General features: G+C 43.1%; 3 protein-coding genes, 1 non-coding gene and 1 pseudogene across 4 annotated transcripts; 2 read left to right on the plus strand and 3 right to left on the minus strand.

Annotated features, from left to right (window-relative positions):
• The first annotated feature begins 34,655 nt into the window (after positions 1–34,655).
• Positions 34,656–376,864, plus strand: LOC126482232 (discoidin domain-containing receptor 2-like). The gene is made up of 19 exons (XM_050106211.1): positions 34,656–34,971; positions 154,039–154,094; positions 253,223–253,359; positions 275,928–276,033; positions 295,899–296,130; positions 301,166–301,313; positions 303,250–303,429; positions 315,179–315,312; positions 315,472–315,679; positions 319,041–319,145; positions 327,707–327,854; positions 327,963–328,108; positions 333,587–333,717; positions 338,715–338,837; positions 345,108–345,217; positions 349,824–350,018; positions 353,771–353,863; positions 357,582–357,723; positions 376,514–376,864. Exons 3-19 carry the CDS (start codon positions 253,281–253,283, stop codon positions 376,862–376,864), a joined length of 2,631 nt encoding a protein of 876 aa, XP_049962168.1. The 5' UTR covers positions 34,656–34,971; positions 154,039–154,094; positions 253,223–253,280.
• LOC126482628 (5S ribosomal RNA) lies at positions 141,808–141,925 on the plus strand (annotated as a pseudogene).
• Trnas-cga (transfer RNA serine (anticodon CGA)) lies at positions 336,005–336,079 on the minus strand. The gene has a single exon. It is a non-coding gene; the product is annotated as a tRNA-Ser (tRNA).
• Positions 376,865–486,486: 109,622 nt separating the features above from the next.
• On the minus strand, positions 486,487–489,660 carry LOC126482233 (uncharacterized). The gene has a single exon (XM_050106212.1). It carries the CDS (start codon positions 489,658–489,660, stop codon positions 486,487–486,489), a length of 3,174 nt encoding a protein of 1,057 aa, XP_049962169.1.
• A 171-nt stretch (positions 489,661–489,831) lies between these two features.
• Positions 489,832–491,980, minus strand: LOC126482234 (uncharacterized). The gene is made up of 2 exons (XM_050106213.1): positions 490,250–491,980; positions 489,832–490,146 (listed from the first exon to the last, which is right to left on the minus strand). The coding sequence occupies exons 1-2, from the start codon at positions 491,978–491,980 to the stop codon at positions 489,832–489,834; spliced, it is 2,046 nt and encodes a 681-aa protein (XP_049962170.1).
• Positions 491,981–576,716: the final 84,736 nt, after the last annotated feature.

The raw sequence follows: 576,716 nt of genomic DNA on the forward strand, positions 1-576,716 counted from the left end.
TACCAAGAAGGGTACGGGTGGATATGATAATTAACGCCCATCCTTTGAAAATATTGTTGTCTAGTCATGTGCTTCATATTTTAAAATTTTGAAAAGAAAGTGATTGTTTTTAGTAAATTCGTGTACCATATTCGGCAACTGTTTTAAACTTCCCAGTAAAATTTAGCCACAAGCTTTAAGTCTCATTAGAAATGAATGTGACGTTTCGCAACAAATGACACACTCATATTCTAAGGTTCAGGTCCCTTCTTATACAACCACACAATTTTAAAAAAGTGTGTTGTGATGACTGTATTTTTAAAAAGTTTTTGTGGTGGTTATGTAGTATCACTTTCCTTGGTGTACGCATTGCGGAAAACGCCCTTGGATTGCTAAGATTGTGCTACAAGATATTTACATGTGCTGCACCTAACTTATATATGAGTACCTGTTTGAGAAGCATGCCGGTAATAAAATTTAATAACAATCAACGAAATATGCTTTATTTTTAATTTCTTTATCGAGGTGAGCATAAAATATCCCCCTATACCCTCCCCCTTTTCTCACCTAGTGTTACACGTTACGTAATTGCAGTGGTGCTGCTAGGTTTAATATCAAGATCTAATGCTTGTTAGACACGAATAAATACACTTTTGAAGAATCAACCACAGCGTCACTCCACCTTCTGTCGTACGGACCTGACTTATCATGTGAAATTACAATTTAGGTTCTTGCGATGGAGGTTGCAGTGACATTATGATCGATTCTTCATATGTACATTTATGCACGTCTAACATCTATTTCACATACACTAGGGCTTGATAAACCATGCATATTCAAAGCTTTCGAACTGTATCAACGTTCACTGTAGTAACTTCATGTTGAACGATTGTGACTGCCATATTACGTCCACAATGACAATGAACAAATATAAACTGATCACACACTGAATATTATTGCGATGGTGTGACTGCTTTTCCAACTTCACTCTCATTCGCTTTTTTCTATTATGCCTGATATCTGCCCCTATCGAATTTAAAGTAGGCGGGTGCTGCTCATGAAACATTCTTTTCTCTTATCGAAGTCAGACTGCAATAACAGAGCTGTTGTTTAAGTCATTTCTAAGCTGTTAAAAGGCACAGTTAATTTATACGAGGAAAAGATAGGTGTACTTGGGAGAAGTGAAACCATTTGCTTCGCACCGTTTCCACTGTGAGACTTATTGATGCTTTTCATCTGTCTGCAGATTGCTAAAGCACTGAAATAATATCACAGTGCTGTGCTTTCGAAGGTTCTTACCTAGGCTGGTGAGGTGAGAAATTTTGTAGGATCTCTGGTTAAGGGAGAGATTCAGCAAAAAAGTTTATTCGCATCAACGTAAATCATCATCAACATTAAGATTCGGCGACGAGAACTCGATGCGGCTCCTACTGTACTTTTAGGCTGAAAATTTAAGATCGAAGTTGCTGCGTAATGATATGAGGTTGAATTCCGGACATATTTATGCTTGCTATTTGTATGCCTATTGTTGAAACATTATGGAAAAGTCGACGTATAACTTAGGGAACACACCTATTACTGGCGTCATTTTCTTTCGTCGATAATGATGAGTCCTGAAGACTGTTGTAAACTTCTCTCTTTCGTTTTGTTCAGTAAACAAAGGGAAACGTAAGACGTGGAAGTGTAATCCGAACAGCACAACTGAGACATCTTTATTCTTCGTGTTTTAAGGCTGTTTCCATGGTGTCTAAGTAGCCACAGTACAAACATAAATACTTGGTGCAATAAGTGGGTCAAAAAAAGTTTGTTCTACTTTTTTGTAGGAAGTTCATTACCTAAATATGGTTGCATCAGATTTCTGAGACTTCCGAACACCTCGCTGAATTTTACATTTTATAACACTTTTTCTAGGTCAACAGATTGTATGGAGTGTTTTAATTTTTTTATCTTGCCTCAGTTATCAAGAGCAACGTCACAACTGACTCGCTGCTACCTTTATCTTTTCTAAAGCCAAACCAATCGTCATCTAACAGATCGTCAGTGTTCTTTTCCACTCTTCTGCATATTCTTCTTATCAGCATCTAGGATACTTGTTCTGTTAAGCTAATTGTTCTATTGTTCCTGCACTTACCTGCCTTTGCTGTCTTCGGTATAATGTGAATAGTATATGCCGGAAGTGTGATGGTGTCTTCAGTACGTCTGAGTAGTTGTTTCGTCGATAATTTCCCCAATTATTATTGAAATTCCGAAAGAGTATTACCTATCCTTTCCGCCTTAAATGATGACAAGTCTTTTATTCTTCTGTCAAACGCTGCATCATAGGTCTTTCGCGTGATATTATATAATTCACATAGTGAGAAGGGTTTGCTGGTTCCCTAGACGAATGTCAGCATTCTCCAACAGAATCTTGACTTTTATTTTCAAGAATTTCTTTCAGAAATCGCTATTTACGTCTAGTTTTTACATCTATTAGCTTAATTGACAGACGCACGTTCTCTGATCAATGTGTACACCCCAAAACTATAACAATAAAATAGAAATAAAGTAACAGCTGCAAAAGGGAAATTCACCAATTTCTTTATACGGTTTAACTGATTTAAGGAATTTTACCACTTGATCTGGGGTAAAATTACATTAGGTGTACCACAGGGTTCGATCATGGGTCCCCTTCTGTTCTTGATATATGTGAAGGACCTCCCTTCTTATCTGAAACAAGAAGCTAAACCGACATTGTTTGCTGATGATACGAGCACCATTATTCATGCAGTAAAAGAAACTCCAATAGTAAATGGTACAAATAATGTCGTTTCAAAAGTTATTAATTGGTTTTCTGCGAATGGGCTTGCTTTGAAGTTTGAAAAAATAACACTGTACATCCAATTTTCTGCTGCAAGGAGTACAGTTCTTTCCATAAAAATAACACATCGATAGTATCCAGGTTATAGCATACTAAGGTTTTGGGTGTACATATAGATGACAATCTTAAATGAAAACTTCCTATTTTGAATCCCCTAAAGCGACTACGTTCAGCAAATTTTGCACTCAGAATAATTGCCAAATTCTATATCCTCAAAGAATATAGAATTTAGTAAACTAACATATTTTTCATTCTTTCACTCTCTGATGTCATACGGAATAATATGGGGTAACTCATCGCTTAGGAAAAAAGTATTCACTGCTCAAAAGAAAGTGTTAGAACAATGTCTGGGGCTCATAGTCGCCATTTTGTAGGAATCTGTTTAGAATGTTAGCAATTCTTACAGCAGGGTCACAGTATATTTACTCAGCAATGAAATATGTTTTTAACAACATTGACCAGTTTAAAGACATCAGTGAATTCATGATTGTAATGCCACAAGAAAGAAAGACTTACACTGTCCTCTGCTTAACTCATCTTTAGCACAGAACGGGATAAAATATGCTGCTGTAAAAGTTTTCGATAAATTACCAGATGAAATAAAATATCTCAGAGAGAGCAGTAATAGTTTCAAAAATAGACTGAAATCATATCTCCTTGACATCTCCTTCTATACTGTAGATGAATTCTTGAACAGGAATAAATAAAACTATAGGTATGATATATGCATTTTCTGTCATGTAAGGGGCTCGGGTAGGTAATGAAAATTTTAAGCAAAAAAAAAAAAAAAATACTTCATCCATATGTACATTTCTTATGCACCTGACACATTCCACTCATAACGGTTACCGTGACATTGATCAATGGAACTCGTAACTAACTAACTAACTGTCTTCACAGCCGTCTGTCCTCCTTCGACGTTACTGTTGCATTTCTTACATTTTCAATGAGATTTCGAATTTCTTACATGCTATTCTTTTCACGTCGACTCTATGAATTTTGCCTTGTGTGACCAGTGCACTCCTGTTTTATCCAGTAGTTAGCTGCGATGTGTGCTGATTGTTGCTTCCTGTCTGTGACGCCAGCGTCTGAGTATTCCCACGAACAGCCACTAACAAGTATGTCCATGATTCTGTAAATTTTCCTTGATGTTTGACTGTTTGCACAGAGGTGAGTCAGTTCGAACTTAATTTGTGAACGGAGAAGCTCAAAGATTATTTACCATTGTGACCAAACTCTTTCTCCACCTCTGTAAATGTTCACATAACAAAGAGACCTGACACGGCCCTACGTAGCTTGAAAAAGGTGTTGCTACTCTATTTTTTGAGGATTCTTAGTTCTGTGTTGCACAAGCAGAACCTTTCAAACCGTAACAATGTGATCAGATAGGAAACTACAAATAGTTGTGTCTGCGTTGGACATCTCCATCCCTATTGTATCTCCACTTTCCTGTCCTCCGTCTCACCTTAATGCAATCTCAAGCGAGAGATATACAGCACGGTCTGCAGCAGCAGACCGTGTTCTGCTTCCAGCCTGGGGAGTTAAACACATACTCTACGGCGCCTTGATGGATAGCCCTTGCCTCGTGCTTGCACCAACACCTCATTTACATACAGAGGTCTGATTAATTTCTGCAGCCGCAATGGAGAGCATGTACTCCTTATCTAGTCGTGCGGAAAAGTACGAAACGCTGAGGCTTGTGTTAACCTTTCATTTAAAAAAAAGGAACATAATAGTAAAGAATCGTTTCCTGCTCAAGATATATGCTTCAACAACTAATCCAACGCACATTTCCTTGGAAAAAAAGAAAAAAATGAGATAATACTGAATACGTGTGGAATTTCATATGCTGGCATTCAGATAGGATTTTTCTGAGATAATGTGCAAAAAATGTTTACTGTAAACAATAGTGACGAGAGGATAAATAGTTGTAAAAAACACATATGATAAACTCAGTAAAATTTTTCTGGGTTTGTGACCGCATTGTCAATATATAAAACTACCGACGTTTCGGTCCCTGTTGCAAGTGACCTACTTCATGGTGTTTTTGTTTACAGGGACCGAAACGTCAGTAGTTTTACATATTGAGAATGAGGTCACAAACCCAGATTTTATTGAATGTGACAATGGTCGCGGAAGCCTACGTTTATATGTATGATTAAGTTTATGCAGGTAACGTATAACGGAATTGTTTACTTCTCCGCTAAGGCCTGTCCCTAATTTCATGAATCAATGACTAGGCCTGTTTAATGTCAAACACTCTACTTTATTACCTTACCATTCTCTGCTTCTTGCACAATATGTTGACCATGACACTTGCTCCAGTTTCAGTCCGTGTTATACACTGGCTATTGATTTATATCTTCTGAAATCAATGTATTTTCATGAACGCCAACTGTAGATTTACGTAGGAGGTTTCACAGTTGTAGATGGAGGGAAACGCCATTTAGTACGAGGAAAGATGCACATCCGACAACATATCTGTATTAAGGGTTGTCCATGGAGTGCATAAAATAAAATGATAGCTGGCGGATCTTGAAGAATGAAAGAAAAAATGAATATAATGAAAACGATAATAGGTTTGCGTATGGCATGCATATAACTGCACGGCAGATGTGCTACTCCGAACTTACCAAACTCTCTCACAAAATTTCAGAAGTATCTTTATTGCACACTTCTTGCAAATCTGTGGCAGAGAAATCTACGGAATATACAGTGGAAGGAGCTGTGAATTTAAATGATGAGTGCACAACAGCAGTGTATTAAAGACACTGTAAATGCAATAAAACTTTAAAATCTTGGTACTGTAAACTTCGTTTTTTCAAGCCTGATGTAACCTTTCCCTCTTATACCACAATAATGGATAAAGGTTTCTATGCCCTATTTTTTTATTAAATTTTCCCGAATAACGGGTCGTTATTAAAATGTTTGTCATAATTACAATTCCGATATATTACTCATGAAAATGACCTCTTGTACGTGAAAAATATTTAAGTATATTATTGTTCATACTTCCTGAGAAAAAATGCTACGGAAACTGTCAGTTCAATATGGAGGAGATAGAAAGTACTTTTTCCCCTTAACAAGACGTAATAGGAAAGACATATCTCGATATCCCATGCTTGTAAATCGGTGGGTATAGTAACATAAAGAATTGGAGGGGCAGGAAATGAAGAGGTATTGGATAATCATCCTTTTACTTCTGTAAAGGTAAATGCACAATAGGAAGTATTCTCAGCATGTGAGCTAATTGCAAGAAAACTGCAGCACAGCTAGCCGGCCGAAGTGGCCGTGCGGTTAAAGGCGCTGCAGTCTGGAACCGCAAGACCGCTACGGTCGCAGGTTCGAATCCTGCCTCGGGCATGGATGTTTGTGATGTCCTTAGGTTAGTTAGGTTTAACTAGTTCTACGTTCTAGGGGACTAATGACCTCAGCAGTTGAGTCCCATAGTGCTCAGAGCCATTTGAACCATTTTTTGCAGCACAGCTAGTACACCTTCGTGAAACATCTGGACTTATGGAAAGTCTTTGACGACATAAGATCAAATAGCACGACCATGATCTTCGAGAAAAGCAGTTCAGGGCCAGGTTACAGTATTTACAAAAATGAAATGGGAGTAACAGAACTGATCTACAAAGAGAGAAAAGTTGTTGTTATCAGACACATAGTTTATCTCGACTAATGTCTAAAATGTACGCCGAACTAGTTACGGAATGGACCCCATCATTCACCCTCCCGTTTCCCTTGCCCTTAGTATAATTACACTCCCTCTTTCTCCTTTCTTCCACCTACTCCTCCCTCCCTGCCTCCAGAGCTATTTAAGCATTCAGTTAACCATTTAAATGTCTTTGAGTGACTCCATTCTGCCACCTATCCACATAATACACACAAGTTAGTTCATAAAGATGGTACGTAATAGGGAAATATATAATTGTAGTAGTTTGACGATTAATACAGAAATACTCTAAATTTGATAACAAATTCCACCATTCATATTATTCGTACGCAACTGAAGAGCCAAAGAAACTGGTACACCTGCCTAATATCGTGTAGGAACCCCGCACGGAGAAATGCCGCAACACGGCGTGGCGTGGACTTGACTAATATCTAAAGTTGTGCTGGAGGGAATTGACACCATGAATCCTGTAGACCTTACCATTAATCCGAAACAGTACGAGGGTGTGGAGGTCTCTTCTGAACAGCACGTCGCAAGACATCCCACATATGCTTAATAATGTTCGTGTGTGGGGGGTTTGGTGCCCAGCCGAAGTGTTTAAACTCAGAAGAGTGTCCCTGTAGCCACACTGTAGCAATTCTGGATGTGTGGGGTGTCGCATTGTTCTGCTGGAATTTCCGAATTCCGTCGCAATGCACAGTCGACATGAATGGATGCATGTGATCAGACAGGATGCTTATGTACGTGTCACCATTCAGAGTCGTATCTAGACGTACCAGAGGTCCCATATCACTCCAACTGCCCACGCCCCACGCTATTACAGAGCCTCCACTACCTTCGACAGTTCTCTGCTGACACGCAGGGGCCATGGGTTCATGAGGTTGTCTCCACACCCTTACACGTCCATCCGATATATACGATTTGAAACGAGACTCGTCCGACCAGGCAATGTGTTTCCAGTCACCAGCAGCCCGATGTCGGTGTTGACGGGCCCAGACGAGTTGTAAAGCTTTGTGTCGTCAGGGCTACACGAGTGGTCCTTCGGCTGAGAAAGCCAATATCGTTGATGTTTCGTTGAATGGTTCTCATGCTGACACTTGATGATGGCCAGCACTGAAATCTGCAGCAATTTGCGGAATGGTTGCACTTCTGTCTTCAGTCGTCGTTGGTCCTGTTCTTGCAGGATCTTTCACCGACCTCAGCGGTGGCGGAGACTTGATGTTTTACCGGATTCCTCATACTCACGGTACACTCGTGAAATGGTCGTACGGGGAAATCCCTATTTCATCGCTACCTTGGAGATACTGTGTTCCATAGGTCGTGCTCCGACTAGAACACCACGTTCAAACGCACTCAAATCCTGATAACCTGTCATTGTAGCAGCAGTAAGCGATCTAACAACTGCGCGTGACCCTTGTCTTATGTGGGTGTTTCCGACCGCAGTGCAGTGGACGGCCTCTTTACATATCTCTGTATTTGAGTATGCGCTTAAGTGTAGTTCATGAATGTCTTTTGTATAGTTGCTTTCGCAACGACTAAGCCATACAAAGGGCTGACAAAAATATGGAAATACCAAAAGCACAGCACTTTACTGTGGCTAACACGGTGTAGGAAAACCCTTGGCAGTCAAAACAGCTCCAGTCATCTCGGAGTGGATAAATACAGGTCTTGAAGAGAACGTTATGCTATTCTTCCTGTAAAACAGTGGCAAGTTCAGGTAACGATGATGGAGGTGGACAGCGATCATACATCACTCTAGATCAAAAAGTAAACCACATAGGATCAACACTGAGATTTGGTGACTGCAGTGGCCAGGGGAGACTCGAGAATGCATCCTAGTGCGCAAAAAGACCGATCCTGGACAATGCGAGGTCTGTGAACAAGGGCGACGTCGTCTTAGGATACAGTAACACTATTGAGGAACAAACATTGTACCACGGAATGGACCTAATCAGCGATAACTGCCACATATACCTTGGCCATCATGTGATCTTGCAGAGGAACCAGGAGATCCATGGAATTCCAAGATATGATTGCCCAAATCATCACTAAAGCTCCGAAATCTTTCACCACTGGGTCGTAAACTCGAGCTGAAGTTGGAAACGAGACACATCTGACCAAATGAATTTCCTCTGTTGCTCCATAGTCCACTTTTTATGGCTTTGACACCACGTTTTCGTGTTACCAGCATTTCCATCACTTGGGAATTGAAACTCGACCTGCAGTTCCCTACTTACGGATCTCTCTTCGTGTTGTTTCACTGTTGACACGGTTCGTGAATGTGACATTCAGTTCTGCAGCGATTTTTGCAGCTGCAGTCCACTTAATTTTTATCACAATCGTCTTCAATGAATGTCTGTCACCATAACTCATCACACACCTTCGTCCACTCTCCATGCATGAGGAATAAATCTTCGATATGTTGCCTCTTAGAACACCAAACAGATCGACCACTTTGGTCGCGGAAGCACCCCCATACAAGCACTAATATTTTGCGCACCTTCCAATCCTCTGAACGCCTATTTAATACAGCCATAACTATATAGACAACTGTTCTGATTTCGACTGACACTTGCAACGTACTGAGGGCACAAGACAGGTGTTACTCGCGGTCAAATAGAACAGTGAAACATGCAGGCTTGGGCAGCACCTGCATTCATGTTCATGCGTGCATTTCGAGCGGTGTTTCCACATTTTTATCCACCCCCTGTATAGTGTTCCATACATTAAAATATCTTTTCATGAAACTCTACATGAACATAGATCGATAACTGATATTTCATTCGACTAATGCTCCTTAGTAACTTTGCTGACAAACCCTTCCTGTACATGGAACCCAACAAAGAGTGTTGCAGTTCTTCATCTTCACCAGAGTTGCATAGAGGAGATAAAATGATGATCTGATGGAGATGTCTGAATCAGCTTTGCGTGAACATTTTGCGGGATAATGTGATGAAGAAGTCCTGTCCGCTGGTGATCCCACGGAGTGATGATATTGTTGGCCGGCCGAAGTGGCCATGTGGTTCTAGGCGCTACAGTCTGGAACCGCGCGACCGCTACGGTCGCAGGTTCGAGTCCTGCCTCGGGCATGGATGTGTGTGAGGTCCTTAGGTTAGTTAGGTTTAAGTAGATCTTAAGTTCTAGGGGACTGATGACCTGAGGAGTTAAGTCCCATAGTTCTCAGAGCCATTTGAACCATTTTTGATGATATTGTTGTCGATGTGCCGCAGTGTCCACCTCTTGTGGCCTGCCACTTTCTCTACGATTTGTCCCACTCTTTTGTATCAACATAGTTTGTCTTGAAGAATAAGTCTCTCAAATATTGTATTTTGTTGGCTTGTTTGCCGAAGTAAATGGGTTTCTTCGCAAGAGTGTCATCTGTTTCATTGCCTGATGTACTGCTATCTGCTTTTATCCTATAAACGGAGTTGTTATGTCCGTTAGCAAGCAGACACATAATTGTTACTATCAGACTGGATTGTTTGAGTTACCTTTCTCTGGTTTTTAAGAAATATGAGTGCAGAGCTAGAGTCGGACAGAAGAATGACGAACTTGTATGTTACTAAGAGGGCTCAGGTCGAAGGTTCTTGTTAAGCCACTGTCGAGTGGAAAAGCACGTGTCAGAACGTTTCCTGGCATCTAGCTTCCAATATGCCCCGCACCAATGCAATCGTTATTCAAGGTATATTGCGCTTCATACCGTCCCACTAGGTCCAAGACTGCACATCCACTGTCAACCTTCTTTTCTGAACCGTCCGTCTACTTTGTTCAGCTGGAGGTTTCTGTCCTACGAGTTTAATGAAAGCAGTTTCGTTTACGCTTCTTTTAGTACAATGTACCTCCAATATTACGCCTGACTCAAAGATGGTGTCACAGAACTCTTGCTCAAACAAAACCTTCCTGGGGACTGACATAGATTCATAAACATCCCTCAGGGTAGGTGGAAGGTTCATATAAAGCCAATATGGAGTGGAAAAGCAAGTGCCACAAATTTCCAGGGAAAGATCCTGGAGGGTATCACCATGGAACTTGGACCGCTTCACTAAGATTTTGCGTCTTGAGTATTTCTTCTTAAGTCGAGTGGTAACACTTTGGCCTCGACTAATGGAGCATTTACTGTGGTCGAAATCGTAGTTCTAAGATACCTTTATATTTCAAGATTTTAAACAAGACCTTTATACGGTCTTAAACGGACATTTGACGAGCTTCTCTAATACGTTATCAGAGTTTGATCCAAAGCATGGACTAGCATCGTCAACATATGGTCCTGTGAGGGCACCGTAAGTCTTGATGCTTGCCCGGCAGTTGCAGCCCAGCTAGTATACCGTTAATACGCGCAGCGCAGTGTTAAGTCTTTACGCATATATTCACTACTTGCTTCATGTCGCTAGACTATTTTTCACAGTCAGTGTGAAGACCGCTGTGACTGTCACAGGAATGTTATATTGTTCCAGCCTCAGTGTTACGTCGTCACGAAAATTATTGAGATTAAAGATAAGCACTATGGGTTTAGTTGGAGTGGGTACTAATTCATTCTGAGTCACCAATTTATCTAGCGGTCCTATGGACCTATCAAGCTTGCTGTATTCCTCCGCAAGACTGAACTAATCGTATATGAACAGAGATCTACGGAGAGAACGACGTCGTGTGTGTCTGCTGTAAATATATTAATCAGCAGCCACAACAGTGTTGATCCTTGCGGTAGTGTCTCTGAAAGCAATAATTTTCCTGCTCACTTTAATAATTAGATTTTTCATCTTTAAAACGGCTGACTGTATCTCCAACAAAGATGCCTGGCATGTTAATTTACTGAATCTTATTTGCGAGCAGCTCGAGGCACTGTACTGGTCCTCTTGGAACGAGAAACAGTTATTTTTGGTTGACCAGAAATGTTTAAGTAATAAAAAGATCTGTTACACTGTGTACAAAAGACTACGTAAAAATATTAAGTATCTCAATATGGTGTATATGAGAAGTAGTATCGATAATTCATGATAATGAATACTTGTATATGTTTTGCAGAAAAGTTACTGAAAACAATGAAAACAACAGAAATAGTTTTTCATGATCTTTTTATTCTGGTTTGAATGGATGTAGACGTATGTATCTTGTATCGTATTTCTGGCAAATACATATGCTGTTATTGATAACCATACCAGTTATTGCAGAGGCATTTGCATCCCTACAAGTATGAAAAAATTAACTGTGCATTATTCAGACATTAATAACGCGAGGTACAGCGAGAGTTGCAATTGTATTGTTGGGCGACATTTGTAATACGCCAGATTCTTTTTAAGTTACTCCAATATTACATGGCGGAAATCCAAAAGGAGGGTACTTAAAATTGGTTTTTTGAATAAACAGACTAAATTCAAGTTAATTTCATTACTTTCGAAAAGAGTAGTATCGATATCAAAAGAGATTCTTGTGGTTGCCGCTTCACGGCTGTCTTTTGTTCAAGTGTCGCTATTTTTCACAGTTAATAAAGTGGTCAGCTTTGAATTAATAATGAGTGTACCACGAAAAAGGTGCTTCTCCATGAAATGCTACGAAAGTATAAATTGTTATTCATGCTAAAAGATAGTCCATTATCACCCTGAGATATTTGAAAAGGAAACCATTAAGCTGCTTCACACCGACCTCTTCATAATTTATTTTACATGTATACAGACACTCCAAAGGGATTTATCTATCAGGCACTTGAATATAGAGACCCATAACAACATCAAAAATAAAATTACTTGCCCATGGAATGAAGTTGTAACGAATTTATTGTAGTAGCCTCATGTGATCTTACGATGTTTAGTTAACAGCGCAAGTGTACTTGCATCTACTGTTCAATGACTAGTACACAGACACCATAAAAATACACGTGAAAGACACAACATAGACGCTACAACGAATCTTCACACCCATATATACACAAAAAATCACAACACCACACATTATCACAATCACACTGAATATCTATAAAGTAGGTACTGGTACCTGTTTTCACGTATACTCAGTTGCATACCTGTTATTAATTTCAACAAAGTTTCGTTAGTGTCACTCACTTCGCTGAAGCTAAACTGCGTCAGTGACAGTGTATTATCACCCCCTCCTCACAATCATTCGTGGCTGTGTTTGAATATTCTATCCAGAATCTTTAGGGTACATGAGAGAAGGCTGATAGGTCGAACTCCTTCGGCTTCGGTCCAGTATTTCACCGCTTTTGCCGAATGTTGTTCAAGATGCTACATAAAATACTTAACCTCTCAGCCTAGGTGAAACAGCATACGATAATAGATACTCTCAGACCGATATGGAAGTGCTGTATTTACCTTTGGCGTAAACACTTCGTTTAAAACACGATAAAGATCAACACTGGGCATAGTCTCAGAGCTATTAGCATAGTCTGGAGAAAGACACACCTTTTTTTCCGAAGGCAGTTTGATCGGTGACTTTTGTCGGGCCACGAAATGCCAATCGTGATATACTAATATTTTTTTACCTTTTCATACGTAATTGATCCTCGGATTTCGTTATTTATGCCTTTATCCTGCTTTGATTTTTCGTAGCCTGCCAGTTATTACTCTTTAAGAGGATGTTGGTGTGTAGAATGTATAAGCCTGGTGTTATACCATATGACTTTCGGAAAAGCGTCATCCACATAATTCCGAAGACTGCAAGGCCAACAAGTCGGAGAATTATCGCACAATCAGCTTGACAGCTCATGCATCCAGGTTTCTGACCAAATTGATACACAGAAGAATGGAAAAGAAAATTGAGGCTGTGTTAGATGGCGATCAGCTGGCTTTAGGAAAGGTAAACGCCCCGGAGAGGCAATCCTGACGTTACCTTTGATAATGGAAGCTAGACTGAAGAAAAATCAAGACACGTTAATAGGATTTGTCGGCCTGGAAAAAGCGTTCGACAACGAAAATAACGAAAGATGTTTGAAATGCAGAGCCAAGTGGGAATAATAAGAGTGGACGACCAAGAACGAAGTACTCGGATTCAAAATGGTGTAAGATAGGGATGTAGTCTTTCGCCCCTACTGTTTAATCTACACATCGAAGAAGCAATTACGAAAGTAAAAGGAAGGTTCAGGAGTGGAAATAAAATTCAGTGTAAAACGATGTCAATGATGAGATTCGCTGATGACGTTGCTGTCCTTGGTCTAAGTGAAGAAGAATTACAGCATCTGCTGAATGGGCTGAAAAGTCTGATTAGTACGGAATATGGATTCAGAGTAAATCGAAGAAAGACGAAAGTAACGAGAAGTAGCAGAAATGAGAACAGTGAGAAACTTAATGTCGGGATTGGTGATCACGAAGTAGATGAAGTAGCAAAATAAACCATGAGAATGCGTCCGAGTGAGGACCACATAAAAAGCATTGTATGTAAGTGAAACATGGGCTGTGGGAAAACCCGAATAGAAGAGAATCCAAAGGTTTGGGATGTTGTGTTACACAAAAATGTTGGAGATCAGTTGAACTGATAGACATGTGTTAAGACATCAGGAAATAGCTGCTATGGTACTACAGGGAGCTGTAGAGGGTAAAAACTGTAGAAAAAATATAGGCTGGAATACACATAGTAAGTCATTGAGGACGTAGGTTCTTAATGCTACTCTGATATGAAGAGATTGGTACAGGAGAGAGATTCGTGACGGGCCGCGTCAAACCAGTCAGAAGGCTGATGACTCAAAAAAAAAAAAAAATAAATAAATAAAATAAAAAAAAATAAAAAAAAATAAAGAAATAAAAAAGACGCCAAATCCAAAGATGTTAATATAGTCTCTTATGAGGTCCCTCGTTACATCTAGAACTCCCACTTCGCCATTTACTTTCTCCTTTTACGCGGTTCAGTTTCCCCTCCGTATATTCCATTTTTCATATGACTGGATTCGCCTTTTCGTCGTCGTTGTTTCACAGAAAGGTATTAGACAGTCCAAATCAAGAGGCTCCTATACCACTTCCCAATTGAGATTCAATGGAGCAGAGGGAGTGACAAAACATATGTCTACGCCACTACAGCTTTCTAGCGGTCAGCTTATTCTAGTCATCCAGCATTAAGTACACTACTGGCCATTAAAGTTGCTACACCAAGAAGAAATGCAGATGATAAACGGGTATTCATTGGACAAATATATTATACTGCAATTGACATGTGATTACATTTCCAAGCAATTTGGGTGCATAGATCCTGAGAAATCAGTACCGAGAACAACCACATCTGGCCGTAATAACGGCCTTGATACGCCTGGTCAAATAGAGCTTGGATGGCGTGTACAGGTACAGCTGCCCATGCAGCTTCAACACGACATCACAGTTCATCAAGAGTAGTGACTGGCGTATTGTGACGGGCCAGTTGCTCGGCCGCCATTGACAAGACGTTTTCAGTTGGTGAGAGATCTGGGGAATTTGCAGGCCAGGGCAGCAGTCGAACATTTTCTGCATCCAGAAATGACCGTACAGGACCTGCAACATGTGGTCGTGCTTTATCCTGCTGGAATGTAGGGTTTCGCAGGGATGGAATGAAGGTTAGAGCCACGGTTCGTAACACATCTGAAATGTAACGTCCACTGTTCAAAGTGCCGTCAATGCGAACAAGAGGTGACCGAGACGTGTAACCATACCATCACGCCGGGTGATACGCCTGCATGGCGATGACGAATACACGCTTCCAATGGGCGTTCACCACGATGTCACCAAACACGGATGCGACCATCATGATGCTGTAAACACACCTGGATTCATCCGATAAAATGATGTTTTGCCATTCGCGCACCCAGGTTCTTCGTTGAGTACACCATCGCAGGCGCCCCCTGTCTGTGATGCAGCGTCAAGGGAAACCGCAGCCATGGTCTCCGAGATGATAATCCATGCTGCTTAAAACGTCGTCGAACTGTTCCTGCAGATGGTTGTTGTCTTGCAAAGGTCCCCATCTGTTGACTCAGGGATCGAGAAGTGGCTGCACGATCCGTTACAGCCATGCGGATAAGATGCCTGTCATCTGGACTGCTAGTGATACGAGGCCGTTGGGATCCAGCACGGCGTTCCGTATTACCCTCCTGAACCCATCGAGTCCATATTCTGCTAACAGTCATTGGATCTCGACCAACGCGAGCAGCAATGTCCCGATACGATAAACCGCAATCGCGATAGCTACAATCCGACCTTTATCAGAGTCCGAAACGTGATGGTACGCATTTCTCCTCCTTACACGAGGCATCACAACAACGTTTCACCAGGCAACGCCAGTCAACTGCTGTTTGTCTATGAGAAATCGGTTCGTTATGTCAGGACGTCGTAGGTGTCACCACCGGCGCCAACCTCGTGTGAAGGCTCTGAAACGCTTCTTCCTGTCGGTTAAATTTCGCGTCTGTAGCACGTCATATTCGTGGTGTAGCAATTTTAATGGCCAGTAGTGTATTATTTGAGTTTTCCTCCTTTCTTACGTAACAGCGGCTTGGGATATTAAAATATGTGAAGAGTTAGCAGTGGTACAGAAGGGTACATGGTGTTCCCTTTAGAATGCCCAAAAACTGTTTAGTAATTATTTAGAGAGCAAGCATTGCAACATAGTCGTATTACCTCGTTAAGTACACCCAGGATGTAGGCTCATAATACAGTAAACATTCTATTTTAGGATCATAAGGAGCTATTTCCATCTAAATGGAGGTTCAGTTATTCATTTAGATGTTTAAATTTGAGGTAAATAACATATATCTCATTAGATGTTTATTAGGTGCATGCGAGCAGTCGCTTCTTAAGTCTCATCTCCATTACAGGTTGCTATTTTCACTGGTAAGACCGATTGAGGTATTCATGTCGACGTCGCAAGCTGAAGATGAAGAGATACAGAAGGTATTTGAGGATACCGAAAAAGTAATATAGTGCGTAAAGGGAGATGAAACTCTGACACTCATGGGGATTGGAAATCAGTTGTAGGCGAAGGAGTAGAAGGAAAGGTTACAGTAGAATCTGGGCTGGGGGAAAAGGAAAAGGAGAGGAGAAAGACTAATTGAGTTCTGTAATAAATTTCAACTAGTAATAGCGAATACTTCGTTCAAGAATCACAAGAGGCATAGGTATACTTGGAAAAGGCCGGGTGATACGGGGGAGATTTCAGTTAGATTACATCGTGGTCAGACGGAGATACAGAAATCAGATACTGGATTCTAAGGATAAGCCAGCAGCAGACTGGAATTTGCACGCCAGTGCCGCAGCTGGACGTCCTCTGAATGGCGATAGGTGACCTTTTCAGACGAATCACATTTTGTGCTGCACCAGACAGATGATCGTTGGTTGGTACGTCGAAAGTAAACACCCTGCGATAGTCGTCGAAACCGTGGGAGGAGGGAGCATTATGGACTTGGGAATGTTTTCGTAGCATTCACTGGGTGATCTCGTCATTCTGCAATACACAATAGATCAAAGCAAGTACACATCTATCCTTGGGGATGACGCCTACAATTTCACGCAGGATGTTTCTTCTCCGCACCATGGCATCTATCAGCAGGACAACGCAACGCGCCACACAGTTGGCAGTGTACGTGCATAGTTTGAAGAGCGCCGAGATGAATTTGCCGTTCTCTTCTGGCAATCCCAACCAGCCGGATGTAAACCCAATCGAGAAATTGTGGGACCACTTCGGGCTGTCTGCAGCATGGTTCCTCAATCGAGAAATCTAGCGCATCTTGCCACAGCAACGAAATCGGTATGGCTGCCCGTCCCAATCGTTACCTCCCAGAACCTCACTGATTGTCTCGCCGCTGTGTACGATGCAGATGGTAGTTAACCAGCCTTTTGATGTGTGTTCACATTAATTTGATTTGATAGTGTTTTAGTCAAGCACCTCCTTCCCCATCTGTCAATCCATCTCTTTCTCTCCCTCCTTCATTTCACCATCTCCTGACCTTTCTCTCATTCCATCTGTTCCCGACCCTCTCTCATTCAATCTGCTCTTCCTCCTTCTATCCATCTGTTCATTTTATCCTCTGTCCTATTACGTCCGTCTCCTCCTTACCCTTTTCCTGTCCATCTCCTCCTCCACCTGCCTCGTTCATCTGTCCCTCCCACTCGTTGTCCATTTCTTCCTACCACCATTCTCTGTGCATCTCCTCTTTCCCCCTCTCTCTTTTCCATCTCCTGCTCTTCCCTTTCTCTGTCCATTTCTCCCGCCTGTCTCTCTATCTCCCACTCCCCCTCTCTGTGTCTCTCTACTCCGTCACCTTCTCTGCCTGACGATCCCCCTCCTCCTTTCCTTCACTCGCGGCTGGAAAAAGATCCTGATAGAATGGCACCAACGACGACTGAAGAGAATCGTTAAATCTGACAGAAGTGCAACCCTTAGGAACACTAATGTAGGTTTCAGTGCTGGGCCATCGACAAGTGTCAGTGTTCGAATCATTCAAAGAAACATCAATATGGGCTTTAGGAGCAGAAGGCCCAGTCGTGTACCCTTCATGACTGCACGACACGAGGCTTTACGAGCCGTCTGGGATCGTCAACACCGACACTGGACTGTTGATGACTGGAAACGTGTCGACTGATCGAACGAGTCTCGTTTCAAATCATATCAAGCGGATGGACGTGTACCAGCATAGAGACAACCTTATGAATCCATAGATCCTGTACCGAGCGAGGTGGCGCAGTGGTTAGACACTGGACTCGCATTCGGGAGGACGACGGTTCAATCCCGCGTTCGGCCATCCTGATTTAGGTTTTCCGTGATTTCCCTAAATCACTCCAGGCAAATGCCGGGATGGTTCCTCTGAAAGGGCACGGCCGACTTCCTTCCCCATCTTTCCCTAATCCGATGAGACCGATGACCTTGGTGTCTGGTCTCCTTCCCCAAAAACAACCCAACAACAACCCATAGATCCTGCATGTCATGAGATGACTGTTCAAGCTGGTCGAGGCTCTGTAATGGTGTTGGGCGTGTGCAGTTGGAGTGATATGGGACCCCTGATACTTCTAGACACCACTCTGACAGGTGACATGTACGTGAGCATCCTGTCTGATCACCTGCATCCATTCACGTCCGTTGTGCATTCCGACGGACTTGGCAATTCCATCAGGACAATGCGACACCCTACACTTCCAGAATTGCTAGAGAGTGGCTTTTGGAACACCCTTCTGAATTTAAAAACCTCCACAGGTCACCAAACTCCCCGGACAAGAACATTATTAAGCATGTCTCGAATGCCTTGCAACGTGCAACTTGCTGTTCAGAAGAGGTCGCTACCCACTCGTACTCTTACGGATTTATGGACATCTCTGCAGCATTCATGGTGTCAATTCGTTCCAGTACTGCTTCAGACATTAGTCGACTCCTCCCCACGTCGTGTTGCGGCACTTCTGCGTGCTCGCGGGGACCCTACACGGCATTATCAAGGTGTAACAGTTTCTTTTGCTCTTCAGTGTACCTTCTTCATCATCTTTAAAAACATCCTCAAAAATTTAGGCTCGCGAGCACCTTCGCGCTATTTTTGACGTGCTGATCACCTCAAGGCAATGGCCTTGCCACAGTGGATACACTGGTTCCCGTGAGATCACCAAAGTCAAGCGCTGTCAGGCGTGGCCGGAACTTGAATGGGTGACTATCCAGCCGCCAGATGCTGTTGACATTTTTCGCGGTGCACTCAGCCTCCTGATGCCAATTGAGGAGCTACTTGACCGAACAGTAGCGGCTCCGGTCAAAGAAAACCATCATAACGACCTGGAGAGTGGTGGGCCGACTACAGGCCCCTCCTATCCGCATCCTCGACTGAGGATGACACGGCGGTCGGATGGTCCCGATGGACCACTTGTGGCCTGGAGAGGGAGTGCTAAATCACCTTAAACTCCCTGAATCTCTCCTAACTGTAACCCATTGACACCCACTACACCCACTAGTCCATCACCGTGAGTCGCTATTACCCACTCATTCCGAGTTGTTCTCTTTCACTCACTTACTGACTCATTCAGCCCACCTCCTTGTCATTATCTCTTTGCGCCTCTCTGTCATTGTCTCCTGTGTCACAGCCACAGTCCCCTTAGTTCTGTCTTTCGACTGTAGTCTCCTCTCACTGTCACTATCTCCTTCTTGTTCTTTCTTACTGCTAACATCTCATTCCTTCCTTCCTACTGCAGCTGTCTCTTCTCACTGTCATTGTCTCTCTCTTCATATACTCTTTCATCAGCACTGGCTCTCACCCCCCTCACCCGTGCTGGCACTGTCTCCGTCACTCTTTTCCTAGCACACTGTGTCTCTGGCTTTCTCTGGCATTGCAGTTATCTCCTTCGCTCTAGCTATAACGTAACAATTGTCTACTATCTTCCAGTGTTTACTACTTTTCCATCTCGTCACCACTGCAACTGTCTTCTTTCTCTCAGCATCAAAAACCGCGAAAATGTGCATGGCAAAAATTTTGGGAAAATTTTTAAAGGTGCTTACGAAGGAAGATTGAAGCAGCTGATATCCCCGGCTAATCCTTCTAACACCAGATCAAGTTAAAGTCCAAAACCAAATTAACATTAAGATGCAACGCCCTTTATCAAGACCACCCCTTGTGACGATCTCGATAAATATTGAGGGATTCTCTAGTCATAAGAGTGTTTTATTAGCAGACATGTGCTATATGCATAAATGCGACGTATTGTTGGAGCAGGAAACACACCGGGGAGCCAACAGCCACAGACGTAAAATAGCAGGAATGGATTTGGCCATTGAAAGACCTCACGACAAGTATGGGAGTGCGATTTTCATCAGACCAGGGCTCAACGTAACATCAGCCGCAATGACAGAAGTAAATAACACTGAAGTACTTACCATCAACGCCCAGAAGTTCTCTGTGACGTCTGTGTACAAACCACCAGATGTGGACTTTGTTTTCCATTAACCAAACAATTTTACATATGACCATATTAATTTTGTCATGGGCGATTTCAACCGCCATGGTGAAGCATGGGGATATAATGAGACTGATGAGAATGGTGTACAGCTTGAATCCTGGGCTGACACTAATGGCCTACAACTCATTCATGACCCAAAACAGCCAGCATCGTTCAACAGCAGAAGATGGAGAAGGGGATATAATCCTGACAACATCTTTGTGAGTAGGAAGTTGGCAGCACAGTGCATGAAGCTTGTTGAAGAACCTATCCCAAGTACACAACACAGACCCGTCATTTGTGTTGTGAATGCCATGGTTAAACCAGAGGAGGTGCCTTTCCGAAGACGGTTTGATTTCAAAAAGGCAGACTGGCAGAAATTTAAAGAGCAATTAGACGAAGAGATTGAGAAAATCCCTCCTCGACCAGATGAGTATGGTAGATTTATCGACCTTGTGAAAGGGATCTGAAGGAAAAACATCCTAAGGGGTTGCCGTACCCTGACATCCAGGGTCTGACCGGCAGCGGCAAGGCCTTACTTGACAGGTACCAAAAGCTGTTCACTCAGGACCCCTTCAGCGAAGATACGATGGAGGCTGTGGAGGAACCAATGCAGGCTATTGCTGAGGATAAGCGATCACGGTGGTGCAAACTAGTCAAGAAACTTGACATGAAACAAAACAGCAGACGTGCATGGAAATTACTGAAAAACTTAAGTGGGGGCCCAACTGACTACCAGCAGAAGAACAACGGTGTAACAGCAAATCAGATTGCTAGCCAATTTCTGAAGAATGGGAAAACTAAAGGGAAAAGAGAAAGGGAAAGAGTTATACCCCAAGGACAAAAAGATTACGGACTCCTCAATGCTTCATTCACAGCAACTGAACTGGAAGACGCCATTCAGAGTATGAAACTGAATAAGGTCGCTGGAACTGATGACCTTAGAAAGGAGCAGATAAAACAGTTTGGGCCCAAAGCTCGAAACTGGTTACTACAAATGATGAACACCTGTATTGAAGAGCTGAACTATGGCGGCAGGCGAGAGCGGTAGCTTTACTAAAACCTGGCAAGGAGATAAAGGACCCCAAAGGTTACAGACCAGTGTCACTTCTATGCAATCTCTATAAGATACTTTAGCGGATGATTCTCAACCGGGTGGCAGAAACTATAGATGGAAAGCTCATAAAGGAACAAGCCGGTTTCAGACCAGGAAGATCTTGCTGTGGGCAAATACTTAATCCGACGCAACATATAGAAGATGGATTTGAAAAAAAAATTAATAGCTGGAGCAGCTTTCATAGATCTTACTGCTGTATATGACACGGTAAACCACAGAAAGGTATTGTGCAAATTATATCACCTCACAGTGGACTGTAGGTTGACGATGGTTATTGGTAGTCTTCTGCAGAATCGAAGATTTTATGTCTCCCTAAATGGTAAGAACAGTAGATGGCGACTGCAGAAGAATGGCTTACCACAAGGAAGTGTACTTTCTCCCATCCTTTATAATGTGTACACTAATGACCAACCTATACCTCAAGATGCAAGACTGTTCGTATATGCTGATGACACAGCTGTGGTGGTCCAGGGGCCCAATTTTTATGCAACATCTGGAAATCTCTCTAGAGCGCTTGAAGAACTGGCTCAATACTACGACGCCAATCACCTCAAGCCAAACCCTGACAAAACCCAAGTATGTGCTTTCCATCTGCGCAATAGATATGCTGGAGTTGAGCTCGACGTTACATGGCAAGGTAAGAAGCTAAAGCACTGTCCAACACCTAAATACCTTGGGGTTGTACTTGACAGAACGCTTTTCTTCAAGCAGCATTGCCAAAACACCAAGGCTAAAGTCTGCTCCAGGAATAACATCATCCGCAGGCTGACAAACTATGAATGGGGAGCTCAACGATCAGTACTGAGAACACCAGCACTTGCTCTGTGTGTTTCTGCAGCAGACTATGCAGCGCCAGTATGGGAAGCATCTGCACATGCTAAACAGGTTGATGTAGGTGTAAATGAGACAATGCGAATAGTTACAGGCTGTCTCAGACCCACACCAACGGTTAATTTGTACCTACTTGCTGGAATTGCCCCATACAAGATCAGAAGGCAGGTGGCAGCAGACGCTGATAGAACCAAGATCCTTGACGGTTCACAGGAAGATAATAGAGTCCGTAAATGGGAGAATGAACAAACCGCACTGCAGATAATACCAAAAGAGCAAATGGCACCTGGAAACAAACTTCCTTATGCCGTGTGGAGAACATTAAATAGGCTGAGGGCTGGTGTACCCAGATGCAAAACTGATCTGTGCAATTGGGGACTGCTGACTAACGATGACGACGTTCTTTGCGGATGCGGAGAGGTACAAGACGAGGCACATCTGCTCATGTGCCGACTACTGCCGGAGCCCTGCAGTTTTAGTGACCTGCTACAAGCCAACGACAAAGCCGTAGCGGTGGCTAACTATTGCAAATATAAAATTTGATCTGGACACGGAAAAGTAAAGCTGATATCCCAGTTTTCAGCCAAAGTTTTGTAAATAAACAGGAGCATATTCTTATTTTTTTGTGCTCCAGCAGGAGCATCTTTCCTCTGGTTTCTTTTCCCTGGTGAAGCTGGGCGTGCAACTCACGCTGAAAGCAAATTATTGGTCAGTGAAATTTAGATAGTTTACTTCTGTGAAAATGAAAAAGACAGAATTAATTTTACACCTCAGGCCGGACTTCAAATGCAAAAAATGAATAAATAAGTAAATAATTAAAAATAAGTTTAAAATATAAAAAGAAAGAAAGAAAATTCTGCGTTTTCTTCAGTACTAGAACATGGGGTTCCCTGATGATAACTGAGACACTTTACTGCGTGCTACGACGCTTTAGAAACTACGTTTTCGCCTCACCAGATTCTACCCGTATTTTACTTCTACAAATAGGGTATATTTGAACCTCTGAATCTCAGAAACTGCTAAAGATATGAAGAGAGTTTTCATGCCTGTTCGAATTGTGTATCTTAGAAATACATCGCAAAATCTATTGCCATTTTTTGCGCATAGTTCTCTATAAGTCCGTAGCTGGGTTTTGGTCCTCTGTTGACGGCGAAGCTGTAATAAAAAAAGACCTTTTTCCGATGAACCGCCCATGAATTAATGGTGACTCCTTAAGTCTCATGAAACTCACCCTAGACCACATCAAGTGCCAAAACAACCCACAGATTTTCTCCATTTGCCTAAGCAAGGGGAAGTGTGTAATATTCATAGTTTGAACCTGTGCTGTAGCACAGTTACACAAGAAGATTCTTCTGTTGCGTATACAAATGGTCCCCATCCCAAGGGCAACCCAGAACTCTGGATCCTGCCTTTTTATAGCCAACTGAACCCCAAGTATGACCACCGGAAAATCCCGTATTTATGCGTGACGTTTTGGAACATGCTATTCACGCATGGTGTCGCATGGATAAGTTAGATCCAGTTTCACTAGAAGTTTGGTTTGACGTACCTAAATTCTTCTTTTCCTACGCCACTTTGCATATTCTGTGAAAAAACAGTGTGTGCTCGCCACAGAAAATCATCCTCCATGCATCAAAGTTTCGCATCGTTGCCCTAACTGTATGGCGTTGTGCACTGCATGCAAATTATTAGCACCAGAAAATAATAATGCAGTGCTCACAGGCTATGTTCGTTATTTCGTATTCCCATACTTTCCCTCTGGTGTAAAAGCTTGTTCACAGAAAGAAGCAAATGATAGTGTACACTGAGGAATTGTCAGCGAATGTTCGTTCACTTCCTTTCGCTCCGGTGTAATCAAGGCTTTATTACACTGCACAAAGGCAGCGCGCGCCCGCCCGATTAGTATAAATTGGTCCGACGCGCACGGAAAGAAGCGCACTCGCTTTGCCGGCTGCTTCACTTGCCTCAATGCGACCTGCTAGCCGACTCTGGCTGTCTCACAGGAGAGCACCCGACCCGCCCCACCCCATACGTCTGCTACGCGGTATGCCCGGGCCAGCGAGATATACCAACACCATCTAAATCACAAGGCCTTACAACTCTCTGCCAATAGGCGAGTGACGTCATCAGCTTCAGACATACAGCCAGTGCCACCTACCCGTAGCATCGCAGCTTAGTTGCCTGTAGGAAAGCTGCGTGGAGCCATGTAAATAACTGTTTCGGAGCTGCAGTGTTATTGAGTTGAACTCCCTTGTGAAATAGTCTAATTTTCTGCTCGTTGAAGTGTATACTGCCTGTAGCAGTTCAGAAGTGATCGTCACCATGGTGAATAGGTGTTGTGACAATAATTACGACGACGAGAAGAAGGTTCACATTTTTAAATTTCCAGTCAATGGGAATCCGCGAAGTAAATGGATGTCTACGATCAAAAGAGAGAACTTCGTTTCTAGCAAACACTTAGTGGTGAGCACCTTTCGGTTTAAGCCGTTCACAACGACGAAAGTATACAGCAGTTGAAGTTTAAGTATCCGTACAAGTTTCAGCGACATGCGTGCAGTATATTATTTTTCACTTCGTAGATCTGCCATTTGCACTTCTGCGAAGACGATGTATTGTGGGAAACACAAGCACTATGCTAGAAAACTGGGGCTACGTTAACCACACCACTAAGCAAGCCACAACTCCGACAAAACGCAGTCCCAAACTGCCGTTCGTATATTTCCAAAGTGATGCCAAAAACCAAAGAATCTCCTTCTAAAAAACGGGAGAAAAGGGAAGCTCCTGCACTGAGAGCATTCTTAGAGGACAGTATTAAACCTCTATAAGAATATAATAAGTTTTTCTTCAGCTCATTTCAAGAACTGGTAAAGAAGCTACTTGCAGTGAAAAGTGGCCAAAAGCAGTGAAAGATTCATATATACTGCCTTTTTTTATGTAGACACTGAAAGAACACCATCTCATATTTTGTACATGATTATTAATATTTTTTACGTTACAGGTTGTGAAATCACTTTCAAGGAAGTTGCAAAAACTGCAAGTAACATCCATGATCTAGACTATATTATAATATTTCTTGTATAGTGTGCAAAAAGGAAGAAAAACATCATCAAGACGTGACTGTTACGTTGTTATATAACTTAGAATGTGAGGGGAAAACTAAACCTGCTGTTGAATCCATAAGAAGCCAGTTTCAGTTAAGCTTTCCGCCTCCTGAGAGACATAGGCTTCCTTCCCATGTTTTTGTATTTGCTTCTTTGTTGTTTTTTATTTCGAGCCATACTTACAGATTCATGCAGAGCACTGGAAATATTGTCCTGCCTCATCCTAATACTATTAGAAACATCTGTACAGATATAGATGTTGATCTTAACAGTTCAAACTTTCCCACTTACGTTAGGGAGAAAGTATCAAACCTGAATCATCATGATTGTTTTGTGACGCTCATGTTAGATGATATACACATCAAACCAGCCATGGACTACAAAGGAGAAAATTTAGTTGGTTTGACACGTGATACCACTACTCTTGCAACATTTGCTCATTTGTTTATGGCGCAAGGTGTAATTTCATCATTTAAAGATGTTGTCAACATCCTGCTGTAAATAAAATGACTTCTGACCAGTTGTTCAATGTATAAAAGAAAGTATTGACTGGGTTGGAAGACTCAGGTTTAAAGGTTAATTGTATTTTTTCTGACAATAACTCAATTAATAGAAAAGCTGTTAGTAATTTTGCAAATCCACCCCAGCTCAGTACTGCTTACCCACACCCTTCAGATGATTCCAGACCCTTGTATTATGTTTTAGACCCAGTACACATTTATAAATGCATCAGAAATAACTGGGTGAATTTGAAAGATGAACTTATGACATTTCGCTTCCCCGGCTTTAAAAACACGTCTGTGAGAATGCAAGCTTCGTTTTCTGCAATGAGGTCCACGTTTGAACTTGAAATGAACAAAATATTGAAATCTTGATATGGTTTAAGTACGAAAGCTCTGTGGCCCTCTTCATTATAAAATCAAAATGTAAAGCTTGTTTGTCAAATTTTCGATGAAAACATAAAGTGTTGTTTACTGGAGTTGTGGCCTAATAATACCATTAAAAATTATGAAGGAACTGCTGAATATATTAAAATAATATGCACATGGTGGAAAATTGTGAATGTTAAGTCCCCTTTGAAAGGCCTTTGACTTAGAGAGGAAATGCAGAAGCCTCTAACAAGCCACAAGGATGATGAGAGATGTAAATTTCTAGAAAATTTTCTAGTTTGGCAAGACAATTGGAGCTCTATGAATTTGTCACCTGGCAAGCTCAGGAAGGAAACACACTCTGCACTCAACCATACAGCACATTCATTATTAGAACTGATAACATATTTCTGCCAGAACATAAAATGTCATACTTTCTGCCTGTAAAATTTCAGACTGATGCCTTGAAAGCCAGGTTTCGATTGTATTGATGGCTATCTGGATCCCAGTACCACGTGTCAATGAGACAAATATTCGAGGCAGAGAAAAAGCTGAGATTATCAACTTTGTTAGAGCTTTCTTTACAAGGTGACTCAGCTAGCAAAATTGTTATTAGATCTCTACAAAGCTGTGATCAGCCTGAATGTATTGACGTTGCCTGTGACATCTCAGCGTCAGGTATTTGTAAATTAAGTGTTAGTCAATGTGATTTGGAACTTATCGGCCCAGAATTACCAGTGCTTACATTCATTGCTGGATACTGTTATTACAGCACAATAAAGAAGTTAAAGTGTGTTAACTGTACTCAGTTTTTAACAATAGGTATGCAGCTGGCATGTGCGGCTGAGCACAAACTAAAGATCTTGATAGAGGTGGCTTTCAATATCCACAGAAAATGCCATTGCTGATAGTAATGTATTCTTTTTGTTTCATGCAGAAACTGTTATTAGATGAACACTGTGATTCCTTTCTCAGGCTTCAAAACCAACAGCAAACAGTATGTAAATCAATTCACGATTTTGTCATGGCCAATGATGATTTTGCAGTAGATGTCTGTGACAAACATTCAGCATAGAAATTGTGTAAATCTGTTGTTTGCACGAGTGTCAATATTTTGCTTAACAGCTATTGTAAAATGGAAAATGACAAGGTGCATAGGTCATTAAACAAAAGGAAACTGAGAGTTCTGGCGGAAGGACATATTTTAAACAATGAAAATAAAAAAATATACATAATTTTCATTAGTAGCTATCCACTTTTGTTAAATTCACTAAGCAAGTTTTCGGTACTAACTACAGTACATGTCGGCTCTCCCTATACATATTTATTTCTTCAGCTCTGATGTTAAAAAACTTTCACCATTTCAATATAGAGAGAATATACTTCGTGTCTACTATGTTACTGTAATGAGTAGAGTATAGGATGGTGAGTGAGCTGTTAGGTGTTAAGAGGAAGCACTGATAAGTGTATGTAGTTATAACTGTTTGTCGTGTTTCTCTTCTTACATACACTCAATGTGTTTTAAAAATATTGCTGGCACTTGTTATTCCCATGCCTGTGACTCATGTCTGTGATGTAAGATATTATCATTTTAGATACTATGCAAATACTTAGCGTTGGTGCAGGACGGTGTGAGGATGCCGTTAGGTGGTAAGAGAAGGGAGGTTATAAGTGTCATTAGTCATAATTGCTTCCCTTGTTCCTCCTATCATTTTTAATGTGTTTTTAAGATATTTGGTTTCTGATATCCAACAGGTCATTTAAGAGTTTTCTAGTTTCTTTTATTCTTTGAGTGCTGCTTTCCTTAAGAATGGGTGTATACTATTGCTGACGTTTTTTATCCATTTCTTTTGACTCTTACGCGTAATGTGAGGTGATGTGGTTTCAGATAGTATACAAATATCAAATACTGTGGGTGTGGGATGGTGTGAGTGAGTTGTTAGAGGGTAAGAGGAATGACAGATAAGTGCATCTAGTCATAACTGCTTGTCTTGCACCCCCTATTTTTTGTTTTTGTCACTGTGGAATATTTGGCTTCTGAAATCCACCAGGTTATTTACGAGATGTCCACTTTCTATTTCTTTATTTGAGTTTTACTTTCTTGATGGGGAAGGTGTGTGCTTTTGCTGACACTTGTTATTCCCATACCTTTGACTCTTGTCCCTGATGTGAAGTGTTACAGTTATAGTTAGTTTCATTTTCAGTTGATCATTTTGCGTATTTTTAAATTAACTTTGCAAATTAATTTGTACATATGGCTACATGCTGAAGATTTTGAAGTATACTTTATCAGGAAAATGTGAAATGAGCTGTTCCATACTTGTGGCATGAGATGTTGTCTGCTCTTCTGTGAAATATTCTGCTTGTCATATACACCACTTTTCATTTTGATATTTGAGCTAGTAAATTCCTGGATTCCTAATGTTTTAATATGCACTTTTTCTTAGTCCTGGTGCCTTTTTGTGCTGCATTGTGTGTTTTACAAATATGTTACTTTCTGTGTGTACTCACCTTAAAATTTAGATAGTTTTTTTCTATATAGAATACCTTATTAATTAAAAATAAAAGTTTCATTCCCCAAGAATATGCCTTTAGTTTTCCACTGAAAGCAGCAAACTTTTGTTTCACATTCAAGATGCAATGACAGCAACTTTACAGTCTCTAAGATGACCCTAGTTGATGTTGCTTATAATCTGCAGAGCATTCTTTGCCACATTGCCATTTTGTAGACTTTGGTGAGAAGTATTTGCATGTCTTTGACCATGTGCTATGTTGATCCTGCTTTGAAAGATAATTGTGGTTGGACAAGGGTATTATGTGTGTATTTCCTTTGTGTTCATGAATTTGGATTGTCTTGTTTTTCTTCCTCTATTTGTGTGAAAGTTGTTTTTGTGTAGAAATCTGTTAATAGGATGTGATCTCCCATTTAAAAAGATAAATCTATTATCTTCCCTACAAATTATGCTGTGCCCATTAGCACAATAACTGAGAACCCCGCTGTTAATATTGGTGATGTTTTTAGGAGAAACTTCGCTATCCACAAATGCAAATGTGTTATAGTTTGAGTAATTATTACCATATGTCCTTACATTAACTGTTAAGAAGCTGTGGCATCAGTCATTATGTCTGTGAAACGAACATAGCAAATGAAAATAAGGTTACATTCATGAAAACTGCTACTTTGTAACTCTGTGCAAAGTTTCCACAAGTGAAATTTAGAAGGAATGATTTCATTGTTAGAGTAATGCTGAGCTGTTTTATGGAATTCATGAATACTTCCGTATGTTTTGGTTGTGCTCATCGGTTTACTGAGAGTTATCATTAATCTTTTTTCCACTTTTGTTGTTTACAATTTACTTCTAACCATATATTTGAAATGTGTTATGTATTTACATTATTATTTGTTTAATATCATTTAGCTGTGTAAGCTGTATGATCTACAGTTTTGTTTGTGTCATTGTTACGAGAATAAAACTGTGTCAGAGTAAATAAAAATTTTGGTACATTAATTGTCGCTGGAACAAAATGCTAGCCATCAAGTAAGGATTAAGCTGTTAAATTTATCTGTTGTTTCCCAATACACAACGTTCTGGGGGGTAGTAGTTTCACGTGTACTGTCAGAATGCACTGTCTACTTTATTTATGTCCTTGCCTTTAAAATTAAGGAAACGTATAACAGACAATAACTCAAAATAAGGTTGTGTTAATTAGCATTTTCTTCCGCCGTCTGCTTCAATGTCATATGTTATTTTACACCTGACATTTCTTAGAAAAACAAGAAAATGCTTTAAGTCTCTGTAATGCCATTTGTTACAGGTCGACAGGCTTTAGGGCCTGGAACTTTTCAGCATACAAAATTGTGTTGAGCGCAAAAAAATTTCATGGTTCTTCATCCGACACAGCTGAAAACAGTAAATCCTTCCAATTTTTTTCCCCAGAATAATAAATTTACTTGCAGTAATTTCACTGATAGTCAAGCTCAATAGTCTTAACGTCTTTTGCTGTCTTATATTTATCCGTTTCTAAAACTGTGTTAGCGGAACGGTTTGGCAAAAGACAGGGTTGGAGAAAAAGTGCCTCGGCTGTATTGCATGACGTCATAGTTTAGTTGTGAGGCCTTGTCGTTTAGATGGTGTTGGATATACGGGCCCTGGAACAACACTATTAGGCTTGTCCGTCGCACTTCGCGAACGCTAGGCTCCGTTCAGGGCATACGGGAAATCAATATGTAATGGAAAAGGTGCCTGCTCAAAGTCTTAACTTAGACGTGCGCCATTAAGAGGTTGCATGCATTTAAAGACGTTGTGAAGAACTATTAAACCCGTTTGAAATCGTTAATCGCTCCGTGCTGGAGGCGGCTGCTGGCACTAGTAATACCTGCAGAGTCAGGTGCTGTGACGTACGCGCAGTGGCCTGTCTTACTCGGGGGCCCCGAGCACCCTCGTCCTGCGATCAGCTGCTCCCGCTTAGGCACTCTTCTAAATAGGAGCTCAAAAGCAGGTTGCCTGAGGATGAAACAAAGCTATCAGTATCTCCCTTCAGCTCGATAATTATTTCGAAATGAACGTCCTTTTATTTCACTTCAATAAATGAAACATAATTTGAAAAGCAATTTAAGTAAATCAAACAAACACAGCAAATATGTCGAATAAACAAAGTTGTTACACAAGCACAAACTACTGATGACGAATAGTTTCATGATACTGTTTCGCTCATTTATCTCTGACAGCAGAGTTACTGGGAATAAAAAGGAGAGCATCATCGTTGTCCGGGTGTAAGAATGTCAAACACTGAGAGTGAAACTGGACGACATATATTTTCTTTCAGAAACCTTTGTGGTGATATTCTGAACAGTCACAAAATTTTGCCCTTTTCGTCTCTCTGTAAGAATCCATAATTTCTTTGGTTTTGCATTTTTTTGAACACATCTCCAACTCGTCTGTAAGAGCTGCACTATCATCGTTTTCCCGCAAATGAAACTTCTTTACTTCCGCTGACAGAGGAATTTGATGAAAGAATTATCTTTTTTTAGTGGGGACATCAATCATAACGCTCTTTATATCGTTTGAAAAATACAAAAAATTTGTACTACGAATTTCGCAGTTCAATGCCAGTATGACACTTACAGTGATGTCAAAGTGCCATTCAAAGCGGAATGAAATGTTCTGTTGTCCAAGAAATTTGAGTTCATAGAATTTCAAGGCTCAGGCAAAATAGCTCCCAGATTTGACCAGGAGACATGATAAAGGAGATGAATATGTTCTACACTCATTTATTATGACAAGAACAAGCGAATTAGTTGGCTGAAGTAAATTACGTTACAGATTATACCACGCTGAACAACGCACTGACCGCCGCGTGGTCAATTACGTCTTGCCACGGTTCGCGCGGCTCCCTCCATCGGAGGTTTGAGTCCTCCCTCGGGTATGGGTGTGTGTGTGTCGTCCTTAGCGTAACTTAGTTGGGTTAGTTAGTGTGTAAGCCTCGGGACCGAAGACATCAGAAGTTTGGCCCAATAGGAATAAATTCCAACAATGCACTGACCCTGCTCACCAAGCAGATGCGGAACCTCGCAATGCGGCAGGTGCTACCAAGAACCCACAGTGGACGACTGGTTATGCACAGCGCAGCCTGGCCCATGTGGTTTCATCACGGGCTTGCTTTGTTGTAGCCCAGGGCGTAGCAGTGTGGCAGTGGCCCATGGCCTGGGATTCTGTGCACTCCGGCAGCTCTGGAATCATTCTGCTGATGGAACTGTCGATATATTCCTTAGCGCTTACAATTATTGTGGTATTTAGAAATTAAGTAATCAACACCATAATTATTGAGAAGTTTGCAAAGATAGCTAGGAATCAATCTGAGTTTATGATCAGTTTTTTTATTGAAACTTGAGAGCTATATTTCCAGTCTCGTGAAAGCAGGTTGTGTGTGGCGCACACATTTCTGCCTCGAGTGCAAACGATATACTGCGAGTAAACTATTTATGTTGTTGTGGTCTTCAGTCCAGAGACTGGTTTGATGCAGCTCTCCATGCTACTCTATCCTGCGCAAGCTTCATCTCCCAGTACCTACTGCAACCCACATCCTTCTGAATCTGTTTAGTGTATTCATCTCTTGGTCTCCCTCTACGATTTTTACCCTCCATGTTGCCCTACAGTACTAAATTGGTGATCCCTTGATGCCTCAGAACATGTCCTACCAATCGATCCCCTCTTCTAATCAAGTTGTGCCACAAACTCCTCTTCTCCCCAATTCTATTCAATACCTCCTCATTAGCTATGTGATCTACCCATCTAATCTTCAGCATTCTTCTGTAGTACCACATTTCAGATGCTTCTATTCTCTTCGTGTCCAAACTATTTATCGTCCATGTTTCAATTCCATACATGGCGATATTCCGTACAAATACGTTCAGAAACGACTTCCTGACACTTAAATCTACACTCAATGTTAACAAATTTCTCTTCTTCAGAAACGCTTTCCTTGGCATTGCCAGTCTACATTTTATGTCCTCTCTACTTCGACCATCATCAGTTATTTCGCTCCCCAAATAGCAAAACTCCTTTACTGCTTTAAGTGTCTCATTTCCTACTGTAATTCTCGCAGCATCGCCCGATTTAATTCGGCGACATTCCATTATCCACGTTTTGCTCTTGTTGATGTTCATCTTATATCCTCCTTTCAAGGCACTGTCCATTCTGTTCAGTTGCTCTTCCAGGTCCTTTGCTGTCTCTGGCAGCATTATTATGTCATCGGCGAATCTGAAAGTTTTTATTTCTTCTCCATGGATTGTAATACCTACTCCGAATTTTTCTTTTGCTTCCTTTACTGCTTGCTCAATATACAGATTGAATAACATCGGGGTTAGACTACAACCCTGTCTCACTCCATTCCCAAATGATCCATTATATCTCATAAATAGTTCAAAACATTGAGATTTTGCAGAATAGTAGCATGGAGAGGCAAGATCATTAGGCCGTATGGTTGACATGCGGAGCTTTTCATCTGCCGCAATGTAGAAGTAATTACAGATTTTCTTCAATGGAATAATTTAATTTTTAAGTCGCGTCCATGAATGGAGAAATGTCAATTGATGTGGGTTTGCAACAACACGAATTGGGAAATTACATGTTTATTTTATACGAACATTGAGCTTTTATGGAAGGTTTTACTCTTTCTTGTTGTCAGTTTTTTTTCTTTAGTGATATATAGTTTCAGGAGAGTCGCCACTGAAAGTGGAATGTTACTGATGTGAAGCTGTAAATTCTACTGCGTGTCGGTGAAAGAAGCCTATCTTAACACTGGAACGAGAGAAGCAGATATGTTACTAATGATGCTTCTCTGAAGAAAACAGGGAAAGCAAAGGAAAATATATCACCACTTCTATGGCAATTCTGGGTGAAATTCCGTAACCCAGTATATTTAAACTACGAATGACTGGCATTGAAACTCCTCCAAGGGTTGTTTTATACATCTCAAGAACCTGGGAAATATGAAAAGAATTCGAACCAAATAGTGTGCCATATTTTTGTTCGTATCTCTGTAAAGAGAGAAGGCCTGAATCGCTTCACAGGCTCGTACTTTTAAAAATATTCTCGTGTAGCACACAGATTTAAGCTGCCATGATGTTCCAAAACGGTGCGCACTCTTCTAAAGTTACTGTAGCCAGCGAAGGTGAAACTATATACTCGCTTCCACATGTGGCGGCGGCAGGCAGCGAGCACACCGCAGTGCTTCGTAGACATTCCGTCCTCCGCCATGTCGCATTATCACGTGGTCTCCGGAGCCACTTTCGGATTCAGTCTTCACGCTTACAACATACCCTCGCCCCCTACCCTGTTGTTGTATACGTACACTGCGAATGAGCAGCAGTATTTTACATTCTGTACATAAATGTAGGCAACCAGAAATTTCTGTAGCGCACTAAAATCTCAGTCCGTACCAAACCTGCAAATAGTGCTTGTGTTCAGCTGAAAGGAAGAGAAGTACCATTGCAGCATATTCATTTCTGCTAATGTCGGTGTGTATACTCCGCACAGAACCAATGAAATAGTACAATGAGAACCACTGTCCCGTTATTTGGTTGTTCTTTTTGCCCCAATCTAAACTAGCAGAGTGGCGGATACAAATGGGAGTGTAGCGAAAGCCAGACCTTCGTCGCTCGCTGCGCTCGTCGTGCCACGCACTCAGGTGATTGGACACCACGGCCCCCCCGACGCAAAAGACGATCTCGCACCTGAGCTCTGCGCATGCGCAGTGGCGCCGCTCGCCGCTCGCCGCATGCACTTGCTGGAGCGCCGGCGGAAGGCCCGCCCGGCTGCCCCCGCGGCTCAGTCGCGCGCGCGCCTCCAGCCGCAGCAGACGTGTCGGTGCCGAGCGGGCCCCACTTGTTAGCGCCCTGCGCCGCCGGTCGGGAGCACTCGCAGCGGGCAACATGTGACTCGCGCCACTCGCCGGTATCTGAACTCGACTTTCAGTTTCTGGCAGTGCGGCTATTTATCCGCTTTTACCAAATAAATTTTCATTGCACACCTAGTATTCGCCATTTTTTTGCGTATACTGCATTGCCCTAAGGAAATCTGAACGATCCTTTACTGCAAGTGTTGAGTGAAGTACCGGTCGATGCTCTGACGGCATCGTCTCTCGATTGTTTAAGCCAGAGGTGCAGAGAAAGAGGTGAGTTCTGTAGAATTTTAAACCAGCTCTTACTTTGTAACCTGGACAGTACGTTTCTAGTTACAGGGAAGAATAGACTCCAAAATAAATCAAGAGTGTACAGCCGGTTTTTGGTGTCATTTTCGATTATTTTATGTATAAAATACGACGAGAGAATCTGGAGGTCGACAAGAATCCACAACTTCCGCGTCACAGTCCCATTAGCGAAGCGATCGAAGAGTGGAACACAGATAGGTCTAGTTGTACTGAGAAAAAGCTCTCGAATCCAGATATACTGTTAACAAATATCAGAGACAGTTGTCAGCCTTCAAATAGCCGTGCAGTATCTATCAATAGCTTGCTATTCATCAAACAAGCTATGTCAGGGTAAAAGAGCTTCAAATACTGACGGTTACATCATATAATCTAGGTCGCATCATATGTCTCTTCATACTTCTCGAACGCTGGACGTTTCGATCCCTCTGCTTGGATTGTCATCAGGATTGCAGTAGTGCCTCTTGGTGGCTGAACACTTAATAAAACATTCACACAGATTGATTCAACCATATAATTGTTCATTTTTGTTTCTATGTGATTTGAGAAGAAGAATAACAACTTCGTCAATGAAAGATTTAATTAATCAGGGTAGCCTGTTTTCTTACGGTTGTCAACGTGTTTACACGTCATTTGGATCGCTTGGTTGTGACTCTTGGACGACGATAGAGAATGTGTGCTTCAGCTGTTATTGAATGAAAGGAATGGAGAGTGGTAAACGTAATCCCGACACGTGTGATAGATTTCCCCTCTAGTACAGCGCAAGCGTAACATACCTCGCAGAAAATCGATCACAGTCAATAAAATCGTATGATTTTACACCGTAAGCTACCGTGGTGACGTTCGAAATTTCGCAAGTGAAGTAACAGAACGTCAGACAAAATACATACATTAAAGAATCCTTCATTTAGCAGGCATCGAACTGTATGACTCTGTGCTGAGAACTACTGCAATCTCAGCCAAGGATGCGACTTATGTAGGAAGTACAGGAATAACAAGATCTTCTAGGCACTTTGGAATAAAAGTTAATTCTTTACGAGTATGCCGAGAAAACTAATTTTGAACATTGTGATCAATGGGTAACCTCATCCCCACTATAGTATTAATAATATGCGGCACAATAATTTCACCTTTTTTTATTTCACTGTACTTGAACAATAAATTTTTGATATTGCTCCTATTGTGAATACTTTTTCATAATATTTGCAATGATTTTTAGTCATAGTGCACTGTTTTGAGAATGAAACCACGGTCCAAGTAGGCATATTTTGAACTTGAAAGTGAGCGACAGCTGCAGTTGGTCAGTTGCTCGGATAATTTACAGAATACAGGCTACCTGGACCCTGTTTTCATTCTCAAAACACGCTGAGGCTGTGGAACCCCATAAAATTAAAATTTTAAATACCCCACTACGCTCTGAAAATTCCGAACATAACGTTTTCGTTAGTGACTTACGTTGTAGGCTACATAAATGGTAGTGTTACAATCAAAATAGGCGACAATAAACGCACTGCATTTAATATCTCACATTTTGTTCAAGCGGAAGAACAGAAATTGGGGATTCCCCGGTGTGAATCAATATTTACCTGTCGCTCCCTCCTCTCATTAATAAACCGCAGCCCTCCAGAGCTGCTGTGACAGTTGGTGGACTATTTAAATTGCAAACCAGCGTGACTAACCGAAATTAAAATTTGGACTAATAATCTTTGTTCATCCTACATATACAGAAGTCATTACAACTCCCAAATTTAGTTGCTTCATTTGATGGTATCCGTGAGGGGTAGTTCTGTATTTACAGTCACGGAGCATGTGAGAGACTGTACGGAAGCACTCATGTCAATTACTGATCAGCATTTTGATTAATGAGATGCAAAATTTGCAGTGTTAACTGGATTTACATATTTAATGGTTCGCATTTCCTCTTCGTATTCCGTCAGAATGTACTGTTTAGAAGCCGTTTTCCGGGTTATTTAATCTGAGTCAACTGCGCTTAATGCGAATGCTCAAATTCTATCAGTTTTTGGTTGTTGAGGACCATAAGAGCTACAAGTGTCTCCCGATTCGCCGAGGAACGTGTTACTATTAAAGACTTTTGTTTGTTAAAATTATAAGCGCTTCGTAAGTAGAAAACCTTGCTGTAGTGCTTGTTAGAACAGTTAAGAACCGTGTCTAAGTTATATTTCTGTGTATAATTAAAAGCCAAATTAATTAACGTGGTATGCTGATTATGTATCATAGCCTGCCGAGCGGTTCTACGCGCTTCAGTCCGGAACCGCGCTGCTGCTACGGTCGCAGGCTCGAATCCTGCCTGGGGCATGGATGTGTGTGATGTCCTTTGGTTACTTAGGCTTCAGTAGTTTTAAGTCTAGGGGACTGATGACCTCAGATGTTAAGTCCCATTGTGGTTAAAGCCATTTGAACCATTATATATCATATATAATTTGTAATGAAAGCATATGAAATATTTAGCAAATGTATCTTCTCCAAACCGTAATTCCATTTCATGTGGATTGTAGCACATCTTCTTGACGTCTATGGAATGCAATTTTCGATACAAGACAATAGATTGGAGATGAAATATACAGTTTCCTTTGGTTTTGAGCGTCGAACAGGTATTTGCGATGAATAAACCTGTAAACAAAATATTCATTGTCTTAGAAATACGTTGGAGACAAAGGAAAGTCATGAGTTAAAAGGTTCCTCGTTCAATTCGCAACAAAGAGAGATAAAATCTAGGAATGTATATCAGCAAAATATGTACTAACGATACTTTGGCATGTACGAAAATCACAACGTACGAAGCAAGACAGTGTGGCTGTATCGTTGATAAGGTTGATTTTTACGCTCAGTGTTCGTTATTTGCCTTCTCTAGCATAATAATCATTTCGAAAAGCATAAGTACGGTAAACAATCCACTTTTCTGTAATTCTGCACATTTCCTTGGAAGATTATTTTCCTGTCACGAGTAAAGTGGTGAAGACTGGGGAGCGCTGTCGGACGTGATATGATTCAAGACAGTGAAGTTATAATGTCATTTTCAGGAAATAATTCGAAGAGTCCCCTTTGAAAATTAAATGAGCATTACAGGACAGAAGGTGATCTGGTTAATTCGCTTGCACAAAGTTTCTGAGAAAGAAATAGTAGGAAGATCTGTAATATGCCTTGTACAAGATTGAATATATCTTGATATGACCAATCCAAGTATTGCTATATCGCGTTTGTTCTTATCGCCAGCCTGTGACGAATTCATATATATGGACGGTGTTTCGTCTATTTTGCGCGCTATTTTAATGTAGGAAATAACTACCCCGATACTTGCAGTTCTACACTAGTCATGCATATGAATATTCGGGATATACACATAAAACTAAAACAAAACCATGGCAACTAGATTATACGACAAATGATCCTTAGAAACACAAACTCACATTTGATTTATTAAAATGATGCTTTTGGTGACCTCTTGGAACTTTATCTAGCCACGATTGGTTAAATACACGAAATTATGAATCCGCCAATATTTTCAGTCGTACTACAGTAGGTCGTGTGTGGTGATGAACTCATTTATTTGGCATGATGTGTGGTTGAAAGGTTTCACATTCTATCCTTGGTTCATTTAAGGATTTACTCTGTCTTATTAATTACAGGACCCGTAATGTCTCGCGAAGCACAGCAAGGCCAGATAATAGCGTGGTTTCAGTTTCACATCAGGCATCAATGTAAGTCCTCCAATACGACTTCTGCAGTGTCTTCTTGCTGATAAATTTGTTACGTTTTTAGTTTCGTTTACTCACTAGAAGTGAATTAATATGTCATGTGCGTCCACATATTTAGGGGTGTATATATACGGGGCGTTACACAGGAATGTTCACTATTCAGGGATATGACGGAAACGCTCGTTTGAAACAAAAAACCTCTTACGGAAAGACGGCCTGTTGCGAATGGTTGCCGAGGCAGCACACATTCACATTTGCTTTTGTGCTGGTGGCGCGCTTGTGCGCGTATGGCGCACAAACCTCTTTGACGTTTCATTCTCGCCCAATCTATCTCGTTGATTTCAAACTCTTTCTCTGGATATCTTTCTGCCATTAAACTAGTGCGCTGAACGCGCAGTTGTCCGTGGGTTGTTACCAGTGAAATAGTGCAAGGGACTGACAGCGTCAACAGAGAGAAATATCGATTAACTGTGTTTGTCCAGGTGCTAGCTAAGAAACCGCACATATACACGGATGAATCATATTCAGGTAATGTGTACATCTGCAGCTTCTATTATGTCGAAGAATATCGTCTGCGCATTCTCACACGTCGAATTTCTGATCGTATAGTGTTTACTAGAGTTTTCGGCGCACTGTCCATGTTAGCATCTTTTACCACGGTACTGATGTCCCTAGTTTCGTTATCTGTAATTCGACAGTTGCCTAATGGGTCTTTTGAGTGCATTGAACCTTCTGAAAGAAACAAAAAAACATAGCATGGGAAGACAATAAGGAAAACAAAGGAATTACTACCTCAATGCTGTCAGTATGAAGTAACATTTAAAGCGACTTCTTATTACGATTTCTTTCTTTTTTCTAAACTTTCTGGATTTACGTGGTTAAATTTAAATACTAACGCAATCTGAGACGTCTTAGTGGATATGTTTGTGCCTCGTTCTTTTCTGCGCTTAGGAAATGCGTTGTTATTGTAGGTTTGCGAAAGACGGTATTCAGTTAGAATCTTAAAGTGTGTTTGTACAGTGAAAAGAAAAAAGCAAGCTGCACTCTGCGTATACGATAAGAGGTTTATATACATTTTTTCAGAGATGGTATTGTCACCGTTATCGACAGGGAAAGACAAATAGTAATTCAGCGTTTCTGTCTAGAAGTTGCAATCACGTATTTCTATGTATCACTTCGGCACTAGTGAAAGATGTAAGCGAACATCATTATTTCGTCCACCATGCTTCTGGGACACAGGGCATCCATAAACTGTGTATCGAGCATTCCGATTCAAAGCACGATTCCAGGTGTGATTAAACGCTTGATAACGGCCTGGCGGCGAACCGATAGTACCTGGTACGACTATTTACATTTCCTGCTGTGCAATAAAAAGGTGTGTGCATATTAACTAGCAGAAGAGAAACACCTGCAGTGCCAATTTAGAATTACCACGCAGTTCATCAGCTTGCTGCAGCTCACAAGCTGCGAGACAATTACGAATACAAGCGGTACACAGAGAATGTAGAACTTTATTTAATTCCAGTCTGCGATCACAAAAATTGTCCTCGGACTATTTATTACTGTCTGTGATGATCCTTTTTAGATATGTGAACAAGATAGTGATATAGTGAAGTTAGAGTGACCGAAGTTGATAGAACGAGAATGATTTTTGAGCCCATACAGAGGAATAAAAGATACAAGTTCTTGCCTACTGCGAACCCTCTTACTTGTAAATGACGTCCGTACTGCTGTACGCATTCAAAGTTTAGTTCTATAATCATATTCTAATTATGGAGGGAGAAAGCGTAAAACACAAGACTTTTTCGTGGTGACTCACTGCTGGGAACTTGTTTCTGTTGAGAATGTTGTCGATAAGGCTTCGTACAAAAACCTTGTATAGATACCACAAGTGTGCTATGAAACATTCGCCAATCAAAACGTGTCCGTACTGAAGCAGGGTTACTCCTAGAATGTTGTTAAACGGAAACGTCGGATTTTGCTTCATTTTGTTGATCGAGTTGAGTAAGGGAGACGGTGAGCTGCTGGCGAGGCGCCAACAGTATCAGTTCAGTGCAGTGGGCTTCAGGCCCAATAAGAAGTGCTGCAGCGTTTTAGGGTACGCTGCATAAATATATTCTGCAGTGTCATCGCCACAAGAAGATACCACGGACGAAACTATCTTTTGGAGGAAAACGTCGAAGTGAATATCAGTCACAAAGGCAAAGTTCAGAAGAGTAAATTCCAGGGTCATCTCCTTTAGAATCAGCTGGAACCTTACTCAAGAAATAGATCGAAAGCCGGCCGTGTTAGTCTAGCGGTTCTAGGTGCTTCAGTCCGGAACCGCGCGACTGCTAAGGTCGCAGGTTCGAATCCTGCCTCGGGCATGGATGTATGTGATGTCCTTACGTTAGTTAGGTTTAAGTAGTTCTAAGTTCTACGAGACTGATGACCTCAGAGCCATTTGAACCATTTTGAATAATTCGAAGTTTTTTGTAAACTTGATATCAGTACTGTTCCCTAGGGCTTTACCTAAACCCTATTGAGAAGATGAACTAGTAGAGCGTATCTAGTATCGTGCATAATATCCTTTCGTCTTTCACTGAGTCAACAACAAACGTACCGAGCGATGGGGTGCAGAGGAAAGACACTGAACTCCAGTGGAAGACTCTGCAGGAGAGACGTTCAGTAGCTCGGTACGGGTTTTGTTGAAGTTTCGAGAACATACCTTCACCGAGGAGTCAAGCAGTAAATAGCTCCCTCCTACGTATATTTCGCGAAGAGACCATGAGGATAAAATCAGAGAGATTAGAGCCCACACAGAGGCATACCGACAATGTTTATTTCCACGAACAATACGAGACTGGAATAGAAGGGAGAACCGATAGAGGTACTCAAAGTACCCTTCGCCACACACCGTCAGTTGGCTTTTGGAATATGGATGTAGATGTAGATGTATTAGGGAGGACGGTAGTTCGAATCCCCGTCTGCCCATCCAAATTTAGCTTTTACGCTATTTTTCCTGAACCGATTAAGGACAGTGCCTGAGTGGTCCCACTGAAAGGACACCACTGATTCCCTACCCCTCTCCCTCCACCAGTCCTCCTATTCGATTCCAATTCCAGCTCTAGCTTTGCTACCTCGGGATCACGGGGTCCCGGATTCGATTCCCGGCCGCGTTGGGGACCTTCTTTGCCCGGAGACTGGGTGTTTGTGTTGTCCTCATCATTCCATCATCATTCGTGAAAGTGGCTAGACTAGACTGTGTACAGATTGGGAATTCGTACAGGGCTGAAGACCGCGCAGTTGAGTGCTCCACAAAACAAACTTCAGCGTCATCATCGTCCAATCCCAGCTTACTCTTCATCACTAATGACTACGTCGTCGACGTACTTCTCACCTTTCTTCCCTCCAAGATACACAGACAGCATTCGAAGCCATGATGGTTCATGACCGTTCAGTTTCATTCCACAAGGAATGCAAACTGCTCGCATGTGTCCAAAGCGGATACATACTGCTCTATGGCTTCCGAAATGAATAAGATTGAGGTCAAATGAACAGGGAGGCCTCACAGGCACCTTAATAATACTGAAGTACTCTTCAGGCATTTCTCACACAATTTCGTAACGGTGAGGTGGCCTGTTTTATTGTGGGAAGCTTGCTGGTTGCTGAACAATACGCTGATGAGCTGATAAATTACGGCCATTAATAGCGTGTTGCTGCTTCTTTGGAACACAAGCGCTACGGATTCAAAAATTCCTTCGTAGGCTTCCGGGGAGCATGTGACACCAGATGCCTATGCACAAGTCACGGAATTCCGGAACTGGCGCCATGTCCCAGGTAGGTTCCATCGGGTTCACATGAGGCGAATTTGGTAGCCAGGACATCAACGGGAGTTCACAATCACGCTTCTCAAACCACTGCAGCTCGATTGTGACCTAGCGACATGGACAATTATCCTGCTGGAAGATGCCATCACTGTCGGGGAACACTTCAAGCAGGAAGGGACGTGGAGTCCATAACTCTCATGGTACCATCGCTAATTGCCACAGGTGTCGTAGAATTCTAGGTAAATGTCCCCAGTAGCACAATACTGTCCCCACAGTCCCGCGTCTCCGCATTCTTGCCGTTGTACATGTTTTGCGCAGCCATTCTCCTTTCTGGCAGCGTAATTCGGACACGTCCCTTTACATGGTGTAATAAGAACTGTGATACATCAGAGGAGGCGCCATGTTGAAGATGAACCACGGTCTAATCTGGACGATCCCTCATCCACTGCAACCGTAACTGACATTGTCGGTGAACCAACATGGAGACATGTAGGGGTCTTCTGCTCCTTGTTCATCAACGTGTGCTCCGAAACGCTTGTGCCTCCACCATCATTCCACTCTGCCGCCGGAGCTGCCAGAGATCGCCGTCTGTCTTGCTTCACAGAATGGGCTCACGAGAGAAGTGGACCAACTTCGCCGCTTCAGAGATGCTCTTTCATAAATGCTGGGAGATAAAAATCTCCCGCCGGCCGAAGTGTCCGTGCGGTTAAAGGCGCTGCAGACTGGAACCGCAAGACCGCTACGGTCGCAGGTTCGAATCCTGCCTCGGGCATGGATGTTTGTGATGTCCTTAGGTTAGTTAGGTTTAACTAGTTCTAAGTTCTAGGGGACTAATGACCTCAGCAGTTGAGTCCCATAGTGCTCAGAGCCATTTGAACCAGCCATAAAAATCTCCCCATTGTCAAATTGTTTATGGCATTGTGACCCGTCTCGTCACTAGGGTGATTTTCTATTCGTACCGGTTCCGCTTGTACACTCCCATAACCGAGTCAGGTTCGCGCTATGCCATCTGGTGGTGTTCAGTCCTCGTGGCACTGGGCAGTGGTCATAATTTTTTTGCTCGTCTTGGTATGACGGACGGTATACTGGTGATTCATTCGACTGCGGGGAAACGATGTCAGCGTCCCCATGTCACACACGGAAACGTCCACCAAATGAGAATACTTCTTCACCTGTCTGAAATACGCTATGTTGGTAAGTGGGGAACATAAACATACACTACGTGATCAAAAGTACCTGGACACCCCCAAAAATATACGTATTTCATATTAGGTGCATTTTGCTGCCACCTACTGCCAGGAACTCCATATCAACGACCTCAGTAGTCATCAGACATCGTGAGAGAGTAGAATGGGGCGCTATGCAGAACGCAGAGACTTCGATCCTGGTCAGGTGTTTGGGTGTCACCTGTGCCATACGTCTATACGCGAGATTTCCACGCTCCTAAACTTCCCTACGTCCACTGTTTCCCATATGATAGTGAAGTGGAAACGTGAAGGGACACGTACAGCCCAAAAGCGTACAGGCCGACCTCGTCTGTTGACAAACAGAGGCTGCCGACATTTGAAGAGGGTCGTAATGTATAATAGGCAGACATCTATTCATCACACAGAAATTCCAAACTGCGTCAGGATCCACTTCCAGTGCTACGACAGTTAGGCGGGTGGCGAGAAAACTTGGATTTCATGGTCGAGCGACTGCTCATAAGTCACGATGTTAAATGCCGAACGACGCTTCGCTTGGAGTAACGAACGTAAACATTGGACGGTTGAACAGTGGAAAAACGTTGTGTGGAGTGAGAATCACGGTACACAATGTGGCGATCCCTTGGCAGGGTGTGGGTATGGCGAATGCCCAGTGAATGTCATCTGTCAGCAAGTGTAGTGCCAACAATAAAATTCGGAGGCGGTGGTGTTATGGTGTGGTCGTGTTTTTCATGGACGGGAGTTGCACCCCATGTTTTGCATGGCGCTATCACTGCATAGGCATACACTGATGTTTCAAGCACCTTCTTGCATCCCACTGTTGAAGAACAATTCGGGGATGGTGGCTGCATCTTTCAACACGATCGAGCATCTGTTAATAATGCACGGGCGACGGAGTGGTTACACGACAGTATCATCCCTGTATTGGACTGACCTGCACAGAGTCCTGTCCTGAATCCTTTGGAGTGTTTTGGAACGCCGACTTCCTGCCGGGCCTCACCGACCGACATCGATACCTCTCCTCAGTACAGCACTCTGTGAAGAATAGGCAGCCATTCCTCAAGAAACCTTTCAGCACCTGGTTGAACGTATACCTGCGGGAGTGGAAGCTGTCATCGAGGCTAAGGGTGGTCCAACACCATGTTGAATTCCAGCATTACCGATGGAGGATGCCACGGACTTGTGAGTCACTTTCAGCCCGGTGTCGAGCTGCTTTTGATCACATAGTGTATGTTCATTTGCGGGTGCTTGCTGCTTGCCGTCGAAATGTATTGACTCGCATTTTTTTTTTTTTTTTTTTTTTTTGAATCATCAGTTCTCGGACTGGTTTCATGTGGCCGGCTACGAATTTCTCTCCTGCGTCAACCTCTTTATGTCGAGTAGCACTTGCACCATACTCCCTTAATTATTTCCTGGATGTAATCCAATCGCTGTTTTCCTCTTCAGTTTTTACCCTCTACAGCTTCCTTCGCGTCTCTAAGCATATGTCCTATCATGCTCTCCCTTCCTCTTGCCAGTGTTTTCCGTATGATACTTTCTTCGGCGATTCTGTAGAGAATCTCCTCATATGTTGTGGTTTCTCACAGTCCATGATTCACTAGCATACAATGCCGTGCTCCACACGTTCTCAGATTTTCTTTTCCTTAAATTAAGCCTTATGTTTGTGATTAGTAGATTTCTTTTGGTTATGAATGCCCTCTTTTCCTCTTGCGGTCTTCATTTTAAGTTGGATGTCTTTGGTCATCTTTGCCGATGATTTTTATTTAAAATTTGAGCAGTGGCTGGTTCGAAGCCAGGATGCCTCACGTTCTGATTATTAAATCAAAGACACAACCCCCAAGACCACGACTTACATAGCGACTAATTCCCTACAAGCGACATTTTTTTCCATACTTCAAAATGTCAATTGCAGTGCGCCATGGAAATGTATTGTAGCCTGCTACTTGCTTACTGATTGTATCTGTCCACCATCGAAATGGCGAGGGACCCGTCTCTCCACTGTTACAATCCGCACCATTCTCTGTCGGCTAGTGGCAGCAACAACCTATTCCGCTTGACCCTGGGAGGCGGCGGCTTTCCTTGGATCGTGGTACCCACAATATATCCTTGGACACGCAATGGTCCCGCCTGTATTATCTCGAAGGTGGAGCATTCCACTGAGTTGAGCACCCACAAACAAAAGCGTTGATACATTGCGACTGGCGTATCCTACTCCTGTTTGTCTCCCCGACGGCCAGGATTAAATCATAAGACATTGTAGTAACGTTAGAAACCAAACTATTCCATTGTCCTAGATAACAGATCGTTCTTTCACCAACACAGCAGCTGCTCATCGAAGTGCGTCATGTTACAGAATTTTTTTGTAAAACCACTTTCTTTCCTTTTCTGTCATAAAAAAAACACGAATCACACATTTTCTGACAAAAAAAATGAAGCTCCCAGAACGGGACGAGGGAATGAAACTTTACGATTTGAGAGGCTATCTGATATTATTTCAGTGAATACAAACAGGAGTCAAATTTACAAAGAACCTGACTGTCTGAGACCGCTTTTCAGTATTGTCTTGCACCCACTCTGCCCGGGAATCGGTTCGGAAGGGTGTCAAAAAGCCGTTGTCAAATCGAGCTGGCCCTGAACTGATGCGTGATATTCTGGAAGCTCGCACTGGGATAGAGTTGACAACCCACCTTGTCTCACACATGTGGTATCGGAGCAGAGCTGTGGATTTTGCTGTTCATAGAAGAACCTCAAAATCAGACAGGCAGGTCCAGAGACACATGCCTTGCGTGAGCAACCATTGCCCTGTTGATTAACGGTACCACGACAGTGCCGCATGAGGGTAATTCATGAGGCCGTAGGATGCTCGTGATGTACCAGTGTGCTCTAAGAGTCCTCCTGACCAGAAGCCATCCCCGATGGATACAATCACAATTATACAAGGAGCACCGCTTTGCACCTCCGAAACATGGAAAGAATGAGACCTCTCCTCGGGTCGCCCTGACACTCGGCGACTATGGTCATCTGCGGTAGTACAAACCGCGATTCATCGCTGAAAGGAATGCGAAGCCATTGACCAGGAGTCCATGCTTCCCGGCCAAAGCGTCAGACCAAACGCAGTGTTCACGGCAGCCTTCTCATTGAGCGGTGAACCCCTAGTCTGACAGCTGCTATCCTCCGACCAGTGACGCTACGGGGATTCCATTACGTGTTCTCGTATGGCAGGCGAAGGTGTGAAGTGGGTAAGATGTGCTATGTGCACAATACGCTGGTGCTCCCTTGTGGCGCCGAGTATGCCCGCTCACGATCCGATGCAGTCCCACACCGAGCTACTGTCATATCTGATTGCCCCACAGATCTGAGTATAGCACTATTCGATCAGCCGGCCACATGGAGATCCACAATGAAGCCCCTTTCGAACTCGGTCAGTTGCTGATAATGCTGTCTTATAGGAGTACGTGGCATACCCATGCCCTCCACGGCAGTCACTGAGAATCTAGAGCTGGCCATGCCTCTTATATAGCCTACCAGGTTTAGTAATAAAACTTAACACGGACAAAACGCACTCTAATGGCCATTCTACCGTCATACAGTACTGCAAATCTGGTCATTTACCCATCAATGGTGTATACGACTTCGAAGTTACATTGACATTCGTCCATGTCGTCTGGGTGCTTAATTTTTTTTTTTGTCAGATAGCGAATATACAAACATTTTTATGGGATTAGGTAACCACACGACTTTGCATACAGATTGGAATTCAAGATTTAAACTGGATTGGGCTGAAGATATAAGACAAAAGGATTGTTAATTGTTTGCTAAACGTAGTATGTGAAACAACTCGATTGAGAAAGAATTGGGTGCTACCTTCCTGAGCGAAGAAGCCCTTCACTGTGTGTTGTGGTATTTAAACGAAGAGATCCCGACTGACTTATGTTTTAACAGACCGCGAAAATTAACAGACAATGAAAATTCCTACCAGTTTGAAACCGTGCTCTACCTGGTATTCTAACGAAGCATTTCTATTTCGGGAATGGAACAGAGGTACTGGTAGATGGAATATTTTTGTGAAGGCGCTAAACGTCCTTGGGTTGTTTAGTAGCACGGGAGTTAGCATCCCTGTCTAAGGCATAGTTTCACACAATCCGTTGAAGTTCTGGAAAGTTAATCTCATTTCTTCGTAAGCTATAACGAAGTCTTCACCCCATTTCAGGAGTAGCGAAGGGACATAGATCTGTTGTGGGTTGGCAGGAGAGCCAACACTGGGTATGAGAGGAAGCCGAAAGGCACGCGTTTTAGCTCACGCAGGCTGGCGTGAGGTCTGAAACAGGACAAGGAAATTAGACTTTAGAAAAACGGACGTAGCTGGTGGAATACTTAACTTTAATCCATTAATGATGAGCGTCGCTCTTGACGGTACATGATTGCAGTATCAATAGTAACTGGTAATGGCGCCTTGCTAGGTCGTAGCAAATGACGTAGCTGAAGGCTATGCTAACTATCGTCTCGGCAAATGAGAGCGTATTTTGTCAGTGAACCATCGCTAGCAAAGTCGGTTGCACAACTGGAGCGAGTGCTAGGAAGTCTCTCTAGACCTGCCGTGTGGCGGCGCTCGGTCTGCAATCACTGATAGTGGCGACACGCGGGTCCGACGTATACTAACGGACCGCGGCCGATTTAAAGGCTACCACCTAGCGAGTGTGGTGTCTGGCGGTGACACCACAAGATCAAAAGCTTAACCCAGCATCTAAGTACTTGAATATCTCAGCCTGTTGGAATTAATACAAAAACGTTATCAGGTAGCACCAACAATCGTGCTTCAGTGATGTGGTTGCTTCTTCCTTGTAGGAAGGCGTCGACACCAATGGGGTGTCTGAGGAACGGCATTCCTTACTCCATCGAAAACACCTCCACAGGAAAAATAACGTAGTTAGCCAAGGATTCAGGCAGCAGTAACTCCGATATTTATTCTGCTATACATGAGGGCGGACCAGGCGGAGCAACGTCCAATGGCGTGTCTGTAAACCGAGAGGTCGAAGGATCGAGTCCCGATTGCACCGCGAAAACTTTCACTTTGTGTGTACGATAACCTTCAACTCTCAACGATGTGTGAAGTCACTAGGAACCAAACCTAGACCCTGTTCCACATTAAACTATGGGTCTTCTTTCTCCGGTTGGATAACTGGATAGTTTAAGGCCACGCATGATGTCAAAGTAGCGTCCAAGACTTGCACTCAGGCACTTAGTCACGTAATTCGCACTGACAGCTGCAGAGCATTAGTGCAAAGTCTGTTTACTAAAATATAGATCGCGTCACGTGTTGTCGCGCTCACATTAAGTACTTCTACTTTCGCGGTAGTTTTGAGAGTATATACACTGAAGAGCCAAAAAGATTGTTACACCTGTGAATCTTCAGGTTTTCGCGGCGCAAAGACTGCTCCATTAAATTTCGGGAATGCAGCCGCATAAATTCTGCTTCTTCTTCTAATATTTCGGCTGTATATCTTTCAGCCATCTTCAGAGAGAGTGCCGCTGGGCTCGCACTGCCTGCTGCTGAGAAAGTGATTGCTTTTGCTGATATGACTTGCAATAACGACTGCGCGAAACGCCGCTATCTCGTTAGGGGTGCTACGGCAGACACCCTCTCGAGTACCCCGAAGACTTCTTGAGCCCTCGGCTGTGATGGGTTCCAGGCTGACAAAAGAACTGTCGTGTGTGCATTCGCCGACGAGAGAAAGGCTGAGGCAAGTCTGAGTGAACAAGGATGGACTCGTAGGGTCCATCGTTTCCGTAGTGTGGCGTTTATCACGTCTGCTTCACACGCAGAAGGTCCCCAGTTCGATGCCGGGCGGGAACAGTATTTTCCTGCCTATGTCGTATTGTCCTCCAATGAGCCACTTCGTGTGTGGATCTGCCGCATGCCCCTTCGTTTTGCAAGTACCACATTTATTGAATTTTTTAGTTACGATGGCAACATCACTACAAGTTGTCTGTGAAGGACGGTGCACGCAAGCAGTTTCCGTGGTGTAGCGGTTATCACGTCTGCCTAACACGGCTCTCTCTGAAGATAGCTGAAAGATATACAGCCGAAATATTAGAAGAAGAAGCAGAACTTATGCGGCTGCATTCCCGAAATTTAATGGAGCATTGTTACACCTGCCTAATGTCGTGTAGGGCCCCCGCGAACACACAGAAGTGCCGCAGCACGACGTGGCATGGACTCTACTAATGTGTGAAGCAGTGCTGGACGGAACTGTGACCATGAATCCTGCAGGCCTGTCCACAAACCCGTTAGAGTACGAAGGACTGAACAGCATGACGCAAGGCATCCCAGATATGCTCAATAATGTTCATGTCTGAGTAGTTTGCTGGACAGCGAAAGTCTTTAAACAAAGAAGAATGTTCCTGGAGCCACTCTTTAGCAATTCTGGACGCGTGGGTTGTCGCATTGTCCTGCTGGAATTGCCCAAGTCAGCCGGAATGCACAACGGGCATGAATGGATGAATCTGATCAGACAGGATGCTTACGTACGTGTCACCTGTCAGAGTCGTATCTAGTTGTATCAGGGGTCCCACATCACTCCAACTACACACACCCCACACCATTACAGAGCCTCCCCCAGCTTGAACAGTCACCTGCCAACATAGAGGATCGATTGATTCATGAGTTTGTCTCTATACCCTAACACGTCCATCTACTCGATACAATCTGAAACGAGACTCGTCCGACCAGGCAACATGTTTCCTGTTATCAACAGTCCATTGTCTGTGCTGACGGACCCAGGCGAGGCGTAAAGCTTTGTGTCGTGCAATCAACAAGGGTACACGATCGGTCCTTCGGCTCCGAAAGGCCATATCGATGATGTTTCGTTGAATGGTTCGCACGCTGACACTTGTTGATGGACCAGTATTGAAATCTGCAGCAATTTGCGGAAGGGTTGTATACTTCTGTCACGTTGAACGGTTCTCTTCAGTTGTCGGTGGTCCAGTTCTTATGATCTCTTTCCGGCCGCATCGATGTTGGAAATTTGATGTTTTACTAGAATCCTGATATTGACGGTATACTCGTGAAGTAGTCCTCCGCGAAAATCCCCACTTCATCGGTATCTCAGAGATGCAGTGCCCCATCGGTCGTGCACCGACTATAACACCACGTTCAAATTCACTTAAATCTTGATAACCTGCCATTGCAGCAGCAGTAGCACAGCTAACAAGTGCGCCAGACACTTGTCTTATATAGGCGTTGCCGATCGCAGCGCGGTGTTCTGCCAGTTTACTTATTTCTGTATTTGAATACTTCACATCGTCAGCATGGGGGCGATCTGTATTATTATGAATAAATTCTCAACTGCCAAGATCTCCAAAACTATTTATTCATGTAGATGACCGGCTTCCGCAACTGCACGTCTACATCTACATCCACATGGATACTCTGCAAATCACATTCAATGCCTGGCAGATGTTTCATCGAACCACCTTCACAGTTCTCTATGATTCCAATCTCGTATAGCGGCCGGAAAGACTGAACACCTATCTCTTTCGGTACAAGCGCAGATTTTTCTTATTTTATCGTTCCTCCCTATGTAGGTCTGTGTCAGCAAAAAAATTATTCATATAGATGACGGGTTTCGGCAATTCTCGGTTGCAATCTTCGGATCTATGTTTACACCATTACATAGTCTCCCCCATCACTGCAGTTAAGTGCTGCTATACAATGTATGCCCACATTGGTATGTCCATGTTGGTAATGATGTAAACACAGATCCGAAGATGGCAACCGATAATTGCCGAAACCCGTCATCTATATGAATAAATGATTTTAACGATCTTGGTATCTGAGAATTTATTCAGTGTTCAACTCGTTATATTCCCACGTGTCACTCAGCAGCATATGGAACGCTCAACTCTAAATGTGCGTCAGTATGTACCTCCTATGGGTCTGATTCCTGGTGTACCAATACGCATGGCTGTAATACCAAAATCCGGTGCTAGGGCACTGTTCTTCTGTCTAGACCTGCATAGATATTCAATCCTCTATCCGAAGCTGCTGAAACAATTCGTCTAGGGCATACTAAAGAAAATTTTTTGTTGCGTTAGATATGTAGTTATTCATATGGGTCTAATTTGTAATATCCCTAATGTGTACCAACGGCGAGTTACAATTTATTGTGTTGGTTCAAATGGCTCTGAGCACTATAGGACTTAGCATCTGAGTTCATCAGTCCTCTAGAACTTAGAACTACTTAAACCTAACTAACCTAAGGACATCACACACATTCATGCCAGAGGCGACCGTAGCGGTCGCGCAGTTTCAGACTGAATTGCCTACAACCGCTCGGCCTCATCGGCCGGCTATCGTATTGCCAGTAGGATTTTTACAGTGTACTACCTCTGTATATCCAGTGTTAAGTTTTCGTCTTGTTTAATGGTTTCAGCATGCTATGGTTGTAACATTTGTTTTATGTCGGAATCGGTCTTTTGTTAAGCCTGTGTAACTTCGTATCGGAGTACGACTTAAATTGATGTCTGTTTGGAACAGTCAAAAGAAACTGTAATGTGTACTACAACATGTCCAGTGTTGAGATGATTGTATGGGCATGTTCCGAAAGGCCATACATTAAAAAAAAAAAAAAAGGAAAAGAAAGGCCGATCCGGAATCCCAAAATCTATTAGCGATGCAAATGCCTGTAACAGGAGAACGTGTTAAGCCGGGACTGTTGAGCAATGGAAGTATTAGATTTTGTTGAACGAGTCTTGCTTCACGCTGTTTGCACCTTTTGGCCGAGTTTAAGTCCCAAGAGTGAAATATGGCGAGGATTCGGTGATGATTTGTTCAACCGTATCGTGGTATTCCATGGACCCCATGGTTAGTTTGCAATGGTGCATTTCGTCCAACGAGTATGTGATCATTTTGGCTGATAATTATTGATCCTTTGTAGTCTACTTTGCAGAGAGTGGTGCGTGATCGCTATCCACCTACATCATCGTTAATTGAACTTGCCACAGAGCTGGTATAATGGTAGAAGGTTGCCTGAAAACCACAGAGGACCAGTATTTATCTCTTCCCAAACTACAAGCTGTTTTGAATGCCAATGGTTCTCAAACACGGTATTAGGCATGGTAATGTGTTCATGGTATTTCCGTAATTATGTAAGCCCCATGTACACACAGAAAACGGCAGATTATTTTCAGCACGTCAGCCAAACCACTTCACACTACAATAAAATTTAGAGTGCAACAAAATTTAGAGTACTGTCTTCAGCCACTGAATAATTTGTTTAATTATTTCAGTTATCACTCTATGACGTAGGCGATAAGCACCCACAGTGGAATTTTCTTTTGTCCGGATTGTTTTCATTCACGGGTAACAATACCAGTATCAACAAGACACTTGCTTATTCTGGCAATAGTCCTAAGGTGTTGAGATTTCTTCGTCACTAATAACTCATCGTCGACGGGATGTTAAACTCCAGTGACACTTCCTGGCACATGAGCACTTAATAAAACGGTCTCATATCGAACTGCCTGAGCCTAGACTCTAGCTACTGAAAGATAATGTTTCTGGTGTTTTTCTCTTGGTAAAACACGAAATGTTGCTGTCATTCTTACGTAAGCCACTACAGACAGACGCAACAGTGATTATGCATCAGAATAGTGGTACCCTTTTCTCATACGCGGCAACAGCCTACCGCTATTTGCTGTCACAGAATTAGCCGTCAACTTTGAGTAGTAGCCGCTTATATACTAGAGCTCTCTGACAGTTACTATCACAGGCGTTTACCGGGTATAATATGCCGTCTGCCGGAGGTAGAGCGATGAGAGTGTTGAGCGGATATCAGTCGGTTCCTTCAGTGAGGTCACAATTAATTCTGTCCTTCCTACTCGTTCAACTGACTAGACATCCATCATAAAGTATCCAAGGACTATACTATGAATGTAGGCGTAATAGGGACGAAACAACTATCTGTACTGAGGAGCACGAATGGCAGGTTGGTATTCGTTGGAGTGCTGCATCTGTTAACAAGACCCCATACAGAGTTCTCGTGTGACCTATTCTTCAGCACTGTATCATTGTAGTCTTTATGGCGTCACCGAAATAGCTGAAAACGAATAAAGTGCCAGCCCATGAGGGGATTTTCATTCGGTTTTATGTAAAGTAGCCTGCGGTAATAGCTTTTTTCATAGTTCACATTTGCCATGAATCGTAGGCACAGAGAAAAATCTGACAGGACTGGAAAAAGCTCAGGATACTCCCTGCGTATAAGAAGGACAAAAGAACGAATGTGCAAGATTGTGGACCAATGCCCTTAGAAAGAAAATTTAGGGGCTCTTAGATGACGGTCAATTTGGGTTTTGCGCAGGTAAGAGCATCAGAGAGGCAGTTCTGACGTTGAGATTGTAAATGGAAGTAAGATACGTTCATAGGATTTGTCGACCTGTAAGAAGCGTTCGACAATGCAAAATGGTGCAAGATGTTCGAAATTAGAAAACAGGAGTAAGCTATAGGGAAAGGCGGTTGATATACAATACGCACAAGAGCCAAGAGAGAACAATGATGATGAAAAACCAAGAACGATGTACTCGGACAAAATAGTGTGTAAGACAGGGATGTAGTCTTTTGCCCTTGCTGTTCAATCTCTACACAGAAGAAGCAATGTCAAGAACAGAAATAAGATACAAGAGTAGAATCAAAATAAAGGGTAAAATGATATCCATGTTAAAATTCGCTGATGACATCGGTATCCTTAGTGAAAATGGAGAACTGCATGACCTTTTAAACAGAATAAGCAGTCTAATCAGAATTGAAAACTAATTTAGAGTAAACTGAAGAAACACTGAATTAACTAGAAGCAGCAGAAATCAGTTTACCGATAAACACAGAACCAAAACTGAGAACCACAGAGTTAAGGAATTATGCGATCATGGAATCAATGTAACACTTGACGCACGAAGCAACGTGGACACAAAAAGCATAAAAGCATATGCAAAGAGGTCATTCCTGACGAAGAGCAGTTTGCTAGTATCAGAGATCGGCCTTCATCTGAGGAAAAAGTTTCTTAGAATGTACGACTGGAGCACAGCATTGAATAGTACTGAAACATGCACTGTGGGAAAACCAGAAAAGAAGAGAATCAAAGCATTTGAGAGATGGTGCTGAAGGTCAGGAATAATGAGGTTCTCAGTAGAATTGCCGAAGGAAGCAACAAATTGGAAAAAACTGTCTAGAAGAGGGCGCAGTATGATAGGATATGTGTTAAGACATCAGGCAGTAACTTCTGTGGTGCTTGTGGAAGCTGCACAGAGTGTCGGGGAAGACGGAGACTGGAATATATCCAACAAACGGTTGAGACGTAGTGTGCATACGGTACTCTGAGAAGTCGATTCGATCAGTACTACTGCGGTAGGAATGTGGACCGTATGAGAGAAGACTCACTGTTTTCGTGAAACACGAGTGCTACATATTATTAATCAACAATAAAGAAGAGACGCACGTTCATCCTTCCAATCCATTACTTAATCGGCTGCCTCGCACAGAGGCTAACAGTAAATCCTTTTTCCTTGCTGTACTTGCGAGTGCACAGGGAAGCGAAAGACCAGTAAACGTGTAAACCCCATCCGCCCCGCACTGCTCAGTGACTGGAGGAGTATATAGACGAAGTTTTAAACGGAATTGTAGAAGGCAGACGACGAAGAATCTGAGAAGCATTCTGAAAGAATTTCAGCGTGCCGCTACAATCCAAACTACAACGTAGCAGAATCGCTCAGGAACGTACATGAGAATCGTTAAAAGAAGTAGACCGCGTTCTCACGAAGCTCTGTGAAGTCAATACGTCAGCCGTATTAAAGGCAGAGTACTGAACAGTTCTTCCGTCTCCATAGCACACTTCGCATGGGACAAGAGAGAGAGGGGCACTCAGGTATTCCTGTTACTTTCCATATCTATGTTTATGTAAAATGACGGGCATGGACAGCATTTACTTCACTCTTATCTCTTCCAGGCCTGAATAGTGGACAATGAACCGAGCGAAAATTGCTACCGTCATGAAGAATGGATCTAATGCAAAACTCGGATGCTGCTTAGAATTTTGTAGCGACAGTACATAATTGACTGGATACAGAACAGAGACTGAAGACTGGTTTGTATATCACATTTTGATTCGTGGTGTTAGGACGGTGATCCAGCTATGTAACCGGTAGAGAGAAATGGATCTCGTGCAACATTTAGTATTCGTCCACACAAATATTTTCATAGCATCAAATTTTCCTGTCGCTCCAATGGCCCGTACATCTTCATCCCCTGTGTTGGCTCCAAATGGAATACCGGTGCGGAAATCCACTTATGACCAACGACGGCTCCAGGCCGTCAAGTGAGAGCTTCTCTGGTGGTACTCATGTCTCCTCATCACATAACGTTGGCGAGAAACAGAAGGCGCATGGCGGAGAGGTGCTGTATCATCGAGTCCGTGGATACCGGCGCACACGTCAGAGAAACAGTGGTGAAACGATGTCTGGACTCAAACCACGCCGGAGTCGAGCAACAGGGCAGATGAACGGAGGACCCGACTCGACACAACGAGAGCAAGGCAATAGGAATCAATCGTACAACGAAGTGCGACGAACTTTCAAGCACAACACTGCCAACTGATCAATACGAGCCACAATCCAAATCGAGACCAAAGAGGAGAACCAATATCAAAACGAAGTCGTCTGCGAGCAGTCAGCAGTACGGTGGAGATAGCAACGAACGCTTTGAGACAAGGTACACGACCGACTGAGCTGTCGGGGTGTGGCCGCATTTATGCCAACCGCTAGAGACACTATTGGACTGTGTATTCACATGGCGATGCGGTGGCGCAGTCACTAAGCGAGTGCAGCGTTGCGGCGACACGGCCATTTATTGCCACAGAGATGCATTTGTTGCGGCGATACCAGACAAGGAGCTCGCGAAGACCTCCACTTGGACACTGAGTGGCAAAACGTAATTTTTTCGGGCGGGTCCCACTGTTACCTGTCCTACATCCACTTGTTATGATGTGCCGTAAAACGGCAGTCCTGCAGCCAAAACTGTAGAGAGGAACAATGGACAAACGCCAGGTAAGGTAGTTTCGGGGACGTCATTCGACATGCGTGTGATCTCTAACTCTACACATTTGGGGCAGTCAGTTGCTTGCGCCACTTTCTAGGAGGTCAAACATTAGCCAGTGGATGACGGGTTGCACTAGTTCCCTGTCCTGCAAATGCCGCTGACACACTGACAACTTCCAACATCGTTATAGCCGAGATATTCATCGCTAGAGAATTCAGCAAACATGTTGTTATGAAAAAAATTATGCGTCGTTTATATTCTGCTGCATATCAGAATGCAGATGACTGAGTAGTTCCGATAAAAACACGAAGCATTGTTGACGCTAGTCACCTGAAGATGGCCCGCATCTCGTGGTCGTGCGGTAGCGTTCTCGCTTCCCACGCCCGGGTTCCCGGGTTCGATTCCCGGCGGGGTCAGGGATTTTCTCTACCTCGTGATGGCTGGGTGTTGTGTGCTGTCCTTAGGTTAGTTAGGTTTAAGTAGTTCTAAGTTCTAGGGGACTTATGACCACAGCAGTTGAGTCCCATAGTGCTCAGAGCCATTTTCACCTGAAGATGAGCCAGGGAGATCGAAAGTAGTCACACTGCCAGAATATGCAACTCGGATTGGAAAATAAGCTATGTATACATTCGTTCTTTGTTTGCAAGGTTTTCGTCGTGATGCTTCAGCAGCCACTCCTGACGCTAGACTCGCAAACAGACCACGTGGATGTACTACTCCCAAGATCATAATTATCAAGGTCTGATTTGATTTCATGGTACACAACCTTTAGATCATCTGATTGCAGCACTAGGAGCTTCATACCGCACTGAATTCTCAGAAATTTCAGGAATACTGATAATCGGGGTGATTTAAACTGTCCATTAGCAGTCTTGCCTCCTCTTATTGTGGTACCTGCCTGTGATTCCCGGACTTGAGACTGAGTTTGACATGAACTAGAGCCTTACCAGATACCATAATCCAGACTGGTTAAAAGTCTTATGTAGCCTCATTTCCTGAATCAGTAGGCAATGCGATTATCGTATTGAATTGAAATTTTGTTGTGAACGTTTGGTGCACATCTACGCCTTACTGCCTTCATCAAAATATTATCGTAATTCGATACGCGCTGGCTTACAAAACGAAGTATAATGGTCAGAAAAGAATGCACTAGAAATAAAATGCCAATGAAGGCGAGAGCCGCTCAAGTACTGGCACTGTAAATCGAAAGGTGGTTTCTCAATTACTCCTGTCCTATTTGAGAAGTGAGAGAATTACACCGTGCCACGCAGAGCCTGGCTGTTTCTCTGGTGTGGCTTAACTTCCACCAGCTCACGTACTTAAGTTACTCACGGCAAGCGCACCAACTACATCTTCTAGTAACGAACGAACTACTGATGCTTTCTTAAATTGTAATAAGAAAATAAAACTGTAGTAATCTCTGCAGAGTATCTCGTTTCTTACAGCACGAAAATATTCTGTGTTGCATATACTGGTATGGATCTGGCAGACTAATGGTTTGACATAAAAAGGAAGTACTTAGAAACCACTCCCCCGTAATGGGCATAACACACTGCACGAGAAATATCATTGCCATAAATACTATAACGTATCTGGCGAACTAATCTGAGTTTCGTTTATGAGTGATGGTACTTGAAGGCAATTCCAATCTACTGACCGTTAAAAGTTGTAGCAAAAGGTGTCTTACATCGTTCTGTTTGACGTCTAATTCGTTGTCATTTGGTTAAGTTATTCTGACAATAGATAATTGTCCCGAGAAGTCCTGCGATGTTCTGACTTTAAAAAATATAAGGCTTACCACAGGTCGGTCCATGTTTAAGTAACTGTACCCAGCACATTCAGACCACTTATTGGAACATCGTTCACTAAACAGGAGCATTAACGGTGAGAAAATTTCAGCGACTGATTTGTGATTATTAACATGTCGGTGAACACGTGGATATTAAAACGTTTCGTGAAACTGATTGTTTGAAGCTACAATCAATTTGACCGATGATGCAGATTTGATTATCAAATCATATAGAAGGTATAACAATATAAGAAGCAATAATAATAATAATAATAATAATATGTTTAAGGGAAGCAGTATGAAGTTTCCTTGTGTATACAGAGTGACAGAAATTACCTATTCAACTCTCCCTCTCTCTCTTTTCCTGCACCCCTGTGCGTTTCTCTCTTTCTTCCTAACATTCCATCATCATCTCTCTCACTCTCTTACATTCTCTCTTTCCCTGTACATCCTTCTCCCTCAACATTTCCCCATTTCCCTCGTTATATCTCTTTCGCTCCTTCCAGTCTCTCTCCTTATTTCTCTCTTCTTTTACATGTCGTTCGCATTCTTGCTTTTCTCCTCTCGCTGTCGTCTCTCTCCGTCTACCTCCCTCCCCCCCCCTCTCTCTCTCTTTCTCTCTCTCGCTCTTATAAGTCAACATGCCGGAAGGTTGAAAAGAAAATCGTCCTTTTGGCGTGATATCCTAGCATGTGAATTAATCAAGCAGCAAAAGTCGCAAAAGAGGTGCACGAAAACAATAAGAAAATACTTTGCACAACATGTTTCTGAGACCTTCTATCATTTGCTTACGGGATTTCACAGCAAGTTCCAAAACAGCCATTGAGATTTCACTGTCGTTACTACTATCACGATCCTGTTATCCATACCAATATTATTCTTACTCATAATAGGATACTTGTACACTTATCAGTATTGAGAAAAAGACGAAAGCTATTTCAAATAACTTGGCCAGTTTTTGCCACCTTTTCAGTTACTTCTCTTGTCTTTTCGTCCAGTCCCCGTGAATTTAAATCCCAGACCTGTTTTTTATATCTCATACCCCAGTTCTCATATGAACATGTCCTATCTTTCTCACACTTGTAAACGCTGCATAACTTTTCCCAGGATCATTTTAGTTACTTGCCGTAAAATGAAGCAGACCGAGAGATTTGTCCATCCCGTCAAACGTAACCGACTCTCTCTTCCCAATCTCACATAAATTATCACCCCATCATTTCCTACCTTATAGGAAATTGTACTTAACTGTAAGAATCTGTTATTTCAAACAGACGGATCTTTAACTACAAAGCATTAACCGTAGCCTTTAGCATTACAATCACCGAGGTCACTCTCCTCACAGAGATCATACTCTGTCTTCGTGAAATGTAATGTAAATAACAAGCAAATAACAAAATATATTAGTCAGATAAAAATCATGCGAGCATCGATGCCGGCAGCTGTTGGGACAACGCAATAATATCGCATTGCTGCAGTGGATGAAGTGCTAATGGAGGTACTCTCCCATTGTCTTGCTCCAATCCATTATGAAGTTCCACCTAGCGTTCTGGTGACTGTGACGAGTGTCTGTATATGAGACAGCTTTACCACGTGAAACGTGTGCCTAGAGATGAAACTGCGGCGATGTACCTCACAGCGAACACGTAGTAGACCTTTCTACAGTTTGGATTTCACGTGTTCCCTATTTGTTGTACCATTTTCATTATATCACAGATTTTTATAATATTTTATCTATTTTCTTTTTTGATTGTGTTAATTCTAGTGTTGGGTCCTTCCGATTGATTTAAGTTTTTCAGTACTTTATAGACTTTTGAAAAATATGTACAAATCTGCCAACCGGTTGCATAGATCTTCTGTATACCTTGACCACGTTTCGTCACCTCTAAGGGTGACTTCATCAGAAGGTAATTACATGAAGAACGTATCTCCGATATATGCAACCGGTTGGCAGATTTTTACATATTTTTCAAATTTGTTTATAAGATTGCTGCAAACGTCAGTGATGTTCAAAGTTGTATTTTATAGACAAAATTCTGCGCTCGATGTATGTTTCTGATCAATTTATCTCACGAATCTTCGTGTACATGAAATCTCCTGGCGTAACAAAACAACTGTGTGCCGGATCAGGACCCAATCTTAGCGGCCAATGATATCACCGTGACTAAGGTACCCAGACCTCAGGGGTTCACGTCTGTCAGTACCTCTCTGTTACAATCCACCATCCACAGGTGCTCTCCTGAATACCTCGTGGAACTAGCGCCCCTTCCTTTCACAAGTGTTAGTCCCACTCAGTCTCCAGGGCAGTTTCTGCGATGTTCGAAATGCAGAAAACCGGTACTAGCAGGAGTGAACTACGAGGCCGGATAACAGTACCAGCAAAAGGTAAGGCATTGTGTTCGAGTTCCGGCAGGGAACAGAGTTGTTAATGTTCCAGCAAGTTAAATGTCCTCAGTTTCTTATAGCCGAAGTGATTCCAAAATCTACACACGCCTATAATATTATGGTTGTGTCGTCATCAATAAGTAATCATAGTCAGGCAGAAACCAGTTGCTGTTATATTGCTGATGACTCTCAAAACGACTAAGGGAGTCAGTAAGCTTAACTTTCACAGACAAAGGACGGATCAGCAGTAACGGCGCCTCACGTTCTCACACCGTCACACATAAAGGAAAGACTTAGAACGGAAATAAAGACAACGTTGGAAGGTATAGTCACCTGTAAATTTCCACCACCCGCTCCTCCCCTTACTCCAAAGACAAGGGTGTAAATTTTGATTTTATTTATTTCATCGCCATAACTTCCTAACCGTCTCCTTTCGAGACGAACCTATACAAGGTGTAAAGTGCAACTGTTTTCAATGTATCACAGCGGTGTAGCGGTAGTCGAAACGCACAATTTGCAGTCTCTCAAGCCGGTAAACAGCCTCCAATTAAACTACAAAAGCCACCTAAGGGACAGCGATATTTACAATACACTCTTTCTCTCTTACTCCACACGGTTAATAGGCTATTTCGTAAACATGATTAATTTATACTTTCTCGCTAGCTTAATGAAATAAATAAGACTTATGTGAACAGTTCAAATGGCTCTGAGCACTATGGGACTTAACTTCTGTGGTCATCAGTCCCCTAGAACTTAGAACTACTTAAACCTAACTAACCTAAGGACATCACACACATCCATGCCCGAGGCAGGATTCGAACCTGCGACCGTAGCAGTCCCGCGGTTCCGGACTGCGCGCCTAGAACCACTAGACCACCGCGGCCGGCTATGTAAACAGTATACAAATAATAATTACGTTTATAATTTGATCTAAACTTCACTTTTACCCTTACAGTGGTTGCGTAACAAGAAGCCCAGACAAATAAAACGATATGTTACATTCTTTGCTGTGAAAACTCGTAATATGTGGAGGTAAAATTTACACAGATGTCGATTTGATATTTTGTAAGTGCAACAACAGAATGTTTTTGACATTAAAGGATGATTTTTAGCTAAATTCTCGAGTGGCGCACATGTGCTCTAGTACGTAAGCCAGTTTGTGTTGCTTCCCTGCTTGATGGACCACAAATGTCCTCTATCAATATTTTCGTCTCTACTTCACTTACACCACTGTCATATATTGTAAAGAGTTCTCGTTTAGACCCTACAGCTGGCAGATTCGCCTACGGAAGTAAGTGTCACTTATTTGACAAGAATTGTTGACATCTTAGATCGCGAATTTTTTGGAAACTACATTTCTTCAGTGACAATATTAATAAATTCCTATATATCGTCTGTCTTTCTAGTGCGATGTGGGAGCGTCTCTCTATTTCATCCAAAATTATCTACTACGCAGTAACGCCGGCAGTACGTCATAAACCAGAGCGCAACACCACCTGCTGGTCCGGCCTTCCGCGTGGTATCGTTGCTCGGTTGGCAGCTGGGGAGTCGATCGCCTCTGGAGTTTCCAGCCCGCCTGGAATTGACGCGTATCGGAAATTAGCTCTCCGCAACCTCAGAGGCCGCGCCACGTCCGGTGTCTGCATCCCAATCTTCGGCGGCTTCATCACCAATGCGGATCGAAGCTCCCGAAGTTCGGTCACGCAGCGTCAAGGCACTGCTCAGCCGGATGTATAGCGGTGAAATTTGCAATCAGTGACGAACATTTTCTTCATCTATTCTATAAATTAGATTCTCCGTTATGCCTGAATATTTGCTTTTGATAGGTCGATTCTTGTCCCACCCTTTCTCAGTTTGAGTTTCAGCTTCATCTATAATGACTTCACCGATGACGGGATGATAAACCCAAAAGTTCATTATACCATAAAGCGTAACGATGGTCTCTAGATCTATTTCAGAGCAAACCCAGTGACCTTAATTTTTTCGCTATTCCACTAGAAGCAACTGCGCCAGTTGCTTCTCATTCACGCATCTATTATCCTGTTCGTTTCTCGTATGTATGTAGCATTTATTTTGTGGTGTCACAGGTAGCCATGAAGGACTTCATCTGCATATCTTTTTTTTTAGTCAGTTCGAAGACTGATTGGATGCACCTCACAACCCTATTCTGTTCTGTGCAAGCCCCATTTATCTGTGTACATCTATGCAACGTACGTCCCCAGAAACTGCTTACTGCAGTCTCACCTTGTTCTCCCCGTTTTACTTTTTACCCCCAACACTTCTCTCTATTTCCGAATCAACGATTTCTTTTTATCTCTGTATAAATGCTATAAACCGATGCCTTCTCTTAGTGAAATTGTCCCATAAATTTCTTTTTTCCATAATTTGACTCAGTGTCTCCTCATTAGTCACTAGATCTACCCATCTAATACTCCACATTTTTCTGCAGTACCACATTTCAAAAGCTTATATTTTATTTATTTCTAAACAGTTCATCGTCTACTTATCACGTCACTAAAAGGCTGCCTTCAAGACAGATACCTACAAAAAACACGTAACATTTAAATGTTCATTAGCATTAAACAAAGTATTCTTTTTGGGAAATTCTTTTCATGCAATAGTCAGTGTACATTTTCTATCCTATCCATTTCGGCCATGATCAGTTATTTAGCTGTCCAGATGTCAAAACTTTATCTACTACTTTTAATACCTCATTTCATACTGTAATTACTTCGCCATCAATTGATTTAATTGGACTACGTTCCAATACCTTGTTCCGTTTTTCTTGATGTTCATCTTATAATCTCTGTTCATTGCAGTATCCATTCCGCTCATTTGCTCTTTCAACTCTTTTGCAGTCTCTGAAAGAATTACAATTACCTGAACTTTTAATTCTTCCTCCAATTTTTTAATTGGTTTCCATTAATAATAGCCAGGTCTTCACACCGTCATTTCCTCTTATTACTCTATTAACTTGGCACTTTCTTGCTTTGAAAGTTTTTGCATTCTTTGTAATGAAATATTTCGAATTTATGTCACGCATTTTCGGCAATTTTAGTTCATTTCCAACTGTTTTGAGTATCTTATGTAAACGATGAGAAACATAAATGACATAGAAAAGCACTGATTTCTACAACTACGTCTATAATCCTCAGTCATTTAGTGGATCGCGGAGGGTACTCCGGATAACGCTATCATTCTCACTAATTCTTGATCCTTTCGTGTGACGAGTGTAAGAAAAACGACTGTTGATAGACCTCCGTTTCAGCACAAAGCTCTGTTAAGTACTTGTCGTAGTCACTAAGCGATCTTAGTGGAACGTATGCTTTGGTAACTTTAATAGTAAACCTCTCTGCGATAAATAACCTCTGGTGTTATTTGAGCATCCCTTAACGTTCTTGCGCATCCTTAAAGATCCCCTGACGCAACGCGCTGCGCTTTTTAGAATCTTCTCCGCTCTCCTAATAATGAAACGTGCTGAGAGTCTTAGACTGATGAACAATACCCAATAATCGGTCACAAAAGTGATTTCTAGGGCACTTCTGTCATGGATGAATCACATTTGGTTAAAGTTCTTCCAGTGAATGTCACCTTGGCGTCTGCTTTGCCTACAGCTAGTTTTATGTGGTCGTCGAACGTCAGGTCGCTCCGTACGGATCTCCACTCAGTGGAATGCGCCCCATGTATTTCACCCCATACCCTTCCTTGGGTGGTGCCTAGACCACGGATTAGCACCTACCTAATCCAGGTCCTAAGGCCTCTGTCGCCGCTGTGGTTTTCCGGCGTGCTGTACGTGCCATCCTTGCAAAGTTCAGGTTCAAATCGCTCTGAGAACTGTGGGACTTAACACCTGAGGTCATCAGTCCCCTAGAACTTAGAACTACTTAAACCTAACTAACCTAAGGACATCACACACATCTACGCCCGAGGCAGGATTCGAACCTGCCACCGTAGAGGTCGCGAGGTTCCAGACTGAAGCGCCTAGAACCGCTCGGCCACACCGGCCGGCAGAGTTCCAGGGTGCCACCATCTTATACACTGATGATTCTAAGGCAATAGATAAGTTGGGATACGTTTTCACGTGTACTGCTAGCTTATAAGATCATTTATTGCCAAGATCATGTAGTGTGTTCAGAGCAGAGATCCTAGCCAATCAGAGAGCCCTCCCTCCACAATGTTTTAATCTGTACCGACTCAGAGAGCACCCTGCAGGCTATCGACCGATGTTACTCTCGACACCTGTGGTCTCTGCTATCCATCACCTTGTCTCTGCCATTGGCTGTGCTGCCTGCACAGTTGTCTTTCTCTGGGTCCCAAATCATTTGATCACAATGGAGGACGAACTGGCCCACCGTTTGGGTAGAGAAGCAGATACTTACCCCCATTTCCTTTCAGGATTCCAGCTGCGGGTACGCGGATCTCCGTCAAATATCTTTTTTCCCAAAAGTGGAATGTCATCTGCTCACAATAATAAACACCGCACAACCAAGGAGTCTACCGCCGTTTAGCGCTCTTCCTTCCGCTCCTTTCGGAAGGAGTCCACTGTCTTATGCCATCTACACGTTAGTCACACCAGGATCACCCATTGTTTCCTCCTGCGTCATGAAACACCCCCAAAATGTGGTTGTGGGGCCAGAATGTCCCCTTAATTTTGCCCTTCGTGATAAGTATAGTCTTCCAGATTCATTAATTTTAATGTTAGTAAACGATTCACGGACGGTTTAACCGACCCTCAGTTTCCTCCGTGCAAGTGCTTTTATTTCCCAAATATAAGGTTTTGCTTACCTCCTGGAGCAGGGGTAGGGTGGTTGTGGTTGCGACCTCTCTTCATTTCTTCTCGGTCTGAGACCCTATGACCACTCCCCCATCGAAAGGCCGCTCTTTTTCGTGTTATCAAATATAGTCTCACCTTTAATGCCTTTTGCTGTGTGTGTTTTAACTTCATTGTCTTATAATTTGACTTCCCTGACTCGATCCATCTACTCTTAGCGGACCCTCTTCCTTCTGTGGTTAACTTCGGAATCGCGGGACTGATAGCCTCGCCGTTTGGTCCCACAAATCCTCTTACGTAACCAATCAGTCGCTCCGTATGGTTACTCCGAGGTATAGTAAGGACGTTCGTGTGTCCAGTAGTTTAATACCAGTACACTGTTGGAACTGTAATGGATCTCTTCGGCTACTTGTGTGAAATACTACACAACTGTTTACGTTAGGCACCAACTGCTAACCCGGCACCAGTCACTGATCATCGGCAGGCCTTCGTGCATTTTGCTGCAGTCTTCCAACACTGCTGCTGTTCTATAGACTTCAACATCTTTTGCGAGCCGGCTCATGGAAATCTATATACACTCATCTTCAGAAGTAAACGGAACGTCTTGAACGACTAGAGACAGGATGTTCGTATTCACAGAACGTGTACATTAGAATGTTTTGCAGGAATGGTTACCATTTGAAACCATTCGGCCTGCGGGTTCCATGTCAACATCGGTATCGTGGCACAAGTGCCTGCAGCTCTCGTTGTCGCTACAAGCCGAAGGTAATGGATAGCGCAACTTGAGCAGACGTGCAGAATGTCTCGCAGACATAAGCGCGAACAGTACCGTAAAACCAGTGAATTTTAAATGGGGCGCATTGCTGGCATGAGAGAATGTGATGCATCCATCCAGGAAACTGCTGCTGGTGTGGGAGCAGTGCAACTGGTGCGTGCAGAAGGGTTCACGGAAGGGCATAGAACACAACCAGATTGATCAGATCGCATCACCCAGACCCCTTCCCTCCATGCATCCCCCCCTTCCCCACGATAAGATCGACACCTCATCTGAATTGCATTGCAGGACAGACCGGCGTCCTCCTCCGCTCTGGCGCAACAGTGGAACCCTGTAACACATCGTACACTCTCAGGAGTGACACTCCATCGCCGTGTATCGCGGCATGGGTTACGTGCACATTGTGCACTTTTCCGTCGACCTGTAACGAATGTGCAGAAACATACTAGACGGCAATGGTGTATGGAACGACATCACCGGAGCAGCAATGACATTAGATACTGTTTTCGGACGAAACCAGGTTCGACGCGTGGGATTAGCCGAGCGGTCTCAGGCGCTGCAGTCATGGACTGTGCGGCTGGTCCCGGTGGAGGTTCGCGTCCTCCCTCGGGCATGGGCGTCTGTGTTTGTCCTTAGGATAATTTAGGTTTGTAAGCTTAGGGACTGATGACCTTAGCAGTTAAGTCCCATAAGATTTCTCACACATGTGAACATTTGAACGAAACCAGGTTCTGTTTGTCTGGAAATGATACCCGCGTTTTGGTTCACCGCAGACAGCAGGAGCGGCATCACAATGAGTGCATTCGCATGAGACATACAGCACAAGTTGAAGGTCTTATGGTATGGGGTGCTTTTGGGTACAACCACAAGTCACAGTTGGTGCGTGTCCAGGGCAGTGTGACCTACGTGAAAGCCATCCTGCGAGTCGTAGCTGCATCCTTTCTGTACACCACTCCAGACGCCGTTTTTCAGCAAGACAATGTACGACCACATGCTGCCGTACGACCGCATGTTGCTGCACGAGCACGTGCCTCCTTGGTGTCACAGGATGTCGGCCTTTTGCCCTCGCCCGCCGGTTCACACGACTTATTGCCAATCGATATTGTATAGGATATGGTGAAACGACGGATGAAGTTCTTAATCAAGTGAATGCAGCAAAGATGGCTATAATGCTGCGCGCCATTCGCGCCTCTTACGTGACGAAGCCATCACGCACGGAACAAGTTATCAGGGCCGATGACAGACTTTGTGCCCACTAGGCAACACGACACAGGCTGAACCGAGGTGACTGAAATGCTAATCATTTCTGCAGAACATACTAACGTACTTGTCATGCGAATGTGAACGTCCTGTCTCTATTTATTCGAGGTGTTCTTTTTCCTCTGAACATGAGTGCACATTGTAAACGTCCTACTTTATTCTGAACTAAAGTACGATGTGGTGCGACCTTCGGACGTGACATTTCTCAAGATCACTGTCGCTACTATTTTTCAGGAATATGTATTAGATACTGGGGCGACCAAAGTAAGAAAGTGTTTCAATATCCTAGTGTGAAAGAACCTGAAAAACGTATATCTAAGGCTCATCGGCCATTAGACCATCTTCTTCTGTGCAAATGCACAAACAGTATCCGAACTCTTACGGTAATCGGCACTAAAGCCGCGAGTAATGAGTATAATGGGCAGGGGAATTATGAATATAGTGCGAGACCTTAAGTTGTAAATGTGGGTCTCACGGGAGGTGTGCCAGAGATAAGTCCCTGTAGTCGCACTATCCTCTGTGTCCTGGATAGAGCGTCTGCCTTGTAAGCAGGAGAGCCCGCGCTCGAGTCCCTGTCAGGGCACACGTTTTCTACTGTACCAGTTCACTTATATCTGTGGTGTCACCGCCAGACACCACACTTGCTAGGTGGTAGCCCTTAAATCGGCCGCGGTCCATTAGTATAACTCGGACCAGCGTGTCGCCACTGTCAGTGATTGGAGACCGAGCGCCGCCACACGGCAGGTCTAGATAGACTTCCTAGCACTCGCCCCAGTTGTACAGACGACTTTGCTAGCGATGCTACACTGACAAATACGCTCTCATTTGCCGAGACGATAGTTAGCATAGCCTTCAGCTATGTCATTTGCTACGATCTAGCAAGGTGCCATTACCAGTTTCTATTGAGATTATAATTATGTATCATCAAGAGCGATGTTCTCCAATTATGGATTAAAGTTAAGTATTCCAAGAGCTTCGTACTTTATTTATTAGACTCAACTCCTTTAATTGTTCCAGACCTCACGCCAGTCTGCGTGAGCTTAAACGTGTGCATTTCGGCCTCCTCTAGCAACACGGTGTTGGCTCTTCTGCCAACACACCAATATCAACGCTTCTATGCAACTAAGAGTATTCATTTCATTGAACTTTCAACCTTTCTTAAACCTGGCTTAGTTTCCAGAATCGCCGACGTATAAACGGACAACTTAAAGTCCCAGACCGTTTTCCACAAGCATCCTTTTATTAGTGGTTTAATGGTCAACGAAATATTAACCCCATGAAGTGGCTGCTATGTTTCCGTGAGAGACTTTAGTCGAATCGAGGGATTCTCTAACGGATAGTTTTCCTGGTAATTTTTTCTAGTATGATCTTTGAGAGTACTCTTATAAAAGCCAGAGTCATGCCTTGAATTTTATGAGATCATTGTTATACGATAAAATCCCAAAGATGTAGCACTGAAGAGAATAAAAAAGAAGTGTCGTGTGACACAACGGCCCGGTGCAAGTCCGTCGACTTCACGCCGTAATACTGAAAATGGCAGAATTAACTACTTCAAAAATGTGTGATTGGCGTATTACTTGAAAACTACTCGTATGAGCCAGCTGCCTTTACAAAACGTTAAAATTTGGTCCAAAATGATTAAAGATGCGGGCTGGCATTTCACTTAAACTTAGCAGCGCAATCGGCGTTAGTCATCCTTGAGCAGAGAGCATTGCCAAGGTCGGACATCCATGAACGCAAGTTACGTGGAACAGATTCTCTCTTTCTAGAATCCCGTAGTCCCCGACAGCAGAACACTTTCACATTGCCTCTTTCTCTGGCGCAAAATGGATTTGAGGCTCTGCTGGTAACTTGTGTACCGTAGTGAGATCACGCACCAGTGGTTAACTACACAGATTCTGGTGGATTAGTTGAATCTGTCAGCCGTCTGTTGACGTTGGAAATACGCTGCGGTCGACATGTGTGTGTCGTCACTGCAATTACGGCCCCAATTGCTGCTGCTTCTGCGGCTTAATATACCTCGCACGTATAGGTGACTCCGCAGCCGACCGCTGCGCGGCGCCACTGGTCCCGTAACGGAGTCCCAGCTCATATACTATTCTGACGCACGGTAGGTATCGACCAGTGTGCGCTCGAGGTAGAAATGGGCAACGAGGAAAGAGGCGGCCGCTTCGTTCTGTGATGCAGATAGTTATAGCTGATACACTCTCTTTATACCGAAAATAATCCAGTAACATTAGCCCTCCCAAAAGAAAAGTTTTAATCGAATCCTTAACGACATAAGGGCGAAGGCTTCCACAGCCAGTATCAATTTGATTAAAATCATGATGTCCACTGTTGTTGTTGATGATGTCGTGGTCTTCAGTGCAAAGACTGCTTTGATGCAGCTCTCCATGTTACTTATGCTGTGCAAGCTTTTCATCTCCGAGTAACTACTGCAACCTACACTCTTCTGAATCTGCTTGTTGTACTCATCTCTTGATCTCCCTCTACGATTTTAGCACCCACCCTTACCTCCCCCACGCTTACCTCCAGTACTAAACTGGTGATTTCGTTTCCCCCCGGTTCTATTCATTACCTCCTCATTAGTTAGATGATCTACCCACCTAATCTTCAGCATTCTTCTGTAGCATCACATTTGAAAAGCTTTCATTCTTTTCTTGTCTAAATTGTCTATCGTCCATGTTTCACTCCTGTACAAGGCTACATTCCATACAAATACTTTCAGAAAAGACTTCCTGATAGTTAAATCTCGACATCAACAAATTTCTCTTCTTCACAAACGCTTTCCTTGCCATTACCTTTATAGCCTTTCCACTTCGACCATTATTAGTTATTTTGCTGTTCAAATAGAAAAACCCATGTACTACTTTAAGTGTCACATTTCTTAATCTAATTCCTTCAGCATCACCTAATTCGACTACATTCCACTATCCTCATTTCGCTTTTGTTGGTGTTCATCTTATATTCTCCTTTCAAGACACTGTCCAGTCCATTCAACTCCTCTTCCAAGTCCTTTACCGTCTCTGAAGGAATTACAATGTCATCGGCAAACCTCAAAACTTTTATTTCTTTTTCCTGTAATTTAATTCCTATCCCAAATTTTTCTTTGGTTTACTTTATTGCTTGTTCAGTATACAGACTGAATAACTTTGGGAATAGGCTACAACCGAGTCTCACTACCTTCTCAACCACAGCTTCGCTTTCAAGCCGATCAATTCTTACGACTGCCATCTAGTCTCTGGTGTAAATAGCTTTTCGCTCCGTTGTTGCCTATAGAATTTCAAAGGGAGTGTTCCCGTCGACATTGTCAAGAGCTTTCTCTAAGTCTGCAAATGCTGTAAAGGTTGGTTTGCCTTTCCTTAACCTATCTTGTATCAGAAATCGTAAGGTCAGTATTGCCTCACGTGTTCCTACGTTTCTCCTGAACCCAAACAGATCTTCCCGAGGTCGGCTTCTACCTGCTTTTCTATTCTTCTGTAAAGAATTCGTGTTAATATTCTGTAACTGCACTTAAAGTGATAACTCGATTATTTTCACACTTGTCTGCACCAGTTTTCTTTAGAACTGGAACTATTATATTGTTCTTGAAGTATGAGGTTATTTCCCTGTCTCATACATCTTGCCCACCAGATGTTTTGTCATGGCTGGCTCTCCTAAGGCTATCAACAGTTCCAGCCGAATGTTATCCGCTCCCGGGGCCTTGTTTCGACTTTGGTCTTTCGGTGCTCTGTCAAATTATTCACACAGTATCGTATCTCCCATCTCATCTTCATCTACTTCCTCTTTCATTTCCATAATATTGCCGTCAAGTACGTCTTCCTTGAATTAACCCTCTATATATTCCTTTCTACTTTTGCTTTCTCTTCTTTGCTTAGGACTGATTTCCCATCTGAGCTCTTGTCGTTCACACAGGTAGTTCTCTTTTCTCCAGTGGTATCTTTAATTTTCGTGCAGGAGGTATCTATCGTTCCCCTAGTGATATATGCTTCTAAATCCTTTCATTTGCCCTCTAGCCGTTGCTGATTAGGCTTCATACACTTTTTGCCAATCTCATTTTTAGACGTTTGTGTTCCCTTTAGGCTGCTTCACTTATTGCGTTTTTATATGTTCTCCTTTTATCAGTTAAATTAAATATCATTTGGGTTACCCAAGGATGTGTACCAGCCCTACTTGATGCTGTGCCGCCTTCACTATTTCATCTCTCAGTGCTACCCATTCTTCTTCTACTGTATTCCTTTCCCCTGTTCTTGTCAGTCGTCCCTAATGCTCCCTCTGAAACTCTCTACAACCTCTGTTTCTCTCAGTTTATCCTTGTCCCATCTACTTAACTTTCCACATTTTTGCAGTAAGTTTTAATCTACAGTTCATCACCAATAAATTGTTATCACAGTCCACACATTCCCCCGGGAATGTCTTGCAATTTAAATCCTGGTTCCTAAATCTCTCTCTAACCATTTTATAATCAATCTGAAACCTTGTGGTGCCTCCAGGTCTCTTCCACATACACAACCTTCTCTCATGATTCTTAAACCAAGTATTAGCTATGATTAAATTATCTCTGTGCAAAGTTCTACCAGGCGGCTTCCTCTTTCGTTTCTTTCATCCGGTCCATATTCACCTACTACTTTTCCTACTCTTCCTTTTCCTACTATCGATTTGCAGTCCCCCATGACTATTAAATTTTCGACTTCCTTAACCATCTGAATAATTTCTTTTATCTCATCATACATTTCGTTAATTTCCTTTTCACTTGCGGAGCTAGTTGGCATATAAACTTATACTACTATGGTGTCCATAAGGGCGCGATATTTTGACACTGAAACTACTGTTAAAACAGTCATTTTCACCAACGTTGCAGCTGCGCTCTTCAGGGCGGCTAAACTCCTTGGATTTATGGGAAGCCAATCCCCAGCAAGCAGCATTTTTAGTCTCCCTGAGGACACACCTGCAAAGGCAATCGAATCGTCGGTTTTCATAGTGATTGTAGCTTCAAATGTACGTGATCTAGTGACCGAAAGGATATGAATTAAATCCTTAACGATCTATTACTTTCGTCAATGGAAAGGATGGAGAAAAATTTTTCAACATCAAGCAAGTAGGCTTAGGGAGATATCATTCATATGCAAAAATTCGATGCAGTTGTGCTAAAGTAATCTATTACTTTCGAAACTGTGTTGCTTAATACTGTTTTCTTGTTGGTGTATAACAATTATTTTGAAGTTGTATGGCATTTCACTGGGTATACTGGATTTCGTTACCGGTTTGTATGATTCATGCGACCTGAATTTGCGAACCTCGCAGACCTATGTCCTGAAAAGTACACACTGTAATGAAATATGCAATTTTTGTTTCTGGGGAAGGCTGCCTTTAAGAAAACCATTAACAGAGCTGTCTTAAACGGGACGGTGATGTCAAATGAGTGAACGAAGTATTTTTAGTAACCTTCCTTGTATATTTAAGTCAGAAATAAGTGTTATGCGTACCTGTGTTATGTGAATAACACAGAGCAAACAATTTTTACATGGTAGGTTAAGGTACAGTGGCACCAGTGGATCTCGGTCTTACCGTCTTGGTGGAAGGGTAAAATGGTTCTCTCCTACAGTGACATCATTCCGATGACATCATTGGAGAGCACGTAGAAGGTGTGGTGGTGGGACTTGAAGTCCGTGCCACCCTCCAACGGTGTAAGTTCAAGGTAGCCGGCAATAGAGAACACAACTACATAAGCACTGGTATCGGTGGTTGTATTATGGACGTCCTATATCCGGGTGGTCGTATCAAGACTGACACTTTATTAGTGGCCGCAACAGTGCTATCGTTAGCCATGGTCTGAGTCTGTTTCCACGATAATGGCAGGAGGAACAAGGTAGCGGTGCCACTGCCGAGGAGTCGTGGTGGAAATGTGGTGTGAGCCAGTGACCATGCCGCACAGGGCATCCACTTCGTCATAGCCTTGCCTTCTCTCGAACGGACCTCTTTAGAGTGTTTCCTCGTAGTGGATAACAACCCTCATGAGAGGATGGAGCATGCAGGCTCTACTGAAGCACCTTATTCCGCAGGCGCTGGAGGGTCTGCATCTGGGATGCACTAATCGTGACACTCGCGGAGGAGCCGTAGGTGAGGGATGAGTGGACAACCATCTGGTATAGTCGGAGCTTGTTTTCTAAGTTCAGTTCCCTGCTGTAAAAGACTGGGTACAACGCTTATATCAGCTCCTGTCCTTTTTGGTATTCTGCATGTCGATGGAAGAGCGTTCTTTTATCCAACTTTACACCTAGATATTTGGTATCGGGAGACCATGGACCAGGACGCCTGCAATAGTGATGTTCTGGAGGACAACTGGGCGCCGTTTGGTGAAGTAGACTCCTGTAGTTTGGGCGGCATTGAGGGCAGATGACACCAAGATGACTGTCGCGTCCATAGACAGCAAACCAACTCTGACAACAGTAACTGAGTTATACATGGCAACATAGCAAGCCAAGATGGACGAGTAATTCAATACGTAAGGGAAGACGAGACTCTAATAGTCGTGGGGGACTGGAACCCGGTAGTAGGGGAACGAGAAGAAGAAAGGTTTCGGGAGAATAAGGACTTGGTACAAGTAGTTAAACTAATTGAATTCTGCGATAAGTTTCAGCAAGTGATAGCGAATGCTCTCTGCAGGAATCACAAGAGGAGGAGGTATATTGGAAAAGGAAAGGAAATACGGGAGGATTTCAGTTAGGTTACATCATGATCAGGCAGCGATTTCTAAATCATATTCTAGATTATAAGAGTTACCTAGGAGCAGCAGATACAGACTCAGATCACAATTTAGTGGTGATGGCGAGTAGGTTAAAGTTAAAGAGACTAGTAAGGGAGAATGAGTGAGCGAAGAAGTGAGATTCGAAAGTACAAATGAATGAAAAGATTTGCGTGAAGTTGGTTACAGACAATGCGGTAAGGATTTGCCCCGCAGACAGTTCAGTTGAAGGGGACTGGACATCTCTAAGATGGGCAATCACAGAAGATGGAAACGAAAACATAGGTACAAAGAAGGTAACTGCAAGGAAATCTTGGCTAACAAAATAAATACTTCAGCTGATTGATGATGGATGAAAGTGCAAAAATGTTCAGGGAAATCCAGTAATACAGTAAGACAACTCAGGAATGAAATAAACAAGAAGTGCAGCGAAGCTAAGATGAAATGTATCAATAAAAATCTGAAGAAATCGGAAAAGAACTAACTGTCGTAAGAGTGACTCAAGATACAAAGAAGTGAAATGAACGTTCGCTCAAATTAAAAGCAAAGGTGGTAACATTAAGAGTGCAATCCGAATTCCATTGTTAAATGCAGAATAGAGAGCGGATAGGAGGAAAGAGTACACCGAAGGCCTCTGTGAGAGGTGACGTGACGTGACAGAAGAAGACACAGGAATCGATATAGGAGATCCAGTATTAGTTCCAAATTTAAAACATCTTTGGAAGACTTAAGATCTCATAAGGCAGAAGGGATAGACGACAATCTATCAGAATTTCTAACACCATTTAGAGAAGTGGCAACAAAACGACTATTCGTGTTGGCGTGTAGAATTTAAGTGTCTGGCGATATACCATATGACTTTCGGGACATCATCCACACAAATCCGGATAATAGAAGAGCCGGAAAGTGCGAGAATTATCGCACAATCAGATTAACACTTCATGCATCCAAGTTGCTGACAAGAGTAATATACAGAAGAATGGAAAAGAAAACTGAGGATCTATTAGATGACAGTTCGGTTTTAAGAAAGGTAAAGGCACAAGAGAGGCAATTCTTACATTGCGGTTTATAATGGGAGCAAGACTAAATAAAAATCGAGACACGTTCATACGATTTGTCGACCTGGAGAAAGAGTTCGATAATTTCAAATCGTGCTAGTTGTTGGAAATTATGAGAAAAATTGGGAATAGCACAGGGAACGAAGGGCAATGTACAATATGTAGAAGAGCAAAGAGGGAACAATAAGAGAGGAAGACCAAGAACAAAGTTCTCGGATTAAAAAGAGTGTAAGACAGGGACATAGTCTCTCACCCCTCACTGTTCAATCTATACACTGAAGAAGCAATGACGGAAGTGAAAGAAAGAGTCAGCAGTGAAATTAAAATTCGAGATGAAAGGATATCAGTGATAGGATTCGCTGATGACATTGCTATTCTGCGTGAAAGTAAAGAAGAATTTCAGGATTTCTGAATTCAACGAACAGTCTAATGAGTGCAGAATATGGATTTAAAGTAAATTGAAGAATAGTGAAAGTAATGATAAGTATCAGAAATGAGAACATCAAGAAACTTAACATCATAACTGGTGATCACGAAGTAGATGAAGTAAAGGAATTCCGCTACCTAGGCAGCAAAATAACCCATGACGGACGGAGCAAGGAGGACATAAAAAGCAGACTCGCAATAGGAAAAAGAGCATTCCTGGTCGAGGGAAGTCTACTAGTATCAAACATAGGCCTTAATTTGAAGAAGAAATTTATGAGTATGTTTGCAGCACTGCATTGTACGGTAATGTAAAATGGACAGCGCAAAAACACGAAATGAAGAGCCTCGAAGCATTTGAGGTGTGGTGCTCTAGAATAATTTTGAAAGTTGTGTAGTCTGATAAGGTAAGGAATGTCGACGTTTTACGGAGAATCAGCGAAGAAAGGAATGTGTGGAAAACACTGACAAGAAGAAGGGATAGGACATCTGTTAAGTCATCGTGGAATAGCTTCCATGGAACTAGAGGGAGCTCAAGAGTGTAAAAGTTGTAGAGGGAAACAGAGACTGGAAAACAAGAAGCAAATAATTGAGATGAGATGAAGAGGTTGGTACAGGAGAGGGATTCATGGAGGGCCACATCGAACCTGTCAGAATACAGAGGACTCAAAAAAAAAAAAAAAAAAAAAAAAAAAAAAAAAAAAAAAAAAAAAAAAAAAAAAAGGTAGGGAGAGATAGAGAGAGAGAAGAAATAAAGGACAAGTACAGTATGGAACAAGACGTCAACTTTCACGTTCGGAGAGGGTGGATTTCTGCATAAAGGCAGTCTACTCTGTGCGGTGTTGGTGTGTGCCCACGAGCCTTTACTGCAGGTAGGGTGGTGATGAGGATGTTTGGTTTGTGGGGCGCTCAACTGCGTTGTTACCAGCGCCCGTACAAATTCCTAACCTTTGCTCAGTCCAATCTCACCACTTCCATGAATGACGATGAAATGATGAGGACTACACAAACACCCAGTCATCTCGAGTCAGGTGCAGATAGGAAACGGACACCATTACATAAAAGTGAATGGTTTGTACATAAACTGTGACTGACAATTTGCCGCGGAAAACAGTTATCACGTGATGAAAAAGAAAAATTTGGTACGTGCAAGAAAATCGTACTCACTAATCGTCAAATTGACAAGAAGATGAACTGTTCAAGAACAATGATTGATAATTTCGTTAGATTGGGGGCACGATTTTGACAGAGCCGAAAACATGGACAAAGTGCAAAACTATATGAGGAAGGCTCACTTTTGCACAAAGTAAAGGCCTCAAACCGTTATTCTTCACAACGTGTTAGTGATTTACACTTCCCAGTAACTGCCAGGTTAGTACGACCAATTTCGTCACACGACGAATAACCTGTAATGAAGAAACGACTGGGGAAAGCCACGCATGAACAAGCTATTTTCGAGTTTGCTGAAAACCTATAGCATAGACTTCGGAATGGGATAATGTCATCTTCAGTGATGAGCAGAAGTTTAATTTAGATGGGCAGTATGGATTTGAGTATTACTGCCATGATTGGACAAGAGAGCTGCAGTTAAGAATGTGGAGAAATTTTGATAGTTTAGCCTTCTGCGCTAAAGGTAAATCACACATTGCTTGGCTAAATCCTAGAATGGACTCTATGTGCACTAAGGTGCTAGAAAAAGAGCTGATTAGAATGTTTGAGGAGATAATGTCTAATATTTTAAGAAGATGACGCATCTGTTTGTGGTTTCGCTAGATCCAAAAAGTCGTTTGAAGATGAAGATATCGATGCCTATCCCTGGCCTCCACGTAGCGCGGATTTAGACCCCATGGAAAAACTTTGTAGAATACTTGCAACGGAAGTTTATCTCAATGGAAGACAATTTGAGGCTGTATCTTAGCTGAAAAGAGCTAAACGAGAAGAACAGATGACAATTTCACTGCAAACACAATCAATGCCGAAAAGAATTTTTCAGGTGATCAGGAAGAAGGCAATAACATAATAGGACAGTAAGTGCCTTTTTACCAATTTCCACCCATGAAATGCTAACGCCCTATTTTATTACTCGTGTTATAAGAGAATCTTTGTAGTTCTATGATGATTCTTTATATCTTATATGTATATCTACTTCTGTAGTAAATTCGATACATGTATTCTTCAGACGTTGTGCTATTGCTTTCACGGAACCCTCCCTTTATGCTAATTTCCACTGATGTATATCCGCACCGGAGCTGCCTTACTTCGCGCATGCGCTGCTACAGCGCTCTCAAATCGTCCCTTATACAACAGAACAACCAGCAGTCCCGGTTAGCATTTGTTTTCATGTTCATGTCTTTCTCACGATGTTTCCATATTTTTCTCTAACCCCTTTGTGGTCGCTAATAAAGTTCTTGGTAATCAATCCAAGACATTATGAGAAAATAGTGACTTTCGTACTTAAAATGCTTCAAGAAAAGAATCACTTTATTAGCTACTAATAAAATGTCTACAGAAGAATGCTGAAGATTAGATAGGTAGATCACATAACTTATGAGGAGGTATTGAATAGAATTGGAGAGAGGAGAAATTTGTGGCACAACTTGACTAGAAGAAGGGATCGGTTGGTAGGGCATATTCTGAGGCATAAATGGATCACCAATTTAGTATTGGAGGGCAGCGTGGAGGGTAGCAATCGTAGAGGGGGACAAAGAGATAAATACACTAAACAGATTCAGAAGGATGTAGGTTGCAGTAGATAAATGGGAGATAGGATAGAGTAGCATGGAGATCTGCATCAAACCAGTCTCTGGGCTGAAGACCACAACAACAACAACAACTAAAATGTCAGTGGTTCAGATTGGAATAAAATAGCCGTCAACTAATTTTTTTCATTATTTTCCATATAACATAATATCTGTGAGATGTAGCACACCCAGCCTTAAATCGAACCTAAAATCATTTATTATGGACAGTTCTTATTTCATACATGAATTTTTATTTAAAATTGACATCATGCTAAAAGATCTAGTCTTTATATGTAACTGCATGAGTAGGATAAACAGCTATGTTAATTATAATCAAAAACAGTCCAGTATAAAAGGTGAGTCGCGTGAGACGTAACACCCTTTATTTCGCTACGGGTTCCAGACATCGAAACGAGGTTTTCGACAAATGATAGTACACTATGGGGGCACATTCTTCAGTACTTAATGTAGAATCTTACCTCTTGTATCGATCGAGATATTGAAGAAAGTATGATTTTTAAATATAATTATACACCTTTCTAGCGGCTTTCGTAAGCGCTTGAAAAGACGAGTGCGGTGATGTAATGACCTTTAATTTGGAAGTTGAAGCTCTTTGCGAAAGAATCTGAAAAATATTCAAAAACTGAATTGAAAGTCGGCCGAAGTCAGCTATGGTGTTGTAAATACGGTCATGCTAGGCTGCGTCTTTCTACGAGGCCATTTGACTGCTTACTTTCCGACACTGCAGAATTCTCATAGACAGCGTTGTCTATCGGCGCATCATTTCTGATTCAGCATTGCTTGCATGCACACACGTACGCCAATGAGGAGATGTTAGACATGCTACATTTATACGGCGAATGTAAAAAAAAAAAAACTGGTAATGGAAAAAACTAGATGACGAAACTGTAGTTGTGTCCACAAAAACCTGGAAACGTACGCGCACTTGTAACAGTTTTCCTAAGCCGCAATAACACCGCAATAACCGACTCTGGCCGCATTGATTCCCGGTTTCAATGCATTTCTTGGAGTCTAACATGCGCTACATAACTGTTATTGTCTTTAAAAGAACTATTGAATGCTGATATCAAAACTATACGGTTCCATTAAAAAGCCGTACTTGTTCCAATATCTCCATTAATTCCTGAATTCAGGGGATTATACATACAGAACATTACGTGCCCTTCATCGTACTATTAATTGGAGAAAACATCGTTTCGATATCTGTAATTGTTCAGGGAATAAAAGGTATGTCACTTGACTCACTTTGTATGTATATCGTAAACTGACTCGTTCCACATCATTGCGATACGAAAACCCCTTACCTTCGATAATAATGGATACAGAAGAAATTAATTAAAATTTGTGCCACGGCCGGGACTCGGAACCTTCTTGCTTACCAGGCAAAAATCCTAACCATTACACCACCGCAACACTGTGGTGAACAGTTTCGCACAAACTACTCAAGTCAGTTGCCCTCCCCATTACAAACTTCATTTGATATCTTCACCTTATCTTCTGTTTCCATCATTATATTAGATAAAAATGAGAACTGTCTCAGGAAAAATTTAATTGTAACATCTATAAGATCACGTATGGTACAGGACTTCTCCATTACGTCCAATGCTGGGGTGCTATTCCAGTGTCGGAGAGCACTTGCAATAGTGACAATGTAGGGGGAAAACAGGCTGAAGATATGAATTGAAGTCTGTTTCGTGGAGGGCACTCGAGTTTGGCAATTCGTGCAGCAATGTTGACCACAGGTGTAATGGTTAGCATTTCTGTGAGCTAAGCAAAAATTCACGGGTTCGAGTCCCGGTCTTGCCACAGATTTTATTAATTCCCTCTGTTTCCACCGTAGAAAAATTTAATTATAAGATCTATAAAACCCTTGAAATGATCTGTGGAACATGCGACTAACTAACAAACGCATTAATCCAACTAAAATTTCTAGTGAACATAGCCAAATATGCCAAAACATTGTAACTAACAAATTATTTAACTGTCTTTCGAAAAATTTTTAAATGTCTGCAGAACCATGTTGAGTAAAAGGCATGTACTTTTTGGGAAGTACAAGTTACAGCCTTACGAGTTTACGAGAACAGATACGTGTCCGCATTATTCCGTATTCTAATATAATCAATTTGTGTAAAATTTCCATGTACGTTTGGACAATACCGTCGAGTATTTACGAATCAGACATGGAGAAATACATATTCAAAGTTACGTCTTGCATTTCCCTTTGCTCAACTGTGTGACTCAAACACAGGAAAAGCAGAGCTCTTCCGATCTCAGAATGAAAAACTGCCGCCTTCATAGCAGTTCGTCTTGCTTTGCCAGAATTTGTTTACAGCGCTGTCTGCGCCAGAAGTACGTGCGCCGTCAGCGAACAACTGGAGAACTTTTCGTGTTCAGGGGCTGCCGCTGCCTTCGCAGCCGCAAGCGTGTAGCGGTCTGCCTAATGCACAGGCGCTCGTAATAAGCCCCGCGCAGCGTTACGTTCAGCGGCGAACAACAGCTTCCGTTGCGTTTTACTGCTCTGCATTGTTAACCTCTGGCAGCGGCTGACTCCCACTGCTTTCCTCAGTGGGTATCGCAGCACGTGAGCCGTTCTGCTAAAGTTTTAAGTGTTTTATGGGTTGGCTTTTGTTACGGGGGCGTGCGGGCTCCGCCGATTAGCGCATTAACTGCCGACCTGGGAAACCTTTTCAGGGAGATGTAGATACAAACGATACAAAGATACGAGGCGGAAGAGCGAGCGAGTGAGGAAGAGAGAAAGAGAGAGAGAGAGAGAGAGAGAGAGAGAGAGAGAGAGAGAGCCGGAGATGGAGAGGGAGATGCAAGCGTAGGGACGGAGAAACATTAGTAGCGTTCAACGCTGCTATTAAAGACATGTGCACTCGGTTCTCATCTCCATTTACGACTGTAGATCAAAAGATACTGAACTAGCGCTACAGTGTACACATTAGTTTGAAGCTACAAATTAGCTTTGGTAATACGAGGGTAATTCCTAAAGTAAGGACTTCTACTTTTTTTTATAAGAACACTACTGGCCATTATAATTGCCACACCAAGAAGAAATGCAGATGACAAACGGGTATTCATTGGACAAATATATTATACTAGAACTGATATGTGATTACGTTTTCATGTAGTTTGGGTGCATAGATCCTGAGCAATCAGTACCCAGAACAACCACCTCTGGCCGTAATAACGGCCATCAAACGCCTGTGCATTGAGTCAGAGATTGGATGGCATGTACAGGTACAGCTGCCCATGCAGCTTCAACACGATACCGTAGTTCATCAAGAGTAGTGACTGGCGTATTGTGAAGAGCCAGTTGCTCGGCCACCATTGACTAGACGTTTTCAATTGGTGAGAGATCTGGAGAATGTGCTGGCCAGGGCAGCAGTCGAACATTTTCTGTATTCAGAAAGGCCCGTACAAAACCTGCAACATGCGGTCGTGCATTTTCCTGCTGAAATGTAGGGTTTCTCAGGGGTCGAATGAAGGGTAGAGCCACGGATCGTAACACATCTGAAATGTAAAGTCCACTGTTCAAAGTGCCGTCAATGCGAACAAGAGGTGACCGAGACGTGTAACCAATGGCACCCTATACCATCACGCCGTATGATACGCCAGTATGGCGATGACGAATACACGCTTCAATTGTGCGTTCACCGCGATGTCGCCAAACGCGGATGCGACCATCATGATGCTGTAAGCAGAACCTATCTCCATCCGAAAAAAATGACGTTTTGCCATTCGTGCACCCAGGTTCGTCGTTGAGTAAACCATCGCAGGCGCTCCTGTCTGTGATGCAGCGTCAAGGGTAACCGCAGCCATGGTCTCCACGCTGATAGTCAATGCTGCTGCAAAAGTCGTCGAACTGTACGTGTAGATGGTTGTTGTCTTGGAAACGTCCCCATCTGTTAACTAGAAACGTGGCTGCACGATCCGTTACAGCCATGCGGATGAGATGTCTGTCATATCGACTGCTAGTGATACGAGGCCGTAGGGGATCCAGTACAGCGTTCCGTATTACCCTCCTGAACCCACCGATTCCATACTCTGCTAACAGTCATTGGATCTCGACCAACGCGAGCAGAAATGTCGCGATACGATAAACCGCAATCGCGATAGGCTACAATCCGACCTTTATCAAAGTCGGAAACGTGATAGTACGGATTTCTCCTCCTTACACGAGACATCACAACAACGTTTCACCAGGCAACGCCGGTCAGCTGCTGTTTGTGTACGAGAAATTGGTTGAAAACTTTCCTCATGTCAGCACGTTGTAGGTGTCGCAACTGGCGCCAACCTCGTGTGAATGCTCTGAAAAGCTAATCATTTGCATATCACAGGATCTTCTTCCTGTCCGTTAAATTTCACGTCTGTAGCAGGTCTTCTTCGTGGTGTAGCAATTTTACTAACCAGTAGTGTACATAGACGTGTTTATTTCTACAGTGGTTTACATCAGTTTACAGCTTGAACATTTAGCTATTTTTCGTCGTAATCACCAATTGTGTCGATGCATTTTTCCAGACGCTGTGGCAATTTTTGTATGCCCATGACATACCAGCTCGCTGCCATGCTGTTCAGAAAGTTGTGAACTGGCGTGATTGTTGCTTGGTCTCAGGTGTAAAGGGGTATGCCCAGGTTTAGTCACCCATGACAATTAAGTCCAGAAAGTTGTCCAGTTCGGCTGCAAGGCGGTGAAGCATCAACTCGTTGCCCATGTGGTTCCTCAGTCATCATGCGTGGCACCCATCTTGCGCACACCTTCCGGTAGTTCTACGTTTCCGTTAAAATTCCGTAAACGGTGCTTCGGGAAACCTCAGGAACCAACGTGCAGAGATCATCAAGAGCGATCCGCACGCTTTGCTCAACCTTCAACACTGTCTCCTCAGAAATTGACGGTCTTCCGCTCTTTTGTTCGTCGTGAATTTCGGTCCGACCAGCTGCAAACTCTTTCAACCACTTACGAACATTTTTGACATCCATGCACGACTCACATTACACTTCCGTCAATTGGTGATGGATTTCAATCGGCGCAGTGCTCTTTGCGTTTAATCACCGAATAACTGCGTGGAGTTCGCGGTAACGTCCAACGGGTGCTCCATTCTCGACGTCTGCCAAGCCAAGACTGAGCGCCTTAGCGCGGCTTGCGCAAGTTTACACGCAGCGCATGAAGCACTCTTCATAACAGTGATTCCGACTGCCACACAAATAGAGTTCTGTACTTATAAAAAAATAGTAGACCTTAATTTTGGGATTATAAAAAAATAGGAGACCTTAATTTTGGGATTACCCTCGTATATTACTAGCAATTGCCTTTTATAATTTTTAGCCTTATTCTCGTCCAACAATAAGCTACAATCTACCATCACTCTGGAAGTAATATTGTTGAGAGGACGTCATACCAACTGATAGTGAATACAGGTTGTCCTCTAAACAGGAATCGGCTTTCTCATTGGGGCTGGCGGGCGGCGCGCCTCCTGAATAGGACTAACTGGTAGTTCAGTGTAGTATCACAAATTTTTGTTTGTTCGACGCCATTCACAGCAGCCGCCTGCAACCTGCAAAATATTTATTGTGTTGGAAAAATATTCAAGGGCTCTTGTACTGTACGAAAAGTGTCCTACGAAAACATTCCAAGATTTTATACAAACATCAGAATATAAACTGGGGAGACAAAAGTTATGGGATAGCGATATGCACTTATACATGTTGTAACTGCGACCGGGACGGTCGAGTGTGTTGAAATGACGGAAAGCGCGGCGGGACCCGCGGAGAGGCCCGCGAACAACAACACAACGGGAGAGGACGGACACGACCAACGAAGGACAGAACGAACAACAACAAAATCGAACAACGGAGTCACAAGGAAACCTAACAAACACGTCCACTCGTACACAGAACAAGAAAGTAAGTAAGCTGTCTAAGGCGAGGCGATGTGTCCACAGACGTATGCGTGATTACACTGGCTGGCTGAGCTTTTTTTTCTTCTTTATTGTTATTTTGCACCTCATACAAAGTGGGCTGGCAGCGGAAAATTTTACTCCGCTCTTCAGCCACAAGCAGTACAATAAAAGAGAAAACCAATGAAGACAGAAAAGTAACATACTGGTGGTTAAAAGACAGTAGTTACAATAATTAAAAACATGAAGCCGCTCACACTCGACAGAAAAACAAGAAAACTGTGCACAAGCACTGATGATTTAGACGATACATGCAAACGAAGGAGCGTGGGCGGCGAAAAACACTGAATCACAAACACGACGGCACATACACTAAACCGATCGAATTTCCACTTAACGTGTGCGAGTCTGGGGACCTGCCAAGAGGGGAAGAAGGTGGTGGGGGAGGGAGAGAGCAGAGATGCTAATGGGAGGGGAGATAGGGGGAGGAAGGAAGGTATGGGGGGGGTAGGGGAAGCACGGGGAAGGAGGGGGGAGGAAGGGAGGAGGGAGGGAAGGGAGAGAGAAGGGAGAGAGGGTGCCCTGAGGAAAAAAAAACACAGGAAGTGGGAGGGGAGGATCAAAGTTGATAGGAGGGGTAGATGGAGGGGAGGAGGGCATCATCAGGGAGGGGAGCTGACGGAAGCCGCCTTGGGAGAGGGTAAGGAGGGTGGAGAGACGGAGAGCAGGTGGGACGTGGAAATACAGGCAGCGGCGGACAGGGGTAGAGAGGATGTGAGAGACAAGTGGGTGAGGAGGATCGATTTTACGGGAGGTGTAGAGGATCTGTATCCGTTCGAGAAAAAGGAGGAGGTGGGGGAACGGAGAAAGGTCGTACAGGATCCGCATGGGGGAGGGGAGACGGATGCGATAGGCGAGGCGAAGAGCATGGCGTTCGAGGATTTGAAGGGATTTGTAAAAGGTAGGAGGAGCGCAGATCCAAGCAGGGTGGGCATAGCACAGGATAGGGCGAATGAGGGATTTATAGGTATGGAGGATGGTAGAGGGGTCCAGAATGGAGCTTGATAAGACGGAGTTGGGAGCATGCCTTGGCTTGGATTGTCTGGAGATGGGGGGTCCAGGAGAGGCGACGGTGGGGGTGAAGGCGTAGATGGTGACATGGAAGTCGAGGAGGCGGAAGGAAGGGGTGGTTTTGCCTACAATGATCGCCTGGGTTTTGGAAGGATTGACCTTGAGCAACCACTGGTTGCACCAAGTGGTGAACCGGTCAAGATGGGATTGGAGAAGGGAGCGCTGCAGGGTGGGAGCAAGGGCAAGCAACGTGATGTCATCGGCGCACTGGAGAAGGCCGATGGGGGGTGAAGGCGGCGGCATTTACGCCGTATACAAAAGGTACAAAAGAGGGGAGAGGACCGAACCTTGGGGCACACCAGCGGAGGGGAAGAAGGTGTAGGAAACCGTGTTATGAATGGTGACGTAGGAAGGACGTTGGGAAAGAAAGGACCCGATCAGACGGACGTAGTTGATAGGAAGGGCGAAGGTTTGGAGCTTGAAGAGGAGACCAGAATGCCACACACGGTCGTAGGCGCGTTCGAGGTCGAGGGAGAGGAAGATAGTGGAGCGATGGGAATTGAGCTGTTCGGAGAGGAGATGAGTGAGGTGAAGGAGAAGGTCATCGGTAGATAAGGACTGGCTGAGCGAGAGGCAGGCGCTTAAGTACGATATCGGAAGCGCCGCTATTGGCCGCTGGAACCACGTGCTCCACTGTGGCGCTCTCACACTAAAAGCGGGCCAGTAGGGGCGCGCCCCCACAGCTTACGGCGCGATAGTGCAGAGACTTCTATGGGTCTTCGAAGTCCATGACGTCTGGCGCGGATTCAAATTCCGCGGCGTGCGGTACCAGAATACAGATGGCGGTAGTATCGATTACACAACATACAAAAGGGTAATGCAGTGGCGGAGCTGTCATTTATACTGAGGTGACCCGCGTGAAAAGGCTTCCGAAATGATTATGGCCGCACGTCGGCTATTAACAAACTTTGAACGCGAAATGGTAGTTACAGCAAGACACATTCCATTTCGGAAATCGTTAGGAAAATCAGTATTCCGAAATCTGCAGTGTGAAGAGTGTGGCGTGGATACCAAATTTCAAGCATTACGTCTCACCACGGACAACGCAGTAGCCGATGGCCTTAACTTAAAGAAGGAGACCAGCGGCGTTTGCGTAGAGTTGTCAGTGTTACGACAATCTTAATGGTGTCAAATAACCTTAGAAATGAATGATCATCGTACGAGGAACCTTGGTGTTAATGGGGTATGGCGGCAGAAGATCGGCGCGAGCGCCTTTGGTAACAGCACGACATCGCCTTCAGAGTCTCTCCTGCGCTCGTGACCCCATCGGTTGGACCCTAGACGACTGTAAACCGTGGCCTGCTCAGATGAGTCCCGATTTCATTTGTTAAGAGCTGATGGTAGGGTCGTGTGTGGCACAGACCCCGCGAAGCCACGTGACACTGCAATATTGTAGTGGCTCCATATGGTGTGGGCCATGTTTACATGGAACAGACTGCGTACTTTGGTCAAATTGGACAGATTATTTACTGGAAGTGGCTACGTTCCGCTACTTTGAGACCATTTTCAGCCGTTAATGGGCTTCGTGTTCCCAAACAACTACAGGATTGAAACTTCCTGCCAGATTAAAACTGTGTGCCCGACCGAGACTCGAACTCAGGACCTTTGCCTTTCGCGAGCAAGTGCTCTACCAACTGAGCTACCGAAGCACGACTCAACCCGGTACTCACAGATTTACTTCTGCCAGTACCTCGTCTCCTACCTTCCAAACTTTACAGAAGCTCTCCTGCGAACTTTGCAGAACTAACACTCCTGAAAGAAAGGTTGTTGCGGAGACATGGCTTAGCCACAGCCTGGGGGATGTTTCCAGGATGAGAATTTCACTCTGCAGCGGAGTGTGCGCTGATATGACACTTCCTGGCAGATTAAAACTGTGTGCCCGACCGAGACTCGAACTCGGGACCTTTGCCTTTCGCGGGCAAGTGCTCTACCAACTTTTTTTTTTTTTATTTTTTTTTATTTTTTTTTTTTTTTGTGTTTTAAGGTAGAAATCACTGTTATCCCAATTAATGAGATAATTTTGACATATTACATCATTCTTCGCGCATGCATCTGGCACAGCAATATTTCTTCTTGAGATGTATCGGTAGATAACCGTACAGTCCTCTTCAGGGCATGTAAGAAACTGAACTGAAACTACGTGACACAACAATGTGCAGTAAATGTACGAATTGCGCATTTTGTCAACTGGTCACAGACTCATCTTGAAGCTGGCAGTACGATCATCAGCCTAAACATCGGAAGAAGAATACTGCTGTCCCGTATGTACGACCACAGGCGATGGAATGCAGGGCGTATCATAATTAATGGCTTACACGCATGCAATTGAAATTATGAGTTACTAGAAGCAGAAAAGTCTCATTAAACGTAAGTCCGCAAACGAACACTAACACTCTGCAAGATGAAACTTCCTGACAGATTAAAACTGTGTGCAGGACCGAAACTCGAACTCAGGACCTTTGCCTTTCGCGGGCAAGTGCTCTACCAACTGAGCTACCGAAGCACGACTCACGCCCGGTACTCACAGTTTCATATCAGCGCACACTCCGCTGCAGAGTGAAAATCTCATTCTGGATACATCCCCCAGGCTGTGGCTAAGCCATGTCTCCGCAATATCCTTTCTTTCAGGAGTGCTAGTTCTGCAAGTTTCGCAGGAGAGCTTCTGTAAAGTTTGGAAGGTAGGAGACGAGGTACTGGCAGAAGTAAATCTGTGAGTACCGGGCGTGAGTCGTGCTTCGGTAGCTCAGTTGGTAGAGCACTTGCCCGCGAAAGGCAAAGGTCCCGAGTTCGAGTCTCGGTCGGGCACACAGTTTTAATCTGCCAGGAAGTTTCATATCAACGCACACTCCGCTGCAGAGTGGAAATTATCTTTCTGCTAACTACAGGATTTTTACTGATGACAGTGAGACTTGTCACCGGGCCACAATTGTTCGCAATTGGTTTGAAGAACATTCTGGAAGATTCGAGCGACTGATTTGGCCACCCAGATCACCGGGCATGAGACCCAAGCACCATCGAACATTTATGAAACATAATCGAGACGTTACTTTGTGCACATAATAGTCCATCGGCTACACTTCCCCAATTACGAACGGCTATAGAGGCAGCATGGATCAGTATTTCTCCAAGGGAATTACAACAACTTGTTCAGTGCATGCCAGGTCCAACTGCTGCACTATGCCGGGAAAAAGGAGGTCTGAGACGATATTAGGGCGCATCTCCGGTGACTTCTGTCACCTCATTCTGAATCAGATGTTTGGGAACAGCTGTTTGTAGGCTGAGCTCAGTCGCTTGAGTCAATGCTTCTAGATTTTGAAGACACGGACAGACACATGCGCTATCTCAGTTGATACCAGAGGAGCTATGTGGCGCTGCAGCTGTGGGGCACGCTCGTAATCGGTAATAACGTGGTTCAAATTCCCTCGCGATCATCCTGACTCTACGTCGCCTAAATACATCATCATTCCAGCAATGTAATAATTACGCTGTACGGGAAGGTGTCGTTGTTGAGTGACTTAGGAGTATACAACATGACTTCTACAAAATTTCTGGTTGTTGTAGCATGATAGCATGTTCTAAATGTACAAAAATGTAAATTAATTTGGAAGGGTAGGAAAAACAATCCTGTAACGTTCGAATACAGCATTATTAGCGTGCCGCTTTGCACAATCGATAAAATATATAGCCGTCCAGTGTGGCCGAGCGCTTCTAGGCGCTTCAGTCTGGAACCGCGCGACCGCTACGGTCGCATGTTCGAATCCTACCTCGGGCATGGATGCGTGTGATGTCCTTAGGTTAGTTAGGTTTAAGTAGTTCTAAGTTCTAGGGAACTGATGACCTCAGATGTTAAGTCCCATAGTGCTCAGTGCCATTTGAACCATTTGATAAAATATATAGGCGTAATGTTACAAACAGGTACGAATTGGATTGTGCGCGTCATGTTGGTTGTAGGCAAGGCTTATGGTCAATGTCGTTTTATTAGGAACACTTCGGGAAAATGTTGCTCCTTCATAAAGGAGACGTCTTAAAGAACGCTACGGCGATCCATTATTGAGTACTTCTCTAGTGTTTGAAATTCGCATCAGGTCACATCCAAGAAAGACATCGAAGTAATTCAGAAGTATGTTTCTAGATTAATTATCAGTTGATTCGATCAATATGCAAGTATTACCGACATGCATGGGAACCCACGAAGGAGGACGATGCGCTTTCTGCAGGGCACTGTTACGAAAATGCAGAGAACTGACATTTGAGAACGACTGCAACCCATTCTACTGCCACCAACCTACACGTTGTGTAAAGACCATGTCGTATGACGGCTTTCAGACGGTTGCTTTTCCCTCGCTCTATTTGTGAGTGAAACAGGAAAGGAAATCACTGTAGTCGACATAATGGTCTTGAAAGAATTCAGCAGCTTTATATGAGTAGGTGTTTAAGATAATTCTCACTTATTTCCACGTTTCGGTTGCACACTTTTGAAATCGATTACAACTTCCTATCACTCTGAATTTATTCAGATTTAAAAAAAAGTAAAACTAAATACGGACCATCTAATATTTTAGAACAGCAGAAAAGAAAAGAACTGTATGTAAATACAGAATTTATCCTAGTAATTGCATCATCAACACGTCTTGTCTTCTCCGGAAAGGAAGTGACCAGCAGTGACACAATGTGTATGGATATAGATTGAAATTTTGGTTCTAACACTGTACTTACCTTTGAATGCCGTTATTTTTCTCTTATTTATGGAAATTTTTAAATTATTGTTCTCACATAGCTCCTGTAACATGTATACTGCTCTTTGCTGCTCGTCTTCAGTTTTAGTTATAAGAACTCTTCATCAGCAAGTTGGATCGCCTTAAGCGTAAAATTTGGTGCAATACGTATTCCTCCGTTATTTTTATGCATCCATTCTCCAACGAGATCATCTGCATACATTTTAAAGAAAATAGGAGGCGAGCTACAACCCTGCCTTACACATTGATTTCTGTGTATCTTTTTACTGTTCCTTCTGTTTGCCACATCTACACGGATTATTCTGTCTTTTGGTATTTTAATTGATTTAGATATTCACTTTAAGTCATGAAGTCCAGTAATTTTTCCCTTCTATCTCGATAGAATGCTTTTTCGTAATCAATAAATACCGTACTACATCAGTTTGAAAGTTATATCTTCGATTCTTCCCTCCTATCGGCTAAACTGTGAAGCTGGTATCTATACAGCACCATTCCTTTCTAAAACTGTTTTGTTGTTCTATAAGTAAAACGTCTGTGGTGGCTCGTACTCCATTACGTAATATTCTTGCATATATTTTAAATCCTGCATTCAAAACATTCCCCTGTAATTTTCACGCCTGCTGCTAGCGCCTTTTTTAAAAAATAGACGTAAATAGGACGTGCGACCATCATCTTGCAATAGAACATCTATTCGAATATATATTAAACAAAAATGTCTGATTTAGCATTGCGCCCCCATATCTCCATAATTTTGCATTTATTCGATCTTCCCCTGTAGCCTGTAGACGTAAATAGGGCGTGCGACCATCATCTTGCAATAGAACATCTATTCGAATATATATTAAACAAAAATGTCTGATTTAGCATTGCGCCCCCATATCTCCATAATTTTGCATTTATTCGATCTTCCCCTGTAGCCTTCCATTCCTCATTTCTTTTAATGTTTTCTCGTTCCTCTAAGATAATGGAATCTACGCTTCCATAAATAGGTTCTTCGTTTCTTTCTTCTTTTTCTAGAGTGTTATTACACCACAAACCCGGGTGATGTTGTAGCCATTGTTCTTCTTCGATTGCATTTATATTTGCTATATCTCTTTCTTTAGTATCTAGATGCTTAATCACTTTACAGACATTCATTTATCTCCCATGAATATTTATCACTACATTTCCAGGTGATACTTAAATCTTTATGATTACCAGAATGAGATTTTCACTCTGCAGCGGAGTGCGCGCTGTTATGAAACTTCCTGGCAGATTAAAACTGTGTGCCCGACCGAGACTCGAACTCTGGCCTTTGCCTTTCGCGGGCAAGTGCTCTACCATCTGAGCTACCGAAGCACGACTCACGCCCGGTACTCACAGCTACTGGCAGAAGTAAAGCTGTGAGTACCGGGCGTGAGTCGTGCTTCGGTAGCTCAGATGGTAGAGCACTTGCCCGTGAAAGGCAAAGGTCCGAGTTGGAGTCTCGGTCGGGCACACAGTTTTAATCTGCCAGGAAGTTTCTTTATGATCAGCTCTCATAATCTCTTGGAAGTTGATAGGTAGGTCTCAACATCACGCACGGCGTATTTCCTACAGCGGTGCAAATGGTTCAAATGGCTCTGAGTACTATAGGACTTAATATCTGAGGTTATCAGTCCTCTAGAACTTAGAACTACTTAAACGTAACTAACTTAAGGACATCACACACATCCATGCCCGAGGCAGGATTCGAACCTGCGACCGTAGCAGTCGCGCGGTTCCGGACTGAAGTGCCTAGAACCGCTCGGCCACCGCGTCCGGCTACAGTGGTTCAGAGAGAGGAAACTTAAGTATTTCTTTTACACTCTCTCACTCACAAAAATCCTGAGATGATTCGTACATCTCATCTTCCTGTTACATATATCTCCTGTACCACTACTATCACTACGCGGTGAACGCCCCAGACCAAGATGCAAGGTTCAAGAGTTGGTCGAACGATAACTGTCTAAGCGTTGTATTTAAGGGATCAATCACGCCTTTGTATTTTGCGATAAATATCAGTCTGACCCGTAGCCTGACTTGTCACTTAAAGTCTATTCGCTCCGGGGAGATACCCCGAGCTATTAGGTGACTATATCTGGTTACAAAGTAATGTCTTAAACCAAGAGGTAATTAACGGGACACACTATAACGTCTGTATGAGGCCCAATAACATTTTTGTCTACGCACGTCAGAAGCCTTTCTCTGTTAATTAATGCAGGAAATCGTTAAGTAGTGAAACAGGAATGTACGGAGAAGAACTTAGCACAGACTGTGGGGTTCAATGAGAAGTATCCAATCTTCAAATCTTGTCGCAATAAGTTAGCTCTTTGCGGAAGATTATTCTTCAGTTCTTGGTAGGAATTAAAAGGCCATTTCAAAAGAGATAGTGTTGCAGAAGCAAATTTTTAAGTCTTAAATTGTGACTGAAGTACTGTATAATTGTTCTCTAGGTATTCTTTTCTTATGGGTGGGAGATGTGGGGGGAGGAGACGGGGCGAAGAGCTCTAGAGCACAGTGGCGCGGTACCGGAATATTCGGTAAAATCTCTTTGCGGAAAGGGTTCGCCCTACCATGAATAGTCAGATCCGTGAATTGCGTTTTCCTTTATCCTTTCTAAAGTTTAAGTTGTCAAATTATCGTCAAGTCTCTAATGAGCGATGTCGTTATATTTCATTGAACATGTTGTGTTGAAAGCAACAGCGTGAGAGCTGTTGCAGAATTCCTGCGGGAAGTAATTTCTTTTCTGTCCCCATAAACAGTTACGTAAAAGATGGGAAACTTGGAGCACAAAGCGTCCTTTTGACCGAAGAGCACATTTCCCATTCCCTGAGAGGCGAGAGCGAATTCAGAGGAAAATAAAGGCGAAGGTTTCGGAGCGAAACAAATATGTCGAGCGAAGAGAAGAGCATCGTTTGTGCCTCTGTACTGGGGCGGAGAGAGGTTTGCTTACTGAGCCAATAGTCAGCCTGAAGAGATCTGTACGGCCTCTTGCTCGCGACGGTTTATTCATCATCCAGCAAAGCACTTTTATTCCACAGCAGACACCTATTATATTGACCAGTGGCATTAATGAAGATAGTTCTAGACATTGTATGCAGAAACCTTGCTCTCCAAACACTATTCGCAATGTTAAGGTATAAAGCAAACAAGTTATTTCTTACACGTTTTAACTTGACGTGTATACAGGTAGGACCGAATTTTCCACTTTGTCTAAGCTGCTTTACAATAATTCATAACCTTTCTTATTACAGCAACGATGACCTACGCTGTCGTACCTGAACTCTCAACGACTTCATTACACGCAATTCTCAGTCAAATTCCCCAGATTATACTGTGATGATGTAACGGCGTATGTTAAAACATAAAGGAAAGTTTTGATTCTTTAGAAAGAATTTAGCTGATTCGTCTGTTTCAATGTTTCACCTTCAAGTTCTCTCAGCGAAGCCTTTCTAGTATCATTTATGGTTTTATAACGGTGGCGCTTTAAGGTTTCCTTTTTTTCCGGGTGGAGAGGGGGGGGGGGGTGGAGGGAGCGCGTGTTAGAGAACAAGAAACAAGAATAGGTCACATGGGGGCAGGCCTAGTGAATGTGGAGGTTCGCAAGTACTTACGGTATTCGCAGTACAGTCGTAAACCCACTTTCCCTCATCCGCTATGACATGTATTATTAGTTCTGCATAGCTGTCGACGTCATCTAGCGACTCCAGAGCAGCTTGCACTCGCCGCTGCTTGTGTTCTAAACTCGGCAGTTTTGAAACAAATTTTGGTTTCAAAGGTTTCATCATCAAAATATGCAAACAAATTTTATGGCATGATCCAGCATGTCAATATCATTATTGACTTCTCTGACTGTGATTCCCGGCGCTCATCCATTTCTTTCTCTTTTCCACTTTTCCATCACTTGATAAAATGTACTTGGGGAAGGGCTCTCGTCATCTTCAACGTCTTCACGGTTATCTTCGAAAGCCCTTTAGCGCTTGTAAGACTCGCCGAAAGGATTACTTAACGTACCTAAAACCTTGATGTACTTCCGTTCATATAGAGGAATTTTATGCAAATTATGTGATCCATTTTTATAATCAGCAGTACTACCGAAACACGAGTTATCTTTTTGACAGCTGACTACTGACTAAATATCCGCCATGTGCAGACACGTTTCAGGCATTTTTCCAGCACAACAACGGAAAATCGTGCAAAATGGAGTAATACAACACCTGAATTTACAATCTTCCATTACTATTTGAACACACGTAATTGAAATTCAATCTTCTGTCAGGTTTTAATCGTCAGCCTGACTGGGAACGAAGCTGGGACGTTGCCATTCCTCTTTCCAAGTGATCATCGATGCAAGCATTCATTGTAATTGTTATTTAGAGTCCCTAATTTGAGGCCGCCTCCTATTGCTACATAAAAATGTATTCCTACGGTCGCTGTCATGTTCATTTTACAGTACCACCCTCATTCTCTGTTTCCAGATAGCCAGTGAACCACTGAAGTTTTTCTAAAACGAAGACTGAAATATGTACTTTTGACAATAAATGCCAATGAGATTAAATATCTAATAATATTAGAAATAGTGTGTGGAGAAACAGACGGTGATTGTTTGTTACAAAGTATGTAAAATGAAGTAACATCTCATTCAAATAATATCACATGTCTGCCCTGTCGCTCTCTTTCCAATCTAATCAGTGGAAAAACAACGTGATAACTCTTCGTTGCTACTTCGGATTTATTAAAGAGGAAATGCTTTGTATTTCTTTCATTGTGAAGGGATTCTGACAATAAGATTAACGTTCGTTTCTGTTGAGCTGTCTGCCTGCTTCTTACCAACGTGATCGACCAAGTGAATTTTACTGTTCTGCCTTCAATTGTTAAACGTTATGTCTCAGACGTGACTGATGAGGAAATAATGCAACATTTTAACTGTCGCTGGGAGTGTATTGCAGAGAAGTTAATTTGTACGAAAGCGATATCCTTCTACGTACGTACTGTATCATTTTACATATGTGTGCTCCTGATTCGCAGACGTTTGTATCTCTTTATGAACAAGTGCCACACCAAGTCACAAACCATAGCAGTCTTCTAGAGATGACTATAACAAGCCACAGACTCTTCCTCAAAATAAATTTTCGGAAATTCATCACTATTTCGCTTAGATTTCCTCTTCATATCATTCTGTGCCAGTGTCTTTAAGTTTGTTAATGGTACAAGATACTCAAAACACTTTTCTGCATTGTATACTACACCGTTCCCTAGAAGTTCTCCTCTTTTGTCATCCCTACGTATGGAATTAAGTTAATAATGTATTTTTACATCAGGCTACTTATTACACTTCTTCCTTACCTTCTTCATATAAAAAGACGTTTGATAGCATTACTTTTAAAAACCTAGTACTGCAATCATTTTTCGCATATTTCCGATGGTTACCTTTATACAACATATTATGCACGGTATCAGTTAAATATTTAACGTTAGCTGACATTCATGTTTTTTTGAGAAAATATTCGAACACCAACGTCAGTCATCTCTCTCTCTCTCTCTCTCTCTCTCTCTCTGTCTCTTATCTTCGACTTTCTGGTAGAATTTTCTCACTGCTTCCAACGCACCTTCCTGTAACTGACTGTTCATGTTCTCACTTGCAGTGTTATTATAATTTCTCTCACTATTTCAGTTTTTCAAATAATGAACTCAAATTATTTCGGGCAAGAAATTCTCCATTGTATTTCAACATTGTTCTGAACGTTTATATCTATACTAAGGCGGCCTCCTGTATGATTTCCTAGGTAGAAAATTTCAGGTAGCGCTATCATTTCCTTCAGTTCCTACTTCATTAGCGGCAAGAAAGGCCGCCGGTAAACTACCATATTAGCTCTAATTCCTTCGGTTTTCTCGTCGTCGTTACTTCACGAGATGTATGTACTAGTAAAAAGGGGCCTAATGTGTTTCCTGACTCTTATTTGAACATGGTCCGTAGGAATTTCAGCTGTAAACCTCTCCGTGCTGGAGAACATTTCTCTTGTAGCGTCTGACACTGGATTTTAATGAGTACGTCCGTCATGCACTGGAACAACCTGGAAAGAACGTTTCGCTCTACTTTAGACCTGAGGGTATTTCGCCTGTCTCATACATTTTGCTCACCAAACGGTAGAGTTTTGTCAGGACTGAGGCTATCAGTAGTTCTAATGGATTGTTGTCTACTCCGGGGGCCTTGTTTCGACTCAGGCCTCCAGTGCTGTGTCAAACTCTTCACGCAGTATCATATCTCCCATTTCATCTTCATCTACATCCTCTTCCATTTCCATAATATTGTCCTCAAGGTATATTGTCCTCAGGAAATGCAATTAAACCACGAATTATTGAAGTGCCTTGCAAATCATCCTTCGGCCTATTCTTGAGCAGTGATTCCGTATCAGTACGAACAGTCTCCACTGTTCTTGGGTTATTTTCCGCCCCAAGTAACAGAATTCCTTAATTTCCTGTTCTCATTGCTGCTACTTCTCATTACCTTCGTCTTTTTTCGATTTACTTTCAATCCATATTCTGTACCTATTAGACTGTTTATTCCACTCAATATATCTTTCAGTTTTTCTTCCCTTTCTCTGAGGATAGCTATATCATTAGAGAATCTTATCATCGACATAGCTGGGCTGTTTTGAGGGAAGAGACCAAACTGCGAGGTCATCGGTTCATCGGTTTAGGGAAGGACGGGGAAGGAAGTCGGCCGTGCCCTTTCAAAGGAACCATCTCGGCATTTGCCTGGAGCGATTTAGGGAAATCACGGAAAACCTAAATCAGGATGGCCGGACGCGGGATTGAACCGTCGTCCTCCCGAATGCGAGTCCAGTGTGCTAACCACTGCGCCACCTCGCTCGGTATATCATCGACATACTTTCTCCTTAAATTGTAATACCACTCTTCAACCTTTCTTTTAGAAATTCCGATAGGGTGTTACCTACCCCTTCTGCCTTATTTAGTCTTAAGTAGTTCAAAGCTGCCGTCTAGTGGTTAAGGCGCTCAGTCCGGAACCGCGCGACTGCTACGGTCGCAGGTTCGAATCCTGCCTCGGGCATGGATGTGTGTGATGTCCTTAGGTTAGTTAGGTTTAAGTAGTTCTAAGTTCTAGGGGACTGATGACCACAGATGTTAAGTCCCATAGTGCTCAGAGCCATTTGAACCATTTTTTTCAAAGCTGCCAATACTGGATCCCCTATCCCTTTCATGACAACGCCTGTTTTTGCTTCTTTCATGTCACCAGAAATGTCCTGAATCTCATAGAGGCCTTCAACGTTCACTTTTCAACTATCCGGTCTCTCCCCTGCATTCAATAGTGGAATTCCCATTGCACTCTTAATGTCACTACCCTTGCTTTTAATTTCACCTAAGGCTGTTTCCTGTACTTCTTTCCTGTATGCTGAGTCACTCCTTCCGACAGTTATTCATTTTTTGACTTCTTCACAATTTTCATTCAGCCATGTAGCTGTTATGCTGTGGGCAGCATTCATGAGAGTTTCCATGGGATTTGTGACAGTGAATGTTCAGTCCGTTACAGCTCTGCACTAACTGAACATCACCATAGGTTACCTGCATCCTTTCGTGCTTGATGTCTTTCCCGACTGCGACGTCATCCTCCAACAGCATAACCGTGCGCTTCACACGGTTAGAATCGTGCTGCAGTGGTTAAATGAGTTTGATGTCTTTGTCATTAAATTCTCCTGATTTCATCCCACATCTGAGACGCTATCGGGCACCAGCTTTGCGCCTATGAACTATCGGCCCGTAATTTACGGGAATTGCAGTTGCTGCACATTGTATTACTCCGGTCGTTTTATTATTGTTTTCATTGTTTCTCTAACATTTTCTCACCTTCTGAACTGTGTTCAGAAGAGACGCAGTACTCCATACAACAAATAAGGTCTCGGAATTCCAACTCTTCCATCTCTGTACATACATATATTCCATCATGGAATTCGTTGATGTCACTATCGACTCATTCAGAAGGAACTGCAGCATTTGTTCAGTGAACATTAGACGGAAGAATGATGTGTTCTTGTATAACACTTCCTTATGCACTGTTCAGAAAGGTTTGCAGTATTCCGTAGGTTTTATTTTCAACAGAACGGAAAATATTCAGTGATAAAATTCGAGTTATCAAATTTAAGTAGCACACTGCTGTTAAGCTCAGGAATATTTTATTCATCCGTATTGTCTCTAATAATATTTTTCGTGTTTTGGTAATTATTCAATTATTTTGCTCATGCATTTTATAGTTATCCTTCTGTGAACTAGATACTTATGCTGGCCATGACCAAATAACTTTAGCTCACACGATCACACTGAAACTTGCGAAAGTCATATTTGTAAACAGTCACTTAGGATTGAAATTCTTTATTACTTTATGGCCTAAACAGTCTACGTCACGGTTTATTAAGTGCTATAACAGTTTCGACTGAATTAATTCATCGCCAGAAAAAGAATTACAATACAGAGAAATGAAAACATTAGTAATTTTCTATAGTCTACGCTGTTTGAGGTAATAGATGACATACATTGAAGTGCCAAAGAAACCGGTAGAGGCATGCGTATTCAAATACAGAGATACGTAAACAGCCAGAACACATGGGTGCGCTCGGCAACGCCTATGTAACACAGCAAGTGTCTGGCGCAGTTGTTAGATCGGTTATCGCTGCTACAATGGCAGGTTATCGAGACTTAAGTGAGTTATAAAATGGCTCTGAGCACTATGGGACTTAACATCTGAGGTCATCAGTCCCCTAGAACTTAGAACTACTTAAACCTAAGTAACCTAAGGACATCACACACATCCATGGCCAAGGCAGGATTCGAACCTGCGACCCTAGCGGTCGCGCGGTTCCAGACTGTAGTGCCTAGAACCGCTCGGCCACCCCGGCCGGCTATGTGAGTTATAAGGTGGTGTTATATTCGACGTACGAGCGTTGGGACACAACATCTCTGAGGTAACGATTAAGATGGGATTTTTCCCGTACGACTGTTTCACTAGTATACAGCGAATATCAGGAATCGGGTAAAACATCAGATCTTCGACATCGCTGCAGCCGGAAAATGATCCTGCAAGAAAGGGACCAACGACGACTGAAGAGACCCGTTCAATTTGACAGCACTTACGTAAATTGCTGCAGATTTCAATAGCGAGCCATCAACAAGTGTCAGAGTGCGAACCATTCAACGAAACATCATATATATGGCCTTCGGAGCCGAAGGCCCACTTGAGCACCCTTGTTGACTGCATAACATAAAACTTTAATCCTCGCCTGGGCCCGTCAACACATTGGACTGTTGATAACTGGAAACATGTAGTCTGGTTGGACGAGTTACGTTTAAAATTGTGTCGATCGGATGGACGAGTACGGAAATGGAGACAACCTCATGAATCCATGGACTCTGCAGGAAACTGTTCAAGCTGGTGGAGGCTCTGTAATGGTGTGGGCGTGTGGTTTTGGAGTGATATAGGAACCGTGATACGACTCTGAAACTTGACACGTACGTGAGCATCCTGTCTGATCACCTGCATCCATTCATGTCCATTGCGCATTCCGACGGACCTGGGTAATTCCAGCAGGACAATGCGACACCAGACGCGCCCAGAATTGCTACAGAGTGGCTGCAGGGACACTCCTCTGAGTTCAAACACTTCCGCTGGCCACCAAACTCCCTAGACATGAACGTGATTGAGCATATCTGGGATGCCTTGCAACGTGCTGTTCAGAAGAGATCACCACCCTGTCGTAGTCTTACGGATATGTGGACAGTCCTGCAGGATTCATGGTGTCAGTCCCATACAGCACCACTTCAGCCATTGGTCAAGTCCATGTCACGTCATGTTGCGGCACTTCTGCGTGCTCGCGGGGGCCCTACACGAAATGATGCAGATGTACCATTTTCTTTGGCTCTTCAGTTTATGTACGTAAATGTAGACGCTCACCTAGAATACATTTATATTTACGGTGTCTGAAAAGGTTGAAAAGATATTGCAGGGTAGGTTGTGCCGCGAAATAACTGTTACGAAAAGAAAAAAAAATCGGTACGTTACGATTTCATTAGTTAACTATCATTGAAGTTGCCGATCAGGCCGTTGCGCGCGCATGTTCAAGTGGGCCTCCAGGTACAGCTAGTGTCAATTGTTCTCGTAGCGCAGATGATAGTGCACGAGACTGTTCAGTGTTTCGCTTCGGCTATATCCTTGTTACCGCCCCATGTCCTATTTCTGTATAGCTTTTTTGTTCCGTTTTGGGCAACCAACCGAATAACAAGCTTCGCTACGCCTTCTCTGGTGGACCGCTTAAATCTGCGCGCGCTACCGGCTGATTGGCTACCTTCAGTGGTAATTAACTTGAAAATGGCGCAGCGTACCTATCTTATTTCTTAAAAACTATTTAGCAGAACGACATATCCTGCAACACCCACACAAACTTTCTGATCACCCTCTATATCTCTGCCATATATTACTACAAATGATTGAAGGAAACGGAACTTATATATGATAATATTACGCAAGGTGTTATCATCCAATGAGAACTAAAATGAATGATATTCTAGACGGTCGCATTAGGTGTTTACCGGAGTTCTTTCACAGGCCCACGACTGATTTTGCTCCTTAAAGGTGCGTCCTCAGATCCATTTAAGTAATCGTGCATGATGAGAATGTGATGTTCCGAGGTGTGGCTGTAAACGAAAATGAGTGGTCCCACGACGGTTGTCACCAAAGTAGAAGGTTGTTAAACATCGACGAATGTGGATGTGGACATCCTAGTATGCGTGAAGAGTTGTGTCGCTTTTCCTAAATTAGAATTGTTACATAGTTTTTACAGTTTCATATTTAAGCGTAAGTAATAATGGTTAATGTTCGAGCACAGTAGTTAAGATTATGTAAGAGCAAGGAGACTCTAAATGGCAGTCACAAATTAATTTCAAAAGTATTGTGAAATAAGTGGCATACAGTTTGTTAAAGACGAGGTTTTTGTGGGAGAGTTTTGAGTCGCCGGCCGAAGTGGCCGTGCGGTTAAAGGCGCTGCAGTCTGGAACCGCAAGACCGCTACGGTCGCAGGTTCGAATCCTGCCTCGGGCATGGATGTTTGTGAGGTCCTTAGGTTAGTTAGGTTTAACTAGTTCTAAGTTCTAGGGGACTAATGACCTCAGCAGTTGAGTCCCATAGTGCTCAGAGCCATTTGAACCATTTTTTTAGTTTTGAGTCACCGGAGTTTAACCGTACTGTATACCTGAAGAAGTAATCAGGAGTTTTCGACATTACGGTAAAGAAGTTCGACGGGCGGCCCAGTCACATATTTTCAGTGGTCTTATTTAAATCCCGTAAGCTGGACTCACAGAGAAATTTGACTTGGAATGGACCTGTTTTATGAAAGACAATTGTTAACATAAATTATGAAGTATTAGCATGTCTGATCTCATTAGCATTTCGCCGGCCGGAGTCGCCGAGCGGTTCTAGGCGCTACAGTCTGGAACCGCGCGACCGCTACGGTCGCAGGTTCGAATCCTGCCTCGGGCATGGATGTGTGTGATGTCCTTAGGTTAGTTAGGTTTAAGTAGTTCTAAGTTCTGGGGGACTGATGACCACAGAAGTTAAGTCCCTTAGTGCTCAGAGCCATTTGTCATTAGCATTTCATACGAAAAAATTTTTTCTTCATAACGAGTTATGAACGATGGATATAGGACGATCTCGTTCTAGCTTCGTTTAGGTGTTATATCTAAATAAAAGTATTCATAATCTTCTACCACGTACAGTATAAGCGTGAGCAGTTACAGTATAAGCGTGAGGAGTAAAATCTAAAAAAAATAATTTTTTAATTTAGTTAGAGAGTCCTCACAGCACAGCAACGTATACGGTTATCTGGACAGTAATACGTGTACAAAATTTGGTAATGACCTTCATCGACCTGATCAGATTGGCTCACCGAGAATCTGACGGATCCAGGAAATATCAGAAATATCGAGTAAATATGCGCCTGATATATTCGAGATCCATCAGATTCTCGGTGGCTCCATCTGATTCAGCCGACGAAACTAATTATTGAATTTAGTACACGTATTACCGTCCAATTAACGGTATGGGTTGCTGTGCGAATTGTAGTGAGCACTCACCCCAATTATAAGAACGTCCACGCCCACATTTTCTCAGCTTACAGATTTTATTTAGGACTCAGACCATCGGTGTTTAACAACATTTTGGTTTGATGAAACTTCGTGGCAGATTAAAACTGTGTGCCGGACCGAGACTCGAACTCTGGACCTTTGCCTTTCGCGGGCAATTGCTCTACCAACTGAGCTACCCAAGCACGACTCACGCCCCGTCCTCACAGCTGTACTTCTGCCAGAATCTCGTCTCCTACCTTTACAGAAGCTCTTCTACGAATCTGATGATAGCTGTCAAGTTATGAACACCTTGCATCGTATAACGATATGGAAGTTTCAGTTTCATTAATCACCTGTAGAGTAGTTTCTGAGACTACGTAAATAGCTTAGATCAGAAGGACTAACTGATGTTTTTATTTCTCTAATAAATCTAAAGGGGGTCCAATTTTGTCGAACTTGCAGTAAAATAAGTAAAAGGTCAATCACATTTTGAAACAAATAATAAACAGATGACTGGCTTCATCTGCTACAAATATCAAATATTTGTTAAATCTCTGTTATTACCATCACATATGATTGTTAGTAACCGTTATCAAGGACATGAAATTCTGATTGAGACATCCAAAGAAAGAAGGAAGTAAGGTTAGAGTTTAACGTCCCATCGACAACGAGTTCATTAGAGATGGAGCACAAGATCGAATTGGTGAAGGATTGAGAAGTTGTCGGCCGTACCATTTTCAAAGGAACCATTCAGGCAATTTCTATAAGCAATTAAGAGAAACCTAAATCCGAATGACTGGACCATCGTCCTCCCGAATGCGAGTCCAGTGTTCCAACCACTGCACCAACTCGTTCTGTTTCGGACATACAGCACTGGTGTTGTTCAAACAGTTTACAGGCCTGCAAAGTTGATTTTTGGTGTGCTATACAGGATCCCCCAGAAATGATGCGACAAACTTCGAGGCGTTATTGAGGAAGAAATCGAGGACAGGAACCCATGTATGGAAACGTCAGCCAACGGCGCTGCAGAGCGTCAAAGTTATAGGCACCAGCCCCTACCACTAGGCCATTCCTTCGGCAGAAAACTTGACTCTGTACGCGGACCAAGCATAGGCCGAACGTTTCGGAATGTTCTTTTGTTATCCACTGATCGCGACTGATTGCCACAGTCGCCAGGGAAGATGTTGGAGTCAGCTGCCATAGTGGATGACGGTTTCGGACACACGTTCCATCTGCAGTTTGTTTTTATCCTGTATACCGATAAACATTGTTAGAGGGTTCGAGGAGAAAAATAAACTCTGGATGGAAACCCATGTTCCAAACTGTCATTCACCTAGGCAACAGAGCATTGCATTCATATAAAAAAAGGCTTTTCTACGAATCAGCTGCATTGGTGATCGTGGTGATCAGTCGCGATCAATGGATACCAAACAAGTACTGTTTACTGCCGAAGGTTTGGCCTGGCGGCAGTCACTAGCACCTGTAACTTCGACGCTGTATAGGGTCGTTGGATGACGTTTCTACAAGCTATCGGAGTTCGTTGCAACATTTCTGGGATACCTGTACCCGATATTCTCAACGATATTAAAATGCTACTCTTGAGTCTGTAGTGCTACAGTCAATGTTTATCGCTTTAAATGGAGTGAAGGGGGAACGTTGAATATACCTGTACCACGTAAACAAATCCAATAATAATAATTTTATCGTCGGTTCCTTAAAACAGCGTACATTTATGGACCTTTAACAGAACACTACATGTTAGCGATGTGACAGTAAAGTTAAACAATGAAAAACTGCAATACGCAGCTTAATTGTAGCATACGTTGGTCCAGCTTTTTGAAATAACTTAACGCTACATACTCCCAACAGCAGTTCACTGCTCAAGGTGAGAACTTAGTCAAATCTGCCACCACATAATTTCTCTTGCAGTCTCTTTGTTTTTAACAATGTTGTTATAATTCTCCATATTGAATGTTCAGTTATATCTGACTTAAGTATTTCACAAATCAGCTACATCGGTTGTTATACTGCAAAGTGCCAAACTTTTTTTTTCACACTGAATAATTTCAAAACTTTTTAAAAAATAGCAATTTTAACTGTTGAAAATTGGACCCTTTTACAATCGTCCTAATTTCGATTTCAGTTACGTTTATCACCACTACTGTCTAGACTCAACACTCGGTTACGTATACACGGTGATTTATCCTATAACTGAATCATAAAACTTCGATTTCTGTAAAAAGATAAATTTTATACAAAATTTACGGATTTATGTTACAGAAACGATGAAGTACCCTGTTGTTGTTGCTGTGGTCTTCAGTCCTGAGACTGGCTTGATGCAGCTCTCCATGCTACCCTATCCTGTGCAAGCTTCTTCATCTCCCAGTACTTACTGCAACCTACATCTTTCTGCATCTGCTTAGTGTATTCATTTCTTGGTCTCCCTCTACGATTTTTAGCCTCCACGCTGCCCTCCAATGCTAAATTTGTGATCCCTTGATGCCTCAGAACATGCCCTACCAACCGGCGCTTTCTTCTTGTCAAGTTTTGCCACAAACTGCTCTACTCTCCAATTGTATTCAATACCTCCTCATTAGTTATGTGATCTACCCGTCTAATCTTCAGCATTATTCTGTAGCACCACATTTCGAAAACTTCTATTCTCTTCTTGTCCAAACTATTTATTGTGCATGTTTCACTTCCATACCCTGTACTTGCGTATATTAGCCTAACATTATTGTGACTTTACGATTTATTTATTTATTTATTTAGCTTATGGCATATAACACATCATATAGAAAAGACATAAAAATCATAAGACACAGAAATAAAGAGTAGTCACAGTGTGTAACATATAGTTGTAGATATAAAAGTGTTTAAAAATAGTGTATATAACAAACAAAAGTTCACAAACAAACATCCAGATTTGTGACATAGTCTATTGCACTTTCAGTCGCGGTCAGAAACTCATTGGGGTCTCCTGCAAAACGTCTCAGAGGGCAATCTTCCACGATGTGACGAATCGTCTGCCGGTCCGCACCGCAGTCACATCTCGGGGTGGTGATTTTACCCCACTTGTGGAGGCTGTCTGCACATCTGCCGTTATTTGTCCGAATTCGATTCAGGGTCGTCCAAGTTTTCCTTGGCAAATTGAATCCTGGTGGTTGGACATTGATGCATGGCATATTCTGCAGGTTTTGGGGCACAGATTCTCTCCACCGCATTTTCCAGAGGTTGCCATAATCCGGGTTGAGAGGATGCGTAATTTTTGCCTTTTTTAAAGAGGGGTGTCTTGAGCGCAATCTGTTCATCTCCAGGGCAGGAACATCCTTATGGATTGGCAGTTTCTCGTTGTTCAGCACTTTTCCATACTCGCGTAAGAGAGCGTTCTCTCTGCGCAGGTCCGGTGGGGTAATGTTGCTCAGTATAGGTAGCCAGTGTAAAGGCGTTGGCTTTATTGTTCCTGATATCATCCTCATTGTGTAGTTTAGTTGAGCATCGATCAAGCCTGTATGTTTACTGTTTAGCCACACCGGTGCGGCATATTCTGCTGTTGTGTAGACAAGTCCCAGAGCCGAAGATCTCAGTACAGCCGCGGAAGAGCCCCACGTGGTCCCACATAGCTTCTGTATGATATTATTTCTAGTTTTAAGTTTTGCGGCTGTATTACGTAGGTGTTCCTTGAATGTTAGGGTTCTGTCAAAGGTGACGCCTAGATATCTGGGGTAATTATTATGGTTTAGCTGCCTGTTTTCGAAATGAACGTTGAGCTTTCTTTTTGCTTGGGCATTGTCGAGGTGAAAGCATGTCACCTCCGTTTTTGTCGCGTTTGGCCGTAATCTCCACCTTCGAAAGTAATCTCCCAGCTTTGTTGGATCCGCAGTTAATGTGTTTTCCGTTGCCTCCATTGATCTGCCTCTTGCAGCTATTGCCCAGTCGTCGGCATATCCGAATTTTTGAGAAGTGGTTTCAGGTAAGTCAGATATGTAGAGGTTAAACATCAATGGCGCCAGAACGGAGCCTTGTGGTAAACCATTGTTGAGCTTCATTTGGTCACTTTTTAAGTCGCCCATTATGACTCTGAAACTTCTATCTGTGAGCATGTTATCAATGAGGTTGGCCAGCTTATTACATGGTATGACCCGCAGCAACTTAAATATCAGGCCTTGTCGCCAAACAGTATCATAAGCGGCTGATAGGTCAATAAAGACTACTGATGTTTTGAGTTTTTTTCTGAAAGCTCGCCTCTATATGAGTTGCTAGGGAGAGGATCTGGTCGGTGCAACTGCGGTTGGTTTGAAAACCTGCCTGTTCAATTGGTACCACTTCAAGAATTTTTCCGCTTATTCTATTGTAGATGATACGTTCCAACAGCTTATAGACACAGTTCAGCACAGCGATAGGGCGGTAGTTTTGGGGCATGACATTAGGTTTGCCTGGCTTTAGTATCGCTATAATCTTTGCTCGTTTAAGCTGGTGTGGGATATTATCCAATTCTAAAATATCTGTTAAGAAGTTTGCGAGCCATGTTCTAGTATATTTTCCACAGTGAAGTAGGAATTCCGGGTGGACGCCATCGAAGCCGGGAGCCTTGCCACTTTTGATTTTTGACAAGGCTGCTGCAACTTCTTCCGCTGTGATAGGCTGGGAAAATTCGGAGGTAGGCGATTCCCTTTGTTTTAAGGATCTTAATTCACGTTTGACGGTCGTGGTGTGTGTTCTGTCCCTTGGTGCTCTTGAGGTTCTAACTATGTGTGCGGCCACATTGTTAGGGGTAATCGGGTGGGTGTCTTTTATTTTACGTTTACTTCCTCCCAGGTTACGTAGTAGGGTCCATGCTTGCCTACTGGATTTAGTGAAATCTAGATTCTCCACGGTGTCCATCCATTTTTCCCGTCGAGCTGCGTCTAAGCTGTGCAACAGTTCGTCCGCGATTTCTTGGTTGTTGGTTTCGGTAAATTCCTGGTACAGGTCTTCGCATCTCTCGTTCCAGCCAGGGATGTACTCTTTTCGGTAGCCTCTGGGTACATTCCTCTTAGCCGTGGCGATGACTGCTCCCACAAATCTGTCATAGTTGTCCCTAGTTGGGGGTATCCAACCTAGGCACTTGTCAAGATTTTCTGCAAAGGAGGCCCAGTCTGCCTTTTGGAAATTCCATCGTGGGCGAGGAAAGAATTTTATGATTGGGATGTTAATTCCGACTTTTAAGATCAGACAGGACTTCACGAGTTGCGGCTAGCGGTTTGTTGTTTTTGTTTTTAGTGACAAAACATAAATCAGGGTTATAATCTCGTTTCCATGCTGCTGATCGAAATGTTCCGCGGTCCTTGGCGTCGAAAATCAGGTGGGTGTTAGTCTCCTCACTCCAGCTCATCAGGGATTCACCGTTCTGGTCGTTTCGTGCGTACTTCCAGTTCTCATGGTGACTATTAAAGTCTCCTACGTAGATAGCAGGGTGGGGATATTCTTGGAGTACTTCTGGAGGCCATGGACAGCCGGGAGGCTTATAGATGTTAACTATAGTGGTCTCGCCAATTTTGACAGCAACTTCATGTATGTTGTTGTCTGTAGATATCTTACACAGGGAAGCATTTCCTATCTTATTTCGTATGTAGGTTGCCACGCCGTAATTGCGGTGATAGGTGGCTCCCAGTATCTCGAATCCAGGGATTTTTCCTCTAGAGGCCAGCTGATCTATGTTTTCCGCATGAGTCTCTTGTATCGCGACTACGTCGATTTTGTTCTGAGTGAGAACTCTCTGGAGAAATTCACATTTGCTCGTACTTATGCCTTCAATGTTTAGCTGGCAGACTCGGAGGCACGGTCCGAGTGCTCTAGTCAATTTTTCATCGTTCATTTGGTCGGTATCATTCATGATGTGTTTACCAGGAGATCCAGCAAGGATTATCTGGATTATCTGGTTGCCTTTAGTGCTAGTTCATTTAGCGTTACCCAGGGTGCACGTGTAGTATTCTACTACGAACGCGAACTAGCCTTACACCCCTGACTTTACGATAAATACATGAAAGAAGAGCGAATCCCTGTTATCTCTCATGAACATACTCAAAAACATAAGAAAAACACTTGTGATCAAGAAATATACATGTATCGAGCACTTCATGAAGCCACCATATTATAGTTTATAATAATAGCTAGCTGTGGGTGTTACATTTCAGACCGCATGCATATTCACAAATAGGTTCTGGAATCGCTTATTGTGTCTGAAAAATCATTAACGACAGTTGAAAAATGGTTCAAACGGCTCTGAGCACTATGGGACTTAACATCTGAGGTCATCAGTCTCCTAGAACTTAGACTACTTAAACCTAACTAACCTAAGGACATCACACATATCCATGCCCGAGGCACGATTCGAACCTGCGACCGTAGCGTTCGCGCGGTTCCAGACTGTAGCGCCTAGAACCGCTCGGCCACTCCGGCCGGCATTAAGAACAGTCGAAATTGCTGAGAGTAATAACGCTTTTCATAGAAGCTCAAGGTTTGACGAACATAATACTCGACAAATATCTGAAAACTGCGGTGACCAGCTACTGATAATGATATACAAGATTTCTTTCCTGTCGATGACCAGCTGAATCTGGAGATACAGTCGATCGCCGTAGCCTGCAGCTGCCGCTAGCAACGCTCGCCTCCCCGCCTTTACTTCCTCCACCCGCCGCCGCCCCCCTCTTACCAGCACTCCCCGGGACGACTGAATTCCAAACAGCAGATGTTGACTCAGCAATCAGCCGAACTCTCGAACGGACGCGGCAAACAGTAGTGGCTCTCGTCTCGAGCAGCTTGTTTTCATACAGCATTTCTGTGAGCACTGCGCGTCCAATCTGTGTCCCGCCAGGAGGCGCAAACACGACGGCCGGCTCTCAGGGCCCGCCTCTACGTGACGCCAGGCGACGCGCCGCGCCGCGCCGCGCAGAGTGGCGCAGGTGCGCCTCGGCTGGTAGGCAGGCGCCCGGCGCTGCTACCGCCTCGGAATGCATAACCGCGCCGCTGTCTCTTAGCTGCTGTTTGAGACGCGGCAGCGCGCCCCGCTCTCCTGGTGTTTAAGGAGTACTCACATTGGCAGCCGAGAGGATATACCGTTGCGGCGTCCGAGGCCCACGCTCGGGTCCGTGTGAGTGCTGTCATTACGGGGTGTCTGCGCGCGCACGGCCTACGTAGGCCTAATCCACATCCGTAAGGCACTGCTGGCCACTCGAGTTTGTATGGACTGTTTACCAGACTCCCAAGTCTCTTCACCGTTTGTCGATGAGTGAGGATATGTGAAGCTGACGACGGTCACACGGGCTTGTCTTTTTGACCCTTTCCATCTATTTTACTAAACGCCTACTCTCAGACACTCTCTCAGTTTGCCTATCTACTGACTGCCAGAGGCAAAAAATTGCTTTTCAGTATTTCGCTTTATTACTGACCTAATTTAAAATGTTGTCACAACCTACTCATTAAGCGCTTAACACAGGAAGTCAAGTACTACACTTGTAGTAGTAGATATCTTGAGGGAGCGTAACTCATGGCGTACAAATAGCCAAAGCATTAGTATTTGAGAATGAACGCAGTTGGCGACTACCAACGAGCTTCATTTAGCATTTCAAAACTTTTCGAAATTCCTTCTCGATGTTCTACAACCGCCTCTTGCCCCCCCCCCCCCCCCCCCCCCCCGCCAACACTCACACACACACACACACACACACACACACACGTAAGATAACATATGGAAGAAGTTTATCGATCTTCATCCAGTAAAACTTCAGCATAATGCTAGAAGTTTTAATTTATTACTTTTTTTTGTAGTAACTGTATTCTAAACAGAATTCGTAGACAGTGTCCACATATACTACAGCATGTGTCTGGAGAATTATATCCTTTCGTCTACATGCTGCTGTCTACATGCCGACAGAATCTGATACTGCCCTCCACACGCGTCTGTCCTGAGCAACCGTCTTTGTCTCTGCACTGTATTCAACCCACAACTTCTGGCCTCCCACACTTCACTCCATTAACGAACTGTCTGTTCCCGCCTCGGAATGTGTCCTACAAACATATCCCTTCCTTTAGTCAAGTTAGAGCATAAATCTACATTCCCAATTTGAATCAGTACTCCTGCATTAGGCACTCGATCTACCCAAGTAATTTTCAACATTCTTCTGCGGCAGAGCATTTCATAATTCTCTTGTTTGCAGTTATTCTAGTTCATGTTTCATTTCCATATGAAGCAACACTCCAGACGTATATTTTCAGCTAACGTTACCTAATATTCGACGTTAACATTTTCGGTAACCTTGCTGGCGCTAATATACAATTTACACATCATTATTTCTTACGTAGCTGCCCAAATAGCAAAACTCATCTACGACTTACAGCGTCTCATTCCGCAAGCAAATTCCCTTAACCTTATGTGCATTCATTCGATAACTTCTCATTGCACTGCTTACCTTTTATTATGTTCGTGCTATAGCTCTTTCAGAACTCCATACATGGCGTTCAACTGATATTTCAAGTCATTTGCTGCCTGTCATAAAATTACATCATTGGTACTCTTTAAAGTCATGAAAAAAGCAGTGTATCACACTACCCAGGCGTTTACAACAGTAACTTATAACTCAACTAATTGCACATAAAGACAAAACAGTCTCACTGTGCAAAGGAGGTCAATTTTAGCGCTGTAAGAAAATAGTAAGTCCAGGTCTTGGAGATGCAGTGCACACCGCGGTCAATACAAGATAGGTACCGTTTTCATTTATTTCTATAATGCTGGATTATTTATCGGCCAAGAAGGACAAAAATGTGAGGATAAGTTAAGTGATCTCTGTTGGTATGCATAAAAGCAGCCTTAGCAATGAAATTCATTTTTCCTTTGGTGAATTAAATCGGTTCTCTTAATTTAGTCAAATGATTAAATCCAACCGTTCTAGTCTACTTTTCCCGCTTATTTGGTGATAGGACGTGTTATAAAAACGAAAAGATATTAAAACCAATGAGTAGTTTTCATTTTATTTCGGTTTTATATCAAGTCTTGACTCACACAGTTTGGACAATTTCCTGACTTTATACTTAGCTTCTGCTCTGACTAGGAGTAGTAATCATGCCCCATGAGTTAAGAGAATACCAATTTCTCAACTTGATACACATTTTGACCATTTCTTTCGTGTCCAAGTGGTCGAAAGCTCCTAGGTCTCTGTTTGTCTTTCCATAGTTATGATGGAAGAAATGTCTTTGATAACACCCTTCTATAAATTAGTTGTTTTGTCCCCTTCTATTTTAGAATAAAGCATATATTTGTTACATGCAACTTTTTTCTGTACTGTATTAGTACTGAGTCTTTGTGATTTAGTGAAATGGTTCAAATGACTCTGAGCATTATGGAACTTAGAACTACTTAAACCTAACTTAAGGACATCACGCACATCCATGCCCGAGGCAGGATTCGAACCAGCAACTTAAGTGGTCGCGAGGTTCCACACTGAAGCACCTAGAGCTGCTCGGCCACAGAGCCCGGCTGATATAGCGATATTCGTAGTACAGAATGTGTATTTTTAACTGTAGTATTTGCCTAAAATAATTTACTAATGAATGTGATCTAATAACTAGACGTGGCACTTCAAACAACTACTGGAAGTTTGCAATCCTTGAACTATCTTCTGGACAATTCACGTAGCATACAGGATGCTTTGGCCAAACATTCCTGAGTTTTTCGTCTCACTGGGGTCCTGAGATATCATATGAAATCAAAGGTCCCATTTCAGTTTCACAAGCTGCTACATGGTCGCGAAGTGAACAGTTACTCGGATGTAGAATAAATTTCCTTTACTTCACATATATGGTTCCAAATTTTTTTTCAACCGACTACCGGTTTCGCTCCATAACGACCATCTTCAGATCTGTTTTATAAAAGCATGTCCTAATATAATGGATCCATAGTGGCATAGTTCCCAGAACCCCTGAAGATGTGGATATTGTATCACAGACACAGTCCCTTTGACTGTTCTGAGATGTCTCTGAATCCACCTTAAAAGATGTAAACAACCATGCATAGGCAGCGCCTTGTTACACGGACGGGGTCCGAAAGCCGATCAGCTCCAGTCATTCCACCAGGAAGGAAGTACACGGCTCGTGTTGTCTGTAGTTCAACCATGCCTAGACGGTCAATACCACGGTTCGATCGCCTCCGCCAGGAAGGGCTCTCAACAACGGAAGTGTCCAGTCGCCTCGGAAGGAAACACAGCGATATTGTTCGGGCATGGAGGTGATACAGAGAGACAGGAACTGTCGACGACATGCCTCCCTGGGGTCGCCCAAGGGCTACTACTGCAGTAGATGACCGCTACCTATGGATTATGGCTCGGAGGAACCCTGACTGCGACGCCATCACGTTGAACAATGCTTTTCGTGCAGCCACAGGACGTCGTGTTATGACTCAAACTGTGTGCAATAGGCTGCATGACGCGCATTTTCACTCCCGACGTCCATGGTGAGGTCCATCTTTGCAAACCACCACACCATGCAGCGCGGTACAGCCGGCCCAACAACTTGCCGAATGTACCGCTCAGGATTGGAATCACGTTCTCTTCACCGATGAGTGTCGCCTATGCCTTCAACCAGACAATCGTCGGAGACGTGTTTAGAGGCAACCCGGTGAGGCTGAGCGCCTTAGACCCACTGTCCAGCCAGTGCAGCAAGGTGGAGGTTACTTACTGTTTTGGAGTGGCATTATGTGGGGCCGACGTACGCCGCTGGTGGTCATGGAAGGCACCGTAACCGGTGTACGATACGTGAATGCTAACCTCCGACCGATAATGCGACCACATAGGCAGCATATTGATGAGAAATTCCTTCATGGGCGACAATTCGCACCCCCATCGTGCACATCTTGCGAATGATTTCCTTCAGGATAACGACACTGCTCGACTAGAGTGACCAGCATGTTCTCCAGACATGAACCCTATCGACCATGCATGGGATGGATTGGAAATGGTTGTGTATGGTCTATGTGACCCACCAACCACTCTGAGGGATCTACGCCGAATCGCCGATGAGGAGTGGAACAATCTGGACTAACAGTGCCTTGATGAACTTGTGGATAGTATGACACGACGAATACTGGCATGCGTTAATGCCAGAGGACGTGCTACTGGGTATTAGAGGTATCAGTGTGTGCAGCAATCTGGAACACCACCTGTGAAGGTCTCGCTGTAGGGTTGTACAATATGGAATGTGTGGTTTTCGTGAGCGATAAAAATGGCGGAGGTGATGTTGATCTCTGTTCCGATTTTCTGTACTGGTTCCGGAACTCTCGGAAGCGAGGTGATGCAAAACTGTTTTTGATTTGTGTACATGCTAGCAATCCTAACTGACATAGCTGGTACCTTCGGTGGCCGGCGCTTTTTGCAAGACAGAGAGATGAAAGTTTCACTGGCTCTATACAACAGCCTTAGAGATTATTGTAAAATCAGGATAGTGGAATTGAAGTCTGGTCGCCAAAAGGTTATAAAGAGGGTAACAAAGGATTGCTCCCAAGGATCCATGTGCGGACCGATTTCCTGGGACTTAGCAATAGAACCACTACTGAATTCACTGCAATGCACGATATAGCTAGCAAGGTAAATGCGTACGCTGATGTGGGGCGGATGGACTGCTTTGGTCTGGTGTTGGGTTACGGCTGGACGAAGCCTCTCTGTCGTTTCTTGGTCCCCGGTTCAATACACGATACACAAATGACACAGATACAAGCACATACACGGAATCGGATGCTATATCACACACAGAAAGTGAAGATAAGACAAACATACAAACGTAGCAAAAGTAAGCGAAGATCCTATCTTCATTGTTACCCTTAAGTTCGGAAACACATTACAACCTAACTAATCATTACATTAAACATTAGCACTGTGAAGACAACATGTGTAACAGACATAACCATACACGCTTAAGGTACAAAGGGAATAACTGTCTCGTCATATCTAAGTCAAATTTCCATTTCTTGTTTCTTCCGTTAAATACACTTTTAATTTAAAATACATCCACAACCTATTACGTATCTTATTTGTTATCATTATTTGTGTTAGCAACAAGTTTAAACAAAATTGTTCATATACATTTGTGATTTTTTTAATTTATTATTTTGTAAAATATTCAACAAAAAATGTACTAGTAGTAAAACTGAATTGTACGATATGTAAAATTACACAATGTACGACCTGCTACATAATAGCAGGCAGCAGGTCTTTACTTGACAAATAAATAAATTTTATTTTTAATTTTAATAATCAACAGTCTCAGTTGCACCGTTTACCTAGAATTTACCTACGTTTCAGTCGGGATAACCCAACCTTCTTCAGAATATCAGTATTTACCGTTTGTCCACAGTGGACATCGTCAAGCTATAACAACAAATCCATCAATTATCGTCAGACTACAAAACTGCCTCGGTCCCACTTCGCGACGACGATGCGGCGGGCACGAGTGCTGTACTGGAACTGGGCCGAGGCAGTTCCAAGCAAGTTTTATAGCCTGACCAAAATTTATAGATTTGTAGTTTTAGCTTGACGATGTCCACCATGGACAATCTGTAGTTACTGGTATTCTGAAGAAGGTTGGGTTATCCCGACTGAAACGTAGGTAAATTCTAGGTAAATGGTGCAACTGAGCCTGTTTATTATTAAAATTAAAAATAATATTTATACAGTTGCTTAAAGGGCAGCGAAATGTTGAAGATATTTAAATTAATAAATTAATAAAATAAATGTTGTTGCAACAACGTATGGGGACGCAGCTGGGCGATGTCTCCGACAACCGACAAACCGACAAGAATTGGACACCCGTCAGTTTCAACACTCAAGTGCAACGAAAGAGCGCTGCGTAATAAAATTTGTAACTCTGTGCAGGCGGCGATACGCGGACCTAAAACCATTATACTCGTATGGCACATGCAGAACCCCCCCCCCCCCCCCCCCCCCACACACACACACAAGAATAAATACTCTTTGCTCTTATCCTTCTTCTTTTACTTGTGTCTTTGTCCAGCATCGGGGCAGAGCAGGCGTTGATATCAACTGTTATTAACAGATCTGACCGACCAGTTTTGCCATCTGGAGCGAGAAGCGGCGTTTTAACAAGCACTGCTATCCCGGCGGGTGAAATGTGTAGCGGTCACCACTCGGGTCAGAATTTGTAGTGGTCGTAGAGGCTAAGCAGATGAGGTGGTGGCGGCAAAGGCGCGGGACTGCGAGCTTTGGAGTTGGTGTGGCTGGCTGTCTTATGCCCGTGAAACAGCGTGCAGTGGCGTAATGGAAGACGTGCTGATTCACACACTCAAGTGCGGCAAGGAACGCGGACACAGCCGTTGGTCGGCTCAGGCCGTGGTGTAGGTGAGGACTCGGCGGCGATGTTATGCAGGTTGCCTAGTCGGAAGAGGAGTCCGTAGCCGCAAACCTGCCGTGGCTCGCCAATAACTCGTGTGCCCGCCCCAGCGCTCTTACGGGGGTGGGGGAGGGTATGACGTCTATTAAAAACTGTGGTAACAATGGAGATAATTAACTAGAAAATTCGAGTTTTTTTCTAAAAATGAAGTTTAAAATGTAACAACTCATTCATTTTTCCATAAATTAAATAAATTCTTGAGTTTCATACACCTGTAAGTAAGCGAGAATGAGATTTTCACTCTGCAGCGGAGTGTGCGCTGATATGAAACTTCCTGGCAGATTAAAACTGTGTGCCGGACCGAGACTCAAACTCGGCACCTTTTCCTTTCGCGGGCAAGTGCTCTACCATCTGAGCTACCCAAGCACTTGCTACCCAAGCACTTGCCCGCGAAAGGCAAAGGCCCCGAGTTCGAGTCTCGATCCGGCACACAATATGTCAGGAAGTTTCATATGTAAGTAGGGTTTTTATGCTGTGCAAAATTCATCGAAGAATCTATCTTATTTATAAAGAAAAGAGTACCGATAGAAACAAATCCAGGCAATAGCAAGTGAAAAAAATTATGAAAGCTCACATGTAAAAAAAATATTTTGTTATGCTTTTGAACTTCCACTGCTATGAGTGTGAATCCTGGACCCTTTCTGGTGATGCTGAATTTACTTGCCGAAGTATAGACGGAAATTAAAATGTCCTGTGGTGTCTCTCCTGCTCCAAGTCGGCCCATTTGACGTTCTACCCTCCTGAAAGACAGACGTTCATTTGATGTGGTGCCAACAGCATATCATTGACGGCGGGTGTCGTGAAGGCGTAAGTGCAGGACCCAAACCGTCAACGGTAGCGTACACAGCCAGGGAAGCGGCACTCAGTTGTATCGCTCAACACATTGTAGGCCCTTCACCAAGAGAAGGACCAGACCCGTCGATATCTTCTCTGGTCACGGAGGTGACCCAACAGCGGACGCAGCTTACAGTGACCAAGTTTCACTACAGCCCGCTGGCTGCGCGTTCGAAGGTAACTTATTCCATCGGCAGCAGGCAACACATTACATCTACCAGTCCTGTTATCTTGCAACTGTCGATGTAGTTATACGGCCGGAATCACAGATGCAGACAGGATGACCAGACACTTAGGCATTGGAAACTGTCGTATTTAAGTTGGAAATAATACAATCGCGCCTGGCGATGCGGTCATTTGCGTCGAAACCGCGGAGGTGTAAGTGGACTTGCGCACATCGTGATGTTTCACTTACTGTCGGTCTACTTTTCCTTCACACCATGCGTCAATGCTAGGACGCCGGGAAGCGCCTGAACTCGGAGGTTAAACGTTATGGATCCATACTGCAAAGCTCGCAGAACGACGTGTTGGGTGCACCCTTTGCATACATTTATTACGGCTCGGCTCGGTGTGGAAACGTATCACAAGCGGCATCCTGCCTTCTGGAGCGCTGACACACTTTTCGTGCCCCGGATGTTGTCTGTGACACACGTTATGAGCCGTATCTGATTCTCTGCCTTCTGCACCAAGTTGTAGCCTAAAAATTTACATGCGCATCCTGGAATTGGATATGCTATGCAACAGTAACAAGGCAGCTGACACTAATCTGTATCTATAGGTAGACTTTCGTCACCATCCGGCACAGGGTACCTCGCATCTTGGTACACAGGACCCAAGTCGTCTCGGAACTTGAATGTTTGTCAGCGTAGTTAGCCACCTACAAGTCACATTCTCCAGAATTGTTGTAGAGAAAGACATATGAAATGCACGTTGCACTATCGAACAACATGATTCGGATGAGTGATGTAAATAACAAGGTGGTACATAAGTCTACGGCCTTTTAACTTAGTTTGGTAGCAACTACATTCTACATTTATACTCCGCAAGCCACACAACGGTGTGTGGCGGAGGGCACTTTACGTGCCACTGTCATTACCTCCCTTTGTACCAGTCGCGTATGGTTATCGGGAAGAACGACTGCCGGAAAGCCTCCGTGCGTGCTCGAATCTCTCTAATTTTACATTCATGATCTCCTCGGGAGGTAGGGGGAAGCAATATATTCGATACCTCATCCAGAAACGCAACCCCTCGAAACCTGGACAGCAAGCTACATCGCGATGCAGAGCACCTCTCTTGTAGAGTCTGGCACTTAAGTTTGCTAAATATCTGCGTAACGCTATCACGCTTACAAAATAACCCTGTGACGAAACGCGCCGCTCTTCTTTGGATCTTCTCTATCTCCTCTGTCAACCCGACCTAGTACGGATCACACACTGATGAGAAATACTCAAGTATAGGCCGAACGAGTGTTTTGTAAGGCACTTCCGTTGTTGATGGACTACATTTTCTGAGGACTCTCCCAATGAATCTCAACGTGGCACCCGCCTCACCAACAATTAATTTTATATGATCATTCCACTTCAAATCGTTCCGTGTGCGTACTCGCAGATATTTTACAGAAGTAAGTGCTACCAGTGTTTGTTCCGCTATCATATAATCATACAAGAAAGGATCCTTCTTTCTATGTATTCGCAATACATTACATTTGTCTATGTTAAGGGTGAGTTGCCACTCCCTGCACCAAGTTGCCTATCCGCTGCAGATCTTCCTGATTTCGCTGCAATTTTCTAATGCTGCAACTTCTCTGTATTCTACAGCATCATCCGCGAGAAGCCGCATGGGACTTCCGACACTATCTACTAGGTCATTTATATATATTGTGAAAAGCAATGGTCCCATAACACTCCCCTGTGACACGCTAGAGGTTACTTTAACGTCTGTAGACGTCTCTCCATTGAGAACAACATGCTGTGTTCTGTTTGCTAAAAACTTTTCAATCCAGTCATACAGCTGGTCTGATATTCCGTAGGCTCTTGCTTTCTTCACCAGGCGACAGTGCGGAACTGTATCGAACGCCTTCCGGAAGTCAAGGAAAATGGCATCTACCTGGGACCCTGTATCTAATATTTTCTGAGTCTCATGAACAAATAAAGCGAGTTGGGTCTCACGCGATCGCTGTTTCCGTAATCCATGAAGATTCCTACAGAGTGGATTCTGGGTTTCCAGCAATGACATGAAACGCGAGCAAAAAACATGTTCTAAAATTCTACAACAGATCGATGTCTATAGTTTTGCGCATCTGCTCGACGACCCTGGAACTACCTGTGCTCTTTTCCAATCATTTGGAAGTTCCGTTCCTCTAGAGACTTGCTGTACACGGCCGTTAGAAGGGGGGCGAGTTCTTTCGCGTACTCTGTGCAGAATTGAATTGGTATCCCGTCAGCTTGTTATCGGCCCACGACGAATCGCTCACCACGATGCGAACTTGTAGCGCCGAAGATACAAGGAAGAAATCGCGGACCAGTGACGTCAGTTGTGGACAGGCAAGTAAACATGGTGGTTAACCACCGAGCGGACTGCAGTGCTTCGTCGAAGCTGAGTTTGCGGCAGGCTCGAGATAGTGTGGTGCCACAGTACAGTTTGAAGCTTGTAGTGCGCAGCAGTGGAAGCCGAGCAATGCTGGGACGAGTTTTTAAGGCATCGCGTTCGGGCTTATATGGAATCACGGCGCTCTTCCCTAGCCGCAGTGGCTCACGTTGGCCGTTGCAGGCGCGCTAACAGCGGCATTTGGTGGCTCGCTAAACGTGGAATGCGATCAGTGCTAAGCGCCTTTAATTGGTGTGTTATTGGGAAGGCGTTGTCCCCTGATGGAAAGGTATCCTATGTGGCTGGACAGAATTTAGCTTTGCTTCGGCATGATACGGGTAAGCATCTACAAATCTGTAAAATGTTGATCATTTCCCGCGCCTTGATCATTAAGGGAGCTTTGTTAGCGCTGAGTTTTATTACCCTTACGCTAATTTAGTACAGCAACGTCCCGGGTGCTTTCAAAAACTCTTTTTTATATTCATATGTGTATGAACTTCCTTTTAAAGCATTTCTGTGATTTCCATTTCATTCAGTTATCTCAAGTGGGCCGAATTCATCTAAAATACACTCTCGCTTAATAACCTTAAATTTCTAATCAATGGCCCATTAATTTATCACAGCGATCCTTCTCTAGTTGTTTGCTATTGGAGGGTTACTCCTGGAATATGTTTTGTTTTTTCAAGTAAACTAACTTCTGTGTAATTTTACTATTACCTGACACTGTGTAATGTAAAGTTGGCTTGTGAAGGTTTCTTATATGTGAAAATTCTTTATTAATTATAATTATTGCAACTGTGTTACAATCCTGTACGAGGGACGGGCTGTGGGCTTGTGAAATCATTTTACAAGGGTTATTCGGAAAGTAAGGAAGGATCGGTCGCGAAGTGGAAAATAGAGTGAAAATCTGATGGAGCTTTGCACAGATGCGTTGGGCACTGTGTCTAGTACGCCCGTCGATCGCATCATGTCGCTCTTTTCAGTTCTGAGCTCACAGTGAGAGCGTAAAGATTGCTAGGAATTAGCGTCTCCCGCCAAGTATGAGGGCCTGGTGAAAGATTTCTCCTGAAGCTATGCAGTCCACGTAACATAACTGTTATGCGCTTCGTTCTACACGACAATTCTTGGCCGCAATCTGCAGGGGCAATGTAGATGCTCCTGCAGCGTTTTCGATGGGAAGTGTTTGATCACCCGCAATATAGCCCGTAATTGGCTATCCCTGAGGTTCATCTCTGATCAAATGAAGAGCCAAAGAGCCATTTGAACCACCAACTCAAGGAAGGATAAAATTAGAAAGTGACCTAGAGGCGGAGGGCCATGCTTCAGTTCTGCTTGGAATCCTGATCCCTCCTTGGTTGAGCAGAGAGATAAATTTGATGTTACTTGCTCACCCGCTGGTGATTAATATTCACTACTGATAACTTCTGTTTGCCTTCATAGCTGAGTGGTCAGCATGGCTGACTGCCATACTGAGAACGAGGGTTCGACTTCCGGTATTGCCAAGCATTTTTCGTAGGTGGTGTGAGGAGACGGACAGAAATGGGGTGCAGTCAGCCGTGTGAGGAGCTGGTTGATCGAGTGGTAGCGGCACCTGGTCTGCTAACCAGACTGCGGCCGGAAGTGCGACGTGGTGACCTCCGTTCCTCTACACCGCATTCACACGACGCCACTGGCTGGAGGATCACACGGTAGTCGGTCGGGCCCAATTGCACGGTCTGTGGCTATAACAGCGGTGCTTATCTGATGCGTATCGTCGATAACTTTTGACGGCCAGCTTTGGTTAAGTGGTGTAGCTATTTGTTCGCGATGTGTGTGTGTGTGTGTGTCTGTGTGTGTGTGTGTGTGTGTGTGTGTGTGTGTGTGTATTGCCTTTCCGCATGTTTCGTATTATGGTAGTCGTAGACCTGCCTGCCAAGGGAATAAATTCTCTGTCACAGAGGTCTCTCACTGAATCTGTGCCTTTAAAATGATGGGATGTGCATCCACCGATCGATAGTCGTCGAAGACATCACCGTACTGCATTCGCGTAAGCTTTTTGAACGTCTCAGTCCAAAGGACAGCATACATCACAAAAAATACAACAATATCACTGACTTCTCCTGTGACAAAATACTGCTTTTCTGTGAATATTTCACGCTCCAGACTGTTGTCGTTTTCCTACCATTTCAACCATACTGTGGTTAATCGTTATGAGCTCGTCCGTTACATTTCGTCCATATCACTGAGTGCTTATCGTCAACAGTATTTGGCCCTTCATTACTGATTCCGTAACCGCACTTAGAGTGGGAGGACATGTTGATAGCAAAGAGAAGGCCGCCCCCACCGAGAGCCCTGCACCGAGTTCCGATCGGCTGCATGTCTCCGTCTGACCTGCCACGCAGATGGTTTTTCATGCACTTTACTGTAACGAGTGAGTGCACTGCCTTTGGCTAGTAATGATCCCTCACAGTAAACGGACGTCGTCCCTCTTTGTAAAACCGCTCGTATTTTATACAAGTTTACACAATTTATTATTTAATTCATTAAATTATGCCGTATGAATAATTTCCCTTGCCAGGATAATCTTCAATAAAAAAATTAGGCGTCTTCCTAGCAGCATTTCATTATATTCTAGATGCCACTAAAGGTCATTAAGTACTTTCTCTGGTTATCAAAAACTGCAGTGCATATTTACCTATCAATATGTACGTGTACATTTTGGCAGGACATCGCTTCCTAAACAATTTTAGTTTGTAATCTTTTTATGTAGGCCTACGTAGTCTCAGAGAAGGTTTCAAAACAGTATAAATTTTGTCGGCTGGTGTGGCCGAGTGGTTCTGGGCGCTTCAGTGTGGAACCGCGCGACCGCTACGGTCGCAGGTTCGAATCCTGCCTCGGGCATGGATATGTGTGATGTCCTTAGGTTTGTTAGGTTTAAGTAGTTATAAGTTCTAGGGGACTGATGACCGCAGATATTTAGTCCGATAAGTGCTTAGAGTCATTTGAACCATTTGTGTAAATTTTCGATGGAATTATAGTTTCACTGTTACATATTGCCCTAACTCAGTGATTTATGTTAATGTCTTAACAGTCACGATCTCTCTTGCCACCCATTTTGAAGAATATGTATGGCTGGTGAAAGAATGCACATGTAAAACTATTTTCACATGACGTAGGGCGTAGATGAGTAATTGTCACGGGGAGTGCAAACAGTATACGCAAAACAACTGAAGAAAGACGATGGTACGTTAGAGGATTGATTTAGAAGGAGGCGACGGGGTCATTACTCTCTTGATGTCGACATTTTCCGACTTTCATACTTCATGCGAGGGACGGCTTTATCAGCAGGTGTTGGGAGTTTATGCGCGCGGCTGCATCTGAACTGGAACACAAATCTGTCACCAGTGACTTTGATCTAACATTATCACTTCTGCTTATTACAGAAGTCTTGCGCAACCTTTCAGGGCCCAATTTTAATCATAGGATTATTTTTCTCCAATATGACTACATCAAAGATTGGTTTCTCCGTCCTGCAAAATTTCCGAAGGTTGTATAGTTATGTTTGGCTAGCCAACTTATATTTGTAATCCTGCCAACTGAATTATATTTTTGACCCAAAATATTATGGCCACCTGCTTAATAGTTAGGTGGGACAACTTTAGAGTACGGCACAGCAGTGATCCTTGGTGGCATGGATTCAAGAAGTCGTTGCTACAACCGGAAGAAAAAAAAACTCTATGAATACGTAAGCCCATTTCATGCAAAATTACGCGCTAGTGGTTGTCGATGCAGAGATGGCGCCAGATAGCGTGCCAGGTGTGTTCCACCGGCCTCAGATCAGACGAGTTCGGTCGCCAAGGCGCCAACGTGACGTAACTACCGATACTACTTCCTTCTCACCCTTTGTGGTTCTTAAATGTACGCAGGAGCTAGGGACAGATACGGTTCATGGACAGAGAATTCACATATTAATTTAATCTACATCTAATATCAAATAGTAAAAGTATCATGTAACTTCTTGCTCTAGTTGTACTAGATTTGAATATAGAAATATATACAGATACAAAGGTTCACAATGGCTATTCCGTATACCACGAGCCCTGACCGCTATGAAAATCTGCAAATCTTGTGAAATAGCAAACACACAGAAAACAGTCTGTGCGTCAATATTTGAAATTAAGCAGACCCGCCGCTGGAGCTCCGGAGAGGGAATGCTTGCATCTCATTGGGAGCGTCTTAAGAGTTCATGGCAGCGTCCTCATGCTGCAGTGGCAGCTATAGCTAACGCGCAGGCGTGAATGGCGGCGCGCGTGTTTTTCAGTACTGCCGACCGGACGGAAATTGATTCGCTGCAGTGTACAACGATTGTAAGGGACAGTTATTGTGCTGTAAGATTCCATCGTAGTGGGGGAAGCCATCAAAGATGAGGGACCGAGCGAGGTGGCACAGTGGTTACCACACCTCTCACACGGGAGGATGACGGTTCAATCCCGCGTCCGTCCATCCTGATTTAGGTTTCCTGTGCTTTCCCTAAACCACTCCAGGCAAATGCCGGGAGGGTTCCTTTGACAGCGCACGGCCGACTTCCTTCGCCATCCTTCCCTAATCCGATGAGACCGATGACCTCGGTGTTTGGTCTCCTCCCCCAAACAATCCAATCCAAAGACGAAAGAATGCAGGTGGTCCACGTGTACCACAGTGTGAGGCCACCTTCCATTACTTTTTATGCAAGCCCTGGCGGATATCCGACTTACCCCATCGGCCTGCGTCTAGTGAGCGAATGCACCAGTGCTGAGTGTGGCAGAGTAGCAGTAACAGCAGAATAGGTCATTCAGGAGAGATCAGTGACATGACAGGACAGAAACCTAGACCAGGCAGACCTCAGGTACGACGGACAGGACTACTGGGCATTGCGGAGTGTGTTTGTCAAAAATCGTAAAAGTTGTTGGAAGGAATCATTCGTGTCATCCAGACTGCTAACAGGAGTCAAAGTATCACAGTGACTACTGACTATGCGTAGGGAATTAAAAGGAATGGGGTACAAAAAATATGGTCGAGCAGCTCTTCATAAACCACACGTTTTTGTAGTCGGTACAAAGTGGCGCTTGAGGTGGCGTTATGACCGACCCCACTGAACAGTGAGTGGAAGCAAGTGATTTGCAGTGACGATCCAGGCTATATCTTATGGAAATCCGACGGAAATCTTTGGGTTTGGCGAACGCCTGGGAGAATGTTACCTGCCATCATGTATAGTGCCAACGTTTAGCACATAAGAGGTGGTGTTTCGGTGTGTGGACGTTTACCTTGGTTAGAGTTTGGTCGCTTAGTGCGTTTATAACAAAGCTAAATGCGGAAGGATATGATCACATATTACACGACTGTGTACTGCGAACAGTAGGGGAATGGGTCAGAGACGATAACTGTATCAGCGTGGCGTATGTTAGGCAATGGCGAAGTCGGTCCAGAGTCCCGACATCAGCCCAGTTGAACACCTTTCCGTGAGTTAGAATTTCGATATCGCTTCACATCCCAGGGTCAAAAATCACAGCATTTTTCAGGAATGATGGGCTGCCATCCCTCCACAGACACTGAGAAACATCTTTAAAATTGTCGCCTGGAGAGTTCAAGCCGTCCTAGAGTCGAAATGTAGACACATTCCACTTGTAGGCGTCTGGATAATTTCGATTAGACTGCGTATTCTCGGCTAGCGCACACTCCTGATTACTAAACCATACAATAACAGAGGGAAAGTAAGCAAAGCTAACGAACCCAAGCCCTTCAGTGCCAGAGACAGACACATCACTCTAATAGAGGAGCTAGCAGTATTCAGTTACTGCACCAAACCTTGAACTAAATACTACGAAAAAAAGCCTTCCATATACTCCCAATACTAGGAATATTGAATGGTCAACTCAACTTACTATTTGGCTGCATTATGCCACAAAGTTTCGTTTTTAGAAGAGTTCGATTTCTGAAAACATAAGTATACTGGGAATAAGTGCATGTATTTTGAAACTTCAGTGTGTCGGTCGTTTTTTCCTTGCGAGTTCTCCCACAAACACTTCACAATCCTTATGACCTGACATTTTCTGCATGGTCGTACTGCACCACTGACAAGGGAACGCTACGATATTCGGATGACGGATTCACTTCAAACTTTGCGCACTCTACGTAGTCCATTCGGACAACATAATGTGCAAGTAGTAAGGCGTACTGCTAGGGCGAGAAGTTTTACACGGTTTACCCTCATATTCTGGCTTATTGTAACTCATTGTATTAGTCAAAAAGGTTTTTATACATCCTTATTTATCGAAGTGTCGTACTGATCTTTCCAAGCCTGTTCGTCGTCCTTGAAATTTGTGTCTGCAGATTGAAGTGTCCACGTGCAAAACAGTTCTCGGGAGCTTACCCGATTGCAAGTATGAGGAATTTCGGAAATCACGACAAGCGGCATTTTCATGAAAACTTTATGCGTTTGGTCGTTTAATTGCCTATAGTTATAAATATCATATTTGTTATGATAATATCAATGGGCAAACAACCAAATAACATTGGAAATTCAATAAACGTTCATGCAAACACACGTATCTTCATTACATTACGTTTCAAATGCAATATGTATGAAAGAATACGAGTAGTGTTGAAAAATTATAAATTTAAAGAAAAAGGTACATGAGCGGGACACGATAAACTATCGAGCTGTTACAAAACTTGACCACTAACCACATCACCGCCACCATCTCGTACTCAGGGTCGCAACGCACTGGAATATCGGTGACGCTCAAATCTTTCCTTGCGATATTCTCGAAAACGCTTAAGTAGTACGCCTTCCTAATTGCATCTTATGTTGTGCTAATTAACTGCTGAAAGAGTACAAAGTTTGCAGTAAATCCGTGATCCGAACGTCGTGGCCTCCACTTGTAAGTGGACTACGCCTATCAGTATAGATTAAATGTCCTGCTTCCCAGGCGAATAAGCATTAATGGCTTGCTCTTGCCACATGTACTTTGAGGTACTAACAAACCTATAAACATAAGACTTGTAATGGCTGTAATTATTACTCTGCAGACGACGTAAATGTTGATGTCATGTTGTTCAGTAAACCATCCTTCAGTCACTAATAGAAATATCTGCACTTATGCTCGTAACACCTCATACAATGACCCAAGACGGATCCACATGGCCGCGCCACTTTATATGATCACATCCAGACACCAGTGGACAGATTTCTGTTTTCTTTTCCCTAATCCCACATTGTTCCAACTTTGGCAAAATGATCCCTACTAAATGATGTTTAGTCCTGGTAGTGCCCCACGCACTAAAGAATAAACGAAATTATCTATGCACATTTCTATACTGAAGCCAAATTGAGAATCTGGTAACAAAATACGTGAATTGAGACGACCGCTTTCCAAAGCACAGGTGACAATGGAAATGGCCGGTAATTGCTCAAGTTTTCTCTTTCATTCATTTTATAAAGCTGTTGCACTAACGAGTATTTCAGCCTGCCAAGAAACTGAGAACAACTGAAATATAAATTTTACACGTACCTGTCTATAGAAATAATATATGATGCCTTCGTGTTCATAGATATACGTACTTGAAACTTCATCTTTTCCACTTGTTTTATTGAGCAACTACTTTCTTTAAAGATGTATAACTGTAAGACAATGGTCTTAAACAACAGAAAGAAACCAACAGTGTAGAATTACCATATAACGGCAAATATTTGGAGAATACCTTACAGATTAAATTCTTGCGATGCATAGCGCATCGAAATTGATATCAGTGGTAGGGAGAGAGAATGAAAGATTTGTAGGGAGGAAACTTTCTTTACAGTCTGTCGGTCCTTAGGTAAAATGTAAAATCGTGCAAATTGTTCTAAATTTTGAAAAAAATAGGGGTGAGCTATAGGGGAAAACGGGCAGTATACAATACGTACAAGAATCAAGAGGGATTAATACAAGTGGAAGACCAAGTATGAAGTGCTCGGATTAAAAAGCGTGTAAGACAGGAATTTAGTCTTTAAATTGCACAGTATATGGATTAAAAGAAAGTTGAAGAAAGACGACAGTAATAAGAAGTAGCAGAAATGAGAACAGTGAGAAAGTAAACATGAGGATTGGTGCTCACGAAATAGATGAAGTTAAGGAAATCTGCTACGTAGGTAACAAAACAAACCATGATGGACGGAGCGAGGAGGACATGAAAAGCAGACTAGCGTATCAAAGATAAACCTTAAATGAGGAAGAAGAATGTACGTTTGGAGCACAGCATTCTATAGTAGTGAAACATGGATGGTGGGAAAATAGGAAAAGAAGAGACTCGAAGTATTTAAGATGTGTTACAAAAGAATATCGAAAATTAGGTGGACTGCTAAGGTAAGGAATGAGGAGGTTACCGCAGAACAAAAATGTTCAAATGTGTGTGGATTCCTAAGGAACCAAACTGCTTAGGTCGTCGGTCCCTAGACTTAGCTGCGGTCGCAGGTTCGAATCCTGCCTCGGGCATGAATGTGTGTGATGTCCTTAGGTTAGTTAGGTTTAAGCAGTTCTAAGTTCTAGGGGACTGATGACCTCAGAAGTTAAGTCCCATAATGTTCAGAGCCATTTGAACCAGCCCTAGACTTAGACAATACTTAAACTGACTTAAGCTAACCTATGCTAAGAACAACACACACAACCATGCCCGAGGTAGGACTCGAAACTCGAGCGGGAGTGGCCGTGCAGTCCGTGGCATGAGCCTCAAACCGCGAGACCACTTCGCGCGGCACCGCAGAACAGGTGAAGAGAAGAATAAGAAGAATATAATGAAAACAATGACAAGAAAAAGGGACAGTGTGGTAGGACATCAGATAAGACGTTAGGGAATAGCTTCCATGGTAGTAGACGGAGCTGTAGAGGACAAAAGTTGTAGAGGGTACATGCAGCGAATAATTGAGGACGTAGGTTGCAAGTGCTACTCCGTAAATAAAAAAAAAATTAAAACAAGGCATCGAATGTAAAACTTAGATAGCCATTTATTGCTCACTCCACACAACATAAATTAAGTGGAACAGGGAGAAGTCCACAATGGTAAGCAGTACCTTCCCTCTTTCAGTGTACAGCAGTATTTAGGCCATATGTGTCTCTTCAGCCTTTTACTTTGCGATGTGTTAAATAATTCTGTACGAAAGTGGCTCGTAAATAAAACGTATATCGCTTATTTGGCCAGATTTTGAACGTTTCAGAGGCGAGGTGTGTATCGGGTTTCCAGCGCAGTGACTGACCAGTGTGGACGGTAACGCGATAGTCACGGCGCCGCGGGCAGCGTCCGGCGACTGTTCTCCAGACGGGACGAGGCGGCAGCCGTGTCGGGTATCGGCGACCAGATCGGTTTCTCGGGAGGGCCAGCGCCGCGTCCGCAGCATCGATGAAAGCTGCGCTGTAACCTGAGAACCGTCCGCCACTGTGATTCTCAGCCGAACCCCAGTCGCAGTACTTCGATCCCAGTCTTGATCGCGTGGGACCACTCCGTCTGCTTCTCAAAGTCCTAATTGAAATCAACTGTACTCTTGTTTTTACTGTGCTTTCATAGTCACGTAGGCATGCTTCTCTTTCCACATTTCTAGTTTCGCTCTTGCGTATTGAGGGGAAAGAAACTGCGCAACTCAGAAGCCCTACCATCTCGGTCGTATGGATTACCTAAGATCCATATGAATAAACTTCCATAAAGACCGCTTGTTTGCGCTCCTGACTCACCGATGTATGAACTGGCAAAGCACTTTGCCTCAGGCCGCATGTATAAAGGACTGAGAACATCGCACTGAGAAGTTGAAGAAATTAAAACTTGAACCAAATGACATCCACTCAGCTTTGAAGTTGTTTCTTTGTTTACCAAAGTGCCGCTCAGTGACTCTCTGGAGCATATTGGTTCCATTTTCCCACAAGACATCACCAAGCTCTATTATGCATGTCTCAAGACGAGCTATTTCACTGAAATGGCAGCTTCTATGAAGAGCTGGAAGGCGCCTCCATGGGTAGTATTCTTAATCCAGTGGTGGCCAACTTCTTCATGGAAAGTTTCGAAACACCGGCACCGGACTTGGGACCTTGTAAACCTAAGGTCTGGGTTAATTCCTAAGACACCTGAACAGCCTCCATGCCAAAATAAAGTTTAGCATGGAACTAGAAAAAGACAAAGAGCTGCCCTTTCTGGATGTGCCTGTCACAAGGGCTGGTCAAAATCTGGACACAGCGTATATCGAAAGTCGACAAACACGGAACGATACCTACACAAAGTGTCAAATCACATCCCGACGCAGAAGAGGCATGATTAATACGCTCATAACGCGGGCTAGACGAATATATGGGCCGCAGCAACTCAGACGCGAGATACAGAAACTGGAAAGTGTTCTGAGGAGCACGCGCTGTGTGAGACCGACCAGAAGTTCTGGCTGTAGAGCTGAAATATCACACCCCATTGTTCAGAGAAGCTATAAAAATACACAAGCATGAGAATAGCTTTAACAAGGAAGAAGAAAGCCTCAAGGCGAACGGATTCTGGATTCTCGTGCTGCAGCAATTGACCGTTGCAGATAGCAAGAGGAGAACCGCACCGGAAATGACCACGGAAAAGCCCTCGGACGTTGGTGCGCCAGGTACATATAGTCTGCGGCCGCGAGCTCGACTCCAGCCCACCATTCGCAGTGGAGGGTCAAGCTTTGGCAATGCCAGCCACTCGCGCTAGAATCATCAAACAAACGTCGGCCAAAGAACCTGAGACAGAGGCCAAAAGGTAGTTTGTCTTATTTTTTATGATTTTAAAGGATTAAAAACATTCGCCCTGTATAGGAAACATTCTTAGCAGCTAGTCCATTCGTGGACACTTTATAATATACCAATGTAAACCTAGTAAAGACACAATAGTAAATTTCACTTCCTTGTAATATTTCGTAGTTTGCAACTCAAAGGTAGAAACCATCTTTCTAATGTGTGAGTGTAGACTCTTATGGAGAATAGTGTTGTGATGGTCCTGGGCAGCAGCACGAAAGGATTGAATCGGTTGATTGAAATGAGTTATTAACAACAATTATTGTACGTTTATTACATCAACAGAACATAATACGTAACAGATCACTTTAGAGCATCACAGAAACGACCGTTTACTTGAGCTAATTAAACAGAAACAAGATTCATTGGATGAACTGAAAAAAGCAAAGCTCACAAACAAATTTACTCCACCCCTTAAGAGTTTAAAGACATTAACAACCACTAGATCATTCTTAACGGTGAAACTGAATATCAGTAAAAATCAACTCTGCACAATTTCATTATTTAAAAACTTACCTTTTATAATGAGCTTTGCTGATTCCGGATTCGAATCTCCGCGGAATTTGCTCGAACCTGGCTGCTGTTACCGCCCATATAGTCCCATTACACATGCCTACTGGTAAACAATCAATCCGCCTTAGCATACATAATTTATATTACACTCCTGGAAATGGAAAAAAGAACACATTGACACCGGTGTGTCAGACCCACCATACTTGCTCCGGACACTGCGAGAGGGCTGTACAAGCAATGATCACACGCACGGCACAGCGGACACACCAGGAACCGCGGTGTTGGCCGTCGAATGGCGCTAGCTGCGCAGCATTTGTGCACCGCCGCCGTCAGTGTCAGCCAGTTTGCCGTGGCATACGGAGCTCCATCGCAGTCTTTAACACATGCCGCGACAGCGTGGACGTGAACCGTATGTGCAGTTGACGGACTTTGAGCGAGGGCGTATAGTGGGCATGCGGGAGGCCGGGTGGACGTACCGCCGAATTGCTCAACACGTGGGGCGTGAGGTCTCCACAGTACATCGATGTTGTCGCCAGTGGTCGGCGGAAGGTGCACGTGCCCGTCGACCTGGGACCGGACCGCAGCGACGCACGGATGCACGCCAAGACCGTAGGATCCTACGCAGTGCCGTAGGGGACCGCACCGCCACTTCCCAGCAAATTAGGGACACTGTTGCTCCTGGGGTATCGGCGAGGACCATTCGCAACCGTCTCCATGAAGCTGGGCTACGGTCCCGCACACCGTTAGGCCGTCTTCCGCTCACGCCCCAACATATTGCAGCCCGCCTCCAGTGGTGTCGCGACAGGCGTGAATGGAGGGACGAATGGAGACGTGTCGTCTTCAGCGATGAGAGTCGCTTCTGCCTTGGTGCCAATGATGGTCGTATGCGTGTTTGGCGCCGTGCAGGTGAGCGCCACAATCAGGACTGCATACGACCGAGGCACACAGGGCCAACACCCGGCATCATGGTGTGGGGAGCGATCTCCTACACTGGCCGTACACCACTGGTGATCGTCGAGGGGACACTGAATAGTGCACGGTACATCCAAACCGTCATCGAACCCATCGTTCTACCATTCCTAGACCGGCAAGGGAACTTGCTGTTCCAACAGGACAATGCACGTCCGCATGTATCCCGTGCCACCCAACGCGCTCTAGAAGGTGTAAGTCAACTACCCTGGCCAGCAAGATCTCCGGATCTGTCCCCAATGAGCATGTTTGGGACTGGATGAAGCGTCGTCTCACGCGGTCTGCACGTCCAGCACGAACGCTGGTCCAACTGAGGCGCCAGGTGGAAATGGCATGGCAAGCCGTTCCACAGGACTACATCCAGCATCTCTACGATCGTCTCCATGGGAGAATAGCAGCCTGCATTGCTGCGAAAGGTGGATATACACTGTACTAGTGCCGACATTGTGCATGCTCTGTTGCCTGTGTTATGTGCCTGTGGTTCTGTCAGTGTGATCATGTGATGTATCTGACCCCAGGAATGTGTCAATAAAGTTTCCCCTTCCTGGGACAATGAATTCACGGTGTTCTTATTTCAATTTCCAGGAGTGTATAATGAATCACTAAAATGTTCACCAAAAACAATTCAGTATTACATTAGTACAGGGTCCGTATTTGACAGCGTCTGTAACGTTCGATTCAGCCGTTCCTTCAACCATGCATGCATGTCCGAACGAACAGACATGCTGACGATTTATATCGTATTAAATCGTGAAATGTGTTCACAAGCAGTGAACACGTTACCACCACAGCTCTATAATTAAATGGAAACAAATGAAAATTTGTGCCGGTCTGGAACTCGAAGCTTGGTGAGAGTGATCACCATAACAATTTCCGTAAGCACGCTTCACGTACAGATCCAAGACTTCATATATGTTAAACGCCAACACTGCACTAATGCATTTCATGGCAAAGCCAAGGCAATCCGACGTGGAAACTAAATAAGTCCCTCCCTCTGCGGGAATCACTCAATTGTGCGCCTACTGTGGGTGGCACAGCCTGGGACATACGGAAGTTCGGGTCTGTCCAAGATGCGCGCTCTGATATCGGAAGCGATTGAGGCGATCGCTAGTGTAAAACGGGAAATCTGTGTTCCAGTTCCGGTCCTGCACAAACTCTTATTTGCTTCCAGTAAACTGAATAGTTGCGGTGGTACCGTATTAGAAATTTGCGAATATAAAAATGGTTCAAATGGCTCTGAGCACTATGCGACTTAACTTCTGAGGTCATCAGTCGCCTAGAACTTAGAATTAAACCTAACTAAGTTAAGGACATCACACACATCCACGCGCGAGACAGGATTCGAACCTGCGACCGTAGCGATCACGCGGTTCCAGACTGAAGCACCTAGAACCTCACGGCCACACCGGCCGGCATTTGTGAATATATTTCATAATTGAGTGTACCCACAAGACCCAGAAATATGTTACAATACATATTTAATTAGATTTAAATAATAGTTGATACTGCAGGTTAGCACCATTAAGAGGCAGCCTGCTGAATTTAACCTGGTCAGTACGTCAATGTGATGATGATGATGTTTTGGTTTGTGGGGCGCTCAACTGCGTGGTTATCAGCGCCCGTACAATTATCCAATCTTTGCTCAGTCCAATTTCGCCACTTTCCTGGATGATGATGAAATGATGAGGACAACACAAACACCCAGTCATCTCGAGGCAGGTGAAAATCCCTGACCCCGCCGGGAATCGAACCCGGGACCCCGTGCTCGGGAAGCGAGAACGCTACCGCGAGACCACGAGCGGCGGACCAGTACGTCAAGAAAGCCGAGCGGTCTAAGGCGCTGTAGTCATGGACTATGCGGCTGGACCCGGCGGAGGTTCGTTTCCCCCCTCGGGCATGGGTGTGTGTGTTTGTCCTTAGGATTGTTTAGGTTAAGTAGTGTGTACGCTTAGGGACTGATGACCTAAGCAGTTAAGTCCCATAAGATTTCACATACAATTGAATACTTTTTACATCAAAAAACCAAGTTTCACCATTTTCCATGGACCTTAAACGTGCAGTCACTGCTACTGGGTAAGGGTAGAGCTACAGCCAAGATGAGCTTCCAGTACCTGATCAAAGCATTCCATCTCCAGGCACACGGTAAACACATTTACGTGCGGGACTCGCAATAAGGTTGCCTGGACACGATGTCAGAAAACAGCGTCAGCTGCTCACAGAACGCCAGTGAGCCACACGTTCCAAGCGCCTAGTTTGTACTTTGACTAATGGGACACGGGAGTGCCTCCACTACTAACATCCGTTGTCGCTCTCAGTCCGCTGCCGCCAACATTTATCTCGGCTCATTGTGTAGCCCAGTCAACCGCCCGGAGCCTCTAAATATCACGGTTTCCGCCAGAGGAGCTGACGCCATCTCTCTGCAGCGATTCAACCATCCACAGTGGTTGCCATCTTTGGCATACTACTGACGGAAAGCTTGCGGGTTTCAAGGCGGATTTCATCGTTAAGATACCGCGACTTTGTGAGGACTGCTGTCCCCAACCAGATGGTGGGGGCCCTCCACTAGCATTTGTTGCTACACACACAATATCTCGACCCTCGTCGAAACGTCGGCGTGTCTTAACGATACCACCCGACTCGAAAGCAGAAAGCTTTTTATCATCATCCTGTTGTTTCCATCACCATATGCACTGAAATAATTTTTTCCTCATGCATCATGGCATGGATGATACATATGAATACGTCAGCGACTTGGAGTACTAATTATAAAAATAATTTCATGTGGTTGAATAGGCTGGTGCAGTTCTTTTAATTGGACGCCACTTTGATGAACTGCGTTTCCCTAATCTACCTCCGTTAACAATAAGGGGAAAGGGGACCTACAGTCTGACACGGAATCCGAACCACGAGGCATTCCTCCCCCTTGTCAAATCTTTGAGAGGTGTAGTCTACCGTAATGGAAGCTGAAGATTTCTGTGCTCCTATAACAGACTTGCTCTTTCTGTTCATTAGGATTTTTAAACGACACGTGCAAATAATATTCCGTGTTGTTTGGGAAAGGCATCTCTTCCGAAGAATACTGAAAATCAGCATTAGTGCAGATACAGTGATAAAAATCGTTATCGCGCGGCTAGTTTCGGACAATAACGATCGAAATAATTTTTGACAAAAAATGTAAAAATCAGAAATAGTGCAATTTAAAGTAAAAAACAGGATGTGTTATAATTTTCGATTAAAAATTACTTACGAACGGTCGCCAGCTCACTATGTGAGTAAAAGTGATTGTATGATATTGTTTATAAAGTGTTACTAAGAACTAATCATTGAACTGCAATCGGGCGAGAATGTAACCAAAGACATTGACTCGAGCTCCATGTTTGTAAGACAGCTAATGCCATTAATTAAAATCAATCAGAAAACCGGCAGAATAATATGTACTGAGCTCAAGCACGTAAAGGTTAATTGTGTGCAAAACTGTTCGCTTAATGAATAGCTTTGAGTTACTGACTTCAGAAATGCAATTTCATAAAAACTTGTTTCCTATTCTGGTAAGTTATTTCCGGAAAGCTCGTAATGTTTCATTAGCGAAGAATAAATAATTTACAATGTGTTGAATAATCGGGATTCTGCCGGTTATTCGCGTTTTCCCTACGTGATATGTCAATTGCGTGACTCGGAATTGAAATATCGTGCATGAAAAACGCGAATAGCCGGCAGAAAACCTATTATTCAAGATGACAACGCCTCGCTGGGGAAGCCTGAAGAATTAAATTTTACACTACGCGGTTACGTTATTTGCAAATATGAACAGAGTCCGCAGTGTACATAGAGAAAAATTAAATGTAGGGAACGTACTGTTCTGAAAGTAATATTTTGTCAACATTCATTTAAATTATGCGTTTAATGTTTTACTGGTAGGCATTATTCTGTAACTGATTGTTCTACCAAGCAACAAACTTCACTGCTGTTAAGCTACAGTTTTGGCTAGTTCTCAGTATTGTAAGTTGCACTTTGAATCAATTCCTTTACATTTAAATACATGGCAACATCAACAAAGTAACATAACGTACAGATGACAGAAATTATATCATAGTGTCATTACGGTTACTGAATTAATTATTCTAAAATGTTATTAAGTACTGTATTGTGTTTCAGTACTGTACTGTGTTTCCCTTACACCACCATGCCGAAAAATTACCTTGCATCCAAGCAACCAAACACATACACGAAATTTTGTCAATTCGGTTGACCCTATCCTGTTTGAATCATAAGCAATGCACAAAAAATGAATAGTGTCCATATGCATCCGGTTGGTCTCGAATTCTTCTAATAACATCAGTCCGATCCTTTCACCTTTTCTACTCTAATTCCGCTCTCTGAAGGATAACGCCTGTCCTGGTAAATAAGGTAGATTCCGTTCAACGTCCCGTCCACATAAAGGTAATTAGAGACTGTCCTGTCCTGGAGTAGGATGAATTCTTCTTGACATTCGTTTATTAAACGATCCCGTGACGAATCGCTCGTGCTATATACTAAGCAAGCTACGTTTCGTTACATGCTAGAGGAAAAGGTGGTAGTACTATCAGTTTTACCGTTCTATTCGACAATGGTGCGGGAGATAAATATTAGTAAGCTTCTGTATGACCTCTGATTGCTCTCATTTTCTCGCCATGGTCATTTCGTGGTATTATTGTTTCACGTCTCTTCTTGAATTGTAAGTTTTCGAACCTCCACCGTCATGCAGAACGGCTCTCTTGTAACATCTACTATTGTCCTTTGCTCAGCATTTCTGTAGCACTCTCGCCCTTGCTAAACAATAATGCGGCAAAACGCACAGCTCTTCAAGCTTTTCTATCTAATACATTAGTGCAACCTGATAAGGCACCCAAACCGATTGACAACAGTCGACTATCATATAACGAGTGTTTCGGAGGGTACTCCTTATATGGATGAATTACGTTTCCTTAAAATTTTTCGGATGACTACGCCTGGCACCTACTTTTCCTATAGCTAAACTGCGCAACACGTCAGCGGTGGCATTGGATAGAAGTGTGGTAAGGTTTGGTGTCAATGTGACATCATTAACCTGCCTAACAACTGATATGAACTCCTCATGTCTGGCCTTTCTTTTCGCATGTGTCGACAGCATGTTTCTTGAAGAAGCGTAGAGTCGGAAGGTGACTTCTAAGTGTGGTGCTAACTGCTGCAACAATTGCCGCTGCCGATGCAGTACGAAGCGCCAGAGACACACGGCGAACAGGATGGTCTGCCCTCTCAACACCGCCATGTGACCGTCCGGAACCCGGTGTTCTTGCGACCGTACATTCTCGTGACCGACGCTGCCAGAAATCATGTACAGCGGCTACATTCCTACCAAGACTTGCTGCAGTATCGCACAAGAACATCCAGCTTCTCGTAGCCCTGTTACAGGATCTCTATCAAACTCACAGAGGTGTTGCTAATGGTGTCTTTGTCGTCTTAAAAGGTAACAAACGGTCACGATGGTTACAGCGTGTATTTAAAGCAAACTTGATCTGCATCCTCATAGTGGCACTACTAGCGACACACTTATGGGACTGGAGGGAAATTTGAGTTAACATCTTCCTTCAGATGTAGAAACACGTCTGCCAGCTTTCGTTTACACCGCACAACTCCTTCTTGGTGTTGCGTTTTTTTTTTCCTCAGTGTATTGTTATTCACTGCTGAGACAGTATAAAAACTGTTCTCTGTAATTCTTGCTAAAGAAAAAATTTTGATACGTATCTGAACGCAGCCTGTAGTTATTAATGCTACGACAGTCTTATGGGCTCAAAATCCCTCTTCTCTCCATTGTCTCGAGCGTTTCGTGTCTCTTAGTTATTTGTGGGCCTACGACGGTCATGTAACTAACTGTTCCAACAATTTAAATACATATTGTCTGTTAATCGGACGTGACTATTACAAAAATATGATAAGTGATTTTAGAGACAGCTACTAGTCACCAAATTTTTGAACTTACCTCCAACCACTTAAGGAGACACAAGAGGAATTGAAAACGTTAGGAATTTACGAACATGCTAGAATTTATAAATTATCCAGACGGTCACTAATGTTAACAGCCGTTTTAAAGAACATGTTGACTGTTTTAAACTTGGTAAACCTAACATATCAGCTGTAGTGAAGGAAATGGACGAAACGGGACACAGTTTTGCAGTAGACAACAGTCTTAAGGCATTGCATATTTTACAGAAGAGATGGAAAATGAACATCTTGAAGGAAATGGAAATATTCGTCTAAGGCCAACAGTCGATAAATAAGATCTCAAACGAATTACAGACATGCTTCTTCTTCACCACCTTCAATTCAATACTGTTAAAACATAAGAAACGGAACGATTAAATGTGTGTGTGTGTGTGTGTGTGTGTGTGTGTGTGTGTGTGTGTGTGTTTGTGTGTGTGTATGTGTGTGTGTGTGTGTGTGTGTGAGAGAGAGAGAGAGAGAGAGAGAGAGAGAGATAGAGATAGAGAGTTGAAATAGCTTTTTATAATTTCATTTTAAGATCAAATTCTTAGAGTCTCTCTTCTTATGGTATATTTCGCTGACTAACGTTAGAGATGCGACAGAAAGATGTGTAGAATATATTGGAATGATAGATCACACTAGGAACGACGTATTGATAGCTAAACGGAAACATACTCTGTTTTGACCACCATAATGTTTACGTTGCACAACAGAGTTGATTGTGATGTAATGCTTTGTGTCAATTGCAACAATGGTTAACAAGATTCAAGCAGCCATAGAAATAGAGGTAACTGAAACAATACAACAAGACAGCCTCTTTGTAAGAACAGAGCGTGTTACTATTTAAAACAGTTTCTTGTGAGTGGAGCAGGCTTACAAACGAAGTGAACAGTTTCCATCGTGTTATTTTATCCATGTCTTCCTCCACAGCATGAGCACAACACATGCAAAGACTGTAAAAATCAATTTTAACGTGTAAATATACTTTTATAAAGTATTTTTTGTATTTCATTGTAGCTTGAAGAGGGGGTTTGTGTCTCGAAACACGTTGCTTCATGAAATAATTTAAGTAAATCAGTAAAATTTTATGGCTCGTAGCGGTCTCTAGAAAACCTTTTCATAAATATTCTAAGTATTTTTCTGAAACGAATCTCGGGCCAATCTCACACGAATCCCTGTCCGCGGCACCAGTTTTAATTGCATTCCATCTCACATGTCATAGCTGCCATTTCTCTGAAACGCTGTAGTAGTACAGTTCCTAAGGCACGCTGTCAGTGAAAGCATCCGGTCGTCGTCCGTCATCCGCTTTTGACACTTGCTCTCGCACTGCTCCTCTTTTAAGGTTCTCATGCTCAGATGTGCATGACTTCGGATGCCGACCGTGACGGGGTTGCTCTGTGGCAGACTTAGGGTGAAGGGTAAGATTCTGTATTTTCAAATTACATATCCAGGAGTCGTAAGTAAAAAAAAAATTATAGGTATAACATTTTTTATGCTATTCAGACGGAACTTCTCCTTTTTCTATCGTTTGTTAGTAACGCTCTACCAGACACACAAAAACGTTTAATCAATAAACGTTTATTTATCTAAAACGTTTTATCAATAAACATTTGTGTATTGCTTTCCTATCATGGACAGTACGGTAAATAGTAGAAGGGTTTTGTTTTCGTATTTTGCTATGGAGGTTTCCATTGATCCAGAGAATTCAGTATGCAGGTCCTTATAAGAGGTTTACGTCAAGTATTCGTTGATGCATATACGTATCACTTTAATTTTTCTAAATTAATCGGAACGAGAGGCTTATAATTACCATTAGGCAACCAGTGACGTCATTATTTGGGCTATATCAATGGAATCCCCAACAATCGTAAAATCATTAATATACTTGAATGACCCTGTGGTTGTAGAATGTTATAGCTGGAAAATGAAGTAACCATCTGGACTGATGATAAAGCTACCAAAATTTAATTACATTGAAAATGTCAAACTGTGCCTCTATCTTTCACTACCATTTACTTTCTGCAGTACCAAGCGACATCAAAGATCAACTGAAAAAATGTCATATCCTAAAAATTGTCAGCCTCTTTGTTCAACGATGATCCTCCACTATGCAGAATCTTTGAGCAAAATGAGACCGCTAACCACCTCACACGATATATTTGCATTATCTATAACCTAATTAATTCTGTTGCAGTGGATAAATCTCGAGTCAAACAAATCTCAATTTTTATAGTATAGGAGTCTTTAATGAGAAGACGTCTTACGTTACGCCTTCGATAATTTTCAGAAAGGAAATATTCAGGAAAAGCTATTTATACTGTGCACGAACTTCTCAACTTTTCCTCGAAGAAACCGTCCCCCTCAAAGACTGTACCACACAGGGCCCGACAGCTTCTTCTGCGCGGATTATTCAAGTAATGAAAAAGGAAATTGGAATCGATGTTTTCGCTCCGGGAGGCGGGCTCTTGGGTATGGTTTCCCTGTAATGAGGACGTGACCTGCGAGCCAGTCGTTACCGACTCACGGTTCTATACAGACAACACGACGCCAAAAAGAGCTGCGCCCTGGCTGCTTGCTCATTACTCTGAGAGCCGGCGCAGCCGCGCTAACGACGTAACTGAATTCCAGATAGTTTCCCTGTCAATACCATCGTGCCGTTTCGCAGTTTCCTTTTTTTAAGTAATCCGTCTTACAAGAATGAAGCCGTTGTACACCGCTCACTGCTATGCACCAATGTCATCGACTCCAAATATCACGCTGAGCATTCTCGAAAATCTAATTTCTCCATATTTTCATCATCCGGTAGTGATAAGACTTTGCCTCTTCCTCTTGTACTAAGATAAAATGGGTCTTGTTGTACATGAACCACCAGTCAGTCCTTCTTTTGGTTAGATTCTGAGACATTATCTATCGTAGTTGTTCATTTTATATCTTACTTGACCACTTTATGCTTGACAGTCTTCTTGTTTAATTTTCTCTACATTACAAATGATCTGCTTTTCCATGCTGGTCTGTGCTCCTGACGATTACTTCCAGAACTTTTTTCGTCAGATCTCTCGATCAATATCTGACACAAGTATCACATTCGTTCGCTGACGATTGTGCAAATGGCTCTGAGCACCACGAGACTTAACATCTGAGGTCATCAGTCCCCAATAACTTAGAACTACTTAAACCTAACTAACCTAAGGACATCACACACATCCATGCCCGAGGCAGAATTGGAACCTGAGAACCGTAGCGGTCACGCGGTTCCAGACTGAAGTGCCTAGAACCGCTCGGCCGCAAGGGCCGGCCGCGAAAGATGGCTTCGTCGACACCGCAGTTGTACTTGTCGCTGCTTTGGTATTCTTAACAAACAAAGGGATAACAGACATTGGTTGCGAGCACGCATCGATGGAAATCAATGGGGAAAGTTGAAAACTTGCCCTGGACCGGGATTCGAACCGTGTCTCCTGCTTACTATGTAGTTGCTGTGACCACTGATTCATCCAGAAACAGTGGTCAGTGCAACTGCACGGACAACCCATGCCTCCCGTCAGACACAAATTCTCAACTTATCGACACATGCTAATGTAATGTCCATTGCCCATCAACCTCATTACTCGTGGCATTTTGCCGATTCCCGTAAGAGGTCGAACCTTCTGTGCCTCTGCACTGAAGAGATCATTGGCAGTCTCACCTAAATTATATGTGTAGCCTATTCTTTCGGACATGTCTGAAAGAATGGACACCATTTTGTTCCAGCAGCTATTACGAATTGAGACAGAAGCAGGCATTGATTGAAATTAATGTCAAAAGCTGATTATTTTCTATATAATAACCACTTACAGTAGTGTGTCATTCATACTCTTAATGTCAGATGAGCAATTGTTCTCCATTCTAATAATCAGTTTTACTTATTCTTAATCCTTTCTCTACTGTAAAAGATACTCTTAGACCTTAATTTGAGGAAGAAATCTCTGAGAACGTATGTTTAGAGCTCAGTATTGTAGCGGATATGCCAACGGACTTGCCGCAGTGGTAACACCGGTTCCCGTTAGATCGCCGAAGTTAAGCGCTGTCGGGCTGGGCTAGAACTTCGATGGGTGACCATCCGGTCTCCCGAGCGCTGTTGGCAAGCGGGGTGCACTCAGCCCTTCTGAGGCTAACTGAGGATCTACTTGATTGAGAAGTAGCGTCTCCGGTCTCGGAAACTGACATAAGGCTGGGAGAGCGGTGTTCTGACCACATGCCCCTTCATATCCGCATCCAGTGACGCCTGTGGGTTGCGGATGACACGGCGGCCGGTCGGTACCTTTGGGTCTTCATGGCCTGTTCGGGAGGAGTTTAGTTACGTTTTATTGCGGGGGTGTAAATACAGATTGTGAAAAAATCGGAAAAGAAGATATCGAACCGTTTGAGATGTGATGTTATAGAAAGATACTGAAAATTCACTGTATTGATGACAAATGAGGTTCTCCGCTGAATCGGTGATGAACGAAATTTGTGGCAAACAATGAGTAAAATGGATGAAAGGTTGACAGGGCATGGGAATTACATCCATGGCACAAGTGAGAGCCATAGAGAGTTAAACCTGTAGAGGAAGACAGAGTCTGGAGTAAGTCCAACAAATAATCAAGACTGTTGTGTGTGAGTACTGCTATGAGATGGAGAGATTGGCGCACGACAATGAATAGTGGCGGGCCTCATCGAGCCTGTCAGATGCGCCCCCCTCCCCCCCCCCCCCCCCAGTTCGAAAACCAAAACAGGAGAGAATAGAAACCTTTGAGATGTGGCGCTACAGAAGAATGTTGAAAATCAGGTGCTCTGGTGAGATAAAGAATGAGGAAATTCTCCGAAGAAACGGCGAGGAAAGAATACATGGGAAACACTGACAAGAAGAAGGGACTGGATGGCAGGACAACGGTTAGGGCACTAGACGGAACTGTGGAGGGTAAAACTGTAGACAGCGATCGGAATACATACGACAAATAATGGAAGACGTAGGGTGCAAGAAGTGAAGAGGTTGGCGCAGGAGAGGAGTCAGTTGCGGTCTGTATGAAACCAGTCAAGAAACTGAAGACAAAGTAAGGTTTTACGTACTCTTTCTAAATCGATTAAGGTAAACGCCTAGACGCTACCAATGAAAATACGAGGTGCATTCAAGTTCTAAGGCCTCCGATTTTTTTTCTAATCAACTATTCACCCGAAATCGATGAAACTGGCGTTGCTTCTCGACGTAATCGCCCTGCAGACGTACACATTTTTCACAACGCTGACGCCATGATTCCATGGCAGCGGCGAAGGCTTCTTTAGGAGTCTGTTTTGACCACTGGAAAATCGCTGAGGCAATAGCAGCACGGCTGGTGAATGTGCGGTCACGGAGAGTGTCTTTCATTGTTGTAAAAAGCCAAAAGTCACTAGGAGCCAGGTCGGGTGAGTAGGGAGCATGCAGAATCACTTCAAAGTTGTATCTCGAAGAAACTGTTGCGTAACGTTAGCTCGATGTGCGGGTGCGTTGTCTTGGTGAAACAGCACACGCGCAGCCCTTCCCGGTCGTTTTTGTTGCAGTGCAGGAAGGGATTTGTTCTTCAAAACATTTTCGTAGGATGCACCTGTTACCGTAGTGCCCTTTGGAACGCAATGGATAAGGATTACGCCCTCGCTGTCCCAGAACATGGACACCATCATTTTTTCAGCACTGGCGGTTACCCGAAATTTTTTTGGAGGCGGTGAATCTGTGTGCTTCCATTGAGCTGACTGGCGCTTTGTTTCTGGATTGAAAAATGGCATCCACGTCTCATCCATTGTCACAACCGACGAAAAGAAAGTCCCATTCACGCTGTCGTTGCGCGTCAACATTGCTTGGCAACATGCCACACGGGCAGCCATGTGGTCGTCCGTCAACATTCGTGGCACCCACCTGGATGACACTTTTCGCATTTTCAGGTCGTTATGTAGGATTGTGTGCACAGAACCCACAGAAATGCCAACTCTGGAGGCGATCTGTTCAACAGTCATTCGGCGATCCCCCAAAACAATTCTCTCCACTTTCTCGATTATGTCGTCAGACTGGCTTGTGCGAGCCTGAGGTTGTTTCGGTTTGTTGTCACACGATGTTCTGCCTTCATTAAACTGTCGCATCCATGAACGCACTTTCGACACATCCATAACTCCATCACCACATGTCTCCTTCAACTGTCGATGAATTTCAATTGGTTTCACACCACGCAAATTCAGAAAACAAATGATTGCACGCTGTTCAAGTAAGGAAAACGTCGCCATTTTAAGTATTTAAAACAGTTCTCATTCTCTCCGCTGGCGGTAAAATTCCATCTGCTGTACGGTGCTGCCATCTCTGGGACGTATTGACAATCATTTTAAAACAATGCACATGTTTCTATCTCTTTCCAGTCCGGAGAAAAAAAATCAGAGGCCTTATAACTTGAATGCACCTCGTAACATGGCGGGTTTTTTCGCGAGTTCTCCTTTAATCCGGTGGGACGCTCAACCACAATCTCTCTTCCTTTTTTTGGGTTCCGTATGTTAGCCGGTAACAACGGAAACATGAAAGGATCGCCATGTTGTCCGTTTGTCTGTCACGACTCTTATTTCTCAGGAAAGACTATAGACTTATCAAATCGAAATTTTTGTCACATCTAAGGTGTGAAAAATTTAAGCTTCTGAGTTAAGACAATCAAGAGATGGGGCAATTTTGGTCACATATTTTGATACTCGGGTAACTCACGTGTGAAAACTTATAATTGAACTACCTATACACGCGATAACTATTAAGTTTGTGCAGGACTCTCCGAGTGCGAGTCTGACACGCATTTGTGCTGTTGTTTCAAAACTTTCCTATAATATCACTCGCATCTGCTTTTCTAAATATCGATTACTCATTAGTTTCTGTATTTTAAGGCCACACGTCTCAGGACTGCGATCACCTTGTTCCACCTTATATTGCCCTCGACTTTGTGTTGTTTCACAAATGCAATAAAGATGTCCTGTATTACTCACTTCTTCTCTCCATTACTACTAGTAAAGTCAACAACGTTTCAATGGTACTGCGTTTTGTTTTATGGAACAATGACGTCCTTTGGTCCCTACGCTTCCGGTATTCTTTCTGTTCTTCATATCACATAACATTCGTCATTTGAAGGCTCAGTATATGCCACAAGCACATCAATATACGAGATAGCAAGTTCAAAATTTTAATATTATTGTGAACTCTAATGTAACAAATGTACATACAAGCAATTATAAACGGGAAGCACATCAATCTAGATGAAAAGGCTTCTCTGGCCATTTTGTTTTATTTTTTAAAAAAGGAAAAATTTTATATAGCATCCTAAGAATGAAAATCGAAACTCATGAGCTGTTAATTCTATCCGCAGATCAAAGGTGCATCTTTTAACGTAATAATATAGTAATTTCTCATTAGTGTTTGGTTATATACATTAATCTTCATTATGTTGATAAATATTACTCTCTTCTAATGTTTTCACACTGAAATTGTTAGGACACGTCCCTGGTCCTACGCACTGCTAATATCTCCCTTGCAGATCTAGAGATGAGCATTATTTAAATAAGCATGAATCATGAACCAAAACATTTGATTATAGGGTCATATAAACATAACTAATCGATATATTGATTTTTTACTTTTTTAATGGTAAACATTTTAATTTTTTGGATCTACTTCATAAAGCCGTGCCTACAAGTTGATCATGTTTTTCTAAATAACTACAGCAAGGAAGAAATACGGCACGACTGAAAATTTATAACTGATTAGTTACAGTCGCAGATGAGGTACAATGCTGCTTATATCGTGGTTTTGGTAGTAGTGGACTATCTTCAGATCATTTTAGCTTTGCTGTGATGTAATATGTCAACTTTGTCTCCATATACGATTGCCTCAACGCTAAAATATTTTAATGTTGAGTGTCATTTAACGCACCGAAAGTAAGGTGCTAAGGCTTAACCATGCAGAAAAGAACTCAGAATGGCACTTAATGAACGAAACCGGTAGTCAGGTGTTTTATGACGCAATTGTAGCTGTAATAAGTGATTAGGTTAAATAATTGTCTGTGCTTCTCATTAATTTCCTTACATTTTAAGAACAAACTTTTAGTCGCTCTAGATACTAAGTTTCGATTTTCTGTTTCCGCTATCTGTCTGAACTTTAGAACTATCTGGAGTAGCTGAAGAATAATGAACATTTCCCGTATAAAATGTTGAACGAGGGATCCATATTCGATGGGAAAAATCCAAGTTATCCTCATTTTAGTACATACAGAAAATACTGGCGTTTTGTTGATGAAAAGAATTGAGAAACATTGTCAAGTTTAATCAGTAAAACCTGACTGCAAAAGTGTTAACTGCTTCAGTTACAAGTACTCGCACAGGCGCGTTAGCGATAATCAAAATATTAGCTCTCATATTTCGGGTGGCAACCAGTGCAAAACATGGATGAGTTTTAATCTGCGTGACCTCCGTGTGCATGACGTCACCCGGAAGTGGCCTCAGGCATTTTTCACTCACCACGTAAAAACAAATGCTCGCTGTTCAGTTAGTGCTTACAGGTCACCGATGATACTGAAACGTAACATTTGAATCGACAGCGGCAGTAAGAAGTAGAGTGATGACTTTAAATCGAAATAGAAATTTTATATAGTTATTAAAGTAATTAATTACCTTATTAAATGGAACAAAATTCATGAATTTATAGTGAAGCGAGCCAGATCAAATCCTCACAGATGATTCAAATGGCTCTGAGCACTATGGGAATTTCAAATGGCTCTGAGCACTATGGGAATTAACATCTGAGGTCATCAGTCGCCTTTTTTTTTTTTTTTTTGGTCATCAGTCTACTGACTGGATTTGGATTGATGCGGCCCGCTACGAATTCCTTTCCTGTCCTAACCTCTTCATCTCAGAGTAGTACTTGCAACCTATGTCCTCAATTATCTGCTTAACGTATTCCAATCTCTGTCTTCCTCTACAGTTTTTGCCCTCTACAGCTCCCTCTAGTACCATGGAAGTCATTCCCTCATGTCTTAGCAGATGTCCTATCATCCTGTCCCTTCTCCTTATCACTGTTTTCCACATATTCCTTTCCTCTCCGATTCTGCGTAGAACCTCCTCATTCCTTACCTTATCAGTCCACCTAATTTTCAACATTCGCCTATAGCACCACATCTCAAATGCTTCGATTCTCTTCTGTTCCGGTTTTCCCACAGCCCATGTTTCACTACCATACAATACTGTACTCCAGACGTACATCCTCAGAAATTTCTTCCTCAAATTAAGGCCGGTATTTGATATTAGTAGACTCCTCTTGGCCAGAAATGCCTTTTTTGCCATAGCGAGTCTGCTTTTGATGTCCTCCTTGTTCCGTCCGTCATTGGTTATTTTACTGCCTAGGTATCAGAATTCCTTAACTTCATTGACTTCGTGACCATCAATCCTGATGTTAAGTTTCTCGCTGTTCTCATTTCTACTAATTCTCATTACCTTCGTCTTTCTCCGATTTACTCTCAAACCATACTGTGTACTCATTAGACTGTTCATTCCATTCAGCAGATCATTTAATTCTTCTTCACTTTCACTCAGGATAGCAAAGTCATCAGCGAATCGTATCATTGATATCCTTTCACCTTGCATTTTAATTCCACTCCTGAACCTTTCTTTTAATTCCATCATTGCTTCCTCGATGTACAGATTGAAGAGTAGGGGCGAAAGGCTACAGCCTTGTCTTACACCTTTCTTAATACGAGCACTTCGTTCTTGATCGTCCACTCTTATTATTCCCTCTTGGTTGTTGTACATTTGTATATGACACGTCTCTCCCTATAGCTTACCCCTACATTTTTCAGAATCTCGAACAGCTTGCACCATTTTATATTGTTGAACGCTTTTTCCAGGTCGACAAATCCTATGAACGTGTCTTGATTTTTCTTTAGCCTTGCTTCCATTATTAGCCGTAACGTCAGAATTGCCTCTCTCGTCCCTTTACTTTTCCTAAAGCCAAGCTGATCGTCACCTAGCGCATTCTCAATTTTCTTTTCCATTCGTCTGTATATTATTCTTGTAAGCAGCTTCGATGTATGATCTGTTATGCTGATTGTGCGATAATCCTCGCACTTGTCAGCTCTTGCCGTCTTCGGAATTGTGTGGAAGATGCTTTTCCGAATGTCAGATGGTATGTCGCCAGACTCATATATTCTACACACCAACGTGAATAGTCGTTTTGTTGCCACTTCCCTCAATGATTTTAGAAATTTTGATGGAATGTTATCTATCCCTTCTGCCTTATTTGACCGTAAGTCCTCCAAAGCTCTTTTAAATTCCGATTCTAATACTGGATCCCCTATCTCTTCTAAATCGACTCCTGTTCCTTCTTCTATCACATCAGACGAATCTTCACCTTCATAGAGGCTTTCAATGTATTCTTTCCACCTATCTGCTCTCTCCTCTTCATTTAACAGTGGAATTCCCGTTGCACTCTTAATGTTACCACCGTTGCTTTTAATGTCACCAAAGGTTGACTTTCCTGTATGCTGAGTCTGTCCTTCCGACAATCATATCTTTTTCGATGTCTTCACATTTTTCCTGCAACCATTTCGTCTTAGCTTCCCTGCACTTCCTATTTATTTCATTCCTCAGCGACTTGTATTTCTGTATTCCTGATTTTCCCGGAACATGTTTGTACCTCCTCCTTTCCTCAATCAACTGAAGTATTTCTTCTGTTACCCATGGTTTCTTCGCAGCTACCTTCTTTGTACCTATGTTTTCCTTCCCAACTTCTGTGATGGCCCTTTTCAGAGATGTCCATTCCTCTTCAACTGTACTGCCTACTGCGCTATTCCTTATTGCTGTATCTATAGCGTTAGAGAACTTCAAACGCTTCTCGTCATTCCTTAGTACTTCCGTATCCCACTTCTTTGCGTATTGATTCTTCCTGACTAATGTCTTGAACTTCAGCCTACTCTTCATCACTACTATATTGTGATCTGAGTCTATATCTGCTCCTGGGTACGCTTTACAATCCAGTATCCGATTTCGGAATCTCTGTCTGACCATGATGTAATCTAATTGAAATCTAGAACTACTTAAACCTAACCAACCTAAGGACATCACACATATCCATGCAAGAAGCTGCGACCGTAGCGGTCGCACAGTTCCAGACTGAAGCGCCTAGAACCGCTCGTCCCCGGCGGTCGGTCTTTTCCTCATACTGTTCAGGCCGTTACGAACTATGCTTATGGTGTCAATCAGAAACATCCCATGAAGCGAGCTTCTCTGGTTTTCCTTCCCTCACCCACCTGATCTGGGCCACTGCACTAGATTTGACCCACCTGAAAGCAGATTAAGGGTAGGGGCGTGGGGGAATACAAGGAGACTCTGTGAATAATGAAATTAGGGCTAGCTCATCAGCATCATAACTGCCATCCGATTGGTTTTATTGCTGGGAGTAAACATACTAATTGGAGTTGATAAACAGCTCTGCCATTCGCAAAAGACGTCGGTTTTGAAGATATGCGAAACTAAATTTCGTTCCTGCGTCCCACCCTACTAATTAGCGTAAACGAATCCAGATTTTGCGAACTGGAAACGAGCGCTATACTACAACATGGCTTACATAAAGTTTTATCCGAGCAAACTGTAGTATCACAGTGTTTGGTTATCCACAGATGAAAATTGCAATTGAAGTGAAGGTAGTTGAAAGATATTGATTGCGCTTAAAGCCAAAAGTTTTTTCAAACCTTCGATGAAACCTGGATGCATGATCGTTGTGCAACTGACTTTCCCATCAAGACAGCTTGCGTTATGCCAAGAAAGCCTGCACTCGCTTCTTAGCCGGGTGACAAGCTACTGGGATACGCAAACAGTCAATAGTTTGCTCAACGCCCTGCTCACTTCAGTGTCAGTTCAGTAATCATTGCAGCAGTAACTGAATAGTAATAGTAACTATGATGACGAAGAACTCATAATGCAGGTATTCACAGGTAATAAACAGGAAATTAGAGGTTGGGTTTCAGGTTGTGCTGAATAGGTCAGGAGTCCACTATACGCAGGTGGCGGCTACACGGGTAGCAGGGGCTGTGTGGATTGGGCCGTTATTAGTTTAGAGGGTGTCGGGAAAACACAAAAAGGCTTCAGTTACAAAGGAAGCAGGCTGAACATAGGAATAACTTAGATACAGGAACCATCGGTATAACAGTTGTGAATTGTTGTAGCTGTGTTGGGAAAATACTAGAGCTCCAAGCGCTAATAGAAGGCACTGATGCTCAAATCCTTATAAGCACTGAAAGCTGGCTAAAGCCGGAGATAAATTCAGCCGAAATTTTTGCGAAGGACCTAACGGTGTTCCGAAAGGATAGCTTAAACACGGTTGGCGGTGGCGTGTTTGTTACTGTTAGAAGTAGTTTATCTTGTAGCAAAACTGAAGTACAGACTTCCTGTGAGTTGTTACGGGTAGAGATCATTCTTGGCAACCAGAATAAAATAGTAATTGTATCCTTCTACTTAGCCGAGCAGTCTAAGGCGCTGCAGTCATGGACTGCGCGGCTGGTCCCGGCGGAGGTTCGAGGCCTCCCTCGGGCATGGGTGCGTGTATTTGTCCTTAGGATAATTTAGGTTAAGTAGTGTGTAAGCTTAGGGACTAATGACCTTAGCAGTTAAGTCCCACAAGATTTCACACACATATGAAAATTTTTGGATCCTTCTACTGACCTCCCAATTCAGATCATACAGTTGCTGAGAGACTCAAATAAAACTTGAGTTTGATTTCAAACAGGTCCCCGACTCATACGATTATAGTTGGTGGTGTCTTTAATTTACATTCGATATGTTGGCAAAAATTGCTAAATACAATCTCCGGAAATTATTTCGAGCAGTTACTTCAAGAGCCCACGCAAATAGCAAAGGGTTGTGAAAATACACTTGACCTCATAACAACAAATAATCCTGAGTTAATAACGAGCATCAAAACGGATACAGGGATTAGTGAACGCAGGGATTTCGTAGTGAGACTGAATTTTGTAACCCCAAAATACTCCAAAAATAAACGAAAAATATACCTGTTCAAAAAATAAGATCGAAATTGACGCCTATCTGAGAGACAATCTCCAGTCCTTCCAAATTAACAATATAAGTGTCGAGCAGATGTACCTTGAATTTAAAGAAATAGTATCGACAGGAATTTAGAGATTTTTTACCAAATAAGTTAACAAACGACGGAGATGATCCTCCCTGATACACAAAACGGGTCAGAACACTGTTGCAGAAACAACGAAAAAACCTTGCCAAATTTAAACAGAAGCAACATCTCCAAGATTGGCGATCTTTTACAGATGCTCGAAATTTACCGCACACTTAAATGCGAGACGCTTATAATAGTTTCCACAACGAACCTTTGTCTCGAAACCTGGCAGAAAATCGAAAGAGATTCCAGTCGTATGTGAAGTGTGCTAGCGGCAAGACAGAATCAGTGCCTTCTCTCCACCTTGGCAATGGAGATACTATCGAAGACAATGCTGCCAAAGCAGAATCACTAAGCAGTGCTTTCCGAAATGCCTTCATAAAAGACGACGAAGTAAATATTCCAGAATTCGAATCGAGAACAGCTACCCAATGAGTAACGTAGAAGTAGGTATCCTCGGAGTAGTGAAGCAAATCACTTAATAAAAGCAAATCTTCTAGTCCAGATTGTATACCAATTAGTTTCCTTTCAGAGTATGCTGATGCAATAGCTCCATACTTAACCATCATATACAACCGTTCGCTCGACGAAAGATCCGTAGTCAAAGATTGGAAAGTTGCACAGGTCACACCAATATCCAAGGAAGGTATTAGGAGTAATCCACTAAATTACAGGACCATATCTTTAACGTCGATATGCAGCAAGATTTTGAAACATATATTGTGTTCGAACATCATGAATGACCTCGAAAAAAAACCTGTCTATTGACACACAGTCAACATGGATTTAGAAAACATCGTTCTTGTGAAACACAACTTGCTCTTTAGTCACATGAAGTGCTGAGAGCTATTGATAAGGGATTTCAGATTGATTCCGTATTTCTGGATTTCCGGAAGGCTTTTGACACTGTACCATACAAGTGGCTTGTAGTGAAATATGTACTTATGGAATATCATCTCAGTTATTGGTCTGGATTCGTAATTTCCTCTCAGAGATGTCACAGTTCGTAGTGATTAAGGGAAGTCACCGAGTAAAGCAGAAGTGATTTCTGGCGTTCCCAAGATAGTGTTATAGGCCCTTTGTCGTTCCTTACCTATATAAACGATTTGGGAGACAATCTGAGCAGTCGTATTAGGTTGTCTGCAGATGACGCTGTCCTTTATCGACTAGTAAAGTCGTCAGAAGATCAAAACAAATAGCAAAACAATTTATAAAAGATATATGTATGGTTCAAAAATTGGCAGTTGACCCTAAATAACGAAAAGTGCGAGGTCATCCACATGAGTACTGAAAGTAATCGGTTAAACTTCGGTTACACGATAAATGAAACAAATCTAAAGGCTCTAGATTCAACTAAATACCTAGGAATTACAGTTACGAACAAGTTAATTTGGAAGGAACACAAAGCAAACCAAAGACTGGCTTTTTTTGGCAGGACACTGAAAAATGTAACAGATGTACTAAGGAGGCTGCCTACAATATGCTTGTCTGTTCTCTTTTAGAAATCTACTGAGCGGTCATCGATGATGACGCCCAAGTAGTGAGTCTCTTGTCGTCTTATAACTGGTGAGCCTCCGATTCTGACTGTAGGATTCCTTACCAGTTGTCCCTTCAGTAATAAGTACGTCGAGTTTGTTGGTGAGATCGTCATCTTAGTATTTGTACACCACAGTTGTAATTTGGTCATTGCTGTGTCTATTTTTGGCTCGATGTCCTCACGGCTCCGGCCGCCGACCAGCAGAAGGAGGTCATCTGCGTAGGCTATCACCTCTAGCACTTCTTCACTCTGCTGCAAACTGTCTAAAAGCGGTTCCATATGGATGTCCCAGAACAGGGGACCTAAGACGGAACCCTGCGGACATCCCTTAGTTATAGGTTTTCCTACTCTACCGCTAGGGGATGGTAGCCAGACCTCCCGCACTTCACAATAGCTCCTCAGGCAACCATATAGCGATCCTGGACACTCCTTCTCCCGCAAGCAGGAGAAGAGCGAAGGCCACCACAGGTTGTCAAAGGCGCCACGTCTTGTATTGTCACGACATAGGGGAGAGAGTCTCACTGGATGATACAGGATTTGGGGTGGACATCATTAAAACAAAGGCGTTTCTCGTTGTGGCGGAATCTTCTCACGATATTCCAATCCTCACCTTTCTCCTTTGAATGCGAAAATATTTTGTTGACGCCGACCTACGTAGGGAGAAACGATCACCATGATAAAATTAAGGTAAATCAGAGCTCGTACAGAAAGACATAGGTGACTTCTTTCCGAGAGCTGTACGAGAATGGAATAATAGAGAACTGTGAAGGTGGTTCGATGAACCCTCTGCCATGTAGATGTAGATGCAGGTGTAGTTGTAGATGTACCTGGAAACCCTGACGTATTTAGTTTTCTCTATCGTGTCCTTGAATAAAACGTTTTCTGTTTAAAACTTTTAATATGTTACGCCATAGCAAACTTTCCTAACAGCGTACTTTCCCACGCTGATAACTACATTGACGTGGGTCAGTCATTGGCCTTCGCCACCGAGAACGTGTGATAGGGCACGTACATTTGTTTTCCAATTGACGTCGATGCGCATTGTCTAGGCGCCATTGGAACATGTGTTGTGAGATGTATTTACTCTCTTGTGTCAAGTAAGTACACTAGTCTTTAGAAAGATACCGTTGCTTTTATCTGTGGTCACGGAATGTGGAAAGTGAGAAGCTAATGATGTCGCTCGAACAATTTGTTTGTGGCGGTCTTGTCGAATACTACGTAATAAATCCCATCCCACTCTCGTTGATGTTGTTAGGTACCTAAATGGTTTGCACTCAGCCGTTTTACATTTAATTTTGTACAATTTCCACATTACCCTCACCGGATACACTTAAAACATACAAGTTGTTTTGAAATTTGCTGCACTAGCGTCGAAGAGTACCGCTCAAAAGAAACTCGATCGGGCATGTCAAAGCTGTGGTATAGGTTATGACAAACTAAATGCTGTTGTTCCTCTACTTTTAACGTCACAGGTAGCAAACCACTTGATACTTTTTTCTTGTTGCAGACAGCACACCTGGACGAGAGGCGCTGTACTGGACTGTTGACACCACAGAACAAGAGGTAAGAGAGACACCAGCTGTATTCTTTTGACTTCCAGTTTTCTAAAATATTGTTTGTAGAACTGAACCGACGTGGCTGAATTTGTCAACAAACGAGGGACGTGTTGGACAGTAATGGTTCAAAGTGCAGTACAACAAAACACTATTACGGTTGTTTATTTAGTTTGGTCCGGTGAACAGAAATGTAGGTATACTACCTGCTGGAAAACGAGACGTGGCATCATTGTTAGACTACCGAACAAAGGACTTCCAACAAGAAGTACAAACCGGGCGTGGCATCACGCATCTCTCGGTGCCAAGCCATTTGCATCGATCTAAAAAGGATAAAGAAGCAGCAGATTGTCGACTACGAGAAGAACTGGATGTAAGGATACATTTTGTCGTCATTCCTTTTCAGATTAGTCAAGAGTTTCATAATGAGAGAAAGTGTGAACAACTGCAACATGATCATATGCTGGACTGAGCAGCATAGACTTACGGAGCTGGATCTTGCCGATGAAATCGTTTTCTGTTAGGAACACTGTAAACAACCGTCGTGTTTCTAGCATACTATATGGCAGCGTGGAGGGTAAAAATCGTAGAGGGAGACCAAGAGACGAATACACTAAACAGATTCAGGAGAATGTAGGTTGCAGTAGGTACTTGGAGATGAAGATGCTTGCACATAATAGAGTAGCATGGAGAGCTGCATCAAACCAATGTCTGGACTGAAGACCACAACAACAACATATGGCGTGCGTATGTGTTGGTGCCTAATACTGTCTCCACAATGGAATTCTCAAGCTTACAAATGACTGACTGCCATTCGCAACCTACACCTAGGAATCTCCACAAAACGTTATCGTGTTGTGGTTTTACTCCACTTTAGGAAATCAAACCATTTGTTCCTATCGGGATGCTACTAGAATGAATCACATCTTGGATACCATAAATGATTTATCCTCAATAAATGTAGAATGTAAAAACTGTATGAATATGAAGTACAGAGTATCAGATTGTATCCTAAATGTAACTTCGAAACTGGCGGAACATATGTTTGACTGTCTATAGACCACGCTTCCGTTTATTAGACGTACTCAGAATTGGCCTATCGGCAAAAACCGAAATGCGCGTACCACCTATTGCAGTACGGACAGCAACTGTACTGCACCGATGATATGGTCCGTGGAGCCTTGTGCACGTGACGTACGTGGCGTACCTGCAATTCCCTGCCTACAGTGTGGACGCAGTATGCCGTCCGAAAACTCCAGCTGCTGAAATATCTCAGAACAAGACAGAAAACGACTCTGGTATTGTTCCGTCAAGCAAAACCTACCAGGGTAGCCGAGAGCGCTAACACGCTGCTTCCTGGACTGGTAGGCGCACCGGCCCAGGATCGAATCTGCCGGGTGGATTAACGTCGAGGCCCGATGTGCTGGCGAGCCTGGATGTGGTTTTTAGGCGGTTTTCCACATCCAGCTAAGTGAATACCGGCCTGGTCCCCACGTTGCACCTCAGTTACACGGCTCACAGACATCTGAACACTTTCGCACTATTCCATGGATTACACCGACGCAGACAGTAGGGGTACACTAATTCCGTCCCAGGGGGTACGGGGTGGTGGCAGGAAGGGCATCCGGCCACCCCTTAAACATTGACATGCCAAATCCGGTTAACGATGTCTGACCCTGCGTAACTGCGGGACGAGGCTCAAGAGATAGAATTCTTCCGTGAAGAATCGCTTCAATGTAAATGGTACTCCACAGGGAGGTAAAGAATCATCACTCGAGGAAACGGAATAACAGCTCTCTTCCCAGAAAAACAACATTAAATATTTATTTCATTCAAACATAAATCGAAAAGAGTTTATTGAGTATTAAATGTATGATTGCGAAATCCGGCCGCCCCGCAACACCGTAAAGCTCAAACCAACGACCAACAAGATAATGGAATGGCCAGATCTATACGGCAAAAAAAAAAAAAAAAAAAAAAAAAAAAAAAAAAAAAAAAAAAAAAAAAAAAAAAAATGATAAGAGAGACGCAATGTGCGTAAAAATTTTAAACGTATGTACTCAAATATTACTACAAAATAGGTACTACAAGATATTCACAAAATTTCCATATTTTGTCATCCCTAGATGTAATAAGGGAGACGTCGGTGCAGAGATCTGCTATAGAAACTTTGTAGAAGATTACAATTATGTAGTGTACCGGGACTCGAAACCGGGACCTTTGTCTTTCGCAGGCGTGTGCCCCATCGATTGGGCATTTCATATAGAAGGCTCATACAAAACTTAAGTCTGTAGATAGCAAAAAGGCAATTCAGTTAACTTCATTAATTTCATTCTCATAACCTAAATACGATATTCGTCAAAGTCAGAGAGGTAACGACGTAACTGCAGTAAATCAGGCAAGAAAAATTAGAAAGTCTTCATTTAATCGATCTATGACAGGCAGCAATTAATTAAAAATGCCTAGTGCAGATAATAATTACTGGAAGAGTCAATACGGGTATATTTGAATAACACACAGCAAAAGTATGAAATTCAAGAAAGTAATCTTACACTGCTGACTCAAGATGAAGCTCTCGTCGGTACATTGACCACTGGGAGATAACAACAAACTGAACGTGTTGTCATGTTGGTCAACATCCAAAGTACACACTGTGGCGCCTGGGAGACTTTCGTGACTCCGGCTCCTCGAGGAAAAATATTTACGACGGCTATTTACTTTCTGATTTCAAGGGACGGACGCGGCGCCTTAGTATTGAGTGTGTACTAACAAATACGGACGGGCCTTTAGGAAAACAGTATGAAAGTACTGGTGAGTGATGAAACATGGCACCCAATTTCTCGTCTTAAACTTCCCAGCAAAACCCAGAGACGAAAATCTAGAATTACAAGTACCTCATTACATGGTAAATATTGACACTGTTAGGTTTGTTGCTCATGGATATTACTTACTTTAATTAACAAATGTTTAATTAAAAAACTATTTCCAGTACTTGGTTTATATTAGATATATGCTGATTCATTATGTTTTAGTACTGGTTCGATTTTCCTGAATATATCATTATAAAACCGTTAGTATCCGTAACAAACCGCCTGCAGTCGACTTGATGATTATGCGACAAAGGCTACAGTTACGTGATTTAAAAACAACAGGAGTACCGAAATTCGGCGAGAAAATTCCAGCAACAAGCAAATATATATCCAATTATCAATTTAACTTGTTCTGCAATTAGTACTCAGGTTGACAGTTTATACCTGTAGAAATGCAACAGTAGATGTTTGCAGATGGTATAACGCATGCTATAAATTAAAACTATTAATAAATTAGAAAGTGTGATAAAACATTCGTTAAATTTTACTTTGAAATGATGTTGCAAAAGCTTCTGGGCCGTGTTAGTAAATGGTGTGAGCATGTCTAGCGCAGGAGTACTGCAGATTTATATTCAGTGCCTTCCACACATTGCTACCATCATATAATGAGGCAATAGCTGATGCAACGAACAGTACAGCACCAGTTATTACCCATTGTCCATTGTACCTGCCCGTATCTTCATATGTGTGCCTGGCATAAACAACTATATTCAAGAAAAGTGTACGTGAGTTGATCTGCGGTTTTTTCTGGCTTGAAACAAATGAAATTAAAAAGTCCGTGACGTGACGCTGGCAGACACCTTCAGACAGAGGCCACGCCTTTTCGCACCATACATCACTCAAACGAGCAGCAAGTGTTACGGCTCCTTACGTTTCGCTTTTATATTTAAGAGAATTAAATGGATTACCTATAACAGTCCCCTCTCGTAATATCTGGAAGCCCACGATACATCGAATGACAATGTAGCATGGTTTATAAACTCATAAGTCATCAATTTGTGGCACCTGCATACGTTGACAGGTTGTCTTTAAAACTTTCTAACAGCTCTGCGAGTTCATATAGGCTAGTTTCATACTGTGGCACAAAATGAATTTGGTTTTTCGTGAACGGCTCTCTGAAACTTACCGTGAACTGACCTGGATTACAGGAGCTTTAGTTTATGTAATATGACTAACGGGAAACACGAGCTATGGACCTGTTTACAGTGAAATTAAGTGTATGGAGGCATTGGTGCTATGTTGTCTGACTTTAAGATGTCTTCCACCGTGCCGTGCGCTTCTCGAAACTTCGTTAACAGGCGACTCTATGGGAGACAAAACGTTTATTATACGCTGCTTCTGTCTGTGGCTTCAGATTATCATCAAAATGACCCATTCCTCTTTCTCCCACCGTGGAGTTTCTTTGATTCTGAGCGATATGCTCCCGTCCGAAAGTGTGTTGCGCAAAAAGAGCACAATTTGGATAAGTTTGTGAAGAGCATCTGCTGTTGGTTCAGTACTGAGAGTGCTCGTAGTCTCCAAGTACCGAAAGTGAAGGATACTCGGCGGATAACTTTTGTAGCGCTTCAGTTTTTAAGCGAGTTTCATCTCCCTGCGGCGACCGTGGTGGCTTTCATCGTCAAGTGCTCTCTGAAACGTTTAAAAAGGTCCAGAGAAGAATGTGCAATAGAGAAAACGAGAAATGTTGCAAAGTGACAGAAAAAGTTCCGCACTTCCAATACTGATCTACATTCACATGTAAATAGTACAGTTTCACATTAACACTCTTCCTTTAATCCTCTGTTGCTCCGTAATGACAAAAGTTGTAAGTGAGGTTGCGTAGTGGTTACGACATGAGGCTGACATTCGGAAGCGGGGCGAATACAAATGCAATTTCCGCGATTTCCTTGAATCATGTCAGGTGAACGCTGGAATGGTTCCTTTGAATGCCACAGTAAGTATCCTTTCCCACCCGCGTGCAACACGAGATAGTGTTTCATCTATAGCGCCTATGTTGCAGGCGAGATGGTAACCATCTTCCTTAAAGTACAATCTTTTGCGCGTAATAGATTCGATAAACGCTGATATTTCACATTCACGTGTGTCAAGATACGTAGATTATGAATGAGATCTTTTTGTAATCACTCTGTTAAACGGTAAGCTATAAATGAAACCTCAGGCAGCATTAAAAGCAACATTATTCTGTAGGTGAGTCCTCCCATATTTTTCAACAGCAAATACTCAAGAGTTATCTGCGAATAAGAGCCGGTCGCAGTGGCCGAACGGTTCTAGGCTCTTCAGTCTGGAACCGCGTGACCACTACAGTCGCATGTTCGAATCCTGCCACGGGCATAGATGTGTGTGATGTCCTTAGGTTAGTTAGGTTTAAGTAGTTCTAAGTTCTAGGGAACTGATGACCTCAGATATTGAGTCCCATAGTGCTTACAGCCATTTGAACCATTTTTGGGAGTAAGATATCAAGAGTAAGATACGTGCCATCATAGCTAGGGAAGCTACTTGCGAATATTATTGAGACACATTAATTACTGTAAATCGTATGAGACAGAATAATGAATAAATTTGACCTCAATTAAAAATCAAGTAAGTCATGTACCTCTTAGGATAATTAGAAATATATGCCATTCAGTATGTTTGATTTCTGGCACGTTCTGGTAGTTTCTCCTTGTTGATGAGCAATTACAAAACGTACACCACAAACTCTTGGTTGCCTGATTTCATAACACAGCACTTTGCTTAGAAAGAATACAAGAATGTAAGAGCGATAGTGTGCTATCGGGTTGTTTCTATAGGAAACAGGTAAAAAGAAAAATCATTGTATCCATTTGTGTGTTAGCTTTTCATTTATGTGCGAACGAAGAAAATGAACGGCCTCTCCTCTGTGTAAGTAGGCCTCTGTTAAATTGTAGATATTTTATGTTTGTTCTTGGCGTAACTGACACATTCCACTTGCTGGTTCTCACAGTACTTTACACTAGTGTCACGCACAGTTTTATTCTGAACCGGCTTCAGTATACTGCTTCCAAGTTCTGATGGCATCTTGGTGTTACGGCGTCTTCCGAACTTTCAAAGAGTCGTTTTTGCAGGGGTTCTTAATTTTCGGGACAGGAAAAAGGAACATGGAACTAGATTTGGAGCTCTGGACTACATGTACCACGGATGACTCTTCAGATCTGAAGGAGTTACACAGCAGCAGTTCTGTGTTCCCCCTCCCTACTGACTTGACGCAGCATCGAGCCATGAACACAAGTCTCCGGCAATCTCTCTCTTATTACCCGATAAGATATTGTTGTTGTTGTTGTTGTGGTCTTCAGTCCTGAGACTGGTTTGATGCAGCTCTCCATGCTACTCTATCCTGTGCAAGATTTTTCATCTCCCAGTACCTACTGCAACCCACATCCTTCTGAATCTGCTCAGTGTATTCATCTCTTGGTCTCCCTCTACGATTTTTACCCTCCACGCTGCCCTCCAATACTAAATTGGTGATCCCTTGATGCCTCAGAACATGTCCTACCAACCGATCCCTTCTTCTGGTCAAGTTGTGCGACAAACTTCTCTTCTCCCCAATCCTATTCAATACTTCCTCATTAGTTATGTGATCTACCCATCTAATCTTCAGCATTATTCTGTAGCACCACATTTCGAAAGCTTTTATTCTCTTCTTGTCCAAACTATTTATCGTCCATGTTTCACTTCCATACATGGCTACACTCCATACAAATACTGTCAGAAAGGACTTCCTGACACTTAAATCTATACTCGATGTTAACAAATTTCTCTTCTTCAGAAACGCTTTCCTTGCCATTGCCAGTCTACATTTTATATCCTCTCTACTTCGACCATCATCAGTTATTTTGCTCCCCAAATAGCAAAACTCCTTTACTATTTTAAGTGTCTCATTTACTAATCTAATTCCCTCAGCATCACCCGACTTAATTAGACTACATTCCATTATCCTTGTTTTGCTTTTGTTGATGTTCATCTTATATCCTCCTTTCAAGACACTGTCCATTCCATTCAACTGCTCTTCCAAGTCCTTTGCTGTCTCTGACAGAATTACAATGTCATCGGCGAACCTCAAAGTTTTTATTTCTTCTCCATGAATTTTAATACCTACTCCGAATTTTTCTTTTGTTTCCTTATATAAAAATAAGATACAAATATCCGAGGTTGTATCGTGGCCACTGCGAGAGACGAATAGGCCACGTCTCTCTTCATACTGTCGTCTCCATTCGTATATTTGAATTTCACATAATCTCTTCACGCTAAATTACTGATATAACTGACTGACAATATCTATACATCAACTCTTGTGATAAGGGAAAGTGCCTACCCTTCGGTGAGAGATTCCTCGATCCGAGTATTGGATTCTCGATGTTGTATCTATGCCAAATTTTGCGCTTCGTTGAGATGTTGCGACACCGTCGGAAAAAATGGGGGTGCCCCTCTTAAATATAACTCGACACCATCTTACGATATGCGTGGTAAAAAACGCTGCAATTTTTTTATCGTACCATATGTGTTATAGTCACGGCTTACTACGATGGCTGTTACAGGTTAACTTCAAATGTGTACTGGCTGCCAACATAGAGTACATTTCGTTAGTCACCATGAATGGCTGCTTCAGCAGTTAAAATAATGGTGACGGATGTGTCCAGGAATTAAAAACTCCGGGGAAGTTTAAAAAGAAGTGTACAGTAGGGGTCCACTCACCAGTATGACGCACTAGGATACAACGGCGTTATCAGACTCGTCCCAACCGTATCAGTGCATAATTACGGGCCAGACGCGTTGCTTCTCGCCTGCCACTGTGTACTAGTTCGGTTGAGAAGGGTGCCTTTGCACCCTCTTATTTGGCAAGCTGCCACACAGCTGTTGTGACTGATCCTTGATGCCGCGGACACCAGAACTGTGGCTGACGTGAAGTCGGTCACACACACTTTCTGTCGGGGCTAAATAAAATGAGTCTGCTGGCGACAGGAGTACCGCGACGTCTGGCATACAGTTCATAGAGACATGTCAATATATTGTCAAACACTTCCGTATTCCAAAGTGGCTCCAGCATACTGTTACATGTGAGATAGCACATGAGGATGCAAGATGTTCGCGATGTACCATTGTGCTCTCAATATTCCCTCAATCACTACCAAGGATTCCGATGGCTGGCTTTATCATGACACATCAAAGTGCCTCTCCACAGGTTCTCGGCGACGTTGGCTATCGGGGGAGGGGGAAGGGGGTAACACAGAAGCGTCATTCATTGTTGAACACAATGCGACGCCTCTCTTAAGCATTCCATGCTTCCCCGTCACGGCATCTCTACAAACGCGAACGTTTGGGTTGTGATGTTAACAGCAGCCTAAGCATTAGATTGTAATTCCCTAGTCCAGTCGCTGGCTAATCTGCGACTAATGGAGCAGGATGACGCAGATGTTGCGATGAGTCCATTACTTGTACATGAATAGCAAAAAATGGCTCTGAGCACTATGGGACTCAACTGCTGTGGTCATAAGTCCCCTAGAACTTAGAACTACTTAAACCTAACTAACCTAAGGACATCACACACATCCATGCCCGAGGCAGGATTCGAACCTGCGGCCGTAGCGGTCGTGCGGTTCCAGACTGTAGCGCCTTTAACCGCTCGGCCACTCTGGCCGGCCATGAATAGCAGGCACAGATGTGAAAGGTTTACGGTGTGCTTCGTGCACCGAACGACGCTCGTCCCTCGTGGCGATATGAACCTTGACGACAACGTAAATTCACTCTTCTCCATCCTGGAGCATTAATTAACAAGAACACAAACGCAAGATGAGTCGTCAGTCTCTGAACACAAAATCGAGGTGGCAAAGTCCAGGATGGTTGAGCCTCCAAGTAGCTCCCGTAGCAGCGTTCTCCAGTTGGCGAGCTAGCTTCGATGTAATGGAATAAGTTGGGAGTACAGGTACCAGATTAGCAGGGATGGAGACTGCTGGCAGTTGCAAATATCTCCAGTTGATGGCAGACACGTGTGAGCTCCGACAGATGAGATGGCAGGCGCAAAACTCATAGCGTACATTGAGTGACGGTTCGGAGGTTGAACATGAGCTCCAATGGATGAGCCACTAGGTGCACCTGGTATAAAGCGCAGAACACGCACTGAGGTAGGGCTCAGAGACTGCGGATTAACTCTGATGGACGAGACCCTGGCTGCGGCTGGCGCACAGCTCAGAGAGTGTGCTGAGTGAAAGTTCCGAGGTGGAGCGTCATCTCCAGCAGATGGACTGCTGGGTGGTGCTGGCGTAGAACTCAGAAGGTAGGTACTCTGGTAACAACCAGCATAAAGCCTGGAGAGTGTGCTGAGCGAATGCTGGGAGGTAGAACGTAAGTTGCAACGGGTGAACCACTGGAGGCAGCTGGCGTAATGCATGAATTGCGCACAGTGAGAATACTACATGCAAGTCGTTGTGTGACGTTTTAAAAAGGCAGTGAAGAGGATATGACGTGCGCACACATCATAGTGCTGTGATTGCAACATCATGTTCGTTTATGCGCGCTCTGCTGACCACAGCTGCTGGCGCTTCTAGCGGCGGCTGCAAGAGAGCCTGTGAGGAACAAACCTGCACATTTTCGTCATTGTCCACAGTTTATATACAAGTGTTTCATTTTCGAGGCAGTACTGGCTTTTCGGCGAATACTTTGCTTCTGGCGGACCATGCTATTCGGCGGAAGGCCAGGAGCACGGCAATGCACTGGGCACACGTGTATGTATTGCAGCTGTAACGGCCGGCATGTAGCTGCCGTTCTGCTTGTCACACAGAATCGCAGCTCCAATCATTTACATACGCGCTGATGACGTGTACAGTTACAAAGTTGCATTGACATGCGAGCTATCTACTGGTCGTTTCACTTTTTTTTGTCAGGCAGTGTAGCTGTCAACCTAAGCGGCAGATAGGAAAATGTGAGAGGAGAATAAGAGCAAGGTACATTAGTCTAAAACTGACCGCTATGGGATACACATAAGGAACATACGTTTTAATCAACGAGTAACTGATCGTTACAGTCATTTCTGTTTGCTCAGTAATGACAGAGACAACCACAGCAACCTGTTATTTGTAACTGTGACTGGCAGTGACGATACCTGGAGACGATATTCTCAGCGCTGGGCCACAGACATAGGCTCTGCCGTGTGAGACCTAAACTTCAGGTGATTATGTTTTACACGTACACCACAAATGTTCAAAACTAAATTGTTTTCTTAATGGCTCAAGTCGTCTGTCTGAGTTAGCTAATCCTATACAAATGGAATAACACTGGTGTCCAAAATTTCCTCATCCTGTGTCTAATTCACGATATAATCATACAAACCGTCAACAGATGTCGCTACGATCGTGTTCTGCAAGGGAGATGGCGTTCCGATCAACAGACAACCACGCCAGCAATGACGTCAAGGCATCTACCACAGGGGGTAGTGTTTGCAGGGTAGTCCCACATCCGCAATCGCTGTGTACGCAGTCACAGACGGTGCAGTATGGCACAGAGAAGAAGCCTACAAACTCTCTGTTGTGGAGGGCCATAGGAAGAATGGAAGCAGTAGATTCGCAAGTTGATGTGGTCTGAAGTGAATCGTTCTGTTGTTTCTCCGATGAGGCGACAGTTTCAAAGACCGAAACTGTATCTCGGAGACCAGGACAGGGCCGACCACTTGTAACACCAGAAAGAGTGAACCGTTATTTGGCTGTAGCAGCAAGACGGTACGGCCTTATTACTGCACTGCAGCTGGCATCTGACTTCGTAGCATCCCTTGATGTGTTGTATCGACGCAAACGTAATACAGAAGGCTTCAGCAGAGTGGCTTTCACTGTTGGAGACCTGCTTTCTGTTAATCTCTGGTGTGATTTCATAGAAGGACACTTCTAGCATGGAGCCGTCAATATGCCACCTCGATGGTCAAAAGGTGGACGAATGTTCTTTCACAGATGAGTCCCGACTTGGTCTGGAGAGTGATTCTCGACGGAGTCGCATCTGGATGGCACGTGGAACACGATTTTTGGACCCAAACATTGGGGAAAGACACCGATATCGAGGAGGATCATTAATGGACCAGGGATTATGTTGACCACTCGAACACCTCTTCATGAAATTGTACAGGTGAATCAGGAAGATTTAACCGCTGACAGGTACAGTGAGGAGATCTTGGGATCTCACGCGCAGTTGCTGCGAGTTGCCGTGGGCCCATACTTCATATTGCTGATCGACCTCATGCAGCAGGATTGGTTGATATTTTTTTTTGAAACGGAAGATATTGCATACATGGCGTGGCCTGCTCGCTCTCCCGATTTGAATCCCACAGAGCATATCTGGACTGTATTAGGGAGATGGGTTCCATCACGTCAGCATCCACCAACCACTGTCCAAGACTTTTCAGCAGCTCTGCAGGAAGAAAGGGCGTTATTGGCGCAACATGAGATTGATGACATCATTCACAGCATGTCCCGTCGTTTCCAGGCCTGTATTGGTGCCAGAGAGGCTCACATTAACCAGTTGAGCACATTAACAGGTTGTCAGAATGTATGCGTGCAAATTATAAGATGTAAAAATACGAAGAACGTTTTTGACTACCGTTATGCATGTCACAGCTTATTACGTTCTGTATTGCTTATATTGTTTATACTTTACTATCACCTGTTTGTACTGTGTTGTGGCAAAATAAACGCAACCTTGCAAAATTTCCTTCTGTTGCTTTAATTTTGGACATCAGTGTATATCTGAAATTATTACATTACATTACATTTTCGTAATTATCTGGTATTTACCTGTAACACGGAAATCTAAATCAACTGTGCCAAGACAATAACTATGTTTCCAGATAAATGACAACTATACGTTTGTACTGTCTGATCAATACCACCTTCATTTGGGTTCTCCATAGGTCCCGTGAATCGCTTAAGGGACGGCTAAGAGATTCCTTCCAAGAAGACACGTTCTATTTCCTTACCACAGTCCTGTAGTTCGAGCCTCGAATGACCAGGTCGCCAATGGAGCGTTGTACCCTTCTCTTCCATCCTCCTTCCATCTGCATTGTTTGAAGCCACAGTAGAAAATATCTGCAGACCCAACTGGGAGATTCCACTGCGATATTAAAAAGTAGGTACAACGGCCTTACTTCCTACCGAAACACAATCCGTTCAGAGAGCTCACCATCAGCTATCGCTATGTATTTCTATACATTTCCCTACTCAGTCGCTTCACACAGAACTTTATAATGTATTACACCTTTGTATAATCTTGTATAATCCTTTATCTTGCTCCTTCGCGTTTAGCCATTTTACAGTCAATTTACTTCGTGATAGTAATGCATATAATTAGTTTTGACCACAAATATGTAGTAGTGACTCTCTCTGAAATCGGAATAGCTCAAGCTGTAGTTTTCTTCCGAAACGAAACGCCACCTTGTCAAAACATGATAGCGAAGAATGTATACAGCATTATTTCGTATGGGGACTTCCCTTAAAATTCGTCTTTTTTAAATCTAAGAATATATTATTTCATAAATTTTCGCTTGTAGTTTTATGAGGGACATAAAATCGCAATATTTAAACCCATATACTTTACAGTAGACTATTTGCCTCTGATCGGTAACAGTTTTACTGACTAGTTTATGGGTATCTCGGAAAATGTCTCAGAAAAATGTTGGTGCTTTTCAAACATTCTTGCCTTTTGAAGAAAACAATATTTCCTCTCACTTATATCAGAGAGAACACTCATACGCTGTACATTACTTCAGTATTATAACAATAAGATCGTGCATGAAAGTACTGCAGTAAATAAAAATTAATGTTCACTCCACAATCTGATTGCAATCGGAACTGACTTGTCGGCTGATCGAAATGTCTTTCCGTGTGATGAAATCATGTACTGTACATCTCCTCTACGATCCTCGCTCTCTAGAAAAGAGTCGAGATTAACGCATCAAATACTCTGATGACCGTTGAAACTATCAGACGAAAAATAAGTAAAGGAAGATTCATCGTTACAGTGCACGCGACAGACGGCATTATTATGGCCAAAGATACTCACTCGCCACAGAAAACAAATGCTCATACCAATACACCGTTAGCATCAGAGAGAAAATAATTACGTTTGCGTTCTTTCAGCAGGCTCAGCTTTTAAATTTACTCTCTGGCTGTTCAATTGTCCCCCCCCCCTTTTTTTTTCGAAGAAGTTGACGACATCACAGAATCTTAGCGTACGTTCATCGGCTCATTCTATTAGACGCTGTTGTAACGAGTTTCGCCATTTATAGTTAGCCGCCATTACAAGAAGCATAAGTAGTTTCAGACAATTTAGCGAAAAGTAGTTAAAGCAGAACTTACCTGCAACTTATGAGAAGTGCGTGCTTGGAGCCTTGTTAAACATTTGTACTCGAAGATGCACTAAATAGCGAGGTAAAATGATTCAGCTTCTGTGATATCTCTGTTTGTGATCAAATCTCTATTTAATACTCGCATCATTCAGCACGGAACTAGAAGTGTAAATAAGTTGTTCTGACTCATTATCTCGTCCTTGAAATTGGGTGAAGCGGTCAATCAATTGTTTAAAATTATTTGCGTGCGACTCGAAGCTTTGTCCAAATAATATAGTATAAAATATAAATTTTCCAAACAAGAAGATGACCATTATGAGTGGCAGGTACCTCCGCCATCTTAAACGCTTGCTGCAACTGTCCAGTGGTAATCGTTCTGGAACATACGACGTTTGTACCTCAATTTCTCTCTTTGTCGGACGTAAAAATGTCTATATATAGCCGAGATGAGTAACCCAAGTTTTAGTGGAAATGCTATAGGTATCTAAATCAATAAAATAACAATGGATCTCCGAAGTCAACTGTACTCCTTTGTTTGATATGTTGACATTTTTTAACATCATCCCAGTGACTAAAGACATTTTGAAACGTGGCGACACAGAGCTATACTTACGATGCTGTGGAAAGTTCAACATGACGCTAGATGTGTTTAAGCTTACACTTCCTTTAGACGAATGCTTCGAGTCCGTGGCTTATAAGTAATAAACAAATAAATAAACTCTTGTATGATAGTTCCAAGGCAACAAAAGAGAGCAGCATGCACGGAATAACAGAATCAATACTGAGTTTTGTGAATGACATGATACTGAATAAAATAATTGAGAGTCGACATTTTAGTTGCCTCAGTGTTTCATAATGACACGCCCTAACGCACAAAATTAATTAACTGGCCATGGAAGCTTACGAAATAAAATAATGATTTCTTTTGGCTAAATGTACACTTGCTAGTCTTTCAATTTCATGTCGATAATATAGCCGAGTTCACCAACAGCAGAAACGGGAAGTACGGTTTAGTGTGGAATTCAAACAACATGTTTTTGACGATTTGTCATGTCGCTCAGATGTGAAGGCTTGGTGAAATGCGGATTAAAAATTTCCGTGATTCGACCGTGATTCGATCCTGTGACCCGTCTCTATACAGGCACGGGCTTCATCGCTAGTCCACTAGGTCCTGCAGCCTACGAGCTTAATCCTTACATTATTTTTCACGTCCTGTGAAATGTCATCTATGTTATACTTCAGTAGTGCGGTCTGGGTATAACACTCTCGTTGTTAACCAGAAGAAGCACTCTCTAACTGCAAAGCATATTTTTGTGTCTCAAAAAGGTGTAAACATGGATGAGTGCGACAGCGTTCACTGGCGGAAGCGTTCGTTCAGAAATCCTGGCTTGAGCTTCGCCTCCGCGCAGGGAGGAACGCCTTATTGTCAGCCATAGCTTGCCCAAAGGATTATGGAGATTGCCTGCTACTGATCTCCGATTCTGGAGGCGGGACGGGAAAAGCGCGCCATAAATTGTCAAGTCGGAAAGGAAAGGGGGCGTTGTCAAACGGCTGCCGTGCTTGGGAGCGAGACGGTGGGCCAGCGGCAACCGTGTGAGGGGATGTATCAGCTTCTGTTCTGATACCACTCGCCGTGCTTCCTACACTGGTTCAATGTCCAATACTTAGTTCACGACCTGCTTAAAAACGTGTATGAAGTAAGTAGTACTGCATAAGAGAAAGAGTCGTGCTACAGCGAAGCAAGAAGGCATTCGGAGAGTGTGTTATTCACTACTTAGATTTTGTAAGACCTGATTCAAAGTACTTCTCACGACTCTCCAAACGTCTAATTGCATGAACGGCATCTCTGTGTATAGATATTATTAATTCATTACCTATTCCATCTAAGGCATGTGTACCGCAAGCATTGAAATTTAGTGGCGTGAAAACGTTCCACTAATTGCGTTTAAGTTCTGGAACTGAATGCAACTATAAAGTCTAGAACACAGAGCACTTTCTCAATATCTTTTACTCTGTGGCCATGTTATCTGTTTCGCAAGTGAATTAACGTATATTTTATATAGCTTAAAGTATTACACTTCCTTTATGATTTTGATAAATGGTATAGATGGTATAGATGGTATAGATATAGATAGATATAAGCTCACTTCTGTCAAAAAGGACACTGATGGATTTGGAACGTTGTTAGTGGTGTAACCCGCCTCCATAGCAGAGATCTGAGTGGCACACTTGTACGTTGGCGCTCGACTCGGTGGTCCGCCAGTTCGACTCCCGGCGGTCGAAAGGTTTCACTGCCAGTATTTGACCGGCAAGGGGAAGAGGGGTAGTAACGTAAGGTACTGAGTCGTCAGTCTTTGCGTCTATTTGCTGGCTTTAATTCCAAACCTCTCTCCAGTGTTTCATTAAGCGAGGGCCTGTGACACGTCTGGTGATCCGTCCGTCGGATGGGGACATCAGCTGAGAGGAGAGAAGTTGACAGCGTGCCGGCAACAGATTTCTCCCTCTTCATTCCGTTCATTCATGACAACACAACCCCACAACAAGCATTCACTGCAGTTCTCCAAACTACACAGATACACGTTTAACATTACAAAACAGGTCGAAGAAAGGCCGTGACAGCCGGCCGTTGTGGCCGAGCGGTTCTAGGCGCTGCAGTCCGGAACCGCGCTGTTGTTACAGTCGCAGGTTCGAATCCTGCCTCAGGCATGGATGTGTGTGATGTCCTTAGGTTAGTTAGGCTTAAGTAGTTCTAAGTCTAGGGGGCTGATGACCTCAGATGTTGTCCCATAGTGCTCAGAGCCATTTGAACCAAAGGCCGTGACAAAGTACTTCCACCACCACGCTGCCTAGAATGGTGATGTAGGATACCTTTATCTGCCCCTGTACACTTACATACATATTTACATAACTACTCAGAAATTCAGACTTAAATTATGTATTAATTTTACTGCATTTCGTGTCATTTATGAAAATTTTTCCTCTAATCTGTGTTTTCTGCAGTCATATGCACTTGATGATTCACCTTTAGTGTTGCGAAACTTACTGTAGTAATAAACGATCATTCGACAGCTGCTGCGGTTTCCTCTACGAAGAATCACACTTAAGTGCTTTGCAGATGGTTCATCAAACCAGACTAATTCCCTGCCGTTCCACTCTCGATCAAAAAATGGCTCTAAGCACTATGAGACTTAATATCTGAGGTCATCAGTCCCCTAGAATTAGAACTACTTAAGCCTAACTAACCTAAGGACATCACACACATCCATGCCCGAGGCAGGATTCGAACCAGTGACCGTAGCAGCAGCGTTGTTCCGGACTGAAGCGTCTAGAACCGCTCGGCAACAGCGGCCGGCATTCTCGAACAGCGCGTGGGAAAAGAAACATTTAAATTTTCTCTGTGCTTATATATATTTCTCATATTTTATTACCATTATCATTTCTTACAATGTAGATGACGGTAAAACAATATATTTTTCGACATTCAGAAGAGAATAATGGTGACCAAAATTTCGAGAAAAGCTTTCGCCGCATAGAAAAAAACCTTTGTTTTGATTATTGTCACCACGACTTTCGCGTCATATCCGTGGCACTCTCGCGATAATACAAAACGAGTTGCCTGCCTTTGAACTTTTTCGATGTTCTCCGTGAGTCCTACCTGGTGAGGATCCCATACGTAGCAGCAGTACTACAGAAGAGGACAGACGTGTGTGATGTAGGCATTCTCTTCAGTAGATCGGTTGTATCTTCTAAGTGTTCTGCCAATAAATCGCAGTCTTCGGATCGCCTTCCCCTCAACATTTTTTATGTACTCGTTCCAGTTTAAGTTGCTCGTACCTGTAATCCCTAAGGATCTGATTGAATTTACCGCCTTTAGATTTATGTCTTTATCAGATTCCTTTTAGTACTCATGCAGATGAGCTCACGCTTTTCATTATTATGAGTCAAATGCCCCTTTCCGCATCACACGGGCATTTTGTTTGAATCATTTTGCATTTGGCTTGCATCTACAGGTGACCTTACTAGAAGTACGGAATTCACTTGCACGCCTCACTTCATCTGCAAGTAGCCTTAGAGGGATATTCAGACTTCCTTCTGAATCGTTAACGTAGATGAGGAACAGCATAGGGCCTGTAACACTTCTTTGGGGAACGCTCGAAATCGCTTCTGTTCACACGACGACTTTCCGTTAATTTCTACAAAATTCCGACCGTTCTAACAGGAAGTGTCGAATCCAGTCGCACAACAGAGGCGAAATATCATAGGCACACAGTTTTATTTGAAGCCGCCTGTGAGGTAAGTTGTCAGTAGTCGTCTGGAAATCTATAGATATGGAATCAATTTCAGATCCCCTGTTGCTCGCACTCAACACTTCGTGTGAATAAAAAGCTCGTTGTATTTCACAAGAACGGTATTTTCTGAATCCATGCAGACTGTATGTGTATGCAAAAAAAAAAAAAAAAAAAAAAAAAAAAAAAAAATCGAAGTAATTGCTTGAACATGGGACTAATTTGACTTTGTAGATGGTGTAGAACTGGTGCCATGTGGTTATTTGAGATTCCAACTGTGAAGTATATCATAGCAGTGAAGCTGTGTGTGTATGCCACACGGTTGTATGGAGTTAGTGCAGCAAAGTGGTTCGACGTGGAGATGTAGCAGCGGCAGAAAGGATGTATGATGTTAGGACGTGCCCATCATAAACCTTGAATAAAGTTGGCCGATTTGATTACGTATCAAAGCACACTGCCCGGACAGTCTACAAAGAATGGTGTACCGATCGCAACCATGTAGCAGCGCATAAGATCGGTGGTCGTGAAACGATCCTAACCGATAGAAAGTCGAGATCAAAGGCACACCTCACTGACAATCGGTTTCACACCCGACAGGAATTGTTGCTGACTTAAATACAGATGATCTCATCAAGCTACCGCGAGTAATGTGCGAGCGGAACTACATACAACTGACAGCTCGCGTAAGGCACAGCGATACATTATGTGCCATGTCTTCGTCGGGCCACTGAGGGAAGTAAATGAGTAGTAGCTGAGTGGAGATGTGTAGTGTGACGTCTTTCCAATTGATTCAAGGTGACAACTGTACCTTCGGCCCAGTGAGACGTTTGAAACACCTTGTATGGAGATCGTATTATAGATCGGAAGTGGTTCTGTGTTTAGGAGATGTTTTTCGGGAAAGTGTTTCCTTCCTTCCACGTCTTCAAGATTTTGCTGTCGATACTCCCGCCTTTCAAGATGACAACAAGTGTTTCACAGGGTGACATGCGTATGTTCCTGATTTTGACGAACACTCTGACAACCTGTTGCACTTCTGCTTCCCCACTAAATCACCCCACCTCAATTCCATGGAGACCGTTTGAGATTCGTTATATGTGGTTATATGTTTAGCTTCCAACCACTTTTTTTTACATCTACATCCGCACTCCGAGACAAAATGAAACGACACACCACGAAGAAATTATACGAATGTGACGCTAGTCGGTAGAGGTGATGTACACGTACACTACAGACAAACAAATGATTTAAATGTCAGAAAAATTGGATGATTTGGTTAATAGAAAGAGCTTCATAAATTGGGCTGGTCAATAGCGCGTTGTCCCATCTCTGACCCTTACGCAAGCACTTATTCGGCTTTCCGTTGGTTGATGTAGTTGTTGGATTTTCTCATGAGGGATGTCGTGCAAAATTCTCTCCAATTACAGTGTCAGATCGTCAAAATTGCGAGGTGGCAGGGAGACCCTGTTCATCCTATAACACAGGCCTGCTCTGGTACACAAGTTTCTTTGTCTGATCTGTATCGTAGGTAATTTCTTTTTCCTAATTGATAGGATAATGATCTGACAATGAGACGTGTCATCATTGACTTCAGTTATGCTACCAGCTCGTCTTTTTGTTCTGCAGTAAACAATTTCTTAAATTTCTCATCTGATTTGTCAGCCCTGTAGTTGGGATTATTTTTAGCTTTACGAAGGTATCTTCCCAACGTTGATGTGGGTACGTTAAGCTCTTTACACGTTTTTGGTACTCTCATTTCGGATAGCAAAACGGCTGAAACATCCATTTCTATTGGTTTAATGTCCAATGGCAGTCTTATCAGACTTTGAAGTGATAGTTCACAATATCTGGAAAAGCAAGGGGAAATAATAGAAATATATAGTTTGAGAATGAACGTGCAGAGCAGGACACTATCCCATTCCTGCTCCCCCCGTTCCGACCCAAGAGAAGCATTTCAGGTTAATAACTTATGTGGAGCATAATAACTGACTGATTTTAGCGTGTTATATAACTAACCTAGAGAGAATGACATACATTTTAAGAGTACATGTTACTTAGGGGCGTACAAATAAGAATTAACTGATTATCTTGCATTTAAATTTACCAAAATTTTTAAACCTGGAAACGTGAATAACAACCTTTGATTTACAAGTTACCCTCCGAACCATGTCAACATGACTGTCGCACCTTCTCTTTCATTCAGAGACACAGTTACAAGTCACTGCAACACGTTGCGGCATTCACGAGTCTACAAAACAGCACAGCTCCGTTACGGCCCGTTATCCCCTTCTGCTCCAAGTTCCACTAAATTTATCCCTAAACTAACATTATCCAGTTCCGATATTCTGATGGCAAGCTTTTTCCGAAACGTGTCATTATCGTATTTTTATAACAACTTGATTCTTGTAAATTTACAAGAATCCACTAAACTGAATCTCTCTTAAGGTCGTGCTGAAATAACCGTGTCATGTTCGGGGCCTTCTGCGCGACCTCTTGTCGTATGCTAAAGTATCTGGGATACCACAACAACTTGGTGGCTCTGCTAGATATTAATCACCAATGCTTTCCCTCTGCTAGATAAGGCGTATCTGAAGAAACTGAGGAACTCTCTTTCTCGCTGAATTGGGGCTCATTATTAAGGCTGTGTGACGTGCTGTTAGCGTGAGGTCGGCCGGGGTGGCCGAGCGGTTCTAGGCGCTACAGTCTGGAATCGCACGACCGCTACGGCAGCAAGTTCGAATTCTGCCTCGGGCATGGATGTGTGTGATGCCCTTATTTTAGTTAGGTTTAAGTAGTGCTAAGTTCCAGGGGACTGATGACCTCAGAAGTTAAGTCCCATAGTGCTCAGAGCCATTTGAACCATTTGTTAGCGTGAAGTTTGGAAGGTGGGAAGCGAGGTATTGCCAGAATTGAAGCTGAGAGGACGGGTAGTGAGTCGTGCTTGGGTAGCTCAGTTGGTAGAGCACTTGCCCGCGAAAGGCAGAGGTCCTTAGTTCGAGTCTCGGTACGGTACACAGTTTTAAACTGTCAGGAAGTTTCATATCAGCGCATACTGCGCTGCAGAGTGAAAATCTCATTCTGGAAACATACCCTAGGCTGTGGCTAAGCCGTGTGTCCGCAATATCCTTCCTTCCAGGAGTGCTACTTCTGCAAGGTTCGCAGAAGAGCTTCTGTGATGTTTAGAAGGTAGGAGACGAGGTATTGGCAGAATTAAAGCTGAGAGGACGGGTCGTGAGTCGTGCTTGGATAGCTCAGTTTGGTAGAGCACTTGCCTGCGAAAGGCAAAGGTCCCGAGTTCGAGTCTCGGTCCGGCACACAATTTTAATCTGTCAGGAAGTTTCATTTGCTGGAAGTCTCCGCTTGTACAGTAGTAACCTAAGAAGTCACTCAGGAAATCCATTCGCAGTTGCGAATACGGAAGCTCCAGCTGTAAAATCGAATGACAACACTGAAGTTTTGTGTCGGACCGACACTCGAATGCGGATTTCCCGCATGTTGCGAGTCATTGCCTTAACAATTTTAGCTATCAGTGACGCTTAACGGCCAGACTTAAGTTTACATATGTCGTCGTCTATGTGTCATAAACTGCTTTCGAACACTTACTGTAATTTCCGTACAGGTGAGAGGTTTAATCCCAAGTCGCTAGCCTGCTATCAGCGGATAAATACGATATTGCAGTCGCTATGCATGAATGCCCGAAAGAACATCGCATCGTACTTATTTCAAACATTGGCACCCGCAATATCATGTTTTTTGTAGTAGTTTTTAGTGGTGCGAAAAGTTTCGACTCATTGCATGTTAGTTCCGATGCTGATTTCCATAACACAGTTTTGAGGATGAGATTCTCTTTCAACTTCTTGCCGTGTCACATATTTCGCAAATGAATGAGCACACACATCGTACATTACTGGTCATTAAAATTGCTACACCATGAAAATGACGTCCTACAGCCGCGAAATTTAATCGACAGCAAGAAGATATGCTGTGATATGCAAGTGGTTAGCTCTTCAGAGCATTCACACAACCGAGCGAGGTGGCGCAGTGGTTAGCACACTGGACTCGCATTCGGGAGGACGACGGTTCAATCCCGTCTCCGGCCATCCTGATTTAGGTTTTCCGTGATTTCCCTAAATCGCTTCAGGCAAATGCCGGGATGGTTCCTTTGAAAGGGCACGGCCGATTTCCTTCCCCATCCTTCCCTCACCCGAGCTTGTGCTCCGTCTCTAATGACCTCGTTGTCGACGGGACGTTAAACACTAATATCCTCCTCCTCCATTCACACAAGGTTAGCACCGGTGGCGACACCTACAACGTGCTCATATGAGAAAAGTTTCCAACCGATTTCTCATACACAAACAGCAGTTGACCGGCGTCGCCTGGTGATACGTTGATTTGATGCCTCGTGTAAGGAGGAGAAATGCGTCCCATCACGTTTCCGACTTTCATAAAGGTCGGATTGTAGCCTATCGCGATTTTGGTTTATAGTATCGCGACATTGCTGCTCGCATTGGTCGAGATCCAATGACTGTTAGCAGAATATGGAATCGGTGGGTTCAGGAGGGTAATACGGAACGCCGTGCTGGATCCCAACGGCCTCGTATCACTAGCAGTCGAGATGACAGGCATCTTATCCGCATGGCTGTAACCTATCGTGCAGCCACGTCTCGATCTCTGAGCGCGAACAGTTCGACGACGTTTGCTCCAGCATGGACTATCAGCTGGGAGACCATGGCTGCGGTTACCCTTGACGCTGCATCACAGACGGGAGCGCCTGCGATGCTGTACTCAACGACGAACCTGGATGCACGATGGCAAAACGTCATTTTTTTCGGATGAATCCAGGTTCTGTTTACAGCATCATGATCGTCGCATCCGTGTTTGGCGACATCGCGGTGAACGCACATTGGAATCGTGTGTTCGTCATCGCCATACTGGCGTATCATCCGGCGTGATAGTATGGGGTGCCATTGGTTAAACGTCTTGGTCACCTCTTGTTCGCATTGACGGCACTTTGAACAGTGGACGTTACATTTCAGATGTGTTACGACCCGTGGCTCCACCCTTCATTCGATCCCTGCGAAACCCTACATTTCAGCATGATAATGCACGACCGCATGTTGCAGGTCCTGTACTGGCATTTCTGGATACAGAAAATGTTCGACTGCCGCCCTGGCCAGCACATTCTCCAGATCTCTGACCAATTGTAAACGTGCCGGCCGCCGTGGTCTCGCGGTTAAGGCGCTCAGTCCGGAACCGCGCGACTGCTACGGTCGCAGGTTCGAATCCTGCCTCGGGCATGGATGTGTGTGGTGTCCTTAGGTTAGTTAGGTTTAAGTTTTTCTAAGTTCTAGGGGACTGATGACCACAGAAGTTAAGTCCCATAGTGCTCAGAGCCATTTGAACCATTTTTTTTTGTCTCGGCAATGGTGGCCGAGCAACTGGCTCGTCACATTACGCCAGTCACTACTCTTGATGAACTGTGGTATCGTGTTGAAGCTGCATAGGCAGCTGTACCTCTACACGCCATCCAAGCTCTGTTTGACTCAATGGCCAGGCGTATCAAGGCCGTTATTACGGCCAGAGGTGGTTGTTCTGGGTACTGATTTCTCAGGATCTATGCACCCAAATTGCGTGAAAATGTAATCTCATGTCAGTTCTAGTATAATATATTTGTCCAATGAATACCCGTTTATCATATGCATTTCTTCTTCCTTTAGCAATTTTAATGGCCAGCAGTGCATATACTGAGGATGTATCGCAATTTCCTGGACGCTTTTAATAAAAGGTGCTCATTACCACAGTTTCCGCCGGAGTATACTTTTCTGCTTTCTTTTGGAGTGTAATATTTAGCTGGAAGCTTTCATGTCTGCCTAAACATGTAGTGCGACGCAAAGAGGTACAGCTGCGGGCTATCGGACGGTACTGTAATTCCTCTAATTTTATTGCTGCCTTTTTTTACAGTTAAAGCATGTTGTATGGGAAACTCGAGTTCGAGATCAATCGGAGGAAAGCTAAACAGAAAAGGAAGTGAAGCAATATATTTCTGTGAGAAACAGCGTTTGTGACGGCTAAGTGGTGAGGCCGTGGCGGGCAGTCGGTCATAAATAGCGGCCTCGCCGTGGACCGCTTCCTTTGAGCCACACACGGGGCGCAGTGCGCATGCGCGCCGCTCCGTCATCAGCGGGCCAGATGCGACCGGGGATAGCCGCGGGCCGGGAATAACGGCGGGAGTCCGGAGCAGCCGGTATAATTAGGGGCGCCATATCGCGGCGCCGGAAATGTGTGTGGGGGGAGAGTGGAGGCTCATAGTCCGACACAGACAGCGACACTCGTCTCCAAACACACCCATCTGCTCGCTCTGCGCTGCACCCCAACTCACGCACTCGTTGCAGAAACTCTCAAACTGCTCCGAAATTTTTCTAGCAAGCAAACCACCAGCATCCTGAAACCAGTCTCATTGTGATTAATGTCTTTTTTTTGTTGAGTCATCAGTCTTCTGATTGGTCTGATCCGCCCCATCAGTAGTTCCTCTCCTGTTCCAACCTTTTCACCTCAGACCAGCACCAACTACGTCCTCATTTATTTGCTTGATGTATCCCAGTCTCTTCTTCCTCTACATTTTTTATCATGTCCGCTAGAGCCATGACAGATATTCCTTCTCCTACCATACTGCCCCTTTTCCTTGTAAATGTTTCCCATGTGCTCCTTTCCCCGCCGATTCTGCAGAGAACTTTCTCATTCCCTTATCTTATCAGTCCACTCAATCTGCAACATTCTACTGTAGAACTTCACCTCTATGCTCTTCTGTTCCGGTTTTCCTACAGTCCATCTCTCAATGCCATACAATACTGTGCTCCTAAAAGTACATTTTCAGGAACTTCTTCCTCAAATTAAGACCTATTTTTTATACTAGTAGACTTCTCTTGGCCAGGAATGCCCTTTTTGCCAGTGCTCGCAGAATTCTTGGTGCAAATGGTTCAAATGGCTCTGAGCACTATGGGACTTAACATCTGAGGTCATCAGTCCCCTAGAACTTAGAACTACTTAAACCTAACTAACCTGAGGACATCACACACATCCATGCCCGAGGCAGGATTCGAACCAGCGACCGTAGCGGTCACGAAGTTCCAGACTGAAGCGCCTAGAACCGCACGGCCACGCTGACCGGCTCCCAGAATTCTCTAACTTCTTCTATTTCGTGATCATCCTTTATGATAAGTTTCTCGCTGCTGTCATTTTCCTACATCTCATTACTTCTGTCTTTCTTCGGTTTGCTTTCAATCCTTACTCCGTACTCATTTGACTGTTCATTCCATTCAGCAGCTATTGTAATTTTCCTTCACTTTTGCTGATGATAGGTACATCATCAGTGAAACTTATTATTAATATCCTTTCACCCTGAATCTTAATTCAGCACTTGAATCTTTTTTTATTTACGTCATTGCTTCTTCGATGTATAGATTGAACAATAGATGTGAAATACAATATTCATGGTTCAAATGGCTCTGAGCACTATGCGACTTAATTTCTGAGGTCATCAGTCGCCTAGAACACAGAACTAATTAAACTTAACTAACCTAAGGACATCACATACATCCATGCCCGAGGCAGGATTCGAGCCTGCGACCGTAGCGGTCGCTCGGTTCCAGACGATAGCGCCTAGAACCGCACGGCCACTCCGGCCGGCAGTATTCATTTCTTACGCTCTTTTTACTCTGAGCACTTCGTTCCTAGTCTCGCACTCTTACTTTTCCCTCTCTGTTCTTGTACATATCGTATATTACCCGCCCTTCCCCATAGGTTACCCTTCGTTTTCAGAATTTTGAATATCTTGCACTATTTTACATTGTCCAAAGCTTTTTTCCAGGTTGACAAATCCTATGGACGTCTCTTCATTTTTTTTCAGTCTTGCTTCCAGTAACTGCAAAGTCGGAACTGCCTCTCTGGTGCGTTTACCTTTGCTGAACTCAAACTAATCGTCATTTAACAGTTTCTCAGTTTTCTTTTCCATTCGTCTGAATATTATTACTGTCAGCAACTGTTAAGCTGGTTATGTGATAATTCTCACACTTGTCTGCTCTTACAATCTTCGAAATTATGTGGATGATGCTTCTCCGAAAGTCTGATGACATATCGGCACTCTTAAACATTTTACACACCAACGGAAAATCGTTTTGTTGCCACTTTCCCGAATGATTTTTGAAATTAAGGTAGAAAGTTATTTATTCCATCCCGCCTGTTTTATTTGATTTTAAGTCTTGCAAGGCTCCTCTAAATTCTGATTCTAATACTGCATCCCCTATTTTTTCTCTTTCGACTCCTGTTTCTCCTTTGTCAGGTAAGTCTTCCCCCCTCATAGAGCCCCTCAATGTACTCTTTCAAGCTAGCCGCGCTCTCCTCTGCGTTTAACAGTGGGATTGCCACTGTACACTCAATGCTACCACTCTTACTTTCAATGTCTAGACACACACATGATCCTTACAAACAGTATTACGTCAGTAGCAAGACGAGCTGTTACGCAGCTGGTAAGCTGGTAACACGTTAAGGTGACCATATACTCGGAGACGTCAGGTGCCAACTCACATTTTCATTAATGTACAGATGATTAATATTATTTATACGTTGAAGCATATTTAAATTTTCTACTGGTCTCTGTACCCATTTACTGTTCATGTTTGCTCATAAAAATAAAATACAGTGTACTACACGAATATGTAAAAAAAATGGGGGTTCCTATTTTAAAAAAAACAAACGCAGTTGATATGCGTTTGATCTATGGCAGCGCCATCTAGCGGGCAAACCATAGTGCCATCTGGTTTCCTCCTTCAAGCTAGACGAGTTTCGTTCTTTGTAGTTTTTTCGTTTGACGCTTATTTTGTGAGATATTTGGTCCGGTCACGGTCAATGGACCACCTTGTATATTCCCTTACACATCTCTTCAGTCGTCGTTTACCCGTGTCATCTATGGCCCTTGGCGCACCAGAGGTGCCAGAGCCATTTTGCCTTGAATGGTATACTTTAATCACGGCGGCACGCTAACGGTTTACACGCTAAACTCTTCCACTCCTGGCTCAAAAGCCCATTGATCGTGGTCTTTTGGATGTCAGATAGCTCCGCTCCGTTTCCAGATTAGGACTATGTAGTAAGGTGTACGATCACCACAAACAGCAATACATGGTCTGCAACGTGCTCCCATGCTGACCACAAGGCTGTAAACGAGTTCTTGCGGTACAGCGTTTTATTTCTCCTCCAGCGCGGTTCGCTTACGCTGGATGGTCTTGGTGCTTGTGGACGTCCTGAATACGATTCGCGAATCACCCCACATGAGCTCAAGAAGTAAACTCGGCTGGCCGTGCACGCCAATCCATTCGCCGAGTGTGCACTCTTCACAAGAGCTGCTCCACCTGCGGTGTGCTATGCGGTCGCGGATTGTCGTCCCTTGGAAATGAAGGCAAGGCAGAATGTACCCGTGAAGCGACGTACATGGGAAAGGAATATAGTGTCACAATAACGGTCTCAGGAGAGTTCAAGGATTTGGAGGACAATATGGCTACGCAACATTATGCTTCCCCACACTGTACCACCTGGCCTGCCAAAACGATCACGTTCGACAGTGTTACTGGGTGTATTACGTGTTGCCATCGCTCGCCATATGAGAGTACGTCCAGGATCACTACTATCACTACTCAGCGTGAATCTGCACCCACCCGAGAAGCGCACGCGAACCCACTAATCCCTGTCCCAGCCTGCATGTGGCTGGTATCATTGCAAACGGTGCCGCGAATGTCGTCGGAACACAGCCTACTGGTCGTCAGACAAAGAGGCCACGCCCATCCAGTCGCAATGTGTCCCTGGAGTGTCAGACTGTGTGCCTTGCACTCCTATTAAATGTGGTTGTACTTGCACAGGTTCTTTGAAGAGATTCCCCCTTTGCAGACTGTGTAGAATCTAGCAGTTATTTGTCGCCGCAGCTGACTTTGGTCGACCACCCCTTCTCCCCCGGGCAGCATTTCCTGTGGTTGGGAACGCTCCCCAAGCACATGATAGACAATTATATAAAGGGTGTCCCAGCTATCTTGTCCACCCAAAATATCTCTGGAACAATAACAGCTATCGGAAAACGACTTTCATCGGTATCAATGTACGGCTGCGGCCCATGAATGTACATATTTGGAAACATTCTAAAACGAAAGCATATGTGTTTTTTAACACAAACTTCTGATTTTTTTTAAATGGACCTACTATATTTTTTCTACAGCAATCGATAGCATGACAAACACATACACAATGGCGTTGATTGCGTCGCTATATTCCCAATACATCCCGAGATATTGAGACGCGAAGTTGACGCTTGAAACACCCGACATGCGCTGCTAGCGCACGTCCTGAGGCTCAGGCGTGAACCCCATGCTGCCCGTAATCGCAATGTGATTGACATGCGTAATCCCACTTCCATACTTATCAAGAGGCCCGAAACGAATAGTACGGTCTGCTGCCATCAACTCTCATAAGCACATAATGGTTACCCTCTTGCACGTTTTACGTATCTACGTACACAATATGAACCAGTACCGATCGGTGTACACCCGCCAGGTTGTCTTATTTATCCTGCACACCCAAAATAAGATTTATCTAATGCGTTATATGACCCATTGTGCCTGTCATGTTACAGAACCGCATCACCCCTAGCCTATAGGATAAATACCTGCTGGAATGTACGACTATAATGCAGGATGGCAGCAGACCGCATTATTCGTTTCGGACCTCTTGGTAAGTATGGAAGTGTGATTACGCATGTCAATCACATCGCGATTACGGGCAGCATGGGGTTCACGCCTGAGCCTCAGGACGTGCGCTAGCAGCGCATGTCGGGTGTTTCAAGCGTCAACTTCGCGTCTTAATATCTCGGGATGTATTGGGAATATAGCGATGCAATCAACGCCATTGTGTATGTGTTTGTCATGCTATGGATTGCTGAAGAAAAAATATAGTAGGTCCATTTAAAAAAACATAAGTTTGTGTTAAAAAACACGTATGTTTTCGTTTTAGAATGTTTCCAAATATGTACATCCATGGGCCCCAGCCCTACATTGATACCGGTTAAAGTCGTTTTCCAGTAGTTGTTATTGTTCCAGAGATATTTTGGGTGGACAAGATAGCTGTATATATATATATATGTATATCACCGTGTTACTAGAGGAGGCCGAAATGCACGCGTTTTAGCTCACGCAGGCTGGCTTGAGGAGGGGAGAACTATACTGACGTGAGGTCTGGAACATGACAAGGAATTAGAATTCAGAAAGCGGACGTAATTAGTTTGATACTTAACTTTAAACCATTAGTGATGAACGCCGCTCTTGACGGTACATGTTTCACAATATTGTCTGTTCAGAATTCATTCTACTTACTGAATATGGCGCCTTGCTAGGTCGTCGCAAATGACGTAGCAGAAGGCTACGCTTAACTGTCGTCTCTGCAACTGAGAGCGTATGCAGACAGTGAACCATCGCTAGAAAAGTCGGCTGTACAATTGGGGCGAGTGCTAGGAAGTCTCTCTAGACCTGCCGTGTGCCGGCGCTCGGTCTGCAATCACTGACAGTCGCGACACGCGGGTCCGACGTATACTAACGGACCGCGGCTGATTTAAAGGCTACCACCTAGCAAGTGTGTTGTCTGGCGGCCATTTGACCATCTTCTTCTGTATGGATGCACTAACAGTGCCCAGCAAAAAGCCACGAGTAATGAGTATAATGGGCAGGAGCACTATGAATACAGTGCGCGACAATAAGTTGGGAATGTCGGCCTCACGGGAGGCGTGCCAGAGATAAGTCCCTGCAGTTGCGTCCTCGGTGGCTCAGACAGATAGAGCGTCTGCTGTGTAAGCAGGAGATCCCGGATTCGAATCCCGATCAGGGCACACATTTTCAACTGTCCTCGTTGACTTATATCAACGACTGTATGCAGCTGGGGGTATTCATTTAATTGTAATTCTGTGAGCAGCACCAAGCTCCTAGGCTACGCTCGTCACTCTTCGTCCTTCTACCTGTTTCCCAATGATTTTTCCGCATGTGAAGTCGTCGTAATGTTGTCTCCGGACAATGTTTTAAAGAAGAGCACGTCCGCCGTCCACCGTAGCTGCTTGCCGATTGACACACACTGTCTTTTCCCGTTCCTCCAACTACCTCATGTTGGGGTGACGGGTTAGCCACATTTGGGCGTTACAGTTACGCTGCCTTACGATGAGAGATGTATCCATCAGCACTGGTGGCGATGTATTTTTCTGATGTAGCCAGACAATCTATAAAACTAATGTAGAATTAGGGAGCATTGGACGTAACTGAACGTCATCTGCTCGACAGAAAAGTATTATGTAACAACCTCAAACGTACTAAATATCGTATCCACGCGAATCTAACGCGCACTTTCTTCACTATAATAAGTAGTATTCAGAACTGTAGTGGGTATAAGACGGGATGGCACATCACATTCGAGTATAAACTTCAATCCGTCGTCCACCGGCAACATCACTGCAATTTAGGTATTGTTGCTTACGTCACTATGCCTTACACATCTCAGCTGAAATACATTACTTTTGGCGTATTACTCCGTAGTGTCCATAAGGTTGTCACTAAATGGAAGGCAAGCTGAGAACAATATCGCTTTGAAACGTAAGGTAATTCTTAGTGCTGAAGGCGGTCGGGACGAGAACAATGTTCGCTTATGGAAGAGATAGAAATAGGATTATTTGCAAGTATCGCTACTAGAAAGAAGTATATTGACCCTCGCAACGGAAGACGTCCAAGTAAAAGTTTGGAGATTCGTCCGTGAAAGGAGAAATAATGCACAACCTGTGACTAGTAAAACCATAAGAAACAAAGTAAAGGACGTGGCTTCTTTCTGAAATCTGCTACACACCTAGTATACATCTCTGGAATTGTCTCACTAACTGTACACCAGAGCCACAGTCACCCCCAGATAATTGCTGGAGAAATTGACTGAATATAGAATACTGCATAATGGAAATGGGCACTCAACATATTTTATTTTACCTTTCTCGTGTACTTTCTTGGTCAATATTAGTACTAACGCGTCCAAAATTCGGAACAAAGTACAAACTATCATGGAGACTTTTCAATTTGAAAGTTATCCGGATCTAAAGAATTTATTTAAGATTAATTAGATGAAATGCACATATTGAACAAATATTTTCAGGTTTTCTCAATTATTCACAAACCCATTTATTCATTATTTCCACATCCTTGGAATATGGACTACAATGTTATTGTCAACTCACTAGCCTCTTGTATCAGGGAGAGCTGTGTTGCAACGATGTCCATTCTTGCCGTGGACGACTGTATTTTCTTTATCGGTGTCTGAAGATTCGGCAGACTGATCGTTTTCGCCATTGTCCGTAACTGCCGCAGGAGCATCATCTTCAACATAAGTTTCATCACGAAAGCCACTTACATCACTTCTACGATTGAGTTCTTCTAACAATGCTTTCAGTATAGCATCCTCCGATAGTAAAATGTCATTTCTACGTGCCATTTTCACATAAATGTCCTTCACACCAAGCGGCAGATCAGTTACACAATACGTACCCCAGGGTCACAGTGACACTTCAAAAAATATTTCTGTGAAATTAATTAAACAAGAAAGCCTGAAAACTTCAAATGTCCGTCCTGTTCTAGGTCTCGCTCAGTGATGAATTTATATTGGTGGCAGCAGGCTGTGTATGTAAGGTGACGCCTCTACAGGGTGCATCAAACTGTTTTCAGATTTCAGCTTAATTGAGCTTTTCGATGATAGATAGTTTGTAAGCGAAGACGTCTGTATATAGCTACTTGCTTGATACAAAAACACCGTCCAGTCAGCGCTAATCGGAAGTTATAATTTTGACACTCAGCACACAATCACAGTCACTCATAATAATCAGGTTATAATAGTTAGCCGAGCCTGTTACCAAAAAAGATAAGAAAACGGATTGTCTATGACAGAATGTTTACTGTAATATTATCCAAATCGATCTCGTTGAACCTCTAGTTTTCGGTCTCGACTTGCACAGTATGCCACGCGAACTTTCGTTTAATTCAAAAGTCACAGTTAATACATAAAAACGGAGTCACTATGTGTCGTTCCACAGTCACGTTTTACTCATTATACCGCAAAATTTCTCGATCTATTTTGAGCTTGTATTTGTACGCGTCCGAACATAACGATGCCTGACCTCCGAACTGTACTTCGGCTTTAGAAAGAATTTCTTTTAGAGAACAAAATTCACGCGAACGTACTGTCATCTGATTGGCTGATACACATTGTAACCAAAACGATAGTAGGTTTAAATTGAGCAATCCACCGTCTATTACATTTGACCAGTCACCACTTAATAGGTTTCACGATCAATTTATTTACAACAAATTTATAAATACCACAGATATCGAAATAACTTTCGCTTTGAATAATAGAAACATCGTAAAATGTTTCTTGTCTCCCCAGTCCCATTAAATGTCTGGCTGCACTTTACGTAATTACCCTGAGAGCTTGATTCACTCTGAGTACAGGCATACTGTACATCTCACGCTAACGTTTACTCAGTTAATAGACATACAATATTCACGTATTACATTCCATTCCATGCCATTCAAACTGATAGTTACACAAATTAAATTAACAGTAATTAAAGCTGTCGCCGTTCGTACAGTTTTGTTTCAAAAATTTAATGTTTTCACTATGTGTAGTTTCATAGTCCGTAACATGACGACGTATTTTAGCCACAGCTGTAACTATTTGCGGCTCACTATTGCATAGGACCGTACCTGCAATGTTATAACTATGACTCATTATGAAGCTGGCTCCTTGCAACTGTCAGGCTTATGTAGGAGCGATACAAGCGCTACGCCTCAATGCAACGTAGTTACATATTGATGAGAAGGGCACAAAAGAATTTACCATCATGACGTCGGGACGTGAAAAACAGCACAATAACGACAAATGGGCGCAAACTTCCGCCATTCTGAATATTAAAGAGGAAAACTAGCTCTAAGACACGTAAAAATGAAAAGCTGTTCATCGATGATGTCATTGTTCGAAATCCACTCAAGGGATGGTTGTCAGAGTAGCTCCGAAAGGTGTGGGTACTCCGCCATGGTAGGCTTTCCAATCTACCATCAATGCTTTGAAGACGTAAAAAAGATCCACAGCTTAGCTAGTGACCTTTTGGAGAATAACTTCCGTGTTGAAATCCCTGGACGTTAGTATAAACAAATCATTCAAAGGCTACGTTCAGGAACAGTACGAAGAAGCAAACCGTGAACTGTTCCCACAGAAACAACTGAGCATGCTACACCCTATGCTATTGCACAATGGGTATCGGCTACGTGGAAAACCATCGAGGCACCAGTGATCATAATATAATTATTCAAGAAATGCCGTATATCAAATACTCTGGACGGCAATGAAGATTATGTGCTCTGGAATGACACCGAGGGTGATGCGGAAAATGAAATGAATCTGTTTCGGATATCGACTCCGCCGAGGATACCAATAATGATAACATTTGTGAGTAATGAGTAACTCCTTTAATTCACAGTAAGCTTGTTTTGCATGGCACGTAAGAAAACAAGTTAAGCGTTCTTTTTTAGTGATGACTGTGTCAGTTAACAGCGGGCCACTAAAAGTTGCTGGTTTGACAGTTCATGTATGCATCGATTGTTTTGTAAAACAAATATGTCTATCAGTGATGAGCCAACAAACTCTTTTATTATTTATTTATTTTTTTTTTCAAATCGGGTGCGTATTACATTCGATGACTCATTAGGTTCGCGAAAATACGGTACTCTCAGTGGGTACCTATTATTCTCAGCGGGACTCAGCAGCAACAGCAGCAGCGTTCTCCTGAAGATGGCGAGCAGTTGGATAGCTGAAACATTGAATCGGGTTGATTTTAGGGTTCGGCAGCAAACCCGAAGACACTGTCAAGGTACCAATTATGGTTTAACGATGCTGGTGTTGTGAGTTGTTTGATAAATATACTTTGCCAATAGGTTAGAGTTATTTTAATACGTTGGTGTGTAAGGGGCCGCATTTTTCCATGTGTTTAAGAAACGCAACAGATACGCATAACAAAGACTTTCGTAATCAATAATATAGTCCCCTTCACACTTAACAACAGTCTGTGAACGTCGAGGTGACTTTATGATTCCGCGACTACAGAAATGATGGGATTTTGAGCTGAAGAAATCGTCGGGCTATGTTCGGAACGCATTGTCATGCGGAAAGGCAGTCCCTTGAAGGCTGTTCAAAAGAGAGTGTAAAAGGTGAAAATCTGAGAGCGCTAAATCAGGTGAATAAGGTAGGTACGGAATGACATCCCAAGCCAACTCCTGCACACCGTTTTTGGTCAGTGTAATAGAATGCGGGTGGGCTTTATCGTGGAATAGCATCAATCCACGCAGTCCTCCTGTTCGTTGCACTTGGATTGAATCTGTAAGACGTCTCAGTTATTAACAATAAATGTCAGCGTGATGGTTAGAGCTAGAGGAAACTATTCGTAGTACAGCATACCGTCGCTCTTTCATCAGATGCATAACAGTATATTTTATGGATGCGCCCATGATTTTGTACAGAAAATTGCTGCGTCGTTTTGGTTCAGCCGTTCCATTCTTTTCCTTGCGTTAGTATTATAGACACCATTTGTCGTCACCAGTAACAACACGGGATAGGAATGGTTGCTGCTGTTCAAGAGCCAATTGAGACGAGCAACCAGATACACATATATTTTTGTGTTTTTGGCTCAGAGCATGTGGTACCCTTACACCGGAATACCGAAGCTTCACCATTGCATAAAACGACGCACGATGGTAGAATGACCACCGTTTATCACATTTGCCAGTTCTCGAGTACACTGCCAGGGATAATTGTGGATTAATGCTATTCAATGATTTTCATCAAATCCCGAATGTCTTCCTGAAAGTAATGATACACTAACATCAAAAAGATCCTCCTCCAAACGAGAAAGCTATTAGGTTGTAGAAAAATTTTCGCTACTAGTCACAATAAAAGATTATTCATTTGTCACCCGACCTGTTTCGGGCTTGCGCCCATCCTCAGGTGTTTACACATTCATGTACATGTTTATATTGGTGGATATCACTGTATAAATACGAAGATAATTGTTTGTTGTACACCGATGTAGACCGAAACCGCTCGTGTGACAAATAAATAATCTTTTATTGTGACAGGCAGCGGAAATTTTTCTTCACCCTATAAAAGTACAGTCACGACGTTCAACAGCATCCGTTAGTGATAAAATTCACAGAGAGAAAGCTATTTTCTTGCCATGCCCTGTCCAACGGCGTTATCCCCATACAGGCAAATGTTTCTGGCTGCCTCCGTTGCTGTCACCCCTTTGTTGAACTCAGACAGCAGAATGTGTTGGAAATGTTCCGATTTCTCCAATTGGCACTCTTTTTCTAGTGTGTGCAGCTCCACTGACTGTCTCCAAATGACAAAATGGCTAAACGTAAACTCAAATATCAATAGTGAACTACAAATAAACAAACCCATATCAACCGGAATATCAAGATGCAAAACAAAAACGCGGCAACCTATTATATCAAAGTGTACCTCGTTTTCTGGCCGCGCGGAGTAGCCGCGCTGGCATGGGACGCCTTGCCACGGTGCACTCCCCTCCCTCCCCCACCCCCTCCCCTTCAGAGGTTCACGTCCTCCTTCGGGCATGGGTACGATTCTTGTCCTTAGCGTAAGTTAATTTAAGTTAGATACAGTAACGTGTGAGTCCAGGGACCGATGACCTCAGCAGTCTGGTCCCATGGGTACTTACCACAGTGACACACACAGTGGTTAGGGTTACTACAAGCCACACCACAAGTTGGGAAACGGGGACAAATTTCTAGTAGTTTACTGTCGACTTGAGATTTTCACAAATGTTTTATTCGTATCTTACAGAAACTAGCAGTACGGCAATAAACAGCCTTTTAAACACGCCGCTAACGGCAATCAAGTAATTTATAGCAATACAACAATTTAACAATTTAAATTTTTTTTAAAAACACAGAAGCTAGCACTACGGCAATAAACAGCCTTTTAAAACACGCCGCTAACGGCAATCAAGTAATTTATAGCAATACAAAAGTTAAAAAATTTTTTTTTAAACACAGAAGCTAGCACTACGGCAATAAACTACCTTTTAAAACACGCCGCTGACGCCAATCAAAGAAATTTATAGCAATACAACAATTGTAAAAAATTTAAAGTACATTAGTAAAGAGGCTACTAAAGTAAATACAGAACTTTGTTAATAAAGCACGGTGAAGTAGTGAAGCTACCAACACCGCCATTAAAAAAAATTTGAACAAGTCTCAGCAAACACACGGTTAATGGCAATAAAAGGAATTTACAAACTTGGAGAATTTAAAAATTTTTTAAACAAAAGTGTCCTGGAATATCATTAGAACATAACAGATATGACGGACCCGTGTAAGGCGGCCACAAATCACCCCCTCAGGGATGCTCAGGCTAGGCAGAATACTGAGAAAATTAAATACGCCCGTAAACACAATTGCCACTCTCAGGCTGGTCAATGCACCGACTTTTAGCCAGCGAAAACTTGTTATAAGATGGCTTAACTTGCTGACAGAATTAGAGCTAACCTCGTGCAAGGAAACATTACACCACACAGTCCTGAATGAACGACCACATGATCAACCAACAAGAAGCATGAATTTACTCATAACAAACGACAGAATGGCGAAACAATTAAATTGCCCAAAACTACACCTCCCATCGGACAGTAACGAGAGGAGGAGGAAAGATCACTGTCTTCAATTACACCGCTGCCAGGGACAGGAAACCCGGTCGCCGGAGGACACAAGAGAGAAGAGACGCTGGTTACACAAAATTATTACTTAATGATTAAACCTTCCACGAACTTAACTTACAATTATGCTCGAACAGGCAGTACACGACCTCCGATGGCCAGGATCCACACATCCGACCACGCACGCGTCGCCAGTGTACCCAACACGCCACGGTCAATCGACAACACGCTCTGTCACCGGAGTTCACGTCTTCTCTGCAACGTTGACGGGTAGAGACCGCTCCTTCTTGTTAGTTATCTCCTTTTAAACTCCAGTGTTGAAACGGAGGATTTAAAGAAGCTTGTTAACGTCCCACCAAAGCGAAATGAACAGCAACTACTCGTGGGGCGATTCTGTATACAACCAACACGCTCTTCCGTCAAGTCGACCCGCTCGTTACACATAACCGACATACAATACGTGGCGACTCGGTGCAACCGACCACGCCTGCTTCGCGCTGGCGAGCCACACTGCCCTCGCGTGTCCACCAGACTCTCTCAGCGCACGCCCCTACTTCCGCGCTACCACAAGAAGTTACCACCGGTCAAAGATCTCACTTCCTCAATAGCAGTTTCCCGGAAGCAAAAACGCAGATATCGATAGCAGAGGGAAACGACAACCAAGCAGCCATTTACTGACAGACAACATATCAAACAAACATGTCAGGGGAAGAAAAGGAGAACCAATGCAACCTAAACATAAGGTGTAGCTCGAGACGATACACGGCTCACACAGAATTACAATTTTTTTTTTTTCCTTTTCTCCTCGATAGGCTCTTGCCAGGGTAATTCAAGAAAACAAAGCGCCGTTCTGTGCTTGCACGGTCTTAAACCAGTAGAAATCAAAGTTACTGCCAGTGCGCGGCTTGTGACTGTTTATTGTCGAACCAGCACAGTGGAGAGTGCAACAGTGTTCAGATGACTCGCAGCGCAGCGTTTGGGCCGGTTAATCGGCGCCTTGCGTCTGCTGCTCGTAGCCTTCACTCGTTCCAGTGGACGCGGCCAGCCGCCTCCAGAGCTGCAGACGACACAGACGTGCGTAAATCGGCCTCTCCCCCTCCCCGCGGGATGCCGGCGCCGCCGTAATCGACGCCCGTCGCGTGCGTGTGCCCGTGCGTGCCTGCGTGCGTGTTGCGTACTTAGCGCCCCCCACCCCGTGCCGTGACACACCGTGCCCGGTCGCCGGGGTAACGAGAAACAACATGAATAATAGAGGCGGCCGCGACGCCCCGCGGCAGGCGAGCTCAGCGCCGCCACCGCCGCCGCCGCCGCCCCCGCTGTTCGATCGGACGAGGCGCGGCCTCCCGGCGTCGGAATGGGCTGCGCCGCCCGCGGCGTAGCGCGGACACCGACCGCCGGGCCCGGGGAACTCCGAGGCCTACAAGATTTATGGGCAACTGGGTCTCAGGCTGAGGGAACTTCACGTACAGTTATTGACACAGAAGCAGACATAACGCAACTTGGTTCATCCAGTGGTGAAGTTCCGAAACGTAACAAGCCACAGTGTTCAACGGAAGCCCATCCATGCGGACCGGTACCTGCACAACCACCACACACCGCCGAAGCGTTCTGTTCGAATGGCCTCGGTACAAATAGCCAAAGCCTCAACTGGCTGTTAATGGTGACGATTCCAGGTTCTGCGTGCGCAACGCCTCCGTTTTTATCACCCTGAAGAGAATATTTCGACATCGAAAACTGATAACAGTAACTTATAATTTAAAGCTCAGTCGATCACTCACAACCACCAACGAACACAGAAAAAATACACCGAAGCGCCATAGAAACTGGTTTAGGCATATGAATTGAAAGTCAAAAAGAGGCAGAATGTGGTGCTGAGGTGGTCCACTGATAGTGACCGGGACAAATATCTCACGAAATAAGCATCAAACGAAAAAAACTACAAAGAACAAAACTCGTCTAGCTTGAAGGGGGAAACCAGATGGCACTATGGTTGTCCCGCTAGATGGTGCTGCCATAGGTCAAACGGATATGAACTGCGTTTTTCTTACATAGGAACACCCATTTTTTATTACATATCCGTGTAGTACGTAAAGAAATATGGATGTTTTAGTTGGTCCACTTTTTTCGCTTTGTGATAGACGACGCTGTAATAGTCACAGACGTATAAGTACGTGGTATCACGTAACATTCCGCCAGTGCGGACGGTATTTGCTTCGTGATACATTACCCGCGTTAAAATGGACCGTTTACCAACTGTATAAAAGGTCGATATCGTGCTGATGTATGCCTATTGTGATCAAAATGCCCAACGGGCGTGTGCTATGGCCGGCCGGTGTGGCCGTGCGGTTCTAGGCGCTTCTTTCTGGAACCGCATGACCGCTACGGTCGCAGGTTCGAATCCTGCCTAGGGCATGGATGTGTGTGATGTCCTTAGGTTAGTTAGGTTTAAGTAGTTCTAAGTTCTAGGGGACTGACGACCACAGATGTTAAGTCCCATAGTGCTCAGAGCCATTTGAACCATAATGTGCTATGTATGCTGCTCGGTATCCCGGACGACATCATCCAAGTGTCCGGACCGTTCGCCGGATAGTTACGTTATTTAAGGAAACAGGAAGTGTTCAGCCACATGTGAAACGTCAACCAAGACCTGCAACAAATGATGATGCCCATGCAGGTGTTTTAGTTGCTGTCGCAGCTAATCCGCACAGCAGCAGCAGACAAATTGAGCGAGAATCGGGAAGCTAAAAAATGTCGGTGTTGAGAATGCTTCGTCAACATCGATTGCACCCGTACCGTATTTCTATGCACCAGGAATTGCATGGCGACGACTTTGAACGTCGTGTACAGTTCTGCCACTGGGAACGAGAGAAATTACGGGACGTTGACAGATATTTTACACACGTTCTATTTAGCGACGAAGCGTCATTGACCAACAGCGGTAACGTATACCAGCATAATATGCACTATTGGGCAACGGAAAATCTACGATGGCCGTGAGAAGTAGAACATCAGCGACCTTGGCGGGTTAATGTATGGTGCGGCATTATGGGAGGAATGATAGTTGTCCCCCATTTTATCGATGGCAATCTAAATGGTGCAATGTATGCTGATTTCCTACGTGATGTTCTACCGATGTTACTCCAAGATGTTTCACTGCATGACAGAATGGGGATGTGCTTCCAACACAATGGATGTGCGGCACATAGCTCGCGTGCGGTTGAAGCGCTATTGAATAGCATATTTCGTGACGGGTGGATTGGTCGTCGAAGCACGTTCACCGGATCTGTGGTCCCCGGATTTCTTTCGGTGGGGAAAGTTGAAGGATATTTGCTGTTGTGATCCACCGACAACGCCTGACAACTTGAGTCAGCGCGTGTCAATTCATGTGCGAACATTACGGAGGGCGAACTGTTGCTGTTGAGAGGAATGTCGTTACACGCATTTCCAAATGCATTGAGGTTGATGGACATCATTTTGAGCATTTATTGCATTACTGTTGTATTTACAGGTAATCTCGCTGTAACAGCATGCCTTCTCAGACGGTACATGTATCACATTGGAACAACCGAAATAAAATGTTCAAACGTACCTACGTTCTGTATTTTAATTTAAAAACCTACCTCTTACTAGCTGGTCGTCTAAAATTGTGAGCCATATGTTTGTGACTATTACAACGCCATTTATCACAAAGCGATAAAAGTGGTCCAACTAAAACATTCATATTTCTTTACGTACTAGACAACTATGTAATAAAAATGGGGGTTCCTATTAAAAAAACTTTCCGTTTGATGGTTATTTCGTGAGATATTGGTCCGGTCACTATTAATGGACCACCCTGTATATATTTCTTCCACGTTTAAACATACCCTTCTTTATTGGATTCCCATTTGAGCTCTTGCTCTTCATATAGCTGCTATCTTTCTGGAACGAAAGCACCCAAAAGGTGTTCCGTTGCGTTCAGATCGCGACCCTGGGCAGGCCAGTCCATTTCCGAAGCGTTATCGTCCACAAACCATTGCCTTACAGACGCTGCTTTATAACAGGGTGCACTCCCTTGCGGTCCATGGGACGCTCCTCTGATGTACGCAGTACATAATGCTGTAGAATGTGCTCATGTGCTTCCGCTTCTGGCATTTTCTGAAGTGCTATTGGGTGGGGGGCCGCACACTTTAATCACGAAAAACAACCCTCTATTTTAGCATTACCTCCTCCATACTGCACTATTGACACACAAGACGACAAGTAACGTTGTCGAGTCCTTCGTCACGCTCAAACTTCTGTCTGATTGTTACAGATTACAGTGTAATACATCACTTAAAATCACTCGTTTCCAGTCATACGCCATCGAGCCGCGTCGCTGCTCACAGCAACTCAGGTGTCGGTCAGCACTGACTGTAGGAACGTGCGGCTAAGGAACAGCTGCTCGACCGCTGCACATCGTTCCTTTTGACACCTTACGGACAGCCATTGTGGTAGCTGGACTGCTGAAAGCACTTGGAAGTCGAGAGTGATTCACTCCCCTAATTTCATACGATTATTTACAACCAACTTGCGCAGAGCGCGAAGGTTCCCGTCCGTCAGTGCATGAGATCTGCCTAGTCTCCTACACGTGCATCTGTCTGTATTACTCTGCAGTTCACAATTAAGTGCCTGGCAGACGATTCATTACACCACCTTCAAGCTACGGGGTGTTCAAAAAGTCTCTCCGCAGTGCCGTATGGTTGTTAGCCGAGCGTGCCGTACGCCGCAGTAAATATGCCGAAATGAAAGTCAGTGAAATACAAGTTATTAATTTATTGAATATTCATTTTTAATTACAAATTTTCACAATACATATTGAAAGTGTCCCCCCTGTTGTTGGATACACAATTCAATTCGTCTAGTCACGTTTCCAAACACAAGCTGTAACATTTCTTCTGTAACAGAAGCAGTGAAAGTGGATGCTGCTGTTTTCAATTCATCGATGGCTTTTTGGACGGTTTTTATAGACAGTTGCTTTCGCTGTACCCTAGAAGTCAGGTGATGTTAGTCTGGTGATCAATTTTTTCCTTACAGCTGTGTGGGCCGTTCCGACACTAGAATCGATTTCCTGGGTGATTTTTCTTACTGACTTGTTTGGACTCAAGGACATTTTATCGGAAATATCGAGTAGTCTATCCTCAGACAAAACGCTAGGACGACCACTTCTCGGTGCATCTGTCACTGAACCCTTAATTCGAAATTTGTTAGTCAAATCTCGCACAGTATCGCGATGTGGGAGTGTTGTCTCCGGGAAAACTGAATTAAATGTTTGACGAACTGAAACTCTGTGATTACCGCCAGTTTTGAACACTTCTTCGACTAAAAACACACGTTCTTCAATGCTTAGCATTTTAACAGTGACAAAAACAAAACAAGCGAACGAAGAAACTAAACTTAAATGTTCACGTCAACACGTAACGACACACACCAACGATACTACTGACGCTGGCTGAGATAAACGAAACAGTGGAATGTTGGGAGAGTCCACTTGAAGGGCAGTAACCCAGGCAGGCGAACAATCATACGGCACGCGCGGTTAACAGTCATACGATGCTGCGAAGAGACTTATTGAATACCCCGTACTTCTCTGCCGTTCCATTGTCGAACAGTACGCGGGGAAAACTATATGTTGAAAATGGCTCAAAGAAAACAAATTTATAACGTTATGAGGGGTAGAATACTAGGGCGACTGCAGGCTTGTCCAACACAGCAAGTCGTAGCACGCAAAGTGTGCCACAAAGTGTGATCTCACGATTAGGGCAACGATTCTAGCTCACAGGAAACGTGTAGAGGTGCTACAGTATGGGGCGTCCACAATGTACCCCTACCTCAACATCAGTGTCGCCGGCCACTGTGACCGAGGTGCTTCAGTCTGGAACAGCGCTGCTGCTAGCGTCGCAAGTTCGAATCCTGCCTCGGGCATGGATGTGTGTGATGTCTTGAGGTTAGTTAGGTTTAAGTAGTCCTAAGTCTAGGGGACTGATGACCTCAGATGTTGTCCCATAGTGCTTAGACCCATTGAACCATCAGTGCCCGCAGACGGCCACGGAGTACTGCAGGTAGCCTTGCCAGTGACCTTACCACAGCCAGTGGAACAGTTGTCTCCAGACACACAGTCTACAGACGACTGAACTGACATTGTTTATTCGCCCGGAGACCTGCAAGGTGCATCTCACTGACCCCTGGTCACAGGAGAGCCCGTAAAGCCTGGTGTCAGGGACACAGTATATGGTCATTGGAACTGTGGTCATGTTCACAGACGAGTCCAGGTATAGTTTGAACAGTGATTCTCGCCGGGTTTTCATCTGGCGTGAACCAGATACCAACCCCATAATGTCCTTGAAAGGGACCTGCGTGGAGGTCATGGTTTCATGGTGTGGGGTAGGATTATGATTGGTGCACGTACACCCCTGCGTGTCTTTGACAGAGGAACTGTGAGAGGTCAGGTATATCGGGACGCCATTTTGCACCAGTATGTCCGCCTTTTCAGGAGTGCAGTGGGTCCTACCTTCTTCCTGATGATTGATAACGCACGGCCCCACCGAGCTGCCATCGTGGAGGAGTACCTTGAAACAGAAGATATCAGGCGAATGGAGTTGTCGGCCTCTTCTCCAGACCTAAACCCCATTGAGCACGTCTCGGATGCACTCGGTCGACGTATCGCTGCACGTCCTCGATCCCCTACGACACTTCAGGAGCTCCGACAGGCACTAGTGCAAGAATGGGAGGCTATACCCCAGCACCTGCTCGACCACCCGATCCAGAGTGTGCCAACCCGTTGTGCGGCCTGTGTACGTGTTCATGGTGATCATATCGTATACTGATGTCGGGTTACATGCGTAGGAAACAGTGGCGTTTTGTAGCACGTGTGTTTCGGGACGGTTTTCTCAACTTATCGCCAATGCCGTGGAGTTACAGATCTCTGTCGTGTGTGTACCCTATGTGCCTATGCTATTAGCGCCAGTTTTGTGTAGTGCCACATTGTGTGGCTTCACATTCTGCTGTTATCCTTAATTTATGAGCATGAGTGTATTTCTAAGTCACTCATGTTAGCAATTGTTCTTCACTCGAATCCTGGTTTGGCTGTGGTCGTTCCTTCGCGTTTTAACCTTTGAACCACATCAGTAGCAGTCAAGTTTGGCAGGTTTACGAGGTTTGAAATACCCCTCATTAGTCGGCTACTCAGGCAACATCCAGTGACTAGTCCGCTGGAATCACTGCGCCCTGTTCACCGACCCGTCCTGTTGTTCCTGCTCCTCTACTGACAACACAACACTCGCCTCCTCCTTTCATACCGTCCTACTCGGCTCTCGTGACGTGTAATGCTTACTTCTGCGTAACATTGTGGGTCTCCGGATACTTTGGATCAGACAGTGCGTACTGTTTCGAAAAGTGCGGGCGAAATATGGCGTCACAGTAGTGTGCACATTCAGTTGGTATTCGTAACGGTCAAATATACGCCTACCAAAATTGTTAGCACTTACAGTAGCGACAGATGTAACCATTCCGATTCTGTTGTGTGCGCCAAGCGATAGACGCGGAAACTAGAGCGTAGTTTCCGTGCACCGCTGCTCGTTCCCTATGACGGAGCTGCCTGCGTGCCCTCCCTGTGTGTGTGTGTGTGTGTGTGTGTGTGTGTCGGATCCGCCCTTTGCGGCCTGGACTCCTCGCCGCCGCAGACGCACACACACACACACACACACACACACACACACACACACGCACACAGAGGGAGCCGCTCCAGTCCCGCCCGTTTGCCGAGGGCGTCAGCTGCTGGCGGCGTGACGTCACGCCGGCACGCCTGTTTGTGTCTTCAGTTTCCTCTGCTGCTCCAGGGCGCGGCAGCCGCGCCGAGGAAGCGAGGGCCAGCAGTTATCAGCTGGGAACCACTTCTGTCTCTCTCCCCCTCCGCACGCACGCACCAGACGGAAACATCAGTACAAGTAAATAGTTACAAATGTTTTTGAGATCGATGTCGAAAAGAGAAGTATGTTACACAGGCTTTACGGAAACACAATTCCCATACTATCAACATTTTCTTGTCGTTGTTATGTCGAGGCTTAGATGACATACGTTCTGTCATCACCGCTCTCCACTTGCTACTCAGCACGCAGAGCAGTAGAGTCTTGTGGTCTGGTAAGTACCTTGCAGGAAGCCGATTTTGTAGTTTCCAACCTGTATTCTGTTGAATTTTCTAAAGACTTTTAAGGGAGACCATAAGGCATCAAAGTATTTTTAGCTCTGGAACGATCAGGTCGACATTGCGTGAGAGAGAAACCTTAGCATTCAGGATTTTTTCCAACTCCCTCGCTTAGTAGGCTGTGCTCGCCACTTTCGTAAAGGTTACTTTTGGGTTTGCTGATTCTTATTTTTTATTGCTGATGTGGTCTTCCGTCCGAAGAGTGATCTGGTGCAGCCTCCACTCTAATCTAGTTGTGCTGTAAATTCCTTTCTTCCCCAGTTTCATTCAGTACGACCTCATTCGAGCTACCCACCTAATCTTCAAAATTCTTCAGTTGCAAAAAAATTAGAAAAGCTTCTTGCTGAATGCATATCTTCCACCTTTTACTTCAATACAACGCTATGATCCAGACAAATACGTTCAGGAAAGACTTCATAACACCGCAATTTATATTAGATGTCAACAAATTCCTGTTTTTTTGGTTTTTGACAAATGCTTTTCTTGCCATTGCCAGTGTTTATTTTATGTTCAGTCATCATCAGTTATTTTTCTGTCCATATAGAATAACTCATCAACTTGTTTTACTTTCTCATTTCCTAATCTAGTTTCCTCAGCTTCTTCTAATTTAATTGGACTACTTTATTGACGTTGATCTTGTAACCTCTTCTAAAGAGGCTGCTCTTGAAAGCCCCATCCGACACGATTCAGAGCTCAGAGCTCAGCGAGAAGAAATAAAATCTTCGAGGTTTGTCAATGACAAACCTCAAAGTTTATTTCTTCTCGCTGAGCTCTAAATCCTTTTCCAAATTTCTCATTCGTTTCCCTCACAGCTTTTCCAGTTTACAGATCGAATAAAATCGGGGTAGGCTACAATCCTGACTTTCTCGCTTCACAACTTTAATGCACTTCTGGTCTTATACCTGCGATCTGTTTCCTGTCCAAGTTTTAAATAACATTCCATTCCTTGTCGATTCTCCCCGCTGCCTTCGAAATTTCAAAGGGTGTAGTAACGTCAACATTGAAACTTCCTGGCAGATTAAAAACAGTATGCCGGACCGAGACTCGAAATCGAGACCTTTGCCTTTCGCGGGCAAGTACTCTGCGATCTGAGCTACCCAAGCACGACTCACACCCCGTCCTCACAGCTCCAATTCTGCCAGTACCTCGTCTCCTACCTTCCAAACTTCACAGAAGCTCTCCTGCGAACCTTGCAGGACTACCACTCCTGAAAGAAGGGATATTGCGAAGACGTGGCTTAGCCACAGCCGGGGTGATATTTCCAGAATGAGATTTTCACTCTGCATTGGAGTGTGCACTGATAGTGAGGAGGGGGCGTGAGTCGTGTTAGGGTAGCTCAGATGCCAGAGCACTTGCCCGCGAAATGCAAAGGTCCCCAGTTCGAGTCTCGGTCAGGCAAACAGTTTTAATCTGCCAGTAAGTTTCGTATCAGCGCACACTCCGCTGCAGATTGAAAATCTCATTCTGGAATGTCAACGTTATCGAAAGCTTTTTCTTAATCTGCAAATACAATACGCAGAGACGAGAAAAGTCATGGAGTACACTCTAATACCGTGTCGAGCCCTCTTTTGCGCCACATAGTGCAACAACTTGTCATGGGATGCACCCAACAAGTCGTTACCTGCAGTAATACTGAGCCGCGCCGCCCTTATAACCTCCCATAATTGCGAAAAATCTTGCCAGGGCAGATTTTAGAACACAAGTTCTCTCGATTGTTCCCTAAACGTTCGATGAGATTCATGTCGAGAGATCTGGGCGACCAGCATATCCAAAATGTTACTTACACCAACCGTGAAAAATTGTTGCCCGGTAACATGGCGCATTATCATCCACATAAATTCCATCGTTGTTTGGGAACATGAAGTCCAGGAATGGCTGAAAATGGTCTCCAAGTAGCGGTACATAACCAGTCAATGATCGGTTCAGTTGGACCAAAGGACACGTTCCATTCCATGTAAACTCAGCCAACGCCATGATGGGCCCACCCCCAGCTTGCACAGTGCCTTGTTGCCAACTTCAATGCATGACTTCGTGGAGTTTGTGCCACACTCGTACCTTACCACCACCTCTTACCAACTAGAATCGGAAATCATTTGACCAGACCAAGGTTTTCCAATCGTCTAGGATCCAACAGACACGGGCAAGAGTCCAGGAGAGGCTTGGTTATGATAATCCGTTCACTATGTCGCTCATCGGTGCTTCTCCGTTCTAACTTCAGTGTATCCGTTTCCACTTTTTAAATTATATAACATACCTACCCAATTCAGGAAACTAATATCCCACAACCGAACTGTAGGGTACCAGTCTTATTTTTACTGATAATGACATCCTCCTGAGTATTTTACCTCCGAAATATTTTACCCAAGAGCATGGCATGTTCACGATACAGTAGAGATGCATGTTCACGGGGAAAAATTCACCGCCGTAGTTTCCATTTGCTTACAGCTGTCGGACTATCAGCACAGGATGACCTTGTTGGCAAATTAATAGAGGGTCAGTCACGCAAACTGTTGCTCCCTCGAGTTATTGCCACGGGATTCTCTGGCCGCTCCATGGATACCCATTCATGGAGATTGCGTCCACGGTACAGAACCCACGTCGGCAAGGTCCATGTTTTATGGGGGGAGAGGGGGGGGATTTTTGTTGATCCAACTGAAGGACCACATGCCCTGGACTCCATATTTTGTGACTGAGCTTATGTTATCTCTAGTCTTTGTAAAACTCAAATTATTCACTTGAGAATTTAACTGTTGAGACAAGGATCTCTCCTATTATGTAATTCTTAGTGTGGTCATGAGAATCTCATGTTGAAATGAATGCAATTGATATACATGAAGCCACATTGATTTGCATCATTTCATAAGCCGCCAAACATGCACTGTTATGCAACTATACTAAGATCAGTGCACGATGGGTAAGACAATTAAAGCAAAAAAAAGTACATCAGTATAATAAAGCATATAAACCGATAACAGCATCACGTGAAATGACAAATAACTGCAACTGTATGAGCAACTTTCAAAGCTTTTTGTGGCTTTACGTGAGCTAGTCTCACTGTTTCCCAGGGCAGACATAACAGTTGAAGTACGGGACACATTTCTAGTACACAGTCTTCCTGTAATGAGGGCATGAACGGGAATGAGGAGATAGTTATAGGATAACGACTTTAACGAAAATAACGCTTTCAAATGGCATGGTGGGCTACTCCTTGTTGCTGGCTGAATGAACCTCACTCTCCGGGACATTCGGCAGATAATACCAGCAAAAAATAGGAAACAATGTTGCAGAATCTCGCTGTTTATTTTGAGCTCAAACATAATGCGGTACCTCTGAATGTACGACTTTCCCATGTCATTCACCATGGATTACGAAATCATCGATCTTGTGAAACTCAGACTTTTCTCACATGACATACACAACCGAATACCATGTGTCAAGGCACTCGGGTAGATACAGTATTTCTATGTTTCCGAAAGGCATTTGACTCTGTACCACACCTACAATTAGCATCAAAAGAAAGATTGGACGGGGTATCAAGCGAAATGTTTGACTGGATTGAAGGTTTTTTGATGGAGAGGACGCAGCAAGCTGCCTTAGATAGAGAGTCGACCACAGAAGTAATTTCATTTATGGCACAGGCGGTTTATTGTGGGCCTTGCTCTTTATGTTGTATATTAGTGACCTCGCGGACGATATTAATAGTATCCTCACACGCTTTGCATTTACCTACAGGGTGTTACAAAAAGGTACGGCCAAACTTTCAGGAAACATCCCTCACACACAAATAAAGAAAAGATGTTATCTGGACATGTGTCCGGAAACGCTTGATTTCCATGTTAGAGCTCATTTTAGTTTCGTCCACCTACGCTCAATGGAGCACGTTATCATGATTTCATACTGGATACTCTACCTGTGCTGCTAGAACATGTGCCTTTACAAGTACGACACATGTGGTTCATGCGCGATGGAGCTTCTGCACACTTCAGTTGAAGTGTTCGTGCGCTTCTCAACAACAGATTCGGTGACCGATGGATTGGTAGAGGCGGACCAATTCCATGGCCTCCACGCTCTCCTGGCCTCAACCCTCTTGACTTTCATTTATGGGGGCTTTTGAAAGCTCTTTTCTTCGCAACCCCGGTACCAAATGTAGAGACTCTTCGTTCTCGTATTGTGGACGGCTGTGATACAATACGCCATTCTCCAGGGCTGCATCAGCGCATCAGGGATTCCATGCGACGGAGTGCGGATGCATGTGTCCTCGCTAACGGAGGACATTTTGAACATTTCCTGTAACAAAGTGTTTGAAGTCACGCTGGTACGTTCTGTTGCTGTGTTTCCATTCCATGATTAATGTGATCGGAAGAGAAGTAATAAAATGAGCTCTAACATGGAAAGTAAGCGTTTCCGGACACATGTCCACATAACATATTTTCTTTCTTTGAGTGTGAGGAATGTTTCCTGAAAGTTTGGCCGTACCTTTTTGTAACATCCTGTATAATAAAGTACCCTCTAAAAGAAGCTGCACCGCTCTTCAGTCTTATCTTGAAAAGATTTCGGTGTGGATCAAAGACTGCCAACTAGCTTTAAATATTCATACGCGTAAAATCGTACACTTCACAAAACCCGAACACACAGCATCCTACGATTTTTTTTAATATTAGTTAGTCGCAGATGGAATGGGACATCTCGAATACCCGTATTTAATAATTTGTAAGGACCTGAAGTGGCCCATCTGTAGGCAAAGCAGGTGGCAGACTGCTATTCATTGCTAGAATATTAGAGAAGTGCAATCAGTCTGCAAAAGCCGATACTTATAAATTAGTAGTGCGACGATCCTACAGTAAGAGTGTAGGACCCGTTCCAAATGAGACAAACATGGAGTTCTGAGTGGTACAAGAAGGGGCAGTCAGATTGAGTTGTTCAGCCATAGGAGAGTGTCACGAAGATGCTGAAAAAACTGAACTGGCACATGCTTGAACACTGATCCAAACTACCTAATTCGAAAATTTCTAGAATCAGCTTTAAGCCTTTGATTACCGACAGTATTAAAACTAAACTGAAAAACTTTACAAATTTTCTATCATCACAGTATGTGACGAATACGAGAATAAGTTCACAAAAAGTAAGCAGTCAGTGGTTTTATGAAGGTGGGTTCATTTTGGAACCATTTTGATTTATCAGTTTTCAAGCACACATCATTTCATGCCATATGTTAGAAAGGAAATTCGCATCTTTCCGGCACAAAATCCCATATCTCGAAACTTTTATGATCTCATAACACCTGAAACAAATTATAGTCCTAAATAAGAAGGATAAATTGACCTAATATGTAAAACTACACATTGCCTCGGCGCGTTCATTTCGAAACCACTCATAAAAAGCGGTATTAAAAATCCACATTTATGTTATATTCCTTTGGATGTACTTATTTCCTTCGTTAGAGAAGTCCTCATCGTGGCCTTTATACATAAAAACTCATGTCAGAATCTGCTCCTCCAATTATGTAACACAAAAGCTCCGCGCAGACTGTTGCTCTGAAATCTGTACGTTACTGTTACAATGCGTTACGTTCGTAGCCGTACCTCAGTTTACCACTAGGCGATTCTCGAATAATCCTTCAACCAGCGTTTCATTTCTTCCATTTTATTGTACCGCAGTTCTGAAAATTTCCTTCAATCTTCCTTTCTTTTCAGTTCTTCTTCCATTCTGACAGTGTATGTCACTACACCATGTTTTGCAGCTATGTTCTTAAGCAGTTTTCCTTCGTGTGTGGTGTTCCCAACTTTTCGTCTGTCGAAACAACCACTTTCTTCCGTTTCGAAGTTACTTCGCTCACGCACACTCAAAACCCGGGGACAAAGAACAATACCGATATAGCACTCACCTGTGTACGGAACAGATCCAGATTGAACTTATTAACAGTCGCTGGAAGCGTAGGTTCGGCAATCTCTATGCTACCAGCGCTGCCAACATATGACGTACCATGCCAACTGTACACCGCACATTTTCGTGTGAAAAAAAGGAAAAAGGAAACAAAAAATTAATTCGGATGAACTGAATCTGAGACTTACAATTATCACCTCTTCTTGTTGACGGATTAAGACGTGTTATAACAGTTTCAACATTATTTCGGAGATTATTTCGTAAATGGCACTAAGAAATGCGTGAGAGGTGAACCAGTAGGGGGGCAGGCCATGCACACGCCTCCCTCCTCTTGCTCTCGGAGCAGCTGCAGCGGTGGCAGCCACCCCAGGCTGCAGAGGCGCATTTCCGTCGCCGAGGAGCGGCCTCCCTAATTATATTTGTGATGGCGCGCGAGATGCGATAGCGGCATCAGCAGCAGCAGCAGCTATAGCTGGCTGGCTGGCTATTCCCGGCCCCAGTTATCGCCCCTTGCATCTCAGCCGCTAATGACGCGCCGGCAGAGGGTCTGCTGCTCTGCGGCCCATTCAAAGAGCATGGCGGCCGGGGCCCTAGTTGGAACCGTGCACGGATTTTGTGGAATTCGAGTCGTATTCTCCCAGCTTACGCGCCGACACGCGCTGCCGGATCGCTTCTATGATCCAGTTGCATATGTCGTATAAGTGTAACATCCACGCCCCGCAACCTGCTGTGAACGTCGACGTCCACACTTTTGTAAACCTTCGTCAACAATTTTGTAAATGGCTCGTCGCTACTGCTGTGGAGGCCGAGTTGTCACTGTTATTACGTTGTTCTAGGGATGACGCCCCCCCCCCCCCATTGTGCTCAGAGAACCATTTGAATTCATGGAAAACAGTATGGCCTGCTCTTTCTGATTCCACAGCTGAAGTTTGTACAGTTCTCAACACCTCTGAATTCCCTGAAATGTTAGTAAAAATTTCTGATTGTTCAAATGGCTCTGAGTACTATGGGACTTAACGTCTATATTTATCAGTCCCCTAGAACTTAGAACTATTTAAACCTAACTAACCTAAGGACATCACACAACACCCAGTCATCGCGAGGCAGAGAAAATCCCTGACCCTGCCGGGAATCGAACCCGGGAACCCGGGCGCGGGAAGCGAAAACGCTACCGCACGACCACGAGCTGCGGACTCTGATTGTTCAGATTCATACGGTAGTAATGTAGTTACATGTTTTCAGAATGATAGTGATGCCGGTTAAGATATGATGACCGCTGAGGAAGTTTGTATCGTACTAGAGAAAAGAATAGTGACGGTGAAGTGGAGAACGAAAGTGAGTTTCAGAGGAAGAAATAATCTTTAGGTTAAGACCAATAGTAGAGACAGCAATAATATTTATTTATTTGCTGGTTTCGGCTTATGTGAAAGAAACTTTCAGAATTTTTGGCCCTGCAAGGGTAGGAACAGCAAAATTAACAACAGTACTGTTACATACAGCGCTAAAGGTAAATAGAGAAAAATTGTAGTAAAAATACAAACATTACTATTACATATGGTGTTAAAATAAAATAGAAAAACTTTATACTGTTTGCTCCTGTCGCTGGTGCTGCGAGCTGCGTTGCTATTGGTGCTCGTTGCCTGGACTCCATACAGGCTGTGAACTATTGATCTCGCGCCACTATATATGTTAGAGTTCGATTCCCGACGCTCACTGTGCCATACAATGCTCCTTTGTGTTTTTTGGGCTCCACTCGTCTCGTCGCCTCCCAGCGCTTGTGGATGTCATAGCTGGTGAGATCTTTTTAAAATGGGTGCCGCATTTCACGCCTTTTTTTAAAATGATATATCTTTCCATGTTTACTGTGTTTACCGCCATTTTTATTTTGATAGGCTCCTTTGTTTCACCGTCTCAGAAACTTTTCGTTCGCTTTACGATATCACTTTTCATCTCATTGTTATTTTCGAAGGTAGGACAACGGCAAAGTGGAGGAAAAGTAACCAAGACACAAACGAGAGAATACAGACGTGTACAAGGTATATCTGTTACAACAAGAAAGTTTAAGAACTCTTAATGAAAATAGACTTAAAAAGTATCTAACGGAAAAACCATTCGTTGAATGTGTAATCAGAAAATGTGAAATTATAATACAGGCAATCCATAAAACTGCTACAGAAGTTTTACGAAAGAACAGGAAGATCTAAATAAAGAGTTTGAAAAAGTCGAAAGCAGAAATAAAAAAAACAGTTGAAGAAAAAGGAAAAGCACAGAAGATATACATACAAAATAAAACTGCTATATCCTATGAAGCATATAACGAGGAAAGAACAGTCACCAAGAAAATAACAAGAAAAGCTCGCGAAGAAACATGGAACGTTTTTACAAGTGAGGCAGAGCATGATGGACACGAGAGGCAGTCAATCCGATATAAACTAATTAAGCACGTAAATAAAATAAAAATGTAGTGCAAGATGAAACCTAGTAAGTGAAAAACAATGGACAAAACATTATAAACAGTTAATGTATGACGAAGAAATGAATGAAACACAAATAGATGGCTCCAATGGACAAACTAAATATAACCCAAGAAGAATCATGAACACAAGACAACAGACAAAATTACGTTCAAACTCGGGAGTGGGAGGCAGCAGTTTTAAATTCACAACACTTCATCACAATATTTTACGTCAAATAAATAGCTGTGACCAAACATTGTTCTTAATTGCAAGGGCCCAACACACCCCCCAGGCCCCACATTTTGCCAACAGCGGCCTCTTGCTGTATCATGAACACTGTTGTTACGGGTTGGTACAGGTAACACGTGAAACAAGGAACGGGTATAGATGTAACAACAAATACGAAGCCTATTCGGAAAGTAAGGAACGATAGGTCGCGAAATGGAAACCACAGTGAAAATCAAAACTGTTTTATTTGCAACTGTTAGCTGCACCTTCCAGCTACTTCTCTACACAGTCGCTGCTCAGACTTAGACATTTGTCGTAGCGTTACACCAACTTCTCAATTCCCCCGTTATAGAAGATAGCCGCCAGTGCTTTTCGACAATTTTCTACTCTGGACTGCAGCTTGTTGTATGTGTCAAAATATTGTCTTCATAGCCAGCAGTTCATTTGAGCAGAGATGAACCTCAGGGCTAGCCAATTGCGGACTATATTGCGGGTGATCAAACACTTCCATCGAATACGTTGCAGGAGCATCTTCATTGCCCCAGCAGAGTGCGGAGAAGAATTGCCGCGTACAACGAATCGCATGACAGTTATGTTACGTGGATTGCATAGCTTCAGGCGAAATCTTTCACCAGGCTCTCACACTTGGCAGGATACACTAATTCCTAGCAATGTTTACGTTCTCACTGTGAGCTCAGAACTGAAAGGAGCGACATGATCCGATCGACGGGCGTGCTAGACACAGTGCGCATCTGTGCAAAACTTCATCAGATTTTCACTGTATTTTCCAAAAAAAAAAAAAAAAAAATGGTTCAAACGGCTCTGAGCACTATGGGACTTAACATCTGAGGTCATCAGTCCCCTAGAACTTAGAACTACTTAAACCTAACTAACCTAAGGACATCACACACATCCATGCCCAAGGCAGGATTCGAACCTGCGACTGTAGCGGTCGCGCGGTTCCTGTCTGAAGCGCCTAGTACCGCTCGGCCACACCGGCCGGCTTGTATTATCCATTTGGCGACCGATCGTTCCTTACTTTCCGAATAACCCTCGTAAAATGATTTCACAAGCACTCAGCTCGCCCCTCGTACAGGATTGTGGCACAGATGCAATAATTAGAATTAATAAAGCATTTTCACATGTAAGTAAACTTCACAGTGCAACTTTACATTACCCAGAATCAGGTCATAGTAAAATTACTCAGCAGTTAGTTTACTTGAAAAAACAAAACATATTCCAGGAGTAGCCCTCCAATAGCAAACAATTAGTGGAGGATCGCTGTGATAAACTAATGGGCGACTGATAAGAAATTCAAGGTTATTAAGCAAGAGTGTATTTTAGATGAACTCGGCCCTCTCGAGAGAATTAAATGAAATGAAAATCACAGAAAAGCTTTAAAAAGAAGTTTAAGCACATATGGTTATAAAAAAGCGTTTTTGAAGGCACCCGGGACGTTGCCGTACTAAATTATTATAAGGCTAATAAAACTCAGCGCTAACAAAGCTCCCTAAATGATCAAGGCGCGGGCAATGAACAACATTTTACAGATTTGTAGATGCTTACCCGTATCACGCCGAAGCTAAGCCGAATTCTGTCCATCCACATAGGATACCTTTCCATCAGCGCACAACGCCTTCCCAATGTCACACCAATTAAAGGCGCTTGGAACTGATCGCATTCCACGTTTAGCGAGCCACCAAATGCCGCTGTTAGCGCGCCTGCAACGGCCAACGTGAGCCACTGCGGCTAGCGAAGAGCGCCGTGATTCCATATAAGCCCGAACGCGATGCCTTAAAAACTCGTCCCAGCATTGCTCGGCTTCCACTGCTGCGCACTGCGAGTTTCAAACTGTACTACGGCACCACAGTATCTCGCGCCTGCTGCAAACTCAGCTTCGACGAAGCACTGCAGTCCGCTCGGTGGTTAACCACTAGGTCTACTTGCCTGTCCACAACTGACGTCACTGGCCCGGGATTGCCTCGTTTTATCTTCGGCGCTACAAGTTCATCTCATGGCGAGTGATTCGTCGTGGGCCGATAGCAAGCCTCTCTGCAACCTGCAACCGTCTCAATAACAATACAAAAATAACATGCTCGAGAAGTGAAAAAAAACCAGAGGAGGAGTTGAATTCGATGAAGTGAATGCGGGACTTATTAAATATAGTGGCATCATATACATATTAAGAATTTTACATTAACTCAAGAAATACTGGGAAAATTGCCAAATACCTCGCTTGGTCAGTAGCTGCAGTTGAAAATCAAACGAGAGGGCCGAAAAATTTGTAAAAACTACAAAGGAATTAGTCTCAGGAATACATGGTGTGTAATCAATACTAAAATAATAAATAACAGATCAAAAATTATTGGAGATAGGCTGGTAGGAGAAGAGCAAAGTGAATTTAGGAGAGGATGATCACGCATGGATAACGTCTTCAACGTTACGCAAAAAACAGAACAAAGAAAATAAGAGTTTGGAAACACATCTGGATTTTACAGATTTTGGGAAGAATAAAATTTTGCCAAATACTAACAGACGAGGGTTGTTCACTACACGTACTCTGGTAATAAAGAGTCTCTATGTAAGTAGCAATTTTATCATCACAGAAATAGGAATTAAAAGATGTGAACTAATCTAACAGATAGTGGACTCTGACAGGGATGTACCTTGTCATCAACTCTTTTTCAGTACATATATTCAAGTTTTAAAGAAGTGGAAATTGGAGCCAGGAATTAAATATCAGACAGTGTGTACTCAAACACTTTTCAATCTGGAGAATCTAGTTATCTTTTCAGTGATCTGTAAAATCACAGTTCATAAAACGAAAATAATGGCTTTTAGAGGAAAGGATCAATTCAGATTGGAAGATTGTGATAGAAAACAACTTTAGGAACAAATACTGAATTTTAAATACCTCGGCTGTGACATAAATTTTTAAAGGAACAATGACGGTCACCAAAAAGTTTGCAAATTTCAAGATGTTTGTTGGACCACACAAAGAACTTTTAAAAATTAAGTTAGAAAGGAAACGAAAATGAAATTTAGTAAAGTAACAGTTTTACGGCAGCGAAGCCTGGTTGCTCACTCCAAAACAAGTGAGTAAAATACAGTCGCAAAGAATGAGATTCTGAAGGAGCGTTAAAGGATGTTCGAGCATGGATTAAGAGGAAAATGAAGAGAACGAAATGTACACTGCACAACACAGTTGAAGGGTCACTTTTTCGAAGCACCCAAGATATCTCCCATCTCGACGCACAAGTATGAAATTAGGCTCAAAGGTGCCTACGACCATCTTCTGTAATGATGCAAAAGCGTGGCGTCCACCCGACGTCATCCTCAGGCTCAGAGACGCTTCGATAAATGTGAGAGAAGGGCAGAGCTCCAAAGCTGATGCGAGATGTGGCTTGATGATCTCTCACTGGCGCCAGATTTCAACACAACTTAGCCAACGTCGCCCTGGACGTGACGCAATGGAAGGTCGTCACAGCTCCTCTTACCCATATTTCACACTTTCTTTTGAGCCTCTGCGATTCAGGTCAGAACCGCAGTACCCGGCATCGAAATCAAGCGGTTTGCTTATGGGTGGCCGAGGAAAACATTTAGGACACATCGCCGCTCAGTATCAATCTGAAAAGATCTCAGTGAGTGGCATAAAGGGCGTCAATGAAAATATCCTTTTCTTTGGGGCGTTCATTCCCACACATTTCGCGACGGAAAAACAGTCCGCAGTGTGATGAGTGACAGGGAAACGTCCTTGACACACTTTTCGGCGCCCCTGAGCTGATTGGCGCTGTTAGTCACATGTGGAATCTAAGGGGTTTCCAAGGGCATGCCTGTCACGCCGACACCCAGTAAACACTGACGGGCCGTCTCTACACAGCTACACTACTGGCCATTAAAATTGCTACACCACGAAGATGCCGTGTTACAGACGCGAAATTTAATCGACAGGAAGCAGATAATGTGATATGCAAATGAATAGCTTTTCAGAGCATTCACACAAGGTTGGTGCCGGTGGCGACACCTACAACGATATCCAATGACTCTAAGCAGAATATGGAATCGGTGGGTTCAGGAAGGTAATACGAAACGCCGTGCTGCATCCCAACGGCCTCGTATCACTAACAGTTGAGATGACAGGCATCTTCTCCGCATAGCTGTAACGGATCGTGCAGCCTCGTCTCGATCCCTGAGTCAACAGATGGAGACGTTTGCAAGACAACAACCATCTGCACGAACAGTTCGACGACGTTTGCAGCAGCATGTACTATGAACTTGGAGATCATGGCTGCGGTTACCCTTGACGCTGCATCACAGACAGGAGCGCCTCCGATGGTGTACTCAACGAGGAACCTGGGTGCACGAATGGCAACACGTCATTTTTTCGGATGAATCCAGGTTCTGTTTACAGCATCATGGTGGTCGCATCCGTGTGTGGCGACGTCGCGATGAACGCACATTGGAAGCGTGTGTTCGTCATCGCCATACTGGCGTATCATCCGGCGTGATGGTATGGGGTGCCATTGGTTATACGTCTTGGTCACCTCTTGTTCGCATTGGCGGCACTTTGAACAATGGACGTTACATTTCAGATTTGTTACGACCCGTGGCTCTACCCCTCATTCGATCCCTGTGAAACCCTACATTTCAGCAGGATAATTCACGAACGCATATTGCGGGTCCTGTACGGGCCTTTCTGGATACAGAAAACGTTCGACTGCCGCCCTGCCCAGCACATTCTCCAGATCTCTCACCAATTGAAAACGTCTGGTCAATGGTGGCCGAGCAACTGGCTTGTCACAATACGCTAGTCACTACTCTTGATGAACTGTGGTCTCGTGTTGAAGATGGATGGGCAGCTGTACCTGTACACGCCATCTAAGCTGTGGTTGACTCAATGCTCAGGCGTATGACGGCCGTTATTACGGCCAGTGGTGGTTGTTCTGGGTACTGATTTCTCAAGATCTATGCACCCAAACTGCGTGAAAACGTAATCACAAGTCAGTTCTAGTATAATATATTTGCCCAATGAATACCCGTTTATAATCTGTATTTCTTCTTGGTGTAGCAATTTTAATGGCCAGCAGTGTTCGAAAGGGGTCCGTCTGTCGTGACGTCTGGTGGTCAGTTCCACGTTACGTAAAGGTATCTGGAGTCTTTTGATTAGATGTGTAATAGGTTCGGTGATTGCGCAGTGGTATACTCTCATATGTGTTAGTTTATTCTTTCACATTTTGACTATTAATTTGTGGTTTCGTCGGCCCCAGCTAATGTGTGGTTGTCTACATGGACAGTAAATCCCAGGAACCTGGCCGGCTGTTCTCGCGCGACGTTTGTGTTTCCAACCCCAATTAATACAGGAGTGGGTAAGGGCTGCCGCCGAGGCGCTCGCCCTGTCCTCAGGTCGGGGCACCGGTAATGGCTCTCGGCGGCGGCCGCACTGCCATTCGTCAGTCTCAGAAGGATCCCGTTTTATTCACACATGTTGCAACCCCCCCCCCCTCCTCCCCACCCCATCCACTAATCCTGTGTGATCACGCCAGAGGAGGGCACAAAATAGTTGGACTGAAAATGCATGAAGATCGTTTTCTACTTCCGATCACGCTCGTATTTCGTCGAATGGATTTGAACGGTCCTTCGTGATTCCACCCTGTGTCGCAGGGCAAAAAATTGCTGTCGCGCTACACACCAAAGGCGTGCGATCATGTTCAGTGGTGTTGCAGGCCGACGATGTCCTTCGAGAATGATTTAATCGTCCAGAGGTAATGTTAGCAGAGTCAAAGTTCGTCAAGAACGTTGTCGTGTTGCTAACTGTACTGCGAACTGTGGTTTCGACCCTGAAATGTGTCAGGAGTGTTTTCCTTTGCCATTCATAAGCAAACCGTGTGATTTGAACTGGTCTAACCTCCATCGAGAGGCGTTAAAAAAAGGGGAGAATTGTGGATGAGGAAGTGACACAGCCACGGTGGTATTGGGCAGATGTGTGGTCAAATTTGGTGCCAATGTGAGGTCATTAGCTCGCCTTGCACCTCACATGAACTTTTGAGCTGTGGCTTTATTTTCGCACGTGTCTCCAATTTGCTTTATGGAGCGTCGCCGAGCGTGAGGGTGACGTCACAGGGAGCCACGCCTATGCACTAGTACAGAGGAAGACTGTAGGGACCTTTGAGTTGTGTTTCAATCTATGGGTCACAATGAGAGTAATTAACATGTTTCGAAAACGTGAGCTTTTCATTGTGTTGTGCAGTGTACAGTCACTGCATGATAAAATATTAGGTAATAGAACTGGGCCGATTGCTACAAAGGATGAAAAATACCAGACTTCTCAAGGCAGCATTGGATTATACGCCGAAGGTAAGAAGAGACGACCCAGGACACGCTGGAGGCCACAGTGAAGCCACAATGATAATCCATGAAATGGAGAAGAAGAAGCAGTGGTCGGCAGCATCATATTTACTTCGCTGTTGCAGCTTTTGAAGTCCTCTCCTGCATCTGCCCTCACATCATTTTTGAGGGCATCCATGGCACCTGACGTTAAATTTGTTGTCTTCTTAGATACGTAGTACGTTAAAACTCAACTGTAATCAGCCATAAAAATAATGTTGTGATAATTACGTTAAACATTTACTGTTTATCCAGTGACATGGATATTGCTAGCAGTGACGAAAACCTACCGCAGCAAGAGACAATTGCGTTGCAAGTCAGACTGCGGTGTCAACGTGTTACATACAAACAAGTCAAAACAACGGTGAATGTTGGCCTAAGGGAAGTCCAGCGTCAAAGCCTTAAGGGATCCCTTGTGCGAAAGTGATGCACCTGTGGCATTTGTGTCACATAAAAAAAAATTTTATCATCTCACATAGGTCTGGAAAACTGTATATGTAGTTTATTTTCACCCTTTGAGTGACAGGTCTTTGCATTTAAGTCTTTGTAAGTCTTCTGAACTTTCCCAGTTCCACCTGCAAACTCACGAACTGTGTTGGATTTGTTGTTGACAACGGGTGTGGTTAGCCTGTGAATCTGTGCCTTGTCCTCGCTGGAATGTCATTGATCTGGCAGAAAGCCCACCCGTATGAGCATACCCTCACACAAGCAGTTGAAAAATATCCTGTGTTAAGTGTAGCTTGTAATTTATGGAATACCTCACCATTTCCGAGACTATTAGCTTCCATTTACTGGCTTCTCCGAAAGTTATTTGCGATATTTGGAAATAGACAAGTACAAAGCTGAGCAGTAACAACACAACCACTGTCAACCTATACATTAAATGCCGCGTTTTGGCGTCTCAGGGACGTGACGCCGTAAGCAAAGTAAACAAACGGAGCAAAGACGAAAGCGAAATCATGTCGCCACAAGACGGGCCGCAGATATGGAGATACACTGATACAAGCGACTTTGACAAAGGAGAGATTGTTATTCATTAATTAAAATTTCCAGGCTGAATTTCCGTGGTCCATATATAAAACTGCTTCTCCTTCCTGACGTTTCGTTGCCTATTGCGGGCAACATCTTCTGAGGTGAGTCGGTGACCGGCTGCTTGGCGCTGGAGGTATCGCTTATATGGAGTGCTTAGATGGCGCCACGATTACAAGCACGAAAATAATTTTAATAAAAAAGAAGAAGGATTAAAACTAGACAAGATATGGCGGTCGACTCTGTACCAACGAAGTGACTATCGGTTACCTATAATCGAGAGAGGTGGCACTAGCCAGAGATAGTTTTAACGTCGAAAGCACGTGATGAGTGGTGGCGCCATCTAAGAGCTCTATATAAGCGTGACCTCCAGCGCCAAACAGCCAGTCACCGACTCACCTCAGAAGATGTTGCCCGCAGTAGGCAACGAAACGTCAGGAAGGAGAAGCAGTTTTATACATGGACCACGGCAATTCAGCCCGGAAATTTTAATTAATGAAGACGCCGGCCGTGAAAGCTAACATGTTATGATTAGAGATTGTTATTGCTGAGGGCACGGAGACGGGCGAAGCTGATCGGTCGTTCGCGTACTACTCCCTTGAGTGCCAATCGTAAGTTGCTGAAAGGCAGTGAAACTACAAGTAGGTGACTAGGTGTTGGATATTAGCGCCTCCGCACAAAACGTAGAGCTCGGAGGCTTGGCCCTCTGTAAAGGGGAAAGTTCACCGATCTGAGTTAGGTTTGACGATAGAGCACAATGCTGCTGCAGCTGATAGTCTTTCGGAGAACTCAGTTCGGAGCACGTTTTGATTATGAGGCTCCTCGGCTCCACGGCAACCGATACAAATATGTTGTCATGCTGATACAACAATACGAGAAATTAAGAGTGAAATGAGAAAAGAGTCATGGAGACTCGTCCGTGGAACTGTGGAAACGTTCCACCGGGTTTCATGAATCAATTTTATGGTTAAAACAGGTCCGAAAACGCCGTCATTGAGGCGAATTGCTGCTTGGAACACGCACCGCGCCACTGGTACAGGACGATGGGGGTAATACAATCAGGTGATAGAAGTCATGGGAAGCCTCTTAGTACCGGTCGAATCTCTTTTCGCCCGGCGTCGCGCATCAACAAGACATGGCGCGTACTCAACTAGTCGTTGAAACTCCCCTGCAGAGATATTGAGCCATGATGCCTTTATAGCCGTCCATAACTGCGAAAGTGTTGCTGCTGCAGGATGTTCTGCTCGAACTAACATCTCGATTATGTCCCATACATGTTCGAAGGGATTCGTATCGAGCGAAGTGTGTGGCAAAATCTTGCGCTCGGATTGTCCACATTGTTCCTGAAACCTATCGCGATCAGCTGTGGACCGGTGACACGTTTGAGAACATGATCCGAACGTAAGCACTGGCATTCAGTCATCGGTTCACTTGTCCCCGACGACCCAACCAATTCCATCTAAAGACAACCCACACCAATATGGAGCCATCACCAAGTTGCACAGTACCTTGTCGTGAGCTTGGATTCATGGCTTCGTGGAGTCTGTACCATACTCAAACCCTGCCATCGCCTCCTACTAACTGAAACTGGGACTCATCTGATCAGGCCACGGTTTTCCAGTCGTCTAGGATACAACTGATATGGTCACGAACCCAGGAGAGGCACCGCAGGTGATGTCGTGCTGTTAGCAAATGCACTCGCGGCGGTCATCTGCCGTCATAGCCCATTAACGACAAATTTCGCCTCACTGTCCAGGCGGACACGTTTGTCGCACGTCCCACATCGATTTCTGCCGTTATTTCAAGCAGTATTGCTTGTTTGTTATCACTGAAAACTACGCAAAAACACCGCTGCTCTCGGTCGTAAAGTGAAGGCTATCGGCTACTGAGATGTCCGTGGTGAGGTAATGCCTGAAATTTGGTGTTCTCGGCTGACTCCTAACGCTGCGGATATCGGATTACTTAATTCCCTAACGATTTCCGAAATAGAATGTCCCATTTGTCTAGCTTTAACTATCATTCTACGTTCAAAGTCTGTTAATTGTCGTAGTGAGGTAATAACCACTTCGGGGAAACTTTCACTTGAATTACCTCACAAGGGAACCTCCCCATCGCACCCCCCTCAGATTTCTTTACAAGTTGGCACAGTGGATAGGCCTTGAAAAACTGAACACAGATCAATCGAGAAAACAGGAAGAAGTTGTGTGGAACTATGAAAAAATAAGCAAAATATACAAACTGAGTAGTCCAAGCGAAGATAGCCAACATCAAGCACAATATGACCTCAGGAGCGCCGTGGTCCCGTGGTTAGCGTGAGCAACTGCGGAGCGAGAGGTTCTTGGTTAAAGTCTCCCTATAGCGAAACATTTCTCTTTATTTTCGCAAAGTTATGATCTGTCCATTTGTTCATTGACGTCTCTGTTCACTGTAATAAGTTTAGTGTTTGTGTTTTTCGACCGCACCGCAAGACCGTGCGATTAGTAGACGAAAGGACGTGACTCTTCAATGAGAACCGAAAACATTTGATCGCAAGGTCATAGGTCAACCGATTCCTCCACAGGAAAACACGTCTGATATATTCTATACGACACTGGTGACGGTATGTGCGTCACATGACAGGAATATGTTGTCCACCCACATAACTTGTACACTTGGCGAATGGGTAAAAACATTCTCCTACGTTGCCCGATTTAGGTTTTCTTGTGGATATGATAATTACTCCCAAAAAAGTGATGAAAACATAAGAGTTTGTCACATAAACTGCAACAAATGAATCCAACAGTTTCACAGTCGCTCACTTTTCCTTGTGCTCTGTCAAAACATATGTTTTTAACGTTTTCAAATTTTTCCGTGTGTAGACCGACAAATACTGCATATGTCCAAGCAAATCTGAACATGTTCTGGAATTTTGGAGAGCGAAGTTGATTATGTGTGAGTGCCTGAACTTTGATAATTGTCTGAAAATAAAAAATTAAAATTTTTGCTCGAAGGAAGACTTGAACCAAGGATCTCTCGCTCCGCAGCTGCTCACGCTAACCACGGGACCATGGCGCTCCTGTGTTCAGTTTGTCCCAGATGTTGCATATCATTCGCATGGATTACTCAGTTTGTACATTTTGGTTAATTTTTCAGAATTCTACACAACTTCTTCCTGCTTTCTCGATTGATCTGTGTTCAGTTTTTCAAGGCCTATCCACTGTGCCAACTTATAACTAAATCTGAGGGGGGTGCGATGGGGAGGTTCCCTTGTCAGTACAAATGACAGCACCTCCGGTGCCCTGCCCTTTTATACCTTGTGTACTAGATACTACCGCCGTCGGTATATGCGCATATCGCTATCCAGCGACTTGTCATCTCAGCCTATTACGCTGTGAGATACAATCGCCCGTGCCTCCCTGGACCTGTATGAGCAATCGAAGACACTCGAATATTATTACAGACCACCTGCAGCCCTTGGTTATCGGTATTTTAGCCCACAGTGATGTAATCTTCTAGGACGATAACTGTCCAAGTTATTGAGACATGCGTGGCTCGTGTTCCCGCCATCATGTATTTTACACCCTGTTTTTAACGTACTTCCAACTCACTACGTTAATTTAAATTACTACTGTCACTGAGTTGCTGCTTTCCCTGACCATCAGCGGTGCTAGCAGCACGTATCGATATATCCCCACTCGTAGTATCTTAGCTCGACTGCTATTACTTCCCTCTCGTTATCTTTTGTGAGTGTGGTCAGAGTTGGGATAGTGAGTTCGGTCTGCCAGTGAGTTGGGACGCGTCTGGAGCGGAGTCCGGACCTGCCAGTCGGGGAGTTCCAATGCGGCACTAGTGCAGTCGGGTTGGAGCAGCAGTGAGGTCTGCGTCGACATGGCTCGCCCGACCATTGCCGCCACGCATCAATGGAGACGGGCCACGGTCTTCGTGCATCGTCGGGCGGTCGTCCTACCGGACGACGTGTCTGTGTGCGCATCGACTCCCGATTTGTCTTCGTGTGTGCATAGTTATTGTTCCGTATCGTTCAGGTCTTGGGGCAAGTGTTTGCCAGCTTGTGTGGTTCCCGTTATTTCCTTTGACAGGTTATTTTAAATGTTAACGGTGTACTGCCTCTGAGAGGTCGGTCGTCTCAGCGGGCGACGTGTAACTGGTTCTCTGAGCGCTTCTGGGCCCCTTCAGTCACCATCTTGTGGAGCTTGGCTCGGTCCTTTCCTGGTGCAGGGATGTCGTTTAGCCAGTGGGCGTGTTTCCTCTGCATGGTTGGGTCCGAGCCAGTATTTCCACAGTCGTGTGTCTGGAAGTGAGTGGGAGACGCACCAGCAGTGCAGTCACGACGGAGCAGCAGGCGCAGACGGATCAGCGAGCAGTCGGTCGGCTGGTGCGGACCAGGAAGGGTATCTCCGCGCGGTGCAGTCGCCTGGGCCCGCTGCCAGTTGGCTCTGAGCACTATGGGACTTAACATCAATGGTCATCAGTCCCCTAGAACTTAGAACTACTTAAACCTAACTAACCTAAGGACATCACACAACACCCAGCCATCACGAGGCAGAGAAAATCCCTGACCCCGCCGGGAATCGAACCCGGGAACCCGGGCGTGGGAAGCGAGAACGCTACCGCACGACCACGAGATGCGGGCCCGCTGCCAGTCCCTGCGCAATGTCGGAGAGTGTGTGGAGCTGTCCGATTGCTACGAGCTTCGTGATTCACCGACCCAGGACGTCGAAGTTGAGTAGTGGTTTGAAGTACGCAAGCCACGTCTATTGATGTAGTCTGGTTCGTTTCGGTGGTTCGCTGCTGGGGAGGTTTCCTGTGAGCAACACAGAGTGTTTGCACATTTTTGATTGTGGATAATTACGTCCGTAACATTTTGTGTTTGCGTTCTCATGTACTAATTAGTGGCAAGCAAGTCGTTGTGTCGGTCGGTCCGTGGCTGTCCCCTGGTTGGGATCCGACGGATCGAGTATAGTTGGGCTCACCACCTGTCTCGCCTGAGTGAACGAGGGTAGACCGCCCTCCCTGGAGGCTTCTGTGTGCCGCCGGTGTTTAATTATCTGTGGTCACCTAATTTAAATTCAAGACTTATGGTTATTTCTTTTATTTTCTTAAAAATATTGCAAAATTAATTTTTAAATTTATCTTTCAAGCTTAAATGGCTCGAATGGCTCTGAGCACTATGGGACTTAACTTCTGAGGTCATCAGTCCCCTAGAACTTAGAACTACTTAAACCTAAATAACCTAAGGACATCACACACATCCATGCCCGATGCAGGATTGGAACCTGCGACTGTAGCGGTCACGCGGTTCCAGACTGTAGCGCCTAGAACCGCTCGGCCACCTCGGCCGGCTTCAAGCTTAAACACTGCGGCCTTCTACCTTTAAAAGTCTATGGTAATATATTCTGAAATTTTGAAATTTAACTGTGGCCCTCAGCTATTTGTATTGCCTTTTCATACGTTTGCCTTTTTTTAAATTATTTTTTTGCTATCTTAATTAAATTTTATCTTGTTGATTCGATAAGATTTCTTGTTTGGAGGCCTTCAGCCGTAAAAGAGTTGCATTCGGTAAAGGTCCGGCTATGTGCCGCTTTGGTTGTAAAAGGTTATTAAATGACAATACATGACAATTAGAATGAGAAAGTGACCTCAACCTTTGGCGCTATCCACAATCCTATTACACATTCTGCCCAGCGGGTTTAGCGGGCGTACCTGTCATAATTCCAAAATCATGCTTCAGTAGTTTGAAGATCGCGATTGTGAACTCGCGGTGGTGTCTTGGTCGCCCAACTGTCCTTATCTGAATCCAGTGGAACACCTGCAAGACAAGACGCTACATCGCACCCAAGCACCACTGTTCTTTAATAGGACTCACGTGACTGCACGTAGATCTCTGATGGCGCATGCCTCTGGTAAGCTATCAGGGACCTGTCCATTCCACGCACTGCCTCTCCCTCCCCACCCCCTCTACTTTCCTGGACCCACCCATGCAGCCTTCACGCCTTCCTTCGCGACGCCGCATTCAAACCAGCAAGTGTTGTTGCCGCACCCTGCAGAGAGCGCACGCGGGTCCCGACTCCTCGCCCGCTGCCGTGCCGCTAACTGCTCACACGCGGCAGCGCTGTCTGAGGGTAATTCCGGCGCCAAAGAGAAAAGTGCCGCGTGGCCGGATCTGGTCTACGGCCGTAGCGTGTTGCGGCGGCGGCGGCGGCGGCGGCGGCGACCTAGCGCAGCGCAGCGCTCGCGTGACCGCCCCGCGCCGGCGGAAGGCGCCGCGCCGTCCAGCCGACAGCTGGCTCGGTCTGAGCTCTGAGCTGTGCTGAGGTGCGGCGAGGAGGGCACGCCCTGCCCTGCCCTGCCCGCTAAAGGGAGAGCGGAGGCGCCGTATCGACCCGCACACACACCACCCCATCAGCCGTAGGTACCGCCGCTGCGTTCATCGATACCTGCCATCTGCTTTTAAAAGCCACAGTAGCGATGTTGCTGGTCGACAAGTTACAAAAGGAAGTACACCACTGACCATTAAAATCGCTACACCAAGAAGAAATGCAGATGATAAACGGGTATTCATTGGACAAATATATTATACCAGAACTGACATGTGATACATTTTCACGCAGTTTGGGTGCATAGATCCTGAGAAATCACTACCCAGAACAACCACCTCTGGCCGTAATAACAGCCTTCATACGCCTGGGCATTGAGTGAAACAGAGCTTGGATGGCGTGTAAAGGTACAGCTGCCCATGCACCATCAACACGATACCACAGTTCATCAAGAGTAGTGACTGGCGTATTGTGACGAGCCAGTTGCTCGGCCACCATTGACCAGACGTTTTAAGTTGGTGAGAGATCTGGAGAATGTGCTGGCCAGGGCAGCAGTCGAACATTTTCTGTATCCAGAAAGGCCCGTACAGGACCTGCAACATGCGGTCGTACATTATCCTGCTGAAACGTAGGGTTTCGCAGGGGCAGAATCAACGGTAGAGCGACGGGTCGTAACACATCTCAAAAGTAACGTCCACTGTTCAAAATGCCGTCAGTGCGAACAAGAGGTGACCGAGACGTGTAACCAATGGCACCCCACACCATCACGCCGGGTGATGCGACAATATGGCGATGACGAATACACGCTTTCAATGGGCGTTCATAGCGATGTCGCCAAACACGGATGCGAGCATCATGATGCTCTAAACAGAACCTGCATTCGTCCGAAAAAATGACGTGTTGCCATTCGTGCACCCAGGTTCGTCGTTGAGTACATCGTCGCAGGCGCTCCTGTGTGTGATGCAGCGTCAAGTGTAACCGCAGCCATGGTCTCCGAGCTGATAGTCCATGCTGCTGCAAACGTCGTCGAACTGTTCCTGCAGTTGGTTGTTGTCTCCCAAACGTCTCCATCTGTTGACTCAGAGACCGAGACGTGGTTGCACGATCCGTGCGGATAAAATGCCTGTCATCTCGACTGCTAGTGATACGAGGCCGTTGGGATCCAGCACGGCGTTCCGTATTACCCTTCTGAACCCACTGATTCCGTATTCTGCTAAAAATCATTGTATATCGACCAACGCGGACAACATGTCACGATACAATAAACCGCAGTCGCGATAGGCTGCAATCCAAAACGTGATGGTATACATTTCTCCTCCTTACACGAGGCATCACAACAACGTTTCACCAGGCAACGCCGGTCAACTGCTCTAAGTGTATGAGAAATCGGTTTGAAACTTTCCTCATGTCAGGACGTTGTAGGTGTCGCCACTGGCGCCAACCTTATGTGAATGCTCTGAAAAGCTAATCATTTGCGTATCACAGCATCTTCTTCCTGTCGGTTAAATTTCGTGTCTGTAGCACGTCATCTTCGTGGTGTAGAAATTTTAATGGCCAGTAGTGTACATTGAAGGGCGAAAGAAACTGGTACACCTCCCTAATATCGTGCAGGACCACCGCGAGAGCACGGAAGTGCCGCAAGACGACGTGGCATGAACTCAACTAAAGTGGCAAGTAGTGCTGGATGGAAGTGAGACCATGAATCCTGCAGGGCTGTTCATAAATCCGTAAGAGTACGACTGGTAGAAAACAGCACGTTGTAAGGCATCCCAGATAGGCTCAATAATGTTCGTAACTGGGGAGTTTGGTGCCAGTGGAAGTGTTTAACCTTAGTGTTCCTGGAGCCACTCTGTAGCAATTCTGGACGTGTGGGGTGTCGCATTATCGCCTTAGAATAACCCAAGTCCGTCGGAATCCACAATGGACATGAACGGACGCAGGTGATCAGACAGGATGCTTACGTACGTGTCACCTTGGAGAGTCGTACCTAGACGTATCAGGAGTCCGTTATCACTGCAACTCCACACGCCCAACATCATTACAGGGCCTCCACCAGTTTGATCAGTCCCCTGCTGATATGCAGGGTCCATGGATGAATGAGGTTGTCTCCATAGCCGTACACATCCATCCGCTCTATACAATTTGAAACGAGACTCGTCCGACCAGCAACATGTCTCCTGTCATCAACAGTCCAATGTCGGTGAGAAGGGCCCAGGCGGGGCGTAAAGCTTTGTGTTGTGCAGTCATCAAGGGTACATGAGTGGGCCTTCAGCTCAAGAGCCCATATCGCTGATGTTTCATAGAATGGTTCGCACGCTGACACCTGTTGACGGCCCAGCACTGAAATCTGCAGCAATTTGCGGAAGGTTTGCACTTCTGTCACGTTGAACGATTCTCTTCAGTCGCCGTTGGTCTCGTTCTTTTAGGATCTTTTTGCAGCCGGAGCGATTTCTGAGACCTGATGTTTTATCGGATTCCTGATATTCACGGTACACTCGTGAACTGGTGGTAGGGGAAAATCCCCAATTCATCGCTACCCCGGAGATGCTGTGTCCCATAGCTCGTGATCCGACTATTACACCACGTTCAAACTCATTTAAATCTTGATAACCTGCCATTGTACCAGCAGTAACCGATCTAACAACTACGCTAGACACTTGTTTTGTTATATAGGCGTTGCCGACCGCAGTCCCATATTCTGGCTGTTTATGTATGTCTATATTTGAATGTGCATTCACGCACCAGGTTCATTGGCATTTCAGTATATAATACTAAAGATATAAAGAGCTATCGCACTATTAGTATTCTATCCATATTGTACAAAGTTTTCACTAGAACTTTGAATATCAGAATGAGGACTGTACTTAGCCTGGCTCAACCCGTTGAGCGAGCTGGTTTTCCCTAGTGATTCAGTATAACTGACCACGCCCTCACTCTACCCCAGGAGCGACCAAGGTTTCCACTCGCGTACCGTTCCATGGCACGAGAGCCGCAGTGCTTAGCCTCGCTGCACACTGTCCCATCGCCATGGCACGTTGTCTGACCGCGAGGAGGGGAAGAAGGGAAACGTTGAAAGCACAGTGTTTCAATTGAAGTGGAGTCGCATTGCATACAATCTGGTTTTTATTGCATATCTCCAAACAACTTAGATCCCACAGAAAACAAATGTTCAGTATTATTTAATTAATTTCCGAGCTGAAGAAGTTGTGGGGCGGCAGGTAGAATTATTGTTATTTAAATGTTCCTATTATTTATGCTGTTGTTTTGCCGTTCTCAACATTGGCTCTCTAACTACAATTTTGGCAACCAGAAAGTGATTAGCAAAACGTGAAGCCTGTAATTAGAATTCCTAGTGCCCACTTCATCTGAGAAATGCACTTATAGCTACAGCTTATAGCTCTGAGGAATTAGGAGATTGTCTGGGATTCATAATCAAAAACGATCGATAAAAAAAAACTTCGTTATATTCCGAAAGTCACAGATGAAAACAAAAGAATCCACACAATCTGACTTACAGAGCAGTTCAAATGCGCTGATGCAACTATAACTGTCCAAATTAAAGGTTTAAATTAATGCTCGCCATAATTTGATGATAATGTTCATCAAACGCCATGCTAAATAATGGTAGAATGTCTGTCCCGCGACGGCACGAGAAAATACGACATACGCAAACCGAAGATATATCATTAAAGTCATCCCAGAATTTACACTTCACTTGAAAACGATTTTATGGTTACGCGAATCCCGAGTAACTTAATACGGCATCCGAGGCTGTTTATAGCAATTATACCGACGCGACGCGACTCCCGGCACAGATGGTGTGCTAATTTGCGTCTGGAGAGAACGCGCAGCGTTCTTATATATAAAGCCGCGGTGCGGACGGCTAAGGGAACGCTTGATCAAATCGGCTCTCCCAACTAGCCGCTGGGCTAGTAATGCACCACTTTAAGTCATTGCATAAATCATTGCATCTTTTGCTGATGGCCGATGAAGCTCTCAATTTAAATGTGCATTCAGCGCACAGGTAAGTAGTCATAATAAAAGTCTGACGTGGCTAAGTAAAATATTTTGGGCGAGAGAATTAATTTAATTACACTACACGCAGTAGACGAGCTCTGAACTTGCCCTTCGGAGATACGCTATCGCTATAGTTTTATAGTTATTCAATTGAAACTTCTCAGATCTTTATGATTATAGCGGATCTCCATTCTACCTACATATAAACATTCTAGCCTTATTTATTAAACTACTTAATCTATCATCCTTCCTTAATTTTTAAGACAAAAACTAGAAAATCATGAATTTCAACTAAAATTTTAATTTGTGAGATCCAAAGTACTGTTTCTATCAAATTATTATGAAAAAGGAGTCTAAATATACATTTTTAAGTCTCTAGCTCTTTTCTGTTGCGCCAATCATTTTTACAGAAAAACGACCAAATTTCGAAAATGGTTAAAGTTATTGAACTGACACTCAACACATATTGATTTAGTATTACTCCTGACATGGTAGAACCGTTTCAGGTTATTTACTTGATTTTTAAACTATTGCGCAACATTTATGACGTCAGAGCTAGTTACAGTGGACTAGGCTGGCACACAATGGAAAGACTGATGAGAATTTTATAAAGAGTGAGTAGGCTGCTTCCCTACAAAGTAATAGAGTTTCAATGTGGTACAGACTCTTGGCATGCAAATACGTAGATGCCGTCAGTTTCACAGATTTCCGCCATGTAATTGTGACTTACTTAGTGACACAACAGAAAAAAAAATGTTTTTTGTACAAACATTTCGATAGAAATATTATACCACTTACAACCTCAATATGGAAACGTTTTACATTTTATGAGGAAAGCAACGTAGACGTTCTGGACAGTTTTAACGATGAAGAGTCTATCATTAAAACGCTGATTACCTTGCAGGTCAATCAGTTACATCTGCGCATGCACATGGGTGCTTTCAACTGGAATGGCAATCAGTCTAGAAAAGAGCTAGAAATCGGATGCAAGATTGGAAGTTTCCTCGATATGTTAATAAACCCATAATTGTAATTTTGTCACAAGATCGCAATGAAGTCTTTGTACCTCTCGTTTTGTTTAACGGCAGTCAGCTTAGGGAACCTGACTGTATATTTCAGAATATCTACCAACTATAACGCGACTTTCTTTTTAAATGCAACCCAATCAGATCAGAAGGAAGTTGTTTCAAATCTTGCAGTGTCTTATTTTGGGCAATGTGCGGTCCAACTCATTTAAAATACGAGGTGTGAAATCTATTCTGCATGTTCTATTTTCGTTTCTGCACTCCTTTTGGCTCCACAAAAATCAACAAAATCGAGTTTTAATTCCAAAAATCGTCCCATTCATACTCCTTGACTTAGCCAGCGTATTTTACAATAATTTTATTAGAGAAACCTGGCATAATAGAGCAAATACCTTGAAATGGTAGTAGCCTGACCACGTTGCCCGAAGAAAGAATGTCAGATGGTCAAATGAAGGTAACAGATTGGAGCCCAATTTACCAGAAAACCTAGAGAGAGACCTCCGGAGAAATGGCCCAGAGAGTTACGAAAGATAGCTGGATTCAGTTGGCAACGAGAAGGTCGAGATCGGACAAATGTAAAAACCTGATATGGATCCTATGTTGTACGCCGATTCAGTGAGGCCACACCACCGAGTGACTGAGCTGGATGATGACGATGATGACACTTTTTCCGTGCCGTATCAGCTCTCTTACAGTTCGTACGCTGGTAGCTAACACTGCAATGCAAAATGCTTTTGCACAAGCTCAGCGAGCAAAGTATTAGTGACGCCGAAAAAAATGTATCCACTGTTTAAAAGTCCATAACTTGCAAACTAATTGACGGAGTTGTCTCATTTTTGGTGAAAGTGTAGCTTAAAGTCCAACCTATAGATATCACTGTAGGTGTTTGAAATGATCACCATTAACTTAAACACACAAACGATGCAGCCGAACTGCAGCACGAACTTCTGACTGCAACGTGTTCTGTTCGATATTTGCACATGAATGTACGATGGGCTCTCGAAGTTCATCCAATTTCCGTTGCTTTTGTCGATAAACGACGTCCTCTAGTGTTCCCCACAGGTAAAAGTCCAGAGCAGTTAGGTCTGGGGAACGTGGTGGATACGCCACACCACCTCTATGGCCTATCCGTCTTCCTGGTAGATTTTCGACGAGATACGCCGTAACACGATTTTGGTAGTGGGCTGGGGCACCATCATGTTGAAAGTAAACTCTTCCGTCTCCATACAAGTCTCGGATGGCAGGTAAAATGGGTGTCTGAAGCTTCTGAAGGTACACCTCACCGGTAACTGTGCCGTCAAAGAAGAACGATCAAATCAAGCCCCGGTAAGACAAGCGACTCCACACATTTACTCCTGACAAATTCATGACTTTGTCTACATGGACGTTCGGATTTTCGGCGGCCCAGTAGATGCAACTGTGGCGATTTACTGTACCATTGAGTTTGAACCGTGCCACATCAGACCATACAATCATCTCTGCAAATTCTTCATCGTTGCGCACCATGTTAGTAAACAACTCGCAGTACTCCATTCTACGATCTGGGTCGTCCTCGTTCACTGCATATAGCAATCGTGGGATGTAGCACATCTACTTTGCTGTCTTCAAAATTCGCCAAACACTTGAGCGACTCACTCCAGTTTCATGGGCACACTGTCTCACAGACTTCTGTGGTGAGCGAGGGAATTGTTGTACCACACGACGGGAGTTAGCTAGACTTGTTACTGTTACAGGTCGTCCAGATCGTTGTTTGAGTACATCTTTAACGCAGCCTTCGGCTTCAAATTTGTCTCTAATGCGACGAATCGTGTTGTTGGCTCTGTTTGACACTCATTTCGCCATTGCTGTTGAACCTCATTGATGTTTTCGTACTTAAAATACCACTTGAAAACTGACTTCCTTTCATCGAATCTAAGCCTTGCGCCAGCCATGTTTACTCGAGTAACTAGGTGCAACTATGAACAATTCTCGGACTATCTGGCGACTGTCATCTTACAAATCAAAACAACGCAATACAACGATTGTGTGGCGGTTGCCGGAACTAAAAACTATTACAGCACCGCAGATGTGACAACTCCGTCAATTAGTTTGCCAGTTATGGACCCCTCTGTAGAATGGACAGTGTCCTCAAAGCAGATTTTAAGATGGACATCAAGAAAGGTAAAACAGATGCAACGAAACTGAGTTTAAGTAAATCAGATGGGGGGCTGTAGCTTTCTACAGAAATTAAACGTGGATATTGAGCAGTCTAGAGGAATGTGGAGGATAAAAGCTGCGGACGGACACCAATGCAGGTTGAGACACGAGGGGCGTTCAATAATTAATACAGCAAATATTTTTTTCGACCAATTTATGTTTAAACAATGCAGAATTTGTTGTAGAATATCGTGAAATATTCACGGTTCAGCCCCTATAGTTCCATGGACTTTCCGTCGGTGGTGACGCAATACGTAGCCTTCAAAATGACGTCTGTAATTGAGGTGCTTTCATTTCGGCGGAAAACAAGAGCATCGCAGATATTCATAGGCGCTTGCAGAATGTCTGTGGTGCCGTGGTAGTGAACAAAAGCACGGTGAGTCGCTGGGTAAGGCGTCTGACATCAATGCAACAAAGTCGCCCAAACTTCTCCTATCTTTCGCGTGCCGGCCGCTCGCACTCAGCTGTGAGTACTGCAGCGTCGGAACGTGCGAGCGCTCTCATTGGAAGCGATCGACGGATCACAAACAAACACCTGGACGTCTTTGTTTGTAGTGCTAAGGCACTCTTTCAGCAGCTGGGTTCTCAAAGGAGTGAGCCCACCGTGTTCCTCGTGGAAGACAATAAACGGCAACGAAGGACCGTCTGTGCGGAATTGCTTGAATTTTCGTCGAACATCGTCACCGATCATGAATCTTGCGGTCATCACTTCGAATCGGAGACATAACGGTAATCCTGGTGTGGCGCCACACCACCTCTCTTACGAACAAAAAGTTCAAAGCCGCGCTCTCAGCCAATAAATCACTCTCTTCTGAGAATCTGAAGGGGTTACTCTGATTTATGTCCTCCTTCATGGTGCAACGACCATCTGTGAAGTGTACTGTGCTGCCCTCAGGAAACTGATGAAACGACTTCAGCGTGTTCGTCGCCATAAAAACGCCAGAGAACTTTTCATCCTCCGTGACAACGCAATACCTCACACAAATCTGCGCACACGAGAGGAGCTCAAAAAATTGATTGGACTGTTCTTCCTGATCCAACAGCCCCTACCTCGCACCTCCTGACTTCCATCTGTTTAGTCCAATGAAGGGTGCACTACGCGGGAAGCAGTACATGGATGGTGGTGAGGCTGTTGATGCATCAAGACGTTGGGTCCGACGTCGACCAGTAGAGCGGCACCATGCGGGCATACATTAGGGTGGAATAAGGCCGTCATACTGAACGGAGACTATGTTGAAAAATAGGGATTTTGTAGCCAGAAGAGTGGGGAATGATATGGTGTATTGGCATGCTGAACAAAACCAACTTGCTTTCGGAAAAAAAATGTGTTGCATTACTTACTGAACCCGCTTTATAGAAGCAGGTTGTTATGGCTACGCAGGGATGTAGAGAGATGTAAAGGATAGATCAGCGCAGAGTGACTGAAAACCACAACAGCATCATCATCACCATCATCAACAACAACAACAACAGCAACAACAACAATAACGACTACACCTTCAGGTTTTCTGCTTTTACATCACAATTAATGGAATCTAACACGGAAGCAGATAGCACACTTTTTTTGCCTTGAACCAGCAGAGCATCTGACGGAAAATTTTTGTGCAGAGTGCGTCTGTAAGACCACATGGAAAGAACAATGTTGGTCAATTAATGACTTACTCGACATTTTACTACACTACTGGAAATTAAGATTGCCACACCAAGAAGAAATGCAGATGATAAACGGGTATTCATTGGACAAATGTATTGTACTAGAACTGACATGTGAATACATTTTCACGCAATTTGGGTGCATAGATCCTGAGAAATCATTTCCCAGAACAACCACCTCTGGACGTAATAACGGCCTTGATACGATTGGGCAATGAGTCAAACAGAGCTTAGATGGCGTGTATTGGTACAGCTGCCCATGCAGCTTCAACACGATACCACAGTTCATCAAGACTAGTGACTGGCGTATTGTGACAAACCAGTTGCTCGGCCACCATTGACCAGACGTTTTCAATTGGTGAGAGATCTGGAGAATGTGCTGGCCAGGGCAGCAGTCGAACATTTTCTGTATCGAGAAAGCCCCGTACAGGACCACCAACATGCGGTCGTGCATTATCATGCTCAAATGTAGGGTTTCGCAGGGATCGAATGAAGGGTAGAGCCACGGGTCGTACCACATCTGAAATGTGACGTCCAGTGTTCAAACTGCCGTCAATGCGAACAAGAGGTGACCGAGACGTGTAACCAATGGCACACCATATCATCACGCCGGGTGATACGCCAGTATGGCGATGACGAATACACGCTTCCAATGTGCGTTCACCGCAATGTCGCCAAACACGGATGCGACCATCATGATGCTGTAAACAGAACCTGGATTCATCCGAAAAAATGACGTTTTGCCGTTCGTGCACCCAAGGTTCGTCGTTGAGTACACCATCGCAGGCGCTTCTGTCTGTGATGCAGCGTCAAGGTTAACCGCAGCCATGGTCTCCGAGCTGATAGTCCATGCTGCCCTAAACGTCGTCGAACTGTTCGTGCAGATAGATGGTTGTTGTCTTGGAAATGTCCCCATGTGTTGACTTAGGTATCGAGACGTGGCTGCACGATCCGTTACAACCATGTGGATAAGACGCCTGTCATCTCGACTGCTAGTTGGCTCTGAGCACTATGGGACTCAACTGCTGAGGTCATTAGTCCCCTAGAACTTAGAACTAGTTAAACCTAACTAACCTAAGGACATCACAAACATCCATGCCCGAGGCAGGATTCGAACCTGCGACCGTAGCGGTCTCGCGGTTCCAGACTGCAGCGCCTTTAACCGCACGGCCACTTCGGCCGGCTCGACTGCTAGTGATACGAGGCCGTTGGGACCCAGCACGGCGTTCCGTATAACCCTCCTGAACCCACCGATTCCATATTCTGCTAACAATCGTAGGATCTCGACCAACGCGAACAGCATGTCGCGATATGATGAACCGCAGTCGCGATAGGGTGCAACCCGATCTTTATCAAAGTCGCAAACGTGATGGTTAGCATTTCTCCTCCTTACACCAGGCATCACAACAACGTTTCGCCAGGCAACGCCGGTCAACTGCTGTTTGTGTATGAGAAATTGGTTGGAAACTTTCCTCATGTGAGCACATTGTAGGTATCGCCACCGGCGCCAACCTTGTGTGAATACTCTGAAAAGCTAATCATTTGCATATCAAAGCATCTTCTTCCTGTCGGTTAAATTTCGCGTCTGTAGCACGTCATCTTCGTGGTGTAGTAATTTTAATGGCCAGTAGTTTACTTCCTAAAATCCATATAGCGACGCTTCCCAGTTATAAATAAATATCTTGTCAGTGGGATGAAATTTTCTTCTTCTTCTTCGTCTGTTTTTTTCATTTTTGTGATCTGAAAAACTACAAAATCTTAATTAGAATATAGGGACTTTATGTGACAATGATGAAACAACCAACATTGCTTGAGCAAGACGAGAGAGAGTCTTATAAAAGAATAAGATACGAAGAAAGCGAACTACAAGAAAAGAACAAACAGCCCAACATGGATATCCCCAGCGGCTCGCTTTCTGCACTACTGCAGAACTGAAACGCGCTGGCCTACTTTCAATCTTCAAACGTAATACCATTATAAAATTTAAAAACTTCCCCAGTTTTATCATCATGTTCAACGTTTGGACGTGTGGTCAGATATGTTAACTCAGCAAAAGGCTTCGTCTGCCGTTGTGCACGCAATGCGCACAGCACGACTTTTCGCTTTACTCGGCCGTCACTCCTGTCAAGTTGCCATAGCAACGAGATAAAGCAAAAACAAAACACGCTCCTTCGATACACGTCGACACGCAAGCACTACCACAATATTCGATCTCAATTCTTGCCACAACAAAGCGGAGGTCACTTTGACTGCAATGCGCAGATTGGTGTTCGTCGAGGCTGAACAACTTTAACCGGCAGCTGCAACAGCACTGCCATGCAACATGGCTATAACCGCAAGTACGATGTTGTACCAAGCAAACTTAACGCAAACTTCCAGGCGCCGCCAATTTCCTGTAGCCCCGTATGTGTAGCGCTTAGCCTTCGTTGTTCCACGTCTCTCTCTGGGCTCTACTTCAAAGAGGTTATTACACGAAAAGGAAGGTCGGTTCCTCAATTTATTTCAGATAAGTAGCATACCTTTTGTTTACACTATTTATATAAAGAGCTCTAACTGAAAGACACAACAGGCTGTGTGCATATAGGCACTGTAGAGGAAAGAAGAGAGTTTTGGCTTTTTTGCTGGGCGAAAAATCTACGAAACAGAGCAAAAAACAACCGGTAACAAGTCAATAACTGCACTGCGATCCCAAAAACACAAAAATGTTTCATGGTTGATCTAAAGTGAATTAGGGAACTTCCTCGTTGAATACTTTCATTTTCTTTTCTTCACAAGGCGATCTAAAACTCAGTCTAACCCATGAATCCTCATACATACTTTTCTTAAGACAAGAATACATCCTCGCCTTATAAAATAATCGGGTCCAAGGTAATAGGGTCCTAGCCAGTTTTCTGTACTGCTGTCCATTCGAGAAGACTTCCCAGAACATTTCTACCTAGAAGCTACTAAGCTAGCATGTTTCCACGCAAACTTTCGCAGACGTAGGCGAGGAAACTCATTCGCTGGCTAGACACAAACATGGACAATTATTTCAAACTGTCTTTGAAATAAGAGATTAAAGAAACAAACTTACGCAAAACACAAGACCATTTCCTGTGACGGCTTCTCTTTCGGTCAAAGTGTTTGAATTGTCCGTATGGAACAACAACACTCGATAGTACCGGTGTTTAAACTGAATAAACACTGCTGAAGAAATAACTGTCTTGATACCTTCCAGAATTAATTAATTGCTACTAAAATGCTAGAATACACATCAAGAACGAAATAAAGTAAGAATATCAGCAGGGCACACAAATCATCAAATAGCTTACTTTAATAAAGACGCAAAATACTTTCTGTATTCGCTTTCTATTTCAGCATTATTTGATCCATCTTATTCAACGTATTATTTGTGAAGTGTTAACCTACTGCTTGGTTATTAATATCGTATTCGTGTTCTCTCTTCTCTTGTTTTGTGTGTTATATTCTCAGTTGTGTATTAGTTTGGTGGGAGGTTCCAGTCATCTGAAAGGTACACAACATCCTCACTACAGCCATTGAAGGCCCTGTTTCAGTGCAGCTGCCTAACAAATAGATTTGTGGAAATCTATGTTTCTGTATTGAATTCAAGAGCTAATTTTCCTGCAGAACCGGTTTTATGACATATACTACCCCTAAGTTAATTTTTAATCCATTTAGACGCACAAAAATTATTGGACTTGATGATATAATCAGACTTCCAAATATTCGATGTTATCAGTGCCGAAGCGTTATCTGGAAGAAGGTTTAATAACTATTAAGCCCGATCTTCATTATATTTTAGTGTGGTACTGATACTGTGGTTGGCTCATAATGCAGGGAACAAAGATGTTTATGTTACGAAAGGTGTAGTACTGGTTCATTCTGGAATTGTTGAGTGACATTTACAGTCACTCAAATAAAATTCACAGCGTATAGAAGGTACGAAACGGACCATCATACAGTTTTATTGATGACTATCCGAATGACTGACGTCGTTTCATTGGTGCCATTACTGTAAGCCGCTGTTTGTCCGTGAAACAGACTAACTGCAGAAGATTTTTCGAATTTATCAGGGAGTAATTGTCAAGTGTGAGGGGGTCATTGCAATGGGGAGCAGAATATGATATAGAGCTTACGAAAATAAATGTAGATTTCTTTGACTCGCAAGCCCGTTACACAGAAATGTTGAAAACTTTGAAGTGACAGGTACTGGAAGAAGGGCGACCACATAACCTGTGAGAGTCTGAAGACATTTTACAGCCACAGCTCAATAATTCCAGTTAAACATCTACACGTACCCTTGTATTATCGTTGTTTCAACGTTACAATTGTGAAAAAAAAACTAGTACACCTCGGGAAGACGACGTTGAGTTTGATCAGATGACGGCAAATCCCACCTGAGTGATAGCAGATTTACTGATAATGGTTGCAACGTCGTTTGCCAACAGACAGAGTAGTGGCGCTAGCAGTTCGCAGTATGTGTCTACCCTCTAATAGGGAATGCCCACAGCCAGTGTGGTGCAGACGTGTGAAGCAAGCAGGTAACCATGCCACGTGCTTCCTACAGCCAACTGAGCGAGTTTGAAAGGGGTCAAATTGAGGCCTTCAGAGTGGCGTGATAGTCCTTCCGGAGAAGTGCGACACAAGTTGGACGTGCTGCGTCAGCTGTGCGACGATGCTGGTACCAGTGGTCATGTGAACGCTCCCACACACGTAGATGAGGTTCTGGAAGTCCACGCCGCACAGACACCCGCCAGGATCGTCGTACTGCGAGGACAGCAGCGGCAGACGGCACGGCTACCACAGCACAAGTAAGAGGGCTCGTGAGCGCAGACGTGTCAACACGGACTGCTGCGGACTGGTTATGAGCAGTAGGACTGCGGGCAGGCACGCCTCCAGCCCGCCTTCCACTCACGCCACTGTACCGACGTCCACGGCTCGACTGGTGCCGTCAGTAGTAGTAGTAGTAGTAGTAGTAGTAGAGGGGTTTGTGGGCGCACGACAGCAAGGTCTTCAGCGCCCGTGCAGGATCATAGTGAGGCGGGTGTCAACAGAGAAAAAAACCTCAGAACATTGACATAAAACGGAACATAAAACACGGGGAACAATCATCGAAAAAATGTGCACACCCACACCGAAGCGTGGGATGAAGCAGGGCGTCAGCAGTAAAACATGGACAACACAGGAAGAAAATGGGAGAGGGAGCTAAAACAATGTAGCAGATGGAAGTGGCTGGCTGACCACAGGGAAAAAAGGGAGGAGTCAGCCACTCTGCAACACACTAAAACCTCCAGCCTAAAAGTTGAGGCCAGAGTCCAGACACATCACAAAACTTAAAAACCCTAGGCACACACGCCTCATCGTTAGCTAAAACACAAGGTAGATGCCCATCAACTTGTGCTTCTGCCCGTGCATCACGGTATAAAATGCAGTCTGTTAAAATGTGGCGGACAGAGATGTGCACGCCACAAGCATCACAAAACGGAGGATCCTCCCGCCGTAATAAATAGCTATGCGTCAGAGGACAGTGCCCGATCCGAAGACGTGTGAGGGCCACCTCTTCCCGCCTGAGCAACCGGCAGGAGGAACGCCACGGCCGAGTGGTTGACTTTACCGACCGCAGTTTATTGGCCGTCACCGCCAGCCATCCGTCCTCCCACAACTCCATGCACTTCCTGTGGAGTGCAGCGATGACTGACTGCAAGGGGATAGGACACTGGACCACATCCTGCTGCCTGCAGGCCTCCTTGGCAGCCCGATCAGCCTGTTCATTGCCCCAGATGTCGACATGACCAGGCACCCAGCAGAAGGATACCTCTTTACCCCGCTGTTGGAGCAAGTACAGTTGGTCATGTATCAGCTGGACCATCTCCTCAGTCGGGTATAGGTTCTGCAGCGATTGTAAGGAACTAAGAGAATCGGAGCAGAAAGGAAATCGATCGCCCCGAACACGATGCATCTGCTCCAGTGCCTTCAGGATCGCGTGGAGCTCCGCTGCGAAAACGGTATATTCAGCAGGGAGGCGAATCCGGGTAACATGATCAGGGAACACCACAGAACAGCCAAGGAAATTCTCCTGTTTGGAGCCATCCGTGTAAACGACAGTGAGAACGTGATGCACATCTAAAATGCTAAAAAGCAGTGACTGGAATGTAAAATCTGGCGTGCCATCCTTCTTAAAACGAGTCAAATCTAAAATAAGTTTGGGTCTCCGGAGGAGCCAAGGTGGAGATCTGCTCCAACCGCGACGTAAAACACGAAGACCAGCCACAGACATCGCAGCGAGGCAATCCTGTGCGCGAATCCCATAGGGCTGCGTCGCACGTTGCCGGGTATGAAATAACCGTGCCAGAGGAGGCTGAGCAACGGTGGTGCCGTCAGAGAACGGCTTGGAATATCGAATGGCGCCGTGGTCTTCAGCGATGAAAGCATATTTTCTCTGCACGCTGGTGATAGTCGTTTGAGCGTACGACGTAGAGCTGGTTAGCGCAGTCTCGTAGAGTGCTGGCCCCTTATGGTCTGGGGTGCGATATGACACGACAGGATGTAACACCTCCGTTTTTTATCCCGACCTGATCTGATCGAATAGCAGCCCAATATTTGTTATTAACAACACCGTGAGCCTAATGGGGCTTGTAATCGGAATTGACTGCTACGGAAGTTGTTACTTTCCAGTTCGTTCTGCTCAATACTATAATACTGAATGTCTGGTAATGAGGAACACCAACACATATTTACTAGTTACGAACTTATATTCTTCTCAAAACACAAAAAAGGAGACAGCCACTGCCTTCGCCATACATATCTAATTACGGCTAATCTCAGCACAGGCTTTCTTCATTTTCATTATCGTCACACGCTAATCCATCACTGCATCCAACACTGCAATCCAATGTTAGGCCGGCGCGGTAGACGCGAAACCAAATATCGGCACTAGTAACGTCACTGATCACTTTCGTAATGATACTTCTTCACTTTCCCGGTATTAATCTATTACATAGGGGTCTAACCACGGCGATGGCGACACCCTTCTCCGTTAAAGCCCTGTATTTCAACAATGGCCTTCACACACACATTAATCCCGCTAACGACTCTGACGCAACTCAACACTCGACCTCGCAACACGTCACAATCGATTGTTCGCCCTATCGACCTGTGCAGAGTTCAAAGTGATAGTAAGGGCCTACGGACCCCTTACAAGGTGTTTACCTGTGTGATTTCTGGAGAGGACGCTAACCAGCTCTCGGTACGTGCAGAAAGACCCGTTCCTTTGCCGTTCTTAGAACAGGAACGTGTTGTGTTGTTCCAACAGGAAAATGATCCTCTGTGAAACTGAACGTGCTCTTCAAGAAGAACAGCAACAGCCTAGCCACCATGGTCCCCGGACTTGTCTCCAATCGAGCATCTGTGCGATGTGATGGGACGTATGACTGGTCAACCAACTACTGTGAACAGGGAGAGCTGGCGTAGCATAACGTATCCCAGGACAGTATTCGCCATCTGTACGATCAACTGGATACCAGTCAGCGCCTGCATTTCCGCCCTTAGGGGCTGTACTACTTACTTCTACGGGTGTTTCAGCATGTGTCGATACCCTGTACCGAACCGCTTGTGCGATTGATCTGCAAATGTAATCATTTCTTGCACTTTTGCAATAATAAATCTTGAGTAAACTGGAAACCTCTATAAAGCTGTACGAAATTTTTTGCCGGCAATATACACACATAAAAAAAAGTTTTGCATCACCCCAGTTCCCAGAATTCCTGTAGATGGACATTGACTGTGGACATGGTATCACAGAGACAGTCCCTTTGACTGTTCAGAGAGGTCACTAAACCGGCCCAAAGATATAAACAACCATCCATGAGCAGCGTCTATTACACGGATTGGGTGCGACAGCCGATCAGTTCCAGTCGTTCCACCAGGAAGGAGGTACACGGCTCGTGTTATCTGTAGTTCAACCAAGCCTAGACGGTCAATATCGTGGTTCGATAGCGTCCGCATTGTTACTTTGTGCCAGGAAGGCCTATCAACAAGGGAGGTGTCCAGGCGTCTCGGAGTGAACAAAAGCGATGTTCGTCGTTCATGTAGGATATACAGAGGCACAAAAACTGTATATGACATGCCTCGCTCAGGTCTCCCAAGGCTACTAGTGCTGTGGATGACCGCTGCCTACCGATTATGGCTCGTAGGAACCCTGACATCAACGCCACCATGTTGAATAATGCTTTTCGTGCAGCCACAGGACGTCGTGTTAGACTCAAACTATATGCAATAGGCTGCACGATGCTCAGCTTCACTTCCGACGTCCATGGCGAGGTCCATCTTTTCAACCACACCATGCAGCGTGGTACAGATGGGCCCCAAAACATGCTGAATGGACCGCTCAGGATTGGCACCACGTTCTCTTCACCGATAAGTCTCGCATATGTGACAATCGTCGGAGACATGTTTGAAAGTAACCTGGTCAGGCTGAACGCCTTAGACACACTGTCCAGCGAGTGCAGCAAGGCGCAGGTTCCCAGCTGTTTTGGGGTGGCAGTATGTGGGGCCGACGTACGCCGCTTGGGGGGTCATGGAAGGCGCCGTAACGGCTGTACGATTCGTGAATTCCATCTTCCGACCGATAGTGCAACCATATCGGCAGAATATTGACGAGATATTCGTCTTCATGGGCGACAATTCGCGTCCCCATGGTCCACATCTTGTGAATAACTTCCTTCAGGACAACGACATCGCTTAACTGGAATGGCCAGCATGTTCTCCAGACATGTACCCTATCGAAAATGCCTGGGACAGATTCAAAAGCTGCCTTTATTTAGGACGTGACCCAGCAATCACTCTGTGGGATCTTGCTGTTGAGGAGTGGGACAATCTGAACTAACAGCGCCTTGATGAAATTGTGGATACTATGCCACGACGAATACAGGCATGCATCAATGTAAGAGGACGTGCTACAGGGTATTAGAGGTACGGATGTTTACAGCAATCTGGACCACCACCTCTGAAGGTCTCGCTATATGGTGGAACAACATGCAATGTGTTGTTTTCATGAGCAATAAAAATGGCGAAATGATGTTTATGTTGATCTCTATTCCAGTTTTCTGTACAGGCTGTGGAGCTCTCGGAATCGAGGTGATGCAAAACTTTTTTTGATGTGTGTAGAAATGGAATAAATACGCGATGTTACAAAAAGATCAATACTGTTTCACAAGGCTATGCAGGGTGGACATTAATAAAACAGTCATACTGCGGGGACGGTTTCCTGATTGGAAATGGAGGAAGAAATGTCATCTCGACATGTGCCCCTAAATGTATCGTTGCCACTGTAGAAGGCGCTGACGAATGAAAGTTCCTCTGACCACGTGCCGTGTGTTCTCGTGTTTTTTAGACTGTCTGACACTGCGTACTGTAAGCAGCACAATGTTCCGGTATTCATGTAGGGAACAAACCGCGTGTACGGCCAAGCAGACGAAAACAGGCGTGAGGCAGCACGGCTATACCAAAACAAGTGCCCTGACGGACACCAACCACACCACATAAAGTTTGGATCCCTTTTTCGGGACTTGTACGATCATCGATCCTTTCAGGCAGACAAAACAACGTGTAGGGAGGCGGCGGACTGTGCGTAGACCAGATTCGGAGGTCTAGGATCTACAGAATATTGAGACGAATCATAGTTCAAGCTCCAGGCAAGTGACCCGCCAACATGGTGTAAGCCAAACTTCGGTTATGTACGTCCTGCATGGTAACCGCTACTATCCCCGCCGCCTGTAACGAGTGCAACACTGGGTCTCTAAGGCAGGATTTATCGATGATTTTTGCACCAGATCATCAGTCCTCTTTACCACCGAAGAAACCTGTACCAGAAGTCGCATCATGAATCTGTATAATCGTCATCTGTGTACTACAGGCATGGTAAAATGTCAAGGGAGCTTCCATTTGTCTGCGCCATCTACGATGCATTTCCAGATACATGTTGATAGGACTTATTTTCAGAACTTTCCAGTCAAGAGTCCGTGCCTGCAGTTTGTCGGTATTATAAATGTTCACCCTGTATAATCCGCACCAATTAAGAAGAAAACTTCCGTATCTGACTACAGTTATTTTGTTTCACAAGAATTACCCTAGTTTAGAAGTGTGAATACCTCACATATTTTGGGTACCTTCTGTAACTGCGATTAGCATAAAAGATTTCGTTTACCTTTCACAAATGGTCGCTGTGTTGTGCACCAGAGACATGAGAAACACCCGGTACGGTTTGAAATGAAAACTTGCCTGCAAAACTTCCCAAAGAAACAGATGTGGAAGAACAGCATGGGGCCGACCTATGGATTTACTCTAACACAAACAACCAGTGTCTTGAAATTGCTGGTGACACCGCTAAATGTTTGAGCTGTAGGAGGTGTCCTGCCGTACTCCCCGCTGAAATTACGCCCTACAGCTGTAACCAAGTTGTTTCTATGGAAACTGAAAATGCAAACACTTTTTTTTTCTTTTGTTATCGGCATCTCGACTGTTAAAGACTTACATGAGCTAGCTACAGCAGAGAGGTCTCTTACCTGCAGCCACAGGACCTGGCAGGTCACAGCTGGCACCTAGGTAAGGTTTTACTTACTGTGTGTTAAGTTAGAATAAACTACAACCGAGATGGTTCGTTAGTTTCGCCACCTGTAGGGGGACATTCTGAGCAAGTCTTGCAGTGGAGCCGCGAGGAACCTGACAGCCGTGAGCGCCGCCGAGGCACAACTGGTCACTGGCACGAATAGCTGCAGCAACTGGAGCCCGCAACATCTTCCGGAGGCGGAAGCGGAGGACAAGCCAGCTGCGCCTCGCCAGGGGCCACTGATTGGCCAGGAGGCAGAGGTGTCCGTAAAGCCGTCGGCACAAGGACCGTACGTTCGAACGTTTAACGTTGAACGTGCCGTGTTTTTGACGTCATAACATGAAGAAAGCACGTTGGGGAGTATTTTAGAGCATGCAGTGCAGTATCTAGTGACCCGTGGCGCCATTGAGTTAGACTGTTGTGTCTGACGCCACTGGCTGAGGTGTAGTATCCATTATCCATCTTGCGGCCCCATTGGCAATATCTATGAGGAAGTTTTGCTATCTGTGGGTTGATTCCTTAGAGTGTCTTTGCTTGCCGAGATATATAAAAGTGGTTCGCTGGCCCGAGAAGGAGGTATAAAGTTTGGGGATTGGCGGTAGCGCCGCGACAAGAGGTGGTCAAGAGGTCCGAGCGGCCGAAGCCACGAGCTACGCAAGGAGGCTCTGCCCAGAGGAAAGATAGCGGAGTACCTCATCGGCGCCAGCTTCGAGTACAAGCAGCGGGCTGACATCTCGTCAGTTGGTTGGCAGCATCCGTGTCGGACGACCGCTCTTGGCCTGGCTGCCCTCTTCTACGTGGCTTTCATCGGCACCACTCAGTAACAGCTGCGACGCACCGTACACCCACGCAACTGCTTGCTGATAAAGGAGAGTAACGTTCTGTAATCCTCGTGGTGATTTGTTTCATGACCTACCCTCCTCATTATTTTCTGGTTTGTACCCGACCCTCAGAGTTTTACTCGGTCGACTATTTTGTCGTAAATATAGGCAGTACTATTGTGTTAAATCACTAGTTGTCGTTTGAAAGTTTGTCACGCTATTATTTTTCCTTTTCTTTTTGGTTTGTACCTGATCAGTATTGTTCCAATTAATTAGCTCTTGGCCGTAAATGCAGCCGGAATAATTGTACTAAGGCACAGGTTGTCGTTAAACAAAAAAGGGACCTTATGGTTAGATTTAGCTATTAACCGGTTCAGTTATTTGATTGTAATTGCATTTCTCAGTCATTAGTTATAACCTGAACAACCTGTTGTACTAAGCTGTTCGTTTCTGTGTTTGAAAGACCGGGTCATTATTGGTGTATTTCAGCTGGATCTTGTGGTTCTGCAGACTGAGTTCTCTTGTAATAAGTGTTCGCATGTAATATTTTAAGACGTTCCTTCAGAACGATGGTTCAAATGGCTCTGAGCACTATGGGACTTAAAAGCTATGGTCACCAGTCCCCTAGAACTTAGAACTACTTAAACCTAACTAACCTAAGGACATTGCATAACACCCAGTCATCACGAGGCAGAGAAAATCCGGGACCCCGCCGGGAATCGAACCCGGGAACCCGGGCGCGGGAAGCGAGAACGCTACCGCACGACCACGAGCTGCGGGCCCTTCAGAACGGTTTTAATAACTGACAATTCGTTTAACTTTGAAAATATTAACAGCCAATTGTCACCAGGGCTTTAGCCAAAATAAAATTGTCAGAAGAGACAGGTTGAGATCCAGTCGCACCTTGATTGCCGATTGAAATTAAGAGGTTGGTTGCTTTGAAGTAAGCCTTATCATTGTCATATTGTTTGCTTCTCTGTTTAACCTTTAAGCACAGGTGAGTAAAAAAAAATGAAATGAGGGTATGGAATCTTTGGTAGGTCCCAGCCGGGGAAGTTCGGCCGCCAAGTGCAAGTCTTATTTCAGTCGACGCCACATTGGGCGACTGGCGCGCCAGTGATGAGGATGAAATGTTTATGGGGACAACACAACACTCAGTTCCCGAACGTAAAAAAGAATCTCCAGGCCGGCTGAGAACGAACCCGGGCCCGCTTGCACAGGAGGCGAGCACTTTACCACCCAGCTAAGCAGGCGGACACACGTGCGCATCTTAACCCCGAACCTTTCGACTTACATCTTACAAATTAAAAGTTAAGTCACCTTGAGTGAGTAACTGAATCACTCTTGTCATAAATGGTATTTACATAGTTTCACGCGTTGCAGAAGGCATTTAATAAGGCAGACCGTTTCCTGCACGGTAATAAACACCGCTGTTCCACCAGGTAACGGCCGGGCTGCACGTCCGGCCGTCTTGTAATCACTGTCATATTGTTTGCTGTTTTTGCAATACAGCACTTCAGATTTCTATTGCAAAGATTAAAAGCTTATTCAAGTTAAGGTTTAAGGTCAAAATAATTTTGCCAATTCGTTCATTTTCCTAAATAAAATTTTATGTTAAATGCTTAGATTATCTGTAAAACACAGTTCATATAGTGTTAAATAAACAGGTTTTGTGAAAAGATAGTTATACTGGTGATTTCTCCCTTCCACGTTTTCCTTAATTCCAGTAAGTACCACGTATCACCTAGCGTGTCAGATACTCTGAAAGTGCATTTCAACGTAGACCAATAATACGGAATATATGGAGATATCTCTCTTCAGTAAAGAGTCACGAGATGTCATATTGGCTTTCATTTGCAGCCCATATGTGTATATGCAGTTTCTAATCACCATAAGATTAAGGATTTCTCGATGATCCGTCATTAATTCTGCCACTTCTTGTAATTAAATACGGTAAATTTCGTACTGGTGGTTAAAGAGTTATTGTAACTTGCGTATTATGAAAGTATGCCGTTTCAGGGTAACGGCATATGAAGAATACACAAATACATTGTTCCTTATACAATGTGTTACGATTAAAAGTCAGTTAATAACATATCTACGATTAAAGCTTGCAGTAGAGGTAAAATGCAAAGTAATGTCATAAATGTTTCATACACCGTATAGGGTAATGAGCAGAGACGCCCTGAACTGTAAGGTAACAGGAGATTCGTTGCTGGATCCAAACGTTTCTTTTTACTAATCTTCGTGGTTCTTAAAAGGTTCTCGTACTTTCTTAGTAGTTGAATAGAGGTGTATTCTATAGTATTCGATGTTATTTGATGCGTTTGTTTCGTTGGCTTTCACTGCTTGCAGTAAGATATTTGCACTTTCTTGTTTCAAATTTTATATTTCACATGCTGTAAAGAAGCTATTTTTGAATAAGAACAGTGATCATGTAAGAATGACCTTAGGGTTTTACTAAAAAGTGAGAATGGTGAAATAATTTTTACCTTATATGAACAACCACTGTAAATTTGTATCGCGCTATTTGGAAAGGAACTTTGTAATCCGATGTGCTTATTGACTGGGTATCGTAATTTCCTTTTTTCCTTATAACACGTCGATGGTTATTTTAAGTTTTCGTTTGTGTATGCTATAGACAGAACAACATGACTATCACATGGATAATAGAGTAAATGAGTGTACTAGTCAGTCGCTGCACGGTTGCGAACGAGGGACTTCTAAGCATAGTCGTGAGCATGGGTCACGAGAATCATGTGTGCAGTGATTGTGTCGGTCGGACGTCACAACGGTCGCTAAATTTTGGTTTTATGGGGGATACAACTCACTGTACGATGTGCGAATGGTGCGCTGTCCGTGTTTGTTGGCCACAAATTCTGCTCGGAAGTCTACCGTAGTCTAGCAGGTTATGGTTGTGTCTTGATGGTGCACAGGAGTACGGGCGTGTGCGATGTGAATGAGAGCAGTTCAGTATGTCAACCACAACCTGTGAGCATGGTCAGTTGTATTAATCCTGTGTGTCTCTATTGAGTTCTGTCTCAACCTGCTTTTACGCGGGCGCTGAAGACCTAGCGTCGTGCACCCATACAAACTTCCCCATCCTCTATTGAGTTGATGTTACATAAAATAATTGTCAAACAGAGCACTACGTCTTCATAATCTTCTACCTGAACTCCTCTCAAATCCTACGCCACACCTTCGTATATCCGTCTTCCATAATTTCGGATGGAGACTGGAACAACAAGAGGTCAGTACGTATATGAGAATTAACGGTAACATCTTCAACCATTCGTCTGAATTTCCTCATGCAAATGCGAGCGGTTTCGGTGACATACCGTACGTCATTAGGGTCCTCTATTGACATAACCGGGACATGTAACTAATTTTATATACTGCCATAATAGGGGATTAAAAACAAACTCTGTGTATGCAAACCGCCTCATGCATAAAGTGTCGGCTACACACATCAGACAGCTACAAGTGACTAGAAGCTATTTGAAGTTTGTAGCGGGCGCTTCAGGTATGAGCAGACCTGTGGGCATCGAGAGTGATTTTTAGCCCATGTTATGGCAGCATGCAAAGTTGACTGTATGTCCAGTTTTTGCCAGTAGGGGAGCCTGGTGAGGGTGCAGTGTCCCACCGAAACAGGTCGCGTCTGAATAAAGACAATTCAAACACAAAGATGAAAGTGTTACCATTAATTCTCCAATGCTACACTATCTTCATTCATATAGAAGATTTACTCTTGTGAAATCAGATGAAGCTTTCTGAAACATTGTATATATTGCGGCTGCAGAACACTCGTTTCGCCATTTGTGAATTGTTTTACTGCACACACAAGTTTTAGGTGACAACCACCATCTGTTTGCAAACGCTGATACGCTGACAATGCCACCTTACGGTCATTAGCGTAGAGGTCTGGAAAAAGTGGTCATGTCCAACGTTTCACGGAGCCCTCCGAGTACACGATGAAGACGCATCCCAGCAGTTTGCTGGTGAAAATACTCACACAGGGGTTCAGATTGGGACTGTTGATATTTTCAAAAGTATTGGTAATCCGATATATAGGTATTTAGAAAATATCGGTATGTCAACGAAAAATATCGACATACCAGCAAAAATATAGGCTGCAGTTGTAAATATACTGCCGGTTTTAGAGCTGTATATTTAAATATTGACTTACTATTAGACATTCTGTAAATCAACAAGCTAGCAGTCTGTCTGTCCCTCTTAGAGCGAAAATTGAAAGGAAAACGATGCACATTCACGCTTAGAGACAACCGCTTTGCAAACAGTGGTAACTGGGTCTCGTGGCACAATGATATGTGTCCGACGGGTCCGTCGTTTGATTGTGTCACATACCAGATTTGTCGGGAAGAATTTTTTTTTTTTTTTTCATTTCCACCAACGCCTCCGATCTACCAGTTGTAGGATCAAAATTGCGTGGTGAGATTAAACGCTGCACTTTGTTGGTAGCGCCGAGCGCCGATTACGTCAGCATTTCACTTCACACGTCGCTGCCCTCCGGAAAAGCCAATCTTGTCATTTAGATTTTTGTTTTGTAATGCAAGTGGTGTGCTATTTCTTCATATCAGTAATCTTGTTATTCCAGTCACACCGCCACCCACGAGTGCAATCGGACTTGCTTTGTGCCACATACACTTGCTTGACGCAGTCAAAGAGAAGGATCGGACGTGATGAAAGCTCAAAAAGTAGAACGACTCCGTCACACAGTGAAAGTAAAATTATGTTCTGCTACAGTTTCAAAAGAATAACTAGAAATATTTACCGAAAATTATGAACAGATATAATATAAAATAAAAATATCGACACTCGATATATGGGGGAGATATTATAGCTGGTATAGGTCGATATTTTGGAGGAAATCGATATGTGAGTATATGGTTATTTTACCAAGGGGCCTAATTCATATTTCTGCCTTGCTTGAAAAACTTACGTTATGTCTTGTGAACTTGGAATTATGGAAGATATTTCCTTTCCGGTGGCGATACCTTCAAAGCGGCTGAGTCTCCGGACATTGCATGTACATGTATAGTTCACAAAGTATCTCATAATACGTGTGGCCAAGCTAACTTGTGTACCACAATTTTCCTCTTTCCTATATCTATCAGCCGCGAGTGATACGCTGGAAGAACGATTGGTGATAAACCTGTGTACAAGCTCGAATTTCTCTAATTTTTGGTGCATGGTATTTTCGCGACACATACGTAGGAGGAAAAAATAAAATTTCTGTCTCTTCTAGGGAAATTTTCACACGAAATTTTAACAGTAAACTGCACCGCGATGTACAACTTTTCTCTTGTAACGTCTGGCCCCAGCGTTTGATTAACATCTCCGCCGCACTTTCGCACTTACTTGACGAACCTGTAATGAAACGCGCTGCACCTGTTTGGCTCTTCTCTAATCCTTCCGAATGTCCTTTCTGGAACGGGTCCGACACTGATGACAAGTTCTCACATCAAAAAAGTTTTTGTAGGACACCTTCGTGTGCGGACCACACTTCCTTCGTGGGTCGTCGGCGCTGGAACACTGGAACGTAACATGGCAAGTGTTAAAGCGTGCAGTTACAACAAGGGCCATAGTTGTAGACGAAGCACAAATGTAATTAAAACGGTTCTCTTTTGCCGCACAAAACCAATACACGTCACTTAGCATATTAAACAGTCTGCGCTTGATAAAATTTCGTTTGCATACATTGCGTCGAATTTACGCTGACGAACATTTCGTTATTCTGCCGCACTCTAAAGTACCGCCACACTCGCCAACAACAGCCGCTGTTGTCCCACCCGAAAATCGATATTCGCACTTGACAGTTAGCTTCTCATTTCCAAAATAATGTTCTGCTGCAAATATGAGAAGTTGGGAAGCATGAGTTGCTACATGATGAATATAAAATGATAACATTAATTTTAAAAGAAATAATGCCTTAGAGCACAAGATTACGATGGAAAAAATATTACTCTCCTCTGACAGACCCCACTTGTGTTGTGGCACTGTAGGTGGTGAAGAGCCGGTATCACGTGAGGCTCCATCACTGACCCAGGTCATGGCAGAGAAGCGGTGTTTAACGTCCCGTCGACAACGAGCTCTTGAAGGGCAGAACACAAGCTCTGATTAGGGCAGGATGGAGAAGGAAGTCGGCCGTGCCCTCTAAAAGGAAGCATCCCGACATTTGCCTTAAACGATTTAGCGAAATCACGGAAAGTATAGATCAGGATGGCCGACGCGGATTTCAGCCGTTGTACCCCCGAATGCGAGTTCAGGGTGCTAACCACTGCGCCACCACGCTCTGTGGTGTGTATGTGCCCTTCGGTTATGTGGAACTATAGCAATAATGCTGGTAGGCAGAGAGGAGGTACCGTTTTTGGACTACCCATGATCACACTGCGAGTGAAGTTGCCGGACTGATTTCGTGTATCAACGACGAAAAATTTCCCATGTTTCCAACTGTGAAGCACTAGCAGAAAAGTAACACACGGTAAGAACAGCTTCCGCAAACAGATCCCATCCCAGGGGCGGAGAAAACTATCGCCTCCTGTCAGTGCCAAATAGTTTCAAAAATGGTTCAAATGGCTCTGAGCACTATGGGACTTAACTTCTGAGGTCATCAGTTCCCTAGAACTTAGAACTACTTAAACCTAACTAACTTAAGGACATCACACACATCCATGCCCGAGGAAGGATTCGAACCTGCGACCGTAGCGGTCACGCGGTTCCAGACTGTAGCGCCTAGAACCCCTCGGCAACCCTGGCCGGCCCAAATAGTTTCAAACCTAACACAAAATGCTGCTGTCCGTCAATGCATATCCATCTCAACTAGTTGCCAAGCGAAAATCGCTTTTGTGCTAAGGTCCCCGGTGAAACGTCATTTCTCACAGCAGAACATGAAGCTGCCCGTCTTCAGTGGGCTAAAAATAAAAAAAATAAACTGAGTTGTGGCCGGACGGATACCGATTTTACCTGTTTTAAAAAGATTTAAGACGAATGTGACCACGGCACGCTGAGACGTTTAGGCCATAATCTGTGTGGACTGCGAACCTCTGTCCGAAGGTGGTTCTGTGATGTTTCGGGGAATATTTTTCGTACCTTCACCCACTCATACAAGTTTCCTTGAACACCAACAAGAATTTTTTGCTGCGTTCCACAGCTTCTCAGGAAGAAACTAGAATCTTTTTCAATTTTCAACGAACAATCCGAACTGTAAAAGAAAAAAAGGAAGTGTTGAAAATTTTCGTGACAGTTGCCACCGAAAGATAATACCAGCGATGAGGACCAACTGATTAAGTACAATCTTCGTCATTTACAGCTTAGCGGTGTGTTATGCAAACGATTCCTAATGAATCTTTGCCGTTTTATTTTGTACGCTTCATTTACATGTAACAAAACTCAGAGAAGGTACTAGATTAGATGGCATCAATGCCGAGTAAATAAAATATGGAGGAATCATTTTAGAATTTTGCTTCCTCCATTTTTTTAGATATGTAGTGAAAGAACTGCTCCGACCTAAAGAACTTAAAACAGTTAAACTTATTCTGTATTTAAAACATGCAGCAGGAAAGACACAGGAAATTATAGAGGAATAGTTTAGTAAATGCTGGCTATAAAATTTACGGAAAAATTCTTAATCAAAGATTACAAACTGTCGCTGATGCAGCAATCTCGGAAGAACAATCAGGTTTCAGAAAGGGACGTTCATGAAATGATTATATGTTTATAAGGAGAAAAAATACTGAAAAAGTCGGGAATTTGACTTCGAAACGTATTAAGAATTTATTGTTTATGAGAAAGCCTTCTTTCCGCGCTTCATACGAGATTGGAGTAATAGAGAATTGTGAAGGTTCTTCGATGAGCCCTGTGCCAGGCAGTTAAATGTGATTTGCAGAGTGTCCATGTGTATGTAGATGATGAGGTAAAACGACCACTTTTGTGGAAAATGTTGGAAATAAAGTGTGTTCCTAAACACATTATTAATCTACATTACGTTATAATGTATCAAAGTGCAATAATAGTTACAATTTCAGGTTCAAAAATCACAGTTGAAATTTTGATCAATCAAGGTGTTCGACAAGGGTGTACTCTATCGCCTACTTTATTTAATTCTTATATTGACGACCTAGTTACGATGTGGAAAGATGAAATAGAAATTAAAGTAGGATGTAGTTTACCATTAAATACTCTGTTATATGTTCATGACTAGATAATTCCACAGGAAACAGAAATAACTTACAAAGAGCAGTAAGAGCATGAGGAAGTTTAAAAGTGCACAGAGGATGTTCCACTGAACACTTTGAGGCAGCTAACCTGGGGTCGGAGAAGCAAGCTTAAGGAGATAATAGGAATAAAATCACTTTACTGTGCACTTTTTTTATCTAAATTAGTTACAGCTAACTGCTAACACCATCATTGACACAATGAACGTGTCATTTGTACTATATCTTACATAATGTACTGAATCTGACGTCCGTCAACAATGCAAGCATGAAATCGGCGAACAAGATTCTGAATCAGGGTGATAAATATCCCTGGCGTGTTTCGAATCACATCACACAGAGTTACAATTCTGGAATCTAATTCCAACTCCGTGTCCACTGGGGTCCCTTACAAAAGTGGCTTTAGATATCCCCATAGGAAGTAATCGGAGTATTCAGGCCAGATGGCCCCACAGGTCATGGAATACGACATCCCCTTCCAGTCTGGCGACCAGTAAACACAGCACTGAGATGGCTGAGGACATCCACACTGAAGTGAGGCGGTGCACCGTCATGTTGTATCCTTATTCTCTCACGAAGAGCCAAAGGTACGGTGTCCAATAACTGAGGTAGAACTCTTTGGGCGGCAGGTGGGCGTTCATACGGGCAGGTAGAAGATAGGGCCCATTGAGATTGTCGCCTACAGTACCGGCCCAGATATTTACGGCACAACGTACTTGACGGTTTTACTCTGCTACAGCTTGAATGCTTTCCTCATCCCACACTTGGGTATTCCTGCTGTTCGAAATACCATCACGACCAAATGAGGGTTGGTCAGTAAACAACACGATTTGGAGAAAATATGGTCGATCAAACCATTGTTGGAACAACACTGACGCCATACATCGCTTCGTGCAAAGTCAGTCACAAGCATTGCGTGGAGTCGTTTTGGGTTATGTGGGTGTAAGTGTTGTTCGTGGAGTACCCGCCACACGCTAGTATGTGCAGCACCCATTTCACGTGCAATACGACGAGTACTTGTAGTGGGGTCCGCTGCAACGCCTGAAAGCACCTCCTCTTCAAAACCGGGTGTGCGAGTGGTCCTCATGTTACCAGGTCTCTCGTTCCTTCTTTCCAGTGAGCCGGTCTTCCACATTTGTCGATCGACAGAAATAAACACTCGTCGTGACGAGTGATGTCTATCAGGAAATCGTTCCCTGTTCAGCCTTTCGGCAGTGAGAGTATTGCAACGTGCTTCTGCATACACAGGATGCATGCAGTGAGTTCTGGAAAACTGTAACGGCACTGATCCATCGTACTGTACTGTATGTTTCTGAATAGCACTGAGTAATGAATGGATCTGTCGCTGATTCGTTGCACCGTTCTGTCGTGGGACAATGTAAATACTCGTACAATACAACAGAGTCACCTTGTGGATAGGTCAAGTAAACAAAACCTGCTTTATGATTTCCTAGTGATCAGCCTCATCCTCCATGTTTCCTTGCAGGAAATAATGAATGTACACGTAAATAAACAGCCGAGTACGTGTAAAAAATGGTTCAAATGGCTCTGAGCACTATGGGACCTAATATCTATGGTCATCAGTCCCCTAGAACTTAGAACTACTTAAACCTAACTAACCTAAGAACATCACACAACACCCAGCTATCACGAGGCAGAGAAAATCCCTGACCCCGCCGGGAATCGAACCCGGGAACCCGGGCGTGGGAAGCGAGAGTACGTGTACATCTGTAATCAAGTTAGTTGTAAATAAGCTGGAAAACAGTAATGCTAGACGAAACGATAGACAAGTTTACTTCCATACCTCATTCACTGGCTCCTTTGATCGAGGTTTCCCAACCAAAAATTGTTCAATGGAGCATTCTCTATGTCTTATTACATTTTTGTACGCTCTTATGGAAAAGCCCTGTATAGAGTGAGCCATAACGCGATACATTACAACTGAACTTTATCTCGAAATAAGACAAAGATGATGGCTTTCAAAGGAAAGAATAAAAATCAGTGAGAAAATTTTAGAACAACTATTCAACTTCATGAAATACTATAAAGTTAAGGCTTACCTGCTCTTGTATATGGTCTCGAATCATGGAAAGTAACAAAAAAAAAATGGCTCATACATGCAGCAAATTCGAAGTTTATGAGATACGTAAGGACTGTAACAAGATAGATAAATAAGGGATGAAACAGTAATATAAGATTTAAAAATCTATTCAGTTAATGATGAGATACGAGATTATAGAATTAAATTGAATGATGATGTTGATAGAATAACAGAATACAGATTGCTGAAAAGGATAATGAATTATCAGCTTATTGGAAAAGAGGACTAAGTATATCTTGTAAGAGATGGATGGACGATGGATGGATGACAGAGACCGGAGCAGGTGGGTACAACACCTAATTTTTAGATGGAGAAGATGACGATGACTTTGTACATTTCCCGAATAGTTGTCTGTAATTGACACTCCATACATGTACCGCTGCATCAGTTATTTATAAATATTATATATTTTTGTCTGGTTTTACTACGCATATATGTAACACTTGTTAACAACGCTCTGTATTGCTTGTACGTTTATTACAGTTTACAAACATCCTTTTCTCCTGAAATTTTCCTGTATGGTTCAAATGATTCAAATGGCTCTGAGCACTATGAGACTTAGATTCTGAGGTCATCAGTTTCCTAAAACTTAGAACTACTTAAATGTAACTAACGTAAGGACATCACACACATCCATGCCCGAGGCAGGATTAGAACCTGCGACCGTAGCGGTCGTGCGGTTCCAGACTGTAGCGCCTAGAACCGCTCGGCCACTCCGGCCGGCAAATTTTCCTGTATCCATGAGACGTGTACAACAATTGCAGGATAGTGATATTTGACCGAAACCGGTCATACAGTAAAAAATAAATTAAATGGCAGTTAAGGTGTTACATGATGTCACTTCTGCGGTTAAACAGGATGTTTATTTCAACATTATCGGTGACCATACGTTCCGCTTCCTTCTGCACCTTCACAGTGAGTGTCGTTTGGACACTCCCGTCTTCACTGACCTGCACTCCCACTTTCGTAGTCTGACGAACACTCAGCCTCATTATCGCATCTCGACAGTTCTTAGTCCCATAGAAAACGTCGGGGACTGTTTGGAACAGCGACTGGAACGTAGCACTCAACAAGCCCACAGTTGACAGCAACGCAGGACCTAAACATCAAGGAGTGCACTTAGTTCAGTCATCGTCATCTTCGTTTCCCTTCTATCCAACATCTGGTCGAGTTGGGGTATCAATAGTACTTCGCCACTTTGCTCGGTCTGTCCATATTTCTTCTTTTACAATTTGGTTCCTTAGCAGGTGTCTCCTCCTTAGTTCAGTACGCCAGCCATATCTGAAGAAAAGTATGGACGCATTCCTTGTCGAACTGAGGACCCAAGCTACAGCCGGCGAAGAGTTCTTAGAATGAGGCTGTAATGGCTAAGTTGACACGATCTCCTGAGGTCGACTCCTGGTGGTCAATGTTTTGTCTCCTATTGTGACCGTGACTCTGCACACCTTATATACTTTGTAACAGAGACGGGAAAGAGTGGCGTCTGTTGACTGACTCCCGTGTGGAAACTCCCCCCGGTCACTTAACGCCTCCCCTTGTCGCACCCACGTCCTTGCTCCGCACTCCAGAACAGAAACACGTGTCGGAGGTGCGGCGGCGCGCGCTAAGTGTCTTACGCGGAGGCGTGTTTGCGGTTGCAGATGAGGCCGTGGGGGCGGGCGAGCGGCGGCCGCCTCCGCCTCCAGTAGCCGCGGCAGGATGCGGCTGCTGCTGCTGCCGCCGCTGCTGCTGCTGCTGCTGCCGGGACCCGCGCAGCGCGCCTCCGCCATCGACAGGTGTAAGTACGCACTCGTCTCTCTACACTTTGTAGCGAATGCTGAAAACAATCACAGGTCCACCACAGGCTGTCAGGTTCTTTTATATATATAATGCGCATTCAGTTGCTAAAATAGAAACTTTTTTTCCCCCGACAGTAGGTTGCTTTCATTCAGGGTTCCAATATACCATATCATTCCTTACTCTTTTGGCTACAGAACCCTATTTTTCAACACAATGTCCGTTCAATGCGACGGCCTTATGCCACCTTCCAGGGAGGGCCTGCAGGCCTGCATGGTACCATTCTACAGGTCGACGTCGGAACCAACGTCTTACAGTATCGCTGGATTCCACATCATCCACGTACTGCTTCCCACGGAGTGCATGCTTCATTCGGCTAAACACATCGTCCTTCGTTTCTCTTGATGGTCTTCTGTTAGGCGGACCCAGCGGACACAAATCTTCGATTACACCAGTCGGTGGTCGAGTGTGTCAGCACTCCAACAGAGACGTCAAACTGTGTAGCGAAGTGTTTGATTGTGGTTCGTCGATCACCTCGAATGAGGGTGTCAGTACGTTCAAACATTGCAGGAGTCAGAGCTGTGTGCGGGAGACCGGAGAGGTTTGGGCACCCTTCTCGCTATGATGTTAGACACCTCGCCCAACTACTTATCGTGCTTTTGTTCACTGCCAGAACTCCACAGGCGTTCTGCAAGGGGCTACAAATATCCGCAGTTTATTGCTGTTTCCTCAAAAGATACTCAACAACAGCTCTCTGAGCGGACCTCCGTTACAGAAGCCATTTTGAAGGCTGTGTATAACGTTGTCACCTAACACAGCTTCATGAAACTGTAGGGACTCAAGGGGGTTTTCATTCGAAATTGTTCGAGAAAAAAGTGTGTTGCTCTGATTATTGAACGCCACTTGTGTGTTTCTAAACTTTAATGGCCAATTCAGATCTGTGCTCACTCCAAAATGCAGTTGCATGTGTTGTCACTTTACAGAACTACTCTAAATGGTCAGTCTTTGGAGCACCTTAACCGTCTTCCATTGCGACACAGAAGTCTGAAAATTTGCTCAAAGGTGTCTGCAATCATTCTCTGTAATGGTACAAAAGCGTAGCACTCTGTGACGTCACCCCCGCGCTCGGAGACGATTGAAACCTGTCGGACCATCAAAATAAAGGCAAGTGGTGAGAAGTTAATGTGATGTGTGAGGTGGTTTTATGCTGTCACAACGACACCACATTTCACCAAAAGTCTACGCATAGCCACCATGGACGTGTGACACGATGGAAAGGTCATCACAACCTTCTTAGCCACCTTGAAGCCCTTTTTCCGACGGTCTTGCGATGGAGGTCACAACCGCGAGGTGCAGCGTCGACATTACGCTGTGTTCTTATGAGTGACCAAGGAAAGCGTTTCAGACACACAGCTGCTCAGTGTAGAGACGTAAAGGCCTCACAGGGTGGCATAAAAGGCGTCAGTGGAACCATCGTCCCCTTGCGGGGAATCTACATCTACATCTACAATTATAGTCCGCAAGCCACCCAACGGTGTGTGGCGGAGGGCACTTTACGTGCCACTGTCATTACCTCCTGTTCCAGTCGCGTATGGTTCGCGGGAAGAACGAATGCCGGGAAGCCTCCATGGGCGCTCGAATCTATCTAATTTTACATTCGTGACCTCCTCTGGAGGGGGAAGCAATATAATCGATACCTCATCCAGATTCGTCCCCATACTTTATGCGGTCGGAAACGACAGTTCAAAGTGCGACGGGCAATAGGACAACGATCTCGGCAATCTTTGACCCTGCCCCCAGGACGATTCAAAATTTCTTTAAGAACACCGTGTGCCTGCAGTTTCTTTGAACATGATCGTTCCCCTCTTTGACTGTAGCACGACCGCAGTTTTTGCTGAGGTGTATTGAGTGGAAGCACTAGGGACCGTTCAAAACCAATCGACAAAATTTGAACGTGATCCGAAACAACAAAGGGTTATGATTATTCATTCCTCCTGTTCCGTTCTCTACAATAGCGTACATTGATATACAGGTATACGTGACCAAAACGGCAAAGGGTCCCGCACCCCTGTCACACCCCCGCAACACCCTCGATGCCCTCCCCGCATCGTAGTTGAGAAGTTTAAAAATGTACCTATACAGAGAGAGACATTCACTGATTTCGAGACGCTAACGTGACAGACAACCATTTAGAGCTGTGTTGTTCTAAGGGTGGCTTGCTCGCACTCATAAACGTTGCAGCGTCGTCACAGGACCAAACACGTATAGGCAAATTTTTTGAATGATGCTGCCGCCATTTGACTGTAATAATTTTTATTTTATTGTTATACAATCCAGATATCGGCTGTAGGTCGTTTTCAAGTACAAAAAGTCATCTATATGTGTCTGAAAATGGTCCAAGGCCGAAGTTAGGATGCATAACAACAAAATAAAAATTATGACAGTCAAATGGCGGCAGCATAATTCGATAAATTTACCGTGACTCCAGCCAGAGTAAAAATTTTCAAGTTTAGGTAAAGTACGGCAGAAATTACGACAACACAGATCAACAACCATTAACAGTAATTTACTGAGAGAGGTTATACATTAAGTAACAAGCGTGAAGTGGATGTGTGACAGAGTTACTAGCACTGATGCGTCTGTGAAAACGTGTCAAATCCTGAACCCAGTGAATTATGATTAACATAATCAGCAGATTGTCAAGTTGGGCACTTCTGGACGGTGACTGCGGAGAAATCCGTATGGCGCCTTGAGGCACCATGTGGATGCTGTCGGACTACTCGTAACTGTTGGTACACTCTGAGCGTAGCCATGCGTCCATTTAGATCAGCGTCTGGTTGATGGAAGTTCACTTTGGAACTAATGTTTTAGCGTTACATAAGTCGGAAGTATAACCTAGTACATGTTGTGTTTGTTGTGGATTGGCAAGACAGCCAACCCACTATGATAGGAAGCCGAAAGGCACGCGTTTTAGCTCACGCAGGCTGGCGTGAGGTCTGGAACAGGTCAAGGAAATGAGATTAACAAAAAACGTACGTAGCTGCTGGAATACTTAACTTTAATCCATAACTGTTGAACATCGCTTTTGACGGTACATGTTTTACAGCATCAATAGTAACTGGTAATGGCGCCTTGCTAGGTCGTAGAAAATGTCGTAGCTGAAGGCTATGCTAACTATCGTCTCGGCAAATGAGAACGTATTTTGTCAGTGAACCATCGCTAGCAAAGTCGGCTGTACAACTGGGGCGAGTGCTAGGAAGTCTCTCTAGACCTGCCGTGTGGCGGCGCTCGGTCTGCAATCACTGATAGTGGCGACACGCGGGTCGGACGTATACTAACGGACCGCGGCCGATTTAAAGGCTACCACCTAGCAAGTGTGGTGTCTGGCGGTGACACCACAGTGATAGCTTTGTATGATGTCTGATCCTGTGTGCTCTCACCAACGAAGCTATCTGGAAAGTGACCTATAAAGACTCGAAGAGAGTCGCTAATCATACGAACCGCATTATGAAAAAATCGCGGCACAGTGAAGCTATTTTGGACAATTCGTTAGAGTTAATTGTCACGTCATTAAACCAAAGACACTGGTGGTGTTTCTTCAAGCGTCTGTGCTAGCGAGAGGAATAATGTCAAACTTTCTTCCATTGTCACAACAAAAGTGATATACAGACGAAACCAGTTGAATGTTTGCACTCACTCCGTCTACAGGCCACAAGCGGCCCATCGGGACCATTCGACCGTCGTGTCATCCTCAGCTGAGGATGCGGATAGGAGGGGCGTGTGGTCAGCACACCGCTCTCCCGGTCGGTATGATGGTTTTCTGTGACCGGAGCCGCTATCATTCGGTCGAGTAGCTCCTCAATTGGCATCACGAGGCTGAGTGCACTCCGAAAAATGGCAACAGCGCATGGCGGCACGGACGGTGACCCAACCAAGTACCGGCCAAGCCCGACAGCGCTTAACTTCGGTGATCTGACGGGAATCGGTGTATCCACTGCGGCAAGGCCGTTGGCAGTTGAATGTTTGGCTGTGGACTTTAAATAACTGCATAGCAAAATTATATTTTGTAAGTTTCGACTGTCAAGAAGAAGGCACTGTTAGCAACAAGGTACGAATGAAGATCATCTCAGGAACTCTACTGTTGAAACAGAAATCTCTACAAGGCACTGTTAGCAACAAGGTACGAATGAAGATCATCTCAGGAACTCTACTAATGAAACAGAAATCTCTACAAGGCACTGTTAGCAACAAGGTACGAATGAAGATCATCTCAGGAACTCTACTGTTGAAACAGAAATCTCTACATTTACAATATATTCCGATGAGCCAAAACATTATCACAGCCTGCTTAATAGCTTGTTTATCCGTCTTTGGAACGAAAGACATCACTAATTCTGCGTATCAGGGATACGACAGTTTGTTGGTAGGTTTTTGGAGGGAGGTATGTGGCGTTAGATGTCTAAGCACAGGTCATGTAATTCGCGTAAGTAATGGGCCGGTGATTTTGCGTACGTGGTGATGGCGCCCGATAGTGACCCAGATGGGTTCTATAGGATTTACATCAGGCGAAATTGGTCGCCGAGGCATCAGCGTTAGTTCACTACAAATCTCCTCAAACTGCTGTAGCACGGTTCTGGCTCCACATCGCCGTCGGGAAAGACATCGAGTATGAAGGGGTGCAGGTGGTTCGTAGCTGTCAGCTTGTCTTCGATTACTACCACAGGTCCCATGCAAGCGCATTAGAATATCTCCCATAGCATAATACTGTTCCTACCATCCTTCGTTGGGGGCGCGCTGCACGTTCCGAGCTTCCGTCCAACTCAAAGACGGCGTCTGTGGAGACGACAAGCGACCTAGTGTAGCAAAAATGTAATTCACCCGAAGGGCTGAACGTTTACACTGATAGACGGTCGAATCCCGATGGGGCTGTGCCCACTGCAATCGTAACTGATGATGTCGTTGAGTCAACATGTGTAAACGTAGGTGTAGTCTGCTCCGGATCTCCACGTTCAGCAATGTACGAGGTACGGCGTGCTCCAAAACACTTTTTCATGCATCAAGACGGCGCTCTTTCGGCAGAGATGCCACAGATCACCATCAATATTATTTCACAGAGGAGACAAGCCTCCGAACCCAACGTTCTGTGAAGTGTTGGGACATTCAACCATTTAGCGGCTAGTGGTAGTTTCTGTCCTTCTACAACTTTCTTTAGATACTCACGACAGTATCACATAAAAATTCGACCAACTCGCCGTTTTCTACGTGATAACAATCAGCCCCTTGTCAAAGCCGGTTATCTCTGTGGTTTCCGCATTTCCAGCCCGTATCTTTGCTTGGGTGATCTCCCGTCCATGTCTGCTCCGCTTACATAATTTTGTTACCGCGTTGGGTGCCCGCAACGCTACCAGGCGGCGTCAGACGTCGCGGTGATCAGTGGTCAACAAGTTTCGTCTTATCAGTGTGATTGCTGCATTACGGACGCAGTGTATTTTGTATAGTTCTTAGTGTGGTACAAACCTGTTATTTAACCCGATTAAAACCCATAAACTGTTTGCTGTATAGGCTGTGGCTGGGATTTAGTATTGTTAGGTCTGTTACTATTGTGGTTAGCTGGTGATTGTTGGCTACAATGTGGTCATCAAATGAGCTATGGGAGCTGTTGCTTTTTGGGGCTCTGAAATGTTCTGACTATCTTCTTTTGAAGTTTCTGCATGTTTGTCCCATGTACACTGACTGGTAGGTGTTGCATATGACAAGCTACCTGTAGTAATTAACACACAAGTGATCTAGAAAATTCAAGCACACCAAATGTAAAGAATACATAAAAACGAAAACCCACTGATGATGGCACAGTGGTGCCGAAACATGTTTGGGTACTCAGAAAAAATTTGTTTTACGTAACTGGCGCACCTCACATCCAACAATTTTAACTGCAAACACGGCCAATACAAGGAGCTGCAAATCAAAATGATGGATAAAACCCAAAATGGAATAACAAGTTAGCTATAATCGAAACGATCTGTTCTTGTAATGAAACGAATCGGTTGACATCATAGCTAGTAACGTGCGAGCATTATACATCAAAATTAACTCGAATTAATTCGTGTCAGAGATCTCTGACAGAGCTATATTTGGAAGCAGATGAAAATTTAATGTGGTTTAAAGATTTCCGCTTCACAATGTGTTTAGCTAAATTCAATAATAAAAGTGTTTCCCGACATATGTAAATTTCTGTAACGTCATCAACAAAGGAGTTTACGTGGATCTTAGATGAAGGCAAAATCTTCAACACTCCGAAGGTTTGTTTTAAAACCGTTGTCCTCTAATACGAATGGTACCTTTGGACGAGGTTCCGCCATTTACGTGGAGAACTATAGTTTAACGTGGACTCCGAAACACGGCGAAGTCGGAATTTTTCACATCAGTAGACGCTAACAGAATTAAAAGAAAACCTTCAGATCTTCCACAAAAAACTTACGCCAGTCCCATCTCCTTATATGGGGAAGTCCACGAATTTGTGCCAGCTGGGTTAAATATAGGATTACGCGTGTTTTCCCTGCGGGTGGTGTAAGTTCCCCACTTTGTGTTTCTGTATGAAATTTAACCCAAATTTACTTGTCACTCTATAAAAAGGCTACGTGCTACCACAACTATGCATCCACAAACTGTTACCCAACTCTAACACGTATGCTAACCTTTGACTAAACAGAACCTAATTCGAATTAAACTGAAACTGGTCTGAAACAGCTTGTCTTTATATTACAGGCTCAACTGAAGTAGAACCGTAATCTAGCCCTAACCATAATTTCCACCTTCTTCGCGTCTCGTCAACATTGTTCCAGATTTCTCTAAAGCACAACAGCAAATAGCAAGCAGGAGATGGGTAAGCAAGGTTTCTGTTTCTAAATAAAATTTCCAAGAAATAATCAAAACGTTGTATACCATATGGTGCAATGTGGTAATGCGTAATGATAAACCTTCTTCAAATGGTGGGATAGGAAGAGTAACTAATCCAGGGACATGACATTCTAATACAACGATTTTAGAACGAAGTGTTTATTCAAAAAGACAGGGTAACACTTGGCTTGGCCTTCTCACGTAACATTGGTCTGAATAATATGGTGCTTAACGAAGTGAACAATGATTTAACAAGTGTAAAATGTTAATAGAGAATTTCTATAAAAATTAAACAGACTAATCAGTTGAAACGTTAATGCATGACTCAGTGAAGTGGACTGATCTTTCTTTTAGCTCTGAGCAAGTGAACAAAGTTAAATGGGCGATAATAATCATTCCTAATAACTAGCAGTGCAGTGTTACAGTCCTTCGTCAAACTTCGACTGTTCAAAAAAATAACATTATTCAATATTTATATTCTTCGCGCCTTAAGATACGTATGTCACATTCATCCCTTCTGTCGTTTACAGTTTATCTTTCTTCATTTCACAGGTACAACCATAAGTCAGCAAAGCACTACTGAATACGTTGACACCTACCACACTTCATTTCATAACTCGCTTTCTCGCTGACGTGCACATCGATAACTTAAAAAAAATAAAAATGAAATGCCCTCTTTACGGTGGCCCCCCCACTTTCCCAGCCAAAGTGTCACTCCTGAAAATTCTGAACAAACTATAGTTGTGCATAAATTCCACACTACATTACCCGTGAGCACATATTTGTTCAACAAAGTAACACACGGAAGAGCTGCCGTAATACACTGCTTTTGAGATTTTACTTATTATAACCTAAACAGTAAGTTGGAAAATTAAAAAATATCTTCCCCGAGAGGACGATGACGTTACTGGTGTCTGTTTTAAGGAACTGATAGCCTGAGAAAAATAAACACACTACATTAAAATTTCTAAATACCAGCAAGCGGTACAAATTAGGGATCTGGTTTCCTAGTGGGTTCATAAATTCTTCCATACTTATGAACTATGTCACCGAGCGTAAAGATGTATACTAGTCTCAGTTTAAGAAAATAGTCCATATTTCGTTCTTCCATCATTATATGCAGGAATTGCAATGTAATGTGTTTCCTCGTTTCTCCATCGCTGCACACAATGTATCAGTCCACATTTTGCGTTTCATGAATCTGATCATTTCTTTAATTCCATCTTTCTCGCACTGGTTGATGTTCAATTCCTCCGTTTTACGAACGAATTTCTGTGGTGGCTTCCCTGCCGAGTCTGCAACACACTTCCTTCTCATAGGTGGAGCTATTGTTGTAGACTTCTTCTTTGCTTCGGTTGTCTATTTTTCCTTTTTGTTTGCATGTGCTGCATGTTAGTTAAGACTCTCCTTGGTTAGACTTTAAAGTTTTACTTCGAGCTTTCATCATTTCCCCCGGATTCGCCGATATATAAAGAATGGGCACTTTCAGCCCACTTTTTGCCGACGGTGGTTTCCTCTGCACTGAAATAGTTTAGTTCTGCAGTGTTTAATGCAAGTTATGGCCGACTTACCTTTTCAAATGTAAGAATATGTTGTTCCAATTAGTTCTGAACTTCATTAGCAAACACCGAACTGCAACAAAAAATTTTAAATCCCTGTTTGCATATTTGTTTTTGTTTGCAGCATGCTTCTCTATTCTAGGTGTGGTGTGCGTACTGTAAGACCTTCAGTATACACACCATCAGATTATTTGACTTGTCGCTCTAAGGAAGTAGGCGAGTGTCAGCAATATGTCTCGTGGTCTTATCGTGGCGCATTTATCTTCTGCCATTGGGTCAGACGATAGAAATGCCACTTGCACGCTTAGAGTAGCAGATTGACAGTGACCAACTTTAAAAGGAACTTAATTAATTTTCACACACATTTATTAAAATAAGAACAAGCATAAACATTACTTAACTTGGTTCTGGATGCAATTTACAATTGACAATCTGAAGTTCCTTTGGTATTGGTATGTTAATCTTATTCTCACATATATCTCTGATACTTGATAAAGTGTCTATACATTTATCTTCACGGCTATGTACAGGAATATGGTACTCTTATTAGGCGCAGACTGAAACTTGACTATAGACTGGTACAGACAAATGTAGAACTCGTACAGACTGTTGCAGACAAATGCAGACTGACTAATCGGAGGTCTGTACACTCGTTATAATACCTCGCACGTTCATGTATCACTGCGTGAGTGTGATCCACGAGGAGAAAAGGTTCTACGTTAGCAGCAATCTCATTGTCTGCGTTTCGTATTAATACGCGGATCGGCGAAAGCAGAATTTGGTCCGTCTCTGTGGCAGCGCCATCTCGTAGTGCGGAGACGGACGAGCTCTGCGCCTGCGCTGTTGTGCTTAGCGGGGCGCGCTCTAGTGGGGAAGTTGTGTACGCGCTGACTGCGCGTAACTATGTAGACAACAGTAGGCTTAGGCATATTCATTTAATCATTATTCTCATTTAGATGTAGTGTTACAGTCTAATATAATTCATCTGTGCCTCCCTTTCCATGAGAGCTCTTGTTTCCACACTCTAATTTAAAATAGTTATTTAAATTTATAACTTACGATAAAGATCGAATAACAAATTTCACCGCATCACTTTTAAACGTTACTAAACACTATTAATGCTAAGCGATTTTTCTAAAGCTTGCCTTACATGCAAGTTTGTTAAATTATACCTGTATAATATTAGAAACTAACAGTGGTACATTACATGCAAAGTCATCATTTTCTCTTTTTTTATTTTCTTACAAACGGACCACAAACAATACCATACCATGACTGAAAAGTGGGGTTTTTCATCTGTATTCACAGATAAATAAATCAATACCTTGCCATTTATCTTACAACAGTAACTCCTTTGTTCACATACAAAAAAGACTGGCTAAAAACTATGGCAATATAAAAGCTGCCACCAGACAATCAGGTCCTAAACAGACAGAACACATAAATGAATAAGATCTCCAGGAAGTGCATAGTTCACTTTCGCCTCACTGAATGTCAGACTGTACAAGCGATTCCTAAATATAGGGAACTTTCCGTTATATGGGGTATTCAGAAATTCCTGTTATAAACTTCTTGGACTTGGAGAGGTAAGTGGATACATAGTATTTTGAGTAGGAACCAATATCCGCAAACGCATCGTTTCCGTGATACAGCCGTTTCAAAACATGTTTGCTAGGTAGTTATGCAAATGGGTTGTCATAGTGGAGGGTGGTTTCGTCGGATCGACTGATGTCATTTGACGTTCATACTACCGCTCCGAGTTCGTTCGAGCCACTTTCACGTCTCTGTGAGTGTTAGAGCAGCATTGATGAGTACAATCTTGCAAAATACACCAACAACATTTTTCTGAATAGCGAAGCTCGCGGTAATGGACGAGCAACTCTTCGGCTTTATCAAGATAATTCTCCACAATTTCCGACTCCATTGCATACCCTTTTCGCCATAATTACTCAATTGCTTCGAGAAAGGGATGCTTTCACCGTCAGCAGGCGTGACTGTGGTATTCCAAGGAGAGGCCGCTCACCCGAACTGGAAGAGGCCGTACCGCGTCATGTTGAAGAGAACCCGTCAACGAATACATGAGCAATTGCTTTGGCTGTTAGTGACTGGAATGGTAAAAAATTTATGTATTGGGTCACAACTAATCAATTACTTGTAAAAGTGATCCCGTTACTAATATGTTTTCAAACGGTTGTGGCACAGAAACGTTACGCTTTCGGACATGGGTTCCAGTTCAAAATATTATTTGCTCACTCCCCTCTACAAGTCCTAGAAGTGTGTAATGGGATTTTCCGAACAGAATGTATACACTGTAAGCCACGGTACAGTGCAGTCTTTATTCATATTTGTTTGTCTCATCGTTTCAGCCACTTGTGAACTGTAATATCTTCTTTACTAATTCCATACATACTTCCCTACTTCCTGATCCACTGGGAATTGTGTCTTTCTGTTCTCTTGGGAAGTCAGGATCTCATTTTAAACCATTTATCAGTTGCATATTTTAAACAGTCCACAGAAAGCTGGCCTTCTTTTCTTCACTGCGGATGAGATCTTTCAAACATAATTCCTTTTTGACGTCATTCCTTGTTTGTCTTCAAGTAAAATGTAAACTCATCTGCTGTTACGTTTTCTTTGCGCCCCTACACCTCCCGTAAAAAATTTTCTTTCTTTTGCCTCTCACTACGGCACCTTAGTGTCTGAACTACAGCGTGGTTAGAAGGGGATTTAGATTTTTGAGTATTCTGACATAATTCGAAGGCAATCTCTACTTTTCTTGCTCTTTCTTCGACTGCTGCTGTTCATAGATGTTCATTTTTTATTGCACAAATGCTCTTCTCTTGCTATCTATGCTAAACACTTTCAACACATTTATTAACATTCTTTAAGTTGCCTTTCACAGCTTGGGTGAAAGACATTTTTATGGACACCACAAAAATGGACACATTCTTCAGCTTTAATGTCTGCCAGATGATAAACAAAGTCCAGAATGAGATTTTCACTCTGCAGCTCAGTGTGCGCTGGTATGAAACTTCTTGGCAGATTAAAACTATGTGCTTGATCGAGACTCGAACTCGCGACCTTTGCCTTTCGCGGGCAAGTGCTTTACCAACTGAGCCACCTAAGGACGACTCACGCCCCCTCCTCACAGCTTTAGTTCTTCTGTAAAGTTTGGAAGGTAGGAGACGAGGTATTGGCGGAAGTAAAGCTGTGAGGACTGAGCGTGAGTCGAGCTTGGGTAGCTCAGTTGGTAGAGCACTTGCCCGCGAAATGCAATGGTCCCGATTTCGAGTCTCGGTCCGGCACACCGTTTTAATCTTCCAGGAAGTTTGATAAACAAGTTATCTAACCACTTGCATCGCGATTAGGTGCCTTGGTAGTGTACATAAAATGGAAGTGTGTCCCAATATATGGAGTCATATGCGTTGTTAATATCAACAGATGCCTCTGTCATCTAATTTATTGCAAACATTTTGATATTGATCAAGGTATTCATGGTTGTTGTTGTGGTCTTCAGTCCTGAGACTCGTTTGATGCAGCTCTCCATGCTACTCTATCCTGCGCAAGCTTCTTCATCTCCCAGTACCTACTGCAACCTACATCCTTCTGAATCTGCTTAGTGTATTCATCTCTTGGTCTCCCTCTACGATGTTTACCCTCCACGCTGCCCTCCAATGCTAAATTTGTTATCCCTTGATGCCTCAAAACATGTCCTACCAACCGATCCCTTCTTCTAGTCAAGTTGTGCCACAAACTTGTCTTCTCCCAAATCCTATTCAATACCTCCTCATTAGTTACGTGATCTACCCACCTTATCTTCAGCATTCTTCTGTAGCACCACATTTCGAAAGCTTCTATTCTCTTCTTGTCCAAACTGCTTATCGTCCATGTTTCACTTCCATACATGGCTACACTGCATACAAATACTTTCAGAAATGACTTCCTGACACTTAAATCGATACTCGATGTTAACAAATTTCTCTTCTTCAGAAACGATTTCCTTGCCATTGCCAGTCTACATTTTATATCCTCTCTACTTCGACCATCATCAGTTATTTTACTCCCTATTCATGGTAAAAAGTTAAATTTCGTGTGACGAGGGCCTCCCGTCGGATAGACCGTTCGCCGGGTGCAAGTCTTTCGAGGTGACGCCACTTCAACGACTTGCGCATCGATGGGGATGAAATGATGATGATTAGGACAGCGCAACACCCAGTCCCTGAATGGAGAAAAATCTCCGACCCAGCCGGGAATCGAACCCGGTCCCTTAGGAATCACATTCTGTCGCGCTGACCACTTTTTCCCCCTTGTTCGGCTTCATGTTATTTGTAAGCCAGACGCTTTAATCACTTTTGCTAACATAAAGGAGGTAATTATTATTGCTTAATATTATTTAAAGGAAATTAATCTTCCTCTTGAGAGTGGAGAAACATATATAGTAAATTAAAGTGAACGTGAAGTTTCTCATCTTCGTAAGAAACATAAAATCTTGTATCCTCTTGAAATTAAAACGTTTTTAGATAAAACTTCTCTTTATATCACATAGGTGATTAACACTAAATTAGATAAATTTTTGTCAAATTTGTTCACGATGATTTGGTCTTGTGCTTCTTGCCACGGACTATGTTTGTTTTCTGATATGTCTCATAGAAGGAACTAATACGTTCTTGTTACAGTTATCTGTAACCCACTCAGCTACCGGGAGCGGGCGGTCTTAATGGTGAAATTCTGTTACCTATAGTAATGAATAAACATTCTTACTGTGTGTAGTGGCCGTAAAATATTAATACAACTTAATTCGACAGATCCTTGTATCAAGGAAAGTTAAGTCGAAAAGAAAGTAAAAGATGTAGAAGGAAGTGACGCTTGAAGTTCCAGAAGGTCAAAAGTTTAGCGTGTATTAGAGGATGCAAGCAGTGAGACTTGATAATGCTCGTAAAGTGAGCAAGTTCAGAATATTTCACATGACATAGGCCACGGCAGCACAGGTATCCAGAGGAAATGTTCCACCTGTAGCCGGTAACTTCTGAAAGACTCCGTGGCAGTACTGCAGGACGGGACGATGAATTCGGTAGAGTTCAGCTGACTGAAACGATGTCAGAGTCCAGCGGCAGTGATTGTGGAAATACGGCGACATAGCGCTCGACGTGGCTGCCTGTGGGCGTCCGACTTTCAGCTACCCCACCCTGCGCTACGATTGTGTGGACAGTTTAGTGGTTCGCCACGAGGCCGCTTTGCGTGTCTGGCGGCCACGTGGCGCAGTTTCCGCCGAAAGTGGCTGAGCCACTGAACCTGCATTGCCCATACTATCTGCCGTCGATAAGCCTTTGTCCATTCACGGCAAAGATGCGCGCGTAAAATTCGGATCAATGCATCAAGTCCTTTTCTTCGTCCTGCATGGCAGCTTCATTTCATACAAAAAATAAATTGTTGGAAAAACGCATTTTAGGTACCAACTGTTTTTATTGTATCTTAATTGCTATCGGTTTATGTCGTGGTCCAGTTTTTATTGCACCTTCATATCTACCCGTTTCGGCCGTGGAGCATCTTTACTGTGTATTTGCCAAAAGTAAAAAATGGAACAAATAATAGGTACGAAAAAATATGAAATAGAGAATTCTTAATAAGCACGTATGCATAATGTGTTCATCAATGCTTACAAGGCAAAAATAGACCAACTAAACCAGTAGATCATTTCCTTTTCTGGCTGATAGAAAATTCAAAACTTCATAGTAGGTGTAAGGAAAGACCATAACATGTCCACAAAAGCCTAATAGAGTTATGCTTAACGTAACAACAGTTAACGATATAATGAACAAAAGAATGAGAAACCAAAGATGTAAGGGATATACAGAGTCTCTGTAGTAAATGTAAAGGACCATATCGAAACTCATTCTATCAATATATATCAAAGTTCACATATAAAACGAGTAGACAGCTGGTGAGAACTAGATAAGACTTCTACGTCGACATAAAATGTAAACAAAGATGAAAATGATGTTATAGTGTAGAGAGCGGTACTAGTCACATACGATAAAAGTGTTATAGCGGTGAAAACATAAATAATGAACTAGTAGTATAGTCTCCATACTATATTCGAAAATCAGTGTAAATGAAATAATAGCATTATTAATGACAATGCTTGTAGGTAATATCTATACCAAACTACAATCTTGAACTACAAGTATATAAATAGGTTAACAACAAGTAAAAAGAAAATATATGCAGTCATTCTCATGTATCTTCCCCGTTTAAGTCGTTCAGTTGAAACTTCTACTTAGGTACACATATCACACTTCCTTGTCTGTTTCTGGACTTACCAGACAGCATTAACAGTTATAAATATTTTTCATGCATGTTTTATTCTAAAGTTTCGGTTAGGTGAAATCCAACAACTGTTAAGTGTGAATTTTAATCCATAGCTGTTTTTATTTGTACCTAAATATCTACCACGTTCTGTCGTGCGCCATCTGTGCAGTATATCTACCGAAAGAAAAAATGGAACAAATACATAATTCGTAGTAAGTGCACGAGCATAATCTCTTTATGAAAACTTACACAGCAAAAACACAGGAAGTGAATACGTAGAGAATTTCCTTCTCTGGCCGATAGAAAATGAAAAACGTTGTAATAGATATAAGAAAAGACCACAGCATGTCCTACAAAAGTTAACGATGTACTGCACAAAAGCAAAGAGATTAGGCCCATACAGTGTAGGCTCTGTGGTATATGTCAAAGACCATATCAAAATACATTCTGTCGATTTATATCAAAGTTTATATCTGGAATGAGTTGACAGATGGTAAGAGGTAGATAGAATATCTTTGGAAGACACCTACGAACACATAAAACCTAACAAGGGTGAAACTGAGGGCACAGTGTAGAGAGCAGTACAAGTCATATGCAGTAACAGAATTACAGCCATGAAAACATAAGTAATGAACTAGTAGCGTATTCACCAAACAAAAATAGGAAAATAGTGCAAATAAAACAGTTTCATCTGCAGAAGTTGAACGACTGTCTGGATACTTCCAGGACGATGGAGAAACGGTACACACCGGACTGACAACCTTGTCACGAATGCATGAGGTATTCGGCGAACAGAAAATAGTCAACGGAGGCAGCGCAATCTCCTGGCCACATCGATCGTCTGAGATTTGTACCTGTCGGTCAAACCAAACGATCTTGTGTGCTCAGATAATCCTCCCACACAGGGACGACTACAGCAGAAGCTCAGTGAAAAGAAATTGGCTGCGTCCTTTCCCGAGCAACTATAGCAGCATTTTGATAAATACACCAAACCTAAATCTTTATTGCAGTATAGGAACGTAAAGGCCTCTCCCCCTTAAAGCGACTCCATTGTTTTAGCAGTAGCGCACCGTCTCTCGATTATTTCAGTTGCAACACACGTTTCAGCAGTGTGTATGTGTGTCGCTACTTATAGCTTCTAACCATGTGGTTCACGTCTTGTACGCATTGCTGTCATGATTACATATGGACGCAACTCTCCGAGTTTGTGCGTGATCTAATTTCAAAGGAGTTTTCACGAATACATGAAAATGAAATTTTTGTTAGTTTGTGTACGTACAGCGTGTACGGAAATTCCCGCTACAAACTTTTATGACTTGTAGAATGGAGTAAGTAGATAATATATTGAATTGGAATCCATGTCCCTGTGCTACAACCATTTGAAAACGTATTGGCAGCGCGATCACTTTTACAAGTAATTGATTAGGTGTGACACAGTACATCACTTGTTTGACAACTCCACTCGTTAACAGCCAAATAAATTGCTCGTGTTCTCGTTGAAAGGTTCTCTTCAACATGACGTGGTACGGCCTCCTCCAGTCCGGGTGTGCGGTGTCTCCTTGGAGCCCCACAGTCACGCCTGCTGTGGGTTAAGGTACGCTTTCTCGAAGCCGTTGCGGGGAACTATCCGTTGTGGAGAACTATCTTGATAAACGGGACGAGCAGCTCTTCCATTACCGTGAGTTACACGGTTCACAAGGCTCATGCTGATGTATCTGCAAAACGTGCACTCAACAGTGGTGCTCTAGCACTCACAGACCCATGAATGAGGCTCAACCGAAGTCAGAGAGGCAGAACAGGCGTCAAACATCAGCCGATCCAACGTAACCACCCACCACTACGACCGCCCTATTCGGTACCATCCTAACGAACATACACTCCTGGAAATTGAAATAAGAACACCGTGAATTCATTGTCCCAGGAAGGGGAAACTTTATTGACACATTCCTGGGGTCAGATACATCACATGATCACACTGACAGAACCACAGGCACATAGACACAGGCAAAAGAGCATGCACAATGTCGGCACTAGTACAGTGTATATCCACCTTTCGCAGCAATGCAGGCTGCTATTCTCCCATGTAGACGATCGTAGAGATGCTGAATGTAGTCCTGTGGAACGGCTTGCCACGCCATTTCCACCTGGCGCCTCAGGTGGACCAGCGTTCGTGCTGGACGTGCAGACCGCGTGAGACGACGCTTCATCCAGTCCCAAACATGCTCAATGGGGGACAGATCCGGAGATCTTGCTGGCCAGGGTAGTTGACTTACACCTTCTAGAGAACGTTGGGTGGCACGGGATACATGCGGACGTGCATCGCTCCCCACACCATGATGCCGGGTGTTGGCCCTGTATGCCTCGGTCGTAAGCAGTCCTGATTGTGGCGCTCACCTGCACGGCGCCAAACACGCATACGACCATCATTGGCACCAAGGCAGAAGCGACTCTCATCGCTGAAGACGACACGTCTCCATTCGTCCCTCCATTCACGCCTGTCGCGACACCACTGGAGGCGGGCTGCACGATGTTGGGGCGTGAGCGGAAGACGGCCTAACGGTGTGCGGGACCGTAGCCCAGCTTCATGGAGATGGTTGCGAATGGTCCTCGCCGATACCCCAGGAGCAACAGTGTCCCTAATTTGCTGGGAAGTGGCGGTGCGGTCCCCTACGACACTGCGTAGGATCCTACGGTCTTGGCGTGCATCCGTGCGTCGCTGCGGTCCGGTCCCAGGTCGACGGGCACGTGCACCTTCCGCCGACCACTGGCGACAACATCGATGTACTGTGGAGACCTCACGCCCCACGTGTTGAGCAATTCGGCGGTACGTCCACCCGGCCTCCCGCATGCCCACTATACGCCCTCGTTCAAAGGCCGTCAACTGCGCATACGGTTCACGTCCACGCTGTCGCGGCATGCTACCAGTGTTAAAGACTGCGATGGAGCTCCGTATGCCACGGCAAACTGGCTGACACTGACGGCGGCGGTGCACAAATGCTGCGCAGCTAGCGCCATTCGACGGCCAACACCGCGGTTCCTGGTGTGTCCGCTGTGCCGTGCGTGTGATCATTGCTTGTACAGCCCTCTCGCAGTGTCCGGAGCAAGTATGGTGGGTCTGACACACCGGTGCCCATGTGTTCTTTTTTCCATTTCCAGGAGTGTATTTTCAAACGGCTTACCACAAGTAAGTTCCTGTCAAAGTGTAATGTACTCACTCCCCTCTGTGAGTCCTAGAAGTTTGTAACGCGAATTTCCGAACACACCTCAGTATTACAGCCTGGTGTAATATCGGACAGCATGGTTTGGAGGGTAGAGAGGTTAACATGGGAAACGCGAGCTCCAGAGTTCGACCGCCAGCAGGATTATCGTTTTACTTTTAATGAAACGAATGGGAGAAAAACATCTGCATTTGTTGTTGTCTAAACGTTTATGTACGAATCTCATGTAGGTAACGAAATTTTAAAACTTTTGTTTACATAAAAGCCATTGGCATTGGCCACAAGCGCTTACATTTATTCCAACGGCTACGGTATCCGTAACGTCCAATAACTGCTTGTGACAGCACCCAAAAAAGGTCTAACGTTGTCTACATCTTTGGTCATAACTATGGAAAATCGATAAACTCGATACGCAGCCAGCAGCCACACATGTAACAAATATAGGGAAAACTGATATCTCGCTACGGTCGCAGGTTCGAATCCTGCCTCGGGCATGGATGTGTGTGATGTCCTTAGGTTAGTTAGGTTTAATTAGTTCTAAGCTCTAGGCGACTGATGACCTCAGAAGTTGAGTCGCATAGTGCTCAGAGCCAGCCAAAACTGATATCTGTCAGGCCGTTAATGTAACAACATAATTTTCAGGAGCGAAGCGTTACACTAATTCTGCACAGTAGCTGCTCAAACGTCCTCCTTTAGCCTGACTGCACCCATTCCAACGCTGCGTCATGGAGTCTGCAAGCTTTCCGAAATCTAATTTTCCCTGATTTCTTCGATTGCATCTACCAGGGTCGCGGAGACGAGTTTCTTCAGGTACCCCCACAATAAGAATCTAATACTGTCAGATTTGGAGAAGGCTCTGGCCAGGGAACTGGATATCTTTGGCCAATTCACGTCTGTGGACACAACGCATCTAAATGCTCACGCACCTCACCAGCAAAGTACGGCGGCTCGCCGTCCTAGACGGACCGCCAAAACAACGTCTTCTGAATACTACGGAAGGACGTTTTAATGGAATGCTAAATACATCTTCCCATTTAAATAGGGAGGAAGAAGGACGAGATCTAACAAACAGTCACCTACGACACCTGCCCAAATGTATACGCTAAACCCGCGCTGTTAGAATTTAACATAAGCGCCATACGGATTTGCGTCCGTCCAAATGTGGCTGTTTCGGGAGTTGAATAGTCCTTCTCTGGCGAAGCATGCCTCTTCTGTCCACCACACAATCCTTTCGAAACGAGGATAATCGTTACATTGATTTAAGGACCACATTGAATATTGTTAACGAGAGGGATAATCGTCTTCCACCACATCGTGCACCTTCTGAAGATGGTACAGAAATAGGTTTTCGTCGTCTAGGACGTCCAATACTACAGCATGCAAAACCTGTAGCGACAAACAAAAGGATACATTTTACCATGTGTAGTTGGCAAACATACTTAAGAACAGCGCAATAACTTTACGTATCGTGAAAGCATTAACTGTGACCCTCGAGCTGGTACTAGGGGTTGCAGCAACATTATCGAGAGCGTTTTCTTCTAAATCAAAGTTCCGTACGTAGCGTGACCGTCCAGCGTCAGCATTAAAACTTCCGGCCTCCCTTAACAGTCTATCAACATCCGCGAAGGCATTCGCACACGGAATAAGGTGGTTAGGAAATCTTGTGTTCTAAAGGTTGCGACTTTCTGGTCCATTTTGACCAACGGCGCCTTATATTAAATGCATATCGGCGTATTCCTCGAAGGATTACCGATGATGCGCCGTATTATCAGTACGTGCGTGTCAAACCAACCGCGGTCGTTGTTCAGTCGCACCTCTTTTCGTGTACCTTCGCAGCTAAATGAACTCGTCCAACAAAGATCGAGTGCACACATACGATCCCCGCCTACTAAAATTGATGTGTTTTGATGACACTTCAGTGTACCGCGTAAGTTAAATCGTATATTTTCGTAATATGAAAGTATAAAATCGAAATGCACCAATTACGATACCTAAACACAACATGATCAAAGAAGATGATCGACAAGCTTCCATAGAGAGGAGAGTTCGAGCTCACGATTTATTTCCGCACTGGAATAAAACGTTTTATCAAAATACTTCAAGATTTTGAGTAAGAAACATGTGTGGTTACTTACTGCGGTATGCAATTCTACCTACAGATCTCTGATCGTAAACAAAAATTCGATCTTTCCAACAAGATAAAATTTTCTGTGTTATTTATCAAAGTACAAAAAACTATGGTAACACTGTCATAACACAAACGTTTTATAACAGTAAAAAATATACATGTCTTACACACTGTCACTACTGAACTAACTTAAACGTGAAGCGGCACTAATTGATGAGAATAGTTTGCTCTTTATACCTCACTTTCAAGAAACCCTAAATCTGAGAACTTTTAACATTGCAGCGCGTCAGCAATCGTGAATAACTTAATGATTATAAAGAATCCGCCTCGATTGCTAATAGAAACCGGATGTTGACCTAGGTTGGGCGCGGATAACCGCGCCTTCTTCGGAACACACAAAACGACAAGCTGCCTAAAGAGGCATCGCCTAACACTAATACAGAACGCCCAAAAGTGCAAAAGACTCGCATAAAATGTAAACTAAACGGTACGTAGGTACCATGTCAATAGCTGTACTCAGCTCAATCGTCAGAAGCGTGCTTCCTCACTCCAGCCAACGTTCGATGGTCCGCGGGCTCTCAGGTAAACTCAGTTTCTTATTTCATCATTATCTAATAATATAGCTGAGAAATTTGGATTTCAGAGTGGGACATGCATATGTAATAAGTTTTGTGTTAATCCCATAACTGACCAGTCTGAAGGCTGCCCTAGGACACTCCATCCACTGGAATCTTTGCTGCATACTCCGACGCCTGTCTATATATCAAGTGCAACACAAATAATTTTTGTTATGAAATCATATGTTATCAACGTTTCTGTGAGAGATATTTTCGACTTATGTGGCGGCTTCAAATACGTTTAAATCAGTATATCTCGACATGCTGCTGCTTTCTTACTTGATAATATTAATAATCACATCATGTAATACAATGCATCATATCAAGTAAACTATTGTGATACATGATATCTGTCCCCCGGGAACAAATTCATCCCCAGAAATCTTATCCCCCCGCCCCCCCCCCCCCCCCCATCTATTACATGTATGCTCTTCAGTGATATGATATATTGTATGTTTTTTATTATGGGTGGAGAATCTCCTCGATTTTGGACGCAAGGTCAGGGACTTTAACGTATAAATTGGAAGATGCAGATGTGCCAACGCCTTGCAGCTGAGACAGATCACTGCGCTGGGGAAACCGAGTTAATTCGTAAAGAAGCGCGAATATGTCAAGATATTATGATTTACATGTCTTCGAAGCTACCAGATAAGTAGAAACACTAATTCGCTTCTTTTATCTCCAAAACTCTCCGCAGGACATATTCGCTCTTTTTGTGCAATGATAGGTGCATTTTTCATTCTAGTTCCCAGCTTTACTTTACGACAATTTTGTCATTGGATTGTTGTTGACTGGGGTGACGACTTATGAGATATCGGTTTCTTTATTGTCTTTTGAAACATATGCTTATATTGTGGTAACGGATATAGCTTTCAAAAAAGAAGAGGACGATCATTAATTAAATGTATTTGGATACTTTCTCAAAATATTTGAACTACCTCCCACAAGTTTGAAACATAGAATTATCAATATAGGAAGCCTCACAAAAAGCGTGTTTTTTTGCACGGAAAATCCGAATGAAGCTAAATTTTTCGAAGCAAGTTTTCAGTTTTGTCGTAAGAATGTATTTTTTATGTATTTGAATCACTTTAAACCGTTTCCAAGCATTCAGTTCAAGTAATAATGATTTTCGACAACGAATAAAGACCGTTAGATAAAAGAAATTCCTTTTGAATTTATCCATTTACCTACCCTAGCGAAAAGTTTGAACCGATTAGTACAAGTATAAAAAAACTCCAAGAAAAACGTGCTTTCGAACGTAGTTGCACGTAAAATCCGAAAGGTGCAAATACGAATAGTGCCATTACCTGTGCATTAACTTCAGCGCAAGTAACACCTTTCGCAAGGAATTAATCGATTCGCACAATGTACCTGGGCACCTTGCTTAATATACAGTAACGTAGCTACAGCAGGCCATATGTTCGAATCGTTACACAAAGGGCGGCCTGTTCGGACTAAACCAAAATCTTTTTACCCCATATACCTAGCTCAAATAGAAACGGTGCACCAAGACATCCCCCCTCTAAACCCCACCCCCCATCCCACCACCCAAACCGCGATTCTGCGCACAGACTTCTCAACCATATTTTTTACAGACAAGAATATAGAAGCCTTGTGTATCCGAAAGTTTATTTGTTAATGTGAAAAAACAGTACTCCATGATGTGCTCTAGGGGAATATTGTACTCGTCCTTAGAATACATTCAGTGTGGAACTGGATGGCATTGTTCTTATCCCCGCAGACGTCTAGTTATAGATCGGAGAATAACTACATTTGCGATAAAGTAAGTACTGATACAAAGCGACAACAACGCGCCTTCAGAATGATCACTGTCCCTGTTGCAGCGCAATGCCTCGCGCCCCTGGGTATGGAGTCCGGTGCCATTGCAGACGAAGACATATCAGCGAGCTCCTCCTTTGACAGCGGCAACGTCGGACCGCAAAATGGGAGGTAAGTCATCCGAGAGGAGGGTCTGTTGCAGCTTTAAACTAATGTCATATTCAGCTGTGTGTCAGAGAAACTGTCCACAACGTTTTTCAAGTTTGACACGTGTGCACGTCGATTTTATTTTTTTACTGTTATACATTTTGTGCAAGAATTCACAGCTGTGCTATCAGCTATTACAGTTTGCATCTTCTTCGTTACTGCATTCTTTAATATACACTGAAGAACTGGTACTCCTGCCTAATATCGTGTAGGGCACCCGCGAGCGCGCAGAAGTGCCGCAACACGATGTGGTATGGACTCGACTAACGTCTGAAGTAATGCTGGAGGGAATGCACACTACGAATCCTGCAGGACTCTCCATAAATCTATAAGTGTTACAATAGTATTTACACTTATAAAATACGTGAAAAGTGTTGTCATTTCAGTCTGAGGAATGTTATTGTTGGATACATAGAAGAGACTGACATTATTTAGCGGTTTTATAACTTTTTCAGTAACTCCTCACCTTAGCAAGCACTATTTTAGGGCGATGAAGGTAGGGCGTCGTGTTCTACACTGGAAAGTATAACCATGTTTGCCTATTGGAATAAGTTCCAACTTGTCAGAAAAAATCTCTACTAGCTTAGTCAATGTCATTTTTGCACTTGTTATTGTCTGTCCATGTACATCGATGTAATATCCAAGCATGTCATAATTCACTGACTCATGTGTGGGGTTAATGACAGTCATTACGCCAACTGATGATTTCCCCACCCACTACTACCTGAGGGCAATGGTTCCACAATATTGCATGTGTGAGGTAACGACAGTCAGCATGTTAACGGACCATCATTCGCTAACCTAATAGTATCTGTGGCAGTCCCCACCACTTGGCTGTAAGATGATGATGTGAGTGTCAGAATTAGTCAGAAGTCTTCGAAACAGCTGGCGACTATTGAGAAATTGCTGTGTGATGTAAGAAAGACCGTAAGATGTGTACACATGCCTACACAGAGTATCCTTGTAAAATGACTACCGTCCCCCCCCCCTCCCCACCGCACCCCTACACACACACACACCCTGTAAATTGAGCATCATTGTCCCCACAGAGTAGCAACAGCCACTCACTTGGCCTGATGGATGTTACCATGAGTGGGGTAAGGACAATCACTTTTTACAATACGTTATGATATTTCATCGAAGCGTCACGTAGTTTCTACTATGTCTTATTATGAATTAGCATTGTCAGCAGAAGATGGCAAATGTTTTGTACTTTAAGATAAAATTAATACCCTAGCATGGAGTTGCTATAATATTTGATACTTGTTTTAGAGATACGTACTTGACTAATTTAGTCATGGGAAGACCATCATTTGTTTTGGTAATTCTCAATTGACATGTTCACTTTAACCTGTAATTTAGATCAGCATTAGTTCTCATGTACGATATGCAATGTTATAGAACCAGTGTTACATGTATTTAATACACGGTGCTGAAATCAAACAATTGTCTTCTAGAAACTTATAGTTTATTTCATTAATGTCAATAAGTGACCTCCATGTACTTTAGTAAGTTATACATACAATTTTGTTGGGGAAATGTTAAAGCTGAAAGTCCATTGTGCTTTTGAAGTATAGTTAGTCGTTATAAAATTGTGTCTTGCCTCTAAGCTCTATAACTTGTGCTAAAACGTAAGCTATGTAATTTTCTGAATTTTATAGAACAATTAATTTATGACAGTGGTGTCATATGCATTTTGTGATGGAAATATTAGTCATTTTGAGAAATAATAAGATTTTAATGTGTGTCCTTGGTGTCTTTCACTGTGGCATCCTTCAATAAAATCTTCTTGGTTTACAAGCCATCGATAACTGTCTCCGCCATCATCATCAGGAGGTAAACTCACTGACTGTCAGAGTTCCATTCTTATAGGTCCGACAGCAGTCTCTGGAGCCTTCCAGAGAGAGCTAAAGTGATGCATGCAGAGAATGTGCAGCAACTCTGGCCCATGAGGGCCCAGCGTCATATTTGAAACTATCACTCCCTCCTCCGTACAAGTTCAAAGAACAGTCTTTGCTTTTGCTCGATATCCAAAGCCCGCCCCTATGCTCTGCCGTGTAGCCCTGGTGTCTGCTAAAATTGCGGCTGTTTATTCCAATTTTGGCCACCTCCCTTATATCAGAAGTTTGACGTAATATTCCATGAGCAAAGACTCTGATCTTTCCAAATTTTATTTTATATCCATACTATAGTATGACTAATATTCCTCAAAATTCTGTCCGCTGCAGCACTTCAATAGTGGTGCTTCTCCACAGGAAAGTGAAGAATTACCTCTGCATTCCATCAGCGTTCTAATAATGATAACGAACAGAGTAGCTGCAGTTTCTCTAACAGGACACTTGCGTGTTATGTTCTCACCATAGAGGAAAGGTATGTATCCTCAGAGTCATTCCCATTAGCAAACTATCAGTAAAATCTATTCGGTATACGAACCATGTCACTTTGGATAATTTTGTTTTGCTATTACGGTAAGGAACCGGAATGTGCTTCGTACTTGATACATGATAAGTAATTTTATTTTGATGACAATGATTTAACTTTCGAGATATCGATATTTGATCTCCGTCTTATTGCACTTTTATCTTTGATCATATTTTATCTCTGCCTTTTTATACCACCACTTTTTTTGGTTGTGTTGCGTGTTTACATCTTGTTCTCAGAGCGTTGCAAAATTATATTTATGTGTTATGAAATTATGCTGTTTATGTGATGCACCACAATCACATCAAAGCATCACCTTCTTTCCTTCCTGAAACCGTGTTTAAGTCAGTCCGATATCCAGGGACGGAAGCGATCATCAGAGAGACTAATTGTCAATCACTTAATAATAGCTGACTTCTGCGCCCATAGAGTATTATGAAAGGTCAGTTTTGGAGGAGGAACCCTTAAGAATGTCAGGGTGAATACTGGATCTGGTTTTAATAATCCATAGGTTCTCAGTCACTGCTTATGTTTCACTTTGACTCATACGAAAAGACCATAATTAGCTGTGTAGTGTATTATGCTCTATGAAATCACTCAGACAGAAAAACAGATAAAAGGGGGATTATAAGACCAAAAAGAGCCTCTCAGTTTAAAATGTCTACCCGGTTCACCTTTGGACCTGCTCTCACTGTGATCATCTTAATAGTGGAAATTTTAGCTATAGCAGAACGTCACTGTCAACAGATAATGCTTAGTGGCGTCCTATATGTCAGGCTGAAACAGTGTAGTCGGACTGACGGCTACGACCTAGTTTCTTTTAGACTTCTGTTTGTGCACCTTAGGGAAGTACACGATCAGTATCTCCCCCATCCTTGTCTAATGACATAATCGTCGGGACTTTAAATTATAATCTTTCCTTCCGAATACTGTCCAGCAATATGACATGCCACAGTGTAATCTGATGGATAAGTTGCTTTAGTCAAGAATAATAAAGGATCTGACAGAAACATGACGAACTGTCAAGTCCCATGTCGTTTTGTGTATATTAGCACAACGTGAGTCAGGTAAGACGTTAAAGCCTGTGTTATTTAGTGAACCGTTTAAGATAACTACACGAGTTTTCAGCAGATGATGGAACACAAAAGGTACGTAATTTAATCGCACAATTACTACACTTAATTCTTCGGTTAACTGAAGTATTGAAGGATGTATTTTTTTTGTAATGAAACTATTTACTTTCTTTGGCGGAATTCAAAAGATGAATATGTATGTTACTAAACAATTACACTACCTTCCAATAAAATTGCTACACCACGAAGATGACGTGCTAAAGACGCGAAATTTAACCGACAGGAAAAAGGTGCTGTGATATGCAAATGATCAGCTTTTCAGAGAATTCACGTGCTGACATGAAGAAAGTTTCCAACCGATTTCACATACACCAACAGCAGTTGACCGGCGTTTCCTGGTGAAACGTTGTTGTCATGCGTCGTGTAAAAAGGAGAAATGCGTACCATCACGTTTCCGACTTTGATAAATGTCGGATTGTAGCCTATCGCGATTGAGGTTTATCGTATCGTGACATTGCTGCTCACGTTGGTCGAGATCCAATGACTGTTAGCAGAATATGGAATCGGTGGGTTCAGGAGGGTAATACAGAACGCCGTGCTAGATCCCAACGGCCTCGTATCACTAGTAGTCGAGATGACAGGCATCTTATCCGCATGGCTGTAACGGATCGCGCAGCCACGTCTCGATCCCTAAGTCAACAGATGGGGACGTTTGCAGGCCAACAACCATCTGCACGAACAGTTCGACGACGTTTGCAGCAGCATGGACTATCAGCACGGAGACCATGGCTGCGGTTACCCTTGACGCTGCGTCACAGACAGGAGCGCCTGCGATGGTGCACTCAACGACGAACCTGGGTACATGAATGGAAAAATGTCACTTTTTCGGATGAATCAAGGTTCTGTTTACAGCATCATGATGGTCGCATCCGTGTTAGGCGACATCGCGGTGAACGCACATTGGAAGCGTGTATTCGTCATCGCCATACTGGCGTATCACCCAGGGTGATGGTATGGGATCTCGGTCACCTCTTGTTCGCATTGACAGCACTTTGAACAATGGCCGTGACAATTCAGATGTGTTACGACCCGTGGCTGTACCCTTCATTCGATCCCTGCGAAACCCAACATTTCAGCAGGATAATGCACGACCGCATGTTGCAGGTCTTGTACGGGCCTTTCTGGAGACAGAAACTGTTCGACTGATGCCCTGGCCAGCACATTCTCCAGATCTCTCACCAATTGAAAACGTCTGGTCAATGGTGGCCAAGCAACTGCCTCGTCACAATACGCCAGTCACTACTCTTGATGAACTGTGGTATCTTGTTGAAGCTGCATGGGCAGCTGTACCTGTACACGTCGTCCAAGCTCTGACTCCTTACCCAGGCGTATCAAGGCCGTTATTACGGCCAGAGGCGGTTGTTCTGAGTACGTATTTCTTAGGATCTATGCACCCAAATTGCGTGAAAATGTAATCGCATGTCAGATCTAGTATAATATATTTGTCCAATGACACCCGTTTATCAGTCGCATTTCCTCTTGGTGTAGCAATTTTAATGGCCAGTAGTGTAAAACGGTCGCTTGGTGACCCACACATCCAGTCCCATTTTTGGTTGCCTGTCTGTGTATATGTTCAAAAAATTCAAATGGCTCTGAGCACTATGGGACTCAACTTCTGAGGTCATTAGTCCCCTAGAACTTAGAACTAGTTAAACCTAAGTAACCTGAGGACATACAAACATCCATGCCCGAGGCAGGATTCGAACCTGCGACCGTAGCAGTCTTGCGGTTCCAGACTGCAGCGCCTTTAACCGCACGGCCACTTCGGCCGGCTGTGTATATGTCTTGAGGCACCAAACTCACGGCGGGCGAAGTATCTATATTCAGCCAGTATTTGAGAATTGGGGGACTTAGCGACTACCGACAAACTTTGCACATAATTCCAAACGTTTTCAAAAACATTTCTCGCTGACACGCTCACAAAACAACGAAAGGAATGAAATTTATTGGTTACCGCATTTATCCTGTTTATGCAGTAAATCGTCAGCATCAGGCATGAAATTCTATGTTACCACTTATTAACTACTAACTCTATTCACCACGCATTTTGTAGATAGTACGCACAAATATCACTGAATGTAACTGTAAAGCTAAATAATTGTACGACACATATATCATATGTATTCCATTAACGGTGGCCTGATGATGTGCATGATACGGCCTACATGTTCCATAGAGCTATATATATTGCATAGAGCTGTATGACATTGAAAAAAAAAACATCACCTATCTAATTACGTCATACTTGTAAAACACTTACGCAGAGGCAAACTTAACCGAGTACATACCTATGAAAACATTTCAATGACACTTCGTAGGTAAAATAAAAGTTAAAACGCTAGGTTTTCTCTTCCACTGTTCAAATGCTAGCCTCCATAATGGCACATGACAACCTGATGTATCTGTTTAGTCCAATAGTAAAGGTTGTCAGTTGCATAAATGAGTAAAGGATTAAAGCGAAAAACAAAGTTTTTTTTAGGTATGTATTCTGTTAGTTTTGCTTATGACTAAGTGTTTTACGAGTATGAAGTAATGCGAAAGCTGACTTTTTTTTCAGTGCCGTAATATTTTTCTTTTGGCGCTATTTATGGTCTACAGTGAACGGTATTATGTGTCGCTACAGCATACAACTTTTGTTGTATGTGCCGTATGTGGTGCAGCTTCTACAGTAGTAATTGTTTTGTCCTTGATGACTGGATGTTTTAACAAAGAAATTCCCTGCATCTTGACAGGGCACCCACCCTGCCTGACATTTCTTTGTGGCAGCGTGGGAAGTTGACTGTGAGTTGTGTGCTTCTCCTGCCAATGTTCATTTGCACTGTTCGTAAGAAACTTGACTTTGAGATACGTGTATGTACAATCTTAATATGGTTTGCATGCTATTACGGAATTTACCATTCTGTTTGCTCGGTACGTGTATCCTTGTACGATAAGCTCTGTATCCTGTAGTATGTACTCGATCTTCATAACAATCTATTGGATAAACTGTAATTTTAACTCTCTGTCTCAGGAGATGATTTGAAAATGCGTTCACTTAATCCGAAACCAGTCATTAATTAAATAAAAAAAACGGATCTTGCAACTTCGGCTGTTCTCTGCATCAAAACGGTTAATGCAAGTTCGTTGTATTTGTTCGGGGCGGACGTCCCATGACATCCGTTCACGTTCAGCGCTGATCCATTCACTCAGTTTGTTTTATTACAGAATGCAGCTAAACCTCTGACCGAACACGCTGAGCTGCTGTGCTACCTGCTATGGGGCCGTTAAGGACACATTGTTATCGCATCTGAGCGTACTACCTCGGCACGCCCCACAGTCGATCCATATTCAGACCAAGCGCCACGTATGAACATTCCTTGTCCTTTACCTCCATGCATGCATGTCCTTTACCTCTTGCTGGAGGTCGGACGTATTTTTGCATCCACATTGAACAAGGTGGATCCATTGTCCATCAAGCCGATTCAGTTATATGAGCATCTGGGGTCTGTTCTTTCAGATACGTCCGAAAAAAATAGATACCACACCTTCAGATAAAATGTTGTTAAACGGGAAATTTGTCGTTTAATACGTGTTATAGTACACAGTCCAGAATCAGACTCTTCGAATCTTTTGATGAAAGGAATGTTTGAGAGCCTGGACTGTGACAACTGAGAGTGTACAGTTTCTAATCATCGGGCTATACTCGAAGTTTGCAAATGAAACTGTAATTTTTCCCGCAACGCCATTTTTGTCAAATTAACCATTTGTCTTCCATTGGGACGTATAGGTCTCATTATACGCTATCAGAGAAGCAGTGGAAATTTACTGCATGTGTCGCACTGTTAAAGGAAAACCGGCCAATGTTCCGCAGAATTCATACAATTAGAGACTGTACCTGTAAGTTTGCTGTTTTCAGACTTCATTGTTACCTCTCTGCACTACATTTTTCCCCATACAGCTAGAGCAGTGCAAATGAATGCATTGGTAAAGAGAGACGCATTTGTCAAAAGAAAGAGTGTTGCTACAATCCCAATTGCAGTGTTAAAATATAGTCAGTGTTGGTGACCATCTACCAACTGAAGTTGGAACGAGAGAAATACGTGCAGGATGTGCTAGGAGAAAGAAGGTAACTCTAACAAAGACCGCATGTACTATGTGTCAAATTGCTTTGTGCAAAACCTGTTTCGCACCGTATCACAAGTTGGAGGATTGATTTGACTGTCACATGAGACACAGAGTTTGTATGTAATGATAGCTTCTCATTTAGAATAATATATCGAAATTTCAAATATATTCAATCATAAATACCATCCAAGAGATTTTTGGAATATATATGTATAAAAAAATACAGGATGATCATTCACAACATTACCATGAGGTCTTCTACATGGGGTGATCAGAAATACAGAAACACCGCGATAAACGTATGCTTGAACGCAAATGCAGATGCTAGCCGAGCGTGAATGTGGCGCTGTTGTATTTGACCACGAATTACATCTGTACAACGTCCTGAGTTATGCTGCAATTGTCAGTCGTGGCCAGAACAGTGTTCTGTGTGGTTGTGAGTGCATTATGTCGGAGCTAAGTGAATCAGAACGTGGGAAAATTGTTGCTGTTCGTGTGGTAGGTTTTTCCACGACTAAGGAAATCGAAGTGTTTGGTGTTTCAAGAAGAACTGTATCGAAGATTTTTACCGGACACAGGGAGAGGGAGGAAACATATTCCGGTAAGTCACAATACAGACGAAACTGTGTGTTGAGTGATTGTGACGGTCGTTCATGGAAAAGTCACTGCTGAACTGAGTGTCGCAGTCGTGAAAACTGTCGCTACCAAAATGACGTGAAGGGAGCTCCATAAACTGGGAATTTTCGGGAGAGCTGAAATTCCCAAACCATTCGTCAATGATGCAAATGTCTGTAACGGGAAAACGTGGTGCCCAAGCTATAAAACCAAGACAGTGGAGCAATTGATGAATCCCATATGAATGAATGAGTGTTGTTGCACACTGTTTCCAACTTCTGGCCAGGATTATGTCTTGCGTACGCCGTCCCAAGCTTACGACGCACTCTGCTTGCTGCCAAGAGTGGAATGGAATTTGGTGGAGGTAATGATATGGACAGCTCCACTGTGGTATTCCTTGGGCTCCATGGTTGCTGTGAAAGTTCGCATTACTGCCGAAGATTGTGACCATTTTGGCTCATCAGATCCATCCCATGATGCAATATTTGCTCCCCAGTGATGATGCTGTTTAGAAGAAGACATGGCCCCTGTTCACCTAGCTGGCATTGTTCAGGACTCATTCTGTGAGCACGAGGATGAATCTCAGCGTCTCCCGTGGCCACGAGAGTCACTAGATGTCAATATAAAGTAGCCTAAGTCGTCCACTGTAGAAAGAATGGTATGTGGTTGATACCTATCTTCATTATCATCACCTGAACTTCCCATTCTTTCAGGAAGAAAGCTATAAGAGTCCATTAAAAAAACTCAGGACCTGTATTTATCTGAGGCGACTAGAAGCTCTTTTGAATGTCTATACTTTTTACTACGCTGTACTGGGCATGGTAACGTGTTGTGCGCTTGGTGCTCTCATGTTTTTGGCCACATGTGCAGGTTCCAAATGAAAAATACCACTTGGGCACATGTGGTGTTGCTCTTTACTACCGCCAGGGTTTCATAAGACGACTGCACTAACACTACAAGGAGCGTGATTTCTAATACAACATGAAATGATATGGTGTGGCGTTGTGTGGCCCTCAAATACGTACCCTCCGACTCAGAGTTGAAATATTAAAAGTTTTGTCTGGTTTCGTTGTCTAGGGACTTGGATACGCAGTTGCCGCATTACAAGCCAAATACTGCTGAATCTGCAGTATACAATATGAATATATACATGAATCGAATGGTCGAAGGTTCCTGTCACTCGGCAATTGCGAATGTAACGTAGAAATTTATAAATGAGAATGGTTCAAATGGCTCTGAGCACTATGGGACTTAACATCTGAGGTCATCAGTCCCCTAGAACTTAGAACTACTTAAACCTAAGTAACCTAAGGACATCACACACATCCATGCCCGAGGCAGGATTCGAACCTGATACCGTAGCGGTCTCGCGACTCCAGACTGAAGCCACACTGGCCGGCTTATAAATGAAAGATTGCAATTAAATAAAATCTGCAGGTACTTTAAATGATGAGTACGATAGTAGAAGTACTTTCTAGAATGTGGAATATTTTTGCAAAACACTTATTGGTGTCAATGGTCCAGCAATTAAATAAAATATAAGTTGAATAACACATAAACAATAGATTTCCACGGCACGCAATTAGTTATGAAGGATAACATAGCTCGCGAGACATTCACTTCTAAATGCATACTATGCCTTCACTGTAAAAACCTCGGAAATCTCACAAGTTCTATCTCTCGCGACCACTTGCAAACAGCTCCACACTCTCCAAGTCTCTCTCCCAACTGTGCGTACGTCACGCCGTCATGTCCAGCACTCCCCGTGTCCTGTCCCGTATTGCGCTTCTGTAATGTCTCCAAGCCAGCGTACACTCACAGACATTTTGAAACACATTAGAGATACTGGATTTACATTTAAATAACTCGAAATTTAAAAATAAATATACCTACAGATGGACCATAAACACGCTCTAACACACATTATTAAATACATAAACAATTAAATAGACATACATCAGAAGAATAGAACAGAAGTAAGTCAGTAGCCTAATTTCTCTGTGCTTTCTAAAACACAGTAAATAATTGACCAATATCTTCATCAATAGTATATGTCATATATAAACAAAGATGAATAAATATATTTATAAGCATGCTTCTACCGCTTTTTTCGTGTAACTGTGGAGTACTTATGGCCTGACGCGATCGATAGTAATCAGCCACTTTCACTACTCAAGTTACATGCGTGTAATTTATACCAATTTAGTTTTACACTAATAGCTTTCTGAAGACACATCGATCGAGAAAATCGGATGGACCGTTTAGATTTTGGAAATTTGATGATGGGCGTTACTTGTATAATTTATCGTCAGATACTCAACTTTGCACTAATGAAGATATTGAAAATCTGATTACATCATCAGAATCGTCGTGCAAATAATGGTAATGTACATGTTTCTTTTTGAGGTATCATGATTCCTCTGCCTACTATTAATTTCTATATGAACTGTGGCATATCTGCCATTAAGGTTTCACAAAGTCCGCCATCTTTGGCACTCCCTGCATGTCTCCTTCATTGGTCATCATGGAATTCCCAGCCACGTGGCCGCCGATTCGCCGTGGCCGGCCCGCCGAGAGACCCCAGCACAGCCAAGCCGACTCCGAACTTAGAATATTTTCAGGGCGCCACTGCTCATCCATTACCTCACACACGCCCACTTATTTTCAGAAGTACCATGCTTCAATTCATAACAAAAATATAATACAAATTTCAAAGAAGAGAATTTAATCATTAAAGCAGCAGGCCTACAGTGTTTACAAGATTTTTCTAGTGGTGTGGAAGCAGCATGAATTTAGAAATAAACTTAAACTAACACAAATTATGAACGAAACGGCACATTAAATAAATGCCTGCATTTCAGTTATGCATAAAGAATTTTTGGACAATAAATCAAATTTCTTTAAATACAATTTCGCTCATGTGCGATTTTGTAAGCACACACCAACTCCGAACTTAGAATACTTTCAGGGCGCCACAACTCGCCCGTTACCTCACAAAGGCCTACGGAAAAACGACACACACAATGGGCAGAGCATCTTTTCAACTTTCAATCCGTGATACATGCCGTGCCGCAGTTGCGCTAATGGGCAATGTGAGATCATGTAAAGAAATCGTCTACTGTGCATTGTCTCACCGAGTAACTTCAAGACAGAAGACAGGCAATGCGCTGGACAGATTTGCAAAGTGGGTTGCTGTCATGCCTCCACTAAAAACACCTGCCATTGAGTGGATCGTAAGTATTGACAATTGCTGCGCTACAAGCAGTGCTACAGTGAGAACGTGTCATATGAGTTAAATACCTGGTCAGCTGCTCTACACACCGTTGCGTTTCTCTTTTAGTGGTTGCTGAAACTCCTTGTATACTGGGTGATTGTAATTCAGTGCAGCTACTCATAGATGTTCAGTGTGGGTTGTCATTACCATATGACAGCTAAACTTGGTATATATGCTAACGCGTTAATGCGGAGCCGATTTACGCTGGAAAACATGAGGTACATATCTGGCGCTGAGAATGCAATACAGGCGTTTAGAAGTATTTCTATAGGTAATGGCTAGGAGCTGGACGTGGACAGAAAAGATCAAACAAATGAGAAAGGCATAATGCTAATTTTAATAGTAACCGCCACTTATACAATTAATTCAATTCGAGCACCAGAGACATCGATGAGATGCTGCATCCTTAAAACGATGTGATCGACAGTTGCTAGCAGCAGTTCCTGTGGAATCTGGGCCACGTATATCTGTATATTGGCCTTCTGGTCAGGTAGAAACCGAATGTGTCCCTGGTAGACGCGTTCTTTTAGAAATACCCAGAGCCAAAATTAACATTGGTTCAGATCAGATGATCTTGTAGGCCATGCATCTGGTAACCATCTGGAGCTAACACGTTCGTGGAGGGCCGTATGAAGCAGATTTTTTACTAGGCGAGCGACATGAGGTTTTGCCCCGTCTTACATGGAAACAGTCGTTTCTACAGAGCTGCCCTCTTCTGAAGGAGAAATCGCAAGCTGTACAAGGAGGTCTCGATATCGCGCAGACTTCACGGTACACCTGACGGCTCGTCTCCTCAAAGAAGAACGGACCGAAAATTAAGGCGCTTGTCGAACCACACCATACACTTACACACATCAAATGCGATGGCTCTTCGTGAACAAAACGCGATTTAACAGTGCCCCAAATTCGGCAGTTCGGTGCATTCACTGCTGCCTCCAGTGCAAAATGTGCTTAGTCACTCCAGAGAATAGTGTCCCGCCGCGTGTGATGTACTTCGACCTGTACCGGCAACCGAGGAGCAAATTCAAAGCACTGCTGCACATCGTGAGGTTTCAGCTGTTGCTCTTGTATGGGTCCCTGTGTAAAATAGAGTTTCTGTACTGTTGCCTATGGGACAGACAATTCCTCTGGCACTACTCGAGCACTGGCTTTATCGGTGACACAGGCAGAATAATCAGTTACAGCAACAGCAACCTAGTCAGCAGGATAGGACACCTTCCTCTTCCAGGTGCCTACCAAGCTCACCCGTGAATTCGAATTTCGTTATCATTTTCTCTAAAACATTTAACGGCATTTAGCTGTTCCTCAGACCTTTCAGTCGGCCACACTCTCTCAATGCAGCAGAGTAACTGCTGCCGTTCACACAAAACAGTTTCACTAACAGCGCACGGTCTTCCTTATTGATGGCAGTACTGTTCATTGACGTTATGGCTTGTCGAACGATGGCGTGGGTTTGCACCTGGTAGCCAAAATTTGAACATTTTTTTGTAGCTTACACCTATTCCGCATTAACCTATTAGCATGGGTATCAAATTTCGTTGCGATAGCCAGCCGCTGTGACCCAGAGGTTCTAGGCGCTTCAGTCCGAAACCGCGTGACTGCTACGGTCGCAGGTTCGAATCCTGGCTCGGGCATGGGTGTGTGTGATGTCCTTAGGTTAGTTGGGTTTAAGTAGTTCTCATTTCTAGGGGACTGATGACCTCAGATGTTAAGTCTCATACTGCTGAGAGCCATTTGAATCATTTTTCGTTGCCATATGATAATTATGGACCACACTGTACCTCTGCGAGCAGCTGAACGTTACTTATAACCTCAAGGTTCTTCTGATAACCCATTTCAGCCTTCATCTTCCTGTAGTAGGAATCGAAATGGCTTAAACTTCTTTTTTCCATTGTATTGCTATTGATTTCGACATCAGTTAAAATAACCGTATCTTAAAGTCCTTTACTCCAAAAAAAATTATAGCGAAGGTAATAACGGTACTTTGTACCTGGGATAAATGCAGCAGTCTCGAAGACATCAGAAGAATTTCCAGAGAGAGAGGTAGGTAACATGGCAGTTTCTTCGTGTTCCATTGTTTCGCCTCTAAATGAATCCATAACAACACGAACACAACACGGCACAATGAGGCTCCAGTCACGATGGTGGCTCCTGCAGCCTTTCACAAACTCGGTGCCGTCAGAGGTCCCGGCTGCGTTAGTCGTGGCGGGAACAGAATACGGAAACTTTCCTACACTTGACGTCACCCTCAGAAGCTGCGCATCTCCTCAAGGACCCTGCGCTACGCTGTGCGGCGTGGCGCGGCACGTTCGAGGAGGGACCTGTTTTCCTCTCCCCTTGATCTCGGACAGAGGAGCTTCCTCGTCTTCTGCAAAATTGCAGCATCTTGACTGTGGTAGCAGAGAGGCTGCCTCGGCGCGCTGAACTTTTGCACAAAGTTGTGGTCGGCATCAGAGGAAGTTGCAAATTAAACACCGGGCGACTGGAGCACTGTAGCAAGTTTCCGTCGCTCACCAACCGGAGAATACAGGTGAGGAAACGAGCGAGAATTTTGTCGTCGGCGGGAATTTCCCTGACGAGAGGCAGCCTCGCATGTGACGTCCTGCCGCCGTATTCTGCAGTGAATAGTGCTTGCTGCAGTTTGTTCAGTCATATTCTGAACGATTAATTAATTTATACCAGTAATGAAGTCCATAGTTATGACTTACTGTACTGCTGGAACCAGTGATGAAGGTATTCAAATCATCACAATATACACTTATCAGCCGAAACATTACGACTACTTCCCACCGCGACGTTGGATGGCGCCTGCTGGCATTGTGGGCACGTAATGCGGTAACAAAAAGATATAAGCGGAGCAGACACTGAAGGGGGATCGCCCTAGCGAAGATATTGGACACAAATGGGTAAATCCATTGAGATATGCGACACAGGGCAGATTATTAAGAAGCAGATAAACGGCTAGTCTGGTCGAATGTTCACGTGCTACTGTCGTGAGCATCTGCAGAAAGAGTTAGGAGGACAGTAAAACCACCATTAGTTGCTAAATGGTTAGACGTCCACGACTCTTCACAGATCATGGGGGTCGGAGGCTTGTCTGCTCTGTAAAGTAGGACTGATAGAGATCTGTGACATCTCTGCCGGAAGATGAGAATGCTGCAGCACGCACAAGTGTTTTGGAGCACACCGGTTGTTGAACATGGGGCTCAGCAGCAGGCCACTCTTACATGTTCGCATGTTGAACGACATCATGAATTACTGTATCAGTGGGGACGAGACAATCGGGACTCGACCGTCGATCGACGGAAACGCTTCAGCTCTTCGGGTGAAACACATGTTTGCTACACTTGTTCGATGGTCGTCTACACAAACGCCGTCGTCGTGGTGAACGGCCGCTCGAAACGTGCAGCATGCCACGGACGCAGGCAGGTGGGTCAGCATTAAGGTATGGAAACACTCTCCTGCGGTCGCATGGGACCTGTGGTAGTAATCGAAGACACGCTGACAGCTGTGAACCACCTGAATCCCTTCATCCTTGATGTCTTCCCCGATGGCGATATCTTTCAACAGTATAATAGTTGGTGTCTCGGAACCAGAGCCGTCTTACAGTAGTTTGAGGGGCCTTATAGTGAACTAACCTTGATGTCTTGGCGACCAAACTTTCTTGATGTAAATCCTACGGAAGCCACCTGGGTCGCTATCGGTCGCCATCACCACACAAATAAGCGGTCCGCTATTTACGAGAATCACATGACCTCTTCGTAGACATCTTACCTGCCAACAAACTTTGGGATCTCTGATACGCAGAATCAGTTACGTATTTCGTTCCAAAGACGGACAAACAAGCTTGTAAACAGGTGGTCATAATGTCTTGGCTAGTCATTGTACATTAAAAGTAGACTTAAATATGTTTTGTAAGACGTACAAAAAGAAGAGAAGGAACAAACAAATGACCCACAGTAATCGAGAGAATAGTTGCCAGTATTCTGCAAATGCATGTTTCTAAATTAAGTAAGCTAGTCAAAGATTTATGGAAATTAATCCCTAGCCGGCCGCGGTGGCCGAGCGGCTCTAGGCGTTTCAGTCCGGAACCGCGCGACTGCTACGGTCGCAGGTTCGAATCCTGCCCAGGGCATGGCTGTGTGTGATGTCGTTAGGTTAGTTAGGTTTAAGTAGTTCTAAGTTCTAGGGGACTGATGACCTCAGATGTTAAGTTCCATAGTGCTCAGAGGCAAATTAATCACTATCGCTCTAGCAATCTACACGAGTAACTGCTGTGACAGCTTGAAGAAATAATAAGACCGTCACCAGAGTCACATCGTTACAGACCAACCGTGTCCGTCGTCTGTGCATGCCACAGGGTACCATGGCGTTTATGAATGTTCCAACGAACCCATCTTTTAAGAACTTCAGAGAATCTAGTACGTAATATAAAAGAACAAAGTGAAGCTTTTCTAAAAGAAGGGAAGTTTGTTAACAAATATTTAATATCAGTTCAAATGTTAGAAAACATTTTCTGTAATTGTTTATCAGTAGGATGCCTTATATGGAAGTCGAACGTGGAAGAAAGAAAGATAGAGACAAGACGAAATTTGAATGTCTCGAATCTTGGCATTACAGAGGACTATTTATAATAAATGAGTCGATCAGGTAACTAATGAAAAGTTACTGAATGGAACTGGTGCAAAAAGATGTTTATTGCACAACTTGTATAAAGGAAATGATAGGTTGACAGGATACATCGTTATGCATGAAAGAATTGTAAATTTTTATTATTGTGTGGAAAGACTTGTTTCGGGGTACTACAGTAAAAATGCTCAAGTGGATGTTGGTTGCAGTAATTATACAGCTGCGGAAAGCAATCTCAAGATGATCACAACAACAATATAAAATAAATTTGGCTGTGATAGAAGTTGTTCTTCGGACATTCGAAGTGATAGTAGCACTTACGAAAGCACAGGCGCGCGCGCTCGTGTGTGTGTGTGTGTGTGTGTGTGTGTGTGTGTGTGTGTGAATCAATCGTGGTACGACTGCAAGCATTGTTGGTTTGTAACATGTGGAGCATTCCAGTCAGGACTTAGGTCCAGAAATAGTGTCAGGCGAAGGCACCTCTCAACATTTATGCGACGGCGACAATGCATTGTCGTGTAGTTGCTGCTGCTGCCTTACTTAGTAAAGGCCTGGGTGTAGGACGACCTTAAGTGATAGGCGTTCCAAGCGGTGGAGCAACCTCAGCTGTTGGCCCTGCACACAGGCACTGTTGTATCAGTAGCAAAGTAAGCTGTTGGCCAGCCTCAGCAGTGACGCACGATGAAGCGACGGCATCTAGGGAGCGAAAGCCGTCATCTGGCTATTGACACCTGCTGGCGGTGGACGTCCAGCGTGCCATTGGGTAGTGGGGTCCCAGTTTGACCTTCGGCCCGTCTGACCTGCAGCTAGACTATAAGACGGGTGAACCTGCAAGATGGTGGTGACGGCTGCTCCAGAGGATAATCGTATCACGACAGTCCCTCCCTGTTCACACTGCAGCATCTTGCTCCACAGTGATCAGCAATTCGATACCACTTGCTGCTTGGATGACAAGTATGGATGTATTGACAAGCAGACATACTTGGTGTTCGGTAGTCTCCTTGTCGCAAGATTTCCGAAGCTTCCTGTTTCTCGGTAACACCGTTGGACACCGAAAGGGTGGTCGTGCCATTGTATCGAGGTGCGCGCAATGGCGAAATGCCGCAAAAGACGTGATTACGGTAACGGCAGCATGCACCAACCAGAACCGCTCCGTAAGCAAGCGTGACATAGCACTATATATGGGCTAGATCGGGTGTAGAAAATAACATGAGAAATACGGTGAAGAAATGCGACTGAGTGATAAAGTATTAGTTAATAATAAGTCAATATTGGTAAAAATAATGAAAAGAATTGCCAGTGTTTGAGAGATGAAAATAGCTGCACATAGTAAACTGGGTGACAGTGGATAGCGATTAGCCACTGAATATGTGTTACGAAATGAGCAGGATTCAAATATCCCTTCTTGTAATGCCAAACATGAGCCATGGTGCGTTTCAGAAGACCTCGCCCAGTTTAATGACCAGTCCGAGCTTGAGTTTCACCTCCAACCGCCTAGACCTGATGAAGTTTAGTCTTCCTTCTATCTTTTACCAAATGGAGGAAGAAACCATGATGTAGCTTGAAATATAAGAGAGAGCCTCCAAAGTTCTGCAACTAGCGTGGGAAAACTTAAGTGTATTCCACTCACATATAATTGACAGATGGAGAATTCAAATAAGTCAGGAATAAAAGCATAAACTAAGTTCTGGAATTATATTTACGCGATGTATAACAAGTATACTTTGAGCTTATATGGGTCAGACTAAAGAGAAGGAAAACGAAGGGACATATGTGGCTTTTCCTTTTGATAATATGGAGGGCAATAGAATTTCCTCAAGTTTCCAAATGCGTCAGTTGGTTAAACACCCATGAGCTTTGGACCGAGTTCTCTTCGGTCAGTGTCAGTAGGCTATCTGTGGATCACTGGGGCGAAGGTTCGTTGGTTTTTAACCACTTGACGCAGCTGGAAACTCGAGAAGACTTTACCAGTATACCGAGTGTTCATCTTAAGTGTCGTCAGCAGCATGTTGCGGCAGATACTTCCAATTTTATTTCTGCAGCCTCCAGCTGCATTCATCCTGTGCAAATACTACTCATCCAGTGACATGCAGTGTCGACGAAAAGCACGGGTTCTTTTTTCCCGTTAAACAAAAAGATTTTTGAAGTGCAAGACTAGTCTCATATTAATCTAGTGCGATATTCATTTTAGTCTTACGTATTAAGAGCGATCTCAAAATAATAACAACCAGTGTTCCAGCAGTAACTGAGTAGCAACGCTGCATGGCGGGTAGCAGTCAGCACAGGCTAGGGCATCACTGAGTGAAGACTGGTGGCCTTTTCAGATGAATCACTTTTTATGCTCCATTGGATAGATGGCCGTCTGCATGGATGGCCCTGGAACGATAGTTGTCCACGCCAGAGGTGGGGTTTTATGGTCTGAGGAATGACTTCGTGCCGCACGAAGTGTCCGCACGGTTTGAGGCGCCATGTCACGGATTGCGCGGCCCTTATCGCAGGATGTTCCAGTCCTCCTTCGGGCATGGATGTGTGTGTTGTCCTTAGCTTAAACTAGTTTAAGTAGTGTGTAAGCCTAGGGACCGATGACCTCTGTAGCTTGGTCCCTTAGAAATTCACACAATGATTTCGTGGCATTCACTGGATGATGCGTGATTCTGGAGGGCAAAATGGATCAACGCAAGTATGCATCAGTCCTTGTGGACCATGTGCACACCTACATCCTGCGTGTCATTTCTCGGCATGATGGCGTCTACCAGCAGGATAATGCAACGTGCCGCACACCTCGCGGTGTATGTGTGTTGATCGGAAGGCATCAGCATCTGTTTTACAGTACTGCTCTGTCCACCAAACTCGCCCGATTTAGGCCACAGTCGAGAACCTATGGGACCACTTCGATCGGGCTTTTCGCACCATGGATCCTCATCCTAGAAACCCACGCAGACACCCGCGGAAATGGAGTCGACGTGGCTCCACGTTCTCATTCGTACCTTCTACAACCTCACTGACTCTCTTCCAGCACATCCGTGCTGGGAAATGTGGCTATTCGTGCTTTTTACAAAATGGTTCAAATGGCTCTGAGTACTATTGGACTTAAGATCTGAGGTCATCAGTTCCCTAGAACTCAGAACTACTTAAACCTAACTAACGTAAGGATATCACGCACATCCATGCCCGAGGCAGGATTCGAACCTTCGACCGTAGCAGTCCCGCGGTTTCGGACTGAAGCGCCTAGAACCGGCCACCGCGGTCGGCTGCTTTTCACAAGTGGTTACTTTAACGTCACTGGACCGTACAGTTATGATTCAATTTTTAAGTCCTTGTTAATAGAGATCGACAAAACGAATATCGCACCAGACTAATTTGGTACCACTCTATCAAACTGACACGTAAAATTACGCTTTAAATAAATAATTCTTTCTAACGTGAAATGAACCGACACTTTCCGTCGACACTGGCTAACACATGAAAGATGTGACGGACATCATTTGTTTCGGCTGACACCAGCTTGATATTGCAAGACAAAAATTGCGAGTACTTGCCCCAACACCAGAGAAAGTGCACCTGACGACTTTTAGGAGGGTCACCCGGTATACCGCCGTGAAACGACGCATTCGTACACTGAAGAAGTGATTTCCAAACCCGTTATGCTGCAGGGTCCGCACGGAGCGTCACGGAGGCGCGTGGTGCCCCAAGCAGCAGGCGACGATGGAGCCGAAGGAGTGGCTGGAGGTGGACCTGCGGCAGGTGCACCTGGTCACCGCCACCGAGACGCAGGGCCGCTTCGGCAACGGCGAGGGCCAGGAGTTCGCCGAGGCGTACATGCTGGAGTATTGGCGGCCCCGGCTCGGCAAGTGGATCCGCTACCGCGACCACAGCGGTAAAGAGGTCAGTATGCTGGTGTGTAGCAGGACCCTAGCAGAAGCAAACTGAAAGATTAGGGCCATTACGAGGTGGTTTTTACTCATATCACAGAGTAAAAATCCTCGTGTAAGAAATGGATTAATACAACGATGCAGCTATTGTCCCATACCGTTAAGCATGCTGTTTTCCTCTTCTACTGTTCAATCTATACATCGAAGAAGTAATGACGAAAATTAAAGACTAATTTAGCAGTGGGAGTAAAATTCCGGGTGAGAGAATGTCACCAATAAGATTCGGTCAGAAGGTCAGTGGAAGCGAAAAGGAATAGAATTACAGGACATGTTGAATGAAATGAAAAACCTACTGAGCACTTTACTAAGAGTGAACTGGAAAACTTGGCCAAGTTCGAGTAGAACTTACGCTAAGATGGCTCAGACACAATTATATATATATATATATATATATATATATATATATATATATATATATATATATATATATATATATAGTCATCCATCCCGGGAATCGAGAATCTCGACGATTCTTGCCTGTTATCGATACAGATACTGGCAAGATGTCGGTCCCGGGAATTCTAAAACCGTACCAAAACCTCTAAAGTGGTTCCTCAGGCTAACCGGACACACAAAAGAAACGATCGGGGATCTTCAGTTCACTCATTTTACGAAGGTTTGAAGCTCCTCTTTTCTTTCTTCCGTGTTTGCGATTTAAAAACAGGGTTATTTTCGAAGCCAGCCTTATGGAAACACAATGGACTTCAGTTTATGTATGCTGAGAGAGAATATTTAATAAAATATTTTTAATTTACTTAGTAAAACATGACTGCAGCTTACATTTTATGTTTGAATACAGTTATATTCGTATGTTAAGCTTTGGACGGATGATGAATGCCATGTATGTTCAAATGGAAAAAATATTTTGTATACTTACAGTTTGCGTAGTTATAGTTTAACTAGGTCCCGATTTTTTTGCTTTGCTTGTACTCAGAAACATTCCTTCTTCTTGTATTTCGTGATTCTAGGTCATTGAGTGGTACCCTGTAGGTTCTGATGAGTTAGTTTGCGAGTATCGAAATGTGTGACGTAAATGACCGAATCTTTCGATTGCATTGACTTTTACACCGCCAAGGGACTGTAGACCTTAATATGAGACCTCAATTACTTCTTGATACGTCTACTCGTTTCTCAGAAAAAGTGTTCTTAAAAGCTGGACAGACACACAGACGGACGGAAGAACAAAAAAAGCTATCCTATAAAGGTTCCGTTTTTGAAGACTGGGGAGCCGAACCCTAAAAAGACTAAAGTGTTTCCGGGAAGCAGAAACGTGATAATTGACGATATTAACATCAAAATTTAGACAACGAAATAGATTCAATTCTCCTACGTTTGGAAGCAAGGTAACGTATGACGGAGGGAATTCATGAGCAAAACAAGTCTCCTAGTACCAAACATTGGCCTTAGTTTGGTGAATAAATTGTTGTTCGTCTGGAGCTCAGTATTTTAGGGAAGTGAAATACTGACTGTGGTGGAAGGTGAGAGGAAAAGAGAGAATCGAAGCATGTTGAGAATTAACTGGACTGATAACGAAAGAGAAGGTTCTCCACAGAGCTGTTGACGAGAGGAAGACAAGAAGAAGGGACAGGATGATAGTTCATGTGATATTAGGGAATAGCCCAGATTCAAAAGGATTTAGGTGGCAGTAGGTACTGCGAGACAAAGAAGCTTGCCCAGGATAGAGTAGCATGGAGAGCTTGATCAAACCAGTCTCTGGACTGAAGACCACAACACCAACAACAACACCGTGGCAGTAGGGGGAGCTCTAGATGAAAATCTTGTAGGGCAATACCGACGTTGCAATATATCAAATGCACAATTAAACTAAAAAAATATTGTTCCAAAGACCTTTACATGTCTCGAATATCTATTATGTATGCATGCAGACTGAAACGACGAATAAAAATTTGTGCTGAGTTCGGGATGCGAACCCAGGTCTTCAGCTCACTAAGCAGAAGCGCTAATGACTATGCCACGCTGGTCCAGTAGATTTGTGTAACAGCGTGGGCCCCACTAGGTTTGCCTTCCTCCTCAGTCCAAATTCCTTTTCACTCCTCATCCCACTTCATACTCCCCCTAAACTCTGACTTGGGTTACAGGCACTCGCCCCCATTTCATTCCATGCTGAGGTGCTATTAGAATACAGTTTCAGGGCCTCTGCAATGGTTTTCCAGTTTTGGGGGAATACCAAGGGACCTGAGGCGTGAATGAAAATTTTGATTGAGGAATGTGGCACCCTATTGTAGTTCATGCAGTTGTGCACAGCCAACGTGCCAGGATGGTGTAGTGGTTAGCGCATCTGCCTAGTGAGCTGGAAACCCGGGTTCAAATCCGAGCCTTGGTACAAAATTTGATTGGTCGTTTCAGTCTTCATTTAAACGTAAGAATATGAAGACGGCAGGTGAGGGAGTTATTCTGAGATAAAACGGTTGGCATGGGAAAGGTAAATAGTATGTACCAAACCAGTCAGACGCCTGGTGATCCCAAAAACAAGAAAAATACTGGAAAAGTCAATGGAACTGAGTTATAGTAATTGGCTATTACGTCACTATTGTCGAAAACCATCACATGCTCTGTTCAATTAACGAAGGAGGACAGAGTCGCCCACGCCTCCACTCCTTGGTCTGCAATGACAATATGAAAGCAACTGTGTTGGTATGTCCCCCATAACAGAATGGTAGCCGAATCTTCAACTGTTCTCAAACGGATACTTCAGGTAAGCAATGACGTTTAAATCAGTCCTCAGGCTGTGTCATGTCATTGATAACTGTCTGACATAAAGATTGGGTTGCAACTTGTGGGGGATTTTGCCATCAGAATATTGGTTATGGATGACTTAATATACCGTTGAATGCCAAGATATACGAAACGGTTAGAGGAAAATAAGGCAGACATAAATCACAGCGGCCAGTTTTTTTTTTAAACCGTCAGTTAATGAATAATCGTTAACTGATAAACTGAAACGGTTTCGCCCGATGCTACGGCCACGTGCTTCCGCCACACCACCAAATCTTAAATTAACCTTTGGCTGTTTTAAATTGGGAGTAATAACTTTGTTTAGGATTCTACGCGAGTAACTATGCAGTATTTATAAAGCGCAGGGCATAGTAGATCATTCACAATATTGTACATATTTTCGAATTTTCAAAGAATCCATAACAGAAGGAAAACTTCAAAGACCCAAAAATCGCTAGTAATGCATTTATTTCGACATCCGGGTTCGGTAAGACTACTTTCCCACCTTCGAATAAATTTTCTTTACTTCACGTCTACGGTCACAAATTTTCTTGTAATCAGTCTACCGGTTCAGTCTATAATGCCCATCATCAGACGTATTTTTATGAAACAGTGAGACGGTCATTTGTGACAATAGACGTGAAGTAAAGGAAATTTATTCCGTATTTGGGTCACTGTTCGATTCGCGACCATGTCGCACGTTGTGTTACCATCTTCGGATTTTATGCTTTACAAATTCACATAATTTCCTCTATGTGTACCCATTCATCAAGCTACATCACGGATATGTGTGAGAAGATCATGAAAGTCACAAGGTATAAGCAGGTCAAATTTAAAATAAACATTATGTACAAACATAGTGTACTGAATACAAGCGCTCTTGTCCACACAACAGCTGATTGCAGTATGTGTTCCTCTTTTGTATGGAGCATGGACACTTCCACTTGGCGCACTATCCACATGTTTGTAGATTTTGTTTATTTACATCTTCATGATCTTCAGTTACATATTCGTGATGTGACACAACACATATGGAGGTTACGTGAATTTGTAGAGAATAAGGTCCTAAGAAGGTAAATAGTCCCACAGGAACCTATTATCGAAATAATTGCTTCACTAGCGATCTTGGCCTTTTGGAGTTTTTTTTTCAGAATATATTAAAATGCAGATCGCCCACATTCTGCCACAAAGTATGAAATATATAGGGTGTTGTCTCTAGACAAGACAGCCTAGACACAATGAGAGGAAGCCGAAAGGCACGCGCTAAGTTAAAGCAGGATGGCGTGAGGTCTGAAACAGGATACGTAATGAATGCTATAAAGGAAAGTACGTAGCTTCTGGAATACTTAACTTTAATCCATCCTTTTGGTACATCTGGAGATTGTGGCGATACAAGTGAGACTCTATATATACATGCAATGTTGCTAATGGCGCCTTGCTAGGTCGTAGCCATTGACTTAGCTGAAGGCTATTCTAACTATCTGCTCGGCAAAGGAGCGAGGCTTCGTCCGTGTAATCGCTAGCAAAGTCGTCCGTACAACTGGGGCGAGTGCTCGTCCGTATCTCGAGACCTGCCTTGTGGTGGCGCTCGGTCTGCGATCACACAGTGGCGACACGCGGGTCCGACATGTACTAATGGACCGCGGCCGATTTAAAGCTAGCACCTAGCAAGTGTGGTGTCTGGCGGTGACACCACATAGGGTGTCTTAAGTACAGAGATTTTTATTTGTGATACCTTAATATGTACGCACATCAGTGATTTGTTGTTTTTCTCTGTGTCGACCTGTCTTCCCACGAACACATAACAAACTTTAAGACCTGATGTTTTCTACATGGTTGTAACTGCACCACAAAGTGGACTACACCTGTTAGTATAGGCTAACTGATGTGTATCCACGCACGCACACTTCAGCAGCCGACCTGCCGCTCAGGGGAAAATAAGAATTAGTGGCTTGCTTTTCCCCCATCTACTTGGAGGTGCTGCCCTGCCTAAAAGCATACTACTTGTGACAGCTGCAAAAGTAAATACTGACATAATCATGTTCACTACAGTGTCCTCAGTCTCCAGTAGAAATATCTGCATTTATACCCGTTACACCCTGTACAGTTTAAAGAATACATCTGGCGAAGTTTTGTTTTATTAAATCTCATTTACTGTCTTACAAATTGGTACTTTCATTGTAAAATATATCTGTAGTTGGGTCAGATAGTCTGCGAACGGGCAGAGCTGTGAGCAGTGCATGTAATTGCAGGTGCTGAAGGGCAACACCAACACATACCTGGAGTCCAAGCAGGAGCTGGAGCCAGCGATCTGGGCGAGCAGGGTGCGCTTCCTGCCCTACAGCTTCCACCGCAGGACCGTCTGCATGAGGGTCGAGCTCTACGGCTGTCGTTGGACAGGTGGGTGCACACCACGCGATCTATCTCGACTGTGGCCCTCTCTACCTGAAAACAGAACTAAAGTCGTCCATCGACAGTTGGTCCCATGATTTTCTGTCTTGTACCGACGTCATCATCTCACAGTAGCACTTCAATCCAACGTTCACAATTATTTGTGGAATGCATTCTTGTCCCTACCTTCCCCTGCACGCTTTTACCACTTACGGCCCCCTCAATAGTTACGAAACTTAATCCATTATTGTTCCATAAAATTTCGGGCATGCGGCCGGATAAATTCGGCTCCTTCTTCTAATATTTCAGCTCACTTTGAAGATGGCTGGATGGTATTCAGCCGAAATATTAGAAGAAGTCGAAATTATGCGGCTGCACGCCCTAAATTTTATGGAACAGTCTCTGCGCCTCGAAAATATGAAGATGTTAATTCTTCATGTCTTGATACATATTCTGTCATCCTGTCCCTCCTTGTTGTTCTGTTTACGATATTTTCCATACTTCAGCAACTCTCCAAAGGACCACCTCATGTTTTAACAGTCAACTCCTAATTATCAACATTATTCTGTAGTACAACCTTTAAATACTTGAAGTCTTTTTGATGGTTCTCCTTACAATGCTGTGCTCCAGACATACATTATCGGAAAACTTCTTCCTGTATATGATATTAGCAGACTCCTTTCAGCCAAGAATGTTATCTTTGTCTGTCACAGTCTGCTTTTTATGACCGTGCTACCAACGGCGTTATGTCAAATGCTTGCAAGATACGAGAATTCAATTACTTTGTCTACTTCGTAGTTACCAGTCTTTATGTTAAGCTATCGCTACACTCATGTCTGCTATTCACCATTACAGTAGTTTCTTTTAGGTTTACTGCATGTGCACGGTTTATTCTCACCGGACTTTTGTTACCATTCGACGGGTTCTGCAATGCTTCCTCACTTTCTCTGACGACATTAAAGTTATCAGCAAATCTCATGACTGATATCCTTTCACACTGAATTCTAACCCTAGTCCTGAACCTATTCTTTGAACCGTCATTGCTTCTTCGATTTACAGACTTAACAGTAGGGTTGAAAGAGGGCATTCCTGCCTTAAAACTTTTCTGATCGCAGCACTTCGTTCATTGTCATCTTGTGTTTCCCTCTTGGTTTTTGTACTTTCTGACTATTGCCCATCTATCCCTGCACTTTACAACTAGTATCCTGATGATTTCTGACATTTTCCACCTCTTTACAATGTCGAACGCTGTCTCCAGGTCGACAAAACTTATGACTGTATCATGCTTCTACTGAAGTGTAGCTTCCATTATCAAGAGCAACGTTAGAACTGCCGCCCTTGTGCCGTTCTCCTCCTAAAGGCCAACTGATCGTCATCTAACAGGTTGACAAATGGACCGTTGGCAGGTTGGCAAATGGCTTTTCCACTGTTCTGTATGTTACTCTTGTTATTAACTTGGATGCCTGAAATATTAATTTGATTGTGGGATAGTTAACGCATCTATCTACCGTTGCTTTGCTAAGCATTGTGTGTACGTTATCCACCGAAATTCAGATTCGTAGATTCTGATAAACAGCTTAAACAGTCGGTTGGTTTTCATTACCACTGACGATTTTAGAATATACGAAGCAATCTTATTTATGCCTTCTGCCTTATTTGACAGTAATTCTTCTAAATCCCCTCTGCCTTGCATGTAACAGGGTGCTACTGCTCAAAGGAGCTTGAGACAGCGGGCGACTTTATTCCTCGAACTAGCACAGAGGGAACTAGCTGGCGGTGGTGTCTCAGCAGGGAGTCCTTCTGTTAGCTATTTACTGTAACACCTCTTATTTGCGACCGGACGACAACTGGAGAATGCTGCACGCGCTGTTTACCGTTTCGTAATAACTGCACGAAGTGTACGTTGCAAACACTGGTGACAGGTAGGAGTGGTTGCTTGTTGCAGACGGCGTGGTGAGCTACTCGATGCCGCAGGGCGACAAGCGCGGCGCCGGCTGGGAGTTCTTCGACGCGACGTACGACGGCCACTGGGACGGCGAGCTGCGCCGGGGGCTGGGGCAGCTGACGGACGGCCGCGTCGCGCCGGACACCTTCCGGGCCGGACACTACACGGCCGCCGACAGAGGTACCTGCCGCCCGCCACCTGCCACTGCCGCCCTAGACATGCGCTCGTTCTCCAACCAGCAGAGCAAAGGCGCGATTTCTTGTTGTATCCTGACTTCCCTGCCAGAGATCTAGTAGTGTTCAGAAAGGATACAGTTGGCGGTGGAGTACTTATTGATGTCAGAAGTAGTTTGCCATGTAGTGAAACTGAAGTAGATAGTTCCTGCGAAATACACTACTGGCCGTTAAAATTGCTACAACAAGAAGAAATGCAGATTATAAATGGGTATTCATTGGACAAATATATTATACTAGAGCAGACATGTTATTACATTATCACGCAATTTGGGTACATATATCCTGAGAAATCAGTACCCAGAACAACCACGTCTGGCCGTAATAACGGCCTTGATACGCCTGGGCATTGACTCAAACAGAGATTGGATGGTTTGTACAGGTACAGCTGCCCATACAGCTTCAACACGATACCACAGTTCATCAAGAGTAGTGACTGGCGTATTGTGACGAGCCTGTTGCTCGGCCACCATTGACCAGACGTTTTCAATTGGTGAGAGATCTGGAGAATGTGCTGGCCAGGGCAGCAGTCGAACATTTTCTGTATCCAGAAAGGCCCGTACAGGACCAGCAACATGCGGACGTGCATTATTCTGCTTAAAAGAAGGAAACAGCCACGGGTCGTAATACATCTGAAATGCGTCCACTGTTCAAAGTGCCGTTAATGCGAACAAGAGGTGACCCAGACGTGTAACCAATGGCACCCCATACCATCACGCCGGGTGATACACCAGTATGGCGATGACGAACTCAAGCTTTCAATGTGCGTTCACCGTGATGTCGCCAAAGACGGATGCGACCATTGTGATGCTGTAAACAGAACCTGGATTCATCCGAAAAAATGACGTTCGTCGTTGAGTACACCATCGCACGCACTCCTGTCTGTGATGCAGCGTCAAGGATAACCGCAGCCATGGTCTCCGAGCTGATAGCCCATGCTGCTGCAAACGTCGTCGAACTGTTCGTGCAGATGGTTGTTGTCCTGCAAACGTCCCCATCTGTTGACTCAGGGATCGAGACGTGGCTACACGATCCGTTACAGCCATGCGGATTAGATGCCTGTCATCTCGACTGCAAGTGATACGAGGCCGTTGGAATGCAGCATCGCGTTCCGTATTACCCTTCTGAACCCACCGATTCCATATTCTGCTAACAGTCATTGGATCTCGACCAACGCGAGCAGCAATGTCGCGATACGATAAATCTCAATCGCGGTAGGCTACAATCCGACCTTTATCAAAGCCGGAAACGTGATGGTACGCATTTCTCCTCCTTACACGAGGCAACACAACAACGTTTCACCAGGCAACGCCGGTCAACTGTTGTTTGTGTATGAGAAATCTGTTGGAAACTTTCCTCATGTCAGCACGTTGCAGGTGTCGCCACCGGCCCCAACCTTGTGTGAATGCTCTGAAAAGCTAATCATTTGCATATCACAGCATCTTCTTCCTGTCGATGAAATTTAGCGTTTGTAGCACGTCATCTTCGTGGTGTAGCAATTTTAATGGCCGGTAGTGTAACATGACAATCGGACTAAACTATTAATTGGATCGTTTTACCGACCCCGCAACTCAGAAGATATAGTTGCTGAACAGTTCAAAGAAAACTTGAGTCTCATTTCAAATAGTTTCCCCACTCATACAATTATAGTTGCTGGCGACTTCAGTCAACCCTCGATATGCTCGCAAAATTATAAGTTTAAAGTCGGCGGCAGGCGTAAAATCTCATCCGAAATTGTACTGAATGCTTTCTCAGAAAATTATTTTGAACAATTAATTTCATGAGCCTATTCGAAGCGTAAATGGTTGCAAAAGCATACTTGACCTCTTAGCAACAAATAATACTGGACAAATAGGGAGTATCATGACGAACACAGGGATTAGCGACAACAAGGCAGTTGCTGCTAGGCCGAATACCGTAACACCCACAACCATCAAAAAGAAACGCAAAGTACAGCTGTTTAAAAAAGCTGATAAAAATGCTCTTAACACCTTTTCAACAGACATTCTCGACTCCTTCCGATCTGATCATTTAAGCGTAGAAAAGATGTGGAATGATTTCAAAGAGATAGTATCGACGGCAATTGCGAGATACATAACAGACAAATTAATAAGTGATGGTACTGATCCCCTACGGTACATAAAACGGGTCATATCTTTGTTGCAGAAGCAACGAGAAAAGCATGCCAAATTTAAAAGTACGCAAAAACCCGAAGATGGGCAAAGTTTTGCAGAAGTTCGAAATATAGCGCGTGCTTCAATGCGAGATGCTTTTAATAATTTCCACAACGAAACTGTCTCGGAATCTGACAAAAATCTCAAAGAGATTCTGTTCATATATAAAGTGCACCAGTGGCAGCACGCAATCAATACCTTCACTGCGCGATAACAACGGTGAAGTCACTGTTGACGGTGCCACCAAAGCTGAGTTATTAAACACGGTTTTCCGAAACTCCTTCATAAAAGAAATCGAAGTAAATATTCCTGAATTCCGATCAAGAACAACTGCGAAGTTGAGAAACACAGAATTAGATATACTCGGTGTAGCAAAGCAGTTTAAATCACTTAATAAAGGGAAGGCCTCCAGATTTAGCAGTTACATACAACAGCTCGCTCACAGAAAGTTCCATACCTAAAGACTGGAAAGTTGCTCAAGTCACACTAATTCCCAAAACGGGAAATAGGAGTAATCCGATGAATTACAGGCCCATATCACTAACGTCAATTTGCGGTAGGGTTTTCGAACATATGCAGTATCCGAAACTTATGAAATACCTCGAAGAAAACGATTTACTGACACATAGTCAGCACGGGTTCAGAAAATATCGTTCTTGCTGAACACAACTAGCTCTTTCTACTCATGAAGTAATGAGTGCTATCGACAGGGAATGTCAAATTGACACCATATTTTTAGATTTTCAAAAGGCTTTCGACACTGTTCCTCATAAGCTTCTTCTAACCAAAGTGTGTGCCTACGGAATATCGCCTCAGTTGTGCGACTGAATTCATGATTTCCTGTCATAAAGGTCACAGTTCGTAGTAATAGACGGAAAGTCATCGAATAAAACAGAAATAATATCCGACGTTCCCCTAGGAAGTGTTATACGCCCTCTATTGTTCCCGATCTATATTAACGACGTAGGATACAACCTGAATAGCCCTCTTAGACTAGTTGCAGATGATACTGTCATTTACCGTCTTGTAAAGTCATCAGATGACCAAAGTCAATTGCAAAATGATGTAGGTAGGATATCTGTGTGGTGCGAGGAGTGGCAATTGACCCTGAATAGAGGAAAGTGTGAAGTTATTCATATGAGTACTAAAAGAAATCCGCTAAATTTCGATTACGCGATAAGTCACACAAATCTGAAAGCTGTATCTTTGGCTGACTACTTAGGGATTACAATATCAAATAACCTAAACTGGAATTATCACGTTGATAATGCTGTGGTTAGAACAAACCATAGACTGCGACTCATTGGCAGAACACTTAGAAGGTGCAACAGACCTACTGAAGAGACCGCTTGCACTACACTCGTCCGCCCTATTCTGGAGTACTGCTGTGCGGTGTGGCATCCGCATCAGGTGGGACTGACGGATGATATTGAAAAAGTTCAAAGAAGGGCGGCTCGTTTTGTATTATCGCGAAATAGGGGAGATAGTAGTGTCACAGACATGATACGTGAATTGCAGTGGCAATAATTAAAACAAAGGCGCTTTTCGTTGCGACGGGATCTTCTCATGAAATTTCAATCACCAGTTTTCTCCTCAAATTTCGAAAACATTCTGTTGGCACCCACCAACATAGGATGAAGTAATCATGACGGTAAAATAAGAGAAATCAGGGCTCACACAGGAAAATTTAAGTGCTCGTTTTTTGCCAGCCGGGGTGGCCGAGCAGTTCTAGGCGCTACAATCCGGAACCGTGCCACCGCTACGGTCGCAGGCTCGAGTCCTGCCTCGGGCATGGATGTGTGTGATTTCCTTAGGTTTAAGCCGGCTGGAGTGGCCGAGCTGTTCTAGGCGCTAAAGTCTGGAACCGCGCAACTGCTACGTTCGCAGGTTTGAATCCTGCCTCGGGCATGGATGTGTGTGATGTCCCTAGGTTAGTTAGGTTTTCTAAGTTGTAGGGGATTGATAACCTCAGGAGTTAATTCCCATAGTGCTCAGAGCTATTTGAAATATTTTTTTGTTCGTTTTTCCCGCGCACCGTTCGAGAGTGGAACGGTTGCGAGAGAACTTGAAGGTTGTTCATTGAACACTCTGCCAGGCACTTAATTGTGAACAGCAGAGTAATCTCGTAGATGTAAATTTATATGATTAGGCCGCAGTTCACACTTAAGCAAGCACGGCTCGTAGTTAAAGGCCCTGAGAGGGAGCCGCCCCAAAATACACTCTAAGAAGAAAACATACGTAAAAACGACGTACCAAGAAAGATTATTACCTGAATGGGACGGAAATCGGTAGAACTGGCGTACATGTACCAACAAGCTAACAAATGATTACAGTTGAAGAAAACTATCGATGATTTATTCAAGAAAAAGATCTTCACAAATTGAGCAAGTCAATAACGCGTTGCATCACATCTGGCCCTTATGCAAGCAGTTATTCGGCTTGGCATTGATTCACAGTGTTGTTGCAAATCCTCTTGATGGATGTCGTCCCAAATTCTGTCCAACTGGGCCGGCTGGGGTGGCCGAGCGGTTCTAGGAGCTTCAGTCTGGAACCGCGCGACCTCTACGGTCGCAGCTTCGAACCTGCCATGGGAATGGATGTGTGTGATGTCCTTAGGCTAGTTAGGTTCTATGGGACTGATGACCTTAGAAGTTAAGTCCCATAGTGCTCAGAGCCATTTGAATCATTTTTTTGTCCAACTGGCGCGTTAAATGGTCGAAATCGCGAACTGGTTGGAGGGCCCTACCAATAATGCTGTAAATGTTCTCGACTCTTCAGTGAGAGCCCATGACAGTCCTTGAAGAGTCTGTGGGTAAAGAGAACGACCACCAACACGTATGTCAAGCGTATGGACGATGTGGTTTAGATCAAGACTTGCTGGCCAAGGCTGAGCTTGGCAAGCACGAAGACAGCCAACAGACACTCTCACCATGTGCGGGCTGGCTTTATCTCACTCAAATGTATGCACAGGATGGCTTGCTATGAAAGGCAGCAGAAGGGGTTGTAAATATCTTGGACGCACCGCAGTTCTGTAAGGGTGATGCGGATGACAGCCAACGGGGTCCTGCTATGAAAAAATATGGCACCCCAAACCATCACTCCTTGCTGTCAGGAACATGGCGGCCAACAGTCAGGTTAATATTCCACGCTGATCAGGGTGTCTCCATTGACGTCGTCGGCCTGCCATCTCATTGAATGGAGTTGAATTGTTTTCAGTGGTGAATCCCGCTTCTAACTGAACCCCGCTGACCAGCAATGACTTACCTGTAGATGCGTCCTGACTGTGGTGGAATACCAAAACGAATGACGCCCGCCATACTGCCCGACATCTACCAGTGATGCTCTGCGTTGCCATTTCTTTTCAAATCAGAGCCCTTCTTCTTGTCATCCACGGCATCCTTACAGCTCAACCTTACAAACAATTTGGCACGACATCCCTCTGGATGTTCAGTCAATCCGAATACGAATAACTGCCGGCGTAAGTGGCAGAGGTTGACCAACACGTTATTGAGTTGCTCAGTTTCTGAACTGCGTTCTCTTGAATAAATAATCCAACGTTTTTGAACTTGTAATCATGAGTTTGTCTGCATATGTACATCACGTCTACCGGTTTCATCCTATTCAGATAATTCCTTCGATGGTACGTCATTTTCTCTGTCGCAGAGTGCACCTGTTAAAACATATTTTTCACAATTTGATTACAGAATTTAAATTATCAGGACACTTCTCGAATATTTCCCATATGAATTTACCTAGCGACTGTTAACGTTTTTCGAACATTTGACGTCGACTGACGTTTTTGAAACAGGTAGTAGCCACTCTTTAGGCTGCGCCTTCAAATGACGGCTATCTCCACGCCGCAGAGCTATGGGGTGGGGGGGGGGTGTCTTCTGTGGAGTGGAGATTTTATGGGCCATTTCTTTCAGCCTGGTTTTTAGCAACCTCCACGTAACTTTCACATTCCGCTGCTTCGCGGCCGAAAACTTTTCTCTGAACGTCGTGCGTCATTGACTGAAGATTAACGTTTTGCTTTACAGGGGTAGAATACAGTTTTTTGTTTCTGGCGCTGTCAATTCAACGTTCTGAAGGAATGGTGTTCTAAGCTGTAGACGTCTCGCTAGAGCGCACTAGTGACGTATGTGCACAATCGACGGAGAGTTTCATGAATGATTCGAAGAACATGCACGCGAAACCTGTCAAATTACCTTCAATTATTTATAACCTTCTTTCTTGCTAACCGCGACTGCGCGATAAAGTGCATTATTACCGTGTTTCTTTTTGTGAATGTATTATGTTTGAATTTTTGTGGGTTTTATTATATTGGCAAAAACTGTAGCATACTTTGAGTCTGAAAACAGCACAATATGAATTCAGTATGCATTTTATTAAGTAAATGTTTGGGTCATGGGTTTAGGATAACAGTGCAGGAACATCGTGCACGCAGACCCAACATAAAAATCAGTAAAAACATAAACAGTTCAAAACCAAGCAGGGGCATTTATATACGAGGGCAGTTCAATAAGTAATGCAACACTTTTTTTTCTCGGCCAATCTTGGTTGAAAAAACCGTAAATTTCTTGTGGAATATTTTCAAACATTCCCGCTTCGTCTCGTATAGTTTCATTGACTTCCGACCGGTGGCAGCGCTGTACGGAGCTGTTAAAATGGCGTCTGTAACGGATGTGCGTTGCAAACAACAGACAGTGATCGAGTTTCTTTCGGCGGAAAACCAGGGCATCTCAGATATTCATAGGCGCTTGCAGAATGTCTACGGTGATCTGGCAGTGGACAAAAGCACGGTGAGTCGTTGGGCAAAGCGTGTGTCATCATCGCCGCAAGGCCAAGCAAGACTGTCTGATCTCCCGCGTGCGGGCCGGCCGTGCACAGCTGTGACTCCTGCAATGGCGGAGCGTGCGAACACACTCGTTCGAGATAATCGACGGATCACCATCAAACAACTCAGTGCTCAACTTGACATCTCTGTTGGTAGTGCTGTCACAATTGTTCACCAGTTGGGATATTCAAAGGTTTGTTCCCACTGGGTCCCTCGTTGTCTAACCGAACACCATAAAGAGCAAAGGAGAACCATCTGCGCGGAATTGCTTGCTCGTCATGTGGCTGAGGGTGACAATTTCTTGTCAAAGATTGTTACAGGCGGTGAAACATGGGTTCATCACTTCGAACCTGAAACAAAATGGCAATCAATGGAGTGGCGCCACACCCACTCCCCTACCAAGAAAAAGTTTAAAGCCATACCCTCAGCCGGTAAAGTCATGGTTACAGTCTTCTGGGACGCTGAAGGGGTTATTCTGTTCGATGTCCTTCCCCATGGTCAAACGATCAACTCTGAAGTGTATTGTGCTACTCTTCAGAAATTGAAGAAACGACTTCAGCGTGTTCGTAGGCACAAAAATCTGAACGAACTTCTCCTTCTTCATGACAACGCAAGACCTCACACAAGTCTTCGCACCCGAGAGGAGCTCACAAAACTTCAGTGGACTGTTCTTCCTCATGCACCCTACAGCCCCGATCTCGCACCGTCGGATTTCCATATGTTTGGCCCAATGAAGGACGCAATCCGTGGGAGGCACTACGCGGATGATGAAGAAGTTATTGATGCAGTACGACGTTGGCTCCGACATCGTCCAGTGGAATGGTACCGTGCAGGCATACAGGCCCTCATTTCAAGGTGGCGTAAGGCCGTAGCATTGAATGGAGATTACGTTGAAAAATAGTGTTGTGTAGCTAAAAAATTGGGGAATAACCTGGTGTATTTCAATGCTGAATAAAACAACCCCTGTTTCAGAAAAAAATGTGTTGCATTACTTATTGAACTGCCCTCGTACTTTCAGGGGACCAATAACCCGTCACATTTTTAGCTACAAAAATCCTGTTTCCCAACATTTTAGTACAAAAACCCAAGCTGAAAGGGACACGTTTTGGAGAGCTCGTTAATGTAAGGTTTCATTTAAACTGCATATTTTCTTAACACTGTCGTATAAATACGGAAAACAGCAGATGTGATATGTTGGCTTCACAAACATTTACATCAACATAGAGGCTGCTCGGCTTGCTTCTGTCAACTATTCACAGAAAATGCCCCGTAAAGTCACGGAACATCACTATTTTGTCACGTAAACTCATAAACACCGTGGAATGGATACACACGATAAAAATTACACCTCTCGTGTTCGGAACTGAAAACACGAAAGCTATTAAGCGTGCAATGAAGATAAAACTCTCCAACACGCGTCTTTTTAGTACGGTTTATTGCGATGAAGTGTCGGGATATGTGATCTCGTCGGCTAAACGCGCTGCCTATAGATATTTTCTTGACGTGAGCTTTTCCTGTTATCTATTAGTGTAGTATTTGAAATTAATTACATTCTGGAAATTTTTTAGAAGAACCTGGCACCAAAGTTCCCGTAGTAAGTTTGGTAGTCATCCCCAATATGGAAATCACGAGTCGCGCCTTCACTTAAGTGTTTGGCAGGAAGTTCATGAAACCACTCTCAAAACATTTGTAAGACAGTTACACTCGCGAACAGCACATGGAAAAAATTAGCTCCTACTTCTTGCCGTGCGACCTATTATTTCTCTCATTCCTGTGTAGGTGGTAGACAATAAAATATTCAGGTAGACAACGCGAATACTCTTCCCGCTCATTTTGCGTCTTCCATAGCAAAGAGTATTGAATTATTTTTTAGGCATGCCAATTAATTATTTTATTTATCGCGAGAACTAGCTTGGGGGAACCAGTACGAAACATATTTTAAATCTTTTTTGAATAATAATCATACACAATTTAAATAAAGCATAATTAATAAACAATAGTATTTACAGCAGCCGTCCGCACTAGATTCGTGTTTCTCTACGTGCGTTCACCCTCATTCATCTAGCCATTCCTTCCTCTCATGCTGTTCTAGACTGTGTTCTTGGATCTCTGCTTACCAGGGGGCAGAAACGTTCTGTTAAAAAAATATTTTTTTTCCAAAAATTGGCATTGTTTTCAACAGGAGGGCGTATTGTGAAACTATTCTGTCTCAGTACTCAATATTTCTCTCATTCGTAAGTGACCACTCTTTTTCAACCAGTTTATGAGCACAAGATATATTGATACAAAATTTTAGATCGGCAGGTTGTGCAACTAGAATGAGACCTAACGGATAGGCCGCTGTTGGATGCCGCACGACTGATAATAACCGTGTAGAAATGTTTTATTTAAAGGTACTTAAACATTTGGGTGCGTATATTTGACCTAAAACCCTGAAGTTGTAGCTCTTAAAATTCTATTCAGGAACGCTTTTTTCCTAGTACGAACATTTGATATTCCGAAATAGATTAAAGACACCAATGGTTCTTTCTCTTATTGATTTTCATTCCGTTATCTTTCCTCAGTCTCCCACCTGCATACTTTTTCCTGCATGGTTTTCTCACTTAAGCTTAGTTCACCTTCTATGATGTACTTAATAAAAGATTTCTTTTACGATTTTGATATCTTCAATGGATCCTCCTCCAGATATCATGTAAACTAAAATAATGAATTTTTGTTTCAAGAGCAAGGTATAGTTCAGCGTGAATAAACATTATATAACAGGTGTGGTCAAACAAAAAATCTTTTACAGCATCAGATTTGTAAGCCCTATCTTCGTAATAATTTCACTTACAAACAACAAGATTGTCAGATCGTTTTAGGACATTTATAGAGGGTGATTCGAACGAAATTTAAGACATACACATACACATACGCAAAAAAGTTCATGTCTTAAATGGCTCCATTGAGGTTATCTTCTTCTTTAAGGTAACAGTTTAAAAGAGAACGAGTTAGGTTATCATTTGTTAGATTATTCTGCTTGTTCAAGATATCTTCGAGGTTTTTTAACTATATCATAATCTGCGTGATCTAAATACCTACCCCGAAAAAAGATATACAACATCCTCAAAGGAATGTGTTCAATGGCACCAGGGTACAATATGTGCGACTGAGTGGAGCTGGTGATAAGAGATTCATCTGACATAGTCATATGCGATCAAATGGTGCTCTGTAGGCCTATCTGTGCCCCTCCTGTTTTGACTCTGTAGCCATTAACTGTGCTGAGTTTAGTGCTGAACAGTGCCTCCAATATTCACTCTAGAGTACAGCTAAGTCTCATCGACGAGTAAGTATTCCTGTCTGTTGAACAGCTTCGATCATTTCAACGAACCCGGTAGAAGCCGGATGGTCATATCGATGGATTAATGGACATGATGGTTAGAATGTATCGGTGGTGTGTGGCTGCTTCCAGCAGTGGTCAGTGGAACATTCCCACACCTGTAGACCAGGTTCTGGACGTCCGCGTAGTACACACGCACGATGAAGTCCAAGAATTTTTCGAGCAGCAGTGGCCGACTGACAGGGCACATGCTGCACCTGCTGTACCATTGGGTTCATTTGGAATGGTCTGCTTGTGGCAGGACTGAGGTCACATGTGCCTCTGGCCAGATTACCATTGACGACACGACGCCACCAAACATGGCTTGTCTGGTGTCGTCGAAGAATTGACTGGAGAATTCAATATCGCTCTGTTGTCTTCAGTGATGAGGACAGGTTCTGTCTGCTTGCTAGTGTAGGACCTACAGGCATGACATAGACCTGGTGACCTGCCCATCCCAGCGTGCATTTGTCCACGACACACAGGTTCCATTCCAGGCTTCATGGTGCGTGGGGGCCATCTGTTACAGCTCGCGGTCTCATTTCGGGTTTCTGCAGGTTAAAGTGATAAGGCTGTCATCCCTGTGCTAATGCCATTTCTTTCACAGGAAGGTGATGTGCTTTTTCAGCACAATGCAAGAAAAGAAACGGCTCTTCGTGGTGTACAACAACTTCCCCGTCCAGAAAGATCGTCAGATTGCTTTCCAATTGAACACGTATGGGTCATGAAGAAGCGGGAATTTATTCTATAACACCTACATAAGCCATTGTGAAAACGCAACGAAAGGTGCAGCATACTTTGGGTAGTCTGCCGTAGGATACCATTCAGTAGCTTTATGACTGTCTGCATGCCAGCATACACGCCTACGTTGCCGCCAGAAGTACACTGTGTACTTATGCGACTGTCTGGACTCCCTTTACTGTGACATATGTGTTTCAATTGTTCTAAATTCATCACCTTCTCGTTTATTGATGATATACCTGTCAACTAACCTGTCGGTAAAATAACATGTCTTTGAGGGTGTTGCATTTTTTTGGGTAGCGTCGTTTTGGCTTTAACACGTTGTTGTTAACCTACTTCTTTGTTAATCCTTTACTTCAAATGCTGGAATGTCAAACTTAGAATGTCAGATATTTTATTCACTGGCTGGTTTCCTCGAACAGTAGTTAGAACTGGAGTCGCTGGTTGACTCGATAGCGCTGTTTCCTTGCACCGCTCAATTACTGATAATGAATGTCAAATACCGGACCTTGTACTCGTCGTGTAAGCACACCTTTATGATAGTGATTTGTGGTTCTCTTGTCTCATCTGTCGTCACTATGTTGTGCAGGCCAAGGATGGGTCGGCTGGAGGAACGACACCCGCGGAGGGCAGCCCGTCGAGATTAAGTTCGAGTTCGACAAGGTTCGTGAGTTCAACGCCGTGCACATATTTTGCAACAACCAGTTCACGCGGGATGTGCAGGTGAGTGCGTGAACATACCTGAACTATCTAAATTGCATTACCCGCTGTAAGTCGCTTCCTGTCTCTGAATTCTTGCGACACTTTGCGTTGCGCGAGCGCCAGGCGACGCGCTTTGTCGACTCAGAGATGACAGTCAAGTCGTCCTGGGTTCCAGTGCAGGTGTTCTCGGAGGCGAACGTGCTGTTCAGCGTGGGCGGCAAGATCTACGAAGGCGAGCCCATCACCTTCACGTACATGGAGGACCGCATCTTCGAGAACTCGCGCAACATCACCATCAAGCTGCATCATCGTGTGGGCCGCTTCGTGAAACTCCGGCTGCACTTCGCCAACAGGTGGATCATGATCAGCGAAGTTTCTTTTGACTCTGGTGAGTAACTCTTACACATGCGCCATAGTAAATGTCTACTCCAAACGCTCCCATGCACACATCAACGAAAGTTTTACCTCATCCCGATATGTCGTGCAGGTGTGTTGCTATTGTGACAGTCCCCATGTCGGTCGGAAGGTCGTGCCTGGCATTGTTTGGAAATTACCATCAGCACTACCTACGCGTAGACCACCACACTGCAGCGAAGCGCAACATTTCACTTGAAATTAAGCACCAGTAGAGACGCATTAGAGGCGTCTGTGGCACAGCGAAGTGAACGTCTATCACGCCAGGGAGGACAGTGGCGACCAATGATCAGGTTCGCATCACCAGGTTAAGCGCAATAGCCTTGTGAAACAGGGAAGTTGTTCAACGTATGACCCTGCGTCAAGGTTATGTGGTGCGGATATGATGTGGTGCGCTGAGGACCTACGCTGCACAGGCCGTGCACGTTGACAGGTGCACAGGATGACAGATACCTATGATTTTTAAGTCAAAGGAACCGTGATGTGAGTGTTTCAGAACTGAATTCGGCGTTCGAGGAGGTTTCAGGATTTCGCATTTCGCATCAACTTGTTGGGAGACGATTTCATGTTGCGAATTTGTATTCCCATCGACTATGGCGACGATGACGTCGTACACCAAACACCATGGACAGCGTTGCAGATTGACAAGAAATAATGCAGAGTGGACGTCCCAGCATTGAGGTCGGGGGTTGTTTAAGGACGAAACTCGGGTCTGTTTGTACCCTGATCATCGCAGACAACGTGTTTCGAGACAACTCGGTGATATCGAACGACTCCTACACCGCTCTCAAACTTGCAACAGGATAGTGGTGCTGTAATGTTCTGTGGTGACGTTACATTGAGCCACCGTACACCTCTCGAGTATGTTGAGGACACTCTCACTGCTCTACGGTACAGGGACGAAATTCTGCAATGAATACTTGGACCAAATCGCCCACATGTTGGTGACAATTTCATCTTGATGGAAGATGACTCACCTGTTCTCGTAAAAATGTCCCTTCTGAGTGCCAGGTCACCAGAATAAGGTTGCCTACCTCTTCGCCAGACATAAACCCAAACGAACTTCCGTAGCATTGACCGAAACGATCTGCGTTTCGACGTCGACAACGACAATGTATTCTGCGCGACTTACTCAGAATCATTATTGAAGAGTGGGACAGTTTGGAGCAGGGCTGGTTTGAAGATGTCATCAATGTGCACGATGGATTAGACCCGGAATTCTAGCAAGGGGCCAATCCATCACGTATTGACGTCACTCGGGAGTGCTGTGTAAAACACCACATCGGAAACATAAGATTCTATTGTCGTACAAATGATTATTTCTTGGTTTAGTGATATGCACACACTGCAAAGGAATATAAACCCATGCTTCAGAGCTAATTTTTTGTTTTCTGTACCACGAATTTCGAAATAAAGGGGTGATGTAAGAGTTTGGCTGATGTACTTACCGCACATGAGGTTCTTTCAAGTAAAAACCAGCTTTACGCTCGCTTAAATGAGCTTTTAACAACCAGTTACTGTGTCTCCATAAACATTTTCAAGCAAAGTAACGAGCTTCATTGTGTTAATTACATGTAAACTTGAACTAACGATTACATCAAAAGTGCATAGCTTGTGTGCTGCAGAATTTTACAAAATTCAGAGAAAAAATGGTTATTAAGAACAACAATCTATGTTTTCCACCGAAAGATTTTAATCACGATATAAGGAGAGGTCATATCTAACGCAACGCTTAGGGAACTGCTGACGTGGAAAAACGAAGAGTGACTTGAAATGTCGGTAAGGTTTCAGATATTTTACCCTCCTTGCCCCATCCTTTTCATCCCGTATGTTGTTGTGGTTGTGGTCTTCAGTCCTGAGACTGGTTTGATGCAGCTCTCCATGCTACTCTATCCTGTGCAAGCTTCTTCATCTCCCAGTACCTACTGCAACCTACATCCTTCTGAATCTTCTTGGTGTATTCATCGCTTGGCCTCCCTCTACGATTTTTACCCTCCACGCTGCCCTCCAATATATCCTGTATATCACAGTTTAATTGTGCTGACAATCCAAAATACACTCACGAGATAATGAATCAGTGGTATGTATCTAGTAGCGTGAAACATCACCTATCGCTCTTATTATGGTGACGATTCGTCATCACCTGATCTCCAAATGCCACAGAAAGCATCGGACAATCCAAAACGGAAAGAGATTCATCGGAACTGTATCCACACAACTTACTCCATGGTATGTCATATGCAATCAAAAGAACAAAAGTAAGGTAATTTGGTACATTTCTGAAGCGTTTGGGGGATCTAGTTCTTTTTCTGTTGAAGGTACTTGTTGCTCTCAGAGTGCTGTAGACGGACATCGATAGAGTTGTTGACCAGTGGAAGGAAATAACACATCTGTCAAGGGGCCCATTTCAAACCATGTCATCACCTCGAACAGCTTGCATCTCCTGCCCAAACGGTGCCCTGCTGGTAAGCTCTATACAGTGTCATGTTATGTTTGTCAGGGAACTAAGTACCCTGCCATCGGCATGTATGTAGAACGTGACGGCTAAGTCTACTTGACCGTTTCCATGCGTTGTACGTGTAATGATGTCGTTACTGCGCTCGTGCAAGTCCCTTTACCCCTCGAAGCACAGTTGACAAAGGTACACGTGAGGAACGAAGGCTTCTGCACTTCATAAGGAGGAAGTTTTTCTGGATGATCTAGATGTTCACTGTAGCTCTAGTCCTTTACTGAACTGTCAACGCTTTGCTGCACAGTGTCTCAACCGCTCGTTATTACTATCCATTATAATGCCCACCGACCCCTGACATCGCCATTTTCAAAAGAAACATGTGTCTACGGTATTGGCATTGTGTACCAAAACTGAAGCTACTCGTGTGCTCCTATTAAGCATGTTATTTATTTCATTCATAATGAAATAAAGTATCGTTTTAAAATAATTTTCTGTAGTTATCTTATTTATATCAAAACCATAGTTCTTTCTTTCTAGGACACTGAGGTAGTTTTATGTAACACTGTCGGAGAACAGCAATATTGTTGTGATAAAATGATTTAAAAGCAGTCTTATTCCCACCCGTTATTAACTTCTGACCGGTTTCGGCCTTTCAATTACGGGCCATCATCAGAGTTTGCACCTGGATGACGGTGATGGCGGCGCCTGACCCGCTGTTGATGCCTCAGTCACTGTTACTGATCAGTCACTCTGATGATGTGATGATGGCCCGTAATTAAAAGGCCGAAACCAGTCAGAAGTTAATATCGGCTGCTTTTAAATAATTTTAACGGTGAGGTAGGTTTGTGTGCCGCAGCTAATGACGATGTGTCCTGCGTTGCAGTGATAGCGCACGGCAACTTCTCTGAGGAGGTGCTGCCCGCGCAAGACGCTCCGGCGCAAGACGTGTTCATCGAGAGGGACCAACAGCACGCCGGGGGACGGCCTGGTGAGTACGACTCGTCCCTGTAGCACTGGTACCTAGCTGTTTCTGCACTCGTGCGCCGGCAGCTGCCACTGCCCGCTGCAGAATGACTGAGCACTCAGGATACTAGTTCACTGGGCTCACACCCTCTCCGGCACGGAAAAGCTCACCAGTCAACTGGAACACTTTGTTTTCTGTAAGGAGTGCTATACGTTGCACAGAGTTTTGATGAGGAGAATGTCAGGTACCAACTGTACCGCTGGGGACGATGAAACGTTGTGATTAGTGCGATTCTTCCATAATGTTGCACGTTATCCGTAAACCTTCAACGTTATTGTGATCTTTCATAGCTTTGATTGCTGATAATCACTTGACACCAGTACCTATGAGTTTTAATTTGTACACTACAGCACTGAAGATGATCATTATGTGATTGAAAATCGATTTTGCTGTCAATAAACCATCAAAATTAGAGCCAACGCTGACTTTCCTTCTAATTTCACTACATCATGTCCCTCATTTGGTGGCTGTTCTTTCCTATGCTAAAGGTAGATTTCGTGACAATGCTGTAAGGATTAGTGCTTATTTTTTCCAGAGAAGAATCAGCAATTTCAGTTCGCAATAGCAGTTTATTTTAATCTTCTCGTCTGTGCACACACATTTTTACAAATGAAACGTGATACTCACCGGAATTAAGGAAACGTGGAAGGGAGGACCCACCAATATACCTTCCTTTTCACACAACCTGTTCATTTAACAGTATATAAGCATAAATGTTGTTCAGAATGAACAAATCTGCAAAATTTTTTCGATCTTACACCTTAAGATGAATAAGCTTATGCAAAACAAATCGAAACAACAAACAGTATGACAGAAATTTCCAGACGGCTGGATTGGATCCCGCCCGTTATCTGTAAAACAGCGGTGTTCATTACCGTACTGGACACAGTCTCCCTTATTAAATGCCCTTCTACAACACATGAAAACTATAAAGCACCATTGGTGACAAAAGTAATTCAGTAACTCAGAATAGATGACGTAACTTTTAATTCGAAAGCTGTATGTCGGGAGGTTCAGGGTTAAGATGCGCAACTGTGCTTAAAGGTTGAAGAACTTAGAAAACAATATGACAATAATAAGGAGTACTTCAAAGCAAACAACCTCTTACTTTCAATGGGCAACCAAGGTGCGACTGGATCCAAAACCGTCCCTTTTGACTATCGTATTTTCCTTAAAGCCCTGCTGACAGTTGGCTGTTAATATTTTCAAAGTTAAATGGCTCAAATGGCTCTGAGCACTATGGGACTGAACTACTGAGGTCATCAGTCGCCTAGAGCTTAGAACTACTTAAACCTAACTAACCTAAGGACACCACACACATCCATGCCCGAGGCAGGATTCGAACCTGCGACCGTAGCGGTCGCTCGGTTCCAGACGGTAACGCCTAGAAACGCACGGCCACCAGCAGCCGGCTATTCGATAGCAGGAAAAGGAAGAGATGGAAAAGCAGTAGGTTAATAAGCAATGGGGGAAGGAATGAAAGAGGAAGCCGCTTGGTAGAACTATGAACAGAGCATAATTTAATCGTAGCTAACACTTGGTTTAAGAATCATGAAAGAAGGTTGTATACATGGAAGAAGCCTAAAGATACTCGAAGGTGTCAGATAGATTATATAATGGTAGTACAGAGATTTAGGAACCAGGTGTTAAACTGCAAGACATTTCCAGTGGCAAATGTAGATTTTGACTACAATCTCTTGGTTATGAACTGTAGACTAAAACTGAAGAAACTGCACAAAAGGTGTAAATTTAAGGAGATGGGATCTGGATAAACTGCAAGAACCAGAGGTTGTAGAGAGTTTCAGAGAGAGTATTAGGGAACGATTGGCAAGAACAGGGGAAAGAAATACAAGGAAGAAGAGTGGGTAACTCTGAGAAATGAAATACTGAAGGCAGCAGAGGATCAAGTAGGTAAACAGACAGGGGCTAGTAGAAATCCTTGGGTAACAGAAGAGATATTGAATTTAACTGATGAAAGAAGAAAATATAAAAATACAGTAAATGTAGCAGCGGAAAGGAAAACAAACGTGAAAAACATGAGAGCGACAGAAATTGCAATATGGTTAAGCAGTAATGGCTAGAGGACAAATGTAAGGATGTAGTGGATAGTATCAGTTGGGGTAAGATAGCTACTGCCTACTGAGAAATAAAGAGACATTTTTGAGAAAAGATAACCACTTGTATGAATATCAAAAGTTCAGATGTAAAACCAGTTCTAAGCAAAGAAGGAAAACCAGAAAGATGGAAGGAGTACTTAGAGGGTGTATACAAGGGCGTTGTACTTGAGGACAATATTATGGAACTGGAAGAGAACGTATCTGTAGATGAAATAGGAGATATGATACTGCGTGAAGAGTTTGACGGGACACTGAATGACCTAAGTCACAACAAGGCCCCAGGAGTAGAAAACTTTCCATTAGAGCTACTGATAGCCTTGGGACAGCCACCCCTGACAAAACTCTACCATTTGGCGAGGAAGATGTATGCGACAGGTGAAATAGACTTCAAGAAGAATATAATAATTCCAATCCCAAAGAAAGCAGATGTTGACTGGTGTGAAAATTACCGAACTATCAGTTAAATAAGTCACGGCTGCAAAATGCTAACATGAATTCTTTACAGACGAACGGAAATACTGGTAGAAGCCGACCTCGGGGAAGATCAGTTTGGATTCCGTAGAAATGTTGGAACACGTGAGGCAATACTGACCCTACGACTTACCTTAGAAAATAGGTTAAGGAAAGGCAAACCTACGTCTCTAGCATTTGTAGACTTATAGAAGGCTTTTGACAATGTTGACTGGAATACTCTCTTTCAAAATCTGAAGGTGGCAGTGGTCAAAACAGGGAGCGAAAGGCTGTTTACAATTTGTACAGAAACTAGATGGCAGTTATAAGACTCGAGGGGCATGAAAGGGAAGTAGTGGTTGGGAAGCGAGTGAGATAGGGTTGAATCCTATCCCCGGCATTATTCAATCTGTATATTGAGCAAGCATTAAAGGTAACAAAAGAAAACTTCGGAGTAAGAATTAAAATCTATGGAGAAGAAATAAAAACTTTGAGGTTCGCCGATGACATTGTAATTCTGTCAGAGACAGCAAAGGACTTGGAAGACCAGTTGAACGGAATGGACAGTGTCTTGAAAGGAGGATATAAGATGAACATCAAGAAGAGAAAAACGAGGATAATGGGCGATTCTGAGGGAATTAGATTAGGAAACGAGACACTTAAATTGATAGAAGAGTTTTGCTATTTGGGGAGCTAAATAACTCTAGAGAGGATATAAAATGTTGACTGGCAATTTCAAGGAAAGCGTATCTGAAGAAGAGATATTTTTAAGATCGAATGTAGATTTAAGTGTCAGGAAGTGGTTTCCTAAAGTGTTTGCATGAAGTGTAGCCAGGTATGGAAGGAAATAAGGACGATAAATAGTTTAGATAGGAAGAAAATAGAATCTTTCGAAATATGGTGCTACAGAAGAATGCTCAAGATTATGTTGGTAGATCACGTAACTAATGAGGAGGTACTGAACAGAATTGGGGAGAAGAGTGTGTCACAACTTGACTAGAAGAAGGGATCGGTTGATAGGACACATTCTGAGGCATGAAGGGATCACCAATTTAATGCTGGAAGGAAGCGTGGAGAGTAAGAATCGTAGAGGGAGACGAAGAGATGAATACACTAAGTAGATTCAGAAGGATGTAGGTTGCAGTAGGTACTTGGAAACGAAGCAGATTAGACAGGATAGCATAGCATGGAGAGCTGCATCAAATCAGCCTATGGACTGAAGCCCCCAACAACCCGTTATTTCAGAAAATCTGTTCCATTATCGATGGTAAAATTAATAAAACTACAAATGGAGGCAGATATTCTGTTTTCAGATGACAATGAAGAATAGAATTATTGCATTTTCATTCCAAATCATATACTTTTTGAATTGTGACTGCTAAATTTCGTTATGTAGGATCGGTACCTGATAACATATCGAAACTCCTATACAAGAATGTATTTACGGAACAATTGTACTTTTTATTTGACAATCAGAAATCTCTATGAGCATCCACAATAAGAACTAGTAATTTAGGTAGGGAAATCCGCTCAAGTCTTGCTAAATTTAGAGTAGTATCGAACAGTTCATTACATGAGAAGAAGTTCCGATGGGGCTAGGTGACATCTAATGAATCAGTTGTAAGCACCTTGTCTCCTTGACAAGAATGGTGCGGGATCATTTTCCGACATTTCGCTACTGAATTTCGCTTAGGCTGCAGTTCACATCCGTCTTACTTCCGATTACGGGTCTTACGTGACTAAAGCCCATGCCAAGTGGAGTAAGATTTACAGTAAACTCACTTGCTTGCTGATGTGACAGCCCCCAAGCGGGCTCCGCCGACAGCTGTGCTTCTTCCCTGAAGGGAGCTTGGCGTGTTTCTGTGTGGTAGCTCCGGTGCCACTTCGTCGTGGCTTTCTCTGAATGCTATCTGCGTTGGGCAGTCAGCAGTCTGTCGGCGTCTGACGTCACAGCCTGGAGTGCTGGTGCTCACGGCAAGCGAGGCCGCGCTAGGAAGGCATTCGGCTGAAACATAACCTCGAAGTCCCTCTTAGTTAATGCAGATGTCTCCAAGTCGACCGAAGAAAACCTCATTGTTTTAGTAGATGCTAATACGGGAGAGTCGCTGTTACATGTTGAGAAAATTGTACTGGAAACGGACATTATTTCATGACACACTGACCCTACAGCTTAGACCATGCGACAGCTGCGACAGATTTGTGATGCGAGTTATGTGTCCCCGCTCCCCGTTATCCAATAAAGCATAACTCAGTTGCCCGTGCGACCACACTGACCCTACATCGCTGCTGGCTACACATTGACTGCTACAGTATTCGATAGTATTGATTAAAAACCGTCTTGGTTGCAATTTTAGTTTTTTATTTTTCAACGACGCGTTTCGCCTTATTTAGGCATCTTCGGGTTATCTTTTCTAGATGAAAAATAAAAAAAATAAAAAAAATTAAAAAACTAAAATTGCAACGTAGACTGTTTTTAACCGATACTGTGAAGCACTGGTTTGCTGTATGCCACATATGGATTGAAAGAATGTCTACAGTAAACGATAGTTGGAGCTTTAAGAGTGACAACTATTTATTTACAGCTGTTACAAAATATATACGTGTCTCAAAGTTTTACTGACCTTCAAAGTAGTCACCAGCATTGTGCATATCCCGTCACCAGCGATGTGGATGTCGTAGCGTACTCTTAGCAGTGCCAGTTGTGTTGACAGTTCGAGCGGCGCGGTCTGTTGCCCGACGAATTTGTAGCAGTTGTGAAGTGAATACCGTGAAGTATTTCCTGTAGTTTAGAAATCGAGTTGAACTCACGAGGACTTGAGTGAGGGGAGTGCAGTAGGTGGTATGACACTTAGCAGCCCCATCAGCCTAACAAATCAGTAACAGCTTGCACTATACCTGCTTGAGCATTGTCAGGTCCAGCAGAAAGTGTCTTCACTTCTGCCTCTAAGGTGATCGTAGGTTGTGTTCCAAAACTTAACAGCATAGAGACAGAAGTTATGACATTTTCTGCAGGACTTGACCATCATTTTGCAGGACAAGGCTCAAGCGCGTACAGTGCAATCTGTTACTGATTTGTTTGACTGATGGGCCTAATAAATGCTCTGGCACCTACTCCAGTCCCCTGACTAAAGCCGTCGTGAGTTCGATTTCTAAAGTAAAGGAAACACTTCACGACACTCGCTTCAGAACTGTTAAAAATTCGTCGGGCAATAGACCGCGCCGCTCTGTCAACACAACTGGCTCATCGCTGGCAACGGGTTATACACAATGCTGATGACTGCTTTGAAGGCCAGTAAAACTTTGAAACACGTATCTATTTTGTACGAGCTGTAAATAAATTGTTGCCACTATTAATGTTCCAACCTTCGTATTTAGTCGTTTTTATTGAAGAAGCGAGCTCAGGTACTTCATGAATTGCTAAGGTATAGCACAAGCTCTAGACTAATTATCTAAAATTTTCACCAATAAAAATGGACGCATAATGAGTAAGAAACATATTTTCTGAATTGGTCAAACATTAGTCTTCGTTATGCTAACATTTATTAACAGCAACAGCGACAGATTTCGTAGTTCCTGTTGCAACAAAATTAGTATTAATTAGTCTCCTCATAACTGTTGTCATCAAACGTACAAAATCTTCTTAACTGTCCATTACAGCTATCTTTGGAAGACAAAAATACGTACAAAAACAAAATTTTGCATACATTATTAATAAATTTACATACAATTAGCACGACGTGTTTATGTAATATGCTATGACACTTTCTCATTTGTCACATATTGCTTACAAAACTGCTCAAAAGTTTTGTAAATTTTAAAATTCTAGCGTCTCCTACTAACAGTGATTCTTTGACATATAGTTTTCGTTAAATGCTATGTATAACAGGTTTTACACTCATATTGTATTGTTCATGTTCGTTTGATTTCGCTTGTTGTATTACAGAAGAACCTACAAAGTACCGTGAAATTAAAAAAAAATCATCTGTGATACTCTCATTACATTTGCATGTCGGTTAAGTTACCGAAATTTTTTCGGGCTGCCATTCGGGTGGCTCTGTTCGAATTCCGAGACGTTTCGATGAGTGTCATTCCCAGTTATACATCATGTCTTAATTCATGGTGTCCGAGGAGGTATGGTATTCACGGATATGACACGAACTATCACTCGAACTGAACAAAAAAAAATAAACAGTAAACATGGCCTCTGAAATGCATACGTTAAAAGCTATGAGCACTTCTTTATCTTCGATACCGTGAAACAAATCTTAACAGCTAAGAGCACTTGTTCATGTTAACTACTGTGAAAGGCATTTCTTCTACTGAACAAGTGTTTATAGCTCTTGAATTATGCGTTTTAGAGCCATTGTTTACTAGACACTTCTACTTCAGATGGTCGTACCCGGAGGACTGGTGTAGTGAGAATAAACGGCACACCTGCTTAAAACAACCGAGCAAATGCGACACTGCAGAACGTTGTCTTGGCAGCGGTCATTCTACGGAATATACCGACACGAAGATTCTGGCATTACTTCCAGCTATTGCAGTAGTGTTATTAAGGAAACTGTTGAAATTAAATTAGCAAGCAACCTTACAAAAAGGCACAGTGGTTTATTTTCAAATCCTGTTTGGAACAGTGCTCTCTCCCCTGTCAGAAAACAGAGGGACGAATGTTATACTACCTCTCGCTATCGAGAAATTTTGACACCGGTCACCTTTGGTTTTGATGGCGCTAGTACTTACAGCTGTTTACAGCTTTCACCTTTCCGCAGTTTCTCAGAAAACCGAGGTATTAAATTTCGTTGCATAACCCTCCCTTACTTGCTGCAGTTTTGCCTCAAAATGGTAAGGTGTGCTGCTGCCGAAATGTCGGCGGTTTGTTGACGACGTCATTCGTAAGTTATTTGAAACTCAGGTCTCACAAGTCGCTCGAAATCTAGATTCAGTGGACTAGGTTTGTATTGCTAGTGTTGAACACATCCCTGCCTGTGCTTTTATCAATTTGACCTCCTGATACATGATATTTTGCAACTTGATATCCCTCATCAACTTCGGATTTAGCTTTACCATTGTAACCTCCTTCCCGCTGTGTAGCTGTTAACTTTTGACACGCCAGTGTGTTTCACGTTCTTAACAGTGTTTTGTTTTTGTGGTCTTCAGTCCAGAGACTGGTTTTATGCAGCTCTCCATGCCACTCTATCCTGTGCAAGCTTCTTCATCTTCCAGTACCTACTGCAACCTACATCCTTCTGAATATGCTTAGTGTATTCATCTCTTGGTCTCCCTCCACGATTTTTACCCCCCACGCTGCCCTCCAATACTAAATTGATGATCCCTCCATGTCTCAGAACATGTCCTACCAACCAATCCCTTCTTCTAGTCAAGTTGTGCCAAAAACTCCTCTTCTCCCCAATTCTGTCCAATACCTCCTCATTAGTTATGTGATCTACCCATCTAATCTTGAGCATTCTTCTGTAGCACCACATTTCGAAAGCTTCTATTCTCTTCTTGTCCAAACTATTTATCATTCATGTTTCACTTCCATACATGGCTACACTCCATACAAATACTTTCAGAAACGAGTTCCTGACATTTAAATCTATACTCGATGTTAACAAATTTCCCTTCTTCTGAAATGCTTTCCTTGCCATTGCCTGTCTACATTTTATATCCTCTCTACTTCGACCATCATCAGTTATTTTGCTCCCCAAATAGCAAAACTCCTTTACTACTTTAAGTGTCTCATTTCCTAATATAATTCCCTCAGCATCAGCCGACCTAATTCGACTACATTCCATTATTCTCGTTTTGATTTTGTTGATGTTCATCTTATACCCTCCTTTCTAGACACTGTCCATTGCGTTCAACTGCTCTTAAGAGTATAGCAAGTTAAAGAACCGCCATGTGTGACGCACGTAAACAGACCAGAGTGAGGAGTCGTGCCTGCCTGCTCGCGCACAGTGTCGACGGCGACGGAGGAGGAGCACACGTACCTGGCGGTGATCGTGGGCGTGCTGATGGCCGTGGTGCTGCTGCTGGCGGCCGCCATCTACGTGATCGTGTCGCGCCACCGCCAGCGCAAGTGCTTCGCGTCGCCGCTGGCCGCCAAGTGGGCGCTGGCGTCGGCACCGGGCAGCGCCTGCGGCACGCCGGGTGCGTCGCCCGACAAGGCCGCCTCCTGCGGGGGCGGCGGCGGCGGCGGCGGCTGCGGAGGCAGGGAGGCGGCTACGCTGGACCCGCTGCTCGTCGCCAGCGACTACCAGGAGCCCTACCACGCCGTCAAGTACGCGCCCTACTACAGCTACAGCTGCGTGCCCTTCGATGTGGACGGCGTCAGCGAGAAGGGCTTCGCGTCGCACAGCGGTAAGCGCCAGGTGTTCCTCCCACGACTAGCACCTGTAGAAATTGTCACTCATAACAACTTGTGATGTGCAGCAGCAATTGTCAGTTAATACGTGCAGTGAGCATTCATTCACTGATGGAAAAATTTCGGAATTACAAAAAAAAAAAAAAGAATAAAAAAAAAAAAAAATTCAAATCTATGTGAAATTTTATGGGACTTAACTGCTAAGTTCATCAGTCCCTAAAGCTTACAGATTACTTAACCTAAATTATCCTAAGGACAAACACACATAGCCATTCCCCATTCCCGAAGGAGGACTCGAACCTCCGCCGGGATCAGTGGCACAGTCCATGACTGCAGCACCTTAGACCGCTCTAATCTCGCGCGACACAATTACAAAAGCTAATTAATGTAGAGTAATGAAATTTCGGGAATACATTAGTCTAGATAACGTATTTAAGTGATTAACGTTGCAAGATCACAGCACGAGATACGCCATTGCAAATGTGAATTGCTGGTTCTTTAAAAACCGGTATAGCCTCCAGAACGTTGACTGTAAGCAAAGCAAAGGTGCATCCACTGTGTTGTATGGGTGAATGATGTCAATTTCTGCGATGGGGTTCAATGTCTATGGCACTTGGTCGTTCAATACAAGGGATAGTTAACGCTGTTTGTGGATGACGCTGGAGTTAGTCGTACGATGATGTCCGATATGAGTTCTATTGCGACTTGGCAAGACAGCCAAGCCACTAGGAGGTAGCCGAAAGGCACGCGTTTAAGCTCTCGCAGGATGGCGTGAGGTCTGGAACAGTTAAAGGAGTTGAGTCTAGTAAAAAGAGTACGTAGCTTCTGGAATACTTAACTTTAATCCATAATTGGTGAACATCGGTCTGACGGTACATGCATCACAAGATAAATGGCAGTTGATAATGGCGCCTTGCTAGGTCGTAGCAAATGACGTAGCTGAAGGCTATGCTAACTATCGTCTCGGCAAATGAGAGCGTAATTTGTCAGTGAACCATCGCTAGAAAAGTCGGCTGTACAACTGGGGCGAGTGCTAGGAAGTCTCTCTAGACCTGCCGTGTGGCGGCGCTCGGTCTGCAATCACTGATAGTGGCGACACGCGGGTCCGACGTATACTACCGGACCGCGGCCGATTTAAAGGCTACCACCTAGCAAGTGTGGTGTCTGGCGCTGACTCCACATGTTCGATTGGAGACACATCTGGTGATCGAGCAGAGCAAGGCAACAAGTCGCCGCTCTGTAGAGCATGTTCGGTTACAAGCGTTACAAGCGTTACCCTGACGGAAGACACTCTCTGGAATACTTTTCATGAATGACAGCGCGACAGGGCGAATCACCAAATTTACTTACTATTTTGCTGTCAGGACGTATGGAATAACCACGAAAGTGCTCCTGCTGTTGTACGAAATCGCAACCGAGACCATAACTCTACGTCCTGTGTGTCTAGGACGAAGACAGGCCCCCGCCAGGCCTCCTACAACCAACACCCCCCATCAATGGCACCAACGCAGAACCAGCTTTCATCAAAACACAACAGACTTCCCCTCTGCCCTCTAAATAGCTCTCGTTTGTCGCCACTTAAGTCGCACATGGCGGTGATTTGGGGTCAGTAGAATTCAGTCTACAGGGGGCTGGCTGGAAGCAGATGCGTCGCACTGCAAATGCCGTACGACGCGCCAGAGCCGTACGCCGAACACTATGGTCTTCCCTCTCGGTAGCGCCCCGTGGTCTTTTTGCAACAGTTGATTATCGTTACCATCGCTGCCAGCAGTCATGCACAGTGGCTACGTTCCTGCCAAGTTTCTCTGCAGTACAACAGAAGGAATGTCCAGCTTCTCCTAGCCCTGTTACTCGAACTCGTTCAAAGTCATGCTGATAATGGCCTTTAGTCGCCTTAAATGCATTCTTGACTAACAACAACGCACCACACCCAATCTCAAAGGCAACTAACTCTCACGACTGATTTGCATCCTCCTAGTGACGCTACTAGTATTACTCTTAAGCGACTGACGTGAAATCTGAATACACGGTATCTTTCAGATGTAGAAACACTCCTACCATCTTTCATTTATGTCGCCCAACTCCTTCTTGCTGTTGTGATTTTTCCATCAGTATATTTCGCTGTTGTACGAAATGCATGTTTGACTCTCAGCTGCATTTTTATTTAAAACTGAAATATCGACCGTTTTCTGTCACAGACCTCCTTCACGGACTCTATCCAAAGATACAAAAAAAAAAAAAAAAAAAAAAAAGAATATGTATTATACAGGAAATGAAACAAAATCTTTTCCAAGAAAGTGCAGAATATACACGAATACTTACAGGGTTAAAACAGTTCAGGCCACAACATCATATTTGTCATTACTTAAGTAATGGCCACGTCTCACGTCTAGAGCATGTCGTGAGTTCCAGTGTAACACACAGGACTTTTAAGGGCAAAATGCTGATAAAATGTGTACACAGAGCGGTACTGAAGAGAGGATCAGAGGAATAAGTGCTACAATTGTACAAAATCTTTACAAAGTATTTCCATCGTTTGGTAGAAAAATACCTCGATGATATGTTTCTTGCCGAATCCAGGGGACAGAGTCATTTTGGCAAACATCTCTGGTATAGTTTAACATGTAAACAGAAAAACTAAGTCGCTATCCACATCGATCTTACAACGCAGTGTAGAAATCATTATAAAACCCTAACGTTAAACAGTAGCATAATCCTTGCATACGTTTTATGAAATTTTTATAAACAAAAATCAACTACATCATAAATGTAATGAAAATAGTATCCATAACATAAAAGCAAGTTAAAATACAGTCTTCAGATATAGACTGAAATGTCACTCAGCATTCATATGCACCTAATCAGCTACATTTACAGGAAAACATCATATGTGAATAAACTTTAGTTAATGTTCTTAATTAAAAGCCTAATATGTCAGTAATACTAATTCCTTAGAGAAGAGGGGGGGGGGGGCGGGGTAAATAACCATAGCATGACTAGGCACGTCCCCAGATTTGGCTTTCAGGAATGTTGGGAACGCATGTGTATAATAGTGATTATTTACCACGAAAACACTTGATAAAGATCTTTAACCAATTCCTCAATATTTTGTAGAATTGTTGCACTTACACTCTGATCTTTTCTTCAGTACTGCCCTGTTTACGCATGTTGTTATTATGTTTGCCTTCAAAAGTCCTGTATGCTATACTGGAATTCATGGCTTGCTCTACATATGAGACGTGGCCATTATTTAAGTAATGATGGATGTGATGAGGTGGCCTAAACAGTTTTAACCTTGTAAATATTTATGTATATTTTGCACTTCCTTGTATACGTTTTTGTAACTTTGCCTGTATACTACTTTTTTGTATGTCTGAGTACAATCCGTGAAGGTGGTATATAATTGAAACCCATCGATGTTTTGATTTTAAATTAAAAAGAAGCAGCTTGTCTAAGGGTAAAATATGCATTTTATACATTATTTTACGGCTGTTAATAGTCACCTTCCAAAAATGCTCATTATTTCGGTGTTTCTACCAAGAAGTATCCGACACCTGAATTGGCGGATGCTCTTATTTATTCAACACAGTCACAGTGCAACCAGTGACATACTTCTTAACCTGAACTGCCGAATCAAGTACGTGTGAACCAGGGATCTCATCGTAATATATTCTAAAGCACTTGCTTATATGCACCTGGAATTGTGTTTTGAGAGACGCAGAAATATCTTCTTGTAGACCGCTAGCACTCTGTGCTATAGAAAGAAGGCGCTTCGTATGCACTCTTTTTGTAACACGGAACTCCGGAGATACACGAAACGTAAATGGTCACCAAGCGAGGGTATAAAATTTGAACGGTAGGTCAGGATTTTATGTCCCGTGGTGTACGAAAGCATTATGCGGTTCAAAACACGGTATGGCCCATTAAACCATTATAATACACTGCAGTGCCAAAGACACTGGTGCCGGCCGGTGTGGCCGTGCGGTTCGAGGCCCTTCAGTCTGGAACCGCGTGACCGCTACGGTCGCAGGTTCGAATCCTGCCTCGGACATGGATGTGTGTGATATTCTTAGGTTAGTTAGGTTTAAGTAGTTCTAAGTTCTAGGGGACTGATGACCACAGATGTTAAGTCCCATAGTGCTCAGAGCCATTTGAACTAAAGAAACTGGTATAGGCATGCATATTCAAATAAGGAGTACGTAAACAGACAGAATACGACTCTGTGGTCGGCAACGCCTATATAAGGCAAAGTCTCTGGCACAGTTGTTAGATCGGTTACTGCTGCTGCAATGGTAGGTTACCAAGATTTAAGTGAGTTTGAACGTGGTTTTATAGTCGGCCTCAAGCGATGGAGCACAGCATACCTGAGGTAGCAATGAAGTGGGGATTTTCCCGTTTGAGCATTTCACGAGTGTACCGTGAATATGAGAAATCCGGTAAAACATCAAATCTCCGACATCGCTGCAGCCGGATAAAGATCCTGTAAGAACGGGACCAACAACGACTAAAGAGAGTCGTTCAAAGTGACAGAATTGCAAACCTTCCGCAAACTGCTGCAGATATCAGTGCTAGGCCATCAACAACCGTCAGCGTGCGAAGAATTCAACGAAACATCATCGATATGAGCATTCGGAGCCGAAGGCCCACTCGTTTACCCTTGATAGCTGCACGACTGAAAGCTTTAGGGGTCGCCTATGCCCATCAACACCGACATTTGACTGTTAATGACTGGAAACATGTTGTCTGGTCATACGAGTCTCGTTTCAGATTGTATCGAGCGGATGGGCGTGTTACGGTATGGAGAGACAAACTCATGAATCCATTGACACTGCATGCCAGCAGGGGACTGTGAAAGCTGGTGGAGGCTCTGTAATGGTGTGGGGCGTGTGCAAGTGGAGTGATACGGGACCCCTGATATGCCTAGATACGACACTGACAGGTGAAACGTGCGTAAGCACCCTGTTTGATGACCTGCATCCATTCACGTCCATTGGGCATTCCGACGGACTTGGGTAATTCCAGCACGACAATGCCGCACCCCGCGCGTCCAGAATTGCTAGACAGTGGTTCCAGGAGCACTCTCCTGAGTTTAAACACTTCCGCTGGCCACTAATATCCCCAGACATGAACATTATTTAGTATATCTTGGATGACTTGCATTGTGCTGTTCAGAAATCTCGACCGCCTCGCACTCTTCAGGATTTATGGTGTCAGTTCCCCCCAGCACAACGTTAGACATTAGTCGAGTCCATGCCACGTCGTGCTACGACACCTCTGAGTGCTAGTGGGGGCCCTACACGGTATTAGGCAGGTGTACCAGTTTCTTTGGCTCTTCAATGTAAAAACTTCTGTTAAGTATGAAAGTCGGCCGCCTAATACCCATTAGCATTTACTTGGTTTTGAGACACACACTGTACATGAATCACTTGCACAGAGAGGTTCCCGCCCTTCACTGAGTTTCGTGCCTTCCACAGAGAGCGGCCCCGACTACGCCGTCCCGGACACGGGTCTCCGGCCGCCTCCCACGCCCCCGGCGATCTCGCTGTCGGATGACGTCGGCAGCATCTTCTCCAGAGGCAGCAGGACCCTCTCCAGGGCCAAGAAGGTGAGTGCCCCACAACGACGGATTCCCTAGCTGTATCGCACAGAGCAAAATTCAGAAACTGTATTTCCTATCCAGCTACATTCAGCTGCCTTTGTTGACCACTGAATTCTGCGTGACACCACCAGTTTTACGTCGCCTACCTCGATTATCAGCGGTGTGACAGCCAAGTCGTGACGTTTGCTGGTAGCCACTGACTAGCGACGTCCTCCGGTACTCGCTGTTGAGTAGCTCACATTCCCAAACTTTTCTGGTTCTCACATTAGCATTGTAGCTGATGCTTTTGCGTGTTCTGTTGCCTGCACGCTTTCTTTCTTTTGGCTATTTAGCACACTTCAATTTCTGTTGATGATAACTGTCAATGTGTTTTTAAAATTAAGTTTTGTGTGCCACAGGTTCTTACATACAATGAAACAGTTTTGGTATCGAACAGGATATTTGTTTGGGGTTTCAGTCTTAACGACTAGTAAGGAAGCCTGAGTTATCTCTTCATACCAGAAATGAACATCAGGAATTCTACATCATACCGACGTCCCCAGTGGTGAGCTGTTCAGCTAATGGATGTCATGCCAGGTGATCAGGAGTAAATTGAGTTGGAACAAGTTTATAGTTCCTGCCACTGCACAGCTTGTGATAGCATCAATGTGCTCGCCAACAAGAGCAAATAAAGCACTACGCACGAGCTGTTACCAAACATAGCCTGAACTTCACAAGCTGTTATGGGTAAACTGAAATGCTACTGTGCGTACGCTTGCAAGGAGAATATCTAGGCGAGAATTCTGTAGAAAATAGAGACAACTCCATCGTACGAAAGGTTCGTGACAGACATATGGTGTTAGACTCCGCATGAGTAACAATAAGAATTGTTTTGAAGATTACCCCAAAAGGTGAACAACCTCTGATATAACAATGGTTTCACTGTGAAACATATCCAGTGAAAATACCATAACAACATTTTTCTCCAAGCATATTCGTTCTTTCGCTAATTTGACACGTACTTGATTGCACACTAACGAAGTAATATTTCTTATCCAGGCCTTAGTAATTGATGAAAGACCGCTCCAGTTACTGATACGCCACTTATTTTAGTCCACGACGGGTTTTAGCATTCACATCCAGGCCATTGCTAAGTGGAATAAAAAAAAAATTAACAATCCGATAGTTAAAAGTTACATGCCACTGACGTGGAAAAAATGGGCGTGTCAAACTGTTCAGTTAGATACATTAAAATATTGGCATCCTTTACATTTAAAAGAAGTTATGTTCTGACATATTTGAAATTTAAAACTGCATGGTTACCAAAACAGCCAAAAGTAATTTTTATACTAATAAAAATTGAAAGTAGTTGCAGCGGACGGTGTGTCCAGATCGAGCATTCAGGTACGTCCCCTAGTGAGGGCCGGCAAAAGTTAGAGCACAGGGAACTGCAGAGGGCGCTAGCGTATCAGGGACACAACGTGGAATGGCTACTGCTGGGACGCTATGTCATGGCAGTCGGAGGCGGACGTAAACAAGCGAGGATTACGGAGGTAGAGGGCAAAAAGAGATGCGTGGGGACGTGCCCCGCCTGCCTCTCGCATGGCAGCCAACCTACACACGTGTTTCACCCTTCAGTGAAAGCAGATGTGAAGCATGGAGATAGTGAAAGCCGAAACAAGTGAAGAAACGATATAAATTATAGACAAACACATATCTGATAAAAAACCAATGTAATTCAATATGTGCATCATCTACATACTACATAAAACTGTCTGAAGATTTATTTTCGTCACCTTCACTGTCACACTCGGCCGTGTCGGTACGTGTAAGACTCATTATCTGTTGCAGGATGAGCTCTCATGTTCCGCTGTGTCTGCATTAGATGAATCACTGGAGTCATTAGTACCTATTATACTGTCGTCAATTGCTATTTCCATTACGCCATCGCACTTCCTGTAAATCATGCTCCGCTTCTTGCACTTTCCTGCAGTTCCCTTGCAAATCGTTTGGACCGACAGAATTGAAGACATTGTCTTTCAATTTTTTGAGACTGGCCCCTGATATGTCGCCAGAGACGCTGGGCTCTCTCACGTAGCGTTTAATTTTCGCCCATGCAGGTTCAGCTGCGTTTTTAACTTTCGTCCCCCTGAAATTTGAAGTTAAACTATTAAGACTGAATAATATGTAGTTACTTGAATGGAAACTTTTGGGCGAGAGAAGTCGCTTTCCAATATTTTCATACTGTTACCTCCCACTCTTCCAGGTATAAAATTAATTACTCCATCTGAAACTTCCTGGCAGATTAAAACTGTGCGCCCGACCGAGACTCGAACTCGGGACCTTTGCCTTTCGCGGGCAAGTGCTCTACCAACTGAGCTACCGAAGCACGACTCACGACCGGTACTCACAGCTTTACTTCTGCCAGTATCTTGTCTCCTACCTTCCAAACTTTAGAGAAGCTCTTCTGCGAACCATGCAGTTTCGCAGGTTCGCAGGTTCGCAGAAGAGCTTTTGTAAAGTTTGGAAGGTTACGACTCCAAATAATGTTCCGACTCACAAACGAGGGAGAAGTTAAAATTACGAAAGAATTGAACGTACCTTTTCCATTCACGAAATTATAAACTTCCGTAAATGAGTTTTCTAACTACATTCCAATATACATTATCCCATTGCATGAGATGAAATGTTATCACAGTTAATTAAATTTCAAGATGGCAGCTTACAATGCCACTAATTACATGTACACTGCGATCCTTCTCTCAGCAATTCTAAATCCGAAGTACTCCATCCAATGCACACGAGATATTCCACATTTCACCCACAGAGTTTTCATATCATGGGTCAGAGATAATTAGTCTTTCGCAGTCGTAAGGAGTCTTTGAGCCGTATAAAAGATTTGCTCAGTTGCGCGCGCGCGCACACACACACACACACACACACACCTGTGCAATAATAAAATGTGGCGTGTGTTTGTAGTCTGCTCCGCACATGATTTTCTCGCGTGTTCAAGAAGCGCTTACACCTTAGTTTGTCGTCACCCGTGGATAGTACATAGGTGGCGCTTGTTCACCCGCCCACAATGATACGACGCACTGTCCATAACACTGGCAGAATCTGACGGAAAATCTCCGAAAACCACTTCTTGAAAATCTTAAAGTTCATTTGGCCACGATATTCTTCTTGCGTCTATTTCGTCAAGAACTTGAGCTCCGCTTGCTTCACAAACCTGTTTTTCGAGCCAGCACTTGCCGTTACCATCGTGCTGAAGGCACTTCCCACGCTAAAACACCCAATACATAAATCTTGCTTCAGCCAAAATTTGACGCATATCAGATTGCTATCAATCCACGACTCATCGAGACAAAACATAATTTGTTGAGCTTCCCTAATGCTCTTCACATGTGCAGGCAAACGAGACCGCAAAAGAACAATGTCACCACGGTCTAGCAAGAGATTTCGTTTGGTCATTACGAATCCCATTGACCTAACTAGAGGTTTTAATGAAGTACTGCTCCACCTCCAGTTTATCTTCTCAAGCAGCCCTTGAACAAGGTCGAAGGCATTCTTTATAACCAATTCATCTGAAGTTGTCGACTTCTTGAATATAACTGCATCTCTTCGTAAGTAAGAAAAATAAAGTAATTTCAACCTAGCAGCTGAGTAGCTCGAAGCATTGTCGAATATTAATAGCTTTGCACTTGTACAGTACAAATTAGGACTAAAATTGATGTTTTCTTTCCTGGAGTACCAGGTGATTCGCCTGGATGAGAGCTTGCAAACTTTCTAATCCTATCTAATGTTCGCAGACTTAGGCTGGTGCAAGTGGTAGCCCTCTGAAGAGTGCAGCAATTTTCTGTTTCCCGTTTCCACCTCGCAGCAGTCCACCACATTATGCATCATTTTATGAGCACCACTTCGTACCACGAATCTCCCATTCCTTTTAGGAGTCGCGGGTGCCGTACTCGAACCCTCTGATGGACCTGGGATAGCGTCTTCACTCGTTTCAACGAGCAAACAAGCAATGCACAACACAATCCGGAGAATACACGAGGCATTCGGTAATGGCTGACAACGTTGCAAAAGCGGCGGCACATGACCGACCTCTACCGGCAACTTCAGCAACCATAGATCAAAACAACTCCTACCTAAAAATGCCACGATTGCTCGTCCAAGCAATACAAGAACACGTCGACTAACTTGTAGATGCAGCTACGAAGTGCGAAGTACCTTTTAAGGAAGCTGTCAGTTACGTGGCTGCATATCCCCTAGACTTAAATGTCCATAAATTATCGATTCTTCGTTGTATGGAGAATGACAAGGTTATTTTCGATACTGTGCATCGTGTGGCTGTCTTGTATGAGGTCAGCTGCGAAGGCGGAATTACTTTTAAAACGCTGTACATGGAACCAACATAATTAAAAAGAAACAAGAAAGAACGTTGAACCTAATATCCTGTCCGTGTGTAATCTTTTGTTTTTTATCTTCCATCGTGTAAAATATTTATATGTCCATGAGTTAAAAATGGCCGTGAACTTAAATGAAATGCGTGCCAGCAACTTGTTCAGTCTTTCATTAAGTGAAAAGCAACTGTGGGTTAAGAGCACATTCCCAACATGGTGAAACTAATAAATACTGTATTCCTGTGTCAACACTGTAGACGACAACAGCGTACGAGAAGGCATCCAAAACAAATTTCATCATTTGCGTCGGCAAACAGAAGCCGTATAACGCCCGATGGGGGTTAAAAATGGTAGATTGAGACCAAGAGATGAATACAGTAAACAGATTCATTAGGATGAACATTGTTGTACTTAAGCGGAGATGAAGAGGCTTGCACGGGATAGGGTAACTCTTGCGCGCTCACGCCCCTCCCCCCCCCCCCTCCCTCCCTCTCATCATGCACACACACACACACACACACACACACACACTCACACTCACACACGGAGAACGTTCAGAAAGTGGTTTATCTGCGACTTACCTTTGGTGAACCTATCACTGACAGCTTTCCTTTCTTCCAGTCTCCTGACCGACCAGGAGCGTTGGCAGCCCTGCGACGGCGGCTGCAGCAAACGGCGCTGCCGGAGTTCCCCCGGCACAGGCTACGCATGCTCTCCAGGCTGGCCGATGGTGCCTTCGGCACGGTGAGTGGATGACTTGACATCTGTGTACCTTTTTTTTTATTGTTTCATCACCCTCGTTCCATATGGGCATGGTGTTCGACTGTCAGTGGTAAAGTTAACCCACTCTTCAGCCAGTTGACAATAAAAGATAAATGAGATGAAAAATACGAAACTTGAAGGTGAGCTACAATGAATTTTAAAAAAAATTTTGAACGTGAAAAGGAAATGGAAGCTTTTATGTATAAGATGTATGACTTCCTTTGCATTTTGTTAAAAACAGTTGTACTGTAAAGTAAAAACAGAAACACAGTAAGAGTACATTTAAAAATATTGTAAAAACAGTGACATCGAACAGAGATGGTAGAAAGAAGCAAGTCACAGGCTCTAAAGCGTGAAGGACCTGCCCTCAGATAGGTAACCTGTTGTTGACAGGGAACAAGCTGGTCTTTGAGGAGGGAAGATAAAGGGAGCTGCCATATGGAAGCGGGATGGGTGCTGATTTATCGATGGTTGTGGGAGTAGCTGTTAGCATACAAGAGGGGTAGGAGTAGAGGGGGCATCAGTGAGGCTAAAATATGGCGGTGAAAAGGGACTAGGGAAAGAAAGGTGGAAGGAAGGAAGGGAGGGAGAGGGAGTGCTGACGAGATGGAACAGGTTGGGTGGGTTTAAAGTCGGTGGGGACTGTGTTCATGATTTGGGTTGGGGAGACGGTTGACATTTCTTTGGAAGAGTATGTGGAGGTTGTGTAGGTGTAGGGTTGGCGGGGTGTGTTGGTAGAGGCGCAGCATCGTTCCAGGGTTGTAAAGTGAAAGGAACACTATAGGATTATTGGAGTCGAGGAGGTTGTTCGGAGATGTTCAGCATGACTGAAGAGAGGTGGGAATTTTAGTAAAGAATCCATTTGGGGGCGCATAACCATGAAACCTTTTCATTGCAAAGGATAGGTCAGATCAAGGTTTTGTAGGTGTGGAGGACAGTGGAGAGATGCAATGCCCAAGTCAGTATTTTTAGTCTGTTGTGGGCTTTCCTTTGGATGGTTAGTAGATGAGGGTCCCATGTTAGTTGCCAGTGAACAGTTAGTCCAAGATATTTCATTGTGTTACTTAACTGGTTACGGCAGTAGTAGATGGTGAGGTAGAAGTCATGGAGAGGAAAGGTGAACGTGATATGTCCTATAATTATTGCCTGAGTTTAGGAAGGATTGATCTTCAGGAGCCATTTGCTACAACAGGAGTTTCAACTGATTGAGACAGGTTTGCAGGGACTTTTGAGATTTCTGGAGCGTAGGATAAAGGATGAGGAAAAGCGGCGTCATCAGCATAATGATTCACGTGGCCTTGTGGAGGTGGTGCCTAGAGGCATGCCTGCAGTGGGGTGGAAGATACAGGAATTGGTGACAAAGCATCTACTAGCAGATAGGAAAGGCACTGTAAGACACACATAATGAAATGACTAAGCCTGGAGTTTGAAGAGGATACCGACTGTCGCACACGTTCGTAGGATTTCTCTAGATCGAGGAAGAAGAAAATAGCGGATTTATGGGTGTTGAGCTGATGCAGTAGGAGATGGGTGGGGTGCAGCAGGTGCCTATCTTTCACCGCCGGCCCACAACGTCAGCGCTAAACTCCTGCCATGCTCTAGCGAAGAAGTGTGGCAGTTGTTCCAAAACTGAAGAACCTAAATTCCGCCATTGGCTGGGACGAATGTGGTAGTGGCCTAATGACTAAGATATTAAGGCAAACAACGAAAGCAAACTGAAGACCAGAATAAAAGTATCTCCGTTGTACCGTCATTGAATGGTTCAAATGGCTCTGAGCACTATGGGACTCAACTGCTGAGGTCATCAGTCCCCTAGAACGTAGTGTTGTGTCTAGACAAGACAGCCTAGACACAATGAGAGGAAGCCGAAAGGCACGCGCTAAGCTAAAGCAGGATGGCGTGAGGTCTGAAACAGGATACGTAGTTAATGCTATAAAGAAAAGTACGTAGCTTCTGGAATACTTAACTTTAATCCATCCTTTTGGTACATCTGGAGATTGTGGCGATACAAGTGAGACTCTTTAGATACATGCAATGTTACTAATGGCGCCTTGCTAGGTCGTAGCCATTGACTTAGCTGAAGGCTATTCTAACTATCTGCTCGGCAAACGAGCGAGGCTTCGTCAGTGTGCATCGCTAGCTACGTCGTCCGTACAACTGGGGTCGAGTGCTAGTCCGTATCTCGAGACCTGCCTTGTGGTGGCGCTCGGTCAGCGATCACACAGTGGCGACACGCGGGTCCGACATGTACTAATGGACCGCGGCCGATTTAAAACTACCACCTAGCAAGTGTGGTGTCTGGCGGTGACACCACACGTAGAACTAGTTAAACCTAACTAACCTAAGGACATCACAAACATCCATGCCCGAGGCAGGATTCGAACCTGCGACCGTAGCGGTCTTGCGGTTCCAGACTGCAGCGCCTTTAACCGCACGGCCACTCCGGCCGGCTACCGTCATTGACAGTGGATATTAGATGGTTAGTAATTGTTACTATCAACGAAATTCTCCGACAGCAGGGTAAAACTGGTTGTCGTCAAAATAAAATACAACAACATCTATAGATTAGGAGCAGCCGAGGGCCTATAATACTACAGTTAAACGGGTGTTGGAGAACTTCATTGATATTGGCAACGAATAAAAGGGTTTTGCTTCCTCACTCCTACTGATTAGTGAAGTCAGTCTTCAACTAAGTTTAAAATTTACGTACTTTTCTAGAGTATCACTTGCGGTTACACTGAGAACTTTGAGTTCATTCAGTTTGGTAGAAATCTATAAACTCAACCTTATGAAAGATTTGGTGAAATCGTACTGGATCAACCTGACTCTCTAACTGCCGCTTCCTTCCCTACTCGCAGGTAACAAATCCATAACCACAAGATAAATTTACCTGTCAACCTAGGGGTCGTACGTTAGGTATCTCGTTGTACGGCACATGTTTCTAGCTCTACATGACTACTCTAAAATTCGCAGTTAAAAACTTGGCAGAGGGTTCATCGCACCACCTTCAAATTGTTTCTCTGCTTTTATACTCTCTAATAGTGTACTGGTGAAACGCACTCAGAAATCTGTCCATGTGAACTCTGACTGTTCGTACTTTAGTAGAATGATCATTTCTCCCAAGTGGGTAACAGCAAAATATTTACACATTCGAAGTAGATTGCTGATATCATTAAAACATATTGCCGCAGCGAAAACCTCTATGGTTCAAAATGGCTCTGAGCACTATGGGACTCAACTGCTGAGGTCATTAGTCCCCTAGGACTTAGAACTAGTTAAACCTAACTAACCTAAGGACATCACAAACATCCATGCCCGAGGCAGGATTCGAACCTGCGACCGTAGCGGTCTTGCGGTTCCAGACTGCAGCGCCTTTAACCGCACGGCCACTTCGGCCGGCGAAAACCTCTATGTTTCAGTGATTGCCACTCGAATTCGCGTATCAATGCCACGGCGTTCTCTCTCCTATTTCGAAATAATACAAACCGAGCTACGCTTCTCTGAACGTTTTCGATGTCCTCTGCCAATCCTACCTGATGTGTAACCACAACGAGCAATAATACTCCAGAAGAGCGCGGTCGAGCGTAGTGTTAGAACTCCCTTTAGCAGAGCTGTAGCATCTTCTAAGTGTTCAGCGAATAAATCAGCGTCTTTGGTTAGCTTTCCGCACTACATTGTCTATATGATTGTTCCAATTTCAGTTATTCATAATGGTAATCCCTAAGTATTTAGGTGAATTCACAGCCTTGAAATGCGTTTGATTTATCGTCTAACCCAAATTTAGCGAATTCCTTTCAGCACTCATGTGAATGACTTGACACTTTTCATTAATTAGAGCCAACTGCCACCTTCCGCTCTGTACAGGTATCTTGGCAACTGATTTTGATGTACTGATGACTTTGCGACATGGTAAATGACAGCATCATTTGCAAACATTCTAAGAGGTCTGCTCAGATAATCTAAATCCTTTATGTAGATTAGGAACAGCTGAGGACCTAAAATACTTCTTTGGGGAACCACAGATATCAGTTCTGTTTGACTCGATGACTTTCCATCAGTTACTACGAACTGTGACCTCTCTGACAGGAAATCACGAATCTAGTCATACAATTGAGACGTTACATCTTTGACAAGCAATTTCATCAGAAGTCATTTGTGAGGAACGGTGTCAAAAGCCTTCTGGAAATCTAGAAATATTACGTCAATCTGAGATCCCCCGTCGATAGAAGTCATTACTTCAAGTGAACAGAGTGCTAGTTGTTTGCACAAGAAACGCTATTTTCCGAATTCGTGCTTTTTGCCAATAGGTCGTTTTCTTCGAGATAATTTCTGCCGACGCCGTTATCTATCAGATTAGGACAAGAGACAGGATGCTTACGTAATTCAGGAATATTGTTCAGACGCAAATGAAGTTTCAGGGAGCCTTTCTACTGTGGAAACCGCTAATTCACAATGCCGGACTGCCAGTGGAAATAGCCCCACTACACATGGGGAAATATCTAAACTGAAAAAGTTTTAAGAAGATTGAAAAGTTCGCTCACTGCAGCCTGTAGCCTGTTGAAACGGAACTAAATGATGCTAGAGCATAAGGTAGCATGCTTGCGTTCGAAACAAAGAAAATCATCTCGACTCTGGCGTTCATCAGTATAACATTCCCGCGACTCGGGGGAATTAATAGCTGGACCGGACCCTGCAAGTGCTACTGCAAGGTAATGGAGGTCAGTACGTACTGGCGGCGGACGGCTGCACCAGTAAGAGTGCGGTTTTGAATACGCCCTGCACTTGAGTTACAGAATGTAGTGTATCATCCTATGAATTGCACTCTGCAATTTTCTGGCCGTTTTGTAACGTGCATGCTGCGCTTCTACGGCTAAAAATATAGCCTGCGTTGCCAATCTTGCAGGGGGTCACACTGACCTACCACTGTTCTGTCTTTACGAAGGCGGTGAGGACGTCTATGGCTTTAGAGCTGTCCCTATACACGTCGTCCCAGTATGAGTCTCTCTCTGTAACCGAACAAAATTTTAATGGAAACAGGTTTCCTAATAGCCAATGGACTATGAGATCTTTAACGAAAATTTGCTATCAAAAACAGTCTTGATCACAATTTATTTATTACGGTGACCGGTTTCGACCACTACTGTGGTCATCTTCAGACCAATGAGTAAGAACCTCCTGGTGGTAGCAAATCAGGGAGGTCTGCTGGTAGCGGAGGCACGTACACACGATCCTTGATGAAGCCCCAAAGGAAAAAATAGCATGGCGTTAGGTCGAGTGAACGTGAAGGCCATGCAAAGCAAGCCCTGTCATTGGGACCCTTGCGGCCTATCCAGCCCTTGGGTACATTGAAGTTCAACCAATCGCGTACTTCGCTATGCCAGTGCTCAGGTCGAACATTTATAAGGTTCTTGGTAAAATTGTTTTAGTCGCTATTTCACTCTACACATCATTTATAACTGTACGTTTAATGTAATAAATATTATAAAGCGTTAAAACCAGGCTATTCATTTAGAAACACCATGTATTTACACAGCGTAGTGCTACAGATAAAAGTGTTTGAGTTGCTCCTTCATTTCACATATCATTTATAACTGTAAGTTTAATGTAATAAATATCATAAAGTGTTAAAACCCCAATACTCAATTATAAACACCCTGTATTTACACAGTGTAGTGCTACAGATAACAAAATGGCTCTGAGCACTATGGGACATAACTTCTGAGGTCATCAGTCCTCTAGAACTTAGAACTACTTAAACCTAACTAACCTAATGACATCACACACACCCATGCAGGCAGGCAGGATTCGAACCTGCGACGGTAGCGGTCGCGAGGTTCCAGACTGTAGCACCTAGAACCGCTCGGCCACCGCGCCGGCTACAGGTAGGAGCTACCTTGTTTTTCAGTACTGGAAAGCTACACCACCGCCAGCTACTTTTATTCCTAATAAGTTTACGACGGTAAGCATGTAGTGTTGTTTAGTAATCTCTGTAACTTCTTCACTCCAACGGCTCACTTGGAGAGAGTTTAGTTCGGATTCCTGTGCCAACTTCACTTCTGTCTACTTCAGTCAGACAGTGATGAACACAGACATGACCCTGAATGGTATTCGATTTATTATGATAATTCTGTCTCGATACATGGAGAAGTCTCAATAGTGTTCTCCATTTTTCAGATGCGTAAAACGTATATGCTTATGCTGTGTTACTTACAGTTTATTCCAGAGAGTAACGTGGCGTGTGTGTGCACACAGGTGTACGTGGCCGAGGCTGACGGAATCCCAGAGTACGGCAGCTCGGCGACGCTTGGGAAGCGCCTGGTGGCCGTGAAGTTCCTGCCCACCGCCTCCACCGAACAGCAGAGGTCAGTGCGTGAGGTCCCAATTGTCGTAGCAGCGTGATTCGTACTCTTCATTATCTGTCTTATGTACTCGTTCTGAACATTTCGGTTTAAAATTGAAAGCTATGTAGCAGGTGTTACATATAGTCTTCGTTCAGTTAAGCATGAAATGAATGTAACTTATCACCTGAACTGCAGTAAAATTGTCTATAAATTTTACTTTGTAACTTCACTCACTGTAAACTGCCCTGAAACACATAAGCGTGCCTGCTTAAAACCTCAGGTTTTCGCTCCGTGACGTCGAAAATCTTACGTCCCACCCGCAGGTCGTTCAGGGCGTCGCACTGATTTGTGCATTCATGAAAATGATCTCTCAGTTTAACATCTCAACTCAATGCACATTCTGCCATGAGAGCATCCATCTAAACACAGCGCACTATGTGCATTAGTCCCTAAAATATTATGCATTTCTAGTTCCATAACTACAATTAATAGAAATTTGATTTAAACTGATTTGTAGAGATTCAGTTTGAAAGCATCAGCTATATCGTTCAAGAAAATTACATTCCCTTGAAAATATTACAAATCGTCGGTGCAACTTTCTGGAAAATAAATGACGTATGTTCTTAACTACACATAAAGAGTGACGTTTCCTACGTTTACCTATCTAAATAAACATTCTTTTGCAATTATTATTCTGTAGTTGTGGAGAAAAACGCTTACTGAACTGTTTTATTCGTTGCACTTACCATTCTGTAAGTTGTGGAGAAAAGACTTTAACTGAACTTATATATTAATTGCCACCATGGGATGAAATGCAAATAAACTCTCCCCTCCCATCTTCCATCTCACACTCACACACACACACACACACACACACACACACACACACACACACACACACCAATCCTGAAGGGATCTGACTGGCTTACATGTAAACTGAAATGTGTTATTGTTTTAGCACTTACTATCCATAGTCTTATAGTGTTGCAAGTACACAGATATACAGGTATTCTTGGGATATGAACTGCAAATGTCAGGCATGAAGTCAATGTTCATTTACATCTACATCGTACTGCGAAAGCCACCTAATGGTGTGTGGCGGAGGGTATTTTCAGTACCACTTTCTGATCCTTTCAACCCTGTTCCACTCGCGAAAAGTGCGTGGGAAAAATAATTGTCGGTAAGCCTCTGTATCGGCTCTAATTACTCGAATTTTCTCCTCGTGGTCAACACACGAGATGTATGTGGGCGAAGTAAGGCGTTGTCCGACTCCTCTGAAAAGTGCTGTCCCGAAATTTCACCAGCAAATCTCTCCGTGATGCATAACGGAAAGAAAAGTTGCGTTGTTACCAACTTTGCTTGCTTAATGTAGTTTTCCAGGAATTTCACCACAACCTGTAAAACTTCTGGGATGATGTTAGGTTCAGAAACCTTCATCTGCAACCGTAGAGTGACGGAAGTGTTTCCAGAAGGAAGGGTTCCGAAGTATCGGTAATAGCACGCCGTCCCCGTATTTTACATTTTCCTTTCGCTATCGTTCGCCCGAAAGGATGAGGTATGGTGTCAAAATCACGAGTCAAGTCATTAAACACAGTACTTCTCGCCACTTTATCTCCTGCACCAGGCTCAAAGATACATTATGCGCAATGTATTAACTATCCCAGTAGCTGGTCCTTTTTATACGATTTCATCTGTCTCGAAATACGTCGCATCTACGTAGTTCCGTTACAGTTTGAGAAAAACATTACTGCGAAAATTATTAGAGATACAGAATTTTCTTTCCCGTTCGTTGCAAATTTTCTTTGCAGAGGAAACCATAACGGTAAATGTTTACTTAGACATGTCGGAACTGTTCCTGTTATCGGACATCAAAGAAGTGCAGACATTTATCATCTCCTAGCATGATGGAAGTTGAGCGTGCGGTAAGCGCTGAATGACACATTTCCTGAAAAGCGTATAGGCCTTGTGATCCCCATGGCATGATTTCCCGCTCTCCCGATGTCATTTGTGGGATTACTTTAAGGACCGCGTGCATATAACAGTAGCCAGCGACGTTGCAACCCTTAGTGTATGAGTCACTGAAGCTATCACAACAGCTGACGCTGGAACGTTGACCTGTATGTGAGCTGAACTGGAATGTAGGCTTGATGTTCTGTGAGTGAAGTTGGGCACGCAGGGAAATTCTGGCCGAACCGAAAGAAGCTTTGAGAGCTGCTAAACGATTTACGACAAACCACGAAGCTCTATATCTAATAATTTCAAAGTTATGACTAAATTGTCTCATGTTTAGAAACGAGAAGAAGCGATCTGTTCAACATTCTAAAGCCAAAATCGCGTTAGTATATCTCTATTTTAAACAACTGGTTTTGACAGACTTTGCTGTCATCTTCAGGTCTTGAACACTTTGGTTACAAAACGTGTTGATTATGAGTTGGAACCTTAGGCCAAGTTATCACATTAGTGGACAAAAGTAGCATGTTTTACAAAGGTTTGTCAAAAACAAAAGAATGAAAAACCTCGAGCACTTGGCCGTGCCCGCACGTCTGTGAACGCTACATATACGGACGTGACCAAGTGTACAAGGTGGTTTTGTCAGTAAAAGTTTTATTTTTGACAAATCATTATAAAGTGTGCTACATGTTATCCACTAACATGACAACTTTGCATGAGGTTCCAACTCACAATGAACACGTTTTGTAACAAAAATTTTGAAGACCTGAAGATGTCAGCTAAGTCTGTTGAAAGAGGTTGGTTAACATACAGAAATACCGGGTGATCAAAAAGTCAGTATAAATTTGAAAACTGAATAAATCACGGGATAATGTAGATAGAGAGGTACAAATTGACACACATGCTTGGAGTGAAATGGGGTTTTGTTAGAACCAAAAACATACAAAAGTTCAAAAACTGTCCGGCAGATGGCGCTTCATCTGATCACAATAGGAAGAATAAGCATAACAAAGTAAGACAAAGCAAATATGATGTTCTTTACAGGAAATGCTCAATATGTCCACCATCATTCCTCAACAATAGCTGTAGTCGAGGAATAATGTTGTGAACAGCACTGTAAAGCGTGTCCGGAGTTATGGTGAGGCATTGGCGTTGGGTGTTGTCTTTCAGCATCCCTAGAGATGTCGGTCGTTCACGATATACTTGCGACTTCAGGTAACCCCAACGCCAATAATCGCACGGACTGAGGTCTGGGTGCCTGGGAGGCCAAGCATGACGGAAGTGGCGGCTGAGCACACGATCATCACCAAACAACGCGCGTAAGAGATCTTCCACGCGTTTAGCAATATGGGGTGGAGTGCCATCCTCCATAAACATCGTACGTTCGAGCAGGTGTTTATCAGCCAGACTGGGGATGATGCGATTCTGTAACATATCGGCGTACCTCTCACCCGTAACTGTAGCAGTTACAAAACCAGAATCACGCATTTCCTCGGAGAAAAAAGGCCAGATAACAGTAGATGTGGTAAATCCAACACATACCGTGACTTTCTCGTCGTGTAATGGAGTTTCCACGACAGTTCTAGGATTTTCGGTAGCCCAAATTCTACAGTTGTGGGCGTTGACAGACCCTCGGAGCGTGAAATGAGCTTCGTCGGTCCACAACACGTTACTCAAACAATCGTCATCTTCCGCCGTCTTTTGAAATGCCCACACCGCAAATGCCCTCCGCTTCACTAAATCCCCAGGTAACAGTTCATGATGCCCATGGATTTTGTACGGATAGCATCGGAGGGTACGCCTAAGTGCAAACCAAACAGTAGTGTATGGAATGCCGGTGCGACGTGCGACTGCACGAGCGCTGACTTCCCCGTGCATAGACGAACCCGCTGCAGTCTCCATTTGTTCCTGAACTGTCTCAGCAGCATTACGCCTTGTGCTCGGTCAGCCACTACGGAATCTATCGTCTAAACAACCCGTGGCTTCGAACTTCGAAATCATTCTCGCCACAGCTGCATTTGTCAACGGACCTTTACCCGTTCGAATCCCCTTCCTATGGCGATAGGATCGTGACGCTGAACTAGCACATTCCCCATTTGATAATACAGCTTCACTAAAAGCGCCTTTTCAGGTAACGTCAACGTGCTGCGACTGCTGGCGCATCTTGTGAAGTGTTTTTTGTTTTTTTTGTTTTTTTTTGTTCTAATAAAAGCCCATGTCATTCCATACATTTGTGTCAATTTTTACCTCTTTATCTACATTATTCCATGGTTTATTAAGTTTTCAAATTTATACTGACTTTTTGATAACCCGGTAGTTTAGGTGATTTTGGCCTTAGAAAGATTTTTTTCCAAGTTATGAATTTTTGAAATAATCGCAGGACTTTACTGACATCCTATTACCGACTGTGGCGACAACTGCTCTCAGCAAAGCGGATATCTTGATCACTGGTAAAGTTTTCGTCGTTCTGCCGAGTAGTGATTGAAATAGAAGATGCACCCACGTCGAGAAAGGGGCCAGTAGCCGCACGTATGCCTCTTTTCGCATGTGAGGCAGAGACAAACGGACGGGTGGCGACTAGACGTAGGACGCACACGTGCAAAGTACCTTGTGATTCACCGTTGTGATTGGCCCGGTGCTCTGCAGACTGCTACTGGAACGGAGCCGACTGTTGCAGACAAGACTTCCTGCGCGACGTGCGCATCCTGGGCGCGCTGGAGGACGCGAACCTGGCGCGCGTGCTGGGGCTGAGCACGCGCGAGGAGCCGCTGGGCGTCGTGCTGGAGTACCTGGAGCACGGAGACCTCACGCAGTTCCTGCGCGCGCACCAGCTGGCCGGCGACGCCGCCCACTCCACGCACAACACGCTCAGGTGCGTACGCTTAAGCCGGCCTCACGCGGGACGTGCCTCTCGTCTTGAAGAGCGACAGGTGTGGTTTCCATCGCGGTTGCTGCACGCTTAGGAACGAGCTGGCGCATCACATGGACTATACTCCGCGTTTACATTTGCGAGCCGCATTGCTCCCCAGTAGCTGCCTATCGTTCGGTTGGTACATAAGTTCGTGGCGTTTTTCCATAAGTTTAAACACAACAGATAGAGAATGAGATTTTCACTCTACAGCAGAGTGTGCGCTGATATGAAACTTCCTGGCAGATTAAAACTGTGTGCCGGACCGACACTCGAACTCGGGAACTTTGCCTTTCGCGGGCAAGTGCTCTACCATCTGAGCTACCCAGATACTGGCAGAAGTAAAGCTGGGAGGACAGGGCGTGAGTCGTGCCTGGGTAGCTCAGATGGGTAGAGCACTTGCCCGCGAAAGGCAAAGTTCCCGAGTTCGAGTCTCGGTCCGGCACACAGTTTTAATCTGCCAGGAAGTTTCACAACAGATACAGAGAACAAAGAATTTCCTCATCAATCACATACTCATCCGTCAGTGTTTACAAAAATCGACCAGTGTTGGGTGATTTTTCGATTCCACGACTGTAGAAATGACGTGGTTTTGAGGCGAAGAACTCGTCGAGCTATGTTGGGACCGCATTTCCATCCGGAAAGGAAGGTCTTTGAAGGCTGGTCGATAGAGAGATGAAAGGTAAACACCTGAAGGTGTAAGGTCAAGTCAATCAGGTGGGTGCAGAAAGACTTCCCAATCCAACTCTTCTATAGTGCTTTTTTTTTTTTTTTTTTTTGGTCAGTTTAGCAGAATGCGGGCCTGCGGGCGGGCGTTATCGGGCAGCAGCATCACTTATCACTTCACGCGGTATTCCTCGTTGTTGATCTTGGACTGCGTCTGCAGGACGTCTCAGTTATTGACAGTAAACGTCAGCAGTGATGGTTACACATCGGGGAATGAATTCGTAATGAAACACGCCGTCGCTCTTCCACCAAATGCGTGGTTCTTTGGACGTGGAGTTGCTGTTTCTTCCTTTTTTTTTCTCTCAGCCATTCCTTTCTTTTTCTTATGTCTGCATGAAGGACTCCATTTCTTGTAACCAGTACCAATATATGATAGGAAAGGTCGGTGTTGTTCACGAACCAATTGATGACGAGCAAGCAGAGATATACATATGACCACCCGCAGATTTTTGGGATTTTGGTACAGAGCATGTGGTTCCCATACGTCCGGTTTGTGAACCTTCTCTATTGCGTGAAAACGTCACACGGTAGAGGAATGATTACACTTCATCACATTCGCAATTCTCGACTGCAGTGACGTGGATCATTGTGGATTAACGTGTTTAAACGGTTTTCATCAAACTCCGAAGGCCTTCCTGAACGTGGAGAGTCACTACTGTCCAAACCATCCTCCTTAAATCGACAAAACCAGTTTACTGGCCTGCTCTCTTCAATGGCATTATCCCTATACACGATTTCAAGTGTTTTTGGCTACCTCCGCTCGTGTCATCCCTCTACTGAACTCAAACAGAAGAATATATCGGAATTGTTCCGACTTCTCCACTTGGGACTCCATTTTCTAGTGTCCACAGCTTCACTCACTATTTCCAAATGACAAAATAACAATATGTAAAATAGCAACAGTGACATACAAATAAAGAATGACAATCGACAAATAAACCAATATAAAACGGAATACCAAATGCAAAACAAGAACGCAAAGAACATATGCAACAACTTAATATAGCTGATTTCAAATCAAATAGTTAGTTTGTGAAAATGGACACACGTATTGCTCTAATAAGAAGCATATTCCCTGCCCTGTCTGTTCCATGTGTGATACATTTAAATAAACTTCACTATCCAGAAGCAACGTACAAGGCAAAATAGTCCCACGTCCATTTTGAAAGAATATTGCTTTTCAGAAGTTCCATTACAAATGGCGTACGATGATTTTACAATATGAAAAAGTTCTTCACAGATCACTACCACTTGCAGCAATTGTTGACTTACTTAAATGATGTAATGAAACAACATGTTACGAGGTACAAACCTCATCTTCAGACTACGATGGCAATAAAGAAACACACACTAAAAGCACGCATAAACATTACAGTTGTTCTTTATGGTCGCACTACTTCCTATGGTTATCCTGCAGAGGAGGCTTCGATGACCTAGTACGAGGGATATTGACTTAGTTTGTTGCTTTTCTGTTCACAACAAAAAGTGTAAACAATCACTCATTTCGTTCAAATGAAACAGCTGACTTGAGTGTTCAGTTGCCACCATTGCTGTGAGTCATTGGATCGTACCAATCACTTTTGATAAACATACAAAGGATACTCAAAACACTACATCACCATCAACTTTATTGGTCAATAGAAACAAGATGGCTGTAAAAACGAAGCTTCTGCAAGTCGCGCTGTCAGATTTCTGATATTAGTTGACGAAATGCATTACAATAAGACATAGTGGAAGTTTGATTTTCTACGAGAATCTTTGTAATGAATTACAGTGCTGTTGCTACTGGAGAATAGATTCATGTATTTTCTTAATCGTTACATATGTTCTATTTTAACATTACTGAAGTGATATATTTATAATTCTTAAAAATTATTTTTATACTGTCAATACTAACACCAAATTGTCAAGTCTGTCTTATTTTTATATATTTTTTCTAACAACATCTGAGATGTGAGAGCGAGATGTGCGGAATACATTGCAAGTCTCTGACAACACTATGATCTACACACTGATGGTTCATTCGAAGCAAACTTTGTTTGGACCGCCAAGTATTTTCTGTTTCACAGTTGAGTTGATTGTGATTTCGTGCTTAAGTGTCCTTTTGCAAGTTTATGAACGGGACATAACTGGACTCGTGACAAGAAGACACCGTTTCACGTGATCAAACTGAGTGATGTTTAAAATGTTTAAAAGCTTCGTTCCTACTATTTCTATCAAGTTTCCAAGTGTCTGCTTACTTCATATTTTGATAATTTTTTAACATTAATAGTCTCTTTACTTGGGTCCTGCTACGATAAATTGTTTAAACTATTTGATATCCCTACAGCTGTAATTTTTTCTTTATTTGTTGTGCTTTTATCTCATTTCAGATGCGCTGTAGATGGTATTACATCATTTGTACAACAGTAATATGTCGTGCTTCAAATTTTTAAGCTCAGAGTAGCTATGGCTCACGCAAAAGTACTTCAGTAATAACTTTATGTAATTTAAAATGAATTATTAGTGTATTCGGCAATGGTTTTATCTGCTACATTCGAAGAGTTTCAAGCAATAGAGATGAACTTAGATGTATGAATATCTTGTTGATCTTACATCAAATGACAAAAACTGATGTAATGGATAAAGTTACGCCGGCCGCTGTGGCCGAGTGGTACTAGGCGCTTCAGTCCGGAACCGCGCTGCTGCTACGGTCGCAGGTTCGAATCCTACCTCGGGCACGGATATGTGTGATGTCCTTAGGTTAGTTAGGCTTAAGTAGTTCTAAGTCTAGGGGACTGATGACTTCCGATGTTAAGTCCCACAGTGCTTAGCGCCATTTGAACCATTTTTTGATAAATATGCATAGAACTAATCTTCCTTGAAGCAGGAATCGTGTTTTCTTTTTATCTTCTGCAGCCTGTAAACAAGATCCTGTATTTCAGTTGCATTCCTTATAATAAGAAGAGATATGTTGTCAAGGTGTCAAATATTCCTTTCCAAATTTCCAGCTTCAGCTGCCTGCTGTACATGGCCTGCCAGATAGCGTCTGGGATGCGCTACCTGGAGACGCTGAACTTCGTTCACAGAGACCTCGCTACGCGGTACGTTGCGGTTTTAATACCTAGAACAGAGAAATCTACTATTGAGGTTATGTTGAAATAAATATTTACTTCACATTTGAACGAAACGTATCTAATACATAGATAATGTGAGGTAAACGATATTGACGGAAGCTTCACCTGATGTTAATTCCATTGCCACTACAGCATTCTTAAGGCAGTTAAAACTAAAACGGAATTTTTATCGGAACTTCCTGTGTCGGAGATTAGATACGTAATAAAATGTATTTCCCTGCAGCCGCAAGTTCTCCATTCGTCACTTTCCCACCCGCTCACCATTCCTCACTCGCAATGAAACCCACTGTAAAAGACAGAAAGTGACCTGTGTACTATTTCACACAAGTACTAGCACCTGAGGCAATGCTGACCCTACGACTTATCTTACAAGTTAGATTAAAGAAAGGCAAACCTACGTTTCTAGCATTTGTAGACTTAGAGAAAGCTTTTGACAATGTTGACTGGAATACTCTTTTTCAAATTCTGAAGGTGGCAGGGGTAAAATACAGGGAGCGAAAGGCTATTTACAATTTCTACAGAAACCAGATGGCAGTTATGAGTCGAGGGGCATGAAAGGGAAGCAGTGGTTGGGAAGGGAGTGAGACAGGGTTGTAGCCTCTCCCCGATGTTATTCAATCTCTATATTGAGCGAGCAGTGAAGGAAACAAAAGAAAAATTCGGAGTAGATATTAAAATCCATGGAGAAGAAATAAAAACTTTGAGGTTCGTCGATGACATTGTAATTCTGTCAGAGACGGCAAAGGAGTTCGAAGAGCAGTTGAACGGAATGGATAGTATCTTGAATGGAGGATGTAAGATGAACATCAACAAAAGAAAAACAAGGATAATGGAAAGTAGTCGAATTAAGTCGGGTGATGCTGAGGGAATTAGATTAGGAAATGGGACACTTAAAGTAGTAAAGGAGTTTTGCTATTTGGGGAGCAAAATAACTGATGATGGTCGAAGTAGAGAGGATATAAAATGTAGACTGGCAATGGCAAGGAAAGCGTTTCTGAAGAAGAGAAATTTGTTAACATCGAGTATAGATTTAAGTGTCAGGAAGTCGTTTATCAAAGTATTTGTATGGAGTGTAGCCATGTATGGAAGTGAAACATGGAAGATAAATATTTTGGACAGGAAGAGAATAGAAGCTTTCGAAATGTGGTGCTACAGAAGAATGCTGAAGATTAGATGGGTAGATCACATAAGTAATGAGGAAGTACTGAATAGGATTGGGGAGAAGAGAAGTTTGTGGCACAACTTGACTAGAAGAAGGGTTGGTAGTACATGTTCTGAGGCATCAAGAAATCACCAATTTAGTATTGGAGGGCAGTGTGGAGCGTAAAAATCGTAGAGGGAGACCAAGAGATGAATACACTAAGCAGATTCAGAAGGATGTAGGTTGCCGTAGGTACTAGGAGATAAAGAAGCTTGCCCAGGATAGAGTAGCATGGAGAGCTGCATCAAACCAGTCTCAGGACTGAAGACCACAACAACAACAACAATAACTTTGGAAACATCGGGTTCCTCAACTTATGATACGAATTTCGTTCCCTAAATTGGACATTTAAATATTCTGTAAAAGCGTTTCACACCAGAAATGTAAAGTATGGAGTTCACTTAATTACAAATCAGTTTCGAACCCGGGAACACTGCAAACACTAATACATGGCCTTATAACTGAAAAATGAAATGTCGTGTGGCTAGGGCCTCCCGTCGGGTAGATCGTTCCCCTGGTGCAGGTCTTTCGATTTGACGCCACTTCGGCGACCCGCGCGTCAATGGAGATGAAATGATGATGATTAGGACAACACAACATCCAGCCCCTGAGCGGAGAAAATCTCCAACCCAGCCGGGAATCGAATCCGGGCTCTTAGGATTGACAGTCTGTCACGCTGACCATTCAGCAACCGGGGGCGGGCGCCTTATAACTAAAGTGAGATCAATGATAAGAGCGAGGTTCTGCTACAGCTCAGATCATTGGGGAACTACTGTCACTACGTTCTGTATCTGATCTTTCCAGAGTCATTAATTTGAGAAAGAAGGTATAATTAACCAAATCTCTCTCACCAGACGACAGTAAATCTGTCTGGAAGTGACACCCTCCCACCTCCACTTCTATACAACATAAGTGCGTCAGTAGACAATTGCATTTCATCCCGAAGTAATCGAACACTTTTCAGATACGAATGTCTCGTCTCCAGCTGGAAATTGTACCTCACTTGCCACGAAATTACAGGCAACAGGTTACAGGATATATTGGCAGCAGCTGCTACCAAATTTTGTTCAACACTGAAATCTCTCTTCACACACACTTCAGTTTTCACTTGCATACCTAATGAATCATACCACCTAATCTTTTCTCATGTAATCACTCATATGAATATCACAAATCCACATTGGTTTCACGGAGATTCAAATAAATTTCGCGCCAAGCACATTTTCAAAAGACCAAAGCTGATAAAACAGCTGAAATAACAGCCCTTTCTACGCTATATTACACCACTTATCCGCAGGTAATGTCCCATTCGTTGCATATATAGGTTCCTTAGGGCGTGAATAAGGATATAGCATGGTCCAAAAAATAACTACAGGGACCAGAATAAAGAGCTGTTCAAAATATTTAACATTCCTTGCCGAAAAAATTATTCCATGCTTCAAAATACTATAACAGCGAAGTGAAAATAGATACTAATGAAGACGATCAAATACCAGTCCATTGCAACACAGATATTACAATTTTAGTAGAAATGGCAGTCCCCAGACGTCGCATGAACTGAACTGTTCATGGAAATATCAAACGTTGCTGTCCCGTCCTTTCACAGTTGTTGCCAATCATTAGATTTCCTCACCAGTACTTCCCTAATGACACACAATGTCCCACAGAGCTTTCACCCAACGTTCCAACTCGTCTTTTAGTAACCGTCCGGCTCCTTAGCTGAATGGTTGCTTTGGGGAGAGGGGACGAAACAGCGATGTCGTCAGTCCCATCGGATTTGGGAAGGATGGAGAAGGAAGTCGGCCGTGCCCTTTCGAAGGAACCATCCCGATATTTTCCTGAAATCGAAATTAGGATGGCGGGAGGCGGCTTTGAACTGTAATCCTCCCGAAAGCGAGTCCAGAGTGCAAACCACTGCGCCACTTCGCTCGGTTTAGCTGAGTGGTCAGTGCGTGCGACTGGTATGCAGTGGGCCTGGCTTCGATTCGCGGCCGGATCGGAGATTTTCTCCACTCAGTGATTGGATGTCGCCACGCGGGATTAGCCGAGCGGTCTGATGGCGCTGCAGTCATGGACTGTGCGGCTGGTCCCGGAGGAGGTTCGACTCCTCCCTCCGGCATGGGTGTGTGTGTTTGTCCTTAGGATAATTTAGGTTAAGTAGTGTGTAAGCTTAGGGACTGATGACCTTAGCAGTTAAGTCCCATAAGATTTCAAACACATTTGAACATTTTTTTTTTTTTTTTTATTGAATGTTGAGTTGTCCTCATCGTCACTTCATCATCATCGAGGATCAAGTCGCTTAATGTGGCATCAACCAAAAAGACTTGCAAATCGGTCGCCAAACTTCCTCGGGAGGGGATTCCCGGACATCAATCCCATAAAATCATTGTTTTTAATTTTTAGTAACATTTCTCATTATGCACGCTTTACTCAGACGAATGATCTACAAATAGTCTCATTCTCTTTGTCTTTTTCTTGACTCAGGAACTGCCTGGTCGGTGAGGGCTACCACGTGAAGGTGTGCGACTTTGGCACCGACAACGAGCTGTACGCAGCTGACTATTACAAGGTGGACGGAGCCAACGCGATACCCGTGAGATGGATGGCCTGGGAGTCGGTTTGCCAGGTGTGTATGGTGGCCACGATAGAACTGCCACACGCAACTGACAGTTATGGCAAACTAAGAGTTAGTGTGAAGTAGAATTTTGATACGCTTCTTCTAACCTCAAACATTAACAGCATACTCTGATAGGATTAAAGCTTTCTATAGCTTATACAGGGGACTTCAAAAAGTGACGTCTTCCCATGGTAAGACAGCTGCCCGACAAGAGTGGCTCATTGTCAGAACAAAGTATATATTTTGGGTTCCCTTCATACACAGTTCTGCTGCGATATGGTTAACAGAAGCATGACAGTGGGCGAATGAATTTGTACGACAACTGGAAACGTAGCACAACGTTGATGTAAGCGGGACAGCACGAACACGTGGGCAAAACGTGTAAATTCACGGTGAAATAGTGGCGGTACGTGTGTAACCTCCCCCTCACTTACCGACCTTAATGACAGTGAAAAATGAAACCGCGTGTACCTAATGGGAGTTTTGGAAAAGCAATCGTCACCGAAGTTAACCTGTCGGTAAAGAGGGAGGAAAGGGTTACATCTAAATGAAAGGAAATGTGCTAATGAAACTGGTGGAAATTAATTTTGAAAAGGGGTAAAGTTAATAAGGAAAGTAAATGTGCAGCCGTTACGTTAACAATTAACTATCGGTAATTAGGTATTTGAGATTTGGGGGAAATTACGGTCGCCAGTCCTAAGGACAATTACTATAGTAACTGAAAAAGAAAGGTTATTACACATATAATTAGCACTAGAAGCGTGGCAACTGAAGGTTGACACGTGTAGTGTGAAAACTGAAAGTTTGTCAGAAGTAATAAATTTCGCTACACTCTGACTTAATTTAACAAAAGAATTACTAAAACCGGAAAATCGAAAGTTAATTTAGTGACTGAAGTTAATAGTGAGCTTTCTTTCTGAAGCACATCGAAATTCAGTAAAATACGGTTAGTCTTGGACTACCTCAACAATCATTTCAAAAGCTACTTGAATCTACGCAATTTAGAAAGAAGAGATTTAACTTTGAACTTGAATTAAATGATTCTGAACAATTAACAATAGTAAAATTTAGTACGTATCAAGCTGAGCTGCAGTCACAGGTAAGCTAAAATACGATAACAAAACTCGCACTCTTAATTTGTGCTTGTGTAATCTGAATATTGAAGCCAGCTATGAATACCTTTGAGATTAAAGCAGTGAAATGATGTTACTTTAATGCTGGCGTCTGAATTTCAACGATACTCGGGTTCATTCCGGAAAAGGAAGGGACCTTGCTTGGTAATGCAATTGGGACAATGAGCAACAAAGGTTCATGCTAAGTTGCTGTAATTTTGCGAGGCAAATGGAACAAGATTAAAAGCTGAGGTCTGCCATACAGTTCTGAAACTTTACGTGCTTTTAGTCTTCCTTGTTGGTTGATTGAAGGTTTGAAGCCGTCGATCGAGGAGGTGGCGACAGTCACTCATTGTCGGCCGTCGCTGTTGCAGAAGCTGGATGTTGGCGCGCCTTCTTCTCGACACGGTCACCAGGCGAAACGGGCTCTTGATGTGCGCCAGCTAATGCTTCCCGTCCGCGACACCATGTCAGAAACTATCATCGCGAGTCGAGCGCAATTACATGCTGCCAAACCCCGAAAGCGCGGCAACTCGCGGGAGCGTCACACAACACCTGCTCCACTCGCTACTCCCGCCAGACTCTCTCTCTCTCCGCCCGCGCTCCACGCGGCAGAGTTAACACTACCAAAGATCCTACACACTTTGATTCTTCACACGACCCATCGATGTAATCGTTCGATAGCAGTTTTCCCTAGGCAAGACCCAGCGTAAAAATACAAATAATATTTACGAAACAAACCAATTATACATCGACATGAGTGCATAAATATATATATACAAACAGTAAAACAATTACAATATATAAAGAGACAGAAATGTCATATCTTGAGGTAACAAAACAAGGAAAAAAAATAATAGTACAATAGATGGAAATAGGAGGATATGCATTTCCGGCGTTACACGTGCCCCACATTGTCTGAGGATGTTCGTGTAACGTAAACAGACTCAGAAAATGTCCCAAAAAAAGAAACAGCGGAAATGCATATGCTCAAAACATCATCAAAAGTTTAGCATTCGTCTAATTAAGCATAAATCAATTTTTAGACCATTATAACTGAGTGGAGACACTCCTAATCTTATTCCACTCTGTCACCTTGCACAAAATAAAACAGGTTGACAACATATTAAAATTCATAGAAGATATAGAAAATGGTTTAGCTATTCCAAAATCGTCAAAATCCGTAATACTATCATGAAATGGAATACTGTTTACAAAATTAATCAGAGTACATGGTCATAAAAACAGGTAGATCAAAATACGCAAATTAATTATTAATTACATAGAATACACATTTTATATAACCTTTTCGTAATTAATACGCTTGCCATGAGAGTCCACTTAATGCTAAACAAGAAAATAATATTCAGTAGATCGAAAAAAACATAAGTATTGACAGCAGAATTCTTCCACATCATCTGTCCGGGAAGAAAAACAATTCCGCCTTCCGTACTCGCAAGTACAAAGAATGCCGACAGCGGCACAAGAGCCGACAGCGGCACCGCCTCGCCAGTATTGTTGCGCCCGCCTGTGCGGCACGCTTGATCTCACTCGCCCTTGTGATGGCGTTTCCAGAACGTCCGTTCCACTGTATTCTTTAGGAAAAACTCACTCCCGAGTAATCTCAAGGAGTCTCTTAACACTATCACAGTAGATAACTCAACACTGTCCATCATCACACGCATGTACTAGCCTGAAACTTAAAACAGCGTCTAAGTACATCGGCAATGACTAGTAAATCACATATTTATGAAATCTTACAGCTATTTACAAAATCATATTTACATTCCTTAATCTACTGTGACTCAGCTGAAAACTTAAACTAGCAGCTTGGATTTTTCAGTTGATTAGATCATGATTAAATTGATTAAAATTAAATTGATTAATCAAAATTATTTACTTATTAATTACAACTTCTTTAATGACCTTGGTCAGTCAAAAGCATGGCAATCTAGCAAATCGTTAAATCTTACACTCTATTTTACATACTGTATAAATTACCCATTGTGTGGTATTAATCGATCCTAGGTTGGTACAATTTCAAGTCTACAATATTCCGTAAGCATTTGTGTGAGGCATACCAATGACTTTATATGGTCCATTATAAACAAACTTAAATTTAGAGATTTCATGGTCTATCTCGCTCGATTTCTCATGAGCTTTTACAAGTACTAAGTCTCCGATTGCAAACTTAGCAAAACGCGCTTTAGCGTCATGACGACGTATGCGAGCATCGGCTTTTAGCTTCATTACTTCTCGCAAACGATCTTTTTTCACACCAATACTAATGTTAATCCGTGGAGGGAATTTGATTATCTCTTCCAATTCACTTTCTACACTTTTGTCAATGCCGAAATTCCTCATGTTACGGCAGTTTAAACTCATTCCTACGTCAAGGTCATCCGGCCAGTTAACAATGTGTATAGGCTGGTATTGCCTATGCACACCGTCTCCTGCCTCGTCAAAACCAACTACCATTGTTTTATCTAGTGACATACATGTCAAAGTTTTGCTTTCGCAGTTAATCACTGCACGGTACTTTAATAGCCAATCTAACCCGATAATTACTTCCGTAGTTAAGCCTGGCACGACGACAAACTCTCGTTCAAATCGTGCCCCACATATCTCGAAGTGGACAAAAATCTGTTTTGTGACCGGTTTACTGGCCTTCCCAGTAGCACCGATAATTTTCACTCCTGTTACTGGCATAACTACGATGCCAGGTCTATCTTTCAGTAACTCAAATATTTTCCCAGATACAGCACTCAATTCTGCACCAGTGTCAATCAACACGTTTAGTTGTAGGTCGTGCATATTAACAGACACTACTATCTGTCTACACTAGTCCTCGACTGTTTCATTATTTTCCCACAGTAAATCCTCGTCTATATCCAGGTCATTCCAGAAAAAACCATCCGGCTTTGATCCTAAATTCGGCTTATCTGGCGGCTTTTTCAGCCTCTGTTCACATACAGTTTTAATTTCAACACGTTTGTCCTGAGGCTTAGTCTGTAGCTTCGCCTCCAATACCGAAACCTTTTCCTGTAACTCGTCAACTAGTGAGTGTTGCTTTGCTATCGATTCACTAATTGTCACCTTCGTTGATTCCTCTTTGGTCAGATTGATCTCATCTGCCAATCTACCTGGAGAAATGTGCCCAGTAGTATCTGCAATTACTTCCTCTGGATCTGCGCAACCCACACTGCTATCGTCTGACTGTATAATGTCAACTCTAACCTCATACACGCTGTAATCTATGTGCTTTTCTACCAATCGTGTCCGGCTATCACTAAAATTTTCGTAATCTTTCTCCTTAATACTCTCGCAATGTTTAAACTGGAGGTTTGCGTCGGATGGGTCGGCTACTTCTACCACTACAACTTTCGGTAAAGTCTGCCGGTTAGGGCCAGAACTTTCCGTTACTACTTCAACATTCAATTCCTGCGGGACTAAACACGACGCATCTTGCTCGTGCTCCCCTTTAACATCAACTATTTCTGGTAAAGTCTGCCGGTTAGGGCCAGAACTTTCCATCACTTCACAAATACTATCTTCCTGTGGGACGAGACGCGGCAAATCCTGCCCGCGCTCCCTATAAACACTCCTCCCGTACAGGCCCCTATAATCTCTTAGTTCGTCGTATAAGTGACCGAACTGCCTTAACCAGACCTCATCCCTCTCTGCATCCCCTCGCTCGATGACGGACGTTTTATCCGACATCTGATCTTCTCTCAACAATTGCGAACCATTCTTAAACTCAATCTCCAGTTCCGCTGTGGGTATTACAGCTGCCACTTTATAATCGATTTCCGGAACACTACTTAAATTGTTCTCACTGACAGTGAATGTACTACCTACTGCCGTGTATACTGCTGATCTACTACTTGTGGGCGCACTCCTTTCTCTTAACACTGGCACACTCTCCCGCCGTTGATTATTCCATACGGAATTTTCATAACGGCGACACCTGGGTTTTCTCTTGTTATTGGGCCGCCAAAATTTCTCCACGCCCGCTCGGCCCCTCATCGGCGCGGCTAATGGTTTCCCTGTCTCGTCCCAGCAGATACGCTCCCCGGATGCTGCTGAGGCGGCTGATCACACCCTCTGGCGTTATTACTATTCTGTGAAGCCCGTATCACGTTAGTATGATACTGGTTTCTGTCATTCCTGTTATTATTTGCATTGTACCGATTGTTATTACGGTCCGAACCATTATTGTTATTGCTGCCATGGTTGCGGTATGCATTATTCCCATGGTTATAGTTGGTGTGGTTGCTGTGGTACCCGTTGTTGTTACCACGGCCTCTACCACTGTCGCGATTATTGCGCCAATTGTCCTCGTCCTCCACTCTTTCCAGGAAATCATTTATTGTCCTGTAATTGCTTCCTACGTAGCGTTTTGTATCATCTGGAAGCTTTTTGTAGAGTTCCCAGACTATTTCGGATTCCGTGCGGCGATCACGCAAATATTCCAACTTGCGGATCCAGCCCTCACAAAACTCCTTCATCGAACCGCGCGAATTCGCATCGAAAGGCCTCGATACGACAAATTCGCGCCAGACACTTTGCTGTTTTTGCTCCGACCAGTATTCAGCCAGAAACAAATTTTTAAACTCGTCAAAAGTCAGGTTCGTAATGTTGAGGTTTAAGCCCCAACGCTTGGCATCACCAGCCAGCACATCAATAACCGCATTAATTTTTCTCTCATTAGTCCATGATCTGGGTAAAACTCTTTCACAATTCTTAATGAAATCCGTCGCGTGTATACCGCCTTTTTTCAAGGGGTCGAACCGCTCCTCTTTCGTCAACAATTCCGAACTATGTGCACAGATTGGCACATAGCTCTGTTTTTCATCAAGTTTCTTTTCTAATTCCGACACTCTCGTAATTACTTGGCAAGTGGTTGTCGCAAGCGTTTCCACTTCCCTCTTTTTCTCTTCGCAGGTATTAGCCTGCTCCCTCACTTTAGTGTCTACTTCGGACACTAAAGCCTTTAAAGTTTCCACCTTCTGTTGATCCTCTTTTTTCACTAATTGAATTTGTTCCGTCACCTTATTCTCGATGATCGGAGCAATTGCTTCTCCTACACTTTTCTCGATTCTGCTAATTTCGGAATCAAAACGAGTATTTATGCTCGCAATTTCCGCCTGAACGCCTATCATTTCCTGTTTAAGATTACCGATTTCGGTATTAATTACAACAATATCTTCTTTGATTTTATCAACTTTTGTATTAACAACTCCAACATTGTTGTTAACAACATTAATAGCTTTGTTCTGATTGTCTAGCTTTCGTTCAATTTTTTCAGACTGAGCTTCTTGCTTGGCAGACAGAGCTATAATTTCTACCGATTGACTCTTGATTTCATTAATCAAAACATTCAATAAATCAGTTAAATTCCCGGAGACTACCGGTTTTACTTCCGTAGCTGGTTCCTCTATATATGTTCCCCCGTATTCATCATCAAGGGGTACAGATTTGATTTTCGCTTCCGATTCCGAAACATTTTCTAAAGTTTGGAATTCCATTTCTGCTCTTTGTAGCGTTTCGGCGGTCGCGTCTTTCATGCTAGCCGCCAGCCCCTGAACAATGGGAACCGCCGTGCGCGTTTCCCACTGTTCGACCGATTGTTCCGTATCCAAGTCTACCAAATTTTGGTAATTGTTGCCTTCACTCATTTTAATAATTTTCAATATAAATGACAAATCTCAAATATAATTAGGATTACTCCCACTACTTATTCTCGCTGACGTAACGGCCTGTACGTAACCAGTACTTTGTTACGATATTTGCACAATGCAAACTTCGTGTCCAGAACAACCTCAAAATTGAAGATTGTCCTGTCACGGTCGCCACGTGTAACCTCCCCCTCACTTACCGACCTTAATGACAGTGAAAAATGAAACCGCGTGTACCTAATGGGAGTTTTGGAAAAGCAATCGTCACCGAAGTTAACCTGTCGGTAAAGAGGGAGGAAAGGGTTACATCTAAATGAAAGGAAATGTGCTAATGAAACTGGTGGAAATTAATTTTGAAAAGGGGTAAAGTTAATAAGGAAAGTAAATGTGCAGCCGTTACGTTAACAATTAACTATCGGTAATTAGGTATTTGAGATTTGGGGGAAATTACGGTCGCCAGTCCTAAGGACAATTACTATAGTAACTGAAAAAGAAAGGTTATTACACATATAATTAGCACTAGAAGCGTGGCAACTGAAGGTTGACACGTGTAGTGTGAAAACTGAAAGTTTGTCAGAAGTAATAAATTTCGCTACACTCTGACTTAATTTAGCAAAAGAATTACTAAAACCGGAAAATCGAAAGTTAATTTAGTGACTGAAGTTAATAGTGAGCTTTCTTTCTGAAGCACATCGAAATTCAGTAAAATACGGTTAGTCTTGGACTACCTCAACAATCATTTCAAAAGCTACTTGAATCTACGCAATTTAGAAAGAAGAGATTTAACTTTGAACTTGAATTAAATGATTCTGAACAATTAACAATAGTAAAATTTAGTACGTATCAAGCTGAGCTGCAGTCACAGGTAAGCTAAAATACGATAACAAAACTCGCACTCTTAATTTGTGCTTGTGTAATCTGAATATTGAAGCCAGCTATGAATACCTTTGAGATTAAAGCAGTGAAATGATGTTACTTTAATGCTGGCGTCTGAATTTCAACGATACTCGGGTTCATTCCGGAAAAGGAAGGGACCTTGCTTGGTAATGCAATTGGGACAATGAGCAACAAAGGTTCATGCTAAGTTGCTGTAATTTTGCGAGGCAAATGGAACAAGATTAAAAGCTGAGGTCTGCCATACAGTTCTGAAACTTTACGTGCTTTTAGTCTTCCTTGTTGGTTGATTGAAGGTTTGAAGCCGTCGATCGAGGAGGTGGCGACAGTCACTCATTGTCGGCCGTCGCTGTTGCAGAAGCTGGATGTTGGCGCGCCTTCTTCTCGACACGGTCACCAGGCGAAACGGGCTCTTGATGTGCGCCAGCTAATGCTTCCCGTCCGCGACACCATGTCAGAAACTATCATCGCGAGTCGAGCGCAATTACATGCTGCCAAACCCCGAAAGCGCGGCAACTCGCGGGAGCGTCACACAACACCTGCTCCACTCGCTACTCCCGCCAGACTCTCTCTCTCTCCGCCCGCGCTCCACGCGGCAGAGTTAACACTACCAAAGATCCTACACACTTTGATTCTTCACACGACCCATCGATGTAATCGTTCGATAGCAGTTTTCCCTAGGCAAGACCCAGCGTAAAAATACAAATAATATTTACGAAACAAACCAATTATACATCGACATGAGTGCATAAATATATATATACAAACAGTAAAACAATTACAATATATAAAGAGACAGAAATGTCATATCTTGAGGTAACAAAACAAGGAAAAAAAATAATAGTACAATAGATGGAAATAGGAGGATATGCATTTCCGGCGTTACACGTGGACCTCATGCAATTTCGCGTTCAGCTGTGGTGAAATGGTGGTAACAATTTGTCCAACCCTGCATAGATGTGGATGATGCTGGTTTGGAAGGAAGGCCATTAATGTCGACCACAAAAGATTATAACGAAGCAATCTTTCCGGCAAGCTGGAAGAAAATCTTGGGGAAAAACATTTTCCAACGGGCAATGACTTCTACACAGCAGTTCTCGAATGGCTCTGTGACCGAGAAGCAGATTTCTGTCGTCGAGGAACTGAAAGACTGGTGGAACGTTTTGAACGATGTCTGCAGAGACTTGGTGTCTGTGTTGAGTAATAGTGTCATGTATATGTTTCAATTTGAAATGAAGTTTAGCATTTAATATGTTAGTTGCCCTGAGAAGGTAGTAAAGAAATAACCTTTTGAAGTCCTCTCTTACCATATGTGCTATCTACGCGACACCCATTTAACGACAATCGCTACCCGTCACGAGTTTTACCTACACTGATCAATATTTTGATGAGGTGACTGACTGTCTTTTGTCGTCAGATACTTAAGCAAACGCATTTTTAATCACCAGCCTTTATTCCCTTTATTCGGTCGCACAGACCATCGTCACTGGAAGAAAAGGGAAATACATTAGACGGAAAATCAGTTTATTTTTCTCTTGAGGATTTCCAAAACATCTAAAAGAAAAGTTAATTGTTTTTCTTCCTGTGATGGAGGTCTGAGTGACCGAAACAGGTAGAAGATAACTTACACAGTTGATGGTTAAAAATGCAGTTCCTTGAGGTAAATATATTGTTTCCACTTCCTCACTTTTTCTATTACGCTGGACGCTGTAAAATATAAACAAATTTCTTGACAACGGAGCAGACATCATTTATAGTAGTGGATTTATTTGTACCCAGACTAAATCCCTACAGGACTCTTAACAACCATTTCGTGCACTCCGCAACCTTGGTGCACTATAACCTTCAGTCTGTGGACTTTTTAGGGCGTGAAAAGTGCATTTTAGGCACCTAAAATAGACTCTTTCAATACCTCAAGCTGTGTAGAATCTAAAATACTCCCTAAAAAGCGTTATGAAGAGAAATTAAACGTATTACAAAATACACATGAGCTTATTATTATTCATAAAAAAAAGGAAAATAAAAATATGTGCAGTTGCACAAGCCAGCAACATGATTCTCTTGTCCAAACTAATGCCACACATTTTTAGTTTTCTCAAGATAAAAATACGGTACATAATACAATTAACCACAAGTTGCAATATGTGCACTAAGTAATTTAATGCATGCCGGATAAAATAGGGGTTGCAAACATTCAGACTGTTGTTGGCTTCACCTTAAATAACTAAAACATTTTCTGTACTTCATAGAGAAAACTGTGGTTCTTGTCAGCCAGTATTAATTCATATACCGAAACTGAACTTCCTACGTGCACGGATGTGATGAGCGTACTTCCCTCTTAGCACGTTCTGGACAGCAATTCGGCAATCAGGGGAGTTGGGTTTCCCGCTACGCATGTATGCTGTTGGGCACAAGTCCTTCAGCCCGGGGTTCTTCTGCAAAATCTTTTGAATGTTTTTCTGTACTTTTTCTCTCACATCATCTTGCGCTTCATTAATTTTGTTTTTGACATCCTCTAGTGAAGAAATGTTCTCGTAGATACGCCCAGCTGATCCGTCTAATTTATAGATAGTTCTTGCCATAAATGGGTAGTTTGCTATAAGACAAGGCTCGTTGGATTGAAGGATGTTTGAGTAACTGTTTTGCTGAAGTTACAGCATCGGCCTCCTCCACTAGATTTTCAGTTACCTGCTGGACTGCCGAGAAATAGTTCTGTAGTATTCTGCTGTTGCTATCGTCGTATCCCAGTGGATAACAACAGGTTCATGTGGCAAGAAGAAAAAACTTTATTTATAGTGGAGATTAATTTGTTTACCTTAGGGAATTTGCCTTTACTTGCTCTCGTATACGGTTGGTACCATGCGCTACGGAAGTTACATGCAGCATCAAAGGGTAGAATACTTGAATCCTGCAACGATGAATGTAGTAGCGGCATCTGTGAAGGCCAGAAGCATCTTGTTTTCATCCACGTTATTTAGACATGGCAGGCATTGTTGACAGATTTGCAATTTACCGGCCAAGATTGTCAATAGTTTAATCAAAAGAAATCCATATGAAAGATTCCCCAGTATCTTCTCGGGTTGTGTGCAACACGTCACTGTAAGTTGAATCCACATAGTTTTTACGCAGTATTCATCCTGCTGGAAAAGACTACCTTCAGTTATTTTCTGGATGTATTCCGATTTTTGTCTTCCTCTACAGTTTTTGCCCTCTCCAACTTCTGGTACAGTGGAAGTCATTCCCTGATGTATAGATAGACGTCCTATCATCCTGTCTCTTCTCCTTGTCAATGTGGTTCCACATATTCCTTTCCGATTCTGCACAGACTCTCTTCATTCCTCACCTTATCAGTCCACCAAATTTTCAACATTCGTCTGTAGCATCACACCTCAAACGCTTCGATTCTCTTCTGTTCCGGTTTTCCCACAGTCCACGTTGCACTACCATACAATGCTGTGCTCCAAAGTGCATTCTCAGAAATTTCTTCCTCAAATTGAGGCCTATGTTTGATACTTGTAGATTTAACTTCGTCAGAAATGTACTTTTCGCCACTGGTAGTTCCTTTTGAGGTCCTCTTTTTCTCTCCGTCATTGGTTATTTTGCTGCTTAGGTAACAAAATTCTTTGACTTCTCTACTTCGTGACCATCAATCCTGATGATAAGTTTCTCGCTGTTCTAATTTCTGCTACTTCTCATTACATTCGTCTTTCTTTAATTTACTCTCAGTCCATATTCTGCACTCATTAGACTGTTCATTCCATTCAGCAGATCACGTAATTCTTCCTCACTTTAAATCAGGTTAGCAATGTCATCAAAGAATCTTATCTCTGATATCATTTCACCTTAAATTTTAATTCCACTCCTCAAACTTTCTTTTATTTCCATCATTGCATCTTAGATGTGCTGATTGAACAGTAGTGGCGAAAGACTACGTCCCTGTCTTACACCTTTTTTAATCCGAGCTCATCGTTGCTTGTCGTCCACTCCCATTATCCCCCCATGAGTCTTGTACATATTGCTTACCCCTATTTCTCTCAGAATTTCGACGAATATCTTGCAGAATTTTAGATTGTTGAACGCTTTTTACAGGTCGACAGATCTTATGAGAGAGTCTTGATTTTTCTTAAGTCTTGCTTCCATTATCAGCAGCGTCAGAATTGCCTCTTTGGTGCCTTTACCTTTCCTAAAGCCAAACTGATCGTCATCCAACACATCTGAATTTTCTTTTCGATCCTTCTGTATATTATTCTTGTCAGCAACTTGGATGCAAGAGCTGTTAAACTTATTGCGAAATAATTCTCGCACTTCTCGGCTCTTGCCGTCTTCGGAATTTTGAGAAAGATATTTTTCCCAAGTCAGATGGAATGTCACCAGACTCATACATTCTAGACACCAACGTGAATAGTTGTTTTGTTGCGACTTCCCGCAGTTATTTTAGAAACCCATTTCGAAAGTTATCTATCTCTTCTGCCTGATTTGTTTCTAGATCTTCCGGTGCTCTCTTGAATTCTAATTCTGCGTTCCATATCTCTTCTAAATTGACCCCAGTTTCTTCTTTTAGTACATCAGACAAATCTCCCCACTCATCGACGCTTCCAGTGTACTCTGTCCACCTAATCGATCTGTCATCTGCATTTAACAGTGGAATTCCCGTTGCACTCTTAATGTTACCACCCCTGCTTTTAATTTCACCGAAACCTGTTTTGACTTTCCTGTATGCTGAATCTGTCCTTCCGACAATCATTTGTTTTTCGATGTCTTCAGATTTTTCCTACAACCATTTTGTCTTAGCTTGCCTGCATTTCCTATTTATTTCATTGTTCAGCGATTTGTATTTCTATATTCCTGAATTTCCCTGAACATTTGTGTACTTCGCTCTTTCATCGACCAACTGAAGTATTTCTTCTGTTACCCATGGTGTCTTCGCATTTACCTTCTTTGTAACTGTGTTTTTCTTTACTATTTCTGTGACTGCCCTTTTTAGAGATGACCATTCTTCTTCAACTGTACTGCCTCCTGAGTTATTTCTTATTGCTATATCTATAACCTTAGAGAATTTCAAGCTTCCATAGCCGACTTCATTGTGTACTGATTCTTCCTGAATAATCTCTTAAACTTCAGTCTACTCCTCATTACCACTAGATTGTGATCTGAGTACAAGCCACTATACTACGCGAGGATCCATAAAAACAGCAGCTGTAGGCATATGTCCCTTCGGAACCAACCCGGGCGCCACCACACAGGTTGCCAAGATAACTGTAGCTACGCAACGCAAGGCAAAGGGTATCCTCAAGCACAGGAGTCGATACAACCACACGCATTGCTCAGTGTCATTGACGGAACTGCCTCGTAATCTCTTGCTAAACTTCAAAATTTACCTTCTGGATGACATTGGGCCTTTACAACTTGACTCAGCTACATTAAAAGATTCATAGTATTACCTCAAACGTATCTCTAATATTTTCCAAATACTTACTGTGGAACAAACGCCAAAAAATATTTTTCATCTATTTAAAGCAGGAAGCACAGTGATGTTCTTGGTAACACATTCTTGACCATCTTTACTCTCCCAGATTTTGTGCAGGAATTCACAGTATTCGTGTAAAGACGGAGGAATCTTAATTTTTTCTATACTTTGTGCAGGACATAAGCCGGGCTAGGTATATGGTTTAAATTGGCACGGGATGTTGTAAGAATATCTCCTACACCCTTCACATAGTACGTATCATTTGTACAGTGACGACCAACTTCTTACTGTTTCCTTCGTTGTGTCAAAAACTATCTAAAAAGCTTAAAACATTCAATTAATGTTTTTTAAAGTGAAAAACATAGCCTTCCTTTCACTATAGTCAATTTTACTGATAGCTCATGTCAGCCAGAGAGAAATAATTTATGTGAACCTACAGCGTCACGCGCTGCTCTGTCAACACTGATAAAGGTGATATTCTCCAGCACGCTACTAACAGTCAGATGAGGCGTCACAAGTGCTCTTTTTTGTTTGTCTGTAATAACGTCACAGATGTCTCTCTTTCGCAGTTACAAAGAAGCTTTGATTCGTTTCTTGGATTGTGGTATGTGTCGTATCGTGCACTTAATTTCCTTTCACAAAAGTGCACTTTTTTTGCTATTAATTCAGAAAAAGAGCCAAATTTCGGAGAGTATGCATTTATGCACTTATAAAAGAAGATATGCGCTTAAAATATAATATGACATATATGCACATATACAAATCATTCTGTTGTATGTAAGAAGGAATAGCTAACTTATCTAAGCAGGTCGTCAACAAAATACCTAAATAATTTAATAACTAGCCATGTAGCCAAGATTATTACCTTTAACGACGAGACCTATAACTATCGTCTTCAGTACAGAGATAAGTCGCGCCAGTTGTCCAAGTGTGTGATTTATTTCATTTAAAAGCACAACGGGTTTCGGGAAAATATTACCCCATTATGAAGTTCTATATGTTGTGTCTAGACAAGACAGCCTAGACACAATGAGAGGAAGCCTTAAGGCACGCGTTTAGCTAAAGCAGGATGGCGTGAGGTCTGAAACAGGATACGTAATGAAGGCTATAAAGAAAAGTACGTAGCTTCTGGAATACTTAAATTTAATCCATCCTTTTGGTACATCTGGAGATTGTGGCGATACAAGTGAGACTCTTTAGATACATGCAATGTTACTAATGGCGCCTTGCTAGGTCGTAGCCATTGACTTAGCTGAAGGCTATTCTAACTATCTGCTCTGCTAATGAGCGATGCTTCGTCCATGTAGTCGCTAGCAAAGTCGTCCGTACAACTGGGGCGAGTGCTAGTCCGTATCTCGAGACCTGCCTTGTGGTGGCGCTCGGTCTGCGATCACACAGTGGCGACACGCGGGTCCGACATGTACTAATGGACCGCGGCCGATTTAAAACTACTACCTAGCAAGTGTGGTGTCTGGCGGTGACACCACACTATAAGCAACGAAAAAACAAGCCATTACTATACATTATTTCACATACTAACGTACGTGTAAAGGAAATATGTGTACATGGTCCATGTATATATTGTACCTTAAAAGATTATGCCATTAGGCGCAGTCAAAAATAAGCAAGCAGCGAAAATTCACTGTCGGAGATACCTTTGCTGATGTGGATATCACCACGTCGAAAACAGCGTGTCCCCAGTTTCGTTGATTCTGCACATTAAGAATGAATGTCTGCTGATTGCTTATATTTGACTGTGCCTAGTCCCATAATCTTTTAAGGTACGCAACACTATGTAGACAATATAGAAAGACAGCTTAACAATGCACGCTAATGATCTGTGTTTTCTTTCTTCACGCAACTTGATAACAGCATTATGTTATAGCATGCAGATATTTAGTGAGGTTGAAGAGTAGAGGAATTAGTATTAGCTGCCGAATCCGTTACACTGATCAAAGCAATCTTACAAGCATCGTCCGCCCCCTGACCGATGCATCATAGGAGGCTGACCATGCAGCAGCTGTTTCCAGCAGAAGAATCACACAGGGAAGGACATACGTGTGTAAAATACATGCAGTAAATCGATGCTATAATTATATACTGAGTAATTAAAAATACGTTTCATCGCGAGGTATCCTTATTGCAGTATCTGACGACATCGCTGGAGAATTGCAGATTACTCGTCGGATAGTCAGTCCTTCGGAGAAGTTAAAAATTAGACAAGTAGAGTAATCGAATAACGAAACATTCGTCCGGCCCTACAGAGTCCTAACTAGTGAAACGTGGGAAACCATCTTAAGAGACGTGCAGGATATAATGTTGTTGACCATGAGGGACGACAGATTCGAATACAAAGGGCGGTAAGCATGGTAACTCAAACCCAGTCAGTTTCAGAAAACGTTGTGCCAACAGCTCGCAAAGCAAGCTGCCAGTGTGTGTGTAATACCAGAAACCAAGATGCACTCTTGCGGCCTGAGCGAGATTCTATCACTGTGTTTTTACACACAACTGATTACAGAGTAATGGATTCCAATTCATATTCACTGAAGCTGGCGGCAACTACCACACTAATGACTTACCAACACTGTCGTGAACCAGTATCTGAAATCAGCAAAGAAGTAGGCTGTTTGAGCTTTATTGTCGGAGGAAACACTGAATGCCTCCTCTGGAGAAAATGATTCCTGCAGTTAATCTTCGCAGGAAGTCAATGCAGCAGCTTTCTGCCAGAGAGGCAGGTGACCGCAAACTGGAACTGAAGCTGGCCACGCTGCTGTGCTGCCAGGAGAGTGGGTGCCTCGAACAAGCAGTCTTCCTCTGCGCTGATATGTCTTCGTCGGCAATTCGAGGCAATGGTTCTCTTATTTACCGATTTATGCCATCTTGTGACTTTCTAAGAATAACTGTTCAGAAGACACTACAATTAATTTTCCACCACCATCCGATAGGCTCGCATCCGGGCAATACGTATGGGAGTCTGGATGGTCGGTAAAAATTCGTATTATAACTGGTATTTGCCCTTTTTAGTTTTCACACTCGCTAAATATTTAGGCGATAGACAAATGATAATTGTCAATGGTTTTCCAATATTTCCTCCTGTAGGAACTTTTGACTGGAAAGATCATCTACAGTAATAATGCACTGTAAAACTGTCGCGTCTATTTGTCTGTTTGAACACGCCCATCTCCAAAATGACTAACTGAATTTTCGTGGCGTTTCCACGGGTACCCAGAGCAAAATATCAGCTTTCCTCCACTGCACTGTTGGAGCTTTATGAATTACAACAGAGTGTCCATTACTACTGTCGAATTCTGAGAAATATTTAACAGCAGAACGTTCTCTTCTCAGCAGGTGAATGTGTTCTTGGACGACACTTTTACTGCAGATCTCGTATTCAGATGTACTGCACTGTTGTTATTAATGCAATGCCAACACAAAACACTCGTTCACAATACCTGACGACTACAGAACATTTCAGTGCGAGAAAATACGACTTTACAACGAGAGCTGACACACATTGTTGTATCTAATGTGTGTCACCACGCGGTACTGTTTACTCAAGATGGGCAACAGGAGCGAACCGATGGCGGTGTGGTAGGGGAAGCCGGTTCGCCGTTGGTGTCACCCGGGCAACGGCGTCTATTCCCGCTCCAGTCGGCCAAACGTCAAAAGTCGCGACTAATTTTAAACGTACTGTAAGCTACACATCCGTCCTAGGTAATTGTGCGACACAGCAGCTGTGGCTCGTATAATGTAGAAATCTTTGAGGTGTACAGTGTCCTCCTAAAAGATGTTGTGTATTTACATTAACTAAATCACGGATCTGGACAACAGGTGTCTTATATAAAATTTAAAATTTTCCCGGCGAACTAAATATTCAAAAAGATTTCGGGCTTGCAGGCGGTCGTCGTTAGCTTCCATCCACGATATTTCGACTGGACAACTGCCAGCCATCCTCAGGTGAGCCATCGAAAACTGACGAGGACGCCCTCCGTTCCATAATGTATAGCGTGCAGCGGGTATTCCGCGCATGCGTCAAAATCATGGACAGACGAAACACACCGCCCGCCAGCAGCGCCCTCGCTGGTGGAACTGCAGAACTCAGCTGTCTTCGGTGTTGTCAATTGCCGCGGCCATCGAAGTAGCCTGAAATCTTCGTCTGGAGCAGAGATGACGGGGTTCCACGCATTATCTAGCTGGTAGCCATTGTCAAGGTTGATAAGATTATCTGTCATGCGAATTTCCACTGATTCTTTTATGAAGGAGTCCCAAAACGCTGTTGCTGTCGCCAAAATTGCTGTCTTATCATACTCCATTGAGTGTCCAGCGGAAATGCAATGCTCCATCTTATCAACCTTGACAATGGCTACCAGCTAGATAATGCGTGGAACCCCGTCATCTCTAAGATCTGCTCCAGACGAAGACGTCAGAGTACTCCGATGGCCGCGGCAATTGACAACACCGAAGACAGCTGAGTTCTGCAGTTCCACCAGCGAGGGCGCTGCTGGCGGGCGGTGTGGTTCCTCTGTCCATATGATTTTGACGCATGCGCGGAATAGTCGCTGCACGCTATACAGGGTGTCCTAGTACGGCCAAACTTTCAGGAAACATTCCTCACACACAAAGAAAGAAAATGTGTTATGTGGACATGTGTTCGGAAACGCTTACTTTCCATGTTAGAGCTCATTTTATTACTTCTCTTCAAATCACATTAATCATGGAATGTAAACACACAGCAACAGAACGTACCAGCGTGACTTCAAACAGTTACAGCAAATGTTCAAAATGTCCTCCGTTAGCGAGGATACATGCATCCACCCTCCGCCGCATGGAATCCCTGATGCACCGATGCAGCCCTGGCGAGTGGCGTATTGTATCACAGCCGTCCACAATACGAGCACGAAGAGTCTCTACATTTGGTACCGGGGTTGCGTGGACAAGAGCTTTCAAATGCCCCCATAAATGAAAGTCAAGAGGGTTGAGGTCAGGAGAGCGTGGAGGCCATGGAATTGGTGTTCCTCTACCAATCCATCGGTCACCGAATCTGTTGTTGAGAAGCGTACGAACACTTCGACTGAAATGTGCAGGAGCTCCATCGTACATGAACAACATGTTGTGTCGTACTTGTAAAGGCACATGTTCTAGCAGCACAGGTACAGTATCCCGTATGAAATGATGATAACGTGCTCCATTGAGCGTAGGTGGAAGAACACGGGGCACAATCAAGACGTCACGAACAATGCCTGCCCAAACGTTCACAGAAAATCTGTGTTTCCGGACACATGTCTACATAACATCTTTTCTTTATTTGTGTGTGAGGAATGTTTCCTGAAAGTTTGGCCGTACCTTTTCGTAACACCCTGTATATTACGGAACGGAGGGCGTCTTCGTCAGTTCTCGATGGCTGGCAGTTGTCCAGTCGAAATATCATGAATGGAAGCTAACGACGACTGGCTGCAAGCCAGAAATCTTTTGAATAGGTGTCTTATAATCCCCGTATTGATACCGTTGTTCAGTTGCACTATGGTCAAGTAGATTAGTCAGATCAATGTCAATTGATGTAGGTACAGTTCTGTTTTGCAGGATTTGTTCCTGCGTTTGAGACAGCATTCGGTTCTGTGTAAAGCGTGCCTGTCGGCTGTCGTGTGCAGGGCCAGTACACGACCAAGAGCGACGTGTGGTCGTTCGGCGTGACGCTGTGGGAGGTGCTGACCCTGGCGCGCCGGCGGCCGCTGGAGCCGCTGTCGGACGCGCAGGTGCTGGAGGCGCTGGCGCGGCTGCAGCAGCGCGACGAGGCCGACGAGGCCGGAGGCTGCGGCGACGACGACGCGGACGTGGACGCGCCGCTGCCGCTGGGCGCGCCCGCCTGCTGCACCAAGGACGTGCTGCGCCTGCTGCACGAGTGCCGGCGCCGGCACGCCGCGCGCAGACCGGCCTTCCGCGAGATCCACCTCTTCCTGCAGCGCAAGACGCTGGGCTACGCGCCCGGAATCTTCTCCTGATGCCACGACGACGTGCGCCTGTGAACCTCGTCCTGTTCCGGCGACGGCCTAGGTATCTGAGTCCGTAACAACTGCGGACAGCAAGTCCTGCGAGTTGCGTGGGATGGTCAGAACGTTTTGATTATCATCTCCAAAAAATAGGTCACGCGATTAATCTTTTGTTGACTTGAAGTCCTGGTACATACCGCAATCCGCACGCCACATTAGCGCAACATGCAGGAGCAGAAATGAAAAGTACATGGCGCAGTCGCAATGGGAAAATGGACCGGTATTTTAGTTCTGGGTAACAGATAGTTTTCAGTATTTGTTTGAACCCAGTTATAACTGGTATTTTTCAATTTTCTGACAACCGAGAAAATAAACGAAATATGAATTAGCCATATCATATTTGCAAAATTTTTCGTTTCCAAATAAACCTATTTTATAAAAGGAATAATTATTATTCGTAAAATTTACTTTGGTTTCAAATGTTGCGTTGTTATAGCATGTAGGTAGGGCGATCTGTGCTATTTTAATAACAGTGCCAACAGAAACGTGGAACAAACGTATGTCATAACAACTGGTATAGCACTGCTCAGACGATGATGTCCTCCTTGTTTGTGTCGTGGCTCAAGGTATGCCTGTACGTGCGGTGTGCAGCACTTGTGCCCACCTCGTCTATAAGGCAGTTTTTCGCCGACGTCGCCGAACACCCGCTGTACTGCAGATCGGCACCGACCCTAGATGGAAGTATTTTTGCGAAGTGACGTAGCAATGAACTGCAGTGCTCTATTTGCTTTAAAAGATTAAAGATTCGTCTGCCATTTCTATGAAATAATAAAACGGGAAGGTAATTATGGTAACAGTAATAAATGAAAGATTTAACAACAATTCATGCATAGTATACAATAAACAGAGAAAGTAGTTGATCTGTTGCCTGTAGCTACATAACATGCCTTTATCTCCTTGTAGGTGTTGAAAACGGACAAATTAACACGGAAATGGACTCCTTCAACCTCAATTTTCACTCTTTATCACTAGCGATTCGTAATGCCCAGACACTGCAATGATCCCCGTTACAACATGTTGATTTTTGAGCAGAGTTTCAAAAAATTATGATCATAGGAGAATAGTGGTGTTTTTTTTTTTTTTTTTTTTTTTTTTTTGCTGAAGTATTCCGCCACTTACCACTTTTCGAAAAGAGTAGCGAACTGTGGACGGAGTGTTCTTTAAATGACTATTTATTAATTTTTTTCATTCTATGTACCTTGAGTCTGAGAGAGTCAAAATTTTCAACCTATGTTAGATTTCTACGTTTATTACAAGGAAATAATAGAAGTAAAGGATAATCGGTTATTTCAGAAACCGGTTGGTTTGAGCTGTTTTAAGAGTCACATTAAACAGGTGTGAAAAAAAAAAGAATGTAACGGAGAACTCCGAGAACTGGTTATTTCAGCGCTAACTGCCATCCCAGTCGCCCAGGCCGTCGGTAAACTGGACTACCGTGTGATAATTCGTTACGCTAACCAGCGCAAATGTTGCAGTAGTGTCATTGGCCAATCCAGATCGCTGAAAATGTCATCTGGGTGGGCTTCGCACAGCTTCAGATTTCCGCTGCTGCTTATCATCCATCATACACTGTTTTGTCAGTGGTCTACGTTATTCTATTTTGGCCCCCTCGGAACGTGCTACTACGATATTGTGGCGTGAGGATTTCAGTGTGTACCTGCACTGCAGACATGTGCAACCAAACATAAAATTAGAAAAGTAATTAACTTTTTAGAGGTGATAATTAAGACTTTATTACTACCTATGTGCTTATTTCAGACGGTAGTCATCACGTGAAATCAAGTGATCTTGTTGGAAGTATCTGCTGATAATTATATCCGGAGGTGTTCACGTAGCTGCACCTTTAGCTCCGTAAGCAGAATGGTCTCTGGAAGTTGTGTGCTATGATCGTTGCCTGAATCGTCTCTCCAGACTACAGTGGTTTGTTTCCGACTGTACAATAAACATGGGCACTCCTATTAATGTACAATATTTCCAATAATGAAAAGAAAAATGCATAATAGTCATACCAAAATGTCAATAGGTTTTCATCCACGTGAGTCGTTCCAGCTTACCATTTACATTCCCCCAATACCCCAATATTAGCTCGCCACCTCCTGAGAATTGCGAGGATATGATTTGTAGCTCCTTCATAATTTGTAAAATATTATAATTCTAATTGTTTAGTTTAATAATCTATGTAATTAACACTCACACTATTGTATTGAAAGCAATGAAATAGCAATATCAAAATTTCCTTGAAATATAGCATATAACCGGTGTAATGAGACAAGTTCTATTTTGTAGATCCTCTGTGGCATTTTCTAGTAGACGGTAGTCCAAATTGGCACTTTTCTCATGGGCACGTAATTCTTCCTTTTTTCCCCATAAGCTCGGCTAAGTTACAACGTGTTTTTTGCAGTATCAGCATAATTAAGACCCGTTACCGAAGTTTCTTTTTGTGTACACATTGTCTGTGTTACAATTTTAGAATTCCAGTTAAACTTGTGTTCTTCCGGAAGGTGAGACCTAAAAAACCATTAGAATTCTTTGTGACTAAAAACGGTTACTTCGTGACTACCAGCAGAATTACAGGACATGAAATCATGCCCAGAATTGTCACTCGCCTACCTTCCTTCATATGCGTGTGTTAGGTAGAACTGTAGGCAAGTGGGGCTCACACACGTTGACGGCAGAATATAGTAACAATAATCCAGGTTTAATTTCCCACCTGTGGCAGTGTGGATACTTTCTGTCTTTGTAGTGCATCAGCTGACAAAATGTTATGAACAACACGTAACGATCTTCAGGACTAACTGCTTTAGATTACGCATACTTGTGAAATTAAAATGATATTTTATCTGTGATAGAATAGTGGTAGATACCAGGTAAAGAGTTTCTGAGAAAACTTGAACCTAACACTGTCTTAAGTAAATCATACCTCAAGAATCAATGCCTACAATCGATGTTTGATGTGACTGAAACTTTCTGTAGGACCAATTAAAGATTTTACTAATGCGAGCTACCCCTGTTGCACTTCTTCTAGTTCACGAATGTAGAAAATGTTTGTACTACGTTGACAGCAGAAAGCTGATATTTTTTCTGGTAACAACATTTTAATGCTTTTGTACGTATTTTACTAACTGTGAGGTTTTGGAAAAAGTATGATTCCGACTTGGAGTTTGTATAAACTTCATTTTGTCTCTAAAGAAGCGACATAAGGGGAAAATTTTTTCAAGCATGATTAGCTAGTCAGTATAGCAGCTGAAGTGCTCAGCAGAAACAAAAAATAGTAACTGAAAATGTAAAACTGGAATAAATTACTTAAATGAAACAACTGCCATATTTCTTGATAGTTGCTAGCAAGCAGTACTTAGTATGGTAAAGAGTTGTACCGATAAAACGTATACAGAATGGGGCAAAAAACAGCACAGAAAAATCTAAATGTTGATCACTATACATATTAGTGACTTGAGCATTCTGTACAAATACTGCAACGAAGTGCTATTTTCACAGTTAGAAAACAAAACTTGAAAGATGTTGTTGTATGTAGTTTCTCTACGCCTACTCTGTTTGTAGCTATTCTTGTATTAAGAAGAAAGTAACAAGTCGTGAAAAAGTTATCTACTACTGGAGAAAACAACGAATCTAAATTTTATAGCAAATAATGTAAAGTTGTATAGAGATGTATAGTCTAACATAGTTTTCGAAATAATGTCTAACCTACAGTACCCCGTAAGTGGTTTAAAAGAGAAATGTCTTGAAGCTCGCTAGCAAAATTCCACAAAAAGTTTTTAAACTTATGTAAATTACCGGTACCTAAAATCAAGCGGCTCTAGAAAACTGGAGAAATTTTGCGTTGTATGTTTTGTGTCATTCAGAAGTAATAATTAACTGAGTCAGCGTGGTCTCCTTCTCAGCACATTTGCTGAATGTTGTCAAGAACACATGTTAGCACACAGAGTGTCAAAAATTTTGAAGCATAGAATCAAAGTAAAAAGTCAGAAAATTGTTATTCAGTTACTTCACCTTGCACAATTCAGCAAGAAAAACGGTATGGCGTGGCACAATCACCAATACATCACGTATATAATAATGTAAAGAAAATTATAGTGTAAAAATTTAAAAAATCACAGTATGGACATTAGCATTTGCTTGCAGTAAAATTCAGAAGATACATCTCAAAAATGAGTCTTTTTTTGCACATTACTTCCTTCTGTAAACATTGTGAACTGCTGAAGAATATACAAATTAAACAGATGAAATGGATGTTTTGTATTTTAATAAAACTTATTCCACTTTTCCAACTTCCTATTTCCTTCTGCTTGGCACAACAAGGAAATGGTGTCATTGGCCTCTGTAACAATATGTAACACAATATATACATTTTCGTACTGCCAGATAATTTCCAGTCGAAATGTCATGATTCGTAACCAGAGGGGTTTAAATTAATTTTTGTATTCTGTGTTTCCCACAAAGATAATGTGAAAGATTTGTGAAAGTGAACATCGACCCTTGAGCAGCAATGATCATAAATAGGAATAATTCACACTTATAATTGTCGTTATGTAGACAAGTACTGATATTTCCAGACCTTTTTAAGAACCAACAGTTTCTATTTTGGTGTTCTAATCAATATACCTATCTATTTTAAATCTACTGTTCTTTCTTAATACTGTTTACCAGTTTTGTTTTATTCTCCAAGTTTTTCAGTGTTTGTGTGGGGCTTCTCTAGAGGGCTACAGTTCCCAAAGTTTCGGAAATGTTTCGCAATTTCTGATTATTGTTGTAATACCAGTACGTTTCTTTTGCTGAAGCAAGATTTTGTAGCGGTCTCGGTGTAACGTCTTTCGAAAAATGTATGACACAATGCTGTCTTGTTATATTTATTACTGTTTAGTTTCAGTCCTTGAGCACCCTCCAGATAACTGTACAAAGACAAAAAGGAAGAAAAGACAATGTACCATTAAAATAGAATAACATATCAAATAAAACTAACCTGTCAATCTCAAATACTTAAGGAAGAATATGATCACATCACTACATGTCATACATGTCTTCACATACAAACAACAACTAAAACACAGTAAAAATGTGTAAAACATAATCATTAATAAGGCAAGTGGCTGTCCAGTATACAGGTAATGATGTAGGATGTAAAGAGACCAAAGGTCATACAGACAAAACAGTGCAGGTTTGGGCAGTAAAAAATCACCAAAATGCTATGTTGTAGATTAATATAAAAGTAAAATAGTCAAATGCCTACGTTTAACAGTGGGTGAAACCGCTATAGTTTTTTTCCTGGTGTGTCCAACAGTATTAATATACATTTACAAAGTGCATATAATACTTACATATATATGGTATAAAATCATCACACAACACATATTTTACAAAATTAATGCATACAAACCCTGTTATAATCATAAGAGTTAATCCACAAACGGGGACCAAGTAACCTAATACCTATACTCCATTCAATTCTACTAAGGCATTCATTTGAATAATCTAGTGCCACATCATACATGAAAATGCATTACTATCCAAATGAGCAAGACATGTCTAGGTTCTACATATCTAGGTCTATGCAAAATCCTATTAAAATGCTATCCAAAAAATCTGGATGACATAAGGAGCTTCATAATGTAATCTAACATCAGTCAGGTACCTAATCTTCTTTTTCAAGATGAAGGTGGAGGTGAGGTGTGAAAGGTCACACTGTGTAATACTGGGTGTGAACATGATTACTCTATATCCACAATGGCAAGCTAAGATCATAACCATTTGCTAATAGAAACATGTAGTGTACACCAAAATAAATAGGGAGGAAAATGTATAAAGTCCATATGGACTTCAGCTATATAGAGAATAACCAAAGAAGCATATTTACGTACTGCTGTCTTGGACATGAAGTTTGTGAGGTACACACCAACACACAATAAAAATGAAAAGAGCTGAAGCCCACAATAGTAGTAATGATAAATTCTTATGTACCTACACATAAGTTTCAGACAACTTTTGAAAACATCTTTAAAATTAGTAGTACAAACCTATCCTCAAAATTCTGTGTTGTGTAATGAACTGAAAATTATTAACAAATACAGACAGAGGAGGAAGTATAATGACAAATAAATGCAGGTAATGGTTTGTTCATGTGATGAAGTACAAAATGTCCCAAATCAGGCTCCAAGAAAATATGGAAATAAAACTCATAGGTCATAAGGATCTCAAATAATTTATGTTACATAAGTCTCATATTATTGACCCGTATAAAGGAATGTAGTAGAATAGCTGATGTTTACTATTTATTATGTATCCTTCCTTATAAAGCAATCTTAAATCATGAGTCATGATCTTTTACTGATACAATGTCTCAGTATCCAGGTACATACGCTAAAACACTTTAAATTAGAGGTAAACATATCAACATAACATAAAGAACTTCACCGTTTTCTCATACATCAATCAGGTTTCCAACCCACATAATAAAACAGGAGATGGAGGGAGTAAAGAGGGGGGGGGGGGGATAAAAGAGAAACTATTATTGCAGTCAGTGCTGGGAATGGAAACGATTATTTCATATGCACAATAGACTAAAAATCGGAATTTCAAAATACAAACACGTTATGAACACAAAATACACCAAAACAGAACAAAATATATTGTGTAATGTGGAAATGTACTTCAGCTGAATAGAACGTGATCTAATAAGAACATTTTTAACCTGTAACGTTATATCATGATTGTTTAAGTCATGAAAAACTAAGGTTGTAGAGTACACAATACTAGACGATGAGAAGGCTAAAAGACGCAAAAGCGGAAATATCATATTCCTGTAAAAACACGTGAATTGATGATATTCATTGGAAAATTCCCTAACTGAGTAAAAAAAAAACTCTATAAGTACAAAGGGGTAATTGAGGGTAGGGGTGGGGGATAAATGACGTAAAAGAAGTGTAACAAAAGAGACAATTCTATACTCGAACAGCAATCTTCTATACTTTTGAAAACATCAGTCAAATTATTAAAGTAGATAACTTACCATACTGTTTACTCAGAAAAGCTTAAGATACTGGATTGGGTTTTGTAACTGGCTAATGTGCCTTTAATAACATTGATTTCTCTAACACAAACATTTTATAAAATAACGATAATCGTTCTATTACACTCTAGCGGGGACCTAAGAGTAAACTAAAGGAAATAGAAAATTTTGCAAAGACAAGGCTGCAAACTTTTACTGTAACAACTCCACTAGACTGATGCGTACCTTTAATATTTCTTGTGACATTTCTGGCTTAGTTGTTTACGTCAATGAAATTCGCCGACAGCCGTGTAACTCAAATGCTATTTTATTTTGACGACAACCAGTTTCGGCATTTCACTATGCCATCTTCGAGCCCCATATGCAGCTCTCAAAATAAGCGATAAAGACTCAGTAGCAAGTCTTCGAATGAAGTACTTGTGAAACGGTTTGAATTTACTAGATCCAGCTATATATGGGACTGTTTGTCATTATCGTTTATTTTGAAAGATGCATATGGGGCCTGAAGGTGGCATTGTGGAATGCTGAAACTGGTAGTTGTCAATATGAAGTAAAATAACATCTTAGTTGCGCGGCTGTAGGAGAATTTCATTGATATTGACAATTTATTAACCTGCTGAGGTTCCCTGTCCATGATGTATCAACAGAGATTTCTAATTTGGTTTTTGTGACACGCTATGCTGTAGTTTGTCTAACTACTACATGTTGAATCAACTTGTTTTGTTAAATACCAAGAAGTTTAACTTGTTTATAGTAACGTACATTTAATTATAACGTTCCTTATAACTGCCGAATATTAGGTGAAGTGGTCCAATATTTTTCTGATTTATTCTGCTACTGGAGTTTGCTGGTGTCGATTGGGCGCCTCGCCAGGTGGCAGATAGGGGATAGCTCATCGGATATGATGGGTATCGAGGAAATTAAACACTCGGGGTTGGCCAAACTCAGCACTGCGGTCTTGTAGTAGGTAAAGGAAACTACGAAGGCTTAGGGAGGAACATCCCTACAGAAAAAGACCAAGTCCTGCAGGTTGGGGGATGTATGCAGGGCAAATAACCCAGCTACGAAAAGCTGTAATATTACGAATATCTCACATATTCCTCGGACGAAACATCATCACCATCATCATCATCATTTGATTATGCCTTTCAGCGTTCAGTCTGGAGCATAGTCCCCCTTATAAAACTCCTCCACGTCCCCCTATTCAGTGCTAACATCGGTGCCTCTTCTGATGTTAAGCCTCTTACTTCAAAATCATTCTTAACCGAATCCAGGTACCTTCTCCTTGGTCTACCCCGACTCCGCCTGGCCTCTACTGCTGAACCCATGAGTCTCTTGGGTAACTTTGCTTCTCCCATGCGCGTAACATGACCCCACCATCTAAGCCTGTTCACCCCGACTGCTACATCTATAGAGTTCATTTCCAGTTTTCCTTTGATTTCCTCATTGCGGACACCTTCCTGCCATTGTTCCCGTCTACTAGTACCTGCAATCATCCTAGTTACTTTCATTATCGTAACCACAACCTTATTGATAAGGTAACCTGAATCCACCTAGCTTTCGTTCCCATACAACAAAGTTGGTCGAAAGATTGAACGGTGCGTAGATAACTTAGTCTTGGTACTGACTTCCTTCTTGCAGAAGTTCCTTTCCAGTTTTCCTTTGATTTCCTCATTGCGGACACCTTCCTGTCATTGTTCCCATCTACTAGTACCTGCAATCATCCTAGCTACTTTCATTATCGTAACCTCAACCTTATTGATAAGGTAACCTGAATCCACCTAGCTTTCGTTCCCATACAACAAAGTTGGTCGAAATATTGAACGGTGCGTAGACAACTTAGTCTTGGTACTGACTTCCTTCTTGCAGAAGAGAGTAAATCGTAGCTGAGCGCTCACTGCATTAGCTTTGTTACATCTCGCTTCCAGTTATTTCACTATGTTGCCATCCTGTGAGAATATGCATCCGAAGTACTAGAAGCTGTCCACCTGTTCTAACTTTGTTCCCCCTATTTGGCACTCAATCCGTTTATATCTCTTTTCCACTGACATTACTTTCGTTTTGGAGATGCTAATCTTCATACCACAGTCCTTACATTCCTGATCTATCTCTGAAATGTTACTTTGCAAACTTTCAATCTAATTTGCCATCACAACTAAGTCATCCGCATATGCGATACTGCTTATTTTGTGTTCACATCTCTTAATCTCACCCAGTCAGTCTATTGTTTTCAACATATGATCCAAAAATAATATGAACAACAGTGGAGTCATGTTGCAACCTTGTCTGACCCCTGAAACTACTCTGAACCATGAACTCAATTTACCGTCAACTCTAACTGCTGCCTTACTATCTATGTAAAGACCTTTAATTGCTTCTAAAAGTTTGCCTCCTATTACATAATCTCGTAGAACAGACAATAACTTTCTCCTATGAAATCGGTAATATGGCTTTTCTAGATCTATACAGCATAGATACAATTCCCTGTTCCACTCGTAACACTTCTCCATTATTTGCGCAAGCTAAAGATCTGGTCCTGACAACCTCTAAGAGGACTAAACCCACACTGATTTTCATCCAATTTGTCCTCAACTAATACTAGCACTTTCCTTTCAACAATACCAGAGAAGATCTTACCCACAACGCTGATTAAAGAGATACCTCTGTAATTGTTACAATCTTTGCTGTTTCCATGTGTAAAGATTGGTGTGATTACTGCTTTCGTCCAGTCTGATGGAACCTGTCCCGACTCCCGCGTCATTTCAATTATCCTGTGTAGCCATTTAAAACCTGACATTCCACTGCATTTGATGAGTTCCGACTTAATTTCATCCACCCCAGCCGCTTTATTGGACTGCAATCTATTGACCATTTTCTCCACTTCCCCAAATGTGATCGTATTTCCATCATCATTCCTATCCCATTGTACATCGCAATCTGGTAATCGAATTTTCACCTACATTGAGCAACTCTTCAAAATATTCCCTCCATCTGCTCAAGGCATCAACAGTATTCACCAGCAGTTTTCCTGACCTGTCCAAAATACTTGTCATTTCCTTCTTACCTCCCTTTCGAAGACTGCTGATTACACTCCAGAATGGTTATCCAGCATTTGACCCAAAGTCTCCAACCTGTTTTCAAAGTCTTCCCAAGATTTCTTCTTGGATGCTGCAATTATCTGTTTGGCTTTGTTTCTATTTCCAACAAAACTTTCTCTGTCTACCTGAGTTCTAGTATGTAACCATTTTTGATATGCCTTCTTTTTCCTTTTACAGGCTGCCTTGACCGTTTCATTCCACGAAGCTGTCATCCTACCTTTACACACTACTGTTCCAAGACATTCTTTAGCCACTTCTAGTACTGTGTCCCTGTCCTTGTACATTCCCTTTCCAGTGACTGTAATTGATTACATTCAACTAACTGGTACCTTTCTGAGATCACTGTTATGTACTTCTGCCTGATTTACTTGTCCTGAAGCTTGTCCACTCTTATCCTCATACATATGGACCTGACCTCCTGGACTTTCGGCCTCACAATACCAATTTCACTGCACATTAAATAGTGATCAATCTCATCAAGAAATCCCCTAAATACACGTCTGTCCCTCACAGCCTTCCTGAATCCCTGATCTGTTATTATATAGTCAATAACAGATCTGGTTCCCCTGCCTTCCCAAGTATACCAATGAATGTTCTTATGTTTAAAAAAGGAGTTCGTGATTACTAAGCCAATACTGGCACAGAAATCCAAGACTTGTATCCTGTTCCTGTTGGCCTCCATATCCTCTCCAAATTTACCCATAACCTTTTCATACCCTTCTGTTCGATTTCCAATCCTGGCATTAAAATCACCCATGAGCAGAACACTGTCCGTGTCATTTACTCTAATAACTACATCACTGAGTGCGTCATAGAAACTATCCATCTTATCTGTTCCTTCACATGCGAATATACTGACACAATCCTAATTTTCTTGCTAGACACTGTCAAATCTATCAACATCAGCCGTTCGTTTACATACCTTATTGCAACTACGCTGGGCTCCATTTCTTTCCTGATGTAAAGCCCTACACCCCGTTGTGCTATTCATCCTTTGACTCCTGACAGGTAGACATGGACCCCAAAATATGACGACCTTGCAATGGAAATCAAACATGAGAGGTGGAACGTGGATTGTACAGTGTATGTTTAAAATAGGATCCTTCCAAAGACTCGGAAAACAACCCGATATTAATAGTGTAGCAATAGCAGCAATACAGAAAACACGACCATTAGGTCGCAATGTACTAGATAGGGATAAGTACATAATATTTTAGTTGTAAAGATAATGGTTATCACGAATTTGGAACGGCCTTATGTGTACTAAATGATATTCTACCTAAAGTAATAAAGTTTAAAGGCATTGATGAAAGACAATGCTATATTAGAATCAGGTCCAAATTGTTTAACTTGTCATCATGCACCAACTAATGTCAAAGATGATGCAATAAAGGATAACTTTTATCAAAACTTATCAGACCTGTGGAACAAACTACCAAAACATGATATCAAGATAGTAATAGGCGATTTTAATGCCAACATAGGAAAAGAGGACATTTTAAGACCAACTATTTGAAAAAAAATTTGCATGAGGAAAGTAATGACAATGCCATTCAGCTGATAAATTTCGCTGCATAAACAAATATGATCATTAGCAGTACTACCTTCCCTCATGAAGGAATACTTAAAGAAACATGGTACTCAAGAAAACAGCAAATCAGAATGATCATATTCTCATAGATAGCAAACACAGAAAAACAATTAGTGATATACGATCCTTCTGAGGAGATGAAGTGGGGTCAGATCATAATCTAGTAATAAGCACAGTGAAAATCAAGCTGAAGGCAGCACCAAAAGTGAAGCCTAGATCAGAAAACATGAAGAGATTTTATTTGCAAAAAATGATAGGGGCAGAAAGAATAATGAAGTACAAAGTTTCAGTTTCAAACCGGTTTGAGGCCTTAAGTGATATAGAAGAAAGCTTTGAAATGACCAGTGATGAATACTGGAACAATGTAAAAGAAGTCATCCTCACAGCCGCAAATAAAAACCTGCTGAGAGCTAAGAAAGGCAGGAAGAAATGGTTTGTTGAAGAGTGTGAAGAAGCTGAAGACAAGGTTATGAACCTACAGAAAAAACAAATAAGAATCATGAAATAGAACATGCTTATCGGCACGTTCAAACGCAGGGACACAAAATTAAGTGGAAGGAAAAGACACAATTCCTAAAACAACAGACTGAATCTATTCATGAATGTCATCAAAATAACAACATCCAGAAAAATGTGTGATACGAGTACAATCAACAAAAGTACAAAAGGTTTTAGTCACAAAACCAAGCTGATGAAGGTTTGGCGACAACCAAGGAGTATTTAGACAATCTACTGAATTGTTCTGATCCAGAAGCACCAATTACTAGTTCCAGCAACAGTCACAACTATGGTACATATGAGGAGGTGGTAGCAACTGGATGTGACAGCATCCCAGCTGAGATACTAAAATATGGAGGAGAAGCATTGCTCAGACGTTTATTTCATCTTATACAGAAAATATGAAAAACAGAGAACATTATAGCAGAGTGTAGAGAATCACTAATAATCCCTATACAGAAATTATAGAGGAATATCGTTAGTCAATACAAGTTACAAGATCTTATCTTGTTTATTGCTATGCCAATTAAAACCATATGCACACTATATTATTGGGGATTATCAAAATGGCTCCCGCAAAAACAAATCCACCACTGACAACATATTTGCAATCAGATCAATAAATGAAAAAGATTGGGAATGTAAACAAAAAATACAGCGGCATCAAGACTTTGCCTGAAAGTAAATGACAAGGAAACGAAGTACATGATAGTTCAAAGATGTAGAGATCAATGTGATAACCAATCACATCTAATAATTGGTGAACACAAATGCAAGCGTGTTGAACAGTTCAAATTTCTGGGATCAGTGATAGACGAACCAAATCAGAGACAGGTAGAAATAAAAGCGAAACTGCAAAATGTTATCCGAGCCTATTGTGCAATACCAAATCTCTTAGGGTCCAAGCTGCTGACTAGGAAATCTAAGATAAAGTTATATAGTACAATCATCAGACCAGTTCTAATCTATGGGCAGAAACATGGAGCCTAACAAAAACAGAACACCACCATTTACAAGTGTTTGAGAATAAGGTTTATAGAAAAATCTTTGGTCCATATTATGATAACGAATCACAATGCTGGAAGAGAAGACACAACATAGAAATACACGAGCTATCACAACAACCAACTATAGTAAACATAATAAATGCTTGATGACTGCAATGGGCTGGACATCTAATGAGAATGGAAGAAGACTAAATTGTGTTAAGAATACTCAGGGAGAAGCCATATGGCAAAAGACCAAGGTGGAGAGATTGGGAATAAAGAACTGGCAAGAAGGAGCTCAAGACAGGAGCATCTGGAGCAATAACGTGAGATTGGCACGGGAGCTTCGAGCCCCTTCGAAGTCGGTTACTACTACTACTATTCTACTATACAAAGACGTGAGCAGCCAATGCAATGCTCCCTCTTCATTTTTAAATCATGAGAGCTGCATTATCACTTCTTTCTCGGCTTGAATATGATCAGCAGATGGTTGTATGGAACTGGGGACCTAGAAACGACACAGAGGCTTCGTCCCCTCCTTAGCCCACAGTGGTACACAACCCCACAGCAGGCTACAGCAGTCCGCTCGCCCCACCGCCGCCCCACACCGAACCCAGAGTTACTGTACGGTTCCCAGCCCCCAGCGGACCACTCTGAGAACGTCTCACACCAGACGAGTCTAACCCCAATGTTTGCGTGGTAGGGTAAAATATGGTATACGTGTACGTGGAGAATGTGTTTGTGCAGCAATCAACGACAAAGTGTAACTGAGGCGGAATTAGTAGAACCAACCCGCATTCGCCGAGGCAGATGGACAACCGCCTTAAGAACCATCCACACACTGGCCGGCACACCGAACCTTGACTCTAATCTGCCGGGCGGATTCGTGCCGGGGACCAGCACACCTTCCCGCCCGGAAAGCAGTGCGTTAGACCACAAGGCTAACCGGGCGGGCAAAGCACATATACTTGCCCTAACGACTTACAGTTGCATATACTCGTCAATTTATGGGTATCTATCAGCTCTAAAGACTCATCTCTTTGTTTTGAGGAAAGCAAAAAGGTCCTAAGATACAGGTTTCTTGTAGTTTTTCCGAAACAATTAATTTGCTTTCTATTGTAAGAGAACAGTGTCAACTGATGTGTGAAATTTTATCATGTTAATAGTTCGTAAGAAAAGGTATTCAATCATTGTTATTATGTGTCATGCAAATTTAGGAATCAAAATGAACTAACTGGAATAGTACTGCACAAATGCTAAATAGATCACCTGGTAAAACGTCATCAACCGGCGAGTGTATACTTTTACGCGTTTCGAGACAACCCATCATCAGACATCAGATTTGTCGAGTTGCACAGATAAAATGAGGTTAAATGTTGCTTCTCGCGGTTCTGTATGTGAAATATAATTTCAGTTCGTCTGTATAACTCGATATGCCTGATTATTGATTCCGCCAAAATGTGTTATTTTGTTATATACGAGGGTTGCATCCTTCTTGTGGGACTTCTTGTCGGATCTCCAGCTAATTAACTACCGTCATGTACCATGCCAGGTGCAAGCAACGCTTCTATATCTCACACGAATGACACGCTGTTTCCAGTATGTTTCTAAATTAGCTTGTAGTAATGGCTCGCTTTGACGCCAATGCTGTAAACTACTTTTAAAGTATCAATATGAATACTGCTGCATTTGAAGACGGACAAAAACTAAAAAGCTGCCCCCACTGAGTCAAAGGATAATAGTATCGGACGGGACGTTCTGTAAAGGCTAAGATTTAGGGGCGCTTCCCTCAACGACAGCCGTAAATTCCGCTTGGTTGAACTCGCTTTAGCGTCGATGAATTCGTTTGCAAGGAGACAACAGTGTCGTCTCAAGTTGATGGTTACCACATACCACAATTTGGTACATGGGGAAGGAGCAATTGTTTTGATTCTCTCGTGGTTGAAATAAACAAAACGCTAAAATTAAGAAAAAAATAGAAACTACAAGGTAGTTAGTAATTAAGTATTTTATACTGTGAGCTGAATTAAAAATTCTAGTTTATAAAATAGAATGTAAATGTAATTAGTAAAAAAATTCATGGAAATTTAGTTGAAAGCTTCAGGTACCACCTAAAACCAAATTTTGAAATTATTTGAAATTTTGAGACAATTTTCTATGGTGTCACATAAAATTAAATATGTAAGAAAATTTAGGAGAATATTGTCATGGGAAACTATAATTACACAAAGGTAACAAGTGCACTTATAAAAACCAGCAGGAAGGTTTCTCTTGATTTTAGAAAACGTGTATATGGCTAAGTCCTCCAAATTCATCTCCGTTATTCTCGCTCTGTGAGAATACAAGAGATACAGTCTTCAAAGACGGTACTAAGTAATTGTGTCATGCACCTGAGTCTGCAGTCGTCGGAGTGTGCTAAAGGATGTCTCAGCAGTGCACGATATAGGGAGAACAATCGTAAAATTCACGGCATCCTTCTCATCTTTCATGTCATTTTAGTTTACTCAGCTTGACTAGTAAAGACGGTGTTTATTAATTACTTGAGGGATGGTGATTATAAAATTATTAACATTATAAAAATATGCCGAAGTAAAGTTACAAGATGTGGTTCTGCTGCATTGTTTGGATAGTAGTCTATGCCCCGGATGACAAGCTCAGTAATCACCACTATGCAAACAATAAAATAATTACGATGATGGTGGATAGTACATTTAACTGGCGTAGTAACAACAGTCAGTCGATGAGGCTATATAGGCGCACTTGTGCAAGTGAACGTAACAATTTCACATTCTATGAACTCGTTCAATAATCTGAGGATTCTAACCACGTTTACAATAATCAGTAATCGACAATATAGGTTCTAGGCTAAGAAGATCTCCTTCTCTCAAGTAATTTTACGTCATACCCGCTGTTTCTCCGTGAAGAATACCAGTTTCTGCTTTCCGTTTCCACGAAACTCAAACATTTTCTCTACAGTTCAGTAACTTGGCCTGAACGAATATTCCTGCGACAGGCGTCCCGTTGTTTTTGTGTAAACCTTCATTTTTGATACATTTTTACTTCTAAGCTAGGGAAAAATATCCGCTTCTCTGGTGCTTATACTCGGCGTTTTCTCTGTAAAAATTGAATTATAAGTGGCAATGACCAACTTCAAAGCAAGATATGATAAGAATTGTGAATGACGTCATCAAACTGACAGCGTTCATTTCCGAATGGTAGTCACTGCTGCTTTTCTTACACGTAAATACAAGTTTACTCTGTGAAACAAAACCAGAAGGAGAGTCAGTATACGGAATAATTATCCGAGAACCTATTCCTATGAAAACTTTAAAACCTCCAGTACCATCACTCATTTTCCGGCACATCTTCCTGGAATGATTCGAACAGGCCCATGTTTTATCAGGGTAATACAATGTTGAACTACCACCTTCTCTTGTATCATGAATCTTTGTATGGGATGTAGTACGTGCCGCATCTATGTCATTTCTTTGAACTAAAAACTATCTTCTTAACATATCAGGAACCTACGTTTTTTAAAATTCTTTACATTGTCTAAGTGCTTACCATTGAAGCTAATTTTCGCCTGCACAACTGTAACACGTTTTTGTGATGTCAGGCATTCATCATTACCATCCATTTGTGTTACCGGTTCCGTGCGATTTCGATGCATTCCTAGCGACACAGAACCAACTTTTTCTGCGGTTCATGCAGCTCTGACACTTTCGTTTACAATTCTCTTTACAGTTCGCTTCTCGATACCACATAGTTCTGAAGTCCGTTCTTGTGTCTTCAAATGTCAACAGTAGCAGACCTGCTTTCAAATTCACGTTTGAAAAATTTATAAATGCGGTAAATAATCTCCCTTGCCTGCTTGTGAAGTATTTCATATTTATTGCCGTCACCTAGCTTCTTTTTTCTAAATCGCACTTAAAACATTTACAGATACACATTTACATCTGTACTGCTACAAGAAAAAAAATCAAACCGACAGTTTCGCCTTCTAGAAGTTTCTAGAATGTTTCAGAACACTCTAGAGTATTCTAGAATATTCAGAACATACTAGAGTATACGAGAGCATTCCATAACATTCTGGAATGTTCCACAACGATCCAGGATGTTCTGGAATGTTCAGGAATAGTCTGGAATATTCGTAAGCATTCCAGAATGTTCGGGAACATCTTCAAACATCCCAGATCGTTGTAGAGCGCTCGAGAACACTCTCGAATGTTGTGGAATGTTCTGGAACATTGCAGACCATTCAAAGCCTTTTTGATACGTTCTGGAATTGGCCAGTGGTGGGGCTATCCATTGGCATGGCTTTATAAGCAAGCTGAGCTGCATACCAACTGAAATCTGGAAACAGATTCCGGCTGCTGTCTAAAAATTATAGGAGCTAATAGTTTACTAAAAATGGCGGCAGCTGTTAGGTACTGCTTAAGTTTTGAACGAGGTCTTCTTCCTCGTGGGAGGAGTAGAGATACAGTGGAAACTGCCGTTCCGGTACTTGGGACTGCTCCTGTAAATATAGGAAACTACTGTCTGAGAAAGAACAACGCCTCAATTTTCTGAAGTCGGAAGACTTCCGGAGAGTGGCGTCAGCCAGGTCTTAAAATATCTTATCATCGCCACGTCCGCATCCATTCAGTTCGGGCTTGGAAACAAGATTCCCAAGCGCGTCGTGCTACAGCCATATACCGCCATGAAGCAGTACTGTTCACTGCTTTGGACAGACGACAGCTACACGGATCAAATACGACGCCGTTCCGTTCGCTCGGCGAGCTTAAATTTCATACACTCCGATTGAAACCAATGGCCCCAGCAACGTCGAATGATTCGCTGAAATCTCCCCCTTGGCCATGTTGATCTGCTTTTCTTAGTTCGGCGTTCTCTCTCCGATTTGGGAACGTCAGTGATGGTTGGCCTTGGCTACGTATTACGTTTTGTTCACTCCAGATGTCAGAACACATCTCCAGTTTTATAACTCCTCAGTACCTGTCTTATTAGTGTTGTGATGTCCTCTTACCAATGAAATCCCACCCGTGTGTGAGAGAAGCTAACTGTATCGAAACTAATCGTGCTGCAGAAAGACCTTTAAAATCCAATGCTGAAACAAGTGTACGCAAAGGAATTATTAAGCTACGAAAGATCACGGCCCTAGCAGATAATGTTAAGGAGGGAAATACAAATTTTGCCATTGAAAAATAAGAAATATGAGACATTATCTACGCGAATGAAAGACATGATTTATGTGAAGCTGAGCCGTACGCAGCTCGCGGTCATTTCGTTTGTTGCTCGACATTTTTATGTTCTGTCGCCTCGCTCTTATTCAATTTTTGGGCATCACTAAGTTTCTGGTTTGCTTGCCCGTGAGAGGCAGCAACAGCGCTTATCGATAACTGCACTGTCGTACTATCCCTGGAGCGACCGTTAGTATTTCCGGGTCGTCGTCTGTCGGAAGTCAGTCGGGGACGAAGCGCCAGTGAGGCGCGAACAGCCAGTACTTGCCGACCGCCGGCCACACACATGAACTGTCCGACGGAAGGAGACTGGAGCGGGAACCACCGCTGGTTGGTCGTTCGGTTGGTCGTCTCATCTGGCGACGTGTATTTGGTTACCGACAGCTTATAGAAACTCTGTGCCATTTTTCCATGTTGTTCCATGGTGATTGGTTTTAGGATTGTGGGAGTTTTTGGCGCAAGTGCTTACGTGAAACTGTGTCTATCTTCTGTGATTCCCACTGCGCAGATCAATTCTTTCTGCGCACTGGAGTAGGCAGTCGGTCGGTTGGGACAGAGCAGCGAGGAAGTCTCCGCAGCGTAAGGTCAGGCCGGGGCCGCTGGCGGCATGTACGCGAGGTCAGAGTTGTCAGGCACTAGCTGCAAGAACTGCACGGTTCGTTGCCCACCGAAACTGGATACTGGAGTTGAGTAATCAGTTAATCTGTTATGAAACCTCAACTGCTGTGACATCTCTTGTTCATTTTTGTCCTTGAGTGGTTATTGTGCCTTGACTGTGTTCAGATGCCTATTGTCAAGACGTAGTGGCACTGGGATCTTCGTCCTCGCTGAAATTTTCGGTTGTCGTGCCGCTGGTCGGGTGGAAGGGAATTGCTTAGGTTGTTGGTTGGTTCATTAGCCGTTCCTAGGTCGTCATGCCACCCTACTAATTAGTGTGACACTTGGCTGCCTGTCTCACCTAAACTGTTGTTAGAGTTTCCTCCGCAGGCCGACCCTTGGAACACTTCTGAGTACCACTATTCTGTTCTTTGTGATTGAGATTTTCTTCTGTCACAAGTTCTGTGCGAGGCCTTTAGCCATGCATTAATTTTGTCTGTTGTATTTTCAGTATATGGCCTTCAGCCGAACCTTATATGAAGTATTTTAAGATAAGGGCTTCAGCTGTGTTTTATTTAAAACTCTTGTTTGCTCTGTATTTACGCCTTCAGCCACGTTTGTTTTAAAATTTGTGACTTTCAGCCATATTGTTTAAATTCCTGTCCGTAACGTTTCCCTTCAATTATCTTCATTTCTTAAAATGGCCTTCAGCCATACTGTGTAAATGCTTTTGTTTGTCTTTAATTATTTTGAATAATTTAGTTTAATGATCTGAAAAATTATTTCGGCCTTTACCTGAGAAGATATTTTAATTTTACTTAACAAAGGCCTTCAGCCGTTTGTCTAAATTATGGTGCCTTAAAATGAATTATTTAAGAATATTTTAATTTCACTTAAGTAAAGCCTTCAGCCAGTCCTCTAAATCCCGTGTTTTAAAAGGAGCTATTTAAACTTTATTATTAAGAAGTTACTTGGGCCCTCAGCCGTGAACTTATCCTTGTTGTTTTAAAGGGAAAACTGTGCATTGCTTTTCGAGGAATATAGTTGTGTTTTCCTGTGTAAGTAACAGTAACTGATGTTTGCCCCTTTCCACAACCTGATCCTCTCTGTCCTGGCAAACCAGATTTCAGAAGTCTTTAGTTTATTACAAAAAGGCTTGACAGTGAACAAACATCTAATTAAGTAACGAAATCAGAAAAATTACAAACAGAATATTAACTGTGAGAAGTAAAGGAGTGAACTATCGGCTGGCAGAGTTACTTGCTGGGGCTAGAATTAGTTCATAATCATATACATGAGTTTTTCATATTTAACTCGACCTGCCCACACATAGATTACAGAGATTATCTGTCTGACCAGAGAAACCAAGAACGCCATGCAACTAAGAATGCACTGACGAATGCGGGGAAGTGAATCTGAACACGATTCTGAAATTGTAATTCGCTGTAGTCCTAACACGCCGAAGGTGCAAGCTGCGCTCGCCGTTACCATCAGTGTGATGTGAGACTCCGTGTCTGGTAGCCACCAAGTACGTAGCTAGAACCACTCTCCCGAGGACTGGAGCAGTGGCCACACTCTGCTGATGGAGTCTGCCGATCTAGTTGAGAGCGAAGCCTGAGGAGCACCATGCGTTCTGCGCCAAGTGCAGAGCCGAAGTTCTTAATTTCTAGACAGTAAAGAACTGAGTGCTCACTCCTTCCCGCTGAGAATCTCGGCAACCAATTCTCTTAAGGTTCTCCAATGACGTAATTGGTTGCTTGCAACAAAAGCTCCGGAGAGGATGTGCGAAACGCTCTTTTTTCTAAAAACTTCACACAACGTGTTATGTGCTCTTGACAGCACATCAGTTTCACCAACCGGTGCCCTCTCAACCAACAGCTAGCCTCGCATCAGAGCACATAGACGAGATAACAAACTGTGCTCGAGGCTTTACTTCATCTCGACGGTATTTTCTGAACAAATGTCAGACTTGTTTTGTCACGTTTTATGGACAGTTGACATTTGTTCTGGACGCCGGCTTCGTGCCAGGCAGAATTCCTTCACACGGAACGAATGCTTTCAGCTTGGCTGAAAAGTGAATACATGCAGTATACTGCACGATAGGCTGGTAACCAAAATGATGCCAACCGCGACGACTTTCCCCAAGAGAGAGATACGATCGTCTCTACTCATCGATCCTTCACCAGCAGTTCTGCAAACATCACGCCCCCTCGGTTCTCAGGGCGCCACTCTTGCTACTCTCCTGTCCGATATCCTCAACGCATTTAAATACTGAAGCTGATCCAGTAAATCATTCGATATATCCAGAACCATGTTAAGTTAAACAATGTTAAAACGAATAGAAGGAATCAGCACATATAACTACTGTAATCGCATTAATCAATATCAAAAGTAATATTATCAGAACCTTTCTAACACAACCTGTGCGGGGCCGATTATTTACCACATATGAATGGAAAGAGACGAGCCGAACGGCTTGCTGTTTTTTCACTCCTTTCCCCGTTTCCAAACAAGTCATGGATCCCTACAAGACAAGTCACGGATTCCTACAAGTAGGAATGTTGCCGACTCCTTACACGGATGGATACTGAGTAGCGAATCAATTTAAAATCCAGGCAGCCAGTTAATATTTACGACACCCGCGAACTGTAGCTAGCACTTTTAATTGTTACCGCTTGGCATGCAAGAGCTGTGGAAGACAGCTGTATCAGGTACTGCAATCTCTTCATTATCCCACATCCCTGAAGTTTCAGTGCGAAACTGCAACGAGGCTTGCTAGAAGTATACCACTGCCTCATCACGATCAGCTGACTTTTAGGTCACGTGACGCCTCTCTCGCTGTGTGTTGCGACCACTGTCGTCGAAATTACGAACACGTTGTTTACGATTCGAGCGCAACTAATATTTGTGACAAGCAATCATACAATCGTTGTTGCTCCCTGTTTCATTGGCAGCAATTTGAGCTATGATCTTAAGTTTCAGCATAATCACACCATCGTGAATCGTGACATATTTGGAAAATGTTGACATATACCTGTAACCATTGGCAGAATTTGAACTGCGCTTTTAGGTTCCTGCTTAAGCAACCCTTTGGAAATCATGAAATGTCCTAAAAAACGTCCAAACGTTTGTGACAAGAAAGTACAGAAATGTCGTTACTGGTAGTTGCACTCGCGGAAATATCGCCTTTCGGGTTGTAATCATACTGATTCACAAAATTGAAGAAACTGATTCCTGAGAGAGGACGCTCTTATTTGTAAACAATATCGAACACTGGAGAACATACGTGAATTGGTAAGCGATCCCACTTTCTTCAACTCTAACCACAAGATCACAGCAACTACGCGCATTGTAATTGTTCATATCGTAAAGACTTTTACCGCCTATGTGTTTTTAACTGACGTTTAATTCTTTGGAAACGTACCTAGAGTGACGTGTTTGTGATAAATTTTCTATGCTCTAGTAAGGACATGTGTATAGGAACCCAAAACGTTGCTATGTTCAATAACTTTTATTCAGATGTTATTTTCTGTTGCTATAAGTTTCTTTCGCCCCCATGGCTATTATCAAGCTATCTGCAAACAAATCGAGTAGTTCTTGAACGTATCTGTGATTATTTGTAACTAATAAGAAGTTGTATATATTTGTCGTAATATTTGCTTCCAAGACGTGCCATTAATTTGTCGCTGTCTAACGCCTCGTATCGTTACGTATCGCAGGTGTAGCGCAGACGAAATTGTTATATTGTAGGTCTGTAATGTCTCAGTTGCGCAGTTTGTTGCTAAGCAGTATTCGCTAATACCTATTTAATATTATTCGTTAGTTTGATAGCTTCAATTAGCAGCCAAGTCAACGAGGTTATACTCTTACGTAGTATAGAGGTGAAACAAGAAGGGGGTTTTCATTACGTCACAAGCTAGAAGCCGACGGAAGCCATCTTATATAGTCCAAAACATTACTTTCACCGAATTTATACCTCCATGGTGCACCACATTGATATTTCCCCGTTATTTCACTGTGATGTGCCCGTTCCCAGTTTCGAGAGCTGAGGATGTCTACCGGCTCTTGTCGTCGTATCCAAAATACACTCCTGGAAATGGAAAAAAGAACACATTGACACCGGTGTGTCAGACCCACCATACTTGCTCCGGACACTGCGAGAGGGCTGTACAAGCAATGATCACACGCACGGCACAGCGGACACACCAGGAACCGCGGTGTTGGCCGTCGAATGGCGCTAGCTGCGCAGCATTTGTGCACCGCCGCCGTCAGTGTCAGCCAGTTTGCCGTGGCATACGGAGCTCCATCGCAGTCTTTAACACTGGTAGCATGCCGCGACAGCGTGGACGTGAACCGTATGTGCAGTTGACGGACTTTGAGCGAGGGCGTATAGTGGGCATGCGGGAGGCCGGGTGGACGTACCGCCGAATTGCTCAACACGTGGGGCGTGAGGTCTCCACAGTACATCGATGTTGTCGCCAGTGGTCGGCGGAAGGTGCACGTGCCCGTCGACCTGGGACCGGACCGCAGCGACGCACGGATGCACGCCAAGACCGTAGGATCCTACGCAGTGCCGTAGGGGACCGCACCGCCACTTCCCAGCAAATTAGGGACACTGTTGCTCCTGGGGTATCGGCGAGGACCATTCGCAACCGTCTCCATGAAGCTGGGCTACGGTCCCGCACACCGTTAGGCCGTCTTCCGCTCACACCCCGACATCGTGCAGCCCGCCTCCAGTGGTGTCGCGACAGGCGTGAATGGAGGGACGAATGGAGACGTGTCGTCTTCAGCGATGAGAGTCGCTTCTGCCTTGGTGCCAATGATGGTCGTATGCGTGTTTGGCGCCGTGCAGGTGAGCGCCACAATCAGGACTGCATACGACCGAGGCACACAGGGCCAACACCCGGCATCATGGTGTGGGGAGCGATCTCCTACACTGGCCGTACACCACTGGTGATCGTCGAGGGGACACTGAATAGTGCACGGTACATCCAAACCGTCATCGAACCCATCGTTCTACCATTCCTAGACCGGCAAGGGAACTTGCTGTTCCAACAGGACAATGCACGTCCGCATGTATCCCGTGCCACCCAACGTGCTCTAGAAGGTGTAAGTCAACTACCCTGGCCAGCAAGATCTCCGGATCCGTCCCCCATTGAGCATGTTTGGGACTGGATGAAGCGTCGTCTCACGCGGTCTGCACGTCCAGCACGAACGCTGGTCCAACTGAGGCGCCAGGTGGAAATGGCATGGCAAGCCGTTCCACAGGACTACATCCAGCATCTCTACGATCGTCTCCATGGGAGAATAGCAGCCTGCATTGCTGCGAGAGGTGGATATACACTGTACTAGTGCCGACATTGTGCACGCTCTGTTGCCTGTGTCTATGTGCCTGTGGTTCTGTCAGTGTGATCATGTGACGTATCTGACCACAGGAATGTGTCAATAAAGTTTCCCCTTCCTGGGACAATGAATTCACGGTGTTCTTATTTCAATTTCCAGGAGTGTAGCATCTGGTGATTTGATATTTTATTGTATGGGGACATAGCTGTTTCACAAAAAAAAAGAGCCAGTACTCGCCGTTTAGCGGTATACTAATCGATCAGATCGTAATCTAAAGTTCAAAGACATCGCATTTCATACGTAAGAGGAGCCGTTCAAGCAATGTTTTCTTTTGTACACACTAATTACGGTTGTGACTTTTACGTTTTTTTCTTTCCTGTGTTTTTCATTGCCTTCAAAACTGAAAACGCCTCGGCATCCGAGCCACAGTGTATCAACGGAAATTATGAAATTTGAAACTAATCTGGAAACGTTTCTCTTTGTCAACTCGTCCTGTTCCTCAGAAGACTATCTATTATTGGAATGTATAATTCGTGATGGATAGGATTTGCTAACATCTACTTGTCTAGTTAAAAACGAAAAAAACTAGTAAGTGATCAGTATTGAGGAATATTTTAAAACATGATGTTAAAATAAAATAACTCGTTCGACATCATTAAGATTTATCGTGCAAATAATACGTGGCACATGAAACTAACTAGGAATTGGTGTAACACAAAGCATGGTAGACACTTCGAAAGCCTCAAAGCGAAATGGAAAAGTAAAACGAAGCAAATGATCGAAGCAGGTGTACATTCAAATCGTGATATGTTTTGTTATTCCTGAAAAAATGACAGAATTATTGGCGAGAAATATTCCGGAAAAAGAAGCAAAGAAGTTATGTTGGAAAGGTGGTCCTATATTGTTACACACGTTAGCCTATCACTACTACAAATATTCCTAACATACTTTAGAACAAAGACTCCACTTTAAGGGGGTCTAAGCGTTTGAGTCCAGAACCTTAATCACGTTTATAGTATTGCACAGTGCTGAACATGTTTGCAAAATTATATAGTTTTTTACCTAGTAAACTCCTATTATTATTGGTCGGACATTGAATGACGCATCACAGATAACATTTCATTGTGGTAAGGTGTGTAACCTACAATCAACAAGAACTGTGTTGTGTGTAGTAGTAGGAGTAAATTCTTTGCTACTGTTTGCTGGTGTTGTGCTGCCTGTTAATTTATTTTATCCGTTAGCGTACTCCATAATGACAACGAAGTTGTCAATATAATTTTTATGTTTTAAGTCGGTTTGTTCGTCAGTAGTTTTGTCTGGATATTTGCGTATTGGTATGTAGATTTCTATTTCGTCAAAAAAGTTCATCATTGGGTTGTTTGGTGTTATGCACAGAATCCATGATAAACACAAGAAACCGATACCTATAACGATTCACATCGCCATTAAATTAATAAAACTGAAAATAACGTAGTTACCATAAACAAACAAGATATATATCAGAGAGACTTAACACATTACTAAACAAAACTGCAGTAAGATTTGCATTACGCATTATACACGACCTAAAACCAAAAAAGCAATCCGGAAAAATGAAACAATCGGGTTACACGTACCCAGGCATATATAAAAATAATTGTAATGACAGTGAAAACTCTATACAGATCAAACGGGCAGAAATTTCAAAATCAGATACCGAGAACATAAAAGGAGCAATGACCCAAACCCATCCACAGTATTCAACCACATGCAAACAGTATATCACAGATCGAAAATGCGATACAAATTCTGCACATAAAAACAAATGGCCGAATAATGAACTTCTTTGAGGAAATAGAAATCTACATACACATATACAAATATCCAGGCAAAATTCGTAACGAACAAATCAACTTAAAACATAAAAATTCTGCAAATTTTATTGAAAGTATAGAATACGATGGCGGATAGAACAAATTCACAGGCAAAGACAACACCAGCAAGCGTTAGCAAAGAATTTACTATTACCCAGTGGTCTGTCTACTATCTGAAAGTCGACCTCCAGCTGCCTGAGCGTGCCAGCCAAAGACGCTCGTACTTCGTTTATTGCCTGATTTCAACATGGCTGCCGCGAAATGTCGCGAGGACGCAAAATTAAAATACTTATCGATTCTGCAAAGTTCAAAGCCAGAAATAAGTGAAGAATATCTCGTAGAGACCAATGTCTTCTTTCTTTTTGCCTAATTTACAACGCGGCTTACTATGCAGATGACAAGAACCTGCAGGCACGCTAGTGTCCCATGCTCTGAGATCAGAGTTCTACATCAGGTGGTACAGAGATCATAGATCACTGCTACTACCACACCCTCCTCTATAGATGAATAAGCCAACTACGTAACCATTGACATTGTTGACTTAGCTGGCAACTGAAGCTGTCAAACTCATGGAAAATATTAAATGGGTCTCAGTGAATATTGCTTAGCAACAAATTCCAGAGCTAAGACATTACATATCTAGAGGACAAAAATTTCGTCTGCACTAGACCTATGATATACAGCAATACGAGGTATTGGACAGAGGCAGCTTTAACAGTGTGTTGTGGACGTAAGTACTACGGGAGATATGAAAAAAATCGTTTTCGTTACAAATTGACACATATATGCACTAACAACTCTATGGGTTTGCAGATGGCTTGATAATGGCCATGCAGTCGAAATAACTTTATGGCGCCAGAAAACAGGAATGTTAATACAAAGTCTTTGAATAATTTAGTCACTCGACATCAATGGACTTACGTTCATACTACTACGGATAAGAAGACAGCGTGTGAGTAGTCTCCGGTTATTATGTTCTCGCTTGCAAGATCTGCCGGCCCTGGGAGAACTTGTGCTACCCGCTGACTCAGCTCAGCCGAGACTACTACTGGCTGCAGTGCAGCTCGCTCCTCGGGACGCCCACATTTCTTTATTCCGGACGCGTTTAATATGGAAGCGGTTTTCCTTTCCCTGCAACTGCTTATATTCATTGCTCTGGGAAAGTCAGAGAACCGCGCAACGCAACATATTAAAATTTCCTCTTGTAAAGCAAGAAGAACGAGCGAGCGCGCGCCGCGCGGAATCGAGCCCGGTCCACCGCCGCCGCCTCCAAATAACAGCACCGGAAAAGTAAATTGTAAAAATTTTTCAGGGCTGTTTTATTAAGGACGCAGCGAGAGAAAAGCGGCGTGGGCGAGAGCGGCAAGGGTGCGAGGGAGAAGATGGGGCGGGGGAGAGTAAGCTTTCTCCAGTCGCAGGGTCCCGCGGTTGTGGTCCGCAGTCGGCTTTCCAGCGATATTTATTACTTTCGCAGAAGCAGCACTTATTATAAAACAGCTCCCTGGACAAAGAACGCGGCGCCCCTTACATGGAACGTTAATTAGCAATCAGAAAAAGGCCCGCGTCCCAAGTCTTTGCCCCGTTATTAATTTCTTTTTAGAGTTGCGCGCCCAGCCCTGAAATGTACCTCTCCGATGTGGCTGACAGTATAAACCACTGTTCGGAGGCGTCGCATTTTTCCCCCGACTCTTTCTGTCTCGCGTTTCCGACTTTTCGCGTCTACAGCTATTCACATTTATGTTTATTTTGGTTCAACACTTGGCGATGCCTGCCACATGCGCATTCACCGTCTCTGAGAATTCGAAATGCAGAACATTTTCGACTACTTTAAGTAGGCCAAATGTGGGATTTCGTCTCTTTCTTAATCTGTGTTCAGTCTCGCGACTCCTCGATCTATGTATTCATACAGAACAGTATAACATAGTAATTACTACTTATCGCTTTTGGATAGTAGTAGGAATTTATAAATTATGTGTAGGAAAGTCGGGCGTTAGTGCGCACTTAAGCAGAAAACTTTATTTTGACGCCTACAAAATAAGCAGACCCAACCTTAAACCAACAGTAGGGTAGATCGCTGTAGTTTCTGTATTTTCCCTGAACTCAATAAAATTAAATGTAAGAAAGAACATTACAATGAAATTAATTGAAAATATCACAAATAAGCGAGTTTGTGACCGAGCGAGGTGGCGCAGTGGTTTGCACACTGGACTCGCATTCGGGAGGACGACGGTTCAATCCCGCGTCCGGCCATCCTGATTTAGGTTTTCCGTGATTTCCCTAAATCGCTCCAGGCAAATGCCGGGATGGTTCCTTTGAAAGGGCACGGCCGAATTCCTTCCCCGTCCTTCCCTAATCCGATGAGACCGATGACCTCGTAGTTTGGTCTCTTCCCTCAAAACAACCAACCAACCAAGCGAGTTTCTGCATGATTCTCCTTCACTTACTGATTTACTGTTTCCTTTAGACCTATTCGTCCGCAGCTCGTGGTCTCGCGGTAGCGCTCTCGTTTCCCGAGCACGGAGTCCCGGGTTCGATTACCGGCGGGCCTTGGGATTTTCAGCTGCCTCGAGATGACTGGATGTTGTTGTGTCCATCATCATCATCATCATCATCATTCATCCCTATTACGGTCGGAGGAAGGCAATGGCTAAGCACCTCCACTAGCACATTGCCTAGTACGGCGGTACGGGTCTCCCGCCAGCCATAAGCACATATTTTTTTACATGTGGTACCTTAACATGTATACACGTCATTGTGTTGGTTGTTTATTCTCCGCTTCGAACAGTCTTCCCACGAACACATACAAACTTTACGACCTGCTAGTTTCTGCATGTTTGTAACTGCACCAGGAAGTGGACTGCCCATGTCAGTACACATCAACCCTTTTGCTTCCACGTGTCACACTTCAACACGTGACCTGCTGCGCAGGGGAACATGAATATTAATGGGCTGCTCTTGCCACATATGGATTGAGTTACTAATCAACCTAAAATCACGCTACTCCTAATAGATGTAATTACTAGTCCGCATATGAAGAAAGTACTGATTGAATTGTGTTAACTACACCGTCCTCTGTCACCAATAGGGATATTTGCTCTTATTTCTATTACGCCCGGCATAACAGGCCGTGTTTTAATATTTAATAAAGTTGTTACTTGGTATTATTGATTATACACGCCGGGATAATTATCCGTTGTGGTTGAGAGATTGTGCGCTTCAGAGAGGAAGCTTGTATTAAATACATATGAGTGAAAATAATCGCCAATTAAATTATCTGCCAGTTCCTGTTAGCAAATCAGAATATTGAAACGAATTTAAACAGTAACATGGAATGTGTAATAAGTTTCATTTTCACGTTTCAACCGTTTTTAAAATGTTAATTTCTTGGGTAAGCAGTCTTGGGATATCTCCTCCATCACATGCCCACATGCATCACTATTCCAAGACAATCGTACTGTAATTCGTCTTTTCCTACTTCTTCACATACTCAGCGTAACTCAATACGTTCTGTACTACGTGTAGGTAGAGATTTCTATGCACGAGTGAACTGGTTATGTAATCATCGTCATCGTAATCAAAACAAACAGTAGAAACATCCGGTATCTCCGATGACTGGTGTTATACTATTTTCCTTTTTCTTTGTTTCTGGCTCACAGTAAAGCACCCACCAATAGCTTTCCTTTTCTTGTCTTTCACTTCAATCTGCTGTTTCTTTCTATCCATTACTTAGTTCTACATTCTTTTTCACTGGGGTGCCACGACTGGTCTTTTTCCGTGAACCATTACCCAAATCTGGCGTTACATAATAAAACGAACAATTTCTGTATCTTAAACTATCATATTTAGAAATAAAATCCATGTATTCATACAAGGTACTGTAGGTTTTCATAACAAATTCAGATAAAAGTAGAGCAGTAATGTCTCTAAGTTTACCTTCTTATTTTGTGTAACTATTGTTGAAATTAACAGTAAGTTGTGGTTTATCCGGCTCATACTCCCACGTCCCACACCAGATATGGCGCCTGTCTTCTCGTGCATCTTCGTTACCTACAGGAATGAAAAGATGTGATCAGTAGTCGGAAGGCGTCATATTCAACGCAAGCGTCAAATACCTAATGTGTACTATTAACCACTGCGCACAATTTCAAAATTCTCCCTTAGTAATTGTACCTGTGTTCAATATCGGAGTAACAAAGCACTAAAATATGTTGTCATGGTGCACTGATATTTGCTATGCGAGAATATCAAATAGCGAAACCTTCAACATCTACTGGGTGTGAGATATAACGGATAAAGAAGAATCTTTAAAGAGAAGGAGGCAATATGTCTGAAACACGAAACTTCCCAACTATCTCACTGACTAAACGCTTTTTCACCTTCCATTCTGGACATTCAGCACAAATCAGTCCATTGTGATTTATAACATGAACAGTGATCATCCTTCCGTGTCGTTCTAGGGAAGAAAACGTTGGAAAAGGAGTCTAATCAGACGTTCTAAGAGTGCAACGTCGCACGGTTAAGCTATGCTAACACGCCATCAAGCAGTTAAGCGTATGGCGCCACATATGGGGCAACGGCCTCTGTTAAAAAGAAGGTGAATCACCGGAAAAGACGGAGTTTGCCTATCTGTACCGGAAAATCATGAGTGAGAACCGTTACTTGATCCATCAAACGTGATGTTGACAGGTGCACAAGCGTCAGAACAATCTACATCCACTACTGAGGAACTGGAGTTCGTAGTGACAAATTTTGCTTGATCTGTGACTACTTGTCTCTGTACTCCGCTTTTAAAATATTTTTTAATAAGTATCGGTAAATGTCTTTCCTGAATTGAATTAGATCTTACACAGACATTACGTCATGAAAACATGAGAGGCATAAGAAATTGTAAGAGGACGTTCACGGGCCCATTTCTTCCGGATTTAATCTCGATGAAGAATCAAACGTTTGCTTGCATGGTTCCAGATTGTATAACAAGGCATGTAAGTGTGGTAAAAATATGCTGTTGCACGAACTGCTCCTACGGCAATGTAAATGAACGTTTGCCAATATCTTTATCTAATGTAAGGTGTGGGGTGTATAATTGTGACACGGATGAAGATTTACGACAGTATGATGTTGCAGATCTTTAGCGTGAGATTCGTATTATCATCAAAAGCGTACTTCGCCTTCAGCTAATAATAGACTCTGAAGAAATTAGCAATTTAATAGAGAACTGAGGTGTGAGGTTCGACAGCAAAGAAAATTAAGCGACTGACTCAGTATCTGCCGTTCGCACTCCGGCCCACTATGTCTCCCAGTCATTTGTGAAACATCCGAGACTCCACTCAAATTTCTCCTCCCGCCCTGGTGCTGTAATTCTAATGTCAGAATCTAAGTGCTTTTCAAAAATTTTGTGATGGAATAGGCTGTTTAAGGCGACATATCAGTTAGCGAAATACTATTACTCTGTGTGATGTCACCGCCAGACACCACACTTGCTAGGTGGTAGCCTTTAAATCGGCCGCGGTCCGTTAGTATACGTCGGACCCGCCTGTCGCCACTATCAGTGATTGCAGACCGAGCGCCGCCACACGGCAGGTCTAGAGAGACTTCCTAGCACTCGCCCCAGTTGTACAACCGACTTTGCTAGCGATGGTTCACTGACAAAATACGTTCTCATTTGCCGAGACGATAGTTAGCATAGCCTTCAGCTACGTCATTTGCTACGACCTAGCAAGGCGCCATTATTCAGTTACTATTGATGTTGTAAATAATGTACAGACAAGAGCTACATTCAACATTAATGGATTAAAAGTTAAGTATTCCACCAAGTACCACCTTTTTTCTGAAGTCTAAATACCTTGTCATGTTCCAGACCTCACGCCAGCCTGCGTGAGCTTAAACGCGTGCCTTTCGGCTTCCTTCAAACCCCGTGGGTTGGCTCCTGCCAATCCACAACACTCTGAAACCTATAGTAAATTTAGATCTATAGTTGCTCCCCAAATACTTCATTTCATCTGAATAGCTCACTTCTGATGACATCCTCCGACCGATAGTCCAACCTTATCGCCAGCATATGGGCGAAGCATTCGTCTTCATGGACAACAGTTCGCTCCCCCATCGCGCACTACTTGTGGATCACTTCCTTCAGGATAACGACATCGCTCGACTAGAGTGGCCAGCATGTTCTCCAGACATGAACGCTATCGAACATGCCTGGCATAGATTGAAAAGGGCTGTTTACCTGGACGACGTAACCCACCAACCACTCTGAGGTCCTACGCCGAATCGCCGTTGATGAATGTGACAATCTGGACCAATAGGGCCCTGATGAAGTTGTCGATAGAATGGCACGACGAATACAGGTATGCATAAATGCAAGAGGACGTGCTACTGGGTATTAGACGTGCGGGTGCGTACAGCAGACTGGACTACCACCTCTGAAGGTCTCGTGGTCTGGTGGTACAATATGCAGTGTGTGGTTTTCATGAGCAATAAAAAGGGCGGAAACGATGTTTATGCTGGTCTGTATTCCAATTTTCTGTACAGGTTCCGGAACTCTCGGAACCTAGGTGATGCTAAACCTTTTTTGAGGTGTGTAGTATAAAGGCGCATCGTGTGAACTGGTAGAGGAAGAAGTGGAACAAGAAGAAGAAGAAAGAAGAGGAGGAAAAGTGGACGAAGAGGTTTTTGGCATCCGTTGTCGTCCTTCATCTTGTGTTCAAAGTTCACATAAAGTGCTACGTATCACAGAAGATTCATATCATTTACCTATTTACATCTAGATGCTTAAAATACTGAGAAACTTTTTTATAAAGTTATAAATCGCCTTTAAAGGCATGCGTGTATGGTCTGTATTAAAAAAAGAGTTGTCATGATGATCTCTCCATTGGAAAAATATTCTGTACTGAATAACCAACGAGAAGATTCTAAGAGTCGGATCGTGGAATCTTGGAAGGCAGAATATTGTAGGGAAGCTATTAAATCCGAAAAGAGAAACACAAAAGCTCAATCTAGACGTACTGATGATCAGTTAAAATGAAAGATGGAAGGAAGTTAAAGTTTTCTGGTTAGACGAGCGTAAAATAAAAGCAGCATAAAATGGTGTTATGGAAGTAGGACTTGTCATGAGTAGAAAAGAAGCGCAGAGAGTGATTTACTGGGAGCAGTTCAGTGATAGGATTATTGACATCAGAATCGGCATTAAATTGTAGCCTACGGTAATAGGTCAGGTATGCTTTCCAACGTTACAAGAGGAAGTCGAAGGGAATATTGCCAGTGTAATTCAGTGTATAAAGAGAGTTGAAAATGTAACAATCATGGCTAATTGCAAGGCTGTAGTATGGGTAGGATCAGAAGAGAGAGTTACTGGAATATGGCCCTGGTGGAAAGGATATGAGAGGAGTAATATTAGCAGAGTTATGCAATAAATGTTATCTTAGTAATAGCAAATAAAAATACTCCATATAGTCATAGAATGGTTCAAATGGCTCTGAGCACTATGTGACTTAACTTCTGAGGTCATCAGTCTCCTAGAATTTAGAACTACTTAAACATAACTAACGTAAGGACATCTCTGTGTAGAAAGCTTAGATACAAAAAAGTTTTGTCTAGAGTAACATATAGAAGCATATGCCTGTCAACTTAATCTGAAGGAGGGCTCTTTTATAATTGTAACTGTATATAGGTCCCCTGCAGGGAACTTTCATTTATTCCTGGAAAACTTGGATACCTTGTTGTGCTATCTGTCAGATAGGGGAAATCAAATTATTATTTGTGGGGACTTCAGTGTTGATTCACTGAAAGAGTGTAATAGGAAGAATGACCTGGAAGCCTTGCTTGGTTCTTTCAGTTTGACATCCGTCATTAATTTTCCTACTCGGGTAGTAAAGGACAGCAGCACATTGATAGATAACACTTTTACAGGTCAAGACAGGTATAAAAACATAAATTCTTGTCCTGTTGAGAATGGGCTTTCTGATCATGATGCTCGGCTAGTTACAGTATATGACAAATCTCCATTCAGTAATTCAAAACTACCCTCCAAAGTTGTGCATTCAATTAATGATTCAACAATTAGAAATTTCAGAGAAAATCTTCAGCAGCTAGACTGGGATGAGGTGTACAAGGAACCCGATGCAAATTTAAAATATAACTTATTTCATGATACACTTGTAAGAGAATCTGAAAACTGTTTCCCCAAGAAAGTAGTTAAATCAAATTATAAGAAACCCTGCAAAAAACCTTGGCTTACTAAAGGAATAAAAATATCTTGTAACCACAAAAGGGAACTGTTTCTAACAACAAGAAAGAGTAATGACCCAGAAACAGCCAAATGTTATAAAAACTAATGTGCTACATTAAGAAAGGTTATTAAAAAGTCTAGAAGTATGCACTTCATGTCTGAGATTAATACCTCTGATAACAAAATCAAAACAATTTGGAATATTATTACAAGGGAGACAGGGCAACCAAGAGTACAGGATGATGGCATCACCATCAAAGCGAATGGGAACTTGATAATTAACAAGGTGGAAGTCTAAAACATGTTGAATAACAGTTTTTTAAATGTTGTACAAAAAATAGGATCTGAATGTTTATTGATACAATTGAAATTCCACCCACCTCTCCTGCTGAAATTAGGAAGATAATAAACTATCTCAAGAATAAAAGTTCACATGGAATTGATGGCATTTCCAGCAGGATAATAAAAGCTTGTTCCCAAGAAATGTGAGATTCTTAGCTACATATGTAATAGCTCTCTGAAGCAAGGTATGTTCCCAGATAGACTGAAGTATGCCATTGTTAATCCACTGCATAAAAAAGGGGATACGTCTGATGTCAACAACTACGGCCCAATCTCTCTTCTGACTGACTTATCCAAAATTTTTGAAAAAGTAATGTATGGCAGAGTAGCATCACACATTTGCAAAAATAAAGCTTTAACAAAATGTCAGTTTGGTTTCGAAAAGGGGTTTTCAACGAAAAATGCTATATATACACTCCTGGAAATTGAAATAAGAACACCGTGAATTCATTGTCCCAGGAAGGGGAAAATTTATTGACACATTCCTGGGGTCAGATACATCACATGATCACACTGACAGAACCACAGGCACATAGACACAGGCAACAGAGCATGTACAATGTCGGCACTAGTACAGTGTATATCCACCTTTCACAGCAATGCAGGCTGCTATTCTCCCATGGAGACGATCGTAGGGATGCTGGATGTAGTCCTGTGGAACGGCTTGCCATGCCATTTCCACCTGGCGCCTCAGTTGGACCAGCGTTCGTGCTGGACGTGCAGACCGCGTGAGACGACGCTTCATCCAGTCCCAAACATGCTCAATGGGGGACAGATCCGGAGATCTTGCTAGGCAGGGTAGTTGACTTACACCTTCTAGAGCACGTTGGGTGGCACGGGATACATGCGGACGTGCATTGTCCTGTTGGAACAGCAAGTTCCCTTGCCGGTCTAGGAATGGTAGAACGATGGGTTCGATGACGGTTTGGATGTACCGTGCAGTATTCAGTGTCCCCTCGACGATCACCAGTGGTGTACGGCCAGTGTAGGAGATCGCTCCCCACACCATGATGCCGGGTGTTGGCCCTGTGTGCCTCGGTCGTATGCAGTCCTGATTGTGGCGCTCATCTGCACGGCGCCAAACACGCATACGACCATCATTGGCACCAAGGCAGAAGCGACTCTCATCGCTGAAGACGACGCGTCTCCATTCGTCCCTCCATTCGCGCCTGTCGCGACACCACTGGAGGCGGGCTGCACGATGTTGGGGCGTGAGCGGAAGACGGCCTAACGGTGTGCGGGACCGTAGCCCAGCTTCATGGAGACGGTTGCGAATGGTCCTCGCCGATACCCCAGGAGCAACAGTGTCCCTAATTTGCTAGGAAGTGGCGGTGCGGTCCCCTACGGCACTGCGTAGGATCCTACGGTCTTGGCGTGCATCCGTGCGTCGCTGCGGTCCGGTCCCAGGTCGACGGGCACGTGCGCCTTCCGCCGACCACTGGCGACAACATCGATGTACTGTGGAGACCTCACGCCCCACGTGTTGAGCAATTCGGCGGTACGTCCACCCGGCCTCCCGCATGCCCACTATACGCCCTCGCTCAAAGTCCGTCAACTGCACATACGGTTCACGTCCACGCTGTCGCGGCATGCTACCAGTGTTAAAGACTGCGATGGAGCTCCGTATGCCACGGCAAACTGGCTGACACTGACGGCGGCGGTGCACAAATGCTGCACACCTAGCGCCATTCGACGGCCAATACCGCGGTTCCTGGTGTGTCCGCTGTGCCGTGCGTGTGATCATTGCTTGTACAGCCCTCTCGCAGTGTCCGGAGCAAGTATGGTGGGTCTGACACACCGGTGTCAATGTGTTCTTTTTTCCATTTCCAGGAGTGTACTTTCACTAATTAAGTATTGAATGCTCTGAGTAACTGGAAGTCACCCATTGGGATTTTTTGTGATCTATCAAAGGCTTTTGATTGTGTAAATCATGGAATACTTCTAGATAAGCTCAAGTACTGTGGTATGAATGGGACAGTGCTCCAGTGGTTTAAATCATACCTAACTGGAAGAGTTCAGAAAGCTGAAATAAGCAATTCACATAAAATGCAAAAAACTGGTGATTTCTCAAACCGGGGAACAATCAAGAATGGGGTGCCACAAGGTTCGATCTTGGTTCCTCTGCTGTTCTTAATATATATTAATGACTTGTCATTCTATATTCACGAAAATGGAAAGCTAATACTTTTTGCCGATGATACAAGTATAGCTATCACACCTGACAGACAAGAATTAACTGGTGAAATTGTAAACGATGTTTTTCAGAAAGTCATTAAGTGGTTCTCTGCAAATGGGCCTTTCATTAAACTTTGACAAAACACAGTATATACAGTTCCACACAGTAAATGGAATGACACCATTGATAAATATAGACTTCGATCAGAAATCGGTAGCTAAGGTAGAATATTCAAAATTTCTAGGTGTATGCATTGATAAGGGGTTGAACTGGAAAAAGCACACTGACGATCTGCTGAAACGTTTGAGTTCAGCTACTTATGTTATTAGGGTCATTGAAAATTTTGGCAATATAGATCTGAGTAAATTAGCTTACCACGCCTATTTTCATTCTCTGCTTTCCTATGGCATCATATTCTGGAGAACTCATCATTGAGTAAAAGAGTATTCATTGCACAAAAGCGTGTAATCAGAATAATTGCTGGAGCTCATCCAAGATCATGCTGCAGACACTTATTTAAAGAGCTAGAGATCTTCACTGAAGCCTCACAGTATATATATATATATATATATATATATATATATATATATATATATTCACTTATGAAATTTTTTATTAACAATCCAAACGAATTCAAAAGTAATATCAGTGCACGTGGCTACAACACTAGGAGAAAGGATTATCTTCACTACTCAAGGTTAAATCTAACTTTGGCTTAGAAGAGGGTAAATTATGCTGCCACGAAAGTCTTTTGTCACTTACCTAATAGCATCAAAAGTCTGACAGATAGCCATATAGCATTTAAAAGGAAATTAAAAGAATTTCTTAATGGAAACTCCTTCTACTCATTAGATGAATTTTTGGATGTAATAAGTGGGTAATTTCCCCAACCACCACAAAAAAAATTAAAAATATTAAGTGTCATGTAACATTTTGTGTAATGTAATATCTTGTATAGACACCTTTTATTAACCTGACACGTTCCACATCATTACGAAGTCTCGTATTCATGATCTATGGAAGAAGTACTAATGTAATCCACACACACCCATCCCCGAGGCAGGATTCGAACCTGCGACCGTAGCGGTCGCGCGGTTCCGGACTGTAGCGCCTAGAACTGCTCAGCCACTTCGGCCGGCTATAGTCATAGAAGTTCAAGACTTTTGAATGTGGTATTTTGATGTGAAACACTGTCTTGAACTCGTAGCTGAGCCATAGAGCTGGATAGAGACTGAAGGTCACATCTGAGGTAAGTGTAGATGGAAAACCTTACTCCTTGGACTTGGTGCTGTATTATTTCTGTGGTCAGATGTTTTCCACGACACCGAATCGTAATCTTTATTGTCAAACGGCTAACTTGTTCATGGTTCTTGGCTATTGTTACCTTTCACAGGTTGCCTACCTAACGTCTTCCATGAGCAACAAAAATATAATTTTCAATATTTCATATAATCATTGCTCTTATTTAAAACTTTAGAATTCTGTGATAATCTACTCGTTATGTTAATGTTTTAGCACAATAAGATAAGTATTGATTTTCGAAATTATGTATATGTCTTGAGACTGAATGTAACTCACGGCGCGCAAATTATCCAGACTATATTCGTCCAATATTACTACCCCCACAAAACAATGAAAGGAGAAAAATTTATCGCTTGCCACATTTTCGCTGTCGATACGGTAAAAATTCACAATCAGACATGATGCGGTAATTTATTGGCTCTTTAATGCTAAGTCTATCGGCAGAACGTATCCATATACAGCACTGAATATATCTGCAAATTATAAAAAAATGGTTCAAATGGCTCTGAGCACTTTGGGACCTAGCATCTGAGGTCATCAGTCCCCTAGAACTTAGAACTACTTAAACCTAAGTAACCTAAGGACATCACACACATCCATGCCCGAGGCAGGATTCGAACCTGTGACTTTAGCAGCCGTGCGGTTCCAGACTGAGGCGCCTAGAACCGCTCGGCCACACCGGCCGGCGCAAAATTATACCTTTGTACCACACATATATGAGAAGATATAACGAGATGAACATTTACTTGAAAAACTAACTTTTGTTTAAAATAGACTGTCAGTAACCCACACTACAGTCATCCAGTGCTTGAAGCTGTTTCATACATGGAAGTAGGATTCTTTAAAGGATTCGGGAGTGGCCGAGTTATTGGTCTCCATTAAGACGAGAGAAAAATGGTTGCTCTCCACATAACTGGATGAAGAGGCGCATAACAACCTGACAAAAGGCAAGCTTCGTACCAACTGCAATAGCAGCTGGACCAGTAAAGCAATACTATACTCATATGACTTTTGTGTTTCTTCAACCGTTTACAGGCACATTTATTGGATGATACTCTACGACTTATCTTAGAAGAAAGATTAAGGAATGGCAAACGTACATTTCTAGCATTTGTAGATTTAGAGAAAGCTTTTGACAACGTTGACTGGAATACTCTCTTCTAAATTCTAAAGGTGGCAGGGGTAAAATACAGGCAGCGAAAGGCTATTTACAGTTTGTACAGAAACCAGATGGCAGTTATAAGAGTCGAGGGGCATGAAAGGGAAGCAGTGGTTGGGAAGGGAGTGAGACAGTGTTGTAGTCTCTCCCCGTTGTTATTCAATCTGTATATTGAGCAACCAGTGAAGGAAACAAAAGAAACATTCGGAGTAGGTATTAAAATCCATGGAGAAGAAATAAAAACTTTGAGGTTCGCCGACGACATTGTAATTCTGTCAGAGACAGCAAAGAACTTGGAAGAGCAGTTGAACGGAATGGACAATGTCTTGAAAGGAGGGTATAAGATGAACATGAAAGCAAAACGAGGATAATGGAATGTAGTCGAATTAAGTCGGTTGATGCTGAGGACATTAGATTTGGAAATGAGACACTTAAAGTAGTAAAGGAGTTTTGCTATTTGGGGATCCAAATAACTGATGATGGTCGAAGTAGAGAGGATATAAAATGTAGACTGCCAATGGCAAGGAAAGCGTTTCTGAAGAAGAGAAATTTGTTAACATCGAGTATAGATTTAAGTGTCAAGAAGTCGTTTATGAGAGTATTTGTATGGAGTGTAGCCATGTTTGGCACTGAAACATGGACGATAAATAGACTGGACAAGAAGAGAATAGAAGCTTTCGAAATGTGGTGCTACAGAAGAATGCTGAAGATTAGATGGGTAGTTCACATAACTAATGAGGAGGTATTGAATAGAACTGGGGAGAAGAGGAGTTTTTGGCACAACTTGACTAGAAGAAGGGATCGGTTGGAAGGACATATTCTGAGGTGTCAAGGGATCATCAATCTAGTATTGGAGGGTAGACTGGAGGGTAAAAATCGTAGAGGGAGACCAAGAGTTGACTACAGTGAGTTGATTCAAAAGGGTGTAGGTTGTAGTAAGTACTGGGAGATGAAGAAGCTTGCACAGGATAGAGTAGCGTGGGGAGCTGCATCAAACCAGTCTCAGGACTGAAGACCACAACAACAACAACAACAACTTGCTAAGGTGCTTCAGATTTCTGCGTGAAAGCAAGTTGTATCGGTTTTATTCTCGATGACGCTCTGTATTTAACCCCTTTCGTTGTGAATTAACTGCGCTGCTCTTACTGAATCCAGCCTGTCGCTCGCAGTAAGCTCAAGGTGTCTTCCAGCGCCCTCGCCCTCCTTAGCAGAGAATCAGCGCGCGATGGCGTACCAAGCCCAGAGCGCCGGTGATGGAGAACCGCCCCGCCGGTAGCCCCTTTCACTCTGCCGGCAGCGAGCTAATGGAATGTTATAATTGTTAAATCGATAGCGATGACCATCTGCCGGCGTGCGGGGGCGGCAACGGCGGCAGAAGGGGCGGCCGCCGGCACCAGGTGCGCTCCGGTGCGGTCCAGCAGTGTTCCAGCGACGCGGGCGGACCTGTGAAGAGGATTAGATCGCGCCCGATTTATGGCAGCATTAATCCCACTGCCCGGCCGCCTGCCGCTGGAATAGCGCGCGCTGGAGGACGCGAATGGGCTAAGGGGCGGCGGCAGGGGAGGATTAAGGGGCGGGAATGCGAGCGGAATGTGATCGTTCACCGTGAAGAATGGCGGGCGGTTACTTCTCACAGTTAATATCGGTCCAGAGGACTTCTGAGTCTGGTCATACCACTAATCAGCAAGAAAGGAAGTAAGAATGCTAACTTATTTAGGCTAAACCGAAAAACACACAAAGGTTAAACACATATCAGGTTAAACACTTGTCTCCCTCCAATGTCGTTTTCTCTCACAAAATTCCAGGTGTTGCAAGTAAGTATTTTAGTAAGTGGTAGCGGAAACTAATTGGAAAAAGAAAGCATTCCATGTAACACGCCACCTACTTACATTGGTAATATTGTTGTTGTTGTGGTCTTCGGTCCTGAGACTGGTTTGATGCAGCTCTCCATGCTACTCTATCCTGTGCAAGCTTCCTTATCTCTCAGTACCTACTGGAAGGGCAAGGAAAGCGTTTCTGAAGAAGAGAAATTTGTTAACATCCATCTCAATCTGCTTAGCGTATTCATCTCTTGATCTCCCTCTACGATTTTTACCCTCCATGCTCCCATCCAATACTAAACTGGTGATCCCATGATGCCTCAGAACATGTCCTACCAACCGATCCCTTCTTCTAGTCAAGTTGTGCCACAAACTCCTCTTCACCCCAATTGTATTCAATACCACCTCATTAGCTATGTGATCTACCCATCTAATCTTCAGCATTCGTCTATAGCACCACATTTCGAAAGCTTCTATTCTCTTCCTGTCCAAACTATTTATCGTTCATGTTTCACTTCCATACATGGCTACACTCCATACAAATACTTTCAGAAACGATTTCCTGACACTTAAATCTGTACTCGATGTTAACAAATTTCTCTTCTTCAGAAACGCTTTTCTTGCCGTTGCCAGTCTACACTTTATATCCTCTCTACTTCGACCATCATTAGTTATTTTGCTCCCCAAATAGCAAAACTCCTTTACTACTTTAAGTGTCTCATTTCCTAATCCAATTCCCTCAGCATCACCCGACTTAATTCGACTACATTCCATTATCGTCGTTTTGCTTTTGTTGTTGTTCATCGTATGTCCTCCGTTCAAGACATGGAGGTTGTTGTGACTTGGCAAGACAGCCAAGCCACTAGGAGGTGAAGCCGAAAGACAAGCGTTTAAGCTCACGCAGGCTGGCGTGAGGTCAGGAACTGGACAATGTAATTAATATAGCCAATAACGTACGTATCTGCTGGAATACTTAACTTTAATCCGCAATTGGTGTACATCGGTCTGACGGTACATGCATCACAAGATAAATAGCAAATGATAATCGCGCCTTGCTAGGTCGTAGCAAATGACGTAGCTGAAGGCTATGCTAACTATCGTCTCGGCAAATGAGAGCGTAATTTGTCAGTGAACCGTCGCTAGCAAAGTCGGCTGTACAACTGGGGCGAGTGCTAGGAAATCTCTCTAGACCTGCCGTGTGGCGGCGCTCGGTCTGCAATCACTGACAGTGGCGACACGCGGGTCCGACGTATAGTAACGGACCGCGGCCGATTTAAAGGCTACCACCTAGCAAGTGTAGTGTCTGGCGGTGACACCACAGAGGTAATCTTCAATTCGCTTTTTAATGTAGCAGTTGCTACGGATTTATTTGTTGATCATCATTTTTACTTTGACAATCAGGCTGTGCTTGAGATTAAACAATAGAATTTTTCAGCTGTCATTAAGATTATGGTTTGTTGGGCAGTTTCACTTTACAGTTTACAGTGGCTAGCTTAGTGGACTCGTATTCGGCAGGACGCAAATCGCTATGAAGCCATATTGATTTAGATTTTCCTGTAAATCCCTACATAAGGTAAATGAAGGAATGATTCCACTGAAGGAGCACCCCTGATTTTCTTCCCTGTCTATCCTTAACCAGAGCTTTTCGGCAGGACGTTAAGTACTAATTATCCTACTTTGCTTCTCGTATCCTTTAAGCCTGCAGCACGTATTTGCGGCTCTTGAGTATGCAGATATGGTATTTGCGTACGCGGCTTCTTGGAGACAATGCGGTAGGCTATTTTCACAATGCAGAGGCGAGATTCAAGCGTGTTTCCTCGTGTTTACAGTCCTTGAGTCTGGAACGGCACCGTCAAGCACCCTAAAAGTGCACCCTCTAAAAGTGCAGATAAACATAGTGCGTGAGACGTGCGTGGCCCGTGTTCGTGCCATCTCGCACTTAACATCCTGTTTTTGCTGCACTGCCACCTCGTTACGTTAGTTTCATTACTTGTGTCACTGAGTTGCCGCCGTGCCTGCCCGTCAGCGGCAGCAGCAGCGCTTATCGATATAAGCCCTGTTGTATTATCTTTGCTGGACTGCTGTCACTTCCCGGTTGTCGTGTGTTCGGCGTTAGTTGGGATCTGCCAGTGAGTGGGAACGCGCCGACAGTTTCTTCTGACCTGGCAGTGTCAGAGATGGCATGCGGCACAGGTTCAGTCGGGCCGCGGCAGCAGTGAGGCCCGGACCGCCATGATTCGCCCGACGGTTGCCGACACACACGATTGGAGTGGCGAATACTTTGTTTGGTCGTAGGTCGGTCGTCCTGCCGGACGACGTGTATTTGGCCGGCGGTCGCTTATGGGTTGGCTGTGTGTGCCGACTCGTGATTCGTCCCTGTTATTGTACAGTCACTGCCATTGGCACTGTCTTGTTCTTCGTGCAAGTGTTCGTGAAAGTGTGTGTACTTTGTGTGTGATTCTGACTGACAAGTCATTTTAAAAGTTGTCGGCGTACTGGCTCTGAACAGTCGGTCGGTTGGTGTTGATCACCCAGGAAATCTCCGCGCGGCGCAGTGGGCCGGGCCCACTGGCGGTCTCTACGCAGTGTCTGTGTGTGATAGCTGTTCCAATTGCTACGGGGTTCGTGACTCACCGACCCAGGACATCAAAGTTGAGTGCTGATTTAATTACCAAAGGCAGTCTGTTCACACGGTGCCGTTGGCTTTCATGGTTGGCTGTTGGGGGTATTCCCGTGAGCAACATCGAGTATTCGAATTGGCGAATGTTTGGCCACCATCCGGTGGAGTCTGACTGTATTTTGGTTCTTTGAAGTCCAAGTGCACCAGCGGAATTTTCTGCCTTGTGGCGGTTAGCGTTCGGGTTACCTGCCCTGGCCGCTGACGTAAAATTCAGGCAGTGTCCTTTCCTCACCGTGTTGTCGCTGTCCAACACGTGTGTGTAGTTTTGACAGCTTATGCATACTTGGTTGTGGGCGGCTAAGCCTTTTACGTTTTGGCTTTCTAGTTTCTTGTGTACTGGTCGGGTAGAAAGCAAGTCGTCTTGGCGGTGGGTCCGTTGACTGTCTCTTGGATGGGTTGCCGGCGGATCGGATATAGTTGGACCGACTACCTGTCTCCCCTAAGCGAACCTTAATATTTCAAGTGCAGACCGACCCACGGAAACTCCTGAGCGGCCCTGGCTTTAGTACCTTTTCTCATTGGTGTTTGTGTATTTTAATGTCTCATACCCGATGGTTTGAATTTGTATGCTTTTAGTTGGGTTTTAAATAATGGACCTTCAGCCGTTTTAAAATTGAAAGTTTCTTACTTGTCAAGTCTTGTATTGTGTGGGCCTTGAGCCAAATTTAAAATATTTTTTGGATAAAACTTTGGGTCTTCTGCCTTTTGAAAATTTATTGTAGTTGTGTTTTTCAGTCATCGGCCTTCAGCCGTCGTAAAATTTAAATTCCTTACTTGTTAAATCTTACATTTTTGGGGCTTTCAGCCTCATTTAAAAAAATATTCAAGCATAAATCCTTGGGCTTTCTGCCTTGTAAAAATTTATTCTAGTTGTGCTTTGAATCATGGGCCTTCAGCTTTTTTAAAAGTATAAGTCCTTATTGTTAAGTGTTAGATTGTTTGGGCCTTCAGCCTCCTTTCGTAAAATTATTTAAGGATAAAGCTTTGGGCCTTCTGCCTTTGAAAATTTATTGTAGCTGTGTTTTTAAATCATGGGCCTTCAGCCACTTTAAAAATTAAAGAGGTTTTGCCATTAAGCCATAAGATTGTGTGACATACTCAGTCGGTAGTTAAGGTCGGAAATCTGCGCTGTAATATTTGATCAAATAATAAAGTTGTATGTTAGAGTGTAACTGATAGCCCCCTATTTTGGCCGCTTTCCGCAATTTATTCTATCTGCCCTGTCCTGAAGGTTTAGCAGGGTGTTTCAGTACGGTTTAAATAGGAGAAATTATTCAGTTGGTAGAATGGGGTCCTTCAACAAGCACAAGCGGAGTTTCTACTCATCTCCAAGTTTTACATACAAGAATGTGGCGAATATTACATCAGCGGATTCAACAATTTCGAGACAGAGATTAAGGTAGACGATTGGAATTTTGTCATTGCCTAGCTGCAAATCGTTGTTTATTCATGATGGTACCAGTAACAGTCGTAACTCACATCGGTGGTCCGACGATAATTCATACGGCTCTGTAGAAACATACTTTCAAGAACGCTCTTCTGTAAATGTGTGGTGTAGTACGATAGGTAAACAGTCGACTGGGCCTGTTGTGTTACACCATCCGCTTACAGAGCCTTGGTTTCAAGACATTTTTGAAAATGATCTTTCTCCATTATTGGAAGAGCTTCCGTAAGGAAGGAAGGCAAGCACGAAGGAGGGGCTTGCCCATTCTAGTCATCAGGAGAAACATCATCGAAACCAAACATTTCCAGGAAGATATGTAGGTAGAAATCGCCACATTTCTTGTTCATCAGTGTCCCTGGGCTCGACCCCCTTAGATTTCTACCTCTGGCGTCGTTGCAAGTGCGAAACGTACAAAGAAATAAGAAAATACAGGAGACGAACTGACATTTCGCGTTATGAGTAGCACTATCCTCATAAATGAACGCCAAGATGAAACTTCCTGGCAGATTAAAACATTGTGTTGGACCGAGACTCGAAATCAGGAACTTTGCCTTTCGTAGGCAAGTGATCTTCCGATTCTAAGTCCTGCACACAGTTTTAATCTGCCAGGAAGTTTCATATCAGCGCACATTCTGGTGCAGAGTGAAAATTTCATTCAGGTAACATCCCCCGGGGTCTGGGTAAGCCAAGTCTCCGCTATATCCTTTCTTCCAGGAGTGCTAGTGTTGCAAGTTCCGCGTGAGAATTCCTGTGAAGTTTGGAAGGTTGCAGACGAGGTACTGGCGGGAGTGCAGCTATGAAGACGAGTCATAAGTCGTGCTCCGGTAGTTCAGTCGGGAAAGGACATGTTCGCGAAAGGCAAAGGTTTCGAGTTTGCGTCTCGGTCCGGCACACACTTTCAGTCTGTCAGCAGTTTTCATATCAGCGCACAACCCACTACAGAGTGATAACTTCATCCTGGAACTCCAAGAAGACTACAGAAGGGCTACATGTTTGTGCCAAAACGTTCGATAATGCTCTTGGGAATTAATGAAAATTAAATTTGAACGTGACACCTTGTGTGAGTATTTGTTTTCGTTACCTTGTAAAAGTTGTAAATCTGTAACCAATACAAGTTGGACATGTGTTATATCGATTTTTTTATTCAGTTTACACCACAGATCCTGCGATATTTCTCCTCAAACACACTGTACGTAGTTTATCATTTCAACCTAATATTATAAAGAACTTTTTTGCTGTAACTTCTTATGGTTGCTTTAGTGTACAGTATTACGTTATCGACTGAGAGACAGAAAATTATCGTTTTTAAATGCAGAGAACTGAATCATTTTACTAGAAACTTACGACCCATAAACGTCCTTCACCCGTACACGTAGCTAAATGAAAAACAATGATTAATAGGCGGTCCTATACTTTGAAAATGACGAAGGAACATCGTAACTACTCATATATCATGACGAAGGAATTGCAGCGGACTGTTATCATTCATGTTTTCAAATTTATTTTATTACTCTTTGCCGATTTCGTGGGCTCCATTCTCGAGTGTCGAAGGTGCACGTTTACTTTATCACGTGAAACAAAGAACAGGCCTAATATTTGGTCTTAACACTCGCACCTTCGCCCTCATTTTCCGGCTACCGAAGTATGATCACCTGCGTCATAACCCAATGTTTCATTTTTCTAATACTTGAGGGTATCGAACAATAAACGTATCTGACAAGAAAAGGAGGTTTCAATAGACTTTGCTTCGCCTTATCTACTTAAGAAATTTTTACTAGCCGATTGCACTCATTATTCGGCAGTGTTATGTCAATGGTACTGAAAAACTTTACAAGCATATATTACAGTTTACATTCATTTTTCATTGAAATATGCTATGGCCAATAATAATCTTAGCAGTATATTATTAACACATGAATTACTACGAGTAATAATTCTTTCCTTCTGCATGCAGTGGCACCTATAATATTGCAACGGGTATTATGAAGTCACTTACGGGTTTATTAATTTTTTCCTGTTTTATATATATGTTTTATGTTTTCTTTGTAACAGTATGAGTTAGTTTATTTCTCAACAAGCACATATATTGGAAGAGAGCTGTAAACCGAGCTAGATATACCTTGTTGGAAGCTGGGAAGTGATTTGACTTAGGTGTGAGTAATTCTCTTTTTTGGGAATAAAACATATTGAAAGTTCAGACTGAATATCTGTTTGCTAAGAAAGTTGTTTCCAGATGACTGTTTACGTATTTAAATTTCAGTTTCTTCTAATGGATATCTCCTTTAAACACGTTATATTTTCACTCGACTTCTTCGTCACAGGCTAATACAAAATTTTAGTTTCTCATTTTACCAGAGACGTAAGCATTAATTGACATATGTAGTGATTTGGCAGAACACGAACTGCTATTATTTCTTGTAATGACTCACTGCCGAAGACGCTGATGTACGCTTTCCAGTGAAGTTCGCAAATAGCATTACTTGGCAGCATACAAGTGGAGCCTGACTTGTTGATTCGATGGCACGTCTGCCAGCTCGAGTCAACATACTGTTTAGCTGTCACTCATCCTCTAAACGAAAAGGACTCCTTATTCTGACTAAAGATTAGTTCGCACCATATTTTCACTCTAAGACTGTGTGACAGAGATTTCTAGGATTTCCGTCGGAAGAGTATTGACAGTTTTGATTACTTCGTTGAAACTGTGCTTCTTCACCCATCATTAGGAAACAAATATGCTTCGCTCTCTGTATGTTCCAATAAAAATTTACTCGTTGAATGTAAACGTTTCCTGTCAGCTTCTGCATAATTTGTGCCCTGCATATCTTACATAATACTACATTATAAAGTTCTGCGTTGATGTCGCAGAGCTCTCCTTGTGATACCTCCTGATCTGTTACTTGATCTACATGTCACCTTCCTTGCTGTAATGTGTTTTTCACGCAGTCAAATTTCTGTGCGCATTCATACTGTGGGTTCCCACTGTATCTAATTTTGCAGCTTCAATTAGACTGTTCAACTAACCGTGAACACCAGAAGATTCTGAAGACAATCCCAGAAAATGGGTCGAAACGTCGACCGTCTAGAAGATATTAAAGAGGAACATGACGCTACCCAACACCCAGGAAGACGTTACCTTCAACTCGGTTACCACTGTCATAGCAAGATAGCTACAGGATCCCGTGTTCTAATGCAAAGATCCGTCTACACATACAGCGTGCATCCGATTTATTGGCCACAGCCGACAATCGATGACAGTTTCGAGGATCAGACAGAAATTGGTGATTATAACGTCCCTTTCGACATTTATTTATTTGAATGTATCACTCGAATCCTTCAATTATTATCACCGTACTTCACAACCGAGCTCTAACGTCAGCAAGGCCTGACTGACTCTACTATCCAGTACATCAATACACTGCTGTTAGCTTGAAAGGCACTGGTTACGATGAAAGAAGCATAGTTAGAATGAGTAGGAGTTTGACCTGTCCGGACTGAAGACAATGAGTGTCTCATCTCACGAAACTAATTTTAAGGACTACGCATTCATTAGCACAGCTTTCACATGATGTTGATGATGATGGTTGGTTTGTGGGGCGCTCAACTGCGCGGCCATCAGGGCTCGTACTAAATCCTATTTTTTTCACAGTCCATTTTCTTCTCACAATCCAATCTAATCACTCTCACAAATGATGATGATGATGATGATGAAATGATGAAGACAACACAAACACCCAGTCCCAGGGCAGAGAAAATCCCCAACCCGGCCGCGAGTCGAACCGGGGAGCCCGTGATACAGAGGCAGCGGCAGCTTTCACATGAAGTCGCATCAATAAAATGCTTGTTACACATGTCACTATTTGTTATTGTGGGGTTATGATAATTTTCTCTTGTCCAACATGTTGAACATGGTGGTTTAGGATCCGTAACTGCAGATATTGCTGGCAGACAAAGAACAGCACCGGTTTCGCTAGTTTTATTTTATAACACTTAGGCCGGTTTCAGGCGCTAAGGCCATTGTCAAATGCAATGATCGTAACGGCGTGGAGCTACGCAGGCGGAATCTGTGCCTAACTTCATGGAGATCTACAGACAGACTCTGACCATATCTCCAAATAGGCGCATAATTATTTGAAACCGGTCGTGGTGTTTGAAAATAAAATTGCAATATGCTGCCAATTGTTTCCAAATCTATGATACCGTATCACAAGTGGAAGACTTTCTACAGTCTTGGCATATAGTGCTTTGGTTAGCGTTTGCAACCACAGAGAAATACACTCAGGTGACAAGACATGGGTTAGTGATACGCACATATGCCGACGGTGGTAATACCGTGTATACCAACCATCAAAGGGTATTGTATTGCATTGGCGAAGCTGTCATTTCTACTCAGGTGACTCATGTGAAATAGGTTTCCGGTGAAATTATTGCCGCTCTACGAGGAATAACAGACATTCCATTTCGGAAGTCGTTAGGGAATTCAATATTCCGAGTTCCACGGTGTCAAGAGTGTGCCGATATTACCAGATTACAAGCATTACCCCTCACCATGGGCAATGCAACTGCCAACGGCCTTCACTTAATGACTGAGAGCAGAGGCTTTGCGTAGAGTTGTCAGTGTTAATAGATAAGCAACGCCGCGTGAAATAATCTCAGAATTCAGTGCTGGATGTACGACGAACGTATCCGTTAGGAGAGTGCGCCGAAATTTGGCATTAATGGACTGCGGCAGAAGACGACCGAAGCGAATGTCTTTGTTAACAGCATGACATCAACTGGAGCGTCTCTCCTGGGTTCTTGACCACAGCAGCTGGACCCTAGACAACTGGAAATCCATGGCCAGGTCAGATGAGTCCCAATTTCAATTGGTAAGACCTGATTGTAGGCTTCGAGTGGGGAGTAGACCCCCATGAAGTCATGGACCCAAGCTGTCACGAAGGCAATGCAAGGTGGTGGGGGCTGCATAATGGTGTGGGTGTATAAACATGGTATGCACTGGGTTCTCTGGTCCAATTGAACCCATCATTGGCCGGAAATGGTTATGTTCGGCTGCATTGATACCATCTGCAGTCATTCATGGACTTCATGATCTCAAACCACGGTAGAATTTTTACAGATGACAATGCCTCATGTCACCGGGGCGCAGTTGAATCGCCTTCACGGCTCGTGAGACGTCTACCGGCCGCCCTGTCATCCTCTGCCTAGATTTGACATGCGGATGGGAAATAGAGTTGCACATAGTCAGCACACCCCTCTTCCGGTTATTTTGCAGACATTCCAAACGGTGGAGCCACTCCTGGGCGGTCAAGTAACTCCTAAATTGCCATTTCGAGGCTGAGAGCACCTCGTATCAGTCCTCCCACCAAGGAAAAATCCTTTGTGCTACGAATCGAACCAGGGTCCTCTGCAGTGCAGCAATCTGCGCTAACCACTCAGCTGTGCGGGAGAAACTAATTTGTAGCATTACTACAAAATTTGTAGCTCTTGTAGTAACTGACATTTAGTGCGATAAATGAGAACTTATTGTCACCTATGACTTCACTGTCTTGAAGAACATGTCATCCGAAGACAGCGCTGATTTTCTTTTGTCATCTAGCTTGTACATAGCGAAGAGAATTATTATTATAAGGTACGGGGAGTGGACACAATTATGGGAACAGCGAAACTCAACACACTACCATGCACGAAACGGCGTAGGAAAACCGGTGCCTCCAGTCGTTATATTAGTGTTCAGCGGTTCTCACAAGTAAGTCATTTCACATGAAAGTCGATTTTGTTGCTGTGATTGTTATTACTATTATAGAGTTTATTTATTACGCTCATAGTATATTGACATGCATGATAACGGTGCAATGATGGTGTGTACACTCGAAGACAAAAAACCATGCACCACGAGAAAATTATCCCAGTGGAATGAAAATCGGTAGAAGTGAAGTGCATGTAGAGACAAAAAATTACAGTTTCGGAAAAATTGGATGATTTATTCAAGAGAGAGACCTTTACAAATTGAGCCAGTCAATAACACTTGACAAGCAGTCATTCGTCTTGGCCAGATCAATAATGTTTTCAGATGTTCTCGTAAGGGATTTTGCACCAAATTGTGACCAATTGGCGCCTCAAATTGTCCCAAAATGGTTGGAGGACTCTGCCCGTAATTCTCCAAACGTTCTCAGTTGGCTAGAGATTCGGGTATTCTCCTAGCCAAGGTAGGGTGTGCAAAGGATGAAGACAAGCTGGAGAAGCTGTCGCCGTGTGCCAGCGGGCTTTATCTTGCTGAAATGTAAGCCGAGGGTGGCATGCCATGACAGACAACAAAACGGGGGGTAGAATATCGACTGCGTGCCGTTTGCGCTGTAAGAGTGCCTCAGATGACAACCAATGGCGTCCTGCTATGACAAGAAATGCCACTCTAGACCATTACCTAGGATGTATCGCACGGCAGTCTCCTAAGTCTCCAGAAACGTCTTCTCTGGTCATCAGGACTCATTTCGAAGCGGGACTCACCACTGAAGACGTGTCTGGTGACGCCCCGCACAGTAGTGGGTTATCAGCCTGACTGTTGCCCTTCATAAAGCCTTACAACCAGGAATGATGGTACGGTTTGGCATTTCTTTTCATAGCATTGGCTGTCTTCTGCGGCACCCTTCTAGCACTACGATACGTCGACGATATTTTACGCATCGTTATGTTGCCCTTCATGGCACGCAATACTGCGCTTACCTTTCAGCTAGATAATGTCCGCCCGCACACCGCGAATGTTTCTACTGTTTGTCTTCGTGCGTGTCAAAACCTAGGTCGGAGACCATGGTCTCCGGATCTACTCCAGTTGAGAAGATCTGGAGCATCGTGGGCAGTGCTCTCCAATTTTCTCGGGATTCCTGCCGAGGTAACTCGCCAGTTGGACAGAATTTTCCACCATATTCCTCAGGAGAACAACCAACAAGTCTATCAAATAATGCCAAGCACGGTAACTGCCTGCATAAGGGCAAGAGGTGGAGCAAAGTGTTATTCACTAGCATAATTTATAAAGCCCTTTCTTTTGAATAAATTACCCAATTTTTCTGAAATTGTAATCATTAGTTTGCCGGTATATGTACATTACACCTACTGATTTCTGTCCCATTCGGATAATTACTTCGTGCCACGTCGCTTTTTCATTTGTCATAACAGTTAAAATGAAGTAATCTGCTCTCGTTGTCGGTTAGAATTTCATAGATGATTTCACACACTGAAGCGCCAAAGAAACTCGTATAGGCATGTGTATTCAAATACAGAGATATGTAAACAGACAGAATAAGGCGCTACGGTGTGCAACGCCTATATAAGACGAAAAGTGTCTGGCGCAGACGTTAGATCGGGTACTGCTGCTACAGTGGTAGGTTATCAAGATTTAAGTGCACTTGGACGTGGTGTTGTACTTGGTGAACGAGCGATGGGACACAGTATCTCCGAGATAGCGGTGAAGCGGGAATTTTCCGGTACGACCATTTCACGAGTGTACCGTGAATATCGGGAATCCGGTAAAACATCAAATCTCCGAGATCGCTGCTGCCGGAAAAACATCACACAAGAACGGGACTAGCGACGGCAGCGTGACAGACGTGAACTCTTCCGCAAACTGCTGCAGATTTCAATCCTGGGCCATCAACAAGTGTTAGCGTGCGAACCATTCAACGAAACATCATCGATATGTGCTTTCGGAGCCGAAGACTGCACGACAGAAAGCTTTGCGCATAGCCTGAGCCGTCAGCACCGACATTTGAGTCTTGATGGCTGGAAACATCTACATCTACATCTACATACATACTCCGCAATCCACCATACGGTTCGTGGCGGAGGGTACCTCGTACCACAACTAGCATCATCTCTCCCTGTTCCACTCCCAAAGAGAACGAGGGAAAAATGACTGCCTATAAGCCTCTGTACGAGCCCTAATCTCTCTTATCTTATCTTTGTGGTCTTTCCGCGAAATATAATTTGGCGGCAGTAAAATTGTACTGCAGTCAGCCTCAAATGCTGGTTCTCTAAATTTCCTCAGTAGCGATTCACGAAAAGAACGCCTCCTTTCCTCCAGAGAGTCCCACCCGAGTTCCTGAAGCATTTCCGTAACACTCGAGTGATGATAAAACCTAGCAGTAACAAATCTAGCAGCCCACCTCTGAATTGCTTCTATGTCCTCCCTCAGTCCGGCCATGTTGCCTGGTCGGACGAATCGGTTAGAATTATATCGAGTGGGTGGACCTGTATGAGTGTGGAGACTACTTCATGAATTCATCGAACCTGCATATCAGCAGGGGACTTTCAAGCTGATGTAGGCTCTGTTTTAAAATGGTGTGGGGCGTGTGGAGTTGGAGTGGTAGGGGACCCCTAATACGTCTAGATACGACTCTGATAGGTGACCCGTACGTAAGCATTCTGTCTGATCACCTGCATCCATGTACTGTGCATTTCGACGGACTTGGGCAATTCCAGAACGACAATGCGACTCTCCACAAGCCCGGAATTGCTGCAGAGTGGCTCCAGGAACACTCTTGTGAGTTCAAACACCTCCGAAGGCCACCATGATACGTACTTTTCAGAAGAGATCTCCACTTACTCGTACACTTACGGATTAATGGGCAGTCGTGCAGGATTATTGGTGTCAGTTCCCCGCAACACTATTTCAGACATTATTCGAGTCCATGCCACGTGTCTTCAGTGTAAATTGCATTCAGTAGGAAACGGGGATTAATAATACGTGGTGACAGTGTTCGACTTAAAATGTCAATCTATGAACCATCAGTGAAACGTGATAAGCTGATAATCGACAGCATAAGGACTCGTTTTACTTTTCTTCACTAGCTGCCTTCGGTACAGGGCACTTCCAACATGCTGGACTTGCGTGTCGTAAGTTTTCTGAAGGACGCTTGGCGCTAGCAGGGCGCCGCCGCAGCCAGCGAGGCTAGGCCGCAGTGTTGAGTTGGGTGGCGCCTGCGACTGCACCTCCACGGCTTCACCGGCTGCCGGAAACCCCACCGTCCCTACTAAATTACCTGTAAGCGGGTTTCCTAAACAAATACCGCGTCCACTGCCCGCCTCCCGACCTAAGCGTAATTTGTGTCTCGAATCAAATCCTCTATAAGCTCCTTCTGAATAAGGTATTAAGAGATTCCGGGTCCATCTTCCGGAAAGGATTCCAGTGTTACAAATTGCCTTTATAATTTCGGAAACAAATGTTTATCCGTACCGGAACAGCACTGGAAGCAAACAGTAGCTTCCCTAGTCGTGTATTCGACGACACGACGTAGGACTACCAGAAGAATAATTAAGTACAACAAAGATCTTGAGCTCCCTGCTTAGCAGTAAACGGGCGATTCCTTCTTGAAGCAACAGTCTTATTCCATAAAAACTGAAAATTGCTTCTCCTTTACATTTTTTCCCCTGTAAACATGCCGTCATCGCAGTAATTTATCTCGCGCCAGTTCAAACAACCCTGGAGTTTTCTGGGCAAATGTCGCAAGAGCACTTATAATAATCCCAGCAGATTTCCCCTGAGCATTACGTTTCATAAAATCTTATAGGCGTTGTATCGTTTCACTGGAAGTGGATGTGTTAGGGAAGAACTACGATCTCTTACCCACATCACAATACGGGAAGATCATATAAGACTACGCCCTTTTTTTCTGTGTTGGCTGGACTCATCGGCTAACTGGGTTTGCCTAGCGATTCTAGGAGTGTGTAGTGACATGAAGACTAGACATTTATTGTTGCTCTTACATAATTCTTTTCAGATATACGCATTACCTATTAAGTCTACATGATATTTTTTGCTTCGCTCATGCAATTGCGACCGTCTTTGTACCATGTTGTGCGATATAATAATAAAGTCGCCAACTACTGAACTTTCGGAAAAGAGTACTAGCCCCTGAGGCGGTTTATTTAGACGTGCCTACAGGCTTCCGGTGCCTTCTGTACTGTTACCGAACAGTAACAGTACAGAACGCACCTAAATAATGTGAAAAAAAGAGAATATTCCCACATAATACTAATTTTTATTCGGTGGAGAATTTTTCTCCTTTTCGTGTAACGACAGGAGGCAAAACTGCAGTTCAGATTATCGAATGTAAAACGCAACTGGAGACACAAGTCCAGCGAAGCAAATGCAGACAGGAAAGGCTACGGAACATAGCCTACAAGCGCCTAAATTCATTTCAGACTTTCATGTTACTAAAATTGTCGCCAATTCACAAAAAGAATCGGAAGGACTAAAAATCGGAAAGCCGCTCATCACCTGTGGATAATGCTCGCGAACAGGAACAGAAAAGAAAGAAAGCAGAAGGAAACTGAGGTAACAAAGCAGGGTCGTCTAGATCCTTGGAAAAGAAATTCGTTGTGAAAAATGAAAACTGGCCATAATTCTTAAGAAAACTGTTTCCACAAAGTATGCATTTGCCTAGGGAGCTGAATTAATTTTGATTATTACCGAATACGGTGTGAAAAACGTAATTAATGGTGGATTTACTACTGTATGGATGGTAATCGCTAGTGTACTCCAGACCGGGTAAAAGCGCAAACACAAAAAGGACTCAAATTCACCATCAGAGCGTCCCAAGCGTGCAGTAGAGTGCCCGAACGAACCTACGCGCAATTTTCACATCTGCTACAGTCAGATTTACTTTTCTGTTGATTGTGTTGGCATTTAAATATTTCGCCCTTTCGAAACGTTCAGGCACTTGTTTTTAAGGTGATTGGTATATCAGTTTCGCGGATTACCTGGTCTAGTCTCTCAATATGACCTGGAGTCTCACTTGACATGCGAAACCTTCGAAGTTTTCTAAACATTGAAAACTGACGATTTAAAATTTTGCAGGTTTGCATACTGACCAATTTTGGAACTTTACACTCAAAGTTACATACAATATTTACTATACACACCAATAATTCTGAATGATAGAAGAAAACATTACTCTCACCTTGTTTGGAAACGATATCCATTAATGGAGGACTACAGTTTTATCGTTGAATTAGGCTGCAACACGATTCGCAACCAACTCCTTCTCTAAATCCCTTCACATCGAAACCACAGAGAAAAGGAAGCAATGCATAGTTTAATTGATACAATCTTCAAACCTGTATCAAAATAAAGACATCAGATTTACATTGTAATGACAAAATTGTTATTATTTGTAACACTGTCATCAAATTACTGTCGGTAAAGAAATTTTGTGAAAAGGCTATACGTGCCTTAGGACCCATTAAGTTTCTGCAGTATTTTGATCGCTGTTTCTGGGTTCTTAGGTATCACTTCCGATGACCTGTCGCAGCTAATAACATGTCACGAGCATGGTGATATCGTTGATGCAGACAAATTCCTGTCTTCAAGATTCCGCTGATGGCCTGTACTACACCTCTTGAATCCAGCATGTAGCTTATGCCCGAGTTCCTCCTCAAAGTGCTAAAGAAAATTTCTATAGAGTCGCTGTTATATATTCTTGTTAGCACGAAATGAAAGTCCGAAGACGGTAAGTATCGAACACACACCCACTACTGTAGAACAAGTAGTCAAACGAACTGCCTCGCAAGTCTCGTTTCAGATGGAAGCCATTCCTTGCTCAGGGCATATTTTTTTCATATCCTCTGACTCCTAAGGAACTCATTTTCCAGCCAATGAAGTAATCATTTGTGTTGATAAAATGATTTCTGTCAGGGAAAAACTTAGTGTTGCTACAACTGCAAACATCATGCATGTTGAACCATTTCTAAATCATTTTCATGAAATACATGGTCGCTGTACAGTCTTGGAACAAACGAGCTTTTGGATGTCCAGAATGTGTTTGGAGATATTCACAACTGTTATTACTGGTGTAGAAACTATAGCCCTCGCTCACGTAACATTCATTTTCTCTATGTTGTTAGGGCATGCGTATATTCGAGTCAAAAGCAGAGAGGTTTTACTGCTTCGTTTCCTTACAGTTCATACACATTTTCCACATGAGAGCCGTTTATCTGTCTTCTACATCAAACACGATCTTTTAAAAAATATGTGCCTCATGTTCTTTAAAATTTGTGATTGATCAGACGCAAGAAATAATGGTCGCCTCGGATCATTTGGGTGAGTAATTTGTCACTTCAAGTTCTTACCTTTCGAAAGGCGTCACATCATATTTACGTTGGTCCTATGAATATTTGTAAATAGACGTACTGAAATAAATCCGCTGTCGTCGATATATCTGGTAACAGACAATGTCAGATTGCGTACTTGCTTCCAGAGGATCCGTTTGGTGATCCGTTTGGTGAAGAGATACTAGGTATACAAACACGCTATCATGAAGCATAGTAAATAGTAGCGAGAATTTCACATTCGCTCACATTCTTGTCGTTCTTAATTACGGATTGTTATCAATAGAATTCTGATAGCTTTTGTTAACAGATGTGTTTTTATGACCAAAGAAAAAATCCAGCTTTCCGTCAAATTGCAACTGCTGTTCCAATGCAATTTCATCCACTATCAAGGAACAATGTCTCTAAGCTAATTCAAATGCTTAGCTTCTAAAGTTAATCTCTTTTTTGCAGGATTCGTAACTCCATTTCCGCATGAGTTGTCACCCAAACAGTGGGACAGTGAACTCACAGAAGGCAACTGCCAGACATTTTATCTGGCATTCCTCTATCCTTTGGGTGTACCGATCCCAACACTACATTACGTTTTGTAACATCTTCTATCTAGCTGCAAGACGATTCTTTGAAATTTGCTATTTGAGCAAGAAGATGGATCTTGTTCTGCTATTTCAACAGAAGTATATAAAAATATTTTGTGATAATCGTTGTTATAAGACTGCGATCCATGGGTGGTTTCATTGAGTTTCGTAGAAATTTAGCCCGCGCCCTCTGCAGTTTCTGTCGCAATTTATTTTGCTCTATTTTGATCACCTTTGCGTCTAAAATGTCACACTGGATGTTAATGGAAGAACGGTTTTCGCATAGGGAGATGTCTGATGTAAAACTTTAATGATGAGTTTGTTCAGTATTTCCATTATTTCGTTTCTGTATTTCGCATTCACTGAATTTTAATAAAAGGCTTATATTCTTGTTTGACTTTTCATACTTTGTAAGCTGGATAAAAAGGGAAAACTGAGGGAACAACGATGTCCTGCAGTTGCTTAATTTTTAATCCAGGTCGATAGATCTCGGAAATGAATGTTACATACCACATCAACTCTGGAGTTCATGCTGGGTGTGAAGCCTGCTCTTAATTTTGCTTTAAGCCGTTGTTCTCTAAGATCAATTTGGTTGGGAAATTCGTAAAATGAAACTCCTTTTACATGACCACTTTGGCTAGTGCAAAAGGGTACATAGCATACGTGACGGTATATTGAAACCAGTAACAAGGTATTGCTGTTTTAATGTAACCCATAGAAAAATCATAATAAATAATAAGCAGATATGGCGATGGGGTGGGAAATTAGAGGGCATGTGAAACACGAAACGTGCATCGAATTTCTGGACGAACTATTGTGGTTTCTTAAAATAGTGTTAAGAATACATACCTTCTTACAATGAAATGAATCCATCGTAATTCCTTTATCCCACTTTAATATACTCTATCAAATTTAGATGGAGAAACTACACAGTACGATGTTTACTCCATTTGTACTGTCCACTCCAATGATTTTACAGCGTGGTTCTACAGCACCATATTAGTACCACAGCTGTGTTTTTGGGATTAAAGTGGACCTCACAAATAACTTCGATAATCATGCCAACCATAAACTGATTACCTGTCACAGCACGTGGCTACTGGGGGTATGCTGCATAGATTTTGCGGGAAGAATGTGTGACTTCAAGATATCATAAAAAGGGCGCAAGTGGAGGTCAAGTAGACAAAATCACGTGTAAAATAAATATAAACTATCAATACATCCGAGCAGATCCTTCACATGATCACACTTTTAGCCTGCCATAAAATTCTACAACACAGGTAAATCTGCAATGACTGTGCAGCCAACGACATGTGGGTGAATGGAAGTCAATAAAACAATTATGTACTCATCTTGTTGGATAGTTCTTCGATTAACAGCTAAACTGCACACGCACTACACTGAAATCATATCCTTAACTTAGGAAGCAGATGATCCTTTCTCCTTGTAGTTATGCTCATATGTAGATAACGACCAGCAGAGAAAAACGAATAAAATCAAATAATTCCACACACAACAACATTTAAATATTTCACATTGTCATTCCGTTATGATACTAAGTAGAAACCAATACAAGAACATGCCTAGTCGTTGTTATAACGGTTGCGGCCACTTAGCCTACTGAGGCACAAAGGAAAAAAGTTAACGAAAATGAATAAACGCAAGTGAGGGTAAACTGAAAGCAACATACATAATACGTGGTGTAAGCCCCATACGATTAACTTCATACCACTGGATTGAAATGAGCTCCATGCCTTCGTTAGAAACTCTAATATACACAGAGTGAATTTATTTTAAAAAATGATTACAGGAGGTGTCTGTAACACAACCCTGACTGTGATGGTGCTGAAAAGGAACAGATTAATGATTTCAATTACAATGTAACTCACACTTGATTTACCAAACAGCCTGTCGGAAACTGCAGGGTGTCCGTCATCAAAGATGGCGGCGTAGAGAGTAATAGAGGGGAACTCCGGTTTTCATTAGAATATTATGTAAGGAAAGGACTTCCGGTGAACAATATATACTGCTAGCATCAGATTTTCATTTCCATGAACCAAGTTAGAAAACTGCACCATTATTAATTTGCTGTCTTATAAAAACTGACCAGTAGGTCATGTCAGCAGGAATGCATAACATGTCGCGAGGAGTATTTCATCACAAAGCTCCTGCCCGCAGTGTTAGACAACAAGCCGTTTGACAATGTGACCGCCAAACCCTTGCAGCACTAGCTACACGAACATACGATTAATCACAGACTCTGTGACCGTCCACTCGACTTCAGCCATGCTTCCGAAATCAGTTCATAGATAGTGAGTTAGAAGCTGACCTCTAGTACTTGGAGGTAGTGGAAGAAGTTAACCAGATTTAAAATAAAGTGATACAAGTTCCGCCATTCGCATGGCTAAGTGCCGGATTCCCAGTGATAAAAAGAGATCCCATGGAAGTGATTCACGAACTGTCTCGCCTCCTTTGGAAATGCGCAATTCTAATAAGGAAAAAGATTTGAATTAATCAACATAAATTCTTCTTTCTTGTCATCTTCTGTTCCTATTAGCATAAATATGTTGATTACACGTATTCTTTTGAAATATGGTGAACGACCACAATATGTTCTTCGCTTGGAGATTTTAGCCATCGACAGGTTGAAACTGAAGAGACATTTGCGGAGAAAACACCTAGACAATGTTAGTAAACCCATCGAACTTTTTCAGTGTCACGAGCAATATATACTATGTGATCAAAAGTTTCTGGACACCCCCAAAAAAATACGTTTATCATATTAGGGCCATTGTGCTGCCACATACTGCCAGGTGCTCCATATCAGCGACATCGTGAGAGACCGCGGAACTCACGGACATCGAACGTGGTCAGGTGACTGGGTGTCACTTGTGTCATACGTTTGCACGCGAGATTTTCAAACTCCAAAACATCATCAGGTCCACTGTTTCTGATGTGATAGTGAAGATGAAACGTCAAGGGACACGTACAGCACAAAATCGTACGGGCCGATCTCGTCTGTTGACTGACGGAGACCGCCGACAGTCGAAGAGGGTCGCAATGTGTAATAGACAGATATTTATCCAGACCATCACACAAGAATTCCAAACTGCATCAGGATCCACTGCAAGTAATATGACAGTTAGGGCTGGTGTGCTGGGAGAACTTGTATTTCATGGTAGAGCGGCTGCTCGTAAGCCACACATCACGCCGGTAAATGCCAAATGACGCCTCGCTTGGTGTAAGGAGCGTAAACATTGGACGAACAGTGGAAAAACGTTGTGTGGAGTGACGAATCACGGTGCATAGTGTGGCGATCCGATGGCAGGGTGTGGGTATACCGAATGCCCGGTGAACGTCATCTGACATCGTGTGTAGAAGTAAAAGTAAAATTTGGAGACGGTGGTGTTATTGTGTGGTTGTGTTTTTCATGGAGGGGGCTTGCAGCCCTTGTGGTTTTGCGTAGCACTATCACAGCACAGGCCTACATTGATGTTTTAAGCAGCTTCTTGCTTCCCACTGTTGAAGAGCAATTGGGAAATGGCGATTGATCTTTCAACACGATCAAGCACCTGTTCATAATGCAAGTGGTCACACGACAATAACATCCCTGTAAAGGATTGGCCTGCATAGAATCCTGACAATCCTACAGAAAACCTTTGGGATGTTTTGGAACGCAGACTTCGTGCGAGGACTCACCGACCGACATCGATACCTCTCCTCAGAGCGGCACTTCGTGAAGAATGGGCTGCCATTCCCCAAGAAACCTTCCATCACCTGATGGAATGTATGCCTGCAAGAGTGGAAGCTGTCATCAAGGCTAAGGGTGGGCCAACAACGTATCGAATTCCAGCGTTACCGATGGAGGGCGGCACGAACTTGTAAGTAATTTTCAGCCAGGTGTACGAATACTTTTGATCACATAGTGCGCAAAAGAAGACGCCTGTTTTCTCAAAATAAAATGAAAAAGAGGTCTCAGTTACTAAGAAAGCGTTAAGGGTATCCCTTGAGGTATTCTACTTAATTCCAAAATCCAAATAACAACAGATAATTCTTCCAGTAAGTCAAAATGTGCGAAATCATGCACAGAGAGAGGTTTGACGAACTTGTGAAGTCGATATCACTCAGGTAACTCTATGGCTCGTCGTATTCATGCAATAGCCACTGCTGTGAAAAATTTATTATTACCACGTTATCGTGGTAGTCCAAAATTGGCCCTGCCACTTGATGACAGCGCTGATATCGGAAATCTTTCGCAGATTCCTCCTTCTGTACGCTACTGTTATGAAAATGAAATCCATGAGGCCTTTCTATTCTGTGAAGCTCTGGAAGGGAGGAGTACAGGCGAAAATATTTTCCCTGCTGTGAGTTTTTTTTTTTTTTTTTTTTTTGTTGACGACTTACTGAGCTGAATACATTGTGTTAGTGTATACGTCGATGGGATGGCAGTATTTACTGGAACTAAAAGGGGTTTATGGCAAGAGCTTGTGCTGTTTCCTCTCCTGGAAAATTCACAAACTGCAGACAGAGGGAGGCTCTGGCTTCTAAAGTAGGACAGCCTGAAATCAAGAAAGTGCTGAACGATGTAGTCGGTGTTTTAAATGTTGTGTAGCACGAGCTTTAAACATTAGGCTATTCTCCATTCTTTGCGAGGAAATGCGCGGTACTTGTGATTCATTCCTGTTGTACACAGAGATACGTTGGTTGTCTCGCGGTAAATTTCTTCACTGCCTTGCATTGCTAAAGAATGAACCTCGAGTTTTACTACTGAATACTTCAAGATCAAAATAGTAATGTCATTTTTCTACGTGAGAAAGTGCTTGGATTTGAGGGAGAACTTGGACATTGGAAAACCAAGGTGAAGAACGGGAACTGCGAGATTTTGTCTCGTCTGAATGAAAATTAATAGAATTGGTGTATTACGCCTCGAAAACCTTCATCAACAGTTCGAAGTTAAATTTCAAGAACCTTTTTCTGAGTATGACTTGATACATAATATGTTCGATAGGAACTTACAGACGAATTGTCAGTAGTAGAACAAGAGGAGGTAGTTAAACTATCAAGTGATAGAGTGAAATGAATTTAAATCGAAATCGGAGCAGACTCGAAATGAATATTGGAATAAAAGTACAAGAGCAGTGGACGTTTTATCACTCTTCGCGAGTCAATATTTTTCACAGCGGCATTAATGAAGACGCAACAATGGTCTCGACTGCAGCTGGAAGGGGGTGTGCAAGCCGCTTTTTCAATGATTCAAGCAAGACAGGATATGTTTTTTTCGCCAGTTCAAGCACACTCATCACACTGAACGTACAAACGCCAGAAAAGTTCTGAATTTTGAACCGCGCACATTTTCACTCTTTCATATTTTGCTTTCCGGACGATCAGTTTGAATAGAACAGTTTTTAGTTTAAGAACTGTTGACTATTGTTCTGTCCCTAGTTGTATGTCGTGATCTTTGAAATACTAAAACTGTCTAAATGAATTAAAAGCAATATAAATGGAAACAGTTAAACTTTAACTATCTAGCTAATCTGTGAACTAATTTGTATAAAAATATGTGATGCAATACAGATATTTGCTCGGTTCCAATAATTGCACCCGCAGCCGTGCATATTTATATACTTGTTATAATATTTTACTTTTACACACTTTGAATAAAATATATGACAATGTACTCGAAGGAGACCGTCTTATTACTATTATTATCATTATTATTATTATTTCATTGGACAGAAGTAAACGGGATATCGTGGGCCAGCTTTGTGTCAAGTATGAGAAGGCAGCGAAAGGAAATAAAAACGGTGAATGGGACAAAATACTTTCAGAAGGGCGGTCGACGGGAGAAGTTTGAGAGCCCATGATCTAGGCCTTTCGGAAACCGAACGCTGAATAACGGCCGAGTGCCCTGTAATGCTCACTCTGCTCATCCCTAAAGAGGACGGGAGGAGGCACCTACTACCCCCGTAGGTACAGCTTTCACTGATCAGTCCAACTACTACATTGGCAACAAATCTTAAGTAACACACATATCTTTGCACTACAGCTGTTCTATTCTCGAAACCACAAACGAAACAGTCACTCACTCCCCAACTGAGAGCAACGGTAATACGGATGGGAAAAGTGGGAGCTCTGGGTATCTGATCAAATATGTGAAGATGGACAATGCGTCATTAATAATGAAGAACCTAAGGGTGCTTGTGGCAACGCAATGGGAAGGAACAACCAGTTAGGCCTCAAGGCCCCTTGAAGTTCTCGTTAAGTCAATCGTTAATTGGATTACTTGTAGGCAGCGCAGATGGAATGATCGGTAAGGGTACATGCCTCATGGTAGGGCTACGGTGTTGGCTCTGTGGTACTGTGGACTATTCTTACCGGTTCGCTGGTTGATGTGGCGTCTGCCCGTTGTTCCGTGGAAGTAACTTGTGTAGGAACGATATACGAATGATGGAACAGTGGTTCAGGTTATGATCGTGCGAACAGGAGAATGAGTGTAGGATTGTGGGTAACAGGAAGCGTTGAACGTTGTTATAATGAGAGCACGAGATGGGAAGTTTTATAGTTGTGGGGATTAGACGTTCCCTGAGAAAGGGGATCGCCAGTGATTCCGAACTGGAGAAATTATGAGGACGTGAGGCAATATCGATAAGGAAGACTTCAGTAAATCTATGAACTGGTTTTCGGTGAACTTGAGATAAGCTGATCGACATTATTGTTCATCCCACAGAGAAACGTTGAGAGTTTCTAGTTGTATCAAATCGGTGTCTTACATGATTTTGAATTCTCGAATCAAGAGATCATTTATAGATCCTTTATCATAGTCCTCTTGTACCGAAGCGAAACGTGGGCAATAAACGGTTCAGACAAGAAAAGAATAGAATGTTCCGTAATGTACTAAATAAGGATGCTGAAGTTTAGATGGTAGAGTAACTAATCAAGAAATGCTGAATCTAATTCGGGAGAAATCAGAAATTTACGTGGGAACGTGATTAAAAGAAGGGTTTTGTTGATAGGTTACACATGAGTGTAGGTTGCAGTAGTTAACGCGGAAGTAAAGAGGCTTGCGTAGGACAGACGAGTGTGGAGAGTTGCGACAAGACAGTCTTCAGAGAGAAGACCACAACGACAGATTTTCTATACTTACAGAGATCAGAACCCCTTATGTTTCTCATGAACTGCGTGCTAACTGCATGTCGAGCTATGCTGTATGACACTGACTTTTAAAACTTTATCATGCCGTGTCGGTAGCTATTCCCATGCCCCCCTTCAACCTCGCACTATACAAAAATTTTATTACGTTACAGTGCACAGATTTACGTACTTAAGAAACTTCGTCAACAATTTTTTGCAGTCTTGAGAGAATATTATGTTGTAGTACATAGAGTGCCTACTGTCATCATTATGAGAAACGCAGTGTGTACATAAAAAGGCTAAAAAGTTTTTACGGATAAGCAATTCATGACCTCGTTAGACATGCAACATTAAATATTTTATGAACCCACAGTTGTTCCGGTACGATCTGTGTGTATTTAAATGTAGTCTTAAACCGTGTAAGAATTCGTTGTCGAGCTGTTGTGCAGAAAGGTAAATTTATCAGTTTGAGGTAAGGGATACTGTAGCTGTTGACTAAGCTACATGAGAATGCAACTATGTGCTCTGATTAGCTAAAAAATTGTGGCGATTGTCCGCCGCTAGACAACGCCGACTGGTGGCGTTCCGGACACCTATAATAGGATTGGAGATATGTTGTTTCATTTACTTATTAAATTCTACTTGTTTTCTTGGTCAGTCTCTCGTCCCCAGCTTGCTCGTCTGTATCCCGTCCGCATTTGTTAGCCAGTTAGTGTCTGTCTGTCTGTCTGTCTGTCTGTCGGTCTGCCGTACGTTAGTAGCTGCCTCTGACATGTTTGTCGGATTCGGTGTTCACGAATTTATTCCTTGAAGTGTAACGGCCGAATTCCTGAAATATGTTTTTATCTTGCCTGTCATCTTGAGAGGCGGAATATGTGTGATGTAGAGCATGTTTGTATATTTTATGTAAGACTGCACTTCATGGGTTTTTATTTAAATGGTCATTTTAGTATACAAAGTGGGCACACTTCCACCACAGGAGTTTCTCTCTTAAAATCAAGTTGCACCTTCGGTGGCAAGTTAATTTTTTTAATGTTAGTGTTTTGTACCATTTCCATCCCTCCTACGGGGTGCATAGCTTATGTGCTTGTGTGGGTTGTTAAAATTTTTAGTTTAAGGTAATCTGGTGTGTTGCTGATTTGCACCAGGTAGTCTTTCAGAGGTTGTTGTGAGCGGTCGTGGCTACGGCCGTGTCAAAAGAGAGCAGCAAGGTTCTCAGCCCGAAAGGTCATACTGTCAATATTTGTTCTGTCTGCCTCTGAATAAATTGTAACTTGATATTTAAAGGATGCTTCCTGATTATAATTTGAAATCTGTTTTTTTTAAAAAAAAAAAGGTTTTTAGGAATAAAATTTCCATTTGTTGAAAGAAATTTGTTTTCATCAGTTTCCCACTGGCAACTACTTCCACTCTCACATAGTGTGATTAAATGTGTTAATGTTCTTGATGAATCGCTAGTAAATAAAGTAAATGCTTAAGAAAAGGTTTTGAAAGTAAATTCACGATTCAACCAATACTCATAATCCACGGTCAGAGCTATCAGAACGGGTTTCCCTTAAAAGTTTCGACTCTATCGGTTCCGGCTCAGTGTACTTGACCTCAAATTGCTAAATTTACTTTTCTGCACAATTTGCGACAGCTTTAACCACCACGGAAATACCTTGAACAAGTGAGCAGAGACTGCTGGGGAATCTATCTACCAACGACATCGGCCACATAACTGGAAATCCACTGTCATAGGAGACTTAGATAAAGGAAGCTTGTTAGGGCTCAAATCTCTGAAACGGCAGAACTGGTCAGTTGTTCGCGTACTAATATCGTGAGAATTTATGGAAGGCGATTGGACGACGAGAAAATACGTTTAGGAGACAGGGTGGGAATCCCACGTTGAAGGTCCGAAGTCCACGCCTTGTCACACAACGTGGAATCCAGAGCTGTGCCCGCTCTATAAGATAGAATACACACCAAACTGTGCCAGATCTGACGACTGAGTACACAGCTATTGCAGACACAGGTGTACGGTGTGCATCGTTCAGTGTGTATTGTAGCACGTAGTGCTCCGTAGTGGACGATCCATACGTGCTGACCCATCGACATCGTCAGTTACGGTTCCAGTGGTCACAAGATCGTCGATATTCGAACGTGGGTCAATGGAGAAGTATCGCCTGGTCGGATGAATCACATTTCTTGTTACAGGATTGGCGTGTCCGGATATGCCGTCATCCAGGCAAATAGCTGCCCGAAGCACGTACTGCACCAAGCACACAGGAGGTTGAGGTCAGTATTATATTATGTGGGACATTCATCCGGGCTTCCATGAATGCAACCGGAAGGGATCATATGATGTACACTACGTGAACATTATTGCGGATCTCCTTAATCGCTCATTACTCGGTGTCTCCGCCGACATCAGTGGCATCTTCCAAGAGGATAATTGTCCACGTGACAAGGCCAGAATCGTATTACGTTGACTTGGGGCGCGTGATAGTAAACTCACTTTGACGTCTTGCTCTCCACATTCCCGTGATATCAATCCGGCGGGACACGTTTGGAACGGGCTCGCAAACGAAGCTCCCGTAATTCATAGAATGTGCGTGAATTGTGTTGGGAAATCTGCAATCGAATATGCGCGGAAATCTATTCAAGATTCGTCTAAATCATGCCACAGAGAATAACTGCTGTGTTGCCTTCCGAAGATGGGTCTACACAATCTTACGCAGATAGTAATAATTTTTCGGCTCAGCAGTGTTTATTCTAACATTCCGACTTGATGATTATCTGTGTAAGGGCATTAGACCGGCGTTTTGGGTATGTTTCTGTGCCTAACGTCTCATCTCTGTACGCAGTAGACATCCTAGGAAAGGCGGCCGGAGTGGCCGTGCGGTTCTAGGCGCTACAGTCTGGAGCCGAGCGGCCGCTACGGTCGCAGGTTAGAATCCTGCCTCGGGCATGGATGTGTGTGATGTCCTTAGGTTAGCTAGGTTTAATTAGTTCTAAATTCTAGGCGACTGATGACCTCAGAAGTTAAGTCGCATAGTGCTCAGAGCCATTTGAACCATTTGAACATCCTCGGAAAAGCAACTAGTGAGTTCTTTATAGACTCTGAGGACGTCTCCGGTGTTAGGAGACGAAACGTTAGGCAAAGAAACATGTTTTGAATGACGTCGTAATGGCTTGAGATCTAAACTAACAGAGAACCTAAATACCGGTCGTAAAACCGTGCGTTGTATGATTCTTTCTTGCGACGTGGAAGACTGGCAATTGACCAAATAGCTCTCCGGCAAAATTCGCCTAATCGAAGGCATAAAAGTAATTTACATCACATTTGTCATTATTGTTGCTGATATGAAACTTCCTGGCAAATTAAAACTGTGTGCCCGACCGAGGCTCGAACTCGGGAGTCGGGAGTCCCGAGTTCGAGTCTCGGTCGGGCACACAGTTTTAATATACCAGAAAGTTTCATATCAGCGCACACTCCGGTGCAGAGTGAAAATCTCATTCTGGATTATTGCTGGTGTTTTCTTCTAACTTTAGTATATTTACGTAGTACACTAAAAGCTATGTTACACGGAAAAAAGAAACCTAATGCAATAAATTCAATCTGTAACTGCTTTTCTGTGTAGTTTAAAGAGAGAGGAGTCAACTGCCTCAGTATAACGTAATAGTACTGGCGTCGGCTGTGCGTGTTCTCGGCGACGCATCCAACCAACCAAGGACGGGCACGTTCCGCAAGCGGTCTGTAGCATGAAGCGAGAGGAATGACTCCGCCATTTCCTTCGCTGCACTCGTATTTACGCCGCCTTTTACGAGCGTTCGCGGTTAAGACTGCAGCAACTAATGAACAGTCGTAAAACAGGGTATCGACGACTACCTCGCGTCGGTCCTGACCGCAGTCGACTTCGGCCGCAAGGCGATTCCTAGGCAGCTGCCGATGTCAGCTTTTAGAGCCACTACGGCTCCGAGACGACCGACGAAAATTGATAACAAGCAAGAAATGCTCAGAGACACGACCACCCGCAATAGTGCTTCCTGAGACCACACACAAAGATGCTCCGTTTCTGGATTACCTGGTAGTCTGAACTTTTGTTTGCACTTTTGTTCATTTCATAACAATGGCTGCAATAACCATGAAAGTGAAATACTTTCTTCTGTACCTACGCATGTATTCGCGATTATATTTTAACTGCACATGACAGCTGTTGTTTTAATACCAGATAAATTCACTGCTGCGATTTCATCACGAAATACTAACAGATTTTTTGTAGAAAGCTACGAAACAACAATGACATGCTGCAGTCTTTTTACTTACTTTATTCGGTACTAGGAAAACTATTCAGGTACTGCGTCTAGTTTGTAAAGATACCGACATCGATCCTACTATACGTACTCAAGCAATATATCGGAGGCGACTTCGGCAGCGATTGCGCTCCGCCATGGATGAGCCATTCACTCAAAACTTTTCAGCTAATGTGTTGAACGACATTGTGTCGTCATGTTATGTTTCCAAAAATGAACTGCCATAAGAACGTAGGCCGCCGCGGCCGGTGTCATAGTGATTAAAATTCTTCTGGGTATTATGCCGCGTTATTGCTAAAAACTAACAACAATAACAAACTAAAACCGAAGTTTCGGCCTAATTGCAACGGCCTTTCTCAGCGAACGACTGGTTTTGCATGGGATAAGTGCTTCTATTTATTACAGACTGTCGATGTCTGACGTCACTGTTGTAAGACTTTTAATTGGCCCTCTAATATGATTGGCCAGTCATGACGCATGGGAAGATGGAAGGAAAGAGGCTATTCGTGGATTTCCATGTCGTCAACGATTGGTAGCTGTCCGCCAATCAACGTTCGGCTTCTGGTCGGCAAGTTTTCCTCCTGGTGTGCTCGCAAGTTGACTGACAGTTGCTCTACAGCTGTTTGTGCAGATACGCCCGTGTCCCGTGTAGCTTCTGCCCCGCGACCGCCTGCGGCCCGTTGGACTGGGATGGCCGGCAGCCAGGACCCCGGGAGTTTGTAGCCATCTTCTCTGTTGATGTTGTCAGGCTGCTTAATAATTTCGATTGCCTACCGTATTTTGCCTTCTCGTATCCACGATTCTTTCGGCAGTACTCGGGCTTCCTGGAACCTGATAGTTTGTCCACAGTCACGGTGGTGTTCCGCTATCGCCGATTTATTATGTTGTTGTAATCGTACATAGCGTTCGTGTTCTGCTACTCGTAAGCTGACAGGTCTCCCTGTTTCTCCTATGTAGGCAGCTCCGCACTCACACCGTAGTTCGTAAACACATGCAGTGTTAAGATTGTTGACTACATCCTTGGTGGAACCTATCATTGCCTATCCCTTCACTGACGCCTTTTACATATGGTAAGTGTACCAGTGGAAGCTTCTCTTCTTTGCCTTCTTCTCGTCGGAAGTTAAAAGATTTTCTCCATAAATTTGAAGAATTAGCACTCGTTGTTGCTATGAAAATCTCTACAGTCGAACATGAACACCAGTTTTTGATCAGTCTGCAGTTGAAAAGCGCCCAAAGGTACGTGCACGGAATCACTCATAAGTTATTTGAGCGACTTTCGAGTAGCCACAGGCACCCATTAACAGACGAGAGTGAAACGTAAACGAACATCAAAAGATAAGTAACTTACGTATTAATGTGCTTAAAACATAAATTTTACTCACAAATGCACTTTAAAATAAAAGTCCATCATTAGTTCACTGTGCTAATTTTACGCATGTTTCGTTTGTTGAATTTACTAATGAAAAGTGTAGGAAACAATAGTCCACGAAACTTGCACTGAATGACTTTTCTGTTAAATCATTAGTTTCTGTATCATTAGCCTCTGTCACAAATGCATAAAATATGGCCCCTTCTAGAGGTGGATTTGTTGTGACTGAAAATATTCTTGAAAAAAGAAATGTCTTGTATCTGTCTTGTATTTATATTCTTTTCTCCAAGGTTCCAACGCGATCCATCATACAATATAAATGGCGAAAAACATTTATATATTGAAAAATTTTGTGTTCTGGATGAAGCTGAATTGCGACCAGAAGAACAGATTGAAATGTGCTGTGTTTTTTTCCCTTAGCGCTAAGTACTGTATGTCAGAGCATGATCCTGTGCCGCTTCAGAAGCTGAAACTTCGTATTCGCATTTCATATTAATTCAAAACTTCATATGTATATATCAGATGGTCAGCAGTGATAACGCAGCGTTTGGTTTAAGAGAAACTCAAATATTATTTATGGCTCTTGCCCCTTGTTCTCGTCCTTTAATTTTCTGATTCAAAAATATTACAACTACACCAACAAATGAAGATAAATAAGGATTCAAGCAGGAATCGATCAGATCACAGAAAGTATGACCAATGCCAGTGTACTGCTCGTTTTTAATAAGATGAGAGTATATTTAAACAATTTGATTTGAATGATAATTTCATTAACATAGATTCTTCACAGTGACATGTAAATAAACATGTCAACGCTCTGTAGTTAATTCCTAAACTAAACGTTGTAAATTATGAGAGTGAGAGAAGTGTCAAGTTCATGGAACACAGTAGCAAATAAATTCCAAAACCAGGAGCACCAGTTGCTGTATAATTATACCTCAGTTTGTGTCTCACTATCCCCTCAAGACTCCAGGGGAAGAAGGACACATCGTTGAAGAGTAAGTATGTTGAAAAGAAAATGTGATTTTCTCTTCATATTTTCCCCAAACGCTTAACAAATTCTAAGTTTACAGGTTGTATTACTAAATGTACTGCAGCAGCACTGTATTAACAATTAAGCTGAAAGTAAGAGAGTTTTTCGCTAAAAAGGTACTAATGAACCGTATTTTTATACCATTATATGAGAGAGACTTCTTCCTATTTTCCTATGAAGGCAAAACCACAAACAGCTCGTTTTCTGTGCAGAGAAATCGAACTGGGTGGTGGCACAAGGAAACAGACAAACTTCAAAAATAAGAGGATCCGTAAGTCTCTTATTTTTGGAAGAGAAAAATCATTATTTTATGCAAACATTCTTACACTACAATAAGAAATGGATGTAAAGTTATCAAGTCACTCAATTAAGGATATGAAACATAAACATTCTACAAATAAGAAAAACAACAACAATTCGCCTTGTGAGAAATATATGTCACACATCTGATCAAAACGACATAGAGAGAAATAGATTTCTTTGTTTGCTGCGTGAATAAATGTAAATATCTCACACAACTTAATCGTTATATGATTATACAATGTTGAAATAGAATGTGGTGTGAGCGACCACCCAAAAAGGAAAGAGGTCGAGGTGGGAACGAAACAGGCCGCTACCATTCCTGGAACGAGGATCGGCCGCAACAACTTTGGGAATGAGGACAGACTGCTCCTGGAGCGAGAACTGCCCGCTACCGTTGTAACCTCCCCATCATATTTTGCTTCTGTCTTAAAATTAGGCCAACTTTGCAGAACTAATATGAACTGAACTGACCACAATGTTACTTGGCTTTATGTTCAATGCGCAGTTGTAGTAAAACAATCACCTGGCCCTAATCCAAATTTCCACTAAACTCGCATCTTGATAATATTGTTGCAGATTTCTCGAAAGCACACTTGCTAACCGCAAGCAGGCAGCGGCTACGCTAATATTTCTATTTTTAAATACATGAACGAACAGTTGCAATGGTAATGTGTAATGACGAAGAGTGTGGTGGGGAGAGTAACTATTCCCATGAAATGATATTCCAAGACAACGATTTTAGAATGAAATATTTATTCAGAAGGAAGAGTAAAACTTCGAACGTTCTTCACCCCTAACATTCGTCTGAACAATATTATTCTTAACAAACTGAACAATTAATTTAAAAATATTACGAAGTTAAGAGATAATTTCTATAAAAATCGTACAGCTTAATCAATTAATATGATCCTGAGAAGTGGGGTCATCTTTCTCTCAGCTCTGAGCAAGTTAACTAATTGACAATAATCATTCCGACAAATTAGGCGCACAGTGCTGCAGTCTTACCTCACACTTCATCTGTTTAAAAAGAATTACATTATTTAAAATTTATATTCCTTTTGTCTTTCATTGTACACATGATACTCATGCTTGCAGTCCTTTCTTCATCCAACAGATACCATCACAAGTCAACACACCACTACCGAACACGTCCATCACCTGCTACACTTCAACTAAGAGTGCAACGGACTGTGCTTAGGTAAAGACAGGGCTACGACGAGATCAAAGATTGTTTAACAGTGACGTAACTTGCTCTCTCTCTGACGTGCACATTGATGACACACAAAAATCAAAATGATATGACCACCTTACACATTCTCCACCACCCCCAATAGAATTTTGTACAAGGGTCATTTCAGATTGGTATGAGACGAGCACAAAAAATCTAGACACTATTGATAGGAACATACAAAAGATGCTACAAATACAAAGAAAAAAATAGTTTTACAAGAATGTGAGTTAAAGAACGATAAGTAAAAAAATTATATAAAATTCAAGAACATGTGAATGGTTAATCAACAGCATTCACCACTGGTTCAATTTTTGCTGATGCCTGTCAGAACAATCTGCACAGAGCTATTTTGAAAGTTTATACGTCGAATATTGTACTGGTGATCTACACTGTTTTCTACCACATAGGAAGTAGGTCAGTGTGTGTATATAACACAAGGCCTGCAGTTCTGAAGCACTGTCACATATGACAGTATTTATTTGCAGTATGAATGTAGGTAGAATAGTATCCTTGTCACAAACGAACAAACTTTCTTCAGCTCACTGCAATAATGTCACTGTTGCGGGAAGTTATGTCGAAGCACACTCGGTGAGACTAAGCACAGTTCTCAACTGACAACCTTACACGCACATAAACAGTAAAATGTTGAAGCAGCTGCTTGAAGCATTGATAAGATCCATTGATAACTCCAAAGCCATTTTGCAATGGCGAAGAGTTCCTTATGAAAGTCAGCTGCAGCTTGTATCAGTGAAGTATGCTAACATGTGACACACAATACTTCAGTACAAATATTTCTTCTGCCCTGGCAAGTCTCCATCTGCTGTGGCTAATTTTCCATTTTTTTACATTTACATTTTACAGTTAACTATATTAAGACAGCAGCATTACGAGTTTACATCGTTGTATTATGGAATACACATGTAGTGTAATGGTAACAACAGATTTCTATGTCTATATAAAAAAGTAATAAAAATAATATCACTGTTTTACAATAATGAATCACAGAGATATCAGACAAGTAAATCACTTGAATCAGTGTTCAGTAGTAGCCATGATACGACCTACACAAAATTCTGAATCTACTGGAAGAAATAGGTACGCATAAAATGCGTAAGAATACACAAAAGTATAGGGAGTACGGTAGGAAGAGGCACATAAGGTTATTGATCGCAAACAAGAAATAAACACGTAAAGATAGTGGTCACACATACAGATAAGGCAAATACAGACATATTCTAATGGCTCTGAGCACTATGGGACTTAACATCTTTGGTCATCAGTCTCCTAGAACTTAGAACTACTTAAACCTAACCTAAGGACATCACACACTTCCATGCCCGAGGCAGGATTCGAACCTGCGACCGTAGCAGTCCAGCGCTTCCGGACTGAACGCCTAGAACCGCACGGCCACCGGGGCCGGCTATGAATAAAAGTGACCAAGGTCATCCCACTTGGATTTGCTAACTCTATTGTGAAAGCTGCTGTTTCATAATTCTTACGGGACCGTCAGTACACCGTTTCGAAGCTTCACGTTTCATTATAAGCGAAAAACGAACTGGTGGAACGTTATCTGAGTTTCAACATATGTTACTCGAAATGATAGCTATTTGTTCGTGTTCTTGTTCTCCGTGAGTTACAGTGATACAGGTTTTTATATTGTTTCCTTTGGATAGTTTTTCTACTTTGTCATTGCACGGATTTGTTTGAGTGTTAAACCTGGTGTCAGCTAATCTTGTGTTGTTTGTTAACGCACAAAGTAGGTTCCTTTCGTTCCTTAGAATTTAGTGACAATGTTTCCATTTGTTCGCTAATTTCCTTTACCGTTGTGTTAAGCGGTTTCATTCTGTTCTTTTATCTCTGCACTCGTAACTACAGCGATGGTTTTAGGTAATAATTCGTCCTTGTCATTACCCTCGTTTGTTTCCAGGATTTAGTGTTCTGTTTCAAGGTCACGGAATCTAGTTGCAAAACTGCTGATTAATGGTTGAAGGTTATTTTTTATATCTTCCCTAATCGAAACTGATAATTTTTGTAATTTCAGTTTCATTTCTTTCTGTGATTTCCTATTCTCTTCCTGAGATTTTTTTATTTCTCCCCTAAGTGATTTCCTACTTTCTTCGTGTGATTTTCTATTCTAATCTTGTGTTTCCTCGAGCATCTGACAAACTGATTCTAGAAAATGTTCGAATTCGCGCAGTGTGGTTCTACATAATTGTTCACTGAAGGTAGTGTGTGTTGTGTTCGTTCGAAAGAAATCAACATAAAACCCGATTGTGACGTGTCTACTACGAATGGTTGCAAAATTTCACACGACTGTGGTGACTTTTGTAAGCTTTCGCTAGACGGTGGTGACTTATCGCCAACCGACACAATTTCAGAATCCACATATTCATTACCTATCGTTTGTTCTCTTTCAGTATTATTCGCTAAATTGGGTTAACAATTGTCGATCCGCGCAATGTCCTGCAATATCACGTAAATTATTGGTATTTTCTAATTGCTCAAGGTGGTTTATCTCATCTTGTACCAATTCTTTACTTTGCAACACCCTCCGTTGTCTTGTGGTACGACGAACTTTTACATTGATCTGTGTTGTACCAAATTATGATGAAACACTATTTCTTGGAAAAGGAAAATTGCTACAACGACCAAACAAACAGAAACAAAACTTTACTATTGTGCATACTCAACAATGAAATATATCCAAACAGAACCTGTACAATGAAGCCAACTATTTACGTAATAAAGTAATCGATAATCGTCACACGAGACAAAATTTCACAAACAGAATGCAAAATTTTAAAAGAATTGCCTGTTAAAAAAGTACAACATTAGTAAATTAGGCCAGCATTATTTTTGCTTTCAAGAAATCCAACTCCGTCTGACTACTTGCAACCAAAGAAACAACGAACTACCTTTCCGGAAATCGACATGTGTAGCCTCCCACCCATACTACTAAGAACTGTGACTGTCACCCGAACAACAGTGAACTGACAAGTATCGAGACTAGAAAATAGTGCATTGATAATGGCTAGGCACTCGCCGAAATTTGGATTTGCCAAATAAAAGCTACAAAAAAGGACGACTTATTGCTGCGCTCTATAATTCATAAATGTTATTATTATCGTTATTGTTATTACTATTATTATTATTTTGGGCTTCGCACTATCCCACTGTTCAGTTGGTTTAGCCAGCATTGAACCATAGTTGCAAGCACATCGATAGCGTTTACTTATTTTTTTTGTTACAAAATAACAATTGTTGGAACTAGTCACGATTGTCCTTTACTTTTCTGCGCGACACACTTATGGAAATAATTTCCGTTCTCAAGTACATCCTTCGTTAAATTTTCTCTTTTTCAGAGTACTGATGGGCGACCTCTTTTCATTGTTAAAAACCATTCAAAAGCCAAGACCGCATTAAAAATTTCTTTAAGAATACAGGTTTCAAAACACTGCTGTCCACTTAAGATCTTTAACATCTTCTTGTCCTAAAACACGTTCATTTCACGCTGTACCTCACGGACAGGATGTCAAGTGGATGAACTGCAGCACATTATAAAAGTTTGTTAGCGTAAAATTAACACGTTTTACAAATGAAAGATGTTAAAGACCTGAAGGTGACTGCAGTGACTCTTGAAACCGGTTGTCTTAAACAAAAAATTAATGCGACCTTGGTTTCTGAACGATTATTGACAACGAATCGCTTCTTGTATTATGAAAATATATATAAATAATGTTTGTGAAATATCAAATGCTTGGTTATTCTGGTGTCTTTGATGTGCTGTGTAAACATGCAGGGTTATGTAAGTAGTGATGCTCTCTACAGTTAATGATGAAACCGTAACTAAATTTTACTTAGAACAAACTTTTGCTTACCGGTTTGTTGTTTCGTTTTACCTGGAAAATCTAACGTATTGTGCGTCGCTTACATAGTGGAATTTCTACATAAGATGACAACAAAAGGTTGAAAAGCAAACGTTATTTCACATTTCATTACCTATATAGAAAACACATAACGGCCGTACGATCATTTCATTTCATTAATAATTATCGATTTCCGACTCTTCATGTTACTTTAAAGGTACCATAACATTTCAGCAGTTGACAATCGCTAACGTGACTCCTAAAAACTGGCAGAATACACGGAAAACGCACTTGAGAAAGGGAATTATTTACAGAAACGTTTCGTACAGAAAGTAAATAAAGAAAAATCGTGATATTACTGTATATAGAGCGAAATATTTTTGCAGCCACAAGCTCTCAACAAAGATTCATAATGGATAAAATAAAATTAGAATTCACTGCTACAGAGATCTGGCAGCATACCGATCGGAAACACCAGGTTTCGTCAAACTCGTAACCAGCTAGGACTGGTCGAATCCATGAAGTGCACGCCGCTTATAACGACAAGACAGCACGTGCCGCTTTACATAAGTACCAGGTTCCTATTGCCAATATTGTTCTTGCTTTAGACAATGTGCTTCACCTGAAAACTAAAACACAGTTTTATTTTACATGTAACAAAAGAAACTGCATAGTTACTCGTCTTTATATCCAACAGGTGTTACAATATATCCAGAAACGTGAAAGAATGATGAAAACGTAAAAGAGGATAGCAATTCAATGCTACAAATGATTCGCAGCTTCTTCTTGTCTTGTCTGACAATTTATTGGTGAGAAAAGGTATGCACGTTAGCTGAAGAATGTTAGAAATTATTAGATTTGTTACCTATAATTTTCACTTTCATAGAAATTTTGTTAGCTACGTTCTGCAGAGAGAGATAAATAGCAACTAGAGTCCCTTTAGAGAAGATATTGTTGATTGTTATCAAAAAATATGTCTCTGAGTGTTTTAATACGCTTCCTCCACAATGCACTAAAATTTCTTGTCGATGTTCACGAAAAGGTAACTGATTTTTTTTCATTAATCCTAGAATACTACGATGGAGTACTGTGTTCCTCAAACATTTCCCCTTTAAAGAGTTCTGTGGTAACTATCAATTATCCGGTGCAAACTTTTGAAGTGGTTGTGTTTTTCACTAGTAGCATTGTTGGGACACCACGTACAGCAGTGTAGCGATATTGTAAGTATTTCTTAACGGATTTTCCTTTTTATGAATTTTTGTGTAGCGATGCAAAAATGCTCTACCCCAGCAATGATCCTGGTAATTTTAATAATGGTAATAACGATAGTTGTGTTAGCAGGACCAATTTTTATACATTATACAGGTTCAAGATGTGAGTAGTAGACTCTTTATATTTTATCAATCAGATTAGCTGAAAATTGCGAGGTAAAGGTTAGGGGACGAGGATTTCTCAGCTTTGCTGTGAAGATGAAAGTCATGCTGAAGAAGGATACGAATATAAACGCTACTTAAGAGATGAAGATAAGTGCAGTGATGATGAGTATGTGAAGAGGATGGGATAGTGACAGTTTGGAAAAATAACCTCATGCTGAAAGTTGTGCAGCAATTTTTTTGTTTTGTTTTGTGTATCTGAAATCGAGCTCGTAAGATTTGAATTGCTTAGACATGCGCTGGCAGCCTCGAAAGAGATACTGCGCAGCAGACTGGTGAGTCAGAGGTGATTTTTGCTTTTAGAAGATGCGCACCAGCTTTATCTGTTGATCGCAAGGAGAGGAGAGGAGACGAGACGGTCAGTTGAGCCTTGTGTTAGATGTGAACAGTACAGTTTTCGTTTAGTAACACAAAGGGACAAACAATGGAGACAAAAGAGACAATAGCGAAAATTTCAGAAAGACCAGACACGGCGGTCTTTTTAAGGCCTCTGCCTGGCCAGACCATAAAGGAGGTGAAGGAGATCTTCACAACCACCACTGACTCCACTAAAGATAAAATTAAAATTAATAAAGTCAAAGCAACAAAAAATGTCTTAGTAGTAGGTGTATCAACCGAAGAGAACAGGGACAAAATTCTCAAAAATCTCAAGTTAAACAAAGCTATTTAATGCGAACCACCAGCAAAGCGTAACCCGATGGTGATTCTGTATGGTGTGCCAGTTGCACTAAGAGAATGTGAGATATAGGAGACCATGTACCACCAAAATTTTGATGACATGGAATGGAAAACCTTTAAAAACGACTTCAAGCTTCGTTTCAAAATGGGGCCCCGGGAGCACGATGTTGTCCATCACGTTGCCGACGTCTCTTGAAAAATGTGGCGCAGAGTCACCACTATGGGGAGAATATACATTGCATTTAATGCCATTAATGTTAGAAACTATCCAGTAGTCCCCCGATGCCACAACTGTGGCGATTAGGACCACGTGCACAAGCATTGCGAAAGAAAGCTGACTTGCTCCAGGTTGTGGGGTGGAGGATCACGTCAGAAAGAACTGCAGTAAAACTGGGGTAGGCATTCCCTGCACAAAAAGAGGACAGAAATCGTGTAATACCACCGGAAGGAACTGCCGTACGTACAGGATGCTAGAGCAGAGACTAATCTCTCGAACTGATTATGGCTGAGGCTACACCTGGACACAGGAAGCCCTAGAGGAAGTCTTCGAGCAAGAGGTTGAAGGATGCAATGAGGGCGAATAAATTTAGAGAATTTATTCAAAAATTCACAAAGCCACAACCTCACACCATAGTTATGAAAGACGCATGCATTCAAACAGACCTCTGTGGTCAGGAAGGTGCTCCCTCCGCTCCAAGCCGGGGACTAAGGTTGACTGAAGATCATCTATGGCTGCAAAGGGAGTTCGCCGATGAAAGAGCGCAATGAAATAAGTACTAAAGAATATGTGCAGAGCAATGTCGTAAGCAGCACAAGCTCACCCACAGGCTCACCACCTCAGAGAGGGATGGGAACTGATCCTGCTAGGATATACCCCAACCAGGAGCATGGCCTGCAATTTTCTCGTGTAGAGGAGCCGGCTGTCCTCACCACAGCCTTAAGGCATGTGGTGCGAGTCGGCCAGGAGTACGGTAATGGAGGCTGCAGATAGAATTCAGCTCAAGATAATGAATCTCCCACTGACTTTGGGGCCCTGCGATACTTGGTAAAAAAAGGTTTTTCAAAGACGAAACGAAAAATTTGATCTTGATGAACTGTACAACCAATCTATTATCACTAACGAAAAAGTAGCAAATGACTGGAGTATGAACTGGCCAGAGTCGCACATTCATACATATTTTACACGTGAGCCGTTTAAACGTGGGACAAATAAACACTGATAACAGTAAATTAGTCCTGCAGGAACTCCGAAGGGTGGTGGAGGAGAAGAGTCTGGCCGTGCTATGTTTGCAGGAGCCGTACTGCCAAGCTGGGCGGATCCCGTTAATGGCTGCCAATTGGCAAGAGATTTACTGTGGAGTGGAACCAAAGGCCACAGTCATAGTCACCAATAGAGCGATGTGTGGTTCAGTGGCACTCAAGACGACCGAGGGGAAAGGGCGGGTGGAACGATCGTGGTACTGGAACCTGTGGTCCCCAACAGGCAATGGAACCCCCCCCCCCCCCCCCCCCCCACCTACTTCGGCGGAGGGGGGGAAGGTACAAACATTGACATTACATTAGTAACGCAAAATCTTGCCACAAAAATTACAGATTGGAAATAATGGGACTGGATAACAACAAGCGACCACAGATTAATAACCCTTACTATAGGGGACAGAGAGTGCCCATGGGACATGGGGTGTGAGATACAGCTCAAGCACAACAAGACAAACTGGGACCACTTGGTGAGGGACTGTGACATCCCGATATTGCCGGATGGTGAAGAAAACGTAGAGGAATACGCCGAAGAACTGGTACAAGCATTTACCAGGGCCGCACAGGCAGCTGTACCAACCAGGAAGAGAGCCATCACGCCACGCCCACACCATAGTCTGCTAAACTGGGCCGGATGCGCCAGGCTCTAAGGAGGGCGAGGAGGTATTACCAGCGGAGTGTCGTCTGGGGAGAAAAGCAACGATGGCTGCATGTTTATGTAGAGAGCAAAGAACAATTTCAATAGGAGCTCATGGCAGTCAGGCTGAGGAGTTGAGAAAACTATGTGCAAACCCTACTGGCTACAGACTCTTGGGGTGTCCCGTACAAACTAGTACGGGAATAAATAAGATCACCCATGGTGCTATCCACCGTCAGGGATGGGGACCAGATGACAAGCACTTGGCGGAAAACCGCTGAGGTCCTCCTTCGGGTCCTGTCGCCTGACGATGGAGAGGAAGACGATTCAGAAGAGCAGAAAGGAATCAGAAGAGAAGACCGAAGGTTCTATGAGAACAGCAACATGATATACCCCTTCTACGAAGAGAAGGTAGCTGTCCAAATCAAGGCCCTTAAGAGGGCTGAGGCTCCTCGACCATATGGCATTACTGCAGAGGTGGTAAAATTCCTCGCCCCCCAGCTGGTGGTACCTCTCACTAATCTGTACAATGAGTGTCTACAACTCGGTAAATTCCCAGCAATTTGGAAAAAAACAAATTTAGTAATAACAAAAAGGGTCCGGTAAAAGATATCAAAGGATTTGGGTCATAGACACCGATTTGCTTACTGGACCTACTGGGCAAACGTTTTGAGAGGTTACCAGCAGACAGACTGACAGCACACCGTGTACTGTGCGGGATGACTGCCAGTCATTCGGTTTCCGGTCGGGGCAATCGGCGTCTGACGCAATTGCCTGGCTGCAGATGTCTGTGACTCTGCCCCACACAGGTATGTCGTCGGCATCATGGTGGATACCAGTGGCGCCTTCGACAACCTGCGGTGGCCCTCACTCTTCTCCTGCTTGCGGGAGAAGGATTGTCCAGGGACGCTATATGGCTGTCTTAGGAGCTATTGTGACGACAGGTCTGGCTATCGGCCCCTACCGGCAAAATTTTCAAGATCACCAAACGATGTCCTCAGGGCTCTGTCCTGGGGCCTCTCTTTTGGGACATCAATATGGAATCACTTCTGGAAGAGCAGTGACGATGTGCTAGATGTCATAGCCTACCCTGACGACTTCCTCCTGCTGCTTGGCAGTCGAAGCTGCTAGGACTTAGAGCCCAAAGTAGAGAGAGCTATAACTATTGTGATTGCATGGTGCCGGAAAGCAAAAATGACAGTGGTGCCTAGTAAGTCTACATTTCTGTTACTCAAGGGTCAACTTGCCAGAAATCCAACCGTAAGAATGAACAGCTCACCATCGGCGCCGTGAGGCCCGATATCTAGGTGTAGTCATCGACGAGAAGTGGAACTATACATCTCACATTGATACTGTATAACAAAGATCCCTGGTATTGCTGAACAACCTTATCGGAATAGGTCACAAACATTTCCATCTCCCACCTGACCTAATCAAACTGTACCACAATAGCATACTAACATCGATAGTAGGATACGGATCAGGGGTCTGGCACACAGGCTCATGAGGGTTATGCCTGCCATGGCGCTTCTAGTGCTAATGGGAATCTGTCCACTAGATATCAGAATTATGGAGAAGGCTGCCTGGTATTGGGTGAAGAAGGGTGTAGGGAGAAAATAATGGAAATAATGGGGGTTTATGTTGGGGACAAGCTTGGAATAAAAGGGATTGGGTTACAACTACGGCAGGATCAATGGAATAATGAGGAAACGGGGCGCAGAATGTATGAGCTGCTGCCAAACATAGAGAAACGTTTAAAGCTCACATACCTCAAACCAGGCTATTTAGAATTTGTGCAGAAACCAGATGGCACTTATAAGAGTTGAGGGACATGAAAGGGAAGCAGTGGTTGGGAAGGGAGTGAGATAGGGTTATAGCCTCTCCCCAATGTTATTCGACCTGTATAATGAGCAAGCAGTAAAGGAAACAAAAGAAAAGTTTGAAGTAGGTATTAAAATCTATGGAGAAATAAAAACTTTGAGATTCGCCGATGACACTGTAATTCTGTCAGAGACAGCAAAGGACTTAGAAGAGCAGTTGAACGGAATGGACAGTGTTTTGAAAGGAGGGTATAGGACGAACATCAACAAAAGCAAAACGAGGATAATGGAATGTAGTCGAATTATGTCGGGTGATGCTGAGGGAATTAGGTTAGGAAATGAGACACTTAAAGTAGTAAAGGAGTTTTGCTATTTGGGGTGCAAAGTAACTGATGATGGTCGAAGTAGAGAGGATATAAAATGTAGACTGGCAATGGCAAGGAAAACCGTTTATGAAGAAGAAAATTTTTTTAACATCGAGTGTAGATTTAAATGTCAGGAAGTCGTTTCTGAAAGTATTTGTATGGAGTGTAGCCATGTACGGAAGTTAAACATGGACGATAAATAGTTTGGACAAGAAGAGAATAGAAGCTTTCGAAATGTGGTGCTACAGAAGAATGCTGAATATTAGATGGGTAGATCACATAACTAATGAGGAGGTATTGAATATAATTGGGGAGAAGATTAGTTTTGGCATATCTTGACCAGAAGAAGGGATCGGTTGGTAGGACATGTTCTGAGGCATCAAGGGATCACCAATTTAGTATTGGGGGGCGGCGTGGAGGGTAAAAATCGTAGAGGGAGACCAAGAGATGAATACACTAAGCAGATTCAGAACGATGTAGGCTGCAGTAGGTACTGGCCGATGAAAAAGCTTGCACAGGATAGAGTAGCATGGAGAGCTGCATCGAACCAGTCTCAGGAGTGAAGACCACAACAACAACCTCAAACTAACGAGAGGACTGCTGCACTTCCTTACTGGGCATAGGCCGTACCTGATATACCTGTGTCGGCTTGGGAAGCGGGCTGCACCAAGGTGTGACTGTGGTGCTGTGCAGGGCACTCCAGACCATGTGGTGTATGAGCGCCTCCTCTTCGATGACGTTGCAAATCAGCTCAGATAACAACTTCCTAACAACGACGCGCACCACCTGCTTAGACAAGAGGACACATTCAATGTCCTTAATAAGCTTTCAGATGAGATCTCTGAAAAAGTCCTTAGGGAATTTCTGAGGAACAAGCAGTAAATAATAACACTGTCTTAGACTCCGTGCACCTTCCCCGTTCCGCCGGGGCCTGGAATTGGCCAGCCGCTTCACAGCTGGGATCCACCTTGCCTTGGATTAGGGGATGAGTGTGTGCATTACCTACCGATCAGGACACGTACCAACTTAGACGATAGATATAAGAAATAGGTTAGTTGTGGAAAGATAGGGTAAAACTTCTTAGCATAGCTCTGCAGCGAAACTAAGTCATCGGCCAGCCGACTGCCAGTGCCAGTGCTAACTGAGGTTCTCGGTGGGCAAGGCCAACAATAACTAGATTTATAGATTAGTGGCACACCTGTAACGCTGCAGGTAGTATAGGTTAGTAGGATAAATTAGATGTTCCTTAATAATAGAGTTCAGAGAAAGATATAAAATAACCAACACTTAGGCATAGGTAGAAACTGAGTAGAGGATTAGACTTCCCTGTAGTGGAAGAGGAATTAAATGTATTTACCTCTAATGTAGAAACAACAGCTGCAGAAATGTAAAATATAAAATTAGGACCCACTAATGTATTTAGGTAGTGGGTTACTATGTATAATTACAATAATTTTGACTAAAAAATTTTACTTTTAAATAACAATGGAGACTTTTGAAATTATATTGTGAATCAGTAGATAGCTTTTTCCAGAGAAATACACCTGATTTTTACAGTGGTACGATACTACTTGTAAAGAATGGGTTACAGGTAATGATTAAGTCGGTTTTTTTTTTCATTTGTGGCAGCTGTTCGATAATGCAGCATTCATGGTTTGTCAGACCTTCAAGTCACGAAACTATTTTGCGTTTCATTCTTTGGTTAGGGTTTCTCTATTACTGAGAGAGAAGTAGATTTAAGAATTACATTCTGAAATAATGTTTAAGGAGAAATTATATACGTGAAACTAAATTTTTGTAAGTTCAGTTTTAGTAATCGTTCGATTATCGTTTTGTTGTTTCAGAGAAAGCTTAAGTATTTTTAAGTTTCATTAAATACTAATAAGTCTAAGGAAATAAAATTAGAATTGTGTTCATTTAAACGAGAGTCACTTAATTTACAATTATTTAAAAAACATTACCAAAAAATTTTCAACTAAGAATGATAATATTTTAGAGTACGCACTGCTCGTCTGCGTATCTTTGCAGTTATATTTTACAGCTCTGCTATTGAGACGCGCTGTAGCTACGAGAACAGTTTGCACCCAGGCAAGGAAAACTGTATAGAGAACCGATTATTTCTTTAGATTTCAAACAAATCAGTTTTCTTTTATCGAAGTTCGTAGTCAGATTTTACGTTTACAATGTTTCAGACAGAGTATGGTTATCTTAAGATGTTCGTAGTTCAATTTATCTATGCATTCCCACAGATGAATTTCTACACAAGCAGTTTGCGTTGAGCTACCTACTCACTGTCACTCACTAAACCAGGTCGAAACAGATATCTTTCAAAGTTACTGCCTAAGAAACCTTCCCAAAAGAGAATACTGCTAGAGCAGGACGCTGTTGTGTTTGTCCGAAGTACAATGACAAATGTTTGAAGATGTAAGAGATTTATTTTGCAGAGCAATTATAGCGTATTTAAGTCCTAACTGTACATAAATTGTCATGTGAAAACCGATTTCTCTCTTCATCGATTTGGTAACAATTCCTTTAAAGGAATTAAACATGAATTTACACCATCACAAAAAAGTTTTTATTATTTTCATAGCAGCGTTATACCGTTCCGCACTTCACGAGAATGGCAGATAGGTACAGCACTGCACGGGTAAGGACAAGTAATAACAGGAATCAGGACAAGTTTATTTTATCACAATGTCGTTTGCTCAACATGCAGATTAAGCCAGTGTTTTTAACTGTACTGTCAGGTGTTAAGGAACTCTAAATTTTTTGATGTTATAGCTGTCGTCTTCAACCTAAAGACAGATTTCATTCAGCTCTCCACGCTACTATATCTTGTGCAAGCTTCTTCATCTCCGAGTAACTACTGCAACCGACTTTTGTTTTAAGCTGCTTACTGCAGTCGTCTCTTGGGCTCCCCATGCAATTTTTACACTTTATACTTCCCTCCAAACTTAAGCTTACTCCTCGTTTATGTCCCATACGATACGTTCTCTGGCTCGAGTTATGCCACAAATTTCTTTTCTCCCCAATACTATTCAGTACCTCCTCATTAGGTACGCTACCTACCCAACTAATTTTCAGCATTCTCCTGCAGCACCACATCGCAAAAGCATTTATTCGCTTCTTTAATTGTCCACATTTCTCCTCTGCATAAGGCCACACTAGAGACAAATGCCTTCGGAAAAGACATGTTAACAATTAAATTTATATTGAATGTTAAAAAATTACTTTTCTTCAAAAACGCTTTTCTTTTCATTGACAGTCTACTTCCTACATAATCCGTTATTTCACCATCGAAATAGCAAAACCCACGTACTTATTAGAGTCTCATTTCCTAATGCAGTTCCATGGTTTAGTTAGAATACATTCTACTGTCCTTGTTTTGCTTATGCTTAGTTAACGCTCATCTTATATAATCCTTCCAAGATATTACCCATTCCTTTTACCTGCTTTTCCATGTCCTTTGTTGTATGTGATAGATTTACAATATCACCGGCAAGCCTCAAAGCTGTCATTTCTTCTTGCTAAACTTTTATTCCCTTTCCTAATTTCTTCTTTCTTTCTTCACAACTTGCTGAATGTAGAGATTTGATAAAATCAGGGATAGGATACAACACTATATCACTCATTACTCAGCCACTGCTTCTCTTTCAGCTCTTTATCTCTTATAAGTACCATCTGGCTTCTGTACGAGCTGGAAATAACCTTTCGCTTCTTGTATTTCAACCCTTTAAAACACAGTCAACATTTCCAGATGCTTTCTCCAAACATGGAAATGCTACAACCGAAAGGCTGCCTTTCGTTAACCTATATTCTACAAGTCAGTGCTGCCTCGCGTGTACTTACATTTCTTAGAAATCCAAACATATCGTCCCCGATGTCAGCTTCTACCAGTTTTCCAATATTCCGAAAGTAATTCGTCTCAGTATTTTGCAGCGGTGACCCGCTAAACTGATAATTTGATAATATTCGCACCTCTCAGGGCTTGGTTTTTTTGGAATTGGAATTATTATCCTCTTCTTGAAATCTAAGTGCATTTCCCCTAATGTAATTAATACATCAACTGGAATAGTGTAGTCGCGGCTGGCTCTCCCAGGGGTATCAGCAGTTTTGAGGGAATGTCGTCTATTGTGAATACAACACCTTTCCTCGAAAATATGTCGTCCCAAGATAGAGACCCGGGTGGCCGAGAAAGCCAGTATTGACGGGGACGCGGCCTGCTGTAGCAACACGACGGCGGCGCGGAGGGAAAGCAACCACCTGCGCCCCTCTCCAGTCGATTTGTCACTGCAGCAATGAATGGAGCCAGTCTGACGGAAAAATCAATGTCCGCGACATCGGCGCCGCGTTTCTTGAAATTACCGGTACGGTGCGGGGCGTCCCCGCGCCGCCGGTGGTACGGCACTTCGCTCTCCTCCGGCCGGACGTGATGGAACGCGCGGTGCCGTGGCAGAGGCGGAAGATATAAGGGGCTGTCAGCAGCAAGGACGCAAATGGCAGTCGTAATTAGAGGGGGGAAACCAAATTGCAGTTGTCTCTGAATTTACTAACACGAAAACAATCCTTTTTCATCCGTTGCCCCTACTTTCTGCTCTGTAAATAAATGCACTGATGCATTGTTATACGCCGTTAGTAATTCAAGTTATTCTCCTTGCTGAAAGTACGGCACGACAAATACTGGGTGTGCATAAAACCTTTCCCTGATTACATAATATTAACAAGGAAACTATTTTACATTGAAACGACAAAGAAACTGGTGTAGGTATGCGTATTCAAATACAGAGATACGTGAACAGGTAGAACACAGGGCTGCGATCGGCAACGCCTGTGTAAGACAACAAGTGTCTGGCGCAGTTGTTAGATCGGTTACTTCTGCGACAATGGATGGTTATCAACATTTACGTGACTTTGAAGGTGGTGTTACAGTTGGCGAACGAGCGATGGAACGCACCGTGGTAGCGGATTTTCCCGTTTGAATATTTCACGAGTGCGCTACGAATATCAAGAATCCGGTAAAACATCAAATCTCTGTCATCGCTGCGGCCGAAAAAAGACACTGCAAGAACGTGACCAACGACGGCTGAAGCGAATCGTTCAACGTGACAGAAGTTCTACCTTTCCACAAATTGCTGCAGATTTCAATGCTGGGCCATCAGCAAGTGTCAGCGTGTGAACCATTCAACGGAATATCATCGATATGGGCTTTCAAAGGCCCACTTTTGTACCCTTGATGACTGCACGACATAGAGCTTTACGCCGCGCCTGGGCCCACAACACCGCAATTGGACTGTTGGTGACTGGATACATATTGCCTGCTCGGGCTGTTCTCATTTCAAATTGTTTCTAGTGGATGGACACATCTCATGAATACATAGATCCTGGTTTGAGCAGGCGACTGTTCAAGCTGGTGGAGGCTCTGTAATGGTGCGGAGCGTGTGCAGTTGGAGTGATATCGGACTCCTGATTCATCTAGATACGACTCTGAGAGGTGATACGTAGAAACTCTTCCGCTGGCCACCGAACTCCCCAGACACGAACATTATCGAGCGTATGTGGGATGCATTACAACGTGCTGTTCACAAGAGATTTCCACCCGCTCCGTACTTTTACGGATTTATGGACAGTCCAGCAGGATTCACGGTGTCAGTTCCTAGCAGCACTACGTCACTGTTTCAGACATTAGTCGAGTCCTTATCACGCCGTATTGCGGCATTTCCGCGTGCTCGGGGGGCCCTGCACGATATTAGGAACGTGTACCAGTTTCCTTGGCTCTGCGTTGTAGATACAGCTATGCAGTTTGTTGCAAATATTAGTTTAATTCGTATACTTTTTTATGGATACAATTTCAGACGTCCCTGTATTTTTTTCAGATGGAAGATTAAGTTACAAAGCTTTTATAGTTTTATTTTTGCTCTTGGCAGAATCTGATTTCTTTTCTCTGTCTCAACCCCCCCCCCCCCCCCCGTCACATTCTCTCTCTCTCTCTCTCTCTTGTTAGATGTGCCTAAATGTTGGAGTCTCGCTGTCATAGGGGCTTCCCTATTGGAGAAAGGTCCATGTGTTTTGCGGTGCCTACTGTCGACATACACCAAATCTGAAGAGCATTAAGGGATGGTCCGGAAACTTTTAAGACATCGGCTGTGTTGGTGACGAGAAAAGAAGCCGCACACCTGGAGTGTGTGACGGCACTGTTGCTATGGCGTGTACGGCATTTCACAACAGTAGCAATCGACGCGTTGTATTTACAGAGAACCGGATATAGCACTGAAATAGCAGGACGGCAATGATATGCGTAAATGCTTTGTGACTTGTTGCGGCCATTTGTAATGCGCTCAAAAATTGATGTTAGTCTTGACCACTGCATTACGCGTTGCGGCCATACGCCGTTCTCAGAGGCTCTACCAGAAAATACATGAAACAATACCTGTAAAAATACATTGGTACAGTTACCTTGAACGTACTTCGTACATGTTGTTGAGGTCTTCAGTCCAGAGACTGGTTTGATGCGGCTCTCCATGCTACTCTATCCTGTGCAAGCTATCTCCCAGTACCTACTGCAACCTACATCCTTCTGAATCTGTTTAGTGTATTCATCTCTTGGTCTCCCTCTACGATTTTTACACTCCGGTCTGCCCCCCAATACTGAACTGATGACCCCTTGATGCCTCAGAATATGTCCTACCAACCGATCCCTTCTTCCAGTCAAGTTGTGCCACAAACTCCTCTTCTCCCCAATTCCATTCAATACCTCTTCATTAGTTATGTGATCTACCCATCTATTCAGCATCCTTCTGTAGCACCACATTTCGAAAGCTTCCATTCTCGTTTTCTCTAAACTATTTACTGTCCACGTTTCACTTCCACACATGGCTACACTCCATACAAATACTTCCAGAAAAAACTTCCTGACTCCTAAATCTAAACTCGATGTTAACAAATTTCTCTTCTTCAGAAACATCTTCCTTGAGATTGCCAGTCTACATTTTATAACCTCTCGACTTCACCCATCATCAGTTATTTTGCTCCCCAAATAGCAAAACTCATTTACTAATTTAAGCGTTTCATTTCCTAATCTAATACCCTCAGCCTCACACGCTTTAATTCGACTACATTCCATTATCCTCGTTTTGCCTTTCTTGATGTTCATCTTATACTCTCCTTTCAAGACACTGTCCATTCCGTTCAGCTGCTCTTTCAGGTCCTTTGCTGTCTCTGACAGAATTACAATGTCATGGGCGAACCTCAAAGTTTTAATTCGTTCTCCATGGATTTTAATTCCTACTCCAAATTTTTCTTTTGGTTCCTTTACTGCTTGTTCAGTACACAGATTGAATAACAACGGGGATAGGCTACAACCCTGTCTCACTCCCTTCCCAACCACTGCTTCCCTTTCATGCCCCTCGACTCTTATAACTGCCATCAGGTTTCTGTACAAATTGTAAATAGCCTTTCGCTCCCTGTATTTTACCCCTGCCACCTCCAGAATTTAAAAGACAGTATTCCAGTCAACATTGTTGAAAGATTTCTGTAAGTCTACAAATGCTAAAAACGTGGACTTGGCTTTCCTTAATCTATTTTCTAACATAAGTCGTAGGTCCAGTATTGCCTCGCGTGTTCCAACATTTCTACGGAATCCAAAGTGATCTTTCCCAAGGTCTGCTTCTACCAGTTTTTCCATTCGTCTGTAAATAATTCGTGTTAGTATATTTCAGCCGTGACTTATTAAACTGATAGTTCAGTAATTTTCACATCTGTCAATCCCTGCTTTCTTTGGGATTGGAATTATTATATTCTTCTTGAAGCCTGGGCGTATTCCACCTGTCTCATACATCTTGCTCACCAGATGTTAGAGTTTTTCAGGGTTCACTCTCCGAAGGCTATCAGTAGTTCTAATGGACTTTTGTCTACTCCCGGGGCCTTGTTTCGACTCAGGTCTTTCAGTGCTCTGTCAAACTCTTCACGCAGTATCATATCTCCCAGTTCATCTGTATCTACATGCTCTTCCATTTCCATAATATTGTCCTCAAGAACAACGCCCTTGTGTAGACCCTCTATATACTCCTTCCACCTTTCTTCTTTCCCTTCTTTGCTTAGAACTGTGTTGCCATCTGAGCTCTTGATATTCATGCAAGAGGTTCTCTTTTCTCCAAAGGTCTCTTTAATTTTCCTGTAGGCAGTACCTATCTTACCCCTAGTGATATACGCCTCTACATCCTTACATTTGGTCTCTAGCCATAACTGCTTAGCCATTTTGCTCTTGTTGTAGATCTCATTTTTGAGACGTCTGTATTCCCTTTTGTCTGCTTCATTTACTGCATTTTTGTATTTTCTTCTTTCATCAATTTAATGCAGTATCTCCTCTGTTACCCAAGGACATCTATTAGCCCTCGTCTGTTAACTTACTTTATTCTGTGCTGCCTTTACTATTTCATCTCTCAAAGGTACCCATTCTTCTTCTACTGTATCTCTTTCCCCCATTCTTATCAAACTCTCCCTAATGTTCTGTCAGTTTATCCAGGTCCCGTCTCATTAAATTCCCATCTTTTTGCAGCTTCTTTAGTTTTAATCAACAGTTCATAACCAATAGACTGTGGTCAGAGTCCACATCTACCCCTGGAAATGTCTTGCAATTTAAAACCTGGTTCCTAAATCTCTGTCTTCCCGTTATATAGTCTATATGAAACCTGTCAGAATCTCCAGGCTTTTTCCATGTTTACAACCCTCTTTTATGGTTCTTGAACCAAATATTATCTATGATTAAGTTATGCTCTGTGCAAAATTCTACCAAGCTGGTTCCTCTTTCATTCCTTACTCCCATTCCATATTCGCCTACTACGGTTCCTTCTCTTCCTTTTCCTGCTATCAAATTCCAGTCACCCATGACTATTAAATTTTCTTCTCCACTATCTGAATAATTTCTTTTATCTGATCATACATTTCATGAATCTCTTCGTCATCTGCGGAGGTAGTCGGCATATAAACTTGTACTACTGTGATAGGAGTGTGCTTCGTATGTATCTTGGTCACAATAATGCGTTCACTATGCTGTTTGTAGTAGTTTACCCGCATTCCTATTTTTTTATTCATTATTAAACCTACTCCTGTATTACCCCTATTTGATTTTGTATTTATAACTTTGTATTCACCTGACCAGAAGTCTTGTTCCTCCTGCCACCGAACTTCACTAATTCCCACTATATCTAACTTTAACCTATCCATTTCCCTTTTTAAATTTTCTAACCTACCTGCCCGATTAAGGGATCTGACATTCCACGGTCCGACCCGTAGAATGCTAGTTTTCTTTCTCCTGGTAACGACATCCTCCTGAGTAGTCCCCGCCCGGAGATCCGAATGGGGGACTATTTTACCTCCGGAATCTTTTACCCAAGAGGACGCCATCATCATTTAACCATTCAGTAAAGCTGCATGCCCTCGGGAAAAATTACGGCTGTAGTTTCCCCTTGCTTTCAGCCGTTCGCAGTACCAGCACAGCAAGGCCGTTTCGGTGAGTGTTGCAAGGCCAGATCAGTCAATCATTTAGACTGTTGCCCCTGAAACTACTGAAAATGCTGCTGCCCCTCCTCAGGAACCATACGTTCGTCTGGCCTCTCAACATATACGCCTCCGTTGTGGTTGCACCAACGGTACTGCTATCTGTATCGTTGAGGCACGCAAGCCTCCCCACCAAAGGCAAGGTCGATGGTTCATGGGGGGGACTTCGTACATAGCATGGATATTTGTTAAGTAATAAGTTGGCTGATGTAAGAGATATGATAAAATGTGTTTTGACATTTTGTATCATTAAGTTGTAGCATTACGTCTATATTTCAAAACATAAAATGTTCTTTAACGCCGTGTAGCATCCCATCTGGTGTTTTCTGTACCTAATAGTTCGATGTGTACATTGGGTCTGATTGTAATCAGATGTCATCAAGTAGTGTAGATCAGATACTTTGTATAAGTGTCTGACAAATTCAGTTTCGTTTTACCTAAGCATCTGTTACAGATATTATTGCGAGTTCTATTCTCTTGGCTTTTTTTCGTTTTTTACAATCCCCACTTCATGTAGTTTATCAATGTTTTCCCTGAGTGCTTGCCTCTTTCGTTTGTACCAGGTATGTTTTATGTGACTGTACCAATGTAGGTTTACTGACACCGTTTCTTGTAATTCTCTTGTAGAGCGTTTGAGAATGGCGTAAGCCAAAGCGTGTGGACAACATAAAATTGATTCATGCAGTGGTCAGGGCTAATATCAGTTTTTGAGTGGTCAGCAGCGTAGCATGTCTTGGTTATTTTGTGGAGTTACGTTAAGGATTTACCAGTTCTTGGTGTGCAAACTCTTACGACTGCATCTCCATGCACACAAAGGGCAACTCCTGCAAACTTTGCAGCCAGATGATAGGCCGAGACGTGTTGTGTCTGCTGAAACGAATCGGTGCAGACAACGACTACGTCAAGAAAATCTGTTTTTTTTTTCGATCAAGAATATTTTCACTACTCTGAGGTAATAAACTGGTATATTGTCCATATCCAGGAGTCGGTGGAACCATATACTGTACCTAGGTACAACAAATCCCGGAAACCGCACGTGTTGTGTTGCATAATGCAGAGCACGGCTATTGGCCTGTTCTTTTTATATTGAGACTGCATTAGGGCAAAAGTTTACCTAGGGGTGTTAAAACTTCTGTTGCACGTCAGTTACAGGTATTTTATAGTGGTTCAACAAGACGGTGCACGACCACGCTGGAAGTTATTTGTTCGCCATTTTTTGGATGAAACCTTCCTGTACAGATGAAAAGATAGACACGGAGTGACATCGTGGCCACCACGTTCACCAGACATAGCCTCTACTGACTTTCTCGTGAGTATTACCCTAAGGAAGAAGTGTTCGGTTCGACAGATCGTGTCGGGCGAACTCTTGTGGCACGAATTCGAGTTGCCACAGAGGCGGTTACTAAAGAGATGTGGGATAAGACATGCAGAGAAACTTAGTGTCACCTAGACATTCTAAGGGCAATAGACTAAGTATACGTGGAACTTTCTCCATAAGAAAAAAATATTAGTCAATCTGCCATTTGCAAGAACCCGCAGATCTGCATCGAACACAGCTACATAGAAGTACACTTACCCTGTATTACTTCAGTGCAGCATAAAAACTGTCTTGATAAAACATAAAGTGGCTTACAATGCACTCTGCACGCTGTGTTACCAGAATACTTGTCGCTCCATCCATGACTGATGCATAGTTGATGAAACGGACATAAGCTTGCGTTAACTCTTTTTGTAACTGGTGTTGCAAGCCCCCACTTTAGGTGCCCCGAGCAGTGCGAAACTTTATTGGACATTTTCATTGTGCACATCGATGAATGCCTCCGATTTTTGTGCGACTTGCGTCGTGTAGAGGAGAGAAGAGCTGAGCCAGGTGCCCGTCGGTAATCGTTAGTCTGCCTGTTTGACTGAAGGCGTACGCCTCTGAAAAGTGACAATTGCCTCTTGACTCACAGCTTAAACCATTGCATACTGGATAGTAACCACTAGGAAGAAGGCATGGATCTCACTCTACAAGAGTGTCATACTTTCCTAAATCGATTACTCACGGCAGGTGTAAGCCAACTGGTACCAGTTCTAAACAGTCAACAGCTCTCCAAAGTGGTCAGGATGCTCTTTCATGGTTTTGATTTAGATTTTGTTTGGTTGAAATAATGGCTTGGACATAAAGCGGTGTGTTGGTTTGCAGAAATGCAATGGACAAATAATGCCCTAGCAGCGTTGATTGTGCATTCAAGGAAGAGAATATGTTTGTAGATTAAATGTCCAATGTACCACATTAACGTAATTTTCCATCTTTACTGCCCTTTCTGGTCTTTATGGGTACATCCTGATAGATATACAGGGTGTTACAAAAAGGTACGGCCAAACTTTCAGGAAACATTCCTCACACACAAATAAAGAAAAGATGTTACGTGGACATGTGTCCGGAAACGCTTAATTTCCATGTTAGAGCTGTACTTCCTCGATTCACCGACAGTTGGCCCAAGTGATGGAAGGCAATATTGACTTCGGTGCTTGTGTTGACATGCGACTCATTGCTCTACAGTACTAGCATCAAGCACATCAGTACGTAGCATCAACAGGTTAGTGTTCATCACGAACGTGGTTTTGCAGTCAGTGCAATGTTTACAAATGCGGAGTTGGCAGATGCCCATTTGATGTATGGATTAGCACGGGGCAATAGCCGTGGCGCGGTACGTTTGTATCGAGACAGATTTCCAGAACGAAGGTGTCCCGACAGGAAGACGTTCGAAGCAATTGATCGGCGTCTTAGGGAGCACGGAACATTCCAGCCTATGACTCGCGACTGGGGAAGACTTAGGACGGCGAGGACAGCTGTAATGGACGAGGCAATTCTTCGTGCAGTTGACGATAACCCTAATGACAGCGTCAGAGAAGTTGCTGCTGTACAAGGTATTGTTGACCACGTCACTGTATGGAGAGTGCTACGGCAGAACCAGTTGTTTCCGTGCCATGTACAGCATGTGCAGGAACTATCAGCAGCTGATTGGCCTCCACGGGTACACTTCTGCGAATGGTTCATCCAACAATGTGTCAATCCTCATTTCAGTGCAAATGTTCTCTTTACGGATGAGGCTTCATTCCAACGTGAACAAATTGTAAATTTTCACAATCAACATGTGTGGGCTGACGAGAATCCGCACGCAATTGTGCAATCACGTCATCAACACAGATTTTCTGTGAACGTTTGGGCTGGCATTGTTGGTGATGTCTTGATTGGGCCCCATGTTCATCCATCTACGCTCAATGGAGCACGTTATCACGATTTCATACGGGATACTCTACCTGTGCTGCTAGAACATGTGCCTTTACAAGTACGACACAACATGTGGTTCATGCACGATGGAGCTCCTGCAGATTTCAGTCGAAGTGTTCGTACGCTTCTCAACAACAGATTCGGTGACCGATGGATTGGTAGAGGCGGACCAATTCCATGGCCTCCACGCTCTCCTGACCTCAACCCTTTTGACTTTCATTTATGGGGGCATTTGAAAGCTCATGTCTACACAACCCCGGTACCAAATGTAGAGACACATCGTGCTCGTGTTGTGGACGGCTGTGATACAATACGCCATTCTCCAGGGCTGCATCAGCGCATCAGGGATTCCATGCGACGGAGGGTGGATGCATGTATCCTCGCTAACGGAGGACATTTTGAACATTTCCTGTAACAAAGTTTTTGAAGTCGCGCTGGTAGATTCTGTTACTGTGTGTTTCCATTCAATGATTAATGTGGTTTGAAGAGAAGTAATAAAATGAGCTTTTACATGGAAAGTAAGTGTTTCCGGACACATGTCCACATAACATATTTTCTTTCTTTGTGTGTGAGGAATGTTTCCTGAAAGTTTGGCCGTACCTTTTTATAACACCCTGTATATACGTGCAAATAAATCACTGACATGTCCTGTAATTTCTAGTCCACCAGTAAAGACAGGCTGAAGCAGGTGGCGAGACAGATCGAGAAATGACTACAGACAATTCCAAAGCAAATTTTCCCGCATTTGCGGACACTATACAGGTGGGAGCTGAGATGAAACTGTAGTGTAGAGCCGAAAGAGTGGATTCTCTGGAGCTGTTGCGTTGCACCTGAAAGCAAGGTAGCACTCATGTACTCCCATAGTTTTTCGTATTTTTTTAGGGTCCTCTAATCGCAGTTCCTTAATCGACGTACTATACGTTATCTTCTCCTCCTCTCGCCTTTGCAGTGGGAGACGGATCAAACACTCTCACTTTTGGCCTCTGCAGTCTCTCTTTCCCTGTAGTACGGAAACGGTCCTCGCCGTGCTACAAGGGATACTAGGAGAATAATACCTCCTGTTTCTTCTCCTCCATGAAACTGACAATGTAGTAATAATGAATTTGATGCATTTCCACAAATTTACTTCCACAGCCTGCTCCAGCAACGGCGACCTACAGCAACAGATGTCAGCGCTACGTAAGTCTAGAAAACATTCGACGTTGACATAGGTACGAGTCAGCGTTCTTCGACTGAATTACTTACTGCAGAAGCTAAAACTTCTAACAGCACTGACGAACGGCTGAAGAAAGTGTATGGAGATTTTACGATGGGCTTCAGCACCGTTAGACAATGGGTTCATGGCTGTAGAGAGGCTGAAGGAGAAATACATTTGTCTGTTTACAACACTGAGCGGCCGGCAAGAAACTGCTGCGACTTCGCACAGCAACCAGTGTGTCGACCAAATCATCGATCAGACTTCCTTCTGTTCGTCTTACTCAATGAAGCACATCGGAGGCATCACACTGAAGATACAGAGTCCTCGAAAAATGTTTACGTCATTGGCTGAGGAATCAGGACCATGGTTATTACCGCACACGTATTATCATGCTCAAAATATCCGAACGACCTGTACTGCGTTTCACGTGATTTGTATGCAACTCACACAACGTAACTGTCTTTCAGGTCCTCTGCTCTCTTTTCGGTGCAGTCGTTTGACTAAACAAAATGATAGTTAGTTCAGGAGCCCACAATGTTTAACTGCTTTGCCTGTCTATCAATGCAGACGGAGATTAATATCGCGACAATGCACAAAACACCTTATTTTAGAAATGACACAACCATTACGCTTCTAAACTGAAACAATTATAGTAATTTAAAATTCAGAAAGCACGTTTTAGCTTGAAATTACTTTACGAAAATTTTTGTATTGGACTGGAATCCTTCTGTCCAATCCAATAACGATTGTGGCTGTTAACTAATCACGAAAGATCTTAAATATCGTTTCGATTACAAATAACAAAGTGAGCGCAGGTTTCAACTTGAAATGACAAAGCTTAAAATTTTGTGTCGGACGGGGATAAAAACCCAACATCTAATTTGAGTGTTAACTAAGCACAGTCAAATGTTAGAAACCTTAAATTTTCATCAACTGACAAACAACTGACGAGAAGACAGATTTTTCACCTAGCGTGATTAGAACCCAGTACATATCGCCGTTGACTTCTACACACGAACAGACATTAAAAATAGCATTATTTCGCCGGAAGCAAGATGTGCACACATCTGAACTTGAAATAACATGTTTTATCATCGTCGTTGACTACACACGAAGGGACGTTGAATGCCGAATTCTTTTTCACTAATAATTAAGAGAGACATGTTTGAACCTGAAATGATATGGCAAAAAGTTATATTTCTGACGGGGAGTCGAAACCGGTACCAAGAGTTATTGTTGAAAACATACGTAGAGGTGCTAAAAATCAGAAACATTTCTCATCTATAGTTTGGTGTGTGCATGCTACAACTTGAAATGACATATTGGAAATTTTTGTTGCAGATCAGGATTCGAACCGAGACAAATGTTCTTCACAGTGACGGAGAGGAGTTCTGAGTCTTCCGTAAACAATGATACGATGGAACTGCATCGTCTCAAAGGCGTCAAACCCAGCGAAAACCCAGCATCAATATTTTCAATGTATTCATTCAATAAGAAAGAAGCGCCCGAGGACCTTACGTGACGATTCGCTCATTACTAATAATAAAAAACTCACGTAAGTGAACAGGTTTCTAGCTCGTGTAACAGCCGCTTCTGTCAAGCTCCAACCTTCACTGACTGTTGTAAAGTAGGTAACAAAGGGACATGTTTAATGTGGCTTTAGACCTATGATGCAGCCCTACATTGTTCAATTTTCGTTACCACAGGTGAAGAGAATTATTTTGGGCTTGTCAAAAACGTAGCCTGATGTGTCAATCGGACCTCAACCTCAGGTATGCGTAGTTAGAATCATTCCAACAGACCACCATCCTACCAAGAGGATTAATTCATGATTGTTTCGTAAATAAGAAAACTCTGCCCTGTCTGAAGGTTAACTGCAACCTGATCGATACATTCATTTCCTTGTGCGTCCGCATGGATAATCACTGGCTGTCTGGCTATGCGTGTTTTTTAATATTTTTTTTTCATCAATGAAATGAAATCACCTAACAGAGAGCTACACGATCTGGCAACGCAGTAGGTTCTGGACATTTCTGGTGGAAATTTTGCTTTCCACTTTCTGATTCCGTTGCTGATATAGGTATTTATAGTCTCACGAATATGACGCAGTAGAAACGCAAACGCCAGATATTGAGGACACACACAAATATAGCGCAATATAAACGAAAAGACCTGATATCGAGCTCACTCTAATCTTTACGTTTCTAAACCGCATTTCGTCTGATATAATCAAGTAGTTATGGTCGTAGTGACTTTTTCTCATGCAACGTATTGCGTTAAGGGTTCTGTAAGCTGATATATATATATATATATATATATATATATATGTATATTCTTAACGCAGAAGGACAACTAGATCCGATTATATTCTAAACAGCACACTGAGAGAAATTCCAATCTGACTTCAGGGACTGTATACGCTCAGTATATAGATACTCCACCTATAGGGGCTAGCATTTTATAATTGAACTGGAGCGATACTGATCCAAAACACAGAAAAACAAGCCGAAGCAAATCAGATGGGAACGTATATAGCAAAGAAAACACCTATCATCAGAAAACTGAAATTAACCAACACGTTGCCGACGGAAAGCAAGATTCAACATGTTGGCAAGAGGTCTCGTTCTCGAGGCATTCGATATCAGGCCAATAGGCCGTGCTCATGTACTGCATGGAGTTCATCTGATGTTCCCCCTCGTCTACTACAAAATAATGAACGGTGCCCCAGTAAACCACCTAACGGTATTGGTTTTCGACCGTGGAAAGAAGGAACAATCTGGGCGCAACATGAAATCTGCAGTGTGCAAAGAAGGTAACTGTAAGGAAACCATGGGTAACAGAAGAAATACTTCTGGTAATCGATGAAAAAAGGAAGTACAAAAATATTCAGGGAAATTTAGGAATACAAAAATACAAGTCTCTGAGGAACGAAATAAATAGGAAGTACAGGGAAGTTAAGAAGAAATGGTTGCATGAAAAATGTGAAGAAATGGAAAAGAAATTATTGTCGAAAGGACAGACTCACCATATAGGAAAGTCAAAGAAATTTTCGGTGAAATTAAAAGCAATCCGAATTCCATTTTTCAATGCAGAGGAGAGAGCAAGTGGAATGAGTACACTGAAGGCCTCTATGAGGAGGAAGATTTGTCTGAAGTGATGGAAGAAGAAACAGGAGTCGATTTGGAAGAGTATCCAGTATTAGAATCGGAATTTAAAAGAGCTTTGGAGGACTTAAGATCAAATATGGTAGAAGGCATCGATAACATTCCATTAGAATTTCTAAAATCATTAGAGAGATGTGACAACAAAACGGATATTCACATTGGTGTGTAGAATGTACGAGTCTGGCAATATACTGTCTGACTTTCGGAAAAAAAAGCTCCACACAATTCCGAGGGATGGATGAGCTGACAAGAGCGAGAACTATCGCACAATCAACAATCAGTGTAACAGATCTTGCATCCGAGTTGCTGACAAGAATAACAGAAAAGAAAATTGAGGATATGTTAGATGACGATCTGTTTGATGTCAGAAAAGGCATAGGCACCAGAGAGTTGATAATGGAAGCAAGACTAAACAAAAATCAAGACATGTTCATAGGATTTGTCGATCTGGAAAAAGTGTTCGACAATGTAAAATGCTGCAAGACGTTCGAAATTCTGAGAAAATTAGGGGTAAGCTATACGGAGAGACGGGTAATACACGGTATGTACAAGAACAAAGAGGGAATAATAAGAGTGGACGAACAACAGCGTAGTGCTCGTATTAAAAAGGGTGTAAGAGAGGGATGTAGTCGGGAGACTGATAAATTTAAAAAAAAGTTTTAAAGTCTCAGAAAACCAATTGCATCCTAAACCGAGATCAGTTTACCATATGACCTCCACGAGTAAAGCGATGCTGTAATGCATCCGTAGACGTACAACGAATACCTGAATCTGTGTCTCTAAGACCAATATGCAGAGTCTATCGTTCGTTGAAAACAAGTCATTTACTACCTTAGAGACTAATGACCTTAGCAGTTAAGTCCCATAAGATTTCACACACACACACACTACCTTACACCAAGACGACGACGTTACGCGCATCGGCCAAATCGGAAGACTGATATTGAACCAAACTGTCGTCCAGGTTCTTTGTGTTGATTCTCTTTCAACGACGTTCGGTCAAAGAACTGCTTTCCAACGAGTCTGTAGGAATTTCATGGTGAGGACAGGTCTCCATAAAATGTCAGCCCCTAAATATCTCATCACAAGATAGAAGTCACGAATGTGTTTTATCTTACAATTTATGAGACCAGCATCACTTGGGGGTTCAAGACTAGCGGGACGGACACAGAGAAATAAACGAGACGTGAATGTGTGAGTTTCTTGGGTCATCATCAAAACAGTACGTCGCACATGTAGCATATGCGTCTTCCTTCGTAGCCAGGAACAACTCCCCCCCCCCCCCCCCCCCAACAAAGGAACGAGGATTCGTGACCCCCTCATACTGTAATCGAAAGATTTTTCCATAAGAGCCGACCAGACAAGTGCTGTAGTTTCTCCGCCATAATAGAGGGAAGCCACGTAATAAGTTATGCATACCAACTTATGCACCTAGTATTCGGCCTTTCTGGAGCAGAGTAAGACAACACCTTTAATGTTCTACTATCGTTGCTTGAATTTTTTCTGTATGCTGATCCACTGCGGTAGCCTATGGAACAGCCGCGTTGTCAAAAGGTCGCAAAGTAAGAGGCCTGCATTTACTTTCATTAAATAGTGCGCCTGAATTCCGACAATAATAACAGATTACGGACTTCAGTCGAGATATCTCCACAGAATTGCGAGTAGAACCATCACGTCATCCGCGTAAGCAAGAACAACTATAGTCCCTCCGGAAAGTGTCCAACCTTTCAGCTGGAATGGTAGCATCCGAAGTAGGGGCTCCAGAGCCAACACAAAAAAACGTTATTGACAGCGGAGTTCCTTGGGGCACTCCCCAACGGATATTTATCAGGGGCGTCAGTTGGCCATTAACAATCACCGAAGTTGAAATGCCTGTAAACAGATTTGAGAGCACTCACCGTGTGACAACAGTAAAACCAACTGCCTCCAGAAACCAAAGCAAAAAGTCGGGATTATCTCGATCAAGTGCCTTACCAAAGTCTAAGGAAGTCAGGGCACGAGTGGCGAACGTTACAGCAGCAACCGAAACCACGTCACGACACCCGACTAGAGGGATAAGATTGGTACGGCCAGCTACACAATTCTGATATTTTGCAGCAATCGTCTCCATCAGAGCCGACATCCTACTATTAACTGCCCTTGCCACACTCTTATAATCGAAGTTTAGCAAATCAATACGGTGAAAGCTACCAGGGGAGCTGGTCCAAGGCGTTTCGAGATTAAAACAATTTTTCCCACTTTGAACGAGGTCGGCACTACTCTACCCCTTAACACTTCATTCAAAGGGACGTAAAGGTAGCACCAAACAGTGGCCAAAAGCGCACGTAATACTCCTTGGGAAGTGCATCCAGACCTGGGGACTTTTGAGAAGGCGATCCCACAAAAGTTTGTAAACTTCCTCAGGCTGGAAGGCAGCTAAAAGGGTTTCATTATGTTTAGGTTCAATCGTCGTATCCAAGATGTTGACTAGTGGGTCATACAAGATACTCTATATATCAGCTTGCTCCGATACGGTATGTTCATTATTTGTTGCGCGAGAATGAATACAAGTGTGTCGGCGACCGTTCTGATACCGAAGCAAATGGTTTATGGAAATCAATTCTTCGGTCACCAACGAACATTGCTTGCATCGCATTTTCAACCCTCCCATTTGTATTCTCTTCAAGATAAACAATTTTGCCTTCACACTTCTAACGTCCGCAATTCGCAGAGTGACGGGATCTGCAGAATCATAAAGTTCACGCAGGATGGAATGGTAAGTTCTCCGAAAGTCTCGCTCTTTGGCTGCACAAAAAAGTATCAAAGTTTGCCTGAGCCTCGGTTTTGCCAGCTGTGTCCACCAGTCAAGGATGGAAGAGTACTTCCCAGTGGACCGTGGAGTACACTCCCACACAGCTCGAATCACGTCATCGAGTGAGCGACGTTTAACATCCACGGAGTGCGAAATAATTTTACGTTCCCAGTACAGTGGGAAAATTTAAGTAACGTCTGGTATTTACATATCCCGACGTTTTTAAGGCGTAAGGAGCTGACCAATTCATGTAATTCACGACAGAAATTAAAATTTGGAGATTGATCTGGAGGACGCAACATACAGTTAAAATCGCCATCCAATAGAATACCCGGAGGACTCTTGTGCGACAGATAAAGTATATCCTCTTTATAAAACGCGCTGCCAGTGCCAGAAGGGGCATATAAAAGTACCAAGGTAAGGTTAAAAAGTTGATAACCTACGTCCCTGCCAGAATCCAACATTTCCACCTCAGTAATAGGAATGCCTTCGCGAAAGAATAAGACGATCCCCGTAGAATATTTGGTTGCAACATTAAAGACTAACCGAAAACCAAGAAAAGAGAAATGCCTAAATAACACCTACTGTAAGAAGACTGTGTACGCACATGAATCATAAATGAACTGACTCAGTGGAGCCAATCGCAATTCTGATTCCACTCGATTAACATTTAATGAAAGGAATGTGTAAGCTTAGGTCTTTCATCACAGGTATACAGGTATATACGGAACGTACGTAGCGGAATTAGTTACACAGCTGAGAGTCAAGGTCAATTGCGGAGTCCACACGTGAATCAGACATTGGGGGACCAGAACCCCCGTCATCACAACCCTTTTTCTTAGATTTCTTACGTGCCATCGCACGGTCGGGTTGTATACGCTGTTTCTGTCGCCTACGTGGCGTTGTAACTGTGACGGAGGTGTCGGCGGGGTCATAGGGTCAGCTTCCTGCCCCTCAGAGCAAGGGTCATGTAATGCACTTCCAGTCACTAAGGCCGAAGCATTCTGTTGAACTGCCGATGCAACAGGTGATTCTTGGTCGCTAACCACTTTCTCCTGGGGAGTTGCTGTAGGCGGCCAATTTAGGAAACCGTCGGTGGCTGAACTGTAACGGAGGATTCAAAGACGAAGGGGGGAGGGGGGAGGACTCCGCCCCCTCTCCACACACAGGCTGCTCACAAGGAGCCACATCGTGAGCAGGAGGGATGCTGGAGATAACTTCTTCGCCACTCACCGTACCACGGACGGGAGACACCGTAGCATCGAGAAGAGCAGGGGATACAATCGCTGTGGAGAACGTTGGGGCAAAATGCACAGCCAAATCCTCACCCTCACCATCTTGGATGCGACGTCGCTTGTTTGTCACTGTTACAGGCTCTATCCTGACTTTTTGCCCATTATGATCTGAGTCAGAAGTAAGTCCGATGTTGGGAGTGGAAGGAACAAGATCAGCAAACGTCAATTTGCGACGCTACACTAATGACGGCTATAACACAAAAACCCTCCGCGGGCAATTAGATGGAACGTATCCACTTGAATAACACAGGAAGCAGGTTCCCTCTTGACCAGTATGCATGACACGAAATCGGTAACCACACACTTGTAAATCTGATTGAAGATTGTGTTTGAAATGCATTGCACGGAACGAATTGCATTATAACACTATAATCTGTGTTGAGTAGACCAACGTTCACGACGGTCGTTTTTCACATTATCGTAAGGAGTCAATAAGTCCTTTAGAAAATTGTCATCAACTTCCGGCGGGAGGTTGAACACTCGAACGTTGATATAGTCAATTTCACCATCTGCGAGTGGCGCCATACTAACGGAATTATCGTGATGCTTGAACGGGAACTTTTTTTTGTTATGGTTTTAGGGTGCAAAGCTGCTACGGTCATAAGCACCCGTTCTGTGGCTTAGGGAATGGTAAAAAACCGAATGGAAAATCAGCAGCAATATGAGCGAAACTCAATCTGCTAAAATGGAAGACGTATCAGGCGACAGCTGTAAACGGGAGCGTAGCGGATTAAAATAGGGGCACTGAAGTAAAAGGTGTCTCACCGTCCACGGTTGAGAGCAGTGGGGACCAACCGGAGGAGGATCGCCAGTTAAAAGATGCCAGTGGCTAAAAAGAGAGCGCCCTATCCGGAGTCTAGTTAATATTACCTCCTCCCGACGACGAGGGCGGGAGGAAGAGGTCCAACCACACAGAAGAGGTTACACATCCCGTAATTTACTATCGGGAAGTGTAGACCAATGTGTGTTCCATAAAGGACCACCACGACGAAGTAAAACGCTCTGTAGATCGGCAAAGGCAACCATGCGAACTGCGGGCCGAGGAATAGAGACATCAGCCTTGGCCGCTATATAGGCTGCCTCGTTTCCGCGGATACCAACGTGTCCTGGGATCCAGAGGAACGTCACAGAGACGCCCTCCAAGTAGAGCAAGTGGAGAGAGTCCTGAATCCGGTGGACCAGAGGCTAGAGAGCTTGGAGACAGAGGATAGAGCTGAGGGAATCGAAGCATATAATACACTGTATCCGCTTATGGCGACGGATGTATTGGACAGACTGGAGAACAGCGTAAAGCTCTGCAGTAAAAACCGAACACTGGTCGGGAAGCCAAAATCTATTAGGGGTGTCGCCAACAATATAGGCACTCCCAACACCAAATGTCGTTTTTGAGCCGTCAGTGTAAATAAATGTGGCATCCTCCATTTGTGCGCATAGAGCAGCAAATGCATGACGATAAACGAGAAGAGGGGTACTATATTTGGGAAACTTACTAAGGTCACGGAGAGGGCAGGTCTGGGGGTGAATCCAAAGTGGCGCCGTACCCACACAAGAAAATTTTAGGAAAGTGGAAGGAAAGAGAACGTAGCAGTTGACAGAACCGGACTCCCGATGGTAGGGCGGCCTGCGTACCCTAGATCCAAGGAAGCGTAGAAAAAAAAAGGGGCCGGATGAGCAGGCATGGAAGACAGATGACTAGCGTAACTACTCAGGACAGCTCGCCGATTGGACAGCGGAGGTTCAGCAGTCTCATCATAAAGGCTTTCCACGGGGCTGGTGTAAAAAGCTCCAGACGCTAAACGCAATCCACAGTGGTGGACAGAGTCGAGACGCCGAAGAATAGACGGCCGAGCAGAGGAGTAAACTATGCCTTCATAGTCCAATTTCGAGCCCACTAAGGCGCAATATAGGAGGAGACGGACTACTCGGTCCGCTCCCCAAGAGATACGACAACACGGAGGGTGCTGAAGGATCGCAGAAAGCGAGCCGAAAGATATGAAACATGGGAGGACCAGCACAGTTTCCTGTCAAACATAAGTCCCAAGAAGTTAGCGACATCCGCGAACGGAAGGTCAACAGGGCCTAGATGTAGGGAAGGTGAAGGGAACTCTGTACGACGCCAAAAATTTACACAGACGGTCTTACTGGGAGAAAAGCGGAAGCCGGTTTCAATGCTCCATGAGTGGAGGCGATCGAGGCATCATTGAAGAAGTCCAAGAAGGCTGGTCCGCTGAGAGCTGTAGTAGATCGCAAAATCGTCGACAAAGAGGGAGCCCGAGACATCTGGAAGGAGACAACCCATAATTGTATTTATGGCCATGGGAAACACTACAAAACTTAGCACGGAGCCCTGGGGCACAGGCCGGCCGGTGTGGCCGAGCGGATCTAGGCGCTACCATCTGGAACCGCGCGACCGCTACGGTCGCAGGTTCGAATCCTGTTCGGGCATTGATGTGTGTGATGTCCTTAGGTTAGTAAGGTTTAAGTAGTTCTAAGTTCTAGGGGATTGATGACCTCAGATGTTAAGTCCCATAGTGCTCAGAGCCATTTAAACCAACCCTGGGGCAATAATGAACGGGACTTGAGAACCAATGTCGTGACAGTAACCTGTCAACATGAAGGGCATCCATAAATTCCACGTAAGACACGTACTTGTCTGCGTCAAATTAAGCGGTATTGACCCTATCAGAGTTCACATGAATTTTATCGACAAGCTAATCGTGGATTTCTAGAGACCAGAGCCGCACGTGTCGCGTTCTTTTATCGAAAGTAAAGCTCACAATACCTTTCCGTGGAATACACGTGAAACCCATGGTAACCATTTTGCATTTGGAGTGTGTTCCGCGTAGCCATTTTTGTAGTATTTGTAGAACGTCGTCGTTAACTCCCGTAAGTTTCATCACTTGGAGCAAGAAATCGGAATGCACTCTAACGAACGCCTCATTCAAATCGAGGAACGCTATGGCTATTTTGATCTTGCAGATCGACGTGATTTCTCCGCTTTCTGACAGTGTAGTTAGTGTCGAACATCCGACACAGCGTTGGAGTGTGAATGCCCCGTCAACCTCGGAAATATAGGTTTCATCCATTTATTCCCTATGCGTGTGAATAATGTGAAATCCAAATATCCACATTCAACACCTTGATCGATCGATAGTTTGACAGGGAGGTAGAGCGGTTTTTTTTTTTTTTTTTTTTTTTTTTTTTGCTATAAGCACTATTAAACATTCTCTGAACTCTGGAGGAAATCTTTGCACCAGTGATGTGCCAGTAATGAGCATTAAATTCAATTGCCAGCCAGTCTAAGCCAGCCACTTTTGGTTTTGGGGCACCGCCAATTATTTCCTACATTTCTGCAGACGATGTGCTTTCAATCAATGACGTTCTTTTCTATCGGCATAACGCTTGTTACCATGTTTTGTAACATGTTACGTTCCGCGATGTCACTACTCTTTGCTTCCGTGAAAACCTCAGTAAAATAATTCGCAGTGCAGTCCTAGATAGCGACCTGGGTGCTGTACTCAGTATTCTGTGGGTCCACAAGTTTGTTAATTACCTTATTTTTAGCTCCTTTAGTCTCTCGGATACAGGGTGTATGGAGATCGTATCATTAGGAACATCACTTAGATTTCGTGTCCTAACTTGGATGCCGTCCAAGAATTGTCTAGCGAATGCGATTAATTTGGCTTTCGTACACTTAATCTTTTGTATATTTGAAGTTATATTCATTTCACTCTCGTACAGGTCTCGGAAGAGTGTAACATAATACTGTTCTGTATGTGACCTTAAGTGTCATTTTCCTTTCGCAAAGTTCCTTGTGTATATTTGTTGGCTTGGTTTTATTATCTGCGTCCACCATACTATGCGGTAGGCACATGCTGGTAACCGTCGCCTACGTTTGTTGCAAGTTATCCGATCGCCTGAGACAGAGAAGCATCTTTTAACTAGTACACATTCCTCTGCCACTCGCCCCTTCCCATAAAATTATTTTGTCGGGAGAGTTTCAGAGATGTCTGATAAGGACTGTGGTCGGAGAAACCAGCTGCTCATATTTCGCTGATGACGTATCAAATCTTTATGAACATAGAAATTGTCGAGTCTACTTGAGGATTCAAAGCTGGTATACACAAAACCGGAAGTATTTGGACGGAAGTGTATCCAAGAGTCTTTTAGTTAAAGGGATTCGAAAAGTAGTCGAAACAAAAATAATGTTGGAGTTCTGATCCAGTTTTTCAACACACAATTAAAATCTCCCCAAAGTATTAATGTAGCGTATGGTCGCGTACACAAACTGGCTATTTCGTTGCGGGAAAAAAATGCTTGTATGCCTACGTCCAATATTTCCCGAGGGTGCATAAACGTTCACTAATAAAACTTCTTGAAAAACGATGAAGGTTCCTCTGCTTGAAGTTTTACTTTCAGTTGTATGCCTTGCTTGAATGAAATTGCTGTTCCACTCTCAGTTCCTAAATTTAAAACCGCATCGTACCCCCGATATCGGTCATTTTATGGGTCACCACTTTCAGGATAAAGATGATGCGTAAATCCGCAGCATGTAGGTAAAGCGTTAATGCTTTACTTATAAAACACGCCTCGATTCTATGAACTTTTACCGTCGCAGTTTTATAATCCTGCATGATGTTATCGGAGCTATTTAGTGATGTCGTTTAGTCTCCCATGTCCTCAGGCCAGTTCCGGGTAGTGTCAAATGCGTCTGAGACAGTCGTTTCAGATTTCTCAGTTTCCTGCCTGTCGACATTCATAGCGTCGATCTCACATTCCTTGTTGGCTTTCGATCGTGCCTCTCATCCTTGTCACTTTCCTCTCCTTTTACAGCATTTGGCCGGTCAACTGTAAATTACAGTCTAAGTCTTGCAGCCCTTCGGGCGTTTGGAAGCGCGGATGGCGTTTTGGTCTTTCAGACTTCTGTGGTGTGTAGTCGGTTTCCTCATCTGTAATGTTTGTGGCCCCATGTGTTAGTGTGACATCTTTTGGTCTTTCAGACTTCTGTGGTGCGTAGTCGGTTTCCTCATCTGTAATGTTTGTGGCCCCATGTGTTAGTGCGACATCTTTTGGTCTTTCAGACTTCTGTGATGTGTAGTCGGTTTCCTCATCTGTAATGTTTGTGGCCCCATGTGTTTGTGTGACATCTTTTCGTCTTTCAGACTCCTGTGGTGTGTAGTCGGTTTCCTCATCTGTAATGTTTGTGGCCCCATGTGTTAATGTGACATCTTTTGGTCTTTCAGACTTCTGTGGTGCGTAGTCGGTTTCCTCATCTGTAATGTTTGTGGCCCCATGTGTTAGTGTGACATCTTTTGGTCTTTCAGACTTCTGTGATGTGTAGTCGGTTTCCTCATCTGTAATGTTTGTGGCCCCATGTGTTAGTGTGACATCATTTGGTCTTTCAGACTTCTGTGATGTGTAGTCGGTTTCCTCATCTGTAATGTTTGTGGCCCCATGTGTTAGTCCGACATCTTTTGGTCTTTCAGACTTCTGTGATGTGTAGTCGGTTTCCTCATCTGTAATGTTTGTGGCCCCATGTGTTGGTGTGACATCTTTTGGTCTTTCAGACTTCTGTGGTGTGTAGTCGGTTTCCTCATCTGTAATGTTTGTGGCCCCATGTGTTAGTGTGACATCTTTTGGTCTTTCAGACTTCTGTGATCTGTAGTCGGTTTCCTCATCGATAATGTTAGGGGCCCTATGTGTTAGTGTGACATCTTTTGGTCTTTCAGACTTCTGTGATGTGTAGTCGGTTTCCTCATCTGTAATGTTTGTGACCCCATGTGTTAGTGAGACATCTTTTGGTCTTTCAGACTTCTGTGATGTGAAGTTGGTTTCCTCATCTGTAATGTTTGTGGCCCCATGTGTTAGTGTGACATCTTTTGGTCTTTCAGACTTCTGTGATGTGTAGTCGGTTTCCTCATCTGTAATGTTTGTGGCCCCAAGTGTTAGTGTGACATCTTTTGGTCTTTCAGACTTCTGTGATGTGTAGTCGGTTTCCTCATCTGTAATGTTTGTGGCCCCATGTGTTAGTGTGACATGTTTTGTTCTTTCAGACTTCTGTGATGTGTAGTTGGTTTCCTCATCTGTAATGTTTGTGGCCCCATGTGTTAGTGTGACATCATTTGGTCTTTCAGACTTCTGTGATGTGTAGTCGGTTTCCTCATCTCTAATGTTTGTGGCCCCGTGTGTTAGTGTGACATCTTTTGGTCTTTCAGATTTCTGTGGTGTGTAGACGGTTTCCTCATCTGTAATGTTTGTGGCCCCATTTGTTAGTGTGACATCTTTTGGTCTTTCAGACTTCTGTGGTGTGTAGTCGGTTTCCTCATCTGTAATGTTTGTGGCCCCATGTGTTGGTGTGACATCTTTTGGTCTTTCAGACTTCTGTGGTGTGTAGACGGTTTTCTCATCTGTAATGTTTGTGGCCCCATGTGTTAGTTTGACATCTTTTGGTCTTTCTGACTTCTGTGGTGTGTAGTCGGTTTCCTCAGCTGTAATGTTTGTGGCCCCATGTGTTAGTGTGACATCTTTTGGTCTTTCAGACTTCTGTGGTGTGTAGTCGGTTTCCTCATCTGTAATGCTTGTGGCCCCATGTGTTAGTGTGACATCTTTTGGTCTTTCAGACTTCTGTGGTGTGTAGTCGGTTTCCTCATCTGTAATGTTTGTGGCCCCATGTGTTAGTGTGACATCTTTTGGTCTTTCAGACTTCTGTGATGTGTAGTTGGTTTCCTCATCTGTAATGTTTGTGGCCCCATGTGTTAGTGTGACATCTTTTGGTCTTTCACACTTCTGTGATGTGTAGTCGGTTTCCTCATCTGTAATGTTTGTGGCCCCATGTGTTAGTGTGACATCTTTTGGTCTTTCAGACTTCTGTGGTGTGTAGTCCGTTTCCTCATCTGTAATGTTTGTGGCCCCATGTGTTAGTGTGACATCTTTTGGTCTTTCTGACTTCTGTGATGTGTAGTCGGTTTCCTCATATGTAATGTTTGTGGCCCCATGTGGTAGTGTGACATCTATTGGTCTTTCAGACTTCTGTGATGTGTAGTCGGTTTCCTCATCTCTAATGTTTGTGGCCCCATGTGTTAGTGTGACATCTTTTGGTCTTTCAGACTTCTGTGGTGTGTAGACAGTTTCCTCATCTGTAATGTTTGTGGCCCCATGTGTTAGTGTGACATCTTTTGGTCTTTCAGACTTCTGTGGTGTGTAGTCGGTTTCCTCATCTGTAATGATTGTGGCCCCATGTGTTAGTGTGACATCTTTTGGTCTTTCAGACTTCTGTGGTGTGTAGTCGGTTTCCTCATCTGTAATGTTTGTGGCCCCATGTGTTGGTGCGACATCTTTTGGTCTTTCAGACTTCTGTGGTGTGTAGTCGGTTTCCTCCTCTGTAATGTTTGTGGCCCCATGTGTTAGTGTGACATCTTTTGGTCTTTCAGACTTCTGTGGTGTGTAGTCGGTTTCCTCATCTCTAATGTTTGTGGCCCCATGTGTTGGTGTGACACCTTTTGGTCTTTCAGACCTCTGTGATGTGTAGTCGGTTTTCTCATCTCTAATGTTTGTGGCCCCATTTGTTAGTGTGACATCTTTTGGTCTTTCAGACTTCTGTGGTGTGTAGACGGTTTCCTCATCTGTAATGTTTGTGGCCCCATGTGTTAGTGTGACATCTTTTGGTCTTTCAGACTTCTGTGGTGTGTAGTCGGTTTCCTCATCTGTAATTTTTGTGGCCCCATGTGTTGTTGTGACATCTTTTGGTCTTTCAGACGTCTGTGATGTGTAGTCGGTTTCCTCATCTCTAATGTTTGTGGACCCATGTGTTAGTGTGACATCTTTTGGTCTTTCAGACTTCTGTGGTGTGTAGACGGTTTCCTCATCTGTAATGATCTTGGCCCCATGTGTTAGTGTGACATATTTTGGTCTTTCAGACTTCTGTGGTGTGCAGTCGGTTTCCTCATCTGTAATGTTTGTGGCCCCATGTGTTGTTGTGACATCTTTTGGTCTTTCAGACATCTGTGATGTGTAGTCGGTTTCCTCATCTCTAATGTTTGTGGACCCATGTGTTAGTGTGACATCTTTTGGTCTTTCAGACTTCTGTGGTGTGTAGTCGGTTTCCTCATCTGTAATGTTTGTGGCCCCATGTGTTGGTGTGACATCTTTTGGTCTTTCAGACTTCTGTGATGTTTAGTCGGTTTCCTCATCTGTAATGTTTGTGGCCCCATGTGTTAGTGTGACATCTTTTGGTCTTTCAGACTTCTGTGGTGTGTAGTCGGTTTCCTCATCTGTAATTTTTGTGGCCCCATGTGTTAGTGTGACATCTTTTGGTCTTTCAGACTTCTGTGGTGTGTAGTCGGTTTCCTCATCTATAATGTTTGTGGCCCCATGTGTTGTTGTGACATCTTTTGGTCTTTCAGACGTCTGTGATGTGTAGCCGGTTTCCTCATCTCTAATGTTTGTGGACCCATGTGTTAGTGTGACATCTTTTGGTCTTTCAGACTTCTGTGGTGTGTAGTCGGTTTCCTCATCTGTAATGATCTTGGCCCCATGTGTTAGTGTGACATATTTTGGTCTTTCAGATTTCTGTGGTGTGTAGTCGTTTTACCTCATCTGTAATGTTTGTGGCCCCATGTGTTAGTGTGACATCTTTTGGTCTTTCAGACTTCTGTGATATGTAGTCGGTTTCCTCATCTCTAATGTTTGTGGACCCATGTGTTAGTGTGACATCTTTTGGTCTTTCAGACTTCTGTGGTGTGTAGTCGGTTTCCTCATCTGTAATGTTTGTGGCCCCATGTGTTGGTGTGACATCTTTTGGTCTTTCAGACTTCTGTGATGTGTAGTCGGTTTCCTCATCTGTAATGTTTGTGGCCCCATGTGTTAGTGTGACATCTTTTGGTCTTTCAGACTTCTGTGGTGTGTTGTCGGTTTCCTCATCTGTAATTTTTGTGGCCCCATGTGTTAGTGTGACATCTTTTGGTCTTTCAGACTTCTGTGGTGTGTAGTCGGTTTCCTCATCTGTAATGTTTGTGGCCCCATGTGTTGTTGTGACATCTTTTGGTCTTTCAGACGTCTGTGATGTGTAGTCGGTTTCCTCATCTCTAATGTTTGTGGACCCATGTGTTAGTGTGACATCTTTTGGTCTTTCAGACTTCTGTGGTGTGTAGTCGGTTTCCTCATCTGTAATGATCTTGGCCCCATGTGTTAGTGTGACATATTTTATTCTTTCAGACTTCTGTGGTGTGTAGTCAGTTTCCTCATCTGTAATGTTTGTGGCCCCATGTGTTGGTGTGACATCTTTTGGTCTTTCAGACTTCTCTGGTGTGTAGTCGGTTTCCTCATCTGTAATGTTTGTGGCCCCACGTGTTGTTGTGACATCTTTTGGTCTTTCAGACGTCTGTGATGTGTAGTCGGTTTCCTCATCTCTAATGTTTGTGGACCCATGTGTTAGTGTGACACCTTTTGGTCTTTCAGACTTCTGTGGTGTGTAGTCGGTTTCCTCATCTGTAATGCTTGTAGCCCCATGTGTTGGTGTGACATCTTTTGGTCTTTCAGACTTCTGTGATGTGTAGTCGGTTTCCTCATCTCTAATGTTTGTGGCCCCATGTGTTAGTGTGACATCTTTTGGTCTTTCAGACTTCTGTGGTGTGTAGACGGTTTCCTCATCTGTAATGTTTGTGGCCCCATGTGTTAGTGTGACATCTTTTGATCTTTCAGACTTCTGTCGTGTGTAGTCGGTTTCCTCATCTGTAATGTTTGTGGCCCCATGTGTTAGTGTGGCATCTTTTGGTCTTTCAGACTTCTGTGGCGTGTAGACGGTTTCCTCATCTGTAATGTTTGTGGCCCCATGTGTTGGTGTGACATCTTTTGGTCTTTCAGACTTCTGTGATGTGTAGTCGGTTTCCTCATCTCTAATGTTTGTGGCCCCATGTGTTAGTGTGACATCTTTTGGTCTTTCAGACTTCTGTGGTGTGTAGTCGGTTTCCTCATCTGTAATGTTTGTGGCCCCATGTGTTGGTGTGACATCTTTTGGTCTTTCAGACTTCTGTGATGTGTAGTCGGTTTCCTCATCTGTAATGTTTGTGGCCCCATGTGTTGGTGTGACATCTTTTGATGTCGCCACGGTAGTCGGCCTGGTTGCTACTTGTATTGCAGACCCGTCAGGTGTGTCGGTAAGCAGTCCAGCAGATTTGTTTTGTTTCTTTTCGGGTTCCTCCGAAATGTGTTGTGCAATAATAACCGGAGTGGTGTGCACTTTTTGCTGCTCCGACTCGGACGCACGCATTAAGGTGCCCAGTGGTCTTACAGAAATTTCAGTTACTGTGTCTACCGGAAGCATCTCGGTACTCGCCGATAAGCTACTTATTTGCACTGGAGCTACCGGTAAAGGTATTACCTGTTGTTTCGGAGTGTGTGGTCGTGTAGCTGAACTCTGCAATACGTTTCCATATGTTCAGCCGTTATTTTGGTTTTCTTGCTCCATGTCTGGGTGAGTGCGGATGTTTCTAAGCAGTTCGTTGACGTTTTAGACATACTGACTTTAACTGATCAGAGAGTCTGCAATAGTCACAGGTGGGCGGTCGTCCGTCATATATTACTAAGCCTTCAAATCCCTGAATGAATACATATAACGAGACACGTTTCTGTAAGTCAATTGTGGCACCCTTTACCCCGTTATCTACATTGAAATTCTTATTTCCGGTCGATTTCTCAGACGTTATTTGCAGAACGCTTCCATAACATGTCTTCCGAAATTGATTCAAAGTTACTTCAAATGCAAGATTGAAAATTCCTAGACAAGAACTGCATAAGGGATAGACACCTCACGGGTCTATCTATTTGTATGCACAAGGTAGAAGTTCCTTGGGTACTATGCACAATTATTACAGAAGTTTCGTCATCACATAGTTTAACATATATGGCGTTTGCTACAAAATCGTACCGAAAACCTAGCAGTTCATTGTCACGCAAACAAATATTGTCTTGAAACCACTCATCTAATTCGGATGCTTTTGTACGCTCAAAACCTTACAGAAATGTAAACGTTAAGGTGCATTTGCGAATATCGGATTCCATGGTCGTGTAAAACACTATACTCACAACAACAGTTCCGCTATGCTGTAAACACTCCCGGCGAGGGCGCTACGGAGCGTGTAAACACGTCCATCCTCCCCCTCCCCTCCCCCCACCAACTTCGTGTCAGCCGGGAAACTGAACCATTGAGCTAGCGAGCCCTAACTCTAGAATCTATTTCACTGTGACGTTGTCGTTAGAACGACCCTCCTGAAATCAAATAATATATTTGACAGCCCCGTGTTACACTACAAGTCACAAACTTTCACATTATTTATCGAAAATGACAACGAAATATCAAGTGAATTCAGAAGGACATTTCTGAACAACACCAGGAAGCAATCGACAGTCAAGTGGTTACCAAATGTATTCTACAATCAAAATTTTTGGTAACGTATTTTGTAAACATTGATCTTGTGAGGTATATAAAATTTCTGAAAAAGCAGTCTAGATCGCGCTGGTTATTTTCTCTAAAATGACCGGTTTCAGCCTAGCCTTAGGCAATCTTCAGAATAGCACCATCAGCTGAAGTTGACGATGTCCACAACATTCAGCAGACTTCAATCACTGAAACCGCTCAGTTTCAGCGATTGAAATAAGGTGACACGAAAAAAATATACTGGAGTGCCGGGTCCCAGTCATGTACAAAAATTTTAGTAAAATAATTTCAAGTTGAAACTTGCTTTTTGGAAATCCGTTTACTGTAATAAATTTGAGTTTATAAGCGTAGTGGTTGTATCACCCTTAATAACATGTTTTACGATAATTGCATTACCGTGATTTTATTTTGCATCTGGAATGAAAGGCATAGAGAGTAGTTTGCTATTGTGGCCTCTGGAAACAGGACATTTTGCGTAGTCAAACGACTGTACTGAAAACAGAGCAGAAGACTTGCAAGACAGTTGTGTTATCTGAGTTGCATACGAATCAGGCGAAACACAGTTCAGGTCCTACGGATACTTATGAGCATGATAGTACGTGCTCTTTTTTTCAAGATGGAAAAAAAAAATTGGCCATGTGCGAGTAGGACTCGCGCACTGAGAGTTCTCTACAGACAGGGAGTCCATTCCCTCCAGGAATCGAGAATCTCGACGACTTTTGCCTGTTATAGATATCGATAACGGCAAGTTATCGGTTCTGGTAATTGCTAGATCGTATAAAAATATCCGCTCTCGTTCCTGAGACCAACCTAGGCATACAAAAAAGAAGCGAGCAGATTCAATAAAACGTTATTTCTTTACTTACATTTTATGTTTAAAGGCAGTAATGCTTTTCTATTACGCTTTTGACGGTCGATGAATGCTGCAAAAGTTCTAGAGGCAAAAACAGATTTTGCAGGGTATAGTTACAATTTAACAAATTTCGAATTTTCCCCTTTATTTTTGCTGTGAAACCTTACTTCTTGCCAAATTTCTTTATTCTAGGTTAACGGGAACTACCCTATAGTTTCTGATGAGTGATTTTGCTAGTTTTAAAATTTGTGATACAAATGAACTATCTTCTGACTGCGTTGATGTAGTAGCTTAAATTTTTTACAACGCCCAGGGACAGTGGACCATGGTACGTGACATCAGATTTCAACTCGATACATCTAAACGTTTCTGAGATATGGGTACTTAATCGTTGGTCAGACACACAGACAGGCCGACACACGGCCCACGCAATGACCCCATAAGGGATCCGGTCTAATGGAGTCTGCTACGTAACGATAAAAACTGTGAACTGAGAAGGTGATACGGATAGTGAATGTTATAGTTGTTATCCTATGTATATGGCATTTAATTTTCTTGTACAGCAAAAATGTGTTCACCCGAAGTTTCAACATATTTACTGTGTTTACAACATGCTGAAACAAATTGATGAGATTGTAGCACAGTTTTCAAAGAAAGGTGATCTCACAAAAGTTCGTCAGCGATGTTATACGATAACCGCACTGAACTAGAGCTTAAGAGTGAATCTAACACGTACATGGAGACCAGACAACAGGCATTTAATTTCCTTGCACAGTAAAAACCTGTTCACACAAAGTTTCAAAGTATTTACTGCGTTTACAACATGCTGAAACAATTAAATGAGATTTTAGCACAGTTTGCAAAGAAAGGTGATCTCACATAAGTTTGTCAGAGATGTTATACGATAACCGTACTGAACCAAAGATTAATAGTGAGTCTAGCACGTACATGGAGACCAGACAGCAACGATACCTTTCGGTATACCACGACATCACGCTTACTACCTCACGTATAGCTACGACACAAGGTCACCGACTCCCTAAAACAGTTCACTGGAATTCTTAATTCAGTTATATAAATCGTGTCGAGGTGGCTATTGTTGAAGTGGAATATCACCAGGAGAAACGTCCTCAATCTAAATCTACCATCACCCGTAAGATAACAGTGGTATCTCACCGTAATTGATTAAATGTCGAGAAATAGGAAGGCGAACAAAACTCCACAGCCCCCACATCAACATGCAATATTTATGGGCACGTGGCGACGCACACTGGCTTACTTAACATGGACGCGTTACGACAACTTCAGCGATTGTTACTGCTACAATGAATATAATATAAAATACATATCTACATCTACATCTACATGATTACCCTTCTATTCACAATAAAGTGCCTGGCAGAGGGTTCAATGAACCACCTTCAAGCTGTCTCTCTACCGCTCCACCCTCGAACGCGCAACGAAAAACGCCATTGTTTTCACGTATCATGTCTGTGGCACTATCTCCCCTATTTCGCGATAATACAAAACGAGCAGCCCTTGTTTGTACTTTTTCGATGTCATCCGTCAGTCCCACCTGATGCCGATCCCATGCCGCACAGCAGTACTCCAAAAGATCGTGGACAAGCGTGGTATAAGCAAACATCTTGCCTAAACGATAAGGACATATCACTTCATGTTGTTATAATACTGCCGTCTTCTGAAGAAGATAGATTTATATCTATTGAAACCTAGGTAAAGATTACTTTATCCTTCGCAACTGGTCGACTGCTCTTAGCCTGATTACGTGGAACCGTTGCTGTAGCGCAGCTAAGTTTAAAATATTTATTTGCAATTGTAATCCCTAAGTATTTAGTCGATTTTACAGCCTTCAGATTAGTGTGACTTGCCGCGTAATCGAAATTTAGCTGATTTCTTTTAGTACTCATGTGAATAACTTCACGCTTTTCTTTATTCAGCGTCAATTGCCACCTTTCGCACCATACAGATATCTTATCTAAATCATTTTGGAATTCGTTTTGGTCATCTGATGACTTTACAAGACGGTAAATAACAGCATCATCTGCAAACAATCTAAGACGGCTACTCAGATTGTTTTATATGTCGTTAATATAGATGAGGAACAATAGAGGGCCTATAACACTTCCTTGGGGAGCGCCGGATATTATTTCTGTTATACTCGATGACTTTCCATCTATTACTATGAACTGTGACAGGAAATTACGAATCCAGTCGGACAACTGAGGCGATATTCCATAGGCACCCAGTTTGGTTAGAAGATGCTTGTAAGGAACGGTGTCGAAAGCCTTCTGGAAATCTACAAATATGGAATCAATTTGACATCCCCTGTCGATAGCACTCATAAAGTAATGAGTGCTATCGACAGGGGATATCAATTTGATTCCACATTTTTAGATTTACAGAAAGCTTTAGACACCGTTCCTTACAACCATCATTTAACCAAACTGCGTGCCTATGGAATATTGCCTCATAAAGAGCTAGTTGTGTTTCGAATAAAACATTTTGCTTCATGCCGGTTCCCAGAACTCCTGAAGATAGACGTTGACTGTGCCTATTGTATCACAGAGGCAGTCCATTTGGCTTTTCAGAGATGTCACTAAACCCACCTGGAGATGTATTAGACGGATGGGGTCAGATAGACGATCAGTTCCAGTCATTCCACCAGGTAGCAGGTACACGGTTCGTGTTACCTGTAGTTCAACCATGCCTAGACGGTCAATACCGCGGTTCGATCGCGTCAGCACTATTACTTTGTCCCAGGGAGGGCTCTTAACAAGGGAAGTGTACAGCTGTCTTGGAGTGTACCGAAGCGTTGTTGTTCGGACACGGAGGAGATACAGAGAGACAGGAACCGTCGATGACATGGCTCCCTCGTGTCGCCCAAGGGGTACTACTGCAGTGGATGACAGCTACCCGCGGATTATGGCACGGAGGAACCCTGTCAGTAACGCCACCATGTTGAATAATGCTTTTCGTGCAGCCACAGGACGTCGTGTTACGACTCAGACCGTGCGCAATAGGGTTCATGATGCGCAACGAATGGACCGCTCAGGATTGACATGATCTTCTCTTCACCGATAGGTTTCGCATGTGCATTCACTCAGACAATCGTCGGAGAGGTGTTTCGAGGCCATCCAGTCAGGCTCAACGCCTTAGACACGCTGTCCATTGAGTGCAGCAAGGTGGAGGTTCCCTCATGCTTTGGGGTGGCATTTTGTTGGACCGACGTACGGCGCTGGTGGTCATGGAAGGCGTCGTAACGGTTGTACGATACGTGAATGCCATCCTCTGACCGATAGTGCAACCATATCTACAGCACAGTGGCCAGGCATTCGTCTTCATTGACGACAATTCGCGCCCCCAACGTTCACATCTTGTGCATGACTTCAAATATCGCTCGACTAGAATGGCCGGCATGTTTTCCAGACATGAACACTGTCGAACATGGCAGGTATAGATTGAAAAACGCTGTTTATGGACGACGTGACCCACCAACCACTCTGAGGGAGATACCCGAATCGCCAATGAGGAGTGGTACAATCTGGACCAACAGTGCCTTGATGAACTTGTGGATAGGATGCCATGACGAATACAGGCATGCATCAATGCAAGAGTACGTGCTAGTTGGTATTAGAGATATGGTGTGTACAGCAGTCTGGACCACCACCTCTGAAGGTCTCGCTGCATGGTGGTACAACAAGCAATATGTGGTTTTCATGAGCAATAAAAAGGACAGAATGATGTTTATGTTGATCTCAGTTCCAATTTTCTCTACAGGTTCCGGAACTCTCGGAACCGAGTTGACGCAAAACTGTTTTTGATGTGTGTAAGAACCGAGGAAAAACTGTGAAGAAATGTACGGCAACATTTTATAAATTGTTATTAATCTGTAATGACGCTAGTATAATAAAAAAGGAAGCGTAATAACCGTATCAATGCGGAGAGCACGCTAATACCCATGAGGCTGTAATCGACGCGCTCCGTAAGCATCGGAAGGTAATGATTACATGTTTTGCAGTTACCCGAGATGTCGCCAACTGAATATTGAACGAATTCGTCCGCCTGGCATTAGCTCATATCTGCACCTACCACAACTGTTGGCTGTTAATGAATCCAAAATATTATCCTGTCTGCGGTTTTCATGCAGAAACAGTTGTTACTGAGCATCTCGGCTCATTTAATTAGTGATAAATTATCGTGTATTTTTGAAACTGCATTAATTGCAATTTGTATAGTAATGTTCTTTTCGTGAAACAACGACTTCATGAAATTAATTAGCTTCACATAAAGCTGTAATTTATTTAAAATATATTCTCGTATGCGTTGACAGTGCACCAGTCTGGCCCGCGTAGGTTTTTATTTTAATTAGTCAGTTTAAATATCATACCAGGAACACAATACGTGTGTTTCCCTTATTAAAAAGAGGCAAGTAGTCAAACGCACAAGCAGAGGGTCACCCATCACTCCACACTCGTTTCCAGTCACCGAACTGGATTTGACTGCATAAATGCGTGGCTTATGAAGACCATGTCGAACACAGTGTCCCACTTATTTTAAGTACCTATCCACACTCATTGCACTAGCTGGACTGCAGGTAGCACCTTGGAAAGCGTGTGTGATTTCTTCCACTAATTTAAAGCTACGCTTACAGGCAACCCTCTGAGCGCTCGGCGATTCCTGTCAGTCAGTACGCGGAATGTGCTTGGTCCTGGTTTAGCTCTGGTTGTTCCTTCTCAGCCGGCCGCGGTGGCCGAGCGGTTCTAGGCGCTGTAGTCTGGAACGGCGCGACCGCTACGGTCGCAGGTTCGAAACCTGCCTCGGGCATGGATGTGTGTGATGTCCTTAAGTTAGTTAGGTTTAAGTAGTTCTAAGTTCTAGGGGGACTGATGGCCTTAGCAGTTAAATCCCATAGTGCTCAGAGCCATTTGAACCTTTTTTTTTTTTTTTTTCCTTCCCGTTTCCACTTCACATTAGCAGCATTCGACATGGGGAGTCTGAGAAGGGCTGAAATGCCGATGATGGAGTTGTTTCTCAAGTGACGTCCAACGACTAGTCCACGTTCAGAATTACCGAACTCTCCTAACGATCGATTCTGCTGTTACTGCCTCTCTACTGACAATACGGTAGTCCGCACCTCCGTCTGAACTGGCAGATCCACTAGCCGTGTCATCTACCGGTCAGTTTCGTATTACACGGGTGTCCAAATACTTTTCTTCAGAAGGAAAGGACCCAACAGGCAACTGATTCCTTGCTGGTGTCTTAACAACAAACCATTTTATAAGGGGAATAACATTCTAAAGGTGCCACATAGAGTAACCAACATCGAGTAGTCATTCGAGACTAAGACATCGCTCGTTCAAGGCAAGCTTGACACTGAGGATAAGAAATGTTATACTTGACTTGGCGAGAAGTCTGGCAGAGGATGCAGTGGGCTGGATTCACGACACGGTTGGTCCGCCGGCACAGTAGCTCAGCGTGTTCGGTCAGAGGGCTTAGCCACCCTCTGTATTAAACAAACTGAGTGAGCGGATCAACGAACAACCTGAACGAGTGTCATCGGACGTCCGCCACGAACAAATTCAACGAACAATATAGAACAAAATGGGATTAAAAAAAAAAAAAAAAAAAAGTGGTCAGCGTGACGGATTGCCGTCCTACGCGCCCGTATTCGATTCCCAGCTGCGTCGAAGATTTCCTCTACTCAGGGACTGGGTGTTGTGTAGCCTTCATCATCATTTCATCCCCATCCGGTGCTCAGGTCTCCCAATGTGGCGTCGAATGCAATAAGGCCTGCAGCAAGGCGGCCGGACCTGCCCCGCATGGGGACTCCCGGCCAATGAAGCCAAACGCTCATTTCCATTTTCCACGACAGAGATTTCATGGAAAGACCGGTACTGGATAGAGAATATTTTAGTAACAGTTACTTCAGTAAGTGTCACACTTACTTGTTAGCATAAACGTCACAGTATTGTGTCTAATACGAACAGTTCGTCTGTTCACCGATAACGTCCAGCAATAAGTACGTGCATGTCCCAAGACTAGCATTACGCCTCCTCTTCACATCTCCTACATCACCGACGAATACATTAACTGATGTTCTATGTATGTCTTCATCTGACCACGACTGTTAAGTATCATCTGCAATTACTCTGTGATATTAACTAATGTTGATTACATAATTACACTACTAGCCATTAAAATTGCTACACCAAGAAGAAATGCAAATGATAAACGGGTATTCATTGGACAAATATATTATACTAGAACTGACATGTGATTACCTTTTCTCGCAATTTGGGTGCATAGATCCTGAGAAATCAGTACCCCGAACAACCACCTCTGGCCGTAATAACGGCCTTGATACCCCTGGGCATTGACTCAAACAGAGCTTGGATGGCGTGTACGGGTACAGCTGTCCATGTAGCTTCAACACGATACTACAGTTCATCGAGAGTAGTGACTGGCGTATTGTGACAAGCCAGTTGCTCGGCCACCATTGACTAGACGTTTTCCATTGGTGAGAGATCTGGAGAATGTGCTGGCCAGGGCACCAGTCGAACATTTTCTGTATCCAGAAAGGCCCGTACAGGACCTGCAGCATGCGGTCATGCATTATCCTGCTAAAATCTAGGGTTTCGCAGGGATCGAATGAAGGGTAGAGCCACGGGTCGTAACACGTCTGAAATGTAACGTCCACTGTTCAAAGTGCCATCAATGCGAACAAGAGGTGACCGAGACGTGTAACCAGTGGTACCCCAGACCATCACCCCGGGTGATACGCCGGTATGGCGATGACGAATACACGCTTCCAATGTGCGATCACCGCGATGTCGCGAAACACGGATGCGGCCATAATGATGCTGTAAACAGTACCTGAATTCATTCGAAAAAATGACGTTTCGTCATTCGTGCACCCAGGTTCGTCGTTGAGTACACCATCGCAATCGCTCCTGTCTGTTATTCAGCGTCAAGGGTAACCGCTGCCGCGGTCTCCGAGCTGATAGTCCATGGTGCTGCAAACGTCGTCGAACTGTTCGTGCAGATGGTTGTTGTCTTGCAAACGTCCCCAGTTGTTGACTCAGGGATCGAGACGTGGCTGCACGATCCATTACAGCCATGTGGATAAGATGCCTGTCATCTCGACTGCTAGTGATACGAGTCCGTTCGGATCCAGCACGGCGTTCCGTATTTCCCTTCTGAACCCACCGAATCCATATTCTGCTAACAGTCATTGGATCTCGACCAACGCGAGCAGCAATGTCGCGATACGATAAACCGCAATCGTGATAGGCTTCAATCCGACCTTTATCAAAGTCGGAAACGTGATGATACGCATTTCTCCTCCTTACACGAGGCATCACAACAACGTTTCAGCAGGCAATGCCAGTCAACTGCTGTTTGTGTATGAGAAATCGGTTGGAAACTTTCCTCGCGTCAGCACGTTGCAGGTGTGTCCACCGGCGCCAACCTTGTGTGAATGCTCTGAAAAGCTAATCATTTGCATATCACAGCATCTTCTTCCTGTCGGTTAAATTTAGCGTCTGTAGCACGTCATCTTCGTGGTGTAGCAATTTTAATGGCTAGTAATGTATATAGAACAATCATTGATCTACTGCACTGGTTCACATGAGACAATGGCCTAAGGAATTTAATATCATCTATAGTAAACGATATTTTTGGAAAGCCGGCAGCTGTAAAACATCAGTAGAGATTTAAATAATAAAGTTATGGCCACAGCTGCGTTTTTTATGTTTAGCACGAAACATTTCGAACATCTGTTCCCATGTACGACCGTGTTGTGGGAACTTATGTAAGTATTGATGTTCTGCCTGTGTTTGGTTGCAGTTGTCTTTTTATGTTCTCGCCAGAATCGTGCTATACGAACTCACACTCGCAACCAGAGACAACCACATGGCGGCGGCGGCGGCGGCGGCGGCGGCGGCGGCGTTGGCACTTCTAGTTCTTCCTAAATCAATTTTTTTGCAGTATGTCGATTGTTCAGTCAATTACTGGCATGTATCTTTAGACAGAGTATTTAGACAAAAGTGGTAGTTTCCACTGGGAGTGGTTGCAGAAAATGTTATTGTCCCTGTCGCCGGTGTGCTTCGTCTACACATTTTTGTAACACATCTGAATGACAGATAGGCCGGGGGATGGGATTAAAAATAATTGTGGTGTCACCGCCAGACACCACAGTTGCTAGGTGGTAGCCTTTAAATCGGCCGCGGTCCGTTAGTATACGTCGGACGCGCGTGTCGCCACTATCAGTGATTGCAGACCGAGCGGCGCCACACGGCAGGTCTAGTCTAGAGAGACTCCGTAGCACTCGCCCCAGTTGTACAGCCGACTTTGCTAGCGATGGTTCACTGTCTACATACGCTCTCATTTGCACAGACGACAGCTTAGCAGGGCCTTCGGCTACGTCATTTGCTACGACCTAGCAAGGCGCCATATTCAGTTACTATGTCTTCTGAACAGGTAATATTGTGACTCATGTACCTTCAAGAGCGACGTTCATCATTAATGGATTAAAGTTAAGTATCAGACTAATTACGTCCGCTTTCTGAATTCTAATTCCTTGTCATATTCCAGACCTCACGTCAGTATAGTCCTTCCCTCCTCACGCCAGCCTGCGTGAGCTAAAACGCCTGCATTTCGGCCTCCTCTAGTAACACGGTGTTGACTCTTCAGCCAACACAACAATAATCTTAAGGGAAATTTGATTATTTATTTGTATATATACATATACATTGTCACAAATTTACAGTCATTCTGCTCTGCAGTATTCTAAAATAATTGTTTGCCATACACCCTTAATTCGGCCTGAATCGTGTACAACCCTATATGAGCAACCCCATACATGGTTATCCCACCTGTGATTTTCGTTTCTATTGATGTCATGCTTACGAGGTTGCGTTCTTTGACTCTGGCTGAATACTGGAATTTATACATTGTTTTAATTGACCTATCTTTACACTATACTCGCGTGAATAGCACATAAAGTCGTAGTGTGCAGCAGCAAGATCCGGCTGTTCCTCTGTCGCGATCATTAACGCACAGTACAGATCATGAAAATTCAGGACACTTGAATGTTTAATGTAAATGGACGTGTCTCCTGACGTTATTCCAGCACCGCTTCTCCATATTTATCAATGATTGATACCTTCCTCATAAAAATATGGATATTAATAGGTGCACGTGGTAGTCATTGACACTCGTCGTTTTCTTCCCATTATAGTCCACTAAGCTGTGTTGGTACTCTGATTCGTACCTATGTTCCACATTCACTACACTCTAATAGCAAGACATTAAACGTTCTAGATTTCAATTATTACGTGAAAGTCGCTGTCACGTTCTAGGACCACGTTCATACGTTGACATCCGCTAACATTCTCATAGGTATTGGCAAAGACAAGCACTATGCTGACACTTAAGTTATACTCAGTGAGTTGAGGCACAGGTGGCTCTGCGAACATCTACTATAAATACTGCCACCGAACGTCCGTGCCAGGTGACACTGTGCGAACACTGATGCACGTACGGACCCATCGCACGACCCCGCCGTCACCTAGCGGGATGCCGGAGAAGAGGTTGCCAAGGGGCAAGGCGTCGGCTTCTTTAAATATCAATAGCGGACCGGGTCACAAATCGCTCCATCTCCATAATACAGAGGCACACAGTTAGTTATTCGTACTGTCTGATGCGATCGTATTTCCCAGTAACTATTTGCCTAAATATACGGTGTCTCCTTCAATCGGCCACTGTCATTTAAGCGTTACTGCACTAACCAGTCGAATGAACTTGGCTCAAGACCAAATCTACTCCACAAAACGGCCCGAAATAACTGGGAAGCAAATGGTGATACACTGGGCAGTGGAGCAATTTCAATCGTGTACTCGGCTGCGACGTAGCATTCTCTCACACGGGAAAACTGCTCGCTCGCAAATAAGACGTGAATGAGACCAGTAACACTGCCACTGGTATTGTCAGATAAACTGCGTGCTCTTTTCAGTATTGCTGCTACGCGTTCTCAGAAAGAAAATTGCCAGAGAGGAAATTCTGAATATGACGAAATTACAAAACTCAGTTTTCAGTAGCGTTTTCCTAAAATCCACCAGCTATTTGACTGAAATCATATAACAACTCTTGGGTGGATCTTTGAGTCTAACTCGAGATCCCACGAACTTGGTTGCGTATTTAACCTTTCTCGTCGAGGTTGGTCGGGACCCATCTGTAAGGATACGTGGTTAACCCTAGCAGCACCAACGCCTTTTGCATAACGTTTATTACTGAGGAGGGCTCACCATCACAAAAAAACTGAAAACATCAAATTCCGTTAATTGTTGTCAATTTTTGATAACAACACATTCTTCACATATGTATTGATGTGTCAGAAGGATTTAGAACCAAAGCTATATTTCATAGTATTCTTAGCAATACCAACGCATTTTCCACAAGCAAGGAGCAATACTTCCTGATCACCACAAAAAATTTAAAAAAATACAGATTTCGTATACTGTCATTGACTTTTATTCATAATACTCTTTTAACAAATATATTGATGTGCAACAATGGTTCTGAACCTGAAAATACAAATATTAGATTTGTTGTGAAAAGTCACATATACTACGAAGGTTTGAAATTTTAGGATATGTTTTACTACAACAATTTAAAACAAGTACGCAATGTGATAACGTATCATTAGAAACAATAATTGATTTAAATTTTAAAATATAAGGTGTATGACCAGGTAACAATATTTTCAAAACGTGGGCATAAAGCACCGCCCACATCTCCCCACTCTGGTATTCCGAGGGTCAAATCTTGAACAAGTCCCCGTTTCGTCAGAGTGCTGCACGTGACTGGCTTGCGGAGGAACAGGCAATAAACACATGTTGTGGAGAACTGTCCGCCGCGTGCTTTCAAAGGTGGTATGAAAGACTTGCATTTGGCGCTGCGATTTAGTTGACAAATTTAAATGTTAACTTGTAAGCGTATTGTATAAGTACATTTATACGTTCTGTAACGACATACGAGAAAAATAATGATGGAATCTTCGTGACCATTGTCTGAAACTTATTAGCACAAAAAACTGAATCATCCAACACTTTGTTTGAATACCCGAGTAAGTAGTCATGCCTAATTTAGGTGATGGTAAGTTCCTGTGCGACCAAACTGCTGAGGTCATCGGCCACTAGGCTTACACACTACTTAATCTAATTACACTAACTTACGCCAAAGACAACACACACACACCCATGAGGTGCCTGACTACGAGAGCGCATTCAGCAGACCCGACGGGACTTGGCAAGCACAAACTGTAAGTTAATGTCTCTCCATATTACGATCAGTAATAAACTGTGCAGCGGTGACTGGGATAAAATTGATAGACTACTGCATGATACCATGGGGAAGCGTATGTTGGCAACGTCTAGTAGGCAGAAGAAGAAGTTTGACAATTTGCTACCTAATCAGACGTATAGGCTACTGCAAAATCTAAGGTTTTCCTGCCGTTTGTTAAAAATGTAACGGAAAGAATAGGCAGGATCTTGACGAAGCGGAATATTACCGTAATTTACAAGCCCACCAGGAAGATACAGGAATAACTTAAGCCTGCCAAGGACGCTCGCAAACCATTGGAAAAAACTGGAGTGTATAGGATCCCATGCAGCTGTGGTGATGTTTGTGTGGGTACCCCTAAAAGAACGGTTTCTAAACGTTTGGAAGAGCACAAGGGAAATTGTAGAAGAGGAGAAACGAAACGATCAGCTGTTGCGGAGCATGCTTTCCAGCCAGGGAACCACAATATTCGTTTCGAGGAGACGCAAGTACTAGCGGCCACAAGCGGATATTACGAAAGGCTCTACAAGGAGGCAATCGAAATCGCTAAGCGCCCAAATAATTTCAACCGAAAGGAGGAGGGCGTGAAATTAAACGGTATATGGATGCCGGCGTTAAAGAAGATGTGTACCACTCGTCCACTACTGGGTGATGGCAACGGCGATCGACGGCGACGGACAGCGCCCAATTGCACTGACGTTTTCAAAACACGTGACGTCACGCCGCGGCGTGGGAGCGCGCGGACACGGAATTTAGCGGCAGTCAGTAGCGAGCCAGTGGGTGTGTTGGATCTTCCATGGAGCTACGGATCCCCTTGAAGATGTCTCCCGCAGTCGGAGACGAAACGTTGGGAATCGACACAGAATTCATCAACCGACCACGGCATAACAGCCCGGATAATTATAATGGACATCAGATAGATCTTCCTCCTCATAGAGGCTTTCAATGTATTTTTTCCACCTATCCGCTCTCTCCTCTGCATTTAACAGTGGAATTCCAGCTGCACTGTTAATGTTATCACCTTTGTTTTTAATTTCACCGAAGGTTGTTTTGACTTTCCTGTATGCTGAGTCTGTCCTGACGACAGTCATTTCTTTTTCGATGTCTTCACATTTTTCCTGCAGCCGTTTGGTCTTAGCTTTCCTGCACTTCTTATTTATTTCATTCCTCAACGACTTGTATTTCTCTGTCCCTGAGTTTCCTGGAACATTTTTGTACTCCCTCCTATCATTGATCAATTGAAGTATTTCTTCTGTCACCTATGGTTTCTTCGCAGTCAACTTCTTTGTACCTAGGTTTTCCTTCCCAACTTCTGTGATGACCCTTTTTAGAGATGTCCATTTCTCTTCAACTGTACTGCTTACTGGGATATTTCTTACTGCTGTATCAATAGCCTTGGAGAACTTCAAGCATATCTCCTCATTTCTTAGAACTTCCGTATCCCACTTCTTCGATTATTGATTCTTCCTGACTAATGTCTTAAACTTCAGCCTACTCTTCATCACTACTACATGTTCATCTGTGTCCATGTCATGGGTACGCCTTACAATCAAGTATCTGATTTCGGAATCTCTGTCTGACCATGATGCAATCTAATTGAAATCTTCCCGTATCTCCCGGCCTCCTCTTAAGAGTCTTGAACAGGGTATTCGCTATTACTAGCTGAAACCTGTTACGGAACTCAATTCGTCTTTCTCATCTCTCATTCCTTGTCCCAAGCCCATATTCTCCTGTAAACTTTTCTTCTATTCGTTCCCCTACAACTGCATGCCAGTCTCCGATGACTATTACCTTTTCATATCCCTTTACATACTGAATTACCCTTTCAATATCATCGTACACTTTCTCCATCTCTTATCTTCAGCTTGCGACGTCGGCATCCATATCTGAACTATCGTTGTCGGTGTTTGTTTGTTGTCGATTCTGATAAGAACAACCCCATCACTGACCTATTCACAGTAACATATTTTCTGTCCTACCTTCCTATTCATAACGAATCCCACTCCCGTTATACCATTTTCTGCTACTGTCGATATTACCCTATACTCTTCTGACCAGAAATCCTTGTCTTCTTTCCACTTCATTGACCCCTACTACATCTAGATTGAGCCTTTGCACTTCTTTTTTCAGATTTTCTAGCCTCCCTACCACGTTCAAGCTTCTGACATTCCACGCTCCGACTCGTAGAACGTTATCCTTCCCTCTATTTCTCATGGTAACCTCCCCCTTAGCAGTAACCTCCCGGAGATCCGAATGGGGGACTATTACGGAATCTTTTGCCAATGGAGAGATCATCATGACACTTCTTCAGCTACAGGCCACATGTCCTGTGGATACACGTTACGTGTCTTTAATGCAGTGGTTTCCATTGCCTTCTGCATCCGCATGCCGTTGATCATTGCTGATTCTTCTGCCTTTAAGGGGCAGTTTCACACCCCTAGGACAAGAGAGTGCGCTGAACCTCTGTTCAATCCTCCGCCCCTCTCTGACATGGCCGTTCGCAGAAAGGGGGATGAATTCTGATACCTGAAGTCTTCGGCCGCCAATGCCGATTATATATCAAAATTTAAGGAGCGTCGGTATTTGAACCCGGGACCGAAGAATTTTTACTATGAATCAAAGACGCTAACCTCTTTTTTTGTTTTTTTTTATATCTCATTTTTGTTCTACATTCTTCGTTGATTTGTTCGTTGCCGACGTCCAATGACAGCCGCTTAGTTTGTTTGTTGATCCGTTCACTCTTTTTTTTTTTTGTAGCTTACCCTCTGACCGAACACGCTGAGCCACCGTGCCGGCACCCCTAGACTTTTTTTTAATTTTTTTATTACGAATGACTTGGTACTATCATGACACTTCAGTAGACTATAGTCAAATCATCATGTAATATAAGCTGCAAATGGGAGAAAAAGTTTATTATGATGACAGAATAATAATAAAAAATGAAAAAAAGAAAAGAAAAAAAAAAAGCAGAACATCGCCGACGAATCTCCACCAAGCTCACACGATATGTGTCAACAATAATTCTTATATGGTGTTTTTGTAATTATTAATTGTTTTGTTATTTTGTGTTTTTTGTTTGTTTTTATAGTTTGTAATAGAATCTACAAGTAGAAGGGAAACGAAAACAGATTACATTCGAAATAGCAAACTAAGGAAAACCCAGTTTGATTGCAAGGATTTTCGACGCTCATGTGGATCTATTATAATTCATCTATACACATTTTACAGAAGAAATGCTGTGTCAATACACAAAGCAAAAAGAACAGGGAAACCAGGAAAGGACAAGCCAAAGCAAATCAGATGGGAACAAACATAACAAAGAAAAAACACTGATCAGAAAAATAAAATTGACCAACACCTTGCAGACGGAAGACAAGCTTCAACATGTTGGCGAAGAGGTCTCGATATCGAGGCATTCGCAAGCATGTCCAATTGACAGCGATAATGTACTGGATGAAGTTCATGTTATGTTCCGCCTCGCCTTCTACAACATAATGAACGAAGTCTCCCAGCAACCACATAACGGTAAGGGTTTTCGACCGTGGAAAGAAAGAAGAACCTGGGCGCAATATGATGTCCGTAGTGTATGCAGTCTCAGAAGATCGATTAAGGAAGTCCAGTTGTGTCCTAATCCAAGACCAGTTTGCCATATGATCCCCACAAGTAAAGCGATGACGTATCGTATCTGGAGACCGACAACGACTACGTAAATCTGTGTCACTAAGCCCAATACGGAAAAGTTGCTCGTTCGTTGGAGTTAAGTTATTTACTACTTTATACCACGAGGACGCTACGCGCATCGGCAAAATCGGAAGACTGATATTGAACCAAGTTGTCGTCCAGGTTGTATGCGGCGGTTCTCTTTCAACGGGGCTCGGGCAAGGAACTACTTCCCATCGAGTCTTTGGGAATTTCATGGTGAGGACAAGTCACCTCACCGCAAGATAGAAGTCAGGAATATGCTTTAACTTATAATTTATGCGACCGGCATCAATAGAGGGTTCAAGACTAGCAGGACGAACACAGAAAAATAAATGAGACTCTAATGTGTGAGTTTCTTGAGTCGTCGTCAACACAGTACGCCGCACGTATAGAATCTGCGTCTTCCTCCGTACATCTGTCACGCCCAACCCCACAAATGAACGAGGCCTTCGTTATCACCTCATACCGTAAGCGAGACATATGTCTCTTCCATAAGAAACGACCAGACAATTGTTGTAGTTTCTTCACCATCATCGAGGGAAGCGGATAAACTTGGGCCACGTAATAACCTTTGCATAAGACGTATGTATCCAGCACTCGGACTTTCTGGACCATAGTAAGAGAACGCCCTTCATGCTCTAGTATCGCTCCATGAATTTTGTCCGTAACGGACTTCCAGGTGAGCGGCACCATTTTGAGTGGACAACCATCAATGATGATACCGAGAGACGTATGCTGATGCATCACAGTGGCCCATGGAACAACCACGTCACCAAAACCTCGCAAGGGAAGAAGCTTGCATTTACCTTCATTAAGTTTTGCACCTGAACTCTCAAAAATCATCGATTGCAGCCTTCAGTCGAAGTAGTTCAACAGGATCGCGAAGTAAAACCATCACGTCATCCGCGTACGCACGAGCAGCTCTAGTCCCGCTGGAAAGCGTCCATCCTGTCAGCTGGGATGCTAGCATCCGAAGCAGGGGCTCCAGAGACAACACAAACTTAGTCATGGACAGCGGGCTTCCTTAAGGCACACCACTTCGGATATTTATTGAGGGCGTCAGTTGGCCATTAACTACCACCGAAGCCGAAATAACGGTAAACAGATATGAGAGCACTCGCCGTGTGTCAACAGTGGAACCAACTGCCTCCAGAATCCGAAGTACAAAGTCGTGATGAACACGATCAAATGCCTTATCGAAATCCAGAACAGCAAGGGCACAAGGAACGAAGGTTACAGCAGCAACAGAAACCACGTCACGACACTCGACTATAGGGGTAAGAATGGTACGACCAGGTACATAGGTTTGCAGTTTTGCAACAATGGTTTCCATCAGAGCCGACATCCTATTGTTAACTGCCCTCGCCACAGACTTAACAAATTACTTTTGAATACATTATGGGAGTGACAGTGATCAATATGTTACAAATATTTACTATTAAAAACAGTCTTGCCCACAATTTATTTAGTACGGTGTCCGGTTTCGACCACTACTGTGTTCATTTTCAGACCAATGAGCAAGAACCTCCTTCTGCTAGAGAATCACTACTAATGATTCTCTAGCAGAAGGAGGTTCTTACTCATTGGTCTGAAGATGACCACAGTAGTGGTCGCAACCGGTCATCGTACGAAATAAATTGTGATCAAGACTGTTTTTAATAGTAAATTCTTATAATCAAAGTTTAACAAAGTAAGTGGGCGAAAGCTATTAGTGGCAGCCGGTCCAGTGCGCTTCGGGATTAAAACCATTTTTCCCACTTTGAACGAGGTCGGCACTACTCTACCCTCTAACACTTCATTCAAAAGGAGGTAAAGGTAGCACCCAACAACGGCCAAAGGCACACGTAAAATTCCTTGGGAAGTCCATCTAGACCCTGGGACTTTTGAGAAGGCGATCCAACAATAAGTTTGTAACCTTCCTCAGGCTGAAAGGCTGCTAGAAACGTTGATTTATGTGCAAGAGTAACGGTCGTATCCAAGATGCTGACAAGTGGGTCGTAAAAGGTTTCATTGGACTCATCGACGTCATAGATTTCTACAAAGTACTGGTGTAAGATACACACTATATCAGCTTCCGCCATTACGGTATGGCCATCATTTGTCGTGAGAGAATGAATACACGCACGTCGGGGATGGGTCTGATGCCGAACCAAATGGTATAAAGAAATCAGTTCTTCCCTCACCAATGAACGCGGCTCCGATCGGTTTTTCAGACCTTCCATTTGTATTCTCTTCAAGGTCAAGAACTTTGCTTTTACACGCCTAACATCCTCAATTCGCTGAGGGGCGTGGTCCTTAATTCTGCCGGCCGGTGTGGCCGAGCGGTTCTAGGCGCTTCAGTCTGGAACCGCGCGATCGCTACGGTCGCAGGTTCGAATCCTGCCTCGGGCATGGATGTATGTCATGTCCTTAGGTTAATTCGGTTTAAGTAGTTCTAAGTTCTAGGGGACTGATGACCTCAGATATTAAGTCCCATAGTGCTCAGAACCATTTGAACCAACCTTAATTCTGATTCCACACTATTAACGTTTAAGGAAAGGAACGTGTTGGCTTTGGTCATTGATCACAGCTGGACAGTGATGTACTTAATCTCCGAGTAGAGTTAGGTAGACAGCTGAGAGTCAAGGTCCATCGCGGAATCCACAGAGGAATCAGACATCGGAGGACCAGAACCCCCGTCATTGCAACCTTTTTTTTAGATTTATAACGTGCCACCGCCCGATCAGGTTGTATACGCTGTTTCTCTCGGCTACGTGGGATAGTGACCTCAGCATATGGAGGTGTGGGAGGGGTCATAGTAGGAACAGATTCCTGACCATCAGAACCAGGGTCACGTAAAGCAGTTCCAGACAATAAGACGGAAGCACTCTGTGGAACTGCCAATGCAACAGGTGACACTTGGTCGCTAATTTTATTCTCCTCGGGAGTTGCTGTAGGAGGCAAATGCAGGAAATCGTCGTCGGCTGAAGATGAATCAGCAAGGGGACATTGCATCGTCCCAGACTGTAACGGAGGAAACAATGACAAGGGGGAGGGGGGGGGGGGGGGCGGCTGCGCTCCCTCTCCACACACAGGCTGCTCACAAGGAGCCACTTCTCGAGCAGGAGGGATGCTGGAGATAACTTCTGCGCCACTCACCATACCACGGACGGGAGGCACCGTAGCATCGAGAGGAGCAGGGGATACAGTCGATGCGGAGGAGCTTGGCGCAGGAGGCACAGCAAAATCCTCACCATCACAATCCTGAGTGCGACATCGCTTGTTGGTCGCCGTTATAGCTTCTATCCTGGGGCCAAGAGCCTTCTGAACAGACAGCGGAGGTAAAGGCCGAAATTTATTGACACGATTATCAGAACTGACTGTTTGTCCATTATAATCCGAAGCAGAAGTAGGCCCAACGGTGGGAGTGGATGGAACAAGATTAGCAACCTTCAATTTCGACGCTGCACTGACGGCTTTGATACAAATACTGTCCGCGGACAATTAGACCGAAAGTGTACACTTTCATTACATAGGAAGCAGGTTCCCTGTTGACCAGTATACATGACTCGGACTCAGTAATACACACTAATGAATGTGATGGAATATTGGGTTTGACATGCATTTCCACGGAACGAATTCCACTATAACCCTGTAATCTGTGTTGCGTAGTACAGCATTTACTGTGGTGTCACCGCCAGACAGCACACTTGCTAGGTGGTAGCCTTTAAATCGGCCGCGGTCCGTTAGTATACATCGAACCCACGTGTCTCCACTATCAGTGATTGCAGACCGAGCGCCGCCACACGGCAGGTCTAGAGAGACTACCTAGCACTCGCCCCAGTTGTACAGCCGACTTTGCTAGCGATGGTTCACGGACAAAATACACTCTCATTTGCCGAGACGATAGTTAGCATAGCCTTCAGCTACGTCATTTGCTACGACCTAGCAAGGCGCCATTGTCAGTTGCTATTGATCTTGTTAATCATGTACCGTCAGACCGACGTTCACCTTTAACTGATTAAAGTTAAGTATTCCTCCAGCTACGTCCGTTTTTCTAAATTCTAATTTCCTTGTCCTGTTCCAGACCTCACGCCAGCCTGCGTGAGCTAAAACGCGTGCCTTTCGGCTTCCTCTAGATTCCTGGGTTGGCTCTCCTGCCAATCCACAACAATTTATATCTGAGATCAAACAGTGAACAGAATATTACATCACGGTGGTCTTGATTGCAGAAGACCTCTTGATTCAAGAAGACCAATGAGAAGTTTTGCACTGGACCAACGGAACTCATGTAGTCGAAGATTTGGGCTCTTTTACATCAACATTCTACCATTGCAGAATGGAGTAATGTCATTTTTGCTGGCGACACCAGGATTGATTTGCTACCGGACATGGTTTGGAGAAGCGCTAGAGCCCCATCAGTTTGCAGAGCGTCCGAATCCACGTGACAGTCTTCAGGACCTCAAGGACGCTGCCATTGATGAGTGGGACCTCATACCCCAACATAAACTTGATCTCATCCAAAGCATGCCTCGCGTTGGGAAAGAACTCATCCGTGTGTGGCGAAGATGTACTCGCTACTAAAGACTGATAGTCATCGTGAGATAAAGACTTTCACTGTTTTTGTTTTCTAGATGTACGCTTTGGGGAGAGCCTGCTTTATTTTGTAATCATTTTTTGTAACTACACAAAATCGTGCTTGCTTTCAGAAGAAATTATGTTTATTTTGTTAATAAGATACCGTACAAAACTCCATGAGTTTACTATAAAGAGTCATTGTTAAACTCTGCCATATTACAAATTTTTGTTGACCGGTGTATTAACAAATTTACTAAAGAAGAAAACACTTCATGGCCACATCAAAAAGATCTAAAAACACTCAGCAGCTACTAAAAGAATTTAATTTGCTGGTGACTTTATCTTTTGGAAGCAAGACAACTGGTGGCAGAATTTACATAACCTCTAAAATAACGTGTAACAAAAAGTTTTAAGACAATAAACTTAAGAAAATATTTCTGAAACCTTGATTATCAATCCAAACCTTAATACAGAAGTTTCATGAGGTCAACAATGTGGCGTTCAACAACACATTTCAAATTTGAGCTTTAGAAATCTACTGAAATTATTTATAGGCATTTAACATCCGACACACTCTCCCAAATAAAATAGATTGCATGTAATTGGGAAAAACAAGTGAGCGAAGTAAATAGGTTGATGACAAGTTTACATGGAATACCGTCAGTTGGTCATGCAGTCAAGATGCCCGTGTAGAGCCAAAAAGAAAAGCACAGTACCTGGTTGGCCAGCTGAGTTTTTAAGCTCTCGCTTAGTACCGCTAAAAGAGAGTAAACAAATTTAGGATTAAACATTTCTGTACTCAGGACTCTTTTAATGGAATTGCCAATATTAACCACTTATGTACTCAATCTATATCCTACAAGAAGTACATTGACGAGCAAACCATTATGACCACCTGCTTAGCAACTTGTTTGTGCACCGTTGCAATGAAATACGTCACTGATTCTGCGTATCAGGGATTCTTTGATTGATTTGTGAAGGTATGTGGCATTGGATATATACGCACAGGTCATGTAATTTGCTTAAAAAGGGAGTCGCTTATTTTCGTATGCGGTGGTGGCGCGCGATAGCGACCGAGATTGCTTCCAAATTATTTACATGAGGTTAATTGGGCTGCCTAGACATCAACGTGAGTTCACTATAATGATACTCAAACCACTTTAGATCGGTTCTGGCTTCGAGATACGGAGAGTTATACGGCTGAAAGATGATATCGTCGTGGGGGAGGACATCAAGCATGAAGGGATGGAAGTGGTTCGCAGCTGCCAACGTGTGTTCGGTTACTACAGGTCCCATGAAAGCGCAGGAGAATGTCTCGCCGAGCATGATGCTGGTCCCACCAGCCTGCACCCTTGGAGCGCTGCACGTTTCGAGCATCTGTTCGCCTTGGTAACGGCGTCTGTGGAGACGTCCAGCGACCTAGTGTAGCAAATATATGTTTCACCCCCAAGAGCAGACACGTTTCCATTGATCGACGGTCGAATCTCGATGGTCTCGTGTTCACTGCAACCGTAACTGATGATGTCGTTGGTCAACATGTGATCACATATGAGTGGTCTGTTGCGGATCTCCATTTTCAACAATGAACGGTGCGCTTCGAAACACTTGTGCGTGCACCAGCGTTTTGCTTTTTCGGCAGAGATGGCACAGATCACATCTTTTCTACTTTGTAAAGCAGACAAGCCTCCGAACCATACGTTCTGTGGAAGCTCATGGACGTCGAACCATTTAGTGCCTAGTTATAGTTTCACTATCTTCCTCTCTCCGTAGATACTCACGACAGTGGCACGTGAACAACTGACCAGCTTCGTCGTTTTCGAGATACTCATTCACAGGCTATGCGTAACTGCCTTTTCTCAGAGTCGCTTATCTCAATGGATTTCCTCATTTGTATCCAATATCTACGCTAGGGTGGTCCTCCGTCCGCTTCTGCTACTCTTATATACTTTAGTTGCCAAGCCATGTGCCCGCAACACCAACAGGTGGCATCCAACGTCTCGGTGGACAGTGGTCATAATGTTTCGGCTGATCAGCGTAAATTAGTGGCTACCAAGTTTCAAAAAAATTGCCACATGAAAGGACAATGGAGAAAATTGGGAAAAAGCGAGTCGTGCGCTGAAATCACGTTAAGTACTGCTTAATCTAGATAAAGACGGTTAGAGTGGGCAAATCCATTCATGACGTTGCCCACCGTCATCTTCATAGTCAAAGATGCACAATAAAATGACTTTAATGAGATCACTTCAAAAGTTCACAATAACCGGTTTACAGACCGACGGTGAATAACCAGGATGACAAGTTACAGAATAGCCTTTTCGCACATCAACTATAATAGATGGAACTTAACTGAATGCTGACGGTAATTCCCAGCAATTCCCAAGCACAAGTAGGTGTCCAACACACCGAAATAACGTCTGCATCGGGCGGTCTCCACTGATCTTGCCGACGCAGGACATCATGAAATCAGTTCTGGCTAACATTCTAAATGCAGCGCCGGACCAAGGATCTCATGGAGCCAAGTATCTTATCGGCCACGACGTTACGGCGCGTACTACCCGCCCTCGCCACAAACACCGTTTGACATCCGATCAGTGAGAGACTAATCGCCACCGCGGTCGCACTTACATCGGCCTATTCGTCAGTGGTGCAGCTAATACGGGGATCTATCGATAATGAATCGCGCCACGATGTACCAGCACGCTACAATTGTGAATGCACCTTATCACTTGTACTTTTTGACCTGTATAGTGCAAAAGAACGAAAGAAACAAAATAAAATTTCAAAAGAAGACAGTTTCTCTGGCTACTGTTCGTTAATGACGTGCTGCTTCAAGATGAAGTATGAGGTACTCTGATAACTTTTTACACGAACTGGGCAACTCAGTTAATAGGGTCCTATTGTTAATAACAAACATAATGTGAAAAAAATCTAATGAATGATAGATTCAACAGATAATATATTTATATTTAATAATGTCACAAAATTAAGCAATTTCTTAAACTGTGCGTGTAATGCACGAAATTACAGTGAAGTGAAAGAGGACAGTGAGTTAAATTGTATTAGAAGGAACTGTCAGGATACGAAATAGTGAATACTGCTAAGAATGAACAGTGTAGGCTACAGAGGACGTCCTATGATGCATATATGATTAAACTAATCTATAGTAAAACCCTTACTATGGGAGGAGACGTGTAATGGGACTGAAACTTAAGCGCTCTAGGATATATCGTTTGGAACTGCAAGGAGCAATGGAGGAAATACCTTCTGAATGCAACCAAGATGCATACGTGGATTGTTATGTAAAGTGTCGCTCTAGGATGTTTGGTTTCGAACTGCAAGGAGCAATGGAGGAAATACCTTCTGAATGAAACTAAGATGCATACGTGGACTGTTATGTAAAGTGTCAAAGCAATAACTGTGTGACCATTGTAGTGTTGGCAGAAGAGCCAACACCGCGTTGCTAGAGGAGGCCGAAATGCAAGCGTTTAATTACACGCAAACTGTATATAATTTACATTTCAATATACACTGGTAATGTGACACACAGCTGGCGAAGTTTCAAAAGATTCCAGAGCAAAGTCAAGTGTGTCCTGCCGATCCAATATGTCTGTCACTTGTTGAAGGGAGGGATTGACTAGTTTCAAAATCTGTTCCCTGATGCGAACATCAGCAGCGTTCTGTGCAATTGCATCACGCGCCATAGTATCTGAATAAGGGAGTCCACATTCACACTCAAAAGCACAATCCCTAGTAAGGCCTTGCAAAGTTGCAACCCACTCCCGATTAGTCTGACCGGCCGTACGTTTTGTACGAAAGAACGTGTACCTTTTTGCAACGACATTGACTGATTCCTTGAAATATGCATCTAATGCAGACAAAATTTCGTCGTAGGACAGAGTTGCTACGTCGCGTCGGGGAAATAATTTCACTATCACTCGGTACGTGTGCACCCCGACGGATGCTAGCAAAAAAGGGCTGCCGCTCGTTACCTTGAATTCTGTAGGCGGCGAGATGGAATCCAAATTGGCGCGACCTCTCCGTCCAGCTTTCCAGTGCCGCATCCAATGGACGAAAAGGTGGTGCAACTGCGTGTTGTGGCTGCGAGAGCGGTGGAGCGGCGGCGGCCGCATCGTTTTGCATCGCACGTTGACCCTGGACGAGCTGTCCAAGGGCATCCAATAAGGCCTGCGTCTGCTGATTCTGCAAGCAATAAAATTCGGACAGTACATCTGGAGATTGTGGCGAAGCCATGACACAAGTAATTTAGGCAAGGTCAATTGGTACAAACGCGATTTAGCTCGTCGCCAAAATGCGACTTGGCAAGACAGCCAAGTCACTATGAGAGGAAGCCGAAAGGCACGCGTTAAGCTCACGCAGACTAGCGTGAGGTCTGGAACAGTCAAGGGAATTTTTAGTAGCAAATAAAGTACGTAGTTGATGTAATACTTAACTTTAATCCATAAGTGGTGTACATCGGTCTTGACTGTTCCAGACCTCACGCTAGTCTGCGTGAGCTTAACGCGTGCCTTTCGGCTTCCTCTCATAGTCACTTGCCTGTCTTACCAAGTCACAACAACCATTGCTATTTGAAGAGCCGTCGAAACATTCACCTGATGTTAATTAAGGAACGCACTTAACACAGTCTTCTCGTACGGCATCAAGCCAGCAGATAAGCTGTTGAGTAAAAAGGTAAAAATTATTATTATTGGAAAAATCTTAGACTTTTTTCACATTTGACTTAGTCGATCTAATCAGACGTCTGTACGGCTCACTACTTCAGCAACACGTAAGTCAGACTTAGAGGCCTCGACGCTTCTTCCCCACCGCATATCCTACAAATCCACCCCGCACCAGAGCCGCTGTAGGTCTCCATCAGAAGTCGGAAATCCCTCGGCGCCACGGCGACGCCTGGGGCGGGCTGTCTGCGTGGGGTAGCGGCGCTGAGAGCGCAGAGGGGGGTGGGACTAACGCTGTAACAGCGTTACGTCACCTCCCTGAGAATATTCCGCGGATATTATATCCGAGATTTGAGGCCAAATGAGACTGAATTAATTAGAGACCCGGGGGAACTTTGAGCGGAGTTGGCGGGGAGAGAACCTCGCTCCTAGACCAGACGACGGGGCGCCTCCTGTTCTGGGCGGCTTCCGAGTTACGGCCGCGTTAATTTCGTTTCCGGCACCTACCGTACTCTGCCAGATGTCGCGAGACTTTATTTCCTCTGTGAACCGGGGGCAGCCTTTTGTTATGGTCCGTATTCGAATTTACTGGACGAGAGAAAGGGCGAGGTTTCGCAGCGTAGCGCTATGGCGCCGGAATCGGAACCGGCGGCTGTGAGGTTAAGATCTTCATTCTTCCATCATGCTGCAAGTTCTACGTTGTTTCCCGAAAAACACAATCAATTGAAGGTCTTCTTCATGCGATGTCCCTGAAGGTCGCAGAATCAACGACGATCTAAAGACTCTTAACAAGCACGAGTTTGTCAGGAGACATTGATGTGAAGCTGTTGTGTCCTTTCACTTTGCGTCTGAAATGTTAAGTCAAATGTTTCTGGCCTAGCTCTTTTATTTTTGCACAGGGTGGTAGGGGCATAAGTGCAGATATTTTATTGGTGACAGGGGACAATGTACTGACCAACAATACATCAGTTTTTACCTCATTGGTAGACAATAATTACAGATATTAGGAGTAATACATTTTTAGTTTGGTTCGTACCTCTAAGTAAATTAATGCTTATTTTCCCCTAGGCAGCAAGTCAGAAGCTGAAGTGTCGATACGTGGATGAAAACTGATTATCCCATACTGACAGGTGTCGCCCATTTGGTGGTGTAGTTACGATCGAGCAGTAAACAACAGGTAAACAATTATGTGATATATTTGTGGTGAGACTGATGGATGCAGACAGACAATAACTAACACACTGAAGTATGTACTTATTAAGGCACCAATGATCACAGTATCTGCACTAACACCCTGTATATACAAAATATTTGCAGGTGACTCCACCGTGGAAATAATTAGAAACAAGAATTTTAAAAATTTTTGTTTGATACTGGCGTTACACTGACATCACAATAACATGTTGTTATCGTTCAGCTCTGCTTGATATGACACACCGATACGTTCTATATTACCTAGTCATACTCGATGATAAGCTGTCTAGCGACTGGCTTAGGCTGTCGTATATATCGGAACAGCAAAACATGTAACAGGTAGGCATCACTCCTCCAGTGTCTTCAAGAGTCCACACCATTTCCATGTGAAACACGACCAATCAAATGAATATTTGGGGGGAATGGTCACAAAACATGCTAGAGGCGGCAAAGCATGACTGTAGGACGGCTCAAGTGTTTCTTGCAGCGATACGAATACAAGCATTGAAGTGGTGTGCAAAGCAGTCCAAATGACTTAAGAGCTTATTGAACAAGAATTCCGTCCATCTCCTTTATAAATTCCTACTGCAGTCTTCACTGACGTTTCCACCATTGTGTGGGATAAGAGAGCTATACAGTTTATTTCTATGTTGCAGCAGAATCTCCAACTTCATTAGGCTGAGACGTAGTTTTTTCCATTGCACTTCAGTAATCTATACCGTCCTACAGGAAACTTAGAGAGACTTTTGGAGAAAAGAGAACCATGTGTATGAATATCAAGAATTCAGATGGAAAACCAGTCCTAAGCAAAGAAGGGAAGGCAGAAAGGTAGAAGCAGTGTATAGAGGGTCTACACAAGGCCGAAGTACTTGAGGACAATATTATGGAAATGGAAGAGGACATAGGTGAAGATGAAATGGGAGATATGATACTGCTTGAAGAATTTGACAGAGCACTATAAACCTAAGTCGAAATAAGGTCCCGGGATAAGACAACATTCCATTAAAACTACTGGCAGCCTTGGCAGAGCCAGCCCTGAAAAAACTCTACCAACCTGTGAGCAAAATGTATGAGATGGGCGATATACCCTCAGACTTCAAGAGGATTATAATAATTCCAATCCCAAAGAAAGTAGGTGTTGATAGGTGTGAAAACTATTAGCTCAATAAGTCATGGCTGCAAAATGCGAACACGAATTCGTTACAGACAGTATTGGAGATCAGTTCGAATTCTGTACAAATGTTGGAACACGTGAGGCAATTCTGACCTACGACTCATCTTAGACGATAGGTTAAGGAAAGGCAAATATACGTTTCTAGCCTTTAGAGACTTAGAGAAAGCTTTTGACAATGTTGGCTGAAATACTCTCTTTCAAATTCTGAAGGTGTCACCTGACGGGGAGCGAAAGGCTATTTACAATTTGTACCGAAACCAGATGGCAATTATAAGTGTCAAGAGGCACGAAAGGGAAGCAGTGGTTGGGAAGGGAATGAGACAGGGTTGTAGCCTATCCCCGATATTATTCAACCTGTGTATTGAGCAAGCAGTAAAGTAAACAAAAGAAAAATTCGGAGTAGGAATTAAAATCCGTGGAGAAGAAATTAAAACTTGAGGTTTACTGACGACATTGTAATCCTGTCAGAGATAGCAAAGGACCTGGAAGAGCAGTTGAACGGAATGGACATTGTCTGGAAAGGAGGATATAAGATGAACATCAACAAAAGCAAAATCAAGTTAATGGAATGTAGTCTAATGAAATCAGGTGAAGCTGAGAGAATTAGATTAGGAAATGAGACACTTAAAGTAGTGGATGAGGTTTGCTATTTGGGAAGCAAAATAACTGATATGGTCGAAGTAGAGAGGATATAAAATAGAGACTGGATATGGCAAGAAAAATGTTTCTAAAAAGAGAAATTAATTAACGTCCAGTACAGATTTAAGTGTCAGGAAGTCGTTTCTAAACGTATTTGTATGGACGGTAGCCATGTATGGAAGTGAAACATGGACGATAAATAGTTTGGACAAGAAGAGAATAGAAGCTTTCGAAATGTGGTGCTACAGAAGAATACTTAATATCAGATGGGTAAATCATGTAACTAATGAGGAGGTACTGAATAGAATTTGGGAGAAGAGGAATATGTGGCTCAACTTGACGAAGGGATCGGTTGGTAGGACATGTTCTGAGGCATCAAGGGATAATCAATTTAATATTTGAGGGCAGCGTGGAGGGTGAAAATCGTAGAGGCAGGCCAAGAGATGAATACAGTAAGCAGCTTCAGAACGATGTAGGGTGCAGTAGTTATTAGGAGATGAAGAAGCTTGCACAGATAGAGTAACATGGAGAGCTGCATCAAACCAATCTCTGAACTGAAGACCACAACAACAACAACAATCTATACAGTACTTACTTCTGGCATATTGATGTCATTCCTCAGTGTTTCCAGTTTTACCATAACCGTCAAACTTTTGCCATTCTATGCCCATGTTCGTAGCACATTAATTTCAGACATGTTCATGATGAAGCTAATTCTGAAGTAGCTTCTTGAAGCTATTCTTTGCTTCCCAAGGAAAGAGATCGTAATTGATTTAAGAAGGCAGTATTTTAGTCGGACACGCTGTGTTTGCTTAACGGACTTTGTTTCCACCGATTGTTGCTGGTCCGTCCCTCTGAACACCAAATCGCAGCAGTGTTCAAGACGTTCAGTTGAGGATCGTCCCTCTTTCCCAAGAAAAGAGAAAGTGCTGAGGAAGAGTAAGAGAAAGGCGGGGGAGTAAAGGAAGATAGTACAACATTCTGATTCTTACCGGAGCTGGATTTTTAGTACTGGCATCCAGTTAACACTGATGAGGGTTCTTATTTTTAAAAATTGGTATTACACTAGGTCATTTTAACCGTAGATACACAGGCTTACACGTATTTATTATCTGTAGACCGGTAAAACCAACTGCTCTCACAGCTTTGTATTAAGTTGCAAACAGCGCATTTGATTATTGCGCTGTGTACTGAACAGAGAGGTCACGTAATTACCGATCTGTCAGTATTGTATTCGGCGTGTGCCAACCATAGAGGGCTTGCATTGTTCTCTCCCGTATGTATGTGATAAGACAGGGCAGCATTATGCCAGAGAGATGATTAATTAGCCGCGATATATGAATCACAGACACTGTCTGCGGTAGGCAAAGGTGGATACTAGACATTGTGTACGAGACTCAAGACAGAACAATAAAGATAGAAAACCAAAAGAGAAGTGGTCTAGATTTAAAAGGGTGTAAGACTGGGATGCAGTCTTCCTCCACAGCGATTCACCTGGACATAGAAGCAATGACGGAAATAACAGATCGGTGTTAAAGTGTAATCAAAACTCAAGAAGAAAGAATACTAAAGATACGATTCGGCAGTGATGCAGCTATCCCGAGTAAAAGTGAGGGAGAAATGCAAGACCTGCTGAATGAGTGGACTGTTCGGCGTGCAGAGGTAATGGATTGAAACCGTGCCAGAGATACACGAAGCAAATATGACTATCAGACTGAAATTAGTGATAATCGTTACATCAGAGTCTGGTGCGATCAAGCAGATGAGTGGAAAGAAGAAAAATAGCACATGGCAGACGAAGCAAAGCAGGCCAATAAAGGCCAAAGCTAGCATAATTTGAGGAAATTTCCGGCTACGTACGTCTGGAGCTCAAAATTTTGTGGAAGTGTTCCCCGAACTGTGGTAGAGCTAGAAAATAAGATTTTCTATGCATATGAGAAATGTTGCTCTTGAAGGATTCTGAAAATTAAGTGAACTGACAGGATAACAGATGTGGCAGTTCCACATACAACCTATGTGGACTGGATATTTGCAAAACACTGACTACAATAAAGGACAGGATGATAAGACACGTGTTAAGACAGAGAGTAACTGCCGTGGTACTAGAGGAAGCCGTACAGAGCACAAACTGCAGGGGTAGAGAAATATTGTAACGTATGCAAGAAATAATTGGGGATGTGAGTTAACCCGAGGATGTGAGTTATTCTCTGACGCCGAGTTTGTGTATGATGGAAATTCGTTGCTGATCGCATCAGAACAGCCAGTAAACTGACTAAAGAGACATCTCGAATAGACAAAAACAGTTTGTTCGCACTGCTTTAAGCCTCTTTACTATGGCGTCTCTTTTCTTGTCGTCAGTTTTCTTCCCGACTGTACGCAGCCTACCATGGTTATAACCATCATTAAGCCTTGTCATGATGCTTATGTATTGTCAGCCATTCCCTTACCGTTCCCCATGCACCCTACGCCTGTAACTGCTAGCTCAGATCATTCGTAAAATATATGTTGCTTATTCAGTTGCAAAATTTCCTCACATATTTCCTTCACTGAAATTATGAACTTCCTATATCTTCTGAATTGTATCCTGGTCGGAAATTTTCTAGCGTCCTTGATTCGTGTTCCCCAATATACTGCAAAAATTGTTATAGGACCTGGAGACGAAAGCAATGCGAAATTTTTACGCTCGTTACCCTTACAAAGATGTAACAGAAAAGAAACAACTCGCTGAGTACTTTTGCATTTCGCATTTCCGCTGCGTATATCTTTGTGGATTCTGCTTCCTCCAGTTGTCACATAATATGACCTCAGCATTCCCTGTATGTAATATTAATGATCCAACCCCGCGTAGGTAGCATTGAGAATGTACGGCCAGGTTACTTGCGTGATATAACGTAATGTGTTTGCGGCTCATTGCGTACAGTTATAAACAATTTCAGGGAACAGCATTGGGTAATTAAATATCAATGCTTCTACGTAACTTTCGCAATATAAGTAGGATATGTCGCCAAAATTTTGTGGAGGAATGAATGTTATGTTTTCCATATTGAATTTTCGTTTTGAGTGAGATCATGGCAATGATAGGAACCAATCATGAGGTAACGAATATGTTTCCAAACAGTCTGAAGATCGTACGCGAACCATAGGCGTTTGTGTGACAGTGATTCACCAGGTGTCGGAGATAGGCTGAGGTGGCACAAATAAGAGAAAAAATAAACAAAAGCACGCACGACGTACAAACTTGTATCCTTTTACAGCAACCCCCCCCACTCCCCCCCACCCACTCGCTCCCCCACCACCCACCTCGCGTCGCTTAGCATGCACTGTGATGCATTGTTGAAACTCGTTGTCGCAATTCTTTGTCATGGACTCTGTAGGGCAGACTTCTTCACCTTGCATGGAAACTCGTGTCCACATTTAGGTTTGATATAAGGAAGGCAGAAAGCTGAAAGTTGAGTCATCCGCTGCGCTTCTGAAATAACTTACTGTATGTATATGAAGCAAAGTTACTGAAGTATGCGTTTACGTAAGATATTTTACATGTAGCATAAAAACTAAAACTACACATATTTTAGATTCGTATGTTTTTTCGCTGTGCAGTTGTTGTCATATGATAGTAGGAAAACAATTAATTAAAATGTTTGATTATTTCAAATTGTAAGACCCTCATCTCAGCCTAATGACAAGGTGGTTGACTTTGCGTTATTGGTCATATGCGTTACGATACTTCAAAGCTGAGTAACTCTCTGCCTTTTTTTTCGAAGAATTCGCAGTGAACTGAGAGTTCCGTAATCTAAGAGAGGCAGAAATTGGAATTTTCATCACATTTCGAAATGCGTATCTCTACATCATTGAATGGTGAGTTCTAGGTTAAAAGGGCAGAGTGAGAAAAGGTCACCTAGCAGGGATTCGTTCCCAAAACCTATCTTTTTACGTCCACACACTATACCAACACATCACCACGTTGCTGTATTGCCGCGGCCCTGCTGCCCTCTGTGCTACGCCTGCTCTTTGCTAGGTGGCGATTAAACCATTTTTCTATTTAAATTTATTTCATTGTAATTCAGAGAATTTGTAAGAAACATTCGTAAATTATATACAAAAAACCTTCTCGTGAATGAGTGTATCTATTAGTAAAAACCAGATCAAAACCCTACAGAAATTCCTGATATTATCCTGCATATAGAGACGGATGCGAGCAAATGATTTCAGTTTATATATTTAATTTGATATTTACAGGATCCTGAGCACATTGTCGCTAGAAGCGGTGTATTTTCACTATTATTGGTTATCAACTGTAGATTAGGTGGAAACTACCGCCTCGATATGATGTGTAACACGAAAATCAGTGACTCCTATTGGCCATACATTGCTGATTACTTTGGTACATGATAGGACCACTCTCCGAACACAGTGCGCAGTAGATGAAAGCCAGGAGGGCAAGTCGATAACATTCCTTGCGCCTCTCATCCACACACTGTTTTCCTGTATTGCGAGACCCACTCATTTTTTCCTTCTTGAAAGGCAATTGCTGCCAAGCTTAAAAGCGCACTTGTTAGAATGTGTGATTCTATGCATGTATTTCGCACTCACTTAGCAATTTGTGTTATCTGAGCCATGTGTAATACTCCTCTGCTGAGCGTATGTTAACAGGATGGTCAACGGCGGCAATATAGACAACTACCCATCTATTAGCATAACTCATACACTCCAGTGGACTGAAGCTTATCCACGATTTATGTTGCTGTTGTAGTACGTAGGCTTGATGACGCCCTGTAGAGGATCTTTACCATCCTGTCACTGACGCCATGTATGCAAGCTGACATTTTGATTCAGTTATTTTTTGATGTTGCTCTTGGATCTTTGTTTTACTTCACAGTAACAGTTGCATCGTTTGAACGATGGCCATGTTCTGTTTCATTTTCCAACTAAAATGAGACTTCATTGATAGGTGATAAAAACAACAAAGAACTAGAAATTGAACACTAGAAACCATAATTTGCTATTTCTCTATATGCGACAGGTTTGTAAATTATTTGAACTGTGTTGCTTACTCTTGTATATTGTGCCTAAGTATGATGAATCCCATCAGAGTGTGCACGTGTTAACGTGGCTACTAGATACGCAATCGGCGGGCTATCTGTGGGGTAGAGGAGTAGTTGTAGGGGTTGCGGGCAGATGCTGGAGGGGAAACACTGAGCGCTGGAGACAAAGTGCCGTTCAAAACTCAAGGCTACGCTCACATTTTTAATAAATATTAAGGCGAGCCCCTCCAAGCCCACACTCGCATAGTGATCATTCCACTGGCACCTCTGCTGTGGTTGGTATCTAAAAACGATTTCGCTGAAAATGCAACAAAGGTTGCGATTTATTTTCATCTGCAACTGTATTTTCACTTGTAACTGTCAGAGAAGATTTATGAGTGGCTAATTTTGAGTAAAACTTACATTTCTCCTGTACCATGTTAATAGTCGCTTCCTTTGGCAAAACACAGAGGAATTTACACAATGTCACGTCACTAACATGTTAAGCAGGCTGATCTGCGAGAGAATCCTGAAGTAGTCGCTTATTAAGTTTGTTGACAAACTGAGGAAAAGTTAGTTGAATAAGTTATAAAAGAACCTATCCTAAAATTACAATGACTGCACCTACGTTGAGATTTCTCATTTCACATGTTATCGATGGTCCTTGCAAATTTCATTCATTCAAATAACATGGTAGATAATGAAGTTTTGCGTAATAACCATGGGAAAATACTCTCCTCTATCATTTACCAAACTCTCATTTCGACATCTAAAACTGCTTATGAAATATAAGGAATATTGTCGGTATTTCATGCTGACTTTTTCGCTGGAGAGCCTGTTCGCAGATTAGTGTACTACATCAGATCACTTTTCTGGAGACTGTTGACGGGTAGAGAACTCTACGCGGGACTAAAGAAAACTTCAGTTCGTTAGCGAAAGTTCACATGCAATGAAGTGTTATGTAATATGCACCAAACTCAAAATCATGAAGACCCCTCTTTCCCATTGCTAACTTTTTCGAACTTGGCGCTGTGTCTTACTTAAGTGCCAATATCACACCAACTATGACTATTAATGAAATCATGGGCACGTCATCATGGAGCTGACGTATAATGCTGAAAATAACACAAAAATGAATTTTTTACCGAATAGTTTCAGTAAAAAAGAAGAAGGTAAAGCATTTAAAACATTATTCAAGTAGTAAGAGAGTTTCACCGATACGCTCATCCAACTCCCGTGCTGGAAGCCGCAGGTCTTTGAGCCTCACGAGTAAACTCGCTGATAAATTCCAAAACCGTACCTCACAAGAAGTAACAACCAAAGTATTATCTCGTCGCACATATCATAAAATTAGTAAATAAAACTGCTGAAATTGGCTTTTATTCAGAATTTCCCGAATGTCTTTCTTCACGCACACATCTTACGAGTCGAACAGGATGTGGAAAAAATGACGGTGACACTTTATGTATCTCCGTCACAAACCATAAAGTGACATGATGAATGTAACTGTTGATGTAAATGCAAATGACTTCGTCCCGTCATCCTGTTGTTGGAGTATTCACTAGAACCATTTTCTATCCAATGGGCCCGGAGAGTAGACGATATCTCTTAGAGACACTTTACGTAATAAAATCTAGATTGCTGCTGTAGTAGTTTAATGATGTATTTATAGTGATGGATCCATTTCGGCTATACTTCCACTTTCAGACCATCTGCGAAAGGTACATAATACATTTCATTTTGTTGTATTGTTGGTTAATCATATTTTCGGATATACAGATTTGGTACTAGCGTCCATACACTGATCAGCACCTGCTTAATAGCCTATTTGTCCATCTTTGGAGCGAAATACATCACTGATTCTGCGTTCCAGGGATCCGACAGGTTTTTGGTGGGTATGTGAAGGTATGTGGCATCAGATGTCTACACACAGGTCATGTACATTGCGTAAATAACAGGTTGCTGCCAACGGCCTTGCCGCAGTGGTAACGCCGGTTCTCGTCAGATCACCATAGTTAAGCGCTGTCGGGCTGGGCTAGCAGTTGGATGGGTGACCATCCATTCTGCCGAGCGCTCTTGGCAAGCGGGGTGCACTCAGCCCTTGTGAGGCAAACTGAGGAGCTACTTGACTGAGAAGTAGCGGCACCGTTCTCGTAAACTGACATACGGCCGGGAGAGCGGTTGTAGTGGGACGAAATTGAAGGGTCACCCATCCACCAGTGTCAGCCCAGTTTGCAGGTGAATATAAGTTTAATTTAGTTTTGTTTATGTATTTTTGTAATATTTGTAATGGTTGTGAAGTGTCTAAAGTTTTTGTATTTTTTTTATGTTTCATGTACGGAGAGGGCGGCGCAACGAATGGAGACAGCATCTTCGTTGCCGGGACCGGAGAGAAAATTGCTGGCCACTACACGTCGCGGGTCGACAGCCAAAGAGCAACAGAAGATCCTGAAACCGAGTTGTTGCGTCGTGCTTCTAAAAAATTGAGAATGAAAAATTTGTAATGTTTTGTACAACAATGACGTCGTAGAGAGTTTAATCTTATTGATAATGTTAGTTTTGTCTCGTCAAGGCTCAGGTTCACGTTTGTATGTAGGAAGATAATAAACTAGTGGATGCTACTAAAGTTGAAATACGTGTTCCAAGGATTTATTTATGAAGAGTTATGTGAATGAATTAATAATATATTTGACAAGATTATTGAATTTTGACAGTGTTCATCGCGACTTTGAATCTCGAAAAGTTTATTCAATGTGGTTCTATTATCGATTAAATCAGATAACGTGTATCAATATAATTTCTGAGGAGAAACAAACGACATCTAAAATTGAAAAAGTTTACGCAAACCAATTGGACTGTGACGTAATTCTGTGCATACGACTCAAATGATGTTTTACAGTTTCGTTTAAGAACCACTCTGAGACAATTTAAAAAGAATATAAATAATTTTGAAGTGGGTGACGAAGTCTACACATGGTCATATGTCGAATGAAAATCATTTAACCAAATCTATACGTCGTTACACTACACGGTGTGCTGACCATATGCCCCTCCACATCCGCATCCAGTGTCGCCTGTGAACTGACGATGACACGGCGGGCGGTCGGTACCTTTGGGCCTTCGTGACCTGTGCGGGAGGAGTTTATTTTTAGTTTAGTCTAACAGGTTGCTGATTTTCGTAGTCGAACAATGCGCCTGATTGTGATCTAGATGGGTTCCATAAGATTTACATTAGGCGAATTTAGTCGTCCAGACATCAACGTGAGTTCATTTCAATGCTCCTCAAACTACTGTAGTACGGTCCTGGCTGCGAGACAGTTCTGCTACGGTCGCAGGTTCGAATCCTGCCTCGGGCATGGATGTGTGTGATGTCCTTAGGTTAGTTCGGTTTAAGTAGTTCTAAGTTCTAGGGGACTGCTGACCACAGTAGTTAAGTCCCATTGTGCTCAGAGTCATTTTTTTGCGAGACAATTATACTGCTGAAAGATGACAGCGCCGTCGGGGAAGACATCAAGCTCGAAGGGATGCATGTGGTTCGTTGCTAACAGTCTGTCTTCGATTACTACCACAGGTTCCATGAAAGCGCAGGAGAATGTCTCCCATAGCACAATACTGCTCCCTCCAGTCTGCGTCAGTGGCGCTCTCTATGTTTCGAGCCGCCGTCCATATCGATGACGGCGTTTGTGGAGACGACCATCGACCTAGTGTACCAAAAATCTGATTCACTCTAAGAGCCAACACGTTTCCATTGATCGACGGTCGAATCCCGGTGGTCCCGCGTCCACTGAAACCGTAACTGGGGACGCCGTTGGGTCAACATGGGAACATGTACGGCTGGTCCGGTCCGGAGCTACAGCAATGATCCCGAACACTCGTACGCGCACCATCATTGCGCTCTTTCGGCAGAGATACCACAGATCACCATCTATCCTACTTCGCAGAGCAGACTAGCCTCCGGACCCCACGTTCTACGAAGAGTCGTGGACGGCAAACTATTTAGCACCTAGTGGTAGTTTCATTGTCCTTCTACCTCTTTCCGTAGATGATGACGACAGAAGCACGTGAACATTTCGACCAGTTTCGTCGCTTTCGAGGTACTCGTCACAGGCGTTGCTCTTTGTCAAAGTTGTTATCTCAATGGATTTCGCCATTTGCAAGCCACATCTTCGATAGGATGATCCCCCGTCCGTGCCTGCTCCGTTTACATACTTCTGTTGCCGCGTCACGGCCCACAACGCCACCAGCCGGCAGCCGACATCTCGGCGGGCTGTGGTCTGAACGTTTTAGCTGCTCAGTGTGTATCACCATTGGTCGATATCATTCGCTATTGTTGTGGTGTCACCGCCAGACACCACACTTGCTAGGTGGTAGCCTTTAAATCGGCCGCGGTCCATTAGTATACGCCGGACCCGCGTGTCGCCACTGTCAGTGATTGCAGACCGAGCGCCGCCACACGGCAGGTCTAGAGAGACTTCCTAGCACTCGCCCCAGTTGTACAGCCGACGTTGCTAGGAATGCTACACTGACAAATACGCTCTCATTTGCCGAGACGATAGTTAGCATAGCCTTCAGCTACGTCATTTGCCACGACCTAGCAAGGCGCCATTACCAGTGTATGTTGAAATGGAAATAATGTCTCAACAAGAGCGATGTTCTCCAATTGTGGATTAAAGTTAAGTATTCCAAGAACTACGTTCTTTTCTTTATAGGATAATTACTTTACCTTGTTCCAGACCTCACGCCAATCTGCGTGAGCTTAACGCGTGCCTTTCGGCTACCTCCGAGTGGCTTGGCTGTCTTGCCACGCCACTACAATTGTATTTCAACGCGACGTATGTTTACGCTTCGTGTGCTATAACATTTTGTGTAGTTTGGTTCTGCTGTTAATGGTCCTAGATTGTAATTTTTATAATCTGACGTTTTGTCGTCATATTCGACAGACTGATAGTTGTGACAGTTGGCCAAAGATGCTATATAATGCGTTAGTTATTTATATGTTTCGTCTCCGGCAGCTAAAGGCCATCTAGCCAGCTAAACGTTAAAGAAGGTACATGTAATGCAACCCGCACATTGATCACATAACTGTGAAATAAATATAGCAACATTAACGATTAACATAAAGAATTAACACATAAAACTAAAAAATATGAGCACTTACATTACAACAGTTCAGAGCCTAAATTAAAATAACTATACATACAAAATATATGCTAATATAACATTGCTAGATTATTATTACAAAGATATCTTGGCAGGTTGTAAAATTTTTTGAAGGCTCCTTGTTATATGAGGCATTATTCAATGAATGGTAGCGCTCGTAGGAAACCCTACTTTCAGACGACGGAATTGTTATAAGAAAGATTATCTCTGCCTCTCCCACTCTGTACATGCAAAGAGGATGTGATAGATGTTACCTTCTATGGTGTCATTAGAGTTACAGTGCGGGGTTGGAGTAATTCCAGCCGGCCGGAATGGCCGAGCGGTACTAGGCGCTACAGCCTGGAACCGCGCGACCGCTACGGTCGCAGGTTCGAATCCTGCCTCGGGCATGGATGTGTGTGATGTCTTTAGTTAGGTTTAAGTAATTCTAAGTTCTAGGGGACTGATGACCTCAGAAGTTATGTCCCAGAGTGCTCAGAGCCATTTGAACCATTTTTGAGTAATTCCAGCGCGGTGGACGCGCATCGGCAGTCAGTTGATATCAGCCTTATGGTGTTACCATTTCGGGTTGTATGTATGATCTTTGTAATCGATATTCCTGTGGCAAGCAGTTTTTGTCTATCCTTTATCTTTGGTTAGGAATTCAAAGAAATTTTGTATGAAATGTTTATGTTTTAAATCCATTTGTTCACTTAAAATATCATGTGCGTTGCATTGTGTGTATGTAGATTTCTCTTCACGTACGTTCATTGTCAAATCTTTAGGTAATATGTGTATAATTTTCAATGCTATATCCATTCGTTCTGCGTTGTAGTTATTGTTATTTCGGCTGTGAATGAATGTAGATGCATCATTTTCGCTAATTCTCGCGTTGTCTCGTAATACTGAAATTGCGCCATAGCAGCTATAATCATATAGCATCTTTGGCCAACTGTGACAGCAGGCAGTCCGCCAAATCTGACGATAGATCGTCCAAATACAAAAATTACACGATAGGACCAATAAAAATCTACGCCAAGTTGCAACACAACACATTGTGAAATTTTGCGACAGCTGCAAACGGAGGTGGATGGTCCGGATGCAGAGGCGCTACTGGAGCCCCTAACGGAAGATGACATACGGAGGGCACTCACGATGGGTGCGGTGCATAAATCCCCTGGGCCAGATGAGTTGACACTCGAATTTTATAGCGCATTTGCGGATTTAATGATGTCCCAGTTGGTGTCGATGTATAATGACTTATTGAGCCCTGACACGGACGTACCGTCGCAGTTCATGGCGGTACTACGTGTACCAACACCGAAATCGACAGCGTGTGTCAGCGCCCATCAATTTAGACCGCTCGCAATGCTTAATACTACAATAAGATCTTTGCGCGAATGTTGGCGGCAAGGCTCAAGACTGTACTATCCAAGACAGTACCACCAGACCAGGCTACTCTAGGGGTTCGGAGCAACATCCATTCTATCCTAGGTGAATACCGTGACATAATTTCCCTGACGGAAGCTTGTCGCATGCGAGCGTATTCGTATCAGTGGATTTTGATCGTGCCTTTGACAGGATCAACCATAATTTCCTTGACTCAACCATGCGACGCATGGCGATACCACAGGATTTTATTACCGTCCTCATGCCCCTCCTTCGCGGCGCTTCTTCGACGGTGAGAGTCAATGACAGGGAGGTAGGAACGATTCCTGTTTGCAGCTCAGTCAGGCAGAGATGTCCTTTGTCGATGATGCTGTTTGTAATACCGCTCGTACCATTGATGCAGACATTTACACGGACTCTTACAGGCGTCCGACTCCGTGCGAGCTCCTTCACGTGTCGTGCATGTGCCGACGACTTGATGATACTCGTCCGGTCGGAGAACGAAGTAAGTCAGGTGGTTACCCTTCTTACTGCGTACAGAGTAGCTGCGGGAAGCAGAGTCAACATGAATAAAACCAACATTATGCACATCGGACGAGGGGTGGACGCTCTGCACAGTCCGTTTACGACGGTGAACATTTTGCGATGCTTTGGAGTATTGTTCACTCAATCGATACGGCAATCAGCGGCGCCGAGCTACCGACGTCTCCTCCAGCACGTCCGACTGGACATACGGAACAATTCACTCCGAACCCACGACCTGCTCCAAAGGGTGGAATACACTAATGTTCATCTGGCGTCGCGACTACCGCACATGGCACAGGTTCTTCCAATGCCACATGGTATTGCTGACAGGTTAATGGCGTCCTGTGGATACTATGTCAGCCACGGGACGTTTACTATCAAATACGAGACTTTAACTCTCCCACACTCTTCTGGAGGACTTAATCTCACTAATGTGTGGAACAAGGCTCTAGCTCTGTACCTGCGAGCGACGCTACGGACATAAAACCAACGGCCACACACCATCACATCGGCAACCCTGGACGTGCTTCTTCCGCCGTCTTGTGAACCGCCGGTGCCGGTATTCACAATATCGCCCACTTTTTCCCACGTAGCGCGATTCTTTGCTGATTTTAGTTATGTTCAGTTACAGATACCTTCTACATGTATCCCCATAACACGTGAGATATATCGATAATTGAGGCGTCATCATGGCAGCAATGTTGTTGAACTTACCCAACGCGAGACTGCTGACAGATTCGGCGAGCTGTCAATTCGCCTCTCCTCACCACGGCAGCTAGATCGTCATGGTATACATTAATCAACCGCAAGACGGTCAACAGCCAACGACTGTACGACATTCGCATGGTAGATTCCCCACTCTACCTTATATGTGGCAAGGAGGACATCGACGAACATTCTCTGCAGTGCGGTGAGGCAAAGGATGTTTGGCGGCTGACGCAACGCATCATGGTACTCTTCTGACGCACCGACGAATCCACGATCACGACGGACGCTTTATTTTTCCCTGACGCTGTCCTTCTCCCCTCACAGAAAACATCGGCAATCCGCTGGATTGGAGGACACGCATCACACTATGTGCTCTCTCGGACCTTGATATCGGGCATGGACTATTCGCATTATCTACTAGAACAACACGAAATCATCCGACACCACTCTAAATACAAAACGCACTTTCCGAACTTACTATGCAGCATGTTTCATGACCCCCGAAGCGGTGGGGAGTCCCAGGTTTACGTACCTTCGATGGAATTACTCCCAGTGAATTGACGAGGATGTTACTTTGGCACTATATTTCTTTCCTTTCATTTTCATATATGATTTTTATTCTGGGAAATTACAATTAAATAAACAAAAATTAAAGATAATAATAAGAGAATTACATACATGCACAATGTTTCTTCCCGCTGCCTCTCCCGTATCCTGTCAGGAGACGGGGACACCGTGGCCAGGCCCACTCTGCCACCTGATCTATTTACACCTTTCTTTAAAAAAAGTGGTAATCGTCTTGCTTTCTGATCTTATAGTCGCGTGTTCACGTCCAACCGTGTCTCTTTTTTGTTACCACATTTCGGCCCTCGTCTAAGGTTGGGAGTCTGACTGAACATCGAAGACAATTCGCTTCACATTCTACCCACCAGTAACAACTAATGCCTCCAGAAAAAATACCGCAGGGCAGTTCGTGGCTGCGCCGCGATAAGAACAGCTTCGGCTCGAACGTTTCCTCGCGCTGCAGCGGCTACCGGCCACCGGCCAGACGCCACCCGCCGCCTGAAATCGGGTGCCGCCCAGGTGAACGCGGCGCGACGCTGTCAGCGAATGTATCAACTGTCATTTTCGAATTTGAAGTTCTAGATATCATCTTGTAGTTAAGCACTGGATTTTTCGTACTTGAAAATCATGAACTTCAGTTAAGAGTTGTAAAATTGAGTCGCAAGAGGGAAAAGATGTAACCTCCAACACAGTATTTACATTTGGTATAATAGAGGGGTGAATGCAGAGGAGGCAGCTCGAAAAATTTTAACTGCGTGTGGAGCGAGATCTTTTGGGAAAAATATGTCAGAAAAAGATAATCTTGTTTCAATAAAGATAGTTCTGTCATGAAAGATTTTCCACATTAACGAAGAGCTCCCCTGTGGTATTGTTTCTGGAAGTATTAGTTATTACTGGTGGGTAGAGTGTAAAGCGAATTATCGACGATGTTCAATCAGACTCATAACCTTAGACGAGGGCCGAAATGATTTTTTTTGATTTTTTTTATGGAAAGATACGGTTGGGCCCGACTATAAGGTCAGAAAGGACGACGTTTATCAGTAGACCACGGGCTCACACAACACAACATCTCGAAATCTGACAACGCTTCCTCCTGACACATCCGCATCTTACAGTGTTGCAAGGTTGTGCAGATGGCCGGACTTAGCGTTGTCAGGGGTGGTCGGTTTTATTGGCCACCTTAAGTGAACGACTGGGACTTAGTTTCTGTGGCGGACCCCTGGCGGAAAGTTATTCTGTCTAAGACTGTACGTGCGTTGTTCGAAGAGCACCAGATTGAGTTTACCGTACTACTCCCCTGGCCACAAATCTCCTCCGATTTAAACCTAGTCCAGTATCAGTCGGATGATGATGATCTGGCAGTTGGCGCCATGAATGTTCAGCCGGGAAACCCAGCTCAGCAGTCGACATGTCTCCACAGCCCTCTCGGTACCTTCCAGAACCCCACCGACTCCATCCTGCACGTATTTGCAGTACGCATTGCAGAAGCTGGTCATTCGGCCTTTTGACATATGGTCGCCTTATTGTGACTGGCCAGTGTATATGTAGGAAACACTGCCTAGAGGAAGTAACAGAATACCCAACAAATAATTTGCGGATGGCAAAAAACAGTAAGAGAGAACCACCCCCAAAAAATACTTCTCAGTAAAGAATAATATTCACATACATGATATACGATGGCATTTTTAACGCGGTTAGTCTTTCTGTTTTATGCTGGAATGTTGCCAAAAATTCACCGTCGACTTACTTAGTTTAGCAAGATACTACTAGCCAGCTTTCTTCAGCACACGAAGCATTTCTAGATCCTCGAAACACCCGGCTACTCCATATATATCTGAGCTTACGAATCCGCGTGGTTAGTAACACCTCGACAGTACTACTGCTCTCTAACCGTAACATTGTCTTATGAATACTATCCTCCACCGTTTCACACCGTGTATCATTTTTCTCATATCTGTTTTACCTAATATTCACAGTAATTTACGTTCCAAGGCGAAGGGAAGATACAGTACCGCATAGTAATAGTTAGAACATCATACAGTAATTTAGTAAGGAAATAAAGATGTAAATGGAAACGAAAATCTTATTCTTGTAAAAGTGTGTGTGTAATGAGATAATCAGGAATAGGCTGGTCAATATTATTGGAACGTAAGAAATGATTGGAGGAATGAAAGAATACCCTCTGGCGTTCAGTGATAGGTTCGATCAGTTGAAATATATGGCTGATTTCGGCCAATTCTGGGGCGGGCGGCGGGGAGGGGGGGGTGCATCAAATAAAATGAGACCCTTTCTGCATGACTGCTGTCAATAGCAATGAATTATTCAAGTGGCTAGCAACAGTGTGAACAAATGACCATCATGTCATAGTGATTTAATAGCTAGTGCGTACGCGTCGGATGTTTGCCAGAGCAGATCATTCCGTTTCTTTCGGTGGAAAACCAGAGGAACGATTGCAAAAGGTCCTTGGTCATCATGCGGTGAACAAAAGCACTGAGAGTCGTTGGGCGAGGAGTCTGTCATCCTCAAATCAAGGACACGCAAACCAGTCTGGTCTCCTGTGTGCCTGCCATCCTCACACAGCTGGCCGTACTCGAACATGCGATCACTCGCATTCGAAGTGATCGACGGATCACAATCCTACTATCGCTCTCAGCTGGATGTCTCTGACGGTAGTGCTGTCTACACGAGCAGCAGTTGCCGTACTCAGAAGTATGTGCCCTTTGTGTTTCTCGCCGTCTGAGAGCAGTCCGTAAAGAACAACGAAGGATCATCTGTGCGTTGCGAGCCTGATCTTCACAATTTTTTGTCGAACCTGGTCACAGATGATAGTACATCGGCTCATAACTCCGATTTGGAAACAAAACGGCAGTTGATGGAGTGGTGCCACACCATTCTCGCCTCCGAAGAAGAAATTCAAAGCCGCACCGTCAGCCGGTAAAATAATGGCGACGGTGTGCAGAGACCCTGAAGTGATTATTCTGTTTGAGGACCCCCATCATCGTCCAACTACCAACTCTGAAGCTTATTGTGCTACCGTCAGGAAACGGAAAAACAATTTCAGCACCCACAGTGAAATTTTCGCTTTGCAATAGTGCGCTAATATGAAACTTCAGTGCAGATTAAAACTGCGTGCCGGACCGGAACTCGAATTCGGGACCTTTGCTCTCGCGTGGATTCTGACTCGTGCTTGGGTAGCTCAGTCGGTAGAGCGAATGGCAAAGGTCCAGAGCTCGAGTGTCGGTCCAGCACATCGTTTTCAGGAGAGCTTCTGTGAGGTTTGGAAGGTACGAGACGAGGTATCAGCAGAAGTAAAGTTGTGATCATGACTCGTGAGTCGTGCTTGGGTAGCTTAGTCGGTAGACCACTTGTCCGCAAAAGGAAAACTTCAACATGTTCGTCGCCACAAAATTGCAAACGAACTTCTCCCTTTCATGGGAACGCAAGTCTGCGTAACCGCGAGCAGCTCGCAAAACTTCATTGGACTGTTCTTTCTCATGACCCTACAGCCTGGATTTCGCACCTTCCTAGCTCTCTCTATTTGGCTCAAAATAAGGATGCACTCAGCGGGAAGCAGCACGTGGTTGCTGCAGAGGCTATTGATGCAGGAAGACGTTGGTCCGTCGTCGACCGGTAGAATGATAACAGACCCTCCCAGTAACAGTAGTAATGCCGTCGCGTTGAACGAAGCGTATGTTTAAAAATAGGTTTTTGTAGCAAAAAGAGTGGAGAATAATATGGTGTACTGGAATCCTGAACAAAACCAACATGCTCTCAGGAAAATCTGATGCGTTACTTATTAAACGTCCCTCGTACTAACGAACTGTTATTTATTATTTCACCCTAGATTAGTAAACCAGTTTGCTGGCTGGAGTGGCGGTTCTAGGCGCTACAGTCTGGAACCGCGTTACCGCTACGGTCGCAAGTTCGAATCCTGCCTCGGGCATGGATGTGTGTGATGTCGTTAGGTTGGTTAGGTTTAAGTAGTTCTACGTTCTAGGGGACTGATGACCTCAGCAGTTAAGTTCCATAGTGCTCAGAGCCATCTGAACCATTTTTAGCAAACCACTTCACAGTTGCCGTCAACGTGGTTTTGTCAGTGTTGGGCATGAAACACGACATTTTTACTTATTTCGTGTGTGACACATTACTGGAGAGCTTATATTTGTAATTAACTAGCCTATTAATAATGACTTCCTCTGAATGAAATATGGAGAATTAAAAGTTACTATAGTTTAGAAACAGTGTAATATTTTCCTCCCTTTAGTGTTCTAGGGTTAATGATGAGGAAAACAGTATGTTGCCTTATTCACTCGTTTATTGTAATTAAGCGTTTAACATTTGCTAGATTCAAAAATAAAATACCACTAAAACTTACGTCACCTAGTGCGGAAAGTATTACCTTCTTTTTAAACCAAATAACAACGAAAAAGTAGGGGGCCGGCAAGTCCGCTAATGCTATGGCCTCTTGTCCCAAAGGGCCGAGCTTCAAAGTGCCGAAAGAAGAAAATAATTAGCTTCAGAATGATGAACAATCGGCCACGTTGTTGCGAACGTGTTGTTGTTCTGCTTCAAACTGTATGAACTGAATATGTTTTGGAAAGCGAAGATTAAAGATGGTCCATATTCGAATTACCGAAATCCGCGATAAATTATAATATACCAGGAAACAGAGCCAAGTGTGGAACAGTAATTACCCACATACGGCGGGGGAGGGAAAGATGCCTCATCATCAAGAATAACAGTTGAAGGAAGCTGCGAGAGAGTCCCAGTCGGCCGTCCGTGCCACAAGTGAATTCTGCGCTCTGCTATTCTGTTTGTGCGACCGCGCGCGTCTCGGCGGGGCTAACAAATCTTCGTTACAGTGATTATGCTTCGCCGCCCTGCAGGGGGCCTAATCACGAGTTATGTGAGCCACAATATGGAGCCCTGTGGGTACCAACACCTCCGCGCTCCGCGAACGCACGCGCCGCGCACTCTAGCTTCGTTTGCACCATATCTGCCGCTGAATCCCAATTGTTGTTGGAATCACTGTTTGTGATGAAACACTTGTCCAGAATCCGTCAGCTTCTGGGTATACGTCTAACATATGAGAATCAATGAGAGCAATGTTGAACAAAGTCTTTACTTATCACGGAGATTATCCACATGAGTGAATATCAAAGACGAAGCTCAGTAATAGCGACGAGTGATGGTAGGGATGAGGGAAGAGAAAAGAAAACTCTAGAAAGGATTTGAATGACACTGTGTTAACTAATACATTGTCTTTGTCAGAAAGATGTCATTCAAGAAATATTAATTATAAGCTGCTAAAGCGTAACGCCAAGGAAAAATAAAGAGTCGAGCACGTGAAAGTGAAACCTAAAACATGGAAAATGTACTATCACAAATGTAAATTGCAGATATTGACGAATGTTAGACACAGTTATGATACCGACATTGATGACTTATTGGTTTATGTTACGTTTTTCAGTCTTCTGAGAACGCCCGCTTTGTCCTTTTCCTACTGAAATCTATAAGGTTGGTTCAAAACGGCTCTGAGCACTACGGGACTTAACTGCTGAGGTCATCAGTCCCCTAGAACGTAGAACTACTTAAATCTAACTAACCTAAGGACAACACACACATCCATGCCCGAGGCAGGATTCGAACCTGCGACCGTAGCGGTCGCTCGGTTCCAGACTGTAGCGCCTAGAACCGCTCGGCCACTCCAGCCGGCGATAAGGTAGGGATAGCGTCTCTACCCAGTATTCAAACTGTTCTGGCAGCCAGGTTCTATGGCAAACACGGCTTAAATTCTGAAAAAAAAAGACCATCAGAAATAGCTGCAGAAGACTTTTGGCATAAGGAGTCAGTCTCTAGCACCCAGCGGCATCGTCAAAGAGAGCGGGGGAGTGGACAAAGATTCTGGGCATCCTGTTGCCCCTAGGGTGAGAATCAGCAATGATCCACATTATGAGGATGCAGAAGGCAATGGGGTACGCTGAGTTAAAGGCACATTTTGCGTATCCACACAACAAATAGCTTTTTATTGAAAAAGTGTCAATATGATCTCTCCATTGGCAAAAAATTGCGGATGTCCGGGAGATGACTGAGGAAGGCCATCGTTAGGATTGTGTTCAGACACACTTGTGCTCTGCTCAGCACTAAAGTGTGATATAACTCCCGCCACGCTTCCCCACCTGACCTGTTTTACCAGCCTGCCTGTCCTACGACGTACGACATCTGTAATGACAGGTGGCCGCCCAACCCGATGACGTCTGGATGTGGTTTCGCCACGTGTTGGAGGCACTCACCACACCGCTCCTAGAACACCTGACAGGCCACGCAGTTTCCGGAATGCTCCTGCCGAGCCTCAGGGCCATCACAATCTGTCCTCTGTGAAACTCATCTAGATCGCGCACTTCTCCCATTCTACACACGGACAGCATGCTCACTGATACTAATTGCACCGTGCGTGTGTCTGGCTAGCAGTCATTCCTTGCCAGGTGACGGTGCTATCACATGGACGGGTTTTGATCGATGGTAGGTCAGTGGACATAATGTTCTGCCTGATCAGTCTGTATTGTCGTATATTCACAACTGTTAAGATTTTATAGCATGGCTACATGCTGTGCCTGGTTGTTTTGTAGATACACTTACTGTTTGTCTTTGTACTCTTCATTCTGTGTCAGTCTGCTTTAGTTGTCCGACAACCTATTTAATAAAGTCTATATTTAGCATACCTTGCTTCTCTGATCGTGAACGCCAAATAATTAGAAATTGCTTGCTTTAGAATGTTTAACTGTTTTATTTTGTATAATGAGGATGCAAAAATTGCCACTTTTTATGCTAATGACTTGTACACTTTCACATGCGACAGTCAAGATTATACTATGTCACTATAATTACTCTGGTAAAATGGAAATGAGTATATGACATCATTAGCCGGGAGGCCCCTTTCGGGGAAATTCGGCCACCAAGTGCAAGTCTTACTTCATTCGACGCCACATTGGGCGACTTGCGCGATGGTGATGAGGACAACACAACATCCAGTCCAAGAGCAGAGAAAATCTACAACACGGACGGGAATCGAACCCGGGCCCGCTTGCATTGGAGGCAAGAACGTTACCACCTAACTAACCAGGCGGACATTCCTCTGGTGATAACGTAGCATTGGAAGCCATTATTGTAAATATTGTATAAAATAAGGAAACTGTGTATGATGTGGTGCGATTTGTGGGATACTCCTTTATATACCGACCTGTTATGTTTTTCTAGTCCTTGAACACCTGCACTAATTTAATAATTTAAACTTATTTTACGCTTTCTTGCCCTTACCTATTATCATGTTTCAGATGAAGATATAATGTTGTGAACTGTATACTGAAGTCTGATAAAATGCGGAGATTCTACAGGGTGGTCCATCGATCGTGACCGTGCCAAATATCTCACGAAATAAGCGTCAAACGAAAAAACTACAAACATCGAAACTTGTCTAGCTTGAGGGGAAACGAGATGGCGCTATGGTTGGCCATCGAGATGGCGCTGCCATAGGTCAAACAGATATCAACTGCGTTTTTTTAAACAGGCACTCCCATTTTTATTACATATTCGTGTATTACGTAAAGAAACATCAATGTCTTAGTTGGACCACTTTTTTCACTTTGTGATAGATGGCGCTGTAGTAGTCACAAACATATGGTTCACAATTTTAGACGAACAGTTGGTAACCGGTAGGTTTTATATATTAACATGCAGAATGTAGGTACGTTTGAACATTTTATTTTGGTTGTTCCTATGTCATACATGTACCTTTGTCAACTTACCATTTCTGAGAACGCATGCAATTACTGTTGTGGACTGGCAAGACAGCCAATCCACAATGACGGGTGGCCGAAAGGCACGCGTTTAAGCTCACTCAGGCTGGCGTGAGGTCTGGAACAGGTAAAGGAAGTTATAGTAGCACAGAACGTACGTAGCTGCGGGAATACTTAACTTTAATCCACAATTGGTGAACATCGGTCTGACGGTACATGCATCACAAGATAAATAGCAATTGATAATGGCGCCTTGCTAGGTCGTAGCAAATGACGTAGCTGAAGGCTATGCTAACTATCGTCTCGGCAAATGAGAGTGTAATTTGTCAGTGAACCATCGCTAGCAAAGTCGTCTGTACAACTGGGGCGAGTGCTAGGACGTCTCTCTAGACCTGCCGCATGGCGGCGCTCGGTCTACAATCACTGACAGTGGCGACACGCGGGTCCGATGTATACTACTAACGGACCGCGGCCGATTTAAAGGCTACCACCTAGCATGTGTGGTGTCTGGCGGTGACACCACAGTTACAGCGTGATTACCTGTAAATACCACATTAATGCAATAAGTGCTCAAGATGATGTCCGTCAACCTCAATGCATTTGGCAACACGTGTAACGACATTCCTCTCAACAGCGAGTAGTTCTGCTTCCGTAATGTTCGCACATGCACTGACAATACGCTGACGCATGTTGTCAGGCTTTGTCAGTGGATCACGATAGCAAATATCCTTCAACTTTCCCCACAGAAAGAAATCCGGGGACGTCAGATCCGGTGAACGTGCGGGCAATGGTATGATGCTTCGACGACCAATCCTCCTGTCATGAAATATACTATTCAATACCGCTTCATCCGCACGCAAGCTATGTGCCGGACATCCATCATGTTGGAAGTACATTGCCATTCTGTCATGCAGTGAAACATCTTGTAGTAACATCGGTAGAACATTACGTAGGAAATCAGCATACATTGCACCATTTACATTGCCATCGATAAAATGGGGGTCAATTATCGTTCCTCCCATATTGCCGCACCATCCATTAACCCGCCACGGTCACTTACGTTCCACTTCCCGCAGCCATCATGAATTTTACATTGCCTAAAAGCGCATATTATGTTGGCTTACGTTACCGTTGTTGGTGAATGACGCTTCGTCGCTAAATAGAACGCGTGCAAAAAATCTATCATCGTCCCGTCATTTCTGTCGTGCCCAATGGCAGAACTGTACACGACATTCAGAGTCGTCGCCATGCAATTCCTGGTGCATAGAAATATGGTTCGGGTGCAGTCGATGTCGATGAAGCATTCCCAACACCGACGTTTCAGAGATTCCAGAATCTTGCCCAATTTGTCTGCTACTGATGTGCGGATTAGCCGCGACAGCAGCTAAAACACCTACTTGGGCATCATCATTTGTCGCAGTTCGTGGTTGACGTTGCACAAGTGGCTGAACACTTCCTGTTTCCATAAATAACGTAACTATGGGGCGAACGGTCCGGACACTTGGATGATGTCGTCTAGGAAACCGAGCAGCATACATAGCACACGCCCGTTGGGCATTTTGATTACAATAGCCACACATCGGCAGGATATAGACCTTTTCCGCAATTGGTAAACGGTCCTTTTTAACACGGATAATGTATCACGAAGCAAATACCGTCCGCACCTTGCCGAATGTTACGAGATACCACGTACTTATACGTTTGTGACTATTACAGCGCCATCCGTCACAAAGCAAAAAAAGTGGTCCAACTAAAACATTCGTATTTCTTTACGTACTACTCGAATATGTAATAAAAATTGGGGTTCCTATTTTAAAAAAAATGCAGTTGATATCCGTGTGACCTATGCAGCGACATCTAGCGGACCAACCACAGCGCCATCTGGTTTCCCTCTTCAAGCTAGACGAGTTTCGTTCTTTGTAATTTTTTGGTTCGATGCTAATTTCGTGAGATATTTGGCCCGGTCACTATCAATGGACCACCCTGTATAGCTAGTATATCCATAGTTCCCTGCATTTTTTTGTGCTGCTTTTGGAAAATTTTGCGCACACCTAATGTTATTTTTTTACATTCTTGCTTTTCATTCACCTAATGTTATCTGCGCAACGTCCTTGTTAACATATCATTACATATCTAGCCAAGATCACATTTTTGATAACAGTAGACGAAGAATTCGTTCATTTTGAGAATTTTAACATTCTTTTATACCATATAATGACGACAGAATTTTTACAATTGTTCTTCGTACTTAACAACTACACTTTCTGTGTCGTTAATGTTATTCAAGTCCTCCTGGAGTGATAAACTATTCAGGTTCTTATGCTGTTCGTTAGGTCGCATGTAGACTTGCGATTTCTCGCTCTCTCTTAATGTAAGACTCACCGTACCATAACTAATGATGCAGCGTTCTTGCTTAAAACATGTTAGCAAGTTAACTAGAGCTCAATTCCAGTTTTAGTAACAACATACGACTGAACCAACGCACTTTGCTTGTTTTAAGTGTGTTATGTATTTAATGACAATAAGATTTTGATAATCACTACTAGCAGTTCCCGAACACACTTTGCCGTGGCACTGTACGGTTACATGAAAAGAAACAAAAGTGTTTTAGTATGGAAGCTGTATACACGTCTTAATCTCGTTCTCCTCCTGTCTCTATCTGTTTCCTCCTCCTTCCCCTTGTCTTTATACACCATATCCTCTCTCTTTTTTCATTCTGTCTTCTCCTCACAAGCTTTTTCCATCCACCCCTGTCCCTCTCGCTCTTCCATTCTCTTTCCATCACTTCCTCCCCCCTTTCTATATCCACATTCTCGACCGCTCTTCTCTCTCCATCTTCTCCTGCCCGCTCTCTCTGTCCATCTCCTCCTTCCTGCTTTCTATGTCTATTTCCTCCCACCCGCTGTCCATCTATTCCCCCTGACTCTGATATTGAGCCTTGTTTATTCCTGTTGCAAATTCAGGTTTTGTAGCCATATTCCAATAATAGACCGATAAGCCTTAAATACAACATCCCTGTATGCTAAGAACATTTCACTGTTATACATGTGTTCATACTTTTATAAGAGTAACATGTGGAAATTGTAGATAAATTGGCCGAGTACTTTTTGAAATGTTTCGCCATTGTCGGAAGGGAGGTGATCTGTTATGTTAAAACGTGTGGATATAATCCTATTCCAACATCGCTAGTTTCTTTTAATGATTGTTAGTTTCAGCTCACTGACGACCGATTATCAGATCAACAACAATTATTACTTAAATCAGAGTTTATGAGTCGCCAGGAATTACATATCGTCATAATCCGTTGAGGTGAATCGCTCTTGTAGTCATGTACACACTAAAGCAGGTCGTTATGATTACATAATTTTATGTATATATAACCAGTGTCAGTCTAAATGTTCACAGAGTATTGCGTAAGAATTTCAAGTATATTGGTCAAGAACTTTCGAAAATTTTTGGTAATAGTATATATCACATTTATTCATATATTATATGTATTAAAAAAGATAAATAAAAACTCGTGCGTATTCGAAAGAAACGTTGTGTCAAAATTTCAGATCAAACGGTGAAGATACTCAGGATTTTCAACAAACGAGAATTCACATTTTTATTCACCAGTTGCCATTATCGAGTATCATCAGAATTACTGCTCAACACCGACATCGGACTGTTGATGACTGGAAACATGTTTCCTGGTTCGGACGAGTCTCGCTTCAAATTGTATCGAGCGAATGAAGCGTACAGGTACACAGACAAACGCATTAATCCATGAACCCTGCTTGTCAGCAGGGGACTGTTCAAGCTGGTGGAGGATCTGTAATGGTGTGGGGCGTGTGCAGTTGGAGTGATATTGAACCTCTGATACGTCCAGATACGACTCTGATAGCGACACGTACGTAAGAATCCTGTCTGATCAACTGCATCCATTCATGTCCATTGTACGGTATGACGGGCAGTTCCATCAGGACAATGGGCGGCCGCTGTGGCCGTTCTAGGCGCTTCAGTCTGGAACCGCGCTGCTGCTACGATCACAGGTTCGAATCCTGCCTCGGGCACAGATGTGTGTGATGTCCTTAGTTTGGTTCTGTTTAAATAGTTCTAAGCTCTAGGGGACTGATGACTTCAGATGTTAAGTCCCGTAGTGATTAGAGCCATTTGAACCATCAAGACAATGCGACACCCTAAACGTGCAGAATTGCTACAGAGTGACTCCAGGAATACTCTTCTGAGTTTAAACATTTCCGCTGGCCTTCAAACTCGCCAGACACGAACATTATTTAGCATATCTGGGATGGCTTGCAACGTGCTTTCAGAAGAGATCTCCGCCTCCTTCTACTCTTACGGAGTTATGGACAGCCCTGCTGGGTTCATGGTGTCCGTTCCCTCCAGAACAGACGTTAGTCGAGTCCATGCCACGTGGTGTAGCGGCAGTTCTGAATGCTCGCTGGGGCCCTACACGATAGTAGCCAGATATACCGTTTTTTTTTTGTTTTTTTTTTGGCTCTTCAGTGTATATAACTGCTTGTGATGTACTTTTATTATTAACGATAATGGTGATACGACTTGAGGCAAGCACTGGCTTTTGTTACTCTTGTATTGTACACAATTATTTTGTTCTTCTTTTGAGTCTTCCTAGTAGAGTAAAACAGTGAACCGGACGGCAATCGCAATCTTGGACCTTCGCGTTTCTTCCGTATGTCCTCTACGGGCTCAGTTATCCAAGTACTACTCTATTCCACATTAATCTGTGAACTTCTTTAGAAAACCGATTGGAAAAATATAGTGAATCTTTTATACACGAATCAATATTTTGAGCCATTATAGTATCCTATAATGGATATACCGCATTAGGTAAATGTCAGGCACGAAGTTTGCATGTTGAACTCCTCCGCTGCACTTCCCTGCCTGGACAGTATACTGCGCACTTCCTGTTGACTGCATATACCAGGCTGCCGGTGGAGTGTCACTAATATGTTGTAGAACTTGCCCTAAAAGTCACGTAAGACGAGTAGACTATTTGAGTCACAATATCGACACAGTTCTGCGAGAAACAGTTACCAGGCTTTTGGTAAAGTTTTAATGTTGCTTGCTTTTCCATTATTACTAATTTTGGTTTTGTTCAATTGCAGATCACCTCATGCTATTCACTAGAACTAAACCGACTGTGCTGCAATAAATGAACCTTAAATAAAGCAGTGGTGGTTTTTATTAAAATTATATTGCTGCATTCCTGATTTTTGATGAACATTTTTGTACTTTTGGTAACACAGGTTGAGAAATTTAGCACAAAGAACTTCCACACCTGACAGCAACAATGGCGCTAACCCAGCTGGACATCATAACGAATTGAGCTCGGACGACGGACGCGAGTTCGTTGTTCCACGTTACTTAAGATCTGTACTGGAGTCCACAGGGCGTATCAAAACGTATGTTACAGGGTATGTTGGTAGGTGGATGAGTACCAGGTCAGCATATTTTTTTCTAAAAAACTGGTCCGCCCCAATATCTGAACGGGTAGCACGTTGGAATACCACGCACGAGGGCCCGGGCTCGATTCCCGGCTGGGGTGGGAGCTTTTCTCCCCTCAGGGACTGGGTGTTGTGCTGCCCTCATCATCATTTCATCCCCATCGTCAATGCCCAAGTCGCCCAATGTGGCGTCGCACTCAATAAGACTTGCAATTGGGGGCCGAACTTTCCGCCTTAGAACTCCCGGCCACTGACGCCTCACGATCATTTTCATTTCTAAAAAGCTTACGTTCTAAAGTGCCTCGTTCGCGGCCTGCATCTCTGAAATGCGGAGGAGGTCGTAGGCAGTTTGGACCACACCAGCTAGACAGGGAGCAAGGAGACAATGTGAATTACTGTCAGAAGGTTAATTAACTTGAAGGAGATGCTGAGTAAGACCACCACTTGGATGGCAACTTTGGAGGGATTTAACGTGGAAGACAAACGCGTTGGTCCGTCTCTAGCCATAACGCAAGCAGTTATTCGTCTTTACACTGATTGATAGAGTTGTTGGGTGTCCTCCTACGCTCCGTCCTGTTTTCCTCCATAGTAAGCAATCACAGGCTTACATTTTAGCAAAATTGTTTTCGTGCTTCCTGAACCCTACCTTGTCCAGCAGGGTCTCTCCTCATTTGAGAATGTTTGAAGCATTATGGGCATGGCCCTCCCACCATCTCGGGATCTTGAAGAGCTAACGTGGCACTTGGACAGAATTTGGCACGATATGCCCGAGGAGGGTATCTAGGGACTCTGTTAAACAAGCCAATTAATGATTGCGTAAGGATCGGAGGTGTACCAACGCGTTGTTGACAATCTCAATTCGTGAAGCTCTTTCTCTCGAATAAATCATGCAGTTTTTCTGAAATTGCAGTCATTTGTTTGCCAGTACGTGTGTAGCGCATGTTCCAGTTTGCATTACCCTCGGATTGGTCGTGCACCGCATTTTTTTCTTTTTTACGTCTTACAAGAAATTCCTTCAGTTCGAGGTCACAAGTTCAGCCTTTAGTAAGGCTCAGTTGAAAGTGTTGTGTTAACGATTATGACAAAAGATATTAGCCGCCAATGATTTACCATGTGCATAAGAGGTGAGACAGTCCTGGAGCTGAAGAGATCGACAATCTATGAGATGTATGTCTTACACTTCACAAAATGGACATAATAATCAAGAAATGTTCAAAGCGAAACATTAACATGTACTATCAACACCGAATAAAAACTGACGCGCCACAGTGATCAAAAAAGTTCGCACTATCAAGATCGAAGGCGAGCACCTTGAAACTTACAAGCAGTGCTCAACGTTCAGCTAGGTACCCATTCTTAAAGAATGCACATAGAATCATGTTCGTGTAATGTCGTGGTGAGAGCTCATGGGGTGTGATCGCGTGCAACCGAATGCGAAGCAGTCTGTCGTGGATCTTTTCGTGAAACTGGCTAGAATTTAAGGTCTAGCTGTAGATAGTGCGTTAATATATTTTATAGGCACCGAAAAAGCCAACATCCATAGGCTCAGTTAGTCCAGTAGCTCCAGATGGTATGAACTGCAATGGCACACACTTTTCAGAGCAATAGTTTTCTCTAAGGGAGTGTAATTTTTACCCGCAGACCAGGAATGAAACAAAAGCAGAGTATATTGACGAGCCGTTGGCTAAAACCATTGGTCATGCTATAGCTGTACTTCTCTAACGCCCTTTTTCCCAATGTTGCTTGCTACGACGTAAATATTCCCTACTGCCCTTGCAAGATAACGCACATGGCAATGAATCGTAGAGGACAGAGAACCTTCAGTTTCTTGCAGCACAATAAGTAAATTTTCAGTCAATTAACAGTCGACAGGATTGTATACATATGCGTTATGACACTATTGTGAGTTGATCTTCATACAGATCTCTTGGTATCCCTACTATCCAGAGTTTCTTTAATATGCATTTCCTCTTCAGATCCCCGCTGGTAGGAGTTGACAAATAATTTCTTTCCGAACGATGGGATAGATTTGTTTATCTCATTTACAGATTTTTGGCCCGATTCCACAGTTTAATGTGCATCATCAAGTTGACTCTTTGTTTGAAATTTGGTTATCTTCTTCCAATTCTGTGGCACTGTTTGAAGTTAAACAACCGTCCATTCTTCCCTTGATCTCACTGTTATCTACGTCCCGCAATTTTATGTGCATAATGTAGTACACATCCTGTAAATTGTATCGAGCATCACTAAAAACCGCGAGGACCAGTTTTTTAACAGGTGCGCCTTGTTCTCCCTTATATCCGTAGTTCTTTTATTACACTACACAGTCATCTTGCTGCGGAGTCATTCGAAGTCGGTTCATAATTTTTTTTTTGTTTTACCATGCTGCGGATGATCTTTCAAGTATGTAATTAGGCCGAGTACCTGCTCCATGGATAAAGATTTACTTTCGCTGAAGGCAGGATTTGTAGCTCCCTGTCCGACAAGCACGATGAACTACATAGCTGGACGTCTCTTTCAACTTTCACTTGTTAATAACGTATCGTCATTACTATACTCCTCATAAACATTGTCCGTACAATCGAGCGTATACGACGTAACACATTCCACTGACTCATCTTCCAGATATCCTAATATTTCATCTGCTACTTCTTTCTCGCTCTTCGAAATATCTTGGAATACTTTCTGACGAAATGTGAACTTCGGCAACTGTTGTTGTAGTGTTAAGTTTGCTTTGTTTATCTATACCATTGCTCTGCTTAGTACCAAAATCACTAACACTGTGCAGCCCGCCACAGATTCCTCTCCCGTGCCAATCTCAGAGTAGAACTTGCAACCACCGTTCTCAATCAGTTGCTGAAAGTATTCCAATCTCTGCCTTTCTATACAATTTTTACTCTCTACAGCTTCGTCTGGTACCATGGAAGTTATTCCCTGATGTCTTAACTGTGTCCTGTCATCATTCTTCTTGTTATGTTTTCCATATATTACTTTGATCTCCGATGCGCGCAGAACCTCTCCATTCCTTACCTTTTCAGCCTATCTAATTTTCAACATTCCTCTGCACCACCACATCGCAAATGCTTCGATTCTCTTCTGTTCCAGTTTTCCCACAGTCCATGTTTCACAACCATACAATGTTGTGCTTCAAACTTATATTCTCAGAAATTTCCAGCTCAAATTGAGACCTATATTGGATATTATTAGACTTCTATTGGACCGAAATGCCATTTTTGCCAGTGCTACATTGCTATTGATGTCCTCCTTGCTCCATTCGTCGTAGGTTATTTTGCTGCCAAGTTAGCAGAATTCCCTAAATACTTCATCTACTTCGTGACCATCAGTCCTGATGGTAATTTTTCCGCTCTTCTCATTTCTTCCACTTCTCATTACTTTCGTTTTCCTTCGATTTACTCTTGGCCATATTCTGTACTCATCAGCCTGTTCATTCCTTTCAGAAGATCCTTTTATTCTTCTTCACTTTCTCCAAGGATAGTAATGTCATCTGGGCACCTTATCATTGATATCCTTTCGCCTTGAATTGTAATTACGCTCTAGGCACTTTTTTTATTTCCATCATTGCGTCTTCGTTGTGCAGATTGAACAATAGGAGCGAAAAACTACATCCTTGTCTTACACCATTTTTAATTTTAGAACTTTGTTCTTGATCTTCCACTCTTATTACTCCCTCTTGCCTAATGTAGATGTTGTATGTTACTCTTCTCTTTCTATAACTTACCCCTGTTTTCCTCAGAATTTCGAACATCTTGCAGCATTTGATAATGTCGTTTTTCCAGGTCGAGAAATATTACAATTTGTCCTCCTTCCATTAACAGCCGCAACGTCAGGACTGCCTCTCTGGCGCCTTTACCTTTTCTAAAGAGAAACTGATCCTCATCTAACACATCCTCAATATTCTCTTCCATTATTATGTTTATTATTCTTGTCATTCTTGTGGATGGCCTATTTCCGAAAGTCAGATGCCGTATCGCCAGACTGTTATATTCTATACACCAAATTCAGAAGTCGTATATCGACTCCTGTTTCTTCTTCTATCACATCATACAAGTATTTCCCCTTATACGGGCCCTCAGTTTACTCCTTTCACCTATCCGCTCTCTCCTCTGCATTTAACAGTTTAATCCCCATTGCACTCTTAATGTTACCAACCTTGGTTTTAATTTCACTGACAACTGTTCTGACTTTTCTGCGTGCTGAGTCAGTCCTTCCGACAATCATTTCTTTTTCGATTTCTTCATACTTTTCGTGCAGCCATGTCGCCTTGCCTTCACTGCGTTTCCTATTTATTTCATTCCTAACGCTACTTTCATTTCTGTATTCCTGATTTTTCCCGAAAATTTTTGTACTTCCTTCTTTCATCGATCAACTGAAGTATTTCTTCTGTACCCATCCTTTCTTCGCAATTCCTTCTTTGTGCCTATGTTTTCCTTTCTAAATTCTGTGATCGCAATTTTTAGAGATGTCTGTTTCTCTTCAACCGTACTGCCAGTTCAGCTATTCCTTACCGCAGTATTTATAACCTTAGAGAACTTCAAACGTATCTCTTCATTCCACTTCTATGCGTACTGATTCGTCCTGACTGGTCTCTTAAACTTCAGCCTACTCTTCATCACAAGTAAATTGTGATCTGCGTCTGTATCTACTGTTGGGTACGCCTTGTAATGTATCTCATTTCGGAATGTCTGTCTGATAATGATGTAACCTAACTAATGTCTTTCCGTATTTCCCTGCCTTTACCAAGTATACCTCTGCCTGTTGTTATATTCGAATAGAGTATTCGCTTTTACTAACTGAAATTTATTGCAGAACTCAGTTTTTCACCTCACTCATTCCTAGTTCCAATCTCATACTCTCTTGTGACCATTTCTTCTATTCCTTGCACTGCAACTGCATTCCAGCCCCCATGACTGTTAGATTTTTAGCCGACCGAAGTGGCCGTGCGGTTAAAGGCGCTGCAGTCTGGAGCCGCAAGACCGCTACGGTCGCAGGTTCGAATCCTGCCTCGGGCATGGATGTTTGTGATGTCCTTAGGTTAGTTAGGTTTAACTAGTTCTAAGTTCTAGGGGACTAATGACCTCAGCAGTTGAGTCCCATAGTGCTCAGAGCCATTTTTGTTAGATTTTTATCTCCATTTATGCACTGTATTACCGTTTCAGTATCCTGATATACTTTATCACTTCATCTTCAGCATGCGACATCGGTATGTATACTTGAACCATCGTTGTCGGTTTTGGTTTGCTTTCGATTCTGATAAGAACATTCCTATCACTGAACTGTTCACAGAAACTTACTCTCTGCTCTACCTTCCACATAACGAACCCTGTTCCCGTTATACAATTTTCTGCTGCTTTTGATATTACCCTGTACTCATCTGACCAGAAACCCCTGCCTTCTTTCCATTTCAGTTCAGTGACCTCCACTATATTTAGATGGAGCGTTAGATTTCTTTTTTCATATTTTCTAGCTTTCCTACCTGGGACTATTCCGGAATGTGTTGCTAATGGAGAGATCATCATGATATTTTTTTCAGTTACGGGCCACATGTCCTTGATTATTGCTGATTCTTCCGCATTTTGGGGCAGTTTCCCACCCAGAGGGCAGGAAAATGCCCTGAACCTCCGTCCACTCCTCCGCCCTCTTTGACAAGGCCGCTGGCAGATTGAGGATTCCTATTTATGCCGGAGGTGTTAGGCTTCCATTGCTGACGATTTTTATTCAAAATTTAATTACTAATCAAAGGCTCTATTCCTAGACTACGAATGCATGATCCTGTGTCACTTATTCTTCAACTAAACAGTTCAGCTATGCTCCGTAGCCTCATGCTGTGCTCACCAATGGAAACATCTAGCCCCGCCACCTGTTGCCATTAGCAGCCAATTTCATGGTTGGTAATATGTGGGGCTTCGATTGCCGTAAACACCATTGGCCTCTAACGACATCGCACTCTATGAATACCTTGTCAGAATGTAATTGTGCAACAATATCAGAAATTGAATCAGCCTTGATGCACAACACCTTGTTATTCGTTTATTTCTTTATTCTCCCAAACTAGTTTCGGCGACGAATGTCACCAACATCAGTGGGTTTTTTAATCTAAAACATGCAGAAAATAGCATAGTTTCTGCATGTTTTAGATTAAAAAACCTACTGATGATGCTGGTATTTGTCGCCGAAACTAGTTTGGGAGAGTAAAGAAATAATCCAATAACTAGGTGTTTTGCATCAAGGCGGACTCAGTTTCTGACATTGTTGTTTTTCTATGCTAACACGTACCAAGAGGAAGAGTTCAAGGATAACATTATGTAATTGTGCACTCGGGCGATAGTCAAGTGAGGCCGATAAAATCCAGAACAGCGTTGAATATTGCTCTCGTGAGCCCATCCATTTATTAATGGCATGATCAAAGCGAAAAGAAATATCATCAAACGGTAAACCGCAGTCTCACTATGTCATTATTCCATCGCTGTTAAATTCGAGCCAATCTCCTAATGCAATTTCTGGCAATGAAACCCATCCTGTAATCTTTCCTTATGTACACTCACTTCCACACTCCGCCTCTCCCTAGGACGGAACTAGTTCAAAATGTTTCAAATGGCTCTGAGCACTATGGGACTTAACTTTTGAGGTAATCAGTCCCCTAGAACTTAGAACTACTTAAACCTAACTAACCTAAGGACTTCACATACATCCACGCCCGAGGCAGGATTCGAACCTGCGACGGTAGCGGCCGCGCGGTTCCAGACTGTAGCGCCTAGAACCGTTCGGCCACCCCGGCCGGCGGACGGAACTAGTGTACCCTATCTGTCTGCGACAAGAGTGAAGTCTATGGGAAATTGTCCCACTAACAAATAGAGATAGGAAAAATGATTATTTATATGCGTCTCTAATTTGCCTTACCTTACTTTCGTAGTCATTACGTGAAATGTACGTTGGTTGCAGTAGAATCGTTCAGCAGACAGGTTCAAATGGCGGTACGCTAAATTTTCTCAATAGTGTACCTCTAAAAGAACGCCGTTTTACCTTCAGGGGATCCCATTAGAATTCCCGAATTACCTTATTTACATCACGGTCGAATTCACCAGCATCAATTAAAATTAAGCACACATTAAAATATTACTGTTGCCTTAAGTATGTCTGCATGCTACTGAGTGAGGAGAAACCACTAAACTCCTAACGTTATTTGGCGGTTTCTGGATCCTGCTGTTAGTTACTAGATGTGTATTATTCTAAAAGACGGCTGAGAGACAGGGGCTGCACCACCCTTGATCTGCGCGCTGTTTGACGACCACTGCTCTAGACCATGCCTGGGAGACTCTTGGCAGACATCTTTCTCAATGAACAACCTATTCTCCAACCGCGCAAGAACTGAAAATCGCCTTGAGAGAAAAGTCGAAAAATACACTCCAAGGATTCTTCAACTGTTTGATATGCAGCATGAATAACAGGTGCAAAATGTGCGTTAGTGTGCGAGGAGGTCATTTTTCTTACTGAGAGTCTGATATTTTTGCTGGGAGTCCGGTCTGTGTCTAACAAGGCATGTTATTTATGCTTGTTATCCTCCTTCGCTAATGCTGAAATGTGAACCGTTTTTCGTTTTAAATGTATCACCTACATTATGTATGCATTGTGTTTCATATTGTCTATTGTTACCTGTGAATATTCCTGTCCAACAGTGTGTCTGTTCCTTAGCAACCGTCAAGCAGTGTGTCCGTCGGAAACTGCAACGAATAGACGCTCTTAAACAAAGATACATTTTTATCTCCATAACTAAGGACGGTCTGTCACATTGGAATTCAGCAACATCTCGGTAATATAAGGCTTGTGCATTCCTTGTACATTGCTTTAAGCTATTCAACTTCTTATCGTTCTAAACTGAAAGGAAGTCCATTTCGAGCCACAACTTGCTTCCTCCACTGGAAATTCATGTAATCTTTCGTGTGATTAAGTGACTTTCGCTCAGTCTTGTAAAACAGACTAGGGAATATATCGTATAATGTATTCAATCACCAAACAAAATTCGCCCGCAATTGGTACTGTCGAAAGGCTAAACTTAAGTATAGAAGACGATCGAATTCCCCGAATACGTACTGAACTTTTCTGATGAACTGGTTGTATCATCATGTACCCAATTGTATTAACGCTATAAGTGCTGAAGTAGATGTGAAACAAATGGTCAGAGCTGCAAAGTAAAGTAACGAATCTAGCAGATCAAAATACGCTGAAGTACCAGAGAAACTGGTATAGTCATGCGTATTCAAATACAGAGTTATACAAACAGGGAGAATACGGCGCTGAGGTCGGCAACGCCAATATAACAAGTGTCAGGCTCAGTTGTTGGACCGGTTGTCGCTGCTACAATGGGGATTATCAGGATTTAAGTGAGATAGAAAGTGGTGTTACAGTTGGCGCACGAGCAATGGGACACAGCATCTCCGAGGTAGCGATGAAGTCGCGATTTTTCCGCAAGAGTGTAACAAGAATATCAGTAATCCGGTAAAACATCAAATGCACGACATCGCTGCGGCCGGAAAAATATCCTGCAAGAATGGGACCAACGACGTCTGAAGAGAATCGTTCAAAGTGACAGAAATGCAACTCTTCCTCAAATTGCTGCAAATTTCAATACTGAACTGTCAGCGTGCGAACCATTCAACGAAACATCATCGATATGGGCTTACGGAGCCGAAGGTCAACTCGTGTACCCTTGATGACCGCACGACGCAAGGCTTCACATCTCGTCTAAGCCTGTCAACACCGACATTGGACTGTTGGTGACTGGAAACTTGCCTGGTCGGACGAGTCTCGTTTCAAACTGTATCGAGCAGATGGAAGTGTACGGGTGTGGAGACAACCTCATGGATCCATGGACCCTGCGTCAGCAGGGGACTGTTCAAGCTGGTGGAGGCTCTGAAATGGTGTGGGACGTGAGCAGTTGGAACGATATTGGACCCTTGATACATCCAGATACGACTCTGACAGGTGACACCTACGTAAGAATTTTTCCTGATCACCTGCATCCATTCATGTCCATTGTGCATTCCGACGGACTTGGGCAATCCCAGCAGGGCAATGCGACACCTCATACTTCAGGACTGCCACAGAGAGGCTCCAGGAACACTCTTTTGAGTTTATACACTTCCGCTGGCCACCAACATTAACATTGTTGAGCATATCTGGGATGCCTTGCAATGTGCTGTTCAGATAAGGTCTCCACCGCCTCGTACTCTTACGGATTTATGGACAACCATGTAAGATTCATGATGTCAATTCCCTCGAGCACTACGTGAGACATTAGTCGAGTCCATGTCACGTAGTGTTGCGACACTTCTGCGTGCTCACGGTCACCCTAAGGATATTTGTTGTATTCTGCCTACTTGTCAAATATGGGGTGAAAAGGAAATCTGTTTCTTCGGATCCCTAGACAATAGTTCAAGCAAATTGTATTAATAAATTTTATTACAGAAAATAAATGTCCATACTTAACCTTGAGAAATACATAGATGTATCGCAAGCAAAGGGTGACATGCAATATAAACAACGTCCTTCAGTATAACTATTCGAGTACCGAACAATTTTAGGCAGGTGTACCAGTTTCTTTGGCTCTTAAGTGTAGGAAATTTGTGGCTGTGAGCTTATTTAGTCATCCTACTAGATTTATGTGACAACATAACAGAAATTCATGGATACAGCAACTGCACGATTTACTATCAGATTATCATATTTGCCGGCAGTTTTCCGATATCGGACAAGGATTAAGTAGAAGTTACAACGGACAGCTGCATCGTAAACCTGTTGAACAAGGAAATACTAAAGCTCTGGTGTCGCGGAAAGCGTTATTTATTGAGAATAGGTGAGTAGTCATGTTTAAGCTTCTCTATTATCTTTATCAAACTTACCTGACAAGAACCTCAGCCTGATGAGTAAGTATCGTTCGGAGGACAATTTTTAAGATATCTTCGTCCACAGAGAATTCTTCCAACGAATCTTAGTCTTGCACCTGCCATCCTATGATCAGTTTTATGTGGTGGCCCCACTGTAAATCGTTCCGTCCGCATAGTTCCCTGCGACTGGCAATTGAGTAATCAAATAATTCGTCTGTTTAAGCGCAATACATTACTTTTGTTTGTGTTGAGGGGCAACCGTCGATCCGTGGATAATGCGTCGTTTGTTTGTGCGTCTTGCATTTCATTATAATTTCATTATAATATCCTAGCATAACGAACTCTTTTATTTGCGGTAACAACATCTACAGAAAGCTTCAAAACTTTCGGCGTTATAATCCAGGTCCTTTATATGCAGGGTGTCTGGGTTAAACATATAATAATATAGAGTGGAATAACTCTAGAAGTAATTGAGATATTTATTGACGGTTTGTTTCTACAAGTGTGGTAACTCAAAAGGATTTTTACGCACCTAATACAGATCGATGTGCGCAACGCTAATGGCGCGACAGATGTTTAACGTGTAATCCATTCCTCTCCAAGTTAGAAAGCATAGCATTCAATGGACTACCCGTCCCAACACAGCGATGTAGGAACGCATGGTCCAAAACATCCCTGACAATGTTAGAAAAATGGCTTTGAGCACCTACTTGTTTGTCGGATTGACAAACAAGGGATCCAAAGAAGGTTGTACAGATTAACTCAACAGTAACCTCTGAAATTGCGTGCATGGCGTGGTGGTCTGACATCAAAAGTAAATTCCCACTCCCTGAAGCCCCTTGTCCCATTTTATGATTGTTACGTAAGTTGGAACGTCGTCAGTTGGTTGTACGAGTGTAACAAACTTTAGCTCCGCGCCAACGTAACACTTTCTGCTGTGGAATACATTGGTTACTGACGCGTGTGAACGTGAACAATGCATTTAACGCACATACGCACGCGGTCCCAATTGCCAGAAGCAAACACAGAAAACATTTTGAGTTGTCATACATGTAGAAGCAAACTGCCAATTAATTTCTCATTTAAGTTTCAAGTTATTAAATTTTATATTGTTATATGTTTAAAACAGACACCCTGTATACAGGGAAAAGTAATAATCACATAATACTATCTTGCGGAAATCCCAAGGTCGAGAAAAACAGTGTCAACTGCAACCCCGGCAATGTAATGCCTTCTGGTTCTCGTGGAGGAACAAAGCGAGCTGTGATTCACACGGACGTTGTTTCCACAATCCGTGTTGATTCCTAGGGAAGAGATTTTCATCATCCAGAATATCATAACAGACGAGCATTAAACTAGATACAGAACTTTAAAAGAGTGTAACGTCAGCGAAATAGGCCTGTAGTTAAGGGTATGTGTCAACCTGTCTTAAAAACAGGGACATCCTGCTCACGTTTTCCGATCTCTTCGAAATCATAGTTCCTGCACTGACACTAGATCATCTACTATTATAAGCCGACGCTGTGGACGATCGGTTCTAGGCACTTCAGTCCGGAACTGCACTGCTGCTACGGTCGCAGGTTGGTATCCTGCCTCGGGCATGGATGTGTGTGATGTCGTTAGGTTAGTTAGGTTTAAGTATTTTTAAGCCTAGGGGTACTGAGCTCAGATGTTAAATCCCATAGTGCTTAGAGCCATTTGAACCATTTTGCTATTGTAAGTGCGTGAGCTCTATTCTGTAACGTAGAATCGGTAAGTGGCCTTCGATGAGATATTTGTTTTTCTTTGCCGTTGTCACTTATTTAGATATTTGTCATTTTTCGTGTACGTGCGAGGATGGAAAGGAAGAATCGTAGTGTGATGTTTTTCAGCGGGAAAAGGTCTGGAAAAGGGGATTTTACGTTTCAGGCTTCCCTGTGTCATCTTTCTTTTCGGTGCTAGTACACTTTCATCCGTTAGCCGCACCATAGTCCGATAAAAATAACTGATAGTTGACACTTCACGCGTTGTAACTGTTTTCCGTGAATCAGAGCGTCCTAACCGTTCGCCGTTGCGACACTGCCCAACAATTGGTTAGTTCACTTCCAATTCCTTGTACGTCTTCCTTTCATGATGTACTCGGATCACTAATCCTGTGTCTGGCTCTCCTATTTCGTTTTTCCCATCAGACATGATAACGATATACACAAACGCGCGCGCGATCGTACACACACACACAGACACACACAGACACACACACACACACACACACACACACACACACACACACACACACAGCGATAGTAACGAAATGCACACTTTTCGTATCAGCACTAGTCAAATGCTACTGCATCCGTCACGTTTCATGTATAGCACTAACCAAACAGAGCAGGATCTGTCCACACAGGACGCAAAAGTAGTTCAAATGGCTCTGAGCACTATGGGACTTAACATCTGAGGTCATCAGTCCCCTATAACTTAGAACTACTTAAACCTAACTAACCTAAGGACATCACACACATCCATGCTTGAGGCAGGATTCGAACCTGCGACCGTAGCGGTTGCACGGTTCCAGATTGAAGCGCCTAGAACCGCTCGGCCACCCTTGCCGGCCACAGGACGCAATTCAACGTCATTTATACATTTATTATAATCACAGAGATCGGATTACATTAGATATGTGCGGCTGGTGCCGGCGGAAGTTGGAGTCCTCCCTCGGGCATGGGTGTGTGTGTTTGTCCTTAGGATAATTTAGGTTAAGTAGTGTGTAAGCTTAGTGACTGATGACCTTAGCACTTAAGTCCCATAAGATTTCACACACATTTGAACATTTTTTGAACATTAGATAAGGTTCACACGACATTGCGTGAAACCGAACTACTTGAGGTCAGTCAATTAATCGCTTCACCTGGGTCTTCAATGTAAAAAACACCAGCCTTATTGGTTTACATTTCATTTTTTTTTTAATTTCTAATACTTTGCAGCATCATTTCCGTCATCGTACTGGCTTTTTTGTTTGCTCTTATTAATCTACGTTACCTTTAAACCATTCTTTTCCGTTTGAAATCTGCTTGTGGGATCTATTATCTGCAACCAAGTGCCAACCGGTACTGCTCATCTGTTGGTAAAGCGATGTCCCACGTAATCAGTGGGTTTCAGCTAACCAACGAAAGCGAGAAGTAAAGCTTGTTTTTATCGCTGTAACTGTAAACTGGCTACAGAGGATGGCTACACAAAAAACATCTTATGAAATTTTTCTGTCCTGAGTTTGCTCTTAGAGGTTAGCCTTAAACTCCGTGAACAAAGCGATCACGACTTTAGTTCTGCCTTTACTTGGATACATTGCCCATCAGGCTATTGTGGTTATGTTACGACATGAGTTCCAGTTCAGGGCTACAAAACCCATCGTCTACCGCAGTTTAGCCGTTGATCACTTGCAATCAGCTGTCCACAGAGCATATCCCATTTCCGCCACCTCGCGTCAGCCGCATCCGACACTCCGCCCCGTGTTACAAAGCAACAACGTTTTTGTAGTGACCACCGTGTTTGTGTGTTGCCTTTAACGACAGAAAATGGATTCTTGTACTTATATATATGGAAACTATTATGCGCAACAGAATGCGTGACATTCTGTGCAATTTTTGTTTGAAAACGCGCATCGACATATTATTTACAAGGATTTCAATTTTTAATTACTGTTGTTTCTATTATGTACGTTTTCTCGTAAGCTAATCAAGCAATAAAACTGTAATTTCACACTTTATATACGCATAAGAGGTTAATGACTGGTTTGGAACACCTTTTTGTTTATGGCCATAGTTGTTTTGAAATTAATTTTTCAGTTTTGTGTCAACTCAGGACTGCTCTATTTTTCTCAAATTTTAATGGAGAGGTTTTCTCAGAGAAAAGGTAACGGAAAAGTAATCCACAGGATTATTCAAAGTGATTCTTAAGAACTATTCCAAATTTCAAGATGACAGCTTTTATAATTCCTGAGAAAAGGTACATTATAGCTAAGAATAATCAGTTTACGGCAATTTGCATTTGAAGTTTTATTTCAATTTTTGACAATATTGCTATACCTCTAGGGACTAATGCTGCTCATATCGATAATCTTTATTCTCTTCCTCGTCTCCCTGGAGTAATCTCTTCCCCTGATTCTTTTCCCCAGCCAACTTGTGCCTTTTTTCTTTTTCTTCTGCTGTCTGCACTTTGTCCACTCGCGCTTCATCAATTCTTCTGGGTATTTTCAGTGTGAATGCACCTAGATGGAAGCATAATCTCTGCAGAGACTTAATCCTATGTACTTTTTCACTATTGAACACTAGACAGGCATCAGATGCAGCTATCTTCACAACAATAGAGAACACAAATACTGTTTTTGGGCAACGGAACGTGACTGTAGCTCTCATTTGTATTCTGTGTATTCCTATGTACACATTTTTTCGGCAGTTCAGCATTAGCTAGGTAGCTGTAAGTTGATTTTATAACATCTAAAACAGCAAGTGACAAACTACGTTTCTATGGCTTTCCACTGACTTCTGCCTGAACATATTTGCACCGCGATATGTCACAAAGGGAATGTTATTTAAATTGTCTGTATCTTTTTCTCGTGAAATTCGACATTTCCTCAAGTGTTTGAATATGCGTCCACTGTCACCACCATTTAGAACAAAACAGGTTGATACTCAGAACTAAAAAATTAAATAAACTTTTAGCATGTTCTATTATAAAAACACGTTGTAAACAAAGCAACAATCAATGATAACGTCTCTCACAGCATTCTAGACTGATCTGACGTTCGTTTTGATTGTGTGAACCAAAAGTAAACGCACAAAAATTTTCTGTCCTGCAGAAGGTGCGGATCGCAGCATACAAAGAGGGGCGTGGCAGGCGCAGACGCCCAGACAAACTGTTTAAAACATATTTCTAGACAGAATTCTATTATGAATCTTTGCGATGTTGTTCTTAAAGAATCAATCTAATAAACTGTGCAATGAAATAATTCCAATTTTTTTCTCAGTTTTGCGCTACATCTGCCCTTAACCGAGTGGCAGCCGGCAGCAGATGTGGCAACACTGCAGTGGCTAGGGACAGACGTCAACTACCAAGTGACGTCAGCCAGACTATAGCGCACTGAAAGAGTGGCATAGCATGAACCGACTTTAAATTTCGGAAGATAACCAAAACAGGATATTATAGAAGATATAAAATGCAAATACACATATTTTTCTGTAAAGTATTGAAAAATAACTCATGAATTACTAAATCTTAAGAGCAGAAATCGGGGGGTGCCACACTAATAATGGTTCTCCGCCAGGAATAAGGGATGTCCTACGGATGCATGCATAGGAAGTCATCTGGACTGAGTACATTTCTCAGTAGCATGATAAGTTGTAGATAAATGATTACAAGATTAAGATATGAAGTGTACAGGTAGAAAAATTGTGGTGTCACCGCTAGACACCACACTTGCTAGGTGGTAGCCTTTAAATCGGCCGCGGTCCATTAGTATACGTCGGACCCGCGTGTTGCCACTATCAGTGATTGCAGACCGAGCACCGCCACACGGCAGGTCTAGAGAGACGTCCTAGCACTCGGCCCAGTTGTACAGCCGACTTTGCTAGCGATGGTTCACTGACAAATTACGCTCTCATTTGCCGAGACGATAGTTAACATAGCCTTCAGCTACGTCATTTGCTACGACCTAGCAAGGCGCCATTATCATTTGCTATTTATCTTGTGATGCATGTATCGTCAGACCGATGTTCACCAATTATGGATTAAAGTTAAGTATTCCAACAGCTACATACTTTATTTGCTAGACTCAAATCCTTTAACTGTTCCAGACCTCACGCCAGCCTGCGTGGGCAGAAACGCGTGCCTTTCGGCTTCACCTCCTAGTGGCTTGGCTGTCTTGCCAAGTCACAACAAAAATATTAATAGAAAATTAAAGGTAGACGACTAAGAAAAATCTGAATACTAACTGGTGTCTGATTGTACTGAAGACAGGATGCTGTAAAATTTAACGGAAGAAACCGACAATATGGCTCCCAGTTTTATTGCGTACGCTATAAGAGTTCCGTGTTGACATACATATATATCGAAGGTTTATTGTTCTGGTCTTGTGAATAGGGGGAAAAGTGCTAAAAACTGATGTAATTAATAACCACGTATAAGTTACTGGCGAAGTCTGCTGGCTTTACTCGTGTGGGTACTCGCTGCTGTAATTTTGCGTTTATAATCAATAGTCCACAAAGGAGCACTGCGCCATATTTCGTGCTGCGGTAAATTAACGTAGCTTTTGTGGCGTACGTTCTTTTCTTGCATGCAATCAACTGAATTAATCGGGTGGAAATTGCTTATACGACATGCCAAGCATAACATACTGGACGCCGATAATGGCACCAGTAATTAAACTGACATAAATATGCTTCACATACAGGGCCAACGGGAAAATAGGATCCTGATTCAAACGATTACTTTAAATAAAAGTCATACTTGCTAATATTCGTTCTTTTCCTTATATAATGTACACCACATTTTCCATTCTGTCTGCGATTTAAAGCTGAATTGAAATGATTAGGAGAATACTTCGTAGCCTGTCTTTGGTAGGTATTTACGGAGAGTGAACTGTGTACAGATATGGAGTACATAAAGTATGTGAAATCGAGTGTTTGTAAATATAATAATAATTGGGTAGGGTCTGTTACACCCTTCATGCCTAATGACCAGGCATGGTCGATAGGGTTAGCGTCTGGAGAACATGCCACTCTAGTCGAGCGATGTCGTTATGCTGAAGGAAGGCATTTAAAAGATCTGCACGATGGCGGCGTGGACTGTCGTCCATGGAGACGAATGCCTCGCCAATGTCCTGCCGATATGGGTGGACTAACGGTCTCAGGGTGGCGTTCACATATCGTAGAGCCGTTACGGCGCCTTTCTTGACCACCAGCGGTGGACGTCGGCCCCACATAATTCCACCCCAAAATAGGGGGGAACTTCCACCTTGCTGCACTCGCTGGACAGTGCGTATCAGGCGTACAGCCTGACCGGACTGCCTCCAAACACGTCTCCGACGATTGTCCGGTTGAAGGCATATTCGACACTCATCGGTGAAGAAAACGTGATGCCAATCCTGAGCGGTCCATTCGGCATGTTGTTGGGCCCATCCGTACCGCGCTGCATGGTGTCGTGGTTGCAAAAAAGGGCTGTTTATGGAAGAAGTGACCCACCAACCACTCTGGTTCAGGCACCTGCTTACTAATGGAACGATTCCATCAGGATATATATATATAGGGTGTTACAAAAAGGTACGGCCAAACTTTCAGGAAACATTCCTCACAGACAAAGAAAGAAAATACGTTATGTGGACATGTGTAGGGAAACTCATACTTTCCATGTTAGAGCTCATTTTATTACTTCTCTTCAAATCACATTAATTATGCAATGGAAACACCCAGTAACGGAATCTACCAGCGTGACTTCAAACACTTTGTTACAGGAAATGTTCAAAATAGCCTCCGTTAGCGAGGATACATGCATCCACCCTCCGTCGCATGGAATCGTTGATGCGCTGATGCAGCCCTGGAGAATGGCGTATTGTAACACAGCCGTCCACAATACGAGAACGAAGAGTCTCTACATTTGGTACCGGGGTTGCGCAAAGAGCTTTCAATTGCCCCAATAAATGAAAGTCAAGAGGGTTGAGGTCAGGAGAGCGTGGAGGCCATGGAATTGGTCCCCCTCTACCAATCCATCGGTCACCGAATCTGTTGTTGAGAAGCGTACGAACACTTCGACTGAAATGTGCAGGAGCTCCATCGTGCATGAACCACATGTTGTGTCGTACTTGTAAAGGCACATGTTCTAGCAGCACATATAGAGTATCCCGTATGAAATCACTATAACGTGCTCCATTGAGCGTAGGTGGACGAAACTGAAATGAGCTCTAACATGGAAATTAAGCGTTTCCGGACACATGTCCACATAACATCTTTTCTTTATTTGTGTGTGAGGAATGTTTCCTGAAAGTTTGGGCGCGCTCCATCTTCAGGCCACAAGTGGCCTACATGGACCATCCTACCGCCATGTCATCCTCAATGCGGATAATAGGGGCGTGGGGACAGCACACTGCTCTCCCAGTCGTTATGGTGGTATTCTTGACCGAAGCCGCTACTATTCGGCCGAGTAGTTCCTCAATGGGCATCACGAGGCTGAGTGCACCCCGAAAAATGGCAACAGCACATGGCGGGAGCGATGGTCACACATCCAACTGTGTATATATTGCACCATCCTCCCATTAACCCTGGACCTTGCCGTTCGGTGGGGGATGTTTGCATGCCTCAGCGATACAGATAGCGGTACCGTATGTTCAACCACAACGCAGTGGAATCTGTTGAGACACCAGACAAACGTGTGGTTCCTGAAGAGGGGCAGCAGCCTTTTCAGTAGTTGCAGGAGCAACAGTCTGGATGATTGACTGATCTGGCCTTGTAACACTAACCAAAACGGCCTTGCTGTGCTGGTACTGCGAACGGCTGAAAGCAAGGGGAAACTACAGCCATAATTTTTCCCGACGGCTTTCAGCTTTACTGTATGGTTAAATGGTGATGGCGCCCTCTTGGGTAAAATATTAAGGAGGTAAAATAGTCCCCCGTTCAGATCTCCGGGTCAGATGAACGAAGCGTAGAATGTCAGATCCCATAATCGGGCAGGTAGGTTAGAAAGCTTAGATTAAGATGAAATGGGAGATACGATACTGCGTGAAGAGTTTGACACAGCACTGAAAGACCTGAGTCGAAACAAGCCCCTGGGAGTAGACAAAATTCCATTAGAACTACTGACAGTCTTGTGGGAGCTCGCCCTGACAAAACTCTACCATCTGGTAAGATGTATGAGACAGGCGAAATACCCTCAGACTTCAAGAAGAATAAAATAATGCTAGTCCCAAAGAAAGCAGGTGTTGAAAGATGTGAAAATTACAGAACTATCAGTTTAATAAGTCACGGTTGCGAAATACTAATGCGAATTCTTTACAGACTAATGGAAAAACTGGTTGAAGCCGACCTCGGGGCAGATCAGTTTGGAATCAGTAGAAATGTGGCAACACGTGAAGCAATACTGACCCTACCACTTATCTTGGAAGAAATATCAAGGAAAGGCTGACCTAGCGTTTATAGACGTAGAGAAAGTTTTTGACAATGTTGACTGGAATACTCTCTCTCAAGTTCTGAATGTGGCAAGGGGAGAATTCAAGGAACGGTTAAAATACAAGGAGCGAATGGCTATTTACAACTTGTACAGAAACCAGATGGCGGTTATAAGAGTCGAGGGAAATGGAATGGAAGAAGTGGTTGGAAAGGGAGTGGGACAGACTTTTACCCTATCCCCGATGTTATTCAATCTGTATATTGAGCAAGCAGTAAAGGAAACAAAAGTAAATTCGGAGTAGGAATTAAAACCCATCGAGAAGAAATAAAACCTTTGAGGTTCACCGATGACATAGTAATTCTATCAGAGACAGCAAAAGATTTGGAAGAGCAGTTTAACGGAATTGACAGTGTCTTGAAAGGAGGATATAAGATGAACATCAACAAAAGCAAAACCAGATTAAGGGAATGTAGTCGAATTAAATCGGGTGATGCTGAGGGAATTAGATTAGGAAACGAGACGCTTACAGTAGTAAATGAGTTTTGCTACTTGGGGATCAAAATAACTGATGATGGTCGAAGTAGAGAGGATATAAAATGTAGACTGGCAACGGCAAGGAAAATCGTTTCTGAAAAAGAGAAATTTGTTAACATCTATTGTAGATTTAAGTGTCTGGAGGTCGTTTCTGAAAGTATTTTTTATGGTGTGTAGCCATGTATGGAAGTGAAACGTGGACGATAAATAGCTTGGACAAGAAGAGAATAGAATCTTTCGAAATGTGGTGCTACAGAAGAAGACTGAAGTTTAGATGGGTAGATCACGTAACTAATGAGGAGATATTGAAGAGAACTGGGGAGAAGAGAAATTTGTGGCACAACTTGACTAGAAGATTGGATCGATTGGTAGGACATGTTCTGAGACGCTAAGGGATCACCAATTTATTATTGGGGGGCAGCGTGGAGGATAAAAATCGTAGAGAGAGTCCAAGAGATGAATACACTAAGCAGATTCAGAAGAATGTAGGCTGCAGTAGGTACTGGGAGATGAAGAAACTTGCACAGGGTAGAGTCGCATGCAGAGCTGCATCAAACCAGTCTCTGCACTGAAGACCACAAAACATTTATTGCACAAATGCTGTAGCTCTACCGTCAAACTATTCATTCTTAATATTGTTACATAATGAGAAGTGGCCTACTATATTGTTCATTTTCTCTGGATTCCGTAAGCCATAGATGGTTCGATGACGAGTGTGGTTTGAAGCAGACGTGCAGTGGCGTGGCGGCCAAATTTCGAAAGACCGAAAGGCAATTACAAAAGCAGGAATTTGTTAAATAACATCCGTGTGCTCTGCAATTGCGAAAAAGAAACATGTTAGTTGTGGTTTTGCAAATCTGAAAAACTTGAATTGTTTGAATTTTACGGTACAGATGTCCCAACTAATACAGAATGAGCAAAAATCAGAAAAAAACCATATTACTCTAAACACTTCTTGATTTAAACTGACAATTTAAAACTATCTCTGTTTTACATTATAATATTCATAACTTTTTCTTCAATATTAAAAGTTATTGTAGCTGTCCATAACAACGTACACCATTTTCTAATCTGGTTTAAAAACAGAAACAAAACTTTTTAAATTACTTGACATTGAGCATTCACAATACACCTGCTATTCAGTGGTTTCTAATCATCAAGTAGTTGGCATACTTGCGATACACATTTATGTAATGGTAAAGCATAGTGATTTACATCAGTTTGCAGCAGTGGAATGCAAATGCTTAGCAACAGTCAAATTCTCCATTGTTACGGAGATAAGTCAGATGGTTTTTGAGGCCAGACCTGAACACTTTTTACGTACGTAATGAACAGTAATTGGCAGTTCCGATTATAATCAGTGAAACAATAATTCGTTTCACATATTATCTGATATTATGTAGTTCAGTGGTTCAGTATGTGTTTTCCATGAGAGACCTAAATATTGAGATTATTCGCATGTGGTGGGTGAGATGCGGTGTGATAGTCAGCACTGCATGTAATGAATTCGTCAATGCGCGTACTTACTTAAAATACACAAGTCTGTGGATGGTATCTTGGTTGTCATTGAATAAGAAATGTTGAACAAGAGATGTGATTATAAAGTATTGCCAATTTATGATACAATATGACAGCGTATTATGACATGAATGACGCTAACTGTAAATGGAAGACAAAGGACTTTTTAAGCAGAGCTATAAAGAAGTATGAGTTTTAATGTGTGTTTAGTAGTACTTATCATAGGGAGGATGGAAGCACAAGTTGGACATCATTGATGTAGGACGTTTGAGTGCAGGCATTGATATCAAAACTTTAGTTAAGCATGTATTACAACTTGGGAAAGAGTAATGAAAATATACGTTCATTTCTTATAAAATATGATCATTGTTATTTTGTGGGGAAGCATATTGATAAAAATAGAGATCACAGAACAAGTTACTGCCCGCCATCCATGTGGATCACGTGCTGGTCTCACCGCGGACTTCTAGGCTGAGCCACACGCAACTGATTTAATCAAAGTATACGCGCCTGAAGATGGTGCAGAGGCGACGTCGAAACTAGTGGCGAAGTAAATAAAAAATCTTAAGTACAGGAATTTCACTTTTAATAAAAATTATACGAGCTGTGTCCCACCTTCACCTAGTTTAAATATGGATGTATGAAGAATAAGTGTAGGGTGAATTGTTTGGGGGACAGGATCGTCGAAGACTGTGAGCGAACCTTAGTCCCCCATCGCTTCTGTAGTCTCCGTCGGGTGCGAAAGTGACTCTCGGCCAACACTGCGGTTGGCTGAGCGCTGGGTCCCAAGATTTTTGCATTTTACGACTGTACTCAGTCAGTGGAAGTAGTACAATGGGATTTCCTTTCTCCGCAGGCAGAATGACTATTGTAAGATCATTCCATACTTCTCGAATGGCAGCTCTTTCAGCTTTCGCGATATTCGTCCCCAGTGTAAGGGCTACGGTGATCGCGTGGCCCTTTTCCCGACACATCTCTTCCTCGTCGTTTCTTCTGCTACTAATTATAACATGATATTACATTTAACTTTAAAACACTACTAGATTTAGATAAACTATATGCTTGTAGTCTATTTTTCTCTGTAGTGATGATATTTGTACAAATAATGTGCACAATCAGTAAATACCAAGACCATCGTAATCCCTATTCCATTTTTCCTAAGCTCTATATCTGTTGCAGTTTGATATATCTGTGTAGCTAGATGTAGTAATTAGAAGGGTACCCTGAAAGCAGTTAAAATGTACTAAGTTTTTGTAATTATTACAATAATTGAATCATGTTAAGGCAAATATCAGCAGTACAGTCAGAAACATTTTATTACATGTACATGTTATTTGATATCATTGTGTAACTTCATTATGTAATGTGCATATATACACAAATTAGAATTTCAATACATATGATACAAGGGAACCTCCCCATCGCACCCCCCTTAGATTTAGTTATAAGTTGGCACAGTGGATAGGCCTTGAAAAACTGAATACAGATCAATCGAGAAAACAAGAAGAAGTTGCGTGGAACTATGAAAAAAAAAAAAAAGCAAAATATACAAACTGAGTAGTCCATGCGCAAGATAGGCAACGTCAAGGATAGTCTGAGCTCAAGAGTACAGTGGTCCCGTGGTTAGCGTGAGCAGCTACGAAACGAGAGGTCCTTGATTCAAGCCTTCCCTAAGTGAAGGGTTTATTTTTTTATTTTCAGACAATTATCAAAGTTCAGGCAGTCACACATAATCAACTTCGCTCTCGAAAATTCCAGGACATGTTCAGATTTGGTGGATATATGCAGGCCTACACACGGAAAAATTTGAAAACGTTAAGAACATATTTTTTGACAGAGTACAGGGAAAACAGTGCGACTGTGGAACTGTTGCATTCATTTCTTGCAGTTTATGTGACAAACTCTCATGTTTTCATTACTTTTTTGGGAGTGATTATCACATCCACAAGAAAACCTAATTTGGGCAAAGTAGAAGAATCTTTTTACCCATTCGCCAAGTGTACAAGTTAGGTGGGTCGACAACATATTCCTGTCACGTGACGCACATGCCGTCATCAGTGTCGTATAGAATATATCATACGTGTTTTCCTGTGAAGGAATCGGTTGACCTATGACCTAGCGATCAAATGTTTTCGGTTCCCATTGGAGAGGCACGTCCTTTTGTCTACTAATCGCACGGTTTTGCTGTGCGGTCGCAAAACACACACACTAAATTTATTGCAGTGAACAGAGACGTCAATGAACGAACGGACAGATCATAACTTTGCGAAAATAAAGAAAGTAAACTTTTCACGCGAGGGAAGACTTGAACCAGGGACCTCTCGTTCCACAGCTGCTCACGCTAACCACGGGACCACGGCGCTCCTGAGCTCACACTACCCTTGATGTTCCCTATCTTGCGCATGGACTACTCAGTTTGTATATTTTGCTTATTTTTTCATAGTTCCACACAATTTCTTCCTCTTTTCTCGATTGATCTGTGTTCAGTTTTTCAAGGCCTATCCACTGTGCCAACTTATAACTAAATCTGAGGGGAGTGCGATGGGCAGGTTCCCTTGTTAGAAGTATTGTAAACCTATTATTTTTCTTCCATGATACATCATATTTTCGGTGTACTAGTACCATGTATGTGTTCACTGAGTATTATATTCCACCATGGTGTACTTATAACTATGTTTAACATAGAGACTAACTTCTTTTGATTTAATTTTCGTATATTCTGGACAAACAATGGAGGTAATCACTGCTGTAAAGATGCGCACACACTCCCTACCTTGAGAGTAAATCTTGTATGGATGGTGTAAACATTGAAGCTTGATGTCGAGTTCTGCTTCATTTATTGGAGAATCAGAGACGATTGTATGGGCACCAAATATAGTGTCCCATTATGTAAACACTACATTCTGCTGGTTCGCCACTTTAGCAGTCTTTTCGGCAGAAATGAACCAGATGAGCCACATATGACAAAGGCTGCTGAAAGAGATGACACTACGGTTATTTCATCAATCTGTACCTTAAGATTGGTAGTGGGGGATCTTTCGACTGTCAATGGAGAACCACTTTACTTGGTTCCCTGAATCTGTCCTTCGTCCACAAATATGCACCTATCTTTTCAGTTGAGACTATGTGAATCTACCAAAAGTGTGCCCTCTATAAAACGAAGTTTTATTCTGAATGTCAGTTTGTATGTAAAGATATACAAACTGACATGCAGTCATTGTCAACATGCAGTTACTCTCAACATGTTGTTAATAGCTATAAGTCATTGCGATAATTTCTTTACTCAAAATACACAGTTCCTTGTAGTAGTTCTATGTATTGTGTTATAATTTCGTACTTATGATTATGTACTACAAGGTTGTCTATACATTATTTACTTTTGGAGTCTGTCTTGTTAATTTGCACATGAAGCTAATACTCCCAGATCTCTTTTCGGTTTACAGTGCCATTATAGATATTTTACTGTCCGCATTACATTACCATACTAAGGCTTATTTGTTTCACGTGTTTACTGTTTCTTACACAATTATTTTCATTCTGTTTTGTAATCTATGGATGATGGGCAACTACTTTTGTCTTTTTTCTTATACATTAGTTTCTCAGTACTCCTACTTCGTATTTGTAAACGAATTTCTTGAATGTTGCTTGCTATATTTCATAGCAAGAAATATTCTGCCAAACTGTGGTTTGAGAGGGTGGTGCCCATAAAAGTTTGTTGCACTTTGATATGTCGCCATTGGTTTGTGATATTGGCCACAGAAAACACTTTTTCTGAGAGCATGCATGAAAGATTATCTCTAGATTCCAGAGATCATAGGTGGTCGAGTACACACGAGAGAGAGTACAGTGTCGAGCGTGGTGGGCAGCAGATATGCTCTGGTTTGGAGGCTGAATCTCGAACTTCTGTCGCAGTGGCGGGGATTTGTTAAATAAGCGTGCGCTAAATTGCAGAAGTGGGATATCGCGTTTAGGGAATACTTTATATTTTTCGTTTTATAAATTTTTATTACTTGAATTATTTGAATTTTATGATACTATTGTCTCAAGTTATACAGAACAGACATGGACTCCGGAGAAAACCATATCATTCTGAACTTCTCAATATTTAAAGTAATCATTTTAAAACTATCAAAATTTTCCTAACTTCATTGTTTGATATTCATGATACGGTGTCTTAAGTAATACACTATACGCATGGACTCAGGAAAAAGCATATCACTGTCAGCTTCTCTTCATTTAAAATAAGGAGTGTAACACTATCTCTATTTCAAATTATAATATTACGAAATTCATTTCCGTATTCGAAATTTCTTCATTTGTCCACATCAGTGTGTATCTGTTCCTGATCTGGTTTAAAAACATAGAAACGTAACGACAAATGCTGTAAATTCTTCGACATTCAGCATTCACATCCCTCATTTTCTTGCAGCTCGCGAGAGTAGACTGTTAATTTGTACTCTGCTGGCTCTTGGAACTGTTGCACTGCCCATGGGAAGATTTCTGTAACTAATGTCAAAACTGTGATTTGTTTCAGCTTGTAGCAGCGCAATGCAATTGCTTAGTAGCAGCCTGATTATGTGTTGTCACACAGGTAAGCCAGACGATTATCAGGGACAGATGTGAACGTTGTTTTATTCACTTAGGAAACAGTAACTGTCATTCAGACTAGACACAGTGAAACAACAACCTTCACTGTTTTTCGAAGTTGTGCACCATTCCAGCGACAAAGGGCAGCATGAAGCACGAAACTAAAAGCGACAGATATCCAGTAAACCGTCCACCCAGTTATATAAAAACTTCATTAACTGTCGCCACTAGACACAGATATAGCAATGGGAAACAAAGTGTCATCATAGGCACAAGGAAAGACCACGAGAAAGACACCTCGCGCCGCAAAGTTCATAGCAAGAAATGTACAACTGGAAAGAAAAATAAAGGATACGGGCCACTTAGATTTCTGCAGAGGCCCTAGTTGCATTCAAAAGTACGCCTCACTTTCACATATTCCGCCAAACACACTGGTTGATCTATAATAAATGAGCTTCAGACATGGCAGAGAATGCGGTAGATCAAGTCTGGAATTTCAATAACGAATGTGTGTAATGTCACTAATTACTAGTTTCCTAATACTTCTGTGGTCGAGGTACGGTACCTCCACAAATCGTTTGACATACCGATTGCTGATGATGGGCTACAAGTATTACCTAAAGTTTCCTGTAATGACTCTAAAGTGAGGTAAGTATATACAATACTTGCGGCTCACGGTGGTAGCGCAGCGATTATGAGTTTGTAAGAGGTCCATGACTAAGGAATTTATTGCTAGCGCACTCGAGCAGCTGTAATTTCGATGGACTGCTTACGCGTGTCCTGCGATATGTAAGCTATAATAGAATCGCAGACCAGAGAGCATTGTCGGCAGTAGTGGTGGTAGCTTGCAGTCGGCCGGTTGGAGCGGTCGTACCAGAGCGATGTAGTATAAGGTTAAAGCAGCCGCGCGCTTATCTAATTTGTCACAGCTAAATTTTTACTATTGTTATATCAAGTCCCATGTAAATGTTTTTAAAAATCTTTTAATAATAATCTTTCTTATAAAATTAACTTTTGACAATCATTCATCTGAATTTAAAGAATTTACTAATTTCTCCAATCCATGGTCATCCCTATTATCGTGAAGAAAAATCAGTTGTTTCCTTTTATACATAACAATTCTAGTGGCCAGTATTGCACTGGGATGCGCCAGATAATTACTTATAGGAGCAGATACATACGCGCTATCCGGCGGTTTCATTGAGGCAAGATTTTTCAATTTATTCAGAATGAATTTTCAGGGCCATGACGCAGCATTGTTGACGTCCAGATAGTGTAGGTTCACAGTCCGCTAATTATTGAAAGGCTATATATGAGTCAAATTTTTATTGGGAGGTTAGTCACATTATTATTGCGAGGTTACGGAATAATAAACTGTTGGGAGGTTAAACTTAATGTGAATGTTGTAAGTATAATTATATATGTTTTTTCTGTTGGGAGGTTACAAGTTGAAAAAGAAGACGAGGCTTTTGTTTTTATCGGAAACTCTAACACTCCTGAAATAAAGAGCTGTGTAAAGTTAGGTGTCTCCTAACTGGGTAACATCTAAAAACTGGTATTACTAGTGTTAAAGATGTTCAAATTAAGAACCATATCTTATTTTCAATAAGAAAATAAATTGTTACGAGGCGGTCTAAACAAACCTGGGAATATAACTTGTACACAACTGGCAGAACCCCAGTATAAGAATGACTACAAGTAAAGATGGAAACTGAAAGAAAATTGCCGATAATCAACAACAAAAGTATAAAGTCACATGGAATTCCAGTCATTAGAAATAAACTGAGAAGGTTATTCGACAGCTTCCTAAACGAAGGCTGCCATTTAAGCGCACATGTTAAAAACGTGCATTCCAACCTGTAACATACACAGAAGTCAACGACGTTACACTACGTCAGGAGGGAATACGTGCATGTCACGATGCGATAGGAAGGTCTGTTGTTTCTGGAACGATCTGATAAATATATAAACTTCGGCAAAGTACACCTGTCGTAGAGCGATATACAGGTCGATTAAGCTGCCCCTGTCGACAAGTCTTATACAACACACAACGCATACAAAAACCACATGCAAGAGTTCACATTATCTCGCTCGTTACACGCAAACTATTACTCCTTCAGAAAAAAATGAACAGGACACTTTTTTGGGAAATTTAATGTAATTAAATACTGTACAGGGATACGTTTTAAATGGAGGCCACTGTTTTCGAGTTCTTCAAGATCATTTGAAGGTCAGTTTCGTACGTTTTTCTTGAGTAATTCGGCTACATTGAATTTTCTACAAAAAGTCCTGCTAATTTTTCTATGGGCCTAATAGTGCGCATGTAGTTAGCGAGAGAATATTAAGATCCTGCACGTGATATGTCAAGGTGATGTTGGTTGTATAAACCTCATAGGCAGGGACAGCTGACTCACCCTGTATAATGCAGCGGGGAGCTACAAAACTATGGCTACAAAATACATGGCAGTAGCCATTGGTCTTCACGCAATACAGTTAAAAATACATGGAGCCGAATGTTGTCGCTAATCATATGGATCCGCTGAGTTGCGTTTTGGCGTTGAGTATGCCGCCCTCCCTCCCTTCCAAACTAATTGATTCTATTTTTTCCATAATATTCGCTAAGCTCTGATCAGCGCAAGCAGTAACATTGAGGAAGTATGTGGCATGGTCTCAAGAAACCACATGCTGAGAAACGTTTCTCCTTCGTACATAAGGTATAATGTGATCTGCCAACCAACACAGAATTTCGTCACACTGACAAATACATACCGACTAGAATGTCAGGACTACATATCAGTGTATCTAAGAATGACAGGCAGAAATTTCAAAACTTGATGCAAGAAAACAAGTAAAAAGTTGCGTGTATGAAAACATCCTTTCTACCTTTACTGAAGACTTAATAAAGAAAGAAGAAGAACAATTTGGTATACAAAATTGTTAGGATTGACCATCCCAACAGAAAGCAAAATTACAGGAAACCTTTAGCATAAGAAGATCCCTTGCTAAAAACCAGAAAGTGTTAAATGACTAAATCAATATAACCAACTATTCATCAATAATACTGGGCACTAAAACAATAAAAAACTGATATGTAGAAGAAAAACAAATGAAATAAATACTCTGTGAACCAAAAAAGACAAAACCGCGGGGGCGCACACACACACACACACACACACACACACAC

Source organism: Schistocerca serialis, chromosome 5 (assembly GCF_023864345.2).
Source record: "Schistocerca serialis cubense isolate TAMUIC-IGC-003099 chromosome 5, iqSchSeri2.2, whole genome shotgun sequence".
In the NCBI taxonomy this organism is placed as follows: Eukaryota; Metazoa; Arthropoda; class Insecta; order Orthoptera; family Acrididae; genus Schistocerca; species Schistocerca serialis.

Coding starts and splice junctions, on each gene's coding strand:
- LOC126482232 (XM_050106211.1), top strand. CDS start 253,281: ATGCGGCTGCTGCTGCTGCCGCCGCTGCTGCTGCTGCTGCTGCCGGGA. Junction 276,034..295,898: donor GTCGGACCGCAAAATGGGAG/GTAAGTCATCCG, acceptor GTTATGCTGCAG/GGTCCGCACGGAGCGTCACG. Junction 350,019..353,770: donor TCCACGCACAACACGCTCAG/GTGCGTACGCTT, acceptor CCAAATTTCCAG/CTTCAGCTGCCTGCTGTACA.
- LOC126482233 (XM_050106212.1), bottom strand. CDS start 489,660: ATGTCTGAAAGACCAAAAGATGTCACAACAACACATGGGGCCACAAAC.
- LOC126482234 (XM_050106213.1), bottom strand. CDS start 491,980: ATGCTTCCGGTAGACACAGTAACTGAAATTTCTGTAAGACCACTGGGC. Junction 490,147..490,249: donor CCACAAACATTACAGATGAG/GTAAAACGACTA, acceptor TACACACCACAG/AAGTCTGAAAGACCAAAAGA.